The sequence below is a fragment of the Schistocerca americana genome, chromosome 2 (assembly GCF_021461395.2).
Source record: "Schistocerca americana isolate TAMUIC-IGC-003095 chromosome 2, iqSchAmer2.1, whole genome shotgun sequence".
Lineage (NCBI taxonomy): Eukaryota > Metazoa > Arthropoda > Insecta > Orthoptera > Acrididae > Schistocerca > Schistocerca americana.
The window spans coordinates 1,107,495,918-1,108,072,633 of record NC_060120.1 but is presented as its reverse complement, the minus strand read 5'-3'; the positions used below and the strand labels follow the sequence as shown (position 1 = coordinate 1,108,072,633).

The window sequence follows — 576,716 nt, the reverse complement described above, 5'->3', positions numbered from 1 at the left end:
AGTGTTTACTTCTCAACGGCTAACCAGCGATTATCTCCTTTCGCAGTCGTGAAAAAGATCAGGCATGCGCCCTACGTCTGCGTACAAACATAAGGGGCACGGACACTCTGCTACCATCGTTTGGTTTCAATGATAGAAAATGAAGTCGGATATTTTTGGGCTGATTTCATATTCACACTGCACTAGAGAAGCCGTATAGATGCTCATGAATAGAAACTGAAATAAAAATTATATTAAATCAATGTTAATTCGTCGGCCAAGACTGAAAGGATGGTGTTTTAATTTACAACTAAGAAAACTTTGTCGCCGCGGGGCGGCTGTGGCAGTCTGCCCTTGAATGCAGGGATCGTTTCAATACCGTTGTGTGAGGAAGCCTGATCTCATTCATTGTACGAGTTCTTTGTAGTAGCGGGCGTACAGTGCAGACTGTGGAACAGCAAATCATCAGATTCGTCCATCAACATCATTCGATGTTCCAAGCAAATCCCGTCCTGCTACGTATTGACGTCACCCGGTGAAGCTGTGATTTCAGCGTGGACGTGTAGTAGGAAAACGCGCGGCTTGTGCGCTGGGGGCCGCCCCTGCCGAAGGCGAATGTCGGCGCGGCGGTGTCGCCAAGCTAGCGGCCCTGCGGCACAAAGCGATCCCCGCGGCTGATCGGCCACGCCAGGTATGCGGCTGGCGCCGCGCCGGCCTGCGTCACCCGCCGCGCTGGTATCCCGTCCGGGGGACCGCCTTTGACAGCTGAGGCACGACGGCCCCCCGGCCTGTGACGTCACGCGGGTACGAACGACGGCCGCCTGTGTCACGTGCGGCCTGCTGCCGCGCGTGCTGCGTTCGCCCACGGACGCCCGAATTCCTGTGGACCCAAACTGCCACAGTGGTAGCCGGTCTGGTGTCCAAACACAGACTGATTCATCATGTTCGATTTCGGGGGAACCCAGGACAGAGGGATGGTCAGCATCGGTCTTAGCGACATTTTTGTTTTTTAATTGCATTACTCGTGGCGATAACATATTAGACTTTCTGGTGACAAATAGACCCGAACTATTTGAAACAGTTAACGCAGAACAGGGGAACAGTTAACGCTGAACAGGGAATTAGCGATCATAAAGCGGTTACTGCATCGATGATATCATCCGTAAATAGAAATATTAAAAAAGGGAGGAAGATTTTTCTGTTTAGCGATAGTGACAAAGAGCTGATTTCAGTGTACCTGACGGCTCAACGCAAAAGTTTTGTCTCAAGCACAGATAGTGTAGAGGATCAGAGGACACAGTTCAAAACCATCGTACTACTGTATATGCATTAGATGAGTATGTGCCAAGCAAGATCGTAATAGATGGAAAAGAGCCACCGTGGTACAACAACCGAGTTAGAAAACTGCTGCTGAAGCGAAGGGAACTTCACAGCAAACACAAATTTAGTCAAAGCCTTGCAGACAAACAAAAATTACGCTATGCGAAATGTAGTGTGAGGAGGGCTATGTGAGAGGCGTTCAATGAATTCGAAAGTAAAGTTCTATGTAGAAAATCCTAAGAGATTTTGGTCTTATATCAAAGCGGTAGATGGATCAAAACAAAATGTCCACACACTCTGTGACCAAAATGATACTGAAACAGAGGATGACAGACTAAAGGCCGAAATACTAAATGTCTTTTTCCAAAGCTGTTTCACAGAGGAAGACTGCACTGTAGTTCCTTCTCTAGATTGTCGCACAGATGACAAAATGGTAAATATCGAAATAGACGACAGAGGGATAGAGAAATAATTAAAATCGCTCAAAAGAGGAAAGGCCGCTGGACTTGACGGGATACCAGTTCGATATTACACAGAGTACGCGAAGGAACTTGCCCCCCTTCTTGCAGCGGTGTACCGTAGGTCTCTAGAAGAGCGTCGCGTTCGAAAGGATTGGAAAAGGGCACAGGTCATCCCCGTTTTCAAGAAGGGACGTCGATCAGATTTACAGAATTATAGACCTTTATCTCTAACCTCGATCAGTTGTAGAATTTTGGTACACGTATTATGTTCGAGCATAAAGACGTTTATGGAGACTAGAAGTCTACTCTGTAGGAATCAGCATGGGTTTCGAAAAAGACGATCGTGTGAAACCCAGCTCGCGCTATTCGTCGACGAGACTCAGAGGGCCATAGACACGCGTTCCCAGGTAGATGCCGTGTTTCTTGACTTCCACAAGGCGTTCGATACAGTTCCCCATAGTCAGTTAAAGAACAAAGTAAGAGCATATGGACTATCAGAACAATTATGTGATTGCATTGAAGAGTTCCTAGATAACAGAACGCAGCATGTCATTCTCAATGGAGAGAAGTCTTCCGAAGAAAGAGTGATTTCAGGTGTGTCGCAGGACCGTTGATATTCACAATATTCATTAATGACCTTGTGGATAACATCGGAAGTTCACTGAGGCTTTTTGTGGATGATTCTGTGGTATATCGAGAGGTTATAACAATGGAAATTTGTACTGAAATGCAGGAGGATCTGCAACGAATTGACGCATGGTGCAGGGAATGGCAATTGAATCTCAATGTAGAGAAGTGTAATGTGCTGCGAATACATAGAAAGAAAGATCCTTTATCATTTAGCTACAATATAGCAGGTCACCAACTGGAAGCGGTTAATTCCGTAAATTATCTGGGAGTACGCATTAGGAGTGATTTAAAGTGGAATTATCATATAAAGTTGATCGTCGGTAAAGCAGATGCCAGACTGAGATTCATTGGAAGAATCCTAAGGAATTGCAATTCGTAAACAAAGGAAGTAGTTTACAGTACGCTTGTTCGCCCACTGCTTGAATACTGCTCAGCAGTGAGGGATCCGTACCAGATAGGGTTGATAGAAGAGATAGAGAAGGCAACGCGGGATTAGCTGAGCGGTCTGTGGCGCTACAGTTATGGACTATACGGCTGGTCCCGGCGGAGGTTCGAGTCCTCGGGCATGGGTGTGGGTGTTTTTGTACTTAGGATGATTTAGGTTAAGTAGTGTGTAAGGTTAGGGACTAATGACCTTAGCAGTTAAGTCACATAATATTTCACACACATTTGAACAATTTTTTTTTTTTTTTTTTTTTTTTTAAGATAGAGAAGATCCAACGGAGAGCGGCGCGCTTCGTTAAGGGATCATTTAGTAATCGCAAAAGCGTTACGGAGATGATAGATAAACTCCAGTGGATGACTCTGCAGGAGAGACGCTCAGTTGCTCGGTACGGGCTTTTGTTGTAGCTTCGAGAACATACGTTCACCGAGGAGTCAAGCAGTATATTGCTCCCTCCTACGTATATCTCGCGAAGAGTCCATGAGGATAAAATCAGAGAGATTAGAGCCCACACAGAGGCATACCGGCAATCCTTCTTTCCACGAACAATACGAGACTGGCATAGAAGGGAGAACCGACAGAGGTACTCAAGGTACCCTCCGCCACACTTGCGGAGTATGGATGTAGATGTAGATGTAGATTTAGCTTTGTAGTGACAGTGCAGCTGTCGTCAGAGCGTAATAAGTGGACTGAACGTAATTGTAACGACACATATTCGAATCCTATTCAGACATGTATAACCATTAGGATTGCTCGTACGTAGGTGGCCTAGAATGGAGTGTGTGTGATTACGATTACGTTCAGTCTACACCAGTAGTTACAACGCACTGATGATAGCTGTACTGTCACCACACTGAGGTGAAGAAAGTCTAGGGATAGCGATATGCACTTATTTAGATGGTGATATTATCGTGTACACCATAAATGGGCAGCGCATTGGCAGAGTCGCGATTCGTGCGAAAACTTTTCCGACGTCATTATGGTCCCAATAAGGAGTCACACCTAGTGATTACGTGGCTGGCGACCATGGGGCCCCGAGCTGAGTCCCGGCATTGCTTCCTCTTACTTATGCCAGGCTCCTCACTTCTACCTTTCCTCTCTGGTCACCCTCGGTCGGCTCTTGTTCTTTTCCGAGCCTGACGCTATTAGATTTCGAAGGCTAGGGGTCTTTCATTTTCCAACATATACTTCTCATGCAGCGTCTGACCCGGAGCGGGCGGCTGCAAAAGTCGTCTGTATCTCATGTTAGGGGCGGCCTCCAGAACTGCGGAAGGCAACGGAATACCACCGCAGATTATCTTCCCTGCATATTCCAGTCTCCATTTTATGCACAAAAATGGCTTCCTCTCATGTTAAATCAGTGTCCGAAGGTAAAATAGTCCCCCATTCGGATCTCTGGGTGAGACAACTTGAAAGGACGCAAAATATCAAAACGAGAATTGGTTGCTGGAATGTTAGAACTCTGCTTGACAGAGAGATGGAAGAGAATCATATGGATCTCGTAGGAGTTGCTGAGGTAAGATGGAATATACAAGGAGAGTTGCAGTCAGATGAATATGTGTTGTACTACTCAGGAGGAGAAGTAAAAGCAATGAATGAGTAGGAATGATTATGACAAAGGAATTGGCTAAATGTATGGAATATGTAGGGTTATTGGTGTAAGGCTGAAAGGAGCACAAAAAGATTTACTGATTGTCCAGGTGTATATGCCAACTTCAGAACATGATGACCAAATTGTAGAGGAAACGTGTAATGTAATAGAGAGATTAATGGACGAAAACAAAAAAATGCTGCAAAATAGTAATGGGAGACTGGAAAGTCATTGTGGGAAAAGGTCAAGAGGGAAACATAGTAGGCAGTCATGATCCTGGAAAGAGAAATGCTAAAGGTTGAAACGTCCCCTTTGAACAATTATACATGACTGTGCTTAAACTGACACACAATATTTTTAGCGCAACGCAATCTGACTTTCAATAATCGATACAAAAGAATGGCCCTGACTAACATTAACCTATACGTTTCACAAATCGCTTACCTCACAAAAATTTTGGTTACTCGAACTACTGCAATACAGCAAGCGCCACTACTGCCAGCTAAATAAAAGATTCAAACTACGGAAGGCACTAACTACTGATAGGGATAGTTAGCAAATGAAAGATTTTTAATAGAGAACAAACAATCTATTTACCTTAATAGTGTTGCAAAATCATAATATACATAGCAGTTCATGACGTCCAGTCTTACAAATTTCAAAACTCCGCCATTTCTTTCCCCACATCCACCACTGCTGGCGGCTCCCCACAAAAAATTTTACAAGTTGTTTTGGGCAGTGGCCAATAATGATTTGATAAAATTTTTCATAATTACAATAACAAAGATATCAAATGAACACACTTACTGATACAATGTTGGTCAAAAGCTAAAATTTTCTCACAGTCCATAAAGACAGTCCTGATCGTTCATCACAATAAAATAGCAGTGTTTTTCTCGATGTCTGAGCAGTAAAAGAAAATGCACACGGAAGTAGTGGATTTCCATGCAGTCTTGAAGAAGTAGTGTTGTCCTTCCAAAGGAAAGACAGTGCTGACTCTTGACATGCAGACAGGTAATGGGCCACAACAGAGCAAACCCACAGCAGAGTCAGTCGAAGTTTTGAAGAATATTGGTAGGTAGGTCATCACAGAGTAGACCCACTGTAGTCCTGGTAGAGATTATGGTATTGGTGGGCCACCAGAGGTGCAGACCCACTGCAGTCCTTGTAGAAATAATGGTATTGGTGGATCATCAAAGGTGTAGACCCACTGTAGTCCTTGTAGAAATAATGGTACTGGTGGGTCATCAAAGACGCAGACCCACTGTAGTCCTTGTAGAGATGGCCAGCAGCCATGTGTTGTGACTGTGCAGGTGCACAATCACCATTGAAGAGTCTTGCGGACAATATAGCAAGTCCACAAACCACCACTTGAGCACTCACAAAGTTTTTGGAATTGTCCTTAGAACCAGCAATGCTGTTATCCATTCCCTACTGAATTAGTAACACACGTGCAAACACTAACAGTCCAAACTTCTCACATATTGTGCATTATGATGACCAACAGAAACGTGTGCAGTGAAATGTAACTTAATTTGAAGAACTGGTGTGTATATTATTATAAATTTACAATGTAAGAATACAATTACAAAGGTACAAAATACATCAATAAAGAACGTAACAATACTGATAACATTTGTAGTAATAGGAGCTTTACAAAAGAATATCAATAAACATATACATCAGTGTTACAGGAATTATGACATAAGTAAATATGTAAAAGATCAGAATAACTTTTGAAACATCAACTTCACACATGAGCATTAAAACAAAACAGAATAAATAATGTCTAAAGATCTTTACAAAGTAAATAACATATTATTAGAAAATTTCTACAACATAACTCTTATTAGCTAAACACATAAAGACAGGAAAAACACAAATATACAAGGGTACACAAACACATAGCTGAATAACACAGGGGAAAGGACAGGGTTTGTTTTCAGTGTAACATTTGGTACTGCAGTATTTTGCAAACAAAACCTCTTTTTCCTTGGAGATCTCTCTTCGTTCATCATTATTCCCAAAAAGTCCTATCTATACCCGCTTTCTGTACTTTTTGTTTCTCAATGCATTTTTTCCAATTCATCATAGTTAGTTTCTTACATAGTCTACCCCATCTTAAGCTAACATAAATCCACTGCGCTCAGATGCTAAACTAATGAACGAGACAATGCAGCAGTACAAAACAATTAACACAAACAGCAATGACAAAATATTCAAATTGGCCAAACAAGCAGCAATATTACAACTAATACAACGCAATGAGCAGCAAACAAGAAAAATAAATCAGTAGTAAAACTGGCTTAACAGAGTAATGTAAAGTGAAATTTAGTAGCACTATGCCTGGCAAACAGCAGCAGCAAATGCAATAACTTATATCTAAACATAACAAAGCTCAAGCAGAAAAAATATTACATTAAAGACAACAATGCAGACAAGGGAAATGTATATTTACATCGTAATGTCTATGTAACTAAAGTGGTGCACCACAAAAACTAATTCTACAAGAAATTACCAAGTACTTGAAAAGGAAATTTTGAATGCAGTTCCTATGAAGGTAAATGTCTTTTTGTGCTCCCTCATTTTTTTGAAAAAAATTATTATTTACTCGATCTGTAGACAGAAAATATTTATATTAGTACATCTATAAAATTTTATTTTAACCAACACTGAAGTGCAGCTAGAAACTAGATATTAAACAAAATGAGTTAATAAATACATAAAGCAAGCCATTTGGCATTTCTCTCAACTAGCAAGACAATAGCCATGAAATGCTTCTCATCGTTTCATTAGGCATTTTAGTAAATATCATAAATTAAGAGCTCCACAGTATAATCATATGTTTTCAAGTTAGAGCATGTCGTATTTGCGATGCTTTCTACAAAAGAATGTCAATAGCGAGGATAATGGCTTCCCTTTTCTTTCTCCACCTGTGTCTCTGAAAGGCACACACTAATGGCTTTTTTCCAGGCAACTGTCGCCCAGATGGGTGCCCACGACGCATTATGTGCAGGTGGTCACTTAACTTTCTTACTGAAATATTTACAACACCAGTTTGCACTACAGTGGCAGTCTCATATACAAAATTTCACAGGTCGAGAATTTGCTTTGCAAATGTGTAGATACAAAATCTTATGAATATAACAGTGTCGAAAAAAATTTCGCCGGCATTGTGATACATTCATGCATTTACACACATTTCATAACTCTTAAAGTATGATTCTTGGTTTCCAACATCCTTTTTCACAAGTCAGAGTCCCTAACCACTATTCATTACTCCTTACCTTATTACACATATAAATATTCGTCGACACTTCTTCAATATTTCATCATAACAGATACGTAGCATAATCAAATTCCCCATATAGCATCAGCTTATTGACCATAAACACACCTCAGCAGCATAATACACACCGTCGTTGTAAAAATAACATCATAACACTTCAGTCAAATCTCAAAAACGTCGTAGCTTTCTGCAATAATGTCAAAACCTAAAAAATATTCTCTGCTCATTTCAATAGTGTCATCTAACTCAAACGTACTTTAAAATCATGATCTCATACCAAATACATCATTCAACGCTCTCATAGTATCACAATGGTTCCGAAAAAATATGAACAGTTCACAAAGTACAGACAAAACGCAATTTCGTAAGTGCGAAGTAATCCAACTCTGTAATTGCGTAAACATGTGTCACTGACGTAGTAAAAAAAAGTTTATCTCTCAGCTAAATGATCAGATACCTGTGTAATTTGTGTGTTAGAGAAATATGGTATCGATGTGTAAAGTTGTATAAGCAGATACCATATTAGCTAGGGCTCCTTGTGCTTGCCAAACACATGGTACACAAAGTAAATGTGTACCCCCTTGAGGATTAATGTAATTATACCCTCAGGTGTTACAGATTACATCAATGGAATGAAATGTATAACGGAAAACTTTATTTGTAATTCAAAAATCTTTAAAAATAAATGTTTTAAGTATAAAATTAATCACTCAAATACGTGTACTGTAGCGCTAAACTGTGCGTCTTGTTGTAAGATAATCTCTGTGGAAGTGTCGTAGTTATCGTCCTCCGAAAGCTAAGTTCTGCAGAAGTCAATGTACTTACCTCATGATACACAAAAGTGAAATGCTTTATGTATAGATATCTTAGTTATTACGCTTATTGCCGTGATGAAGAAAGTACTGTGCTGTAATGTATTGTTGTGCTACGGAAAAGGCAGTCTCATTGTAGCTATACCACAAAAGTTACTACTAAAACATGTTTTACTTTCCAGAATAATGCAGAAAAACTGTGCAGATATAAAACAGAAACACCGCAAAAGCAACATTGTAATTTGTCACCCATTAGTAGTGTCGTGATACAATCATGTAGCTGTCACACAAACTAACCACTGTGTCATCTGGTATCTCACAGAAAGTACTTTAAATTCAGAATGTATTTTCAAATAAAACAAAATGTTGCATTAAAATCTCATTAGCAGTACCAGTATATGTTCTAAGTATGTAAGCCTTATAGTCGTTATGTAATAGTGCAACTAACAAGCAAGAATGTACACACACAATAACACTGCGACGTCTGTTCACTATAACAATGCATTCGTAATTTCTGTTTAAATAAGTTCCCTTGGTTCTTGATTGGATATTTAACTTCAAACATTGTTGCATGGTAACAGTTTCTAAGTCTGACAATGCATACTAGAAATGTAAAGTGAAAAGTTTTATGGCAAAGACAAAGTTAAAAAGTAGATTATCTTTCAATAAACGGTTTTACATGTGAAATGTTGTGCAAGCCTTTATTCTTCCTACTATGCAAAGCTCGAGCTTCAACGGAATTATCATGTCATATACGTCGGTAAGGAATACTGGAATTTTTCTCAAGGTTAGCGTCTATGTTATTTTTCCCTGAGCCAGCGGGCGCACGTGGCTGCCTGCGGTGCGAGTCATTGTCCTTTTCTTTGATGGCGCGCGACGTTACAGGGATTAGGAGACCTAACTTCTACAAATTCACCTTGTCGAGAGTGCCCTGCTCTGTTTGAATCCCGCCAGTTCTGATGGAATTCAGGTCTGTCGTTTTGTTGGTAGTTTACATAGTTTCTTGTTTGTCGGTCATGTAGTGGAGAATTTCTCCCGGAACCGTAACTGCGCGCTGAACTGTTGCGTCTAAAGTTATTCTGTCACCCTTGATAATAATTGTTTTGGTTCCCATATCGTCTGTTTCTATGGTAATCTCTGTCATATTCATTACTACGGAAATGCGATCTTTCTCTGTAACTATTACTACTCTGCCAGTGGTTGTCATACGGGTGGTGTCTGTTTTGGTCACGATTTGCGTTGTAAGAATAGACTTTTCGTGTCTAGTTATTGTTTCTGTCGTCACGGAATTGTGACGGATGAGACCTGTAGTGATTGTTTTCCTGTTTTCGCATTCCGCGACTGTCTGTGTCAATTTCTAATTCTTGTAAGAGTCCCTGAAAACCTTCAATGTCGTCTTTGCAACGTCCTGCCAAAATAATATTTCTTAAATGTTCAGGCAATTTCATTAAGCAAATGCAGATGATTTCTGAAGGGCTTATGGGTTTGAAAGATATTGATTCTTATGCAACATGTCTTCAAAATATTTCACAAGACTGGAAAATTCAGATTGTTCCAAATGTTTCATCATCATGATGCTATGTTTTACTCGGTCTTGTGTAGCTTGAGGCCAATATGCTGAGAGGAAGGCATGATAAAATTCTCCTTCACTGTGACAATCGTGAATGACCGATCGCATTCTTACAGCTGGTTCATTCTCTAAATAGCCACACATAAATTCTAATCTGTGCTGCAATGACCAGTTGGGTGGAAAACAATGAGAGAATTGATGGAGCCATGCTTGTGGATGAATGTCGTTGCCAGAATTCTGAAATGTTCTGAATTTACGTGTAGTAATGAACAGCTTATAGTCAAAATCATCATGTCGGCGAGTCACATGTCGGTTATTGTTACGTCGTTTCAGCGGTTCCATCTCAAAATTCGGTGTACCTTGCCAATTTCTTTCATAATTTCCGAAGTGCCCTGAGTTATTGTTTTGTGGCTGTTCCGTATTTCTATGTCCCTCTTCCCGTATTGGAGCGCGAGTGGCGTCTGAAATACGTAATTCCTGTATTACCTGTGTCAACTGATCTTGTACTTCCCGGATTTCTCTTTTGTACTGTGTATTGATTTGATTTTGATTTTGTTTGAATTTTCTAATTTGTTCATACTCTTCAGTGTCCGTGAAGGCTACAGGTCTTGTGTCATTCAGATCATCATCTACCTTTGTAGATAAGTTAGTGAACTGATCTGAAAGTTCGGCTACTTTATCCGTTAGTGAAATTCTTTCCTCTGTGTGTTTTTCTGAACCAAGTTTCAGAATATCCATTTGTGTTGAAATCGTATCTACTGTGTCCTTTAAGTTTTCCTGAGTTTTTGCAAGTTGCGTAACCGACTCGGTAGATGCAACTGAGTCAATTTTAGCTTGCAAGGTCTCATGATGTTCGTGAACATTAATTTGCAGTTCTTTTATGGCTGCTTCGTGATTCTGTAATGCATTTTCATGACGCAAGAAAATAGGTTGGAAATGCTCACAAATTTGTGTTTTTACGTCATTACAGACTTCTTGACGTTTCGATTCGATGTTATGTAAGTCAGTAGTTAAATCTTCACGTGTTTGTTTAAGTGTGGTGTCTAACTTCCGAAGATTTTGTTCCATTGTATTTAACTTTTGAAGATTTTGTTCCATTGTGTCTAACTGTTGCTGTGTTTGTCTCTGGTGTTGTTCCATTGTGTTTAACTTTTGAAGCTTTTCTGTGTTTGTCTCTGATTTTGTTCCATTTGTTGCATTAGCTGTAATAACAATGCATTAGTGTCTGGAATCTGTTCCTCTACGCTTTTCGGCAGTGCATTTGCACCGGCAACATTCACATTTTGACAAGCAGAAAATGTGTCTTGACTTATTTGAGAAAACGGTGAGGACGCAAAACCTGAATCTACAGTATTTGGAAAGTTGTGTCCTGTCATTTCGGATTCCTGAGGCGAGCTGTTGCCGAGCGATCGATCGATAATGCTTCCCTGTTCACTAATTGTTTCACTGCCTACGCCATTGTTTGCCGCCCAATCCATTTCCCTATGCACAATTACCAAATTACTATGTCGAACATTAGTTAATTCATTACACGGTGGGGCTAACACACTGCTTTCGTCTTCACTGTCATTTCTCAGTTTACTTTGGAGCCTAGTGTTACTTTTTCACACGCCATAATTGTCACAATATTTCACACGATAACACAGAAAAACACAATTTGAAGAGCAAAATAAGATAACATAGCAATGGAAATAATGTCTACTTAATTGCAAGCGCAGCTGCGAAATACTTGGTGCATATCTACATGCATGTCACAGCTCTTTTACTGTACAACAATGAAAAACTACAACTACAAAGGAAATTCTCTCTATAATTACGCGCTAGCAATAAACAAAAGCTACACTAATTACACAAACTACAAGAAAAAAATCAGAAGATTCCAGTGAGGTATCCTCAGCTAAGGGTCGACATATGAAACGTCCCCTTTGAACAATTATACATGACTGTGCTTAAACTGACACACAATATTTTTAGCGCAACGCAATCTGACTTTCAATAATCCCTACAAAAGAATGGCCCTGACTAACATTAACCTATACGTTTCACAAATCGCTTACCTCACAAAAATTTTGGTTACTCGAACCACTGCAATATAGCAAGCGCCACTACTGCCAGCTAAATAAAAGATTCAAACTATGGAAGGCACTAACTACTGATAGGGATAGTTAGCAAATGAAAGATTTTTAATACAGAACAAACAATGTATTTACCCTAATAGTGTTGCAAAATCATAATATACATAGCAGTTCATGACGTCCAGTCTTACAAATTTCAAAACTCCGCCATTTCCTTCCCCACATCCACCAGTGCTGGCGGCTCACCTCCAACTGCGCAACACTACGCGCCGTTCACATCCAGCTGCCCAACACTACAATGGCAAACAACAATGCAAACTAGCCACAGGCTGCACACAGCACAGCCAGTGATTTTCATACAGAGCGCTACGTAACGTTGCCAATAAGAAAACATAAACAGCCTACTTACAAGGTGAATGGCTAATTGACTTCTGCTGGGAAAGGCAGCTGATAGCGGCAAACACATGGTTCAAGAACCACAAGAGGAGGCTCTACACTTGGAAATCACCAGGGGATAAGTACAGAAACCAAATCGATTTTATACTGGTTGAAGAAAGATACAGGAATGGAATCAAGACGGTGCACACATTACCAGGTGCAGATATTAATAGTGACCACAACTTACTTACGGCAGAAATAGAAATAAGAATGAAAAAACTGAAGAAGGTGACCATGGTGAAGAAGTGGGATCTAGAGAAGATAAGATCCAACAAAGAACAAATTACAGAGATGCTGTCTCGGCAATTTCTCAACACATTACGAGACAAAGAACCACCTGATAATGCCAACGAGTACTGGAATGTGCTGAAAGAAGGAATAGTTAAAGCAGGACAGCAAAATAAAGGATATGTAGAAGGGAAAAGGTCAAAAACAACATGGGTCACACAAGAAATGATTTCCAAGTTGGAGGAGAGAAGAACATTGCAAAACAAGAGCACTGGAGATGCAAGAAAGACATACCGAAGGTTAAATAACGAACTGCGAGAGAAACACAGTAGGCTAGGAAAAAATGGCTAAAAGAGGAATGTGACGAAATTGAAGAACTGGACAGGGAGGGAAGATACGACCTACTATACAACAGAGTAAAGACTATGACTTGAGAACAAAACAGAGCAGGAAGTGCTAGTATGGAAATTTTGAATAAAGACGGAGAGATAGTGTACAAAGATCGTGACGATGTCCTCCAGACACGTGAAGAATTTCTAAAAGAGCTATATGACACAAACAGCAAACCAGAAACTCTGGAACTTGAATCACAGAACAGTGTAAGTGATGACGAGGAAGAGCCAACCATCATAATAGAAGAAGTAAAGTCTGCCATAGCTGCAATGAAAAATGGCAAAGAGGTAGATATAGATACGATACCGGGAGAAATATTAAAATGCTTGAACCAAGATGGAATAAGAGTAATATTGAGATGATTCCGTTACCGAAAAAACAAGGATCCAAGAAATGCAGTGAGCACAGGACAATCAGCCTCATTTCACATGCAGCCAAAGCGATGTTAAGAATGATTAATAAAAGACTTGAAAAAGTAATGGAAGAGAATCTTGGCGAGGAGCAGTTTGGCTTTAGACGGAGTATGGGCACCAGAGATGCAATACGGCTCCTACGAATCTTGGGAGAAAGATTTACTGAAAAAGGAAGAGACCTATATATGTGCTTCATCGATCTAGAAAAGGCATTGGACAATGTGGTTTGTGACAAGCTGGCGACTATAATGAGGGAAAAGAGAGTGGACTGGAAAACCAGAAGACATGTAAAAAAAGTTTCAATAAAAGTGAAAGGAGAAAGTACAAACTGGATCGGACTCGGAAAAGGAGTAAGACAAGGATGCTGTCTATCACCTACTCTTTTCAACCTCTACTTGGAAAATAGGATTGACCAATGCTCATTAGATGACAAAGGCGTAGAAGTTGGAGGAAGAAGAGTAGGGTGTTTGAGGTTTGTTGATGACATGGTCCTTCTAGCCACAGGGAAAGAAGAATTACAGGATTTGGTGGATACCATTCAAACTAAAGGAAAAAAATATGGAATGAAAATTAACACAAATAAAACAAAAGTATTGGCACTAGGAGGAAATAAGAAAATAAAAATTATGCTGAATGGAGAAATACTAGAACAATTGCAAAATTTTAAGTATCTTAGAAGCAGGATAGACACCGACTGGAAGTGCACCACAGAAATTTAAACACAGATAGCAATGGCAAAAGAGGCGTTTTATAAGAAAAGAAGAATTTCCTACAGTGGTCTGGACAGAGAACTCAGGAAGAGACTCCAAAAATGTCTTGTGTGGAGTGTTCTTCTATATAGCGCTGAAACATGGGCTACGAGGAAGAAAGAAAAAGGCTGTAGGCTTTTGAGATCTGAACATGGCGGAAGATGGAAAGAATAAGTTGGATGGACAGAGTAAAAAATGAAGAGGTATTGAGAAGAGTGGGAGAGAAAAGACAGTTACTAGACGTAATAATGAGAAGAAAAAGAAATTGGATTGGGCATATACTAAGAAAGAATGACGGACTGTGTCAAAACAGTTTTAGAAGGAAGAGATTCCAGATACTGGATGACATGATGGACTGTACAACATACAGCAGCCTTAAGAAGGAAGCAATGGATCGCAGAAGATGGAGAGGCAAAGGACCTGCTAATATAGCAGATAAGTGATGATGATGATGAAGGGAATTAGCTGACTTTGGGCGTGGAACGGTAGTTGGAGCCAGACGCAAGGGAAACTCCATTTTAAAAATTGTTATGGAATTCCACATTCCGAGGTTCTCAGTGTCTAGAGTAACTTTACCTCTGACCAGGGACAATGCTGTGGCCGACGGGCTTAACGATTGAGAGCAGCGACGTTTGCATAGCGTTACCAGTGCTAACATACAACCAACACAGCATGAAACAGCGCAGAAATCAATGTGGGAGGTACGACGGAAGTATCCTCTAGGACAGCGCCGCAAAATTTGGTGTTGGGGGCTGTGGGCAGCAGATGACCGATGCTACTGCCATTGCTAACAGCGCGACATCGCCTGCAACGCCTCTCCTACGCTCGTGAACCTGTCGGATGGACCCTAGACGATTCTAAAACTGCGGCCTTCTTAGATGAATCGCGATTTCAGGTGCTAAGAGCTGATGGCAGGGTTCGAGTGTGGCGCAGACCCCACGGATCCGAGGACCCAGGTTGTCATCAAGTCACTGTGGAAGCTGATGGTGCCTCCGCAATTGTGTGGTTTGTGTTTACATTGGACGGACTGGATCCTCTAGTCCAACTGAACTGTAAAGTTCGGTTATGTTCGGCTACTTAGAGACTATTTGGAGCCACTTACGGACTTCATGTTCCCAAACAACGTTAGAAATTTTGTGGATGAAAATGTGCCATGTCACCTGGCCACAATTGTTCGCGACTGGTTTGAAGAACACTCTGTACATTTCGAGCAAATGATTTGGCCGCCCAGTTTGCCTGACATGAATCTCGACAAACATTCGTGGGACATAATCGAGAGGTCAGTCCGTGCACAGAATCCTGCACCGGCAGCACTTTCGTCATTATGTATGGCAGTAAAGGCAGCAAGGCTGAGTATTTCTGCAGGGAACTTCCAGCTAATTGTTGAGTCCATGCCACGTAAAGTTCCTGTACGGCGTCACACCAAAGAAAGTCCGAATCGATGCTAAGAGGTATCTCACCAAGAGATATCTCACGATCCTGGTCACCTAACTGTAGATCACCAATGCAATAAAAGAGGCAGATCACATTACGACCGACGGTGACTTTCTTTTTGTTCTAAACAGACTGTTTAGTGACGAACGAGTAAATGTACAACACACAAGGATAGGCACAGGGTACAAAAAATTAGCCGCTTCCAGCAAAAGTCACGCTAATACCAAGTACCATGACCCTTTGGCATGGTAGTGGTCTCAATTCGCAGAGGACGAGAGACCTCAAGTTTCTTGCAGATCAAGTCGAAGCCGAACAGTACTGTTTAGATACCGTAGAGCATGAAAATTATGAGGATGTTGACTAGCACCTTGTTCCATGAGCATTTTTGTACGCATGTCATTTTTGTACGGACATTTTCGTACGCATTTCACTTGCAGGCCTCTGATACTGTGTTGGTACATTTAAATCTGGAGTGTGAGACGGATGGAGATGGGACGGAACACAACGTCTTACGTAAAAACGTTTTATTCCGTAACATACAAGGTGCTACTCCGCTGCAGTGCTTGGCTGGCCGAGACGTACTTCGCTACGGAGCCTCCAGGCTACCAGACGTAACCGCTCTCAACGGCAGCTCGGAAGTGCCTGGGCGCAGAAAGGACCTGGAAAGAACAGTTCCGCACACTCAGAGTATTCCCAACGGCGAGCAGGTTATACTGGACAAGGTAACTCGTCGAGTTTGCAAGATGCCACTAGATGTCCCTTGAAGTGGCGAAGTGAGAGTGGCGAAGTGAGTTATGGACCTCTACAAATTTCAATGTTGTTCTGATCATCATCCAAAAGACAGATATAGATCAGCTTTCAGCTTCAGGCTATACTGAGCAAGGCCCACCATCTCCGCGTAACTACTGCAGCCTACAGCAGTTTCAGCTGCTTACTATCGTCAAGACTTGGTACCCCTCTACCGTTTCTCTCCCCATATTTCTTTCGATTACCAACATGAAGACTTGACAAGGCATCTGGATGAGTTCTACTAACAAGTCCCTTCTTTTAGTCATCTGTGCTATGAATTTAGTCTCACTCAATTCGACCGAGTATTTCCACACTAGTGATACGATCTACATATCACATCTTCAGTGTTCTTCTGCAGCTCGAAATGTCCCGATCCTCTAATATCTTCTTGTGCCAACATTGGAATTCGCATCTGATGTTAACATTTCTTTTCTTTTTCAGAAACACTTTTATTGGAATTGCCAGTGTCTGTTTCGTATCGTCTCCATCTCGGCGTTGTCAGTGATTTGGCATCGTAAACAGAGAAATTCATTGACTATTTTTACTGTCTCAATTTCTAATCGAATTCCCTCAGTACTTGTTAATTACTTCAACTAAATTTCACTACCATTGTTTTAATTTTGTTGTTGCTCATTTGATAACGAATTTTTAAGACCTCTCCATTCCGTTCAACTACTCTTCCAGGTGCTTTGCTGTCTCTGGCAGAATAACGATGCCATCCGTGTACTTCAGTGTTTTCTTTTCTTCTCCTTGAACTTTAATTCCCTTTCCTAATTTCTTCTTTGCTTATTTTATTCGTTGTGCAGTGTACAGATTGAATAACATTGGAGAGAGGCAGCAAACTTACATCAATCTGTTCTCAACCACATTCTCGGTTTCGCGTCCTTCTACTTTTATGACTATAATCTGCTATCCGTACAAGCGGAAGATAACTTTCCGCTCCCCTTATTTTATGTCTGCTACCTTCATAATATGAAGAGTTTGTTTCAGATAATATTTTCAAAAGTTTTATTAAAATTTGATAATGCTATAAATATGTTTCCTTTTTTGAGCTAACTTCTACTACACATCTGATCTAAAGTATCTAGAGACCAATTAGTGTACAATAATTCGTATGACGGCTTCAACTGTACTGGGGCACTGTCATTGCAGTATCTGGAGGAATTTCAAGCTGCTCTTTCTCACGAGCCAAAACCAGAGAACACTGACATAATATGTCCATAATAATAATATGTTAGCAGATGACTACGTAGCAATAGTTATTGAGTATAACTGCTTCCTGTAAGCTTTTATCAAAGTATAATTTTTGTAGAAATGTTTTATAGTATTTACTGTTTTCCATATTTATTTGGTGGTTAATTTTTCACATACTCACTGTTCTGTAACTTTTAACATGTAGTTTGCTTACTGCCAAAATTGTTATTTTTAATAAAGGTTACTTGGTTTTAATTTTTTAATTTTAATAAGACTTTTCTAAACATTTGTGCTGGTGAGCTTGCGTTGATTTTGGCAGTACAGAGGGTGTCGCTCTATCCATGTGGACAAAACTGCAGCTACTTGTACTCCTCTGCAAACAACAGTCTCGGTTATAATCAGGCCATGTACGTCTTAAAGTCGTACAGCGACATGTGTCATCACAAGCTTGGCGAGTTCACATGACTCCGTTAAATGGTACGTTACTTAATATTTTGTAACCACTGTTGTAGAATATGGTTTTAATTTACATCGTTTAAGTACTGATTCTTGTATATTTTGTTGCATGTTTTCAAAAGTATGAATCTATGACAGAGATACAGATTGTATTCGTGACAGATTGCTGAATTCCTTTTCCTTTTTCCAAATGCACCCTCTGTGCCCAATGGTTTCGATTGAATCAATTGTTTCTTCTTATCTCTCTCTTCGCAGCTGTTTCCGGTCTCGAGTATCATGTTAATAACGCCTGCTCTACCCTTCTTCTTTGGAAGCGGCTGTTTTGGTTCGTCCAGTATTTCATTAGTTTGTTTTCCCATCATGCCTCTCTCTCTCTCTCTCTGTTTCTGACATCATTTGTAATGGTCCTTGTACTGTCATCAGAGTCCGTCGTATTTGTTGTTGCGCTTCTCTTTGTCCTATATGGAATTAAAAATAGCGTCTGGCTTTGGTGTTTCTGTGGGCGGATTGAGGTTGCTGCTTGCAATGACTAATACTCGCAATTATTTCTGTAATGTGGTTTTTCTGCGGTCTTCCACCATACTGCTTCCTCCGACCTTTCCTTGTGTTGTCTGGGTGACTGGCATCATAAAGCAACTAAGTGTATCAGGTATTCCATCATTAAATGCGTTTTATTGAGAACAACAACCTAGTCTCCAATGACAGCAGGAGCTTGTTTGACGCGTTTCGTCTTTTTGAGTCATATTTATAATTTCTACACGAGAAAACTAGATAAAACAGATTGAGGTCTGGACCTATCTAGCATGAAAAGGTAGGAGAAATATTTTGAATACTACACCAAAGTACGGCTAACGCATGAGTCATAAACCACCAAAATTTTTGTTTGCACTTAGAACGCAAAAGTAAAACAACTTTAAAAAGCGTTGCCATAGACTATCAACGAAAAGCCAAATTCATAGTGGATGCGTGAAGAGACGACGGTTCTTACCTTCGGCGAAGGTATGCAGCTATGTCAATATAGAGCAACACAGTTAATCTTGAAACATAAATATGGGAATAAAAAAAAGCTGTAGTGGCCATGGCATATGACCATATGTGTACACAGTACATAGGACTGGAAGGCTGGTTGCTGCAGACTCAGCGGAAGGAAGTTCTGCGAGGCTACGTTTACATGGTTGTAAGTACAGTAAGGAAGAATAATGTGAAACATGTAGTGTAAATAAGAATAAAGTAATGCATGTAGTGGTAAGTAAAATCGATGCAAATGAACCATGGCCACAAAGTAGGAGGCTTTATACAACCAGATGCCTCCTGAGGCAACCAAGGTTGTATCCATTTCCAACGTACTAAATCTAGGCTTTGAAAGATTTTCTAAGTAGCCTGTTATATGTTTGTAGGACATGCATTGTAAAATGAGAATGCATGCAGTTGGTAATGTTTGGGTAGTGGAACTATTGGCAAGTATATAATTTTTGGAACTGGATGTCACATGAGTAAAGTAAAATCTGCTAAATAAATTGTTTGCTACTCAACAAAATCTTTCTTTTGCTAACCTTATCTCTCCTAGTAGTTAGAGCCTATAGTAGTTAGAATCCTTTTATTTAGCTGGCTGTAGTTGCTGCTTGCTGTATTTACTGTAGTTCATGTTACGAAGATTCTCTGTGAGGTAAGTGACTTATGAAAAGTATAGGTTATTGTTGGGATTTCTTCCAATTCAGGGCCATTGTTTCGTGTTAATTATTTATGTTGCTGCATTGCCTCGTTCTCTAGTATATGTATCTGAGCTCAGTAGATTTAAGTGAGCTTAAAGGAGGGCATGCTACTTGAGAAAATGAGTTGTGATGAGTTGGGAAGAAATGCATTCAGAAGCTATAAGGAAAAGGTCTGGCCAAAAAGTAATATTTAATGAGGAACAACTATTTTGAAAGAGGAAATAAACAGTTATAAGAAGTGTATAGTTACCACAGATTTTATTGGAAAGGAATGATGAATTAAGAAAAATATGGATGTATAAGCACTGGTTGAAAGTATAAATACAGATAGATAGGATTTTTGTGGAAACAAATGTTGAAGTAGGAGAGGTCTGTGAGAATTAAACGAGGTTTTAGATTGGAAATGAAGTAGTTTTGATTGAAACAGAGGTATAAAATGCTCACCAGGAGTACTACAATATCAAATGTTGCCCTTACACTTCGACATTTACACTTGAAACAGATCCTGTCCTTCCTTTTTGTGTTATTCAGCTATGTTTATGTGTACAAGGGTGTTCTTACTGTCTCTCTGTGTTTATCTGATAAGATAAATGTTGTAGAATTTTCTTTCCATCTAAAGTTAGGTTGCATTCATTATGATGAGGAATACTGTTATCCACAAATCTGATCTCTTAAATGAATTTTATCCATAGTGGATGCTGTCGAACTCCGTGGCTGTTCCTTTATAGGGTGTAGAAAAATATACGCTACCAGTCACAATAAAAGGTTATTTATTTGTCACACGACCGGTTTCGGGCCTGCGCCCATTCTCAGGTGTTTATACATTCATGTACATGTTTATACTGTTGGAGATCACTGTCTAAATACAAAAAATTATTTGCTGGTGACTACATAGATACAAGTGGGACAATTGCAAGTAGCAAGGAAACATTTGACGAAAATATATCTGTACTTACATAAAGTTGAAGCACCATTATTACTGTTACGCTGTGGTGACAGTTTCGCCACTTAGTTACACACTTAACATCATTTTCACGTCCATATTTCAGTTTTACCAGGTATAGCTTCATATTTCACTATTACGATGTGCACTCGTGAAATACACTATGTTTACATACAAACATGTGGGTTGTGTCAGAGAACTTAGACGTAGCAGATGTAAAGATGTTGCGCATACAGAAACATGTAGGTTATGGTCAAAGAATTTAGCCACAGGAAGTGCAAGGGTGTTGCATATATAAGCTATTATAGACTGCAAAGTTTTTGGTTACACATTATGAAATGTTTTGATTCACATTTTTGTCGGAGAGCTCAGATATAGGAAGTACAGTGATGTTATATATATTAAATTACTAAAAGCTATTACAAATAAAAAAAATGACAGCTACAACTGTTTTGAGCAACACTGTTGTCAGAGAACTTAGAAACATGAAATTTCGCAAGCTATTGCACACTACACAGCGGCAGTTACAGCTTGTGTTTACAATATGAGTATTACAAATTACGATAATGACAGTTGGACTGCTGTATGACTGCTACATCGAATTTCCATAGAATATTACTTTGTTATTATAGCAGAGGATAATTAGTTTCTGTTTTTCAATATTTCATGAAAAATGTGAAGACAAGATTTGTTTGAAAACTCCACTTCTTCGTTGAGAATACGTTCTGGTGAGTTAAAGCTGTGGATATAAATTTCTAGCTCTTCAAGCAGATTCCTTTTCTTTCCTTTGTTCACATTGTGTAGTATTTGTAGGTTTTCTGTAATGGCTGTGGCTGAGTGACCACCTTTGCAATGCATCTAAAAACCATAGTCACTCAGCGAGCACTATAGACTCATTAATATCGCTGACAGCGCTTGTGCCCTCGGTAGGAGAGTCTGTGGCTGGACGGACTATCAGTTAGCAGTCAGCAAGCAGACGGCTTGGACATGTGTCCTTCGTGGAGACTCAGTGTTGGTAGAACATGCATTGTAAAATGAGGATGGGTCTGGTTGGTAATGTTTGGGTAGTGGAATTATTGACAAGTGTATAGTTTTTGGAACTGAATGAGGTAAGATTGCTAAAAACGTTGTTTGCTCTTCAACAAAATCTTTCCTTTGCTAACCATATGTCTCCTAGAAGTTAGAGCCTATAATAGTTTGAAACCTTTTATTTAGCTGACTGTAGTTGTTGCTTGCTGTAATTGCTCTAGTTCGTGTTACGAAGATTTTCTTTGAGGTAAATGACTTATGAAAACTATGGGTTTTTGTTAGGATTTCTTCCAGTTCAGGGCCATTCTTTTATGTTAATTATTTGAAGCCATGTTGTCATTGTACAGCAGCCACATTGCGTTGGGTTTGTATATTGTGGATAATAAATGAATAGGTTAAGTTTGAGGTCTTTGTTATGGGAAATTGTGTAGGTCAGCGTTGAAATCATAAAAGTAAGTAATGAGACAGCAGCTTCAGTTTCACTCAGTAGTTTCACCAGAAGTTACATCTGACGGTAAAGACCAGAAGTTTCACTCATTAGCAGCTGTTACACTCAGCAGTTTAAGCAAACACAAAGAAGTTTCAACTGAAGTTTCAATTTCTATGGGCATTACTATTAATAAGCAGTGTATTATTGAAAATCTTGTTCCTGTACATATATACAAATATCTTAGAATTCTGTGGAATCAACCTGCTGAGATGTGCCGAAGTTCATGTGAACAACGACATTAGGCGACTTCACAGTGAGGAAGATAAGCTCAGCAAAGAAGCCCATGATGTTAACACGTGTGTCACTAGCTTGCTCGACCACACAGAGTTAGAAAATATAATGAGAGTGCTGAACGCCAATATTTGCATTAGTAGTCACCCAGTTATACTAAGGCATATCTCGATGATTCAAAAATTGCGGGAAGTCTGCTGGAAATACACTTTCGGAAGCAGTCATAAGAGTCGTTTGTGTCCCTTCGATGAACGTGTGGTCAGCTTACCTTCTATCGGCTTCAATGCTCAGCAGGAAACTCTCTTAACCAAAGGAGGTAAACATAATCTTCAACTCCGATTAGTTAACACAAGGATTACTAAACTTGTAGTTGAGGTTTAAATTAGCACCTGATAATGTGATTGGCAGTAGGACTGAGAAGCTGAAGTTGGCCTGGCCTGTAACGCCGATGACACCTGATACAGAATGCAGTTTAAACTAAACAAAATAGAAATCCTTCTCTGAAGAACAGATTAAAAAAAAAGAACAACAAGAACAACCTTTACCGAGCGAGGTGCCGCAGTGGTATGCACACTGGACTCACATTCTGGAGGACGATGTTTCAAACTCGTGTCCGGTTGTCCTGATTTAGGTTTTCCGTGGTTTCCCTAAATCGCTTCAGACAAATGCCAGGATGATGCCCTTTAAAGGGCACAGCCGACTTCCTTCCCCATCCATCCCTTATCAGATGGGACCGATAACCTCGTTGTTTGGTCCCCTCCCCCAAATCAACCAACCAACAAAAAAAATTATGTATAACGTCGTACTGATCGTGACAACAGCAACAGACAAGGATAGCACTGCGGTTGTCATTTATAACAAAAGATTGCGTTGCCAACAAAAAGTTCTTTGAAGTGTGCAACAGTACTTTATTATTTGGACGTCAAACTTCACCTCCCCAATAACGAAATTAATTTGTACATATTTTGGAAAATAACTACCAGCGACTCCATAATTCATGAGTCGTCCCATCCACACAAAAATCAAACGAATTTTTTCACCTATGATGGAACGCCAATGCGAGATCTAATCCGAACACTGTCGATAAGAAGTACAAACAAAAGCACAGAAAATGAAGAAAGGAAGAAGGATTGGGTTTCATGTACCGTCGTCATTTGAGTTGGGGATCCTGTGCAGGATTTCCTATCAGCTCACTAGGCTGTTTCAGAGCTGCACTGTCAAAAAGCTTACACCACTCATGACAAGGTCCAGCAGCCACGTAAAGACAAATTCTCTAATACCGACGTCTATAAACTATCATTCGATCAGTACTCTATGTCTTACATTGGGCAGACTGACCGTATGTTCAGGACGAGATTTCAGGAGCATATTCTCATTAGAAAAGGTGAAATTAAGAATCAATCCTCATTTGCTGACCATTTAAAAGCTAGCAGACACGTGGAAGCTGTCTTAAAAGCGCTACAAATTTGGCATCGTCCACCCAAGAACAAGAAACTGACTTCCCTGGAGGCACTGGAAATAGCGAAACAGTCTCGAGTAGCTAAAAACGTAACTCTTAATGTCCAACATATGAGCAAGAATGAGAAGTTTTGTGATTCACTGGTGACAGTATTTCAAAGACCATATCTTGGCACTGGCTTAGCTCTCCTTATCAAGATATTGACCTACTTCCAAAGGCTATATCTTACCTTTGACCTATGAAAACTTTATTATATAACTTTTGTTATGTCTACGTGTTTTTATTACGTACATAATATCTCTATTCCTGCTGCCGCCAGATGGCACCATGTGTTAAATACACTACTGGCCATTAAAATTGCTACACCAAGAAGAAACGCAGATGATAAACGGGTATTCATTTGACAAATATATTATACTAGAACTGACATGTGATTACATTTTCAAGCAGTTTTGGTGCATAGATCCTGAGAAATCAGTACCCATCTCTAGCCGTAATAACGGCCTTGTTCGGCCTGGGCATTGAGTCAGGTTCGTCGTTGAGTAAATCATCGCAGACGCTCCTGTCTGTGATGCAGCGTCAAGGGTAACCGCAGCCATGGTCTCCGAGCTGATAGTCCATGCTGCTGCAAACGTCGTCGAATTGTTCATGCCGATGGTTGTTGTCTGGCAAACGTCCCCATCTGTTGACTCAGGGATCGAAACGAGGCTACACGATCCGTTAAAGCCATGCGGATAAGATGCCTGTCATCTCGACTGCTAGTGATACGAGGCCGTTGGGATCAAGCACGGCGTTCCGTGTCACCCTCCTGAACACACCGATTCCATATTCTGCTAACAGTGATTCGATCTCGAGCAACGCGAGCAGCGATGTCACGATACGATAAACTGCAATCGCGATAGGCTACAATCCGACATTTATGGAAGTCGGAAACGTGATGGTACGCATTTCTACTCCTTACACGAGACATCACAACAACGTTTCACCAGGCCACACCGGTCAACTGCTGTTTGTTTATGAGAAATCGGTTGGAAACTTTCCTCTTGTCGCCACTGGCGCCAGCCTTGTGTGAATGCTTTGAAAAGCTAATCATTTGCGTATCACATTATGTTCTTCCTGTCGGTGAAATCTTCGTGGTGTAGCAATTTTAATGGCCAGTGGTGTATTTTATTCCTTCCCTAATGTTTTTAATCTGCTCTGAGTTTAATTACCATTCATTGTTTTTTCTTACTCATATTTATTGAACTTCGAAACACGGCCAGTTGTTTGAATTCAGATTTATATGTTTCAAGATTAGCTGGATGGCTTCGCTGAAGGTAAGAATCGTTGTCTCTTCTCGGTTCCACTACGAATCTGGCTTTTCACTGCTAGTCTAGAACAACCCTTTTTTAAATTCTTTAGTTTTTGCGCTCTTGGTGTACGCCACAATTTTGGCTGTTTATGAATAATGGTTTAAACGCAGTTCCTAAGCATAAGTTCACCCTCACTCTAGTTTTTACATAGTATTTTAACAAAATTATCACCTTCCTCGAGGTATATATGGCCTAATCGGTTTTTATGTATGCCCCGAAAAGGTGAAACGCCTCAATTAAGTTTCTGCTGAAAACGCAACCTAGACTGTTTTTCTACTAAAAATATGTCACAAAGGTTGGTGCATCTTCGCCATAGAGTGGGAGGATTTGTATAAATCCTTTTTACGTGAACAACGAAAGAGGGCAGTGGCTGCAGTGGCGTACGCTGCTACTGATAGATCAGTGGGGGCAGAACGCAGCCTGACGAAACGGCTGACTGAACGACAACAGGTGCGGCAGAGGCGGAGAAAAACTGCGCTACTCGAACAGAGTGGCAGAGGCCTGGGTACCTATAATGTATCGTTCGTACCGTTCGGCAATGTAGGGTAGCCTATGTTATGAGGTCATTTTCGGTTCTTTATCCGAATTTGCTATTCTGTAAGCTTCCGAGACGTGTTACCGATCGGTTCTACCGTCGATTTTCCCACAACCATACCAAGTGGAGGTTAGGTTTCGGTGTGCCACTCGTTCAATTCGGTGTGATTCCTTTACAGCTAGAATTTGTTATTTTGTAATTATTGAGTGCTTTCAATTTAGGATTTAGTGACTATTTTACTGAAGAATCACAAGGACACATCCAAGTGGAAGGTGATTTCATAATAGACTGTTTTCCTTTGTTAGAAGTATGGTTTGGATTGTTGTTTCTGTGAATGATTATATCATCAGAAACAACAAAACATCATTTTTGGCGAATATTCTCTCAAAATACCTGTAACTTTTAAGTAATTAAGAGTTTAAAAATTATCAAATTTCAAAAGGTCAGCTCTACTTATGTGTATTACATGAGTTTTAGCTGAAATTGCTAGTAACCTCGCATACTTCTTTCCGAAGATCGTTTACTTACTTATTCCAAGAACATATTTAAAACTTTTAAGTAACAATGGAAAGGAATTTTGTGACGCCTGATAGTGTAAACCTTTAAAAATTTCATGCATTTCCGGCTTACGTCCGCATCATTCAGCAACGGTGTCAGTCTGCGACTCTCTCGATTAGAATCAGCAGGAACAAAGCACCGGCACTAAGCGAGTTCTAAGAGCTATATTGTGTGAGGCAATTGAAGCTCATAGGTTCGCATATCACTGGGAATGAAAAACTTTTTTCTCCGGTTCGTGTTTGTAACACATTTTGAGAATTCGTTATTCGGGAAAGTTAAGTATTTTTCTGAAATATACGTTGTTATTTACGTGTAAGAGCGCGCTTTTATGAGTATCTTTGATTTCATGACTTCCATATGTTTGTGAAGTGAAAGATAAAATTTCTGTGCGTGAAACAACTGACAGTTACATTTATTTTTTTTCTTGTCACAAATAATTCACCGCTTTCTCCGAATACTTAAAGATTTCCGAATGTGTGTTCAGATACGAAGCCAAGAGCACAACTTAAATTACTGTGAATCAAACTAGCAGCAATCATCTTTATACTCACGCTTGTCGCAAGTACTTATCCTCTACACCATATATGAAACATTTTCATTCATCGAATGCATGTTATAAACTAAGATGAACTTCAGTACATGCACTCGCAACACATTCTTCAAAAGGCGTTTTTTGAATTTAGTTTCTAAGAGTAAAATTGTTGATGTAACAAATACGGAAATAGGCTACTTGATCATTTTGACCTCTAGGAGATAATTACTATCACAGTCTATGCATCTTCTTATTCTTTAACACTCTCTTAAACAATGTTTTGGGTTCATAATGGTGAAGAATCTTCACAAATCAAAGAAGCGGAACGCTTATGGCAATAAAGAAACTGCCTTCAAGTACCTGCGTAGATGGATCATATCTGCATGAATTTTTTAAGCAACTAAGGAACGATAGAAAACAGAAAAATTTACGTATTTTTCGAGTAGTTTTATAAATGTGTTTGTACAATGTGGTACTACACACCATTCCTAATTCATATTCCGAAACGTAAAATAGAAAACAAAACGTCGACGTGTGAGAGAATAAAATGACATAATCTGACATATATTAGAGTTTCCATGACACAGTCAAATATCTTATCGTTATTACGCAGGCATAGAAACACATGGTCAATGATATTTGAACAGTACTACATACTCTAAACACACTGTTCGGTACTACAAATAATAGCATGCCGGTGTCGGCTGCTAGTCGCTTCGGCCGTGTGCTGTAGTTCGGGCTGCAGTGCACATGCGCGGATCTACAGCAGACCGATTTTGAGTGGTTGGTGCGAGGAGAACTGACAACAGCGTCTCTGTTCACTAGAACCGTACGGCATTGCTTCCCAAATGCTTACGGAATAATGTGCACGCTCTCCTTCGGTAACAACACCGCACAGTGCGCTCGCCTACCGATCTGCTCGGTAGAGCGGCCGAAAGGTACAGAACAGGGCTCCTGCCCCGCTTGACTGCCTGCCTGGTGCTTCTGTGGAGTCCTCACTTTCTGCTGTGCCACATCTGGTATGCTGGCCCTCCAAACATAAGGCCGCCGCTGCTCTGCCTCTGCTGCGTGTAGTGTGTGCCGGGCCTTGGAGTAATGTTTAGGGCCCTCAAATAAGTATGTAGCCTGCATCCCATCTTCAGTCCCCAGCTTCAACTCAAAGGGTCTTTTGAACACACAAAACTTGGAACTCAATATACCAATTACACATTTCTCTGCTTAACGGGGACGAGAAAGCCTGTATTAATTTCTTTATGGTTGTCATTATCAGTGACCTCATACTTAGGATAGCACCAGACAAAATAAACAGCGACACTAGCCATAAACACCACAGAGCAATCGCATTTATAACTGAAACAAGAAGAACTGGATAATAGAGGCTTTCTCACTGCAACTATTTTCCCATCAGCAGCTCCAGGACAACTGTGAAACGGCCACCAGTCACAATAAAAGATTATTCATTCGTCACCCTACCAGTTTCGGGCTTGTGTCCATCCTCAGATGTTTGTACACTTATGTACATGTTTATATTTCTGGAGATCACTATTTAAATGCAAAGAAAATTATTTGCAGGTGACTAAACATATACAAGTGGAAACAACTGTAAGGAGCAAAGGCAGCATTTGTCGAAAATATATCTGTACTTACAAAAGATGAAGAATCCTTACTGTAAATGTGCTGTGATGATAGTTTCTCCCCTCAATTGTTCATTTGTTATCATTTTCATGCCCATGTTAAAGTTTTTTTTTTTAATGGAGCTGCATATTTCACTACTGTGCCGTGCACTTGGGATATACGGTGTTTACTTACAAACATGTAAGCTATGGTCAAAGAACATAAATGCTGGAGGTGCAAAGATGTTGCTCATACAGATACATGTAGCTTATGATCAAAGAACTTAACCATAATAAGTGCAAGGGTGTTGAACACACTGAAACATATAAAGCTATTATAAATTGCAAAATTTTTTGATCCACATTATGAAATTTTCGATCCACATTTGTGTCAGAGATCTTTGATCTAGCAAGTACAGTGATGTTGCGCATATGAAATTACTGAGAACTATTACAAATTGCAGAAATGACAGAACTGTTTTGAGCCACAATGTTGTCACAGAACTTAGATCTAGGAAGTACAATGGTGTTACACACATGAAATTTTAAAAGATATTACAAATTACGAAAATGACAGTTAAAGCTTGTGTTAACAATACGCGTTTTACAGTTTACAATAATGACACTTGAACTGTTGTACGACTGCTACATCGGACCTTGTTATTAGATGTCAGATGATAACGGGTTTTTGTTTTTTGAATATTTCATGAACTATATGGAGATAAGATTTGCTAGAAAGTTCCACTCGTTCTTTGAGAATAACGTGCGGTGTATTAGAGCTGTGGATGTAAATGTCTAGATTTTCGAGCGTATTCATTTTCTTTCCTTTGTTGACAGTGTGTAGTATTTGTAGGTTGTTCTATAAAATTTAGGGCGTTCAGACACATAAATTCAGCTTCTTTTTCTAATATTTCAGTTGAATACCATCCAGCCATCTTTAGACTGAGCACTTGCTCCGTCCTTTTAAACCCAAGGACCGAACCAATACGTATGTGGTCAAAGATACAAGGCGCCAGAGACGTTGGTAGGTGGCAAAGAGATGTAATATATGCATGGAAATTTAATTTATGGCTGTGCAGTCGAGCCAGACGGTGATATTGATGTGTCACGGAGAACTGCACCGTTGCGATGTCTTTGTGATTTAATTACAGAAATTGCCGGATTCCATGACCTGTCCAAGCTGAAGCCGCTATCTCTGTTAATTAAATTCGTCGCCAACCGAATCTCAATAGCTTCTTTCACTACTGAGTCCGGGAAAGATGAACTGGAGGCAAAAATTTCCACAATATCGTACATCATAGAGTGCCCAGTGTCAATACAGTTCTCTGCCACAGCAGATTTATTAGGCTATAAGAGAGGTGTACCTGCGGGACTCTGTGCATCTTTCCAGAACTGTACGTGTCGTCTGTCCAATGTATGAACGGCCGAACTCACAGGTGAGCTTATAAACTCCAGGCTTCTGAAGCACCATATCATCTTTAACGGAACCCAGGAGTGCTGCAGTCGTTGGTGAAGAGCGAAAGATTACTTTCACTTTGTTTTTACTGAGGAACCGACCTATTTTGATGAAAGGCTTCCCACGTATGGCAGGAAGCCAGGGATTTAAACTTTTTGTGTCTCCTTCCGCTTTTCTTGTGCCCACTGTTGATTTCATTTGTAGTGCCTTACGTAATTATCTGCTGTGGAAAGTAGCCGTTGGCTTCAAAAACTCTTCTCAGGTGTAGAAGCTCGTCCTCCAGACTGCTCTTGTCAGCAGTGACGTGTGCTCTGTGTACCAGAGTTCTTAGTACACACATCTTCTGCGCAGGATGGTGGCAGCTATTTTCAAGTAAATATATATCCGTATGGGTCGATTTTCGGTACACTGCATGTCTCAAAGTGCCGTCGTCTTTGCGCCATACCAACACATCCAAAAATTGAAGGGATCCATCTTTTTAGATTTCCATCGTGAACTGAGTTTGTCTGAGGATAGAATTCAGATGATTTAAAAATTCTTTAGCTTTGCTTCACCATGGGACCACAAGACAAACGTGTCATCAACATACCTCCAAAACACTGTGGCTAGCAGATTCCAGCGCTTTTCCTCGAAGTCCTTCATAAGAAAAGTAGGCCGTCAAAGACGACAAAGGACTACCCATGGCGACACCGTCAGTCTGTAATGGTTGCGGCTGAGTGGCCACGGCCTTTTAGATTCATTGCAACGGTGGATTTGTCAAAGTTATTTAGCTGGAATGCATTCATATGGTCACGGTATCTTGTTCTGAAACTCCTTCCAGTTTGGCCTATGTGGAACTGTGGGATATTGTCACACAAAAGTTTGTAAATATATGATTGGTCGTGGCATTGGTTATTTGTCTTACTTTTGTGGATGATGTGCTGTGTAGCTTGTTGTCAGTTCTGAAAGAAATTTGAATACCAGTTTTCCGAAAGGGGCTGGCAAGTTGGCATGAAATTTTACTTATAAAGGGTGTGTGGGCAAATGTGATTCTCCCTTCTTATGAATCTGATTTAGTAGGTGTGCACTGTTTCTTTTTGATTTTGTTGCTAACTTTATAAATTGCGACTGGGTTGTATCAATTTCTACATGCAAATTCTTTGAAAATGTTAATTTCTTTCTGTTCATCGTAGGGGCTGAGTAGGATTTTACATCTGAGGTCATCAGTCCCCTAGAACCTAGAACTACTTAAACCTAACAAACCTTAGGACATCACACACATTCATGCCTGAGGCAGGATTCGAACTAGCGACCGTAGCGATTAGTGGTTCCAGACTGAAGTGCCTAGAACCGCTCGGTCACGCCGGCTGGCGGATGACATGAGGAGTTATTAATGACAACATTACTAGTGGTGGGCTTTCTGTAAATCTGAAAGGCATGTTTGCTGTTTACATTAGATATTTTAGGATCAAGAAAATTGTTTCCTTTATCTACTTGGTATTCTACAGTGAAGTTGATGTTGTTGTGAATGTGGCCAGACCTTTAGCAATGTTCTCAATCTCCTCAGTTGTACCATTATACAAGATAAAAGTATCTTCATACCTTTCGTAGATATTACATTATTTTCAAGTGAACAATCTGAGCTCAAAAATTTATTTTCTATGTGCTTCATGTAAATATCTGAAATATTCCTGACAAAATACTACCCGTTGCAAGACCATCTTCTTGTTTATAAATTTGTTATTAAAAGTTAAATAATTGTGCAATATGATTAGTTCCAGCAGTTCAATGAGTTCATATACCTCAGCCTAGGATAGCTTTTTGTGTATTACTGCAGTTGTTTTTAATTATCTGAATAGTGTCATGTATAGGAATGTTGGTATAAAGGTTTAGTATATCCACTGAAGCAAATTTAACACCCTCTGGTATCATTAAGTCTTTGATATGTTGAATAAGTTCATGGCTATTCTTAATAAAAGAATTATTTTCATATGTATAAAAGTTACTTGAATACATTTAGGTTTCTTGCCGATAAACTAAGCTGAATTGTCTCTTGAGTTCACTATAAGGCGTATATGACAATTTTCTTTATGAATCTTTGGTTGCAAAAGTAGTTTGGTGCCGATGGGTTCATGAAAAGGCATTTTAGAACATCAGAGTCAGATAACAGGAATTCAGAAGATTTTAGTAGTTTCGTTAGCTGGGCCTGAAATTTGAGTGTTTGATCATTCTGTATGTCATGTATGTTGCTATTATGGAAATATTCTTGAATTTTGTTGATGTATTCAGATTCATACATAACAACAGCTGATTTCCCCTTGTCAGATTTGCCTACCAGCGCTTTGTTTTCAGGTAGTTTTCTATTAATATTCCTGAGCTGTTTGGAGTAACAGTTACGTAATTTTTGGTTTTATAACTTTTTGTGTATGATATTCTTAACCTGCAGCTCAATACTTATCTTTTCATTACTGTTTACCTTAGCTGAGTCACATGCCATTTTAAAGTAGACAATTAATTCTTTGACATGGTTGTCAGTGAGTTTTGGTAGGATTTATCAACAAAACTCAAGATTTTTTCCATAATAAGAACACACATGAAATTCACAAGGACCCCACACCTGAATTTCAGGCCCAGCTTAAGACACTACTAAAATCTTCTCAATTTGAGTTATCTGACTCTGATGTCCTAAAATGCCTTGTCATGAACCCATCAGCATCAAAACTATGTTCTCTACCAAAGATTTATGTAGAAAATTGTCCTATATGCCCCATTGTCACCTCCTGAAACAGTCCAGCATATTTTCTCAGCAAGACACTTAAATACATTCTCAGTAACTTTTATAGATATGGAAACTATTTTTCAATTAAGAATAGCTATGAACATATTGACCATATCAAAGACTTACCGATACTGGAGGATGTTAAATTTGCTTCAGTGGACATAGTAAATCCTTACTCCAACATTCCTGTATGTTACACTATTCAAATAATAAAAACAACCTATTAAAACACAAAAAAAACTATCGAAGGCTTTGATATGTGAACTCACTTAACTGCAATAATTAATCTTGTCACACAATTATCTTACTTTTAATAACAATTTCTCTTGTAAATAAAACAATATACTACAAAGGGTATGAGGATAATAAATTATCTTGTACGATGGTACAACTGAGGAGATTGAGAAACCTGCTACAGGTCTCAGCAGCATGCACAACAATTTCAACATCACTCTAGAACATCAAGTAGATAAAGGAATCAATTTTCTTGACCTTAAAATATCTCATGTAAACAACAAATATGCCTTTCAGATTTACAGAAACCCACTATTAGGGATGTTCTCATTAACAGCTACCCCTGTAATTCAGTACAATACAAAATGGAATACTTCTGATCTACACTTAATCATACACATAAAATTCCACTGAACCCCCATGATGGTCAAAAAGAAATTAACATTATCAAAGAGTTGCACGTACAAATTGATACAACCGGATGTACTTCATAAGCATGAAAACGAAATCAAAAAGAAACAATGCAAACCTCCTAAATCAGACTCACAAAATGGAAAAAACACATTTGCCCACATACCCTTTATAGGTAGAATATCATACAAATTTGACAACCTCTTCCAGAAAACTGGTATTGGAATATCTTTCAGCACTAACCAAAAGCTACACAGCACATCATCCATTACAGCAAGACAGATAACCAATGCCATGACAAATCGGATATTTACAAACTTTGATCTAATAATTGCCCACTGGTCTACATAGGACAAACTGAAAGGAGTTGCACTACAAGATACCTTAACCATATGCATGCCTTCCGGCTAAATAACATCGACAAATCCACCTTTGCGATGCATGTGAAAGACCATGGTCACTCAGCCACAAGAATTACAAGCAACCTACAAATACTACACACTGTGCCGGCCGCAGTGGCTGAACGGTTCAAGGCTCCTCAGTCCAGAACCGCGCTGCTGCTACAGTCGCAAGTTCAATTCCTGCCCCAGGCATGGATCTGTGTGATATCCTTAGGTTAGTTTGGTTTAAGTCTTTCTAAGTTCTAGGGGACTGATGACCTCAGATGTTAAGTTACATTGTGTTTAGAGCCTACACACTGTCAACAAAGGGAAGGAAATGTATCTGCACGAAGAGCCAGAAATTTACATCCACAGCTCTAACTTACCACACCATATTCTCAAAGAACAAGTGGGACTTGCAAACAAATCTTATCTTCCCATGTTTAATGAAATATTCAAAAAACAAAATCTCGTTATCCCCTGATATCTAATAACAAAGTAATATGCAATGCAGGTGTGATGCAGCTATCATTATTGAAACTGTAAAAGTCATATTGTAAACACAAGCTTTAACTGTCATTTTCGTAATTTGTAATATCTTTGAAAATTCCATGTGTGTAACATCATTGTACTTCCTAGATCTAAGTTCTCTGACAAGAGTGTGGCTCAAAACAGTTCTGTAATTTCTGTAATTTGTAATAGCTCTTGGTAATTTCATATGTGCAACATCATTGTACTTCTTAGATCTAAGATCTCTGACAAAAATGTGGATCCAAAATTTCTTAATGTGGATCAAAAAATTTTGCAATTTATAATAGCTTTATATATTTCTGTGTGTGCAACATCCTTGCTCTTCCTATAGCTAATTTCTTTGATCATAAGCTAATGTTTCTGTATGAGCAACATCTACGCACCTCATATTTCCATTTTCTTTGATCTAGTCTACATGTTTGTAAGTAAACACAGTGTATATCACAAGTGTGCGACACAGTAGTAAAATATGCACCTAAATTTTAAAAAACTTTAACATTGACATGAAAATAATAACAAATGTGCATCAGAGTGGAAAACAGTCACAACAGCATAATTATAGTAAAGATCCTTCATCTTTATGTAAGTAGAGATATATTTTCGACAAATGGTGCCTTGCGGCTTACAATTGTTTCCACCTGTATATGTTTAGTCACCAGCAAATAATTTTCTTTGTATTTAAACAATGATCTCCATAAATATAATGGAATACATTAATGTACACACATCAAAAAGTTTTCATTATCCCACTTCCCAGAACTCCTGAAGATAGATGTTGACTGTGGATGTCATATCGCAGACACAGTCCCTTTGGCTGTTCAGAGATGTCACTAAACCCATCCAAAGATATAAACAACCATGCAAGAGCAGTGCCTGTTGGACGGAGGGGCTCCGACAGCCGATCAGTTTCAGTTATTCCACGAGGAAAGAGTTACACGGCTGGTGTTGTCTGTAGTTCAACCATGCCTAGATGGTCAATACCGCGGTCTGATCGCGTGTGCATTTTTATTTTGTGCCACTAAGGGCTCTCAACAAGGAAAGTCTTCAGGTGTCTCGGAATGAACGAAAGCGATGTTGTTCAGACATGGAGGTGATGCAGAGAGACAGAAACTGTCGATGACATGCCTCGCTTAGGCCGCTCAAGGGCTAGTACTACAATAGATGACCTCTACCTACGGATTGTGGTTCGGAGGAACCCTCACAGCAACGCCGCCATATTGAATAATGCTTTCGTGCAGCCACAGGGCGTCGTGTTACGACTCAAACTGTGTGCAGTAGACTATATCGTACGCAACTTCACTCCTGATGTCCATGACGAGGTCCATATTTCCAATCACGACACCGTGCAGCGCGGTACAGATGAGCCCAACAACATCCCGAATGGACTGCTCAGTATTAGCACCCCGTTCTCTTCACAGATGAATGTCGCATATGCCTTCAACCAGACAATCGTCGGAGACGTGTTGGGGGGCAACCCGGTCAGGCTGAACGCCTTAGACACACTGTAAAGCGAGTACAGCAAGGTGGTGGTTCCCTGCCACTTGGCGAAGGCGTTATGTTGGGTCGACGTACGCCGCTGGTGGTCATGGAACGCGGGCTAACGGCTGTACGTTACGTGAATGCCATCCTGCGGCCGACAGTGCAACCACAGCGGCAGCGTATTGGCGAAGCATTCGTCTTTATGGACGAGAATTCGCGCCCCCATCGTGTACATCTTGTGAATGACCTTCTTCATCATAACGACATCGCTCGACTAGCGTGGCCAGCAGGTTCTCCAGACAAGAAGCCTGTCGAACATGCCTGGGATAGATTGAGAAGTGATGTTTACGGACAACGTGACCCGCCAACCAGTCTCAGGGATCTACGCTGAATTGCCGTTGAGAGGCGGGACAATCTGGACCAACAGTGCCTTGATGATTTTGTGGATAGCATGCCACGACGAATATAAGCATGCATTAATGCAAGAGTTCGTGCTACTGGGTATTAGAGGTACTGGTGTGTGCAGCAATCTGGACCACCACCTCTGAAGGTCTCGCTGTATGGTGCTAGAACATGCAATATGTGGTTTTCATGAGCAATAAAAAGGGAGGAAATGTTGTTTATGTTGATCTCAATTCCAATTTTTTGCACAGGTCAGGAACTCTCGGAACCGAGGTGATGGAAGACTTATTTTGATGTGTGTATAAACACCTGAGGATGGTCACAAGCCCGAAATCGGTCGTGTGATGAATAAAAAAAAATCTTTTATTGTGACAAGTAGAGTAAATGTTCCTACAACCTATAACGTAGCTGTCACGGAGTTCAACAGCATCCATTATGGATAAAATTCTCTTCATGTAAAAGTGCCATTTCCTTTTATACTCGAAGAGCTGTGTTTCGCGAGTCTATGTGCTAAACTGTGAGCTTCTATGCTGCTCTGCCGTGCTTCTCCGCATCCTCGGGAGCCCTAAACGGGCTCTAGCCTTCCCCTTGCCAGTTGGTTGCATGGCCATCTTCATGCCTCCCCAGGCGTTCGCCAAGCGTAGCCAGTGTGTGTGTGGCGGAGCTACCGCCACTTAAGGCAGGGTCACACACGCAACGAGTATCGCCACAACTAGTGGCATCCTACAGTTGCAATGAAACTGAATGTGTGAACTCCAGTTTGCTATGGCGCAACTTAAAATAATCAAGTTATGTCATACCACAAAAAGTTCAACTTCGGTGTACTTTGTTACGCCAATTTCTTTCCACCACTGCTGCCTGGTGGCTGCATTTTGAAACAGGAGCATTCTCTCGCATTTATCGTGGAGTAATTTCTGCTGTATTCGACTCTCTTTCAGTGTGTTTTCATGTTCATACTGAAAAAACTCATGTACAATGGAAACTTCCTTTTGGAAGCACAAGAGAAACAACCTATGTCTAACTTTCTGTACCAATGTGTCTGTGTGTGCGTGTGTGTGTGTGTGATAGATACCGTGAGAGAGTGAGTGGGTGCTACACTTGCAAACCAATGATAAATCCCAAAGTGTTGAAATATTTTGGGATACATAAATAAATAAACATAAGTAAATACCCATAAAAAGCGAGTCGTATTAACGTCGTGATTTGTGAGGTCAAGCAAAGTATAGACTCAGGGAACAGCCAACGAAAGTGGTGTGGCAGCTGTTAAACTAAGAATTAGTTACTCGTTCTGCCTACATCAATGAAGAAAATAAAATTCTGAAAAATTGGAAGAGTTGCGTGTCTGCATATATTATTTCCGTCTCATCTTTCGGTTAGGTTAGTTTGCCATAGCAACCAGCATTTTCGCTGCGAGTGTTATTTTTTTTATAAATGTGCATCCCTGAGCGGAGTGCGTTTTCGGATCCAACATTTGGTTTTCGTCTTCGTTGTGTTTACCTCTGCTCACAGCTCAAATTCCAAAACCTGCACTATAACATTAACAACCACCCATACGATTTCAGTTGCCGCCATACTGGAAGTTGTGTAACTACGTAGAATTTTCGGGTTTCTGTGTGAACGGTGGCTCAAGGTGCCACTACAAAAGCCCACCCCGTGATGTAAATTTACTTTCGTGTGTGAACGAGGCTTTATGCTGGAGCCGGTAAACCGACTGCGTTCATGAATTTTAAGATAAGGAATATCAATATAAATGAAATTAACAAAATGGGCATGCAAAAGAGACAGAAATTAACTCTTTTTACATGACGTTTCTCGGAACACAATTAGCTGAAAGTCTTGTGTAGCCGAAGGTGACTGTCCCATAGATGTCACAGTTTATTTCAAGCTGATACTGTTGGGACTGCCAGTGCCTAATTGAAACGCTGCATCCTGGTTGCAAATACACTTCGTGACAACAAATGGGAGCTTACAGAAGATCGGATGCCTATGTAATTTCATGCTTGTACACCCCATCAGCGAGTATGTAAATGATTAAATAAATAGAAATGCAGTTGTCTGTGAAAGGTAGTGTTTTTCTGTGCCTTCATACAGCACGGTCGCCGCACATGAGACGCGGCCACCTCCCTCTCGAGCACCGTGTGCCAACGATCCAGTGGCAGCAGGGCGGCACACTTAAAAGTGCTCACAGCGGGGGCGCCACCAAGAAATGCAGCAGTCATACCGCTGCAGTCGATGGAGCCAATCCAGTTGCAGCCAGACGTCCCCGCAAGGGACGTCGTCTGGTGGGCCTCTTGGAGTACAGATCCTGTAACCTCTCATTCACGACGCTCTTACTGTGATACTGTTTACCGGAGATGAACTTTGGCTACGGACGCGGACACGAGTGATTACTCTGAGTTACGTTTCACCTTGTTTTCAGAATAAATCTACTAAGTTGTAATTAATTCCGACTTTCATTTGGTAGCTTCTACTTGGGACAAAACGTGTAGAACGTCCACAAGGGTGTATTTGTACTGTTCACATTTACCGTTGTTACGAGGCATAGTGTACGTGGGCTGCTTCTGTGTTGGAAGCGCTGTGTAGACCTTTGCATTGGTCTCTATGTAACACCATAGTTCAAATACTCTATTGATTTATTTTGCCTTTTGTTTTATTTAACGTTACATCGCTGAGCTTCTATAAATGTGTTTGGTTGAATAGATAGCACAAAATTGTATACTCCTTTCATTGTAAAAACTTTGATGTCATGATTTGATTCTAGGCAATGTGGTGTATCTTTCATTTAAATTCTTTGTCCCAATTGGAGGGGAACAAAACTTACTGAAGATATTTGTAATTTTGTTTAAATAATTTTTATAGAAATGTCTATATGTGCAAAGGTTCTGTTTTATTTAAAATGTTTGTTCTTTGTTATGTAAACTGCAGACCTTCACTTAGGGTTCTTAGTTCTTTAGTATGTAAAAGGTGTAGTGGTTCCCCTCGGGAACGGAACTGTGAAGCGCGTGCAAATTGTGGTTGGCCTAGGTAGAAAAGGAGGAATTGAGAGTCAGTCGGGGACGAGCTACCAAATTGAGCACTGCCCATGTTAAAGTGGCATGTTGTGCTGGTTCCGAGAGAGGCTTTTTCTGCTGCTTTCCAATGCCTTGGATGGATGGATAAATAGCTGAAATGATTCTGGAATTGGTATTCATCATCGCCACCAAGAAGGGCCAGAGTTTAGAAATTCTGTCTGCAAATCCACCTACCAACATGCAGTTGCCACCACATTGCGCAATCACTGTAAAGGAGTACTATAATAATGTACAGTGAAGGATCAGCTTATTGGGTGATTTAGTGTGCACAAATATAAGGTAACTTATAACTGAATTTATGTACCTACCTTGATTTTTTCCCTATCACAACACCTCTCAGGTTCCTCTCCATTAGAACTATTATTACCGACTGTCATATTTTGTGGAAAAAATGAAAGCCTCAAAGTTAGACGGTTAATTACACAATGTTGTTTGATATTTGATGAGAAGGTAATATTCAGACTTACTGTGGATTTAGTAAAATTGTGGGAGGCATTAAATGTAGTTTTGTGAAGTTTCAAAGTCACCTATTTAATCATTTACTTGAAAGTAGAAGACTGTGGTAGTAAAGACAATTTGCTGTTTCTTTTATAAATTAAAGTTCTTAAATTTGAGGCTCATAAATTTTTGCTTAATTAATGATCATAGTGCTACCTGTAGCAAATTTTAAAAGGTGAATCAGTTTCTTGCAAATTTGTCGACATTATGTTTCACTGTAGTAAAAGTGGAAAACTGCAATAGTAGAAAATTATATGTTCGTGATTGCTAAGTGTTTGTCTCTCTTGTGTATTGGAAGTGCATATTAATAGTATAACTGGATCCACAGTTCGTCTATTTTGCTAATGCTAGGTAACAAGTAACGGGAAGACCACTATTTACGAAAACCATAATTTCCTTATTCAAAAGATAGCGAGAAGCAACTTGTTAGTGGATACCAAATAACTTTCATTTTAAATAGTAATATATTTAACTGAGAGAGACTTAACCTATGTCCAATTTATGATCCTGCAGTGAATGTAAATAGTAATGTTATAAAGACCATTCAGTTTGAACAAGCCCTGAAAGTAATAGTATGTTTCGGTATCTATTATATTTTTGCAAATAGATTGTGCTGCTCTAGCTGTTAGCTGCAATCTTACTGTAAACATATGTATGTGTCAGAGTTCATTGCACTCGCGTGTGGCCAACTCTAGGTTGTGTTTGTCCGTTTAAGTTACTCATACCTACTTTCTTAAACGAGAACGTTAATCTTTCTCTTGCCTAATTACCCTGGCGACGGTTTTCCTTATTCTTTAAACAGTATAGCTAGGCAAATATATTGTTTGTTACTGTTCAAATATTTACGTAATTTTTACTTTCACTTCCGATAAGCCACCTCCGTTAGGTACAACACGGTCAACATAACAAAATTCCTCTCAGAGGGTAACACTGCTCTGTTGCTTTATACGATAATTGCTTTAGCAAGGTAGTTTTATTTCACGATCTGCCTCCAACTCTAAGGTTATGGTATAGCAGTAGCGGACGGTAGTATTATATCTACTGCGCTTTCTTTGTAAAAGACTCTGTGTCTGGTTTGACTCGTTGTTGGAAGTTAATCGCCAGTAGTGTTGGGCAGTTGGAAGTTAGTCGCCAGCAGTGATTGAACAACTGTTGAGCAGTTGGAGGTGAACAGCCAGCACAGATGAATGTTAAATGTAAGAAGTTAGCATTGATGGAGGGTAGAGGTCAGAAGTGTTAGCGTAGGCTGACGATCTGGAAGTATCCGACTTGGAGATTGAAAATTATTCATGATTATATATCTCTGTACTGGATGTCAATGACGATTTATATTCGTGTTTGAACTGGATGTCGTATTATTAAGGTAAAAAAATACATCATTTTGATTACAACAAAATCTTTCCTTTGCTAACCACACGCCTATGAGTAGTTAGTGGCTTTAGTAGTTTATGTTTTATTTAGCTGGCAGTATTGACGCTCGCTCTATCGCAGTAGTTCCCGTAATGAAGATTTTTGTGAGATAAGTGCTTCATGGAATGTATAGGTTATTGTCAGGATTGCTTCTTATTCAGGACCATTCTTTTGTATTAATTATTTAAAGTCAGGTTGTAATTTGTTTGGGTAGTCAGATTGCGCGGCGCTAGAATATTGTGGTTCGGTGTTGACATGATAAGAAAAAATAAAGAGAAAGTATGCTCAGTACGTTCAGTTTTACTCAGTTGTTTCATAATCAAATAACGTAGAAGTTTCATCTTCTTAGTCATTCAGCAATTTTAGTATAGATTCACACACATTTAAAGGGGGCGTCAGATCTCCACTGATCACTGTGAAGGATACGTAGATCGCGTGTGTTTGCTTGAGACGACGTTTGAAAAAAGCTGCATTGGACGTCACCATTTCGCCGGCTGGTCGAATTAATATACAGGTTTGGGTGCCGTCCGGATGTAATAATTGCCCTATGTTCCACGGAAGGGGAACATCAGAACAGGCACTTTTTTGGACGGGGTGTGGGGTCATCAGTCATCTAACATCTTTGATGTGGCTGCCATAAAAGCCTCTCCTGTGCAACCCTTTCAGCTCTGACCAAAGAGCAGCAATTCCAACCTACGTCCTCAGTTGTTTGATGGATTTATTCCAATCTCTGTCTTTCTCTACAGTTCGTACCATCCACAGATACCTCTAGTACTATGAATATTCCCTGATGGCTTAACAGCTGTCCTATCATCCAATCGCTTCTGCTTGCAAGTGTTTTCCATATATGCCTTTCCTGGATGATGCTGGCGAGAACCTCTTTCTTCCTTACCTTATCAGTGCACCAACTCCGTTTCTCGGTAACAGCCGAACACGTCTGACCAGCACAAGGAAGTATCGCCGTGCTATGCACTAGGCACATCATAAACGCCTTCACATCTTCTCCTCCCATCTGAGAACGAGAAATCGACGCCCTACAACATTTTCTGTCAGCTCCCGGTATTGGTCGTAGACTAGCAGCAGCCATACTAGGGAATTACCGTACCATCTGCAGGCCTTCGTTAGGAGTACGTCACAAATAGCTCCGATTGGTGGTGGTGCCGTGAACGGAAAGCATGGACTATTGTTGAGGAATGGCGTCACGTTGTGATCGGTGACGGATCTAGGCTTTTCAGTACACATCGTTGGTGACTACGGAAGGAACCTCGGGAGAGGTTCCATGTTCCCCATGTTTTGGAGAGACGCTACCGTGTTACTCTTTGCGTTACGGTGGCTACAGGTCACGGCTGGAAGCGGCTGCACGAACTGAGACGGCACAACAGTACGTTACGGACTCATGCTTCCTCATATATTACGTCACTTGCGACAAGATTTAGGTGCCATTTCCCAAGAGTACAATACTTTTCCAAAAGTGACACGGGTCTCTATGAACTGATTGTGTATGTTCAGCTACGCATGTGACCAGCAAGATCACAAGAACTGTTCCCAATAGAACGTATTTGGGACCATCTGGAACGCCGTCTCAGAGATAGTACCAACAGCCTAGCAGTTGTGGGCCAGGTTGTGTCAGTAGAAGTTACTACATCTTACGACACCCTTCCCAACCTAATCACTGCATGTAACAAGACAAGAGGGATTGCAACGTCATCCCGATAGCTGTAATAACGTAAGCAACATCACATATCATCTTATCCCGTGAATTTTCACTTAGCTTGCTCCTCCTCTTCTGGGTACATCAATCATTTTTTGTCATACTGAAAATGGTTTGTTTAATGTTCTGTTCTTACACCCAAACATCCAGATGTCAGACACTTAGATCGGTACCAAATTTTGTATGTTGATAGAGTATCAACCAAAACACCAATTTAGTACGTACTATGTACTGTCGTCTAGCAGAACGGGCAGAAACGTTAATTAAAAGTAACCCCAGATTTACGGAGCACATAAAATGCATAACTGTGAGTACCAGACACTTAAGCTAGCGTGGGGAGGTTGTAGACATACCCTCGTACACAGGATCCTGGGTTCAAACCCAAATGACGACATTTGTTCTTACGGCATTATGCGTGAAAGTTTCATACGGGACAACATGTTTATGACATGTAAAAGGACTGCTTGGAGTTTACAGCAATGTTTTCTTGGCAATCTGCTTTTGCTTCCTTTTTGTGAATGTAGTAAACCTATAGAGTACATTTGTAGTTTCACAGAATACATAATAAGAACAAAAAATAAAACAGTTCCATCATACATGTCGAAATAATAATAGTAATAATAATAATAATAATAATAATAATAATAATAATAATAAAACTAATTGTTGTAATAATAAGATTAATAATAAGTGATTACGCTCAACTAACAAAGCAGACTGAAAAAACAAAAACAAAAAAATTCTACACACTCCGAAAAGTCCTTTCACATGTCAGGACAACGTTCTCTCGTATAATATTTTCACAGGTAAGCAATTAAAAAAAAATTCACCACTAGAGATCGAAGGAGGGACCTTTGGTATGGCGACCACACTCTTTACCAACACACGTCTCACAGATCTACGAATCACGTGCTCACGAATCCTATCCTCCGTGGTTCTGTTGTTCCTTTACCGTTTACGCATGTTCTATTGGATGACAGCCCATTACACGAACTAAATTGGTGTTTTTGTTGATACTCTATCGACATACAACGTTTGGTACCGATCTGACATTCTGACATCTGGAGGTTTGGGTGTTAGTAATTTATCACTCTTGCAAATAACATGTGTATCTAAGGTGATCATGTTTCTAGACTCATGTATGCAAAGTGCCGCTCGAAAAGGTCCTGGTCTTGCTGAATCCGTCGCCACATCCTGTACAAGTGACAGGCTCCACAGAAAGCAAGAAATCGTTTCTATTTTGGCTTTCCAGATAGGCTGAAGTAGGTGTGAGTTCCAGTTTTCGAAACTTACGCAAAATGAGGAACAAGGTATTGACAAACGATGAATCTTCGCCCTCTGGGGACGGAGAAGGAATTGGAGGACTATCCTGAGATTTGCTTAATTTAGCATCATAGGAAGGTTTCATACTTTTCACTGTTATCTTCATTGGTGGAACTGGAGCTTAATGAAGGCTGCACAGGTGTTAGAGCGTCATCTGATGTTACGTGATTCCCGGCATCTTCTGCCATGGATAATTGGAAGCGCTCTTCCACGTGCAGTATTCCGTCTTCCTACTGACTTGGCACACAGTCTCGTGTTTCTAAAACACGTGCTAAGAACTCCAGGGGGTCAAAGTACACCCGTTACGGTCATTTTATTGCTGATGTATGCATCCGATAATAGTCCATAATTTTACTTCAGTTTTGTTTAGCCTTCTGACCTACAAGACAAGAAAAACTAAAAGAAAACTTAATATCAACTTAATGACTAAACACTGACTGTAAATATTACACTTTTCCCTTAGTTTTAGGTATTTGGCTTCTGGTTGTTACAAAAATGTTAAGGCTCTCGCGTCTACCTGTTGACAAATTACGTGTGGCCTTCTTTTCTGGCGTTTCACCATCGTCAATGGCCGGCATTGACAACGCTTCACCTTCGGATGCTGGTTTTTACTCAGTTGAGCTGCACTAAACGCACAGAGTTAGCAGTCAGCAGCCAGTGGATGTAGTAAGAACACTGCGCTGTGTGATTTGGGGCTGCCTGCGAGACAAATGTAAGCGTGAGCCAACAGAGGAGGAGTGCAAGAATATCGCAAATGGGTTCTAAACCCGTGAGAATTTCCCGAATTGTATATGGGCAATCGATGGTAAACACTTTCGACTGATTAACGCGAAGGCGAGTGTGTCACTGTTTCACAGTTACGAGGAATTATTTTTCATCGTTCTTCTAGCAATAGATTCGTTTCTGTTGTCGTTGACTCCTTTGGAAACGATTCAGACAGTCCATTTTTTTATCACATCAACCTTGTGAAATCGCCTGAAAGAAAATACATTGTATATACCAGAGCCCTCTGGCTTAGTATATGTTGCGCCGTACGTGTTTGTAGATGATGAAGCATTGGGGCTGCCAGCGCTCGTACTGCGACCAGAAAGTAAGATATTGTCACGTGAAAAAGGATTTTGAGCTACAGTTTTTCACGGGCAAAAAATGGTTCAAATTGCTATAAGCACTATGGGACTTAACATCTGAGGTCATCAGGCCTCTAGATTTAGTAATACGTAAACCTAACTAACGCATGGACGTCACACACATCCATGCCCGAGGCATGATTCGAACCAGCGACCGTAGCAGCAGCGCGGTTCTGGACTGAAGGACCTAGAACCGCTTGGCCACAGCGGCCGGCTTCAAGGGCACGTAGGCTCATTGTATATTCCTTCGGCGTATTGTAGAATGAATGCCGTGTCTTTCAGCGATCAACGAATGTGAAATTGTTCTTTGCTGTTGATATAACTAACGCACGTTTCGTTCCACGTAATTAAGTACACAAGAGAAAAAGTCACGAAATGAGAAGAGAATTTCAGTCTGCCACAATTTTGGATGGAAGAAGAAGAAATATTCAATACTAAGAAATAGAGTTGAAATGGCAAATTATTTTTTAAATAAGGCTGCTGAAGTGCCTTGGTAAGACAGCAAAAACAGAGGTGTTATATAAACAAAATAAGAGCTGTCATAAACTTTTCTGTTACATGCACTGTTTTGTTAATTCGATTGTTCTGTCTAGTTATTTTCCATAATTTTGCATGAAATTGCCTTGAAACATAATGAAATGAATCTGCCATTGTGCACTCTTACTCTCACAATCCAGAAATCAGTTTTACGGCAGTGACGACTGAACGTGGTTAGTTTTTTAGTATTTGTCCAAGATGAGCAATTGGCTTAATTCACGTACACAAAGGAATCGATACCATTATTGGCGATTCTTCACAAAACGAGCGTCGGAACAGAATTTTTGGCACACTTTGTAAGAAGTAGTAAGACTTTCTGCCACTGATTTTTCATTCCAATGGGTCATTCATTTTATTCCTTGTGTATGTTTACAGTAAAATAATAAAAAATTACACCTTTCTCTTTATATCAACAGTGAGTATATTAGACATGTTTCCCGGTAACCGACCGTCAAGCAATCATTACGGGAACACGTCACAAATCGCATCGTAGTGAATTTTCGTAAAACGTTTTCTGTATTGTCCTTAGTCATCAGCTTTTATATAAAAAAAAAAAACTCATTATTGTATTCCATCACAACTGTAGTTGAGTGTGGTAGAAAATGTGAGTTGCAACATGTCAACAATAAGAGATATGCATAAAGTTGTGATTCTCTACGAATCTCCGAATAAAAACGAGTATCATGTTTGGGAAAACTTAAGTCCTCATTCTGTAGCATTTCCGAATAATCCCATAACCCAAAGTATTGTGATAATAAGAAATGAAAAGAAGCTTTTTCCCCCTTACTTAAATATTCTGCGAAATTAAGAAATAATTCACAACAGGTGTCATGACATGCCTTTCTTTTCATGTTTGTATCGTTGTGTTCATTTTAGAAAGATAACGTAAATCTGTGTTGGACACACTGTTATCTTAAGCGAAGAAACAGCAGTTATAGGCTTTATTCCATATATGTACCATTCTATAATTAAACGATTGTCTTAAAAGGCGTATAATCATGGCCCAACAACTAAATTATTCTTAGCAGTCTAATGTTTTATTTATTCAACGGGTAACCCAAGGAAGTGGGAGCACTCAGAGGAGGGAACGTATCGTAAGCAACTCGTCGTTTACTCACTGCCTTGTTTCAGAAGCGGATTGGTTTCTCGGAAGAAAGTGATAAGGATGAACTTAGCATTTGGTTTTCAGTGACGCAAAGCGTTATTTTCGTGAACAACATCGCATGTATTTAAATTATAAACATAATTTATTTCCTTAAACCCTAAAGATCGTCACACACAAACTGATAAACAATAAATACAGTTACAGCTAAGCGTCGCAAGTCACAGAAAAATTACCGGTTATGTAACTGGTTTCGTTAGGTGTAGAGGATGTGGTCTACGAAGGACATTGTCGTCGGGTAAATGTAGGTTCCAGTACGTAATACACGCTCATCCTTAAGCAATTAATCGCACGCTGGGAGCCATGTCGGCTGCTAGTTACTATGGACATCGGATATACCAGTGAACGGGTGAGGCCCAGGTCAAAGGTATTTTTACACTAGCAGCGCCTTGAGAGACGTCGGAAAATGGCTGCTAAAAAGATCATGGAGCGTGGAGGGCACCTAGATGCTATACACGGGAGTTAACAACCGTGCCGTGCGAACTGGAACACGTGCAGTAATGAACAACGGAAATAAGAACCAACTGTACCTGGAGCTGGAGATAAAAGCTCGTAGTACTTGAGCACCGATGGTTCAAGATTCGCGCAAAGGACTGGTCATCACACGACACTCTCCCACAGAATACACAGAAAACTACTCAATAGTGCGGGCCGTCACGACGCTTCCCTAACATAGGTATGTGTGGAAGAAAATGGTTTAGTTGATCCTGTAACTAAATTACTTATTCTGTTACCGGACTGCAAGTAGCAACAATTTGCCCTGTATCAGCGACCGCTTATGTACCACCCATCATTGACGACGCTTAGAGAACGGCTTCCTGTTCAAACAGGTAGGGGACCGGATTTGGTAGCTGTCGCCAACGATAACACGCCGAAATTTGAGCCACTTTCCTAGTCTTTGATTTTACATCTACATCTACATACAAGCCACCGTACAGTAAGTGGCTGAAGGTGCCCTGTATCACTACCAGTCGCTTTCCTCCCCGCTCTATTCGCCGACAGAGCGAGGGAAAAGCGACTATGTATATGATTCAGCATGAGCCCTAATATCTCCTCTCTGTCTTCATGGTACTTATGCGAAATATCTGTTAGCGGCAGTAGGCTCGTTCTACAATCAGTTTCAAATGCCGGTTCTCTAAATTTTCTCCGATGCGTTACTCGAAAAGAACGTCACCTTCCCTCCATGCATTCCCGTTTGACTTCACGAAGCATCCTCGTAACACTTGCATGTTGTTCGAACTTATCACTAAAAAAACTAGCCGCTCGCACACACACACACACACACACACACACACACACACACACACACACAACCTAGAACGTAACGCTGCCTGCTCCCCTCCCAGCAGTGATTCCCTTAGTGGGTCCGTCTACGCCCCTGCCGCACGACCAAATGAAAAGCCCTCGTTCATTCTCGTAGCACAGACTACAGCATTGTGCCTTCTGCTGGCGATTTCCGTTCGCTATGTGGGCTGCGGCAGGCAGGCGGCGAAATTTCGCGACCAGACATGTTCCGCCCGTCTGGACTGCTGCATTTACCCTATGCGCCGTAGCAGTGTGTCCATTTATCGCACAGCTGACGTTGCGCAAGCATTTCACTCGAGTGAACCCAGCCTAAACATACCCGTAAACCATCAAACGTGTTTGACAAGAGCCAGAAGCTTTGGACGAGCGGTTTTAGGTGCTTCAGTTTGGAATTGTGCTGCTGTTGCGGTCGCAGGTTTGAATCCTGCCTCGTGCACGGATGTGTGTGATGTCCTTAGGTTAGTTAGTTTTAATTAGTTCTAAGTCTAGGGGACTGATGACCTCAGATGTTAAGTCCCATAGCACTTGGAGCCATTTATTTATTTATTTATTTTTTGCTTGTTTGACAAAATCTCTCCTGTTTAGGCTCGAATGTGCCAAGCAATACCGTGCAAGTTCAAACAAAATTTGTCAGTTTAACCTCACTATGAAACAGACGCTATTCATGTTCGTGTGTATTCTGAGCATAGTGAGTAAGGCCACAAATGCAGAAAAGCAGTCCTGGCATCGCTTGTGGCACTGTGTTTAAAGAAGAAGAACAAACCGAGATTCTGGTCCAGGAAACGGCTTAAAATGAGAGATTTACACATGAAAATATGATAAAGGAAATATTACTCTCAGAAAGCGATGTTTACATCAACTTCCTTCGAATGGACAGTGAATCTTCTTAAAACTTATTAAGTCTCTCCTAGGAGACCAAAGTTTTCTGTCGACTTCACTCTTGTCTAGCCACGAATATACCAAACAAGCTCATACACGTACTAAGAAAGCTTGTTAATTTAACCTTACTTTTGAAGCAGACACTTTGCGTCTAAGATGTATTTTGGCGCTAGTTGGAATGGCTGCAAACTCAGATGAAGCATTTACGGCATTGCCTATGGCACTGTGTTTAACGGGACACGCCCCTGAAAAGGCTGCATTTTTAGCATTATCTTCACCCTGATTGGCGCAACATTTATAAATGAGAGATAGCTTATACACAGCTAGGGTCATTAGCCAAAGCATTTGCCAAAATAGTCATTGAGATATTCTTTATATTTTAATACTGACAACAATATTTATAATTGTATAAAAAACGGAACACTATTTTACTGCATTACACTTTTCTTTGGAACCACTGACTGTACAGCTTGGAGAAAAAGAGTCCGAGTTCAACAACATTGACATAGTTGTTTTATGACTCCAATTTCCTTCCCTGATGCTGAACTGCAAAAAAGGCAAGTAATTCATTCTACTACAACAAAAATATTTTAAAATGTAGCTCAATTATCACCAACATCATCATCATGTTATAAATTTTTCAGGAAATAGTGGGCAAGGGGGTGGGGGTAGAGGGGATCATTCTAAATATCTGTACCAAATTTTGTGAGCTTAACTTCAGTCACTTAGGAGAAAAGTGTACTTCAATGATGAAAATTCAATTTTCCGGTAAATCGCAAAAGAAGGTTTACAGATTCATTAACTTACCACCATGTTAATCTAGAATATTCCAGCTGCATATTCGAGCTGTCCTGTTTCCTTATCCTCCATACTCTTTCTCTTCATTCTTTTCTTTATCCTTGACTCCTTAGTAGCAGCTTATGCAGCGGTCTCTGCTTCGGCTACCTGCCGCTTATCAATAACAGTTAGAGCTGAAGCCATATTCCTTCCCGTCTGGATGTTCAATTTCTTCATTACATTGATTCTTGAATTTGCACCATCCTTGAATGTTATTATTGAATCTTCAACACGTCAGCCAACAGATATAGTTTTGTGCATTCTCTCCCATATACAACTGTTGAAACTTCCATTTGCTTTCTGAGAGAGACCATGCATACATGTACTAACCAGGAAAGTACTTGGGCTCGAACAAACACAAATACACCAAAATCGTGTGAGAAATAATGTAAGGGTCTCTTATTGCACTGGTGACACTCCCGCATCTGCAAAACTCTGCAGTCGTCCGTTAGAGGCCTCTGCGTATGCCATGCCGCATTGCACACTGACCTGCCGGTAAGCCCGTCGGGACCAGTAGGGACGGTGCAGTGTTCCTCTGAAGTTGCGTTTTGTGACATTATTTGTGTATTGAAGCGTCAGATGGCTCGGCGATTGGTAATAAATCCTGCTGATGTATTGCGATTGGTTGAGATGAAGTTACGAAGAACCCTTCTTCGTGAAGATGGTATTGGTGTAGAAGACGAATCATTCGCATGTTTTCTGATATCTATTGTAGTGCAGGAATATGAGCATAAGTTAGAAACAGATACTGTTGTAAGACTAACACATAATGATGATGATAGGGATGACAATGACGAACAACTCATTGCAGGCAAACGGTAGTGCTACGACAAGTGCGAGAAGAGGCGATGGAAACTGTGACACTGAATACCAACCGTCTCCCAAGAAGAAGGTTAAAGTTGCAAGTATCATCACGGCGTTTGATGACAACACACTGGAGAACATGTACGATGATTATTACGTACGAGGTTTCGACACATAAGACAAGATTCGGAAAAGATACCCTAAACTTACGTCTATAAGCAGTATTAAAAACATACTGGATTACGTGGCAAAGAAAAGAGAAGGAAATATAGTTTTCAAAGGAAATCATATACTGCTGTTCAAGACCATCAAGGAGCGTGTAATGGCGAAATTTGATGAAGCGCGAGAATGCGGTTCCGCCGTTCATTATCGGCATTTACAACATGGGACATTGGACGTAGCCAGAAATCTCGGGTGTACAAAATTTACAGCTTCACTAGGATTTATTACTAATTAGAAAAAGGAGTTTAGGATAACATCACGCCGTATCACTATGCTCCAAGCACGAAAAGATAAGGATGACGAGGAAGAGCTGATTGAAAGAGCTCAAACGTTTGCTGCTGAAGTCAATGAGCGTATTACCAGAGAAAACATCGATATTAGTTCTGTATGGAACTGTGATCAGAGTCAGTTCAACTATGAACTTTCTTGTGACAGAACACTATCCATGAAAGGGGAGAGAAACACTGTCGCGACGTTGCAATCAGTTAACTGTGCAACACATAGTTACACGATCGGTGTTGCTATGTCAATGGACGTACTATTGGCAGACAAACTCTATATTTGCTTCCAAGAATCCAGTGGAAAGTTTGGACCCCGCATGTCAAGGGAAATAGAAACGCGGTGCCCTCCAAATGTCGTCGTCGATGCAAGTGTCAGTGGGAAGATGACGAAACAACATCTGAAGACGTTTTTTCTGTCAGTTTTGAATCCAAATTTGTCGAGAAAGTCATTAGTACTTTTTGACTCCTGGTCTGGACATAAGGATGAACGAGTACTACTGGAAGCATCTGGTGGAAAACATGTAGATTTAAAAATTATTCCGCCTAAAATTAAAAAAGTATGCAGAGCCTCTGGATGTGTATTTCTTCAGGCAATATAAAATATATGCCAAGAGAATAACAGACTTCATTAAACTACGTTCCGGTAATATGCAGCCGAAATTGCACGACAGATTCTTTATCATGAATATGCATTCTGTCATTTACAATCAGTTATCTGCGGGAGTATACAGACCAATGCTTCGTTACGCGTGGCAGAGCGCTGGCTCCGATATTGGTGAACCAGTGAACAATTTCAAAAGTGTCATTGACGTGGCGCTCAACACTGATATTATAGAATGTGCAAATACGCCATGCGATCAACTTGCATTTCTTCACTGTACGTTTGGCAGTCTTTCGTATTGCTCGGAGCATTTTATTGACATTCCGCATTTACATTTATAGTTAAGATTGCTGCATTGCGTATGGCGTCTACAATTACATCTACAGCGATATCTAGAGCATGACTGCAGAGTTTTGCAGAGAAACGACACCCACCAACACATTCAGAAGTACATAATGGTCCTGTAACCAAACGTTCATACAGATCTGCTTGTTCGAGCCCAAGTACTTTCCTGGTAAGTAGATTTTTATTTGCCACATCCCTATGTATAGGTCTAATTGTCTCCATTACAATAAGTTATAAGTAATGTTTGTGGATATATTGTATGCCTGTAGCACCACGAATCTTCCCCTTTTGCACACAAACAATGCTGTGGAGTTTCATCTGTTTACACTCTGTGAATCCATGTCTCCTAACAGCTCGTCTCATGTTCTCCAAATCTAGTACTTTTCTCCTTATTCCTAGTCCATAATATTGAGTCAAAGAATCAATTTCACTTTTTGTAAGAGGACCTGGACGACCTATGTGTTTTCTGTCTGACAGTTTTATTTTCCACTGAAGTCTTTCATAATATTCACAGCCGAGCTCCCATTCTTATTTGTACATGCCCAACAAACTCACGCTTTTCTATCAGAGTGTCCCCATATGGTCTGTCATTAACAACTTACTTTGCGGTCTCCATCCCCAAGGTAGCCTACATACCTCACGCCACGACTGACCTCTGATCTTCTAAAAATGCTTAGAACTCCTTTCGTTTCCATGTTTCCACGCATTTCTATCAGAGTGTCCCCATATGGTCTGTCATTAACAACTTACTTTGCGGTCTCCATCCCCAAGGTAGCCTACATACCTCACGCCACGATTGACCTCTGATCTAAAAATGCTTAGAACTCCTTTTGTTTCCATGTTTACACTTAGGTCATCAAAGTTCTTTACACAGCCATTGGTACCAATAAATGGTTCAAACGGTTCAAATGGCTCTGAGCACTATGGGACTTAACTTCTGACGTCATCAATCGCCTAGAACTTAGAACTACTGAGACCTAACTAACCTGAGGACATCACAGAAATCCATGCCCGAGGCAGGATTCGAACCGGCGACCGTAGCGGTGGTACCAATAAATTTACTTCAACTACCGTGGCAGTGATTTTTTTTGGCATTTATAATCTAGTATCTTACCAGTTTCAATAAGTATGGCAGTTACAACCCCATTCAGAGAAGTATGACCTCTCTTCTGCCAAGATCCATCAAATGTTGCTACAATGTCTGTATTTTCAGACAAGGCAACTGCTTCTTGTGCTGCAGTTTTCATTGAATTTTCACTTACACCACATAAAGCATTATGTATTAATTTACTGTACCTGCCAAACCTCAGTGGAGATGGAGGCAAATCCATCACTGCACTAATAGTCTGGGCAGCTCTCCTTCCCCTTCCAATACATTGCATTGCATAAGCATGCTGACTATTTATACTATCAGTTACTGGCAATGTCATAGTATCACTGTGCATCTTACACGAGTTACAGACAATCACTAACGGGCATGAAAGTCCTTCTTTGCTGAATTGTTTTCAGAAACGTCAATACTAGCTTCACAGTTGCAGTACTTACATTTCACAGCACTCTTCAAAAGTCTTGACAGCATATTTACGTTCACAATAACATTTCCGTCATTATTGCTCACATGGAAGAACAAAATAGTGCATCACGTATTCTAAAGCACTTCAAACTAGCAGATGGGCATGGCCTCTGCGCAACATTACTTTCAACCTCAATTTTACAACGAACTGAATATGATAATGCTTATAAACTATACATTTTTGAAATCAGCATCAAATACTCTTTTCTACAGAACAAGAATTTTTTTTTAAATATTTTGGCATTTTCAAGAGCATGTCCCCTTAAAGAAGAGCAAAACAAGGTGCTGGTCCTGGGAATTGGTTGAAATGAAAGATTTACTCTTGAAAATATGATAATGGATATACACTCCTGGAAATTGAAATAAGAACACCGTGAATTCATTGTCCCAGGAAGGGGAAACTTTATTGACACATTCCTGGGGTCAGATACATCACATGATCACACTGACAGAACCACAGACACATAGACACAGGCAACAGAGCATGCACAATGTCGGCACTAGTACAGTGTATATCCACCTTTCGCAGCAATGCAGGCTGCTGTTCTCCCATGGAGACGATCGTAGAGATGCTGGATGTAGTCCTGTGGAACGGCTTGCCATGCCATTTCCACCTGGCGCCTCAGTTGGACCAGCGTTCGTGCTGGACGTGCAGACCGCGTGAGACGACGCTTCATCCAGTCCCAAACATACTCAATGGGGGACAGATCCGGAGATCTTGCTGGCCAGGGTAGTTGACTTACACCTTCTAGAGCACGTTGGGTGGCACGGGATACATGCGGACGTGCATTGTCCTGTTGGAACAGCAAGTTCCCTTGCCGGTCTAGAAATGGTAGAACGATGGGTTCGATGACGGTTTGGATGTACCGTGCACTATTCAGTGTCCCCTCGACGATCACCAGTGGTGTACGGCCAGTGTAGGAGATCGCTCCCCACACCATGATGCCGGGTGTTGGCCCTGTGTGCCTCGGTCGTATGCAGTCCTGATTGTGGCGCTCACCTGCACGGCGCCAAACACGCATACGACCATCATTGGCACCAAGGCAGAAGCGACTCTCATCGCTGAAGACGACACGTCTCCATTCGTCCCTCCATTCACGCCTGTCGCGACACCACTGGAGGCGGGCTGCACGATGTTGGGGCGTGAGCGGAAGACGGCCTAACGGTGTGCGGGACCGTAGCCCAGCTTCATGGAGACGGTTGCGAATGGTCCTCGCCGATACCCCAGGAGCAACAGTGTCCCTAATTTGCTGGGAAGTGGCGGTGCGGTCCCCTACGGCACTGCGTAGGATCCTACGGTCTTGGCGTGCATCCGTGCGTCGCTGCGGTCCGGTCCCAGGTCGACGGGCACGTGCACCTTCCGCCGACCACTGGCGACAACATCGATGTACTGTGGAGACCTCACGCCCCACGTGTTGAGCAATTCGGCGGTACGTCCACCCGGCCTCCCGCATGCCCATTATACGCCCTCGCTCAAAGTCCGTCAACTGCACATACGGTTCACGTCCACGCTGTCGCGGCATGCTACCAGTGTTAAAGACTGCGATGGAGCTCCGTATGCCACAGCAAACTGGCTGACACTGACGGCGGCGGTGCACAAATGCTGCGCAGCTAGCGCCATTCGACGGCCAACACCGCGGTTCCTGGTGTGTCCGCTGTGCCGTGCGTGTGATCATTGCTTGTACAGCCCTCTCGCAGTGTCCGGAGCAAGTATGGTGGGTCTGACACACCGGTGTCAATGTGTTCTTTTTTCCATTTCCCAAAGTGTATTACTCTAAGAACGCGACGATTACACCAACTTCCTTCGAACGACGAATGGACCGTGAAACTTCTTAGAACTTATTCTCTCCTAAAAGAGCAAACTTGCCTGTTAAGTAAGCTCTTACCTAGACACGGATGTGTGAAACAAGTCCGTACACGTACTAGGACAGTTTTTCAATTTAACCTTGCTTTTGATTCAGACACTTATGTCTATGCTATATTCTGGCACTAGTGCTAATGGCAACAAATGCCGATAAAGCATTTCTAACATTGCCTCTGGCACTGTACTTAAAAAATAAGTTCGGGTAATAGTTTAAAATGAGAAAATGCAACTGGGAACCTATTAATGGAAATGTTTCGCTCAGAACCTGATGATTACATCAACTTTCTGCAGATGGACAGTGAAATGTGTAATAACTTGTTTAGCCTTACATCGCTCTCACATTAAAAAGATGTCACAAGTACGCGAAAATTTATTCTCATCTACTTGGTCATCTAATTGCAGGTCCAACGTGGAAACATATAGGCCACGTCGTCTGTGGAAGAACCGGAAAACTTCTACTTCTTTTGTTTCATTCTACTCCACTTGTATGTCACTGTAAGAGTAAAATATTGATTTTGTTCATAACCTCTTCGTGCTTAATATATGGCTGGGCAAAATGTTGTGCCTCTACCAGTTTGCTATTTGTCAGTGCTATTTTGTTTTTATACTTTATCGTCGTTTTCATAGTAGTGGAAATTAATTTGCCTGGAGATAAATGGTAATGAAACATTGTTCACATAATATATGTGGCGAAACGTCAACACAAACAACGTCCGCCATTTTGTCAGACTTTCTGTCAATGAAAATTTCTCTCAGACACGTCAAGCACGACCAATGAATGACGAACAAGTCAAATTGCACCGTACACGTTCAAATATTTAACAATCATAGTTAAGTTTGACAGAAGGCTTAAGCAATGTAAACGTAGGCCTCCGCGGCTACAGTCGCATTCAATGAAATTTTACTGGGTTTGTGACAGCATTGTCAATATAAACGTCGATAGTTTTATAAATGCGGACAGTGCGGACAGTGTCACCAGAGGTCGTCCGATAACATCGGCCGCCAGTTTGGTCACGGTGTTTCCGATCTCATTCGTCAGGTTTTGGCGGGGTCGCGGAGGTTACGATAGGTTAGATTAGGTTAGAATCTATGAACCTCCAAATAGGTATCGTAATACTTCTGCGCTCGGATACCATCCGGGGTAGCCAGCGGTTCTAGGCGCTACAGTCTGGAACCGCTCGACTGCTAACCCTCAGGTCCGAATCCGGCCTCAGGCATGGATGTGAGTGATAGGTTAGTTAGGTTTAAGTAGTTCTAAGTTCTAGGGGACTTATGACCTCAGAAGTTAAGTCCCATAGTGCTCAAAGCCATTTAAACCATTTTTTGCGCTCTGATACGAGTGATGCAATGCGTCGTTTGTTATTTAAAAGATGCTGACTGCATGTAATGAAGCTACAGGTCTCTAAACTTCACTGCAGTTTTAACACTAGCCCAGCGGATTTGAGAAGGGCGGTAACAAGATTTATGGTGGCAGTATTGTTTCAGACAGAGTGTAGCTTTTAATAACGAAAATCAACTACATTAACGACGTTCTTCAGTGCACTTGCACGAAGCGTAGCTCCAAAATTCGGCATAGAATTAATTAAAAAATCATTTATTTTTTGGGTTCAAGAGTGAAAATATTAGCTCTTGAATCAGTATTTAGGGCATCGTAAATACCATCCAACATATCACACAAAAACTTTGAAACTGCACTTTTTAGAACATGATACAGCCCTAATTATTAGAAAGATGCAATTTCAGGCGTCAAATATTAAAGTATCACCTCTAGTTTTACATCAGCCAGAACTGTAACTTTAATGTGAGTATCGTATTTCTTAACAGAACACGAATCACAGCTCTATGAAGTATTCGCTATCTGTTTTGTGTAATTCATTTGAGGTTGTGCAGACATACATCTATTAGCCTGCAATAACTGTCATTCAGCATACGTGTTAGAGACAAAAAAATTTTTGAATAAAGTGCTCTGAACACATAAAGCTCTGAAACGTCGAAACACGTACGTATATCACATTTGCAAACCATTCCATATAACAGAACCACCATCCTACCGGCATAAAAACGACAGTAAGCGTTAATAATAATTAGTATATAGCTAGTGTACACCCACCAAAGTCAAAAAAGATCCCTTACAGTAACCTTAAGCATAAGATTGCCATCCTTGTCACTTCAACGAATTACGAGGCCTGTTCAGAAAGTAAGCTCCGATTGATTGCCAAATTGAAACCATAGTGAACATCAGAAATGCTTTACTTGTAACAATTAGCTACACCTTTCAGCTACTTCTCTACGTAGTCGCCGTTCTGACTTAGACTTTTGTCATAGCGTTGTACCAACTTTTCAATAGCCTCATCATAGAAGGCAGCCGCCAGTGCTTTCCGCCAATTCTCCACGCTGGCCTACACCTCGTTGTCTGTGTCAAAATGTTGTCTTCAAAGACAGCGGTTCATGTGACCAGAGATGAAACTCAGGGGGAGACAATTGCGGACTGTATTGTGGGTAATCTAACATTTCCATTTGAAAACGATGCAGGAGCATCTTCATTGCCCCTGCAGAATGCGGCTGAGAATTGTCGTGAAGACGAAACAGCACGACAGTTATGTAATGTTAGCTGCATAGCTTCAGGCGAAATTTCTCACCAGGCCCTCGTACTTGGCGGCAGACACTATTTTCTAGACATCTTTACGCACTCACTGCGAGCTCAGAAATGAGAAGAGCGACGTGATGCTAACTAGGGTTATACTAGAGACACTACCCAACATATCTGTGCAAAGCGTTATCGGATTTTCATAGTCGTTTCCATTTCGCGACCGATCGGAGCTTACTTTCTGAACGCCCCTCGTATTATCGACATTACAATCTGTCATGATGTTTTTCATCCTCAAGATGCCGAAAACTCCTTCTTTGTCTAAACTTTTCAATTTCTTGCAGCCAACATCTAGTGTCGTGTCGGCCATTAAGACCGAAAAAAAAACTAATTTGAATGTCACCGATTGTTGTCCGAAGTCTTGTACGTTCGGACGAAGGAATCTGTTGCAGTGTGAATGCGCACGTAACGCAATGCATGACGTGGATTTGACAGGTATTTGGTAGTTTTCCACAGGTATGTGGTTTAAGATGTCACGCACAAGTCATGCAATTTCCGTAAATTATGGACTGATTATTTCTGGATGTTGAGATGCCGCACGATAGTGCCCCGTATGTCTTCATCGGATTCAGATCAGGTGAATTTGATGGCCAACGTATCACTGTGGGTCAAGTATCATGGTCCTTAAATCACCGCAGCACGATTCTGGGCTTATGGCATAGATGGCTAATCTGTGAAAAAATTTCATCGCCGTCGAGGGCGACATTAGACATGAAGGGATGTAGCTAGTACGTAGCCCACAGCTGCTCTGATGCCTTCGATCAGTAGCACAGGTGCCAGGTGAATCTCCTACGCGCAAATTGTGATCAGAAAATACGGTCAATTAATTTTTAGAATTAACTGCTCACGCTATGACTATTTGATGTGATTTGTCCGATGGCGTGATTGTTTGAGACAGGCAGGCGTTGGAAGATTTTCTGACCTGTCAGTTAGCGTCCAGAGGCGCTAGGGTGAGGTTGTGTTTACCGAGATTGCAGCGAATCATAGATTTCGAACGACGCGTAAACATTTAAGTTCCGGTTCAAAGTGCAAAAAAAAAAAAAAAAAAAAAATGCAGAGAAACTCACGAAATGAAACTGGTGTTTGACGCTAATGCTATTGTAACTCTTAACTTACTACTGCTGATGTTTGATAGAAGAAGAGAAAAGTACGGGACGCCCAATAACATAAAAAAAACAGGGAAACGTTCAAAAATCGCCAAAAAGTGTTCGTTCAAACGAGAGAATAATTATCCGAGAGTTTACCAAAGAACTTAGCATTTCGTACGGCTCCATGCAATGCATTTTACCCGATAATTGACAAATGAGACGAAGGAGTGCTAAATTTGTTCCCAAACTTTTGAGAAGAAAAGAAGGAAAATCGTGTGCCAGTTTACACGTAATTGAATGATCGTCTTTATGTGCATTATTGGAAAATCATGTTATCTCTTCTCCCTAAGAAGGCATGTCAGTCAGAATTGAACATCAAAGTCATGTTCATAGTATTATCGTTATAGAATGCCTTCAGAATTCCTACCAACGGAACAACTATGAACGCCGAATTTTGCAAGAGTGTACTGCACATGTTGACCTGAGGTCCAAGGGGCGCCGGCACTGTAGCTCAGCGTGTTCGGTCAGAGGGTTGGCTAACCTCTTTAAAAAAAAATAAAAAGTAAAAGAACGATGAACATGAATGTGTGTCATGTGACATCCGCTCAAACTAAATCCAAGAAACAATAACGAAGAAAATGAAGAAAATATATAAAAGTGGTGTATCGTGTTTCATGGTCACCCATTCAAGTGCTATTCCAGCCCGACAGCGCCTAACTTCGGTAACCTGATGTGAATCAGTGTTACCACGGCGGCAAGGCCGTTGGCATTCTGTACTTAAAAGGGAGATAAAAATGTAATAGTCGTGGGAGACGAATGCTGTTGTAGGGGAAGGACTACAAGAAAGAATTACGGGAGAGTATGCACTTGGTGGTAGGAATTAGAGAGGAGAAATGGTAATTGAGTTCTGCAATAAATTTCAGCCTGTAATAGTGAATACTCTGTTCAAGAATCACAAGAGGAGGAGGTATACATGCAAAAAGCCGGGAGATAGGGAAGATTTCTGATAGATCATATCATGGTGAGGTAGAGATTCCGGAATCAGATGTATCGTAAGACGTACCCGGGAGCAGATATAGACTCAGATCGAAATTTAGTTTAAGAGATTAGTTGGAAAAAAATCCATGCGAAAAAAGTGATATATGGAAGTACTAAGGACGAAGACATCCGCATGATGTTCTTTGAGGGTCTAGTTAATGCGTTAAGGAATAGCTCTGTAGGCAGTTCAGTTGGAGAGGAATGGGCATCTATAAAAAGGTCGATCACAGAAGATGGAAATAAGAACATAGATACAAAGAAGGCAACTGCGAAGAAAACGTGGGTAACAAATGACTGATGAAAGATGGAAGTGCTGACACAATGAAGGAAATTCAGGAACACTGAAATACGAGTCGCCGAGGAATGACATCAATAGCATGTAAAGGGAATATTAGGCGGAATTGTTGCATTAGAAACGCGAAGAAATCGAGAAATAAATGGTTGTCGGAAGGACTAACTTGGAATATAGAAAAGTCACAAGAATCTACTGTGAAATGAAAACAAAGGGTCCAATGGGAATTCCACTGCTAAATGCAGGGGAGAGAGCGAATAAATGAAGAGAGTACACTGAAAGCCTCTACGTGCGGAAATAATTGTCTGATGTGGTACAAGAAGAAATAGTGGTCGATTTACAAGAGACGGTGGATCCAGTATCACAGTCAGACTTTAGGAGAACATTAGAGGACTTAAGATCAAATGAGGCAGAGAGGATTGACGACATTCCACCAGAATTTCTAAAATCATTGGGGGTAGTGGCAACAAAAGGGCTATTCGCGCTGGTGTGTAGAAAGTATGAGTCTGGCGATATATCATCTGACTTTTGGAAAAGTACATTCACACAACTCTGAAAATTGCAAGAGCTGACAAGTGTGACAATTATCGCACAAGCAGCTTAATAGTTCATGAATGCACGTTCCTGACAAGTGTAATATACAGAAGAAAGGAAAAGAAAACTGCGGATGTGCTAGTGACGACCAGGTTGTCTTTAGGAACGGTAAAAGCACCTGAGAGGCTGTTCTGTCGATGCCATTGATGGAAGCAAGACTAATGAAAAATCATGACACGTTCATAGGATTTGTCGAATTGGAAAAAGCGTCGAACAACGTCGAATGGTGCAAGATGTTCTGAGGAAAATAGGGTAAGCTGTACGGAGAGATGAGTAAGAAACAATATGTACGGGAGCCAAGAGGAATAATAAGAGTGGAATACCAAGTACGAAGTGATCGGATTAAAAAGGGTGTAACACAGGGATAAGGTCTTTCGACCCTACTGTTCAATCTGTAGATAAAAAAAGCAATAAGGAAAATAAAAGAATGTTTCAAAAGTGGAATGGAAGTTCAAGGTGATAGATATCAGTGTTGAAATTCGATGACATTGCTATCCTCAGTGAAGGTGAAGAAGAATTACAGGATCTGCAGAATGGGACGAACAATCTAATGAATACAGAATACAGACTGAGAGTAAATCTAAGAAAGACAAAAGTACTAAGAAGTAGCAGAAATGAGAACAGCGAAAATCTTAACATCAGGTATGGCAGTTACGAGGTAGATGAAGTTATGGAATTGTGCCACCTAGGCAGCTAAATAACCTTTGACGGACGGAGAAAAGAGGACACGAAAGCAGACTTGCACTGACAAATAGGGCATTCCTGGCCAAGAGAAGTCTACTAGTATCAAACATAGGCCTTACTGTGAGGAAGACATTTCTATGAATGTACGTCTGGAGCACAGCATTGTATGGTAGTTGAATATGGACAGTGCGAAAACTGGAACAAAAGAGAATAGAAGCATTTGAGATGTGGTGCTACAGAAGAATGTTGAAAACTAGGTAGGCTGATGAAGCAAGGAATGAGGAGGTTCTGCGCAAAATAGGAGAGGAAAGGAATATATAAAAAACATTGAGAAGAAAGAGGGAGAGGATGTTAGGCCATCTGTTACCAAATCAGGGAATAATTTGCGTAGCACTAATGGGAGCTGTAGAGAATAAAAATTGTAGAGGAAGACATTGATTCCAGTACATACAGGAAATAACTGAGGACGTAGGTTGGAAGTGCTACTCTGGGATGGAGATGTTGGCATAGGAGAGGAATTCGTGTTCAAACCAGTAGAATGCAAAGGATGTACGAAGGAAGTAGTTCTTTCTCGATCATGATAACGCACCGGGCCATCCCTCGGCTTTCATTCGCGAGTTTTTGGTTGGAAAGTTGTTTCTAACGTTTTGGCATCATTCCTGACATCGACAGGGCAACGAAAGAGCAGGTAACACCCTTTCAAAAGAAGTCTTCCAGATATAGTTCCAGTCAAGGATTCGACATTCGGATAAGTGTACTGTTAGCAAAGGATGGGACTTTGAAGGAGGTTAAATCAAATTCCATATACGTTTATTACTGTACTTCTTATAAAACTACTCACCGTTTTTTTATCACCCCTCATGGCGTAGTACTGTCCCCATCAGCCTCTGCCCTTGTCGTGGTGCATATTTCATCTGGACGACGATGTGTCAGAATACGATGATCTATAAGACCAGCCCAGACGTTTCCACTTAGCCACCGTCCAATGTAATCGATCCCGTGCCCATTGCAGTTTTAATTGTCGCTATTGTTGGGTCAACACGGCTCCACGTAGGGGCCGTCTGCTGCGGAGCCTCCTGTTCAACGATTTGCGGCGAGCTTTGTGTAGCGACACACGTTTGTTTCAGCACCTGCATTGTACTTTGTCGTCACATTTGCCACAAATGGGTCCCTAATCTGCTTTATACAGTGGAGAAGCTTCCGACCACGTTCTGTGGTGAGGCGTGGAATCCTACATCTTGTCGGCTAGTCGTCGTTTCTTCCTCCTCCTACCACTTTCCATTGGTTCTCACGATGGTAGCATGCGAACAGTCGACCATCTTTGCATGTCCGAGACTCACGTTCCCAGTCTGCCTTTTGTCGAAGTCGTTTATGCTACATACTTTCCAATTTGCGGCCCCTATAGTCGCTAGACTGATTTCCCATTCGTCTGTGCTTCGATGCGCAGGGTGAGGCAGCTAAAACGGGCCAGCTCAAATACATCCCGAATGAATAAATATATCGAGGTGCCGTTTTCACCAAGTTATAGCGGAAAATATGGAGAAATTTCCTGACGTAAACAAGTAATTTTCAACGCTTATAGTCACCGTTTTATGACACCGCCCTTTTCTTTATGAAACTACATACTTCTATTCTGTAGCATTTAAAAGAAGCATTTAAGCTAACTACTTCGACGTAACGTTTGAGACTTGATTAAATAGTATCAGGATAACAGACCAGCAAACTACTGTTCCGCCATCGGGAGAAAAGGTTCCACCAACTCCTGCGTCATTATTCCCGCCTTTACAGATTAGCGGCGTTTGACACTAGTGGTTGCTCACGATTTGTTTCCGCTACGGTCGCAGGTTCAAATCCAGCCTCGGCATAGATGTGTGTGCTGTCCTTAGGTTAGTTAGGTTTAAGAAGTTCTAAGTCTAGGGGACTGATGACCTGAGATGTTAAATCCCATAGTCCTTAGAGCCATTTCTTCCCGGTTCGGTAAAACACGATCTTGGATTGCAGAAGGTTGAAATCTACACAATGCTTTGCCAGTGTGGCAAGGCCTACATTGGTCAGACGACGCGCGCAGTGCGTCGATGATTGCCACACTCGCCATTCGCAGCCCAGTAAGTCAGCCATAGCCGAGCATTGTACCTCCTCAGGACATTCCATGGATTACTCTGCCACGGAAATCTTACATTAAACGGGATCCTTCTGGGATTCAGTTATTAAGAAACCGGTGGCAATACGTTTAGCGCAAGATCTTATTAATCACGATGGCGGATTTCAACTGGATAAACCGTGGGACCCGGTGATTTCTTTACTTTCTTCAGGAAGAAAATATTTCATGACAAAAGACACGCGTAATGATATTCAGTTTTCTTAACTTTGATCCCCCCCCTCATTTAAATCTACGAGTGTTGGTTCCGACAAGAGCGCATATGTAGTATCACATTATACATGCTTCTGCGGGCCATAGATGAAGCAATATTGGAAGAGGGCAGGTAACTCAATAGACGTCGGCAGCCTTTGCGCATGCGTCTTCGCGCCAGTTTTTGGTATAAAGGTAACGATGACGTCTAGCAATTCCCAGGTACGGCCTCCGGTGTAACTGCCAATGTAGATGAGTCACTACTTACCTACGTCATTGAACTCCCTTCGTCGGAGGGTAGTACGTCGTTTCAACAGGCAGTATAATGATATTATTGCAATGATGTCATTGTAAGATAGGGAGATCTTACACTTACACCAAGATAGTTCGACCACTGTAAACCGGTGAGGCTGCATCGCAACGTATCAAAAAAAGGCATTCTTTAGCGAAAAACACTCATCTGAAGATTGATGAAAGACTGAATAGTTGTCAGACGAGACAACGTGGTAAGAAGTCGACGTTATCCGGCTGCAATCCCGAACCTTTAAGGAACACTGTTTACGCCTGGAAAATTTCAAGAATTACATCAAGAAATATTTAGAAGTCATTACAGGGAATCGTCTGACTTTAGCATTTGCGTTTTTTCTTCCTAATTTCAGAATAACATAAAACCTGTATATTTGTCTCTCAATTCAGGTTATTTTTTCTCTAGTAAAGCAATTTCCTTTACAAACTATCTATCCTCATATCGAAGCACGATGCTGTATTTTGCCTTAGGTTCCTGGAAAGGATCAGATTAACTGTTTCCTTTCAGCAGGTTTCTGAAACTAGCTTGTAGAAGTACAAACTTAGTTTCTCAAACTTAGTATAACAGTTGAAGTAGCTTCTGCGTTTAGTTGTTATCGAGTATTTTCACACAATTGGGAATGGCTATCAGGCTTGACGATGTCCAGGCTTGGGTTCAGATCGAGAGATAAATATACATACGAGAATCTGCTGAATGAAGTAGGTCTATTTCACTCAGAACCTTATGATTACATAAACTTTTAATCACGTGTCAGAATTATTCCATCTCGCTAAGCAGAAAAAACACACTTTATGCAAAAATCTATTGCACTTTACCAACGATTATAGCAATGAGACAGCAGGCAGCTGTGGCGTATTTTGAAGTTTCAAAATTTATATTGCGCGTTGCATCTCATACCCTAGGTGACGTTATTACGGAAACACGGGAAGCAATAAATGAAGTATTAAAAGAATCCCGCTTGTACGTCGGGAGTGGAATTTTAATTTTTTTTTTTTTTATTTTACGTTTTCATCTCTTATAATGAGATGGGAAAGTCGTAAAATCTCTACTATTCTTGTAATGGACAATGATGTTTTGTACTTGTCCATATATTCCTTTGATCATAGTTTCCACGATAGTGAGAACTCACTATACAACGAGATGGGGTGCATCAAAACTTCTTTTTCACTCGCTTACTATGTACGACGAAAGACCAACGTGTGTACGATCGGTAAGTCCAGCAAGCAACTCGATTTTATGTGATAAACGCAAGCGTAAAATGTCAAACATGTTGGTCAGCTGGACTATGAACATGAATTTCTCTCGAGCACATCAAACACAGCCTTTGCTTCACAAACATACTGCCAAAGAATAGAAATGCATAGGAATTGTGATAAATTCTTTGCTAGGACCTGTAGATCCGGTAGTGCACAATCTGAGCCATTTTCGGTTATCAGCCATTAGCTTACTTTTGTGGGGCAACACTCATAGGAAAACAAAGTCTTCGTAGAATATTCGTAACGCGTCAATAAAACAAAGTAAGCAATGAAATGAAGATTAAGGAGACAGAAGAGCACAGAATTCGCCTATGAGTTTGCCTACAGCCAACTGACTTCCGATATTAGCAGACGACACCAACGTCCCACCAACGTCAAAGCTTTCTTGCCGAGAATCTTTGACTTTGACGTTCTGTTCCGTTGACGGACTCTGTCAGCCCCACCATCTAAAATGGCTTATGTTATGTTGTGTTTCCGTTCCGTCGACGGTCTGCATGTCTTCATTTAAAACTCCTTGTGACCATTGTGGTCAGTGACGTCCAATGAGGTTTCGAGCTTTCAGCTGTCTACCTGCGGGCTAGATATGGCCGATTGTAATCTAAGTGACCGGCCAAACGCTGTTCCGGCAGCGATTATCTTTACGTTAAGTTCGCGAAATAACGACTTCGATGCTACTGCATCAACTTCAAGTACTTTACCCCTGTTCAAATGTGGAGAATGCGCCTCACAATCAGTCAATCAAGTCCCAGGATTCTCGTCCTTGATTCTTAGTCCGTAGATCATTTACTAATGTCTCTCTTGGTTGAGAAAGGAAACAATTTATAAAAATCAACAATTAATGCATTTATTAAAATTATCTCACGTAGGTCTAGATTAACACGTCGTGCTAATACACTGGAGGTTTTAAACTACTCGTATGCACACTGCACCCTTTATGCTCAATGCACCACACAGCACAGCACTATTGTACGCCACACACACACACACACACACACACAACTTCGGCTGCCAACAGAACATTGGCGCTATTTCCATCATTCTAGTGAGTTCTTTATGTTGTTCCCTTGGCATCCCTAGCAGATACAATCACAAGTCATCACAGTGCTGCTGAATACGTCCATCACTGACCACACTTCAATTACCAATGTGAGTGAGATTCGACAACAATGGAGAGTGGGATTTGGAATACCACCACCGACACAGTAAACAATTACAAGAAAAGAGACATGTTTGAAGTCGATTGAACGGTGAATCGGGTGACGAAGGGACGTAGTGGAAGAAACAGACTTTCATCTGAAAACTAAAATGTCGAGCCTGCGCTTCAGACATTCACACAGTCTCGTAAATGTCTTGAAGAATATTTCTTGAGACTGAGATAAGCAAAGGCAGTGTTCACAGAATTTTACGGAATTAGAGATGGAAGCCTTTACACCCCGACGCTTCTTCACGGGCTGAGCTAGAACAGTCCCCACAGGCGACTTGAATTTTGTGAGAGGATCATCAGCTTATGTGAAAAAGATGAATCTATCCAAGGGCTAATTCTTTGGTCGGGTAAAGAGACCTTTAAACCTAATTGAACGATTAGCCAACATTACTGCACATACGTAATTCAAGAAAGGCATTTTAATGGTCTGGTAGGGCCTAAATCCTAGACAGCTTATCTGGCCATACTTCTTTGAAGAGAATGTGAGAGGTGGCTCTGACCTAGAAATGTTGCACATGGTAACTCCTGATCTTAATGATATGTATGACAACGATGACCATTCCTTACCTTTGTCGTTACATTTCATATCGCATTGCAGTGTTACATCTGGATAATTAATCGACTTGATTGTGACAAGTGGCACACTACTAATGCTGTATTCCAATATTGTGGGATTTTTTGTTTTTGCTCAACTGCATTATATTATATTTTTCTACAGATAGAGTAAGATGCCTTTCAACACACCAAATAAAAATTCTGCGTATATCATCTTGTATACTCATTCAATGACGACACCTTCCCGTGCATCACAGAGTGATCGGCAAACAACTGCAGATTGCTGCTTACCCTGTCCATAGAAAATGTGAGTGAACATTTCACATTTCCTTGGGGTACTCCTGACGATATTCTTGTTTCTGAACATCCGCTGTTGAGGACAATGTACTGCGATCTACTATTCTTAGTCTTTGACCAACTCGCATATCTGAGAACACCATCTAAATGCATGCTGATTTGTGGACAGGCACTGTTCTGTCTCAACTGAGAATATATTTAAATGTTCTGCAGCAAACCAATGTTAAGGATATTGGTCTGTAATTTTACAGGTCAGTTTTTTCTTGTCCTATTCCAACTGTGAATGAGGAGTTTCATTATATGGACAGAATCGTTCATATCAGGAAGAAAACTTATGCAGAGTATTTGACCATTAAAAGGGAGGGGACAGATACCTGTATAAATCGGGAATGAACCCATCAGCACGATTAGCTTATGTTTCTATATTACATTAAGGTATATGAGGCACGTTAGTTTTTGATACCGAGCTACTTAAATTTTATCCCATGTATGTGTTAATGAAGGTAACTTTTATTTAGTTATTTTGCCCTACAAATGTAATCCTTTAATCAGACACTTCATTTTGTTTAATATATAAATTAAAGGTTTTTTAATTCTTACACATATGATTTTCTTTGATTTTGGTCAATGTCATTTAGGCATATGGAATATTTTGTTCTTTATGTGTTTTTAATATAAATAATTTTTTAAATATATTTCAAACAAATAAATATATGTCTGTAAGTTTTATTTTATTAATATTAACTCATTATTTTAAGTCGTATATTTATCAAGGTTTATGGCAACTTATGTTTTTAGAGAGAAAGAAACTATTATATAATATTTAATTATATAAATGTAAATAATTATATTGTGAATATAGTATATAATTGATACAGCCATTAAAATTGTAGTATTATTATTCTAAAGAAATCAGTTATTACCATTATAATAACATAATTAAAATTATATAAGTGAGATTAGTTAATATTTAAATATTGAAGTCAATATAAATGTAATCTTATATTAATGATATATTGTATTAAAATTCGTAATATATCGTGTTAAATCTATTATATTATTTAATCTTTCTCTGTTATTAATAGAAATGAAAGACTGAGTAACAAAACACAATAATACAATAATTTTATTGGAATACAATTTCAATATTTATCTTTATTTAGATATAATAGAGAAGTTGATGTGGTCATAATAGGCTTGCATTCTATTTTCAGTTTCTATCCAACTGTTTTTGTTTTAGTTTCTTGAAATTTTATTTAATTTTACTTTGCTAGTTTTTTTCTTTCAAAATTTCTGTTTTTGCTTATTTTTTCACTTCATCTTTGTATTACACGCAATTTCTGTTAAGCTAAATGTTCTTTTTGCAGTAATTTCGTTTAACTATCGAATGATTTTGCATGCAGCAATTGATTCAGCGTTGACATAATTCCTGACAGCAGACACAGTTATACGGTTGATATATGCGAATGTTATTGGATGAGGCAGTTATTTACATTCTTAAAGTTAAATTATGGGTTTATAAGGTGAAATGCTAAATTTTTATGCCTCTTTTTACGAATATCTGAAACTTAAAAAACAAACTAGGGTCATATACCCAATTATTTTACCCATCTTATATTAGGGAGTCACTTGCACTTGTCTCCACTTATTTGGGACTTTGCGCAGGGAGAGAAATTCGCGATAAATGCCAGCTAGGTAAGGTACCAATCTCACAGAATACTCTCTGTAAAACCCAAATGGTATTCCATCTGGACCTCGTGAATTATTTTATTCAACTGTTTAAGTTGCTCCACTCTGCGAGCGATGCCTGTTATGTCCTCCATAGGAGGGGATGGTCATACTACGGTATGTTTGTGTCCTAACAAGAGCAGCGTGTTTCGCTACGGACTGCTTTGGTAAGCGCGAAAGTGTCAAGAGAAGTGAGGTTCCAGTGGCAGACGATGCAAGTGAAGTTTAGTGCACCACGCTGTTCTTTACTGATGAAATTCCAAGAGCCTACGGTACTAAAAGAATCAACGCTTTGTATCCTGCTCGCGAAAGAAAACACCATGTACCACGAGTCGACAGGTCGCGCCCGGCTTTGGAGTAGTCATATCTTTACGTTATGCACTGAGGCCCTGACGAACGCGCTCTTGAAGTGGAACCGGCAAAGAGTGAGGTGGTGGTAGCAGCAAGCAAGCGGCTCGGTGTGCCCGGTGGCTGATACGTGGTGCGCGGTCTTGCTCGCGGATCCCCGGTTCCCGTGATCGTGGCTATGCTGGTCTATAGCAGACCTACAATTACAAGGGTACAACATATCTTGGGGGCGGAAGACGTATCCTCACCAGTTCTGGAAGGGGTGAGAAGAAATCAGCTGTCATGCTGTGTCTTTTTCACGTCGTCCAATTCCGCCTGTGAGCCCCTGGCTGTGTGTTTCCCCAGAGCGTGTTTGCCAGCTTGTCACGTCTGCCGAGTCACTACTGATACTGCACTCTGTCGTCTCGTTTTGGGTAAGCTCACTGTCCCATAAGGAAAATGTTTCTGGTAGGTTTATTTGTTCTTCACTTAACTCCTTCATCTTGATATACGTACTCTGGAAGCGCCAAAGAAACTGGTATAGGTGTGCGTATTCAAATACAGAAATATGTAAACAGGCAGAATACGGCGCTGCAGTCAGCAAACCCCTGTATAAGGCAACAAGTGTCTGTAGCAGTTGTTAGATCGGTTTCTGCTGCTACAATGGCAGGTTGTCAAGATTTACGTGTGTTTCATGGAGTTATAATTGACGCAAGAGCGATGGGACACAGCATCTCCAACGTAGCGATGAACTGGGGATTTTCTCGTACGACCATTTCACTAGTGTACCGTGAAGATCAGGAATCCGATAAGACATCAAATCTCTGACATCGCTACTGCCTGAAAAAGATTCTGCAAGAACGGATCCAACGACGAATGAAGCGAATCGTTCAGCGTGGCAGAAGTGCAACCTTTCCGCAAATAACTACAGATATCAATGTTGGGCCTCAAACAAGTATCAGCGTGCGAATCATTCAACGAAACATCATCGATATGGGCTTTCGGAGCCGGAAATCCACTCCTGTGCCCTTGATGACTGCACGACGCAAAGCTTTACGCCTCGCCTGGCCCTCAACACCGACATTGGACTGTTGATGACTGGAAATATTTTGCTGCTCGGCCGAGTCTCGTTTCAAACTGTATCGAGCGGATGGTCGTGTACGCGTATGGAGACAAGCTCATAAATCCATGGACCCTGCATGTCAGGAGGGGACTGTTCAAGCTGGTGGAGGCTCTGTAATGGTGTGGGGCGTGTACAATTGGAGTGATATTGGCCCCCCTGATATGTTTAGATACAACTCTGACAGGTGACACGTGCGTAAGCATCCTGTCTAATCACCTGCATCCATTTATGTCCACTGTGCATTTTGACGGGCACGGGCAATTCCAGCATGGCAATTCGACACCCCACACGTCGAGAATTGCTGCAGAGTGGCTCCAGGAACACTCTTCTGAGTTTAAACGCTTCCGCTAGCCACCAAAATCCACAGAAATGAACATTGTTGAAAATATCTGGGATCCCTTGCAGCACGCTGTTCAGAAGAGACCTCTGCCCCCTCGTACTCTTACGGATATGTAGACAGCCCTGCAGGATTCATGGTGTCAGTTCCCTCCAGCAGCACTTCAGACATTAGTCGAGTCCATGTTGCGTCGTGTTGCGGCACTTCCACGTGCCCACGGGGAACCTACACGATATTTGGCAGGTGTACCAGTTTGTTTGGCTCTTCAGTGTATCTATCAGTGTATTTGGTGAGTTGGAAATGTAACGAATTTTATTGACGGCCATCGTGCCTAGCTTTTGCATTTAAGTACTTGCTTGTGACCTCTCGCTCGGGATATATTTACTGAGTAACTGCCAGTAGCTGTTACTTGCCTTACGTACGAGAAGTGTTGTGATTGTCATTTGGTACACATACCGGTTCACGTTTCTTGATTTATCATTGTGAGAGACAGATTTCTCTACTAAATCAGCGAGGAGCTATATTTGGCATACCGCTGTTGCCTGAGTACCTTCCCTTTTGTTTTTAAAATTCTCTTTTATGTGTGTTTTAGAGACAGCTAACCTTACTTGCTCCGACGGGCTATTGTAAGATATACCGCTTCATGGTTAATTCAGAGTCTATAGACGCTTCCACTTCCGGAGTTTCTCTGGGAATTTAATGCCGATTTTACAACATTGACTGTTTTCGGAATTGGGCGCCCAATTGAATGTATTTTTCATTAATTTTTGCCTGATCTGTTGTGTGTATTCCCGAGATTAAGCAGTTAATTATTTAGTCTTTGCTGCTGTTGAAATTTTTTATTTTTCCTGTTCCTGTAGTCTTTTTGTCTGTGAATCAAGGAAGATGCTGTTCTCTTTAGCGGAAAACGCAAAATATCTTGAGGCTTATATGTCTCGGTGTTTTAAGTAAATCTTTATTTTAAAGTGAATGGTACTTAGAACTGTTCTTGTTACAATTGATGTTGAATCGTCAACCACCCAGTCCTTTCTGTCCAAACTTCATTCTTCTTCTCTCGGAGCATGAGCCACAAACGCACACCCCAAAACTTGAGGATTTCTGTACTCTTATGAGAATGAACAATGCTACGACTGCTTGCAGACCACGTTCTTCGTTATTAGATAAACACGCTCACGCAAACTCAACCATGAAAACACCAACAGCCTTGAGAAGATGCCTACATCTCTATCGGTTTACAATCTCCTTCATCCCTCTGACGCTCAATTGAGTTAGGTTATTTCCATCTCATACCACATAATTATAACTGACCTGCCTAGAAGACGCGCTTTGTCAGACACTCCGCTCACTTCAGCGTTGCGAATTACCGGTCCAAATATCCTTCATAAATAAAAAAATCACTGCTGTTATTGCTTTACAGGATATTTCTAATACGACTTACATAGCCGCGTTGTATCTGGGATCATCTTTTGACATTTGGATAAATGTTAATTTTCTCGCGTTATTTCGTAATTTCAGAGAAAGACTGCAACACATAAAAAGTGAATTCCATTATTCAAAAATGGATTATGAGAATAGTCTTTCCTTACAATGCTGGCTAGAAGCCGAAGTCATAAAAATGTACCAAGGTACAATATACTCCGTTACTGTAAATACGCTCATCAGGTGAACATCACGCCCACGTGCTTAATAGGGTCTGGTCCTCATTTGGAACGCAGTCGGAATCCTACTGTGATTCTGCGGAACATGGATTCGACAAGTCCTTAGGGAAGCAATAATGTTCACGAAGTCTACAATTGTCATGGAACCATAGATTACTGCCATATCGGCCTGAATCCATGGCATTGTGTATGTGTCACGCAGCCTCTCGCCTAGATGACGGCGTATCGGCACCGACCATCGAGCTGGTGTATCAAGACGACATTTACCCGAACAGGCGACACGTGAACATTGATCCACCGTCCAGCCTCGATGATACTGTGCCCACTGCAGCTGTAATTGGCGACGCCGTTTAATTGACATGAGAACACGCGGGAGTCGTCAACTGCGGATGCCTATGCGCAACAACGTGTCCTATACCTTGTGATGAGAAATACCGGTCTGCCCACACGCTCTACCCTCATATTTCGTCTTCAGAACTACAACAGATACCGCCGGTCCTTTTCTTCACAGAGTTAGCAAGCCTCGGGTCTGCGCTGGTGGTCTCGCCATCCTTCAGCCAATCCCCATAGATACTCACGACAGTAGCACGTGAAAAATGCACTAGCTTCACCTATTGCGCTATGCTTGTTCCCATTCACCGTGCTATAGCAATTGGCCTTTCGCCGGAGTAACTTATGTCCGTAAACTTCCAAAATGGCTGCCTGTATCGCTGCTAAAATGATTCCCCATTCACCTCTTCTCCGTTTATATAAAGGACGTCCTTAATTACAGTTATAATTGGAAATCGTGCTGTAGAAAAAGAAATACTGTTCATAATGACGTCAAATCTGAGAAGCATATTATTGATGCCGGGGGTTACGTCATGGAACAAAAATTTAAAGAAAATTTGGCCTCTAGATGGCGCTGAAAGCGTCAGGACATGCATTCCAACATACACGGGGCACAAAGTTATTCCTCCGTTTACGTATTAATTCTGTTGTCACACATTTTGTGCGTCAGCGGAATATTTCCTGCGTCTTATTTTACCATGTCCTATCTGTATCTCGGCGCCTACTCTAGTTAACGTGTGCTGGTTGGTTGTCTAAATGACTAGTGACCTCCAGTGTAAAATAGCATTATCTTCTCCAAATTTTCCGTTAGTCGTCCTATTTTTCAAGTAATCCGTCGAGCCAAGGTACTTACGCGATCCTCAAATAATTCTCTTTTTGATCTGACTATTAATTAAATTTTTAAATTTTCTGAGATCACGACGAAACTACTATTCAGCAATTTCAGTGTCAGTTTTGTGTGGCATCATAATAGATACAATTCGGGTGACTGTGTCAGTAAGCTATGTAATCTGAAATCAACGACGAGAGTTGGATGTAGACATGTAATGTTGAAACCACTCGCCGTCTTCAGCTTCCTCAAGCTTGGCTGACGTAACATTAAACTCACATTAATAACAGTGTTGCGAGCTTACATTTAGTGACAGCCTTTCTGCCTGGAAAACCACAGATCCTTTTTGTGGTAATGAACTACAGTAAGCACTCGAATTACACGCACTGTTAATCAAAGCACGTGTTCAATACCCCAAAACAACCATAAGAAGCACCTCTGCTGCACTGCTCAACTGTTTCTCGCATCACAGCTACTCTACACCTTTCGCGTCGTTTCTGGCGTCATCCCTTTTTTGTAAAATTCAATGGAATGTTTGCTCTCCGTGCTGTTTTCATGTTTCTGATTCTTAGTTTCCACATGTAAATATGAGAAAAATGAGTACAAGGTTTCTGATGCTCTTGGACGGTTTAAAAATTTTCTGTTTTCCGTTCCGTTCGAAAAAAGTGTGCTCTTTACTAAGTGCACCAACTCATATACATTCATGCACATCAATTTTAAAAAAAGTTTGGAACTGAATGAGTCCCCATACTAGAATAATTTTATTTGGAGCAAATATAGGCCCAAATATTTCGATGTATGATGGGCTTGGTTATGAAGTAATAACTACTTCCTCTTCATGAAAACACTACGGAATGCATGTGACCGCTCGCGTCATCAATACCTGTAAGCGTAGGCTTCCGCGGCCGTTGTCTTCTTCAATAAAATTCTTCAGGGTATCAGACCGCATCGTCCTGGGAGTATGTAGGCGCATTTTAAAATTATGACGATGCGGTCTGATACCCTGAAGAAGTTTATCATCAATACCTGTTCGTGCGCGACTCTTTGTCGACCTTGAATTATGTTCTTAGGCCTGCAGTTCTGAAACTGCAATGAGCTCTTGTCGAGACATCATCCATGCTGAAAAATGATTCCGAATATAATATAAATACAGAAAATGGCAATCACTGAGTTATGAAAGATTTCTTAATTTCAGGCTCATTTTCATGCAGGGGACTCACTGCTCACAGTGAACAGTGATCAATTCTGTCGCTGATAGGAAGTGGAAATGGTAGGACCCATACTGCTTCAAGCATCACACAAGAAACATAAATGCACACATTCCAAACTTCCATCTCCAGATGAGCCTGAAAATATTTGTAACCCAATTAATGGAAATTAACAAATTTTTCGCAAGTGGCTTGTCCTAGTTACCTGAACAATTCTTAACAGACGAAGGCGTTGCTGGACAGAATTAATTACAGGCAATAAAAATCGACATGAGACATAGTATATACGCAATAGAAGTCGAGTGGTATATTCACATTGAAAAATGGTACATATTTCACCAGTTTTAAAAGCAGAATAACAGACTTAAATAATAAATGAAAATCACCAATTTACTTTTGTTCTACTGTATTACTGTTATGTAGGCATGCTGTTCCTATTTTGTGTCAAAGGCTTTCCTGTCTACTGAATTGTTATTTATTTACTGTTCAATTATTTACTTTTTCACTGCATTACCACCACACTGTCAAAAGCGTTACTTACTGTATGTTCCTGCTTCAGTCTAGACGGGTTACTTCTCTTCCAATGTTGTTTGCAAACATTGTAACTTCTTTGGTGACAATGTTCAGTAAATGTCTGAAGATTGCCTTGTAAGCCGGAAGCCGGTTAACGTAATAAAAGCAATATTGTAGAACAAAAGCAAACTGGTACTTTTCATTTGTCACAATGTTGTTCTACCAAGCATCGGCGGAAGATTCTGTTTACAAGACTTAAATAACTTTGTCGTTTGCCACAGGTCAATCTCCCATCATTAAGGTCGATATTACACAGTAAGGAATATGTCCACGTCAGGCACTAAAGCACATTGTGCACTTATTATTCATGTTGGCTGCCAACCAGTTGAGATGTCCTTGAGGGATATTGTCCCACTTCTCTCTCATGGCGATTTTCAGTTCTCGCATGGTTTGGGGAGGAGGTGTTCGTTGAGAAATACTACCGCCTAGAGCATCCTAGGCATGCTCTACACGTTTAAGGTCCTGGGAGTATGTAGGCCATTCCATACGTTCAATGTCTTCACTTTCCAATGTGTCCGAGACCTCAGCAGTCCTGTGTGGGACTTACCACACCCGTAAACAGAGAGTTATGAAATTTGGACCATACATAGAAAGAATTGCTAAAGTATTGTACGTGAGGTAACTTTAAAAAGACGGAAGAAATCGCGATTTATGAGGTTCACTGGACATTTCAAAACGGGGGACATTGTTCCTAATGGGATATGTGATCAACACAGACAGCAGTGCATGCTCTACAACGTGCTTCCATGCTGGCCACAACGTTCATAAGGATTTCGTGTTGTAGGGCGTTGACCGCTGCTGGAAGTTGGTAGGTGCATGTGAACCAGCTGCAGTCCATCTCTGCAACCTGTTCCACACGTGATCGTGTGTCAGGCGAACGTGCAAGCCGATGAGATGTAAGTCGGTGGTAGGGGCAGGCAAGTCCGACCGCCGAAAGTCCACTAGTTCCATGTGTGCTGATCAATGTGATTACGCATTGCCATCCGTAAAGGTGAAGCCAGAGCAAAATTCCCCCTGAGAAGACGCACAAGACGAACGAGTACAGTGTCACCTCGACTGATGAGTATGCCAGGTTCAAAGATTTGGAGGTCTGTACGTCCATGAAACATTATGCCTCCTCACACCATAACACCCGGTCCCCCAAAATGATCGTGCTCGATAATGTTCCCGTTTGCATTACGTACATGTGGCCAGAGGTGTTAACATATAATGTACCCAGGAACATTGTAGAACGAGCTCGTTTTGGTGGTCAAGGTGTTAGGGTGTGGAGAGGCGCTGTTTTTTATGGTCGCACTGACGTCCAAATTTTTGAACACAACACACTCGCCCGTAAAGGTTATTGTGACACTGTACTCCTTTCCCATGCGTGTTCTGTTAGGGATTCATTCGGTTCTGGCTTCGTCTTTACGGATGACGATGTGCGACCGCATTGAACTGTGTGGGTGGAGGAGGTCTTGGAACGACAGGGGATTCGGGGAATGGTTTGGCCTGCCTGTTCCCACGACTTAAAATCCGTCGAGCACGTGTAGGATCCACTGCGCAGAAGTACCACAGCACATCCACATGCACCAGCGGGCTTCCAGCATTTGTCACCCGTTATCAACCTTGGGGCGAGCATGGGAGCACTATGAAGAACATTTATTGGCATCCATGGAGCACACACCCTATTAAGAACTATGTCGCACCTCTTGCAATGTCCAGGGACCACCATGAGTCGCTGTGATTTCGGCGTAATTGTTATATTTGAATAAACGTGTCATTTCTGTTCGTCTCATTGCTTATTTATTTCATTTACTCTTCGTAGTGTAGTGTAGCAGTTCCTTCCGTAATGCTCCGGGTACCGTCGAGCTGTGTTTCTTGGAACTGACACATCATGCGAAAAGTTATCTAATATATATTCACACGTGCAAAAGACGCACTTCTTTACGTTACGTAACAGTCTTACAAAGAACTATTCGCTAAGTAATTGGTTTCTTTAGTTATTGGCTATTCGAGTGCTTTAGAGAGCGTTATGGCTATAGAGTCGTGTTAATCAGCCCCTCGTTATCCTCTCAGTGGCCACGGGTTGCGAGCGGCCTTGTGCCGCGCACGCTACGTCACAGCGCGCCAGCGGACACGCGATGCTGCTCAAAGTGCGGCCCTCTGTACACAGTTCGGAAGAACTGGCCAGCGGCGAGGCGACTTCATTAAAGCGGGCGCTGCCTTTGAGGGACCGGAACAAGCGGCGTTGGCCTGCAGTCACAGCCGCTCTGCAACACCAAACACCGACACGGACAATACGCCAAATTCAGTGTGTTTGGGTTGTTCTACAGCCACTTTCATGGGCTTCCGGGCATTCTCGCCCTTTTGCGATTATTGTGGTGACTACTCACATAAAATCCAATTTATTCTATTTTTAGTTAGTCACACATTGCACGTCCATACGTGAATATGACAATATATTCAACATTTGCAGCTCTTCTTTAGTTTAAATACTGTTCTCAAACAGAGGATTGTACTAGTAATTTTTCTCCACCACCTTTTACACATTACAAGAATAGAAACTTTTCCAGTTTGTTTTCTAGTTTAGCTCTGTTGTCTGTCTGATATCTTACATCACTGGGTAAGGGATCAAGAATTTTGGTGGCAGTATCGTGTAGTCCCTTATGTGCTAAATACAATGAATGTGCAATAATCAGTACAGTTTTCTTCTTTTTGGTACTGTAATTGTTTGCGTACCTTTCCTTCTGAACCACAGTAAGTTATTTATAGCTAAATTCGTGACGAAGTAATTACACTGTGAAATATTAGCCAAAACACCTGACTCTTGAACAGGTGTCTACAAGATGATCGTGGATAAGCACTGCATGTCATCATTAAACCACATAATTGATCAGTGAAGACTTTCTTTCAAAAATGGTTCAAATGGCTCTGAGCACTATGGGACTTAACATCTGAGGTCATCAGTCCCCTAGAACTTAGAACTGCTTAAACCCAACTAACCTAAGGACATCACGCACGTCCATGCCCGAGGCAGGATTCGAATCTGCGACCGTAGCAGTCGCTCGATTCCAGACTGAAGTGCCTAGAACCGTTCGGCCACACCGTCCGGCAGACTTTCTTTCTTAAGCATTATTAGCACCAGAAGATTATCGCATACGACATTATTTAAAGGCAATTCGTAAAATACCTTACCTTACTGATTTGTTTCTCACCAAGATTTGCAATGATTCCGCCGACCGCTGTGGCCGAGCGGTTCTAGGCGCTTCAGTCTGGAACCGCGCGACCGCCACTATAGCATGTTCGAATCCTGCCTCGGGCATGGCTGTGTGTGACGTCCGTAGGTTAGTTACGTTTAAGTAGTTCTAAGTTCTAGGCGACTGATGAAAAAAAAATGGTTCAAGTGGCTCTGAGCACTATAGAACTTAACTTCTGAGGCCATCAGTCCCCTAGAACTTAGAACTACTCAAACTTAACTAACCTGAGGACATCACACACATCCATGCTCGAGGTAGGATTCGAACCTGCGACCGTAGCGATCACGCGGTTCCAGATTGTAGAGCCTAGAACCGCTGGGCCACCCCGGCCGGGCAACTGATGACCTGAGATGTTAAGTCTCATAGTGCTCAGAACCGTTTTGCAATTATTCGAAGTGGAAATACAGCTGAAATATGAGGGCTGTCCAGTAAGTAATAAAACACTTTCTTTTTAAGCAGATTGGCTTTATTCAGGATTCCAATACACCATATTATTTCCCATACTTTTGGATAAAAACCCCTATTTTTTAACACAAACCACTTTCGACGGCATGGTATTTCGCCACCTTACCGGGAGGGACTGTATGACTGCATGGTACCACTCCACAAGTTGACATCGGAGCCAAAGTACTGTTGCATCAGTACTCTATCAGTAACTTCCCCACCATCCGCACATCCTTCCGGTGACTGCATCGTTCACGGGGCAAAATAACTGTAAGTTGCGAGACACGCTGGATGATTAAGAACTCTCCAAAATGAGCTCCTCTCTGTTACACAGACTTGAGTGTCACCTTGAGTTGTCATGGAGAAGTTCGTTTGCATTTTAGTGGCGTCGAGCACGGTGAAGTCGTTTCTTCAATTTCCTTTGAATAGCACAGTATGCTTCAGACAGAACCCCTTCAGAGTACAAGAAGACGGTCGCCATGGCTTTACCGGCCGAGGTTGAGGCTTTCAACCTTTTCTTCGGAGGAGAAGTGATGTGGCACCACGCTGTCGGTTGCCATTTTGTTTCTGGATTGAATTGATGAACCCCGTTTTCATCGCCTGTGATAATGTTCGACAAAAAGTTGGACTATCAGCCTCGCAACGCGCAAGCAATTCCGCACACTTGGTCCTTGGTTGGTAGTTCTACTGGTCGTCTGGACTACCAGTAGAGGCGACTATTTGAGCGGCGAGTTGTTTGATTGTGATCCGTCCATCACCTAGAATGAGAGTGTCCGCACTTTCCAACATGGCAGGAGTCATAGCTGGGCGCGGCCGGCCGGCGCTCGGCAAACAGGCAGGTCTGTGGGACCTTGCAGCAGTGATCACAGACGCGTCATGTGTGCACTCCTAGGCCTCCGTGGACATTCTGCAAGCGGCTATGAATATATGTGATGGTCTGGTTTTCCGCCAAATGAAACGCAACGACAGCTCTCTGCCTGGAACGCACCTCTGTTACAGACGCCATTCTGAAGGCTACGTATAGCTACATATAGCACCTACTATAACTTCATGAAGCTATAGGGTTGAAGCGGGAATATTTCACTGTCTTGCAACAGATTTCGCATTGTTCAACCGGAACAGGATGAGAAAAATAGTGTTGCATTACTTATTGAATGCTCCTCGTGCCTTGCTTTAAAATTTTGAAAGTTTCCATCCTAATCATTATTTCATCACCAAGTGTTATATTTATCATTGGTGTATTACTTTCAGACGTGCAACACTGAACATATTGTGTCTCTTTTAAACTGACAGCGAGACCATTCGCAGAAACCTACTCAATAATTTAGTTGGGAACATCATTTACCATTTCGTCCGTTGCTGTATGTATGTTTGGAGTGAATAGAGTAGCAGTGACATCCGTAAAACAAACTAATTTTGTCAGGTTACCTTCCCTTCAGAAGGCTGTTGCACGCAGCGATTGTTATATTGACTTGTAAATAACAGATTTCAGCCATCAGTCGTCCTTTTTAAATTTTATTGGCAAATCTAGATTTCAAGTAGAAACTAGCCATTCTCAATGCACTATAATTGTTTTTTAATTTTTTTTTTAGTTTTTTGATCAATGAACTGTGGATGAAGCCCGACCAATAGGCATTACATGCAATGATCAAAAATGATAGTGCATTGAGAGTGGCTAGTTTCTAGCTGAAATCTAGATCTGCCAATAAAATTTAAAAAGGACGACTGATAGCTGAAATCTATTATTTACAAAACTAATTTTGCTTCTCATATAGCTCACTGGAGGTGGGTTGCATATATGAGAGACAATAGTGGACTTAAGATTGAGCATTGTGGAAGCTCGTCAGGGATTTTCATAGATTTAGCTTTGAGAATGCGTTCATAATGAAATATCTCATAAAAAATTCATCTTCTATTTCACACCTTTACGGGTTGAATTAAAAAAAAAACAATGAAATATGTATTTCTTTATTTGTAACTGAGAAGTCAAATATTAATAATGATTTACTTTCAAAAAACTTTCACCCACTATTTCATCCCCATTGGCAAATATCAAAAAATGCTGAAACACGTAATTCATTATTTCTGGTCAGCAGATGAAATAACAATCTTCGTGCGCCTGTCTTGAAAACTGGCTTAATACCGACATATTTACAAAAATATTTACCTCATTTTTCACCTCCTGAGGGGTGGATAATATAAAAATCCCTTCTCAATGTACGCCTACAGCATAAGGCCAACAACCTCTCCAAATTTCAAGTTTCTGCCCTTAGCGGTTTGAGCTGAACGATGATGAGTCATTGACTGAGCCAATCAGTCGGAACATACCTTTTATGTAGAGAGATTACTTTACTTTCAAAAAAGCACTTTTGACTTACGGAATCTTAAATATTATTTGTTACCTTTTTTAAGCATTTTTCCTTTTGTCAGTACGTACTATTTTCCAATATTTACGTAGATCTGTTTCCAACAGAAGTTACTTGGGCAAAACATACAATAAGTTCTTCAAATTAATTAACAATTACTACAAACAATAGTACCACAATCCACCATTATACTGTTCTCCATGCACACGGCTCTCGGCAAAAATTACGTTTACAATATGAACGAAAAGCTTTCATTTGTACTCGAAAAAAATTATATTTCCGAAATCTGAAAAACTGACTGAACCAGACTTTCTGGCCTCTGTAGGCCTGCCGATAATTATTTTCGTCATTCTGTTGGTATATTTGTGGAGCTCTCTGACGTGTATCTCCTTACGAAGTAGACACTTCCTCATTTTAAACGTATTCATACGGTTTGCTCTGTATTTTTTCGTCTAAATAGCTTCAATGGCACCTTTCTCTTGCGTACCTTGTATTTAGGAAATGTTTTTGAATGTATGTCTGTGTGTGTGTGTGTGTGTGTGTGTGTGTGTGTGTGTGTGTGTGAGGAAGAGAGAGGGAGAGAGAGAGAGAGAGAGAGAGAGAGAGAGAGAGAGTTAGAATGAATGATGAAGCATTTCGCAGCGAGAGCTAATTATTCACGGCGGAGGTACACATCCGTTACAGAACATGTTACCGTGCGTTAATCCCCTTCATAACGACACTTGCTTGACCTCCACCCTGAATACCATTTAAAATCAAACAAGTTCAAATATATGTACTACAATCACTGTTTGTAAATCACGTTGCTGCTGCCCTTCTTACTTCTGAACTGGCAGAAATTGGACGACTGCAAGGTGTTAACACTTTGTGTCTGACCACTATAATAATAATAATGATGCTGTTTGAAGCACAATAGCAGCCCTTACGTAGCTACTGTTATGTTGTACTCATAATTTATCTGTTTCGAAGAGAGTAATGAAGCAATTTATAGTCTACTGCAAATACCGTCTACTACTCAGAAAGACATTTTCATCAGATACTTTGCGTTTATCACACGTACATCTCACTTCTAGTGTTATCGATGTATGGTAGAAAGGACAAAGTGTGAGTGTTGCAGGTAGGTAATGCGAGGAACTTGTAACCTCTACAGCATGATGTCAAGCATTAGTGCTAGTAACTGACAGAAAGTAATTACTGACAACTTACACAAAAACCCACATCAGAGCCTTCCAAAATTGTGGCAGTAGTAATTATGTTTAAAAATAATTTAGTTATGTGACTGAAACACCATTAAAATCACTCAGAAAATTCCATTTTACCTCTCAGGACGGAATTATTTCCAGGCTGGGAACAACTGCAATAAGAGGATAGACCGTTCCTTGAAACAATCGCACTGTGAACCAAGCTGGTGTGTAGACTGTGTTTTACCGTTTTTCAGTCTTCATAGAACACTTCTGTCTGATTGTATCCGTAACTAACGTTGTTGTGCTGATTTAGTGCTAGTGACATGATTGTAACTTGTTCTTTCCACACTGCTCTATCATCATGACATGAAGCAGGCATAACATAATTATTGTTTAAAGTAGTTTGATAGGGACTGAAGCTAGCTGGCCTTAAATGATGGAATAAAGTGTTTATTTCAAGTACAGGAATGATCTGACACAGGAACATTTTTAATATTAGACAAAATTCTTAGCTAAGGATTATGGATGTCAACGTTTCTTTATACCACTATTTAGCGGGGGATATTTCCGTCCTCTGTCAGGACAAGAGGGGGCTCTAGCCTCTTCCCCCGCCGTCCTGTTATCTGGAGTACATAGTTTTTATTAGTACTGAATTTTCGAACCCTGCTGGAAGTGATTTCACGTGATTTCGATAAACCTCTCGTTTAGCCAGTTGTAACAGTACGTTAGCGTAGTTCGTGTGGCTTGACTCGTTTCCAATTGGGCCATCTCATTTAAATAAAACATGGAATTTTTTAAGTCTGGCAGCGCACCTGTTCCAACCCACACCCCCTCCCCAACTCCAACAAATTTCTGCTGACTCCGGTGTCAAGAAGTAAACTTCACCATAAGGTTTTTCTGGAAGAAATACATTATAGAAATGCGTAAGTTTCATTGAGTAAACGCGACGAGTCAAAAACTTGAGCTATCCCAGAACTTGGCCAACAACACGCCCTACCTGTTACCCCATTGACGGACTTCATTAATTTGCACTAAGTTTATCCTGGCACAATCTTCTCTTGATATCCTCCCATTTATCAAAGAAAAATCATACGCAAAGACGTGTCTTGCTCAAAAGTATTAAAGAGCCTTATACAAAAGTGTATTAAGTGAAAGGTACTAGCATATCTATTAAATTACATCTTTCAAAATAGTGAATGTGGCAAACTTCGTACTTATTTCTAAGTGTGTGCTAGATACAAGATTATTATACCGACTGTAATAGTGTTTTGAGATGATTCGCTGCAAACCACCAGCTGTAGCGACACAACTCTATTCCGTCTGCCGGTTTCGATTCACGAAAACGTTGGGGGGGGGGGGGGGGGGGGGGGATGGCGAAGAATGACACTGCTGATTTACTCAGAGTGTTGCACTTCTCTTTCTCAGTTTTAGTTTGTTTTACCCCAACATGTCACCGATCATTCCCAGCAGGAAGCTTATCTGCATGTGTTGTCACATTTTTCGTTTCTGTATTGGAATACTTCCCATTATCTGAAGAATTTGCTTAGATAACACTCCAATGGTAGTTCGTTCTTCTGCTACATTCAGTTTACTAGTACCAACACAGCTTGCAGTGGAAGATGTTTCCATTTGTTGTGTTTCATCTCATTCCTTTTTCGATGTTGCTGGATGAATATAATGGTTGCACTGATAGCACAGATATGGATGAGAAAGTAGAATACTGATAGCCGTCATCTCTTTCTCACACTCTTGTAGCTGTGCATGCGAACCATTTGATCAATGGTATCAAGTCCATCTGTAATGGAAGTATGCTATGCGATTCTGTGGATTTTATTCCTCTCTCCTCCTTCAGTGCCTTCATCTTCAAGCGTTGCTCATACCAGAAGGTTTCTACTTGTTGTTGTTTTTACTTTGTAGGATACCAAAGTAACTCTTGGTGTACCTGTTGCTGTAACTGTGAATAATAACAACGACGAATATAACTATAAATTTTGTGTGTTCTTCATTACTTCTGGAATGTGGCTCCTCTTTGAGTTGAGAGTTTCTATTTAGTAACTTTATAATCTTGGTACCACTTTTGCGTCAAATCAACCAATGTATAGTATCGGAAGGTAGTAACATTTCGACCAGTACTTTTCACAGCCCGCGTCAGACGTTTAACGACAGCTGTCGAACATCGTTCTTCCTTGGACAAACTCTGTACTTTATCCGCTTAGGGTTCCGCATGCATGACTTATCCGTCTACTGGACATGCAAACACACTGACCAGATAGATTATTACCTAATAGCCCATATGTCCATTTTTGGAACGGATAACAGCGGCGACGCGTCGTAGCGAGGAAGCAATGAGACCATGACAGGTCACTGGAGGGAGCTGGAACCACATATGCTCACACACGTCACCCACTTCCCGTAAATTCCGGCGAGGGGGACGATGGGCTCTGATGCTATGTTCAATCAAATCACAGCCGTGTTCTACCGGGTTCAGATCTGGTGAGTTGATGGAGCAACACATCAGTTTGCACTCGCCATTGTGTTCCTCGAACCACTCCATCACACTCCTGGCCTTGTGACATGGTACATTATCATGTTGATAAATGACTCTGCCGTTGGCAAACATGATCGTCATCAAGAGGTGTACACAGTCTGCAAACAGTGTACGATACCCTTTAGTACGACACCTTTTGGCCGTCATGGTGCCTTGCACGAGCTTCACTGCACCCGTGGGTGCCGCGTGAGTGTGCCCCGCCACAAGTTTCTCTGCGTCCCGCAATAGAGATATCAAGTAGCTATTCTCCTGGGAGACGACGGATTCGCGCCTTCCCATCATCTTGATAAAGAAGGTATCAGGATTAATGAGACCATGCAATGCTCTGTTGCTGCGCCATCGTCAAGGGCCGATGGTCACATGCCCATTTCTGCCCTCGATCAAACTGAGATAAATCGCGCGCCTTCCCCATTCTGCACAAGGACAGTACGCTCACTGACACCACATGGAACGTGGGTGTGTCTGACTAGCAGTTATTCCTCACCAGGTGACACTGTTATCGCCTGTACGGATTTATATTTACAGCAGGTCGGTGGCCATAATAATCTGACTGTTCAATGTAAGGTTACCACACTTGCTCGGTTTCCTGTCATAAATACGAGGTGCATTAAAGTTCTAAGGCAACCGATTGTTTTTCTCCGGACTGGAACGAGATAGAAACATGCGCATTGTTTTAAAATGAGGCCGCGTTCATTGTCAATACGTCCCAGAGATGGCAGCACCGTACGGCTGATGGCATTTTACCGCCAGCGGCGAGAATGAGAACTGTTTTAAATACTTAAATGGCGACGTTTTCCTTACTTGAACAGCGTGCAATCATTAGTTTTCTGAATTTTCGTGGTGTGAAACCGATTGAAATTCATCGACAGTTGAAGGAGACATGTGGTAATGGAGTTATGGATGTGTCGAAAGTGCGTTCGTGGGTGCGACAGTTTAATGAAGGCAGAACATCGTGTGACAACAAACCGAAACAATCTCGGGCTCGCACAAGCCGGTCTGACGACATGATCGAGAAAGTGGAGAGAATTGTTTTGGGGGATCGCCGAATGACCGTTGAACAGATCGCCTCCAGAGTTGGCATTTCTGTGGGTTCTGTGCACACAATCCTGCATGACGACCTGAAAATGCGAAAAGTGTCATCCAGGTGGGTGCCACGAATGCTGACGGACGACCACATGGCTGCCCGTCTGGCATGTTGCCAAGCAATGTTGACGCGCAACAACAGCATGAATGGGACTTTCTTTTCGTCGGTTGTGACAATGGATGAGACGTGGATGCCATTTTTCAATCCAGAAACAAAGCGCCAGTCGGCTCAATGGAAGCACACAGATTCACCGCCACCAAAAAAATTTCGGGTAACCGCCAGTGCCGAAAAAATGATGGCGTCCATGTTCTGGGACAGCGAGGGCGTAATCCTTACCCATTGCGTTCCAAAGGGCACTATGGTAACAGGTGCTTCCTACGAAAGTATTTTGAAGAACAAATTCCTTCCTGCAGTGCAACAAAAATGTCTGGGAAGGGCTGCGCTTGTGCTGTTTCACCAAGACTACACACCCGCACATCGAGCTAACGTTACGCAACAGTTTCTTCGTGATAACAACTTTGAAGTGATTCCTCATGCTCCCTACTCACCTGACCTGGCTCCTAGTGACTTTTGGCTTTTTCCAACAATGAAAGACACTCTCCGTGGCCGCTCATTCACCAGCCATGCTGCTATTGCCTCACCGATTTTCCTAAAGAAGCTTTCGCCGCTGCCATGGAATCATGGCGTCAGCGTTGTGAAAAATGTGTACGTCTGCAGGGCGATTACGTCGAGAAGTAACGCCAGTTTCATCGATTTCAGGTGAGTGGTTAATTAGAAAAAGAATCGGAGGCCTTAGAACTTGAATGCACCTCGTAGTTTGAAGGCCCAGCGTTCTCTAAACAGAGCGTCTCATCAATGAAGTGAACTCCTGCTTTATAGACGGAGCGAGGTGGCGCGGTTGGCTTGCTGAACTCGCATTCGGCAAGATGACGGTTCAAACCAGAGTCCGGACATTCTGATTTAGGTTTCCAATAAAGTCCCTAAATCGCTGCAGACAAATGTCGAGATGATTCGTTTGAATGGGCACAGCCGACTTCCTTGAATTCCTTCCACATCCTTCCCTAATCCGATGGGACCGATGGCCTCGCTCTTTGGCCCCCTCCCAAAGAAACCATCCAACAAGCCTGCTTTATACAGCAGTGGAAACCTATGGTTCACTATGCTGAAACTTTACGGACTGCCGTGAACTTGTCCTTTCTTTGCTGCTGGGTAGTTTTGTCATCAAATCTGATGATGCTAATAAGTTCCTTCAAACGTTCTCTTACAATAATACACTTATAAACAGACCGAGCCTTCAGGTTTCACCAGACATCGTGCAATTTATAGAACTGTCATTATAGGAACACGTATTACTATTCCTGTATAGGTATACAATTCTTTCTCTAAGTAGAAGTATAGTTTAGCCAAACTCCCTCTTCATTTGAGTGTATTACTGTAACATCCATTATGTTAGGTGTAAAATGTAGCATCAAGTCTTCTTTAGAAGAATGGTAAATACCAGCAGGAGTTATTGCTACCTGCTCCCATACTGTCTGTGCAAGAGACGTCCTAGGTATTCTGGGCTGCGTGATTGCATACATTCTTCAGACTTGGCCACAGTCATATACTGATGGTCGCCACTTGAAGCTACGTTACCTTCAGCTACTATAACGTCCACATTACTCTCTCAACCTGAATCACACTCCATAACACCATCCTCATCTTCACTTTCAGTCTCAGAGTTACAGTACTCATCTAAAATTTCTTTCAGAACTCTTTCCAATGATTATTCACATATTTTTTCAGACGTTCTTGAGTCTCGACATGAAAATCAAGGAACTGAAGTAACTCAGGGGAAGTCTAGAAGATAAATAATAGTATGATGTCATCAACAACCACTTCCTCATAAAATAAACTAATGTTGGGAATATCAAGAATGTCACCAATAAGAAACATAGACTCACATTGTTGTAGAGGTGGGAATTTAAAAAAAATCTTACATACAAAAATTTTCTGTAGCATGGAAACCTAAGATGGGGAAGGAGGGTTTGTTGAAATCAAATGAATAGTTTAATTTTTTTGTTTCGTAGGAGGAGTTTTCTAAAAATTTGTAGACACTAAATTTTCATGCACTATTCAGTAAACAATAATTGATAAGTGTTGTATGATCGTTAATTGGACAGATAGTAAGGAATATAAAGAGTTGTGGGTTCGATGAGATTGCCCCTCCCTACTCAGTCGACTACCTAGTGTTAAACATACGGCACATGATTTACAGAAAAATGAGACCTGTACATCGTAACAACACATCGGTAACATACCAAATTGTTTTCAAACTGAAATGTGTACCACACAGAAGACATACGTTCACAACATCTGCTTCCATAAAACAGACATTTTAACTTCAGAACATTTCCACATTTTTCATTTCATTCTCTCCTGAATTGCTAGGATTATGGTTACAGTGGTTAACGGCTCCCTTGCTTGTATTTTAGATGCATCAGAATATACATCATTTCACATTTTAATTACATTTTATCTCTGTTTCAGGTTCAGGTTAAAGAAAAAATAACCGTCAGTTGAGTCAAGTACAAAGGTATCAGTACGTGTGGCAGGTTGAGAAGATCATAAATGACCACAGAGAAAGGAGTGTAAAGTTACGACAGCAGTAAAAGCCCAATATTCACAGAATATGGTGCTTATCGATCGTTTATTGATATGATAACGGCGTGTTAGATGCAGTTTCATGGCTGTTGATGTTGGTTTCCTCTATTCTGGGCACTCTCTGGACTACATTTCAACCTTAAACAGACTAAGGAAGTGGGAAATTAGCTTACTAAACATTTATACCGTCCTCACCTGCGGCAATGACAGACAAATCTGGAAACAGCGCTTCAGACGTTGTCGGCAACACAAGCCTCGAAACATGCATTCGGAAGTATGAAGACTTCGTTGTCCCCGGTGGTAAGTAGCCTACACACTTCACGTTCTTAGATTATCTTTGCTTCATGTCATTTCCTCTACCAATACTTTATTTTTTAAATGTACAAAAATCGTAAGTTTTGACCTCAGTCTGTTAGTTTGAAATAGAATGCATGGAAAATTAGCAAGAGTTCTAAGTAGTAATGTTGATTTCACGCATCTGAAGCTAGACTTCTTTCCATATCAAGTACATTTGTTCTTTGTCATGAACTTAGAAGAAGAGGACGTCTTCCTGACAGAATGATTTCACAGTTGCCAGTAAATGTGTGACAAGAACGATCATTCGAAGCCAAAAATTCTAACAAATATCGTTTTCAAAATGCATAACTTAAGAACTATGAGCAGTTCTTCATCTTCAATACTATGGAACAAATCTCTTCTGTTGCAAGCTCTCTGCTTTCCATATTTTGGGCGACAGAAGTATGGACTGGAACAAGAAAATATTGTCTGTTAAACATGGGTTATAAAATTCCAACCTTAGGAGTTATGCTCACTTATAAATCAAAAGACATGTGTCTCGCAGTAGCGACGATGAGTGAATGACTGCTCATAGCTCTTATGATAGGCACTTTAGAGCCAATGTTTACTGGAGATCTTCTTCTTGTTTCGGTCTATACTACCACCACTCAAAATGTGGAAAGCAAAGAGCTGGCTGTGGACGAGTTTTGTTTCGCAGTATCGAGGATGGGGAAGTGCTCATGGATCATTCCGATTAATCTTTCCTGTCATACCGCTGACTACTTACCATTCTGTAAATGTTGTACGTGACATAAACCAAGCTTTAGCGTAGGTAAACATTGTGATTGAAACAGAGAAAGTTCCAAAAGCATCGAACACAATTGGTTACAAACTGTTACCAACGGTACGAACTCAACTGCCATAAATTTCAACAATGGTAATCTACGTGCGCGATTGTCAGAGACCTCCGGGAGTTCTCTATACGTCTCCAGTTAAGTATTCGTGAATGTAGTGGCAACAACAAATTAATTTCGGCGTACAAAATTATTGACGACTGTGACTATATGTAGTAACATACGAAAAACTGTAGACAATGTCCGTGTACAGTCACTGGTTAAAGTTGTTTATCTCTTACCGCAGAATAAAAGTGTTTTTTTTTTCTAGTCAGTAACGCGATCTCTAAAAATTTTTACGCGATCTCCCGCGAAGTGGGTGCAGTGGAAGGTGCCAGATATCGCGACTCCAGTTTGAGAATCCCAGCTCTAGACCGGGGGTTCCCATATGTCTCCGTGACGGACCACCTCGAGAATCCTGTACTTTGATTGAACATCTACTTTATTTTGAAGTTTAATAAAATAAAAAGTGAGCAAACAGTTAGAAGTCCTCAAGGAAAGCGGTGAGAAAACTGGACTACAAATTTCATTCGAGAAGACCAACTTCATTTGCACTAAATTCGACATTAACGAACTGAACACAAAATACGGGAAGATCAAACGAGTTAGACACTTCCAATATTTCAGAGAGATTATTGAACCAACGGGGTTGGAAAAGGAAGCACAGAAAGTTCGGTTGCAAATGTTCAAAAGAGCGTATGGGAGAACGCGTGAAATCTACAAGAAATGTATGTCCATTCATACAAAGATCAAACATAATAATACAGTGATTAAACCTGAAGCGCTGTACGCGAGCCAAACCTTGGTACTTAATAGAAAAGGCAATCTGGAGAACATCTTGAAGGAGGAATGAAAGATCATGAGGGAAATGCTGGAACCAGATAAAACAGAAGAGGGGTATATACCCAAATCGCGCAAAGCAATAGAAGAACTGTCCAACCTTGCCGCAGATATCAGGAAACGAATGCTGAAATTCTATGGACACATTCATAGGCTCCTATCTTCAAGGCTAACTCACAAGATTTTGACATACATTGCAAAACTGAAGAACGTACCATGGATAGAACAAGTCAAATATGACTTGGAAAAGTCACAGATAGGAACATCGGACATATTAGACAGGAAACGTTACCATCATAAGATAAATAGATGGATATCAAAGCCAGAGAATGAAATCCTTAAAATATCAGGGGCAAAGTGGTCAGAAGAAAGGAAGAAAGCACGTAACGAAAGAATGAAACTACATGAGCTGTTAGAATGGCGGATCATAAATGTAATGCCTGACCCGACAGGGCCCATACGCACATAATGATAATAATAATAATAATGAGAAAAAGTTAGTTTCTCTTGTGATTACTTGTATTTTAAATCTTAACTAATAATACAGAAATCATATCACAATTTAAAAAAAGATAGTCGTCAAAACGTCGAGAAAAATCCACCGTGTTGTTAATAGTATTTTCGCAAAGTTTGAGGAAACTCTGCTCTAGACCAATCTCATATTCGGTTATAGTAAAACTGCGTCCACTTACAGCTTATTTATTTGTACTGTTAGAAACGTGAGATAAGCCAGATTAAATACACTAAGTTGATTTTTCCTAATCTAAACAAAGAGTGTTGAAATGTAAGCATCTGCTTTGCCTATTTGACGTTGAAGGTTTTTTTAAATTTTTAAAACAGTTTATTGACAGTGCCTTAAACTCGTAATATTTGGATAGCCCTGTTTCGCATTTTCTAACACGCGCTATGTAATAATGTGTGACATGATAACTCTATCTCGATATATTTCTCTCGCACTATACTCTCTGATTCCCCACCCTCTCACTCTTCTCTGTCTCTCTCTCTCTCTCTCTCTCTCTCTCTCTCTCTCTTCGTCTCTCACTCTCTCCAACCCTCCCGCCCCCCCCCCTCCCCCATTCTTTCTATCGCTCTCGGTGCGTGTATTATGCGCAGATACCTAAAAATCAAATGGCCGAAGAATGTAAGAAGCTAGGTATTGAGACTGCTGGTGACACATTACGACATTCCTACTGGTACGCAGATCACCAGTTCGTCTCTTTGACAGTGTGTGTGGCATGGTTGGAATCGTGCAGCCTCAGTTCGCATTTCGGCCGAAACAGCCGACACGTGTCGCGTCCCCAGAGAGCGGGTGGGACGTGTATTGGGTTCTGCGCTCTAGACTGGCTGCACTGCCGGGTGGGAGCAATGAGACAAACGGGTGACTTTAAACGACGTTTCATTTTTAGCTTTTGCTTCTCCACCTACAGCTGTCTCTCTTACTAGATGGTACCGTATATTGTAGCAAATTCCCCAGCACAGAGCGACTTTTTCTTTGGTAATTAGTAATACCTTTAAAATAACGCAGAACGTCTGAAGAAAGTAAACGAAACTTAACTGATTCAGCCTCAAGTACAGTTCATGACACGAAAGAAATCGACTGCCGTAGACAGATGAGGCTAATAACTTGTACTCATTTCTTTAACATGTGGCGTCTGCTTTATTTTCTAGCACGGTAACAATAAAAGTGCCGCTCACTTTAGATAGCTGATTTGTTAAATCTGTTACGAAATTATGTAAATGCTAACTGGGTCAGTTACTAAGTTGTAACAGCATTACTCCTTTGTTTTATGACCATCGTTCAATTACATTCGCCACGAACGATTAAAAGCAGTTTCTAATTACGTCACGCATGAATGTTGTTATTTTAAGAAAAGTTTTAATGGTGTGTGAACTGGTAATGACACCAACACTAATCCTCTATCAAGATAAAGGTGATTTCATGTGCAGTCTTGGCAAGAACTAGGAAAGTTTTGCAATACAGCTTTATTTACTTAATTCCGTCGAAGTTATTTCCACCACACTGAATACATCTCTCCATCCACCAAAACCAATCTCTTAACCAGTTCTTCCAAGTTTCTGTAGGAAGGAAGGGACACTCGTTGTCCAAAGCCCCCAGTAGGTTCTCAGCACTTGAAAACTGCAGATTGATTTTCACATGCGGGAGCAGTGCAAAGTCTCAAGGAGCAAGGTCCGGACTGCAAGCAGGGAGCTCAAGAAGTTTGAGGCCTGTACCCCACTGATATTCATTGCATGCTTTAGCACGGTGAACTGGAGCGTTTTCGTGATGGAGGAACCAGGTATCCATCAATTCTTCACTTCGGCCGCAGGTTCCTCAAAGATCGGATGACTTTGGGCAGGCATTGCTCAGTGTACCACTTATCTCTGTCTCCCGATTTGGAAAAAAAAGCTACCATTTTCTTCATATCTGACCGGGATTTTCTGACACCTAGTAGTGGGTCGTCATCTTCAAACACCGAAACTTTGTTTTGTGTGTTAGTCGTCACGTCATAATAGAACAACCGAGTGACAGGTCACGATGTTATTCACGTACTAACATTGTAACTTGGAAAACTTCTTTAACATCTCCCAGCACCAAGTCCCACGTCGTGTCATCTGCTCTTTCGTCAATATATGCGGCATCCATAAGTAACGAACGCTCTTTCCTTGCAAATGATCATGCAACATCGACCGAATTGCTGGTGTATTAAGCCTTTATCTGCTTATAGGCACTCGCCCATCTTCGTCTATCATTTTCCTCGCAGCATCAATGTTTTCCTCCTTAACTGGCGATCGTGGCCTTCCCGTCCCGTCAGCGTCCTTTAGAGTGAAGTTCCTTCTTTGGAATTCTCTGAGCCACCTGAATATAGTTGTTCTACGTGGACACACATCGCCGAGTGCAGGAGTCATTTCTTCAAAGCACTGGTCTAAGTTTAAACCAAGGGCGATGTTGTACCGCAAAACTGCCTGATTCTCACTTTGTGACCACGAGTGCCGTAGCAAGCACTCCAAACGAACAATGACAGTGAACGACTCTGCCCACACACTTGGCACAGCGGGTACAGTTCAAGTATGAAGGATTCTCAGAACACAGCAACGATCACCCCCCTGCGACTTATTGTTGCGACTTCCCTAGTACCGTTTTAATGCAATAGTGCTGTAATTTTTGGTTGTTACTTAAACTCATTCTTTCACCACTAACACTGTTTTAAGTGCATTCTAATTACTTTTGTTGTGTATGTGTGACAAAGAGAGAGATAGAACATGAAAGTTTTATTGTTACACTTGTTTGAAACGCTGAACTAAAGCTGTCACCAATTTCTCTAGCAACATTCCCAGACATTTAAGCTTTGTGGGTGGAATAACTCTAGCCGTCGACATACCCAGGGGTGGGGGGGGTGGGGGGGAGAAGAGGACCAAGGGGCAGGTGTCCCCCCACCCACATTTTTCTTCACAAAGAGAACTGCAATGCTGCCCTACCCCAATGGACAGATAGCTAAATTCAGTGTTAGTATGGGATAAGGCATAACATGATTACTGATGGCTGTTGATTAGTAGCAAGTGTACCCCGAACCGCTTGTTGTGAAATCTTAAAACTACTTCGTCGTCCACCGTGAAATTAATATCTGTTGTCCCCGCCGATCTCTACCAGCTCACTGTCTTTGTCAGCTCTTGACTCCAACCTCTAAACCATCACATTTATTTATGGACGGTTCTGCTAATAAAGTGGACTGGCGTAAACAGTAAGCTCACACTGGGATTCTGTTACAACTCTATTAAAATGCGAGAACATGAACTGAATGCATACACGCCCAATAGCCCGTAGCATGTCCCCAGTGGTTTTAGTCCAATCGGACAAATGAAAACAAAGTTAGATCATGATAGGCTTCAATAGATATAAACATTCGGATTTGCTTTACGTCATGTTTGCAGAGGCTTAGAACTGTTATAGAAAATGCCTCAAGTTTTTGTGTTCGTAAGGAACTTATCTTTATACACGCAGGTCTTTCTCGAATATAAACAACACAAGCCATGCGCGTCTGAGCGAGGCTCTGCAATGATGAGGCACAGGACTTGCTTTCGAAAGAACGATGCTTCAGATCGACAATGTAGACTAAGTTCTTTCATCTACATCTGCATCTACATTTATACTCCGCAAGCCACCCAAAGGTGTGTGGCGGAGGGCACTTTACGTGCCACTGTCATTACCTCCCTTCCCTGATCCAGTCGCGTATGGTTCGCGGGAAGAACGACAGTCTAAAAGCCTTCGTGTGCGCTCTAATCTCTCTAATTTTACATTCGTGATCTCCACGGGAGGTATAAGTAGGGGGAAGCAATATATTCGATACCTCATCCAGAAACGCACCCTCTCGAAACCTGGCGAGCAAGCTACACCGCGATGCAGAGCGTCTCTCTTGCAGAGTCTGCCACTTGAGTTTGTTAAACATCTCCGTAACGATATCACGGTTACCAAATAACCCTCTGACGAAACGCGCCGCTCTTCTTTGGATCTTCTCTATCTCCTCCGTCAACGCGATCTGTTACGGATCCCACACTGATGAGCAATACTCAAGTATAGGTCGAACGAGTGTTTTGTTAGCCACCTTCTTTGTTGATGGACTACATTTTCTAAGGACTCTCCCAATGAATCTCAACCCGGTACCCGCCTTACCAACAATTAATTTTATATCATCATTCCACTTCAAATCGTTCCGCACGCATACTCCCAGATATTTTACAGAAGTAACTGCTACCAGTGTATGTTCGGCTATCACGTAATCATACATTAAAGGATCCTTCTTTCTATGTATTCGCAATACATTACATTTGTCTATGTTAAGGGTCAGTTGCCACTCCCTCCACCAAGTGCCTATCCGCTGCAGATCTTCCTGCATTTCGCTACAATTTTCTAATGCTGCAACTTCTCTGTATACTACAGCATCATCCGCGAAAAGCCGCATGGAACTTCCGACACTATCTACTAGGTCATTTATATACACTCCTGGAAATTGAAATAAGAACACCGTGAATTCACAGTCCCAGGAAGGGGAAACTTAATTGACACATTCCTGGGGACAGATACATCACATGATCACACTGACAGAACCACAGGCACATAGACACAGGCAACAGAGCATGCACAATGTCGGCACTAGTACAGTGTATATCCACCTTTCGCAGCAATGCAGGCTGCTATTCTCCCATGGAGACGATCGTAGAGATGCTGGATGTAGTCCTGTGGAACGGCTTGCCATGCCATTTCCACCTGGCGCCTCAGTTGGACCAGCGTTCGTGCTGGACGTGCAGACCGCGTGAGACGACGCTTCATCCAGTCCCAAACATGCTCAATGGGGGACAGATCCGGAGATCGTGCTGGCCAGGGTAGTTGACTTACACCTCCTAGAGCGCGTTGGGTGGCACGGGATACATGCGGACGTGCATTGTCCTGTTGGAACAGCAAGTTCCCTTGCCGGTCTAGGAATGGTAGAACGATGGTTTCGATGACGGTTTGGATGTACCGTGCACTATTTAGTGTCCCCTCGACGATCACCAGTGGTGTACGGCCAGTGTAGGAGATCGCTCCCCACACCATGATGCCGGGTGTCGGCCCTGTGTGCCTCGGTCGTATGTAGTCCTGATTGTGGCGCTCACCTGCACGGCGCCAAACACGCAGACGACCATCATTGGCACCAAGGCAGAAGCGACTCTCATCGCTGAAGACGACACGTCTCCATTCGTCCCTCCATTCACGCCTGTCGCGACACCACTGGAGGCGGGCTGCACGATGTTGGGGCGTGAGCGGAAGACGGCCTAACGGTGTGCGGGACCGTAGCCCAGCTTCATGGAGACGGTTGCGAATGGTCCTCGCCGATACCCCAGGAGCAACAGTGTCCCTAATTTGCTGGGAAGTGGCGGTGCGGTCCCCTACGGCACTGCGTAGGATCCTACGGTCTTGGCGTGCATCTGTGCGTCGCTGCGGTCCGGTCCCAGGTCGACGGGCACGTGCACCTTCCGCCGACCACTGGCGACAACATCGATGTACTGTGGAGACCTCACGCCCCACGTGTTGAGCAATTCGGCGGTACGTCCAACCGGCCTCCCGCATGCCCACTGTACGCCCTCGCTCAAAGTCCGTCAACTGCACATACGGTTCACGTCCACGCTGTCGCGGCATGCTACCAGTGTTAAAGACTGCGATGGAGCTCCGTATGCCACGGCAAACTGGCTGACACTGACGGCGGCGGTGCACAAATGCTGCGCAGCTAGCGCCATTCGACGGCCAACACCGCGGTTCCTGGTGTGTCCGCAGTGCCGTGCGTGTGATCATTGCTTGTACAGCCCTCTCGCAGTGTCTGGAGCAAGTATGGTAGGTCTGACACACCGGTGTCAATGTGTTCTTTTTTCCATTTCCAGGAGTGTATATTGTGAAAAGCAATGGTCCCATAACACTCCCCTGTGGCACTCCAGAGGTTACTTTAACGTCTGTAGACGTCTCTCCATTGATAACAACATGCTGTGTTCTGTTTGTCAAAAACTCTTCAATCCAGACACACAGCTGGTCTGATATTCCGTAGGCTCTTACTTTGTTTATCAGGCGACAGTGCGGAACTGTATCGAACGCCTTTCGGAAGTCAAGAAAAATAGCATCTACCTTGGAGCCTGTATCTAATATTTTCTGGGTCTCATGAACAAATAAAGCGAGTTGGGTCTCACACGATCGCTGTTTCCGGAATCCATGTTGATTCCTACATAGTAGATTCTGGGTTTCCAAAAACGACATGATACTCGAGCAAAAAACATGTTCTAAAATTCTACAACAAATCGACGTCAGAGATACAGGTATATAGTTTTGCGCATCTGCTCGACGACCCTTCTTGAAGACTGGGACTTCCTGTGCTCTTTTCCAATCATTTGGAACCCTCCGTTCCTCTAGAGACTTGCGGTACACGGCTGTTTGAAGGGGGGCAAGTTCTTTCGCGTACTCTGTGTAGAATCGAATTGGTATCCCGTCAGGTCCAGTGGACTTTCCTCTGTTGAGTGATTCCAGTTGCTTTTCTATTCCTTGGACACTTATTTCGATGTCAGCCATTTTTTCGTTTGCGCGAGGATCTTTAGTGGTTTTCCTAAAACTCTTAAAGCGAATAACACGATGACTTCTTTGAGGAGCATCCTTTCGATACCTTTGCCTTCCCTTCCCCTTTCCCCAACTTCTAATACTTCTCCTGTCCGGTATTCTACTCTGTCTCTAATGAGACCATCGTTGAATGATTTTAATGAAACCCGATCGTCTTTCCTTCAGTTTGTGTGGTTATGTGTTTGAGCGAGACAGAAAGATAGAGCGAGAACAAACAGTAAATATGGAAGACCAGTTCCTAAGCTAACGTCACTTTTTACTCAATCTTATAAAATATTTGTATGAATTACTTTGAGTAATGGAACGCGTCTGACGAGAAAGTATTTGTATTAACAGCTACAAAGACAAAATCGAAATGACCAGACCGTGTGTAAAATGTCCTTCAGAACAGAGAGATAAAACTTCATTAGCAATAAGAGGACAGCTTTGTAATTCTGAGGAATAACGCAGTTAAGAGAGATGCCCCAGCTATTTCGTCAACTGCCTTATAAAGGCAAAGGAACTTGCTGAAGCAGTACAATGAACTTGCTCTGTTAGCGTTAATTGACGTTCAGCATTTCTGTTTCTCTTTAGCGCCAGCTCGGTGTGCAAGGCCTCCATTTACAACGTGATTATTCCAGATTCCTTTGTCCTGACATTTCTGTTCATTGATGGCAACGGTCTGCGTTGCGAGGGCAGTAACGACATTCGAGTTCCAAGCTGCTAGCATTATTTCATTCAAACACAGCGGCAACGTTTGTGTATGTCCACCGTAATCATGTGCCAATAACAGACTCTCGATCTTAAATATGATGGTGTACAGTAATGAAACTAATTGGTATCTCTCTTAACTAATTTTTCTGCATGAGTAAACATACCTGTTTCTCATACAAGTGCTTAGGCTTCCGCTATCGGTGTCGCTTTGAATTAATTTCGGCTTTGATATTGTGTACAATTAAAAACAACTCTAAAACCCAAAAAGTTTCGATCGAGGAAATTCTGTCTGATCATCAATCGAGTCATGTCACTGTGATGACGTATCATTTCAAGGAGATTCCAACTCTTCATGTTCAGGCGAAATATCGTGTACATATCGAGTTCGTTCCTTTATAACAAAACGGTGAAACTGTTTCGACACGCGCTCACCAACACCTCCTGCAATAAAAACGTAGTCGGGATTGCCATAAGATCCTTCCTTATCGTCAGATATCGCAAACCTAGGCTCACCTGACAAAAAAAAAAAAAAAAAATAGTGACCCCTTAGCTAAATCATCATAAGCATCATTTAATATCCTGCAATTCCTCCCCTGTACTTGATGACCGCTTGGCTGCGATTAGGAAGTGTCCGCAAGGTTAGGCAGATACGTCGCATCCAGGTCAAGCAACTCGCTCAGGATTTCATCGAGCGGTTTCATAAAAACTACTGCGAAGCTGATTTTGGTCTTCTACGTGCTGTTCCAACATGTGCCACACATTTTCTAACGGGTTCGAGTCAGGTTATTTTGTAGACCAGTCAAGAAGTTATGGGGTAACGGAGTAACCAGAAACGCAGTCACAGTATCTTCCACTCCAATGAACTTTGCTGTTGTCTTCTTTCTGCGCTTGTGTGAGCAATGGCCTCCTGTAAAGTGACCGGCTCTGAATGTTCAGTGCATGCAGTTCATGTCACATATTCTCTGGCTAACAGATTGGGAAAAATCTCCATTCGCTACCTGTCGGGTTTGGAAGCGAGTTTGATTCACAATCTGTGAAGCGCGTGTCTGATCCGTGTCAGTCAAGATCTTCAACTGACTACATTTCCGACGACGCTTTTCGTGGCCATGTTGTTACACAGCTGCTTGTAGACACTTTGAACGAAACACCAAAAATAAAGCAACCTCACTTATCGCATGGCCATGGGCACGGCCTAACACGATTGCCCTTTCTGTCACTCTGTCCTGGCGTTACATTTACCTGTGCTTGCGTACAATGTTCGCCTGAAACATAAATGTCGCACTGGTTGCTTCTACCTGCGACGGTACCTTACGGTTGCTGCTCAGGAGTTGCTCTTGCAAACAGCATCCCATACGAGTCCTGTTTTTACTTGCAGTTGCTCGTACTTCAGGTACTTGGGCTATGCACAGCTTTGTCCAAAAGAATAGCTCGATGTAGCCATAGGGTTTGGTTGCGCACGTCTGCTTTCATGCCCTGCAGGTATTTCTCTGCAAGTAGTAACCTGTCCATGTACCCACAAGAAAACACATTTTTCGTGCTATGAAATTTGTTCGACACTCTAGCTCAAATGACATTTTATCGTTTCTCTACAATTTTATCGCGTCTTATTAGAAACTTTAGAACTAATACTACCCTGTGCAGAAATCGCCGATTTAACTTTCGACTTAACTAAGCACATAACTGGGTCATAATTTATCAATACCTTATTTGCGTAATAAATAGTGTCTGAAACACATTGCAAAGTTGTCCACAACATATACATACAAATGCATTCAAAACAGTTCCAAAATAACATACATCATAAAACTAACGAATGTAATATACTCCAAAAACCTTAGTTGGTAATTTGTACGTCACTACATGTTTTACTCCCACAAGTAATTAACATTTTAATGTCTGACGACTTCCACACACCAGATTTTGTGCGAAAAATAATTTCAAATAAATTACGTCTAGTCATGAGAATCCCATCGAAAAACAACGATTAACGCATTTCAGTAACACCCTGAAATTTCTCCCCAAATCTTATGTAGGGCATAATTTATTCCACTATTTCGCAAATAACGACCTCCGTGCACCAAGAGCTGTCCGGCCAAACGTCAACACACACACCTCCGCACAACGTACATCTTAATTGTACCCAATTACCGCTTCCACAAAACATTAATATCCCCCAAGATTCTTAAAACTACGCATGAAAATAGATTTATTTGCAAACTTATATTAATGCACACACCGTTTTTTCTTTTACAAAGTGTAACTCTGCCATCGTTGACGCCTACATTTACCCCGCCACTGTCAGTATGTTCTGAATCTCACTTTTTTTCTCTTTTTCACCTGCTATAATTCGCGGCCTCTGTCTTCTTCCACGAATGGATGCTTACGTATATAGATATAATTTGTGACCACAGCTGGAACACCATTTCATTTTCGAGGAACTCACACTTTCTTTCTTCATCAACAACGTTCTTTCACATACAGGCTGCACATTTTTAATTTCATCCTACTCTAAACATTATTCCCTCAAACAATCATTTTTATTATCCCTTCCTTCTCCTCCATATTTATGATACGCGTTATGATTAGAGAGCAGCCTTCAATCTCGTTATCCATTCCTGGAGTCTTCTGATCTACCTCCAGCTCCTCTGGAAAATTAAATCAGTCTCAAAACCCGTCACTTCATCATCCTCGTAAGCATGAAATATGCTACTCGCTTCCTTCGAACTGAAGGTATCTGCAGTATTTTCACAGTTAACCACACAACATAAAACTTGGTCTCTCTTCAACAAATCCTCAATTATGTACGCCAAATCACGGGAAACGTCGTCAAAATTAACTCTACTAACATCCGCCAATAACTCACATGTTTCATTACTTAAAACGTCTATTTCATTCTTCGATACATTATAGAAATCACCACCAATAACTCTGTCAATCTCTGCGAACACACAATTGTTGCACAATAGAATTCACAGTGCACTCTAATTGCGCCACGTTCTGATCTAACTTTGTCTCCGTTACATTTTGTCTACTCTCAAACGCCTCCGTCACTTTAAGTTTTACATGTCGTCTAACACATTTTCACGGATCCTTCCGCATCCACTCGTAATTCATGCTTTCATCAAGGACTGTTAGTCCACTTCCATCAGTAGAAATAAATGCACAAACTTCTTCCTCCGAGATATCTACCTCAGGAGCTTCAACGTTCTCAACGTAAGCTTCTAAAACCTCACATTCGCCTCTCTTTAACAATAAATCACCAACTTCCACTGATAAATGAGAAAATTCACCACCAGCTGACGAGACTGCTGCTACGCCGCCTTTGCAAATACCTTCACACACTTCTGTCGATACACCACCAAATTCACCTCCAGCGGATGCGTCTACAACTTCATCACCTTCACATGTATCCTCACACATTTCCATCAATACAAAATCATTCATATTACTTTCACGTACACTGCCATAACTGTTGTTACTGACTAGTGCCTCGTTAGAATTCGTCATACATTGCACCTCCATTAAATTCAGTTCTACCCCAGTACCTTTTTCCTATCACAGAATCTTTCATGAAGCATACATTCATTCTGTCATTCACTTCCCTTTTACAAAATAAATTTTTCTGCCCCATTTCATCATTCTCACATATCTCTACACATTTTACAACATTTCTTGCGCCCCTTTAACATTTTCATTGCTTAAAATTATTCCTTCTTTTATTCTTGCTTCTTATAATCTCTGTCTCTAACATTTGTGCCTTGTCTGCCGAATATTCGACGTCCACAGTTTTTAACATAGCCCCGGTTTATTTCACCTTCTTCGGACCTGAGATGCGGCGATCTCTAATTTCCCTACCTCTTATTCTGGTGACATATTTCATGAGGCTTCTGCCCCTCATAACTTTGTTCCGAGTTTTGATTTCTGTTATGAAAGTTTCCATTTCCACTTCGTGTTTGAAAATTATTATTATAGTGATAAATGGTTCAAAATGGTTCAAATGGCTCTGAGCACTATGGGACTCAACATCTGAGGTCATCAGTCCCCTAGAACTTAGAACTACTTAAACCTAACTAACCTAAGGACATCACACACATCCATGCCCGAGGCAGGATTCGAACCTGCGACCGTAGCGGTCGCGCGGATCCAAACTGTAGCGCCTAGAACCGCTTGGCCACACCGGCCGGCGTTAAATGGTTCAAATGGCTCTGAGCACTGTGAGTCTTAACATCTGAGGTCGTCAGTCATCAGTCCCCTAGAAATTAGCACTGCTTAAACCTAACTAACCTAAGGACATCACACACATCCATGCCCGAGGCAGCATTCGAACTTTTGACCATAGTGATCGCGCGGTTCCAGACTGAAGCACCTAGAACCGCTCGGACACTGTGGCCGGCTCCACTATGGTGATAATTATTTCTGTTATGATTATTGTAATTATTGGGAATATTACTATTGTTCTCATTCTGGTACCCATTTCCCTGTTCACTGTCTCAGTTATGTGGCTTTCATTTCAATACCTTTTCAAGTTTCTCAATAAAATGTAAAAGCTCATCATTGGAATTTGTCGGACTGTGGGCAAGATCACATTGTAAATATTTTGGTAAGGGTCTGTTGAGCATCGTGATTTCAGTCAACAGACCCGTTGGACGATTTATGTGTGTCATCTTAGCCAGTTCATGCTCACAAAAATATCGCGTCGACCCACTTCCGTGTTTGAAACGTGGTCAATTTAGGAACTCATTCTGAACTTGCGTTTCTTTCTCTTCATTCCAATTTTTTTGAGGACACTTCATAGGAAGTAAATGGTACACTCGATAAACTTGCCTGTGATTGTGCATTGCCCGCAAAATGTCATTCAGCTAATTTAATTTTTGCCTCTTCTGACGTTCCTCTCACAACACTTTCTATATATGCAGCAAGAACATTTTCTGGATCGTAAATTCCACCATTTGCAAAATACTTCGCTGCTCCCGAAATAATTCATGGAACACCTATCACACTAGTAGCTTGATTCACAGCTGAGTCATTTAATTCTTCCCGTACCTCTCAACTCTGCTGTTCGCTTAACAAAACGTCGTTATTAATCCCTGCTTCCAACTGTTGTCTATTTTTCACCACCTCTTTATCAAAATCTAGCAGACAAATCGTTAATAGGCTTAGTGGTCGCTTCGTCAGGTGTGTTTTACCTCAGCACAAATTCTTAACATTGCCACCCAGCCCGTTATGTGCTTTTTCCAACGTGCCCCCGAAATCATTTTGCACTGTTTCGACTCTGGTGTCAACCAGGCCAACCTCTCCAGAAATTCTGCCTTCAGCTCTCCATATGGCTTCTAATTTTCAATCTGTCACCCCTTCTGCATCTGATTCAATTTTCTTCGCCTCAGCTTTTACCATTACAGCTACATTTCTCTCTCCTTAACGTACCTCTGATTTTACTGAACCTATCGCTGTACCAAATGCCACCATCTTAGAGTCCAAGTTTATCAGAATTCCCCTTAACCACGTCATTGAATCATTCGCAATTATGTCTCCCCGCTAATATTGTCCCTGTCAACACTACCACGTTCAGTTTTTGGACTAACTGGCTCACTAAAAGTACCTGAACATCACAGACTGGCTGCTTATCCGTTCGAAGCTCCATCACTGACGCTGCAGGTTCACGCATTTCAGCACTATCGCCGTAGGTACTTAACTTGTTGCTCATGTTGGCTGCTTCTGATTTACTGCTGCTGCCGGAAGCATCGATGCTGGCGAAGTCGCCACCGATGGCCCGCGTTACTGTAGCCGCCAGAGCTGGTATTCCTCCACCGCAGCTGGCCGCTGCAGACTCGAAAACTCAGCAAGCCCGTGCGTAGCCTACTTCTCGTTTTTTGATGTTCCGTGGCGAACTTCTTCATACCTAGTTTTTGCTACCAATTCTCACGCACACAACTGCACCAAGTCATTACACTCAAGACCCGACGCAGACTGCCTATAATTCAACAGCCTTTGGATCTGGACTCACAGTATACTGTAAAGTGTTAGAATTTGGAGTTGTAATCCTAAAGGAACTAAATTCATATCCCAGACGAGGAAACCTTAACTGCAACGAAACCAAACGGGTAGTGCTGAGTAGTTGCTCTTCCTGGTACCATCCTGTATGAGCAAACCAGTAGTGTCTTTTTCTATGGTTACTAGTAATTTTGGTACTTCTGCTATGCACGACCCTGTTTAAAAGAGTAGCTCGATATAGCCATAGGGTCGAGCCGCTCACATCTGCTTTCGTCCCCTGGCGCTCATACACCGCAGATATTTACCTGCAGCTGTGATCCTGCTGTTAAACTGTCTACGCATTTGCTAGAATTTCCAGGTAATAAAATACACAGAAATACAAAATAGAAGTTAAGTGAATAACTTAATAAAAAGGGTTGTATTGTAATACCTGTAATCGACGTAGAAGACAGAGAATTATGATCAATATTGTTTATTCAAGAAAAGACATCACAAATAAACGGGAAGTGATCCTACGGCACTCAGTTGAAATGCAAACAAAAATACCCTTATCAAACACAGTAAAATTACATCAATACCCTTACGTGGACGATCAAAAACTAACGTAAACTAAGTCCACTTCGTGATCACAATACACAAAATATTCACCAACTCGAAGCACTTCAGAGTTCAACATGATGATTTGAAACGCCCCCTTAGGAAAATCTATATTTTACTGTGCTGGAAAACCTCTACGTTATTTGATTTTCAAACAGCTAAGCAAAACTGAACGTACTCAGACATTTCTCTCTTTACTTATTCTGATCATCACTAAACTGACCCACAATATTTTTAGCGCCACGTAATCTGACTTTCAATAATCCCTACAAAAGAGTGGTCCTGACTAACAATAAGCTATACCTGTCATGACTCACTTACCTCACAAAAATCTTGGTTACTCGAACTACTGCAATACAGGAAGCGCCAATACTGTCAGCTAAATAAAAGATTCTAACTACTGAAGGCACTAACTACTGATAGGCATACTTAGCAAATGAAAGATTTTTATAGAGAACAAACAATGTATTTACCTTAATAGTGTTCAAAAGTCAATATATATATATATATATATATATATATATATATATATATATATATCAGTTCATGACATTCAGTCTTACAAATTTACTCTGTCTGATGGACACACGTCCAGATCATCCGTTCTCAAAACTCCGCCATCTCTCCCCACATCCACCACTGCTGGCGGCTCACCTCCAACTGAGCAACGCTACGCGCTGTTAACAGCCAACTGCCCAACACTACAATAGCAAATACTCCAACAATGCAAACCAGCCCCAGACTTCACACAGCACAGTCAGTGATTTTCTTATAGAGCGCTATGTGGCGTTACCAACATAAAAACCTAAACAGCCTACTTACATAGCCCCCCTGCTCCCCACAAAAAAAATTTACAAATTGTTTTGGGCAGTGACCAATAATAATTTGATAAAATTTTTCATAATTACAATAACGGAGATATCAAATGCAGACACTTATTGATGTAATGTTGGTGAAAAGGAAAAATTGTTGTCATAAAGACAGTCCTGATCATCCATCACAATAGTAATTACAGTTTTATCTTTTGTGTTGCGTATTAATTTGATTTTGATTTTGTTTAAATTACTTAATGTGTTCATACACATCTGTGTCAGTGGAGGCTACGGGTCTTGTGTCATTCAGATCATCATCTCCCTTTGCACATAAGTTAGTGAACTGATCCGAAAGTTCAGCTACTTTCTCCGATAATGAACTGATTTCCACAGTGTGTTTTTCTGAACCAAGTTTCAGAGTGTCCATTTGTGTTGAAAACGTATCTACTGTATCCTTTAAGCTTTCTTGAGTTTTTACACGTTGCGTATCCGAAACGGTAGATGCAACTGAGTCAATGTTAGCTTGCAAGGTGTCGTGATCTTCATGAACAGCAGTTTGCAATTCCTTTATGGATGCTTCGTGATTCTCTAATGCATTTTCATGATGCAAAAAAATGGGTTGGAAATGCTCACAAATTTGTGTTTTTACGTCATTACAGATATATATTGACATTTCGATCCGCTTTTAAGTAACTCAGCAATTAAACCTTCACGTGTTTGTTCAAGCGTGGTGTCTAACTTTTGAAGATCTTTTTCCATTCTGTGTAACTTTCGAAGATTTTGTTCCATTGTGTCTAGATTTGCAGCCTTTGTCCCATTTGTTGGGTTAACTGTAATAACAATGCACTGGTGTCTGAAACATGTTCCTCAGTTCTATTCGGCAGTGCATTTGAACGAGGAATATTCGCATTTTGAAATGAAAATGTGTCTTGACTTGTTTGAGAAAATGGTGAGGACGCAAAACCTGAATCTACAGTATTTGCAAGATTGTGTCCTGTCATTTCAGAGTCCTCAGGCGAGCTGTTGCCGATCGATCGATCGATAATGCTTCCCTGTTCACTAGTTGTTTCACTGTCCAAACCATTATCTGCCGCCCACTCCATTTCCCTATGCACAATTACCAAATTACTACTTTGAATGTCTGTTAAATCATTACACGTTGGTGCTGATAAGCTACGTTCGTCGTCACTATCATTTCTCAATCAACTTTGTAGCCGAGTGTTATATTTTTCACACGCCATAATTATCACGTATTTCACACGATAACAAGAAAAGAACAATTTTAAGAGCAAAAATAAGAAAACACATTTACGTAACACTGAAAATGATATCTAGTTAACTGCAAGCGCAGCTGCGAAATACGTGATGCACATCTACAAGCATGCTACAAGTGTTTTACAGTACAACAACGGAAAACTACAACTGTAAAGGAAATTCTCTCTACAATTACGCTCTAGCAATAAACAATAGCTACACTAATTACACAAACTACAAGACAAGACCGGAAGATTTCAGTGAGGTATCCTGAGCTAAGGGTCGACTTATGAAACGACGCCTTAGAAAAATTTATATTTTACTGTGCTGGAAAACCTCCACGTTATTTGATTTTCAAACAGCTGAGCAAAACTGAACGTACTCAGACATTTCTCTCTTTACTTATCATCACTAAACTGACACGATAATTTTTTCGGAACACAATGTGACTTCAATAATCCCTACAAAAGAATGGCCCTGACTAACAATAACCCATACTTGTCATGATTCACTTACCTCACAAATATCTTTGTTACTCGAACTACTGCAATACAGCGAGCGCCAATAGTCAGCTAAATAAAAGATTCTAACTACTGAAGGCACTAACTACTATATCAGTTCATGACATCCAGTCTTACAAATTTACTCTTTCTGCTGGACACACGTCCAGATCATGAACTCTCAAAACTCCGCCAGCTCTCTCTCCACGTCCACCACTGCTGGCGGCTCACCGCCGACTGCGCAACACTACGCGCTGTTTACAGCCAACTGCCCAACACTACAATAACAAATATTCCAACAATGCAAACCAGCCACAGACTTCACACAGCGCAATAAGGGATTTTCTTATAGAGCGCTACGTGGCGTTACCAACATAAAAACCTAAACAGCCTACTTACAGATTCACAAATTAACACACGTGATACGAAGAACAATAACTCATACTCTGCCTATGCACAGTTCCGGTTTACAAGCGGAAAAATTTAAGAGTGCTACTCTGGATCACATTCAGACCACTTGCATAATAAGTTCCCTTCAGAAGTGTTGTCACCGAAAGGACGGAAACACGCCCTTTACCGTACGCAGGTCTGCCCCCTTCCAGCACTCGACATTAAGTGTTCAGAATCACTCGCTTAAATTAGTCATATGAAACGTCACAGTGTCCACCTGACTGCACCAGTATTCCTCCACTATCCAGTTCTCATTGGCCATCCCCACCACAAGCATATCGTTCTCAAGCCCTACAGACATGATTTGACACACTTGACCATTTTTCGCACTAAACATTTTATTTAAATATTGCTGTATTAACAACAATATTTAAATAAAGGCATATTATGAAGGTCCTGTCACATTCAGATAATTTACAGTAATTATAAACAAAGGTTGGTCAATAAGTAAATACGCCAGTATTGTTTCACACGTGTGCTCATGTTAAATGGCAACGAATTGTGGCTGAATATTGTTTATACAATTATTAATACGTTCTTGATAGAGGCATCTTTTGGTACTCTTTTGAATTGTGGTGTTCGCTAACACATGCAACTGACCACTACTAAATTAGCACAGTTCTTAATAGCAGTTGGAATCAACATTTAAATAATGTTACTGGCAAAATAGTAAACTGTTCATTAAATTGAAACAGGCCTATGACAAAATATGAGCTATTGATGCTGTTTTCATTTGCTGTGTGAATGTGAAGAATACGATGTTCTAACAAACATTTGTGTTGTATAAAAGATATAAAAGACGTCGTAAATCAATAAATAAAATACACTCAGATGGGTAGCATTCAGATACGATAGCTAGAGTGCAATGCAGTCATCTGAGATATTGAAATCTCATGAAGCGATTAAAATCTTAAATTCAGAGGTTCGCTGATTCAATTTTTATTTATTGTGAAATAGTAACTTCTGTTGTTTTAAAGATATTTTTTTCGGAGAATGCAAATCTATACAAATATGCGTTAACATTTAATGTGAGTTATTGTCAAATCTCAATTAACTATAACAGCCATCTTTAAGATTGTGTGGCACTCCGGCCTGGTCTGGAAACTCAAAATATATCTTTTACTCTCTAGAGTACCTCTTGTCTCCATATCTCCCGCTGCAGCTGGTGGCTTCATAAACAGAGTGGCATCTGCTGAATCCTGAGGCAGGGCTGCCAAAAATCGCTGCATCAGCCCTGATCACAGACTGGTCACTCAGAGTGTGGCGGCTTGTCCGACTGTAGGTTAGGAAAGCCCTTCTCATCAGTTGGTGTGCTAAGGAGGAGGCTGTGATGGCGGCACGTGTGTGTTTGGCTCACAAGCTGTCCTGAGAGAACTCTGTCCCCATCAGGTTACGACCTGTGTTGTCCCAACACATGGACCACTTCGTCATATGTCATATGCCATGATGTTGGGGTGATTGCTAATCCCATCCTACCAGTTTGGTAGGCCATCTGACTCGAACAATGCCGAATGGTACGGTGAACTGGGATTGTGTCGGTAGACTCGTGAGCTACCCATCAATGGCGGCTTCAGTACTGGATGCAACAATCTCACACAAGTTGTTATGATGTTACAACATAATAAACAGAGAATAGAATGTGAATGACACGAACGCCATCGATCCCACTGATCGACTCCTTCTAGTCTAGGGAATGAGGGGGGGGGGGGGGGGGGGTGAGGGTGTATGACATCATTTGTAATGATCGAATCTGTCTCGCTCGATACGAGTTGTAAGCAGTCTTCAGTATTATTGTATTGGCTTAATCAATTTGTTTCAGTATCATAACTGTTCTGTCAAACCCTTGACAGGAGTTGTTGCATCCTAAAGAGTGCTTCTTACATCATGTTATGACAGCAATGGAGGCAGGTTGGACTGCACTTGTCATACACTTTTATGCTGAACCAGATCGCACTCAAGTACAGAAGTGCTGTTGTCACACTCTTGGAGCCCGACTAGCAATGTCAGACTGTTTATGCCACTGACTCATGTTGCGACTACCGTGTGGATATGCAGTGCCTCAAGGTGGGGACTCTTCTTCCTTCAGTATTTTGATGCATAACAGCAGTTTCCAACTCAGCTCCACAAGAAACGTGCGGTTAGCAAAACTGGTTATAAAGGAGCGAACTGAACATAACCCCAACACTTCGGCCGAAGATAACGATTAGAAAACTAGTCGAAACATGCAACAATACGACGTCCGACTCAGGCGACTTGATCAGAGAAATTCACTAAGAATGTGTTTCGATCGTCGTTGCTGTGTTCTTCTTCAGGCTAATAAGCTGCTGAATTCTGACAATGATGCTCCCTATATATCATATTATTCCAATAGTCAAGTGGGAACAAATTTCACAATTTTTGGATCGTCATTCGATAGCAAATAAATAGTATAACAAGGAAGGTGAGAATACAGCAAGATTTCCAGTCGACGATAAGGTCGTTAGAGGTAGAGCACAAACTCGGATTGAGGAAGGCTGGGGTAGTAAATCAGTCGTTTCCTTTGCAGTCGACCCATCCCGGGACACGTATTTAGTGATTTAGGGAAATGACCAAATAAAATGAAATTCGTCATCACTTCTTTGTGAAGAAATATATTATTGATAGTTTCAATGTCTTGTGTTTATACAGTATCTGTGTCTTCACATCGCAATGTCCCTGAGACTCTCAGGCTAAACGAAGGAACGTGCAGTGTTCTGACTATTACTATGTATTGTGTTTATACAATATCTGTAGCTTCACGATATAATGTCCTTCAGATGTGCACGCACGTATGAAGGAAAATACATTATTCTGATGTTTACAGCTATAGTAAATTATAACGTAAATGGATTCGCATTTAGCGAATGTGGACTGATGTCAGCTGTTCATCGCACATGAAAAAACTAATCCATTTTCGTATAATTCTTGGCTGCTGGAATTGTCATAACAATGCTGTAATGTGAAAATACAGACACCATATAAACACAAGACATTGTAACCAGCAGTAATGTAGCAACGCCTTGATGCCCTGTGATGGCGTTATGATTGAGGATTCTGTCACATATGTAAGTGTGGATCGGCCCAGGACGCATGTTTGGATACCGCAAGTGTACAGGTGACCATTCGCGATGCATTGTAGATAGCTCACGTCAGTCGGGATTCGCAAAATGTGAAATCATTTTCGTGAGGAAATATCTCTCCTATGAGTGATGAAGGCTTCACTCAAATGCTGTGAGTAGTGGAACAACAAGGACGCCACCCCACTCAATATTGTTGCCAAATTTATTCAAGATGTCGGATCCAAGACGGCAGCAATAGATATGGCAATACAGCAGTGATATCATGGAGGGTGTGAAGTTCATATTCCATCAGGACAATGCAACACACCATGGCTACCTCTACTAGCATAAGAAAATGGCGAGAAAAAAAGGGCACTTTGGCTACCTCCACTAACCTAAGTCATCCGACTGCCACCTCTTCCTAGGAATTTGTGAGAAATGGACAGACTGTGCTGGATAGGATGGACACAAGTCTTTGTTTTGCGGGCAGTCTCTATTTAAACAGTTTTAGAACCACCATCAAGTGTGTCCACCATGAGATCCACAGTCCAACTAACCTAGTACAAACTACCCCCACCAGAGGGCGCCTTCATCCCTCCCATTACATAATCTAAGATGGGAGTCTAGGAGGGGAAATGCTGAGAACCAATAGGAGACCTTAATCCAGTCATGTGTTAGACTTCAGCCCGTATGATGGTGGTATCTGGCAACGTCATTGGAGGGGATATAGGACAGGTGCAGCAGCTCAGGGACCTCAGTCTTACTCAGTCAGCCAGCAGCAGCAGTAGAAGAACCATGAAATGTCAACAGCAGTCTCAAACCAACACAGCAGGTAGAACAGGAAGAAGAAGAAAAGTAAGTGTCCCATATCACATCTTTGAATATGGTTAGCATTATTATTCTTATTATTATAGGTTGTTCTCATATCTTGGTCCATATGTAATGCCTCCTCGTCTTTGTTCAGAAGTAGCCCTCGACGCGTCCAAGCCCACAGGGTCGAAAGCTAACATGCCGATCTCTGCAATGTCCAGATCTATAGCAACCTCAGCTGCCATCTTGTTGAGACCGGCACCGACCTCTGGACCTGCGGCAGCAACAACCTCCAGTATGTCAGAACCTGTAGCGACTATGTGGGATCCTGTAGCACACATAGCCCACGTGCTGGAGCAGGACAGGGAGCTGTTGTTGTCTGTCCCATTCAACAGTTTATTTGATGAGGGCACGTGATCAGCTCCAAACACATCGAACACTGCTGGTGGTCCCAAACAACAGCAAGATGGAGGACAGTAATGGTCACCGGCATAAACCCATCCCAGCAGAACATCCCTGTTTTAGTGTAGCCCCAGAGTGCAGATGCTGTGGATAAGAAGGCGTCGAGTATACCCACACTTTTCAGTGCTACATACAATTTATCGAAACGTGTAAACGTTGGTATAGAAGCACATCATGACTGGGGCTTGCTTGCGAGAATAGAAATTGAAAATGCATTGAAGGGTGTTAAAGTGCCAATTTCCGAGTTCGAATGGAACTAAATATGTAGTGCAGAGCGCTACATCAAACAGCAGATGACTACAGTGTATTATCCAACTCGTTCTCCCCTGAACATTCGTCTTACTGGTGTGACACTATCTATTACAACAGTGTATAATGACTGTGCACTATGTGTGAAATCGGGTGACAACTGTGTTTATCTAAGGCACTCCTCAGTTATGAATTTATAAGAACTGGATACTGCGCTACTTCTTGCTTTGGAGGAATTGAACTATTGGTTGCCGAGCATAGACTCTGCTTACAATGATGTTGTTAACTTCCTACGTGTGCATAGTGTACATGTTCATGATTTGAAGTAGTACCTTTGTTTGCACATGAACGCTGAAGCGAAAGAAAAACAGATTAAATGTGCAGGTGAAAAACCTAAGTACTGTGAGGCTGCTATTGGTTTGAGGGAGATAAGTGCGGAATTTATTTCGTGTCAAGAAGCCTTGGAAGTGGTGTACTGGTGCAAAGAAGAAGATAAAAAAAGAGTCTCATGATTTTCTTGAAGTAATGCATCCCATGTATGTTATTTAAATAAATAAGTAATGTAAGTACATATAATCTCAAACTGTGTAACCATGTTTGTGTTTTATTACATACCCCTCTCATTATAGTCAAAGTATTACGCTTATTAATATCATTATTTTTCAATGCTACACGAGTTATTGACATAATTAATGATCAATCTCAGAGTAGCCAATATCGTTAAGTGATCGAGCTTTAGTGGCTACATATATTATTACCCTCGCTTCAAGTGTATCTTTCTATATGTGTCAGCTACTTGTCAGTACCTCGCTTAGTTAGTATTTTGGCAGGGTGGATGGAACATACTCATCACAAGGACTTTGCTGTCTGTGACTGGTCCTGTGGAGATGCAAAAGATGACCTGAAGAAGAAGAAGACCAGAATTCTCCTTCCTCATAATATACGAGCAATTATTGTAGGTCAGTCCAATTGTGGCAAGACTAATGTCGTCATGACGCTGCTAACACATTTAGATGGAGTCCGATTTGAACATGTTTCTGTTTTATCAAAAACACTGTTTCAACCCAAGTATCAGCTATTACAGGAGATATTGCGCAGTGTAGATGGTGTTACATACACGACATTCAGTGAAAGCGCTGATGTTCCTCCAACTGAAAAAGCAAAGCCAACCACTGTCTTCATATATGACGATGTTGCTGAGGAAAACAAAGACCAAATTCGAAAATATTTCTGTTTCGGTTTCCATATGGGTGAAGATGTGTTTCATCTAAGCCATACATATCCCAGAATCCCGAAACAGTTCGTTAGGGATAATGCAAACCTCATTATAGCCTTCCTACAAGACAATCTGAATTTGAAACATATTTACCAGGCACACGTCGGAACAGCCACGTAGTTCAGTGATTTTGTAAGGGTATGTGCTGACTGTTGGAATCATTCACAGTATGCGTTTCTCGTTATTGATAAAACAAGAAAACTGAGTGATGGTAGGTATAAGCGAAACTTTCAAGAGTTTTTGCATATATAGCATGGTAAGAGAGATTAGTATATCAGTATACGCTGCACCATGGACAAAATTGTGCCCATGTCTAGCTCTCTACCCAAGAGAATTGGTGTACACAGACAGAACATACGCCTGTACATGGATGCGAAAATTCAGGCTGTTGTGCATGAAGTGGGAGGTAAGAGCAGGGAGCTGGAGACGTACTATCAGACTCTTCTGAGAATAGTGAAGGCGTTAAATTAGTTGGTTAATGAAGGCGGTAAGAAAGAAACCGACTTAATAGAAAAGGTCAAGTCTACCGAGGGGAAAATAGATGTAGAATTCCTTGCTGCTGTGAAGGGGGAGCAGTCACATAGTAAGAGGGACAAGCAGAGAAAATATATAAAGCCTCAAGCTGCGGAGATGTCTGATTAGTATACACCGAGATGTCAACGAAGCAGAATGAGATTAAAGCGCGGAAAATATTTCGTTACATTTGATGAGGTTAGGTCATACGAATCGACAGTAAACACTAAGAGAGACCTTTAAGCCAGTAACTGAATCTCTCAGAGAGCTCGCAGCAAAAACAAAGACACGATGGTGTTGGCATTGTTGAATTCATTATCCGTCACGCCCCTGGTCAGATAAACAGAATATTCGGCGTTAGCAGGGGAAGAAGACCGTACGTGTTGGGCATACGTCCTATAACTGTAACTGGTGACACAATACAGATTGGTGATAGGCGGTTTGAGAGAACACCTTGCTTAATGAATATTATTTTCCAAAGACCTACCAAAAAACCTATGAATTATTCAGTTAAAGATATGGAAACATACCGTGAAATACTGCACGTGACTGATGTGCCTAAGATCGCGAAAAGCCTGAGCAATAAAAAATATAAAATCACTATAAAAGTAATACTTGTTGTCTAAAACAACAACAACAGCAGCAGCGGTGATGGTATTGACATTGAGCATAAAGAAGTGAACAATCAAATTCAAAAATTCAAATGGCTCTGAGCACTATGGGACTTAACATCTATGGTCATCAGTCCCCTAGAACTTAGAACTACTTAAACCTAACTAACCTAAGGACATCACACACATCCATGCCCGAGGCAGGATTCGAACTTGCGACCGTAGCAGTCGCGCGGCTCCGGACTGAGCGCCTAGAACCGCTAGACCACCGCGGCCGGCCAATCAAATTCCGCAGCATAAATTTTATGACAACCCTAACGAGCTAATAGATCGACTACGACTGCTCACGTCATAAGCTGCTGCAGGTAATACAGCTCATTTGAATGAGGCTGTTTCGAAAATCTCTATGCTTAGAGGTAACATCGAGTAAGTATGAAGACAGTAGTTCGAGAACTGCACTAACCATCACGCAAAATATAACCTCGTAGGCATGTTATGATTAAAGGCTTGGATGACTGATGGCAAGCTGATCTGCTGGCATTAGTTAACCTGAATTCAGTTAACGTGGTCTGTGTCCATGTAAAGCTGTGGGTACTCTCCTAAAGTTGGAATATTTAATTCCTGCCAGACATTCACGGCATGCTCATACTCTGTTATGGCTTCGGCTGTAAAGTTGCTGCAGAATGCAGTTATGTCGGGTAGTCTGGTTTCGTTGAGTTCTGCCACACTATCCGCATACACATATGGGAAAACCCCCTTCCTAGTCACAAGTTGAAACTTTCCCTCGTCGGGAAATGCAGCTCGAGTTATATGGATATCCTCCAGAGGTAGAGTTTCAACGAGTTTTTGGGGTGGCTTGTGCATAAAACTTAGCGTATCAAGGAAGCGTGGCGCAATTCTTAGTGTCATTCGTTTGGAGAATGAAATATATTTCTCAACGCTCTCAGGTAGGATTCTGACATAACTGTTCTCTAAGACGAGATCATTTTTTTTTCTGGTTTTAGGGCACACAACTACAATGGTCATTAGCGCCCAAGCCGAGATCAGCCAAGTGCTCAAGTAGAAAGTGAGCATCATACCCACTTAAATTGAGGAAGTAAACGGGTATGTGTCTTGGTAGCTTGTACTTCAAATTGCACTCGTTGTGAGCTGCACCACGGAACTTTCGCGTAAGATGACAGTGGTCCCTACATGGCGTTTCCTCTTTTCTGTCTAGCGGCAATATGACAATTATCCGCGTTAATATACAAAACTTCATTCTCCTTCGATTTGGTCATAGGAACGTTGCCGCTGTAGAGCTTATCAACCTCACTTGCAGGGCTTTCCCCGACATAAGACTTGTAGCAGGTAAGACTGGAATCATAGGACGATAAAATTTGATATGCTGACAGATATGGTACGTGTTTTTCTGTATAGGTGGTGAGTGAGGCTGTAGGATCAGCTTCACAGCGGGTCATGGGAGCGAGGAGGTATTCAAAGTCAGCGTACACTACAAACGGGATTCGATCCTGGTGGTGAAAATTGTGGAACTTTATGAATTTGTTTTCCTCAGTAGGCATAATAACACATACTGGCTCCTTGGAAGAAAAGTCTATTAGATGCGCCGCTAATAACTTGTCAAAGGAGAAATAATTGAGACATCTTAAGCAAATATGCTTTTTAGACCTGTCGTTATTCAGTTGAGAGAATAGGAGTCGGGACATGTCTTTGATCGAAACGTAGTGGTAATTATCACCTTCAGAGAAGAGCAGCATGTTTACATGCAACTTACGTTGACCGGCAAATTTTGAGAAATCGAGGGGGCCGACGACAATGTGCTTGTCTTGCTCATCTGACTTGTTTTTCTTCTCCAGGCCACAAACATGAACCGATATTCCGGTATTCTGCGACTCAAATTTAGGTATGTCCTGGATCTTGACTGAGAAATCGATATCATCAAAGTTATAACAACCACGAAAATTATCACCTACGTGGTATATACTCGGGCACTCAGGATGATCTCTGTAATTGTACTTTCTTTCACAAGCCAGGATTCACCACGCAAAACGAACCTAATCCTTTCTATTTTTGACATTAACACATGCCTGCTTATTAGCTATATCTTTAGGGAGGTGGATATAGGTAGACCTCTATTTACCGGACCGTAGACATGTGTACGAATGTCCAGATGTAGTATTCGGCTGAGTGGTTTAGCTGACCCTCTGGCTTCCATCACGGAAAACCGTGACCGTATAGCACTCAAGGTGGATTTACGAAACCACTCGGCGATTGACGTGCTCCATTTTATCACGCCATTTCCCCCCCAAAGATAATGAAGTGTTGTGTCTTCAACACCAGACTCAACTTTGGAGGGGTGCGATAATTCCATGCAAAGCAGCGCACTGCATTTAATAGCGGAATACCACAGATCATTGACTACCTCGAGGAGCTCCGTTTCCACGACAGGAAGGCACGCCCTTAGACAACCAACAGGGTCGCGGTACCCTCCTGCCGGATTCTCGATCCTCATGAGCTATTCTCGCTCCTCAAAAGCATCTGCAATCAGCGAGTATGTTAACTGCGGTATGGTATCACTGACCTGATGTCCTTCACTAAAAGGACGGGGCAGAGAACTGCCACTAGCCACACGATTATCTGTATTAGTGTTAATACTATTTTGAGTCCACCCCATTGATGATGGTGTTGGGGAGGGGCAAGTTGGTATGCAGCGTGGTACACATACCTTGCGTGTATGTCGCTTCCGACAAGGCTCATACGATGATGACGGAGGAGGATGTTGCGGTGTTACGGGGTCAGCGTGATGGGAACAGCCAGGCTGCGGCGATGGCTCCTGATGCTGTGGTAGACTCGACCAGCTAGCTTGAGTGGTGGTGGTTCGTTGCTCGGCACACGGACGCCAGAAGGCGGTGTCTGGGCGGTAGCGGCTTCCCGCGCAACGAGTAGCGGCGCCCTTATAGGCGAGGCGTGGCTTACCGGGCGCCGCTTTGGTGAGGAAGACGGCTTAGCCGCCACATCATGTTCAGGTTGCTGAGACGCGACCGCTGTAGAAGAGATAAAATAAATAATAGTTAAGTACATTACTTACCGCTGCTGGCGCGGTGAAGGAAAGAATTCTGACGACCGCATGGTTATAAGCAGATGCGTAATTACATCTTTCGCTCTGGCTCTGGGGCTTTAGCAGTTGACTGTGTACTTCCGCTGCACTCTCAAAAGAGTCATCATAATCATCATTTACTAGAGCCAGATCAGAGAGCCTTCGTCCGTCCTCGGCTGTCTCACCTACAATAACAACAAGATATATAAACCGATTTGTTACGGAAAAAAATCTCCCTGTACTACTACCACTACTACTAGAGGCACGTAATCTTTTTTTTCTTTTTTAATTCGCAAGTATGCTACTTGGGCATCTCATTATTTGCTGGAGGCTGTTTGTGCATCTGCTGATGAGCAGCCTCCAGCTGTCTGTCCAGCTAATCGAAGTCCTCTAGAGCTGTTCCTGTAACATGATGAGACATCATTTTATTTATTTTGAGTACCGAGCTAGAAAGAAAGACCACACATCGATATTTTTTTCTATTCTTACGTGAGTGCTGTTGACGTCGGTTGTCCACAGGTGGAGGCTGTTCCACACAGTGTCGCTGCCGCTGCAGCAGATAATTGTTTTCAGGCCCCAGCTCTGTTTCCAGCTCAGTTTGCATTTGCTTCACGTGAGATAGACGAAGAAAAAAAAAAGAAGTATGAAGTAACAAAATTTTGAATATTTACTATACAAGAACAAGTTACAATGAAAATTATAAGGCAATTCTGGCTGTGAACCCAACACAAGAGGCTGGACTTCTAGAGTCTGTCGTGGTCTAGACACCCTCCTGTCTCTCCTCACACTCCAAGACAAAATACTAGAGTTGTACTATAACAAGAAGGCGGAATTAATAAGGCAAATTTAACATATACATGGAAATTTACACTCACAATTGAAATTATTTTCTCACTTAGTAATCCTGTCTCCAGAACTCTAAGCCTCTTGCCGCTACACTCTGAAGCGTTGCTGCAGCTACCTCTTTTCATATTGCGGAGAGAAAAGAACAAGTAAACGTACACAGACACGATGGAACGCACAACAAGGCAAACAGCAGCGGACTGAGGTCGATGGCGCTATAGACCGAGGTGACCAATCAAAAAACCTCATTTGAATGTCCAGCCAATAAGAAGTTTTTATAGAATGTGACTGTTTCTGGAAGGGCTTGATGTAACCATCGTCTCTCTCTCTCTCTCTCTCTCTCTCCTCATTTTCTCTCCAAGTAACAAAAATTCTTTTACGGTTAACTGTCTTTTCACATTCACGCACATACATGATGAAGGCTTTTAGAGATGAGAAGTATACCATTTCTGAGACTGTGTTGACACCAGGACGTCACGATTTCCAGTAAGAGAACACATGATGTCTCGTTAGGACCTTCAGTAAGAATGCAATCGGTGTTATTCTGGGCTATTTTCCTTAACAGGTACTGCTAGGACAGGAATTTCCATTCAGACAAGCTGAGACGTAAGGAAAGCGGTGGTTAACTATTTCTGTGACACTTTACCAATTCTGAGAAGGGGTTGATAAGTAATGGATGGGGCTGTACCGTTAGGATCGTGAAGGGGATGGAAAGCAATCGATGCTTTTGTGGAACAGATTTCTGTAGCGCGACCTGTGACGTCAGTATCCACAGGTAGAGAGAGGTTTCACGAGGTAAACGAGCACGCGCTGTCGAGAGGGTGACTTGGCTCTTATTCAGATAGACATATAAGATCAGTATAACACTCGAAGACCTCTAACTGTAGGCGCGACTCTCACATGCTGTCTGTCGGCAGTGGCGTGACGCGTCATTATTCGCCCTCTAGACCGCCATCTCGCATTACGTCACAGGAGCAATGACGGCGGTACTGTGTAATAGGTCAGCTGGACTCCCTATCTCGTGCTGAACACACTCGATGACCGTACTGCCTCTAATTGTTTAAATAACGACCGTTTACATAAAGACTTACGTACATCCTAGCCGGCACAGGCTGAATACTTCTACTGTGAATTCCAAGGAAGAGGCGGCGGTCGGGTGACTGGTTAGTGGAGGTAGCCCAAGTGCCCAGTTTGAACTTCCCGCCAGTTTCTGGGGGTGGGGAGGGGAGAGACTCCGGTTAATGGAGGTAGCCCAATTGACCTATCTTTCAGCCAAAATTTGAACCTCCCGCCACGACGGTCATTCCGAAGTAGCCACATCCATCGCTGCTATCTTGGATTCCCCGTCTTGAATAAATTAGGCAAGAATGGATACTGGGGTGGCGTCCTTCTTGCTCCACTACTGCCATGTTGCTAACCTCACCATATATACCCTCAATGAGCGCACAGTACTTCGAATCGAATGAATTTTGTTTAGAGAAAGGTGATGGTCTTGTTAATAATGAGTTAAATGCATTCTATTCACGAGAGTTCTAAAAATTGAATGAATTATTCGGTAAAACGTTCAGTAGGTAAAATGAAGGTTTGGCCTCATTACCATAAAATTGGAGTAATCAGATATTCACACGCTGTGTGAGTACAAAATGAAGGGTTAACGAAGTGAGGGATACCAGCTGAAATGCGAGTAAGAGTGGTTTTAATGCCACGTTGAGTGTTTTTAGGAAATGCGACGTGGCGGAATTGAAGCTGTGCGCAATAACACTTCGCCAACAGAAAGCTGCACATCTGTGCCTGTATTCCACGAATCACTGTGTTTTGTGGTTCGATCGAAGTCTGCCTTCGTATTCCACATGCAGAGACTGAAGGAAAAGCACTTCCACTGTGCCGCGATTTTGCTACGGTTTGTTTCCAGACATTATACAGATGTGTACAGTATGAGCAATTACTTGCAGAGACAGCTGTTCTGTTGTAAAGCGACGACGACTTCTGCCACAAGTGAATGAAACTACTGTATCAAGTAACTGGAGCACCTTTAGTTTCTCCTCATCGCCTAACATTTAGAGAGCAGGATGGTTGATTGCATTGTTACTTCAATGATTACAATATTGAGTCAAATTTACAAAAAAGAAACTGACCGTACCAGCCCACTTATCAGTATCAGGTTGCTCCACTTCTGGTCTGGATGTATTCACTCCTTCGGTTGTGAAGCGCGTCATAAATCCGTTGTATCCTGTCCTGAGGCAAGCTGGTCCATTACCGCTGTAACTGGTTCTTGATAACTAGGATCCTGGCACAGGGGTGACTTTGACGTCTGAGGTGGCCCCACACGTGTACTACCGGTGAGGGATCAGCAATTTTACTGACCACTGGTATAACGCAGCGTCGTGCAGCCACATCATGTCACATGCAGGAGCACGTGCTGTATGTGGGAAGCGCATTGCCCTGTTCGAAAATGTCACCATGACATTTTTACCTGTACGGTAACACATGAGGCTGTACATTGTCCATGACACGCTGTTAGGGCGTCAGAGTTCCTCTATCTCTACCAACCGTTATACGAAATCATATCCAGTCGTTTCCCACTCCATGACGTCAGGAGTAACACAGGTGCGCCTTCTCAAAGCACTGAAGGAATGGGACCGCCTCCCACTTCACAGCCATACTCGTCGACGACGGTCATCCGTGGTACTGCAGAAACAGCATTCACTGCTGAACCAAATCCGACGCCATTTGTCTCCATTCACACATTCCCGGTCAGTGCAGACGCAGCCGTTCATGTTGTCGCATAATTGCAGTCTACACACGTGATGGTAATTCCCTGGTCCGACTGCTTATAATCACTGGACAGTAGTCCGGGATGGTAGAAATGGCTCTGAGCACTGTGGGCCTTAACTTCTGAGGTCTTCAGCCCCTAGAACTTAGGACTACTTAAACCTAACTAACCCACGGGCATCACACACATCTATGTCCGAGGCAGGATTCGAACCAGCGACCGTAGCGGTAGCGCGGTTCCAGACTGTAGCGCCTAGAACCACTCGGCCAAACCGGCCGGCGGTCCGGGATGACACAGAAAGCTGCAGGGAGTTCATTACCTCTTCTCGGTTGTCAGGAGCTGATCTGACGGGGTTACGATGTGACTGGTTCACAATACGGCGATACTCCCTAGTGGTGGTGAGACGTGATCGACAAGTAAGCTGATCTCACATTCTCATTCAGTTCTACTGCCCCAAAAATGGGAATACGATTCGAGCAGCTGGATACATGGGGATCTACAATGAGGCCATTTCCAAACCCTGTCAGCTGTTGATAACTTTTTCCCACAAGTATACGCGGCATCTCCACCTCGTTCACTGAGAGCAATGAATATCTTACGCTGGTCAAGGCTTTTATATACCCTGCCGCACCTGGTATAGAAACTTCTCTCTGGCGGTTGTTCTACATGCCACAGAAAAATGCAAGGCTAAATATTTAAGTAACCGTCGATGGCGTGACGTGTACAAAATTACAGCGACATCAAACCATGTCACCTGGATGCTTCACGTTTTGTGTGAGACAGTGTATACAGAACTAATATTTTCAGCATTACTTTAGTTATTCACCACAGTCTTGATTTCTGCCGTTATGCCATTCTGGAGCGATAGCTCACTATGCAGAGCGTTTACTTTTCTTCCATTATTTCCTCGATGCGGAGGGGCGAACGTGGGATGGTTGCGGTACAAGTCTTCGTTCTCCAACCAAACGAGTTTGAAAAACACAAAGCTGAAATAAAAACTGAGGAGGATTAACTATACAGGGTAAACATTGATAAAACCGACAGTCTGGTGCGAAGGAAGAAGAGGAAAAAAGGAAATGCATCGTAGCAAGGGTAGATGGCGCTGACGAGTGGAAGTTCCTGTGACCACGTGCTATGTGTTCCTTGGTTGCTGCAGGCTGTGTGATTGCTGCAGCGTACTGTAAGCAACAGAATGGCCCGGTGTTTGTGTACAGCCAAGCAGATGGAAACGGTCGAGAGGCAGTACTACTACACGAAAGCAAGTAGCCTCACAGACACCAGCCACATAACACAGTATGATCATGGGTCCTTTCAGACAGCCGAATATGCAGGGAGGCGGCGGATTGTGCCTACACCAGATCTAGAGGACCGGGTTCTACAGGATATTGAGACAAATCCTAGTAGAAGCTCCAGTCAAGTGCCCCGCCAATATGGTGTAAACCAAAGTACGATTATCACAACCGCTACTAACCCTAACACCTGCAACGAGTGCAAGGAATATCAACAGCAGATTTCTCTATACGGGAAGGTTTCTGTCGATGGGTTTTGCACCAGACCATAACAATTATGGGATTTCTAGTACCAGTACTGTTAACGAACGAAGCAACATTTACCGGAACCCGTGTTATCGTGTGTAATCGTCATCTGCACGCTATACACAACCCTCGGGGAACTGTTGACGCGTCTCATCAGCATCAGTTGAGCATCAATGTATAGACATGGACTTTTGGTAACTACATGATCGGTTATTGTTGCACAACGCCTTGACGGTGGAACGTACCTGAATTTCCTGCAGATTCCGCTGCGCGGACTGCTTGAGAATGCCTTTGTCGACACGACAGGTTATGTGGCTTCTGCATTGCTGTGCATCATCCCACTTCCGCGTTACAGTTCGCCGACGCCTCAACAACATATTTCCCGGACGCTGAACAAGACGTGGAGGCCCTGTAGCATGGCCTGCTCGATCACCGGAATTAAACCCCTGGATTTTTTCCTCTGGGGGAATCTGAATAGTTGTGTGTGCATAATCGATTCTTGGTGTGCAGACCCTTCAACTGCAATTCGAAGAGAGGCGGGAACTTGAGAGAGATTGCAGCAATACATACTGCGACGCGTGAAAGCTTGCATTGCGTTCTATGGAGGCCACTTTGAACATCTGTTGTGATATGGACGCGATGCAGCTCTGTTGTGTATTCCGGTACGGTATGTCGTCGGACACATGCCCGTAGAACCTTTTTGAGTCCATTTCCACTCAGGAATCCGGTTTATTGATATTCACCCTGTATTTTGATTGATGATATTTAAAATAACAGGGCAATGAAAACGTTGCATGACCTTTAAGTAGAATGAGTTGTCGGGTAATTAAAACCTACACTGCGTTATATTGTACTTCAATATCACTTTACAGAAGTGACCTACAAACAGTAGGAGCAATGACACAGAAGTGGATTCGTCCTTCAGGGCATTTAAAGTGTTTATGTAACTAGTGGGTTCAGGTTGGCTACTTTGTGGCCATATGCACAATGTAAGAGGATGGATGGTAGGATAACAAGAGATTCTGGATACATAAAAACAGCTAGAATATGCGCCAGGCCAAGTTCGAGAGCAGGAAGGAAAGAGATGGAAGTAGGACAGGAAGGAGGGCAGCTTAGAAAGCCGAAACGGTATGGAGGAGCTGGTTAAATCTGAAGAAGAGAGAAATATCAGCGCAGTTTACGACGTCAGGGAGTGATATCCAGTTGAAACAGCGCTGGTAGAGGATGCGTAGTGTGTGTATATGTGGAGTAATGCCAATGGTTTAATGTATGCACGGCAGCACAAGATGAGTTTTTATTATGGGAGTAACAATAGGGCTGTTGATGAAGTGCGTCAATGCGAATCCTCTTAAAAGGATCGATATGCATTGACGCATTGCATAGCCAGCTCTCATTTCAGAATGGTATAATTAGCCGAAATTGCGATCGTGGTGAATAAATGTATATAATAACTGCAGCGGAAGAAATCTTTCCGTTCTCAAATATTTCAGGATTGTGTACGCAACTAAACAGAAATTAATATTAGAATAAGAGTATGAGGTGATAATCGTGGCACATGGAAATCCCGGCTCGTTCATCAAGTGGCGTTAAATTTCGCATGGAGTGTCATCGCTGCTGACGAGCGGGCACCAATAACAACACGGCGAAGTGGAGGTGGAGGATTAACGAACCTATATGGAGACGGAGAGTGGCGAACGCAGCTACGATGGCCGTGTTTCATCTAAACTCCGGCGGAACGTACAAGTGGCGTGCATAGTCCACTGTTATACCCTGACACGGTGACAAAGGCAGAAGATTGAAATTGCGAAATGTACGCTACTACCGGAAACGATTCTAGCGTGCATGATTTTTTCTTTTAATTATTGCGTCGTGACATATTCCGTGTTTGAGTTACGCCTTCTGAAGATATTTATCTGTTCATCTCATGCGCGAGTTTTGGCGCGATCCTTTAGTTTTTATTTCTCCCGTTGAGCACGCTGTGTAATTTTGTTATAGGTACACAGATCAGCCAGAACAGTATGGCCACCAAACTACTGTCGATATGAACACGCCCAGGCGATAGCACCATCACCTTACGATGAATGACTGCTAGTCACACGCACCCACGGTGCATGTAGTAGCAGTGAACGCGCTCTCCGTGCGTAGAAGTGGGAAGGCGGGCGATCTATCTGAGTTTTACCGAGGGCAGATTGTGATGGCCCAGGGACTCGGCACTAACATTTCCGAAACTACACGACGTGTGTTCGAGGAATGCTGTGGTGAGTGTCTTCAACACGTGACGAAACCAAGGTAAAACCACGTCCAGGCGTCGTGGGGTTGGGCGACCATCGCTCATTACAGACATTGGACGTCGTAGACTGGCCATACTGGTAAAACAGGACAGACGGCAAATTGTGGCGGACCTAACGTCAGACCTTAATACCAGAGAGAGCAAAAGTGTGTGTGAACATACAGTGCACCGAACACTCCTATCGGTGGGCCTCGGCAGCCGCCGGCGCGTGAATGTGCCAATGTTAACGACGAAACATAGGCAACTACCACTGCAATGCGCACGTGACCATCGGCACTAAATGTTGGCGCAGTAGCAGAGCGTTGCATGTCTGATGAATCCCGATACCTTCTTTATCACGCCGAAGGGAGGTCACAAACCCGTCGTTTTCCAGGAAACGGTTCCTTGGCACCTGTACAGTATGCTTTGCGCAACATCCACTCGGGCACCCGCTGGTCCAGGGGACCTCGTGCAAGGCATCATGACGCCCAAGGAGCATCGTACATGAGTCGCACACAATATACAAAGCTTCATGATGGTCATATTTCGCAAAGGCAGTGACATATTTCTGCAAGATAATGCCACATGTCACTTGGTCAAGAGTTGGATGGAGTGGTCCGAAGAACACAGTGGCTAGCCCACCAGCTCAGGACATCTGAACCCGACTTAACACATCTGCGATGTGGTTGAAACTGGTATCAGAGTTCATCGCCTGCCTCCCCGGAATTTGTGAGACTTAGGTGACTAATGTGCGCAGATGTGGTGCCAACTCCCTCTAGCGACCTACCAAGACCTTATTGCTTACATGCCACGACGCATCACCGCTGTTATTCGTGCCAAAGTTGGACAAACCGACTATTAGCTAGGTGGTCATAATGTTCTGGCTGGCTGGTGTATATTTGTTTGGTTACGGGGCCAGTCGGAGTGGCCGAGCGGTTCTAGGCGCTACAGTCTGGAACCGCGCAACCACTGCGGTAGCAGGTTCGAATCCTGCCTTGGGCATGGATGTGTGTGGTGTCCTTAGGTTTAAGTAGTTCTAAGTTCTGGGGGACTGATGACCTCAGAAGTTAAGTCCCATAGTGCTCAGAGCCATTCGAACCAATTTTTTTTTTTTTGGTTACGGGTTAGATTGTGGTGTGTAACACTGCTGTGGATCTAGTTCTGTTTTGTTTGTTCTTATAAATTAGACTAATAATTGAAATATAAGAGCGTTAGGCACCCAAAACTCGCGGTCCTCCATCTGCACAACCCCAACGCCGCTAGGTACCGACTAGTAATGTGATGGCGAATAGCCGGTGGAGCTGTCAGTTCCTAAGATGAATTTCATTCTGTGTCTAATAACAATCCTGGTTACATTTCAGACAAATAAAATGATTTAAAATGGTCTGAACTTAGTGGCTCTTTTATTGTGTTGTGTCCTAGCACAATGACAAAATCTGAATAAGGATCGAATTTTTCTCCTTTTGCTTATGGAATTGACGTCTGAGACAGATGTGCCCGTAACTACCACAATCGTAAGAAAATTTTATTAAGGACGTCATCAGGTGTTACTTTCTCGACACAGATTTTTGGAATTAAAGATGTTACACGTTTATAGTTTTCACTGTGATACAAGTAACAGATGTAGCTAGAAAAAGCCGAAATGGGGCGAAATTAGCTAGTAGCCAAAGCATGAAATAAAGTGATTGTTTCAAAAGAAAAAAAATCTACGGAGGAAAATGGCTTCCCTCAAGATATTCCCAGATTTCAGTTTTTGTCGTCCGTCCTTCGGCTGCCTTTAGCTTTCGCTGCTCCAATAACGAAACTCATCTAGGTCTTATAGTATCTTTTTTCCCTCAGCATCACATGATTTAATTGGACTACATTCCATAACCCTTGTTTGATGACGTCTGTCTTACAACTTCAAATGATTCAAATGGCTGTGAGCACTAGAACTCCTTAAACCTAACTAACCTAAGGACATCACACACATCCATGCCCGAGGCAGGATTCGAACCAGAAAGCGTAGCGGGCACGCGGTTCCAGACTGAAGCGCCTAGGACCGCTCGGCCACACTGGCCGGCTCTTACAACTTCCCTTCCAGACACTGCGCATTCCGGTGATCTTACACTTGAAGTCGATTGCCCTCCCTTCTTTTAGTTTCCTTTACTACTTTCTCGGCGTACAGATGAAATATTTTTAGTATCATGTTTCTTAATTACGCAATTATTACTTTCCATTCCACTATTCTCAGTCATTCTGTTCTTAAAAGCTTCTGTCTACGATCTGCGTATCCATAGTCAAAATTCATAACGTACCTGCCTGTACAGTTCTTTCAACATTTATAAGTTCTTCTCATCCTTGGCCAGTTGCATAACATGAAAACTTTCCATTGTGGAACTCCCAAGATTTCTTGTGAAGCGAAAGATGATTTTATAGTCAGAAAAAAAGTTTGGGAATCCGACTCAATTAATTTGTTTCTTCTTTTCGTTAGTTCAGGGTGAAGCAGCTGCTCCTACAGGTTTCATTGTATGCAGACCACAGTTCTACATATGGCCTTTAAAAACGACGAATAAAGTTTTCATACACAGGAGCTACAGAAAAAAATGTCTCGGTAGAGGCTACGGTTTTCTAGCTATTCGAGAGAAACGTACAAAAGTGACCTTCAAATTCACCCTCACCCCCACACTCCTCCTTAACCATTCACGATTTGTAGTATATAGTTCCTGGCACTCCCTCCTACCACTGCTTAAAAGTTTCCGGTTACACGGTCTGTTCCCGATATTCGACCCTTTTTTATGTCTATTGATTGGGATATTTCGCCACAAGTATGGTCGGCTATTTCGTTAACATTATTAATTTACACGTGTCCGTAAGGGTAATGAAAGAATTATGATTTTTGTAAACGTTACGCTAAAAATAATTGCGTAGACAATTCGATCCAAAGTAAACCCTTACAATCCTAGTTTCGTATTCAGAATGGCCGACGAAGTAATTATTCCTTGTGTGCTGCCAAAATTCACAAAACTGTTAGGTATTATTTACACAGAGGTCCATTTTGCAGTTTTTATGTTTTAATCGTCATGGGTGACTGGAATTCGACAGCAGGAAAAGGAATAGAAGGAAACATAGTAGGTGAATATGGATTGGGGGTAAGAAATGAAAGAGGAAGCCGCCTGGTAGAATTTTGCACACAGCATAACTTAATCATAGCTAGCACTTGGTTCAAGAATCATGAAAGAAGGTTATATACATGGAAGAACCCTGGAGATACTAAAAGGTTTCAGATACATTATATAATGGTAAGACAGAGATTTAGGAACCAGATTTTAAATTGTAAGACATTTCCAGGGGCAGATGTGGACTCTGACCACAATCTAATGGTTATGAACTGTAGATTAAAACTGAAGAAACTGCAAAACGGTGGGAATTTAAGGAGATGGGACCTGGATAAACTGAAAGAACCAGAGGTTGTACAGAGTTTCAGGGAGAGCATAAGGGAACAATTGACAGGAATTTGGGAAAGAAATACAGTAGAAGAAAAATGGGTAGCTTTGAGGAATGAAATAGTGAAGGCAGCAGAGGATTAAGTAGGTAAAAAGACGAGGGCTGGTAGAAATCCATGGGTAACAGAAGAGATACTGAATTTAATTGATGAAAGGAGAAAATACAAAAATGCAGTAAATGAAGTAGGCAAAAAGGAATACAAACCTCTCAGAAATGAGATCGACAGGAAGTGCAAAATGGCTAAGCAGGGATGGCTAAAGGACAAATGTAAGGATGTAGAGGCTTATCTCAAGAGGGGTAAGATAGATACTGCGTACAGGAAAATTAAAGAGACCTTTGGAGAAAAGAGAACCACATGCATGAATATCAAGAGCTCAGATGGAAACCTAGTTCTAAGCAAAGAAGGGAAAACAGAAAAGTGGAAGGAGTATATAGAGGGTCTATACAAGGGTGACGTACTTGACGACAATATTATGGAAATGGAAGAGGAGGTAGATGAAGACGAAATGGGAGGTATGATACTGCGTAAAGAGTTTGACAGAGCACTGCAAGACCTAAGTAGAAACAAGGCCCCGGGAGTAGACAACATTCCATTAGAACTACTGACAGCCTTAGGAGAGCCAGGCCTAACAAAACTCTACCATCTGGTGAGCAAGATGTATGAGACAGGCGAAATTCCCCCAGACTTCAAGAAGAATATAATAATTCCAATCCCAAAGAAAGCAGGTGTTGACAGATGTGAAAATTACCGAACTATCAGTTTAATAAGTCACAGCTGCAAAATACTAACGCGAATTCTTTACAGACGAATGGTAAAACTGGTAGAAGCCGACCTCGGGGAAGATCAGTTTGGATTCCGTAGAAATGTTGGAAAACGTGAGGCAATACTGACCCTACGACTTATCTTATAAGAAAGATTACGGAAAGGCAAACCTACGTTTCTTGCATTTGTAGACTTAGAGAAAGCTTTTGACATTGTTGACTGGAATAATCTCTTTCAAATTATGAAGGTGACAGGGGTAAAATACAGGGCGCGAAAGGCAATTTCTAATTTGTACAGAAAGCAGATGGCAATTATAAGAGTCGAAGGGTAATAAAGGGAAGCAGTGGTTGGGAAGGGAGTGAGAAAGGGTTGTAGCCTCTCCCCGATGCTATTCAATCTGTATATTGAGCAAGCAGTAAAGGAAACAAAAGAAAAGTTCGGAGTAGGTATTAAAATCCATGGAGAAGAGATAAAAACTTTGAGGTTCACCAATGACATTGTAATTCTGTCAGAAACAGCAAAGGACTTGGAAGAGCAGTTGAACGGAATGGACAGTGTCTTGAAAGGGGGGTATAAGATGAACATCAACAAAAGCAAAACAAGGATAATGGAATGTAGTCGAATTAAGTCGGATGATGCTGAGGGAATTAGATTAGGAAATGAGACACTTAACGTAGTAAAGGAGTTTTGCTATTTGGGCAGAAAAATAACTGATGATGGGCGAAGTAGAGAGGATATAAAATGTAGACTGGCAATGGCAAGGAAAGTGATTCTTAAGAAGAGAAATTTGTTAACATCGAGTATAGATTTAAATGTCAGGAAGTCGTTTCTGAAAGTATTTGTATGGAGTGTAGCCATGTATGGAAATGAAACATAGACGATAAATAGTTTAGACAAGAAGAGAATAGAAGCTTTCGACATGTGGTGCTACAGAAGAATGCTGAAGATTTGATGGATAGATCACATAACTTATGAGGAGGTATTGATATAGAATTGGGGAGGAGTCTGTGGCATAACTTGACTAGAAGACAGAGATTGGTTGGTAGGACATGTTCTGAGACATCGAGGGATCACCAATTTAGTATTGGAGGGCAGCGTGGAGGGTACAAATCGTAGAGGGAGACCAAGAGATGAATACACTAAGCAGATTCAGAAGGATGTAGGCAGCAGTAGGTACTGGGAGATGAAGAAGCTTGCACAGGATAGAGTAGCATTGAGAGCTGCATCAAACCTGTCTCAGGACTGAAGACCAAAACAACAACAACATGTTCGATACTGGCGGCAGAGTGCGGGAGTGGGTATTGCGTTAGAAGGCCGGCTTCTTACGCTTTTGTTAAATAACTCGAAAACCGCCGCCTCCAGCGGAAACGTACTCCGGTACGAAATTTAACTACATTGACCTCCCTACAAGAAGACTCTGTTAATTTTTCTGTAGGACCAACAGCTAGCGCGTAGTGAGTAAAAGAATTTGAAAACTTTGCATGTATTTCGTAGGCCAGATATAGAATTGTGGATTGCATGAAACTATATCGGTAACGACAGCTGAATGTGTGTAGGTGCCAGTAACTGTATGATGCGATGATAGTAAGCTGAGAGAAGGTAAAGTTTATTTTAATACAATTTTCTGGATTATAGGAAGCTAGGGTGAAGTACTGATTCACATGGTCGATGTATCAATCACTACGTAACTTCAGAACAGCTGTATCGCGGCAGCTGTTTAGAACAGAGTGTGCATTTACCGAAGTTTCTCCTCAGTATTGTTCATACTGTTAGCTCCAGTCAGAATTCCATTTCCTCATGAAACTCGCTGTGAAATGAAAGTGCCGCAGTGACAGATTCTCTCTGTGAGGTAGCGCGCTGTTGGCAGCCAACAATAAAGTCACCAAAACGGCGAGATACGACACAGCCCACGGCGTGCACGCCCAAAAGGGAGGAACCCTGCGCCTCTCCTCGTCTCCTACCAACTTGATTCATATTTGCGGAAATTACATGTCATGTCACGGTGTTGTCACCTCCCAACGAAAGGCATAATATTTGAACCTTCTCTACTAGGGTTATTCACTCTGACTAACAAACGAGAGTCCTCCATTTTTATCCCTAGATTCTGGGTCGAACTGAAAATTTTGTCAGAAACAATTACATAAAAAAGAAAGTTTTCTGTGGAATTATGTGTTGGAATTAGATACGGGATGAGAGAGGAGATGGAAGATTCTGGAGAGAGCGATACTTGATTTTACACATTCAGTCACCTTGTTTATATTCTACAGATAAAAGTACAAGGTTCTTGTACGTAATTGAAGCGATTCCATAGATTTGCTGTATCTATGTAATTTGAGTTACTGTCTTAGGCCTTCGCACACAGAAAAAAAAGTCAAAAAAATTTTATTTTACTCTCTGCCCACATTCGGCGCATCTTGTACCGATCAATATGTTCCAAAGCACTGTTGATGCGATCTCCCAGTTGGTTCGTTGACAGAGGAGGCGTAAACACTGAAACCTTCACAAATCCCACACAAAAAAAAAAAAAAAATCGCATGATGGTAGGTCAGGAGAGACTGGAAATTCACAACCTGAATTGCTAATCATGACGACTTATCCATCGGTTTCTCAATTTACTGTTTAAGATTTCACAAAAATGACGAGGAAAGTCGGGTGGAGTGCCGTCCTATTGGTAGATGAAGTCCACACTGTCAGTCTCCGGATGTGGCATGAGCCAGTTTTACAGCATGTCAAGATAGGGGTGTTCGTCACTGTTAGGGACCGTATAGGTTAAATCGTGACAGTGCACAGGACACATGTAACCGTCTCCCCTTTTGATGCTCAGGCGTGGTCGACCAGATTCTTGACGACGACTGCACCTGGCGTCAAGTTCTCATGCGGTTCAAACTTGGGTCTTACTCACTTCCGAATACTCCGAAAATCCGGATATTGTACGATCCGACCAACTGGCCAGACGGAGACTTACAATGAGACCCCGTTTAAACTCTGTCTCACAAGGGTACGTGGCAGCTCCGTCTGTCTCACAAGGCTACGTGGCACCTCCGTGTCAAATGGTTCAAATAGCTCTGAGCAATACGGGACTTAACGTTTGAGGTCATCAGTCCCCTAGACTTAGGGCTACTTCAACCTAAGTAACCTAAGGACATCACACACATTCATGACCGACGCAGGATTCGAACATGCGACTTCAGCAGCAGAGCGGGTTCCGGACGGAAGCGCCTAGAACCACTCGGCTATTGCGGAGGCTCAGCTTCGTATCCGTCCCAGTGATCGCTCAACATGTGACACTTATAGAATGAGATTTTCACTCTGCAGCGGAGTGTGCGCTGATATGAAACTTCCTGGCAGATTAAAACTGTGTGCCCGACCGAGACTCGAACTCGGGACCTTTGCCTTTCGCGGGCAAGTGCTCTACCAACTGAGCTACCGAAGCACGACTCACGTCCGGTACTCACAGCTTTACTTCTGCCAGTACCTCGTCTCCTACCATCCAAACTTTACAGAAGCTCTCCTGCGAACCTTGCAGAACTAGAACTCCTGAACGAAAGGATATTGCGGAGACATGGCTTAGCCACAGCCTGGGTGATGATTCCAGAATGAGATTTTCACTCTGCAGCGGAGTGTGCGCTGATATGAAACTTCCTGGCATATTAAAACTGTGTGCCCGACCGAGACTTGAACTCGGGACCTTTGCCTTTCGCGGGCAAGTGCTCTACCAACTGAGCTACCGAAGCACGACTCATGTCCGGTACTCACAGCTTTACTTCTGCCAGTACCTCGTCTCCTACCTTCCAAACTTTACAGAAGCTCTCCTGCGAACCTTGCAGAACTAACACTCCTGAAAGAAAGGATATTGCGGAGACATGGCTTAGCCACAGCCTGGGTGATGATTCCAGAATGAGATTTTCACTCTGCAGCGGAGTGTGCGCTGATATGAAACTTCCTGGCATATTAAAACTGTGTGCCCGACCGAGACTTGAACTCGGGACCTTTGCCTTTCGCGGGCAAGTGCTCTACCAACTGAGCTACCGAAGCACGACTCATGTCCGGTACTCACAGCTTTACTTCTGCCAGTACCTCGTCTCCTACCTTCCAAACTTTACAGAAGCTCTCCTGCGAACCTTGCAGAACTAGCACTCCTGAAAGAAAGGATATTGCGGAGACATGGCTTAGCCACAGCCTGGGTGATGATTCCAGAATGAGATTTTCACTCTGCAGCGGAGTGTGCGCTGATATGAAACTTCCTGGCATATTAAAACTGTGTGCCCGACCGAGACTCGAACTCGGGACCTTTGCCTTTCGCGGGCAAGTGCTCTACCAACTGAGCTACCGAAGCACGACTCATGTCCGGTACTCACAGCTTTACTTCTGCCAGTACCTCGTCTCCTACCTTCCAAACTTTACAGAAGCTCTCCTGCGAACCTTGCAGAACTAGCACTCCTGAAAGAAAGGATATTGCGGAGACATGGCTTAGCCACAGCCTGGGTGATGATTCCAGAATGAGATTTTCACTCTGCAGCGGAGTGTGCGCTGATATGAAACTTCCTGGCATATTAAAACTGTGTGCCCGACCGAGACTCGAACTCGGGACCTTTGCCTTTCGCGGGCAAGTGCTCTACCAACTGAGCTACCGAAGCACGACTCATGTCCGGTACTCACAGCTTTACTTCTGCCAGTACCTCGTCTCCTACCTTCCAAACTTTACAGAAGGTCTCCTGCGAACCTTGCAGAACTAGAACTCCTGAACGAAAGGATATTGCGGAGACATGGCTTAGCCACAGCCTGGGTGATGATTCCAGAATGAGATTTTCACTCTGCAGCGGAGTGTGCGCTGATATGAAACTTCCTGGCATATTAAAACTGTGTGCCCGACCGAGACTTGAACTCGGGACCTTTGCCTTTCGCGGGCAAGTGCTCTACCAACTGAGCTACCGAAGCACGACTCATGTCCGGTACTCACAGCTTTACTTCTGCCAGTACCTCGTCTCCTACCTTCCAAACTTTACAGAAGCTCTCCTGCGAACCTTGCAGAACTAGCACTCCTGAAAGAAAGGATACAGCGGAGACATGGCTTAGAGCACTTGCCCGCGAAAGGCAAAGGTCCCGAGTTATGCCTACTGTAATGTGGCCATATCCTTGGATTTCTCAGATGTCACCTCACATTTTTATTGCTGCTTAGTTCCTTAAATGTCTTTGTAAATGAAAAACTGAATTAGACCTGAATAAGTGGCGTTTCGATGTATCTGTTTGATTCTTAAATTACGTTAAAGAAATTAAATTCTTCAGAGTATTGGGCTCCTCTGACGACCACGTGAAACTCGCGTGCTTTTTAGTGTCATCCACTGCGTCCTGTTCAAGTGGTTACAGCGTGTAACACACGCAGAGGCACTCTTTTGGAGGAATGACATGTCACTCCGTGTCGGTTGGTAGCAGTGACGGGCAGAGTTGGATGTGGAGGTCGTGGGAATGCATCGGAAGAACGGATCAAATTAATATTTGGGATAGGATGCCGAGCGTGCAAGAAAGAGACAAATATTAAAAGGAAAATAATGAAGCAGGTACAGAAGATGTTTCAGTGTTTGGCAAAGTAAGACTGTCTGTTACGTTTTTGCAATTGAACTGCTGAACCGAAAATGATTAAATCTGCTGTTGAGGTAGCTTGAAAACTGAGGCGGAACACAGGTTACATTATAAAGAAAAAAAGCTATTTGACAATTATTAAAATTTCTGATATAATGTACGTGGTTGGGATACACGCGAAGTTTCCACATGTGCCAGATATACCGAGTGTTCATAGGTTATTCTGTCTCAGTGTTTACTAGTGCTTGTGGTTTCCCAAATTATAAAAAGAATTGCTACACCTCCAAGTTTTTTGGTGAGATATTGCGGAAATACAATAATGAAATCCGACGGTAGTCCCGATAACCGTATTACGTCCGGAAAGAGATAAGAAACATATTATTAGCATTATTTATTTTACGACATGCCTCACAAACATGGTTCATGTTTGATTCAGTCGGAACCACTGTGCACAGCGACCGTATATTGTAATGAAAGGGAGACACACAGCAGTCAGTCGACATCCAGTTATTTTTATTATACTTGCAAATCTAGATTTCGGATATAAATAACCAAATTCAGTGCTAAAATACAAGGAAAATTACAAAACTAAAATTAATTTGCTTTACGTAGGACAATAAGTTAACACCATGTTATCCTATAGCAGCCATCCACTCTGGTCAACATATCATTTTCGTTAAAATTAAACAGACTGAAGTTCATGTGACCATATGATCATAAAGGTGTGCTGGGAGAAGGACACTGAGTCGGTTGTTAGAGCAATTGCAACAACCTTAGTTTATATCACGTAGTGCTAGAAACTCTGTCTATGTTACAAATTGTTTAACAGAGTTTTCTTCCAATGACAGTTTAAAAAGCCATTTTAGTTTAATATCTAAAATCAGAAAGCATATTTACGTATTACTTTTGAAATATTCAACAAATGCCAAATTACAACCTACTTTCTTATATCTTAGTGATGAAATGATCCATCAAAACGTACACAAAGGATCATTAATCGTCTCACATAAGTATCTTATACAAAATTATTACATCAATTTACAAATAATAATTAACAGATTAAAGAGATTTTGTTGAAGATCGTCGTGACAAAATACAGTTACATATCAAACTGAAAATCATCAGCTGCTAAAACCTGGCGTAGTCACTCGTATCATAGTGGTAATGTGAGCCAATAAATATTTACTATAAAAGAAATAAAGTGGTTACAAAGAATTTCTGTGGATATATGTTAACATCGTAGTAAAATAATGAAGATAAAATGACAAGGTTGATTTAACTAGCCCTATTTCATAAAACATTCAAACGCCTCTATTGACGAAAAATTTATACTTAAACGTATTGTGCAGGTGTAAGTAATTTACGCTGTTTGAAGAAAGGCGATAAAATAAACCACCATTATACCTATCCTTTAGATTAAAATTGAATACTAATTTACTTGTTTGGTGGTAAAATAGACACAGCATTCGATACTACCAACAAAATGGAAGGCTAAATAATCCTCTCATAATAATACATTACGTTCTCACATACTATACAGCCAAGTGTTGAATTTTTCAATGCAGGCTGAAATTCTATCGGCCCACTGCTGGGTTGTGATGTCTTTTGCCACGAAGCAGCAGATCGTTTAAGAACTCCCAAAATCGGCTGCTCTTCATCAACACCTGCTCATAGACAAGGTGGGCGCCAGATGAGCTCAGATGGCGGTATACCTCCATCTCTTCGAGGAGAGAATGAGAGCAGTTTATGGTGACTATGTTGATGTGAGTACTGTGCGTCGTTGGGCGAGTAAGTTTAAAGATGTTGACGTGGGAACATCTGACCTGCGTGAGAAACAAAGAGTTGGTCGCCCTGTGACACCAACCACCGAGTGTCATCAACAAAATGTTGCCAGAGTGATTCAGGCGATCGTCGTAACACTCAGAGGGAAATTGCAATCATAATCGGCATTTCACAAGAACGTGTGGGTCGCATTTTTGCTTTGCTTGACTATCAGGAGACCTGTGCACGACGGGTACCCAAGATGCTGACTCCTGAAATGAAAGCACACAGACATAAAATTTGCCAGGAACTCCTCTCTCGTTACGAGAATGAGGAGGCACAGTACTCACATCAACACAATCACCACAAACTGGTTTCATTTTCTGATGACTCTCCTTTGGGGTGACACCTTCTACTATCAAGCACTCAATGACTGCACATTGCTTAACTCGCATTGACCGACCGTCTGTGCAGGGTTCCATACTTGACACTAACATCACAACCGTTCAATGCTATGGCTTCCCGCCAACTGAAGCTGTAGAGAAGAGGCTACGGAACAAGCTAGTACCTGCCGCATACCAATGCTGCTAACTGTTGAAGAGTTACGAAGCTGGAGGCCTTACTTTTCAGTCAATCCTTGTATATTTGTTATCTGCTGCTTCCATTTTGTTGCTATCTACAATCTTTTACATTTTGTTTTTTTACAGTCTTTTTGTTAATTTCATCTACATAATGAAGGGGATAATTGTTCACCCTGGCAGTGTGTTGCACAGTGCGTAATTCCTTTTCATGTTCAGCTAGAGAAGGTGGGAGCTTAAGAAGACCGTTAAGAGAAAAATAAAGGAAGACTTTCTTATGTTCGTTTGCGTGATTTGAATGGTAGTCAATAATAATATCAGTATAAGGACATCCCTGACGCTGAAGCTCAAGACGTTTATGGCACCATGGGTTTCCATTTCATAGTGAACTTGATTTTTTGATGTAGAATGTTCATGCTGTCCATGATTGTATGAATTACGCCATCATTGGCATTAAGGAGCAACAGTGTGTCATCAACGTACCTAAAGTAATACACTATCTTTACTCCTAGATCCGGATTTTCATTGAAAAGCTTGTTTCAAGAGAGTTCTTAAACTCTGTATGTTGACCAATAATCCGGATATGAAGTTTTCCATGCTAAGCCCATCATTTTGAAGATAAATTTCTACATCAAAACCTTGAGTAATTGTACTTAAAAAATAGCGACAACAGATCAATAAAATCGTTAGTTCAATCGTTCGACAGCTTACATTGCCGGCACAAATTTTCCTTGATTATTGCAGTAGTACTGGTAATCGATACATCCGTACGAAGGTTCATTATAGCCTATCTAGAGATAACATTTCGTACTTTCTGCAATTTGTAAGTTGTTAATATTCTCGGTGAGTTCGTAACTATTTTTGGTTAAATATTGCCTACCGAAGTGATAATGGTTATTTAATAAAATAAGACGGTTCCTAGCGACTTTACTAAATGGGCCCCACTTCCATGGACGACTGGTCTTATCGGCAATGAATCTTCATGGACCTTAATCTGCGCACTAACTGCTACATTACTTTGAGCTGTTCTAATTCTCTGGGCGAAAAGATTTCTTTATTTGTTTATAACTTCTCGTTAAGTTTTCTATGAGCTTCTGCTCTAAGGTCTCTCTTGTTTTCATCAAAAACCTTATTAGTCTTAGTGACGTATTCACCGCTCCTTACTATTAACACCGAGTTTATCTGACCTCGTAACGATAGCATCGTCATTATTAAGTTTGCGGTTAACACTGTTTACAGTCATTTTTCCTTTAATGGATGTAGGGCTATTGGTCTCATGTGTAATGATTTTATTTGCTGCTACAGCAGTTTTACTGTGTTCGAGTTTTGAAATCTGTAAAGGATCAGTTGCGTATTTCACGTTCATAAGTATGTGTCTGATACCTGCATTTTCTATTTTTTGTTGGAAGTTGAAACGAAAATGGTATATTGAGCAAAGTGGATAGCAACTAGTGAATAACATGGTGTTTACTTAATGTTCTATATAAAGCAAATTAATTTCATTCTGTAATTTTTCGTGTCTTTTAGCACTGAGGATGGCTTTTCGTAGCCGGAATCTAGCCGCGCGAGATAGCCGAGTGGTCTGTAAAGCCTTGTCAGGGTTGGCGCGGCTGCCCTCGTCGGAGGTTCGAGTCCTCCCTCGTACATGGGTCTGTGTGTTGTCCTTCGCGTAATTTAGTTTAAGTGTAAGTAGTGTGTAAGCTTCGGGACCGATAATCGCAGCAGTTTGGTCCCATAAGACCTTATTACAAATTTCCAAAAATTTGCAGGTATAATAAAAACCAATGGTACTGCTACTGACTGCTGTGTGCCTCTCCTTCGTCACAACGGTTCCTGACTGAATCAGAATTGGTTAAGGGTCAGCCAAGCTGGGCGAGTGCAACGTATTATAAATACAAAATCTAAGAATCAAACTTGCTAAAACTATCCAGCATATTGTGTTTAAAAAGCATGCATTGCGAATAAAATTACACGAAGTATGTACTGTCAAAATTCTAAATGAAGTGCTGGAATGGTAATATCTTTGAGTGGAAACACAAATGTGAGGTGGTAATCATACGAAGTGAGATTAGAAGCTTATTAACAACAAAAGAAACAATTAACTGTGAGTTGTACTGGCTGACTTATGCACTGGCTGCGCCGCTAACCCCTTTGACATTTGAGGTGGTTGTCATAAGAAGTGAGATTATAAGCTTATTAATCACAAAAGAAATAATCTACTATGAGTTGTATTGGCTGAACTATGCACTGGCTGGACCGCTAACCCCTTTGACATTTGATATGTTATTTGGTGCTGTAAGAGACATTGCTAGCAGAACAGTTAATGAAACAAGATTAAGGCATACTAAAAAAATTCTAGATCTGATAAGGAAATCGCAATGTACTAATACAGGCAGGCAACAGATCTCTAACTTCTGTCAATGAGTGGTCAATTTGACGAACATTGAGTTCAATGAAGAGTTAACAGTAGTATTAGGAAAAGGTTTGAAGCATAATTTCTACACAAAAATAGGAAATAGAGCTTTCAGGGACACATTTCTGAATGTGAAATAGGTTTTAAAACTTGAACAGAGTAAAACTTCTGCAGCAGTATATAAAATCATTACACATGAGTCCAATCGCTCTACCTCTATTAAAGAAAATAATTGTAGGCAGTATTACCCTCGGACTTAATGATGACGATGCTATTGTTACAAAGTCCAATAAAGGTAACTCGGTGGTGATAATAGGGAGGGCTGAATACGTCACTAAGATTAAAAGTTTTTTGATAAAAACAAGAGAGACCTGACAGTAGAAGCTCATAGAAAACTTAATGAGAAGTTAAAAACATATAAAGAAATCTTACCTCCAAGAGAATTATAAAAGCTCAAAATAATGAAGCCGAAAACCGTTAAAGATATAGCGCAGATTAAGGTCCAGAAAGATTCATTGCCGATAAGACCAATCGTCCATGGAAGGGGCGTCCCGTTCAGTAAAGATGCAAGGAAATGTCTTAATTGCTTAACGAAACATTTTCACTTAAGTATGCAATATTCAATTAAAATAGTTAAGAACTGACGAAGAACATTAACAACATACAAACCGCTGTAGATATGAAATGTTACCTCTAGATATAATATAACTTCGTAATGTACCGATTACCAGTACTGTTGCAATTATTAAGGGGAATTTGTGCAGTCAGTGTAGGCTGTCGAATGACGAAATTAACTAATTCATTGATTTGTTGTCCCTGGTTTTGAAGTAAAGTTACTTTAGCTTTATGTAGAAATTTATCTTCCAAATGATGGGCTTATCATGGAAAACGCATCGATTCAAATCAGCCATATCAATACAAGAATGCCTTGTTTTGCTTTCCTATTAGCTTTCTTAAGATCCCACTCTCTCCAGCTGAACACGAAAAAGAATTAGGCACTCTTCAACACATTGTCAGGACCAACAACTACCCACGTCATTATATTGTTGAAATTTACAAAGAGATTGTAAAGAAACACATATATGTAGGACAAATTGTAGGTGGCAATAAAATGGAAGATGCAGAAAACAAATATATTTGCTTGTCATACTGTGGCACCTTTAGTACTAAAATGACATAGGTTTTCAAAAAACGAAGCTTGAAGGTTTCCTTCTCAGCTAAAAAGAGCGTTCCGAGTATTTTCGCTAATGGGATTGATTAAAGAAAGATACACCACGAATCTGATGATGCGCACAGAATTGAATGTCAAGACTGGGACGTCTGTTAGGTGGGGCAGACAAGTAGAAGAGCTGAGATCAGGTTTGGTGAGCATGTGGCTTTGGATAAGCGGGATATAGTCCGCACAGGCTTCGCTGCCCGCCTGGTTGAGAGTGGACACACTCCACCCTCTTTGAGGTTGAGTGTCAAGTTCTTACACACGGCTGAGAAAGACAGATCCACAGACCTCCTAGCTCGAATGGAGACATTCAGAGCAACCGACTTTGGGAGCTATTCGACGATCCCCTGCTTAGTGGGAAAAGACGTCACGACACAGCAGGGAACTGATGGACGAATTTCGGCCTGGGTTTAAAAAGTCAACCCTTGGCATGATAGTATGTGAGAAACAAATGTAGTATTATCAGGGGGTCATTTAGCCTTCCATTTTGTAGATACTATTCAATGCTATATCTCTTTTACCACCAAACATATAAATCAGTATTCAGTTTTAAGCTAAAGAACAGGTATATTGGTAGTTTGTTTTATCGTATTTCTGGAAACAGCATAAAGCAGTAGCAACTCTCCAATACGTTTAAGTGTCACGTTTTTCTTCGAGAGAGAGAGCGTTTGTATGTGTTATTAAATGTGACTAGTTAAATCTGCATTGTCATTGTATCTTCATTATTTTACTATGATGTTAACAGCTATTCACAAAAATTGTTTCGAAGGACTTCATTTCTTTATTATTAAATATTTAGTGCCTCGGGTAACTACTGTGACATAAGTGACTACGCTAGGTTTTAGCTTGAGGTGAATTTCAGTTTGGTAACTAACTGTATTTTATCAAGACAATCTTCAACAAAATCTTTTTAAGTCGTTACTTTTTATTTCCAAAGTGGACTAATAATTTTGTATAAGATATTTATTTGAACGGACTGAAGATCCTTTGTGTACGTTTTGAAGCATCGCTTCACTACTAAGATACAAGAAATTTGTCATTTCTTGAATATTTGAAAAATGACACACAGAGATGCCTTTTGATTTTAGATACTATATATAAAGGTTTTATCAACTACCGTTTTGAAACAAAACTCTGTTAGATAATTTGTGTACAACATGACGTAAACTATGGCTGTTGTACTAGCTTTAAATAACGGTCTCAGTGTCCTTCAGCCAATACACATGTAAGAGCATTGGTGACATGAACTGCCACGACCTTATTGAGTTGTAACGAAAATGGTATGTTGACCAGAGTAGATAGCTGCTATTGCATAACATGGTGTTTACGTATTGTTCAATGAAAAGTAAATTAATTTTGATTCTGTAATTTTCCATTGTACCGGGTGATCAAATAGTCAGTATAAATATGAAAACTGAGTAAATCACGGAATAATGTAGATAGAGAGGTATGAATTGACTCACATGCTTGGAATGACATGGGGCTTTATTAGAAACGAAAAAATACAAAAGTTGAAAAAATGTCCGACACATGGCGCTTCATCTGATCGGAATAGCAATAGTTAGCATAACAAAGTAAGACAAAGCAAAGATGATGTTCTTTAAAGGAAATGCTCAATATGCCCACCATCATTCCTCAACAATAGCTGTGGCCGAGTAATAATGTTGTGAACAACACTGTCCAGTGTTATGGTGAGGCATTGGCGTCGGATATTGTCTTTCAGCATCCCTACAGATGTCGGTCGATCACGATACACTTGCGATTTCAGGTAACCCCAAAGCCAATAATCGCAGGGACTGAGGTCTGGGGACCTGGGAGGCCAAGCATGACGAAAGTGGCGGATAAGCACACGATCATCACCAAACGACGCGCGCAAGAGATCTTCCACGCGTCTATCAATATGGGGTGGAACGCCGTCCTGCATAAACATCGTACGTTCCAGGAGGTGTTTATCAGCCAGGCTGGGGATGATGCGATTCTGTAACATATCGGCGTATCTCTCACCCGTCACGGTAGGAGTTACTGAACTTTTGCTGTCCAACGCCATCTGTCGGACATTTTGTGAACTTTTGTTTTAGTTCCAATAAAATCCCATGTCATTCCAAGCATGTGTGTAAATTTTTACCTCTCTATCTACATTATTCCGTGGTGTATTAAGTTTTCAAATTTATAATGACTTTTTGATCACCCAGTATTTTAGCATTGAAGATGGCTATAGCCAAAATCTAAAAAACTGATAAGATTGCGACTGAGTGCTGTGTACACGTCCTTCAGAGTTTGATGTAGCACATAAAGCAGAAGTCTGGCACTCGGGCTCGTTCGGGACCAGCCCGGTGTGTGATCATTCAATATGTCGGACTATAGAGCGTACTCTCTTTCTAATACTATAGGCTAAGCTGTACAGTAAAATCAGCTTGAGCTGTGTCTTGCTGTAAAATGTTTTTTGGCAGAGACTAGCAATAAATTTTTATTCAACACTTCTAGTTTATATGCTAATACTGCACAACATTTTAGTTTGACTTAAAAAAATCTAGAGTATCGTTTTATTTTCGAGTTATTCCCATAGACATGTAGATCTGAAATTTCAGAGGCATTATAATTAGTATAACACTCAACAAAAGTGAAAAATTTATTTAGCGACTCTGCGGCTTATACCCAGCTGATACTGTCCTTGCCTTCGGTTTCCTCATCTGTCTCACACCCTTCAAGATGGTGTATAGGTTGAGGGCTTACAATACTTTGGTTAACGTCCTCATCGGTTAGCTCTAACTCGATAGGTTCACCGTTATCCGTTTGTATCCACTCCGCTAGTTCCTCTTCAGATACGTTTTCGAAAGATTTGTTGCTGGTTACACTTCTCACAACGTCAAGAACTTGAGTACTGTCTCTGGACCTTGTTTCCCCTCACAGTCCTGGAGTGTTCAATCAAACACCCACTTGGATCTTGTAATGGTACTTGAATTACGTAACCATTATGGTACCTCATCTGAACCTCTCGATACCAGTAATATTCTACTGTGTTTCTGTTAACTACTTAACATATTTCTGAGACAACATTCAGATTTGATTTCATTTGTGATACATCGATATGTTTAAATTGCAATGATATTATTCTTATGTGTATTCTTTCTTTTGTCACTATAATCTTTGACGTACTTGTAACTCTGATTTTTTGGGCGCGTAAGCGATAGCTAGTTAGTTGTTAAGCTGTTAGAGAGTCGGACCTTGAGAAGGTCAAGTCTTGGACGTCATGCTGGAAAGACGCTTAACGTAGTCAGCTTATAAAATGTGAACTTTAACAGTGACTGTGAGAAAGATGTTTTCAAATATGTTTTGTATTGTGAAGTAATGTTTTGTGTTTACGTGATATTGCAATTAAAAGGAAGTGTAACTTAAATTCGGAGTGCTGATTGCTTTTTTTTTATATCACCATTGTCCTGCAAAAGTGTAATCTTCAAGAATGATTTGTGAAGCGCATCTACAAAACTTTTGAATGTAGCAGAATAAAACCTAGGCCTCTTTGCATCCGAGCTTGGAATCATAACCACCTAGATTTTCAACGATTGAGCCTTGATTTTACGACGAGACCAGCGTGGGAAACGCGAAAAGATGAGTGGCTAGTTTTTTGAGTATTACATGAGACGACTTTATTAACTGTGCCCTAATAACACCTGCCACATAATAACTTCGTTGTTGCCCGAAAATGCAGTATTTAACGGGGTGAGAAACACCACAATCGTTATTAAATGCTGACCTTTGTTGTGGTAGGGTTGTTAGAATTTGCAGTTAGCTATTGTTTTCTCGAGCACCGTTACAAAGCAACTCTCCGTACTTGAGCCCAAGGCAATGTGACAGCATAGACGGCATACATTTTGTACGTTAAACTTTAAAAAAAAAATTTGGGATATCATAACGAGCGTTTAACTGACCATGAATGAAAGAGCTCCTAAAAATGGTTCAAATGGCACTGAGCACTATGGGACTTAACATCTATGGTCATCAATCCCCTAGAACTTAAAACTAAGTAACCTAAGGACAACACACACATCCATGCCCGAGGCAGGATTGGAACCTGCGACCGCAGCGGTCACGCGGTTCCAGACTGAAGCGCCTAGAATCGCATGCTCACATCGGCCGGGAGATCTCCTATGAAAAACATTTAAAATTCTGGGTTATCCCTTGGTTCATTGATTGAATCAATGACGTAACATTAGATGGGACAAGTGTAGCGGATATGTTTCCAGATACTGATTCAGCTAGTGCCGGATGTGCTTTACGGTTATCCGAAAGGATGGCCTTACTGTCTTTTGGTAGACCAAAATTTTTGAAGCTTTGTTTGACTTGTGGCACGAAATGATGAAAAAATCAGATTTTGAAAAGGATGGCAGTCATCCACGCATTTGATTGAGCGTCATAATGAACAGACAAGTTCGTAACACTTTCAAATGCCCGAAGATTTCTAGATTTACCAGTACAAATGGAGTCATTCGCTGGCTTTCATACGTATTCGCACATAACAAAACTGTCGATTTGTCTTAATTTTTAAACCTTCTAGCCGTCTCTCCACCTCCCCCACTCAGAGCAGTTGTTCGTGAGTACTTTCATAGTAGGCCGGTTTCATCCGCATTGGAAGTGTAATCAGCTGTTACGTTATCACCGTCGATTATTTCCTCATACTCGTCTTTGTATTTTTCTGCTGAGTGGTGATTTCTGAAAGTCTTTTGCCACTTACATCAATTGCATGCCAAAGCTTAAATTTTATGATGCAACTATCAGAAAAATTGCCTTTACTTTCCACAGCACCTACATCTTGTTCGAATTTCCTTGCTCTTGCAAGAACCATTGGTCCGGTTACAGGCTTTCCTTCGGATCATACTGCACTGAAGCTATTGTATAATACTCTGTCTAATTGTTCCAGTTTTGGTTTTTTAAACGTTTGTTTGGAAGTCCTATATCAGTTGTTGCCGAGTGAGAAGCGGGTTTCATTAGTTCATTTTTTTTGTTCTTCAAATATCGCAAAATTATTGACGGCCGAATATTAACTTCATTCATTAAAATATATCAATTCTCACCTTTGTCCAGGCGTTAGTTACGTTTCACTCTTGAGTTAGAACATGAAGGATGTTTCGGTTTCGAGAATACTATCGTTGCTTAAACGTTAGCAAAACATAATCAGGGCACGTTGATGTTGGTTCATTGCTGTAATACGGATCTAAGAAATAAAATGGCAAAACTGCTCGCAGTCAAAAAAATGAGTTGAACGTATATGTTGAGACAATGCGTGCGTCAGCAGTGGATGCAAAACACACATCTTGCCAGTGGCTCTGATCGTGGAATGATTGACAATATGGACTGGAAGACGCAGGACCAATGGTAATGCGGATTGCATGTAACAGTAGTGGATCGTGGAAAGGCTGATACTATGGAGTGGCAGACGCAGGGCTAATGAAAATGCTAATTGCATGTAACAGTAGTCGATGCACCGCAGCCAGTGGCCATGGACATGAAATGGCTGGCAAAACACACATCTTGCCAGTGGCTCTGATCGTGGAATGATTGACAATGTGGACTGGAAGACGCAGGACCAATGGTAATGCGGATTGCATGTAACAGTAGTGGATCGTGGAAAGGCTGATACTATGGAGTGGCAGACGCAGGGCTAATGAAAATGCTAATTGCATGTAACAGTAGTCGATGCACCGCAGCCAGTGGCCATGGACATGAAATGGCTGGCATTATGGAGTGGCAGACGCAGGACTAACGGAAATGCGGACTGCATCCGACAACAGCAGACGCGTACTGGACGCTTCCGAGTGGCTTCGAACATGGGATTCTGGACTGGCAGATGCCGGAGTAATGGAGATCTCCATAGTTCTAAACACACATCCTGCCAGTGGCTCTGATCGTGGAATGGTTGACAATGTGGACTGGAAGACGCAGGACCAATGGTAATGCGGATTGCATGTAACAGTAGTGGATCGTGGAAAGGCTGATACTATGGAGTGGCAGACGCAGGGCTAATGAAAATGCTAATTGCATGTAACAGTAGTGGATGCACCGCAGCCAGTGGCCATGGACATGGAATGGCTGGCATTATTGAGTGGCAGACGCAGGACTAACGGAAATGCGGACTGCATCCGACAACAGCAGACGCGTACTGGACGCTTCCGAGTGGCTTCGAACATGGCATTCTGGACTGGCAGATGCCGGAGTAATGGAGATCTCCATAGTTCTAAGACGGCTGGAGCTGCGAATGTTATTCGAACGCAGGGAACCTCTGACAAGCCAACATCGGACGGAATCTTGGTGCAGAACGTAATGTGGCCTTAAGAACTAGACAAACGTAGAACACGAGCAAGTGCATCGCTTTTTAGACAACGAACGCCACGTGTCTCTTACAGTTTCTGAGACGTTCGAAGAGTCACGCAGGACTAACGGAAATGCGGACTGCATCCGACAACAGCAGACGCGTACTGGACGCTTCCGAGTGGCTTCGAACATGGCATTCTGGACTGGCAGATGCCGGAGTAATGGAGATCTCCATAGTTCTAAGACGGCTGGAGCTGCGAATGTTATTCGAACGCAGGGAACCCCTGACAAGCCAACATCGGACGGAATCTTGGTGCAGAACGTAATGTGGCCTTAAGAACTAGACAAACGTAGAACACGAGCAAGTCCATCGCTTTTTAGACAACGAACGCCACGTGTCTCTTACAGTTTCTGAGACGTTCGAAGAGTCACAACGACGGCGTCATGTAAATGTACCACAAACAGAGTGACGTGAACGTGCGAGCCTTTTAGTGAGGCTGCATTTTATTATTGATCCAGTGTTCGACTACGTTAGTCATCGATAAGTCATGTTAGAAAGCTTCCACAGTGACGTGAACGTGCGAGCCTTTTAGTGAGGCTGCATTTTATTATTGATCCATTGTTCGACTACGTTAGTCATCGATAAGTCATATTAGAAAGATTCCACAAACGAAAAATAATAGAAGCACATTAATTATGTACCTAAAAAACCGATTCTGCATGCATTTATACATACGTACTGAGGTGACAGAAGTCATTGAACCGCGATGTGCATATACACGGACGGCGGTGGCATCGCGTGCACGAGGTATAAAAGAGCAATGCGTCGGTGGAGCTGTCATTTGTGCTCAGGCGATTCATGTGAAGAGGTCTCCTACGTCATTATGGCCACATGACGCGTAATGACAGACTTTGAACGCGGTATGGTATTTGGAGCTAGATGCATGGGACGTAGCATTTTGGAATTCAGTATTCCGTGAGCTGCAATGTCACAAGTTTGCCGAGAATATCAAATTTCACACAATACCTCTCACCACATTTAACGCAGCGGCCGACGTCCTTCACTTAACGACGCAGAGCAGCGGCGTTTGGGTAGAGTTTTCAGTACTAACAGACCAGCAACACTGCGTGGAATAACCGCGGACATCAGTGTGGGACACACGACGAACATATCCGTTAGGAGAGTAAGGGGAAATTTGGCGTTAATAGGCTATGGCAGCAGGCGACAGAGCAAGTGCCTTTGCTGACAACACGACATCGCCTGCAGTTCCTCTCCTGGGTTCTTGACCATATCGGTTATGTTCTCTACAACTAGAGAACTGTCGCTTGGTCAGATGAGTCCCAGCATCAGTAGGTAAGAGGTGATGTTAGAATTCAAGTGCAGTGCATAAACCACAAAGCCGTGGAGCCAGGTTGTCAACAAAGCACTGAACAAGCCATTCAGTGATGGAATTTTTATGAATGACAATGGACCTATCTCCGCGCCACAGTTGTTCGTGATTGGTTTCAAGAACATTTTGGACAGTTAGTCCGAACGATTTGGCCTGCCAGATCACTGGATATGAATCCCATCGCACATTTGTGGGACATTATCAAAAGGTCAGTACGTGCACAAAACTCTGCACCGGCAACATTTTCGCAATTATGGGCGGCTACAGAGGTACCGTGGCTCAGTATTTGTGCTGAGGGCATGTTGAGTCCATGGCACGTCTAGTTGCTGCACTATGCCAGGAAAAAGTAGGTTCGATACGATATTAAGGGGAAATCCATGACTTTTGTCGACTGGCTGTTTATAAATTACTATCTTACTTACTCACCACCACTCGTCGTAACAAAACTACCGACATGCTGATACAGCCGCGGACAACAACAAGTTCATAGCTTAAAAAAGGCTAGCTGTTGGTATTTTCTTCAGTTTAATCATATTAACTCAAAAATTATTGCAATCATTTTGCCATGAAAGGGACAAGACCCAGGTAGTGGCGTGTACGTGACAGCACATGACCGGGACTAAGTAAATGCAGTAGTAATGTATTACGGCTGTGTCCACAGTGGCATTACTTTCTCCGTTCGTGAATAAGAAACGAATGAACTTGTTGATCTCTTGTAAAGAAGACATCCATACCCTACCCTCTCATGTATTTTCCGTATGATATCAATACATTATTTCTCTTTCTCAGGCACTCTTCGACAGATCTCCAGGTTACAGTCATCGATAAAAACTATTGAGACACTGAGCTATGTTGTACATCAACTGGATTTATGTTTAGCTGAATTTTGGAAACCTGTCAACGTTGATGCGCCTCAAGACTTGAGGAACAAGCAAACATTTTATAACAGGAGTATTAATTGTTTCGGAAAACTATTTACTTGGACATCAGCGATCATTTACATTTTTAAAATTATCGTTTTCATCTGTGACCTATAGCCATCTACAGATCAGAGTTGTAGGGAGATAGTCAGTGAAACGTAGAGGTGCATGACAGACGAGTTACCCCAAAAGATGTCGGTTGGCAGACCAGTAGGTCATCCTGGCAGTAGAAGATGAGGAAGAAATTAATGTAGAAGAAATACTTGGTGCAATGATTGAGAGAACACTATTATGAAATGAAACAAACTACCATTAGTGACTGACATATGGGGGACGCGTGGGTGCTAGTTACGTACTGAAAGTCGGTGTGTGAAACCTGTGACTTACCATAGTTTTACACTCGTTTTATTACCAAACTCTCAAATAAGGCAATTGTGACTAGAGAAATTTTTAAATTTTGTAATGATTAGTCTGACAAATGATGAATCTAAATTGTTGACTAAATAGTGTAATGAAGAAAACAAATGTATTTCGAAGACACACTGCATCACTCTCAACTCGAATTTTAGAGATAAATGGTACCAAATATGTAATTCAGGATACGTTCGTAGCATTTACAGATCAAGAAAAACTCCTCAAAATTGTAAATTTCGGTAAGGTATTCACAATGCTTAGACGAATAGGGATAAGCTCTATAAACAGGCGAATGATGCACAACATCCACGTCCTCCAAATGGTTTGCAATAACAGCTGAAGATTTAAAATTATACTTTTATCTTCTGAAGGGTTTAAGACAGGACTGACTCAGTTTGTAGTCCTAATGTTCCACTTGTAAGTGAAATAGGCATCGGAAGAAGTGAAAGAAACACAAAGCAGTGCTAAGCTTTGTTTATGACACATCTTTTCTGACCGTATTTGAGGAAGAATTAAAAGAGCTATTGATAACACTGCAGAACGTACTAGGCACAGGATATGGGTGACACATAAACAGAGCAAAGGCGAAGGTGATGCAGCGTAGTAGAGAGGGAAATATCGATTCGCTGAACATCATAACAAGTACGAAACCGCAGCGCAGGAAATGAAATTATATACCTGCGCAGGGAGCAGAATTGCATAGAAACGCAAAAACTAGAAAGATATCAGAACTTTATGGCCATTTAAAATGATTCATTCGGTTTCATGTGACTATATCTTCCACATGAATGAAGATAGAAACTTGGGTTGGATATTAACATACGCATAGGACTACACAGTTTCGTATTTGCAAATGAAATATCCTAGTTTACAAAGGAATGTCCTTTTCATTCGAGCACATATACAGTTTCGTCAGACTGTTCATTTGGATGAAAGGTTCATCTATATATGTATTTCAGTTACCGATCACAACATTTTATACGATGTTATTAATTTTGGCCAGTAATGAGGATCTTCATACCTGCAAAAGAAAGAAGCACCTTTTCGCACAACGTACACCAGACCTACAAAGCAAGGAATCAGAGATCGACAGTCATATACCTGAGAACACACACCGAGTTAGCACATATAAAAAACGTACAGTCAAAGTAGTAAGCCAAACAGGCTTCGTCGAATTTATATAAAATGCAAGTACAATATGCACAGACTCTGTAGATATGTTGGTCTACGAAGCATATTGTTAGACGGCCATGCAGCGGCAACTGAAGCGTCTACAGCAAGGCATGCAAGGTGTCGCTGCTGGCCAGAAGCTGGCATGAATTGTACGTTGGCCATTTATTGAATAAATTAATGCTCAAAAAAGTTTCAGAAGGAGTTAATAAACATAATATGAGCATACGCAGTCTTCATGGGTTGTCAGCCGAGTAACGTCGTCGCCTCGTAGCAACGTTTCGATGGAATGCATCTGCATCATCTTCAGGCGAAGTGTCAGGGTATCATCTCTCTCTCACACATTTTACTTTCCCCTCCTTGGGGAAGTGTAAGGAGGAGTTTATAGCACGTTGGCTTTTGCGCCACAGTGTGTGTTGTTAGTGTGTGATTATCTTTGACTGTTTTGGCTGTCTGTGTGGTGTGCTGATGTTCTGGTGGTGTCTAGTACTTGCCTGGGGTTAGCGAGATGTTAGGTATATTAAGGATTAAGGATTGGTATTAGGATTTGATTTTTGGGATTTTTCTTTTCGACTTAGTCGTCGAAGATGGTCATAGGACGTTTGTGCTTATCGCGGGATATGTCATACCGACCTAAGGAGTGGATGAGGTTACTTCCAGATCTCGAAGAGCTCTCATAGAAAGCCCTTGCCAGATATTTGAATCTTTCTTTGAGGAGTGGGATTTCGTCAGCGGCGTGCAGATCACTTGTGGGGAATTCCATGTGTAGGTGCAGTGCCCTCCTGAAGGTGCGGTTCTGCAGCCTCCAGAGTTTGTCCAGGTGCTGCTGCACTGCATATCTCCAGATGGGGCATGCGTACTCCATTACTGGCCGTATGAGGGCCTGATAGACGTTTAGTCCTACAGAGCTGGGAAGGGAGCAGGTTGTGTTGAGGACTGGATATGGGATGGACATTCTGGCGCAGATCTTCCTGTGGACCTCGTCTATAGGGGGTTTCCACGTTAGTCTCGAGGTCAAGGTTACGGCGAGATACTTGGCGGATCTGCGCCAGGGCAGTCGGGATCCATGTAGGTGGTGGTGAATGGGTGGGTGGGGGGGGGGGGGGGGGAAGGCATTGAAGGGGTCCATGTATCCCGAGTCTCTGGGTGATCAGCATAGCCTGTGTCTTTTCGGGATTGATAGTGATGTGGCAGCGACAGGCCCAGGTTTCAGTGTAGTCTAAAACCCTTTGTAGCCTATGAATGACCAGGTCCTTATTCGCATTACGAGTGTAAAAGGCAGTGTCGTCAACGTACTGTGCAGTGTGCACCAGGGGGGGAACATGGGAGTGTCCGCAGTGTACAGACTGTACAAAACTGGCCCCAGGACAGATGCTGTTGCACCCTAGCACAAATACGTTTGGCGGAGGTGACTGTGCTTCTGTCGGCATCCGAATTGGAAATCCAGCAAAACTCGCTCGTTAGTGATGCGGTCTAGTGTGGGAATAAGCAGGAGGCGCTCATAGATCTTGTTGAGTGTTGGCAAGATGCTAATTGGCCTGTAGTTCAGCGGAAATAAAGGGTATTTCCCTGGTTTGTGTATCGCGACCACTTCCGCGTGTTTCCAATACATTGGGAACTCACGGGTACGAGTAATATCATTGAAACGTTCGCGAGGTGTAGCCGAGGGCGGGAGGTTTTTAACTAGCTGGTTGGTGACACTGTCGTGTCCTGGCTCCTTTTATGTAGGGATGGACCTAATTACTTTTGCCACGTGGGTGTTTGTCCTCTGGGCCCTCCTCAGCGTTGAGGAAGACAGCCAGTTGACGACGGACTACCTCTTCATGTTCTTCGTCCTGGGGTCCAGCTGCTTCAGCGTGGCTGTAGGCCAGACACCTCTCACCATGCGGTGGTGGTAACCTAGCACGTATTTTGGTTGCTTGCCATAGTGTGTGATCTTGTACTTTGAGGGCTGTGAGGTGATTTTGCCATGCTGGTTTCTGTGCTCATTGAGTGCTACCTTCAGCTCTCACTGTAGACGATTGAGCAGCCTCCTGGTGGCCTGATTTCTGGTGATCTTCCGCTCTTTTGCCGCTCTGTTCTTGTGACGGATTTGGGTTAGTAAATGTTCTGGGAGTTGTACTTGGGGGGGGGGGGGGCATCCCTTGGTGTGTAAATGTGTAAGTGGCATCTTCTACTGCCAGCAAGATGGTTCATGTTAGGTCTTGTAGCGCTTGTTCTACTGTTTCACCAATAGATGGCGGAGCGCGAGCGATATCAGAGTCGTCAGTTTATCGGTATCGCTCCCAGTCTGTAGATTTGTAGGACGTCTGGTGCCGTGGGAGTGCCACCCATTCTCCCACATGGACCTCTAGAATCACTGGGTTGTGATCGGACGACATTCTGTTGATTGTCCTTGCAGCCACAAACCCCGCGATCTTCCTAGTGAGGAATATGTCTAACACGTCAGGCCTCCCTCCAATTTTTGGAAACTATGTGGGCTCAACCAGACCCCTTGTTTCGAAGTGGTTCAAATGATTCAAATGGCTCTGAGCACTATGGGACTTAACGTCTGTGGTCATCAGTCCCCTACAACTTAGAACTACTTAAACCTAGCTAACCTAAGGACATCACACACATCCATGCCCGAGGCAGGATTCGAACCTGCGACCGTTGCGGTTACGCGATTCCAGACTGAAGCGCCTAGAACCGCACGGCCACACCGGCCGGATCGAAGTGGTGGTCGCATGCTAGTCATTGCAATTTGGCGCCTGCTCTGGAGGTTAGTCTAGAGTTCCAGTCGGGGTGTTTGGCATTGTAGTCGCCGAGTGGTTACTTCCACGGCCACTGCTTCGATTTTATTGGTAGCTGGTATGAATACCTGGTAGTGGGGGATCCCTCTTTTTATCTATATCGCTACTCCTCCACCTTGCGTTGCCCTATCTTTATGGTAGGGAACTGTCGGTTTTAGGTGGGTTTCCCACATCATGCATATGTCGATGGAGAACTCCTTCATGAGTTTTCTGAACTCGATGTCTTGATTAACAATGCCATCTGAGTTAAAAATGCACATGTTGGGCATTGGATGATTGGTTGTCTATCCTTGACTACTGAGGAAGTCGCAGAGGGGAGCGCCTGCTGGACTGCTGCCTGAAGGGCAACGAGGATCTGAGTGTTCTACTTCTGGGCCTCCCTGAATTCCTTCATCATTTCCATGACGAGGTTCATGGTCTGGACCATAACGTCTAACAATTGATCTGATGGGGTGGAGTGAGTGTGAGATTCCCTAGAGCTTCCTCCGTCTTAGTGGACCTGGTCATTGTTGTGTTTTTCCCGGTGTTTTTCCTGCATGTGTGTCTGGTGTTGTGGTGACAAGGCCTGTGCCGATTTCTCCACGTTTTCGTGGCTCCTTGGTGGAGAGACAACTTGTGCATATGTTGCCCTTGGAGTGTCATGTCTTGGTTTTACAGAAGTTTTGTCTGTGCGTGTTGTCCTGTTTTGTCTTTCTGTGTGGTTAGATGAGGTGTCAGTGTCTTGTTTTCGTGTGTAGGGGGCAGCCTTCGCACTCTTTGTCTTCTGTGTGTGTATTTTGTGGACCTCGCAGCCTTGGTACACTGCTGTGTGGTTTTTCCCACACAGTGCACACCGTATCTGTGGGTCCATGTGTTTTATTGTGCGAGTCCTGGTGTCGTGGGGTTCGGCGCATTTTCTACAGCACACGGGCATCTGACACCTGAAGCTTTGCACCACCTTGTTCTTGCGGTGGAGCGGCCCCGTGGTGACAGGGACTGCCAGAACAGCTTTGATCTCGCTCCTGTTCTGCGGTATATCCGGCAGAGTGACTTGAAATAATGGCCACTTACTCTCTGCCCCATTTTTGCCCATCTGCTCGACGGTTTTGACAACAAATCCCTGGGCAGTCAGGTCTGTCCTGACTGCCTGGACCGAGAGCCATGTGGGGATGTTTCTAATGAGGATGGTTTTGTTCCTTGTCTTGGTGGTGGGGAACGTGTAATGCGGTATATTTTTATCGGTGAGGGCCTTCTCAATGATGCTTTAGTCATCTATGTTGTGTCCGGATATCGTCAGTTGCGGGCCCGCGGAATCGCCCGATGCACCTGGAGCGGCCGGTGATTGGAAAGGGGAGGGGGGGGGGGGGGACGCGTGTGCTAGAGTCCGTCTCTGTCTGCTCCGACCGTGGCCCTTGGTGGAACGCAACGCTCTTCTCTAAGTTTCCTGGTTGCAGGCTCCCAGGCTGTGCTGAGATGGTAGCCACTGTCGGGGTTCATTAGGTTGTCGTGTGACAGTATTTCTATGGACTCTTTGATAACTGAGTCCCAAAATCCGTATGTACTGCATATTTTCTTTGCGTCCTCGAAATCTAAGGTGTGCTTCTCGTCAATACTATGTTCCGCCATAGCAGATTTGTTGGTCTGACCCAACTAACGCAAGCGTACATGCCTGATGTGTTTAATTTACCGCTGTGAGATGCAACGCTGCGTCTGTCCTATATATTGCATCCCACATTCGCATCCGATCTTGTACACGTCTGGTGCCGTCAAACTTAGTGAATCCTTGGTTGAACCGAGAAGGCCTTTGATTTTTCCCGCTGCGCGGAAAACGGTCTTCAGCTTATGTTTCTTGAGAATTCTCGCGATCTTGACCATTGGAGGGCCCGCGTATGGCAAGAACGCACAGCCCACTGCTTCGTCTTCATCTGGTCTCTCTTCCCTCTTCTGGTAGTCGTCTTCAGAGTCTCCCTATTTGTTTTCCACTGTATCCATTTTTCTTGAAGGTGTCCTTGAGGTGTTGCAATTCTCTTGGCAAACTTGCCTTATCTCAGATGGACCTGGCCCTGTGCACTAAGGTATTGAGTACAGAATTGCGTTGTAGAGGGTGATGGCAGCTGTTGGCATTAAGATGGAGGTCCGTGTGTGTTTTCTTTCTGTACACAGTGTGTCCCAGCGCGCCGTCCATGTTTCTTGTCATCAGGATATCCAGAAAGGGTAAGCTTCTGTTCTCTTCTATCTCCATGGTAAATTTGATATTTCCATGTACACCACTGAGTTGTCAATGGAACTCTAGCAGTTTGTCCCTGCCATGTGGTCAAACTACAAAGGTGTTGTCAACGTACCAGTAGATGGCTTTTGGCTTGTGTTTAGCAGTGCCCAGTGCTAGCTTTTCGAAGTGCTCCATGTATAGGTCGGCTATGCTTTGTGCAAGGGGGGAGCCCATAGCTACACCATATATCTATTTGTAGAACTTCCCACCACATTTGAAATAGACGGTGGTTAACACATGGCAAAAGAGCTTAATGATATCCTCCTCAAAGCGTTCTTCGAGTAAAACCAGGAAGCCTTCTATTGGAAACCGTGTGAATAAGGATGTCACATCGAAGTTGACTAGTAGGTCAGCCGCATGCCCTGTAGTACCTCCACAAACTCAGCAGAGCTTTTCATATGGTGTGGACCGTAACCCACCAAGGGTTTTAGCATCTGTGAGAAATGTCGGCGAGTTAAAAGTGTTCAAAATAGGTCGTAATGAGACGCCTTCTTTGTGGACCTTTGGGAGGGCATAGAGACATAGTGGTGCCGGTGCCATCAGGCACAGATTCCTGACGATATTCTTCTGTATTTCCGAGTTGTTGTCCTCAACGGTCTTGCGAGTCACTGTTGTGGTGGGGTCCTTCCGTAGTCGTTTAAAGGCAGGATCTTGCAGGAGGGCGTTAATTTTTTGCAAATAGTCTTCAGATTTAAGAAGCACCATCGCATTCTCTTTGTCCGCTGTCAATACCACTGTGTCCTGGTTCTCCCTGAGTGCCCGTAGTGCACTTCAGCATCTTTTCTTGGTCTAGTACTTTGCAGACGTCTCTTCTCACTCTTACGAACACGCGTCCCCCACCACCACCGACCGCTCCAGGGGCATCGGGGGATTCCGCGGGCGCGTGATTGGCCGGCGGCGGGAAGAGAGGAGCGGTCCAGCAGAGATACAAGCCCGCGACCGACGATATCCTGACTCTTCGCCTGAAGATGATGAAGACGCATTCCATCGAAACGTTGCTACGAAACGACGACGCTACTCGATTGTAAACCCTTGAAGACTTCATATATGAAATTCGCCGAGAAAGCCTGCACTCACATATAATATGAGTACTCTGACCAGAACGCTATCGTGTTATAGTACGATTACAAAGAGAGACGGCGTTATTTAACGTAAGTAACTGATATTACAAAACTGATTGAAAAACGTAATATTGCATTGATTGAAACAGTTATTGAAAAGCCAGCCTGAAGCAGAAATCTCAAATTTACATGTGCAAAATCAACATCCTATCACTATGAGTACCTGACACGAAATTCTTTGTTACATTCTGAGAAAATGCGCCAAACACATTTCATGATATCTTAAATATTTTTTGACTGTGCGTTCTGCAACGATGTATGCAAATTTATAAAATGTAACAGTCAGTCAACCAGCTGCACATAACTATTTTTATATAAAATCACGTTAGGTAGGTTTCGATCGCTGTAAGACTATCTTCATCAGAATGATAAAAGTTACATGAACTCACATAACAACTTTTAAATTTTCAGCGTACACATTTCACATCACAACGACGAGGTGTCAATTCGAAACGAAATCAATACCTATTACAACTCAAGGTCCCAACTTGGACGAGCGGAACGTGATAGTACACACTTTTATGAAGAGTAACACACAAGCAGTACTAGGAAAGCAAGTTGAGATCGAGAAGCTACAGTCAAACATATTTAGCGTAACTATCTCACACACTAATTCTTTATAATAACTGTAAAAAGCTGATCATGTGTACAATGAAGCTCCAATAAAATACACAAAACGACTATAACATACGAGTGTCGAAACTACACCTGTGTAAAGAGCTGTTGGATCTTCGAACACATACTGTTTGTTCATTAGACTGCAATACAAGAGAAAAAGTATGTCTAAAATATATTACATAGTGTTATCATATACAAGGGCTATTTGTTCTTCGAGCTCCGATCTCTTGGAAAGTGGAAACCAGTGAGAAATAAGAGAAATTCGAAAATGTTTTACTTGGAACATTTAGTTACATCTTCCGGCTACTTCTCTACATAGTCGCCACTCCGACTTAAACGTTTGTCGTTGCGTGGTACCAACATTCCATTACCTTCATCAAAGAACACAAACACCTGTGGTTCCCGCCATTTCATAACCGGTCTGCAGCTCGTTTTCTATGACAGACTGCTATACTCACGGATGGCGGTTCTTGCGCGCAAAGAGATGAAAATCAGAGGAAGCCATGTCGGGGCTGTGTGGTGAATCATCCAGCACTTCACATCGAAACTGCTGCGGTAGTGTCTTCGTTGGACCTGCAGTGTGCAGCCGAGCATTGTCATGAAGAGGGAAACACATGGCAGTACACGTAATGTACGCTGCACTAAATCAGGGGAACCCCTCAGCTGGCACTTCGCACTTGGTGGTAGAAAATATTGTTATAGGAACCTTTGTGTCCTCACTTTCCACTAAAAACTGAAAAGTGCGACGTGACGTGATAGATGGTCATACTGCTGACATTGCGTAACCCATCTGAGCAAAGTTTTGTCTGATTATCACTTGGATTTTAATTTCACTATAAATCGGAGCACGAAAAAAATAGCCCTCGTATAACCAACTGAAGCTTCCCACGCATCATAGCCACTTAAATATTATTTTCCACTTCAACAGAAGCTAGATAGCAAATTAAAAACAAATTTTCAGGTGCGTCAAATCCGGTATACATTAGTTTACATTAACATAAAACCTGTGGGAAACTAGGTAACATATGTAGATTGATGCTCCAATAAAATACTTATAGAATTTGAACGTGTCACCTGTGCCCATGCATAGTAATGGCGAAACTTCGATACGCTTATACTCTGCTCATCACAGCAGTAGCGTAAAACCGAAAGTGTGGGTAAATTTCTACAGCAAGGAACAATAAAATAAAGCATTTGATAATATAGGATTTGGAGACAGCCGTGAAGCATACACTTTGTGTTTATTTACTTCACGAATCCAGTGTCGGCGAAATACACAATACTGAGATTCCTTGTTCTAAAATACACTCCTGGAAATTGAAATAAGAACACCGTGAATTCATTGTCCCAGGAAGGGGAAACTTTATTGACACATTCCTGGGGTCAGATACACCACATGATCACACTGACAGAACCACAGGCACATAGACACAGGCAACAGAGCATGCACAATGTCGGCACTAGTACAGTGTATATCCACCTTTCGCAGCAATGCAGGCTGCTATTTTCCCATGGAGACGATCGTAGATATGCTGGATGTAGTCCTGTGGAACGGCTTGCCATGCCATTTCCACCTGGCGCCTCAGTTGGACCAGCGTTCGTGCTGGACGTGCAGACCGCGTGAGACGACGCTTCATCCAGTCCCAAACATGCTCAATGGGGGACGGATCCGGAGATCTTGCTGGCCAGGGTAGTTGACTTACACCTTCTAGAGCACGTTGGGTGGCACGGGATACATGCGGACGTGCATTGTCCTGTTGGAACAGCAAGTTCCCTTGCCGGTCTAGGAATGGTAGAACGATGGGTTCGATGACGGTTTGGATGTACCGCGCACTATTCAGTGTCCCCTCGACGATCACCAGTGGTGTATGGCCAGTGTAGGAGATCGCTCCCCACACCATGATGCCGGGTGTTGGCCCTGTGTGCCTCGGTCGTATGCAGTCCTGATTGTGGCGCTCACCTGCACGGCGCCAAACACGCATACGACCATCATTGGCACCAAGGCAGAAGCGACTCTCATCGCTGAAGACGACACGTTTCCATTCGTCCCTCCATTCACGCCTGTCGCGACACCACTGGAGGCGGGCTGCACGATGTTGGGGCGTGAGCGGAAGACGGCCTAACGGTGTGCGGGACCGTAGCCCAGCTTCATGGAGACGGTTGCGAATGGTCCTCGCCGATACCCCAGGAGCAACAGTGTCCCTAATTTGCTGGGAAGTGGCGGTACGGTCCCCTACGGCACTGCGTAGGATCCTACGGTCTTGGCGTGCATCCGTGCGTCGCTGCAGTCCGGTCCCAGGTCGACGGGCACGTGCACCTTCCGCCGACCACTGGCGACAACATCGATGTGCTGTGGAGACCTCATGCCCCACGTGTTGAGCAATTCGGCGGTACGTCCACCCGGCCTCCCGCATGCCCACTATACGCCCTCGCTCAAAGTCCGTCAACTGCACATACGGTTCACGTCCACGCTGTCGCGGCATGCTACCAGTGTTAAAGACTGCGATGGAGCTCCGTATGCCACGGCAAACTGGCTGACACTGACGGCGGCGGTGCACAAATGCTGCGCAGCTAGCGCCATTCGACGGCCAACACCGCGGTTCCTGGTGTGTCCGCAGTGCCGTGCGTGTGATCATTGCTTGTACAGCCCTCTCGCAGTGTCCGGAGCAAGTATGGTGGGTCTGACACACCGGTGTCAATGTGTTCTTTTTTCCATTTCCAGGAGTGTATGTAAAGATTGGCGCAGTTACAATACATATGTGTACTGTTTGGTTCCAGATATCGTGTGAATAATTTTAGAATATCATTTTACTATAAAGTAACTTCACAGTTTCTATGTTTGTTGCTGTTTTTCTGACTAACAAGAGAGATCAAGTTACACTGATAACATCTGATAATTGTCACACATCGAAATAAGTAGTCTTGGTTCTGCACGAAGAGGTGGATTAAATGGCACCTGCAAGGACAAAATTACATATCCGTTAAATACTATTTGCATTAGTTTAGTTAATACAAAATAACTTTTAGGTAGAAGTAAAAACATAGAATGAACTGTTAGAGACAATGAGATATACAAATTGTGGGAACACTAGGTTCATAAACATAATCTTTAAGCCTAGAAAATACATGGAATAGAGATGGTTTCACAAAGCTGCTGGCATTCATCCAACATAATTCAGTCGTTCTCTGTAGAAGCTACCGGAAGCACTATTGGTTAAGGGAACAGAAATTGACTCAGTTACATTAGGTGTACGATGCCCCATCCAGTTCTATCCTTATTTGGATCAATTTTCGCCTGTAAATTACCGTGGTTGGCGATCGGACTCGTAATTATAATGTGCGGACACTAGCGTTCAGTAAAACCCAAGTGTGGATTTCACTAGTCGCTCCAAGCACTGCAGGGATAACCTCTTACCGCATAATCTTCAATTTTGAGTAACTGGAACTGATACAGTAACTTGACACGCAAACAAGTGGCAGTAGAGCACAAAATATAAGTCATAACCACTTTGAAATAGCGATATAGACTGCATATAGACAATATGGATCCTACACCTGTATCACTATCGTTACTGCAGTAAAAGACACTTTCAACAGAGTTTAAAATACACACGCATCAAAAAACGTTTTGAATCACCTCGGTTCCGAGAGTTACGGAACCTGTACAGAAAACTGGAATAGAGATCAACATAAACAACATTGCCTCTCTTTTTATTGCTCATGAGAACCACGTATACAGCGAGGCCTTCAGAGACAGTGGTCCATATTACTGTACACACCGGTACCTCTAATACCCAGTAGCGCGTTCTCTTCCATTGATGCATGCCTGTATTCGTCGTGCCACAGTATCCACGAGTTGATCCAGGCACTGTTGATCCAGATTGTCCCACTCCCCAACGACGACTCGGTGCGTCACGTCGTCCATAAACAGCCCTTTTCAGTCTATCCGTGTTCGATAGCGTTCATACCTGAAGAACATATGGGCCAATCTAGTCGAACGATGTCATTATCCTGAAGGAAGTCATTCACAAGATGTGCACAATGGGGGCGCGTAATTTCGACCATGAAGACGAATGCCTCGCCAGTATGGTGCCGATATGGTTGCACTAACGGTCGGAGGGTAGTACTCACGTATACTACAGCCGTTACGGCGCCTTCCATGACCACCAGCGGCGTACGTCGGTTCCACGTAACGCCACCCCAAAAAACAGGGAACCTCCACCGTGCTGCACTCGCTGCACAGTGTGTCTAAGGCGTTCAGCCTGACCGGATTGCCTCCAAACACGTCTCCGACGATTGTCTGATTGAAGGCATATGCCACTCTAAGAGAACGTGATGCCAATCCTGAGCGGTTCATTCTGCATGTTCTTGGGTCCATCCGTACCGCGCTGCTTGGTGTCGTGGTTGCAAAAATGGACCTCGCAATGAACGTCGGGAATGAAGTTGCGCAGCATGCAGCCTATTGCGCACAGTTTGAGTCGTAATACGACGTCCTGTGGCTGCACGATATACATTATTGAACATGACGGCGTTGCTGTCAGGGTTCCTCCGAGCCATAGTCCGTAGGTAACGGACATTAGGTAACGGACATTCACTGCAGTAGTAGCCCTTCGGCGGCCTGAGTGAGGGATGTCATCGACTGTTCCAATCTCTCTGTGTCTCTTCCATGTCCGAACAGTATAGCTTTGGTTCACTCCGAGACGCCTGCACACTTCGTGGCATTTGCGGACTCGATCGAAAAGCAGTATTGACCGCCTAGGCATGGTTGAACTGCAGACGATACGAGCCGTATATCTCCTTCCTGGTGAAATATCGGCAGTCGGACCCTCTACGTCTAATAGGCGCTGCTGATGCATGGTTGTTTACAACTTTGGGCGGGTTTAGTGACGTCTCTGAACAGTCAGACGGACTGCGTCTGTGATACAATATCCACAGTCAACGTCTATCTTCAGGATTTCTGGGAACGGGGTGATGCAAAACTTTTTTTGATGTGTGTATATACTGAACTTGAGACACTTTTATGTAAAATAAAACTGAAATTTTCCTGAAAAGATCCTACTTAACATTGAAGATGATACTGTTATTTGCAATTTTTGTAACTTACAAAGATCTTTCTTTAACATTATCTTCAAACAGAATTGACCACTGACTGAAAATGAGATTTTACAATAGTGTTTCCTGATAATTTTCAATGGGAAGAATTTTCGCACTTATGGTACTTGAATGCAACGTACCAAAAACACTTTCTTGAGACACTTTTATGTAAAATAAAACTGAAATTTTCCTGAAAAGATCCTACTTAACATTGAAGATGATGCTGTTATTTGCAATTTTTGTAACTTACAAACATCTTTCTTTAACGTTATCTTTAAACAGAATTGACCGCTGACTGAAAATGAGATTTTAGAATGGTGTTTCCTGATAATTTTCAATGGGAAGAATTTTCGCACTTATGGTACTTGAATGCAACGTACCAAAAACACTTTTTTCCTCCTTTGTTGACAAAAAAATTTAGTTTGTCACACGGCGTGTATCAGTAAAATCGTATGGTCTGAACACCACAGTAACACTTTTTGTAGTAATGAAAATGTGCACAATATCTTTGATGATTCGAATCACGTTCAAATTTTATCGAGTGGTTTTGAATGGTCCCTAGTGGGCTTAACCTGCACGTGCGAGCAAAAATTGCGGTGAAGCTGCGCTGCAAAGGAGTGCGATCACTATCAATGGACACGCAGCTCCACAATGTCCTTAGAGCAAGGCTGAAAGGTCTGAGCTTATCAGCTGTGTCAAAAATAGCCACGATCATCTTCCTGTTGCTCGTCGCACATTGAACAATCGTTTTGTACCGCGCAGTGTGTAATTAAAGCTACAGCGAAAGCCGCGAGTTCATTGACACCGTTTATGCCATTTCGTGAGGATTTTCGTGTCGATTCCTGGTGGCAGTGTGTCTGTAATGTTTGCTCTGTCAACCGTAAGACAAACGCTTGATTTCGGCACTGGGTGTAGCAGTTCTCACCAAGGAGACGTCAAAAGAAGACGTGGATAACAGGACCTGTGACGATCTTCTCATCATGTGACATGTCCTCGATGGCGTTGGACAGAATTGTGCTGAAAATTAGTACAAATGTGGACCATTAACCCATCTTACAGCTCACTGAACTTCCGTGTTATTGACCTCCACTAGATGTACAGTTTGGTGCGCCGGCCGCCACGGTTGTGCAATTGGCGCATTTTGTGTTATTGGCCTGCTATTATCGTATCGCTCGCCGTTTTGCCACTCCGGGCTAGGTCTGAGATTCTGTTGCCAGGTTCGGTTCCCGTCGCTGTAATTATTCTTATTCCATGGACCTCTGCAATTTTTCCATCGGCTATTTCCTGGGTGTCCAGCTTCGTACTGGTCGTCGAACCTCGGTTTCCTATCGTTATTGAACAGTGGACCATAGCCGTTTCGTTGCCTCCCATTATTCCCGTTCTGCACAAATTCTTGCCATTTATTGTTTCCTCCGCCATTTCCACAATTAGTGTTTGGCGTATTATTATTTCGGTCATTTCTGTATCCGTATCCGTTATATCTCGCCTGATCAGATGATGCCTTTACGTCTTCTTGAATAAGATCAATGGAGTCAAGGACAGAAAAAAAGGCTCCATGTCAATTTCTGGCACATGTATGAGTTTTCCTTTTACGTGGATTGGTAAGTGCGACTTTAAGAGTCTTATTAGATCTCTTGCTGAAATTTGTTCATCCCAGTAGCGGGTTTTATTTATATATTTTTCGAAATATTTCCTTAAATTTCCTAGGCGTGGGGAATATGACTGCGGATTGTAAACTTCCTCACGCAATCGCTCTTGTATGCATGCTCACCAATATTTAGTCAAAAATGCTTTCTCAAATTGTTCGTAGGTTGCGCACCTGTAAGCTGTTTCAGTCGCCCACAATGCGGCATCCCCTTGTATATATGACATCAAGTACTGTATTTTTTGAGCATGGCTCCATACAGTGGGTAGGATATTCCTAAATCCCTTTATAAACACGACAGGGTGGACAGATTTTTTGTCTGTGGTAAAGATCTGGAACTGGCTATTCATTACGAGACTTTCTTCGATCACCATTTTCGAATGATACTTGTTTACTTCACCCGCGTCAGCAGCACTCATATCTTCTCGCTTCAGTATTTAAATGCTGGTCATTGTTGGGCCTGGCAAACGTTCGTGCATTTCCGTACGTTTGCGTACTTGTCAGAGTCACCGACCTCTGCACGGTGGGTCTGTCACTCTGTGACAGTTCTATCTCAAGTTCGTCCATACGTGTGGTGACATTCCACTGCCATTGTGGAGTATCATTGTGCCATATTCGTTTAAGGTTCTGCACTTCTTTATTCGACCCTAAGTCTTTTCCTTCTACTGCTGCTTGTGCCTTTCCATTACTTTTTTGTCAATGTCAGTATCTTTCGTCTCTAGCCACGTATTAACTTCCTTTTCAATTTTATTGGCTTGTTCACACAGTTTTTGTTCTATGACTTGTGTCGGGTCTATTTCTAGTTTCCCCATTCGGTTGGCCAGTACACCTATATCATCAACTATGCTGGTGTTGGCCACCTGTAGGTTATTAACCTTTCCGGTTAGTTATTGTACGGCTTTCGGGATTGCTTTATAATTCTGCATTAAGCTAGCAATCTCGCTCTGCATAACTTCTAGAGACTGCATTAGTTGCAGGTCTCTCTCTTGTTGTTTCCGATCACGTTGTGCCTGCTTAGTGTCACGCCCTGCCTGTTCTTAGAAAATCCTAACCTCAAAATTGAGCCTGCGTTCTAACATTGCTTGTACCGACTGCTCCCCCTGACAACTCACCACTCTCTGCTTCGTGTCCTGTTTGCGAGGATGGTACAGTTTCTTTACTTCCTACTGGAGCGCCGGTAGGCAGTGGCACCGTTCCTAGCGCCTCTGCCCCCAAATTCTCACATTACATATTCTTGAATAAATTGCTAGTGCTACTCAGAGCCCCACCTTCTACTTCAACATCACTGCTTACTGATTGCTGTTCCGAATCCATACTGATGTTCCTTTGGCTACGCAACTTAACCATAGGCAGGCAAAAATTAGTTTAAATATTCTGTCACTCATATCTGAAGTGCCTAATCACACACAAAAAATGGTTATTCCCCGTAAACACACTACACACTAATATAACTAATTACTTTCAGTTGGTCCTGTTGTATTCACTATTCACAAATTACAAGCACACCATTAATGATTTGAGAACATTACACTGGAGCTACTCCACTACCAACAGGACAACTGCGCCGTACTCTTACCTTTCGCTGATTTCTCTTGGAGTGCAGCTGCTCCCTGGTATTGTGGTAGGTACTATTTCTTAATGGTATGTGACCTTGTCTTCAGACTCTCTCTCGATGTTGAGTTTTCTCATGTAAAAGATCGTTTACTCAGATTACCACAAAGTATGGATTGTATAACACATAGAACACATTTGAAAGTGATTAATCTTTTTACAACAAAGCTCAATTAAACGATTTCCAAACTATTTCTCAGTTATTGTGGCCACTGCATATTCGGGCACCACGTTCCGGGCGACAGTTTAATGCAATTCTGTCTGTTTTAATTATTCGGGAGTTGACAGTCTATTTTAAACTTTCTTTGCTTTTTGCGTTTAATTTGATTGGGAAACGGTTGAGATTGAACTTAACATATACATGGATGGATATGAGAAATGAAAGGTTTCAATAAATTTTCCATCTGTGATTATTACTTTACGTATGAAATATTCTGTTGCAGATGAATAAAAATTAATTTCTTTGAATATTCCAAAATAATGACTCAAGTTTTACTTTTATTCAAGTACTAAAGCTATTTGTGCAGGTATTAAAATATTATTGTCCATCGAACTTAGCAAACATTTTCACGTTGCAGTCGATTTTTGTTTAACTGGATATACCCCGACTAGCTTTTAAGGATAAGACTATTTTTACTATATGAAAATATTTTCTTTTTTTATACTCCTAAGCTCTCATGAAGATTATCCACTTTTAAATACACTTCACGATATGTTCAGAACGTATCACTTTTTTAATGAAAATTTACAAAAGCTGCAGCTTGTATCCACCTGTGAATACACAATATAAAATCTACTACCTCTTTTTGTTCTGCGTCAGGAATGCTGTGAAAAGAAACACGTTATTATTTTCCTTCACATCTACCTGTAACGTGTTTAGGATGTGGTCGTTATAGCGATCGTATAATTATTTAAATCTGCCGCTGCTGCAGACTGCTCGCTCGCGGCTCAGTTCCGCACCGCCAGCGATATCCTATAAAATGCTGGAATTTCTTAAGTAAAATGGGTAATGACCGGTGCGAACTTTGCAGTAATTGTGACAAACAAATTTTACTACATAAATATATTTTAACAGAAACAATTAAAATCTTTACACACCTTTTACAATCCCAGCTACAAATGGTGTCGATCATCGACTTATGACAAATAAAGACTACTTAAGAGGCTAATGCAACGTCACGGGTTCCTCTCCCATTCGGTCCTTGTAGAAGACAAGCGATTCTATTACAATATATTGCCTATTTGTACCTTAACTAATTCTTGTACAGTCTTTGTCATTTTTAAATACATATCGTTTCTTTTGTGGCGGTTTTCACATCCTCCGCCTCAGATAGCGTTTCACACTCTTTGAATAATCATTTATAATAGCAAAATGCATAATTATCTTTTTCCTTGCAAAATTAAGTGTCGTTTTGAAATTCAATTAACAGAAATACATATAAATTGTTTGTTTCAGTGAGCATTATACATGGGAATGTTCTTTTAACTTTCGGTTTGGATGCCTGCTGCGACAGAACGGTACAGTGTGGTACAGTAATCTCTGGACGATACCATAAAATTACAATCCCTACATTTGTCAGTGGCCAAAAAATGTAGTTTATGGATTTTTTCTGTCTCTAATATGGTCTTGTTAACTGTTTTGTACCATGTCGATGTTCTTCCTGTTTACACTCCAATCTTTTGATGGATACTTTGCTTCCATACCTACATTCTTCCAAATCTGCAGGCGCATTCTGGCCCATTGGTAAATCCAAATCTTCCTTCACTTATTACAGTTTTATTTTAACTTTCAGGATCTTTGTAATCCAATTTTGCAACATTTTTTATATTTGTATAATATAATCGTGGTGTTCAGATCGCGTCAAATCGGTGTTAAAACTCGGCTTTTCGAAGTTTTTCAACATCTTCTGCGGCTATTGGAAGACAAACGCTCATAGTGTTCGTACTTGGGGTCAGAACATCCTCATGACCTTGTACCATGTCAAAGAGATTCCCGAAAATTAAGTGTTTTCTAATAATGCTCTTTCACTGAAGTACAGCAACACGAGTGGCTTATATGGATATGACATAAGAATTGCTCTTCCCCAAGTAGGAGAACTTGAAAACTTTATTTGGCACAGATATGGAGCCCCTCCCGGTAGGCATCTCTTAGTACGAGAGTGGCTGAACATCAAAGCCGTAACAGTAGCACTCGTCGTAATGGTAATTACGACAGAGCTCTATTCCGCAGGAATCTGCGCCCATCTCACCTCAGGCCATCTTTTTTTTTCGGGGGCTCTGTAAAAGACCGTGTCACCGTCCCGCCAGTACGTGGTGATTTGTCAGAGATGAGACAGAGGAGCGAAGAGAGTACTAGTTCCATTACTCTGGACTTGTTAACCAAAATATGGGAAGATTTGGATTGTTGTTTGGATGTTTGTATGTGTGCCGCATAACTAAAGGTGCACATTTTTAAAATTTGTAACAGAAACTAGGTTATTTTACCTTCAATTGGATGTATGATATGATATAAGTGGTCTACGTTAAGCTGTTACAATATACCATCTAAACTGGGATATTCTTTTGTGGACACTCAGTACTGTCCTAATCACATTTTATTAGCCATTAGTTGCCTTGATCACGTATGGATATGTACATGAACATAACACATTTGTATTGGTAAAAACAGATGCTGAACGAGTACACAAGAACATAATTAACAATTCACGCATATTATTGATATCATTTGTTGCAGTTCCCGTTCATAGATCCATGAGTTCAATTAGTCTGTATGTTTACTATTTACTTAAGAATACTGTTTGCAATTGATATAAATTAAGTCCCGAATATGGAAAAGAAAACAAATTCGTCCTTACATAAATTGTTATCCATAAGCCTCCTTAACGACATATAGACAGCACTACTGTTTCGAAAACATGCACTAATAAGCCAGTAGATTATGACCTTCCGACCAACAATTGGTCCAGCTTTGGATTCGACAAATTCTTGGAAGGTGTACGGAGGTAGATAACACCGAATCTCTATACACATGTTACGTGATCGGCATAAAATATTGTCTGGTGATTAGCTTGCATCAAGCTGATGACAGATTTCGTCGCAGATGTGTACAATAGGGCTTAGAACAGGTGACTTTGGTGGCCAGTACATCAACGTGAGTGCACTATCAGTTTCTGAAACCACTGTTGCACGAATGTGACACACATGTTTTCCTACTAGAAGATATCATCTCATCAGGAAAGAGAAAGAGCATGTAGGTTTGAGGTGGTCCTCAGTACTCTTCATGTGCAGGTTCACAGCTATCGTGTTGCCTTCTGTTACCACCGCAAGTCAGATGTAATCCATGGTGAATGGTCCGCACAGCATCAATTTGCGACTATGACGTGGTGCATATTTCGAACAGCCGTTCGCCTGTATGGTGGCGTATCTGGCTGGACACGACCATCAACTTTCTGTAAAACATGCTAATGCGTATAGGTCCTCTGCTGCGGATCTCTGTTTGAACACTGTAAGCTGAACAGTTTGATCAGAAACTTTTTTGCATGCACCAACATTGTACTCTGCCGTCAGATATGGTACAATTCGCTCCCTATCCTGCTTTACAGAACGCGCAAGCCCGTACCCACCACGCTCAGTAATGAGGCTTGGACATCCAACACCTAAGTGCCACTCGCAATTTCACCGACCTTCGAAGAGTTTCCATACGTGCTAACGACACAGCTGACCAGCCGACCAGCTTCAGAGTTACCCGTAACCTCGCAGTGGGAAATGCTCATACTGTTTTGGCTCATAAATGTATAGGGCAATAACTTACTGCATTGGTGACACCGGTTCCCATCAGGTCACAAAAATTAAGAGCTCGGATCGGTCACCGTCTGGGTCTGCTGAGTACTGTTGGCAACTGGGGTGCACTCAGCCCTTGTGAGGCCAATTGAGGAGCTACTTGATCGAGAATTAGCGGCACCGGTCACGAAGACTGATAACGGCCGAGAGAGTGGTGTGCTGACCACATGCCCCTCTGGACTCGCATATGGTGACGCTTAAGGACTGAGGATGACACGGCGGTCGGTCGGTACCTTTGGGTCTTCAATGCCTGTTCGTACGTTGTTTCTCTGTTTGTTTGTTAATAATTGTGCAATTAGAAAGGCTTGCCCTGTTACCGACGCACGAAAGGTCGACGAGGTGTAGTGGTGGTTTTTTGAACAATAATCAAAACCCACTAGGTCTAAGGTTCGAGCACAGCTTGAATTATGATTAAAAGTCACGTCCAATGGCTCAATGGCTCCCGGCGTAATGAGTCAAACTCTTACTACCAACAGGCATGCCAAAGTGGATAGAAAACTCTCCATTGGCAAAATATTTCGGAATACACACTTATTCAGATATCTGGGAGGGGACAGTCAAGAGAGAGGTCGCGATGAGGAGAACGTTGAACAGTGATCGAAAGGGTAACATTTTATGGGTGGGAGCATGGAATGTCAGAAGAGTGAATTTGGTATAGAAGCTATAAAATTTTGAAACTGAAGTACAAGGGCTCGATCTAAATATGGCAGTCGTTTGTCAAGTGAAATGGAAAGAAGATAACGATTTCTCGTCACCCGAATATGTGGTAATATCAGCAGAAGCAGAAATTGGTATAACGCGATTAGGATTCGTTATGAACAGGAAACTAGGACAGAGAGATTTCCTTTGAAAAGTTCAGTGGTAGTGTTGTTCTCATCATAATCTGCAGCACACCTCGTCAACAATATTTTATCAGTTGTACGTGCCGCAGTCACAAGCACAAGATGAGGAGATTAAGTCCATGAGGAAATGAACAGATAATTAAGCAATAAAAGTAAGATAAAAATCCAGACATCATGTGGAACTGGAATGTGGTTGTAAGGGAAGGAAGAGAAAACAGACGTACTGAAAAATACGCGCCTCGTAGTAACCCTGAGAGAGGAAAAGACTGCAATCAGTGTCATCTAGTAATAGAGAATATATCGTTCAGAAATCACAACATCAGAAAATAGATTTGGAAAAGGCCTGGAGACACGGGAAGTTTCCAGATGGATTACATGATGGGCAGGCAGACCTATAGATATCAGATATTGCATTGTAAGCAATTCCCAGGAACAGATATAGACTCGGGTCACAATTTAGTAATGACGAAGAGTATATTGAAGTTTAATGGAACCTTCTGAAAGAATCAACGTGGAAAGAATTAAATACAGTAATACTGAGGAATTATGAGGTGCTTCTGAAGCTGCCTAAACTTGTAGGTATTTCGAGACCGAATACCTCAACAGACACTTCAGTTGAAGAGGGATAGACATTTCTTATAAGGGGAAGCACAAAAGAGGGGCAAACAAACGCAAGTAAAGGGAAAGTAGCTGCTAAGAAATTACGAACAACAGAAGAAAAATTTCAGTTGTTCAACAAAAGATGGAAGCACTGAAGTGTTCAGGATATTACAGGAGTGCAGCAACATCAGTCACTAGGTAATGAAATAAGTAGGAGGAGTAGAGAAGCTCAGACGAACTGGGTGCAAAAAAATGCCAAGAAATGGAAAAGGAAATGATAGTTGGAAGGACTGATTCAGCTGGTCGCTACAAACCAACCACAAGGCTGATGAAGAAAATGAAAAAATACCTGAAAAGGCATATTGATGTTATGTTTAATGTTTCACTACCTATATTCGTAATCTGTTTCAAAATGTAGTTCTAATCCCAAGAACAAGAAACAGTTTTAGCTGGCCTAATCTCTTGTATCATGACATTCATTGCTCACAGGTGAACAATCCCTTTCTTTTCTTGCATATCGCCGTCTGTGTCCCTCTTTCTTTGGTTCCTCATACTAATAATCTACTACGACAATGTAGGTTACATACTGCTGTGAATATTTAGCTTTCTGTGTCACTGAGATGTGCTCGAACATCAAGCTGTAACATTCAATTTATACTGAGAAGTGATTTACTTAGGCTAACTAAAAGATCATTCTGTCTTACCAACCACTATACGGTACCTACTTTTATGGAAGTAATCTGTGTTGACCGTTTTAAAAACGTGCAACTCAGGGAAATTGTTGTAATGAAATGCACAAAGACCCGAAACGATTCATTGCCTTAGACTTCCGATGTATGCCAATACGACGATATCAGATAGTTACCACATTTACTCTAATGAAATCTGACGTTTTTTCACTCACAATCTGTGATGTGTTCAGTTCCCTCGTCCACTGCAGTCAGTATCTAACGCAGTGTGGGTACACTGCGTGCAATTGTATGGTGTTCATATTCCCAAAGAGTCATTTCGCTCTCATATTATTTACCCACAAATGCCGGCCGCGGTGGTCTATCGATTCTAGGCGCTCAGTCCGGAGCCGCACGACTGCTACGGTCGCAGGTTCGAATCCTGCCTCGGGCATGGATGTGTGTGAAGTCCTTAGGTTAGTTAGGTTTAAGTAGTTCTAAGTTCTAGGGGACTGATGACCATAGATGTTAAGTCCCATAGTGCTCAGTGCCATTTGAACCTTTTTTTTTTTTTACCCACAAATGTACACGGTATTATTTACATTTCAGAGCCGCTCATAAAGAGAAAACCTCGTCCATTCGTAGAGATAACCTTTAATGTAAGTTACACTGTGTCACATCAATATCTCCTCAATGTACTCGTTTCCTTTGAAACGTACATTCATATAAATTTCCCATAAGGAATAAGATTAATAGAAATTTGGTTTTATCGCTGGCAACATAGCTAACTGCAACTCCTGGATGCATTAACGGAAAAAGGGTGCAGAAACACGAATGCGGAATCACCAAAAGATATCTAGGTCTTCCCATCTGCGAAAGATAGAGTAATCCCTGAAAAGTAATTTCCCAAATCTTATCAGGATGAGACAAATACTTTTTTTAAATGGTTGCAGTCCTTTGGCAGCATTTATTATATGACCTGTACATTACCGTGGCACTTCCCAGAGATGTGCGGTTTGAGGTCAACACCGACGTCTGCGTGCGGCCGTCAGCTGGCGAGAAATGACGGTGGGTGGTGCAGAGCGGGACGGCTGCGAGGCGCTAACGCCTCGGACAAAGATCTGCTCCCTGGTCCGCTGAGCCACAATGCTGGTCTCTAATTGGCTTGGTAATGAGCACGCCTGGCCTGATCATTCCAATAGGCCAGCCACGTCGAGTTTCTCGAGAATTAATGGCCGGATGCCAATACAATAGCCGTGCGTGGGCGGCCCTTAGCGGCACGAGGCATAGTGCAGACCTTCACAAGTGCCAAATAAGACAATAGCAAAGCGACGCCTCTGTACGTGTATTTTGCTATCACAGATTTGTTTGGCGCTGAGTTTGTGAAAAACTTACTGATAAGTTGGGATCTACCATTTCTTTCGCTCTTCATGTATTAAGTCTTTGCGTATTACAGGGCAATTTCTTCCATGGCCCTTCGAGATTTCTTCACTCTACCAGCTTATAATTTCTGACATTGTACAGTAGTCTGCCACTGTTCATTCAGTCGGAATTGTAATTCCATTTTACTCTGTTGTCTTCGGTTTCACGTCTTATGTTACATAAGTTTAATTCCTTCTTAACGTCTCATTTTATTAGTCACTCTACTCCGTTGCAGCCTTTAGTAGCCTTCAGAAATGTCCTTCCAGCAGCCTGATCATACTTTATGGTCGTCTGTAAATTACCCGCGACTTATTTCCATAGTGTGGTGTAGGGGACGGTCGATGCTTCATAGAACTACATTGGTGTTATTTTTTGAGTCTTGTTGCTGAAGTACCTGTTTATGATACACCACATTTTTACAAATTTTGCTACTTTCTTGTATATATCTTCATAATACGCCTATCTGATATCTCAGTCCAGATGAATAAAATGACTGACCTGTTCTGCCACTGTTTTTATTCTCAATGGCTAACGCCCTATAAAAGGCGTTATTTTAGTTTCCTCTGTAGCTACATTCGTGATATAGTATTCTAATATATTGATTGTTGTTGTTGTTGTTGTGGTCTTTAGTCCAGAGACTGGTTTGATGCAGCTCTCCCTACTTTTATTAGAATGTAAATTTCTTTTTGTAGGCTATTCTGGTTTTTCTGTTGACTATCTCACCTCATCTGCATATGCTTAACAAATATACAAAGAGCCAAAGAAGCTGACATCAATTGTTTGAAAAGCTCAGTAATTTGCATCCTCTAGCTTAAGTTTTCATTAATATGTACATTCATAAACTTTGGATCATGCTGCACTACTTAGTGACACCTGCTCATGTGCAGCGTTAGTTGTTGGTATAATTTTGTTTTTTGCACTCAAGTAAATATAGTGCATATTTTTTTTTTCAAAATTTAAGGAGGCTCAATTTTCAGAAGACCACTAAACAATTCCTTGAAGACCATGATTAGCAATAACTACTGTGGCAGTCTCTCTAATGGGATTTTTTAATATGACCCAAATATCGGCATCAAAGGTTTTCAGTTGTGATTGTTGAATGCAAAGTGGAATGTCATGCACATATATACTGGACCCAAAATTGAACCTAGTGGGACACTCTTCACGATTTCTCGTACGTGACTAAGATTTTCTACCCTTCCAACATTGTTCAATTGTTCAGCACAACTTCCTATGTTCTTCTCCACGATACAAACCAGTTTTTTGCGCAACTATCAGTTTCATAAAACATGAGTTTCCCTACGATTATAAGATGTTCTACACATTCAGTCCCCCTGAAAAGACCACAAAAAATCCGACAGGTGATTTTTATAATTTCTCTCTCTCTCTCTCTGTGTGTGTGTGTGTGTGTGTGTGTGTGTGTGTGTGTGTGTGTGTTTGTGTATGTAGTGAAGTAAAAACCGTGAATGAGATGCTGCGCCCTTTCTGACGCTTCACGAAGGAATGGGACAGAAACCGGCAGATGTAATGTACATGTGCAGGCAAACAAATGATTAAAATTTCAGAAATATTGGATGATTTATTCAAGACAGGTGGTTTCAGAAATTGAGCAAACCAATGATGCATTGGTCCAACTCTGGCCCATATGTAAGCAGTTACTCTGCTTGGCATTTGTTGATAGAGTTGTTGGATGTTCTCGTTAGGGATATCGTGCCAAATTCTGTGCAACTGGCGAGTTAGACCGTCTCGCATGGACATGAGAGCATACATTTATCTTGTATTGATCATAATAAGCATGTTTTATCTGATGACTATTACACCAAACGCGTCGCAAAAATAACGTAATCATCGATCAAGACAGCCGCGTACCTGACAAGTGGATGACTTCATCAGTCGAATGTAAGAGATCGTCAAAATTCCGAGCTGGTCCTAGGAACCTGTCTTTAATACTCGTAAAATTCTCGAAAGGAGAGAGATATGGAGACCTTGCTGGCCAAGGTAAGGTTTGACAAGCACAAAAACAAGCAGTAGTAAGTATCATGGTGTGCAGGCGGGCATTACCTTGCTAAAATATAAGCCCAGGATGGCTTGCTATGAAGGGTAACAAAACGGGACGAAGAATACCATCGATGTACTGCTGTGCTGAAGGGGTTCCACACATGATAACCAATGGGGACCAGTTATGATAGAAGTGACACCCATGCTTAGCACACTAGACTTGCATTCGGGAGGACAACGGTTCAAACCCGCGTCCGGCCATCGAGATTTAGGTTTCCGTGATTGCCCTAAATTGCTCGAAGGAAATGGCAGGATGGTGCCTTTGAAGGGACACAACCTTCCTCATCCTTGAAAAAATCGGAGCTTGTACGACGTATTCAATGATCTCGTTGTCGACAGGACGGTAAGCCGAGTCTTCTTTCAGAAATGGTTGTCGAGCCCTAGGGCAGGCAACATTTTGGTATTCCACCATTGTCCGTAGCGTCTCCAGACACGACTCCGAAAGACTCCCGCTTCGATCTGTGCCCAGACGACCAGTGAAGATGTATTTTGGGACGTCGCGGACAGCGGTGGGATATCCACCTAACTGTCGACAGTCAAGCAGCCTGACAGTGGTGGTCTGGGGTGCCATTTTTTTTTTTCATTGCAGGTCCCCTTTGGTTGTCATCCGTAACTGATATGGCTGGTAAAAATTGTAGACGGATGGTTCTAAAGTGTCTGTCTCTGTAGCAGCCGCATGTTCTAATGCCTGTTGCCCACAGAAGTATCAATGTTAAGAGCGGAGTTGTATGGCATTTGCCAAACTACGATTTTCTTATTCTGCTTACGTGTTGACAATGTACTAACGTGTAATGCCTCGATGCGTGTGCTACAGTCACTTACGAGCGCACCTGCAGGGAAAACGTCACACGATATATTAAGAAGTCTTAACCGTGGAAAGTAGCTTGGTCAGTTCACTTATTTACAGTGGATACGGTGATATGTTGAAATTAGAAACAAGGAAGTGCACACCAAATGGCGAAAATAGTGCAGGGTCTACTTGTCCTACCATACAGTCATTGCTTAGTAGATTCGCCAATCACGCAAAAACGGAATGTACAAAGTTAGCGGAAATGGACCGTAACGGCAAAGGTACATCGTATTGGGCTGTTCAACAGCAGATCCTGCACCACACGCCACTCATCGGTTTCCAATTCGCCTCTTACGACGGGAGAAATTTTTATCTTTAACAGACTAAAAGTAGGTCCACTGTTAAATCATGCCTAGTCATCAATTGTGGGGTGACTAGGAAATATGCTTTCTCTGATCGCTAGAGAAACTATTCAAACACATCGTATTAATGAGTTTTATTACGAAAAGTAAATTACAATACTTAACTTTGAGAATTATGTAGACGTGTTGCAACCAAAGGGCGACAATTCTACGTTTGGGCTACATAGGATGTACTAGCAACATAATGAGCTTTTTCGCTTCTATACATGTTGCAAGTCGTCAGTCTGTGTTCGACTGGGCCAGTGGTCGCAGCGGTTATGTCCTCTTTGCATAGAGACAGCGGCTGTCACGTTGGTGTCCTGGAAAGGGTCGGTCAGGTCGCAATTGGCTGACGTCTTGTCACAGCCCTCTCTGCTCTATCGTTTCCGACTGGCGTGCCGGTGCTTTACAAGGTAATTGTAAAAATTAATTCTTTCTACAAGCTATGCATCCTGTGTCATTAACGAGGACACTCTATATATACAAAAAGTGCTAAATACAATCGTCCAAGAACAATTACAGTGTACAGTGTTTTAACAATTAATGACTCTTGTTCTCTCGAAGAAGCTCTTCGTTCCAGGACTATGTCCTTTGCCGGATGTACTTGCAACTACATCTAACTTTATAAAAAGGAAATTTAAAATCTGAGGATCTTCTCTTGTGTTTCATTATGTTTATACAGGGTGATTCACCTAAAACTTACCGCTAGTCCTACTGACGTTCGGTTTTGACAAAGTGGGTTGGTAGTCAGTGGCTCGTATTGTTAGTCAATCAACAGACTTTAATTATACTTAGAAAGTGTATTTTTTCGTGCAAACATTGACTAATTGAAATGGAACAGTGCCTATAGTCATTAACGAACTAAAAGTAAGGCAGACTAGAACGTCAGTGCCATTGGTTGCTGGATTTTAGTATGGATCGTTTACGAGGCATCGTATTTTGAACGTTTCTGCACCGATACATGTTTTCGGTAAGGATAGAAGCTGAAGAAATGAAGTGAAATCCATGCTAGAGCCAGAACTTGAACCTGGGTCTTCTGCTTACTAGTCAGATGTGCTAACTACTGTACCACCATAACTTTTCCTTACACTGTGCTGTTTTGACTAACAGAGCTGCACAGAAATTTTCCAGGAAAATGTAATTCCGTCAGATCGACAGATCATATATGCCTGAGGTAAAAGTGGGATTTCTCCATTGCGTACAAAACTGGGGTTTTACTTCAATATCGGTGAGCATGATCTTTACTGACCATTTAAGGAAGTTAAAATCACCGGAAGGCGTGAACTGAAGCTTGTGCTAGGGAGGGCATTGGAATAGCCTAGTCCATGCAGCTTTGGTGGCCACAGTGTTACAGTGGTATATGGTTAGCACATCTGCCTAGTAAACAAGAGGCGTGGGTAGAAGTCACGGCCATTTCACAAAGTTTAATTCGCTACCTTAGTTTCTATACTTATCGAAGATAAAGTTGAGACTCATATGTCTCAAGGGATGTGTAATTCCATCGGATCGACAGCTCCTTGTGGCATTGAACCTTCGTAGTTGCTAGGTACGATATTGTTATATTTGCTTACACTGTGCTTGTGTGTTCCTCGTGTCCGTTCAACTTCCTAGTCACTTAGTGTGTGGCAGTCTAAGCAATAGGTCGTGAGTAGACAATGGGATTTACCAATGCAGAAAAAGCCGATGTGTTCGTAGTATGTGGAGAGTGCAGGAAGAAAGAAATTAATTCTTGTACGGTGTTTACGGCAAGACATCACAAAAAACGTCAACCATCTCGGCAGTTATTTATCAACCTCTTCAACAAGTTGCGTGAAAGTGATAGTGTAGCACCTAGACAACGTAACACATGAAACAAGTGACGACAGAAGAGGGTGAAATTAATGTTCTTACTGCTGCTCTAGTTGAACCGCACGTTAGCTCCCGCGCTATCGCACGTCGCACGAGGAAGTGGCAAGTGTCTTAAGCATTCTTTATCAACATAGGTTCCATCCATATCACATCTCTCTCCATCAAGTCCTGCATTGAAACGATTGTTAGAATCGTGTTAACTTCTTTTACATGAGCATTAGAACAGGATATTCCAGATGTATCATATATCTTGTTTAATAATGAAGCCACATTTACCAATCATGGCCAGGTAAACAGTCGAAATACGCACTATTGGTCTGTTGACAATCCTCGTTGGCTTCGAAACGTGGAACGTCACCGTCCGTGGACTGTAAACGTGTCGCGTAGGACAGTGAACCATGAGCTCATTGGCCCGTCTTTCATAGACGGAGCATTGAACTCGCAGAGGAATCGAAACCGCCTAACGCATCATTCTCCGCGGATGCTAGAAGGCGTTCCTCAGCAAACTAGGGAGAACCTGTGGTACCAACACGAAGGTTGCGCAGCCCATAGTGCACGAAGTTCAACAGCACGCCTTCACGAATCCTATGGGGAAAGCCGGAAGACGCTGTGTACAAGGACGTACCAGCTACACCCGATGATATACAATGACACATTACTGCAACCTCTTGGACATCTCCTCTGAAATGGTACCACATGTGCAGCACTCGTTCCATACAAGACTGGAAGCGAATGTTACCGTTACCGGCGGTAATTTTGAACACAACCTGTCGTAGTTAACTGCTTCGTTACTGGTTCTTTAGTGTGTGCTACCACAGGCATTGTAGAAGTATTGGTGTCGGAAGTTTTCAAAACACGAAATCTCGTAAACTACTTACACTAGAATCCTGCAGCAAACACCACTCTCAATATAATTTGCCTTACTTTTAGTTTGTCTCGCTGCACCGAAGACCTCTCCATCATCCACGTACCACTTCCCGCGGAGTGCACACTACATTGGGCCAAACAGATGTAAGTTGGATGGTGCGAGATCCGGTCTGTATGCTGGGTGAGGAATCACAGTCCAGTGAAGTTTCGTGAGCTCCTCTCGGGTGACCAGACTTCCTTTGTTATGAGGAAGTCCGTTTCCATATTTGTGTCGACGAACACGTCAAAGTCGTTTCTTCAATTTCCTGAGTATAGCACGCAGGATGTTGGGCAGATTTGCGCGACATTGTTGGGATGATCACAAATGCTTCGTCCAACGGCTCACCAAGCTTTTGTTCATTAGAAGGTCTCCATAGACATTTTGCTATCATCTACGAATATCTACGATGCTTTGGTCTTTCGTCAAAACAAACTGATTGATAGCTCTCTGCTTGGAACACACACACGTTACAGACGCAATTTTAAAGGTTAAGCATAACGCCGCCACCTATCTCAACTTCGTGACGCTATAGGGGCTGACGCGTTAATATTTTTAGGATGTCCCAAAACAGATTCTGCATTTTTAAACCGAAATTGGCCGAGATAAAGATGTGTTGCTTTTCTTACAGAATGTCCGTCGTATATTTCATTCGCTCGTTTCGCGTTTACTCCATACTGTCTGCATAGTGTAGCAGTGTCTTTCCGATAACAAGCTTTTGCACATTCACTGAATGTAATTCTTGCTGGACGTCTTCTTTAGGGGAGTCGGCCTTGGTGGTCTAGTTGTAAGGCGCAGGCCTGGTGAAAAACGATCGAATCCCGGTCAGATTCACAGTCTGTCTTTACGCTTGACTTCATCTTTCAATGATATGAAGACATTTCAGGAACGACCCTTGGTTCTCATTCCACGTTAAACTTTAGGTACCTTTTCCCCGGTAGGATTTTTGAAATAAGTCACCGAAGTGGTGTCCAACTGAAAGACATTGCAAGCAGCGGACTAAACATAGCTCTATAGATACCCCCAGTTATTCATGCTAGAGTAATTTATTTTGCGTTTACAGTATGACTTGGTGGGTACAACTCAACTGTTCTCTTCGCGTACCTTTTCATTGTAAAGAAATAGCGTGTTTTCTCTTGGTTTGATAAAAATATTCATTTTTTCATACTAACCATTACCTGACACGCGTGAACTACACATGTACATCCACATCTGCTTGACAACTCTGCAATTCACACTTACGGACCTGGCCTACGGTCAATCGCATAACTGTCACGCTTTATATTTTCCGTTCCCCTCTCGAACAGCAGGCGGAAAAACTATCATTTCTTCTTCTATAGGTGGGCGTCAACAATATATTTTTACATTCGTAGGAGGAAGTTGGAGATCAAAATTTCGTGAAAAGATCTCGCTGCATGAAGTAATGTCTTTGTTTTAATGAGTGCGATCCCAACACTCTATCCCCCATTTCGCGATAATGCAAAACAATCTGTCCTACTTTGAACTTTTTCGATGACCCCCCTCAGGCAGTGCTATCTGGTAACGATCTCATACCGCACAGCTACACTCTAGCTTAAGTCGGACAAGCGTAGTGCAAGCAGTTTCATTAGGAGACCTGTTGCATCTTCTAAGTGTTCTGTGGGTTCGCTTTCCCCATGTTATTATGTATGTGATCCTTCCCATTAATGCTGTTCGTAATTGATATCCCTAGGTATTTCGTAGAACTGATAGCTTTGAGATTTGTATAATTTGTTCTGTAACCGAAATATAACACATGCCTTTTAGAGTCCATATGGATGGTGTCACACTTTTTATTGTTTATAGTGAACTGCCACTTTTCGCAGCTATAAGATACCTTGTAGAAATCATTTTGTAATTCGTTTTGATTTTCCAATTACAAGATGAAAACCGACACCATCATCTGTAGACAATCTAGGATGGCTACTCAGATTGTCATCTAAATATGGATTTGGAAGGTCGGCGGGTCTGTAACTCTTTCTTGGGGAACGCCAAATTTCCAGAATATGTCCAGCTTATGTAAACAGATGTGGTACTGTGTATTGCGTTTTTGTGATGTAGCAGTCATCTGTGAGCGGTATGTATATGGCTCTGAGCACTATGGGACTCAATTTCTGAGGTCATTAGTCCCCTAGAACTTAGAACTAGTTAAACCTAACTAACCTAAGGACATCACACACATCCATGCCCGAGGCAGGATCCGAACTTGCGACCGTAGCGGTCTCGCGGTTCCAGACTGCAGCGCCTAGAACCGCACGGCCACTTCGGCCGGCTATGTATATGGATTACGCCATTTGCACAAGTTACGTTTTAAATATTTAATTTATGACAAACCTTTTATAGCGTGCTGTTTTTTATCAACATGACAACTTGGCGTGATGTCTAGCTTAAAATGAACACGTTTTATAACAAAAAATATTTTTCAAGATCTGAAAATGACAGCAAAGTCTGTCAAAACGGGTTGTTTTAAATAAAGAAATATTAATGCGATTTTGACTTTCGAAACGTTTTAGCAAATAAACCGGGTATCGTTTTCTGTCTTCTTAAAATGAGAAAATTCAGCGAAACGCCCACTTCCCTTTTATTAGATCACATTCCGTCAATAACAGCAAACTATGACCTTTCTAACTCGAAATTATGAATCCAGTAGAATAACTGAGACGATACGGTACTCTTATTTTATTAGGGGGCTGACAGACAGGATGAAAGTTATATTTACTATACGCTCTTTTCGGCAGATTCCTCGCCAATGGCAACGCGTTGTTCCTTCCCCATCCGACCTGAGGTATTTTCTTAGTTTAGTATCAAATCACAAACTTCCGCAAAAGACAGCAGTCGGTTGCATGTTAAGAACTGATAAATTCGAAGTTCTAAGCATTCTAACTATTCTGAAACTAATTATCTGATTTTGAAGAGGGAAACGTCGTTGAAACGTATTTTTACAGCTACGATACTAGCAGTAGAAATTACCACGGTGCAATTTGGAAAAGCGAAGATGATATCGACATCTCTTTGGTTAATATAACTCGCATGCGTCGTTAAGTCAGGACGTACAGCACTCATTCATATGGGCGAACTGATAATTGCGGTATCTTAAACGGTTCTGAAAGTTTTTAAGGTGAACATCTTGTCTACTTTGCGCAGTAAATGTGAAGTTTGGATTTGATTAATAGATTATGAATCTGGACTCCAGGTTTTAATTAATTAACTGCTCTTAGTAATAATGGCCGTTCTGAATATGAAAACTGACATTCTTTCCTTTCAAATTTGCTTCGCAGTGACCTTACAAATTCCTTTCGGAAGGAGCGCCTTTATGAGTGATGCCCGGCAAATGATATCACCATATCTTGCAAAGCAAAACGATCATAATTTTTAAAAACGTAACCCGAACGCCAGCATGCTCTGAAAATACCCTTCAAACGTACGTTGTGTCTGAAATACTTGCAATACAGTTGCCAAAACGCAGACCTCATTGACAAATGTCTGCAGTTACAGTTAGCTTCTCATTAAAATTTTTACTTCTCGACTGAAAATTTTAGCATCTCTGTTTTGCGTTACATGCGTGTTCTCCACAATGCATCTTTCTTTTGTGAAAATTTCAAGTCCTAGACCAGGACGTTGATTACACAGATTCTGTTAAATTTTAATTTCGCTCTAGTTTTTACCAAAAATAACTCATTCCATATGGTGACGAAGGGAAAATCAACCTGAAGTAGTTATGTGTTAGTATTGTAGGTTTCTTCTTCCTCTCTCTCTCTTTTGTCACTTATAAATATCATATTTTTGAAAATTAATAGTGATAACGGAAGCGAAGCTGTTATAAAAATATTATTATTTCTCTAGAAAGACTGTGCAGTTGAAGGGCCGCTATGTGAGTGTGAGGCGATGCGACACGATACTCTGTGCGGCACTCAACCAGCATCGGCTCAGCACGTGGAAGCAAAGTAAAGCTGCCTAACCGGGTTCACACTGGAACGAGAGCCTTACGACGTAGATGCGCTGTCTCCGCGACATTGCCCATCGCTACAGGGTGTGCTGGTCACTCCAGATAACTCGTGTCGTACGATACAGGGAGAGGGAAATTTCATGTCACCCGATGTTCCTAACCAAAAATAAAAAAAAACTTTTTTATGTAGACAAAGCACAGTTACATCCGTCTGTGCAGTTACAGTTAACTTCTCATTAAAATGTTTACTTCTAGACTAAAAATTTTAGCACCACTGTTTTGCGTTTCATGCGTGTTCTCCACAATGCAATCTTTGTCATTCGATTTGGAAATTACTACACTGTAAAAAAATATTTTTCCATATCTTATACTCTGCTATAACAGACTGGTAGTGAACAGGTTTTGTTTCCTCTATTACCGATAGCACTTGTGATACATCGCGCGTATTTTGAAGAGTTCACAGTGAAGAATTTAGTCGCTGGTCAGTTTATAATTGGATGTATTGCTGCGTACGAAATGTAACTAACGTATCTCAATTGTTTTTAACCCTGGAACGAAAGCCGCACCCTTTCCGGGTCTAGAGTAAACACTTGATACAGTCTACGATGCGTCACGCTCGACGGTATGGCCGCATGCCGCGCTTCTGGGCACGTACCTCGGAAAACGAAGACAACATAGCAATTTACAAAATGGTTCAAATGGCTCTGAGCACTATGGGACTTAAACCTAACTAACCTAAGGACATCACATACATCCATGTCCGAAGCAGGATTCGAACCTGCGACCGTAGCGGTCGCGCGGTTCCACGCTGAAGCGCCTTGAACCGCTCGGCTGAAGAGCCAAAGAAAGTCGTATAGGCATGCGTATTCAAATACAGAGACATGTAAACAGGAAGAATACGACGCTGCGGCCGGCAACGCCTATATAAGACAACAAATGTCTGGCGCGGTTGCTATATCGGTTACTGGTGTTACAATTGTAGATTGTTAAGATGTAAGTGAGTTTGAAAGTGGTGTTATAGTCGGTACAGGAGCAGTGGGACATACCATCTCAGAGGTAGTGATGAAGAGGGAATTTTTCCCGTACGACTATTTCACGAGTCTACTGTGAATATCAGGAATCCGGTAAAACATCAAATCTCCGACATCGCTGCGGCCGGTAAAAGATACTAAAAGAACGGGACCAACGATGACTGAAGAGAATCGTTCAACATGTCAGAACTGCTACTCCTCCACAAATTGCTGCGGATATCAATGCTGGACCATCAACAAGTGTCAGCATGCGGATCATTCAACGAAACATCATAGATATGGGCTTTCGGAGTCGAAGGCCCACTCGTGTACCCTTAATGACTACACGACACAAAGTTTTACGCCTCGACTGGGCCCGTCGACACAGGCATTGAAGTGTTGACTGGGAACATGTTGCCTGATCGGACGAGTCACATCTCAAATTGTTTCGAGCGGATGGATGTGTATGCGCATGGAGACAGCCTCATGAATCCATGGACTCGGCATGTCAGCAGGGGACTGTTCAAGCTGGTGAAGGCTCTGTGATGGTGTGAGGCGTGTGCAGTTGGAGAGATATGGGACTTATGAAATGTCTAGATAAGACTTTGACAGGTGACACAGCCTCCTGTCTCATCACCTGCATCCATTCATGTCCATTGTGCATTCCCGTGGACTTGGGCAACTCTAGCAGGACAATACAAGTACACTCTTACTGTGGCCACCAAACTCCCCATACATGAACATTATTAAGTATATCTCGGATGTTTTGCAGCGTGCTGTTCAGAAGAGATCTCCACCCCCTCGTACTCTTACCGTTATGGAGAGCCCTACAGAATTCATGGTGTCAGTTCCTTCCTGCACCACTTCAGACATTAGTCGAGTCCATGCCACATCGTGTTGCGACTTCTTGTGCTCGAGGGGGGCCAAAACGATATTATGCATGTATAACAATTTCTTTGGCTCCCCAGTGTAAATACAACGCTGAGTGCCACAAACTCTCAGAAACTGCAATGTTGTCAAACGTGGGGAGAAGAAATGATGCGGTTGAAGTCGATGCGGTAAAACAACCACCTCCAGGTAAACGAAAAGCTCAAGCCAGTAAGAGTGATGGCAAGAAGGTATTTAGTGACTGTTTTTATATTTAAAAAAAGCTGATGCCATGAAAAGACTCCAGGAGGCATCTGCTGATAATGCTGAATGGAAGTTTTTTCAGTCCATGTTCTCTGTTTTTAAGGAATATTGTGACAGGTGTAGAACAGCTCTAAAGACAAAATTCCCGTTACTTTTGAATGAGCAGCAGCGCGAAACCGAGAAGGAGTCGTTCGAATTTTCCTCTTAATTTTTGGCTACTTCCAATTCCAACTGAGAATTCACCAGCCACTGCTACACCATCAATAGTAACCGATCTAACATTAAATCCGGCAACATTTCTTGAGAATATATCTAAAGCCCAATCACATTCTACGTTAAGACATGGAACATTCGTGGCTTTGAAACTTGAACCATCACTGATACTATACACTTCACTGAATAAAGTACCACACTAATTGTCCAGGTGGCCTTACTAAAAATAAACTTTTTAGCGTCATTCACTTAATTCCAGCCAACTTTTGTGTCCAAATTCGTCAGAGTAGCTGGTACTGGAGTACAATAATGTAGTTATCTACTGACGAGCACAGACTAAACTTAAAACATTTGATTACATGCTGCCATATATTAGCAAAGCTTATACCACTTACTGGAGGTCAAACCCATAACTATCTGCTTCATCATGTTCCACATTACACTAGATTCATAGTTTCATTCACTAGAAATGTTTTATTAAATAAGTTGCATCTTATGAGTTTGTGATCAATAAACTGCACTATGTATTTTTGTATTCTCCTTTTATTAGTTATTAGTAGTATATGGAACATGATGATGCAGATAGTTATGGGATTGACCTCCAGTAAGTGATATAAGTTTTACTAGTATATGACAGAATGTAATCAAATGTTCCATGTTCAGTCTGTACTCATCAATATATGACTGTATTATTTTACTCCAATGGTTCCACGGGCATTGCATGAGCATTATACCATTATTATCTACGCATAACATGAAACATTGATCTCCTTTCAGTAGGTCCCCTTTTTTGCGATTATGTGACGTATATACTGTGCTCGCTAGTTTAAGTTAGTGTGGTGTGCACTGTTCTCTTATTTTATTTCTTAATTGATCTGTAACTGGTGGTGGTGGTGGTTAGTGTTTAACGTCCCGTCGACAACGAGGTCATTAGAGACGGAGCGCAAGCTCGGGTTAGGGAAGGATTGGGAAGGAAATCGGCCATGCCCTTTCAAAGGAACCATTCCGGCATTTGCCTGAAACGATTTAGGGAAATCACGGAAAACCTAAATCAGGATGGCCGGAGACGGGATTGAACCGTCGTCCTCCCGAATGCGAGTCCAGTGTGCTAACCACTGCGCCACCTCGCTCGGTTTAATTTATCTGTAATTGTATGTAACTTCCTGTAGTGGTTGGTTTTCTACGTTATTACATATTACCACTGTACATAAGATTTGCACCACGCCCCCTTTTTTGGTTATCTATTTCATACTGGTATCATAGTTGCCTGTACACAGGGTCTGAAGATGGCGTTGTAAAACGCTGAAACTGGTAGCCAAATAAAACAAGTTTGGATACTAGACGACTGGAAGGTGTTTAATTTGGCATCCTGTATCGAACAGCCGGGTCCCGCAACCATCTCTAAGAATATGCACATATACAGACTTTATTGCAACGTATCGTATTGCACATCGAATCGTCTCAGTATGAACTGCGCCCTAGAGATACTAGAGAAAAGTCCAGCACACGACCTGTTACTTGAAATTACCCTATTGTCAGAGATCTAGGTTTTTATCGCGAACATATGAGCAGACATCGTGCATCCTGGCCATCGTGGGTTGGACCGTCTTGCCGACGGATAGTGACATCATGCTCATGTAGTACACAAAACTGCTCACTTCACGGTGAAGATAGGTTTGCTCCGTTCGCATCACACCAGTCACACCTATTTCAATTGCTCATGAGCATGTATGCAGTGCTGGTTGAACCAAAAATGGCTCTGAGCACTATGGGACTTAACTTCTAAGGTCATCAGTCCCCTAGAACTTAGAACCACTTAAACCTAACTAACCTAAGGACATCACACACATCCATGCCCGAGGCAGGATTCGAACCTGCGACCGTAGCGGCCGCGCGGTTCCAGACTGTAGCGCCTTTAACCGCTTGGCCACCACGGCCGGCGCTGGTTGAACCCCTCTCGTATTCCCTGAAAGAGCGTTCTAGGGCTTATGGATGTATTTTTGGTTAAATAGAAGCTGTAGTTCCATAAATACACTTACGGATAAAAAATCGCATCACCGAGAAATAATTAATGTAGAGTAATGAAATTTAGGGAATACACTTGAGTAGGTAACATACTTAAGTGATGAACGTTGCAAGACCACAGGTTAAAGTAAATGAGAGATAAGCCATTGCAAATGTGAAATTATGTACATTAACAGGCGGTGTAAATGCCAAATGTTAAATTCAAGCATGTAAACGTGCTTGAATTGTATAGTACAGGTGCCAGATGTTAGTTTGTGGGATGGAGTTCCATGCCTGTTGCAATTACTCGGTTAATACAGCGACGGTTAGTGCTGGTTATGGATGATGCTGGAGTTGTCCAACGGGAAATTTCATCTTAAATCCTACAGGGCATGTCAATTCATGATCATATATTCCTCTGTAAAAAATGTTGTAGACTTCTACATAATATGCGTTAAGGAACGAAACATTTTTATTCTGTCTAGGTTTTTGTAAATGGTACAGTCCTTTGAAAAATCAGTATTTTGTAAATAAATGTTAAAACAGTAGAGAACTAGAAGAATGTAACTAATAAACCAAAAGTACTGGAGATATGGGAGATATTTTCCTTTAAAACTCACTCTTTGTATGTTCAACTTTAATTGACACATACACACTTGCAGGCTTTTTTTAACTTGCAAATTTAAAAGGAAAATACAAAAACTTTCATTTCATCTGCTTAAACAGTTTTCCTTTTCTAATTTGGAAAGTCACAGAAAGCTAACTTACTTGTCTACATATCAGATACAACTGTTCCATCTATCCATGATATATAAATATTTATTACAAAAATTTTTAAATATCGCTTTTTTTAAGATTGTTACGAATTATTTACTCGGAAACCACCATCGTAAATCTTATGAAAACTCCACAGTTAATTGTTTCGTTAATATGCCAGTAGTTACTGAAATCAATGTGGGATATATTTTTCTGTGTAAAGCGTTACAAATTTTCCACATTGTGCATACTTCGCATCATTGAAATTCTAGTGCAAAATATGGCCGGCTGTTGTGGCCGAGCGGTTCTAGGCGTTTCAGTCTGGACACGCGTGACCGCTAAGGTCGCAGGTTCGAATCCCGCCTCGGGCATGGATGTGTGTGATGTCCTTTGGTTAGTTACTTTTAAGTAGTTCTAAGTTCTAGGCGACTGAATACCTCAGATGTTAAGTCCCATAGTGCTCAGAGCCATTTGAACCACTTTTTTTGCAAAATGTGCATGTTTCATAACTGTTTCCATTTCTCTTCTGTTTATAACAAACGAGTGGAAATTTGCACAGGAATCATTCTGCATAGAGTTTAGTGTGTGGTTTGAACTTTTTGTAGGATACAATGTCCCTGAGGGAATACAGTAATGAAGGGGTGAGGTGCGTAGACTATGAAAAAACAAAGAGAAACTTGGTGTTTAACCCTTCACAATTGTTGGAAATCTGTCAGAGATATTGCAAATATGTCTTCGTCCTTTAGTAACTGTATAACCGTCACATCCACTGTGCAAGTTGTGCTACACTTGCTACAACAAGAAATTTAGTGATAAGCAGGTGAACGATCACCATCGGGGAAATCGAAACTGAGGAAGAAAGCGCAGGTGATTTGATTACTGTGTGTTGAGTTCTTCATTCGATCAACTTCTCTTTGTAAAGCCTAATATATCCCTCCTTAAACGCCCAGGCAAGTTAAAAAGTGCAAGATGAAAACGGCATGTACAAAGAAAAGTGGAAGAACTTGAAATAAGTTTTATACAAGCAACATCTTCAAAATTTTGTGAAGTGTATAATTTAAACAGACGCAAAATCCCCAAGATTAGCTATCTTTTACGGAGGCTGGAAATCTGGAGCGGACTTCAAAGCGAGATGCTTATAACAGTTTCGAAGACAAACCTTTATCTCGTAACCTGTCAGAAAATCCAAAGAGATATTAGTCTTATGTGATGTATGCTAGAAGCAAGAAACAATCAATGCCTTCTCTGCGCGATAACAATGGAGATACTATTGAAGACAGTGCTACCAAAGCAGAGTTACCAGCAAGTCTTCTGGTCCAGAGTGTATACCAATTAAGTTCCTTTCAGGGTATTTAACAACCACATTCAACCGTTCGCTCGGCGAAAGATCCGTCCCCAAAGACTGGAAATTTGCGCAGGTCACACCAATATTCCAAAAAGGTAGTATGAGTAATCTACTTAATTACAGGACCATATCATTAACATCGATATGCAGCAGGATTTTAGAACATATATTGCGTTCGAACATTATGAATTACCAGGAAGAAAACGGTCTATTGACACACAATAAACATGGGTTTAGAAAACATCGCTCTTGTGAAACAAAACTAGCTCTTTACTTGCATAAAATGTTGAGTGTTATTGACAAGGTATTTCAGATCGATTCCCTGTTTCTGTATTTCGGGAAGGCTTTCGGCACTGTACCACACAAGCGGCTTGTGGTGAAATTGCGTGCTTATGGAATAATGTCTCAGTTATGTGACTGGATTTGTGATTTCCGGTCAGAGAGGTCACAGTTCGTGGTAACTGACGGAAAGTCATAGAGTAAGACAGAAGTGATTTATGGCGTTCCCCAAGGCAGTGTTATAGGCCCTTTGCTGTTCCTTATCTATATAATCGATTTGGGAGACAATCTGAGCAGCCGTCTTCGGTTGTCTGCAGATGACGCTGTCGTTTAACGACTAATAAAGTCACCAGAAGATCAAAACAAATTGTAAAACGATTTAGAAAAGATATCTGAATGGTGCGAAAATTGGTAGTTGACCCTATATAACGAAAGGTGTGTGTTCATCCATATGCATGCCAAAAGGAATTCGTTAAACTTCGCTTACACGATAAATTAGTAAAATCTAAAGGCCGTAAATTCAACTAAATACCTAGGAATTACAATTACGAAGAACTTAAATTGGAAGGAACAGATAGAAAATGTTCTGGGGAAGGCTAGCCAAAGACTGCGTTTTATTGGCAGGACTCTCAGAAAATGTAACAGATCTACTAAGAAGACTGCCTACACTACGCTTGTCCATCCTCTTGTACTATAGTGCTGCGCGGTGTGGGATCGTTACAAAATGGGACTGGCGGATTACGTCGAAAAAGCATGTTTTTTACTATCGCGATATATGGGAGAGTGTGTCACTGAAATGATACAGGATTTGGGCTGGACATCATTAAAAGGAAGGCGTTTTTCGCTGAGACGGAATCTTCTCACGAAATTCCAATCTCCAACTCCCCCTCCATCACAACAACGTTTAACCAGGCAACGCCGGTCAACTGCTGTTTGTGTATGAGAAATCGGTTCGAAACTTTCTTCATGTCAGCACGTTGTAGGTGTCGCCACCGACGCCAACCTTGTGTGAATACTCTGAAAAGCTAATCATTTGTATATCACGGCATCTTCTTCCTGTCGGTTAAACTTCGCGTCTGTAGCACGTCATCTCCCTGGTGTAGCAATTTTAATGGCCAGTAGTGTGTATGGCTGGGTTTAGTCGAACTCTGTGCCAGATGCCTTCGAACGCCAGATATTTACCTTTCTCTTGTAATGCGGCCGGGTTCCGGCTTCGAGACAGCTTCGGGCATTGCAGACGTCATTGCCCTGTTAATTCTATTGACTTAGGAAGTGCCTGGGTCTTAAAAATTGGCATTACAGGGCCTATGTAACTGGATTTGACAGCCTAGTTTTCTTTCAGGGATTTCGCCGTCGTTGTAGAGGCGGTATCTTGCAATGACAAGGCTATACCGTTTGGGCAGTTATTGTTGCTTTCACGGAATTAATCTTGTTGTATTAATATTTCTTTTGGAAAAACGGTCCTCTCGTTCGAAATTTCTTTGGCCTTACTATCTGGAGTAATCTTATGCTCCTTGCGTGTAAGCCTTCTGGTGCAAACCTTATCGGGAGGCAATTCTAACTCATGGTTATTTAACTGAAGCTGCTATTATTGAAAGCCTTCCTGTTTTGCATTTAGTAATTTAACTTAACTGAAGCTGTTATCATTGAAGGCCTGTCTGTTTTCTATTTGGTACATTTAGTTAACTGAAGCTGTTTCAAACAAGGCCTCCATTTTCTATTTTGGTTATTATTTAAGTGATGCCTGTTGCTATTTCGTAATTTTACTGAACTGAATCTGTTATTATTGAACGCCAGCTGTTTTCTATTTGGCAATGTCATATAACTAAAGCTGCCATCATTAAAGGCCTGGCTACTTTCTATTTGATAATTTTCCTTAACTGAATATGTTACTATTGCAGACCTACCTGCTCCCTTTTAACTAAGTTAAAAGCTGTTTCATAATTTGTGTTAGCTGAAACTCTTATTAATCAAGGGCTACCTGTAATAATTACCCCGTTATAGAGATCTGATACGTTACTCAATTTGTGTTGTCATTAACTGAAATTATGTTTGGCAAAGGCCTACCTGTTGCAGAGGTATTTATGACGATAAGGTGGTGCCAGGATGTGACACATGGTGGTACATGAGCCCTAACTACACACTTTGCATCTATTTTTCATAATTGTAGGTTTCACCTACATTCCTGCAGTGTCTTTCTGTTGTATCGCGGAAGGATAATCCAGATTCTTGTAGCTCTATTGCACTCCACGTTGATACGCGGTGAGCTGTTGATAACGGCTTCTTCATCGCCTTAAAGGCATTCTTGACTGACATTAACGCACTACGGTCTGCCTCAAAGGTAACTCACATTCACGAAGCGAATTTGCATCCTCCTAGCTTCCCTACTTGTGCCACTCTTATGCGACTGGCGCGAAATTTCAATAGACATCATTCTTTCAGATGCAGGTACACGCCTACCAACTATCGTTTCTCTCACACAGTCTAAATGTATTTATCATCATAGCTTATGTCTGCCCCCAGTCCACTCTCGAAAGATTAGGAGTTAGTACCCTGAATGTAAAAACGTACGCCAGGTGTCTTGAAACTAGTTAGTAACAGTTATATGCAAAACAGACAAAGCTGCAGAGACACACAATATAATTATTGATAATGTTTGAGTGATAGATGTATACAGACAAAAAGTACGTAGCAAGTGTCATGCTTAGAGTCGATGATTGTTAAGGACATGCTGGTGGTTCAGTAGAAGTTTCAATTATAAGTAGAAGGTGGATAAACGTGAGACAGCCAGCAGAGGGAGAAATAAGCGGACAGCGTGGCAGCCAAGCAAAAACAAAATTCCTAAAAGTATGTTCGGAAACAAAACGCTACTACAGTAACGTACACAGCTGGTGACATTTTCAGAAACAACACAGGGATGAAAACAACACAGGTAAAATAATACACAAAACTTTATACATCATGTCCAGTAGAAGACTCTTTGAATAGGTCGATGACGAAATAACAAGCACTGTAAAGCAGTCATGAATGGTGAGTGGAATGCCAGAGGACTGCACCTCTGTACACAGACTTCATGTTTGGACGCAAGGGAGAAATGTAAAGTTACATAACGGAGCGTTCTGTTAACAAACAAAGCAGATAGAGAACACTAGATATGGTCAGGCAGGTAGTACAGTAAACAACAATGTTGCTATATAACACTAATATGGATAGAGACTAGTATGTATTTCAGCATGGCTGATCTCTTAATACGATACGTCAATGAATGGTTCAGGGGTTTCTTCGCTGCTAAAGCTGTATTTATTATTTATTTATTTAACCAGATCTGATTCGGACCATCAGGCCCTCTCCTAGAGTGGATCAAGTTTTCGCACACACAGTATTTCTTGCATCATAGTCACGTAAGAAATAACAATTTTAATATGACAACTGGTGTTAAAATGATTTGAGTACTTGAAATGGTAGTGCGAGTAAATAACATAATAATACTGGCGTGACTTGTAGTATTGCAGCTGCAGCCCCTAATAGTGATAATAACAATAACAACAATAATAGTAATAATACAGTACTGGCCACTAAAATTGCTACACCACGAAGATCACGTGCTACAGACGCGAAATTTAACCGACAGGTAGAAGATGCTGTGATATGCAAATGATTATCTTTTCAGAGCATTCACACAAGGTTGGCGCCGGTAGCGATACCTACAACGTGCTGACATGAGGAACGTTTCCAACCGATTTCTCATACACAAACAGCAGATGACCGGCTTTGCCTGGTGAAACATTGTTGTGATGCCTCGTGTAAGGAGGAGAAATGCGTACCATCACGTTTCCGACTTTGATAAAGGTCGGATTGTACGCTATCGCGATTGCGGTTTATCATGTCGCGACATTGCTGCTCGCGTTGCTCGAGATCCAATGACTGCTGGCAAAATATGGAATCGGTGGGTTCAGGAGGCTAATACGTAACACCGTGCTGGATCCTAACGGCCTCGTATCACTAGCAGTCGAGATGACAGGCATCTTATCCGCATGGCTGCAACTGATCGTGCAGCCACGTCTCGGTCCCTGAGTCAACAAATGGGGACGTTTGCAAGACAACAACCATCTGCACGAACAGTTCGACGACGTTTGCAGTAGCATGGACTATCAGCTCGGAGACCATGGCCGCGGTACCCTTGACGCTGCATCACAGACTGGAGCGCCTGCGATGGTGTACTCAACGACGGACCTGGGTGCACGAATGGCAAAACGTCATTTTTTCGGATGAATCCAGGTTCTGTTTACAGCGTCATGATGGTCGCATCTGTGTTTGGCGTCATCGCAGTGGACGCACATTGGAAGGGTGCATTCGTCATCGCCATACTGGCGTATCACCCGGCGTGATGGTGTGGGTTGCCATTGGTTACATGTCTCGGTCACCTCTTGTTCGCACTGACGGCACTTTGAACAGTGGAAGTTACATTTCAGATATGTTACGACCCGTGGCTCTACCCTTCATTCGATCCTTGCGAAACCCTACATTTCAGCAGGTTAATTCACGACCGCATGTTGCAGGTCCTGTACGAGCCTTTCTGGATTGAGCAAATGTTCGAGTGCTGCCCTGACCAGCTCATTCTCCAAATCTCTCACCAATTGAAAACGTCTAATCAATGGTGGCCGAGCAACTGGCTCGTCACAGTACGCCAGTCACTACTCCTGATGAAATGTTGTATCGTGTTGAAGCTGCATGGGCAGCTGTACCTGTACACGCCATCCGAGCTCTGTTTGACTGAATGCCCAGGCGTATCAAGGCCGTTATTACGGCAAGAGGTGGTTGTTCTGGGTACTGATTTCTCAGGATCTATGCACCCAAATTGTGTGAAAATGTGATCACATGTCAGTTGTAGTATAATATATTTGTCCAATGAATACCCTTTTACCATGTGCATTTATGCTTGGTGTAGCAATTATAATGGCCAGTAGTGTAATTGTGACATTGATAACAACGAAGAAAGTGGCAGATATAAGAAGAATTACGGAACTGCTTTCTGATACCCTATAACGATTTCAGGGAAAAGGAAGTTTAAGGAGACTACATGGGCTAAGAATACTGGGGAATGAGAAAGATCAGATTGGAAAGGGGGATTACAAGGGTAACGAGTGTGTGCTGTGTCACGGCGTAAAGTGAAGCGCCGGCACGGCAGTTGGGAACGAGAGAGCAGAGGGGGCTGTGGAGAAGACGTCAGCCCAGCCAGTAGCATGCTGATCGACCCCTCTTCAGGATGACAACGCGACTGCAGCGGCCTCTATGCGAGAACAGCATACGCGCTGCGGCCGACTAGTCGCGGCCCAGATCTATGAGAAACTTTACAACTTGCAACCTGAACATAAGAGTCGACTTGTATTGCTTCACTTGTATTGGAAATTGTATATAGTGAAGAGATTTCTTATTTGCATGACATCCTTTGCTTTCGGCACTTCACTGTTATTGTCAGAGTTAAGTATTGTCATTGTTCATTTCGTAATAAAACTCATTAATATGATCTGTTTGAATGTTGACTAGCGATTCTAGAAGACAAGCTTCCTAGACCCCACATATCTGACGTCAAGGCAGGATTCAACATGCAGGGACAATTGTAATCTTATTTCTGCTTTAGTAGATATGTCTTTACCTGTCTTCTCAAGCTGGAGATGTTATTTAGTTCTCTAACATAGTGTCGGAGTTTATTTCAGAGTCCTGTTAATACTACCGACCACGATTTCGAGAAGGCGACTGAGCGATGGAGTTGGACAGAAAGGATTTTGCTCTAATTGGAACGGGTGTCTCGGCCATGTTGTTCAGACAGGAGCGTTTAGGTCAACGAGAGATATGAGGGGCAGTGTTCACTTGTAAGACAGTAGAGAAGACCGTAGGTATGGATCTCTGTACAACTGTCTACACTCGGACAGTGTAGCTGTGCATATGATGGTAAAATGTGATCAGAGAGTCGAACATGACAGGTATAACGAACACGGGCATTCATAGGCAGTTCCATGCGTCGTGAGCGTTCCTGAAAACGTCCATGCAGGACAACGTCGCTATAAGCAATAATTGGATGTGGAAGTGTCTTTAGATTAATGGGACAAGGATATACATGTTCCATGTTCCCATTCTGGCTGGAAATAAATCTTGGCCCGCCCACTTTACACTTTACAACAAGTGAAAGCAGCGCGATACATTTATTACCAAACCAAAAATTCTGAAAAATGTGTTTGGAAATTGGTGGTAAGTTCCTATGGGACCAATCTGCTGAGGTCATCGCTCCGTAGGCTTACCCACTACTTAGTCCCACTTAAACTAACCTACGCTAAGCACAACACACACACCCATGCCCGAGGGACGACTGGAACCTCCGACGGGGGAAGCCGCTCGAACCGTGGCGAGGCCCCTGAGACAGCTCGGCTACCCGCGCGGCAAAAATTCTGAAAACCTCCAAGGTCACGCCGAATATAAAATTCATTTTCGGGACATGTTTCCTGTCAGGGATCTTTTCCTTTAAATATATTTCATAATTCTGACATCCTTCTGCGAGACCTAAAAATATGTGTTACTCTATGTTTATACAGGTAAAACAGTCATCAACGCGAAGGCTTAATTGAAGACCAGATTGCTTTCCTGTGCATGATCTTATCAAAACTGGTATTCCATTGCCTTCCTCTGACCTACGATCTGACGTGCCCAGCCAGTTGCAACGATCCATTTACTTGGATTCTCAACGACAGTTCAGTACTTTTCACCTTAAGAAACATTGCGAAAGGTGATGTAATTGTATGTGACAGATTAACATCTTACAACTGATCTGATATGGAACCAAAGAACTCTTGATACGTGATTTTGAAATTTACAGTAGAACCACCCAGCTACATTTACAACATTTATCGTATGTTTGTCTGAACAGGTGATACCACCTTACCAGAGGGCGGGATGGTTTGTGTGTTCTGTTGAAGCAGAAGGCTCTACCGCCGCTGGTGTAACTGCTCACAGTGCCACCAAAGCTGGCCAGGCCTCTGCGGAGGAATCAGACGAAATGTCTCACACAACGCCCAATCTTTACATTCTATGTGACCTATTTATCCTACCTATCTTGTTTTGCAGGCAGAGCTGAAAAACGTGGAAAGGCGTTCTGCCTAGGGTATGTTAACCGGAAATAATATCCAGTCCTCGAGGGATGGTAGTGCACAGTCATATCAGCTACGCTGCAATCGTAAAACACAGGTACGTGGCACAAGAGCCTCGGATGAAAAATGGAATCTAACGGAGACGAAAATGGACCGGAAAGGACTTTATTTATGGTAAAATTGGATGTATAGGGTTTGAATATCAAGAAAATGTGTGTTTTCCAGAAGATTGGAACGTTACAGATTGATGTGGAAGTGTTATCAAAAACAAAAATGGCGAAGGAAAATAAATTGATTGGACACCATATTCATTTCCACAATGGTGTCTGGAAGGAGAAAGAGGCAATAATGTGTGACAGTAGAGATCTACAAATAGATGAAGCAGAGGATTAAGGTTTGGGAACAAAAATTAAAGGATATACGACTGTGGACATTTACAGGTGTGCAAATGAGTGTACCTTAATAGGAGCATATGCCCAAACAAATGACGCTGATATTAAAATCAAAGATGAGTTTTATGAGGAACTGGCAACTCTCCTGGGAAAGATAAGGCCTCAAAAGGAAAGAGACCGGTATAGAGGCGGTAATGATACATTGGAAGATACGGACAGGACGTCATAAAAGAAAGTGGCGAAAAACTTGCAGATACATGAACTGTATTGGATTACAAAATCTTAACTGCTCTCTTCCACCGTAAATGTGGATACATAATCACACGTGGCATAGTCATGAAAACGTTTCAGAACAACCACAGATTACATCAAACAAAAGAAAGATGCTAGGCTTACGGTTACAACGACGCGGTTATAATGCTCCTACTACACAAATGACCACTCATCCTGCAGTGATTATTTCTTCTGCAGTCCGGTCCATGCGCCTGATAGATTACGAAATGAGTAATTTTTGTCGACTACAGAAAGCTGTAGTGGGAACTGGACGCACTACACATCTCTGTTAGTAGCATCAAATGAAAACTTGTATATATTGTCACTTGTTTGATACAAAAACACTGCCAAGATCGTGCTAATCTTAAGCGTAACATATGTATTTGATAATATGGAGTTCAATAACACAAGAGACTTGCTTATAACAAAAGCATCCGTGAGATATGTTGAGTCACGAGGCGAGTAAGAATCGATCGCCGCTGTATACTCGTGCAGAAATCGAAGCATTTCTTCTTTTTTGCGACTAAAAGCAATACTACTTCAGACTGAATTATAATTTTAATGTTTCTGCTGTAAGACTCTGGACACGCGATGGGTGGCGAAACTACGAAAGCAAGGGTGACAAACGTCAAGTATTTATTTATAACGGTTTCATGAGAAATCTCAGTGATCGACCGAAATCTGTTTCATTTAGTAAACGAGGACAGACACTAAAAATGATACACGAAAGAGTAGAAGGCATTCTTGGAGATGCCCTGACTAGGCATGAGAGAGAGAAAGACGGCACGGATTGCTTTTAACTTCACAACTATTAGTGATATCTCCTGCGAAATGTGATTGACCTCCTTCACGTTCACTCCTAGAGGGTGAGAATAGGTGGAAAGACAGTGACAAATCAGCATGTCTCTTTAACGCGCGCAGCAGTGTCCGCCAAACTTGGACTTGGGACACGTATCCCTTGCTGTCTGTAATAAAAACTACAGACAATAAGGCACCCATAACCTCCTGTACCCGTGGTCTAGGGGTAGCGTCTTTGATTCATAATCAAAACGTCTTCGGTCCCGGGTTCGATCCCCGCCACTGCCTAAATTTTGATAAATAATCAGCATTGGCGGCCGAAGACTTCCGGCATAAGAAGTCAGCCTTGTTCTGCCAACGGCCTTGTCAAAGAGGGCGGAGGAGCGGATAGAGGTTCAGGGCACTCTCTTGTCTTAGGGGTGGGAAATTGCCCCTAAAGGCGGAAGAATCAGCAATGAACAACGACATGAGGATGCAGAAGGCCATGGAAACCACTGCATTAAAGACACGTAACGTGTATCCACAGGACGTGTGGCCTGTAATTGAAGAACTGTCATGATGATCTCTCCATTGGCAAAAGATTCCGGAATAGTCCCCCATTCGGATCTCCGGGAGGGGACTGCCAAGGGGAAGGTTACCATGAGAAAAAGATTGAATAATCAACGAAAGGATAACGTTCTACGAGTCGGGGCGTGGATTGTCAGAACCTTGAACGTGGTAGGGAAACTAGGAAATCTGAAAAGGGAAATGCAAAGCCTCAATCTAGATATAGTAGGGGTCAGTGAAGTGAAGTGGAAGGAAGACAAGGATTTCTGGTCAGATGAGTATCGGGTAATATCAACGGCAGCAGAAAATGGTATAATAGGTGTAGGATTCGTTATGAATAGGAAGGTAGGGCAGAGGGTGTGTTACTGTGAACAGTTCAGTGACTGGGTTGTTCTAATCAGAATCGACAGCAGACGAACACCGACAACGATAGTTCAGGTATACACGCCGACGTCGCAAGCTGAAGATGAACGGATAGAGAAAGTGTATGAGAATATTGAAAGGGTAATGCAGTATGTAAAGCGGGACGAAAATCTCATAGTCATGGGGGACTGGATGCAGTTGTAGGGGATGGAGTAGAAGAAAGGGTTACAGGAGAATATGGGCTTGGGACAAGGAATGAAAGAGGAGAAAGACTAACTGAGTTCTGTAACAAATTTCAGCTAGTAATAGCGAATACCCTGTTCAAGAATCACAAGAGGAGGAGGTATACTTGGAAAAGGCCGGGAGATAAGGGAAGATTTCAATTAGATTACATCATGGTCAGACAGAGATTCCGAAATCAGATACTGGATTGTAAGGCGTACCCAGGAGCAGATATAGACTCAGATCACAATATAGTAGTGATGAAGAGTAGGCTGAAGTTCAAGACATTAGTCAGGAAGAATCAATACGCAAAGAAGTGGGATACGGAAGTACTAAGGAATGACGAGATACGTTTGAAGTTCTCTAACGCTATAGATATAGCAATAAGGGGTAGCGCAGTGGGCAGTACAGTTGAAGAGAAATGGACATCTCTAAAAAGGGCCATCACAGAAGTTGGGATGGAAAACATAGGTAAAAAGAAGGTAGCTGCGAAGAAACTATGGGTAACAGAAGAAATACTTCAGTTGATTGATGAAAGGAGGAAGTACAAACATGTTCCGGGAAAATCAGGAATACAGAAATACAAGTCGCTGAGGAATGAAATAAATAGGAAGTGCAGGGAAGCTAAGACGAAATGGCTGCAGGAAAAATGTGAAGACATCGTAAAAGATATGATTGTCGGAAGGACAGACTCAGCATACAGGAAAGCCAAAACAACCTTTGGTGACATTAAAAGCAACGGTGGTAACATTAAGAGTGCAACGGTAATTCCACTGTTGAATGCAGAGGAGAGTGCAGATAGGTGGAAAGAATACATTGAAAGCCTCTATGAGGGTGAAGATTTGTCTGATGTGATAGAAGAAAAAACAGGAGTCGATTTAGAAGAGATAGGGGATCCAGCATTAGAATCGGAATTTAAAAGAGCTTTGGAGGACTTACGGTCAAATAAGGCAGAAGGGATAGATAACATTCCATCACAATTTCTAAAATCATTGGGAGAAGTGGCCACAGAACGACTATTCACGTTGGTGTGTAGAATATACGAGTTGGGCGACATACCATCTGACTTTCGGAAAAGCATCATCCACACAATTCCGAAGACGGCAAGCGCTGATAAGTGCGAGAATTATCGCACAATCGGCCTAACAGCTCATGCATCGAAGCTGCTTACAAGAATAATATACAGAAGAATGGAAAAGAAAATTGAGAATGCGCTAGGTGACGATCAGTTTGGCTTTAGGAAAAGTAAAGGGACGAGAGAGGCAATTCTGACGTTAAGGCTAATAATAAAATCAAGGCTAAAGAAAAATCAAGACACTTTCATAGGATTTGTTGACCTGGAAAAAGCGTTCGACAATATAAAATGGTGCAAGCTGTTCTAGATTCTGAAAAAGTAGGGGTAAGCTATAGGGAGAGACGGTTCATATACAATATGTACAACAATCAAGAGGGAATAATAAGAGTGGACGATCAAGAACGAAGTGCTTGTATTAAGAAGTGTGTAAGACAAGGCTGTAGCCTTTCGCCCCTACTCTTCAATCTGTACATCGAGGAAGCAATGATGGAAATAAAAGAAAGGTTCAGGAGTGGAATTATAATACAAGGTGAAAGGATATCAATGATACGATTCGCTGATGACATTGCTATCCTGAGTGAAAGTGAAGAAGAATTAAATGATCTGCTGAAGGGAATGAATAGTCTAATGAGTACACAATATGGTTTGAGAGTAAATCGGAGAAAGACGAAGGTAATGAGAAGTAGTAGAATTGAGAACAGCGAGAAACTTAACATCAGGATTGATGGTCACGAAGTCAATGAAGGTAAGGAATTCTCCTACCTAGGCAGTAAAATAACCAATGACGGACGGAGCAAGGAGGACATCAAAAGCGGATTCGCTATGGCAAAAAAGGCATTTCTGGCCAAGAGAAGTCTACTAATATCAAATACCGGCCTTAATTTCAGGAAGAAATTTCTGAGGATGTACGTCTGGAGTACAGCATTGTATGGTAGTGAAACATGGACTGTGGGAAAACCGGAACAGAAGAGAATCGAAGCATTTGAGATGTGGTGCTATAGACGAATGTTGAAAATTAGGTGGACTGATAAGGTAAGGAATGAGGAGGTTCTACGCAGAATCGGAGAGGAAAAGAATATGTAGAAAACACTGATAAGGAGAAGGGACAGGATGATAGGACATCTGCTAAGACATGAGGGAATGACATCCATGGTACTAGAGGGAGCTGTAGAGGGCAAAAACTGTAGAGAAATACAGAGATTGGAATACATCAAGCAATTAATTGAGGACGTAGGTTGCAAGTGCTACTCTGAGATGAAGAAGTTAGCACAGGAAAGGAATTCGTGGCGGGCCGCATCAAACCAGTCAGTAGACCGATGATCAAATAAAAAAGAAACTTCCTTATCACTGTGGGTGTGGGTGAAAGGTTATGTGATACCAGGATATCGCATTAACGCATGGCGCTATTTCATCCAGATGGGGTATATACATGATTCATCTACGTAACAAAAATCTTCATGTTCGTTTGTTCAAAATACTTTACCTCCGAACGTTCTTTACCATTACTCGGATATTTTGACACAACGTTACCCTCGAATATGTGTGTCTTTTTATATACTTACCGCATCGAAATATTGTATGTAAACGGGATACCTTGTTAGCAAAAACCTAATGATCGTTTGTTCAAATCGTAAATCTCCGAAAGTTCTTCGCCGATTGATTAGAAATTTTGACACGAGGTTGCATTCAAATCCGCGGTCTGTTTTATAATAAAAGCATAATATTCATATACACAGAGTGTAAGGTTTTATGCTATTTTATTTGACATATCTAAGTAACTTATTTATTCTAATATTATTAAGTGAAATTATGACTACATAATCTACTATTTGAATCAGCTGAATTAAATGCTGGGTTGCAACATTCCTAATTTACGATTTCCGAAAATAGCCAACGCCAGTATACGAAACTAGGAACTATTTTTTGTGGTATTTAAAGCTTTGATTTCTTTAAAGTCAGTACCACCATTAGACTGTTGTTTGTTTACAGTTTTACATTTACACTTACACAATCATGATTTCTCCTTCAATGTGCCATTATCAAGTGTTTGTTATGAATTGCCTAAGATGCCATACTGTCGTATTGAAATACACTATTAGACACAGTCTAAGAGTCGATACTCGTGGCAGAGCCCACTGCTTTGTTTCATTTCTGAGTACACCAGCAATTGGTGCACTCAGTAATGATACAAAGCAGTTGGCTCTGCCCGAAATATAGACTCTTACACAGTGTGTCTAATAGTGCAATTTAATACGACAGTGTGCCATCTTAGGCAATTTATAACACTTAAGACACTTGATAATGGCACTTTGAAGCCGAAATCATGATTGTGCAAGTGTAAATGTAACACTATAAATTAACAACGGTCTAATGGAGATACTGACTTTAAAGGAATATATGGCTGTGGCCCCTCATTATCAAAAAATTATTAAAGTTTTGTGTTATTTTCATGAAAAGGGATTAATTCTATGGGACGTGTGCTTTAAGTTAGAACTAATTGATAAGTCTCTGAAGTTAAAGGATATTATTATTTTTAGTCGAATCCTATTCAGTATAATCGTGTTAATAACGTATGTGGCTTACAGTACTTTCCACTGAGAATTTTACGCCATTTTCTTATCGTGCACGTATCATTATCGCAGTTGGCACCCGGAGTTAGGAAATGTTCGTCAGAAGAATCTACCAGACACTTGAAGCGGTAAAGACTAAATAAATCGGCTTCCTAAAGGCATCCGAATATTTTAATCTCATATAGTCTACACTAGAACATTAAGGAATCCGTAAGAGCAAAACCACTGACTCTTTGTTAAACACAAAGACTGGCAGGAAATGTGCTTTGGGAAATAGATTAGAAGATAAACTAGTTTCCTGCTGCAAAGTTGCGGATGAGCTTTACTACGTGCTACGAGTGAAGGATTTGAGCCAGCTAGCTTTTCAGTTGGCGGTTGCTGAAGAGCTCCATCAGTCTTTGCACATTGAATATGGCCTCGCCAGCAGAAAATAATATCCTGAGAGGGTACCCAGAATTAGCTTACCGAACTCCAAAGTCGTCTCTTTAGAAATTCCGAAAGGTTTCACGAAACAAGAAATTAGCTTTTTTTCAGTTTTCTGAAACTGAATCTTGAAAAAGTTAAGTTCGATCCGTTGAAAGTTTAGTGCAGAGTCACGCTCTAAATTCATCAGCATTAAAGGCAAAAAGCAAGTCGCAAAGTTATTTTCTGCGCAGAGAGGTAAACTGATTATTCTGGTAACGCGCTTGAATGCTGGCGGAAACATTGTCCCACCTTTAATAGTTTTTCCAAGAAAGAATATGAAGCCCAATTCGTTGGATAGTACTCCACCAGGTATGATCGAAGCTTGCCATCCGTTGGATTTAGCTTCGAATATTCACATGATGGATTCGGCATTTTATCGAGCGCGTTCGGCCATCAGTTGAAAACTCAGTCATCTTGGTACGTGATGGTCACTAGTCTTACACCCAGAATATGGAAGTGATAAATCTTACTAGAAACCATGATGAGATAATAGAGACTGAAACTTAGTTAGCTGCACATTCTTTCAGGCTCCTGACGATGTATCAAGTACATGAGCTTGTGGGGAGAGCTTATGTCAGAAAGCAACAATGAAAGCCGCTTTGAATGGGTTCAGAAAAAAGTGTCGTACTGTATCACCTTTCAACTCTGAAATATTTGTACCCAGCAACTTCCTCCAAGGAACACAACTTTCTTCAACCACCAGTGAAGCTGATATCCTTGCATCTTCTGTCCAGCCGCAGATTTCCGTTCCAGGACCACTGGCTCCTTCATCCTCTACTAAACTTTAACCAAATGGAAACTCTAAATTTGTTTCTCTTCTTGAAATCAGTCCCCCACCTACTCTGACCAGAAGCTCAAATTTCAGCAGAGGAGGTAAAACGCGAGTGATTATGATCTCTCCTTATGAACTGCTACTAAAAGCTCCATTGGTGAGTGTGGAGAAGGATGAAGCTGAAAGTTTTCCCTACAACTTCAAAAGAAAGAACTTAAAAAAGATACACCCAACAGTGTGTTTTCTCAGTCGTTCAGATACCGACTACGATGACTCCTTCTCCGAACCAGTCTTTTTTACTACAGATGACAAAGATGGAGCAGATGAGGAACGCCTCTACTGTTATGAGCCCTACAAAAATGACTAAAATGGCGATAAGTGGATTACATGCATAAGATGTCTCCAGTGGGCTCACGAATTGTGCACGAGAATGGAAAATCAACATTAGAAAACGTATGTACGTGATGGATGTCCCCTAAATAATATAACATGTCAGTTGTTGTTTTCTCTTATATTGCAAAAACCCATGTTTTTCATCAATATTAACAATCCGAAATTAGGGACTGTTACTATCCGCAATAGTGAACCGTTTCTCCGATATTGTAAAAGAAGCACTTTTGTAATTCCATTAAAATAATTCATAATACCTTAAGAATACAAGAATCCAGCGTTCAAGAACGAATTTTGCTTTTTGTGAATGATTATTGTTGCCACTTTCTATAAAACTGTAAATAGTATCTGAAATACGACTCCCTTAGCTAAAGAATTTGCACGAACGACGTTTACATCCATATAAATAAAAGTGCAACTTTTCATTTGTTCAAAATAGTAAGTATCCTACAGTTTTTCACCAATTGCTTTGAAAGTTTGACATAACATTGCATACTAATATGGGCGTCTTCTCATATACCTATTATTTTTAAAGTAAGTAATATACAGGGTAAGTTCATAAATGAGGAAAAAAATGTCATGCAAATTGTCACACAATGAGCTACTAACATAAATTCGTTTTCCGCGTGTTCCTATGTCAATAAATGACAATGCAATTGAATGGTAAAAATATGGAAATGTGAAATGGACTTCTGGGTGTTACTGTGCGCCGACATTGGCCAAGGGGACAGATCGGCAGCAGGGCATGACATGGGAGTGCTGTAGGTAGTCTATCCGCTCACGAGAAGGCGAGGCATGCGGCGTCAAGTGACGGTCTGCGTGACACGGCGAGTAATGACAGCGCCCACATCTGTCTCGTACCGGTTACGCTTGGGCGGTATTATGTATCGTGGCTGGTTGGCATAGGTAAAGGAACCTAAGTAGGCGCTGCACTAGTGTACATGCATGTTTTATAATTTGGTTTTTGTGTACCAGACTTACTTTTAAGAAACGAGTACACAGATGCAGAATGCAAAACACAACTGCACAGTTACATGGCAATTAATACAAACGAATACAACAGAGCTGTACAAATCTAAACTAACATAGAAACACGTGACCAGAAGCTGCAGTGGCGGTTTATAAGTACTGTTCGAAATGAAGGCCACAATGTGTGTGGCAAAGTAGAACTCTTCCCAGGAAGGATTGCTGAACACGATCCAACATGTCCGTATCTCTTTGCGTAATATCACAGGCATTCAATATTTTCTTCATAAATCGGAGATTTCAGATGGTCCCACAAAAAGAAATTCAGTGGATTCAGGTCTGGCAATTTTGCTGGCCATGCTGCAGGGCCCCACGACCGAACCATTTCGAAGGGAAGGCATCGTCCAGGTGGCGTCGCACTGTGCCGCTGAAGTGGGCGGGGGCGCCATCATGCATGTACCGCAGGTTCATACGAGAGGCCGGACGATTCCGGTAATGTAGCATCCAGTAAATGCAGATACTGCTCTCCTCTAAGTCTCTGTGGTAGCACATGTGGCCCTATGAGACGGTGATCAATAATACCACACCAGATATTGACACAGCGTTGTTGGTACCCTCGTATCAATGTACTGTGTGGGTTTTCTTCCGCCCACTCGTGCCAATTTTGCGAATTCACTATACCCTCCTACGTGAAATAGGCTTCGTCGGTGAACAGTATTGTTCGTGAAAAAGGCTGGTCGTGGGTCTGACGCCATAGGATCAAGTTGTAGAAGTCCAGCCCCCTCTGGAAGTCTTCCGGCAATAATGCCTGTACCTTCTGCATGCGAAAGGGATGGAAATGGTTTCTATGGAGTACTCACATAACAGTAGATTTGACGTTTCGACCGCAGTGACGACAGATTTGGTACCAGAAAGAGATTTTCACTCTGCAGCGGAGTGTGCGTTGATATGAAACTTCCTGGCAGATTGAAACTTTATGCCGGACTGAGACTCGAACTCGCGACCTTTGCCTTTCGCGGGCAAGTGCTCTACCAACTTGAGCTACCCAAGCACGACTCACGCCCCGTCCTCACAGCTTCACTTCTGCCAGTATCTCGTCTCCTACCTTCCAAACTTACAGATGCTCTCCCGCGAACCTTGCAGAACTAGCTGTTCTGAAAGAAAGGGAGGTAGGAGATGAGGTACTGGCAGAAGTGAAGCTGTGAGGACGGGGCGAGAGTCGTGCTTGGGTAGCTCAGTTGGTAGAGCACTTGCTCGCGAAAGGCGAAGGTCCCGAGTTCGAGTCTCGGTCCGGCACACAGTTTTAATCTGCCAGGAAGTTTCGACAGACTTGGTGTTTATTGTTCAATCCTCCGCAACAGTTTATAGCACTTTCTCTTCGTCACCCACACTGTGCGTAGACGGTCGGCTACGACCACTAAGTCCTGGAGGTGCAACACATGCACCATACTCCCTCAAGCGCCTCTCCACAGAGTAAAACTTTTTTGCGCATGGGAGGCGCCGGCTAGGAAGCCTCTCGTCAAACAGTTGCCTTGCAATGTAGCTCTTCCATCTGCAAGCCAGTAGTTGAGGTGCATGTCGGCGTATTCCTCGTTTGCGAAAATTGCCATGGTACTGCAGTAACACTGCCACGCGGCCATTAGCTGCTGACAACACGGCGAGTATCGGGCAGAGTGTGCAGGCGCAGAGGTGTTGTAAACACGTCATGCACGCCTCGTTTTTACTTCCGCCGTTGACCACTCTTTCCGATTACCGGATACACATTCCCTGATATGGGACTGTACACTCCGTTGCCACCGGCAACGTGTGATTCACAAGTTCTGATACAATTTCACATACATTACGATGGTATTTGTTCTTTCTCGTATCTTTCATACGCTGGCAGATACACACAACAGCTCATTGGTGTGTCATGTGTTGTATCTGTGGATGAATGGCATTTCGTGATCATGAGGCTCGTTGGTATCTTGTTCAATGGTTAACAGGTGTTTTTGTTTTATTTACACCATACACGGAGGAGAAACTCCCCCATGAACCATGGACCTTGCCGTTGGTGGGGAGGCTTGCGTGCCTCAGCGATAGAGATGGCCGTACCGTAGGTGCAACCACAACGGAGGGGTATCTGTTGAGAGGCCAGACAAACGTGTGGTTCCTGAAGAGGGGCAGCAGCCTTTTCAGTAGTTACAGGGGCAACAGTCTGGATGATTGACTGATCTGGCCTTGTAATACTGACCAAAACGGCCTTGCTGTGCTGGTACTGTGAACGGTTGAAAGCAAGGGGAAACTACAGCCGTAATTTTTCCCGAGGGCATGCGGCTTTACTGTATGGTTAAATGATGATGGCGTTCTCTTGGGTAAGATATTCCGAAGGTAAAATAGTCCCCCATTCAGATCTCCGGGCAGGGATTACTCAAGAGGACGCCATTATCAGGAGAAAGAAAACCGGCATTCTACGGATCGGAGCGTGGAATGTCAGATCCCTTAGTCGGGCAGGTAGGTTAGACAATTTAAAAAGGGAAATGGATAGGTTGAAGTTAGATATAGTGAGAATTAGTGAAGGTCGGTGGCAGGAGGAACAAGACTTCTGGTCAGGTGAATACAGGGTTATAAATGGAAAATCAAACAGGGGTAATGCAGGTGTAGGTTTAATAATGAATAAAAAATGTAGGAGTGCGGGTAAGCTACTACAAACAACATAGTAAACGTATTATAGTGGCCAAGATAGATACGAAGCCCATGTGTACTACAGTAGTGCAAGTTTATATGCCAACTAGCTCTGCAGATGACGAAGAAATTGGAGAAATGTATGATGAGATAAAAGAAATTATTTAGGTAGTGAAGGGAGACCAAAATTTAATAGTCATGGGTGACTGGAATTCGACAGTAGGAAAAGGGAGAGAAGGAAACATAGTAGGTGGGGCTAAGAAATGAAAGAGAAAGCTGTCTGGTAGAATTTTGCGCAGAGCATAACTTAATCATAGCTAACACTTGGTTCATGAATCATAAAAGATGGTTGTATACATGGAAGAATCCTGGAGATACTAGAAGGTATCAGATAGATTATATAATGGTAAGACAGAGATTTAGAAACCAGGTTTTAAATTGTAGGACATACCCAGGGGCAGATGTGGACTCTGACCACAATCAATTGGCTATGAACTGTAGATTAAAACTGAAGAAACTGCAGAAAGGTGGGAATTTAAGTAGATGGGACGTGGATAAACTGACTAAACCGGAGGTTGTACAGAGTTTCAGGGAGAGCATAAGGGAACAAATGACAGGAATTGGGGAAAGAAATACAGTAGAAGACGAATGGGTAGCTCTGAGGGATGAAGTAGTGAAGACGGCAGAGGATCAAGTAGGTAAAAAGACGAGGGCTAGTAGAAATCCCTGGGTAACAGAAGTCATATTTAATTGATGAAAGGAGAAAATATAAAAATGTAGTACATGAAGCAGGCAAAAAGGAATACAAGCGTCTCAAAAATGAGATCGACGGGAAGTGCAAATGGCTAAGCAGGGATGGCTAGAGGACAAATGTAAGGATGTAGAGGCTTTTCTCACTATGGGTAAGATAGATACTGCCTACAGGAAAATTAAAGAGACCTTTGGAGAAAAGAGAACCACTAGTATGAATATCAAGAGCTCAGATGGTAACCCAGTTCTAAGCAAAGAAGGGAAAGTAGAAAGGTGGAAGGAGTATATAGGGGGTCTATACAAGTGCGACGTACTTCAGGATAATATTCTGGAAATGGAAGAGAATGTAGATGAAGACGAAATGGGAGATACAATACTGCGTGAAGAGTTCGACAGAGCACTGAAAGACCTGAGTCGAAACAAGGCCCCGGGAGTTGACAACATTCCATTAGAACTACTGACGGCCTTGGGAGAGCCAGTGCTGACAAAACTCTACCGTCTGGTGAGCAAGATGTACGAGAAAGGCGAAATACCCTCAGACTTCAAGAGGAATATAATAATTCCATTCCCAAAGAAAGCAAGTGTTGACAGATGTGAAAATTACCGAACTATCAGTTTAATAAGTCACAGCTGCAAAATACTAACGCGAATTATTTACAGACGAATGGAAAAACTGGTAGAAGCCGACCTCGGGGAAGATCAGTTTGGATTACATAGAAATGTTGGAACACGTGAGGATATACTGACCTTACGACTTATCTTACAAGAAAGATTAAGGATAGGCTAACTAACGTTTCTAGCATTTGTTGACTTAGAGAAAGCTTTTAATAATGTTGACTGGAATACTCTCTTTCAAATTCTAAAGGTGGCAGGGGTAAAATACAGGAAGCGAAAGGCTATTTTCAATTTGTACAGAAAGCAGATGGCGGTTATAAGAGTCGAGGGACATGAAAGGGTCGCGGTGGTTGGGAAGGGAGTGAGACAGGATTGTAGCCTCTCCCCGATGATATTCAATCTGTATATTGAGCAAGCAGTAAAGGAAATAAAAGAAAAATTTGCAGTAGGAATTAAAATCCAAGAAGAAGAAATAAAAACTTTGAGGTTTGCCGATGACATTGTAATTCTGTCAGAGACAGCAAAGGACTTGGAAGAGCAGTTGAATGGAATGGACAATGTCTTGAAAGGAGGATATAAGATGAACATCAACAAAAGCAAAACGAGGATAATGGAATGTAGTCGAATTAAGTAGGGTGATGCTGAGGGAATTCGATTAGGAAATGAGACACTTGAAGTAGTAATGGAGTTTTGCTATTTTGGGAGCAAAATAACTGATGATTGTGGAAGTAGAGAGGATATAAAATGTAGACTAGCAATGGCAAGGAAAGCGTTTCTGAAGAAGAGAAATTTGTTAAGATCGAGTATAGATTTAAGTGTCAGGAAGTCGTTTCAGAAAGTATTTGTATGGAGTGTAGCCATGTATGGAAGTGAAACATGGACAATAAATAGTTTGGACAAGAAGAGAATAGAAGCTTTCGAAATGTGGCGCTACAGAAGAATGTTGAAGATTAGATGGGTAGATCACGTAACTAATGAGGAGGTATTTAATAGGATTGGGGAGAAGAGAAGTTTGTGGCACAACTTGACTAGAAGAAGGGATCGGTTGGTAGGACATGTCGTGAGGCATCAAAGGATCACAAATTTAGCATTGGAGGGCAGCGTGGAGGGTAAAAATCGTAGAGGGAGACCAAGAGATGAATACACTAAGCAGATTCAGAAGGATGTAGGTTGCAGTAGGTACAGGGAAATGAAGGAGCTTGCACAGGATAGATTAGCATTTAGAGCTGCATCAAACCAGCCTCAGGACTGAAGACCACAACAACATCATCGGAGTAGAACGAAATAAACAATTGTGCTTCACGCGTTGCGCATAGCAGCACGCGGTCCTCGACATATTTTTCCTTATTTATGACTCACCCTGTATAAATAAACTTGTAGTATATGAAGGAGAAATGTTATTACCAAAAATCTCGAAATATTCTTGACCTGTTTACTTTAGATTTCTTCACAAAGCTCTAATGAACACCCAAACGAACATAGGCTATATGCAATATATAAATATATATGTAAAGGGGAAACAGTGTTACAAAGAACCTCAAAAAATACTCGACCTATTTATTTCAATTTTTCATACGTTACTGTAAGGAACGTTTGGACACATACACGCCACATATTTTTAACATATATCGACTGTCAGAAAAAAGTCTCCACACCAAGAAGGTGTTGTCCGACATGAACGATAATTAGTAAGCGTTTTTCTACATGTGAATGATGATGTCTGCTCAAATTTCGCTGGTAGCGTGGCTATGAGGATACAAATAAGGTTTGCTTTAAATACACGCTATAATAGTCGCGACCGTTAGTTAACTCTGAGATTGTAAGTAGTGAGCAGATGTTAGTGAAGAATGCCTTTAAGGCGACAAAGATGCCAATATCAACGAGCCACTGAGTTCGAAAGAGGTCGCTAAGAGGAGCTGGATGCTGTACATGATTACTTGGCTCTGAGCACTATGGGACTTAACATCTATGATCATCAGTCCCTTAGAACTTAGAACTACTTAAACCTAACTAACCTAAGGACATCACACAACACCCAGTTATCACGATGCAGAGAAAATCCCTAACCCCGCCGGGAATCGGACCCGGGAACTCGGACGTGGGAAGCGAGAACGCTACCGCACTACATGATTACTGGCGGCGGTGGTAACAAGAATATACAGTCGCAAGATGACCAAGGGCCGGAAGGTCACGTGGCACTACCTAGAGAGAAGACCATCGTGTTCGACGTATGGCTCTAGCACATTGTAATGCATCTGTGGCAGCAGTATAAACAGCACTTGGAAAGTGACGCAACGAACAGCTGCAAATCGGTAGCTTCAACGAAAGCTCCGAGCCAGAATCCTAAATCTAAACCACCGCCATTCTAGACTTCAGCGGTGTGAAGCGGAGGGCAGGTTGGAAGTCTGTTGTGTTTTCTGATGAAAGCTAGTTCTGTCTCGGTGCCAGTGATAGTCGTGCGTTGGTCAGAAGTTGGTCAGTTGAGGGACTGCAATCAACATCTCTGCGTGCTAGACACACTGGACGTGTACCTGGATTTGTGGTCAGGGTTGCGATTTCATATGACGGGAGCACTCTCATGGTTGTCTGCCTTACAAAATGGTTCAAATGGCTCTGAGCACTACGGGACTCACCTTCTGAGGTCATCAGTCCCTTAGAACTTAGAACTACTTAAACCTAACTAACCTAAGGACATCACACACGTCCATGCCCGAGGCAGGATTCGAACCTGCGACCGTAGCGGTCTCGCAGTTCCAGACTGTAGCGCCTAGAATCGCACGGCCACTCCAGCCGGCTGTCTGCCTTACAGTGACGCAAAATTGTATGACAGTCTGGTTATTCGACCTGTTGTGCTTATAACACCCCAACGACCCCCTTAAAGTCAATTAACTCTATCATAATATGAGGTAGGGAAGAGTTATCTTGGCAAATACGATATCTTTGCCGATAAGCTACCACCAAGAAGTTTTGATAACAATAACATTATACATCGCTGAGAGTTTTTGTTATGAAAATTAGAGGAATAAACCTCAGGTTTAATTAATGGACAAATATCCAAGTGATAATTTCAATTGATACCTTGAAAGTTAAGTCCAAGGTGATGTTAGTCAGAGATAACTTTTATGTGGAAGAGAGTTGTATGCGCTATGAAGGAATTTAATGCGCCTACAATACTCTTTGACAGAAGAAGTCGCTTGCTGCCTCTCGTCCTGTAAAGACGTGCGAGAACAATTCTTCTCTTAATTATTGAGAGTACGCAACGCGACGAGATTGTTTTGCGTTCGGAAGTTTTTCTTGCGTGACGTGATTCACGAACTTCGGAAACTGATTTTCTAAGCAGAGACAGTAAATGATAGACGCGTTTAACCATGCATAACAGATTAATTTAACTTTATTGACGAAACTAGTGAATATTGGACTTGTCTTTCAAATAGTTGGAACTAAAAGAAGAGGACTACACTCAATTAGTCTCGAGTAGGACACAATTACACGACTTCGCGAAGATGATACAATTACGCTGGAGAGTCAAGTTGTCGTAATCGTCAAGAAACTTAGTTCCAATAGAACTGACTTTACCAACCAACTGCGTGTGCATTTGATGCGAAAGTTATAAGGTATTTAGTGGCCAAGGAACAATAAACTGTGCGGACTACATTATTTAGTGATTTAATCAATGATAGTTAATCAACGACTGTTCAGCAGGGACAATTCAATCTCGAAGATCAAAATACCTACTACATTAATTGAGTAGAGAGCTTTTGAACATTTTTTTAACATTACGGCGTAGGTTCACGCAGATGTGATCAAAGAGTATCTGTGGATCTCGCTTCATACAGGTTCTACAACTCCATAGCACCGAGCCAACAACGTACGAGAAGACTGGTAATTGCAATGTTTCCTCGCAATTGGTGGCGTGTACGATGCGGATGAGATAAGATTTAACAACTACTCCATATCCAGGCAATGAATCATTCAATCTTAAAACAGAAGAAGCATCCATCTTACGAGTTCGCATTTCTGTCTCCCGTTCATCAACGGGGACCTACGTCATCACGCATCGTGTCGCAACTCCAATGATAGAGCTGTGGAAGTAGCAGCTTTACGGCGTCGAAAATATCAGCACGGGTTTGGAGTTCGGAGACGCCACACACCGGTCAGGGTTGCGATTTCGTATGACAAGAACACTCTCGTGGTTATCCGCCTTACAGTGGCGGCAAAACTGTATGACAATCAGGTTACTCGACCTGTTGTGCTGTCATCCATGAACATCATTTTAGGGGGCGTTTCTCAACAGGATAACGCTCGCCTACAAAACACCGTGTGTAAACGAACATCCTCCACAGAGTATCGACATGTTGCCTTGACCTGCTCGATCAACAGACCTGTCTACAATCTAGAACATATGGGACATCACCGGACTACAACTCCAGCGTCATCCACAGATAGCATTAACCGTTCCAGTATTGACTAACGTGCCATCTGCAACAGCCGTGAAACTCCATCCCATAAATTGACACCTGGTACCTGCGCAACACAATGCATACAAGTTCGCATGCTTACATTTAATGTTCTGGTAGTTACATCTGTTATTGAAGTACCAGCATTTCACATTTGTAACGGCTTACCTCATGTTAACATTAACCTTTGATCTGGCAATGCTAATCACTTTAAAATGTGAGCTAGACAAATGCCGGGCGGGATTAGCCGAGCGGTCTTGGGCGCTGCAGTCATGGTCTGTGCGGCTGGTCTCGGCGGAGGTTCGAGTCCTCCCTCGGGACGCCGGCCGAAGTGGCCGTGCGGTTAAAGGCGCTGCAGTCTGGAACCGCAAGACCGCTACGGTCGCAGGTTCGAATCCTGCCTCGGGCATGGATGTTTGTGAAGTCCTTAGGTTAGTTAGGTTTAACTAGTTCTAAGTTCTAGGGGACTAATGACCTCAGCAGTTGAGTCCCATAGTGCTCAGAGCCATTTGAACCTCCCTCGGGCATTGGTGTGGGTATTTGTCCTTAGGATAATTTAGGTTAAGTAGAGTGTAAGCTTAGGGACTGATGACCTAGCAGTTAAGTCCCATACGATTTCACACACATTTGAACATTTTTGAACCTAGACAAATGTATTCCCAAAATTTCGTTACTCTATATTAATTATTTGTTTTGTTGCAACTTTTTCCTGTTAGTGTATATAAAATATATTATAGTGAAACGTTGTTACCATACAGATAGCTGTATTTATGGTTTATCGTTTATGGTTGCAAAAGCACTTCAAAATCTGACTTTAGAAGAACAATAAACAAGGCTCAAAGTAAGAGAGAGGGGAAGAGGTAATAGGGAGATGGGTAGGAGACAATGGACGTAGAAAGCAGAAAGGGAGAGATGGACAGAGAAATGGGGCAGGAGTAAATGGAGAGAGGGGGGGGAGGAGAACATGCATTTAGAAAGGGGAGAGGGGATTATGGATTGAGACAAGGGCAGAGAACGGAGGCAGGAGAATATAGAGAGAAGAAGATGAGGAGAAGATGGGTAGAGTGAGGGGCGAGGAAGTGCTTGACAGAAAGTAGGGAAAGGAGAAGGAGATGGACAAAGACAGCGGGCCGAGGAGATGCACAGAGACAGGGAAGGGGGATCAGGACATATATGCTACTCGCATACATATTGTGTGCTTATTCCATTTAGCCAGACTGAGCCAACATAATGTATGGCTGGGAACAACTAATTGTTTGTATAAAAAGCTGTGGGAGTAAAATAACTAAAATGCCCCTAGTGATTTGTGTCAGGATGAGGTGGGATGAGTTGTGAAAATGTTCTGTGACGACGTGATACCATGATTTATGCGTACATATGTGTACAGTGTGTTCCAGGAGGAATGGTTTATATTCTGGGATTTGATAGCAACGATCACTCAAAACAACAGTGTCTAGTAAGCGTGGGCTGTAAAATGCATGAGAACTTCTTCATTTTTGATACCATCTTCTGCTGCCAACTCTTTGTTACCATGTTTTGGGAGGAAGTTCTATGGACCAAAACAAGAAAGAAGTGCTCAATAAACATGGTCTCTAAACTGCGTACCTTAAGAGCTTTGAGCACTTGTTCAGTAGACGGATGTGTTTCACAGTAGCTCTTAAAGTATGAATTTTAGAGCCAATGTTTACTGGACAATTGTTTCTTGTTTTGGTCCATAATACCACCTCTCAAAATATGTAAAACAAAGAGCATACAGTTGAAGAGAAACGTTCAGTCCGTTGAAAAAGTACTCTTAGCTATTAAGGTATACATTCGAGAGCGCATGTCTAGTAGACGCTTTTGTTTCGAATTATATCCCTTAATACTGATCATTCCTCCTGGGACGTCTTATATACGTGTGTGAATGTGTGTGTGTGTGTGTGTGTGTGTGTGTGTGTGTGTGTGTCTGTGTGTGTGTGTGTGTGTCGGTGAGTGAGTGAGTTTGAGACATATGTAGAGGGGGTTAAGGGTACAAGTGCAGATACTTTTATTGATGACTGAAAATAGTGTACTGAACAACATTACATCAGAATTTACTTCATTTGTTTATTAATAATTATATCTATTAAGAGTGGTGTGTGTTTAGATTCGTTAGTTTCTCAGAGTTCTCCTACCAACATCACGCTGCCATTGCTTATGAGTACATTCCCCTGGGCAGCAGATCAGATGTTGAAGTGGGAACTCTTGGACGTAAAACGGGTAGTCTGTACTGACAGGTGTAGTTCAATTAGTGATACAGTTACGACAGTGCTACAAACATCAGGTATTAAATTATGTGATTTGTTTCCTGTGAAACTGGTACACAGATAAAAAACAACTAAGTGAAGTGAAGTGAAGATACCAGTGAGCACAATATCTACACCTCCACCCCGAACACCCTGTACATGTACGCAGCAGGAGCGGCGGGTAAGAAGGTGATTACCAAAAAATAAATGCTGGTATGCGTAATTTCTTTCCTATGACGCCCATTTGTAGGTAGTTATTTTACCACGAATGTCCTTCACCATGTGGATGTGACATCAGAACGCTATCGGTCATCATATGAATAACAGGAAGTGACAAACTTAGACGATCAGGGAGAAGTGCTGCCGTGGCAAGATAATTGGCTTGGAAATGAGCCCGCGTTAAGAGAAGCCAGTGAGCAGAAATATTTCAAGTGCGCTGCTCCAGTTGCTGCAAATCTGGAGCAAGGAATATCCAGTAGTTCGCAATCATTGGTTGTTGTGCTGCTTAGACAACATTGTTATAGCTTTAAGCTACGCCATAACAAAGCCTAAAACATTATTTCGAGACTTCTCATCAACCGGATGTGATCGTTCCCTAAGATTTCGAAGTCGGTTTCCTTGCGTTCAAAAGGTAAAGCAGTCAGAGCTCCACGTTCTGGCCGAGATGGGCAAATCGGGACCGTCCGGCCGCCATTTCAACCTCGAACTACGGCGTCATTTGGAGGGGCATGTTGTCAGCACTCCGCTCACCTGATCGCTGTCAGCTTTCTTCACCTTGGAGGTGCTACACCTCACTCAATTATCTCCTGAGTTGTCCTCACGTGGTTGAGCGCACCCATTCTAGTCATCCCAACAAGACCAAATCCACCCCTATCAGTATCGGCAAACGAGAAACTGGTTACAACATACTTGTGCTACTAGTCCCAGAACACTGCTCAAGTCAGTGGAATCCATATTGAATAGAGCTGTCGGCGCATACTGAACTACACAGAGAAGAGCAGCTGAAATGGTCGCAGGTTAATTTGAACGATGTGAGAGCGTAAAGCGAGAAGCTGGAAAAACATTAACTGGCAGAAGCTTAAAGTTAGACACAGACTATCCTGTGAAAACCTACGTACAAAGCTTTAAGAATCAACATTAGGTGAGAAATAATGCCGTAGGGATCGGGAGAACGAAGTTAATTACACCTCTCTCTACATCTGTTCTCTGCTAACCATGTTAAAGTGCAATGAAGAGGGTAATCACCATCGTACAACTCACCAGGATTTTTCCTATCCTGTCTGCTAACTGACAAGGGGAGGACGCAAACTCGTCATGGCCGAATTCGTCCCAATTCATGGTAAATGTAGGGCGTGGTGAGACATGAAATTGCCCCAAGTGGGAACTTCAGATTGCCAAGCGTTTAGGAAATAGAAGGAATTATGATTCGGATCTATCACCAAGTGCACCATATCAGTTGTACCTGTGACAAAAAAGTGTGTTAGCTGCCCTCTGTAATAAAAATAAAACTGAGTTAAAGGATCAACGATGAACTTGAACAAGCTTCATAGGGCGTCCCCCCGACCGAATACCGTGATCAATCACGAACAATTTAAAAAAAGCGGTGAGAGAACAGTTTCGTACTGAAAGAGTCGCGGGTTCGACTCCACCCAGCGGCAAATATTTTTGTGCTCCTTGGCAAATATATGACGAACTGCTCCAAGATGAAGACGGATATCCAACGTGCAGTACCAAATTTATTCCTCCAAATGTATGCCACTACTGCAACCCTGCGATGTATATTTTTATCGTCAGGTAAAAAAACCTAATATAAAAATGTCAAAACTGCATGTACCTCACCGAGAAGTAAGAAAAAATCAATTCCCGAGACGCTAGCATCAAACTATATTCCATTGTACATTACCAGCTATCCTTACACGTATTCAGAGACATGCTGCGTTACGTGTGTTTCGCTGCTGGACTGTGCGATAAAAGAAGCTGTTTTCAGAATGTCAATCAGGTTTGTTTCTCTATGGAGACATTAAAAAAACCATGTCACTGCAAAAAGGAGGCGTTTATAACGTGCACAAGATGAGGTCAAAATTATTTCTTCCCCTGTTTCTTTGATCAATATCACCCCAGTACATGTAACTGATCAATTACAAAAGAATGGAAGCATCGACTTAAAGATACGACGTCCCCGTGTACGCATTAACTAGAATCCCTTTTTCAGTGTTTGCAGTCCCGCATTTCATCCTATGCCCATACTTTTATGCTTAACAAAATAACCAGTGTCATGTAGCCAAGGAGCAAATAAATGTTTACCACCGGGTGGAGCCGAACCTGCGACCCATCCAAGGTGAATCCGATCTCTTACCGCTGAGCCAATCTCACTCTGACAGGAGCAATTGGCAAGGTGCACATGGTGATAGATCCGTATCAAAATTCCTTTTATTTCCTAAACGCTTGGCCATCTGATGTTCCCCCTTGGTCTCTTTCTTGTCCTACCAGGCGCTACATGTACCATAAATTTGGATGCATTCGGCGATGCTGGGTAGGCGTCCTCTCCTTGTGAGTGCAGGGTAGTTAGCGTTTATACTCAAGTGACTGACAGTTCTGGTTTCTCAACGTTTACAGTGAATTAAATAAAGTGGTCATTATTTCTGTTGCTCTCCTTTCTATTCATACAATATTCGCCGATAGCAATATCTGGTATACAGAACAATCCTGTTGGAAGAACATCCACAACTGAGCAATATACCAGAGGTTGAAAATACCACTTGAGTTGTAAATTTCTTTTATTATGACGACCGGTTCAAGCTCTCATAAGCCCATCAGCAGGTGTCGCAACTGTGCTGTGGCCCCCGAGCGCCGCGGTGGACGTGTACTAAGCGCGGTGTGCTACTTACGAGCTGCTTTCAGTTTCTCAGCATCATTTTCTCAGTATCCTATTAATTAGGTCGCTGTAGAAGATAATTTCAAGAGTGAGCACTACAAGAGACGATTTGAAACCGGTGCTTATTTCCAAGATTATCGACATAAAGATATCGAGGAGCCGACATTCGAATCATTACAGTTACTTAATGCTGGTAATATTACGTGTACTAATATTTCTTACATTAGAACCTATGTTTCACCTAACTTCAGCTTCGTCCATTACAAGGAAACCAGCAGCTGACTGTATCCTGAAATGGCATCATGCTGTATCACACACTTAATCTGCTGTACTTGTCTGTCATACTGGACTGGACACTGACATACAAATACTGTTAATGGAAGACCGTACAAATAGGTGCCACAGTAAATAACTTACTGAGAAAACTAGGTAACAGGAAACGAGGAGTTACCCTGAAAGTGCTATAAACCGCAGCCCAGGCACTGTGCTCATCCTCGTGTGAATAGGTTGGCGAGAGTGGTTCAGACATTTTCATGTGAAGGTGAAATGAAATATTGCGACTAGTCACTGGTTGAATGAAACCCACGCCGATCGGTTTTCCGTCCTTCTTCTTTCAGGAAAGATAGCATAATAGAAGCAAAAATATTTCATAAAATAGCACCAGGAAAATACAACTGCTATGCTGGTAGCGATAAATTGATGGCATCCAATACTTCGTAGATGGATCAGAAAAAGAGATAGAAGAACTACACACAGAGTTAAACACACTACGCAAAAACTTAAAGTTCAGTTTCGAACAAGAACAAGCAGGGTGAACAAACTTCCCAGATACAGATACCAAAAGGAAAAATAACTCTCACTCCTTCAGGACGAGTATTTACAAAGAAAACACCACTAAAAGCGCAATGCTATACTAGTCATCAAACCAGCCGCAATCACATAAAAAGCTCCACAGACAAAGCAAGGTACCACTACATAAGCAGAACTAAAGTAAGGAGTTACACATAATAATTTAAATAAAAGAAAACAATGGTTACAAGTAATCTCCAGTTACAAAATTAAAAAAGAAAATCCAGAAATATAAATAAAACAATCAAATCAAGTAAAATAGTATTGCATAGACGTACAATACTTACCACAAAAATCTCTGCCACTGTTACATAACTGAAACACAGCACAAAATCTCAAACTGGTACACTCTCACATATGGAAACAACTAGATAGCCAGAACCGCTAACAGCTTTAACAAACAAGGATAAAAACAGCTAAGCGAAGCGATAATTCAGTACAGACATGTGTAAAATAGAAGGATGCCAGAGATATATACCAAAAATTCGGGCATTCACCAAATCCAGTGTAACATCTGTATTGTTCTACACCTAGGACTAACCAGTAGAATATATGGAAAAAAAACAACAATACTGAAGAGCATGTAATTATGGCACCAGCCATTCAATATTTGCAGCACGTCTCCGGCAAGAAAACCACACTCCACCCACAATAGGAACAAATATGAGAGTAATGACACTGAGCAAGAAAACACATTCAAAATTACACTTACGTTCCGAGAAAAATAGAACACCTCGAACAACCAGATACGGGACGTTCATACTGACACGACATGTATGTTCTGCAGAAATGATTAACATTTCACTCACCTCGCTTCAGCATGTGTCCTGTTCCCTGGGCCCCCATGGGTCCTGATAATTTGTTTCATACGTGACGGCATCGACGCGTATTAGGCGCAAATTGCGTCCTGTGGTATAAACCGCTCAAGTATCCGTGTCACTCGTAGCGTGTACAGGGCCTTATGCCTGCTGATCAACCACCACGGGAGAGCTTCTGCCGATGCTCTGTTAAAGAAACTGCCAGTCCGTTGTTTGTCTATTCAGTTTTCTTTTTCAGCAAGGCAATGCACGACCACATGTTGCAGCACGAAAACATATATTCTGGATGTCACAGGATACCATAGCCAACCTAATAGCCCACAATTACCACCCAACTACAACAGAAACAGACTTAAGAATAGTAAAATCCAGCCCACTGAGGAAAACTTCCACATACAGAAGGCAATAGCAGAAGGGAAACAGGTCTTAAATTAATACACTACACTCTGCAAGGGCACACTATTTAACACATTAAAGGAACTTTATAGAAAAGACAACACTAACATCTAAACAATCAACCCCCTCACACACAAACACATAAAAAGATAAAATATAAACAAAATTCAAATTTGGCGCCAAACTCACTTGTGAATAAATGAACAGTGACTCTGCTTCACAAAACCTCACCAGGATGCTGAGAAGAAAGCGCTTTCCACACAAAAACGTAAGAAAGAACGAATATATGCGCGAAATATCGCAACAAACCAAATTACGTTTCAAGCATAAAATGATAGGTTAACTCACAACAAAATTTCTCTTCAACATCATTTGGTTGCAGATGACAAGCTATCGGTACGAAATAATACGCAAGTGGTCCCGCAAAACCATGCAAACTGAATGTAAAGGTATTAACTAACATGAACCAATAGAACTAAATACTTCTGTAGTTTTGTTATCATTTAGTAAAAACCTTCACATTACAGATTAAGTAAAACAGAAACCCACTGATGATGGCACAGTGGTGCTGATACATATTTGGAAACTTCGAAAAAAAAAACGATGTTTTGCGTAACTGGCGGACCGCACATCCAACAATTTTAACTGCAAGACGAAAAATACAAGAGCTGTTAATCCAAATGATGAATATTTCACCAAATATTTAACCATTTTAAATTTTTATTTTGTTTTAAAGTTTTGTTCAGAAAGCATGATCCTTTGGAAATCTCATGTCCTTTCCCTGCATTTTCCGTTCTCGAAATGCAATGAATTTAGTCTTTGCCTGACCGAAACCATTTTGACAGTTAAATATCACCCCAATGCAACTTCTTGTGCCCAGAACTGCTAGGCCTATAAGGCATTCAGTTCCCTTCCTTATGTCTTCCGTTCTCGAAATCTCCTACAAATAATACTAGATTCGAAGGAAACCTTTTTGGTGGTTAAATACCACACTCGGGCGATCTTCTCCGTTTTCGGTGCATCTCAGACACTTCCTCAACCTTCATCGTTGTTGGAAGTCTTTCGTTCTTTTACCATAATTATGTCTCTGCTGGTCCGCCAACCTGCTGCACCTCTATTGATGCTTGAGACATCGTATAGTCGAGTCGCCATAAACATCTCTGACAGCAACCAGCCCTGTTGTCAGCTTTCCACTACGAAGCGCTAATGGCTGCGGAAGAGACAGTGGCCACTTATAGAGTTCCACTAACAGTGAGATGATACCATAAAGACGTTTACAGAATCGCTTTACTACCATCTTATTTTCTCAAACTATCCTGAATTTAGTGCCTGGATCAAAAAAAGTTATTTTGACAGTTATATATCACATAAACGCAACATATTATGTGCCAAATGGTTAAGACTTCGTGACATGAATTAACTGTTCGTGAATTACTTCAGTTTCCTACAAATTACTAATCAATTTTCCCTTAATTAACCTGATTTTTTCAAGCAATTAAATTCTTTTTAACTACTACTCACGGTGATACATCTGAACAACTTTGTTCACCTTACACTCTTCGTTTCGGTATAAAAATTTGGACAAAAAGATTCCCTTAAATCAATAATTAAACCTGCAGTCTACGAAAAGGACCGGAACGTCCGACGCAATTAGGGGTATGAGAGATTCAAAAACTGGTTCATATGGTTCTGAGCACTATGGGACTTAACATCTGAGGTCAACAGTCCCCTAGAACTTAGAACTACTTAAACCTAACTAACCTAAGGACATCACACGCATCCATGCCCGAGGCAGGATTCGAACCTGCGACCGTAGCGGTCGCACGGTTCCAGACTTAAGCTCCTAGGACCGCTCGGCCACACTGGCCGGCATACATTAGTAAGACTTTTCAAATACGACGGATTTCTTCCTTATACCTGTCCAATCTGGGACTCTCCGACTCGTCCCTGCGACATTAAATCGCAACAAACCTTCTTCACCCACTCCTAAGCGTATCTGTGCTCCATTATCGTTCAGTTTGGTTACCCAAAATCATCTCCGTGTTAACGTTCCAAAGATATTGAAGAATTCTTTTATCAATATGATGTAGAACGAGGCAGTGTACCTGATATGTATACATGACTACTTCCAGTGGGTAGTTACATGTTGGGCATACACAAAAACTTCTAAATTCACATCGGCTAAAAATTAACATTAATAAACATTATTTTTCAGTCCCATTCACACTATCACATTTAAAACTGGGAATTTATTTTACAGGCTACCGAATCTTTTAATACAACTTCGTCTGCGGAACAAGAGGGGCTATGCAGCAGAAAAGATATTTGATCATATTTACTATCTGCCAAACTGTTATTTGTCAAATCATCGAAAACTTTTGGTGGTAATTATCGAACTCCACTGTGAGCTACTGAAAGTAAAGAAGCTAATTTTTCTTTCAGTATTGTAGATGCGGACATCACTCTCCCTTCTTCTACTTCATGGATTACTTATGGCGAATTTCATTAATGAATGTGTACGGCGTGTGAACCATAACAGTGTACAGCATACCGCAGTGGTTTACAGGACGCCGAAACGAACAGTTTTATATAAGACACTTGTAGTCCGTCAAGCCTCCAAAAATAACCTAAACGACTACAGCGTATTCGCTCAGTGCGAGATTTTGTCTTATATCACATTGTTCGTCTCGAATTCCCATACAGGTCTGTGGTACCCTCTAAACACTTGCCCTTTACAGCCTGTATAATGAGATATGCAGATAAAATGTTTCATTCTTCGTAGAGGTACCTTCAAGATGACTGCAGGTCAGTACTTTCTTCCTAGGTGATGCGATAGCCAGAAAGTTATTTTAAGTTATAGTATGCGAAGTGTCTTACGATACTGATTTACTTGGTTGCAAAATAAACACGAATAACACAAAACAAAAGTTGCTGAAACAAATTGATTAACATACACTATGTGATCAAAAGTATCCGGACACCTGGCTGAAAATGACTTACAAGTTCGTGGCGCCCTCCATCGGTAACACTGGAATTCAGTATGGTGTTGGCCCACCCTTAGCCTTGATGACAGCTTCCACTCTCGCAGGCATACGTTCAATCAGGTGCGGGAAGGTTTCTTGGGGAATGGCAGCCCATTATTCACGGTGTGCTGCACTGTGGAGAGGTATCGACGTCGGTCGGTGAGGCCTTGCACGAAGTCGGCGTTCCAAAACATCCCAAAGGTGTTCTGAAGGATTCAGGTCAGGACTCTGAGCAGGCCAGTCCATGACAGGGATGTTATTGTACTGCAACCACTCCGCCACTGGCCGTGCATTATGAACAGGTACTCGATCGTGTTGAAAGATGCCGTCGCCATCCCCGAATTGCTCTCCAACAGTGGGAAGCAAGAAGGTGCTTAAAACACCAATGTAGGTCTGTGCTGTGATAGTGCCACGTGTAACAACAAGGGGTGCAAACCGTTTCCATGAAAAACACGACCACACCATAACACCTGAGACTTCGAATTTTACTGTTGCCGCTACAGACGTTGTCAGATGACGTTCACCGGGCATTCGTCATACCCTCACCCTGCCATCGGATCGCCATAATGTGCACCGTGATCCGTCACTCCACACTACGCTTTTTCACCGCTCAGTCGTCCAGTGTTTACGCTCCTTACTCCAAGCGAGGCGTCGTTCGGCATTTACCGGCGTGATGTGTGGCTTATGAGCAGCAGCTCGACCATGAAATCGAAGTTTTCTCATCTCCTGCCAAACTGTCATAGTACTTGCAGTGGATCCTGATGCAGTTTTGAATTCCTGTGTGATGGTCTGGATAGATGTCTGCCTATTACACATTACGACCCTCCTCAACTGTCGACGGTCTCTGTCAGTCAACATACGAGGTCGGACAGTACGCTTTTATGCTGTGCGTGTCCCCTCACGTTTCCACATCACTATCACATCGGGAACAGTGGACCTGGGGATGTTTAGGAGTGTTCAAATCTCGCGTGCAGACGTATGGCACAAGTGACACCCAGTCACTTTTGCTTCTTTATTCGTCAAGTTTAGATATTTATTTATCAACTCAGTGACCCTGGCGATGAACATATTTCTCCCAACGAGAGACCAGTTCCTTGGTTCGAGTACTGTAAAATGTTTGACTTCGTTGACGAAGTCACTACCTCACCTCTGCTTGCGCCGTTCATTGCTATCAATATTAAGACCTCGAAGGGTTCTATATGTTTTGGAAAGAGATGACAATCGTATGGGACTAAGTCGGAATTGTGTGGAGGAAGATGAAGGGCGGTGAACGCAACGTGTTTCAGTGTTCGCGTGTGATGTGTACGTAGGGGTGGCTTCAGTGGGATCGCTGGCCCACGGTGCCCTAACAGAAGGGCTGAAGCATCCGGGAGGTGTCAGGAGGATCAACGATCGTGAAGAAAGTTGTCCTGTTGCTCTTCGCACTGCCAACTGTCGTTTTCGACAGCGAAATGTGTGAGATCGGTGCCCCACGGAAGGGAATGGTTTCTGTATACCACCGCCTAAGGTCCTTCCCTGTCGATTCTGAGCTACAGTGTATCTGAAATGTTTCCTACGTCCATCAATAAGAAAACCGTGTGATTGCTACATCAGGTGTCGCGGTTCTGAGCTCCATCACAGAGGGGTCAAAAGAAGGGGTGGAATGTGGGTAAGAGATGGCTGTGACACGTCCACGATGGTGTTGAACAGAACTGTGGGGTAATTTTATTCTAACGTCACGTCATTAACCCACATTATACCTGACATGAACGTTTGGACTCCTGTCATTTTTCACATGTCTTGATACCCTACTCTATGAAACGTCGCCGAGCCGAGACCGAGGGTGACGCCGCAGGCGCAACGCTTTGGGCGACTGCAGGGGAATGCTACAGGCACCTCTTTCGCGTCCTGCCCAAGTGCTCAACCGTCGCTCTCACGGTGGTGGCACCCTCTAGCTGCTGCTGGATGTTCACAGCATGGTCGCCCAGTGAACACGCACATCCCTACTCCTCCCTCCCTCTCTCCATCACCTGGCAGCCGAGTTGTCTTACGACTGGTCACGGGCCTGGTCCACATCACCAGAGTAGCGGAAGTGTTGAAAAACATGTGCAGACATTCGAGGATAGGCGTCCACTGTACCGCGAAAGCAGACTTACAAAGTTTCAGGAATGAGTATCACGACTGAGAGCAAGCTGTACATTACATAAGCCTAGGTGTCGCTCCCATTGGTAAATATGAACACAAGAGCAGAATAATCACAAGATACGCAGGGGCGTTTTGACCAAGTTTACTTCCCATGCTCCACACGCCAACGGAACGACATGAAACGTTAAAATGTGTTCCAGTTGGAAGCATGCTAAGCCATGCACTGCACAGTGGTTTGCCGAGTAGGGATGTATCCCTTGATGAAGATGGAGATACGTTAATACAGCGGAGGATTACATTTCTGGACGACTAATGACGATGCTTGCTAGATCTGGAGATTGGCTGTTCAGTCACTGGGCGCACTCTCTCGCAGCCATCTTATAGGCTTTACTGATTATATTAACAATTGTCTCATTAACGTCAGGATTAATGTACGATGTTCATAATGCAACGAAACGTAACGCAAACAACTAGAATAATGCAACGGAACGTAACGCAAACAACTAGAGAGAATTTGTAGCATGATAGTGATAAAAGGAACAGATGCTGCCTGTGTTCATTCGAGATCTTCCAGAAAAGGTCAATCATTATATCACATCATGTTAGTATTGTAGTTGTGAAAGTTTGCAATGGTGTAGGAAGACAATGCTTCTGGGAAAGGAGTGTCGTTATATTACATACATATTCTAAACGACGACGAAGCACACTGTTTATACTACGGTGATGAAACTTAGCTAGTCGCTTCTGCGAATGCCGATATTTCGTTTTCATTTAATGAGTGGAACATCCAGTTACACTCAATCCTGGCTAACGATTGTCATTTTCCGGAAGCTCCCAAATCTACAGAAGCGACTTTAGTTCCCGGTTCCCCCGCCAGGAAGTTCTTTCTGACACTCTCTTTGGAAATTTGTGGTACGTTCCTATGGGACCAAACTGCTGAGGTCATCGGTCCCTAGGCTTACACAAAACTTAATCTAATTTACGCTAAGGACAACACAATAACCCATGCCCGAGGGAGGACTCGAACCTCCGATGGGGGAAGCCGCGTGAACCGTAGCAATGTGCCCCTGACCACGCGGCAACCTAGTGCGGCCGACAGTCTTTTAGTTCTGCCTATCTGCAGCTCAGAAAATTTGCTTCTCATTTATCACCTCACTGTGTACTTGGGAGTCATGCCAAAGACGTTTAAAAGTTAGAGTGACTTGTTTATTCGTAAACAACTCAGTCTTAATTTTTGTTCTTGCAATTTACGCTGCAATGGTCAGTCAAATACCAAAAGAGGTACGTATCTGGGATCGTATGCTTTTGAGTTTCCAAGTATAGTAACGCAACAGTTGCTATCGAAAACATTTACTATTATTATCCAAATACTTTAGACGCACGTAAACGCCAAAGCTGGTTTTCTGATTTGAGACCCTGAAATTTTGATATTTCTGGCTCGATCAGGAAGCCCAACAACTTTAGACAATGACTTGCAAATGGTAGAAGAGGAAGCAAATCTGTGTCAACAATCGAGGAAATGTGAAACACCCATGAAAAACCTTGGTCGATCATCCAAGAACATTTTTATCACTGTTAAAGACAATCAAAGATAACCCATCCACCGCAAATACGCACAAGAAGGTAGCTATCTCCGAATGAATTGTAACGATGTACATCTAAGCCGGATATGCACCCAAAAAGGCACTTGTGTGTGTGTGTGTGTGTGTGTGTGTGTGGAGCATTCGACGGACGTTTACTCTGAACTGCTGAAATCTGGATAACCTGTGAATGCAGACTTTTGCTGTGAACAACTGGATAGAGTATAACAATCTTTAGTGGGTAAGTACCCAGCGACTATGTACAGAAAAGGCGTGATTCTGCAACACGATAATGCAAAAAAAAGACTGAGCGAGTCGAACTATGGAAAAAATTAATAAATTGGCGTCGGAGGTGCTGCCTCGGCCACCATATTCGCCCGATGCTGTGCTATCGGATTTTCATTTATTCTGATCGCGACAACAATTTATAAGTGTCAAAAAATGTGGACGATGTTCAGTATGCCATCACTAGATATTTTGTTCGGAAAAAGTTGCTTTTTATCGATCCGGTATTGAAAATTTACACATTAGATGGAAAATTTACACACTAGACGGCAAAAGTTTGTTCATAACGAGGGTATTTACATCACGGCTTCAAAATAAAACCTTTTTAATAATTTATCTTTTTGGATTTAATGTATAGAAAAAAGACATTACTTCCCAGTTCTACTAATATTTCTTTATATAAAACTCCAAAATACTATGGAATATGAGCGGAATGTGTTTCGTTTTTATATACTGGTTTTAAGTGCAGTATAATTTTCACAGTACAACATACTCTTCATACGATCATTAATTTTAATAAAAACATTACCCGTATAGCTATGGGCAAAAGATTATTAACGGTTCTTCTCACTCAAATTGTGAGCTTTAAAAAGAGTCAATAATGCCAGTTACGTGACACGCTACTATGCGTAAAAATGCAGACGCTCGTGCATTAATTGCTTGCATAAGCTCGCCATCAGCGTGCTGTCGTCTTCTGCTGCTGATTAGTTTTCTGCGCATTTCCGGCCGTGTTGACGTGCCTGATTTAATTAAAAGTTTCTCGTCTTGGTGCACGTTTAATGTCCTATTGAAAAGCGTGATGATATTTTCCAATTGACTGATTACTCAGTTTTTCATAACAGTGGTATCTGTGCGGAAAACGAGTCTAAGTTTCAACTATATGTTGACAGATCTATTACATAGCGGCTGAGATGCCTTAGCGATTGATCTATGGTGAAACATCGGGAAGACATGCACGTGTTCGAGGGAACGCTTGAAACCCTCTGATAATGATAACGTTAAATCGTGTAATGTAGCGTCACCATTTCTTGTTCCTCGACATTCATTGAAGAAATGTCTTCAATACCTGAGACATATCCTGCGAAGAGCTAGGAATTCAGGTGGTTTATATCAATTTCCGTTACGATTAGCGATGAACTATATAACTGAACGTCAAGAATACTTCTGGTAACAAGATATTCGAGTAATGTCTGGAATCCACTAGTAAGGGATTGTTCAAAGCTCTGCCAAGTTTCAGCGCAATTCTTGTGGAGCCTGATGGTCTATTTTTAACCATGTCATACATCAGAAAAAGAAACTAGGACTAACGATATCGAAATCAGTATTCGCCTTTGGAATAAAAGTAAAACTTTATATTTGTTTGAGTTCTAGCTTTTTCGCAGCTGTAGCAGAATTGCGAGAACTGCCTCTAACCGAGGAATTCATAATACGGGCATAGACAACCGTCTTGAAGTATTTCGAAATGTCTTTTTCATCTCACGTTACAAAATAATTGGATTATGACGCAGTGTTCCAAAAGAGCTTGGTAATCTAGATGAACACTGTCAATCTCTTCCGGTGACATTCAGGCCGTGAGCAGTTAAGATTGGTGCACAGTCTGAGTTCTCTATTATTTTCCTACAGTTGTTCCTCAATTACGTATTCTGCGTTCTATTTTCACTTTTCGTCACCCACTGTAAAATCATAAATTGAAAAGTAGCTCCTCAGAAGTTTCACCGTATGTCATACATGTTGGAAATATATGTTTGTGTACTCGATGTGGAATTCTTTCCACATTTTTCGATTTTTACCCCTTAAGCCCCCCACCCCCTCAAAAGGCAAGATTATTTATCGAGTACAACAAATGCCGCAGCCTGTGACTCATTGATCTTAACGGCAAGGAGGTAAGTAGCCATCGAAGTCGAGAGTTAGGTTACACCCTGTCCGCAAAATTATTCGCTTCGTACACAGAAAAAACTGTGAATGGAAACCTGGGAGATATGTGAGAAAGAAATCAAAGGCGAGAGAGAAGAAATTAAAGCTTTAAGGGTGGTCGTCAACATTGTAATTCTATCACGGAGAGTAAAAGATTTAGAAACTCTGTTTAACAGAATGGACAGTTTTTTAAGTGAACAGTATACATAAGACGACTGTAAACGTTTGAAATGTTGTGCAACAGAAGAATCAAGAAAATGAGATGGGTAGATAGGATTCGGGAGAGATGGGAGAAGGGATAGGTTGATAGAGCGTTTGGTATCAGAATAATTAATGCGATGATGTACAGAAGTGTGAATGCTGATAATGAATTAAACGAGAGCTAACAGGATGTATACGATTTAAATCAGAGAATGCGGAGGGTACTATATTAGGAAACATGACGTTAAGTGTAACGGATATGTTTTCCCATTTCGGCTGCAAATTGACAGTCGAACAGAGAAATGTGTTTCTGAAGAAGTGAACTATGTCAACTCTCACTAAGAAATTTAAATTTTAGCCAGTATTTTCTGAAGATACTTGCTTGGAGTGATCAGTACATATAACACAGCTATAAACGTTTGACGTTTGAACTGTGGTGCTGCAGATTAATCCAGGAAGTAAGCTGGGTATATCGGCTGTGGGAGAGATAGGAGAAGGGTTACGTTGATAGGATACCTCAATTAGTATCAAGGAACAGTTAATGCGATGATGTATGGAAGTGAGAGTAGTGATAATTGACCAGTCAAAGTCGATGTAGGTTGCAGTAATTATTCAGACATGAACAAACTTGCGCAAGATAGGCTAGAGCGGACAGCTTCGTTACATTAGTCTACCGACTGAAGACCAGTACACAAAAAGCAACTAACGGAATAGAGTGTTTGCTAAAGGTAGGGTTGGTCTGAGGGGTAACTGCCTGGTCCGTGTTCATGGGTCATCTTCATCCTGTCCTGAGCGGTTTGGGAATACTGGGCTGAAGGAACCCTCGTCCGTAACTGAGATGGCACAAAAAACACCACCACGACCGATTATGAACCGTTTCGGAACCGGCCAAGCGTCATATAGCGGAAATCGGTGAGTGGTTAGGTTCCACGATCAGTCTTGTCTTGCAGGAAGCTCCAGGTCTGCTCTTTGCTATCTTATCAAAAGCAGTTTGTTTTGATCATCTACATCTACATCTACGAGGATACCCTACAGGTCACACTTATGTGCCTGGCAGAGTGTTCGTGGAACCGTCTACACAATTATCCTCTGTTACTCCAGACTCGAAAAGCGAGGGGAAAAAATTAACAGTTATATCTTTCCGTGCGAGCTCTGACTTCCCTTATTTTGTTATGACAATCGTTTCTCCCTACGTAGGTCGGCGTCAACAAAATATTTTCGCATTCGGAGGAGAAAGTTGGAAATTCGAATTTCGTGGGAAGCTCTAGCAGCACCTGCAGTAACTGCCCGTCTTGCATCCCCTCAGACTAGACAAAAACACACGACAGCTACACGAAAATAGTACCGAAGCTATCGGAACGGTGATTCCGTTCCCTTTATTTGAACAAGATCACTAGATACAAAATCAGTAAGGCTGAGAATTTGGCGCACAACACAAACTTCTGGCTTGTTGTGGTTGAGCAATGTATGAACAGTGTAAAATACTGCAAATCTTAGAACAAAGCCGAAGTCCTTCGTAGTCTACATCTACATGATTACCCTGCAATTCACATTTGAGTGAATGCCAGCGAGTTCATCGAAGCACCTTCAAGCTATTTCTCTACCGTTCCACTCTCGAAGAGCGTGCGGGAAAAACGAACACGTATGTCTTTCCGGACGCGCTCTGTCTTCCCTTATTTTATTGTGGTTGTCAATTCACCCTATGTAGGTGGGAACCAACCAAATATTTTCACACGATGAGGAGAAAGTTGATGAGTTAATTTATCGAGAAGATCCAGCTCCAATTTGTGTATCATATCCGTGGCACTTTCTCCCCTATTTCACGATAATACAAAACGAGCTGCCTTTCTTTGAACTTTTTCAGTATCCTGCGTCAATCCTATCTGACGCGGATCCCACACCGAACATCATTACACCAGAACATGGCGTACAAGCGGAGTGCAAAATCTCTTTTGTAGACCTGTTACGTTTTCTAAGTGTTCTGCCAATAAAATGCTGTCTTTGGTTTTTTCCCACGACATTATCTATGTAATCGTTCCATTTTAACTTAATTGTAACTGTAATGCCAAAATAATAAGCTGAATTTACAACCTTTAGATTCATGTGATTTATCATGGAGCCCGCATCTCGTGGTCGTGCGGTAGCGTTCTCGCTTCCCACTCCCGGGTTCCCGGGTTCGATTCCCGGCGGGGTCAGGGATTTTCTCTGCCTCGTGATGGCTGGGTGTTGTGTGCTGTCCTTAGGTTAGTTAGGTTTAAGTAGTTCTAAGTTCTAGGGGACTTATGACCACAGCAGTTGAGTCCCATAGTGCTCAGAGCCATTTGAACCATTTGAACCATTTATCATGGAACCGAAATTTAACAGATTTCCTTTAGTACTCAAATGGATGAATTTTCACTTTTCATTGTTTATGTTCTATTTCCACTCTTTGCACCATACAGGTAACTTGCCTAAGTCATATTGCAACTGGTTTTGATTATCTGATTACTTTACAAATCGCTAAATGACAAAACGTGTACAAACAATATAAGACGACTGCTCAGATTGTCTTTTAAATTGTTTATGGAGATCAGGAACAGGAGAGTGCCTACAACACTTCCTTGGGGAACGCCATATATTACATATGTCTTACTCAATGACTTTCAGTCAGTTACTGCCAACTGTGAACGTTCTGACTGAAATTCACAGATCCAGTGGAACAACTGACGCGATACTCCGTAGGCACGCAATTTGATTAGACGTCGGTGTTGCTTGTGAGAGACGCCGTCGATCTTCTAGAAATGTGAAAGTATGGAGTCAATTTTATATCCCCTGTCGATGGCAGCCATTTCTCCATGGGAATAGTCTTTTGGTACGGATATTTCTACTATTGAGGGCTAATATACTTTGTATAAATGATAATATAGATCTGTTGCATCTGCTTACTCTGAAAGGAAGCTGACTGGTATACAACCTGGACCGGAGCCCTTGCCATTTGTTAGGTCTTTTAAGATGCTTCACTACACCTAGGTTACTCATTCTATGGGAAATGCAACCTGAATCAAGCATCGGACATTTAGAGTTCGCTGTTTAAACCATCAAATAGACGGCAGCCAGCGCATGTATTGGAAGCATGTGTGCTCACTGACTGTTGTACGTATGTAGCACCGCCAGTTGGATAGAATGAACAAGCCCGTTCTAAGAATCGCTGCTTAACGGCAGTAACAACAACGATAGATGAAATACAATTGACTGCCCGGTGACAGAACATATCCCTCACTCAGAAAGACATTCAAGAGTAAACTTAAGAATTAATTACACAGGCAAAGCGACCCGCACGAACAACCATTCAAATCTTACTTCATTCGCATTTACCGTACATATACCATCGAATTTGATGACACACCACTGGCTTGTTTGGTGCCCTCCCTTTGATGATTGCGATATCAGTAAGACAGTATTAGATATTTGCACTACATTCTCGTGACAGGTGACCTAGTTTGTGAAATTTGTGCCCTAGCCTTAGGATACCTGTGAAATTTTCGTAAATTTTCTTAAAGGCAAAATACCACAAGACCCACCAATTCTATTGAATACCGAAACTTAAAGTATAAAAAGGGATGTTAGGCGACTAGTGAAGGAGATGCCTTTAATATTGCCAGAAACATGACAGAAACTGGAGGAAACATTATCTCCATTAGAATTTGAAATGAGAAGATTGTGGACATGCCACGTCGTTTATCACGGTACTTAATATTTGATATGGTTTGTTCTAGGGCTAAGGGAAGGGTTAAGGGAAGGGTTAAATGGCTTTTTAATGCTATATCGAGTGAAATTTCTTACATTCACTATTTTAAATAAGCTTTCAAAATTATTATTGTACCCAAAGCAATCGAGGCTCACTGTTCGTTGGTACTACTTAGTTAATAAAGTGTAACGGTAAACTAACAAAATAATTATTTCATAGCTAATTTTCGTGTATATCAATCACAAAACACCTCCCAAATCACCAAATGGTATATTGTCATATAAATATGCTGCAATTTTGGTTTATAATTTTCTTTTATTTTCTCTTATTTTTTATTATTTGCAGTATTAGTGTTCTTAACTGAAGAGGCTGTAAAGAGCTAAACACTTATACATTTGTTATCTGTGTGCGCAATGTAAGCTGGCAATGAATACTCTTTGACTTACTTGGCACTGTATTTGTTTACAATCTCTGGACTGTTTATGTTGTTGTTTCCAATTTGTGTGGTGTCTAAGGACGAAAAAATATATTTATTAGCGTTCTTTCTCGTGCAACATATTATAAGCAGCTTCATTAAAGCATACGATGGGTTGAAGAAGATAACTATACATGGTGTCTCAATCCTTTTGGTTCAAATTGAAATACGTGATAGTGGGTCCATAAACAGTACATACAGTTTGGGAACCAAAAATTGGAAAAACATATTTGTTGTGTTATGGATAAGTAACGTACAGTTTGTAACAAAGTAGCTTACAGTAATTGTTCAAAGCGACGACCACCAGTCTCAGTGCACGCATGACAACGGCGCATGAAGAGCAAAGATTCTGGGTGTTTGCTGTACAGAGGAACGGACAGCGTGTGATAAACAGCATGCACCTCTGACCACCAAGCAGACATAGTGTGCACAATTTAGATCACAGCACATGTGTCTTCTGAAGGCAGCATGCATCGTACCGGTGGATCTGCCTGTGCCCCAAGCACACCACTATCCTTGGTGTCACTTGACCATTGCGCTAGACAGCTTGTGATATGTCTATGGTTGTTTGCGTTACTGTGTACAGCGCATGATGTGTAGTCAAAGATGGAACGTTAGTCGTCGCGGGGGTTGGCAGACCTCCAATTAATGTACGGCGCAGCAGGTTGCAGTGATCGTAAAACACCACAAATTTACAGAGATTGCTTTCCCAACAGTTCTATATAGAAGAAGCTTATCTCCGTGGATAGCGACTTACGAGAGATGGGACCATTCACGCCAAAAGAGCCGATCAGGCTTCCCGCCAGAGGTATGTTCAAACAGCTCACTTCCAAGAGTTGGTGCTGGGTCGTGTGGCCGACCCCTCAGCAATAAGCACCCGTTAATTTGACAGTGAATTAAACACTTCAAATGACACTGTGCGTAGAGTACTGGTGGAACAGGTCTTACAGCCCTGTCAAAAAGAACATGTTCAACCACTAGGTTCAACGGATTTTGAGCCTCGGTTTCATTTCTGGCAATGGATTATGCACCGCAGTGCTCTAGTGCCGATATTCGTATGGCTTTTATCGTTCACAGATGAGGCCTTATTCACCCGTAATGATGTTTTCAACACCTGCGGCAGGCATGTCTGGAGTGAGGACAACTACTGAGCCACCCACATCTGTGGCCATCATCTTTGATTCTCTGTCAACATACTAGCAGGCAATTGCCAAAGGTCATATAATAGGGACTTACTTGCTGCTTTCCTGTTATAGCGGGCCACGTTACTTGGTGTTTCTGCGAGATGTCCCCTGGTTCGCAAGAGAATGTGGGTTCAACACGACGATGCACCGGATAACTTTGATGTGAACGCCCATGAACATCTAACAACACGTACAGTCGTCGTTGGATTCGAAGGGGCCGTCCTGTCCCATGGTTAGCACGTTCGCCGGATCACACCCTGTGAACGGTTTCCTCTGGTGTTACGTCAGGGCGTTGGCGTACGAAACCCTTGTAGAAACGAATGAAGACATGCCTTCTATGGTCTGTCACCTGGTACAACAGACACGAGGATCTTTTAAAGAGAGTAGCAGAAATTCATGCTCCGTTTGCCATGTATGCATTGACTTTGGCGCTCGTAGTTTTCAACAATTATTGTGAGCTACGTTGTTGTTATGTGCTGAACACTGTGTCCATAACACAGCGTTCACCCATTTCCGACGATTCGTGCCCTATCTCAGTACAATCCTTTGCGGGCACACTATCATCTATTTCAATAAGACGGAAAATTTCAGTTTGGCGCGAAGGGTTTGAGACATCCTCTCTCTCACTCTCTCACTCTCTCTCTCTCTCTCTCTCTCTCTCTCTCTCTCTCTCTTTATCTATCTGCCTATATATATATATATATATATATATATATATATATATATATGTACTTACTGTAGTCAAAGCTTGGTGTCACTTTACAGCTTTTACCCCACTCAGTGCCTTCCTTTAACTCATAATACATAAATGCCTCAAAGTGTGTCCTATCAACCGACCTTTTCTTTTACTCCAGCTGAGCCACAATTTTTTTTTTCTCTTCATTTCGTTTCAGTCCCTCGTCATTAGTTATTCGACCCATTTAACTAATCTTCAGCATTCTTCTATAGCATCATAGTTCACCAGTTTCTATTACCTTCAACCTCTGCACTGTTTATCGTCTACGTTTCGAGTTTAAATTTATGTTAGACATTGATAAACTTACCTATTTTCTGTTTCTGAAAAACACTTCTCTCGCTATTGCCAGCATGAATTTCGTATCCTCTCTACATCGGGAATTATCAGTTATTTTGCTGCCGAAACAGACAAACTCATCGACTTCGTTAGTGTCTCATTTCCAAACATAATTTTTATCGCTATCAACCAATTTTATTTGACTTTCTTCTACTGCTCTTGTTTTCCTTTTGTTGATGTTCATGTTATAATCTGTATGTATGATATTACCCTTCCCTTTCATATGATCTTCCAGGTCTCTGACTCAACTTCAGTGTCATCGGAAAACTGTGGAACTTATATTTTTTCTCTTCGATCTTCCAATACCTTTCCAAATTTTTCCATAGTTTTCTTTATTGGCAGCTCAATTTACAGATTAAATGACATCAGGTGAAGGCTACCACACTATCTTAGCCCATTCTCAACTACCATTTCCATATCATGTCCTTTCACTCGTACGATTGCAGGCTTGTTTTTGTAAAAGTTTTAGACAGGCTTTCTCTCTGTGTATTTTATTCTTGCTAGCCTATGGGCCCGTTGAATACTCCTCTAGTGTTACGGAATTCCTGTAGCCGGATACTGCAGACTGTATTGTGTTTGCAGGAGGTCTGTACGTCTCCAGGTCTTATGTTCCCAGGCGGCCTGTACTGCAACTGGACGTGGGACCTGGTGCTGTGCTGGCCCCCCACCAGGGCGGGCACCACGGCCAAGCAGCGCTGTCCCAGCTTCAACGGGCTCGACCAGACCAGTGAGTACCAACCCCCAAACGGAAAAAAATGATCACAGCAGATTAAGTAAAGCCTAACAGATATTAATGTATGACACAGTTGTCCCTTCCTTTGTTGACTCACTTCTACTGACGCACATGGAACACATGCCATCTTCAAAGATTTGTACAATAACAAGAATAAAGTATCAGGAAACAATCACGTTGGAAAATCACATTAACATTCACAAGTTTAAACGGACCCTCAACCCAAATCGATACAAAGTACCTCTTTACATTTACTAACACCAAGGCCAGACGAATCCAAAAATAATAGGATGAGCAGAATCCAGCAAGAAGACAAACGTGTAAGCCAGATAGCTCGGTAGGGCACTCGACAGGAAAACACATGTGTGACCAAGATCCACACGTCTATGTGAATCACCATGGGTGATATATTACTGGTTTCATTTCATTCTGTGTTCATCAGAGTCAAAGGTATCATCAAGAGCACCCCAGGTATGTGTGATACGACCGCTTTTTTCTGTATATACACAAAGGATCTAGCAGATTCGGTAACCAGCAGTTTACGACAGTAGTGTCCAGGGAAGTGTGATCGTTGAGTAGATGCTGGTAGATACAGTATTACATGGACAACATTCACATTTAATGCGAGGGATGACAGCTCCCACTAAATGTGGAAATGAAGTTGAGATAGTGCTGATGGATAGGAAAGTACACTGCGGCAAAAAAAAAAAAAAAAAAAAATTTACACCCATTTAGAGATTTCCAATTCATTCTAGATTTACTGTTGCAACAGTGCATCTGGAGTACATGAGATTATTACATTTACAGATTGCTGTATCTCACACCAAAAGATGCTTGATAAGTAATAATAATACGTAGGTAAACAAGAACAGGGATTTATTATGAGGACTGTTCGGAAAGTAAGGTCCGATCTGTCGCGAGTTAGCTACACTTTCCAACTACTTTCCTACATAGTCACCACCTTGACTGAGACATTTACCTTAGCATTGTGGCATCTCTCCAATAACCTCGTCACAGGAGGGAGCCGCCTGTGTTTGCTACCAGTTCTTTACGTTCATCTGCAGCTTGATGTCTGTGTCAAAATTTTGTCTTCATATCCAGGGGTCCATGAGAGCAGGGAGAGAACTCTGAGGGAGCCAAGTCTGAGCTGTATGGTGGGCGACGAAACGCTTCCCATCGAAAATGCTGTAGAAGCCATCTTATTGCCTCTTCATGTGTGGTTGAGGATTGTCATATAGGAGTAAATGCATGACAGTTACGTTTCGTGGGCTGCAGAAAAATCAGGCAAAATCTCCCACAGGCAATCATACTTGCCGGGTCAAACGGTTCTCCAGGCTTCTTTAGGTGCTCATGATACGATCAGAATTGAAAAGAGCGACGTGATGCGATCAATAGCCATACTAGAGACTCTGTCCAACACATGTATGTGAAGCTTCATCTAATTTTGACTGTGGTTTCCATTTCGCGATCGATTGGACCCTACATTTTTCAACAGCCTTCGTACAACCACAGTGGACAGATTTCATAACAAAGGAAAACTCTTCTTAATCAAAAATAATACAACCCTATTACATACTAATAGACATATGCCTGGAACACATAGTGAATAAACTTAATGGGGTGTGAAGACTATTATACTGATACCCCCTAACAACAGGACTGTGAGTTCAGCGCAGGTGATCCACAGGTAGGTCTGGGGATATCGCTGGAAAGTCGTAGGTTCTGCTACAGTGTCTTCCGAACGGGCTCTGACTGATGGGCCGCTAATAGCTGGCATGTGAACCGGCCCAGATAACCGTTAGAGCTGCAGACGTGTTAGTTTGAGCCACCCTAAACAGGAGAAGCATGGAGGAATTAGTGCCGATCCAGTTCCGTATGTGTGGAGAAATACGCCGCTGGCACGGAGCACCTCTAGTGGTGCTTCACCTACCGTCTGCCGTCCCTGCTGAGATCGACGCAGTCCGGAAAGGCAACGCCTTGTGTGTATGCAGCCCTGTGATGCTTTGTTGCCTGAGGGGTTACTGATACCTGTAAGCGAATGGCGTGTACGTGACACAGGTCACTAGCACAAGCGGTGCTATGATACCAAATATCGACCCATGCTGAAACACCCGCATAAGCCAATGATGCACCCTACGTAGGCAACAATACAAGCACTAACTCTGGCATCCAGTAGATCATACGAGTGGCGAACACGGTCCTGGAATACGTTATGCCTCATCTGCCCGACGTTTTTCAAAACGGCTCTGAGCATTATGGGACTCAACTGCTAAGGTCATTAGTCCACTAGAACTTAGAACTAGTTAAACCTAACTAACTTAAGGACATCACAAACATCCATGCCCGAGGCAGCATTCGAACCTGCGACCGTAGCGGTCTTGCGGTTCCAGACTGCAGCGCCTTTAAGCGCACGGCCACTTCGGCCGGCGACGTTTTTCACGTAGTTCTGTAAGAGTTATTGGTTGACCAGTCCCACGAGTCACTTCCTGTTCCATCATATGCCACATGTGCTCGACTGGAGAACGGTCTGGAGACCGTCCTGGCCAGGAAAGTTGCTGCACGTCTTGCAGGGCACGTTCAGTTTCTCCAGCAGCGTGTGGTTCAGCATTATCCTGTTAGAACAACACGTCACCTTCCTGTTTGCAAGAACGGCAGAACAGCAGGTCTGACAGCATTCTGCATGTACCGAGCGATGGTGAGCATCCCCTCCGGAAATGCCAAAGGTGAACGAGAGTTGTAGCTTACCGCACCCCAGACCATAGGGCTTAATATGAGGACTTTAAGACGACTGCGATCTCCGAGCCAACGCTCACCAGATCTACATTGTACGTCCTGACGACCATCACCTGGGTGCAGGCAGAGTTTGATTTCGTCGTTGAAGGCCATGACGGGCGGTTCCATCTTCCAGTTGAGCCTCTGAAGGCATCATTCGTGCCGTGCCCGTCGATGCTGTGGCGTAACGGGCTAGACGTGTGCGTGGCCATATTCCAACTGCTAATAACCAATTCGCAACAATTTGTGCTGACACGTGTGGGCTCAAAAACCTGCTTATCTGTGCCGCGGTAACTGTACGATCTGGCACTGCTGCTCTTACAATACGAAGAACCTGGTGGGTGTTTGTACTGTGTGAACTTTCAGAACGTCGTCTACAGGTGTCAGAATGTTGGCGTGAGCATTACGCTAGCATCATAGCACAGCTGTCACAGCAAGTCCGATTTGTGTGGTAATTCATCGAAAGGACTATCCCGCAAGCCTGAAGGCTTTGGTCCCTTTCAAACTCGCTCAATTGGCTGCAGGATTCACCTCGGTGTCTCAGAGGTAATGCATCACACGTTTGCACCACAACGTGCCTTCTGGCTGCCAGCATTCCCTATATAAGGGGTAGACGTAGATGGCGCTCTGGTAGCTATGTCCTTATGCAATCTGCTCGCGGACGACATTGAAACCATTAGAAGTACATCTGCCATACCCCAGATGGCAAATGCCGTTATCAAATCAAAATCGACGTCGTCATTCCACATGTACTAATTTCTTTTCCCGGAGTGTATAACCCGACAATGTTTGTATGTATTAGTATATTGTTTCACACAGTCACGACGATTAAATATCTCAGCGTAACATGGCAAAGAAACATGAAGTCGAACGAGCATACGTGGTGGGTTTGAAGAAATGGCAGATTATCGACTTTTGTTTATTTGGAGAATTCTAGGAAGGTGTGGAAAATCTGTAAAGGAGACTGCGTGCACAAAGCTTGTGGGACCCCGAGTGTTTGACCTCGAAATAAATTCATCAATGTGAAGATAAATTTGTTACTAATAGCTTCGATCAACATGCGAATGTTAATGGAATGCTTTGTGAACATGAACTGAAATTCCTGGAAGAAAGAAGACATTATTTTAGTGGATCACTATTTGGAAAGCTAAGAAGACCAGCGTTGGCGACAGATTACAGTACGAGTCTACCGCCTCTAAAGTAGTCCACGCATAAGTACCAATAAGACAAGAGAAATGGGGGCTCGTACGGAGATGTATTGGCAGTCGGTTTCCCCTCGCTCCATTTGCAAGTAGAACGGGAAAAGAAAAGCCTAGCAGTGGTAAAAGGTATCCTCTGCCGTTCACCATTTGGTCGCTAGCGGAGTATGCATGTTAATGTAAACGCACAAATGCTTATTGTATATGTATTATTTACTGGTTTTTGTATTACAAGTATCTTATTTAAAAATATTTACAATCCATATTTGTAATCTCGTCATATTATGATTTTAATAAAGATTTCACCACAGAACGCATGAGAGTACAAATAAGATCACAGAACTTCTGGGACTACATATAAGGTATATGGACTTAATGTTGCAAAGCGTCATAGTTATTGCATTAGTGGTATTACTAAATTAATCTTCTCTGTAACACTTTAGAATGCGTGCGCTGTTTGCATGTCAAGAATGTAAGGATTTAGTCATTATCTTGCTCTCACGTATTACATATGGCCGAGAGTACCACACCAACTTTTGGCGAATCAAATTCTTTGCCTTTTGGGCACTATGTGCCTTTAAACTTGCGCTTATGATTGCCGCCAGTAACCGTGGCAAGGTAATTTGTATGGATTAGAGTTTATGGTATGTTTGAACTTATGAATGGTAATATGCTTTGCTTGCTTAGTTGTCACAAGCAACTTTATTCTTCTTGTTGTATAGTTTTTTTAAGATGGACACTGTCACAAACGCGCAAGATGAAGTATCTACGAGAATTACATTTCTGGTCAGGACTAGAAAAAGCCATTATCTCTCGCTACAAGCAATGCAGTGATTGGCGACCTTCACTTAACGACTTAGAGCAGCGGCGTTTGAGTAGAGTTGTAAGTGGTAGCAGACAATAAAGATCTGCGTGAAATAACTGCAGAAATCATTGTGGGACATACGACGAAAGTATGCGTTAGGACAGTGCAGCGTAACTTGGGCTATGGCGGTAGACGACCAACTCGAGTTCCTTTGCTAACACCACGGCATCGCCTAGAGCGTCTCTCCTTGGCTCATGACCATATCGGTTGGACCACCCCTCTCCCCCCCCCCCCCCCCTCTCTCTCTCTATCTATTTTGAGTCATCAGTCTTTGACTGATATAACTGCGTAGGCTTCCGCGGCCAGAGTCAGTCGACATAAAAGTTTTCTGGGTATGGTATCGCGTCGTAATGTAAAAACTACTGCTGCTGGAGAAAAACCAGTCTTTGACTGGTTTGATGCGGCCCGCCACGAATTCCTCTCCTGAGCCAATCTCTTCATCTCAGAGCAGCATCTGCAACTTACGTCCTCAAATATTTTCTGGATGTATTCCAGCCTCTGTCTTCCTCTACAGTTTTTGCGTTGTTCAAAGGGTTCAAATGGCTCTGAGCACTTTGGGACTTAACATCTGAGGCCATCAGTTCCCTAGGACTTAAAACTACTTAAACCTAACCTAAGGACATCACACATATCCATGCAAAAGAGAGGATTCGAACCTGCGACTGTAGCGGTCTCGCGGCTCCAGCATGAAGCGCCAAGAACCGATCGGCCACATCGGCCGGCTTTTGCCCTGTACAGCTCCCTTTAGTACCACTGAAGTCATTCCCTCATATCTTAACAGAAGTTCTATCTTCGTTTCCTTCTTCTTGTCAGTGTTCCATATAGTCCTTTCCTCTCCGATTCCGTGCAGAGCTTCCTCATTCCTTACCTTATCAATCCACCTTAATTTACAACAATCTTCTGTAGCACCACACTTCAAATGCTTCGATTCTCTTATATTTCGGTTCTCCCATCGTCCATATTTCACTACCATACAATACTGTGCTGCAAACGAACATTATCAGAAATTTCTTCCTCAGAATAAGGCCTACGTTTGATACTAGTAGACATCTCTTGGATAGGAAAGACTTTTTGCCTGCGCTAGTCTTCTTTTGATGTGCTGCTTATTCTGTCCTTCATTGGTTATTTTACTGCCTAGGTAGTAGAACTCCTTAACTTCACCTACTCCGTGACCATCAATCCTGATGTTAGGTTTCTCGTTGTTCTCATTTCCGCTACTTCTCATTATTTTGCACTCACTAGACTGTTCATTCCATTCAGCAGATCATATAATTCTTCTTCACTTTCACTCAGGATAGTAATGTAATCAGCGAATCGTATACTGATATCCTTTCACCTTAAATTTTAATCCGACACACGAATCTTTCTTTTATTTCCATCATTACTTTTTTGATGTATTAATTTAACAGTACAGGTGCAAGACGACAACCCTGCCTTACACCTTTTTAAATCTCAGCGCTTTGTTCTTGGTCGTCCACTCTTATTATTCTGTCTCGGCTCTCGCATATATTGTATATTACCCGTCTCTCCCTGCAGCTTACCCCTGTTTTTCTCAGAATTCCGACCATCAATCGTCATTTCACACTGTCGAACACTTTTTACGGGTCTACAAATCCTATGAGCGTGTGTGGGTTTTTCTTTATTTTTGTTGCCATTATTAACCGCAACGACAGAACTGCCAGTGTAGTGCCTTTACCTTTCGTAAAGAGAAACCGATCGTCATATAACACATCCTCTATTTTCTTTTCCATTCTTCCGTATATTATTCCTAAAAGCAACTTAGTTGGATGAGCTTTTAAGTTGATTGTGCGATAATTCTCGCACTTGTCAGCGCTTGTAGTCTTCGAAATTGTGTGGATGATATTTCCCCGAAAGTCAAATGGTATGGCGCCAGACTCATATAATATTCACGGCAACGTGAGTGGTCGTTTTGTTTCCACTTCCCCCAACGATTTTAGGAATTCTGGAGGAATGTTATCTATCCGTTTTGCCTTAGTTGATCTTAAGTCCTGCAAAGCTCTCTTCAATTCTGATTATAATTCTGTATCCCCTAAATAAACTTACGTTTCTTCTTCTACCACACCGGATCTTCCCGCCCATGTAAATTCAGTGCGCTCTTCACACCTATACGCTCTCTCCTCTGTATTTACCTTTAGAATTCCAGTTGCAATCTTAATGTTACCGCTGTTGCTTTTAATTTCAACGAAGGTTTTTTTGACTTTCCTATACATTGAGTCAATCCTTCAGACTATCATTTCTTTTTCGATTTCTTCACATTTCTCATGCAGCCATTTCGCCTTAACTTCCCTGCACTTCTATTTATTTATTTCCTCAGCCACTTGTATTCCTGAGTTCCTCTGACCATTTTTGTACTTGCTTCTCTCAGCTATCAAATGAAGTACTTCCAGAATGAGATTTTCAGTCTGCAGTGGAGTGTGCGCTGATATGAAACTTCCTGGAAGGTTAAAACTGTGTGCCGGATCTCGGGACTTTGCCCTTCGCGGGTAAGTGCTCTACCGTCTGAGCTACCGAAGCCCGTCCTCACGGCTTTACTTCTGCCAGTACCTCGTCTTCTACCTTTCAAACCTCACAGAAGTCCTCCCGCAAACCTTGCAGAAATAGCACTTCTGGAAGTAAAGATACTGCAGAGATACGCCTTATCCACAGCCACAAAGTTTTATTCTGCCAGGAAGTTTCATGTCAACACACACTCCGCTGCAGAGTAAAAATCTCATTCTTAAAACATCCCCCAGGCTGTGGCTAAGCCATGTCTTCGCAATATTCTTCCTCTCAGGAGTGCTATTTCTGCAAGGTTCACAGGAGAACTACTGTGAGATTTGGAAGGTAAGAGACGAGGCACAGGCAGAATTGAAGCTGTGAGGACTGGGCGTGAGTCGTGCTTCCGCAGCTCAGACGGTAGAGGACTTCCCCGCGAAAGGCAAAGGTCCCGATTTCGAGTCAGTTTTAATCTGCCAGGAAGTTTCAATTGAAGTATTTCTTCTGTTACGCATGGTTTCTTCGCAGTTGCCTTCTTCGAACCTACAGTTTTCGTTCCAACTTCTGCTACTGCTATTTTTAGAAATGTCCATTCCTCTTGTCTCCCTATGAGCCATGGACCTTGCCGTTGGTGGGGAGGCTTGCATGCCTCGACGATACAGATAGCCGTACCGTAGGTGCAACCACAACGGAGGGATATCTGTTGAGAGGCCAGATAAACGTGTGGTTCCTGAAGAGGAGCAGCAGCCTTTTCAGTAGTTACAGGGGCAACAGTCTGGATGATTGACTGATCTGGCCTTGTAACACTAACCAAAATGGCCTTGCTGTACTGGTACTGCGAACGGCTGAAAGCAAGGGAAAACTACAGTCGTAATTTTTCCCAAGGGCATGGAGCTTTACTGTATGGTTAAATGATGATCGCGTCATCTTGGGTAAAATATTACGGAGGTAAAATAGTCCCCCATTCGGATCTCCGGGCGGGGACTACTCAAGAGGACGTCATTATCAGGAGAAAGAAAACTGGCATTCTACGGATCGGATCGTGGAATGTCAGATCCCTTAATCGGGCAGGTAGGTTAGAAAATTTAAAAAGGGAAATGGATAGGTTAAAGTTAGATATAGTGGGAATTAGTGAAGGTCGGTGGCAGGAGGAACAAGACTTTTGGTCAGGTATATACAGGGTTATAAATACAAAATCAAATAGGGGTAATGCAGGTGCAGGTTTAATAATGAATAAAAAAATAGGAGTACGCGTAAGCTACTACAAACAGCATAGTGAACGCATTATTGTGGCCAAGATAGATACGAAGCCCACGCCTACCACAGTATTACAAGTTTATATGCCAACTAGTTCCGCAGATGATGAAGAGATTGATGAAATGTATGATGAGATAAAAGAAATTATTCAGGTTGTGAAGGGAGACGAAAATTTAATAGTCATGGGTGACTGGTATTCGTCAGTGGGAAAAGGGAGGGAAGGAAACATAGTTGGTGAATATGGATTGGGGCTAAGAAATGAAAGAGGAAGCCGCCTGGTAGAATATTGCGCAGAGCATAACATAATCATAGCCAACACTTGGATCAATAATCATGAAAGAAGGTTGTATACATGGAAGAACCCTGCTGATACTAAGAGGTGTCAGATAGATTATACAATGGTAAGACAGAGATTCAGGAACCAGGTTTTAAATTGTAAGACATTTCCAGGGGCAGATGTGGACTCTGACCACAATCTATTGGCTATGAACTGTAGACTAAAACTGAAGAAACTGCAAAAAGGTAGGAATTTAAGGAGATGGGACCTGGATAAACTAAAAGAACCACAGGTTGTACAGAGTTTCAGGGAGAGCATAAGGGGACAATTGACAGGACTGGGGGAAAGAAATACAGTAGAAGAAGAATGGATAGCTTTGAGGGATGAAATAGTGAAGGCAGCAGAGGATCAAATAGGTAAAAATATGAGGGCTAGTAGAAACCCTTGGGTAACAGAAGAAATATTGAATGTAATTGATGAAAGGAGAAAATATAAGAATGTAGTAAATGAAGGAGGCAAAAAGGAATACAAACGTCTCAAAAATGAGATCGACAGGAAGTGCAAAATGGCTAAGCAGGGATGGCTACAGGACAAATGTAAGGATGTGGAGGCTTATCTCTCTATGGGTAAGATAGATACTGCTTACAGGAAAATTAAAGAGACCTTTGGAGAAAGGAGAGCCACTTGTATGAATATCAAGGGCTCAGATGGAATCCTAGTTCTAAGCAAAGAAGGGAAAGCAGAAAGGTGGAAGGAATATATAGAGGGTCTATGCAAGAATGACGTACTTGACGACAATATTATGGAAATGGAAGAGGAGGTAGATGAAGACGAAATGGGAGATATGATACTGCGTAAAGAGGTTGACAGAGCACTGAAAGACCTGAGTCGAAACAAGGCCCCCGGAGTAGACAACATTCCATTAGAACTACTGACAGCCTTTGGAGAGCCAGCCCTGACAAAACTTTACCATCTGGTGAGCAAAATGTATGAGACAGGCGAAATACCCTGAGACTTCAACAAGAATATAATAATTCCAATCCCAAGGAAAGCAGGTGTTGACAGATGTGAAAATTACCGAACAATCAGTTTAATAAGTCACAGATGGATAATACTAACGCGAATTCCTTACAGACGGATGGAAAAACTGATAGAAGCTGACCTCGGGGAAGATCAGTTTGGATTCCGTAGAAATGTTGAAACACGTGAGACAATACCGACCCTACGACTTATCTTAGAAGATAGATTAAGAGCCGGCCGCGGTGGTCTAGCGGTTCTAGGCGCGCAGTCCGGAACCGTGCGACTACTATGGTCGCAGGTTCGAATCCTGCCTCGGGCATGGATGTGTGTGATGTCCTTAGGTTAGTTAGGTTTAAGTAGTTCTAAGTTCTAGGGGACTGATGACCACAGATGGTAAGTCCCATAGTGCTCAGAACCATTTGAACCATAGATTAAGGAAAGACAAACCTACGTTTCTAGCATTTGTGACTTAGAGACAGCTTTTGACAATGTTGGATGGAATACTCTCTTTCAAATTCTGAAAGTGGCAGGGGTAAAATACAGGGAGCGAAAGGCTATTTACAATTTGTAATGAAAGCAGATGGCAGTTATAAGAGTCGAGGGGTATGAAAGGGAAGCAGTGGTTGGGAAGGGAGTGAGACAGGGTTGTAGCCTATCCCCGATGTTATTCAATCTGTATATTGAGCAAGCAATAAAGGAAACAAAAGAAAAGTTCAGAGTTGGTATTAAAATCCATGGAGAAGAAATAAAAATTTTGAGGTTCGCCGATGACATTGTAATTCTGTCGGCGACAGCAAAGGACTTGGAAGAGCAGTTGAATGGAATGGACAATGTCTTGAAAGGAGGATATAAGATGAACATCAACAAAAGCAAAACGAGGATAATGGAATGTAGCCGAATTAAGTCGGGTGATGCTGGGGGTATTAGATTAGGAAATGAGACACTTAAAGTAGTAAAGGAGTTTTCCTATTTGGGGAGCAAAATAACTGATGATGGTCGAAGTAGAGGGGATGTAAAATGTAGACTGGCAATGGCAAGGAAAGCGTTTCTGAAGAAGAATAATTTGTTAACATCGAGTATAGATTTAGGTGTCAGGAAGTCATTTCTGAAAGTATTTGTATGAAGCGTAGCCGTGTATGGAAGTGAAACGTGAACAATAAATAGTTTAGACAAGAAGAGAATAGAAGCTTTAGAAATCCGGTGCTATAGAAGAATGCTGAAGATTAGATGGGTAGATCACGTAACTAATGAGGATGTATTGAATAGAATTGGGGAGAAGAGGAGCTTGTGGCACAACTTGACTATAAGAAGGGATCGGTTGGTAGGACATGTTCTGAGACATCGAGGGATCGCCAATTTAGTACTGGAGGGCAGCGTGGAGGGTAAAATTTGTAGAGGGAGACCAAGAGATGAATATACTAAGCAGATTCAGAAGGATGTAGGGTGCAGTAGGTACTGGGAGATGAAGAAGCTTGCACAGGATAGAGTAGCGTGGAGAGCTGCATCAAACCAGTCTCAGGACTGAAGACCACAACAACAACAACATTCCTCTAGCTTCGTTACTGCTGTATGTATAGCCCTATAGAACATCAAGCCTTTCTCATCATTCCTTAGTACATCCGTATTTCACTTCTTTGCACATTGATTCTTCCTGACTGATCTCTTACATTTCAGACTACTCTTCATGGCCCTTACTATATTGTGATCTGTGTCTATATCTGCACCTGGGTACGCCTTATAGCAAGTATCTGATTTCGGAATTTCTGTCTGTCCGTGATGCAATCTAACTAAACACTTCCCGTATCACATGGCCTTTTCCATGTATACCACCTCCCCTTGTGATTCTTCAACAGAGTATTCGCTATTACGCACTGAAATTTATTGCGGAACTCAGCTAGTCTTTCTCCTCTCTCATTCCTTGTCCGAAGCCAATATTTTCCGGTAACCATTTCTTCTCTTCCTCCCTCTGCAACTGCATTACTGGTCCCCATGACTATTAGATTTTTATATTCCTTTACGTACTGTATCACACTTTCAACATCGTCGTAACTTCCTCGATCTGTTAATCTTCGGCTTGCAATTTTGGCATGTACACCTGAACTATCGTCGTCGGTGTTGGTTTGCTATTGATTCTGATAAGAGCAACCCTATCACTGAACTGTTCACAGAAACACCTCTCTGCCCTACCTTGCTGTTCATAACATATCCTACTCCAATTATAACATTTTCTGCTGCTGTTGACATTACCTTATACTCATCGGGACAGAAATCCTTGTATTTTTTCCTTTTCACTTCACTGACCCATACTATATCTAGATATAGCTTCTGACATTCAAGCTTCCGAATTCCACGCCCCTTCTCGTAGAACGTTGTCCTTTCCTTGGTTATTCAATCTTTTTCTCATATCCACCTCGCCTTGGCTGTCCCCTCTCAGACATCCGAATTGAGGACTATTCTGGAAACTTTTACCAATGGAGAGACTTTTTCAATTACAGGTGACATGTCCTGTGGATACACGTTTTGTGTCTTTAAAGCAGTGGTTTCCATTGTCTTGTATATCCTACTCCCGTTGATCATTGCTGATTCTTCCTCCTTTAGGGGCAGTTTCCCACCACAAGGACGACAGAGTGCCCTGAACTTCTATCCTTCTATCTTTTTCCCACAATTTTTGACAAGGCCGTTGGCAGAATGAGAGTGACTTCTTACGCCGGAAGTCTTCCGCCGCCAATGCTGATTATTAATCAAAATTGAAACGGTTTCGGCTTTCGAACCCGATACCGAGGACGTTTTGATTACTAATCAAAGACGTTGACCTAGACCACGGTTAGTTTGACTTAAGACGACTGGAAAACCGTGGGCTGGCCAGATGAGTTCCGATTTCCGACTTCAGTTGGTAAGAGTTGATTGCAGGGTTCGAGTGTGGTTGAGACTCCGCGAGGCCATGGACCCAAGTTGTCTACAAGGCACTTTGCTTGTTGCTGATGGCTCCATAATGGTATGAGCTGTGTTTACATGGTATGGACTGAGCCCTCTTGTTCAACTGACAGATCATTGACCGCAGGTGCTTGTGTTTGGCTGCCTGGACACCGTTTACACCCATTAGTGGTTTCATATTCCCAAACAACGATGGAATTTTATGGATGACAATGCGCCTTCTCACTGGGTTACAATTGTTTACGGTTGGTTGGAAAAACATTGTGGACAGTTCGAGCGAATAAATCAGCCACCCAGATCGCCCGACATGAATCCCATGTAACATTTGTGGGAGATGAACTAGAGGTCAAACTTCCTGGGAGATTAAAACTGTGTGCCCGACCGAGACTCGAGCTCTGGACCTTTGCCTTCCGCGGGCAAGTGCTCTGCCATCTGAGCTACCGAAGCACGACTTCTGGAACCACCCCCCAGGCTGTGGATAAGCCATGTCTCCGCAGTATCCTTTCTTGCAGCAGTGCTAGTTCTGCAAGGTTCGCAGGAGCGCTTCTGTAAAGTTTGGAAGGTAGGAGACGAGATACTGGCAGAAGTAAAGCTGTGAGGACCGGGCGTGAGTCGTGCTTCGGTAGCTCAGATGGAAGAGCACTTGCCGGCGAAAGGCAAAGGTCCCGAGTTCGAGTCTCGCTTGGTCACACAGTTTTAATCTACCAGGAAGTTTCATATTAGCGCACACTCCACTGCAGAGTGAAAATATCTCGTTCTGGAAACTAGAGGTCAGTTTGTGCACAAAATCCTACACCGGCAACACCTCCGCAATTATGGACGGCTACAGAGGCAGCATAACTGAATATTGCTGCAGGAGACGTACAACGACTTGCTGTGTCGATGACACATTGTGTTGCTGCATTACCCCGGGCAGAAGGAGGCTCGACATGATATTAGGAGGTATTCCATGACTATTGTCACCTCTGTATCATGTTTATGCACAGGAGATGTAGCCTGTGATAGGAAATGGGGACTGCCAATGGCGAGGTGACCATGAGGAAAGATTGAATAACCAACGAAATGATAACGTTCTGCGAGTCGGGAAATGGAATGTCAGAAGCTTGAGCGTGTTAGGGAAGCTAGAAAATCTGAAAAGAGAAATGCAAAGAATTAGTAGGAGTCAGTGAATTCAAATGGAAAGGAGACAAGGATATCTTGTCAGATGAGTATAGGGTAATATGAACAGCAGCAGAAAATGGTATAACTGGAGTAGTATTCGTTATGAATGGTAAATGAGAGCAGTGAACAGTTCAGTGGTAGGGTTGTTCTCGTCAGATTCGACAGCAGACCAACGCCGTTAATGATAGGTCAGGTATACATGCCGACGTTGCAAGCAGATTAAGATACAGGGAATGTAGGATTTTAAATGGGTAATTCAAAGTGTAAAGGAAATGAATATCTAATAATCATGGGGAATGGAACGCGGTTGTATAGGAAATAACAGAAGAATGGGTTACGCCTGAACATATGTTTGGCAGTAGGAATGAGCGCGAAGGAATATTATAGGAAGATTCCAGTTCGACTACATCATGGTTAGAGATATATTTGAAAGTCAGATATTGGTTTGTAATGTGTACCGAGAAACAGATATCGACTCAGATCATAATTTAATAATAACGGACAGCAGTCCGTTATTTAAGAGAATTATCCGGAAGAACCAGTGTGGAGGAAGTGGGACATAGAATTACTGAGGACTCATGAGACACTTTTGAAATTCGCTAAGGATGTGGATACTGCGCTAGGGAATACCAGAATAGGCAGTTTAGTTGATGAGGACAGGATATCTGTAAAAAGGGGAATCACAAATGTTGGACAGACAGGCATAGGTTCGAGGGAGGTAATTGAGAGAAAACGTGGGTAAGAAATGAAGTACTTCAACTGATCTACGGTAGAAGGAAGTACAAAAATGTTCAGGGAAAGACAGGCATACAGAAATACAGGTACTTAAGACTAGAAATAAATATCAAGTGCTGGGAAGCTAAAATGGCTGTAGGAAAAATGTGAAGGAATCGGAAAAGAAATGATCGTCGGAAGGACTAATGCAGCATACAAAAAGTCAAAACAGCTTTAGCTGAAATTAAAAGAAAGGGCGGTAGCGTTAAGAGTGCAACAGTAAGTCCGCTGTTAAATACAGAGGGGACAGCAGGTATCTGAAAAAAGTACATCGAAGGTCTCTATGAGGTGCTGGACTTGTCTGACGACGTGATAGAAGAAGAAGTTTAGGTCGTCATCGAAGACATAGGGCTTTCAGTATTAGAGTCTCAGATTTAAATAAAGCTCGGAAAGACCTAAGTTCAAATAAGACAGAAGAAACAGATAACATCCCATTCGAATTGCTAAAAACACTACGGTAGTTGGCAACCAAACGGCTATGAAATTAGATGTGAAAAATATATGAAATTGGGCATATAATATCGGACTTTCGGAGAAATATCGTACACACCACTGCGAAGATAGAATGTAACGTAAAGCGCGGCACCTCCCGGACGATAAGCTTAACAGGTCTTACGTCCAAGCTGCTTTAATAATACGCAAAAGAATGTAAAATAAAAGATCTGTTAGATGATGATCAGTTTGTTTTGGAAAGGTAAAGGCACCAGAGAGGCAGTTCTGACGTTGCTGTTGGTAATGTAAGCAACACCGAAGAAAAATTAAGATTTTTCGTCCTAGAAAATGCTTTCGAAAATGGAACGAGATGTTCGAAATTCTGAGAAACATTGGCGTTACCTATAGGGAATGACAGGTAATATACAGTATGTGTAAGACCGAAGAAGGAACATTAAGATTAAATCACCATGAGTGAAGTGTTCAGATTAATAAGGGTGTAACACAGTAATGCAGCTTTTCACTTCTACTGTTCAATATATGCATCGAAGAAGCAATGACGGAAATGAAAGAAATGTTCAAGGGTGGGATTAAAATTAAGAGTGGAATGATTTAAGTGATAAGCTTAGCTGATGACACTGCTATCCTCAGTGCCACTAAAGAAGAATTACAGGATCTGTTGAACGGGATCGATTACAGAATATGGACTGAGAGTATATCGGAATAAGACCCAACTACTCTGCTGCAGAAGAAATGAGAACAGCAAGAAGAAGACGAAGTGAAGGAATTATGCTGCCTTGGTAGCAGGATAACCCATGACAGACAATGCAAGGAGGACAGAAGAAGCAGATTAGTACAGGAAAATAGGATGTTCCTGGCTAAGAGAAGTCTGTTGTTATCAAACATAAGCCGAAATTTCACGAAGTAATTTATGAGAATAGAGCACAGCACTGTAAGGTAGTGAAATATGAACTGTGGGGAAAACCGGAAAAGAAGGTAATCTAAGCATTTGAGCTGTGCTCCTATAGGAGACTGTTGAAAATTAGGTGGACGGATAAGGAATGGGGAGGTTCTTCGCAGAATCGGTGAAGAAAAGAACATACGGAAAACACTGACAAGAAGATGGGACCGAGATGACAGGACTTCTGTTAAGACATCAAGAAATAACCTTCACCGTGATAGTGGGAGCTCCAGAAGGCAAAAACTGGAGGACAGAGAATAGAATACTTACAGTTAATAAGCGAGACATAGGTTGGAATTGTCACTCTGAGATGAAGAGGTTGTTGCAGGAGAGGAGTTCGTTGCGGTCCACATAAAACCAGTCATAACACCGACGACTCAAAAAAAATGCCCTTTAGTGCTGGTACACCGGTCGTATTTACAAGTCATATGTGATGGTTGATCTACGTATACACTGTTACCCTGCAATTCACACTAAAGCGTTTCGCTGAGATTTCACTGACCATTTTCAGAGTAGTTCTCGACCGTCCCACTCTCGAATTCGATGGTCGTATCCCCCCAAGTAGATGGAAGGGGATTGTGATTACAATTTCGGGAGATAATAACACCGAAACAGAAAACGCCTTTGTTCAGATGACTGGATTTCGAACCGCGTAGCAGTAATCCAGCAGAGGACGCGCAAGTGTATTATAGGCAGATTTGTTGTTCCGTTTTTAGTGTTTTCCCATTAAAGCATAGTCTTCGCTTCGACTTACTCACAGCATTTTCGAAGTTACGTTTCCAGTTTAATTAGTTTGATTTTGTAATCCCTAGGTGTCTAGTTGATTCTATAACTTTAACGTTTCTATTGTTTGTCGTACCTGAAACATAACAGAATTTTTTTAATACTTATTTGGAGGAGTTACAGTGTTTATTTTCCTTTCTCACAGTCAATTGTCAGTTTTCGTACTACGCAGATATCGTGTTTAGATACTTTGTAAATCGTGTTCATCTTCTGATGACTCTACTACACGGTGAATGACAACGTCAGATGCAAAAAAATTCACAAGGACTCCTCAGGTTACCTTCCATTCGGACAGCGGTCGCCCGCAGCGACTGTTATATTGACTTGTAAATTGTAGATTGCAGCAATCAGTCGTCCTTTTTAAATTTTGCTATGCAGATCTAGATTTCTGCTAGAAGCTAGCCATTCCCAATGCACTGTTATTTTCGCTCAAACTAAGTAAGTCCCAGTTAGTTCATTGAGTACTACCAATCTGTGTTCAATGAACTGTGGGTGAAGCCCGATCAACAGGGACTTACTTGCTTTGAGAGAAAATAATAGTGCATTGAGAATGGCTCGATTCTAGTAGAAATCTAGATCTGCATAATAAAATTTAAAAAGGAAGACTGATTTTTGCAATCTATAATTCAAAAGGACTGTTCATGCCTTCTCCTAAGTTATGTTATACAGATTAAAAACATTAGTGCGCCGTTAACACTTATTTGGGGAACCTAAGATGTCACTTTCGTTTCATTAAATGACTTCCCGTCTAGTATTTTCTGATTGGAAATAACTAACTGACTCGCGCAACCACACGATATCCACTAAGTTTTTGAGTCAAAACAGGCGTCAAAAACTTTCGTATTTCGAAAAATATGCAATCAACTTGAGATACTCTGCTGAAAGCACTTATTAGTTCGTGTGAACAAAGAACCAGTTGTGTTTTACGAAAGTGAGAGTATTTGAATTCGTGTTCGCTACGTATCAGTACATGTTTTCCTTCGAGGTATTTCATAATGCAGGAACACAGTTAATGTTCCACAATCCTACTGAAGCTCGGTGTCAGTGGTAAAGGGCCATAATTCGTCCTGTATTGTTATGACCTTTGCTACTTTCCAGCATTTAGATGCGGATGTTTCGAACAGCAAGGTTTTATGTATTAGTGCTAAGAAGTGAGGTATTTCATTAGTATACTCCTCAGGGAACCTAACTACCATACAGTCTGGATCGAAAGACTTGTCTTTATTACGTTACTTAAGTTGCTTTCCTACATCAAGAGTACCCACTTCCAAATTAATTGATGTTCTTATGGAGAGATTTTAAATCAAACAGAAATTTATGAGTGTAAACATCTCTTACAGTTGTCTTAAATTTTATTTTCCACTGAAAGGAGAGCACAGCTCGGTTTAAGGACGACAGATCTACCTTCATGTGCATGTGAAAAACTTCACATACGTGTGACGAATATTCATATTCTCAAACTGTACGAAAATCAATAAAATTATACTAATATTCAAAATATTTTTCAGCTGCAACTGAAGTTTGGACTGTTGTCCTAAAACATGGTTGTGCTCTACATTTACTGTAAAATAAAATTTAAGACGACCTATAGAACAGTTGTGGACGTACTGTCAATAGGAACATTGGTCTTATATGAAATTACTATCAGGACCTTTTTACTATTCATCTACACAAACGTCACTTTCTTCCAGGAAGAAATCTTTTACCTACATGTTACAAATTGTGAGGCTCACACTCTATCCCTGATGAAATGTGAAAGTATTTCGGATTTTGTCTGTCACATAAGATCTTTCATTTTAACATTTAAATTTTGCCAAAAACATAAGTAGTATTAAGGGGGCGTGCTGAAAAATAGTGCCTCCGAACTTTTTATGTGAAAGCTGTCACAGCCTTTTTAAATAAAACAAACGTTAATAACATTTTACATCTTTATTGTTCGGATCTACTCGGCCCCTAGAGGAATCTGAATTGCTGCGAGCAACATAGCGACGCGGGAGTAACCGTGTCGGTGCGTCAGAAACAGCGTGCTGTAATCGAGTTCCGAATTCCTCCACACGTGGATCACTCTCTCCTTCAGCATGACAATGCAATACCGCTCAGTAGTGCTGCGACGTCTGCAACAATCTGACACCCTGAGTTCAGTGCCATCAATCATCCTCCATAGAGTCCCGATATGGCCTCATGCGCTTTTCATATGTTTCTAAAACTTAGAACAATACTTTCGAGGACTTCACTTTGGTAGTTATGAAGCGGTGCAAGCCGAAGTGAAGTTGTGTCTCCTTCAACTGAGTCAAACATTCTACAGTGACGGTACCAACAAACTAGTGTCTCGTTGGAAGAAATATCACCAGGGTGCAATTAAATTTGAAAACACTTGTGGTGATCATTTCGTTTATAATACACGTGTAAGACGAGATTCTCTCAAGAGCACAGAATACAAACATAGAAAATTTAATTCTCGGAGGAAATATGACAATGTGAAACCCAACTGGTGACTAATTTCACTACAGAAGCTCCAACATGAGGAGTCGAATACAAGAACGAGTTGCGTATCCGCACAACTATTATCCGTGGCTGATAATGCACCCAGCTCAGTTTCCGAACCACTTTTGCTATGAAATTGACTAGATATGTGGATTCAGGATTCCAGTTATATTGCTGACCATAATGATTGATGGATAACGTTGCCAGAAACGTAACTATTTCGTTGAGAGTTATCTCTGTCGAAGAAAAAGTAATCGCTGCTTTTTGTCCTCAGTACTTCAGCGAAGCCACCGACACTTCACGTTAGACGATAATACCAAAATATCAGTGTCTCACTTGCATTGTATTCGTAGTTCAAGTATTATATCATCAATTTAGTGGATCTCAGAAAAGTAATACATGGTTCTCATATTTTTATCCGCTTTATTTGTGCACCAACTAACGAGATTACTGCACATTTATTTATTTTTATTGACCCTCACTAGAAACACAGCAATTCACATAAAATTACATTGCTTGCCTCGTCTAACGGTACATGTCATACAAATAATATCTAACGTGCCGCGTAAAACGCAAGACAAAGTATTAATCAAAAAAGTGATATCATTGTCAGTGTGCTGTATGAAATGACAGAAACAATAACAAACGGTTAAGAGAGGGAGTAATATGATACCATTTGCAACTTGTTTGTGTTTAATTCTCGGTTAAGTAAATTATGACAACATTATCATATGCACGTAAAAAGAGGAAGAACCTTCCGCTGTGCAGCCCACAGAGATAACAGTAATGGGCTTTTTTGATGCATTTTACAATTCCACTGCATGCTTTCATCGTACGTCAGTTGCCACTCGTCATTAAAATGTACTTTCATCAGCTTTACCTTTCTATTAGCCAACCATATTTAAATATGAAACTTTTTAAAAAACAGACTACTTTGCATAGTATAATTGGCTTTTAATACCGGTGACTGAAATAAAGAGCATCCCATTAACTGGAAATGACTTTATAATGGGCCCATTAAACGAACTTTCCGTCGTGAATGACACATAATATTCCTGTCTTTTACCTTCATTAACCCGCCGTTCTCTATGCCTTCCAATTCTGCGCTAATCTCAACATTCCTATAAATTTTGATCACAGGACATTCTCCGCAACCCGAACTATAAGCCCCAACCTTTCCCGTTCGATTTCCGCAAGATTCTAACAAAATACCGTGACCAATACCTTCCTTTGCAAAATGCACCGAAGACGGGGCAAAGACCAGTTTTGGTATCCAGGGAGGGACGGCACGTTTTCAGTCTTCACGATGCTGACTGGAGAAGCCGATCACCTACAAAAAGATGCCACCATTGACGGATGTCTGAATGTCGTGTACATGTTCTGAGTATTTAGAAAGTGACTGTTCCATTTAAAAAGTCGTACGTTTGTCAGATATTAGTGTCTTCAGGAGAAACGCTTTAACAAACTGATTCTTCATATCGAAGGCGACATACTACAACTATAATAGCTGCAACTGCAGTGAAACTACAGTGAAACTACAGTTTCTTTCTCTCGAGATTGTGAATACGCTATCCAAGGGCTTGTTAAACGACAACGTTGTGTACGTCCCACAACTGGTAACTGGCAAATGGCAAATGGACGAAGTTAATGAATAGCCGTCCTACTCACTTAAACATTTGCGCTTTCACAGTGAAGCCATTTTCCAGTGGGTCTGAAATTTACATTCTAAACGCATAATAGAATGAAAATTAAATACAGAACATAATAGGATGTCTATTCCATACATGTGTCGAGCAACCGATAACAGAGAGCCAAAAGATATTGTAAAACGAATTAAATTTCAGAGAGATTTAACTAAAAATTAGATCATGGCACTAAAATTATGTTAAAGACTGCTAATGTCTTGGAAGGCCGGCCGGTGTGGCCGTGTGGTTCTTGGAGCTTCAGTCTGGAATCGCGTGACCGCTACGGTCGCAGGTTCGAATCCTGCCTCGGGCATGGATGTGTGTGATGGCCTTATGTTAGTTAGGTTTAATTAGTTCTGAGTTCTAGGCGGCTGATGACCTCAAAAGTTAAGTCGCATAGTGCTCAGAGCCATTTGAACCATTTTTTTTGTCTTGGAAGAGCATGTGAATACAATGGGTAATTTTTTTGGAAACAGGTTATAACATCAAAAAATGGAAAACAAGGATAAGTGCATGGGGCTGAATAAAGTCGGGCGATGCTGAGGGAATTAGATCTGGATGTGAGGCATTGAAGTTGATTGAAATTTGAGCCTTTGGCAGCGATATACCTCATGATGACGAAAGTAGAGGATATAAAATGCAGACTGCCTACATTAAGAAAAGGAATTCAGAAAAAGCAGAATTTGTTAACATCAAATATAAATTAAAGTGTTAGAAAGTATTTTCGAAGGTATTTGTCTGTAGCGAAAAGTGGACGGTAAACGTGTCAGACAAAAAGAGAGTAGAAGATACTGAAATGTGGTGCTATGGAAGAACGGTGAAAATAAATGGATAAACTGCGTAACTAATGAGGAGGTAGTGGGCAAAATTCGGGAGAAAAGAAATTTGTGGACAACTTGACTAACAGAACAGACTGCTTGACGGAACAATTTCTGATGCTCCAAGGGATGGTCAGTTTGATACTGGAAGGAAGTTTGGAGGTAAACATTGCAGAAGATGAACTGAAGACGAATACAGAAAGCCAAATGGATGTACGCTGCAGTATTTATTTAAAGATGAAGAGGTTTGCAGTGATATATTTGTGTGGAAAGCTGCATTAAACCAGTGGCTCTGAGCACTATGGGACTTAACATCTATTAAACCAGTCTTCTTCGGACTGAATACCACAACAACATTACACGAAAAACTTTAATTCGCTCGTGTATAATATAACGAAAAAAAGGAAAATATACCTAACGTTGTGCGATGGTAAAGCAACGCCAATTTACTGTGGAAGTAAAAATCAAATAGATTTAAAACTAATGTTCCCAATAATATTGATCGAAAAATTTTTGAGTCATGAGTACATTTTAAAAGTATTGGTATATGTTAGCTGTGAGAGTAGTTATATTTTAACATGTTCCAAGTATATAATTTAATGATTTACCAATTATAGGGTGAAAGTACTTGTTTTCTGGTCAAGCGTGAAGTTATGTGATCTAGTGTGAGCGTGTAAAATCTTAAGCGCAGTAAACTGCAGACGGCAGCGTACACGACTGACATTTCAGTGCATGGGAATTTATAGAGTGCCTTTAATTTAATCTGTCAACGTTACAGAAATCGTGTTTCTTAGTGCGAGCTGCTCGTTGGTTGCCTTTTTCTGAGATGTTTCAGGTGGGCATAAATTCTTTTTCTTCATTCATGTCCATAAAATATCCCTTCTCCATTATTCGACGAATTACGGTGTTATTTTTAATAACTTATACTACATACACATCTACGTTATATTCCGCAAGCCACCTAATCGTGTGTGGTGGAGGGCACTTTTCGTACCTCTAACTAAGCCCTCCAGCTCTGTTCCACAATCGAATAGCGCGCCGGAAGAATGTTTGACGATAAGCCTCTGTATTGAATCTAATTTCTCGAAATTTCTCCTCGTTGTCATTAAGCGAGACCTACGTGGGGGCAAGTAATAGGTCACCCGCTCTTGCCGAGAAGTGCTCTCTCGAAACTTCATTAGAAGATCTCTCCGTGATGCACAACGCCTCTCTTGTAACTTCGGCCAGTGGGGTTTGTCGAACATCTCCGTAACGCTCTCGCACCGGCTAAACGATCCCGTGACGAATCGCGCCGTTCTTCGTTGGATCTTCTCTCTCACATCCATCAGTTCTACCTGGTAGGCATCCAAGATGAACAGTACTCAAGAATCGGTCGACAGGCGCCTTATAATCCACTTTCTTCGTGGATGAGATTCTTCCTATGAATCTGAGACTGGCATCTCCTTTCCAAGTGTGGAAAGGTCGGTCTTGATAGTTACTCCTAGATATTTTACGGTAGATACTGTTTCCAGCCGTTTGTCATCAATAGTGTAGCTGTACAGTAGTGGATTTCTTTTCCTATGTATGTGCAATAAATTACATTTATTTACTTTCAGTGTAACTGCCAGAGTCTGCACCATTCATCAATTCTCTGGAAGTCATTCTGCAAATCGTTACTACCTTCCAGCTTTGCTACTTTGTTCCAGACAACCGCATCATCTGCGAACAGCCTTACTGAGCATCCGACGCTTTCTACTAGATCATTTATATATATTGTAAACAGTAACTGCCCTATCACAATTTCTTGGGGTATTCCGACGTTACCTTTACATCTCTGCATTGTTATCACTCTGTGACTATTTTGTATAAGGTGAAAACCAAAGTTGAATTAATATCCTATACTTTTTTCCCTCCTTAATTTGATTTGTTCCTTGTATCGCATTATAAAATGCCTTTCTGTCTGCTCGGTGAAGCTAGTCTTACAATCACAGCAGTAATTTACGTGTATTCATTAATTTAGTACACAATTGTAGAGTAGAAGTATTCTCCGAACGCGGATAATCTAATAACCTGCTGGACAGCTACGTGTGATGGTGGCGGAAAGCTACATCTTATCATTGGGTCGTGTGTTTCGTGAACGCAGTGTGCCATGCAAATTACGTATCAGCTATTGAGTAACGAGAAAATTTGATATTCATAGCATGTAGGCTATCTTGTGAAGAAATTCCTTACGTTCAGTAACTAACTGTTCGCTGTAGCGGTAACTGAAGAAAGTAGAAAAGCAAACGTATAAATTTGGTTCATCATATTTTAACGCAACTATTATCCAGAATGTAAAGCGATTTAGCGGGTAGAGGAATTCGTAATAATACTTCATTCTCTATACTAGTCATGTCGCCTCTGGTCTGGTGGAACCAAATGATTCACCTCGTTATAGAGCTGACGTCTATTTCTGAATGGCCCCACATTTCCATAAGCTCTCTGATTACGTCACTCACTGGCAGTAAGCCGAATGATGCACCACAATGCCTCGCTAGCTTCTATTCTGTCCATCTGCTAGTGGCGGTTCCAGTGGACAGTGAAATGGTCTGTCTATTGGATACGAAAAGACAGCATGCTCTCTCTCTCTCTCTATCTATTTATCTATGTATCTATTGTTCTCTCTCTCTCTCTCTCTCTCTCTCTCTCTCTCTGTGTGTGTGTGTGTGTGTGTGTGTGTGTGTGTGTGTGAGTGTGTGTGTGTGTGTGTGTGTGTGTGTGTGCATGTGTATGTGTGTGTGTCTATTATCTGCCTGTCTCTTTCTCTCTGTCTTTGTAGCCGCTCCATTCGGCTTATCACTCGGTTAAGCTCGAAGTACTCCAATTGTTCCTGAATACTCTCTCGTTCCATTATTCTACCTCTTTTAGGGTCAGCTTCTCACTGGATTCCTTTATCATTGTTTCTATTTTTCCCAAATGGCAATTGAATTTAGGATGTACAGAAAATAATTCTGAGGGGGAAGAGGCCTTAATTTTATGATGCTTTGTAACTTAATTCCTCTGAAAATGTTTGCAGATACCCATTATACACTCTTAAATACAGCACCTTAATGTTGCCTATGAAACATGGCGTTGACACAAAGAATATAGGAGAATGTTAGGCGTAGCGGTAAAATGGAAGGTGTTGGTTCTTGCAGCAGTTGCTCTTAATACAAAAATGAATGTTTTGTGTGGTAAATACGATAAACACTTCGATTAATTTGCCAAATTATTTCAACATACTGAAGTACGTTTGTGTAGCTAATGGTGAGCAGATGAATATCTGCTTACAAAATAGGCTAACTGTAAAACTACCTTTCATGACAACTAACTTCTAATTGCTTCCATATAGCATTCTGATAAAGTTAATGAGTTTACTGTAATGTGATTAGTATGAAGACTGCAACTCAGACTCACCTATTCTAGGCATGGCATGGTCAGTTTCACTGAGCATGATTACAATCACTTCTTTAGAGTCGGTCGGGGTTTTTCCTACTAATTTCTGTAATTCCTAATTTATCAGTATTCACTGTTCAAATTTCCATTTTTCAATTCTAGGTTTGCCAACCTCTGTCTCTGTTTGCTCTACGAGCAGAAGCGACAACTTTTTAAATATCACTTCGAAGAAATAAAGTTACGTAACTCATTTGTTGTTTGTTTGCAGACATATCCCTGAAATCGTAAGTTAATACTGGTACATACCATACTGAAATCACCACGTCTGTGTACTTTAGCACGCCGCTAGGAGAACCATAACGTAACTGCAAAGTCCATTGATAATACTGAAATGGGCTTCCCCATTTTGCTTTGGATCTTCTAGCGATTTGCGACAAATTGTGGCGTGGGGATTTCGGTTTGTACCAGAAGTACAGGCGTTTATCTGGAAACGAACCAAAAATTAAATAAACAGCATTTTTTTTATTGAGGAGATAATGAAAAATTTCTGACTACCGCTTGATATGATTGTCTATCTTCGAGAAATTCGAGAGGAATTCATTTGAAAATTAACGAAAAACATTTCCATCTTTTCATTGACCTCTATCACACTTTGGATAAGAGATCGTCATTTTAATGAAGTAGTTTCCCGTGTCCTACGCTATTGTTCCCTTTGTGGGCAAAATTCACTAAATCTAGAAGCAGAATAAGGCCTTTCGTCTACGATCTCACCCGTTCTCTATGAGGCGGTCAGCGTTTGTAAGGGGGCATCTTCTCGTCCCAACAGGTAAACTTGTGTTGATGCCTTCATTGCAGTAGGAGGCGGACTTCGGCAGTACGTCGTAACCGGGATATTCACCGTGGGGCACTTCCTAGGCTCTCCGTTACATTCAGAGACATGCGGAAGTCCTAAAATTTAATTTTACTCATCACGCACCTAAGTTATGAATATTAAGAACTATGTTATAAACACAATAGGAACTGTACATTATTTTTTGTGTATTTCATGAAATAATGTTGTAACCTCTCGTCCCATACTGCTTACACCTTAATGAGAATTGTCGCAATAATAATAATAACAAAATCTGCCAACACTTCGATGTCAGAATCACTGACTGTTATTACATTTTTCGGGCATCCATTCACGATATCAATATTTCCACATGTTTTCCGCTCTTGAACTTGGACAGGCAACTTCAAGGCAAGCCAGTGACTGAGTTGTGAGTTTCTCTCTGATTTTAATTTTACTTTCATCAGTTGTAGTTTTTACAAGCCAAACGAAGGCGTCGGCTAACGACAGTGCTCTGCAAGATTTTACTAAAAATTAGTCTGCTCAAGTTATCTGTAAAATGTAGTTACATTCGTGGTTGAAGAAAATATTGTCTATTGTGTAAAGTGCTTCATCTCACTATATTTATGTTACTGTCATGATTATGGCCAAACATATTATCCACCGCAACGCAAAATATGTCCCTATGGACTGGTACTTGCTTCTGCTGACCTCTTCAAACAGCCGGCCGGTGTGGCCAAGCGGTTAAAGGCGCTACAGTCTGGAACCGCGTGACCGCTACGGTCGCAGGTTCGAATCCTGCCTCGGGCATGGATGTGTGTGATGTCATTAGGTTAGTTAGGTTTAAGTAGTTCTAAGTTCTGGGGGACTGATGACCTGAGACGTTAAGTTCCATATTGCTCAGAGCTATTTGAACCATTTAACTGATATTCAGCGACGAAGCAACCTTACACTTATTTGGAAAGGTTAATCACCACAATATGAGTGTGTGAGCCACTGTACAACCTCACGAAATTGTGGCTTGTGACCGAGATTCGCCGGAGGTTAATGTTTTCTGTGCAACGTAACAGTCGGAACTGTGTGGGACGTTAACCTTGTTATGTTGCAGTGTTGTTTGTTTCCACACCTGATAGCAAGACTGCGCACCCCTTCATTGGAGCGTCATTGTTCGTCGAAACCTAAACGACGAATTCCCGCATCGCTGGATTGAGTGTAGTGGTAAAGATGATGTGGCTCTATTCCGTTGCCGCCGCCTCCCACCTCCCAACCCGCAGGTTCGCCTTACACAACCGTTACGACTTTTACCTTTGGATGTACATTAAGGGTCGTGTTTACGTACTTCCGCTACCAAGAACACTGGAACTGGTCAGAGAACGCATCAGTGTTGCTGCGACGACCATCGACACGACCCTGGCTACCACTTTAACGAGTGTCGTGCAACCACAGTGGCACTTGTAGAACATTTCGAGTCAGTAAGCTGCTGACTAGGTCAGTTTATGATTCTTTTCCTGCATCAGTCACATTTGCACTTGTATCACTTAAGAAAATATCGAGCTTTGAAAACAAATGACTCAATTACAATAGCCCTTTATGTAAGCGGAGACGAGACGAATGGGGAATCACTCTAGCGACGGTAAGGCAGCAGCTGGCAAAATTTGCTGACAAAAGTGGCTTTCACCGTGTGCAGATATTTATACCTAGCCGACTGGGAACAAAGATATCGGAAGTGGAGAAGTTATTCGGTTTTTCGCGTGCTACAGTTGTGAGCATGTATGTTAAGTAGCTGGAAGACGGGTGAAGGGCTACAAGGTGTTCAACATCTCATCAAATCATAGCACAAATGGCGATTTGCTACATATCTAATCATAGAATATAGTACTAGTCCAGGCTCAAGTGTTTCAGAGTATACTGTTTCCGGACAGCACGGAACGGCGCTCGTGCCCCCATTTTAACTAAACGACGTCATCTATTACGTTTTCAGTGGGTACAAGATCATTGAAATTTGATCCTGGATCAACAGAATCTTGTTGCTTGTAAGATGAGTTACATTTCATTTTGCATAAAACCTCTGGTCATGTCCGGGTACGCCATCATCCAGACGAACAGGTCCTTGAAACATGCACCGCATCAAGGAAGGTGGCCGGTGGGGGCAGTATGATCCTGAAGGGTATATACCACTAGGCCCCCGAGGGATCTGTGATAGTAATCGAAGCCTCCATGACAACTGCGAACAACGTGGATATTATTGTGGACCAGCTCCATTTGTTCATGTTTGATGTATTCCCTGACGGCGACGGCATCATGCAACGGAATAGCTGTTCGTGCCACAAGGTGGTTTGTAAAGCATGATGGTGAACTCACGCCGACGTCTTGGCCTCCTTTCTTATCTGAAATATGATACTGATGGAACACTACGGCGACGCTGTCGGGCGCCAGCTCCGCGCGACTAACCACCGGTGCGTACGTTACGAGGACCGTGTGATATCTGTGTTGAAGTATGGTGCCAGTACCTCCGGAAAGCTACCAGGGACTTGCCGAATCCGTGCAGTGTGCAGTTGCTGCTGGACTGCGTACCAAATGTCGACCTACACGCTGTCAATAACGTGGTCGTAATGTTCTGGTTCATCAGTCCAAATAGACCAGTTGAAAATCCACAGTGGTTATCAGTCAAGGTGTTAATCCTTGAAAATGTTTTCAGACTTGTAGGCGCCAAAGACTCGGAACAAAAGGTTCAAGAAGTAGGAGTTTTCAGCGAATTATCGAGTTGGGGGGCCTCGTTGGGCAGGTGTGTTATCCCAGCTTCTTTTGAGTACTGAACACGAACAGGATGAGGCTGCGGACAGTACCTTAACTTTCCTCATGGAATGGTCAATGGAAACATAGTGATTAGCTACCGTAGATATGTTATGCTGCATAAGATATGTGTCGTTAGTGTTCGATTCATCATTATTGCACTGCGCGTGAGAGTTGGCTCATAAAGGGTGTGGCAGTTAAACAATCCCGTCCCTCCCAAATGTAGCCAGATCAATGTTTCCTTTAATTTTTTTTACTTTTGGGAAGTTGTGGCCGACATGCCACGAATTTCCTCTCGTACGTAATTTTTGTGTAACGTTTACGCCTGCCAAATTATGACAGAGATTTTTTTTTAAAGCTAAAGTACCATATAAAGACAAGACGTTGTTTAAAGTAGTTACTAAATATTTCGAAAATTTCTTGACCGATTTATTTGATATTTTGACATGATATTCCAGTAAATATTTGCATAGACGTAAGCTATTTATATTGTATTTTTTAAATATAAATAATATATAAGTACATATCTGTATTTCGATCAATATGTAAAGAGGAAAAATTGTTTAATGTTCTTTCCCACAACAGCGGAAAGTTCTTGAACAATTTAGTTGGAATTTTGGCTCGACGCTCTAATAAATACTCCAACTGATGCAGAACATATTTTTCTAATAGTAGGGGAGTAATGTTGTTAGAAAAAGTCTCGAAAAGTTTTTGATACTGTTAGTTTAATCGTCTTGAGTATAAAGGGGCTATCTGCAGTAAATTCTTGATATAATGTGAACTTCTTAGCCAATGTCAATTGTAAATAAACTTTATTCTTGGTTACCGGTTTCGTGTGGCCGAGCGGTTCTAGCCGCTTCAGTTTGGAACCGCGCGACCGCTACGGTCGGAGATTCGAATCCAGCATCTTTCATGGATGTATGTGATGTCCTTAGGTTAGTTGGGTTTAAGTAGTTCTAAGCTATAGGGGACTGATGACCTGAGATGTGAAGTCTGATATCGCTCAGAGCCAATTGAACCATTTGATTACCGGTTTCGGTAAGCATGACTACCATCTTCAGATCTGTGAAAGCATTCATATAATGTGAAATTACATAGGGATGAAATTAAGTGAGTAGTTATAGCAAAACCGTGTTAGAACATACTTCGCTAAGTCTCCCATACCAGCCGTACAAACCACTGCCAGGTATCAAGAGGGACGAGATGAACGATCGACAAGTCAAGGTTAAAATCGCAATATGCAGAGTAATTTCCAGATGCTCGTGTACCATACCACACAATACTGTGTACTCCTCTGCACTCAGGACAGTGCTACAGTGACAGGTGGTGGCCGCTACTAGCCGTAAAATTGGCAGTTGGCACCCACTGGTGTCGCTAGTGCGTTCATGTACTTCTTACTTTAAATTACTAATGTATTTTAATTACAGTATGATACCCGTTACGTGTCGACAAAAGATTCCTAAACACATTTTTTTTAAATTACTCTAAAACTGTTATAACAACAGAAAACTATACTTATTACGTTCAGTTGCCGAAGCACACCTCTATAGGAGTTGCTTTGCAGCGTCGTCCCATTTCCACAAACTGATATACAATAAAATATTCTATGACGATATTTTGGAATTTAGAAAAATCTGCAGGCGTTGTTATAAACTATAAAAATTTGCAGACGCAAAGTTACAACGTGGTCTTCCGTTGTGTCATTTGGTAAGCAATCTAGCTGCTGATGATAAGCTAGGTAACTACCACGTTTGCGAATAACGTAATCATTTCAGTGACAGTGGATAACACACTTAATTCACGTAGTAACAACAGTTATCCTTGAATGAAATTTTCACTCTACAGCGCAGTGTGCGCTGATATGAAACTTCCTGGCAGATTAAAACTGTGTGCCGGACCGAGACTTTCAGGAGTGCTAGTTCTGCAAGGTTCACAGGAGAGCTTCTGTAAACTTTGGAAGGTGGGAGACGAGGTACTGGCAGACGTAAAACTGTGAGGACGGGGCGTAAGTCGTGCTTGGGTAGCTCAGTTGGTAGAGCACTTGCCCGCGAGAGGCAAAGGTCCCGAGTTCGAGTCTCAGTTCGGCACACAGTTTTAATCTGCCAGGAAGTTTCATATCAGCGCACACTCCGCTGTAGAGTGAAAATTTCATTCTAGAAAAATCCCCCAGGCTGTGGCTAAGCCATGTCCCCGCAATATCCCTTCTTTCAGGAGTGCTAGTTCTGCAAGGTTCGCAGGAGAGCTTCTGTAAAGTTTGGAAGGTAGGAGTCGAGGTACTGGCAGACTTAAAGCTGTGAGGAAGGGGCGTGAGTCGTGCTTGCGTAGCTCAGTTCCGTTTGGACCGGATCTACGTTTCAAGGGCTTTAGCAATGTCTACGGTGGACGCAGAAATACGGCCGACAGCGTTTACAGACCACGAGGCACATATTTGTACGGTTAACCTTGATAGACAGCAGGTATGGAGACGGAGGGGTAATTGTAAGATGAACGTCTCCCACCTGCGAGATGCAGAATGCCGACGCATGGTGGAGGACGCGTGGCATGGCTGCCTCCGTCAACGAAATTCTTTCGTTGGACGTTAATAGGTTACGGGAAGGAGGTTTCTCAGTGGCAGCGCACGACCACTGAGTTTTACTTTACGGCTCTCCGGGAACTGTTAGCTCAACCACGTACACCAGAACGCCAGACGACCGTCCACCGAGTTAAGGCGAAGCTGGTACAACTTGCGACGCAGAGGATGGCAGGTACGATGATACGCGCGACGTCGCAGGATTTCCTTCCCGACGAGGTTCCCTCGATGCATTATGTGATAAAGGAAAGGCGAAGAAGACGCAGGAATTTAATACATGACATCGACCTCGGCGATGGCCGTCGTTTTACAACACAAAGGGGCATATCACAGGCGTTTACGGATCATTTTAGCAGATTCTATGCGAGCAACGGGGAGGGTCAGAGGGAGCTGGGGAACGTCCTGTAAGAGATCCCAGACGCGACGAGTGTGAACGGGGAAGCGGACGGGTTATCTGAAATTACGCGTGAAGAGCTGGAGGAAGCGTTTACACGAGGTGCTTGCAACAAGTCCCCAGGTCCAGACGGATTCCCGTTGGAATTTTACCGTGCCTTTGTGACCATTATGACACCGATGTGGCTATGTATGTTTAATGAGCTTCTGCGGCAAGAAGTACCGGTTCACATTCAATTCACGGAAGGGCTCATGATACCGATACCGAAGCCCCGTGGTGGCAAACGGCCTTGTGATAATCGCCCCTTGACCCTCCTTAATAGTGACTACAAGATCTTCATGCGCATCCTGGGAAGTCGTATCAAAAAGTCGCTGTAGAATCGAATACATGCCGATGAGACTTGTCTTGGCGGCATCAGTAATATCCACACAGCCTTGGGAGACTATCGTGACGTCGTCGCCCTCGCGGCTGCATGCAGCCTCCGGGGGGCGATGGTTGCAGTAGATATCGATCATGCTTTTGATCGCGTGGATCATGTGTACCTCGCGGCGGTGGTGAACAGGATGGGTGTCTCGCCATTATTGACCAATGCTGTGATGCGGCTGTTGCACGGCGCCAGATCAGCGATGATGGTCAACGGGGAGAGAACTGAGTATTTTAAGATCTTAAGATCAGTGAGACAGGGTTGCCCCTCGTCGATCCTCCTTTATGCGATCGCCTTAGAACCGTGCCTCGCAGGCCTTCGCCGCCGTCTTACCGGGATCTCCCTACGGCATTTATCATTCAAATGCAGAGCATACGCGGATGACATTGTGTTCCTCGTACGGAATGAGAGGGAGACTCAAACAGCACTGGATTGGCTACAGGCGTATGGGATGGCAGCTGGAAGTGTGGTCAACTAACGAAAATCACAATTCATGCATGTGGGGCGTGGACTACAACCAGGAACGGAATTACCCTTACCTGCGGTGAAACCCTCCGCTGTTTGGGTATCACCTTCCATAAAGAGAAAGCGAGAACGGCTGCGGACAACTACCGAAGACTGTTACTCAGAGTCCGCACGGCAGTACGACTAAACGCCCAATGGTCGATGGATATGCTGCAGCAAGTGTTACTCTCAACCTTTATCTCGCGCCCATGATGTGCCACCTGACACACCTTCTCCCCTTGACGCGCACGATGGCTATGAGGATTCAGGCGGCTTTTGGGTACTATGTGTGCCTGGGAAAACTCTTTAAGGTACAGTACAACACGTTTACCCTCCCAGCGCGAGAGGGGGGCGTTGGTTTAGTGAACGTGCACGAGAAGGCGCAAGGTGCCATGTGTATTAATACTATGCTCAAACGGTGGCGCAACAGGAATCACTCGCGTAAGGGGACGATCATAGAAGAACTCGTACCAAAATCGCATCTTCCTCCAGGCAGTGTCGGCCATATATCGCCCCCTTTAACGTATGTGCGCACGTTCATCGTGGAACACAGTTACGTTCTCGAGCGTTTACCGACGACCCGACAGTCGACATCGAAGGACGTGTACCATCTGCTTCTTCGACAGATCGCCCGGAATAGGGTTGAATGCAAACATCCAGCTGTTAATTGGCACATGGTGTGGCGCACGGTCCACCACCCCCACCTACCTACATCAGTCAGATCAACATAGTACATTGTCGTCAACCGAAAATACCCTACAAATGATAGAAAGTACGCAATACATTTGGCGGATTCGCCCTTGTGTCAGCAATGCGGCGTGCTGGATACGGACGACCATCGGCTGGTCTGCGGCGAGGCATTGGTTGTTTGGACTCTCGCAAGGAAGATAATAGCGTTCATGCGGCGCACTATCTATACAGTAGACTGTTCTGACATAGTATTTTTTCCAGAAGAAACGTATTTTCCGCGTCATAAGACGAAGACAGTGGCGTGGATCACAGGTATGACGGTCCATTACATCTATAGAGACACACGTACGAACTTACTGAACGTCCTGGATTACTGGCAATACTTGCAAGATGGACACACAAAACTATTACGGCTACAAAAGTACAAGGAATGGTATGCCAATTTCCTAGTAACGGTTTTTTCGGACCCGCCATATACTTGGGGTGTGCTGGGTGCGCAAAGATGAGCGGCGCAGATTTCGTTGTGAAACCGACCAAGTAAAGTGATCGACTAAGAACACTATGCGACCTACGAAAAACTGACGCTTGAACAGTTAGCAAATGGATGTACTTCAAATTTTGTTTTCATATCCATAAATACTTTTCTTTAGGGTGCCGGAGGTGGCCCCACTTTGATTTAGTTGTTATTTCATGCTGCATGGTAGGACGGCAGCGAGGTTCCTTCCAGGACAGTTATCATGTGTCAGGACGTACTATGTTTATTTTGTGAATAATAAAGGTTTCTGTTTCTCTTACCTTCTTTCATATAAAATAAATAAATAAAAACCCTCACTCACCAAAAAAATAAAAAAATAAAAAAACATAAAAAAAGAAGAAAAAACAAAACAAAATTTAAAAAAGTTAGTAGAGCACTTGCCTGCGAAAGGCAAAGGTCCCGAGTTCGAGTCTCGGTCCGGCACACAGTTTTAATCTGCCAGGAAGTTTCACAAGTTATCCTGTCTGCAACTGTAATGCAGATTGACGCTTTTGTTTCAACCCTACGTTGACATACAAGTACAGACGCCTAGAAGCAACTTATGCCACTAACAGTGGTAACAAAGGAAATCCTGAAGCGCACAGTCAGAACATCATTCCTATAAAGTTGGCTACCCATGCGGTCAATACACTACCGGAAAAAAATTACTACTCCTGAAAGGTCGATTTTCATCCGATGGCGTTATATGCCACTTTGTGGATGGTGGGTGTTATGATAATGGTTTCAGCGTCGTCCACCAACAGACATTCCGGCTTTCGCTGTCGCCGCGCTCGGACGTGCTAGCTGGTTGCTCCGCATCGCCTTGTCCTTGCCAGTGTTTACTGTTTGCCTTAGTGTGTTTCTGTGTTCCGAGTGATTCACGAGTATTGTACTTTTTTGTGGTCGTTCTTTTCGTCAGCAATTAGCCGATTTTGTACGGGATTCGGGCTTGACCGGATTCCCTACAGCTGCAGCGCCATGTCTACCACCATCCGGAAAAACACCCTGGATTTTGGCTTTGACAAGGATACCCGCCGAGTTTAACCGTCCGCCCTCGAGATTCATGACTGGCTCACCGAGGTAATAGGTATCACTTCTGATTCTGTGCACACCACCCAGCTAGATTCTGATCGTTATTGCGTGTTTGTTAAGTTTCTCAATCCAGTAACAGTTGATCAACTTCTTGGAAAAATCGGCAAATAAGTCCCTTTTGTTCATCGCAACGGTACCACTAGTATGGTTACTGTAACACGTGCCGATACCTTGGCTCTAACAGTTCGAGTACTCAACTTTCCCATAGAGATTGACAATTCTAAAATTAAAGATGCATTTTCTAAGTTTGGTGAGGTTAAAGAGATTGTCAACGAAAGGTGGTCGTTTCGCTACAAATAACAATGTTTCAATGGGATTAGATCTGTGGACATAGAAGTAAAAATGAACATTCCTTCTCTCATCACGGTCGATGGTTATAAGGCTCACGTTATATATTCTGGTCAAGCCCCCACCTGCCATATCTGCAATGAATTAGGCCATCTTCGACAGGACTGCCCCCGCCGAGTTTTGTCTTGAAAAATAATCTCCAGCCGCGGCGTAAATTAACACTTAACGAGTTAATGGCAGTAGATACTTCTGGTTCTTCTGCACACCCTGATGTTGATGCTCCCCAGGCAACTACCTCCGAGACCCCGCCCATAGCCGCTGATGCGTTTCCACCACTCGTAGGACGGCAAACTGCTGCGCCAGTTGGTCTTGAAAAGCAAATCTCAGCAAAAGAAAAGGCCGCTGGAACATAGTGATGGGCATTCAGATGAGGAAGTATCTCACACGACTCCTGCAGCCCGGAAACCAAAACCGTCAATCGCGGAGGATTTAGTACCCGATGATGTTATGCGGGTAGACTTTGAAGCCAGTGCGGAAGGACTTGAGGGGATGCCGAATTCTGAGACGCCAGGTCATGAACAGGAACCTCCAATTTTGCGAGTCGCGCCCGAAGGCCAACAGCCGCTACAACACGCACACAGTGAGGAAGTGTTGTGTCAACAACGCGCTACAGCTGACGCCCGACAACAAATTCCGGGCGGAGGTACACAAGCGAAAGTGTTTACCAACCTGCCAGCTGCTGGCGGCAGTGTTGCGACAACGGTACCACCGCGTCTCAAAGAATTCAAAAAAACTCCGGGACCTCAAAACGCCCCACGACGAAGGCTCAATCCACAGCTAAATCTGTCCGTTCCTCGCAACTTCGTCGCAAGCGGATGTAGCACCCCGAAATATTAGTTATGGAATTGTGGGGGAAGGATTCGGTGATGACAACAGCAAAGAACTCGGCGCAGCCCATCCCCCACAGTAGTAATTCCTTTGGTACAAGGTTTGTTCCGTGCTGTCGCCTAAGGTTGCAAAGCTTCTTCGTGTTTCTTTCTGTCCTCTTATCCGGTTAAGGTTCGCAGCATTCACTGTGTCGCTTTTGCTTCAACCGGCCTATGATTCGTAGTGTAACACTTGTTATGGTCTTTATTTAGCTTCTTGATCCAATAATCCACTCATGGCTGCTCACATTATGCCTTTTTTAATCCTGCAGCCGGCACTCTTAAGACCCATGCCATCGTTTTGTTATACTGTTACATTCCATTTTCGCCGGCTGGTGTGGCCGTGCGGTTCTAGCCGCGTTCTGGAACCGTGTGATCGTTACGGCCGCAGGTTCGAATCCTGCCTCGGGCATGGATGTATGTGATGTCCTTAGGTTAATTAGGTTTAAGTAGTTCTAATTTCTAGGGGACTGATGACCACAGATGTTAAGTCCCATAGTGCTCAGAGCCATTTGAACCATTTGAACATTTCATTTTCTATATGCTACAGGCCTACACTATCACCTCCCTTAATATCAATCGGATTACGTCAGAGTTAAAACTTGCTTTATTAAAACAATTTTTGTTTGACGCTGGTACGGATATTGCCCTTTTACAAGAGGTCGCAACATGGCAAATTTACATTCCCGGCTATGTTGCAATAATCAATTTCGCTCCCGAATTGAGCGCTGGCACAGCGATTTTAGTCAGGGAAGGAATACCTCTAACCGATGTCTAAAAGTTAGACTTTGGACGGAGGACAGGCGTGAATATCATGGTGGTCAGTGTAATCAATCTGTATGCACCATCAGGAAGTGCACGGTGCGCTGACAGATCGAAGTTTTTTAAGGAGGATATCATTTACTTATTGCGGAGAGACTCTCCAAACTTGATCATTGTAGGCGATTTTAATTGTGTATTGCACCGTAAAGATCAATCCCCCAATTTTAATTATTACCCTGAATTAAACTTTCTTGTCTCCCAAATGAAATTGAGGGACGCGTGGGAAGTTAATTATCCCATGCTTGTGAAATACACGCACATTTCACATAATTCCAGCAGCAGGATTGATAGAATCTATATGTCGAGTCAGATAGTGAGGAATTTGCTACAAGTGGAAATCATTCCAGTCAGCTTTTCTGATCACTGTATTGTGAGTGCCTGCATGAACTTAGACCGGCAACCAACTCACTGGTTTAGGAATCAGTGGAGCATGAATGTCGGCCTTTTAACAGACGACGAGCTCGAGGCCGAATTAAAAAAAGCTTGGGAATTTTGCTTGCGCTCTGTACACAACTTTCCGAGTGTTTTGGAGTGGTGGACCCGCAAGGCGAAGCCCAAATTACGGAAAGTAATTATATGTTATAGTATCGAGAGATCTCGGGCAGTTCAGCGTAAATGGAATTTTACTATATGGTTTTACGGGACTTGTATGATCAGGCAGATGGCTCAGACAGGTGATTGTCCGACATGAAGAAATTAAAGCGACATTATTAAGCTTAAAGAGAAAACAACTGGAGGGTCTTAAAATTAGGTCAAAAGCCAGATCTGTCAGCGAGGACGAAACGGCTGCGTTATATCATCTGATTGAACACCGCAAGAACCGATGACGAACTTAGATTAGAAAACGGTACTGTCCTCACTGTGCAAAACGAGATAATCAGAGAAATCCACAGGTATTACCGTGCCATGTATGAGGCAGAAGCAACGCAAGAGGATGATTCGAATGAGTTATTTGCGTTTACAACCTCCACAATTGCGGCTGACGACTATGTCAGCTTATTTTCGGCTTTTAGTCCTGATGATGTCTTTGAAATAATTCGCGGCTCCCCTAAAAGAAAATCGCCGGGCCTAGATGGCCTTCCGGTCGAATTCTATCAACGATATTGGAATATCATAGGTGATATGTTGACACAAGCCGTTAACGACGTCCTGCGGTGAAAGTTTGTACCACCAGAACTTAAAGAATGTAAAATTGTGTTGATTCCTAAAAATAAGGGATGTAAAAAGATTAACAAGTTTCGACCGATTTCTCTTCTTCATTCAGATTATAAGATCATTGCGAGAGCTTTAAAGAAACGAATGATGCCGTTGACCGCAACCATAACTGGGCAACAGCAAACTTGTGCTTATAGGCGATCAATATATAGCACAATATAGAGATATCGTCGCTCTGTCGTCTGCCAGCACCATTAATTGCGTCCTCCTTTTTGTCGATTTTTATAAAGCATTTGATCGTGTCAGCCATAAATACCTCTTCGAAACGATGCGGAGGATGGACTTCCGGCATGACTCCATACCTGTCGTGCTCCATATGATCACTGGTCTGGCCGCCACGATCTCCGTCAACTGCCAGCTCACAAGACCCATTGCCATCGCAAGGGGTGCCCCACAGGGAAGCCCCCTTTCCATGTTGCTCTTTGTCATCTCACTAGAACCATTGCTGCGGCTATTACAAGAGCACGTGACGGGCATAACGATCGCAGCGAAGAAAACTGCAGTTGGGGCATATGCTGATGATGCGATTCAACTGGAGGCAGACCTCAGAAGCTATTGTTCCGCTTCTGGCGCAAAAATGAATGAAACTAAAAGCAAATTTCTACGGATAAGGGGACTTGACGATGTCGGCCTAGCATGGGCCACCCATGTTACAGAACACAAATCTCTTGGGACGATACTGACGGTCCCCCCACAAAGGATGATAACGGTGAATTGGCGGGATGTCTTGCTCAAAGTCAAGGGTGCTTTAATAGATAACGTTTATCGCAACATGGACCAATCTCAGAGGGTTAAATTTATAAATACATGTATCCTGTCGCGAGCATATTATGTGGAACAGGTCTTTCCAATCCCCACTGTCATAGCCAAACACATAATGAGCAAGTTGACCAATTTTCTGTGGCGGGGGGAAATATTTCGAGTTGACGTAAAGACTGTGACCCTCGACCCTCTGCATGGCGGTATGGGTCTGACCGATCTGAACGCCAAAGCAATGGCTTTGTACATTAAACGGATGACATCCTTAATCCAACACTACACTGACATCCGTACGGCAAAGTTGTTTGAGGCAGTTGCGCCGGAAAGCGTAGAACCGCCGACTAATGTGCAGACGATCGACTACCAGCTCTCCCACATCCGCACATATTATCTGGAAAAGAGCTACTTGAGCGAGGTCCTTCTCCAACATCGACCCTTAACTGCCAAGGACATTCTGGAGCACAGGAAACAATATGAGGGCGAGAACAAAATCGAACAAAAGCATACTGATGTCAATTGGGATGTCCTGTGGGCGAACATCAGCAGCAGTGTACTTCCGTCCTTGGTCAGGTCGACATGGTACAAAACGGTCAACAACAACATTATCAGCACAAATGAGCGCCTGCATGCGATTGGGCTAAGCGACACAGCCCATTGTCCAGATTGTCACCAAGTGGATACTTTTCCCCACAGATATATTTGCAGTCACCGCATGCGCAATTGGCAATGGGTTCGTCAACAAGTCGCCCTTATAACTAGGACTTCTGAAAATAACATAGACACGAACTTACTGCACAGACCGGACGTCAAGTATTTCCCGTCAACTAAAAATAATGCCGTCATGTGGCTGTTGGGCCACTATACCAGTCATGTCTTCAATCGGCTGACGGGCGACGATTACAGCGAATTTCTGTTACACATGGGAAAGGAATATATTAAAACTAGACACTACGCGGATCACCGTCGCAAGTACGGTATTATGCTCCATATTGCATCCAATAGAACAGGGATTGGATAGCTGGTCGAGCTCTAAAACCTTCATCCGTTTATGTATCAACCGAATGAACTGGCTCCAATCCCCTATTGATGCTTGCAAAAAAAAAAAAAAAAAAAAAACATGTTCCTTTACAATCAATGTGAGTGGTGACGGGTATGAGGGCGGAACCGTGGCCAGGCCTCGGACTAACTGACCCCTGCCCTCCTTGCCGCCACCTGCCTGCCCCGCTCGCAATTTAAAAAAAAAAACAAGTTCATATATTTATAAAAAAAAAGTAACGAACAAAATGAGCTTTAAGAAAGCAGGTGTAAAAAGAAAAGACTCGAACCCTGGACCTTTGCCTTTCGCGGGCAAGTGCTCTACCGGCTGAGCAATAAAAAAAAAAAAGAAACTGCAAATCGATATTAGCGATACGCCAAGCGAGCGGTTGTTTGTGATGACTAACAACAAGTATAGAGTTATTGTTTCAGGATACGCTGAAAGGAACCTGACTGTTGTACGATCTGAAACGGAGCCCTTGATTTTGTTAAATGATTTAGGCTGCTTGGCTTCAGTGAGGATATCTACTTACTCAAGTTGGCAGTTGTTCTAGAAATAAAAATTAAAAAAAAAAAAAAAAAACAGACAGTGTAGCGGCATAGCTACCAGACCGCCATTTGTGTGTATCGTTTAATACGGAATGCTCACAGCCAGAAAGCTCTGTGTGGTACAAACGCGTGAAGCAGGCAGGCGACCATGCCACAGAGACGCACTCGTGCTTCCAACAACTAAATGAGCGAGTTTGAAAATGGTCAAATTGTGACCTTCCGTGAAGCTAAATGCTCCCTGCGGTGAACTGTCACACACTTTGATCAGTCGGCCGCTGTGGCCGAGCGGTTCTAGGCGCTTTAGTCCGGAACAGTTCTGCTGCTGCTACGGTCGCAGGTTCGAATCCTGCCTCGGACATGGATGTGTGCGACGTTCTTAGGTTAGTTAGGTTTAAGTAGTTCTAAGCGCTAGGCGAATGATGACCTCAGATGTTAAGTCCCACAGTGGTCAGAGCCATTTGAACCATTTTTGAACACGTTGAATGTGCTGCCTCAGTTGTGCCACGATGAGGGTTTCTGTAGTAACATGTACATTCCCACAGCCGTAAGCGAGTTTCCGGAGTTAAGGCGGCACATACGCTTGTCAGGATCATCGTACTACAAGCAGTAGCAGATCGTACAGCTACCATAGCACAGATAAGAGGGCTTGTGAGCCCAGACTGCTGCGAAGCAGGTGTTAGCAATTGGATTACGGTCACGCACACCTCTAGCTTGTTTTCCCCTCAGGCCATAGGATCGACGCGCACAGCGCGACTGGTCCGCCAGAGGATCATCTGGAATATTGAATGGCGTGCTCTGATCTTCAGAGATGCAAGCAGCGTCTGTCTGACATCAGGTGATGGTCGTTTGCGTGTGCGACGTAGACCTGGTGAGCGGTGCGATCAGCTACAACTCTCATTCACCTTTGTTGTTCTTGGAGGGTACGCTAACCAAAGCTCGGTACATGCAGAATATCGTCAGTCCGTTCTTTTGCCGTTCTTTCAACAGGAAGGCGACGGTCCAACAGGGTAATGCTCGCCCACACACTGCCCGTGAAACTCGACGTGCTCTGCAAGACATGCAGCGACTTCCCTAAGCAGCACGATCGCCAGAGTTGTGTCCAATGGAGCACCTGTGGGAGATGATGGGGCGAGAAGTGACTCTCGCAACTCGTTAAGCAACAACTATTACAGAACTACGTGAAGGGATCGAGCAGATAACGTATCCCAGGACAGTATTCGCCTTCTGTACGATCGACTGGCTGCCAGAGTCAGTCCGTGAACGCTGCACTTGGTACTAACACAGGTGTTTCACCGTGGGTCGATAGCTGCTACCTCTATAAATGTAATCAGTTGTTGGATGATTTACTTCAGATTTTTACATGACACTACAGGGACGTAAGGTACATATTTTTAAGCAAGTAGGGAAAAGCCTCCTGTAACATTGTTTAGGCCTCAGCTGAAGATTTGTCGAGACGAAAGCAGAATTTCAGAGCCGCATATTGTTGCTCACGTGTTACCTCCATTGCAGCGGTAGGCGATACTGAACGTGTCTGACCTCGCCTGCCTCTCACAGCCAGCAACCAGCAGTCCCAACAATGAAACTGCTACGGCGTGTTTGTTGCACATTAAGCTAACAGAATATCATAAGATTAAATTTTTGTGCGAGAAATTATGACGATAAAAAATTATGATCATTCATTATTGAACAGCCCTCGTACAACTACAGTGGCTGAGGATGGATAAAACACTTTACTATCTTTATTAGCAACTCGGATGCATGAGTTGTTGTGCTGATTGTGCGATGATTCTCGCACTTCTCAGCTCTTGCTACCTTGAGAATTGTGTGGATGATGTTTTGCGAAAGTCTGATGGTTTATCGCCAATCTCATACATCCTACGCTCCAACGTGAATAGTCATTTCGTTGCCACCCTTGCCAAATGACTTAAGACATTATGATGGAATCCATCCAGCCTGTTTTGATCTAAAGTCTGCCAAAGCTCTTCTAAATTCTGATTCTAATAATGGATCAGCCATGTGTACCCTCTAAACACCTGTTCCTCCTTCTGCCACGTCATCAGGCGATTTCCCTTCCTCATAGAGGCCTTCAATATACTCTTTCCATCTACCCAATTTCTCCTCTTCGTTTAGCAGTTGAATTTCCATTGCACTCTTACTGTTACCGCACTTGCTTTTAATTTCACCGTAGGTTGTTTTGCCTTTCCTATTTGCTCAGCCAGTCCTTCTGACGAAAATTTCTTTTTTGATTTCTTCACGTTTCTAATGTAGTCATTTCACTTTAGCTTCGCTGCAGATGCTGTTTATTTAATTCCTAGCCGGCCGGTGTGGCCGAGCGGTTCTAGGCGCTTCAGTCTGGAACCGCGCGACCGCTACGGTCGCAGGTTCGAATCCTGCCTCGGGCATGGATGTGTGTGATGTCATTAGGTTAGTTAGGTTTAAGTAGTTCTAAGTTCTAGTGGACTGATGACCTCAGAAGTTGAGTCCCATAGTGCTCAGAGCCATTTGAACCATTTAATTCCTAATTTACTTGTATTTCTGTATTCCCTGGACAATTTTGAAATTACTTCTTTCGCCTATCAACTGAAGTGTTTATTCTGTTACCCAAGGTTCTTCGTAGTTACCTTCCATGTACCTGTTTTTTCTTTCCATCTTCTGTCATTGCCTTTTTTACAGATATTCATTCCTTTTCAACTGAAACGCCTTTTGAGCTCTTCATTATTGTAGTACCAATATCAAGATCTACAGCGAACTTCAAGCGTATCTCTTCATTCCTTAGTACTTGTGTATTCCATTTATTTGCGCATTCATTCTTCCTGACTACTTCAGTCTACTCTTCATCATTATTAAAGATAACCGCATCTACAAATACACTACCAGATCAAAAGGACTCGAACACGGCTATGTAAAGCGGATGTGTCATCCTAACAAAAGGAGGCGGGCAAGTATTTCGTTATCAGTTGAGAAGCAGTAACTGTAGAACTGATAGGTCAGAGGGGCTCACCTCAGTGATATCGAACTTGTACGATAATAGTTACTAGATTTGACCTGAGTAACAAATGCGTCACGGGCATTTCAACCTTTCTAGAACTGCCGTGGCGGACAGCTGGTGATGCGATTGTAAAGTGGAAACTCTTGGACAGTAACTGTGAACGGTGGTTGTAAAAGACCGCATGATGTCAGCGGTCAACTAGCACAACAACGCCGTAGGGAATTGATGGCAATGGGGCACAGCGGTCGAGTAGGTGGCTGCTCTTGAGCCACACATCAGCGCAGTCGGTGCTAAGCGAAACTTGAGATGGGGTAAAGAGCGTCGCCACTGGACGCTAGGTAACTGGAAACGAGTGATCTGCAGTGATTGACTCGCACATTACCTCATGGTAACCCGACAAAAGTACTTGGGACTGCCGAATGCCTGGAAAATGTTAATACCATCGTGTGTAGTGGCAGCAGTGATGTACAGAGGAGGTCGTGTTACAGTATAATGGTGTTCTTTCTGGTTAGGGTGTGTTACTATTTTTGTCACAGAGACGATATACAATGTAGACTGTCAATGGCAAGAAAAGTGTTTATGGAGAACAGAAATTTGTTAACATCTAGTATAAATATAAGTATCAGGAAGTCTTAGCTTACGGTATTGGTCTGGAGTGTAGCCCTGTATGAAAGCGGAACTTCAACGTTAAATAGTTTCGACAAGAAGAGAGTAGAAGCTTCTTAAATGTGATGCTGCACAAAAGTGCTAAAGATTAGAGCGGCAGATTGCATAACTAATGAGGAGGCTCTGAAAAGAACTGGGGATAAAAGAAATTTGTGACTCAACTTGAATAACGAAGGGATCGGTCAACAGGACACGTTGTGAGACATCAAGAGATGACCAGTTTAGTACTGGAGGGCAGTGTGGGGATAGGAGGGAGCGGGAAGGAATAGTAGAGGGAGGCAAAGACATGATGATTTAGGGTGCAGTACATATTCGAAGATGAAGAGGCTTGCGTAGGCAACAGTAGCATGGAGAGCTGCATCGAAACAGTGTTCGGAATTAAGATCACAACAACAGCAATCATTCGTGTGCTTAAGACAGCATTAGATGTAGAAGAGTATTCTTACAGAATTATGTACTGCGTACAATCTAAGGGACCACTGTGGAGGTGATGTGTTGCACTGTGCACTGTGTCATAGAGCACTAAATGTGAGTCAATGTATCGTTCGCTACCCACGCCCGGGTTCCCGGGTTCGATTCCCGGCGGGGTCAGGGATTTTCTCTACCTCATAATGACTGGGTGTTGTGTGCTGTCCTTAGGTTAGTTAGGTTTACGTAGTTCTAAGTTCTAGGGGACTGATGACCGTAGATGTTAAGTCCCATAGTGCTCAGAGACATTTGAACCAATGTATCGTTAGTAAAAACATTCCGTAAATGTACTCGCCTGCCCGTAGTGCCATCCTTAACCCAATGGAACATGAGTTAGAACCTTGACTTCGCTCCAGTCCCCAGGATGAATGGCCTGTCATTCGCCCACACACAGTCAGACACCTCATGGAAAGTATCAGCAGCTAAAACCGTCAAAAAGGAGAAGGGTTGATGCCCACATAATAACGATCACTAGTAGGTGTCCGGATACTTCTGATCAGATAGTGTATTTTAGTGCTCTGCATTTATTTAGGTGGTCTGTAGTAGCTGCCTCAGCCTGTACAACTTTCCGACACAGGCAGGAATTTTCGTTGACATCCTTGTTAATGATCGATGTCACAGGTAGCAGAAGTGCCGCCGTCATGGCCACTGGCCTTTAAATTCCTCATTCGTTGTGTGGTCTAGCGGTTCGGCTCTGTTAATCTCATATCTTGCACGTATATCTTACTGGACTTGAATCTTTCGCCGATCGAGATGTCATCGCATACAAGACGTGGCATTATGGTATTGACCCGAAGACTCAAAGTAGACCTAGTTATGTTGATAGTAATATGCCATTTACATTGTATACACGTTCTTGTAGAAAAGTTAGTAATGATGAAAAAATACATGTATGGATCAAAGGACTTGGTGTGCTTGCTGAAAATGTAACTGTAACTGGAGATATTACTGTGTACTATAATTTTTAATGCAGTGTGATCCTTGACTCTTGTAACCGCTAAACGTACATCGCGAACCGGGGCCTCAAGGATGCAACAGTTTGAAAAAATTCGAAAGCATAGTGCCGCACTGGCCGCTGGGCGCCAAGCGAGGACATTACAATTTTGACATTTCATAGAATACGAATCACACTGCAGCGCAAGCGCTATGGGCAGCTGTGGCAAGGAAGGCTGCCTTCAGTGATTCCCAGGACGCTCGCTGTGTGTTTTGGTTTGAAGAATCAAGGTATGCGGCAACAGCAAACCGTAATTATCATACCGATTGCCGTAAAGATCATCCAAGAAGGCCTACCATTTATTAGTGGCTTAAGTTCTCTCGTAAGCCACAAGACATCCTCAGTACGTCAACATCAGCACATCAGTATCATCGTCATCATCATCTTCCTTTCAAGGATTAGGCTGTTGCGTGTTCCGAACTCATCAACAAAATCATTCCCACCTTTTTCTAAGTCTTCCAATATCTGTTTTCCCATTCGGCTTGTAGTTCAGGATCTTCTGAGGTATTATGTGACCTGGAATTCTCATAAGGTGTTGTTTCCTGTCTTCACGACACTTTTTAATTCAATGAATTTTCATTCATGCTGAAAATATTTCATTCTGTTCTAATGTCTTCGCTTCTAATCATATCTCTTCTTCTCCAGCCCGTCGTCTTACTTAGAACCACATATCTGCTGTTAGAATCTTATTTTCTAGTTTCTTTGTGGTAAACCAGCTACCGCGTTCGTAGGATAACACAGGAACCTCCATTACTTTCTAGAATTTCATGTTGGTTTATTTTTGTACTTTATGGCCCAGTGTTATGCTAATGATACCACAGACAGCTTGGAATTTGTGTATCTGATTTCAATATCAGGATCCAAATCAAAACTTATAGCACAATCTAAATAAGAGATTTGAGACACTTGTTTCAAAACCGAATTATCCAAACCAATCTTTGATCTGACTGGATATCGCTCAACATGAATACTGATCTTTGGAGGCCATCTTCATTCTTTTGAATAACAACGACGTCACCAGCAAACAAAAGTACATTCAGATATTCCTCACACGGAATCTAAATTTCGTTGTTTGCTTTAGATTTCCGTTTGCTAAGAGTGACATCAATGTAAACATTAAAAAGGTGGGTGATAGTCCACACCTTTTTTCTCAGAATATCTTTGGGCAATTTCACATCGATTGGATAAAGACGAAGATTTTATTAGAAGTGGTCAGTGGGCTTTTCATTTAAGTAGTAAAGTTAGTAAACACAACTACACTCCTGGAAATTGAAATAAGAACACCGTGAATTCATTGTCCCAGGAAGGGGAAACTTTATTGACACATTCCTGGGGTCAGATACATCACATGATCACACTGACAGAACCACAGGCACATAGACACAGGCAACAGAGCATGCACAATGTCGGCACTAGTACAGTGTATATCCACCTTTCGCAGCAATGCAGGCTGCTATTCTCCCATGGAGACGATCGTAGAGATGCTGGATGTAGTCCTGCGGAACGGCTTGCCATGCCATTTCCACTTGGCGCCTCATTTGGACCAGCGTTCGTGCTGGACGTGCAGACCGCGTGAGACGACGCTTCATCCAGTCCCAAACATGCTCAATGGGGGACATATCCGGAGACCTTGCTGGCCAGGGTAGTTGACTTACACCTTCTAGAGCACGTTGGGTGGCACGGGATACAAGCGGACGTGCATTGTCCTGTTGGAACAGCAAGTTCCCTTGCCGGTCTAGGAATGGTAGAACGATGGGTTCGGTGACGGTTTGGATGTACCGTGCACTATTCAGTGTCCCCTCGACGATCACCAGTGGTGTACGGCCAGTGTAGGAGATCGCTCCCCACACCATGATGCCGGGTGTTGGCCCTGTGTGCCTCGGTCGTATGCAGTCCTGATTGTGGCGCTCACCTGCACGGCGCCAAACACGCATACGACCATCATTGGCACCAAGGCAGAAGCGATTCTCATCGCTGATGACGACACGTCTCCATTCGTCCCTCCATTCACGCCTGTCGCGACACCACTGGAGGCGGGCTGCACGATGTTGGGGCGTGAGCGGAAGACGGCCTAACGGTGTGCGGGACCGTAGCCCAGCTTCATGGAGATGGTTGCGAATGGTCCTCGCCGATACCCCAGGAGCAACAGTGTCCCTAATTTGCTGGGAAGTGGCGGTGCGGTCCCCGACGGCACTGCGTAGGATCCTACGGTCTTGGCGTGCATCCGTGCGTCGCTGCGGTCCGGTCCCAGGTCGACGGGCACGTGCACCTTCCGCCGACCACTGGCGACAACATCGATGTACTGTGGAGACCTCACGCCCCACGTGTTGAGCAATTCGGCGGTACGTCCACCCGGCCTCCCGCATGCCCACTATACGCCCTCGCTCAAAGCCCGTCAACTGCACATACGGTTCACGTCCACGCTGTCGCGGCATGCTACCAGTGTTAAAGACTGCGATGGAGCTCCGTATGCCACGGCAAACTGTCTGACACTGACGGCGGCGGTGCACAAATGCTGCGCAGCTAGCGCCATTCGACGGCCAACACCGCGGTTCCTGGTGTGTCCGCTGTGCCGTGCGTGTGATCATTGCTTGTACAGCCCTCTCGCAGTGTCCGGAGCAAGTATGGTGCGTCTGACACACCGGTGTCAATGTGTTCTTTTTTCCATTTCCAGGAGTGTATAAGATTTGGGCAGTTTGTGATAGCTCTAAGGTTAACGTCTTTTAAACACCGAGAAAGTGCAAAGTTTAGGGTCCCTTTTTTTCTTCAAGAGAAAAAATTCACCTCAAGAGTGTTGTTAGGTATCTGCAAAACCTTTTAATTGTGCTAAATGACGAGGCTGACATTGACCGCAGTGTATGCTTCATCACAGATGGCGAACCGCCGTGCTAACTCCCCGACGTCCGGCACTGACGTTCAGGAATTCCTCAACAGCCACGTTCCAGGTACATGGAATGCTGGAGGTCGGCTGATTTCAAGCTTCTCACGTTCACCGGACCTGGAAACTCTTGATTTTTTATCCTTGGGGAAATTCATCAGGGACACCAGATTTTTACCGCCCTTGCCATGTTCTGTAGCAGAACTTAGAGCACGAATTGAACAAATTATGCCTTACATGGTGCAGCGAGTTTGGTAAGAATACGAAATCATATGGCATGTGTGCCACATAACTAATGAAATGACATTCAGCCTATTTACCTGTATGATAACATACGTGATTAATTTGCTAAAAGATGGTCACCAAAATTAAGTTGGAAGATATATGAATAAATCTTCGATAATATTCAAAGTTTTAAAATATAATTACTCTGAATGCTATCTTCAAGTGTACAGCTCATCGTCACTACATGGATCGTATAAACAGAGGGTGTAAGAGTTAGTTAGTGGTAACTGGGCATATGCAGGTTTAATCGGTGGGTCGCCTAACGATACACTAGGTGACCTCACACCGATCCGTCCTCTCTCGAACTGTTTAAAAAGATTGCCATTCGTCTTCTACTTCACGCTGAACATAATACTTTCGGGAATGGACTCCTCAGTTCATCTTTAATTAGATCCAAACCATTTATTTGTCACCGACGTGTTTGCAGAGCTCCGTTGATTTTAAAATTGCAGAGAAGAGCACTTTCTATTGATAATCCATAACTAAGTTATTCGCGACGTGGTTTGGAACAAGGCTACCCACTGCGGCACCGTTAATCTTTTCAAAATACTGTTTATCAAATAAAGAGTAACGGGCATGCTTAATATTGTTGCTTCCTCCTCAAACCGGCTGTTGATCAGTGTTAAAGCCTCAACAATTGTAACTTTAATAAAAAAAAGACATGACGCGAAACCAGCAAACAAATTGGTACCATTGAGTGTTCAACTTTTTACCTGGCAAAAAGATTTACTGTATTACGGATACCATGTAGACGTTCTCCCGTAAAAGGTCCAGGTGGAAATTTTCAAGAATTTCATTCGTAGAGCTGTTTGTACAGTATTTTTGATGCTGCAGTGGTCAGTATTGTGTCATTCGGAATGTATTTTGATGGCTTATGCTAGGCACAATACCCACTAAGCTACAGTGTACTTGCACTACTTAAACGATGAACCAGTAAGAAATGTAAATTAATGAGTCGTGCAGTGAGAGACTGATGTATTGGTAATGTTACTAACGTACTCGATCATCATAATTTTTAATTCCCCATCTAGGTTTCTATCACCATATACTGTTAATTGCATCTGACCGTTCTTATTATCATCTTTTTTTGAATACCTTGGTGCAATTATCGAATTAGGATATCGTCAGAGTCTACTCTCAAATATTTAATTTATCCAGTACACATCGAAATGTTCACTCATGTAGGTAGATATCAGAAACTTGAAATTCAAACTGATATTTTCGCATTTATCTCGCATCGGCAATGAAGGAGGCCAAGCATCTTTATCATACGGGCTCAGATCGAGGACTATCGAGCTTGTTGGAAAGAGTAATAGAATTTACGTACTAAAATGGTCTACAGTACTGGCAGGATACGGGAGCCTACAGGCCGAGTACCGCATTCTAAGTCTGAAGACCCACAAGTGCATTTACAATTGTAAGACATTGCACAGGGCAGCTCACTTCGAACAGACATCTTCCATTCGGTGTTGCATTTCTGTTCCGGGTGGGTAAATGACTGTCTGTACGGTCACTACGGATGGCTCACGCAAGTACTAGTGGAACTGTGAAGCCGTTACCTTTAAATATTACTCCCTCAAATTATTTAATACGGTTTTGTGAGACCGACGTCCACCGATATCCGATAGCGTGTCACTACGACAATGTGTTAGAGTTTTAGTAGGACTACACGGATCGAGGGATGCAGTAGTTAAAACCTTCTAACCTAATTCCGTATGAGCTGGCTTTGAATCCAGGCTTGTTGGTATTCTTGTTGTGTCTGCAGTCCAAAGACTGGTTTGATGCAGCTCTCCATGCTACTCTGTCCTGTGCAAGCCTCTTCATCTCCCAGTAACTACAGCAACCTACGTTCTTCTGAATTTGTTTAGTGTATTCGTCTCTTCGTCTACCTCTACGATTTTTACCCTCCGCGCTTCGCTCCAGTACTAAATTGGAGATCCTTTGAGCCCTCAGAACGTGTTCTACCAACTGATCGCTTCTTCTAGTCAAGTTCTGCCACAAGTTCATCTTCTCCCAATTTTATTCAGTACCTGCTCATTAGTTACGTGATCTACTCATCTAATCTTCAGCATTCTTCTGTAGGACAAAACTGGAAAAGCTTCTATTCTCTTCGTTCATGTTTCACATCCATCCACGGCTACTACATTCCATACAAATACTCTTAGAAAAGACTTCCCGACGCTTAAATCAATACTCAATGTTAACAAATTTCCCTTCTTCAGAAACGCTTTTCTTACCATCGCTAGTCTACATTTTATATCCTCTCTACTTCGAGCATTATCAGTTGGAATGCCTGAGTTAATTTCCAGTTTTACCCTAGACTCGTCTATGCGAACTGCTTGACGTTTCCATACATAAAGTGAAGTCAATTCCTCCTTCCTACCTTTTTCAAATTGAGCTTCGCCTCTGATAATGACACTGTGTCATCCTCTTGATCACTCCATGTTTTAATTTGGTTATGCTTTTCATGGTTTCCAATTTTTCTTCCGTGTTCTCGGCTCACGTTCGGTTTTTTGTACGTATTTCCGTAATTCCATCGGTAATGTTCCAGGATCGATTTTTTGCAGATATACATACCACTTTAACTTTTTTCTTCTAAATTTCTTTCCGCTGCTGTCGACTGGTTAGGTTTTCATAACAATATTTTTAACAGTTCCTCTCCTTTCAGACCCATTCATACGTCTTATAAACCTGACCTCCATACGACGAATATGCATCGCTTACTTTTTATTCCCCACCCACGGGGTGGTAATAGCACAGCAGTGTAGAAGTGTAGAACTTTAATTTCGTATGTGTCTGACTCTTCACATATCTTCTGATTTATTCCGCAAAAGATTAAACGTATTCACTTTATTTTATCCATCTCTGATACAACTGCACTTTCTTTCACCAGCCAAGACAATAAAATTACTTGAAACGTTCTGTTATTTTATTGTTGTCGATAATGTCTCAGTCTGATTTTGATGTTTACTTATAAAAGCAGTAGCTTCCGTTCACTTGTCAATGCTGCAGCATTTATAAACAGTCTATTTTCGTACCTAACAATCACTATGAAGTCAATAAATGCTTTTAATACAGACTGAATTTTCGGCTGTGCTCCAGTAATTACTCTACAGCTCCGTTAACATCTTGAAGCTACTTTTGTCTACACACTATCAATGTGATTAAACATCGCTATGCAACAGGTCTCAATGGACTATGTATCATATCACTAAAAGCTATGGCGATAAATGTATGCCCAGACTCGAATATCGTAACAAATAACTTGATCTGACTTTTATCAGCAATGACAGACGTCCAGTCATGAACAGTCATTCACGAAACACGTCTTTTCCAGCTGATACCTGTAAAGCAATGGTTCACAACCAATGGTCCAAGAACTGCCTGTGGTACTTGAGAGCTAAAATGTGGTCCGTGTAAGATTTAAAATTTCAAAATTTTTATTAGTTTTAAATCATTAAACCTTTGTTACGCGGGCAGTGCAGTGTCGTGCGCAGTGAGTCTAACTTGGGTGGGTGTCTGGATGGAGGGCAACTGATAGACGTCACAGCCGATCAGTGTGAGTCGTACCTGTCTTGCTCTGAGGTTTCACCGATTCCACTTGTCAGCTTAGTGGTTCGACGGCGTCAGTAGTTTAACTGGCCTCAATATTCTCATCAATAATGAATTACGTAAAAGAGGTAAGCACATTTTTCCGCTTTAACCTTTTTTAATTAAAACTAGTTATTACGAAGGCGAATATAGGCGTGAGTATACCTACGTATCCATGTATTAGAAAAAGTTTGAACCAGTTAGGTATATTTCGTTAACTGCATTACAGAAACAGCACATTACGTAGCGATAAGCAAATAAAACCAGAGACAGTAAAGATCTTCATTTATTAGCTTAACGCCCGCTGCAACGCTCACGTATACCTGTTGGGATATTTTTTGTTTTTATTTAATCGAATTTTCGTGTTGTTCACAAACTGCAATACCTTCTACGTGTTTCTCACTAATTAAGGCCGTACAAGAATGGTCTTTTCCGAGTGTACTCCTGCACAAAAAGCGAATCTGGTAGCTGGAGTACAAAGTTTTTGTTAATGATCCCTTTTGTATTCTTGCGGAAATATTTCACAGCAACTTTGTACCCCTAACAATTATTTCTTTGTGTCTAACACAGAAGTGAAATACATAGATTTAGCTTTAAAAACGTTTCAATGTAAGGCGATATTTTCTTAAAATTTTTAATCCCCTATTGTACTCCCTCAGAGGTTGAATTTCCAGAAACACTGAAATGCAGATATGATGCAGCCTTAAAATTCCTTGATTAGTTCTCTAGTAAAACTTCTGCTACTATCTTACCCCCTTGCTACTTTAATTTCCAAAAATGCTGAAACACATAATTTTTTATCTCTGACCGTGAAACCAAATATCAGTTTCCTTACGTCTACGTTTAAAATTCCCTTAATAGCGACATTTTTCAAAAAACCTCTTCATACCCCATTTCAGTCCCTTAAGTTTGGGAGTTCGAAAAATCCCTTCTTAGATGAAGCTTACAATATAAGATCCACACCAGCTCCAAATTTCAAGTATCTGTCCTTAGTGGCTTGGGGGTGGGGGGGGGGGGGGGGCGATGATGAGTCAGTCAGTCAGTCAGTCAGTCGGGACATGGCCTGTTATAGACAGTGTAGTATTAACTATTTACTCTATTATAAAACTATATTATTTCACGCTTTTGTTTTGTTATGCCTCTATTCGGTTGCATGTCAGTTTTGTTTTCCGAAAATAGCGCCGAAGAGGAAATACGACTGTGGTTACATTAAATTCAGATTTATTTCGATAGTAGGTAGTGGGGAAATAAAACCACAGTTGGTTATATGCTCAACCATTCTCACGAACAATTCCTTCAAGCCACTAAAATTAAAACGTCACTTACAAGCAGTTCATCCGAATGTCTGTCACCAAACATCAGAATTCCTTGAAGGAAAATCAGAGACTCTGTACAAAATGAAACTTGAGCACAGTGGTTTAAGATTTGTGTCATTGGAGCAAACATTAGTACTGTTGTTTGAGATATCGAAATTGATACCACAGTCAAAAAAGCATCAGACAATAAGCAAAGCACTCCTCACACCTCGATTGATCAAAAGTGTCGAATAAATTTTAGGATTAAGACAAAAACATGTCAAACGATGTCGAGGGAAAACTTGATTCAACAGGTGAAAAACTGCCAGTGAGACAGCAGACATTTCTAATTGTTGACTGTTACTCGTGTTGATTCGCTTTTTAGATGACGACAACACAGTCCGAGAAGAATTATTGATTTCGCAGTAACTGGAAACGACATCAAAAGGAATGCACGTCATGAAGATAATAAGAGAGCAATATCAGAAGCGTAATATTACGTGGGAAGAGCTCGTCGATTTCTATGTGGATGGAACACCAGCTATTTTAGGATCACGCTCCGCTCCACCAACGTCAATAAAGCAGAAGAATCCTTGGCCATTAACAACTCATTATATCTTATATTGCCAGGCGTTAGCTTCCAAGACTCTTCCTGAATGCCTTACAATTACGCTGCAATTGGCCACAAATGAGGTAAATGTTGTCAAAAGCTGAGCTTTAAATACACCTCTCTTTCAAAAAAACTGTGAACTGAAATGTACTCAGAGTATGGGACATTTGTCTATCGCGCAGAACTTTGTTGGCTGTCGGAAAGTAACATACTATGATGAACATGCGAACTCAGAAGAGAGTTGTTCCAGGTGAAAAAAAAAATTAAATAATTACTGGAGCAATTATTCTGCGTTCCCATTAAAAGCACAGGATTACGGCAAACATCATGAGCCATCTGCTAATGTTGACTGATGAATTCAGTCATCACTTCCCAGATTATGAAAAAAACAGAAGCTAAAATTAGCCAAATTCGCAACCCTTTTAGCACTAATATTAGAAAAGTTGCAGAATAAATGAAAGAGAACTTCATTGAATTAAAAACTAATGAAGACTGGTTAAGATGGACTCGTAACCACTGACAGGAGCTAGCAATTCGTATCTGGTTAGAAACAGTTTCTCGTTTACAAAGGGTGACACTCAAGTCCAGCCACTGTTTATTAGATTCCTATTACGAACACTATTCTTACGATGTGCTACATTGCAGCAACCTTGTAGAGGAAATGGACTGTTCGCGTTGATTCGCCAACAAATTGGTCAGCTTCAGTCACGGTGTGGTCACGGTCTCTTAGACAGACGATAGGTCATTTCTGACATTCTGTGACGTCTCCACGGCTACTCATCTCGCTGCTCTGATTCTGCACCACCCACTGCCACGTACGCCCTACTCCTTCACTGCCACTATTTGTGTTGCTTACATGACCGCCTGGTATAAGTGCTGCACCATCAAAAATGGTTCAAATGGCTCTGAGCACTATGGGACTTAGTTTCTGAGATCATCAGTCCCCTAAAACGTAGAACTACTTAAACCTATCTAACCTAAGGACATCCCACACATTCATGCCCGAGGCAGGATTCGAACCTGCGACCGCAGCGGTCGCGCGGTTCCAGACTGTAGCGCCTAGAGCCGCTCGGCCACCCCGGCAGGCGCTGCACCATCGACAGCTCTCCAGAGCGGCCAATGAGCTCTTTTACAGGTCTCACTAATAATTTGTCCGGTGAGTTATTTCAGTCTTTTGCAGTAATCACAGTGTGTGATTTTTGTACTTGCAGAGTTCGCCGTGCGGCGGTGCTCGCTGGAAGGGCGGTGGGAGGGCCGCGACCCTTCGTCCCCTCAGGGTTGGACCAACTACACGCCCTGCTACCTGCCGGAGACCCTGCAGCTCATGCGGCGGCTCTACGCCGGCTCTGAGGCCGCCGCCAAGGTAGGACTCAGGAAACCGCGATCATATCAGAGGGTGTAAGTAACGTGAGGTGTAAGGCACGTGTTACTGGTATTCTCATATATCCAAGATCTGCCACTTTTCTATTTTAGCTTTAACGGTGATTTGGAGCTCAAAGGGAAAGACATCTACATCTACATCTACAATCATATTCCGCAATCCACCATACGGTGCGTGGCGGAGGGTACCACGTACCACATCTAACATCTTCTCTCCCTGTTTCACTCCCAAACAGAACGATGGAAACATGACTGCCTATATGCCTCTGTACGAGCCCTAATCTCTCTTATCTTATCTTTGTGGTCTTTCCGCGAAATGCAAGTTGGCGACAGTAAAATTGTCCTGCAGTCAGCCTCAAATGCTGGTTCTCTAAATTTCCTCAGTAGCGTTTCACGAAAAGAACGCCCCCTTTCCTCCAGAGACTCCCACCCGAGGTACTGAAGCATTTCCGAAACACTCGCGTGATGATCAAACCTACCAGTAACAAATATAGCAGCCCGCCTCTGAATTGCTTCTATGTCCTCTCTCAATCCGACCTGATAGGGATCCCAAACGCTCGAGCAGTATTCAAGAATGGGTCGTATTAGTGTTTTATACGCGGTCTCCTTTACAAATGAACGACATCTTCCCTAAATTCTACCAATGAACCGAAGGCAACTATCCGCCTTCCCCACAACTGCCATTACATGCTTGTCCCATTTCATATCGTTCTGCAATGTTACGCCCAAATACTTAATCGACGAGACTGTTTCAAACGCTACACTACTAATGGAGTATTAAAACATTACAGGATTCTTCTTCCTATTCATCTGCATTAATTTACATTTATGTATATTTAGAATTAGCTGTCATTCTTGACACCAATCACAAATCCTGTCCAAGTCATATTGTATCCTCCTACAGTCACTCAACGACGACACCTTCCCGTACACCACAGCATCATCACCAAACAGCTGCACATTGCTATCCACCGTATCCAAAAGATCATTTATGTAGATAGAAACCAACAGCGGACCTACCACACTTCCCTGGGGCACTCCAGATGATACCGTCACCTCCGATGAACACTCACCATCGAGGACAACGTACTAGGTTCTATTAATTAAGAAGTCTTCGAGCCACTCACATACTTGGGAACCAATCCCATATGCTCGTTCCTTAGTCAGGAGTCAGCAGTGGGGCACCGAATCAAACGCTTTCCGGAAGTCAAGGAATATGTCATCCGTCTGATACCCTTCATCCATGGTTCGCAAGATATCATGCGAAAAAAGGGCGAGTTGCGTTTCGCAGGAGCGATGCTTTCTAAAGCCGTGCTGATGCATGGACAGCAACCTCTCTGTCTCAAGGAAATTCATTATATTCGAACTGAGAATATGTTCGAGAATCCTGCAACAAACCGATGTGAAGGATATTGGTCTGCAATTCTGAGGATCCGTCCTTCTACCCTTCTTATATACAGGCGTCACCGGCGCTTTTTTCCAGGCGCTCGGAACTTTACGTTGGGCAAGAGATTCGGAATAAATGCAAGCTAAATAAGGAGCCAATGCAGCAGAGTACTCTCTGTAAAACCGAATTGGAATCCCATCAGGACCTGGCGATTTATTTATTTTCAACCCATTCAGCTGCTTCACAACCCCAGGAATGTCTATCACTATGTCCTCCATACAGGAATCTGTACGAGACTCAATCGGCGGTATGTTTGTACGATCCTCCTGCGTAAAAGATTTCTCAAATGCTAAATTTAAAATTTCAGCTTTCGTTTTGCTGTCTTCCGTTGCTAGGCCAGACTGATCAGTGAGTGACTAGATGGAAGCCTTCGACCCGCTTACTGATTTTACGTAAGACCAGAATTTCCTTGGGTTTTCAGCAAGATCTTTTGCTAAGGTACGACGGTGGTAGTGGTTGAATGCTTCGCGCATCGATCTTTTTGCAGCAACATGAATCTCTACTAACTTTTGCCTGTCCTCATTCTTCCGAACTTTCTTGTACCGCGCGTACAGCTGCCTTTGCTTCCTGAGCATCCTCCGAATTGCGCTGTTAATCCACGGTGGGTCTTTACCGTCCGTAGCCCACTTTTTCGGCACGTACTTGTCCAATGCGTGATTTACGATGCGTTTAAAATTTGCCCATAATTATTCGACGTCCATCGTACCGCAAGTAAATGAAGTCGATTCATTTACTAAGTGGGATACTAACAACTGCTTATCTGCTATATCTAGTAAGAATACTCTCCTAGCCTTCTTGACCGACATTTTAACTTTCGTAACCATAGTCGTAATGACAACATCATGATCACTAATCCCTGCCTCAATACTGACACCGTCGTTGAGGTCTGGTCTGTTCGTGGCTACCAGATCTAAAACATTTACATTACGCGTTGGCTGTCGATTTAGCTGCTCAAGACAGTTTTCGGATAATGTGTTCAAAAGTAATTCACACGACGGCTTGTCTGTACCACCTGTAAGGAATCCATTGGCATCCTAGTCTATACTAGGTAGGTTGAAGTCGCCTCCGACTAATATAGCATGATCCGGGTACTTCAGCGATACACAATGTAGACTTCCTCTGAATGATTCTAGAACTGTCACAGTGGAACCTGGATGCCTTTAATACCACCCCACAATTAACTTTATTTTCCCTAGCCCTGTTAAACGTGTCCAGATAACTTCACAATCACACTCTACTTCGACCTCAATAGATGCAATATTTTTGTCAGCTGCAATGAAGACACCACATCCTACGGTGTCTAATCTGTCTTTCCGATACACGTTTCAACCCTCATTAAATATTTCAGAACTTCATATCTCAAGGTTCAGCCAGGTCTCAGTCCGAGAATAATTTGCGCGCCACACGCTTCCTGGAGGGCAGTAAATTCAGGAACTTTATTCCTAGTGAACTGTGTTCTTCACAGTTCGATTCCTCTGCCACTTAATGTCGCTTGCAGCGTTTATTTCAATTCCCCCCACGGGCCATCTTTTGTTAACTAGCGATACCAAGGGGGCGCTGTGTTCTCGGCGCGAAGCGGTTCTTCGTTGCACGAGCAGCTGGGGGGGAGCGGCAAGGCCGGGGTCGCGAGTGGTCGCGAGTAGTGCGACGGTTGTCGACGCTGTGTCTAGCGTGGACGTGACCTCGATAAGGTTACTGACTATGCGTCTGAACAGAGGTGTCTGATTCAATACGTTATGGAAATTCTGTCAGTTCTGTTTCCTCTATTTCGGCGGTGTGGAAGCAAGACTGTGTCTCGGTACCGGTAGCTATTCGTCGGAGTGTGCATCAATCAGAGTAAGACATATCGTACAGCTTTGTTCAGCGGTGGCTGACATTCACATTCCGCTACAACGGTGATCCAATAACCCGGCCATATTGCTGAAGTTATTAGTCGTGACTACTGTTGACCCTATCAGACGCTCTAGTATCCTCTTCTGTTTCTTCCGCTGTGTGCTGTTGGGTTCATTTCATTGTTGATTTCAGTGTTGTTTCAATTGTTGTGGTTGAGTCCTGGGTTTGTTTGAGTCTATAACCAGCACGTCCCATATTACTCAAGATGCACGTCGAGCAACCAAGATAAATGTGATTTAAATTTGCATTTCTGTAATTTGTTTATTCAGCTTTTATGAGATTTATTTACTTAGTTAAATAACAATGTTATACTTTAAATTATGTAAAACTTGTCCCGCCCGTGAAATGGAGTTTTGATATGCGATGTTTTTTTTGGGGGGGGTGGGGGGTTCTGGTCAATTAATGAGTTTAGTACTCTGTAGAAGTCAGTCTTACCCTATCTTTGCCTGCCTCAGCCTTAGTCAGGGGTTTAATTCCTCAAACTAGCTTTAGGCCAGCTGTGGTCCATTAGGATCCCTTTGATCCTATATACAGTTTTATATAGCTTAGAGAGTAACTTATTGTGGTTGAGTTTATTACGTGGGTTTTACACTGCCAATGTGATCGCAAAGTGATGGTTTTTAAGAGCAATTTGTAACCCTTTTTATATGCTGAATTGTTCAGGGTGAAACAGAGTTGTGTTAGAAGCCTATATATATATATATATATATATATATATATATATATATATATATATATATATATATATAGTGCTATTTCCATGATTTAATGTATATGCCCCTTTTAATGGGTGCTAGATTTATCCGGTCACATTTATCGTTAATATAAGCCCACTAAAATATCACTCTCAAATTAAAATAGCTGATACGGCTTCCTGTAACACGTGAATTGGCTTAGTTCTCCGAGGTCTACGATGTATCTCGTCGAAAAATATTACGGTGCTACAATGTATACCAGTCACATCTGAACCAAGTTGTTCTCCAGTTTAACTACTTATTCCCATATTCTCGTGTAATTTAAATTTTCTAAATTTGCAAGCCTTAATCTGGTTTGTGTAAATTGTTGCCAGTATAGCTGGGACCTACCTAATCAATTACAATCCGCAACTGTTGGTGTTTTAACTGGCTGTGTTGCAATAAATGCTACCTAAGATGAAGCTTGTTGGTGATTCATATTCCCCGGTTCCTCATCCTCAGTATTGATAGAATTAAAGTTTTATTTAAAGCTTGTGTTTAGATTTTTTCGGTGAGTTACTGGGAGAAAAGAAAAGGAGGTGCTTCACCTACCTTCCTGTTTTATTTCTCACTGTGTGTTACCCACGGCTGCACGACTGCACTATAATTTTTTCATGATAAGTGGTGATGATCGGGCAAGCTATTGTACGTGCAGTAAAGTAAGCTGACCTCGCTTATCTGCCTATTCGGGTGACTGTAGCTCGGGCATGCAGGCCCCACCCGTTGCTGCAGAGCGGTGCGTGCGGATTGGCGTAGGCAGGAGTGTCCATCCCTACCTCATGGTACTGAAATAACTGTGCATTAACAAAGTATACACTATACAACAAAATTGATGATTTTAAAAGAGGTTTATGTTCACTAACGTTAAAAAGAAAGATGTTACGTTCCCCGCTTAACCATCTTAGATTAAGATGATACCTTTTTTCTTCAGGACTTAAAGTATCTCCATACCAAATTTCATTCAAACTGGATTAGGTCTTTAGTCCTGAAAGCGTAACATGCAAAGATATTTTCTAATTTATTAATATTAGTAGGGAAATATGGATTAAACACATTGATGATTGCACAAGCATTGTATCCATTACGTTGCATCGTAATCACACTTATGAAAAGCTGAAAAGTTTAAAAATAAATGCCTTTTTCGAAGAGTAATTATTCTTCACCAATCTTTATGTTTTTAATATCGTTAAATGTATTGTACTACATACTTTCAAGAGTAGCGTATGCCCTTTCTCGGTGTTCAAACTGTCTGTCTATACGAAATTTCATCAAAATTGGTTCAACGGTTTAGTCATGAGAAAGTAACATACCACTTACGTAACACCAAGAAATGAAATGCCACTTGTCTTCCAAGGAAAGCGTTCCACAAAGAAAAATGGTGCGAGCTGTCCGAAATTCTTAAAACAAGAAGTGTAAGCTGTCGGAAAAGATGGATAACATGGAATATGAATAATAACTAAGAGGGAACGAAGTGCTCAGACTACTGATAAATCTATTCAAAGAAACAATGACGAAAATAAGAGACAATTTCAGGAGCTGGATTAATATTCAGTGTGAAAGAATATCAATGATAAGATTCGCTGATGACATTGTCATTGCCGGTGAAGGCGTGGAAGAACTGCAGGACACGCTGTAGGGAATGAGTAACCTACTGAGCACTCACTGTGGATTGAGGGTAAAATGAGAAAAAGATGAAAGTGATGAGGGGTAGCAGAAACATGGTTAACGTCAAACTTAACATTAAAACTGGAAACAATGAAGTAGTCGAATTGAATGAATTCTGCTTCTTTCAAAACAATAGAGCGAATAGAACGTCTAGAACACGAAGCAAAAAGGATATACGAAGCACATTAGCACAAGCAAAGAGTCAATTCGTGGCCAAAGAGTATCAAATGTTGACTTTATCCGGTGGAAGAAACGGCTGAGAGTGTGGCTCTGCAGAACAGCATTGTATAGTAGTAAATTATGGACTGTGGGTTGCCTGAACAGAAGAGCATGGAAACGTTTGATATTTGGTGCTAGATAATGATGTTAAAAGTTACCTGGACATATAAGATAATGAGTGAGGAGGTTCTCCGCTGAATTGGCGAGGATAGAAATATGTGGGAAACCCTAACAATAAGAAGGGACAGGGCGGTAGGACATGTATTAGAGAGACGTGTAGAGGTAAAAACTGTAGTGGAAGAGAGACATTGGAATATACTCTACAGTTAATGGAAGATATGGTGTGTAAGTGGTACCCTGAGATCAAAAAATTGGCAGGAGAGAGGAAAGGCATGCCCTGCTTCGAACCAATAGAAAGACTGATGCCCCACCCCCCGACACAACATATATATAGTAAAACGAATTCATTGTCAATCTGAGATCTATATGTGCAACACTCTTCAGTAATGAATTGTTGATGAAAAGTAGCATTATATATATATATATATATATATATATATATATATATATATATATATATATATATATATATCAGTTAACGAGCCATTTGACTTTTCATCAACAATTCTCAAGAGTGTTGCACATATAGATCTCAGCTTGGGAATGAATGCATTTCATTAGGACATTCATTGCAAATAAACAACGCAGATTTCAAAACAATGATAACTTTTGAAATAGCACCAGAGGAAAACTGGATGTACAGGATGCATTACACGGTTTGATCTCTTAGTGACATGTGTAGCCACAGAAATATTTCGCCTGTTGACGTAGCATTTGGAAATAAAGAAGTGAAGGGAAACTATCTTTATAGATCTTTCTACCATAGATTATAATTCTTTAATATCTGCAATGAACAGTCTTTAGAAAGGTAAAAGTAATCAAGGTCAACAGTATCGACACTAGTATGAAACTTAATATTAAAATAAGGCTGTGTAGTTACTAGTAATGAAGAGTGGATCAATTACCATTTTAGTGGTAACCCTTGGGCCAGGGTTTCTTGTGGACGTGGAGGCTGGGTAGGTGAAATGGTGATGCCACGTATGCAGGAAGCCAAGCTCTGGAGCTGGCGTGTATGGCTGTCACATGCCCTTAAACGCTAGTTGAAAGGCGTTGTCTGGAAACATAACTATTACTCGAGATTTTACAGTAGGGGCTGCATTCTCTGGTACAGCGGTAGGTGCGCTGAATCACACGTTCGAATGAGACAAGGGGTCGACACAATGGTTTGTCGGCTGTGGCCGTGGTGTGTGTCAGGACCCAAGAACGATGTTGTGCAGGTAGCCGGAACAGGAGTCAACAGGCGCAAGTCTACTGCGACTCACCAACAGCTACAATCGGCGACAGCGTTTATGGCCTCTACGTCGCAGCTCACAAGGAAAACTGTGTTGTCATCTCGGCTGAAAGTGGGCAGCAGCGATAGCGGAAATTTAACCTACCTGGCTACGGTCTGGTTCATAGTGTGATACGAATTGTTTCATGATAAATTGATTAAGTGTACCAAACAAACATGAGATACCCATTACAGAATTGAATGTATGCTCACTTTTTCGCAGCCATAATGACATGAATAAAAGCCAGTGATACAAAAATGGTTCAAATGGCTCTGAGCACTATGGGACTTAACGTCTGTGGTCATAAGTCCCCTAGAACTTAGAACTACTTAAACCTAACTAACCTAAGGACATCACACACGTCCATGCCCGAGGCAGGATTCGAACCAGCGACCGTAGCAGTCACGCGGTTCCGGACTGCGTGCCTAGAACCGCTAGACCACCGCGGCCGGCACCAGTGATACAGATTCTCGCACTGCAGAATGGATTCTGTGAGAAACGCCACGTAAAAGGACGGATTACCCCTTCCGTTTCGTCTTACTTTATTAAAAAAGGATAAAATAATCTATTCCAAAATATCCACAGCAGGATGAATGGCATTTTAAACTACGTTACATTCTAGTCAGAATAGCGACATGAAAAATGATTTTTGCATTACAGAACAGACTATGCTGTGAATTACTTTCTACTGCACAGACAGCTTGACAAGAAAGTAAATGAGGCATGAAAATTACAAAATTTACATCCCATTCACATACGCTTTTATTCAGATGTTTCACTGCCATTGCCTTCAGAACTGCAGCCGTTGGATGTGAGTGCCACACTGACAATTAACAAATTCATTATTTCGTCTCTAACAACTTCTTTCTGGTAATCTTCGTCTTGTAGTTTGTCGGTATGACGTACGCAAGCTTCCGAGTCAGCTACTACATTGATCAGTCTTTCAGAGTCGGCTACTTTAAATGTAGAATTTTTATGTTCCACATCTCTCTTCTCTTGTGCTCATACCAGTTCTACTGCGCTATAATATCAGTGGTAAAAGCTATTAATATCGCCCTGTGTTCATGTAGCAGATCTATGTAATCAATTTCGTATTTTTTGCCACTGGCACTTGCAATCTTTACGAGCTCCAACTGCTTTGCTCTTGTTTTTCCTTAAATTCTTCGTATATCATTACTGCACTGCCATGAAAGTACATCACCTTTTCCTGTGTCTGTAGTGGCAGGCCTGTCGAAAGTAGACTGATAACTTGCACTGTCCAAAACAATGACAGAGCATGGATACAAATAGGGCAACATCTGATTCTGAAACCTTTTTCGAAAAGTTTCCCAATTCATTTTAGGATGTTAGTAGAGTTATTTCTACTATTTTGATGGGAATAAAGATTTACCTTGAAGCACAAATCCAGTAGCTGCGGAACCGGCGTAACATTATCATAAGACGCCCTCCTCTTCCTACTGCTACTTTAAAGCCACTTTGTCCCTCTCTTTGTCAAGTAAAATCTATAGTGTGGTTTTGATTTACCCAAGTCTCGTCCGAGTAATACACAGCTGACATTCCTTCTGATCCGGCTTCATGCACTGTTCTTAGAAACGTCATCCCGACAGCAGCTATAACAGTTCGCTCCATTAAAAATTTCAGTCCGTTCAGATTTTAAAAACTTGTATCAGATGTTCTTCAGTGTTCTCTGGAATGAATTTGCGCTTCCTTCAATCTCACTAGCTTCACACACAAGATGATTAATTTCACTGCCGGGTGGCGGTCGCCTCTCCTACAAAGTTCGAAAACTTTGCGACGTGAAACATCTTGATCAAAACCGTCGAGTCCTATTACCTCCATTGACACAATTTGTTTCTTCCCTGCAAACCGAATTAGCATGTTCCCAGTTGCCCGCTGAGACAACTTGGACTTCAGCACAACTCGCTGACAGTTCGTACACCGATATCGCCACAGCCCAGTGCAGCGCGCTCCTGCTCTTTGCTGACCTCGCAGACCGTCTCACCTGAATATGCCTCACGTTTGACAACTAGTAAACTTAAATAATAAAGTTTCTTGCCTTGTTGTGGAACACTTGCAACCTCTGCTTTTTCACACTGCCAATATCCTGAGCGTATCATTCTCGTTCGAAAAATTTTAGGGCAACTAAATATGATGTCTATGGCCTGACCAGGAACCATACAGTAAACGTCTATTTTCTCCAAGATATTTCCGCATTTGCTTGCCTCCACAAGAATGTTTCGTTTACGTTTTCCTTCAACTGTATTTGAAAAAAATTGGGTAAAAGTGCCTTGAGGCGGTTGAAACTAGGTACTGTACTTGTTAGCCAATCTACCACTCAATGATACAGGAACATCAGCTGCATAGCTGTGTGTAGAGCTTTGCATAGACAGCAAAAGACCAACTCTAGTTTCCTCTCGTCTGTGAGACTGTTGACAGTGAAGACATAAGACTTTGGTCACTGTTCCAAAACTTTTCTTTGTCCATTCTCCAATTTACTGCATATTTGTTCACTTCCTCCACAAACCTCTAAGCCTTTTGACGAATACTGCAAGCTTCTTGCATTTACCTACGTGTGACAAACTCAATAATATTCCTGGAAAGAACACTATAGTCATACTTAAGTTTGTTGACAAAAAATGATCGAACCCGTGAAATTGGCCTGGCCAATTACTTTAGCCACTTCTAGGGCCTATATTTGCCGATGCCAACAGTGAACAGCGTATCCATACGCTCCTGGGCTATCACATTGTGACGTTACATACTCTCTTAATGTCTTTAATTGTAACAGCCTATATGGATTAGAAAGAGCTTGATCTCACGTTTTGCTAGTCACATAATCTAATATTACTTTGCACTCAGTCTTATTTGAATGCACTTACACTACCTCACAAATTTGCTACAGGACTTGAATACACTATTGCAAGTGGCTTCACAGTATTACACTGAAGCTCCAAAGAAACTGTATCCACATACAGTGTAAGTCAGCAGGCAGAAGACGGCGCTGTGGCTGGCGGCCTATATGAGACAACAAGTATCTGGCGCAGTTGTTAGATCGGTTACTGCTGCTACAATGGCTAGTTATCAAGATTTAAGTGAGTTTCAATGTGGTGTTATAGTCGATGCGCGAGCGATGGCACACAACATATCCGAGGTAGCGATGAAGTGGGGATTTTCCCTTACGAACATGTCACTAGTGTACCGTGAATTTCAGGAATACGGTAAAACATCAAATCTCCGATATCGTTGCGACCGCCAAAAGATCCTGCGAGAATGGGACCAACAACGGCTGAAGAGAATCGGTCAACATGACAAAGCTGCAACCCTTCTGGAAACTGATGCAGATTTCAGTGCTGGGCCATCAACAAGTGACAGCGTAGGAACCATTCAACGAAACATCATCTACATGGGCATCCGGAGCCAAGGCCTACTCGTGTACCCTTTATGACTGCACGACACAAAGCTTTCAGCTTCGCCTGGGATGCTGATGACTGAATACATGTTGCCTAGTCGGATGAGTCTCGTTTCAAGTTGTATCGAGCGGATGGACGTGTACGGGTATGGAGACAACCTCGTCAATCCACGGATCTTGCATGTCAGCAATGAACTTTTTAAGCTGGTGGAGGCTCTGTAACTGTGTGGGGCGTGTGCAATTGGAGTGATATGGGACCAGTGATTCGTCTAGATACGACTCTGACAGGCGACACGTACGTAAGCATCCTGTCTGATCACCTGCATCCATTCATATCCATTGTGTATTCCGACGGACTTGCGAAATTCCAGCAGGACAATGCTGCATCCCATACGTCCAGAAATGCTACAGGGTGGAGTGGCTCCAGGAGCACTCTTCTGAATTTAAACACTTCAGCTGGCCACCGAACTCCCCAGACATGAACATTATTGAGGATATCTGGGATGCCTTGCAACGTGCTGTTCTGAATGTTCAGAAGAAATCTCCACCCCCTTTGTATTCTTACGGATTTATGGACTACCCAGCAGGATTCATGGTGTCAGTTCCCTCCAGCGCTGCTTCAGACATTAGTCGGGACCATGTGACGTTGTGTTGCGACACTTCTGCGTGCTCGCAGGGGCCCTACACGATATTAGACAGGTGTACCAGTTTTTTTTTATTGGCTCTTCAGTTATCCACCCATGTATTTTCAGCAGTATCTATTATTGTACTGGCCCTCGACATCTCGGGTGGAGATTGTTGGCCCTACTTTCCACATAAATATTCCTGTTGCTCTGGAGATGAAAGCCTTATAGTGCTGGACTAGCCAACCTCATGCACGGCCTCTTCCGGACTTCCAAAACCACTGCACCTATCCAGCGTATCTTTTTGCATTCCTGCATCATCATCACTGTTTTTCGGAATTGTTATGCTATTTAGCTCACTTGTGAACTCCATATCCTCGACTCCAACTGCGTTTCCATATTCATCATGTGGCAATTTTTGCCTCCATACAGTAATGAACACTCTTTACACTCTACCCCATAACCGGACGCTCCAAATGACGCCCTATTCACGCACCAAAATAAGTACTTGTTAGTGCAGGCGTACCATAACACAGTATGAGGTCGCAAGCGGGAAAAAGCCTCTTTTCCTGGCGAATGGCTCATACTGCTATCGATTTACATTCTAAGCATATTTTCGAGTAGTTATAAGCCTCCGATGTCACGCATATCGTTTGTGAGCAGTCTTATTAGTCGTGTCTGCAGTTGTTAGTTGATCGATAGTTGGGCCCCCGAAAGTGGACAGGTGGTACGTTAAAAACACGATGGAATTATGGGCTCTATTTCCTCGGTAAAATGAACGAATAATACCATTTTGCGTCCGATAACGCTAGGTTAATGTCCTTTCACTGTCTGGTAGTGGACGTCGCTGTGGAACGCAATGCCATACAGGATAGGGTCACATATTACCTCCAAATAGTTCAAAAAACTCATTAATGGCGAAGCGTTGGTAGGATAAGTTGTTTACACAGTCTAAAATGGTTGCACAGATTGTTAAATACAAAATCTTATACGACATACCTTCATTCAGGTTAGTTTTTATTAGTTACAATATTGGTTCAAATGGCTCTGAGCACTATGGGACTCAACATCCGAGGTCATCAGTCCCCTAGAACTTAGAAATACTTAAACCTAACTAACCTAAGGACATCAGGCACATCGATGCCCGAGGCAGGATTCGAACCGGCGACCGTAGCGGTCGCGCGGTTCCATACTGAAGCGCCTAGAACCGCTCGGTCACACTTGCCGGCAGTTACAATATTAATAAGTGGAAGACACCAAAAAGCATTAAACTTGTAGACAACCTGCGACAGAAATAGATGCGAATGAAATGCGACTGCACTAAAAACGAGACAAAATCGCATCCGGGGAAGAATAAAGTAACTGCCACTACGCTGCTGTTTCCACGTCTGTGCGAAATCCATGTCAACACTTCTCTCACGGGTACCGTTCCGAAGTGCAGAGAAAATGGGTTGCGCGGTGATTTCGGCATAGCTGTGTTGCCCGGGTCCAATACGGGTCTGTCAGTGCTGGGAAAGGTCATTAAACTTCTGTATGCACCGAAACTATAGACCGAAAATCCCGCCACCTGTCAATTACATGCTGTAATCCGTTATCCGACCATCTACACGATACCGGATGTGTTTCTACGTTTGGTGGCGTAATGATCTTAATATCTATTTCTCAATGAAGATAGGTAAAAATATGGCAATGTGGCCCTTAATAACTGATTACTACTATTCTCCTAACACATCCACTATTGATAGTGTCGTATCCCATACGTTCTACGGCCACATTGTGATTAGTTCAAGTAGGAGTATTTTCTACCCTGAATACAGTTACAACAATTTTCTAATTCCTTTAACGTAAGACAGACAAATATGGAGACAAACAGAATGTTTAGCTGTAAATCAGATATTTCCTAATCTATTACCTCATCCATCTCTTGAAGTAAGATATTTAGCTCAAACGTTAGGATTTATAATAGCTACTTTTACGTGAAAGAAAAATTGAATTGCGTAGCAAGAAATGTTCTTAAATGCTACTGTCCCATACGAAATGAACAGCTGACCATAACTTACCAGAAAAAGTGGTTAGTGTAGGGGGTGCCTCTATGGGAACACGGAAACAATTCCACAACATGCTGGGGGCGAAGAACAAGTGAGCAAGTTGCTTTCACTCACTCACAGCGATTCTCGGGGCTTAACCGATTTGCACGGGAGAGGAGCAGAGCAAGAGAAAAATGGATATTAGTAATAGTCATTGAAGAAAGCGAACGAACTTACTGGTTAAGCTAAAACTTGGCAATCATTTCACAAATTTGGAAAGATTTTAGAACAAAGAACTGTGACTATAAACAAGCTCTCATAGCCAGCTAAACAGCAGTACGCCAGCAGGCAGTTGCATTGCACACCACCGCAATTGCCTCGTGGTACACGTGCTCAGCGCGTCTCCACATCTCCCACACGTCCCGACTGTAGCTCATCCCATCTTCAACTGCGTCCCGTTCGCCCTGTAACACCCCCAATAGGACGCTTTCTTTGGCCCACATTCCGGTTAATCACAGACCTAGCTTCAGGGTGCAACACAACGGACCCGCTGACTCAAGTCAAAAAACGCTCCCTACGTATCCCTTTTGTTACCCGTTTCAATTGATATATTTTCTCGGAGGCATGAAGCTTCTCCAGCAACCGGTGGAAACACTCGCTCATGAATTCGGAGGAAGCTCACTCCACAAACGCACTCCACGTCATGTAGGTTAAGACAGAGAGAGCTCTGCAAACATTACTCTCCTTGTTGTTCTATTCTCCTCCATGCTACTGTCCTGTGCATTCCAACGGCTCATCACTCCATTCGTAAACTCGAAGAGAGCAAACAAATCGGCTTAGCATTCAGCCAAGGAAACAGAATGGATTTTATGAAAGGCTGGGAGTGTTCACGAAATAATGGCTGCTGATCATAAGGGGATAGTTAGAATTAAATAAAAGACATAACCCATATGTCACTCACTATAGGAAATGCTCCCAGTGGAATATGATAAGTATGGAATATAAAAATGATAAAATACTACGTCCAGTTAATAAGATATACCTTCATGAAGATCTACTCAATTAATGTTACATCGTTCAAATCTAATGCTGTAAATTAGCTTGTTGCGAAGCTCATAACAAGCCATAGAAAATTGTGGGTTCGTAGTTATAGAATTATGAGTGCGTTTCCCTCGGATATCACTGACTGAGATCTAAGAATTTTGGGCAAAAGCTTGGTTAACACAAATCTTATTCATGATGGTTCACGATACTTTTGCCTGACGCCCACAAAGATGTTCGTAGCCGCATTAATAATACAGAAGGAGACAAATTTCTCAACCACATTGAAAAGGAAGGAAGGAAGGTCAATGGTGAACATCCCGTCGACAATGAGGTCAGTAGATACGGAGCAGAAGTTAGGTTAAGGGAGGGTGGGGACGTAAATTGGCCGCGCTCTTTCAAAGGAACCATCTGGCGTTTGCCTGAAGCAATTTAGGGAAATCGCAGAACACCTAAATGTGAATGGCCAGATGCGGATTTGCACAGTAGTCCTCCTCAATGCAATGACAGTGTGACGGGGGACGAAACACGTGCTGCATACGTCGATGAAGAGCCAAAACACCTGCCAATGCAGAGGGGATCTACTGGCTTCCCACGTAAGCCGTTAAACTGCCATCAAACATGTCTTGGATGACAGCTGATGACAATTGTGTTTGGGCTAGAATTTCGAGTTTTTGTAAAGAGCCACTACAATAAACACGAAATCTCCCTTGAATTAGTCAAGAAACCCAGAAGAGCCATCCAGAACGAAATGTGTAATGTCTTGTTCTACACCGTTTTTGTGTACGATAAAGCTAGGTTGTTTAGGAGTTTCAGATCTGAATTGTACGGTCATTGCCCATTCAGCGCTGATTTGTCATCCAGTGATTTTCAGTTGTTTCCGGAGGTGAAATAATGGCGACAGTCACTGCTGTGTGGAGGTGACGAGAAATTAGAGGAGAGTCAAAAAGCCTGGCTCAGCTGACAGCCGACCGAATTCTGAACTGAGGGCACACAGAAATTCGTTACCAGATATGACAAGTGCCTTAATATAAAATGCAGTTATCTAGAAAAACAGCTGAGAGTCGTAGCTTTCAGCTGTACATAATAAAAAAACCTCTAAATGTTCCGGCGATTGTATTAATAAACTAATTTACTTTCTGAGAAGATGTAGTAATGTGGTGTGTTATCTGACTCTAGATAACCCACAGAAACTGCAAGACGATCTCGATGTATAAGTTATGCTTGCAACATTTCTGCTATTGTCTGTAGACACTGCGCAAATTTGTAGTAAGAATGGAAGGCACCAGCAAAAGCGTGTCTCTTTTTAAAAATTTAAAATTTACATAGATAAAATTATTTTGAAAATATTTATACCACAAAAGTCGTTTACATCATAAGAAGAAAAGATAGCGGCAGTTAATGCCAATTTAAACAAAAAGTTCTGAGAGGCCCGAATGGTAGGAAAAGCTACACGGATCTTCCGCTAAGTAGAGTGTTAAGAATACAAACGACGTTCCTCCCAAAATGCTTGAAACAATACGCATAATTACAATAGGTACATTTGGTGAAAGCAAAATCTGAGGAATTCCCAGACTCACACATTCTTGTGCTGCAAAATCAAATGCCACTTGAATCACATTCTTGAATTCAGAAGCATGTGCGTGAGTATTTTACCTAACAGCTTGCCAGGAGTATAGAAGAACAGGATGATACACTGTAGCAGACAGCTGGCTGTGAATAATAAAATGCATTTTCAATTTGAAAATTCTATTTACTAATTTAGTGACGAAGTCACTGCAGAGAATCCTTGTAGAGTCTGTTATCCTTCTTGCGTATGAGAGTAATTTATATTACCGAAAGAAGTATTGATTCAAAAACTGTACGAAGTTTGTTGTTCTTGGTGGAATGATCATGCACTCAATGTCTTTACCCGCAGATGAATCATTTACGATTATTGCATCCACATGAGCACTCCAAAAACCACAAAACAACATACACTTTGTCACTAAGAACATTCACGAAAAGGGATTTTAAATGATCTTTAGCCTCCAAATGTATGTTTGGTGGAAGTTTGTTTTCAGTTTCCTTGTTAACTTTCGTGCCGAAAGTTTTCTCCTGAAGGTAAAATATAGTTTTTTTGTTGGGTGTCCACTAATTGAAAGTCCAACATCTATTGTATAACTATGAGCTGCATTGTGTGCAGACAGGCCAAAGGCAACTATTGATTTTTCCCGCCTTTCAGGTAGTGTCGCACCAGAAGGTAGTAGATATTTAGATCCACTTTGATCAGTGCTCCAAATGCAGTGTGGCTCTGTCTAGAAACTTGCAGTGTTCTGGTTTACTTCTGCGACAAAACAGGCCCAATCTGTCGAATACCTTAGTCCTCCTGTACATCTCCGTCTGTCACAAATTCAGTGATGTATCTACGGCACATTCAGTATTCTTCCTTGAGACGCGCTATGAGAACTGCAGAACGTTTAAACTTCCTGTGCCCAGTTTCTTTTGGTCTCTATATTGCACAAAATCTCAGGTGCCAGTAATTTACGTTTTTTTCTTTATTCGTTGGTGTGTCAAATTGGGATAGAATGTGTTGTTGTTTGATTGCCGTGTTTAGTAGAAATGGGTGTTCATTATGTCTTTTTTTCTCCACGTAATCAAATATTACTTCGATGTTCGATGTGCTTTTTATAGATGAATGTCTCTTCAGTAACGAGCTCTAGGTCACAACTTTACGTGGAAGTGTATGATAACAATTATAAATACGTTCAAGACGTTCTTAAACAATTTTGGTTGAAATACTGAAAATTATGGAATTATTTCCTGTTCGTAGCTTCTCTTCGAGAGGTACTGCCTCCGCAACTGCCACTAGCGTTGCAGTCTTGCACACTATTCATCGCGTTATCGTCTATATAGTCGTTTCATTCAACCACTTCCTATCCGATGTAACTTCAGTTGAGCAGTGGAATGAACATGAATGTTTTTGAATAATCATGTCCACCAAAAACACTGCGAAAGGGTCGTCATCCTGTTTATGCTCTTCATGCGTATGCTACCGGATATGATCGTCTTCGAGTAGTGAAGGCCATCATTTCCGGCAGCATACCGGTGAAGAGCATGAATATTCAAGACGTCGGTAAAATCTACAGAATCATAGTCATCATCCCGTCATACGCCGTCTTCCGCTGGATAACGTCTTAACGGATACCACAATTTGCTGTCTGTGTATGACAACGCTGATAACGGGTATACTAAACATGTCAACTACTTGCTGAGGCAACTGACTGATTGACTGACGCGTTAAATGCCGTCTTCCAAGACTGCAAGCACTGTTGTGTACAAACCAATGGCAACACAATCACACGCCCTCGCAGGCGTGGTTAGGACTGTGCGATACGTTTGTGTGCAAATGTTTAAACACAAATTCCTGTTCGAGCCGAGGGACGTCCCTTGTCAGGAGTACGAAGTGTTGTATGAAGTCACACGCTTACAGTATGCAACCACAGGACTAACGACATCCTTTCCTGTTAGTTTTAAATACAAGTAAGTCATAGGGAACTGTTTATCCTTCTGCTGCTGTTTTAGCGCAAAATCTTCCGCGAGGCGTTCCACTACGGCATGTTCTGATAATTTTGACGCTAGATAAATCTCTTCATCCATAGAATTGACATTGTTTTGTTTCTTATCTATTGACGTTTGGCGTACGAGTTTTGAAGCCAGCACCTTCTTCAACAGCTGGTACATACGATGATTCAAAAAAGTGTTGTGAGAAAAAAAAGCCTGAGATCATATCATCACATAAATTTGCGTAAATACTGTTCTCTTAGATAATAATACATTAATTTTTATTGAAAGTACTACATAACCTTCTGTTCATACGATAGCTTCCACAATGTAAAGACTAAGCAAAAAGAATATAAGGTTAATTATTTTTGGTATTTCCATCTTAAACTAACTGTAGTTGACACCTTCCCGTCTCCTCTATATCTCTTTTGCTACGCAATCTTCCCTTCTACAATAACCTATGAAACCTTCTCTTAGGATTTCTGTCTCTTGCTTAATAATAACAAATGAAATCTTCCCTTCGAAATTAATTCTCTTTGTCAATAATAACATGTGGAATCTTCGCATACAAATTTAAATGCTGCTTATTAAAAGTGATTTGCTGATTATTTCGACTAAACATAGAATGTGTAGTCGTCGTGGCCCTCAGTCGTTACCTGCAATAACCCAAAACTATTCCTTACCTTTTTTACTGTCACTGGATCGCCATCTGACTGCTACATCGAACTGTGACATGAATATACTTACTCTGTTTTACTATATTAGCTGCTGGTGGGGTGTCAAAATAAGTGGCTACATTTATTACCAAAGCTGACGTTAATCTTTAATAGAAAAGCTGACGTTTTTCTTTTTGTGGACTGGCAAGACAGCCAGTCCACTAGGACGGGAAGCTGATAGGCACGCGTTTAAGCTCACGCAGGCTGGCGTGAGGTCTGGAACAGTTAAAGGAATTGAGTCTAGTAAAAAAAGTACGTAGCTTCTGGAATACTTAACTCTAATCCATAATGGGTGAACATCGGTCTGACGGTACATGCATCACAAGATAAATAGCAATTGATAATGGCGCCTTGCTAGGTCGTAACAAATGACGTAGATGAAGGCTATGCTAGCTATCGTCTCGGCAAATGAGAGCGTAATTTGTCAATGAACCATTGCTAGCAAAGTCGGCTGTACAACTGGGGCGAGTGCTAGGAAGTCTCTCTAGACCTGCCGTGTGGCGGCGCTCGGTCTGCAATCACTGATAGTGGCGACACGCGGGTCCGACGTATACTAACGGACAGCGGGCGATTTAAAGGCTACTACCTAGCAAGTGTGGTGTCTGGCGGTGACACCACACTTCTTTAATTAATTTGACTGAAGTTACATAATTCATAGTTAAACTTTTTCCTGTGAACGATAAAATTTTGCAAAGTCTTACGTTGATGGTTTTTGGGATGGATTATAAACAGTAATGCAATATTGCTGGCAAAAATTAATTATATTCTGAAAACGATTCTTCAGATATTTGCTGTTGGTAATGAAATGATTTTACAAACGTTCAAATGGGACTTACTTTTTACAATAATCTTACAACTAGTATTGTGCAAACGTACCTTCAGTAGTCGAGTTTCTCAAAAAACAATTCAGTAATATTAGTTCCCCTTACGATAATAGTTAGCTGATGAGACATCCGTTTCTAATCTATTGTATATCATAGCCAGTGGCTGGCAGACACACCGCTCCTCACAACCTCTCGCTTCAGACCTGCTGCCGACTCGTTTCACATGTCGCTTACTACTGACTTCCTAAGAACGCTAAAGTGCGGTCTCTCCCGCCATCAATGCTTTCTGATGCACACAATCCCTGCTACCATTACAAAACGTATCAATGCGCGGTCTTTCCCCCTCCTTTCTTAAAATGTATCCATGCGCGGTCTCTCCCGCCCGTTTTGAAATTATAGCAATGTGCGGTCTCTCCCGCCAACAATACTTTGGTGCCGACATTCCCTGCTACCACAATTATTTCCAAAATGACAAATATTAATTATCCCTACTTAATCCTATTAATAAAATACAAACATCTTTCATAAATTGTGGTTTGACAATAGACAATAGAAATATACACGTCTTACATAGTTAAGGAGTATTTTTAACCAGAGGCGTTTTGCTTTTGTTTACAAAAAGAAGTCCGTTGTCATTCTGGAAACATGATGTACATTTCTCTACAACTTTATACTTACAGGTTGAAAACAGTAAATTTTTGAAACATTGGCATACAATTTACTTTGGTGTTCTCGTCTCTTGCTTACGTATTCTGAAACATAATCAAGCAGTCCTTCAAAAATGACTGAACACAATTATAAAGTTCGTACAGCGTAAGGGACTGTTTTCCTTTAAGTAATGGGTTTTACCGCAGAAGTTTTCAGCTTCTCCAATACGCATTTGAAACTCAATTACACGAATGGGTAAGACGTCAACGGAAACCGTTGTTGTCCAAAATCACGGTGATATTTTTCTAGCGAGTACGGTTGAATCTTGACAGTAGCATCTAGCCAAACGTTCCGTGGTGAGTGAAATTACTGCTGTCACGGCTGCTGTTGTATTTTGACCATTTTATGAAGGCCAGAGCCAACCTGCGCAGCTGCGCCTTTTCCTTTGTCGCCACCATCGCACTGTTTGAACTGTGCCATCGTCTTTTGAAGGCGAGGAAATTTCTCGGAAGGACTAACGATCTCGTAACGCAATAGCTCTTATTCCGTCTCCAGTCAGCGCTTTTTCATTATGTTGACGTTTCGGAATCCCGTAGCAACCTTGTGCGACGTAGCATTGGCCCCGTTTAGAACAGTGGAGAAACAGGGCGTCAGTAGAACACAGCCTACACTCCACTCCTTCTTTAGCGTGACGGCGGCAGAAATGAGAGTCTGGAGGAACTGGTGTTAAGAACGAGCATTCCTTTGTGTGTGTACCAATTACGTTCCAAGTCGTCTTCCATTCTCCTACTGAAGCAGATGAAGGGTACATGACACTTCCACTAAATGCGTGTATACTAGTGTACGAAGAATCCTCGCAGAAGGTTGAGAGGAAAATTGTTGACAACGTGTCAACAATGTTCTAATACGTTTGCAAATAACGCATTTACGTAAATCCTAGTTAATTTCTTGTGTGCTCGAGACTTTACATCTGTAGTGAAATAAATCAATAAAAACTAAATTGATACGGCGTTACTGGCTGCGAGACCTTGTAGTGGTAAGTTCAGCTACCTAATTCGAAAGGCTTTCTTTCTTTACGCAAAACAATAAATTTGCGTTACTGTGATGTCTTTTAAGGACCTCTGTTGAATGTGGGTCAATAGATGTCGTAGAGCTTTATTGGATTATTGACGACAATCAGATAGCACTCGGGAGTTCAGTGACTTAGATGTCTCACTGAATAGTAAAATCCAAATGAACTTATTTTGAAAAGATACGACTGGTGTGCCGCAGGGGAGTGTCGTATGACCGTTGCTGTATATATATATACAGCAACGGTCATCGATATATATCGAGAGGTTGTAACAATGGGAAATTGTACTGAAATGCAGGAGGATCTGCAACGAATTGACCCATGGTGCATGGTGCAGGGAATGGCAATTGAATCTCAATGTAGACAAGTGTGATGTGCTGCGAATGTATAGAAAGAAAGATCCTTTATCATTTAGCTACAATATAGCAGGTCAGCAACTGGAAGCAGTTAATTCCATACATGATCTGGGAGTAAGCATTAGGAGTGATTTAAAATGGAATGACCATATAAAATTAATCGTCGTTAAAGCAGATGCCAGACTGAGATTCATTGGAAGAATCCTAAGGAAATGCAGTCCAAAAACAAAGAAAGTAGGTTACAGTACACTTGTTCGCCCACTGCTTGAATAATGCTCACCGGTGTGAGATCCGTATTAGATAGGTTTGACAGAAGAGATAGAGAAGATCCATTGGAGAGCAGCGCGGTTCGTTACAAGATCATTTAGTAATCGCGAAAGCGTTACGGAGATGGTAGATGAACTGCAGTGGAAGACCCTGCAAGAGAGACGCTTAGTAGCTTGGTACAGGCTTTTGTTGAAGTTACGAGAACACACCTTCACCAAGGAGTCAAGCAGTATATTGCTCCCTCTTATGTATATCTCGCGAAGAGACCATGAGGATAAAATCAGAGAGATTAGAGCCCACACAGAGGCATGCCGACAATCTTTCTTTCTACGAGCAATACGAGAGAATAGAAGGAAGAACCGATAGAGGTACTCAATGTACCCTTCGCCACACACCGTCAGGTGGCTTGTGGAGTATGGACGCAGATGTATACGTTTCAAGAATCATTATACTGAACATTTAGCAACGGTGCGACTTGTACGTACGGTACGCGTTCTCACTGTGGTATATGCGATCGCAACGCGCTCCAGTGGCAGTTGTCGGCAGTATCTTGCTCTCAAATCACACTGCTTAAGAATTCGATGAGATTTCAGTTCCTAAATTAGCTCTATTAAATAGTACATTTCGTACCTTATCCAGATGCTAATCATGATGTTCTGTCTGTAGTACACGTGAACAATAACTTCAGTATCAATGGACCTGTTATAACCTTACAAAAGTTCCATGACAGTAGTGTGGTACAAACTTACAGTATTCCTGGGGTCCTCTATATTGTGTCGGTTAATGTCACTATTGTTCCACTTGGTTTTCCAGGATTTGTGGCAGTCATAGGTATTTCCTTGGGCAAGTGTTCTGTCTTCCCATATTGGCGCTCTTGATTTAAGGCGATATCGACAGCGGTCATCTAATACTTGGAGTATCGGTAGTACTCTTGCCTTATCTGCATGATTTATTTTTTGCCATTCCTGAATTGCTGCCTGCTGTCTACGGATTTCAGGCGGAGTGATGTTTTAGAGGACATGAAGCCATTCTAGAGGTGTTGATATTAGTTACCCTGTTATTGTCCTCATGGGTTCATTGATCTGGGCGTCAATCTTCTTTACACGAGTGCCCATGTAACATACGTTATTAACTGACAATTATAACAAATTGTACGAAGAACATGGCATTTCTTATGGAGAATAATTCGTCTTTGCCCTGAAACTTCGTACTTTCACAATACGCAAGTTACAATAATACTTTAACCGCAAATATGACGTTTACCGTCATTTAATTACAACAAGTCATAACATTGACTACGGATTTTCTGAGAGTCCTGATATTCCTGATGCTTAGAAATGGAGGACGCTTCAAATGAAAACCAATTTTGCGTCTAACGACTCTGTGTACTGAAGGAATATGAAGCGCGACGCCCGCGAGAAAGACAGGCCGTGGTGATTACGTCACAGCACCTGACTCTTCAGACGTCTCCGGCATGAAGCGATTAACTATTCCAGATGAGTTTAATAAATCTTTACACCTCTTTTAAATGCATGCAAGCCCTCGACAGCACGTAAGAAAGTTAAGACCTTTAGTGATACCTTTGCAATTAAGTACTGATTTCCCGTGGGCCCTAGACGGAGCCGAACGGATGGGGAAGTGTGGCCGACAAACCGACTAGCATGACGTCAGACTTCCGTTGCGGAGCCCGTATCTCGTTGGCCCCGGATGGTGCGGATGTGACTTAGGTGGCATTCTTCCAGTTCATTTGTCAACACTGAAACGCACATTAAGAATATTTGTCACGTTTCGTGCCAGATATTGGTCTGCACGTTCGGGAACACTTTCTCAACGTGCTTTCTCCAAGCTGTGACATCAGATATTCGACGTGCTCGACGCCCAACGTTCGAATGCATGGTCCGTGTGCCGACAGCCTCAAGATCAGTCCGGATAGCCGCGTGCCTTAGCACGCTAATTTCGCGACTCGGGAAGCCGTGAGTGTCCTGCATTGAATTCTCCCATTGGATTAAAACCGAGAACCGTTGTACCGACAACATTGGATGTAACTTTTAGGCGGTTTACAACGTCCGACTGTGTGAAGACGGGGCTGGTGCCAAAGAACAGTCTCTAGTTACACGATTCGCCAACATTTGGAAAACATTCTCACTTTTGCACTTTGGATAACATTAGACGTAGTCAGATGGGGTACTTCAGTTTCGTCCTGGGGTAGCGGGTGGCGATGTGAAGGTCACCATCTAACACCAACATTGCCAAATCCGGATTAACATGCCGATCCCGCGAAGGCCAAGAAAAAGAAGGATAAGAAGAAGAATAGTAAGGTAAGATAATGGTTTGTTTTGAGTTTTCGTATTTTAAGAAAGTACATAAAGAACGATATGTCGCACATATGTAAGAAACATCATCTCGGCGTAATTGGGTTACTACGCCAAGTTTGTCCATGCTCTTCTCAGCAGGAAAAGATAAGGGAAATGTACGTTTTAGACACATAGATTAAGGGGTTCTTTAAAAAACTTACTGCGGTTTCCGATTCGACATTTGGGCTGAAATGGTTTCAGTTTGTCTGGTGATTATAACGATAAATGCAGGGAGTTTGGTCGTCACGATTAAAATGATTGTATAGCGTCACTGTGTGTCATTCCCAGTATTCATGCCTTATAGTAACTATTAAATTACCCGATCGAGAGAGATACGATCTTAATATTAATCTAGCCTTTAATTAAAATTGTAACAATGTATGTCACTTATGCTGCGATAATTTTGACTGAGGAAATGTAATCCAAATTTTGTATACGTTATAGGAATTAATTTTTTATGGACTCAAATTATTAAATACCGTTCGGTCTCTTTCAGTTTGTAGCTCACGTAAAACCTAATGGTGCCGCATTCCAGCTCATGTCATCATAACCCCTTCAAACGTGCTGTGGAGCTCAGTCTGACTACTACCTATGTCGCTGACAGAACAATATCGTCCAACCGACGCCTTACCTTCATTTCGCTTGTGTCGAGTCTGCCTCTGTCCGCGACGTGTTAACCGCTTGCTGGCTTCTGACCCAGTGTGTTCACTGCTGTTCCCACACGACTCCGTTCTCTACTCCGGCGGTCTCCCTCCCCACCACCGCTTTTCCCTGTCTTCCGTTGCGTCATTTCCTACATGCAGATTCTAGCCGCGGCAACACTGAATAAACTGAGAGGCTGATGTCACATGCACATCAAAGAAACTCATGAAATGAATATTTAAAACATTTTATGATTATAATAATAACTATGAAAGCAACGAAACTTTCTGAAGAATGAGACTGTGAAACCGAGAAAATTTTATTAATAGAAAGGACGTGAGTGTGTTAAAATGTAAACAAAATGCTATTTTGATCTGAAATGAAAATATACATTTACTGAATAAAACGGAGACCACATGTAACCTAAAAAACTGCCATCAGTTGATTGAATTATATCTACAACAGCAGTTGCCGAAGTTCACATTTTGTCAGAAAGGAAATCAAAGAAAGAAGAGGGAGAAAGAAGTTGCAGATGAAATACTATCGTTTCTGCAAGATGAGTCAGTGAACTATTTGGCTTTGTATATGCTCTACTGAGCGGATAATGTACATGAGAAGAGCAACGATGACGATACGTGCTCAACAAGTGAGAGTGATACTGAAACAGGTGTCCAAACCTGTAGCTCATCATCCTAGTCGGACATGGAGAGCCAACTCGCTTCTCCAGGGAAACGTAGTGAGCGACAATCTTTGCCCAAGGAGAGAGTACTAAAGATAATTACGTGCATGGAAGACCATCAGCAGTATAGCAAAGAAACAATTATGAGCACCCTTCGAATAAGTCATCAGCAGTACGAGCGTGTGGGGCGTAACAAAAACTATGGATGTTCAAGGGGGACAAGGAGCACTTTTTACTAAAGCTGGTGTTCGTGCATTTGAAGGATGCTCGATACAGTCTACAGGTTGTGCATGATAGTGACCCTCTACTACAGGCACATCAAACTGCGCACGACATAGATTACAGTGATTTCAAGGGAAGCAGTGGATGGTTGCGTAACTTCAAACAGTGCTACAGAGTTACAAGACATAAGATGGGGAAATTTTCAACTTGACGATGTACAGTAAACTGCGGAATCAGCCCGACAATTTGTATATGAGATAAACAAACTTATACCATCGTTCAGTAATTAATTTATTTCCAACTCCGACATTTAGGGATTTTAAGAGGGAATGCGTAAGAAAGGAATCCTGGAAATTAGAGGTACCATGAGATTGGCTCAAGATCAGCTAACATCAATACCTTAAAGCCATCGTATACAATTAATTTGTATATGAGAGAAACAATCTTATCCCATCGTTCAGTACGGAATTTGTTTCCAACTCCAACCAATCGGAATTTGAAGAAGAAACTCTTATGAAAGGAACGCTGTAAATTAGAGCTACCAAGAAAGTTGTATCGAGATCAACTAATATCAGTGTCTTAATGCAGTCGTATATAATTATCTGTATGTTAATGTGGATTGGGAGAATATGGAGGTGCTCTGCCCCCTACGATTCTTTCTCGTCTGCCTGATCTTGGAAGGGCAGTAGGGAATAAGTACGTCACAGCAAGGAAGAGTGGGACAATGGGTGTAAGAGAACTAGATCTAAGTATGAGCACTGATTTTCACCATAGCTGGTCAAAATATTTTGCGTATTTTGTATATAAGAATCATACCCTTTTAAAGCATAATATTCCTCCTGAGAAGTGTGTGACACTGGAGTTCATACCACCTGGAACCAATGAACAAATTCAGCCTCTGCATGTTTGTTTCCTCTGTGCCCATAAAACATATTATCGCACTATTTGCTTGTACGAGTCAAGGGATAGCTTATTTCCCGATAAGACTGTTTGGCATTCAGTTACATATAATATTCCTTCAGTTCGCCTCACTCCGTTACACCATTATATTTCTATATGCATTCTTTAAGAATGGATACCTTGCTCGAACCCCTGCACGGTTTGTAGCTTCCAAGGAGCGCGCCTTCGATCTTGATGGTGTGAACCTTGAACTGTGTTGCGCCATTTTTCATCCTGCGATCATGGTGCAAGTTGTAACGTACCTACAACAAGTCTATGTCCGTCTGTGAAACTGGACTCGATAAGCAACCCGAGCTGTCAGTAATCGGAATCTAACCTGTGTAACACTGTGTGTGTGTTGTATGAGTGTCAGTTTGACTGTCCTTTAAGCCCTCAACAGGTCGTTACACGAAACACTTAAAACTAACGTTTGGATAAGCTATCTGACTGCGTATTTGAATATGAAAAACTACAGGAACAAATCAACCTGTAGCAATTAATACCTAAGCTATCTGACTGTGAATTTGAATAAGAATTTAGAAGTGGAACAGAATCTGGCTTGTGCAGCGGAATTTACTGAACTAGAGTACATGAGATGTTGTGGTGTGTCAGTGTCTTTGTTTTGGCCCTAAGTTTTGCACTCACCTCTTTATATGACTTCCTTTTTACAAGTTGTTTGCAGCAATTCGCAGCAGCATGCAGGAGCAGTGGCTAAAGCTTATTTTTACTTAGAATGAATTTATTAAAAAGGAATTTGCTTGGGTTCTGTTGACTAATAAACAACTTGTAAGACGAGATTTCATAAATTATGTTTATTTAGAAACTTCAGAAATCATCATGATCAATAATAGGTTGACAAGTATTAATAACAGCGAAATGCCTGACAATGAAATAAGTATCAATAATGCCTCAGTGCCAGATTAACAAGTTATTTCAATTTCAAAGTTACATTCACATTTAATAACCACACCATATTTATTAATTAGATGTGCACAATAATTATTAATGTTTGGATGATAAGGAAGCTGCTTTAACTGACAAGCAAAACATGGGATTATTGCAAACGCAGAATAACAATCACGAGCCAAACACTGCAATTGTACTTTACGCTATGCTTGCGAACTTTACCTTGAATTCCATGTTCTAGCGTAGTTAAGCCATCTAAGGCTCTCTTGGCTAGACAAGTGAAATCACGCCTTCAGTGTGATAAGATCAGCCATCATCGACGTGAGGGCAGCGTGACACGTCTTCTGTCTCCAAGCTCTCGACCAACACTACATCCGACTCACAACAGTGTTTAGAATTGCGCTCCCATGTTTCGACCTCAGATCTGAGTGCTTATTTATTTCCAGTCTAACATAGTGGAAAGAATAGCCTTAAGTTTGTTTTCGATATTCAATGTAATATTTAATCAAAGCAATGGAGAGTTCAGACACACTCCTTACAAAGTTAATGCTTTTTTGGGCATTCCTTGAATGTTGATGCTGTCCATTTTGTTAAGTATGATACAAATATCCCATACAAGATGATCTCTGCTCCTACCACACACCCATTTTGTGTCGCTCTCCTGAAGCATATGGTGAATCACCAGCACATAATATTTTTCCTGTCATAATCGTTACCACAGGACTTTCAGATGAGCCTTACTATTGACTGAACTTGCGGCCTCATATTCAAGGTGTTCGTTGTCAGTTTGTTCATAGAAAAAAAATACTTTGGCGAGAAAATAACTTCCTTTCGTTGCTCCGCTGCAGTTGAGTCTTCTTGTAAATCTCTTCAGCGGTGACTGGCCAGAGAACATCGCGGTTCTCTAATAACATGAAAAGTAAAAGAAAGTGTGATGTGTACACAAATTTATTTGTCATTACGTCATACAGTGCAGCGCTAACGTTTCTCAGGTTCTCTTGCACGATTTCTCCTGGGTCTTATACACTCTTGCTAACAATTCGAACGTTGTTGCATATAGCATTTTCGTCAATTACAGTCGCAGACATTGTTCAAAATTACAGCAAATGTTATCATTCAGATATTACAACTGAACCATATGAAATAGGATACCTGGAAGAATAAGTGAAATGATTCAAATAAATAATACTAATTACATTTTTGTTATACCACTGGATCTACATTATCCCAGGTGTTCCCAGCATGTTCACTGCTTCAAATATAAGTAAATTATGTTTTTTAGTGTGGACAGAATATCAATCCAGTATAAGTTACATTGTCAGTTTCGTAACGTGAATAACGGTAATGACGAAGTAATTAGGTGTCATTATGTTACACAATAGTGCAATACGTTGACAGTATAACAAACAGAGTTGTTACAGGTGTCTAGAATACCAGGTATTCGGTGCTTCTTGGTCATCGAGTCGTTTGTAAATCGAAACTCCAACTAAACGATCTGACGATTCATATATAGAGATTAGAAGATATTTTGTATTCAAGTTGTCGAAAATCACAATGCGAAACTCATAAAGCGAAATCACATATATGAATCCTTCATAGATAGATATTAGAAGATACTTTGTCTTCAATTTGTTGAAAATCAAAATGCGAAACTCAACAGGCGAAATCACATCTATCAATCCTACCCAGTGAACTACAAATTAAGCAAGCGATCCAAATTAGCTTCGAAATCTTATGAAAAATGGGCTGTTACGTTTTAAGAGCGAGAAGCGTACTGGGACTTTGGGTTCTTTTTGCGAGGACTGTTGTTTGTACAAAGCATCAGTTACCGCTGTGTTGTAATCACTGATAACAGCGGTACATTTCAACGTAGACAGCTCTCGTCGGAAGTTCGCTGATATGTGCGCACTTTCAAATAGGCGTGCCACCAGTTAACGCCGCCGCGTTTCCTGCAGCCGCCACCGTGGCACGAAGCCGCTGCCAAGAACGATTACGGCGCTGCCAGTGAGATGCAAGCATCCCGTTTACGAAGCTCCAAGGACGAGTGTACTAAAAATGGCTCTGAGCACTATGGGACTTAACTTCTGAGGTCATCAGTCCCCTAGAACTTAGAACTACTTAAACCTAACTAACCTAAGGACATCACACACATCCATGAACGAGGCAGGATTCGAAGCTGCGACCGTAGCAGTAGCGCGGTTACGGACTGAAGCGCCTAGAACCAGTTTTCATTCAAAAAATCCTTTAAAATGTCTTCATATTCATGCACAGTTAGTGTTTTCTTAAATGCATTAATAAACGGAAGAATGGAAAAGAAAATCAGTTTCCTAGACTTACAACTAATTACACCTAACTAACCTAAGCACATCACATACAGCCATGCCCGAGGCAGGATTCGAACCTGCGACCGTGGCAGCAGCGCGGTTCCGGATTGAAGTGCCTAGAACCAGTGTTCATTCAAAAGATCCGTTAAAATGTCTTCATATTCATGAACAGTTAGTGTTTTCTTAAATGCATTAATAAACGGAAGAATGCAAAAGAAAATCAGTTCCCTAGACTTACAACTACTTACACCTAACTAACCTAAGGACATCACACACAGCCATGCCCGAGGCAGGATTCGAACCTGCAACCGTAGCAGCAGCGCGGTTCCGGATTGAAGTGCCTAGAACCAGTTTTCATTCAAAAGGTCCTTTAAAATATCTTCATATTCACGCGCAGTTAGCGTTTTCTTAAGTGCAATAATAAACGGAAGAATGGAAAAGAAAATTGGGGACTTATTAGATGACGATTAGGTTAGGAAAGATAAAGTCACTACAGAAGCAATTCTAGCGTTGCGGTTGATAACTGAAGCAAGACTAAAGAAAAATCACGACACGTTCATAGGATTTGTCGATCTGGAAATAGCGCTCGCCAATGTGAAATAGTGCATGATATTGGAAAGTCTGAGAAAAATTGAGTAAGCTATAGGAAGAGACGGTAATATTAAATATATACAAGAGCCAAGATGGAATAACAAGAGTGGAAACGAAATCGAAGGGCTCGTATTAAAAAGGGGGTAAGACAAGGATAAGGTCTTCCGCCTAACTGTTGAATATGCACAACGAAGTAACATTGGCGGAAATAAAAGAAAGGTTGACGAGTAGAATTAAAATTCAAGGTGAAAGGACATCAATGATATGATTCGCTGATGACATTCCTACCCTGAGTGAAAGTGAAGAAGAGCTGCATGAGCTGCTAAATGGAACGAACAGTCTAATGAGAACAGAATACTGATCGAGAGCAAATCGAAGTAAGGCGAAGGTAATGAGAAGTAGCGGAAATCAGAACAGCGAGAAACTTAACATCAGGATTGACGGTCACGAAGAAGATGATGCTAAGGAATTCTGATACCCCAGCAGCAAAATAACCAATGACGATCGGAGCAAGGAGGACATCTAAAGCAGACTAGCACTGGCAAATAGGGCATTTCTGGCCAAGAGAAGTCTACTAGTATCAAACAGAGGCCTTAATTTCAGGAAGAAATTTCTGAGAAACTATATTTGGAGCACACCTATGTATAATAGTCATATTAGTCACACATGGACTGTGGGAAACCGGATGACAAAAGAATCGAAGCATTTGAGATGTGGTGCTACAGACGAATGTTGAAAAATTGGACCGATACCGTGAGGAATGAGGGAGTTCTGCGCAGAATCATGGAGAAAGGAGCCTGTGGAAAACACTAAGAAGGAGAAAGGACAGGATCAAAGGACATCTGTTATGTCATTAGGGAATGACCTAAATGGTAGTAGAGGAAGCTGTACAGGGTAAAAACTGTACAGAAAGACAGAGATTGAAATACATCCAGCAATTAATTGATTATGTTGGTTGCAGTTTCTACTCTGAAATGAAGAGTTCGGCACAGGAGGGGAATTCGTGGCGGGTCACGTCAAACCAGTCAGAAGGCCGTGACCTGAAAGAAAAAAAAAGTAACCAAACCATAACCACGAATAGTACCCTCCCACCCACCTATCGTTACACGGCCTCCTCCGTATTTCACTGTGGCCACTACACATGTTGGCAGCTAAAGTTCTGCAGGCATTCGCCAAACCCAAACCCTCCCATCGTACTGTCAAAGGTTACAGCGTGATTCATCATTCCAAATTACTCATCTCCGGTCATCCATTGGCCAGTGACGGCATTCTTCGCATTACCTAAATCGTCTTTTAGCATTTTCCGGAGAATAATTGGTTTATAATGAACTGCCCGACCATTTTTAGCGGTTGTTTTTTAACTCCCCACGCATAGTCCTTGTGCTACTTGGACTGCAGGTGGCATTTTTGAACTCAGGAATGATCCGTTCCGCAGATATCATGCTATCTTCTATAGTCACTTTGAATGTCACTGAATGAGATATACATGGCCTTGGTTTACCTGTAATTCTTCCTTCACTTTTACACTTACCAATCACGTCACCAGCAGTCGACTTAGGGAGCTTTAAATTACTGAAATATCCATGATGGATTTGTTACTCATGTGACACCCAGTTACTAGCCCATGTTCGAAGTCACTTACCTCTCCCGACTCCGTATGTAAACACAATACTCGTTGCCTCCTTATTTACTACAGGGTCCGCCTCTCGGGCATTTAATGATCACTTTCGCATTGCATTGGAATACTTTCGATACGATACTGTGTGTTGTGTGTGCCAAATTGAACGTAAAATTCGCTGTTAACGTTGATTCTTCGTTACCTTTTTTCTGGAGGCATCACCAGTGGACGGCGTAAATGCCACAGTAGAGGGTCTATAGTCTGATTAAAATTAACTGATAGCTAACATTTCACGTGTTGGAGGTGCCTTCCTCCAATCAAAGCACTCAGCTACCACAAACAACGGTTTGTTCAGTTCGAGTTCCTTGTATAGTTTTTGTTCTGTTTTGTTGTGTTTGCATCCCGAATCCTGGGTTGGGAACTTTTATTTCGTTGGTCCAGCACGCTCCTTGGGCCTCACTATGCAGTGGGGACCATCGTAGCAAACGGAATCCACTGGCAGGTGTAAATAGTTACCCGAATGAACCCTCCAAACTGTTCAAAATCCGACGCGTATGTAGTGTTTCAAACTAAAAGGAGAGACACGCAATTGTCATAAGTGTAAGTAAAGACCGATGAATATTTAATTGAATGTGACAAACGACTACATGATACGAAAAAAATTGTGATATTTTCGTATTATGTGAAAAGTAATTTATTTATTTGTAATTTTAATGTGGAGTAAGAAAAGTTTTGTTGAGGTATGTGATACATAGCGAATTTGATAGAAACGAGGTTCCCACATAGCTGACACCCGTTAGTCAAACTGTATACTAAAGAATAATAGACATATATGCTGTTGAGTGGTACTTAAGTAAATAAATTAGTGAAATCAAAGTGAACTAGAAATTAGAATATAAATGGAAAAGTTGGTTTAGTTTGGAGAGTTACATACTGGCACACAGCGGGCACAACAGCAGAGCAGAAGAGACAATGACCGTGAAGTCAGCAAGTTCCACAAAAGCGGACGCTGTCGATTCAGCCGTCAGGGCATCGCCCGACCGGCTCACATGTTTCTCAGTTGTCGCATGTGAGCAAAGGCCCTCGCCTACATTCCAACAGCCAATGACCGACGTTAAGAAGATTCTTCGAGAAGCTTTTCAACGTGACAGAAGAGGCAATGGCCGTGAAGTCGTTCACCTCCAGTGAACTGAAGTGAATAAATACGCGAGACGCGGTGGGCCCGACAGATGAAGACGGAGACGGGGACGGAGACGAAGACGAGAGACGAAGGAAGAAAAGAAGAGTAGCAGTAGTTTTCAGTCAGTTCGGTGCTGAAGACCGTCATGCAAGAAGAGACTGCATCATGCACAGACGCACCAAGTCCGCCGCTGTAATGGAATAGCAAGCAGCAGCCGCGGCGCCAGAAGACAGAAGTTAAAAGGTATTTGAAGTCTGATTTTTACGTACCCGGGTGACTCGTGAGAACGGGAAGGAGACGGCCTCACCTCAGCAGTCACCTGTGAGCTGGAATGAAGACCTTGCAGCCGACGACTGGCAAGCGGGAGTCCGTGGTTCGAGTTTGGGACACTGACCTTGCCCCGCCGCGCCACTCCGCTGGTCGACGCACAACACATGCGGCCGCTTAGAGAAGAGAAACACTGGGACGCCACATCCAAGGTATCACCATCCGATGCACGACTTCGCTCGCAATAATTAAACGGGCCACCATGCGCTGCGCGTCTCCCGTCAACTGGGCGAGACGGCGACACAAGATATACACCGCTACGCGTAATCAGACGCCGCCGCCGCCGCCGCCGCCGCCGCTGCCGCAGCAGAAGACTTCACAAACGACACAGCTGCCGCTCTCCGAACCAGAACATCCCGTAAGATACAGTTGTACAAATCTTCAATAAAAGTTATCTTATGTAAAAATGATGTTTCATTCGACCTCATACCTGAGCCAAGGAAGAACCCACATGTTGTTAAGAGAGAAAAGTTAATTTATTTAATATTTTCACCCTGACAGAATGCTTTAGAATGCTCATCCTGACAATTGACAGCATCAAAAGAGAAAACCCAGTTACATTGAGTGACAGAAGTGTCACATTTAGTAACACACTGTTACATTTGGTGTCAGAGAATAAACCCTTGGCTCGATGTGAGGTGTGAATGACAGTCACTAAAGGTCCACAGTTAGTATTGTTTAATGTGTGAAAGAATAGGGATTTGCATATCAGTCGTAATATTTTCTTTATTTAGGAGTTTGTTCTCTCTCATAATTTTAAGAGTTTGTCGAAAATATTTAAACATCCTTTTCATTCAGTGTGGTAAGATTGTGTAACTAATAGTTTGTAAAATGATGACACGAAATCGTACAAAGTCAGAGTCAGCACCACAAGCGGTTTCTACTGAGGAAGCTATTCAGAGCTTAGTTAATCAGATAGCACAGCTTAAAAACGATAACAATGCATTATTTAAACAGTTGAGTGAGGTTAGGCAAACCAGTTCAATCCCTCCCACCCTAGATTCCTCAGCAGCAGCCTTAGTAACTCCTTTTTCAGGTAAACCTGGCGAGGTCATAACAGCCTTTTTTGATGATTTAGTAGCCGCTGCAAAGTTAGGATCATGGTCAGATGAACAGCTCTTACAAATGACAAAGTTAAGATTGACAGGAGAGGCTAAAGCACACGTCTTATACCATGAAGAATTACGGAATGCTCCAACATTTGAGGAAATGAAGAAAGCATTGCTTAAACGTTTTCAAAAACAGAACAGCTGTAGATTTTATAGGGAAAAATTAAACACTATCACTCAGAGGCAAAACGAGTCGTTAGAAAGCTTTGTAGATAGGATTAGAAAAGTTAATATTAACACCTATCAGTTGACAACTAGTGATGAAGCAAATAAGGTTATTTTACAAGAGGCAGAAGATAGAGCTCTGGATACATTTTTACGTGGGTTACCTCCTGAAACGTCCCGTCGTGTCAGGGCAGAGTTTCCTAAAAATTTAGCAGAAGCTGTATCTGTGACGACAGCTTTTGAAGAAATTGACATTGCCACCAGATACAAGGAGAAGCGAAATATATTTTCAGCAGGAGTACGATGTTTTAGGTGCGATCGACAGGGACATATAGCAAAAAACTGCAGACAACCTCAATGCACTAATTGTCAAAGAATACGTCACACATTCAAGGAATGCAGGTCTAAGAAAGTTTTTGGAAATAAATATCAGTTAAACTCAAACGGGAATGTCGGAGCCGCCGCCAGGCGTTCCCAATAAAATTTCATGCCATTAAGGCGAATGTGAAGGCGGAATGCTGGTTATCTGCTACCATACAGGATAAAGAGGCAAGGATACTGGTGGATACAGGCGCAAACGTATCAATACTAAGTAATGAATGTACTGGAGAAAAGAAATATGACCCTCCAAGGTATAGATTGAGTGGAGTAGGAGGAGGTACAGTGAAGTCATTAGGATGTACATAATTGATTTTCTATATTCACGGTGTACAATTTCAGGAAGATGTAGAAGAAGTGGTAACAAAGGTAACTGATGGGTACGACGCGATCCTAGGGTTGGATTTCCAGAATAAACATCACGCTAAAATCGACCTCAGACAGCAAACTGTAGAACTTAGCGGAATAGTGTTTCAGCTAGGTGACACCGCTGCAAAGGGCCCTCTGCCGCAAGATTTCCCTAACCGGAAGGTGAAAGCAACTATACTGCGTGCAACGTCCTTGAAGGTTGATTCGCGGGATCAGATACCATCTGGCTCAGGAAAACTTCTCTGGATGACCGTTGACCACGAAGTACCTACGGATACAGTGCGTCTAATAGAGCCTTTAGAGGAAAATGAGGAATTAGATGTATCACATTGTTTGTACGTAGGAGTGTTGTACGGGTTCAAGACGTTGAGGGAGAAAGAAAGGTACCGGTACATATTCACAATTTTGGAGTGGAGGACAAAGAGTTGCATAAGGGAATATCAGTGGCTACAGTCAGTACTTTTGAAGAAGAAGATTTCATTTGGTCAGATATTACTGATGGTCAGAAACCAGACGCCTATAAAACCGCATTGCGCCAGAAGATTGAGCATTTGAAAGGAAAGGATAGAGACACGATAGAAGCAGTTTTAGTTGAGTTCCAAGATTTATTTAATGCAGAAGGTCCATTGCCAGCAACAGACATCACACAGCATAGGATCCCAACAGGAAATAGTCCCCCAGTTTATAGGAAGCCTTATAGAGTTGCGCATCACTTACAGCCAGTACTGGATGAATTTATAGAACAGCATCTAAAAGATGGAATTATAGAATATTCTGATTCGCCTTGTAATTGAAATATCGTAATTATTCCAAAGAAGTCTCCCGGCGGTACGAAACGCTATAGATTTTGTTGTGACTACAGGCACCTTAACAAACAAACTATCTCAGATGTTTATCCTCTTCCAAACATTACAGATATCATTGACAGTTTGGGTAACAGTAAATACTTTTCAACAATCGATCTACGTAGCGGATATCATCAATTGGAAGTTGCTCCTGAAGATAGGCATAAAACAGCATTTTCTACCCCTGGAGGCCATTGGCAATTTAAAAGAATGCCTTTCGGTTTGAAAAATGCACCAGCAACTTTTCAAAGACTACTCGATGGAGTATTGCGAGGACTCAAAACTCCGCAATGTTGTGTATATCTAGACGATATTATTGTATTCTCCAGAGACATTAATGAACATGCTGTGGGTCTGCGTAACGTTTTCCAGAGACTTAGAAAAGATAAATTAACATTAAATATGGAAAAATGTACTTTTGCATTGACAGAGGTTACATACCTAGGGCATGTCATTAGTGAAAAAGGAATTAAAACAGATCCTCGATTAATTTCTGCAGTTAAGTACTTCCCAACACCACAACGCGTTAAGGAGGTACAAAGTTTCATTGGTCTCGCATCGTATTACCGAAAATATGTTCAAAATTTTGCTGAAGTTGCCCGACCCTTAACCCAATTATTGAAAAAGGGTGCAAAATTTCATTGGTCTGAAGATTGTGAATCTGCATTTCAAACCCTTAAAGATACGTTAACACACAGTCCTGTATTAGCCTACCCAGATTATAATAAAGAATTTATTTTATCCTATGACGCAAGTGGTCATTCAGTAGGAGTTGTTTTGAGTCAGAATATTAATGGCGCGGAACACCCCATAGCCTATGCTTCGAGACAACTAACAACGGCAGAAAGAAATTATTCCACAACGGAGAAAGAATTGTTAAGTGTTATTTATGGTATCAAATACTTTAAATGCTACTTGTATGGTAGAAAATTCAAGGTTATTACAGACCACGCAGCTTTAAAATGGTTGCTTGGATTAAAGGATCCATCTAGTCGTCTTACCCGTTGGGCCCTATGTCTTTCCGAAATGGATTTCGAAGTTATCCATAAACCAGGCAAAAAACGCACGAATGCAGATTGCCTAAGTCGGAAAATAGCACTTTTGGAAGCAACAGGCCGAGATACTGAGGACTGGAGAAAGGCACAAGATGAGGATACAGAATGTAAAAAATACGCATCTCAAAAACAATTTTCCTTTGAAGATGGTGTATTATGACGTAAAACAAAACTTGGACCACGAATTGTTGTTCCCCAACACCTTAGACAAGAAATAATGGCAGAGGCCCACGATCATATCCTTGCAGGACACGGTGGACAGCGGACAACCGAAAGACGTGTGGCAGAACGATTTTGGTGGCAAACCAGAAAGCAGGATGTTGCGCAGTACGTTCGTAATTGCATTGCGTGCGCACAAAGAGCTGAACTTTCTCGTTCCAAAGTACCCTTGCAGAGGCTCCCCGAGGCTTCATGTCCATTTCAAATCTGCGGACGGGATCTCTACGGGCCATTTCATAAAACACCTGCTGGTAATAAGTATGTTCTTACAATTATCGATCACTTTTCACGCTATCTAGCTATGGTGAGTCTCCCAGATCAGCAAGCAAATACAGTGGCCCAAGCTTTAGTTAACAACTGGATACTTAAATTTGGAGTACCTGAAGCTATTATCACAGATCAGGGATCTAATTTTATGTCTGAGTTAATGAAACAGCTATGCCACTTATTAAAAATACGCAAATTACGCACAACTCCATTACACCCTCAGTGCAACGGGCGGACAGAAAGAGTTCATCGGACAATTGACAAGATGCTTAGTTATTATATTAACGAACAACATTCTAATTGGGATACTTATTTACCAATAATCGTGTCGGTATACAACGCCAAAACGCATGAAGCAACTGGCATGTCACCTTATGAAGTGGTCTATGGGAGAAAAATGCCGTCCCCTTTTGATGTAATCAGGCAGAAAAACGGAAAAGTCGGAGAAACAGTAAGAGATTTTAGTCGAATGATGAAGGATGTATGGAAAAAGGTTCAAAAATCTAATACAAAGGCTTTGGAACGACAGGAAAGATTAGGTAATACCCAAACTAAATATCCAAATTACAAAATCGGTCAGTGGGTTATGCTCTCAACTCCTTACATAGCGAAAGGAAAAACGAAGAAATTTGTAACAAACTACAGAGGTCCTTATCAAGTTATTGAGATCACGTCACTAGTCAACGTTAAATTACAACTGCCCACCCGAACTACCATTGTCCATGCAAGTCGTTTAAAACCTTTTAAGGGCGCTCCAGATGTAATTCCTTCAACAATAGTGTCTGCTTTTCCGAAGGGTGGAGGAAGTTCCCGTAAAGGAAAAAGAGTGGCCACGCCAGCACAACATACAGACATGGCACCATACAATCTTCGTTCAAGGGTGCGAATGTCCTAGTTGAATCTTAGTAGACTGTGGACAGTATACAAATGTAAATAATTAATACATGATAATGGTTTATTTTTTAAGAAAGGAAACTTGAACGTAGAAACATGTAGATCTAGTACTTAACAATGTATTTCCTCTTTTCTTTATTTTTGTTTTTACTAGGATGGTAGGTTCATAACCATGTTGTTTGCTTTTTTCAGAAAACGCCATGCAAAGCATTTCCTACACAAAACCTGTCCTACCTCATTGACTCCCTTGACAGTTCCCTTCTGAAGTCATTAGATACGTTCATTAACTCGCACAGCAAGGCAAAATTGATGCCAATGTTATGATGCAACATGTCTTAAAATTAAAAGGTGAACACAAAACTAAAATTATAATGCTAGGAACGGGTATATCTGGATCCTTTGTGTTGGTGTTTCTGCTTTGTACAGTTTTCTTTTATTTAAGACGAAAAAATAAGCCAAATAATAATATACCACTTCATCAAATCCCTGTTAACTGGATACCACACTCTTAACTGGTGTACTTCAGCAGTTACTTTTGAGCATTAGTGTATTAATTTTGTTTATTGTACTTCATTCTTTATTAAACAGTCTCTTGTTAACATAAACAATACTGTAGAATAGATATTCTTGCATTAGTATAGGGTAGATTAAACAGCTGTTGCTCTGTAATTTTCTAAGTGCAAAATCTATTTTTTGTTTATTCATTGTCATCAAGATTTGTTACACTTATTAGAACAATTTATGTAAGAACTATGTGATTCCTGACCGTACAGTGCTTTTGTAAAGTGATAAAGTATTTTCCACATACTTAATGTGAAGCGTGTGTAATCTTCTAAGTCGAGAGTTTTCAGTGCTTGTGCTTTTTCCGTGTGAAGAGTGGAGGAATGTTGAGTGGTAAATTCGAGGGCGAATTTCTCCAAAGGGTGGAGGAATGTTGAGTGGTACTTAAGTAAATAAATTACTGAAATCAAAGTGAACTAGAAATTAGAATATAAATGGAAAACTTGGTTTAGTTTGGAGAGTTACATACTGGCACACAGCGGGCACAACAGCAGAGCAGAAGAGGCAATGACCATGAAGTCAGCAAGTTCCACATAAGCGGGCGCTGTCGATTCAGACGTCAGGGCATCGCTCGACCGGCTCACGTGTTTCTCAGTTGCCGCATGTGAGCAAAGGCCCTCGCCTACATTTCAAGAGCCAATGACCGACGTTAAGAAGATTCTTCGAGAAGCTTTTCAACGTGACGGAAGAGGCAATGACCGGCTCACGTGTTTCTCAGTCGTCACATGCGATCAGAGGCCCCCGCCTACATTCCAAGAGCCAATGACCGAGGTCAAGAAGATTCTTCGAGAAGCTTTTCAACGTGACAGAAGAGGCAATTGCTGTGAAGTCGCTCACCTCCAGTGAACTGAAGTGAATAAATACGCGAGACGCGGTGGCCCGACAGATGAAGACGGGGACGAAGACGAAGACGGAGACACGGACGGAGACGAAGACGAGAGACGAAGGAAGAAAAGAAGAGTAGCAGTAGTTTTCAGTCAGTTCGGTGCTGAAGACAGTCATGCAAGGAGAGACTGCATGATGCACAGACGCACCAAGTCCGCCGCTGTAATGGAATAGCAAGCACCAGCCGCGGCGCCAGAAGACAGAAGTTAAAAGGTATCTGAAGTCTGATTTTTACATACCCGGGTGACTCGTGAGGACGGGAAGGAGACGGCCTCACCTCAGCAGTCACCTGTGAAGACTGGCAAGCGGGAGTCCGTGGTTCGAGTTCGGGACACTGGCCTTGCCCCGCCGCGCCGCTCCGCTGGTCGACGCACAACACATGCGGCCGCTTAGAGAAGAGAAACACTGGGACGCCACATCCAAGGTATCACCATCCGATGCACGACTTCGCTCGCAATAATTAAACGGGCCACCTCGCGCTGCGCGTCTCCCATCAACTGGGCGAGACGGCGACACGAGATACACACCGCTACGCATAATCAGACGCCGCCGCCGCCGCCGCTGCCGCAGCAGAAGACTTCACAAACGACACAGCTGCCGCTCTCCGAACCAGAACATCCCGTAAGATACAGTTGTACAAATCTTCAATAAATATATTATGTAAAAATGATGTTTCATTCGACCTCATACCCTAGCCAAGGAAGATCCCACCCTGCCCACATGTTGTTAAGAGAGAAAAGTTAATTTATTTAATATTTTCACCCTGACAGAATGCTTTAGAATGCTCATCCTGACAATTGACAGCATCAAAAGAGAAAACCCAGTTGCATTGAGTGACAAAAGTGTCACATTTAGTAACACACTGTTACAATGCCAATAGTTAAACGTCCATAAGATTTATGATCCTTCGGACATCTTTCCTCCTCTGGGCAACAAACGTAAAATGTATGAATTTATGTAAATGAATCAGAAAATAAATTTTTTTCTTGTTCTATGAGTATGTATATGAATCCGCAGCCCACAGTACGTGGCAGGTGTAACGGCACTTGCACTATATGCTTCCGAAGAGGTACAAGTAAGACAAAAAAGGAAGCGATGCGCTGCAGCAGAGATGCTGTTAGAAAAGAGAGATGCGATTGTCACTTTCAAGTCGGCACAAAGAGAGGAGTCTGTTGTGTGTCTTGATGAAGAGAGGACATCAACATTTTATCGCTCTTCCTCTTGCAACAGTTTTGTTAATAATAGTGGATTTTGCGTTAATATAAATAACGTGAAGAAAAATGCAGTGCCTGTCTATTTATTTGACAAACAGTTCATCTCACTACGTCGAAATATTTCTTTCTTTAGGCGACACGGTCAACAATCAGCAACTTCTCTGGTGGTTGCATTCAACACCACCGTCAAAGCAGAAAAAAAGAGGCAATGTTTCCCATTGAGAAGAAAATACACATAAGGACATTTACTATTAAATTTCCTAGAAGGTTTATTTCAGGATGTTTGATGGTGTGTGCTCAGCAGCCGCGCATAATAGTATTTCATTAACTTGCATTTAAGATTTACAATTCAAAGTTATAATCATTTCCAAATGATAAACTGTGATTCATCATCCAGTTAGTAATACGAAATAGAATATAGTACAACAGCCACTGCATTAGTCCCACCGTAACTTACACATCTTCTCACTTTGAAATCCTATCTCTGATTTGTCATTCAGTGTCTGGCCAATAACAGCAATTTGTCAGGGTAAAAAAAAAAAACATTATAATCTTTTTTAAAGTTTTTGTAGCATTGTACAATGCTGTATATGTAATTAATGGAAACGCTTAGACACCGTAAAATGGATATTTTGATGTAAAATGTGTGTAAGTTATTTTTTTAACATTGATAGCCAAGTGAGTGTAACATGAATGCGTATTTTTCCTAAAATTACCTATTTGCTTCTTCTACCGTAATATATTTTCTCGCCAGTAACCGTGTGTGTTTTTCAGGAATAACCGCACATATCACAATCGGAATGTACGTCTACTTGAATAATCTGCTTTTACATGCTTTGTGATATACCAGTAGTTAGTTAGTTTCATGTTCCATATATCATTTTCACAATTAATCATAATTATGTGGAATGACTCATTTTATGTTGACATAATTTTTTTTCAAGAAATTTGTCCATGCTGATAATTTATTGATTTTTTTTTGTTTCTGATTAAAGAGAGACAAACTTTCGGAATTCATATCTATCGCCATCTACACATTACAATAATCGGTATAAAAGGAGCTGTCAAAGAGAAAAGTTTTCAATTTATTTTCAGATTTCACTTTGCTGTCTGCCTGGCATTTATCACTGGGCCAGTGATCAAACTTTTGGTGGCAGCCTTGTAAATTCCTGTTTGTGCTTCTGGTAATGTAATTATGTACATCATTGTTCCTGTTGAGATGCAGAATATTATTTACAACGAACATCATGTGGAAATAACTATATTGTGACCAAATTGATGGCTACTCACACTCTGAGCAGCAGACAGGCTGACGGAGAGAGTTCACATAAGTGGTTTGCAAAAGCCTTCCTCAGAAAGGTAGCAGATCACACACACACACGTTCATACAATCACACACACACTAATCACACACAGATGACTGCTCTCTCTGGCTGTTCCAGCTAGAATCTCTTTTGAAGAGGGAAGAAATGTGAACAAAGAATAATTACCGTTGGGAGGAATAAGGACGTGAGATGCTGCACGAACAATCAGCGCGGTCACGTATCCGTTTGTTGTGTGGGGACGAGACAGTTGATAGAGTGTGGCTCGGAAGGCGAATGCTGGCATTTTTGATGAAGTGACTACCACCTCCACACAGCGAAAGCACCAGATGCTATTCGGAATACGACCACGAAAGTCGATAAATATCTCAAACGGTACAAACAGGCACGGGCACGTAAAAGTGACCTCACGGGGAAGTATAACTACGGTTACCCATCGAGGTATATATGTAGTGAACCTAATGTTTTGACGTGTGTAAGATGGCGGACATCGGCCTCAAGTTTGTCACGTGATGACATGTACCTTATTCTCTTTTCTCCACAGTTACCACTTTGGGCTGCATGTATGATCCTTGTAATCGATGTCTCTTTTGGTAGTTGTTTGTGTGATTGCTTAGGAATTCAATAAAATTTTGTGTGAAGTTTTAAATCCGTTTCTGTAATTAAAATGTCGTCAGGCCGTTGTATTGTGTGTATGTAGGTCCCAATCTCGTCAAGTGCATTCATTGTTAAGCATTTAGCTAGTATCTGTAAAATTTTCCTTGTTAACTCCATTCATTTTGCATTGGTTATTGTCGTTCTTTAAGTGGTTGGAGAATATAGACGGATCATTGTCGCTAATTCTTCTGTGTTCTCGATACCTTATGTGAAGGTGTGCCCTGTTTGTCCTTCGTAAAATTTCTTGTGATTCTGACATTCGTTTTGTATGTGCCTGGGTTTATGTATACTCGTAATTTTGATTTTCCTGAGTGAAGTTATGGCGGATATTTTTTTTGGTTCTCTATGAGAATTGGATACTTGTGTTCTTCATTACTGTATTTAATTTGTCTGTTGGTGTACCTAGTTCTATTATGGGTATGTATGTTGGTTTTATCTTTTTAACCGTTTTTCTGTGCAACTTAATGCTCTTGTGAATTTTTTGTTGTATAGGAGCTGTTTTCTTCTGTATCTCAATACTACAATGTCTGGGTTGAAACCATTTTGTTGTACTTTATACCGTTATGTATCGCGTTCTTTTTGTACGGCAGGTTGGTTTACTGGTAGGTTTTATATTTTTTTGATCATGGCTTGGAAGTAGGCGTACTTGTGTGCCTCTGGGTGGTACGAATTATCATGTGTAATGCAGTCAGTTGTGTGCTTTCTATAAATTTCGAAAATGTGTGAATTATGGTAGTTAGTGGTTGAACGTTCCAGGAAAGTAGCTGATTTGTTCGTTTCAGTTTCGATAGTGAAGTTCATTTAAGGATGTAGTTTATGTAGCGCTTGACGGATATATTGGATATCACATTCATCTCCATCTATAAAGGAAAGCATGTCAGCCGTGTATCGAAAATAATGAACGCACTTGAAGTGATAGAAATCAAGATACACAATACACAACGGCGTGACGACAGTTCAAAAAACAAGTGGATTTAAAACATAAACATTTCACATAGGATTTTATTGAATTCCTAATCAAAGGTAACAGATACACACAAACAACTAGCTACAGACACGTCGATTACAAAGATTATACATACACCTCAGAATGATAACATCAACACGCCTTAGCAACTGTAACCATATCATCTTTGGCCAACTGTCACAACTGTCAATCTGTCAAATATGACGATAAAACGTCAAATTACATAAAAAACAAGACAGGACTATTAACAGCAGTAAACAGCACAACAACGTATGCGTTACAGTCCTAAATTCACACAACGCTGTAATAAAAGACAGAGTGACAGCGACCACTGATCGTATATGGACGTAAGTTCGAAGTCTGTATATCTGAAAATCCGGTAACAGAAATTATAATAAAATAAAATAAAAACATAATGTAGCTTCGTAGACGGTCTGAAAATTGGCAATTTAAAGTCCTACAGTAGCAATTTGGATTCGTTACATAATGTCTCTAAGACATATCTTCAACGTTGTAGGTCCATTGGATGGTAAATCCATGTGGTAATGTGCTTTGAATCGAATATCTTCTAGAGTGTGCAGGTATGCAGCGTGCTACACTGAGCTGTTTTTATCCTTCTTTCCTGAAATGCTGTACGCCGCATGAAACATGACACAAGTGTTAAGTTATGCCAGGCAGACTTGCCATCTCAGTCAATAGTTTCCACTCCCGGCTGATTTCCCTCGAGAGCTTTTACCCGAGAACGTGCGGTTGCAGAACATTTTGCGGCTGCTTCATCTAAAGGCTCGAATTTCAGCAAAATTTTTTAGGTCTGCTGCGACACTTGCCTCGAGGCCATTGTTCTCGAAAGTCAAGAACCGAATTTTAATCCCGTTAGAGCATACATTTTAAAATGCCATTCCGCTGCAGAGCGAATTATTCTTTGGGGAATGTATATGCACATGCTTCTTTCCAGCGCTCATTCCTTATTTACGTTATTCCATTTCTCAATAATCCCATTTTATTACTGCAATTGTCCACTTGTGTCATGTGAGCTTTGACCAATCTCACGTGCAAGTATTACCATCTCTAGATGAAGTTTCAAGACAAAACTTGCGGGTGCCCGTCGAACGTCTGTGGTTTCAACGGATGGTAACCTATTTAACTGCACCACACTTGTTATGTTGCAACAGGTCGAATTTCCTTCTTCTACTTTTTTTAGTTCTCCGTCTATAACAAGCTTCTAACTACTTCAGTTTAATCACTGAACACCTACTGTTCAGTCTTCGAATTCGTCAGACATGTCATGGATTGAATCAGTCAAACAGTGTACCCCAACGCTGAATCTACGAGCTCCCGCTGTGATTGTATTTTCGTGGTTTCCGTTGGCACATTAGTTCACGTCGAACTTCGTTAACGAATGTTTTCATCCATCTTTTGTTTGTAGTGTGTATCCGGTCGTTAGTCTCAGTATGTCTATTCATTAAGGAATATCTTGACACAGCTCAGAAAAAGGAAAATGCCAGTCTAATTGCTAACATTAGTTTAAGAGAATTCTTAAATCTGATTATGAAACCTATGTGTAAGTTGCTTCACTGTCCCTCAGTATTGGTTACCGAAATTTTGAAGTTTATTTAATTTCATCACATGTACGAATGCTGACTTCAAAATTCGTTTTTACCGTCAGAGTAACACTTCACATGTGGTACTTGCATGCTCTTTCCAAAACATCACATCGAAGTTTCACAAGAGTTAGGCTACTCAAATAAGTGATATCAAGGGATGTTGTCAGTATTCTTCTAGACGTGTGAAAATAGTATTCACTGTTATTAGTCGCTCTGACTGTCCATTCTTCACGTGGAGAGTGACTGTTACACTTATAAATTTAAGCATTACGAGCCTTCAGGTCAAGAATACGACAGGCCTAATTTTGGGAATCTTACACTGCTACTTACTTTTAGCTGTTAAGCAGGATATTATGTTATTCTTCGTAGGTCTGTGACTGCTACAGGAAAGGTTACAGAAAAAGGTGACTGACAGGTGTTTCATGTATTAACCAAAATTATAAGTTTGCCTAATGTCAGATATCGATGTGATCAGCTTATTGTGTAACGTGTATCGTGTTTCGTTTCACCCATTTGCTAATATATCATTTTCAATATGTTTTACTGCAGTGTATTATGGAATCAAGTTGACCCTTGATATTCAACATTGATATCTGGCTAAGTGTCAAAAATTTTTAAGAAAATGAAGAAAAACTTCAGAAGCAATCCAGTAATTTTAAAACTGAAAGGCGTAGTCCAGTGTTACTGTAGTCACCATGGAACACCATTATTCCAATCGTTAAGTTAGATAAAAAGACAAAAGGATGGAAAAAAGCACTTGATCAATTTAAATGAAACACACCTCCTTGTGTTGAGATGACTGTCCATATCAATCGAAAAGTCACACTAGTTCGCCCATCACTTCGCAAAAAATACAACATTACAAATCTAAAATAAAATCAGACATCGTAGTCGTCAAGAATCTGTCACATTGAAACTCTGCACCAATCCTGTGATTGGATGGAAGTGGCCGAGAGCTAACGGCGGATGTAAGTACTCTTATATTTCAAACGGACGCCAAATTGTAATACACATATGATGAAATAAACACCGCTAGACGCTCACCCACATATCCACACACACACCCACCATGTTTGCGTGGCACTTAAGATTTAAGAAACGCCACTCAGCCGTCCGGGGTGGCCGAGCGGTTCTAGGTGCTACAGTCTGGAGCCGCGCGACCGCTACGGTCGCAGGTTCGAATCCTGCCTCGCACATGGATGTGTGTGATGTCCTTAGGTTAGTTAGGTTTCAGTAGTTCTAAGTTCTAGGGGACTGATGACCTCAGAAGTTAAGTACCATAGTGATCAGAGCCATTTGAACCAGCCACGCCACTCAGTAAATACGTGTACATAAGAACAAATTTTAACGTTCTCTCATAAGACTCTTATATAGTCCCCATGCCCAGAAGGTGCAATTACGCCACTACAGGAACTGAGTAACTGTGCACGTTTCTCTTGACTGTAATATAACATACCGAAAAAACGTCACTTTCGTTTCTCAGAAACAAATACAAAAATAAATTGCACACTTCTGGCACTATCTTACATCATGTATCCCTTTTTATTTTGCAATATTCGGTAGACTCTGTCAATGTACTGCGTATTTGCTACACATTAATATGTTTTAATGTCATTTAGTTGTAACCTATTCAGCTTAGATGCAGAGCACGTTTCTCCACAACGATCACTGTTAGCGAAATGAGGGAGATTTCCTTAAATTTACCACTAAATCATGTGCCTAATATCATTATATTAAATTTACTACAGGTGTCATTACCTTATAATGGTCAGTCTTAAATATTTGCTCATAAGAATTCAAAGTAATATCACATTTCTATTCCTCGATGTCTATGTTTTCTTTTATTTACTATGTGTAACTGTTCAGAAAGACGACCAAGTAATTTTGACGCATGTAACTAATAGAATTAATAAAGCTAAGCACGTGAATGTATAACTATACATACAAGTAAGAGAAATTTGCAAATCTGTGCTGTAGTTGTTGTCAAACATAGGAAATTCAAGAAAATGTGAAATACCTATTTGGTTAATAGTCCAAAGTGTTTGATGTGTGAGACTGTCACAATAGTCTGTTTATTACTTCTGATATTTTCTCATAAAAAAAACAGTAGTCTTGCTTACAAGACCAGAGTTCACATATCTGGTACCTCCAGTAAGATATCACTAGGTTTTGCATCAAGCACACACAAGTATTCGTCAACACTGAATAACACTTGCGTCTCACATCTGTCCCCTCCTTGAGCCATCAGGGTTTCTTAATTTGTACAAGTATTCTTTCACGTCTTTCCGTACATGTTGCCTACATGATTGCATGGCCAGCAACTTCCATATGTTTTACAATTATTTCTGGATCACAGAACAACACCAACCGCAGTTTCGTAACTTGTTAATTCGAACTAACATTCACCATTATAAAAACTCTTTTAATGATAAAAATATGTTTATTGGGTCACAAAATAACATTAGTTTGAATTTATACTTACATTTCCCGTAAAAATAATTTATCTCGAATTGCATCCAAACTTTTAGTGGTTACTCTTCCATTTTTGTGTCAAAAGTAGGAAAATAGTCTGTGGAAGTAAAAATCAAGCTTCCTGTCATATCACCAGCCGTCTCTTCCAATGGACTTGTTGTCGAATCCTAACGTTGCTATGGAGTATTGTTTAAACGAGATGGAGCAATGGACTGCGCAATTCTGCCACGTCTTACAGAACATTGCTCTCCTTTAATATAGGCCGAACTGTAGTTTCTTCAACTCTGGCAAGCCTGGAGGAACGTTTATCTTTAGTTTCATTATATATTGAAACACTGGTAGATAGGGCATTTTTTGTTTGACGTAAACGACGTTAAAAACTAGTTTCTTTCGAGCTCGGGAAAGTCTTAGCCGCCGCATCTGTGTCCAAGTGACGCTGTCTTGTGAATTTCCTTGACTGCGCATTCCAACGCTTAGAATAACTTGTGAAATCAGGAACTGGTATCTTTCAGGAGTATTCTTCTCAGCTGTGTGGATTTGCTCTTTCTTGCTTCACTTTGAGTTTTTCTACTGTCGCCGAAGATCCATTTTAATGCTTTGCAGTAATTATAAGTAACATCTAAAGAGAACTAGGCAGCACTACATAATTATTATCTTCCACAAGTCCTATACACTATAATATTAACGTACAAAAATTTTAAACTTGTTACTATACGAATACACTGAAGCGGCAAAGAAACTGGTATAGGCATGGATACTCAAATACAGAGCTATGTAAACACGAAAAATACGTCTATATAAGACTAAAGTGTGTCGCAGCTGTCAGATCGGTTACCGCTGCTATAATGTCAGGTTATCAAGATTTAAGTGATTTTGAACGTGGTATTATAGTCAGCAGACGAACGATGGGACACAGCATCTCCGAGGTAGCGATGAAGCCGGGATTTTCCCGTAAGACCACTTCACGAGAGTACCGTGAATATCAGGAATCCGGTAAATCTCCGACATCCTGTCGCTAGAAAAAGATCCTGCAAGAACAGGCTCAACGACGATTGAGGAGAATCGTTCACTGTAACAGAAATACAAACCTTCCGCAAATTGCTGCAGATTTCAATGCTGGACGTGTGAACCATTCAACGAAATGTCATCGATATGTTCTTTTGGAGACGAAAGCCCTCTCGTGTACCAATGATGACTGGACGACACGAAGTCTTAAGCCTCGACTGCACCCATTCATGTCCACTGTGCATTCCGACGGACTTGGGCAATTCCAGCTGGACAAAGCGGCGCCCAACACATCCAAAACAGAGTTGGTCCAGGAACACTCTTCTGAGTGACTGCTCACCACACTCCACAGAATGAACATTATTGAGCGTTTCTGGGATACCTTGCAATGTGCCGTTCAGAAGAGATCTCCTACCCCCGTACTCTGAAGGATTCATGGACAGCCCTGCAGGATTCATGGCGTCAGCTCCCTCCAGCACTACTTCAGACATTATTAGAGTCCATTCCACGTCGTGTTGCAGCACTTCTGCGAACTCGGGGGGACGCCACAGGATATTATGCACGTGAACCAGTTTCTTCGGCTCTTAAGTGTATTTATCTTTAACTTAATGTACATAAATCATAAACTTACTACTATACATACACACGACATATATTTATCTTCAACTTAACAAAAGAAAATCAGCATGTTCCATCAGAGATTTAGTAATATATTTATATATTTGATTTTCCTGTACAATGGAGACATTAATAAGAAATTTCAACAGGTCCGTTGTTGCGGCAGTCATGAACGAAATCTGCGAAAATATCACTTTAGCATCAGTAAATTATTATTGATTATGCTTAACCTGGAAACAGTACACTAATTCAGCCAAAAACGTACTCTAGGAAATTAAAAACGATGATCTGCTAGCGGTCAATCACCCGAAGTTGCCTACTAAACTCAATTAATCACGTTCATTTACAAAAGATGAATAAAGTCAGAATAATAATTTCAGGTTTAAAGTAAAAACTGCACATGTGATGGCGCATTACCAAAATCTGGCCACTGTAGTAACATTAATGAAAATACGTCTATTTTTTAGATACGCAGATTTCATCGAGGCAAGATCTCGCGTCCCAATTTCGCATTTTGTGCCGGAGTGTGTTTGTGTGAATGTGGCGACAGAGTGACGATCGTACCGTGTCTACTAGTGCAATATAATGTTTGAAAAGACTTAAATTCAAAAATTTAAATGAACACTGGCACAAAAGTCCTCTAAATGGCAAAAAAGAATATGTATTATCCATTTAAATTTAATACAGGTAGTAATATTTTGATCCAGTGTTCGTCGCGTCGGAGGTCCGCTAAGTACAAAAAAATTAATAACAGCATACATCTAAAAATGATAAAATATGAAACTTAAATGCAAGTAAGCAACGCAGGCACTGTAGCTACATACCGAAACAACAACACCAAATCGTTGAGTCTAAGTTTTAATTAATTTACTCCTAAAAAAATCGTGTCCGCTGCTCGTGGCCTCGCGGTAGTGTTTTCACTTCCCGATAACGGGGTCCCGGGCTCAATTCCCGGTGGGGTAAGTGATTTTCACCTGCTTCCAGATGACTGGGTGTTGTTGTGGTGTCTTCATCATCATCATCATGCATCCCCATTACGGTCAGAGGAAGGCAACGGCAAACCACCTACATTAGGACCTTCCCTAGTACGACGGTGCGGGCCTCCCGCATCGTTCCCATACGCTCTGTCAAGAAGATGGGACTTCATTTCCATTAAAAATTATTGATGTACACACAACCGTCAACGACGGCTTCCCTCACGCTTCTGCCCGTTCGGGTCACCGCAGTTGATCACACACCATTCACCGCATACCGCACGCCGAGCGTTGTTTAATGAAGTGTGAGTTAGAACGCTATCGTCAAAACATTGCAGGACGTGGGCCTTGTAAAATAGATTAGTCCATCGAGCTAATTTCGTAATTATGAGAAAATGTGAAAAAAATGAACCGGTAATTATAGTCTTTAACAATATTAGGCTAATTAAAGACAGATTTGTTTTCCTATTTTGTGTAATAAATAATTATGACATCACTAGATTTTTGAGATGTGAGTATGGGACACACAGGACTGGAAGAGGTGACACTAAACAGAAGAGGCTTATACTCAGCAATAATGAAAGTACACCGTTCTAGAAAGGACAGCTGTTCTTGACTTATTGCCTATTACTCACCTAGCACTTGCCCGACGCGTCGACGCTGGGATCAAAATATTACTACTTATATTAAACTTAAATTGGCAATCGCATAATTTTTTTTAATTTTTAGGTTTTTCTGGTATTTTTTTAAATTTTTTAATTTAAGCTTTATTTAGATCTGTAACCTTGTTACCTGTCTTTATTTGTTCTGACATTGCCTTGTACGATTGCTAATATACCACTTAGAGCAAATTTAAGCAAAAAAAGAAATACTCACAAGAGGTATTCAAGCCACCTTATACGCGTCAGGAAGATTACATTTCTCACCACCAGTTTCTCTGAACTTCTTAAGACAGTTATCTACAGTAGTTTTTGTTTTCTATTTACATGATGCTACTTGCCATTTTAAACGCCTGGTAACAATTGTAGTCTGAGTTATTTTACATACTGGCAACCTTCGTTCCCCTAAAAGCCCCCACGTTTGTTTACGTCCGTACTAGTGCTGTACGCAGAACCAGAGCTCACCTGAAGAGACGACGTCGTGATAACTATGTGTGTGCAGTGCTGTTCGGCGCTTTCCCGTCGCAGCACCAACCACTGCCTCCACATCCAAAGAAGTCGCAGCAGTGGTAGCCTTCTCACAGTCCGTGGTGCCCCAGAAGTCGGCGTACTGCCTACATCTACATCTGTGTCTACATCTATATTCGTACTGCATAAGCCACCGTACGGTGCGTGGCGGAGGGTACGCTGTACCACTACTAGTCGTTTTCTGTCCCGTTACACTCGCAAATAGAGCGAGGGAAAACGACTACGTTCGAGCTCTAATTTCTCGTATCTTATCTTCGTGGTCCTTACTCGAAGTGTATGTTGGCGGCAGGAGAGTCGTTATGCAGTCAGCTTCAAATCCCGCCTCTCTAAGTTTTCTCAACAGTGTTCCCTGTTAAGAAAGTCGCCTTCCCTCCTAGAATTCCCATTCGAGTTCTCGAAGCATCCCTGCAAGGATTTGTGTGTTGTTCGAACCTAACGGTAACAAATCCAGCAACCCACATCTGCATTGCTTCCATGTCTTCCGTTAATTCGACCTTGTGCGGATCCCAAACACTCCAGCAGTACTTACGAACAAATCGGACTAGCCTCCTGTATGTGGTCTCCGTACAGATGAATCACACTTTCCTAAAATTATCGCAGTAAACCGATGACGACCATTCGCCTTCCCTATCACAAACCTCGCATTCTCGTTCCATTAAGTATCGGTTTCTAATGTTACAACTCGATATTTAAACGACGTGACTGTGTCAAGAAGGGCACTAATCTTACTGTATCTGAACATTACGGGTTGTTTTTCCCACTCATCCGCATTTTTATTAAATTTAGAGCTAGCTGCCATTCATCACACCAAATTGATTTGTGTCATCTTGTGTGCTCCTACCGTCACTCATATTCGACACCTTCCCATATGCCACAGCATCACCAGCAGACAATCCCAGACTGTTGCCTACCCTGTCCGCCAGACCATCTATGGCTACAGGAAACAACAATGGTCGCGTCACACTTCCCTGGGCCACACGTGATGATACTCTTGTCTCTGATGAACACCCGCCGTCGAGGACAAAATACTGGGTTCTGTTCCTTAAGAGGTGTTCATACCTGGGAAACCATTTCATATGCTCGTAACCTCGTTGAAGTCTGCAGTGGGGCACCATGTCAAGGGCTTTTCGTAAATCTATAAATATGGAATGTGCCTGTTGTCCTTCATCCATGGTTTGCAGTATATCATGTGAAAAAACGGCAAGCTGAGTTTCTCACGAGAGATGCATTTAAAACATTGCTGATCCGTGTAGATAAGCTTTTCGGTCCCAAAGAGTCTTATTAGACTCAGAATATGTTCAAGAATTGTATAAGAAACCGATATTAAGGATAATGGTCAGTAATTTTGCGAGTCCCTTCTTTTACCTTTCTTACATACAGGACCCATCTGCCCTTTTTTTCCAGTCGCTTGCGGCTTTACAATAAGCGAGAGATTCGCTATAAGTGAAAGTTAACTAAGGGACCAATGCCGTAGAGTAAAAGGGAATTGGGATTCCATCCGGACCTGGCGACTTCCCTTTTTGCAACTCTTTCACGCCTTTCTCTACTCCATGGATGCGTATCATCATGTCATCCATACGGGACTCTGCGCGATTGTCAAACAATGGTATGTTTGAACGATTCTCCTGTGTTTCTTAAAAGTGAAATTTACAACTTTCCGTTTTGCTATCTTCTACTGCCACGTCAGACTGGTAAACGAGTGGCTGAATGGAAACCTTAGACCTGCTTAACGATTTTACGTAGCACCAGAATTTTCTCAGGTTGTCGTCCAGATATCTTGCTAAGATATGAGAGCTGTAGTTCTGGTGTTCTCCGGACGTAGATATTTTCACAGACCCACGACGCTCTACTAACATTTGCTTCTAGTCATTTGTGCGCTCTCTTTTGAACTGAGAGTGCAACAGTCTCTGCTCCTTCAGTTTTCTTCCGAATTTACTTGTTAAACGACAGTTGGTCTTTTCAGTCCTTAATCGACATACTTCTCCAGTGCACGATTTACAGCCTGCTTAAACCTTGCCCACAGTTCCTCCACGCCCATCACCATAGAAACTTCATGATGTCGATTCGTTGTCTAGGTGAAATGCTAACACCTGCTTATCTGTCTTTTCCAATACGTGTGGGCTGCCGAATTAGGTGCTCTAGACAGTTTTCGGATATCGTGTTCAAAACTACTTTGCAAGACCATCTGCCTGTACCCCCGCAATGAATCCATAGACGTCCCAGTCTGTACTCTGTAGGTAAAAGTCGTCTCCAGCTAGTATTGCATGATACTGGTATTTGCGCAATACTGATGGTGTACTTTCTATTAATGACTCTAGAACTGTTACAGTGGAAACGGGTGGCCGGTTGAAACATACAACAATAAAATCGGTTGCGTCTAGACCTGCTATGCATGACCGCATAACTTCACTGGCACACTCAATTTCGACGTCAATAGAGAAAATATTGTCGCCACTTGCAATGAAAACTCTCCCTCACATGGCGTATAATCTGTCTTTCCGATATACGCCGGTGTGCATACAGGTCTTGCTGCAAAAGAGCCTATTTCCTAACTGAATGTGCGTGATGTGGCCGGCCGGAGTGGCCGTGCGGTTCTAGGCGCTACAGTCTGGAACCGAGAGACCGCTACCGTCGCAGGTTCGAATCCTGCCTCGGGCATGGATGTGTGTGATGTCAAAAAAATGGTTCAAATGGCTCTGAGCACTATGGGACTTAACTGCTACGGTCATCAGTCCCCTAGGACTTAGAACTACTTAAACCTAAATAACCTAAGGACAGCACACAACACCCAGCCATCACGAGGCAGAGAAAATCCCTGACCCCGCAGGGAATCGAACCCGGGAACCCGGGCGTGGGAAGCGAGAACGCTACCGCACGTGTGTGATGTCCTTAGGTTAGTTAGGTTTAATTAGCTCTAAGTTCTAGGCGACTGATGACCTCAGAAGTTAAGTCGCGTAGTGCTCAGAGCCATTTGAACCATTTTTTGTACGTGATGTGGCTATGTGTTTCTGAGCGGCCGAGCAGAAAATGTATCTCTGTCCGCCCTGGCACTAGTCACATGTAATTGTTCAGACTCTATCAGTATGGCCATTCTGAACCCGTCACTTCTGTGCCTGAGTGGCAGCCGTAGGGTCGTAGCAGCAGTATCACTGAATGATGAACCACACTGCCAGTAGGCCAAGATCCTGCTGCTGTGGAACTCTGAAAAATGGTGGTAGACCCCTGTTCTGGTTGGACGAGGCGCAACACAATAGCCTCGCAAACAATTATGTTTGAGATTTCTCAATAAAAGACACTCTGTACAGTATTACTTTATTTGCGCAATATATATGGAAATACCTCAACTTCCTGTTTTCAGTCAGGCTGACATTCTAATTAGGTGCATATCCAAGCGCTATGTACACTCCATTTAAATTTTGTCACTTGCTAGATCAATAATGTTGCATTCTGAACCTCCAGAGTAAACGTTTTGATAGATTTTCCGTTAAGACCTGCCCGTGAACATTTTTCTTCATTTTAGGGGTTTCACAGATATGCCATCTTCATACAACCAGCGATAAAAGTAAATTGTCTGAGTCTTTATATTTCGTACGATATCTCCCAGCGTACATTGCATGTTCTGTATTTAATTTCCACGTTTGTTAAGTTAGCAGTGTGCTCGCATTATCAAAGATGTTCAAGACTTTGGAAATGGAACCGGGAAGCTTTAGTAATCAGATTAGATACAAATTAATTGTGCTATACGAAAAAGGCAGATATTTAATTCTTGATTACTTCCACGGACTACAATCCATGCCGTAATGGTTTTCCGTCACGTTTACAGATCTTTCATGAGGACTGTGTGCTCCAAACTATCAGCAGTAATCCAGTGTGACGCCACTGTGTCGACAGGTGAAACTGGAGATCGCGGAGCGGACGCGCACGCTGGAGATCGTCGGCTTCAGCGTCTCTCTGGCGGCACTCCTCCTCTCCCTAGCCATCTTTTGTCGTTTCAGGTGAGTCCTGATCAAATGTGGAAAGCGTTTAACTACTAACTTTTGCATTAACTGCTGGACGTAACGATCACTGCATGTATTGGGTCTCGCGCATGCACTCGTGCATGTGTGTATGTTTGTGTGTCTTGAAAGGGGGGGGGGGGGGGGTTATAACACTCAGCATCCAAGTTCTTGGGAGCATCTGGAACTACGAGCCTGCGCGTTTTAGACGTCTCTTGCATTAGAGGTACATAACCTTCGAGGGAAAAGATTCCTGTATATCGAAAGTTATCATAATAAAATTAATATGATTGTCGTTGTTTATTAAATGTTTTCTTTGCCGGCAGAAAATGACTGTTGTATATTGAAAGTTATTATTTCGACATATGAATTCGTAAACTCTAAATACAAAAATTCGACTGCGAGAACGTGTTGCAAAATCTGACTGCGAGAAGGTAACTAGAAATAGCCTATCTAGTTTCCTATCTATTTAAGCATTCGTAATGGCAAGAATCTGTCTGAAACCAACACTCTGAATCATTAAATTTTGAAAGTGATAAACTGGCCCTGGAAAAAAACAATGTTCCCCTTTTTTCACAATTTAATTTTCGGTTACCTGTTTCCTTGCTCTCGTCTCTCTATTTGCTGAGCTACAACTAACTACTCAGACACGCCCGGTGAAAAAAAGAAAAAAAAACTAATACACAAAAAGTTATTATTCTTGAGTGGAAAAACGTAAGTATTTAAAACACCAAATGAGACGTTTTAAAAAATGTAACTCTTAAAAATTAACATTTAATATTGAACAGTAATTCGTATCCTCGAATTCTGATGGAAAATTATGCATGGCTTTTTATCTTTTCCTATACTCAAGTCTCTGGATGTCTGAACCAAGAATGCGTAATTACAAGCCGCCGCAATAAAGGACAAACTCTAAAATCATTTACCTTAATAAAATCCGTGAACAATTTTTGATGTTGCTGCGCAAGGCTCATGCAATGAATTTAAATGAACACATTAACGTATATTTCAGGAGGTCAAGCTCAAAAGTGGGCACAAATTAACAAAAATATTGTCTCCTCACGAAATTCCAGTTGTAATATCACCATCTCGTAAAAGAATATCTTTTTACAAGATGGTGATTTCACATCTGGCGTTTCGCGTCCAGCCAATATTTTTTCTTAATTTATGGCCAGTTTTTAGCTTGATGTTCTACAGTATATGTTAATGACGTACACTCAGTCACTTGAAACTGGCCTAAAAGGCCGAAACCTGGGACGTAATTAAATAAACAAGAATACAATCAAATGGTGGGTGGTGGGTTCATTTAAAAATTAATTAAATCCTCTTCTATTATTCGTCTGTATAACCATAGTAAAATGTTGTTCTCAAAATGCTTAAATATCTTTCCTCATCTCAAATAACTAATCAGTAAATAAACATGTCTCACTTCCCGAGAAGATAACTGCAACCGTATCACTCGGCCTATGCCGTAATGCTACTCACTGCACACCGCTGCCGACGACTGTGTAACCTCATCTCACCATTAACAGTGCGCATAATCTCCTGTGCAGCTTGCAAAGCAGAGATGGTCCAAGCAAGCCTCCAGGCCACACAGCATCTCTGACGACACTGCTGGCTTATAATTTCAAAGAGTATAATGGCGCTTACGCGCACATGACTTATAAATAATAGAGAAATGCCCTTGAAATTATCTACAGTCCCCTACCACTATGTGTCGAAAATACGCTCACTCAGACTCCACCCTAGTTATACACAGATAAGTCGTGAGAAAATTCCAGCTGGTTGTACCTTCAGGATTTTCACAAACTTGACTTTCATGTACACACATGGACATGTAATCAGGGAAAGATTCTGAAGGCCAGGCCTCGAGAAATTCCGCGTGAGAACCTTTCCTGACGAATGGCGCAGGGCGTTACCAGGACTGTCTTCAGTCTTTGAACTGACGTAGTTATACCTAATTCGATAAAGTAATTTTAGCCGCAATCGACTTTCTGTTTGCGTTGTTCGTTCATTCTCACAACAAAAGGATGAAATTAGGCGTATTGTGCAAGGGGTGAGAATAGAAAATTTTTCCCACACTAATTTCCAACCTGAACTGATTTTTCCTTCTCATGCACTATTAGTTGTGTATTGAAAACGAACTTCTCGATTGCCACCTTGATGACTGCTTTAAAAGGATCTTCGACTAGCAACGAACGTAAACATGTGTGTATGAATGCATGGTTTCGTTGCGGCTTCCAGCCGAGTCAGGTGATTAAAATCCCACGAGCCTTCAACCGAGGTCCCCCAGTCACTATCAAGTGGTAAGACTGACTGCTGTGTCGCCGTGGCCGCGTCGTTATATAGCCGCACTGCTGGCTGTGACGTCACTAGTGCTCTCTTCGTCGCCATATAAGGTAATGTTTTCATCTCGCGTACGTCGCGCCCGGTTCAACCTCGCCATGGCCGGCTCCCAGGTTGTCCTGAGCTGCAAACCGCCGTCCTTGTTGAAAGCGTTTTCAGAGGTTTTTATTTCAATAGCTTCCTTTATGACGCTATCCCAAAATGTCTTCGTCCTCATAACGACAGATGGTTCGTCGAATAGAATTCGGTGTCCATTTTCTAAGGCGTGTTCTGCCACGACTGATTTTGATGGATAGCGTAGGCGTAAGCACCTCTCGTGTTCCGTCCGGCGTTGCTCCACAGTACGCCTATGCAAGTACGCACAGAACGACGTCTACTGAAGCGCTGTGAATTATAACAGGACTGAACCAATAATTATTAAACTCCAGACAATAGCTATTTAATATGAAATTAAAAAAAAAAAAACTAAACACATGGCCCATTCCATGGACACCCCTTGAGATTACAAACAGTGGCCCCATCGCCACATCGGGCAAGTACAGTAACTTCAGACGAAAATTACGTACTTAAAAAGTATCCTACAGAGAGGTTTACACCGATGGCAATTATTCAGAGAGCAGGAGAGGTTCGGGAGTCGTAACGATCATTAATGGCACATGTCCCTATCAGTTACAGTACACACTAAGAATGTGTGCACCATCAACCAACATAAGTTAATGATATTGCGAGCCTTAGAGAAACTACCGAACTTACGAGAGATAAAATGTTGAAATGGCAGATGTAATACACATGGACAGTCGAATTACTCTAAATTCGTTAAAAATTCGACGAACCATAAATTGTTCATAGGAAAGATCTGAAACAAAATTAGGGACTAGCGTCAGAGGAAACGGCATATTAAGTTAGAATGGACGAAAGCACAGGTAATAACTCCTGGGAATGAACTGGTGGACAGGCTTGTCAAACAAGCATCTCGAGAAAATGCAACAGAAAGCTACAACAGAATCCCTTCGTCTGTGATCAGAAGAACGTTAAGATTCACTCTGAAGGAAAATTAAGTTCGAATGGACGAAATCGCATGTAGGAAATCCTGCGAATGAACTGGCAAACAAGCTTGTAAAACAAGCAACTTGAGAAAACACAACAGAAAGCTACAACAGAATCCCTTCGTCTGTGATTAGAAGAATGTTAAGATGCTCTCCGAAAGAAAATTAAGAAACACAGTGGGCTGAAACTACAAAAGGGGCGAACGCAAAAGATTTTTCCGACTGTTCAGTATTGTCTTTCCATAAAGTTATTGTGGTCACCTAATCTTACAACAATATTAACTGGTCACGGAAAATTAATGTCTTACTACCACCGTTCAGGCTAACCCCAAGTGCTGCTTGTAGGTGCGTAGGGGGTGATCTAATAGATCATCTGCTATGGGTGTGTCGCGAACTTAATATAGAAGGAGATGCCCTGAGGAAGAGTATTACAGAAAAGGGAGTTAGCTAGCTCGTCGATAAACCAGTTTTAGTAAAGCTATACACGAATGAATTTCACAAATTTTGCAGTTTAGCAACGTTTGCCAGCACATGAACATTTATGTTGCCAAAAGTTAGAAAACAGTGATTCCGTGATACAGAAGTTTACTGTTATGAATATAACTATTAGTATACTTTTTATCATGCTCTACCGTGAAACATTACATCAATCATACAGAAGTTTTCTATGGTGAACACATCCATACTATTACGGTTAGACTTCTTCTTTATGCATCTTGTTATATAAACATGTAGTATTACAAACATTTTAATGAGACATGTTGAATAAATGAAATGAAATGATCACTTCCTTAACTGAGTTGTTGAGATCAAAAGTGGGAATGTCACTCAATATTAGTTTTGAGACATATTGAAAAAACTGTATAGTTACGAATAGTATTGTTCCCAAACCCTATAGTTACTCCCATATGCTCATCAAGAAATCTTTAACCATAGAATAACGGCAAATATTAGAAAATGCTAACATAAAATGACTGACACATCCCTTTTTTAATTTAAACAACATACATATTACGATAAATATCGTGCAACTAAAAAAAATACTATATTTTCAAGCACAATACTATTTTTAATTGTTTTGACTTCTTCATACACGTTCCTATTGTTTGTTAATTGTATAAACATTAATAATTAGACAATATATGTCAAACTAGATAATATAATCGAAGCTGATATCCATGTCCTATTTGGCGTTCCGGCTTGTAGCATGAGAGAAGTAAATGTCCAATTACAGCACCTTCAGCCGTTTAAATTTCTAGTTTTATTTTACTTCTGCTACCAGTTTCAGTTTTTTATTAATCCAGGTTCATGCCCCTGACTGGCGAACTGGAAGAATCCTCTCTGGCACAATAAAATAGGCCCCAGCGTGCAGTCATTCGTAACTGTTAACTTCTTTTTACGCAGCAGTTCCTTCGATCATCTGTTGCAGACTGAGCATTAACAGTGTGACTGCTACACCGGTTATTATTGTACCAGATTTTCAAATTTGCAATGGCTTCTCTCGCAGTTATTGTCACCTGTGATCTTACAATGTTTGCTGGTTACCTTGACAAATGTATTCCCGAAATGTCTTTACACGACATTCTTTTTTGGTGCTGCGATTTTTTTCTGCCAGTATATTATGTACAGAGAATAGATACAATGAACATTGTATGACTAGTTACCTGCCATCTGCACCTGTTTCCCTTTTAGGAGCAATGTTTCCTTTCCAGTTGGTATGCTCCAAATCCATGATCTTCTTTTGTTTAATAACACTTATCTTCCACTATTCAACGTGTCGCTTCTTCCTTCTAAGTTCATATATAACGGACTCGTCCGACAATTCCGTCGTTGAAACAATTTTCAGAATTCACGGATGTTTACTGCATCCTGGTACGCTGCAACACACTTCAATTTCTTTAGTGCACCAAAACAAAAAAATGGTTCAAATGGCTCTGAGCACTATGGGACTCAACTGCTGTGGTCATAAGTCCCCTAGAACTTAGAACTACTTAAACCTAACTAACCTAAGGACAGCACACAACACCCAGCCATCACGAGGCAGAGAAAATCCCAAAACAAATTTCAGGATTGGGTTCAGCAGGGAAAAAAAAATCACTCAACAAGTCCCTTTTCAGACCCAACAGACACGAAATTGTGTGAAATTTCACGTACCCCCAAAAATTAAGTGAAGTCCCGTTTATGACCTCAATTCCTCAAATGAAAAAAAATACACTATTTGCCAGTTGCTCTAAGAAATATCATAATGAATTTTACACTATCTCAAATTGTGCAAGGATATGGTGTTGGCCGACCACCCAGGCCTCAGTTAGGCATCATAATTTTCATTCTTTTTTCATTTTCTCCTTTCTTACCGGTAGGCAGATGGTGTCAAGTGATGAAGATGGGTGTTCGGGGCTTTTTGAGTGTATATTTTTATTTTTCTCTTTACTTGGACTTTTTATTTAATAGTAATTTTGCATATTGTGTTTTCTCTGTTTTTCATGATGATTGCGACTGATAAGTTTCGAGACCGGTGCACTGCTATAAATCCTTCCAATGAGTGTATAGTCGTCAGGATCATGTGCACCATTGGTTGCAGTTGCTACTGTTCATCCCACCGACAGCACCCTGTAACAAGGATGTTCTGGGGCTGCTTAATGATTTTTTCAGGATTTTTCTTTTCAAGATGATTTTTACCCAACTGTTAGATAAACTTACATATCGCGTTACTGTTTTCTTCTCTGCATTAAAATATTCAGTGTCCTTTCTCTATAACTTATATTTGTATTTCTTCATTAGATAGTCTTTCGGTCCAGAATGTGTTTGTGACTCTTATCTTTACCCACATTTCTATTGCTTCTAACGTTTTTCTGTTCTTGTTTTCCAAAGTCCACCATCCACAATCGTAGTTTATAATGCTCCGAGTATCTATTTTGATGAATATCTTTCTTGTTTCAATATTGTGATAGTTGTTTGTTAACGAATTACCTTTATCTCTGAATGCTAACTTAGTAATTGCAATTCTTCTTTTGAAATCCATTATACTTCTATTGTCATCTGTTCCTGAGCTTCCCAAGTAGCAAATATCGTTGATTGTATTACTATTTTATTTTCTGTCAATATTTGCCCTTATCTGCCTGACTTTCTGATTTATCTGTTATCATCATTTTAGGCTTGTTGGCCGGGGCCTTGGTTCGATTCCCAGCTGGGTTGGAGATTTTCTCCGCTCAGGGGTTGGGTGTTTGTGTCGTCTTCATAATTATCCTTCCCTCCTCATCGAAGTTCAAGTGGTGTAGGCTCAAAAGACTAGCACCAGGTGATCAGGTCTATCAGCCGGGAGGCCCTCGCCGTTTTATTTCATTTTAGCATTGTTGGATTTTGTTTTAAGTCTGAGGTTACCCATGGCGTCATAGTAAACTTTTCTTAACAGTATCGGCAAATCGAATACAATTTATTTGTTTACCATTAATATTGATCCCTTTGGTAGTGCTTTATATTGTTTGCGTTGATCTTTCCGTAAATGAAGTAAGGGATCGAGGTGAGTGAGTACAGGATTGTCGGACAGCTGTTTATAACATAGCCTCTTGCTTGATATCTATTTCTATACTTCTGTTCCTGTAAAGACTGAGAATCGATCTTTTGAATCGATAGTCTATTCCTACGTCATTACGTTCTCCAGACATTAGCTTTCTTTCAGTCTATTCCATCAAAATTCCTCTCTAGATCAATGGATGAGGCATACGTATCCCTGTCCATCTAAGTTCTTCTTTCTAAGGTCATTGATAGTGCCATTATGGATCCCCTGGTTCCTTTTCCTTACCTAAATCTAAATTGGGGTTCTTCTAAATGGTTTTGTTCTTTGGTTAACAATTGTGAGATGAAATTCTGGAGCGTGGTGTAGTAATGCTAAGTTTCTCTAATTTTGAAGAAACATTGGAGTTTTCTTAGGTGAGGTAACTGTTTTAATTTCTATTAATTTCATGGGCAGTGTTTCCTCCTCATCGAAGTACATAAAGACAGTATCTTTGCTTCTGATAAGATATGAGCTCTGCTACATTTCACTTCCACTTTCCTTTCGAGTGTGCATATTTATAGCTTAAAAAAAGAAAAGCATTAAATCAGTTCTTCTCACGGTCTTTTCCGTTGCTGTCCTGAACGCCGAGCTCCATTGCCACATCACGTTCCTGGCATGGTTGCAGGAGCCTGCGCAACAACCGGACGCGCATCCACCGGAACCTGTTCGTGGCGATGGTGGTGCAGGTGGTGATCCGGCTGACGCTGTACGCCGACCAGGCGGTGGTGCGCGGCGGAGCCGTCGCCGACCCCGTGCTGGCCGCCTCCGTGGGCGACGCGGCGGCAGCAGCGCCGCCCCCGGCCGTCAGCAGAACTACCAGGCCCAGGGTGGGCACCCCGGTCGCGAGGCCGCACGCCCTCGTCTCCGGCCCGCACCACCGCCAGGGCATCGACAACACGGTGCGAACGTGTTCTCAGCACGTGCACGGCAAGACACATCACCAACTCATGATGCCGTACATCTTTCGTACATCTTCCTTAGATCCCGATTTCGTATACGATCCCCTCTTGCGCATCCTTCCACTGCAGTTAGAAACCACAATTCTTGAGCCTGTATTCCATTTCCTTGATTTCTTGTTGTCAATGATGCTTCATTTCCATCTTCCTGTGAGACTTCCGCAGGTTTTCTTTTGTGGCATTATCCTGCATGTTTATATAATCATTTATTTAATCTTTGGTCGATTTTGTGTTTAAATTCATATGTGAGTCGTTCCCAGATAAATGTTTAACTTGGGCAAAGATTTTATTATTAACCATTACTTATGATCTTACTGGCTGTATGCATCCATCTTATCTACAGATACTTTCGGGTTATATTATGAGCCTATCTGGGGAAGCTTACACTGAGGGACAAAAATCATGAGATGCCTCCTAATATCGTGTAGGACTCCCTTTTTCCTGGCTTGGTGCCGGAACTCGTAGTGGCTTCGAGTCAACAAGTCGTTGGAAAACCCCTGATGATATATTTAGCCATGCTGCCTCTATATCCGTCCATAATTTCGAAAGTGTTGCAGTTGCTGGACTATTGCACCAACTCATCTCTCATGTATGTCCCATAGATGTTCGGTGGGATTCATGTCAGGTGGCCAAATCGTTTTCCCAAGTTGTCAAGAATGTTCTTCAAACCAGTCGGGAACACTTGCGACCCACTTACATGGTGCATTGTCAAGTGAAAATTCGATCACTCTTTGGGACCATGAACTTCACGAATGGTTACAAATGCTTTCATTTCCAGTCAATGATCGGTGCAGTTGGACCATGTAAGCACAGCCACCACCTGCTTACACAGTGCCTGATTGACAACTTGGGTAGACGGCTTCGTGGGATCTGCGCCACACTCGAATTCTACCAACAGCTCTTACCAACTGAAATCGGGACTCATCTGACCAGGTCACGATTTCCAGTCTTCTAGGGTCCAACCGATATAGTCACGAGCCCAAGGAGGGTGCTGTAGGCGGTGTCATGCTATTAGCGCGGTAACTCGTGTCGCCCGTCTGCTGCCATAGCCTACTAACGCCAAATTCTGCCGCATTGTCATAACTGGTACGTTCGTCGTACGTCCCCGATTGGTTTCTGCAATTATTTCACTCAGTGGTGGTTGTATGTTAGCACTGACAACTCCACGCAGACACCACTGCTCTCGATCGTTAAGTGAAGACCGTCGGCCACTGCGTTGTCCGTCAAGAGACGTAATATTCAAATTTGCTGAATTCCTTAACGATTTCCGAACTGGAATATCTCATGCTCCCAGCTCCTAGTACCACTGCGCTTTCACAGTCTGTTAATTCCCATCGTGCGACCACAGCTACGTCGGAAACCTTTTCAATGAATCACCTGAATTCGAATGACAGCTCTGCCAATCTACTGCACTCTTACACCTTGTGTACGTGATACCACCGCCATTTGTACATGAGCATACAGGTATCCCGTGACATTAATCACCTCAACGTGTAGGATACCTGTCAAGGTGAGCTTCATTCTCTGCAATCAAGTCATCTGCGTAAAAGTTGCATTTTTATTTATCATTTCCATTTACTGATCACTTCAATTATGCATATGTTAAAGAATGTCAGGAAAATGCTGCATCCTTGTCTTAGTTCTTGGGTGTGTTCAGTGGCTTGGTGCTTATTGTTCCCATAGCCGTAACTGTTTCTAAGTCAATGTACAGACTATTTAGTGCGTTAAACGGGTGAAGATTTCCTCTATAGATTCCATAGATTTCCTCTATTCATATCATGAAATGCTTTTCGAAAATGATAAAATCAAGATGAAATTCTCATCTCTTTCTGCAACTTGTAAAGTGAAAGCACTGTCAGTAGTTGATCGTCCCGTTCTAATGCCTTGTTTTTCTTCAGATATCAGTTTTTCCACGAAATTTTTTAATCTTGTCTTATGGGTGCGGCATATAATTTATGTGTTAAATCCATGTCTTGTACCTCCGTATTATTAAATTTATTTTTAGCAACTATAGAAAAGATTTTCCTTTGGCTATTACCTAAATAATGAAGGTACTACAGGCATCCCAGTCTCACTCCCCTTCTCACTTTCTCTTCTTTCTTGCTACCATTAATATCCTACTCAGTGCTTTGACTTATGAATTTACTCAAAATCAGTACACCGTTTTTCCACCGAAATCCTACTTGGCGCTCTACGTTAGATAACTTTTCTGGGCCAATATATTTCCTTTTGCATCTAATCTAATTTAAAAATTTTGACATAATGCCAGTGTTCCTTCCTTTCCCTGATTTGAAGCCAGCCTGATTACTGGCTAAGCTCTAACCTATTTCCTTTTTGATCTTGTCTTTAACAGTTGTTTTTGCGATCTTCAGTCCAAAACCAGTTTGATGCAGCTTTACATGTTACTGTATCTTGTGAAAGCCTCTTCATCCCCGAATAACCACTGCAGCCTACATACTGCTGAATCTCTTACTGTATTCAGTTCTTGGTCTCCCTCTACAATTTTTATTTCGCAGATTTGCTTCCAGTACTGTTGATGATCCTTCGACGTCTCAGAATGTGTCCTGTTAACCCACCCCTTCTTCAAGCTGTGCCACCAATTCCATTTTTCTCAATTCTATTCAGTATTTCCTCATTACTTGCATGATCTACCAATCCAAGCCTTGTATACCAGTTTTCCCATTCTTCCGTAAATAATTCTGTCTGTATTTTGCAACCATGACTCATTAAACTGATGTTGTTGTTGTTGTAGTCTTCAGTCCTGAGACTGGTTTGATGCTTCTCTCTATGCTACTCTATCCTGTGCAAGCTTCTTCATCTCCCAGTACTTACTGCTACCTACATCCTTCTGAATCTGCTTAGTGTTTTCATCTCTTGGTCTCCCTCTACGATTTTTACCCTCCACGCTGCCCTCCAATGCTAAATTTGTGATCCCTTGATGCCTCATAAAACGTCCTACCAACCAGTCCCTTCTTGTTGTCAAGTTGTGCCACAAACTCCTCTTCTCCAATTCAATACCTCCTCATTAGTTATGTGATCTACCCATCTAATCTTCAGCATTCTTCTGTAGCAGCACATTTCGAAAGCTTCTATTCTCTTCTTGTCCAAACTATTTATCGTCCATTAAACTGATAGTCTGGTAATATTGGCACCTGCCGGCACATGCTTTCTTTGGATATGGAATTACGTTGTATTACCTTCTTTTTGCAGTCTGGCGGTATTTCGCCTCCTCATACATCTTACACACCAGGTGGAATAGTTTTATGATCCCTGGCGCAACCAAAGATATCATCGGTTATGAGGAAATGTCGTCTACTGCACGGGACTGTTTTCGACTTAAATCTTTCTGTGCTCTGTCAAATTCATCTTGTCCTCCTCCCTTTCTACAATAGTAAGGTAGAACTTCACTTACATTGGTGGTCAGCAGCAGTCTGGAAAGATTGTATGTGATGTAGTGTAGGTTGTGCTGATAAGTAACTGTTCAGAAAAGAAAGATTACGTTGCGACGTTTCCTATTCAATTAGCATTGAAATTTGCAGATCAAGACGTTGCAACTCACAAATTCTGACAAGCCGCCATATGGAATAAGTTCCAGTTGTTCTCAGAGCGTTGATGATACCACACGAGCGGCTCAGGCTTTGGATCCGGTTCGATCCTTACTACCGTCCATTGTCCAGTTTCTGTATCGCTTTTCGCTTCTGTTTTAGGAAATCAAAAGAAAAACACGTTTGGCGGCACTATGGCCGGCTTGAATTTGCGTGCAGAAGGGCAGGATTAACTAACTTCAGTGATAATTAACTTGGAAACGGCTCAAAGTATCGCATTTTTTCTTAACAATTATTTCTCGTCACAGCGTACCCTGCAACAACCTTATTAGCTTTTCACTTTAGTTCTGACCCCCTTTCTTTCCACATTTTACCTTTCCATTGATTGCTTAGTATAGATCCTCAATCTTCCCTTTTCTCCAAAGGCTTCTTTCATTTTGCTGTAGGGGTATTTACTTTCCCCATATTTACATTTACTTCTACGGTCTTTCATTCCTCCTTTAGCTATTCCTGCTTAGCCATTTAGCACTTTGGATCAATCTCATTTTTTTAGGTATCTGTATTACTTTTGTCGCTTCATTACTTGTAGTTTTATACACTCCTGGAAATGGAAAAAAGAACACATTGACACCGGTGTGTCAGACCCACCATACTTGCTCCGGACACTGCGAGAGGGCTGCACAAGCAATGATCACACGCACGGCACAGCGGCCACACCAGGAACCGCGGTGTTGGCCGTCGAATGGCGCTAGCTGCGCAGCATTTGTGCACCGCCGCCGTCAGTGTCAGCCAGTTTGCCGTGGCATACGGAGCTCCATCGCAGTCTTTAACACTGGTAGCATGCCGCGACAGCGTGGACGTGAACCGTATGCGAAGTTGACGGACTTTGAGCGAGGGCGTATAGTGAGCATGCGGGAGGCTGGGTGGACGTACCGCCGAATTGCTCAACACGTGGGGCGTGAGGTCTCCACAGTACATCGATGTTGTCGCCAGTGGTCGGCGGAAGGTGCACGTGCCCGTCGACCTGGGACCGGACCGCAGCGACGCACGGATGCACGCCAAGACCGTAGGATCCTACGCAGTGCCGTAGGGGACCGCACCGCCACTTCCCAGCAAATTAGGGACACTGTTGCTCCTGGGGTATCGGCGAGGACCATTCGCAACCGTCTCCATGAAGCTGGGCTACGGTCCCGCACACCGTTAGGCCGTCTTCCGCTCACGCCCCAACATCGTGCAGCCCGCCTCCAGTGGAGTCGCGACAGGCGTGAATGGAGGGACGAATGGAGACGTGTCGTCTTCAGCGATGAGAGTCGCTTCTGCCTTGGTGCCAATGATGGTCGTATGCGTGTTTGGCGCCGTGCAGGTGAGCGCCACAATCAGGACTGCATACGACCGAGGCACACAGGGCCAACACCCGGCATCATGGTGTGGGGAGCGATCTCCTACACTGGCCGTACGCCACTGGTGATCGTCGAGGGGACGCTGAATAGTGCACGGTACATCCAAACCGTCATCGAACCCATCGTTCTACCATTCCTAGAGCGGCAAGGGAACTTGCTGTTCCAACAGGACAATGCACGTCCGCATGTATCCCGTGCCACCCAACGTGCTCTAGAAGGTGTAAGTCAGCTACCCTGGCCAGCAAGATCTCCGGATCTGTCCCCCATTGAGCATGTTTGGGACTGGATGAAGCGTCGTCTCACGCGGTCTGCACGTCCAGCACGAACGCTGGTCCAACTGAGGCGCCAAGTGGAAATGGCATGGCAAGCCGTTCCACAGGACTACATCCAGCATCTCTACGATCGTCTCCATGGGAGAATAGCAGCCTGCATTGCTGCGAAAGGTGGATATACACTGTACTAGTGCCGACATTGTGCATGCTCTGTTGCCTGTGTCTATGTGCCTGTGGTTCTGTCAGTGTGATCATGTGATGTACCTGACCCCAGGAATGTGTCAATAAAGTTTCCCCTTCCTGGGACAATGAATTCACGGTGTTCTTATTTCAATTTCCAGGAGTGTATTTGTTTTCCTGTCATCACTTAAATTAAAACTCTCCTGTCACCCTTGTCTTTTTACCTGTTTAATCCTTTGCTGCCTCGCTATTTCATCTCTCAAATCTAAAATTCCTCTTTTACCGTGTGAATTCCCTCTTTCAGTCAGTCGTTGCCTAATGCTCCCCCCGAAACCCTCAACCACGTCCGATTCTTTTAACTTATCTAGTTCCCATGTGCTTCATTTCCTACTTTTTTGTAGTTTTTTCGGTAGTAATCTACTTTTCATAGTTAATAAATTGTGATCAGTTCATACCTGTCCCTGGAAATGCCTTACACTTTAAAATCTGGTCCAGAATCCTCTGTAGCATTATGTAATCAATCTGAAACCTTCCTATGCCTCCATTCTTCATGAGTCTTCAGCAAAGTGTTAGTGACGATCAAATTATATCCTGTGCAAAATTCAACCAAGTCTTTTCCACTTCCAAAGCTTTCCCCAGTCCATATTCTCCTGCTATTTTTTTCTCTTCCTATTCCTACTATCGAATTCCAGTCCCTCATCACAGCTAAATTTTCTTCTCCCTTAACTATTTCAGTAATTTATTTAATCTCATCAGATATTTTTTCAATCTCTTCGTGAAAAATATGTACCTGATTTACTAGTCAAGAATGGTTTATGATGCCTGATTTAGTTTGCAAATGATACTTCTGATTCTCTTAAAACAAATGTGCCATGATTCGCAGTACACTTTAAATGCAAGTAATTGAAAGCAGCGAAGACAGATACAAATCGAAATAGATACATCAAGTAAATATTTTGAGAAGTAGTAAATCTTATTCTTAAACTACAATTCGACCAATTACTGCCATATAACAGATCTCAAAATTCGGGTATATAATGGATATATGTTCCAGTACTTTGATCATGACAAAGAAATTTTAATCATAAATATAGTGGCCAGTTCAAATGCATGAAATAATTGGTATAGGCCAAAATACTGCTGTAGGATCAGTATCAGAAAAAAAATAAGTTTCTAATATCAATGTCACGTTAGTTTTAAAAAAAATAAATGTATCCATGGGTCTGCAATAAAAAGTATATTAGCGACAATTTGGAGACATCTATAGCACTATAGGAAAATTGTAACCACAGGAATATATGAACCAACGGCATTTTTAGAAAGATGTTGATGCAGTGTGTGGTGGAGCAGTAATAAGAATAAAACAATAACAGCTGAATACAGAGTTATTAGAAAGATAAGCTTACATTTTTCAAAATCTCTTAGAAATATTTAATTCTTATACTTCATTTTACACTCCATACATACTCTCAGAATTATTTAATTCTTAAAATTACATTTTACACTCCATATATACTGAATTCTTTTCTTCAATATTATTGCGAATAATTAGCAAAAAGTTCCAAAAGAAGGAGGTTTGGTTTGAACATAATGTTTGGTACCTCCTTCACAAATCATGGAGAGACTGGTTATGCAAAATTTCATGCTTACATCAGAGACACAGAGTTTCAGAATGGATATTGAGTAAGTAAGTATTGTTAATAGATTTATTATAATTACCAGTAAGTCCTTGACAGTAAAAATCCCGATTAGGCACACAACAAATTTATATATCAGATTACAAACAGAATAAATTGATAAAAAAACATATCAGTGTAATGATTAACACTTATAAGACAACATCTCATCTCAGCATTATTATTCTATGTGCAGTACCTCAGACAACTGTTATAAAAATGCGATTACTACATTCAAAGCATTATATAACATTGTTACAAGTTTAACTATCTGCTACCCACATTTCACAAAATCTAATGCAACATGACAAGTAATATGTTCTATATTACTAAAGTAAGGCAAAGTTCAAGAACAATTTCACAGTGCTGTGAATCTCTGTGAAAGAATGTGTTTCCACTAAAAGCAGTGTTTTACCAAATTTATCTCACTTTCTTTCTTACAAAATGGTAAACATTTTCAGTACTACACTGACTGTAACAACCCCCCCAAACCTTTTTTCTATCAAAGATAATTTCATACTTCTTTCCAGTTTCATTGACTTCTGATTCGTTTTTATGCATAGTTTCTAAGGTCAACGGATGTTTGTACTGAGTCATAATGTGACTTTAATAGATGGTTTTTTTGGTTAATCATTTAACAAGTTTTTCATCCTGTTAACAGGTTCTTATTACTAGATGTTACCAAGATATGCTTCATATAACCATGACACCCTCACTTGTCAGACACTAGCTGTACCATAAACATAACCAGTATCATTATTATTCTAATAACTCTCACAGTTCCTCTGTATAACTCATACTTCACATTAACCTTCTTTGCAACTTCATCAGACTTATATTCCCACAATTATAACCTTGCATTTCATCAATGTAGTAAATGTAGACAACCTCACCTAATCATCTCTTTAAAATCATTGCCCAAAACAGTATACGGTATTACATATTCCTGAAGACATATTTAGTGTCAACTATATCTTCGAAAATGATAGAACATGAAGTAATGAAATAAAATTTGTTCCAAGGAAGAGACTTTGGTCTCCTGTTTAATAGGCAGACACTACACCACCCTGGAATTGTGGCTGACACAGCTGTACAGTCTGCATGCGAAGTGCCTTCTCTAGCACAAGCTTCAATTAACACCTCAGGCCATCTTCATTATACCCTTCTTAGAATGTCTGTATTGGTGAGGCTCTCCAACAATGTAATATCAACCCAGCTTTTTATATAATGTTGAAATCCTGTCTGTACTTTAGGTGAAGGTGATTAGTTTATCTGATGTAATTGCATTTTCCTGGAGATATAGTGAGTCTCAACTGTATCTTTGATAAGGACAGTAACAAATTAAAATTTTTGTCAAGGCCAGAATTTGAACCAAGGGTCATCCATACTAAGCTGATGTGTTATCCTCTGCATCACTTTGGCATAGTGCCTGACACATGTGCATGGACTATTCTTGTCCATTGCCCTCCCTAACACAAACCTTAACAAGATGGGGAAAAATCAACATGAGATGAGGTGTGAATTGACGTTTGTATTAGGGACAGCATTATGTAGAATAATATTTTCCATCAGAAACAGTAAAATACATCTTTCCTTTCAAAACCACAGGATATAAATTTCTCACAACTCATGTGCAAGTGTTAATATTTTTTCCCTTACAGAAAAGTAAAGCTGACCGTATGTTACTCTAGTTGGGAAAATTTTATTTCTTAGAAAAGAGAAAAATCTATTCTTACCTACCTAGCATGACTAAATAATTTTCCCTCTAACTGCGAGATTACACATCACTTGATACATATGAGTCCTGGCTGTCTAACAAGATACGAGATAAGTTTGCAGAAGATGGTAATTTATGATGGATAAAGATTCACAGAGAAGTAGAAGAAGTGATACAGCTCTGAAGGACGAAAATCAGGAATTTTATACATGACTTGGGGCACAGTGATCACCAGATATATACCATGAAAAGAGGTCATCACACCCTCAGGGCACAAATACTAATGCTTTCTTACGTCCTCATTTTTTTCATCCACATTTACATCTGCACGGATACTCTGAAAATCACATTTAAGTGCGTCGCAGAAGTTTTCTGGATCATCTATTTCTGCTACAGTCAATCAGTTTGTTTATTAATTTTTAACATGCTTTTACACAAAACCTTAACAAAATAGAGCAATGCCACCCAATTTTATTACTGACATATATCATTGTAAATGTACATGCAAATTCAGCAGCTACAAATTCGACTCTGCTAATAGTACTCCACACTGAGTCTCCCAGAAATCTCACACATTTACAAAAACACTAAGTTGCAATACAAGTCAAGTATAAATTTGTCATTACATATCATACTCAACATTATGAAATTATCATCACTATCCCCACAGAAATGTATAAAATAACCATCTGTCACCTCCTGACACCTGTTAATATACACATTCTTTATTACTGATCTATGAAATCTCTCTAGTATTCTGTAACTGTGGACAATATGAGTCAACAGTATGTGTAGTTCTGACATCATTTGTGTTATCTGTCTTGGTCTTTTTCATCACAGTTAAAAAATATGTCTTTTACAAGATGAAAATCACTATTTTTCTCAGGAAAACTCTTTCTCTTCTACAAAAGTATTCACAGTTGCACTATTACTGTTGATCCTCATAAAAACGTTTTTAAATTTTTCAAGTGTACATATGAGCCCATTCAGTTAGGACCCTACCTCACTGAACCAAGCGTCCTCACTAAATTTTAAACTTTCAAATTATCCATTGCTAATCTGTAGTTTGTACTCATATTTTGACAGTATCACACTCTTGTCCAGAGGTCTGTCTGTTTTGATTATACTGTTTGCTTTTTACCTGAATTTTTGGCTTTAGTTCTGCTAGCAACCGTTCATTCAATTGATTATAGCTTCTTCACGTCTGATGTATCTGTGTGGAAATTATTCTTATCGTATCTACTATAGCATATGTCTCTTTTCCTTTACTATTTTCTCCTTGATATTATTGCTGCTCCACATCCAGTGACCCCTGTAGGTAGAGGTTGACAGCAGCCAGTCAGTACCATTAGGATCTTACCTGTTCAGATGGAGTTTAGTTGTTTTTTTTATTATTACTTCTAATAAAGCTACCCCCATCCTTACAACTTTACTACAGGTCTTAAATCTCCATCAGGACTGAAGTTTCTACTAACAGGATTAGAAAATAATTTTAGGCAAACTCAGAGCAATATACTTAAATTTTTTTCATTGTTTAAAATCTATTTTGTGCTTAAATTTCTTGGTTGATTCAAGTATATTTTGACATTAGTCTTCACTCGTGATTATCTTGATGTGCTATTCATATTTACATCTTTTCATGCCAGTTGAAGCCCAGAGTTGTCAATTTCCTTCCCTTCATGAAGAATGTTTCCAAAATATTTCAACCAAAATTTGTAACTCTTTTCCAATAAGAGCAGATGACAATCATGTAAGTTAATGAAGCACATTTCGCTTTTAGTACTGTCCATTGTCAATATGAGTCTTTTTCTAGTGTTATATACACTAATACTAAACTCTTTTGCTAGATGTTAGCAAGGAAAGATTATAATTCTTTCTGGCTTAGCTTTCCTTGTGTCTAGTGTGGATTGTTCACATCATTAGCAAAATGGGAGCTAGAGTTTATGATGTAAGCAGTTGAAACACCTATCTACACATTTATTTTTCTCGTTCTTTTCTTCCTTCTTTCTGCTTGGTTTCTCTCACAAAATTTAGAAATTCATTTCTGCATAACAGTATTTAAGAAACATTGGAACAGTCTGGGATAATGTCAACACAATCAGAACAAACGAGACACTGCGCACAAACAACAGAAACTCAAAATTCAAACCAAGTACATTGTTACTATATAAGTAACTGGGTACTGCAAATGGTAGTGTTGTAATTTCACGTCTGTTTATAGCTAATGGTTTGACACCAGAAACCATGAGGACAAGAAATTCAAGAGGCATAATAATTTTTTACAATCCTAAGTGAATTTCAGTATATGTGAACTTATTTAGGATTTATAATTGCATAAAAAGAAAAGTGTAGTCACTGCTCATTAAATTAATTTGTCATTTACAGTCGAGACTTTGAGTAATTGATGAGTTGTTTATATTACGACTTTAATTATGTTTCCTTAAATAAGCTGAGTTGAGCAAAACTAATTTAATACTTAGATTCAGAAGACATGTAGATACATACCAGACAGTGAAATTTATTACGGAATTGTCTAAATAAACCTTTGACATTTCTTGAAATCGATTTGGCCCTAACATCATATTTAGCAGGGCATATAAAAGAAAACGAATTTAATAATTAACTGAATGTTTCCTGCATTTACCTTTAACTCAAGTTCCCTGTATTAATTCCATGAACGTTTCCTTTACATGTCGTTAACTGACTTTCTGTGTTCCAACAGCTATGGTGGAATGGCGGTCCTTTTTCTGAAAATACCATACTTACGCATATGCAGACACAAGCAATAGAAACCCTTACAACAATTATTCCCAATTTTAAAATAAAATGTATGTGATTTAATGTATGACATAACACAAAGTTCAATATGCATTAGATTGTTACTTCAATCCCCAGTATCAAACACTTCATTGTCAGGATTTGCCCATTGTCTGATACTATACGATCTCCAACTACTTGTGTCATTCTGCCATGTCTTCAAAATTGCAAAGCATACCAGACGAGATGAAAGATTAAGGACGATCGGAGATAGCACAACTCCACCCAGTTAAATATGTATATACTTCAAGCCAAAAAAGACATTGCACCACGGAGGAATTGTCCGAATGTAGATGTGATGTGCATGTACAGACAAGCAACTGATTACAATTTCAGAAAAATTAGATAATTTGTTTAAGAGGAAGGTATACACAAATTGCGCTAGTCAACAACGTATACGTCCACCTCTTGCATATATACAAGTTATCTTGCTGGCCATTGACTGACAGAGCGGTTAGGTATCCTGCTGACAGACATATTGCCAAATTCCGTCCAGCTGGGGTGTTAGATAGTCAAAATTCCGAGCTGGTTAGAGGACCCTTAGCATAATGCTCCAAATGTTTGTCACTTGGGGAGAGATCCATTGAGGATGCTGTCCAAGATAGGGTTTGACAAGCATACAGCAGTAGAAAGTCTCGTGTGCAGCCAGGCCGTCCATTGCCGAAATTTAAACCCAGGATAGCTTGCCATGAACGGCAACAAATCGGAGCGTACACTATTGTCGACTTACCTACCGCTGTGTTGCAAGAGCGCTGTGTATGGCACCGCAAACCAACCTTCTGGTTGTCTGGTTGTAGAGTACAGTGGGGCTATTCCGCTCATTTCAGCTGTAATTGCTATGTAATAAGAATCGAAACTTGTTAAAGAAATCTGTCGTGATACTATTATGGTATTTTAACTGTGAGTACATTTCAGTATACAATACGTCGAAATTCCTTCTCACGAACAAAGTATTAAAGAAACATGACAAATGTGTCACAAAATAGTGAACCAATTCCACACACTCAAGATGCTATTCCACCCAGTGTATTTCAGTGTGAAAATCACAAGCATTTTCCACATGTAATCATTTTTCGTCCTTTTGCACCCACGCATATTTCGTGAAACCGTGTAGCACATTGCTGGCAGTTTATCCAGAGGAGCTGCCTATAACAGTTGTTACTTAACGTTTCATATCTTCCTTGGACTATGAAGCACTTGGCTTTTTCCTTTTGCACATATGGGCCATCTGAAAAAAAAACAAGAGAAGGTGTTCTGTAGAATTTTGAAGTAAAGTATCAGTTACACTAATAATTTGAGTGAGCATAAGTACTGTAGCTCCACGTGTACGGGGCGAAATGTGCAGGTATTTCGAAAGACGTGGCAAATCTGACCTTTGTCCAAAGAGCGAGCAATAATGGTTGATTCACAAACAGTATAACATGTGTTCTTATACAAGTGAAAGAAAATTTTAAAATTTCACGTTATTGTGCACGGTACAAGTTCATTTGTTTTATTGTATTCTCTAATTATGGCCAAAGCTATCACAATTCACTTACATCTGGTGTTTGTTCTTGTGTCATGTCAATAGTTGGACAGAAAACACTCTTACTGAAGCCACACGTGGCGACTGGAAGATATTGGCACACACTGATGGCACAACGACCTTGACTCTGTGAGTAACTAGCATGCTGTTGCAATATGCCTTACTTCAGGTGGATTAGTCTCGTAAGCGGAATAGCCCCCGCTGGGGTGCCTCAAGGCACGTCTTCACTGGTCATTAGGGCTCTCTCCCAGGCCGAAGACGTCCCTGGGGATGCCCCAGACAGTGGTGGTATACCAACCTGATTGTCGCCCACCATACGGCCGACGACCGGGAGTGATGTTCTGGGGTGCCATTCTTTTGACAGCTGAACCCCTTTAGTTGACATCCCCTGCACCCTTAGAGCGCAACGGTAAGTCGACGATATTCTACGTCGCGCTTTGTGGAAGTTCATGTCAAGCCAACCATGGCTTACAGCTCAGCAAGACCACATTTTATTGGCAGATCACTTAGAATATGCCACAGATCTACTAAAGAGACAGCCTACACTACGAACACCCATCCTAGTTTAGATTACTGCTGCACTGAGTGATCCTTGCACGATAGCATTAATGGAGATCGTTGAGATGTTCAAAGGAGAACAACACGTTTTGCATTATTCAGAAATAGCGGAGAGTGTCATGGACGTGATACAGGATTTGGGGTGGAGATCATTAAAACAAAGGTGTTTCTCGTTGTTGCACTACCTTCAGACGAAATTTCAATCACCAAATTTCTGCTCAGAATGCAAACATATTTTTTTCACAGCGACCTACGTAAGGAGAAACGATAACCATAATAAAATAATGGAAATGAGAGCTCGCAAGGAAGATATAGATGTTCGTTTCTTCCACACGCTCTTCGTGAGTGCAATAACAAAGAATTATTGTGGAGGTGGTTCGATGAATCCTCTGCCAGGCACTTAAGTGTAATTTGCAGAGTAGCCATGTAGACACAGATGTAAATGTAGATATCTCAGTGCCTGTGAAACCCTGTACCACTGCTATCCATTTCCGCTCTATTCGGATAATTGCTTCTTGATGTGCCGCTTTTCTGTCATAAAAATGTATTTTGAAAAAGGCCCACGGACACGTTAACAATGTAGCTCACATGATCGAACAAGTTAAAAGGCACTGATACAGGTGGAGAACATACTTGGTTACAACACAGTAATCGTTGAACAGGGAGACAAACGTTAGTCAGTCAAGAAGAACAACACAATCAAAGGTCACTTACAGAATTAGGAAATAGAACACATACTTGAAGGCGAACAAGATAAATGTTGTCTAACGACCTCACATTGTTCTAGAAAGTTGCAGCCTACCTCAGCGGTGCCATGGATGCGCCTATGTTAGGGGTGCGTCGTAACTGCGACTTGACGTTGTAATTCCGGATGGTTGCAAGTAGCGAGCAATAAGGTAGTTAACTAATAGTGGGCTTCCGGGTGTTCTCCTGACTTGTTGTTGCAATTTTATGGACATGAAAAGAAATGGTTCCAATGCCTCTAAGCACTATGGGACTTAACATCTGAGGTCATCAGTCCCCTAAACTTAGAACTACTTCAACCTAACTAACCTAATTACATCACACACATCCATGCCTGAGGCAAGATTCGAACCTATGACCGTAGCAGCAGCGCGGTTCCGGACTGAAGCGCCCAGAAGCGCTCGACCACAGAGGCCGGCAACATGGAAACAACAAACTGACATAACACCTGGAAGCACACTGTTAATCAGTCGCACTGAGGAAACCTGAGAGATCACAAGACCGTCAACTGTTGCTCTAACTATATGGCAATTTTCATTGGACTTTCTGTACCCACTGCACTCTGTTAAACTATGCCAACGTGGCTCCTAAAATGTACAACTACGTGGTCTGGAGACAGACTGCACCAGACATCGAAATAGGTGATGTCGACGGAATAAATTGAGTCCGGGTGAGTTGCAGCTTTAACTGTGGAGGTGGTTTAAAACCTGCAGACAGAACTCGGGGCTCTTCTTTGTATAGTAAATCAGACTATCCTAATTTTTTTTAGTTTATGGAAGGCTGGTCGGTTACGTTAGTTTGTAGGATATTGATTCACTGTAACGGCAGAACAGCTACTCTGCCGCATCCCTAGTGTGTTCATGGTCGAAGGACTGTTCCGATTTAACTTACAACGGAGAACGCCATCTCGGCGAAAATTACTGACTCCTGAAGTACTTACAACTACAGTCAGAAAAAATTATCTACAGCTGCACAGACACCTACATACATACGGTATGTAGCACGCATGTGACCATGTAAGGTTGGTGGACAGTATCTTGCACCACTAATGCGGCCCGATTAAAATTACTTAATACTTGATATTTCATGCGTTCGACCTGGCTGCCTCCAGTCAGAATGTTCAATGTCACTGCCGATAAGTCCGCCTCTGCCAAATTGCCACAACAGTTGGTCAGTTCAATTCCAGTTGCTTCTCTGGCTTTCTTCATATGTTCGAATCCTCAGTCCAGCCGTTTCCTTTCGCATCTTCTCCCTCCCTCTCGCTCTCTCTCTTTCACACACTCACACACACACACACACAAACACACACACACACACACACACACATAACAAACCGTGCTAACGGAACACGCGTGTTCCACGTACAGCACAAACGGAACATTACTGGATCTTCGGAAAAATACGCGTTTCAACAACTGATATACTGTTACTGTAATCACAGAGATCTGCTTACACTAAAAAATGTCGTACAACATTGCGTGGTTGCAATTCATCGTGGCCACTGGTTCACGAGACGCGTAAGTTACGAGACCGTGTCAGTGGCCTAGCGCAGTTGTAAACTTACAAGTCTAACGTTTGGAAGGTCGTAGGTCCGAATCTCGTCGAAGGCATCCACTTTTCCAATTCTATTTTAAAAAATTCATTGTTATTTATATTTAGTTAATTGGTTTAACTGCATTTTTTATTTCTTATACTCTGCCGCGTCACTGTAATCATCATACAGACTTTATCATTTGCTTGTATTTTACTTCGTACCATTCTGTTCTCGTTTGGAATCTGCCTGTGTCGCCTCTAGTCTGCAATGAAATGCCAGCCACGCCTGCTCGTCGTTTGGTAAAGCGGCATCTCGTGTAGCCAATATTAGAATAGTTTCAGGTAACCAGTGATAGCGAGAACTAACAGTTTGCTTTTAGCGCTTAAACGGAAATGTTTCAGTCTCGAATTTGCTCCCAGAGGTTAGCTTTAATTGCCGTGAACAAAACGATCGTCATTCTTGTTTGGCCTTTGAATGTTGGCCACAGTTTTCTCGAACGGGTCTCACGTCACTAGGTTGTGGTTCGGTTAGGACATGAGCTTAGATTCAAGGCTACAAAAGGCATCATCGGCCCCAGTTTAGTGACTGGTCGCTTAAAATATGCTGTCAACAGAGCACGTCGCATTTGTGTCATACCTCGAGGCAGCCCCTTCCAATCACATTTATGAAGTGACCCGCCGTGTTTATATGTCGCCTGTAACCAAGCAGTAGCTGGCAGCCGATGTGGCGGCACTGTAGCACCAAGTAAAAGACGTCGACTGTCAAGTACTTTTAATCGCACTATATTGTTGCACTTTCCTCATCTGCTCTCAGATAGTGGGTCTCACAAAAAATGAGCATTAGTGGCAGTAGAATCTTTTTTTCAGCCAGATGAAACCGCCAGTTTTCTAAGTCTTCTCAAGACTGTATCGCGAAAAGAAGGTCCTCTTTCCTCCAAGGATTCCTATTTGAGTTCATCAAGCAATTCAGTAATACCCGCATGTGCACTACTGGCCATTAAAATTGCTACACGGAGAAGAAATGCAGATGATAACCAGGTATTCATTGGACAAAATATATTATACTAGAACTGACATGTGATCACATTTTCACGCAATTTGGGTGCATAGATCCTGAGAAATCAGTACCCAGAACAACCACCTCTGGCCGTAATAACTGCCTTGATACGCCTGGGCATTGAGTCAAACAGAGCTTGGATGGCGTGTACAAGTACAGCTGCTCATGCAGCTTCAACACGATACCACAGTTCATCTAGAGTAGTGACTGGCGTATTGTGACGAACCAGTTGCTCGACCACCATTGGCCAGACGTTTTCAATTGGTGAGAGATCTGGAGAATGTGCTGGCCAGGGCAGCAGTCGAACATTTTCTGTATCCAAGAAGGCCCGTACAGGACATGCAACATGCGGTCGTGCATTATTCTGCTGAAATGTAGGGTTTCGCAGGGATCGAACGAAGGGAGAGCCACCGGTCGTAACACATCTGAAATGTAACGTCCACTGTCCATAGTGCCGTCAATGCGAACAAGAGGTGACCGAGACGTGTAGGCAATGGCACCCCGTACCATCAGGCCGGGTGATACGCCAGTATGGCGATGACGAATACACGCTTCCAGTGTGCGTTCACCGCGATGTCGCCAAACACGGATTCGACCATCATGATGCTGTAAAAAGAACCTGGATCCATCGGAAAAAATGACGTTTTGCCATTCGTGCACCCAGGTTCGTCGTTGAGTACACCACCGCAAGCGCTCCTGTCTGTGATGCAGCGTCAAGGGTAACCGCAGCCATGGTCTCAGAGCTGATAGTCAATGCTGCTGCAAACGTCGTTGAACTGTTCGTGCAGAAGGTTGTTGTCTTGTAAACGTCCCCATCTGTTAACTCAGGGATCTAGATAAGATGCCAGTCATCACGACTGCTAATGATACGAGGCCGTTGGGATCCAGCACGGCGTTCCCTATTACCCTCCTGAACACACCGATTCCATATTCTGCTAACAGTCATTGGATCTCGACCAACGCGAGCAGCAATGTCGCGATACGATAAACCGCAATTGCGATAAGCTACAATCCGACGGAAACGTGATGGTGCACATTTCTCCTCCTTACACGAGGCATCACAACAACGTTTCAGCAGGCAACGCTGGACAAATGCTGTTTGTGTATCAGAAATCGGTTGGAAACTTTTCTCATGTCAGCACGTTGTAGGTGTTGCCACCGGCGCCAACCTTGTGTGAATGCGCTGAAAAGTTAATCATTTGCATATCACAGCATCTTCTTCCTGTCGGTTAAATTTCGCGTCTGTAGCACGTCATCTTCGTGGTGTAGCAATTTTAATGGCCAGTAGTGTAGATCGAGCTAATCCATAACAAATCTAGAAGCATAGCTCTGCACTACTTCGATGTTTTCCTTTAATTCGACTTGGTAGGGATCCGAGCACTCGAGCAGTACTCACAAATAAGTCGCAATAGAGTTCTACATGCAGTCTTCTCTATAGATGGCTACACGTTTCTAGACTTCTCCCAATGAAAGGAAGTTTGGCCTTTGACGTCTGTACTATCGATCGTATGTGGTTGTTTCCTTCCATGTCGTTTTGGAAAATGACGCCTAGATAGTTATAGCTTTATGTGTTATGACCAGAGGAAACTACAGTTATCGAGACATAACTACTGGTTCTCTGATTGCTCGGGGAGATAGCTTATAGGAATTACAATACATGAAACGTTAGTTCACTTTATCACATATAAAAAGATTTACTTAACTTCATAGAGTCCATTTCCATAGGAGCGTCTGACAACTTACAGCTGTCACTGACTATCAGAGTGTCACTTGATGCACCAAATAACAAACTTTCCTTGAGGCACAATGTTCGACATTTACAAAAGCACTTGTCCATCTGAGACTTGACTGACACTGGGCCTACTCGATGATGTTGACTGCTTCAGCTGACGACACGCACGGGGCAGAGTATATCTATGCTTGGCTCTACGTTGACCTCCGTGCGAGGGCGCTGCAGTTCTCAGATTGGGGTGTGGTCTTGCGGAGCACTTCCCGTTTGTCGTAGCAGATTGCAGCGAGATATCACTGATGTCTGTGGTATCGATATGTGTTACCGACTCTGATGCAGCGCTGTGGTCGTTGGACGGTACCACAGTGGGAAACAGCCCAGCTCTAATGCTGTGTTCCAACATTATACGACTTTTCCCCAGTCATCCGATCATGTTACATTTCTGTGCATTTAGAGCCACCCACAGTTCATCACACTGCTGCCCACACAACGTCATGCTGTATCCTCTTACAGTCAGTCAGTGAAGAGACTGCTCTGTACAGCACAGTGTCCTCAGCGAACAGTCGCAGATTGCTGCTCATCATATCCACCGGAAAGCTGTGTGTAAAGAACATGAGCAATCCTGCCACACTTCTGTGGAGCATTTCTGACGCTACCCTTGTCTCTGCTCAACAAATGGCGTCCCTGACAGCGGGCAAGGTTCTATTACTTAACAACTCTTCAAGACACTTACATAGATGGTAACTCTCTATACCATAGCACGGAAGGTGGTGCAGGGTTTAGTCTACGTCTGCGTGGTTACTCTGATATTCAGAATAAAGTGCCTGTCAGAGGGTTCAATGAACCGCCTTCAAGCTGTCTCTTTACCGTTCCACTCTCGAACAGCATGCGAGAAAAACGAGCACATAAATTTTTCTGTAAGAGCCCTGATCTCTTTTATTTTATCGTGATGATCATTTCTCTCTAGGTAGATGGGTGCCTACAGGATGCTTTCGGATTCGGAGGAGAAAACTGGTAATTCAAATCTCTTCCCGTCGCAAGAAAAATGCTTTATTTTAATGATTGCTACTACGATTCACGTATCATGTCTGTGGCACTATCCCCTCCCCCCCTTTTCGCGATGGTAAAAAAAACGATCTGCCCTTCTCTGACCGTTTAGATATCATCTGTCAGTCCCATCTGATGCGGATCCCACACTGCACAGCAATACTCCAGAATAGGGCGGACAAGCGTGGTGTAAGCAATCTCTTTAGTAGACCTGTTGCACCATCTAAGTCAGGGGCGGGCAGGAATCCTGCATGTGTGCAGTGCACTTGCACGCGTGCAGTTAACAGATGTTCTGTGTGCACACAGGGGCAAGCTGGCCACCCGCTTATCTCCCCTCCCCACCATACGTTCTGTCCGCTCCCTCCTCTGTAATGCGTTTTGTTTCCTAGCTTGCTTTACTGAATGGAGGAATAAGGGAAGTGGGAGTGCTTGAAACAAAACATGGTTTGAAAGATTAGCTATTACCTAAGACACGTTTCACGTAATTATCACAGGTGGAGTTTACAATACGTTTAATATCTGGAACAAAATTTCTACATACAGACAAACAGTTACGTAAATTTTCGTCACTGATGTTTGCTCTTAACCGAGACTTATTAATTCAGCAAATGGTTTTCCAACTCTCGCTATATTAAGCGCAATCTTATAACTTGCACGTACCGCTGAGCTATTATTGTTGTCGCCCTGAAAAATTGAAAACTGTGCTCCATAAAATTTTAAATGAGTTAAATGAGAGACATGACGAAAGATGGTTGCAGATCTCTCGTGACAACAGCAACTGCGTCAGATTCATCTAGTACCGTCAGATCGCTTTCTTAAGCTCAGTCAATTTCCCCATCCGCTCAGAATCCGACAGTAAATTGTACTCGTCCTTGTGAACTTTATTATTATGGCCTTCAATACTAAACTTCCGATGACCAGCGAGAATACTGCCACATATTAAACATTTCGAAATTTCACGTTTTTGCACAAAGAAAAAAAGCTAGAAAATCTCCACTTCTCCGTTTCCTTGTTTCACTCTGCATTTTCCGGTTCTTGAAATACAACGTTCACTACGTAGTGGTCGCTTCGCATCAACATCCGCAGCTTAGCCTGACACTACACTGCCGCAACCTGCCGGCTGTCGCCACTGCCCCGGTCGACGATAGCACACGAGCAGCCCACGTGCAGCGCTGTGCGCTCATGAGCCGCGTGCAACGTTTGCCCGCCCCTGATCTAAGTGTTCTGCCAATGAATAGCAGTCTTTGGTCTGCTCTACCCACAACATTATCTGTGTGATCGTTCCAGTTTAAGTTACTTGTAATTATAATTCCTAAGTATTTAGTAGGATTTACAGCCTAAAGATTTATGTGACTTATCACGTAATCGAAATTTAGCGGATTTCTTTAGTACTCATGTGAATAACTTCACACTTTATTTATTCAGGGTCAGTTGTTACTTTTCGCACCATGCAGATGTCTTATATAAGCCACATTCAATTTAGTTTGGTCATCTGATGACTTTACAAGACGGGAAATGACAGCATCATCTGAAAATAATCTAAGAGGGCTACTGAGATTGTCTTCTGTGTCGTTAATATAGATGAGGAACAATAGAGGGCCTGTAACACTTCCTTGGGCAACGCCGGATAGTATTTCTGTTTTACTTGACGACTTTCCGTCTATTACTATAATCTGTGACCTTTCTGACAGGAAATCACGAATCTAGTCGGACGTAGTTTGGTTAGCAGACAATTGTGAGGATCAGTGTCGAAAGCGTTCTGAAAATCTATAAATATGAAATCAACTTGACATCCCCAGTCGATAACACTCATTACTTCGTGAACATTAAGAGCTAGTTGTGTTTGACAAGAACGATATTTTCTGAATCGGTGCTATGTGTCAATAAATCGTTTTCTGCGAGGTAATTCATAATGTTACAACACAGTATATGTTCTAAAACAGTACTGCAAATCGACGTTAGTGATGTTGTTGTTGTTGTTGTTGTTGTTCTGGTCTTCAGTCCTTAGACTGGTTTGATGCAGCTCTCCATGCTACTCTATTCTGTGAGGTTAGTGATATGGGGCAGTAATTTAGCGGATTACTCCTATTTCCCTCTTTGGGTATTGGTGAGACTTGAGCAATTTTCCAGTCTTTATATACGGATCTTTCTGTGAGCGAGCGGTTGTCTATAATTGCTAAATATGGAGCTATTGTATCAGAATACTCCGAAAGGAACCTGACTGGTATACAATCTGGGCCGGAGGTCTTGCCTTTATTAAGTGATTTAAGTTGCTTTGCTTTGCTTCTCATCTTGGCAGTTGTTCTTGGTTGTAATTCAGGAATATTTACTTCTTTTTCTTTGGTGAAGAACTTTCGGAAAACCGTGTTTAGTAACTCCGCTTTAGTGGCACTGTCATCAGCGGACCAGCATTCGGAAGGGAGGCGGTTCAAATCAGCCTCCGACCATCCATATTTAGTTTATCAGTAATTTCCTTAAATCGCTGCAGGCAAACGCCGGGACTGATCCCTGCGGAATGGCATTGCTGATTTCGTTCACCATCCTTGAAACAGTCCGAGCTTGAGATCCGTCTGTGTTGATATCGTTGTCGATGGGACGTTAAACGCGATTCCTCTTTTGTTCCTGGATAGCATGGTATCATTACTGTGTACTTCGTATCTCCCGTCTGCTTTTTCAGAACACATAACAACACAAATCAAATTATAAGCCTACTCAACATTAACTGATATAGTAATATCAAAGGCACATTAATCTCTAATTATCTTAATTCTGATGGAGTGATAATAGTTTTCCGCTCCTGGAGGGGGTTGCACCACAACTTGCTGGCGTCAGCAGCCTAAGCCGCGGTGTTCAGAAATTATAATTGACTCGGAGTGAGTGCTCGGCCGTGCGGACCGCCTTCCCTCGCCGACTTAATAAACCGCGCGGACGCAGAAGCAGACGCCTGACTGCGATACGCGGCAGCCGCGAGACGCTGTTAGCGGATTATTACCGCCACCCCCCCCCCCCTACCACCACGCTGCAGCCGCCTCCGAGCAGCCCTCACTCAGCCCCCTGGCGGGGCGGGACTGTATTACGGCCGCAGTGCGTTAAGTGGGCGCTCCCCTCGCCGTGTAGAGGCGACTTGCTAATGCGAGTGACGTGTCACCACGAGCTGCGCCAAGTCACGGATAACACCACTCTCTCCTCTCCGCGTCACGTACGCAAATGCTATTACGTCAGCAAGTGAGTTAGCCAGGCGGCGCGTTCGGAATAATTCGTGCTGTAGACTCGAAATCAGCATAAGGTTAATTTTTGGCAAGTAAACGAGACCCCAAACACGCAAAGTCTGAGGATGTTCTAACATTTTCGGCGTCATGTTTGGCCAACATTGGGTCTACGGCTCCTCTTGTCGTCTCAAGTTATTTTAATGTTGCATTGCCAATTATTACGAGGAGTATGAGTGGTCTATCCCTCTAATTTGCTAATATCGTGACTCATTTTCTCAAGAACTGCATCATGCACTTTAATGAAACTGTTGCAGGTTATTATACAAAATTGAAGTACTTTCTCCTCTAGTTTATTTGTAGTATATATTCTAGGGGTTAGCACAGAATGTTTTGGTTGTTGAATTTCTATTACGTTTCTTCCTTAAATTTTTGTGAATTTTAGTGAAAATATACAAGCTATCAGTGCCATTCTAGAGTTGAAATATCATATGGGTATCATAAATTAAACTGTGAAAAAAATCAAGAGTCTATCTTCTATAGTTTCTGGGAAAACAAGAAATTGCAATTACGAGTTAATTTAAATAAAAACTTATATTTTAATGGAAAAACAGCTGAAATGCGGCAGCACTGTGGACCTTATCATCTTGTACACTGTCTGACTGCATCCTCTTACTTCTATTCAAAGGTCTTTCCTCCTTGGGCCCTTTTGGCATGTCGACTTTCTCCTTATCCAGTTTCACCAGTACGACTGACGTACTCCAAGCAGTCTTCACTCGCTTTCAGTCTATCGGTATTACCTTCAATGTAGTTGATGACAGCATCGTACGTACTAATCCTCAGTGAAGTGGTATTCCACAAATAGATTTGTAGGTGATCCTGCCCATGTTACATTGATGAATGACTCATTCATATTTTGTGTTTCCCCTGCCAGACAGTTCTTCAGTACACCTTTATACGCCAAAACTCTATAAACGGCCTTTTCAACCAACATTACAGCCTCAGGTTAAGAGCGCTTGTTGGTAAACGTATTTAAAGTTCCAGTTGATTCAGCTTTTCTATATTTAAATCGTCCGCCCCCGGTAGCTGAGAATGATATATCTCTGCTTAGCAACGGTAACAGAGATCGCAGTTTGGTTCGCATTGTGAAATAATTTAAAAATATAGTTGTATTATCGTTCATACCCTTCTGACAAGCAATTACACAAAAGTTTCGTTTATCTGGGACCAGAATATCGGCTTTTCCGGCCGTCCTGAGCGGACGCGCTGTGGCGCTTCTGTTTGGATTTCATGACTCTGCGTAACAGTGTTGTGTAAAATTGTGATTGTGGTGATGCAGCATTTTAGTTTCCTTGTTTTCGCGAGCTGTTAACTGCTGATATGGCAACAATGTTTCCCAGAAAGCTTACCCTAAGATTTGGATTTGACAAAGGAACCCGTCATGTTCAGCCAAGTTCACTAGAAATCCATGACTGGATCGTTGACGTTATTGGCATTACTTCGGATCAGACGCACACTGCTTATTATGACTTGGAGCAATACTGCTTTTTTGTGAAGCTGCTTTCCCCGTTGGTGCTGGAACGAATTTTGCAGAAATTTGAAGAAAAAGCTGAATTCCGCCATCGCGATAGTTCGGTGAGTACAGTTACCATTTCAAATGCTGATGTTGATTTTAAACAAGTCAGAGTATTTAATTTGCCCCCTGAGGTAGAAAACTGCTACTTAAAAGACGCATTAGCTAAATACGGTGACATCAGGCAAATTCGTAATGAACGATGGTGAAGCCAGCATAGATTGCAATGCTTTAGTGGTGTTCGTTCTGTCGATATGCAAGTCAAACAAAACATTCCATCTCATATTTTGGTTTGTGGCTACAAAGCGCACGTTATATACAATGGACAGACTTTGACTTGTCGTATATGTAATGAAAGTGGGCATCTCCGGAAAAACTGTCCAAAAAAGGTGTTTATATTGCAGAATAATTTACAACAGCGTAAAAGGTTAACATTGGCTGATCTTGTGACTGAAAATCAGATGACGGGTGGTGAAGTTTCCAGCATTTCGGGGAATGTATACGACAGGCCACAAAATACTCTTGAAGCATTTCCACCATTACTCAGGAAAGACACTGTAGACAATCCGGCTGGAAAAAGTAGTATAGCCACTAACAAGAGACGTCGAACTTGTGACGGCAGTAGCACAGATGAAGAAGATATCAACCTGTCGCTGAAAGCTGTAGGTGACATTCAGAAAACAGTACTGGAAACTGTTTCAGACAATATTGTCAGGATAGATTCGAACTCTGAGTCAAGTACATCAGTAGACAAATCGAATACGCTACCATCACCCGAACAGTTCGAAGTGACATCAGAGTCCCATTCTGTAGCGCTGGACGCGCCAGTAGATGGCAATGCGCTGCTCTTGGTGACGCCACAACCCCGCGCTGCAGTACCCGTACGTCAATCAATGCAGACAGATTCACTCGCGGATGCAACTGAAAGCAAACATGACGAGGTAGCGAGTGATTGTCAACAGCAGGCGACGTCACAGCCCAAATCCCAAGACGAAGAAGTGGAGTTTTACAGCAATAATACACAAACAGTAAACGAAAGTGTTCATAGAAGTGATGGGGCATTGGAAGAATGTTTGCAAACTGCTTCTGCGCCGCCTTTGGCAGACGAGATGGTGGCACACGACTGCCCCTCAGATCCACCGACACCGCTCTCGGTGGAAAACTGCTCAGGGGGTGGGCGGAGCAGACATTCGGTGAAGGTTAGTGTCAATGCAAACCGCAAGAAAAGTAAAAAGAAAGGTTCTAATGCAAACCGTGACGGTGGTCTCCAGTCAGATTCTCAGGAAGTATCCGGCATGGAGTGGCATGAAATGATAGACTAGTGGGAAAATGTCACTCCCCTATGTTACAGTCATATACGATTACCACGTTAAACATTAATAGGATACAGTCGGATGTTAAAATAGCTGCTCTGAAACAGTTTCTGTACGAGTCAGCTACGGATATTGCTCTCCTACAGGAAGTGGTATACCCACAATTAAATTTTTCCAATTACGTTGATTTTTACAATATTTCCACTGAAACGAATGTTGGCACGGCCATTATAGTTAGTGAAGGCATCCTCGTACATGACGTTGATAAATTAGAATCGGGGCGAGGTATTGGAAGAAATGTAGCAGGAGTTACTATAGTCAATTTATATGCTCCTTCTGGCAGCAGTAATAGAGCTGCAAGAGCCACATTCTTCAATGAAAGCGTAATTTATTTACTGAGGAAAAACCCCCTCCAACTTATAATAGGGGGAGATTTTAATTGTGTATTGAGTCGAAAGGATCAAATCCCCAACTTCAATTACTCAACTGACTTGAGACGTCTTGTTGTTGATTTAAAATTAAAAGATGCGTGGGAAATAAAATACCCAACAATGGTGAACTTCACTCATATTGTTGCGAATTCCTGTAGTAGAACTGACAGAATTTACGTATCGGAAAATTTAGCAGATAAAGTACTGAAAACAGAAACTGTTCCCGTTAGTTTTTCCGATCACAGTGCGTTGTTGACCTGCGTAAATTTATCACCACAACCCACCCGAAGAGTAAGAAGCCAGTGGAATCTAAATATATCGTTATTATCAGAAGAAGACTTACAAGATGCCCTAACCAGAGCTTGGGAAATGTGTCTTCGTTCACTGAACAACTTTCCAAGTGTGATAGAGTGGTGGACACAACGAGCGAAACCGAAGCTAAGGAAAGTTTTAATGTCTTTTAGTTTAGATATGGCCAGAGAAAGGAAACAGACTGTAGAATTCTACTACATCGTGCTCAGGGACCTCTACGATCAGACAGATGCAATTCCTACAAGATTAAAAGACATAAAGAAAATAAAAGCAAAGTTAATAAGTCTGAAACGTAAGGAACTGGAGGGACTTAAAATAAAATCCAAAGCAAAGTCAGTCACTGAAGATGAGACTGCTGCATTGTACCACCTTGTCAGACACGCCAAGAATAGAAGAAGAAGTTTCATGGATGAACTTCAAATAGATGATGGTACCATAATCACCACCCAGAAGGAAATAATTAAAGAGATCTCAGCGTACTATGAAAGTATGTATGCGTCAGGGGAATCAAACGAAGAAGAATACGATGAGCTCTTTGGTACATATCTTCCACGAATATAGCGAGATGATGATGAGAACATTTCTTCGGACATCACCGAGGAAGATGTATTAGAAATCGTGTGCAGCTCCCCTGCTAGAAAATCTCCAGGACCTGACGGATTGCCCATTGATTTCTATAAACGATTTTGGTCCCTAATGGGCGAACAGTTCTCCGAAATTGTCAATGAAGTCTTACAAGGAAAGCCAGTGCCTGCAGAGTTCAAACAATGCAAAATCGTGTTGATCCCGAAGAACAGAGGCTGCAAAAAAATAAACAACCTACGGCCGATTTCGCTTTTAAATTCAGATTATAAAATTATAGCTCGAGTAATTAACAAGCGCTTTACATTATGCACTGCTGACATCATAGGCCAACAGCAGACTTGTGCTTTTAGAAGAACGATTTTACAAACTGCGGCTTTGTATCGCGATGCCACTGCGCTTGCGCAGGCTAGTAACATAAAATGTGGACTGCTTTTCATAGACTTCCATAAGGCATTTGATCAAATTATTCACAAATACCTGATAGAGATAATGCGCCGAATGGACTTCCTGCCAAAAACCATCGACATCATCAAGAACATGGCTATGGGTGTTACTGCACAAATCTGCGTTAACTGTCAACTGACAAAAAATATTGAAATAAAAAGGGGTGTTACCCAAGGAAGTCCCTTATCCATGCTCCTGTTCGTTGTACCGCTGGAACCTCCCCTGAGACAGCCACAGCACAGACTGACAGGCATTACCATTCAAGGAACAAAGACCGTGGTTGGTGCTTACGCGGACGATGTGGGCGTAATCATCAGAGACCAAACAGATGTGACACAACTAGAGATGATACTCCAAAATACTGTTCCGCATCAGGTGTGAGGGTAAATGAAAATAAAAGTAAATTTCTAAATATAAAGCGGCTTGCTAACTTACGCATTGAGTGGGCGGACCATGTTAATGAACACAAAGCTCTTGGAATGGCATTGACAACGTCCCTTTTAAAAATGATAGCAATAAATTGGCGAGAGGTGGCAAGAAAAAACAAAGGAGCTTTGATTGAAAGCTGTCAACGTAGCATATACCAGTTCCAGAGAGTACTGTTTATCAACACGTATATTTTATCCGAGGCCTACTACATGGCACAGGTTCTCCCCATTCCATAAATGGTGGCGAAGACGATCATGTCCACCTTAGCAAAGTTCTTGTGGAAAGGGGAATTGTTTCGAGTGCCGGTGAAGACAGCAGTTTTGGATCCAAGCAATGGAGGAATGGATCTAACCGACATCAAGTCTAAAGCGATGGCATTGTATGTCAAACGAACATGGAGCATAATGTGTAATGATCCAGGGTACATTACAGCAAAACTATACGATATTGTCAGGCCAGAAAGTGTAGAGCCGCCGATAAATATACAAAAAATAAGTTTTAAGCTGAAACACATTAGGAAGTATTATCTTGAACTAAGTTATTTCAGCAAAAATATTTTAAACTCGTAAAACGTTACAGCAAAGGCGATTTTAGCTGAAAGACGGAAACATGAAAGGAAAAATAACATAGAAACCAAATATGCTGGAATAGCATGGAATGTGGTCTGGAAAAACATCAGTAGTGATGTTCTTTCGTCTGACGTGAGAACAGCGTGGTACAAGGTAGTCAATAACATCATCAGCACTAATGAGCGTCTCTTTGCCATCGGTTTAAGTGACACAAACCTCTGCAGCAAATGCAACCTCGTTGATAGTGTGCCTCATCGTTACACTTGTGGAGATAGGATTATCAACTGGAGGTGGACAAGGGAGAAAATTGCTCAAATAACAAGAACTTCAGCAAACGATGTACCGACTAACGTTTTCTTCAGACCAGAGGAAAGTTACTACCCTCAGGCGAAAAATAACGCAGTGATTTGGTTAATGGGCAAATATACAAGTTATGTTTTTAACAATATTGGGAGCGATGAACATATTGAATACAAGATGTATATGGAAAATGAATTCGAGAAAATACTCAAATATCAGAATCACAATAAGAAATATGGTAACATGCTCCGAATTGTCTTCAACCGAATGGGTATAGGTTAGGAACTGGATTCCTAGTAGAGAGAGAATGGATTGGGTCACGTTCCCGGCCCTAACCTCACCTGCAAGTCACACATGAAAAATAAATCAGCAGTACAGCAGATACAAGAATATGGTGAGAAACATCTAGTGTCTGATATAAAGGAAGATCTTGAACTCCCTATAGATGCGTTTAGAAGGCTGGAATTGACAAAAATAACAAGGCAGTGAAATATTTTGCGATGTCGCTGTTCGGGACTTCTCTTCTGTCCATGTAATTTACCCTGGGAGAAACACACATCAAGGATTTACTGAATGATTAATTTTGGTCTGGGAAATGATGATGAGGAACCGACTGCAGAAGAAGAAAATGTGCATGCTGAACTGCCACCAGTCGAAGGTGACAGTGAAGGTGCTAAATTGTGCTACTGCTAAAGACTCATCTTTTGAATGCTGTAATTTATGACAGCAATTATCTGTCACCTTATTTATGTCATTTCATTGTAGCCATTTTTGTTACTGTTTTTGGTGAATAAAAAAAAAAGTGGTCAGCGCGACAGACCGTCAATCTTAAGGGCCTCGGTTCGATTCCCGGCTGGGTCAGAGATTTTCTCCGCTCAGGGACTGGGTGTTGTGTTGTCCTAACCATCATCATTTTATCCCCATCGACGCGCAAGTCGCCGAAGTCGCGTCACATCGAAAGACTTGCACCAGGCGAACGGTCTACCCCACGGGAGGCCCTCGTCACACGACATTATTGTATTCACATCACTCGCCCGAAAGACGGTTGCGCACCAGCTTGTTATCTGTTGATATTACATGCAAGAAGAACGTCCAGACAGCCGTTTGTATCCCATCTAGATTGGTTTCGTTGCTTCTAATAGACTGACCGTAGTATTTTAATAGTTGATAGATGGAATTGTCTAGCAGTCGCCTCCCAACAGCCCGGCAATCAGTCTGTGGTGTCTTCAAAAGCTCTTGCTTCCTCCGTTATACCACAATATCGCACTCACAAGGTAAACAAGAATCAGAATTGTTATGCCTGTCCTAAAAACGTATGTAGCAAGGTTTGCACGAGATTCAAAATCATACCTTATGGTTCTTGATTTATGAACTTTTACCTGACCAGTGGTTAATGAATTTTTAAAAACTGACCTAAGAAACAAGTTAAATATACCTCCATTCAACTAAATTTAATTACTTGTGTAATAAATCAGTCAGTAAATTGCAAATAATGTATCTCCTTAAAAAATTATAATTACTCATCAAAATAGTGATTTATACTTCTCTTAACGAAAGGAATAATATTAATGATACTTTACTTTGTACTTCCATCTCAGAAAAAGGACCTCATATCAGTTAACGTACCAAGATGGCTGACATTTCACCTTCCTAAAATTAGTAAAAACAAAAGTACTGACGCAACACGTGAGCGCACGTAGTTTGTCAGCATGCGTTTCACGCTGTCTGTCACACGCTGTTCCCATACAATAATGTCAGCTTCTTTTTGTGTAATGTCTTGTGCTGTCGTAAGGAAAAACAGTCAACTCGAGGCCATTGAATGATACATTACCCCAACTGGTCATGATCCCCCATAGGTAAATCAAAAATTGTAAATGGGCAATGTACAGGTGGAGGATGGAGTACGCTGTACGGGCGACTTTCTGTGTGTTGGCTGATGTCTTGCAAGAAGAAAATGGCTTAAGGACTGGTTCAGTGGTTACTATTGATACAAAATGATTCGGTGCGGTTCTGTGATCAGGCTTACTATTTACAACTCTGACACTCTACACAAAATACTGCGCTCCAGAGTTTCCAATTCACCGCATCTGCCGCAGAAGTTTATCTGCATGAGGTGTATGCCTGCTAGTTTCTCATTGACTGGAATCTGCCTGTATGCAAACCTGTACCCTATGCTGCAGACTTCATGAAGCAAGAAATGCTCCGCAACTATTTCCCACACAATGTTTCACCGGTACCGACTAATTCTTAAAAAAATGGTTGAAATGGCTGTGAACACTATGGGACTTAACATCTATGGACATAAGTCGCATAGAACTTAGAACTACTTAAACCTAACTAACCTAAGGACATCACACAACACCCAGTCATCACGAGGCAGAGAAAATCCCTGACCCCGCCGGGAATCGAACGTGGGAACCCGGGCGGGGGAAGCGAGAACGCTACCGCACGACCACGAGCTGCGGACGACTAATTCTTACTCTACGGTATTCTTGAGAAGGTTGCGTCTGAAACCATCGTATAGTTTCTTTGCAGTCTTCTCTCTAGGACTGAGGGCGCTTGCTCTCTCACAGTTCTTTTACATGCATCACTGTCCATGGATACTGCGGAGGGCACTGGTTGGACTGATTGTTTTCTGTGGTTCTGGAAGGATTCTGAATCAGCAGAGTAGCGCATAGCGCACTTTGACAGAATGTGAATCAGGCCGAAGCACCTCCTGGTTTTAATGTGGAATCTTTAACATGTCACCACGTCGTAGTTGCCAGATGACTGCTTCTACTATAGCTCCTCCCACTACTTTGGACAGTTTTAAAATTTGGACCGTATAATAATTACATAGCAGATTTATGGTACAACTAGTCACATAGAATCGTAATCTGAAAATAAGGCAAGGCAGAAGGCTCGGTGTCCTGGGTTTATTGTTTCAAGCAGCGCGTTTCAGAACCCTACCCCATAATCCAGATTTTAATCCTGTGCTGCCACTTAAATATTGGAAATTTGTGGTAAGTTCGTATTGTACCAAACTGCTGAGGTCATCGGTCCCGAGACTTACACACTGCTTAATCTAACTTAAACTAACGTACACTAAGGACAACACACACACCTACGCCCGAGGAAGGACTCGAACCTCCGACGGAGGGAGCCGCGTGAACCATGGCAAGGCGCCTAAGACCTCGCAGCTACCTCGCGGGACTCCTCGGGTCTACTTGAGGCTACTGATAAGAATTTTCTTAAAAAAACGAGAGCTTGGGGCTTGTCTATTATGTAGCTCTGCTCACAACTGTGGAACGGTGGCTTACGGAGTATCTATGTAGAGTAAATGTAGATGTAGATCTATATTCTCCTTTCGAAATTACAATAATATTATATGTAATTCTTTGTTGCAGCCAGTGCTGTGCGAGGCGTCGTACGTGCTTCTGGAGTACGCCAGGACGTCCATGTTCATGTGGATGTTCGTCGAGGGGCTCTACCTGCACAACGCCGTCACAGGTCCGTCTCAATCAGATTATATGTGCTGTGTGTAAATCATTGTTGCTTCTTCACAGCAGTCACATACGAGGCTTTGATTAATAAAACTGTTTATAATATTTTGTAGGGTTATCAGTCGGCAGTTCGCCTGCTGTTGTCGTAAGTACCGGGTGGTTGTAATTAAAGTGCAACAACTCAAATGTCCAGTCTGTAATCATCTTATAGCATCGAAACTTGTGGATATTCTAGTGCGTTAATGCGGAACCGATTTACGCTGGAACATAATTAGTACCAGTTTTGGCCATCAGGTGCAGATCTGGCGCTATGAACATAAGAAAGAGGTATATAAATGTTTCCACATGTAATGGATTAGGGACGGGACTTGGGAAGGAAAGGTCAAACAAGTGAGAAATGCATAATGTTGATTTTATTATTAAAGCACTGGAGACATGGACGAGATGCTACATCCATATAACGACCTGATCAACAGCTGCTCGCAGAAGTTCCTGTAGGATAGAAGCGACAAGTTCCTATACAGTCGCCTTCGTATATAGCAGAGACAGAACATGTTCCTGGTAAACGCGTTATTTTGGATATCACCAAGCCAAAAGTAACATGGATTCAGATCAGGTGATCTCGCAGGCCATGCATCTGGAATATCTCTGGATATACCTCTTTCGTGGAAGGTTCGATTAAGTAGATATTTCACTGGGCAAAGGACATGAGATGTTGCCGCATTCTGCATGAAAACATTGGCTTCCACTCAGTTGCGCTTTTCCAAAGCAGGTATCACACGTTGTACAAGGAGTTCTCGATAACGCGAAGACGTCCGGTACACCTGACAGGCTTTCTTGGTGTACTCCCTTCCGTAGAAGGCTGGACCGAGAATAAAGGTGCTCGCGAATCCACACTAGTCAAATAAGGCGAGCGCAATGGCTCTTCGTTCACACCATGGGGATTAACAATAACCCAAATTCGGCAGTTCTGTGTATTCGCCGCACCCTGTACTGTAAAATGGGCCTGGTCACTCCAATGAATATTGCCAGGGCACGTCATTATCTTCGATCTATGCCGGAAACCGATGAGCAAATTCAGAACTTTGCTATAGATCATGATGTTTTCGTTGCTGCATCATCTGTATGCTATATTGAGGTAACAGTTTCTCTGTAGCTACATTGTTCACTCACTTCATTGCTTGTCAAATGAAAGCATGGATGTCATACCAACATACAAACAGTTTACAGTGCCAGATTTGCACACTGCAGAAAAAATTGGAACTAATTATTTCCTAGCGTAAATCAGTTCTGCGTTAACTGATTAACATCTCTGACAAGTTTCCCTGTCATACAATAATTACAGTCACACTAGACGTCTGTGAGCAGCTGTACTTTAATTTGTAACAGTTGTGACACTTAATGTAACACTTCTGTCACTAAATGTAACTGGGTTTTCTCTTTCGATGCTGTCAATTGTCAGGATGAGCATTCTAAAGCATTCTTTCAGGGTGAAAATATTAAATAAATTAACTTTTCTCTCTTAACAACATGTGGGCAGGGTGGGTTCTTCCTTGCCTCGGGTATGAGGTCGAATGAAACATCATTTTTACATAAGATAACTTTTATTGAAGATTTATACAACTGTATCTTACTGAATGTTCTGGTTCGGAGAGCGGCAGCTGTGTCGTTTGTGAAGTCTTCTGCTGCGGCAGCGGCGGCGGCGTCTGATTACGCGTAGCGGTGTGTATCTCGTGTCGCCGTCTCGCCCAGTTGACTGGAGACGCGCAACGCGAGGTGGCCCGTTTAATTATTGCGAGCAAAGTCGTACATCGGATGGTGATACCTTGGATGTGGCGTCCCAGTGTTTCTCTTCTCTAAGCGGCCGCGTTTGTTGTGCGTCGACCAGCGGAGCGGCGCGGCGGGGCAAGGCTAGTGTCCCGGACTCGAACCACGGACTCCCGCTTGCCAGTCTTCGGCTGTCAGGTCTTCATCCTAGCTCACAGGCGACTGCTGAGGTGAGGCCGTCTCCTTCCCGTCCTCACGAGTCACCCGGGTACGTAAAAATCAGACTTCAAATACCTTTTAACTTCTGTCTTCTGGCGCCGAGGCTGCTGCTTGCTATTCCATTACAGCGGCGGACTTGGTTCGTCTGTGCACGATGCAGACTCTTCTTGCATGACGGTCTTCAGCACCGAAACTGTCTGAAAACTACTGCTACTCTTGTTTTCTTCCTTCGTCTCTCGTCTTCGTCTCTGTCCCCGTCTCCATCTTCATCTTCGTCTTCGTCTTCGTCTTCGTCTGTCTCGCGTATTTATTCACTTCAGTTTACTGGAGGTAAACGACTTCACGGTCATTGCCTCTTCTGTCATGTTGAAAAGCTTCTCGAAGAATCTTCTTAAAGTCGGATATTGGCTCTTGGAATGTAGGCGAGGGCCTTTGCTCACATGCGACAACTGAGAAACACGTGAGCCGGTCGGGCGATGCCCTGACGGCTGAATCGACAGCGCCCGCTTATGTGGAACTTGCTGACTTCACGGTCATTGTCTCTTCTGTTCTGCTGTTTTACCCGCTGTTTGCCAGTATGTAACTCTCTAAACTAAACCAAGTTTTTCATTTCTATTCTAATTTCTAGTTCACTTTGATTTCACTAATTTATTTACTTAAGTACCACTCAATAAATAATAACCTGAATCTACGAAAACTGGTTCAAGGACTTTGAAACCATTAGTAGCCGACATTACATACGAGTATCATGGAGGTCGGAGGCTCCTTGGATGTATAAAGCAGAATAGATGGCTACCTGTGGCAGATATGGCAGCAGAGTACGGTTCTGGTGGAGGCACAAGTCTTTAGGAGCACACAGTTCAGTACACATTGTTCAGCTTGGGGCTACACAGCTGGTGACCACTACGTATTCTGAGTTGACCAAACGACAGTATCAAGTAAGGTTGCGGTGAAGATAGGTTCCTTAAGATCGGGCCGCAAATCAATGTAAATTTGTCCCCTGATCGGTTGAAGCACGTTTCGTGGTACATAACCTCGATGACAGTAGTTTTAGGTGGTTGTACGCCGCTATTAGAAGGCCAAAATTTGTGTTGCAGTTGGTGTCTTGTTCACCTGGATGTGTTGTTCTCCAGATTTGGACATCTCACGAACGAACCTGAGACGTTATCATGTGACAGACGTGTAATTTACGGGAATATGGCCATCTCTAGGTGGAGATATGGTGCCACATTCATTTGGAAACCTGCCAAGGCTTGTCGCCTCAGTGCTGTAGTGCGTTCCAAAAGAGGACCAACCCGCAGGCGGTCATAATGTTACGACTCAGGTCTACCATATAGCAGTGGCTTACGGTCCGGTTAGAGGGGTGTCGTTAGACCATTTACTGGCCGTTTTGCTAAAGTCGAACTTAGGATGTGCAAGAAGAGCAGAATCAGCCTATATCCCATTGAATGTATATCGGACGAAATAGGGCAAAATTTGAAAGCCTAGGACCAAACCTCGTGAGTGATCAGCGGGCGTTGATATGTCGTGAGCCTGGATGGTTCCCTAAACACCCTACTGTCGCATTCCGTCCATGCTAGGACAGGTCGCCTCATTCACCGTGGAAAAAAAAGCATGTGATGGGGTCGCAGGCGATATGTCGTGTATGAGTGTACTCATCCAGACTAACGGATTGGGTTGTGTATGTTGCAGTTACGATGTTCCAAGAGGGCTCGTACCTCCTCGTGTACTCGCTGCTGGGCTGGGGCGTCCCTGTGTTGATGACCGCTGCCTGGGCTGCGACCACAGCCATCAAGTATGGCGGCTCCAACAGGTGGGTGACTGTGCAGTGCACGGCTGTAGTATATTCCCTGACTCGTCTTAGTGTGCCACATCATCAGTCTAACCATTGAAGCGTAATATCTGAATAGCAGATGATTTGTTTGGCGTGTGTATTGCTCCATTTATCTGACAGTGATGGTGTATTTCATTGGTTTTCGAAATATGTAATCCTGTTCAGCAACACATAGGTAGGATCTAATGCCGTAATTCTTTGCGAGATATGGTTCTTATGGAGACTGTGCGCCCTTACCTTCCACCGACATTTGACGTGACTCAACCAGTTATAGAGGAACACCCATATTTATGGGGAATCATAATCGAGATGCAAATTGAGATTCTTCGTACAGAATAGTCATTTCCACATTAAGTGTTTGCATTATTTCAAAACAAAAAACAATCCAGGGAATAGTACGTCCAGAAAGTAATGTGTAAGTTTTAATACAAATAATTGCGCTTAAGCGATATATGTGGGTTTCGTTACGTTTCATTTCAAATTATTAACTAATAACTGTACTTCGTCACGTGTAATTCCGTTCTACAAGCAGGACTGGATCACTTATACATCTGAATTGAAACTGTCGTAGAACGGAAATCGTACGTCTCCGGACATGGGTTCCAAAATGATTCAAATGGCTCTAAGCACTACGGGACTTAACATCTGGCGTCGTCACTCACCTAGACTTACAACTGCTTAAACCTAACTAACCTAAGGACACCACACACATCCATGCCCGAGGTAGGATTCGAACCTGCAAACGTAGCAGCTGCGCGGTTGCGGACTGAAGCGCCTAGAACCGCTCTGACACAGCGGCCGGCTCCGGAATTGGGTTCATTTTCAGAATATTATGCACGCATCTTCCTCTACAAGTTCTAGAAATTTGTAACAGGAACTTCCGACCACCCTGCCGTAGATTATGTTTGCTTCATTGCTGCCAATTTTAAACTGAAGTCACGTCCACTAATATGTGATCGTCTGTGGGTGGTGTCTTAGAGATATTTACCCTGTTAGCTGAAGCAGTATACGGTTTCAAGTTATTGACTGTATTACTGATCCCTGAAGAAGTACGTGAGCTGAGCGACGTATATTCCCATTGCAGAGGGCACATGTTTATTGTTCTTTTCTGCCGCGGAGTGAAATGGTTTGGTTCCTCTGGGCCATGGTTATTGTCTTACCTTCAATTCCTGGTTCGCGTCGCCCACTCTCTTCAGTAGAGTAAAGTCTTTCATGTTTTTTATTCGCCAGTGCATCAGAGCCGTATTGGTCGGAACATTATGCCATAATGAATGGTATACAGCAGTGGCGTAGTTGTTTGAACTTAACTTGTTGCTTGATTAATTATAGGACGTGTTATTGTACGTAGCTCTTTTTTGTAAGCCAAGAATGGGATGCTGAAAGGTTGAAGGAGTATATAGAGCGTCTCTACATGGAGATAAACTTCAAGGCAGTTTATAGAAAGGGAAGAGGAAGTAGATGAAGAAGAGATGGTAGATTTGATACAGCGAAAAGAATTTGACAGAGTTCTGAAAGATCTAAGTCGAAACAAGGTCTCGGGAGAAAATGCTATTCCATCGGAACTACTGATTGTCTTGGGTGGGGCAGCCATGACAAAAGTCTACCGTCTGGTGTGCAAGATATATGAGACGGCGAAATAGCCTCATACTTCAAGAAAAATGTAATATTCCAGTTTCAAGGAAAGCGCTTGCGACAGGTGTGAAAATTACCGAACTATCAGTTTAATAAGTCATGTTTGCAAAACATTAACACGAATTCCATAGAGAAGAATGGAAAACTGATAGGAGTCGACATCGGGGATAATCAGTTTGGATTCCGGAGAATGGTAGGAACACGTGACACAATACTGACCATACGACTTATCTTAGAAGATAGGTTGAGGAAAAGCAAACCTACGTTTATATCTTTTGGCAATGTTGACTGGGCGCTACAGTGTGGAACCGCGCGACCGCTACGGTCACAGGTTCGAATCCTGCCTCGGTCATGGATGTGTGTGATGTCCTTAGGTTAGTTAGGTTTAAGTAGTTCTAAGTTCTAGGGGACTGATGACCTCAGATGTTAAATCCCATAGTGCTCAGAACTATTTGAACAAATGTTGACTGGAATACTCTTTTTCAAATTCTGAAGGTGGAAGAAGTGAAATACAGGGAGCAAAAGGCTGTTTACGGCTTGTACAGAAACGAAGACACGAGACGGTAATAAAAATAGGAGAGGGGCATGAAAGGTAACAGTGGTTGAGAAGAGGGTTACAAAGGGCTTTGGCCTATCCCCGATGTTATTATATCTGTACAGTGATTGAGAAGTAAACGAAACCAGAGAGAAATTTGGAGTAGGAATTAAAGTTCAGGGAAAAGAAATAAAAAGTTAGAGGTTTGCCGTTGACACTCTAATTCTGCCAGAGATAGCAAAGGACTCTGAAGAGCAGTTGAACGGAATGGAAATCATCTTGAAAGGAGTATAATAGAGGAACATCAACAAGAAAAAATCAAGTATAATGAAACGTAGTCGAATTAAATCTGGTGACTCCGAGGGCATTAGCTTAAGCAACGAGAAACTTAAAGTAGTAGATGAATTTTGCTCTGTGGGCAGCAAAATAAGTGATGATGACCAAATCAGAAAGGATATAAAATGTAGACTGGCAGTGGCAAGAAAGCAATTCCGGAAAAGAGAGATTTGTTAACATCGAAAATAGATTTAAGAGTTAGGAAGTCTCCTGAAAATATTTTCCTGGAGTGTAGCCATGTAAGGAAGTGATACATGGACGATAAACAGTTTAGATAAGACGAGAATAGAAGTTTTGGAAATGCGGTGCTACAGATGAATGCTGAGAATTAGATGGGTAGATCACATAACTAATGAGGAAGTACTGAGTAGAATTGGGGAGAAGAGGAATTTGTGGCACAACTTACCTAGGAGAAAAGATCGGTTTTTTAGGACACGTTGTGAGGCATCAAGAGAGCACCATGTTGGTATTGGAGGGAACCGTGGAGTGTAAAAATCGTAGAGGGAGATCAACAGAGGTATATAGTCAACACATTCAGAAGAATACAGGTTGCAGTAATTACTCGGAGATGAAGAGGCTCAAATGGCTCTGAGCACTATGGGACTTAACATCTGAGGTCATCAGTCCCCTAGAACTTAGAACTACTTGAACCTAAATAACCTAACTACATCACACACATCCATGCCCGAGGCAGGATTCGAACCTGCGACCGTAGCAGTCGCGCGGATCCAGACTGAAGCGCTTAGAAACGCTCGGGCACACTGGCCGGCAGATGAAGAGGCTCGCACAGGATGTAGTACCATGGAGAGCTGCATCAAACCATTCTTCAGACTTAAAGCAATTAAAACATTTCTTATAACAATTTCCTTCTGGTATAGATACGGCATATTCTGTCCGTGGATACGTTATTTTATTGGTAGTAAATACGTACAGGGGACGGAGACTGGCACGTCTGTTATGTGTGTCATCCAAGGCATCTTTGGCCTCTTATCTATCCGCTACATTGTTGCTTATGCGGCTGTAGCATAAGCGTTTGAAACACTTATCACAGTAGCTATAAACTATTCCGCAGAACAGCCCATTTTAACAATATATATAATCGCTGGTAACGTTGGTGTGTCGAAGGCTAACAGACAAGTTTTATGTTTACAGAACATTTAAATTCCAGTTTGCTAATCTCCATTCGAAAAGTTCCGTGTCTTTATAATGCAGTATCCAGTAACTATCAGTATGTCCTCGTCTCCTAATGAGATTTCAGCATCCGTGATTATGCATTGTTTGATCACAATAAGTGGAAATATACACAACTCAAATATTTTTCTTTAAATACTTTTTCCTTTTCTAACTGATTTGCTGCCTCACTTTTCGTGAGTTATGTTTTGACACGGTTATAGCCAATAGCATAGACATTCACATTGTTAGTCTTCATAATCTGTACTATTGGATTAATTTTTCATTCTCGACCAATGGGTGGCGTTTGCCTCTATCTCTGTTGAGACTTTTGATGTATGCCACATTCGGGACCAGATCTGCCCTCTAGTATCTGTTTTGAGACTTTATTCATAGTTCTGTCGAAGTTGGCTGTGACGTCCCCTGCGTGATATCTCCGTTGTTCCCATCTTAGCTGTCACAAGTTGGTTGTAGAGGCTTTACGTCTTTGTTTATTCTATAGACTTTGCTGGACTTTTCACTTGTCTTAACCTATCATGTTCAGTTTATTTCACATTTCAGGATTATTGAATGAAGTGTTCATAAAAATGTTGCTTTTGGTTTGTTTCTGTGGACTGGTTGTAACAGTCACACTCGTTACTTTACATACTCAGAATTAATATGAATATTTACGCAGGAATGTTACAGTGAAACCTGGAGATATTCATAAGAAAGTAAGTTAAAGTCATCGAAGTACGCTATCATTATTTAAAAGAAAACAGAGAATGCAAATGAAGAAAAGAACGAAGATATGTAATATCATGGGAAGGATTCAGCGAACACTTTTCTTGGATATGTTCTGAAGATTTCAATGTTGCGGAACTGGTAAGATATTAAGTAACGGTAGGAAAATTTTAGAGTGCTGTGTCTTGTATCTGCGTGTACCAGCACAGGATCATCCACATCTGCCGCTTCACCAAATCGTTAAGTCTGTTAAGCAATTGTTGTGGCTAAAGTAAATACATTGCGGTTACAGAACTTATTGTATAGCGATACGCAAATACACAGTGGCGGTAGTATCACTTATGCAAGGTAAAGAGGGCAGTACGCTGGCGGAAGCTGTCTTTCGTCGTCACGTGATTCATGTGAAAAGTTTTCCGGCGTGATTATGGCCGCACGGCGGAAAGTACCGTTAACAGACTTCTAGCGCGAAATGGTAGCTGGAGATAGACGCATAAGACACTCCCTTTTGCAAATCGTTAGGGGATTCAATATTCGGAGACCCAAAGTGTCAAGAGTATCAAATGTCAGGCAGTACCTCACACCACACACAAAGCAGGGTCTGACGGCCTTCACGTAACGACCGAGAGCAACTGCGTTTGTGTAGAGTTGTCAGTGCTAAAAGACAAGCAACACAGCTTGAAACAACCGCAGAAATTAATGTGGAACGTAGTTCGAATGTATCCATTACAACGGTGAGGTGTAATTTAGCATTAATGGGCTATGACAACAGAAGCCTGACGCGTATTCGGCCGCGCGGAGTGATCGCGCGTTTTGAGGCGGCATGTCACGGATTGCGCAGCCCCTCCCGCCGGAGGTTCAAGGTCCTCCCTCGGAAGTGGGTGTAAGTCTTGTTATTACCATAAGTTAGTTTAAGTAGTGTGTAAGTCTACGGACAGATGACTCCATCAGTTCCGTCCCTCAGGAATTCACACACATTTGCACATTTGCTGACACGTGTTCCCTTGCTAACAGCACGACACCGCCTGCAGCGCCTCTTCTGGGCTCGTGGCCGTATCGGTTGGACCCTAGACAACTGGAAAACCGTGGCCTGGTTAGATGAGTCCTGGTTTCAGTTGATAAGACCTGATGATAGGTTTAGAGTGTGGCACAGACCCCACAAACCCATGGAACTCCGTTGTCAGCAAGGCACTGCGCCAGGTGGTGGAGTGTGGAGTGTGTCTTCTGATCCAACTGAACCGATCGTTGACGGGCAATGGCTATTTTTGGTTATTTGGAGACTATTTGCAGCAATTGAAGGACATCATGTCCCCAACAGCTGTGGAATTTTTATGAATGACGTGGCGCCATTTCACCGGACGACAGTTATTCGCAATTCGTTTGAAGAACGTTCTGGACAATTCGAGCGAATGATGAGACCACCAAGATTACCCGTAATAAACTCCATCATTTATGGCAGATAATCGAGAGGTTAGATCGTGCACAAAATACTGCACCGGGAAGACTTTCGTATTAATGTATGCCTACAGAGGCAGCGTGGCTCTATATTTCTGCAGCAGATTTCCAGCGACTTGATGAGTCCATGCCACGCCGAACCGCTGCACTACACCCGGCAAAAGGAGGTCTCAGGCCGTATTAGGAGGTGTGCCACGGCTTTCATCACCTCAGTGTTATACAGGTACGCAAATTAATTTGCTAAATATATTTATAAAACACTCAATGACGTGTCCCCTAGTAAATGCTTAAAATTAAGTACAGCACTATAGCTGGGTAATGTAGAACTCTTGCGATTTGGTTGTTTCAGCTCATTCCCAATTGATGGTAAGAATGATTCTGAAACGGGAGGGTTTTTTTTTTCCTAAGAGAGAAAGAACTTTTTAACTGACTCCCTCTTCTTAGTATTCTCTTTCCCCTTCTTGTGCCTTTGTGCAGCTTCGGCGCTAGGTCACCATGTTTGTTGACACGTTTGGCATGGTTAGTTTAAGAGGCAGCCGGATGCCCTTCATGTCCCCTCCTCATTACCCACGAGGACGGACTGTGTTACCTCAACTGTCTGCGTTTAGTGTTATTCTTATGAATGTTTAAAAAATGGTTGATAAATTATTGCGAATCTCGTGTAACAGCTCAGTATTCACCCGTTGGGATCTGGGAAACCGCCTGAAACCTACATCTAGGCCGTACGGCACTCGGACACTCGTCGTAAATCCGCCTAACGGATTCGCACCTCGCCGTCCCGGAAGCGGCTATCCGGGCGGGTTTCTTAACTTACATCCATTTCCAGAATAGGAGCTACATCCTCGTGTAGCCTTCTGAGTCACAAAGATTGTGTCTAAGAATGTAAAATTTTTTAAAAGAGACAAATTCTCTTTCTAAGGACAAACATTTCATAATATGTAGAAGAATAATGTTTCATTTCGCGAGAAATAAAAATATTTATTTTATTTTGATGAAAACACAACTCTACTGCTCATAATTAAGATGCGAAATGAAAAAGAACTTGGTGCAAAGATAGCCTAAAAGTTACGAGAGATAAAGACAAGATCGCCTACCGTGAATGTTCCAGCAAACAAATCGAAAGACTGAGGTAATTACTGAGAAAAACTAAAATGTTGCGAAAAACCCTGTACACAATTTATAGAGAAAAAGTAAAATTTTGGGATGTGCATATTCCGGACCATCAATGACGTTCTTGAAACTTTTACATTTTCTAGAATTGAAAGCTGCGTGCTGTTCTCTTATTTTATAACGATGTAGGTCGTGGCAGCATCTGCATAATACACTCCTGGAAATGGGAAAAAGAACACATTGACACCGGTGTGTCAGACCCACCATACTAGCTCCGGACACTGCGAGAGGGCTGTACAAGCAATGATCACACGCACGGCACAGCGGACACACCAGGAACCGCGGTGTTGGCCGTCGAATAGCGCTAGCTGCGCAGCATTTGTTCACCGCCGCCGTCAGTGTCAGCCAGTTTGCCGTGGCATACGGAGCTCCATCGCAGTCTTTAACACTGGTAGCATGCCGCGACAGCGTGGACGTGAACCGTATGTGCAGTTGACGGACTTTGAGCGAGGGCGTATAGTGGGCATGCGGGAGGCCGGGTGGACGTACCGCCGAATTGCTCAACACGTGGGGCGTGAGGTCTCCACAGTACATCGATGTTGTCGCCAGTGGTTGGCGGAAGGTGCACGTGCCCGTCGGCCTGGGACCGGACCGCAGCGACGCACGGATGCACGTCAAGACCGTAGGATCCTACACAGTGCCGTAGGGGATCGCACCGCCAGTTTCCAGCAAATTAGGGACACTGTTGCTCCTGGGGTATCGGCGAGGACCATTCGCAACCGTCTCCATGAAGCTGGGCTACGGTCCCGCACACCATTAGGCCGTCTTCCGCTCACGCCCCAACATCGTGCAGCCCGCCTCCAGTGGTGTCGCGACAGGCGTGAATGGAGGGACGAATGGAGACGTGTCGTCTTCAGGGATGAGAGTCGCTTCTGCCTTGGTGCCAATGATGGTCGTATGCGTGTTTGGCGCCGTGCAGGTGAGCGCCACAATCAGGACTGCATACGACCGAGGCACACAGGGCCAACACCCGGCATCATGGTGTGGGGAGCGATCTCCTACACTGGCCGAACACCACTGGTGATCGTCGAGGGGACACTGAATAGTGCACGGTACATCCAAACCGTCATCGAACCCATCGTTCTACCATTCCTAGACCGGCAAGGGAACTTGCTGTTCCAACAGGACAATGCACGTCCGCATGTATCCCGTGCCACCCAACGTGCTCTAGAAGGTGTAAGTCAACTACCCTGGCCAGCAAGATCTCCGGATCTGTCCCCCATTGAGCATGTTTGGGACTGGATGAAGCGTCGTCTCACGCGGTCTGCACGTCCAGCACGAACGCTGGTCCAACTGAGGCGCCAGGTGGAAATGGCATGGCAATCCGTTCCACAGGACTACATCCAGCATCTCTACGATCGTCTCCATGGGAGAATAGCAGCCTGCATTGCTGCGAAAGGTGGATATACACTGTACTAGTGCCGACATTGTGCATGCTCTGTTGCCTGTGTCTATGTGCCTGTGGTTCTGTCAGTGTGATCATGTGATGTATCTGACCCCAGGAATGTGTCAATAAAGTTTCCCCTTCCTGGGACAATGAATTCACGATGTTCTTATTTCAATTTCCAGGAGTGTATGTATTTCGTAGGATAAATTTACCTTTTATTTGATTTTTTATATCAGTATCTTTCCGTGACAAGGAGCACGTGCACACAGTCGCTACGCTGATGCAAACAACTCTATAGAATAGTTTTCCAATGTTACTAGTAACCATTATTAGAACTAGTTCCAGCAGTGTTCCACCTACCATCATTTCTGACAGCCTCGGTGGCAAGCCCACTCTCGGGAGATAGTTTATAATTTACATTTAAAATTCAGAACAAACGGTTCATTCGTCATTTACCAAAGAGACGATATGTGCTGGTAACCACCTGTCTATTGGTACAGATGTTTGTTGCAACCTCCTTTAATAACTGAGCTTGAAGTTACTACATACAAGTTACATCCATACGAATAATGAGAGTGCCAGTTAAATACGAGGATTGTTTGTAAAGAATCACCCGTTTCGAAATATAAGCACTGGAGCTTTGTAAATGCATGCGAAGTATCATCTAATGGTGGCTTTCCACAGACGCCATTACGGCAGCCTCCGCTAGCGTGAACGTTTACGTACGCGAGCTTAACCCTAGAACACTAGAGGGAGGAAAACATCACATTGTTACTAAACCACCGTGAAGGGTACTACTCCAAATTTATTCAAACGAAGTCATAATTTATACGTTACGCTTTAATTAATACCAATCATTACATCTGTAGTGGGGTATACTCCCTACCAAACAAAGTCCGAAACATCCTGTTTTGTATCTTACTGCAAAAGTAAATTTTACAAAAGTTTTCTAACCTAGAGTAAAATGCCTGATCCGATGAAAATGCCCCCGAGTCTGGAATGTCGTTGTTGCTGTTGTACCCTTCAGTCCAGAGACTGGTTTGATGCAGCTCTCCATGCTACTCCATGCTGTGCAAGCTCCCTCATATCCGAATAACTACTGCAACTTAAATCATTCTGAATCTGCTTACTGTATTCATCTTGGTCTCCCACTACGGTTTTTACCCTCCACGCGTCCATCCAGTATTAAATTGGTGATCCCTTGATGCCTCAGAGCGTGTCCTACCAACCGATCCCTTCATCTAGTCAAGTTGTGCCACAAACTCCTCTTCTCCCCAATTCTATTCAATACTTCGTCATTAGTTATGTGATCTACCCATCTAATCGTCAGCATTCTTCTGTAGCACCACATTTCGAAAGCTTCTGTTCTCTTCCTGTCTAAACAATTTATCGTCCATGTTTCACTTCCATACATGGCTACACTCCATAAAAATACTTTCAGAAACGACTTCCTGATACTTAAATCTATACTCGAAGTTGACAAATTTCTCTTCTTCAGAAACGATTTCCTTGCCATTGCCAATCTACATTTTATATCCTCTCTACTTCGACCATCATCAGTTATTTTGCTCCCCAAATAGCAAAACTTCTTTACTGCTTTAAGTGTCTCATTTCCTAATCTAATTCGCTCAGCATCACCCGACTTAATTCGACTACATTCCATTATCCTTGTTTTGCTTTTGTTGATGTTCATCTTATACCCTCCTTTCAAGACACTATCCATTCCATTCAACTGCTCTTCCAAGTCCTTTGCTGTCGCTGGCAGAATTACAATGTCATCAGCGAACCTCAAGATTTTTTTTTCTTCTCCACGGATTTTAATACCTACTCCGAATTTTTATTTTGTTTCCTTCACTGCTTGCTCAATATACAGATTGAATAACATTGGGGAGAGGCTACAACCCCTTCTCACTCCCTTCTCAACCACTGCTTCCCTTTCATGTCCCTCGACTCTTCTAACTGCCATCTGGTTTCTGTACAAATTGTAAATAGCCTTTCGCTCCGTGTATTTTGCCCTGCCACCTTTAGAATTTGAAAGAGAGTATTCCAGCCAACGTTATCAAAAGCTTTCTCTAAGTCTACAAATGCTAGAAACGTAGGTTTGTCTTTCCTTAATCGTTCTTCTAAGATAAGTCGTAGGGTCAGTATTGCCTCAAGTGTTCCAATATTTCTACGGAATCCAAACTGATCTTCCCGAGGTCGGCTTCTACCAGTTTTTCCATTCGTCTGTAAAGAATTCGCGTTAGTATTTTGCATCCGTGACTTATTAAACTGACTGTTCGCTAATTTTCACATCTGTCAGCACCTGCTTTCTTTGGGATTGGAATTATAATATTCTTCTTGAAGGCTGTGGGTATTTCGCCTGTCTCATACATCTTGCTCACCAGATGGTAGAGTTTGTCATGACTGGCTCTCCCAAGGCCAGCAGTAGTTCTAATGGAATGTTGTCTACTCCCGGGGCCTTGTTTCGACTCAGGTCTTTCAGTGCTCTGTCAAACTCTTCACGCAGTATCGGATCTCCCATTTTATCTTCATCTACATCCTCTTCCATTTCCATAATATTGTCCTCAAGTACATCGCCCTTGTATAGACCCTCTATATACTCCTTCCATCTTTCTGCTTTCCCTTCTTTGCTTAGAACTGGTTTTCCATCTGAGCTCTTGATATTCACACAAGTGTTTCTCTTTTCTGCAAAGGTCTCTTTAATTATCCTGTAGACAGTATCTATCTTACCCCTAGTGAGATAAGCCTCTACTTCCTTACACTTGTCCTCTAGTCATCCCTGCTTAGCCATTTTGCACTTCCTGTCGATCTCATTTTTGAGACGTTTGTATTCATTTTTGCCTGCTTCATTTACTGCATTTTTATATTTTCTCCTTGCATCAATTAAATTCATTGTTTCTTCTGTTACCCACGGAATTCTACTAACCCTCGTCTTTTTACCTACTTGATGCTCTGCTGCCTTCACTACTTCATATCTAAAAGCTACCCATTCTTCTTCTACTGTATTTCTTTCCCCCATCCATGTCAATCGTTCCCTTATGCTCTTCCTGAAACTCCGTAAAACCTTTGGTTCAGTCAGTTTATCCAGGTCCCATCTCCTTAAATTCCCACCCTTTTGCAGTTTCTTCAGTTTTAATCTACAGTTCATAACCAAATGATTGTGGTCAGAGTCCACATCTGCCCCTGGAATTGTGTTACAATTTAAAACCTGGTTCCTAAATCTCTGTATTACCATTATATAATCTATCTGAATCCTGTCAGTATCTCCAGGCTTCTTCCATGTATACAAACTTCTTTTATGATTCTTGAACCAAGTGTTAGCTATGATTAAGTTGTGCTCTGTACAAAATTCTACCAGGTGGTTTCCTCTATCAATTCTTAGCCCCAGTCCATATTCACCTACTACGTTTCCTTCTCTCCCTTTTCCTACTACCGAATTCCAGTCTCCCATGACTATTAAATTTTCGTCTCCCTTCACTATCTGAATAATTTTTTTTAATTCATCATACATTTCTTCAATTTCTTCGTCATCTGCAGAGCTACTTGGCATATAAACTTGTACTACTGCAGTAGGCGTGCGCTCCGTGTCCATCTTAGCCACAATTATGCGTTCACTATGCTGTTTGTAGTAGCTTACCCGCACTCCTATTTTTTTATTCATTATTAAACCGACTCCTGCATTACCCCTATTTGATTTTGTATTTATAACCCTGTATTCGCCTGACCAAAAGTCTTGATTCTCCCGCCACCGAACTTCACTAATTCCTACAATATCTAACTTTAACCTATCCATTTCCCTTTTTAAATTTTCTAACCTACCTGCTCGATCTGACATTCCACGCTCCGCTCCGTAGAACGCCAGTTATCTTTCTCATGATAACGACGTCCTCCTGAGTACTCCCCATTCGGAGATCCGAATGGGGGACCATTTTACCTCCGGAATATTGTACCCAAGAGGACGCCACCATCATTTAACCATACAGTAAAGTTGCATGCCCTCGGGAAAAATTACGGGTGTAGTTTCCCCTTGCTTTCAGCCGTTCGCAGTGCCAGCACAGCAAGGCCGTTTTGGTTAATGTTACAAGGCCAGATCAGTCAATCATCCAGACTGTTGCCCCTGCAACTGCGGAAAACGCTGCTGCCCCTCTTCAGGGACCACACGTTTGTCTGGCCTCTTAACAGATACCCCTCCGTTGTGGTTGCACCTACGGTACGGCTATCTGTATCGATGAGGCACGCAAGCTTCCCCACCAACGGCAAGGTCCATGGTTCATTGGGGGGGGGGGGGGGGGGGGGGGGAGTTTCTCATTAGCTAATCTAATTCCCTCAGCACCACCTGATTTCATTCGACCACATTCCATTATCCTCATTTAGCTTTTGTTGATTTTCATCGGATATCCTCCTTTCAAGACACTGTCCATTCCGTTCGGTTGCATTTCCATGTCCTTTCCTGCCTCTGACAGAATTACAATGTCGTCAGTAAACCTCAAGGTTGTTATTTATTCTCACTGAACTTTAATTCCTACTACAAATTTTCTGGAATACGCACTATTATTAGTTTCTTTAATGCAATTTCAGCCAGTGGAATGACTTTCCTTCAGAGACCATGTGCCGAACTGAACATTTTTTGCAAAAATGTCAATGGCTGACGAAACATGGGTTGTTCGTTTTACACAGTTCTTAGAATGGAGGCATTCTCGATCCTCCAAGAAACTGAAATCCAGCAAACAGTTCTAATCTGGAAAAACATTTGCATTGTATTTTGGAACAGGCTAGGTATTTTATTTGTCTATGGTGTGGGTAGCTAGGACAGTGCAGACATTTATTGTGAGATCAACTGTACGAGCATTCCAAAACAAAATGCGTCGCATGCCCATTAGAGACTTCGTTTTTCAGCACGACAATGCCCGACCCCATGCGCCTCTTCACACTGAAGATCTGATAGTATCGTACGAGCGGCACAATTTCATCACCCTGCTCATAGCCCTGACGCAGTGCCTTGTGACTATCGTCTGTTCTTGCAGTTACAGAAAGCGTCTTGCCCATCTGCCAAAAAGATGTCGATATGAAAACCTCAGTACAGTGCTCGTTAAAAAATCAGGTGACAGATTTATTTGAGAATTGATTTCTGAAGTTGGCGTCTTATTTCAATTGTTTTAGCTTAAATAAATAACTTGCTTCATTTCGATGGCGTGCGATGATAACTATTGTACACCTCTCTCGCAGCAGCACAGGCCATCTGTGATATTGGACGCTACCACGAAATGTCTGCGATAAAGCACTTAAACGGAAAATGGATCATCAACAGACATGGTGTAAATAAGTGGCGTCTGGTTAATGTATCTCATTTGTTAGTAATTATTCATCACGGTGCGGTGGCTACAAATCGTAATCGCAGTAGTCCAACCACCAATGAAGAAAAAATATACAGTTATTAGAGCAGCCAAAACTATGTACTGTTCACCAACTCGTCGAGAGAAGATATAGTTTTCACTGACAAAAATCTGCGGTTTAATAACTTCGTCAACAAGGATTATATCCATTATATCAAAGATGAAGTAGGGGAAAGGTGGTCAAAACGGCGTGCTTAGTCTTAAATTCACAGAAATGATTTCCAGCGATTACTAAGTTGTCAATTAAGGTAGTTCTGGTCTCTTATATACTCAACGATGTGAAACTAGTCAGGTTACAGCTTAAAATAAAACATCTCAGCATAAAAGATACTAACCTCGTTAGGAGCAATATACTGGGTCTTACCCCAGCCTTCGATTAAATTAGGGTACACATTTAAGTAAATGGGGAAAACTTGTAAAGACAACTTTATTCTGCTGCAAAAATATGTGAAAACATATAGAAACGCTTAAAAATAGTACCAAGCGATACCACAAATCTATGTTAAGTACCAAAAGAGGTTTTCGGCAAGAAGTAGAAATTTTCGCAATATTCCACTAATATAGACAAAGTTCTCAATACTTGGTGCAAAGAAATAAACAAAAAAAGGCGAAGTAGTTATCTTCTGCTTTGAAAAATTGTTCATGAGCCCAAACATCACGAAATACACTGATCAGCCAGAACATTATGACCAGCGACCTACTGTCGATATAAACCAAACCAGGCGACAGCAGCTTCATATGTCGAGGAATGACTGCTAGTCAGATAGATGCACGGTGCATGTAGTATCAGTGAACTTGCTGTCCGTGCGTAGAACGGGGAAGGCACCTGATCTATCTGAGTCTGACCGAGTGATGATTATGACCGTCCACAGGCTCAGCAGGAGCATTTCTGATACTGCACGACTCTTCGGGTGCTCGAGGAGTGCTGTGATGAGTGCCTTCAAGACGTGACGGAAAAAAAGGTAAAACAACGTAGAGATGTCGTGGGATTAGGCGACCACCCTTCATTACAGATGTTGGACGTCGTAAGTTTGGCAGTCTTGAAAACTAAGAAACGCAGAACTGTGGCGGAACTGACATCAGACTTTAATGCTGGGCGGAGTACAAGTGTGTCTGAACACACAGTGCACCGAAAATTCCTAATGATAACCTTCCACAGCCAACGGACTGTGCATGTATCAATGTTAACACCACATCAGCAACTACGACAAAGACTGGGAAAGTGACCATTGGCACTGGACTTAACGCTGTGGTGGAGTGTCGCATTGTGTGATGAATTCCAGTACCTTCTTCGTTATGCCGGTGGAAAGGCGCGAATCCGTCACCTTTGAGGGGAACAAGTCCTTGACACCTGTACTGTGGGATGCTGACATGCTGGCGGCGGCTCCATTACGCTCTGGGGAACATTCACGTGCGCATCCATAGGTCTCGTGGACCTCGTGTAAGGCACCATGGCTGCCAAGGAATGTCGTACACTGGTTACAGACTGTGTACACCCCTTCATGACGATTATGTTTCCCGATTATGTTTCATCAGTGTCCCATGTCACAAGGCCCAGCGCAATGGCGAGTTACAGTTGACGTGCTGACCCCCCCCCCCCCCCCCCCCCGCCCCTCACCAACTCACCAGATCTGAACCCGATCGAACACATCTGGGACATGATTGAACAGGTGACTCGTGTGTGCAGGTGTGGTGCCAACTCCCTCCAGCAGCCTAACAAGGCCTCACTGCTCACGACTCGTCGCCGTTGTTATCCGTGCCAAAAGTGGAGGTACCGACTGTTAGATAGATGGTCATAGTGTTTCGGTTGATCGTTGTAGATGCTGGATCCAACCACCACTCGATAATGAATGCTATGTGTGCTTCATCTGTGTGTACTTCGCCAGTTGAAGTCGATAAACCTTGCTTTTTCAATTTTTTGAGCAGATCTTGATATTACAACTGCCGTATTCTGTTCCTTCGCCTTATTTGCTGCTAGGGCCCTATTGGTTTTTCGCCATAAAATGGTTTCGTTTTCAGTTTTCCTTTTTTATTTCTTTTTCCTGCTCTTTTCGACTTTGCAAATAATTTTTCTATGGGGAGGAGTTAAATACTGCTGTTTTGTCCTTCATCAACCTGGTCTTTCTTTGATGGAACCATTAGAAGCTTTGGTAACATTAGGAATGACAATTGCCTACAAGAAGTTCCGGCAACCGTAACCAAATCGTTTGATGTCATTTAAGAAATCCCAGGAATACTTACAATATCATTTTGAAGATATGGAAGTTTTTCTGTTGTGGTAGATTGAGAAACTTTGTCTTTGAGCACAATGTCTTGCGGGACGTCTTCTTTAATGTCTCTGCTACTCTTCCTATAGTGCCGCTTTACCATGTGGTTCTCTTTCGTTATTTTTTTTTAAGTGCCCATTTTTGTCCCACTTGGTGAGCCCGAGTTTTTCCCACACAGTGTACGGTGCTGGAACGTTATCATTCACATTATGTTTATCATAGAACGTTAAAATGCACTGAAAAATCTGCTTAATCAAATTACTTGCCTTTTTAATTCAGGTAATTTTTCTCTTCAAAACTCTATTCCAAGAAGCGCAAACATCGAAAAAAGTGTCCACAAAAAAGGGGGAGAGGTGCTAGAAGGAAAAGGAACAGGAATTCGCTGATCACGATAAGCTACAACTCCCCGAAATTGCGAGTGTTTGCTGTTATCATATTAAGATCCGTATTAATTACATAAATCTCGAATGTCAGGTTGAGGGACCGGCCGCGGTGGTCTCGCGGTTCTAGGCGCGCAGTCCGGAACCGTGCGACTGCTCCGGTCGCAGGTTCGAATCCTGCCTCGGGCATGGATGTGTGTGATGTCCTTAGGTTAGTTAGGTTTAAGTAGTTCTAAGTTCTAGGGGACTGATGACCACAGCAGTTGAGTCCCATAGTGCTCAGAGCCATTTTGTCAGGTTGAACCCCGTACATTGTTGTATCCAACTCTTTCCTAATAAAGAGACCATTACATATTCGTACATTAAGATCATAATTGGTACTACACACACGATGCGGTTAGTGCCTTCATGTAGGTGGAAATTATGCTGAAAAGTAGGTTCTATCTCTTGTGATATTCGATTCGTTTCTCATTTTATTTTTAAAATGGTACATATTGTTTATAAACGCCCCTCGTAGTTATGAGGAACTCGAATCTCTTAGTAAAGGTGGCTGAGTTTAAAGGAAACGAAGGCAATTTTTTTGTTATCCAGAAATTAGCCACTGCAATACATCACCAGGATCGTGACTCTTACTTCTGCAAGGGTTGGGGCGCGGCACAAGAGACTTTAGCTCGCGCCGTTGGGCGGCAGCTGTCAATACCTCCAGCCTGACGCCTTCCGCCCTAACTAAGCCGTCTGCGAACTCATTAGACATTCCGGAGCACTGCCTAACTTACGCTGGGCTCGCCGCAAACTTGCTCGCCCAGTGACACGTTGTTAGGTGTTTGCAGCGCATTCTGCATATACGTAAGCAGGGGGCTGCGTTATCCTTCGGTAGGAGCACCACCTCTATCCGGTTCTGTAATCCACAATTTTACCTCTTTCTTAATATGTAGAGATTCCGTATTATTCGTTTTTTTCTTTCTTCTGTTTCATATCGAATGAAGTGATCCAATGGTTAAGGCATTCGAAGCTTATTTGGACGGACGGAAGGAGGTTAAATCTCCTTCCAGGCTTGAGCATTTGGGTTTCCTTTGGCTTCATTAAATCACTTAAGGCCAATGGCGTTCCTATGGAAAGGAAACGATCATATTTATTCCACATGATTCCCCAATAAGAGTTTTTCATCGGGACGTGAGACCGTAAAATTCTTCCTTCTAACGTAACATTCTTTGTTCGTTGACCGCTCGTCGTCTTCGGTACCGCTCTGGTTAAGCTAAATCAGCAGAAGAAATAAAACCATTAATATTAGGCAAATAGATCGTAATTCTGTCGCAGATACAGTGGACTTGCTAAATCTGTTGGACGGAATGGATGGTTCGTTGAAAAGACGTTTTCAAATGGATATTAACAAAACTAAAAAGGTCTCTAAACAGGATTTTCAAATGAACATCTACAAAAGTAAAAGGTCAGTTAGGGCCATTGAATGGGATCGAATTAAACCAGGCGATACTGAGAGAATTAGATTAGGATTAGAGATAGATAATATTTCCTATTTGGGTAACAAGAAACTGACGTGGCCCGAGGTACAAAGCATACAAGGTATAAGACTGTCAACACCAAGAAAAGAGTTTTTGAAAACGACAAATTCGGTGTAATTGAAAGTTAATTTATGTATTAGAAAGTCTTTTATAAAAGGGTGGCGGTTGGTCATAATTTAAGCGCAGCTGCTCACAGAGGCCCATTGTGGGCTTTAATTATGGTGTGGCAGCGGAACTTGGCAAATGCGTTAATACGGAACCGATTTACGATGTAAAAAAGTAATTCCAATTTTGACCTCCAGGTGCAAATCTGGCGCTGTGAATGCGGGAAAGACGTATAGAAATATTTTCGCGTGTAACAGATTAAGGATGGAACTTGGGCAGAAAAGACCAAATAAGTCAGAAAGGCATAATGCTGATGTTCTTATTAATCAGCGCTTACACAATTTGTGCAATATGAGCATTGGCGACGTCGACGAGACGCAGTACAGTGCGAGGTTAGCACATGGTGGATCTAATTTCTTCCAGAAAAAACTGGTTCCGCATTAGGGCATACACCAAGCTTCGCTGCCACAGGATTATTACAGCCCACACTGTACTTCTGTGAGTAGCTGCATTTTAATTATAACCGTCCGATATTTATCCTCACCGAAGCCTCTTACGGTAGCGAAACGTGAACGGTAAACAAGAGATGAATAGACACTTTTAAAATAGGTTGCTACAGAGGAGTGCTGAACACTGGGTGGATAAATAGGATAACCAATGAAGTACTGACACTAAATGGGGAGAAAAGGAATACGCAGTACAAACGTGTAACATTTACTCTCCGTTACGAAGTTAATAACAGTTCCACATTTCTTCTAGAACCTCGCCTTTCGTTCACAGCTACGCATTTAGTACCTAATCAGTTGACGGCATTTTCTATTTATTGTAAATCCAGTTTCCTTCTTTCCGCTATTCCAGTCTAACAGAGGTGCATGTATCAATGACTATCTTCTACTTATCCAGTACCTTTCTGCAGTCAGCTGCCTAACGTTCTTTTCTGGTAATAAAATTTTACATTTGTAGAAGTATAGATATTATTTTAGAGATTTGAAAAACACAGCACGATCGCACTTTTTTAAATTCAAATTTACTAGTGTTCGTTCAAAATAAAAAGGAACATTGGACCACCAGTTTGTGCATGTCTCCTTCCTTGCTTTCTTTCAACGCAAATATTTCATCGATGTGATAAGGAAGTTCCGTGTATGTCACTTTGAAGCATTACTTCTGTGTGGTCAACTGATAAAGACCTATGCTCCTACGTACTAAGATTAATTCGTAATATCATCTCATAGATTCAATAATGTCTTATGACACCTTAGATCCCTTTCTAAAATTTTTTCAATACAATACATAAGGTATTCCTCAAAGGAAGTCGATTAAAAATTTACTGTATGTACCGGATTAAGCACCATTTTCTCTTACACTTTCTCTGTTTATTACGTGGGACAGGTGCTGGTGGGGCTACAACCTCACGCCATACTTCTGGATACTCGAGGGACCTCGCCTTGGTGTTATAGTGGTGAGTAGCATTTCATCACCTCCTCTGTGCCATTTAGTTGGATATCTGTTTATTGAAAATATTCTGTAATGCTAATTCCTATTTCCATAAAATTTCTACCTAACTCTCATTAGGAAGTATTAAGACGGAGAACCGAATCGTAAACTTGTACCACTAGTGGAATTACCACATACGTTCCCCTTTCGCAACAAGGACGTCAAAACCAAGAGCGCAATAGGAGTTCCGCTGTTAAACGAAGGAGGAAGGACTGGTCTAGTAGAATGAATACAATTAAGGACTCCAGGAGATGGAAGAACTGACTCACGTGATAGAATTAGAAATGGGATTTAATATGAAAGACATATGGGGTCCACTTTTAAACTCAGAGCCTAAAACAGCATTAGAAGACATGCTATCAAAACAGGCAGCAGGAACAAATGCCATCACTATGGACTTTCTAAATTCATTAGTTAATGTTGCAATCAAACAACAATTCAAGCTCACATGTACCGTCTAAGAAACTGGAGACATATCATCAGACTTCTGGAAAAATATTATCCACACAATCCTGAGAGTAGCAAAAGTAGATAAGCCCGAGAACTAATGCACAAGCAGGATAACGTCTTCTGAATCCAAGTTGCTGACAAAAAAAAAATACACTGAAGAATCGAAAATAAAATTGATGTTCGGTTAGACAACATTATCAGTCTACCTTCCGGAACAGTAGAGACTCCTGAGTGGCAGGTCTGATGTTGCGCTTTTTGATAGCGGAAGCAAGATGCAAGAAAAGAGATGTAAGACAATGGGCAGGATGCTGCGGCAGTCGTATGAGTCTTATAAGGAGGAGAAGAACGAAAAGGTTTAAGAAAAATAATGACAATATTACATGGTTGGTCGACCTAGACAAAGCGTCGACGATGTGAAATGGTACAATTTGTACGAAGTTCTCTGGGAAACAGGAGTAAGCTATAGGGAGAGATGGGTAGTAGACTATATGTAGAAGATCCAAGAAGAATGGAAGACCAAGAACAAAGAACTCGTATAAAAATGGTGTAAGACAGTAATTCAGTCTTAAATCCCTATTGGTCAGTCCATACACCGAAGAAGCAATGTTGATATTAAAATAGAGTTTGACGAGTAGGATATCAACGAGTAGGATATCAACGATAAGATTCGTTTACGACATTGCGGTACTAGCGAAGGTCAAGAAGAATTAAAAGTACTGTTGAGTGGAATAAACACTCTAATGACTGCAGAATATGGATTGCGATTAAGCCCAAAGTGATGCAACGTGGTAGATATCAGAATAGCGAGAAAATTTTCAAAACTGATTGTCATCAAGCAGACAAAATTAATAAATTCTGTTTTATTGGAAGCATAATAACACGAGACAGATGAAGCAATGAGGACATAAAATGCAACAAATTAGAGCGAAACATGGCATTCATGGCTAATAGAAGTCTCGTACTTTCAAATAAACACTACTGGCCATTATAATTGGTACACCAAGAAGAAATGCAGATGATAAACGGGTATTCATTGGACAAATATGTTATACTAGAACTAACATGTCATTACATTTTCACGCAATCAGTACCCGGAACAACCACCTCTAGCCGTAATAACGGCCTTGATACGCCTGGGCATTGAGTCAAACAGAACATTGATGGCGTGTACAGGAACATCTGCCCATGCAGCTTCAACACGATACCACATTTCTTCAAGTATAGCGACTGGCGTATTGCGACGAGCCAGTTGCTCGGCCACCATTGACCAGACGTTTCCAATTGGTGAGAGATTTGGAGAATGTGCTGGCCAGGGCAGCAGTCGAACATTTTCTGTATCCAGAAAGGCCCGTACAGGACTTGCAACATGCGGTCGTGCATTATCCTGCTGAAATGTAGGGTTTCGCACGGTTCGAATGAAGGGTAGAGCCACGGGTCGAATGAAGGGTAGAGCCACGGGTCGTAACACATCTGAAATGTAACGTCCACTGTTCAAACTGCCGCCAATGCGAACAAGAGGTGACCGAGACGTGTAACCAATGGCACCCCATACCATCACGCCGGGTGGTACGCCAGTATGGCGATGACGAATGCACGCTTCCAATGTGCGTTCACCGCAATGTCACCAAACACGGATGCAACCATTATGATGCTGTAAACAGAACCTGGATTCATCGGAAAAAATGACGTTTAGCCATTCGTGCACCCAGGTCCGTCGTTGAGTACACCATCGAAGGCGCTCCTCTCTGTGATGCAGCATCAAGGGTAACCGCAGCCATGGTCTCCGAGTTGATAATCCATGCTGCTGCAAAAATCGTCGAACTGTTCGTGCAGATGGTTGTTGTCTTGCAAATGTCCCCATATGTTGACTCAGGGATCGAGACGTGGCTGCACGGTCCGCTACATCCATGCGGATAAGATGCCTGTCATCTCGAATGCTAGTGATACGAGGCTGTTGGGATCCAGCACGGCGTTCCATATTACCCTCCTGAACTCACCGATTCGATATTCTGCTAACAGTCATTGGATCTCGACCAACGCGAGGAGCAATGTCTCGATACGATAAATCGCAATCGCGATAAGCTAGAATCCGACCTTTATGAAAGAAACGTGAAGGTACGCATTTCTCCTCCTTACGCGAAGCATCACAGCAACGTTTCACCAGGCAACGCCGGTCAACTGCTGTTTGTGTATGAGAAATCGGTTGGAAACTTTCCCCATGTGAGCACGTTGTAGGTGTCACCACCGGCGCAAACCTAGTGTGAATGCTCTGAAAAGCTAATCAGTTGCATATCACAGCATCTTCTTCCTGTCGGCTAAATTTCGCGTCTGTAGCGCATCATCTTCATGGTGTAGCACTTTTAATGGCCAGTAGTGTATATCTCAATGTGAAGATGAAACCGATGAGAATGTACGTTTAGAGCAAAGCATTTTGTGGTAGTGAAACATGGGGTGTGGAAAAAAAAACACGGAAAAAAGGGAATTGAAGCATTTGAGATGTGCTGTTGTAGAGGGATGTTGGAAATATGGTCAACTGATAAAAATGAGAAGGTTGTCTACAGAATTGGAGGAGAAAGAAACATACGGAAAACGCTGACAAGAAGAAAGGACAGAATGATAAGACATCTGTTAAGACATTATGGAATGACTTCCTTGGTACTAGTGTAGCTGTAAAGGGTAAAAACGATAGGGGAAGAGAGACGTTGAAATACATGCAGCAAATAATTAAGGATGTAGGTTACATGTGCTGCTGTGAGACGAAAGGTTTGCCGCAGGAGAGGAATTCGTGGCGGACCCTATCAGTCCAGGCAGAAGAATGACGAACACCCTGCCCACCCAGTCCAAAAAAAGAAAGAGAGGGAGGGAGAGAAGGGGAGAGAAAGAGAGAGAGAGAGAGAGAGAGAGAGAGAGAGAGAGAGAGAGAAAGAGATAGAGAGAATTAACGTTAAGCTTGAAGGTATGTTGCAGGCCGTATATTTTCTCCCAGAAACGAGAAAAACACCCATTATTAACGAAATCCAAGTTTTGGGACTAGATTTTCTATTCCTTTCGTAGGACCCATTTCCTATCAGATTCAGCGCATGCTTCGCTACAAATACAACTGCTATGTTGCCTTCTCTACTAATAATAATCTGAAGAGAAACTTCATTCATAATTTGAAATCCATTCGCTCCCCTACAGAAAGTTCTGGCGTTTTATAAGATCATCTGTGATACCTCCTCCTCCTATTACATAGGGCTAACCGGACGTGCTTTTACCATCAGATATAAAGAACGTCTTTTGAGAAAGAACGGCACCAGTCCCCTAAATTCATCCTTTGCCGATCATCTCTTAATTACTGGACACGTGCCTAAAGCCATAGGCGATAGCAATATTCTGCGTTCCGAGAAAAAGGGGCGTAGGTTGCATGTTTTAGAGAAATTGGAGATTTTCAAACATCTCTCTCGTCATGATGGCCTCATTCTCAACGAACAGCTGCAGCTGCGAAATAAAAACTTTTTAGAATTTATAAAGCCATTGCATGATCCTTGATTGAGATTTCCTCATGCAGCTTGCCGAAATGTTGTTTTCCTGTTACATCGTTGCTGTTTTCTTGTATGTCATAACTGACGTTTCTTTACGTTACAAAATCTATCTCAGTTTAAAGCAGATAAATATGTAACTTCATCCTATTATTATTAGTGCTTACATTATGCCTGAATCAGCTTCATCACAATTTTATTGTCTAATTTTGAATGTACAGTAGCCTAGTTTCTGCGGCTACTAGATGGCGCTCTTAGCAACACCATGTTTACTTGCCCACACTTTCTAACGTGGGCACCTCAGTCTTATTGCAACCCTTGTTCACTCAAGTACGAGCAGCCCTTAGCGGCTCGCCATATTATTTACAACTATTCATGACGTCGCCGTTCCGGTTTAGATTTTTTAAAATGTGACTTGTAAGTACCGCATCTCTTTCCAGTCAGTACAAACTTTAATTTTATTAATGTATTATATACCTAATATGTTTTACAACAGTTAGTTTAATTCTGAAGACGACGCTCACAGTAGCGTCGAAACCTGGTCAATTTTGACTTAATATTTGTGACCGAGAGGTATGGAATATTCATATCCATTTTATTATTATGACATTATTTACAAACTATTATTGTCTTCTATCATGACTTTAATCCTTCATGAATATCTATGAACTGATATTTTCTACAATGTAACAGTCAACACTGCACTGTTGAGAAGAGCTCATTTGTTTTTTTTTTTTTTTCATCTGCTTCTCATTGAATCTGTAGAGCCGAACTTACTTTTCACACAGACAACGGAAGACCCCGCAAGAGCGAACTTGGTAAATAGGAACTGCTCACTGATATTTTGATGATGGCGATTTGAAAGCATTAGCAGGATCATGAGGCGTCACAAAGGAGTCGGTTATATCTTGCAGCTCATGAGAGACACTTACTGTCTCTCCCATCTAGCACTGACTGTCATGCACGCAAGAAATTTAGTGACTTACTACAAAGTCTGCTAATGTGCACTGTGGTTTCTGGATTTCACATGCAGTAACAGGCTGAATTTCGTGGAGTACCGTTGATGTAATGTATGGGCCACTCTGGGATGCAACTCAGTAGTGACTTGATTGAATTACTACTACAGGCTTCATAACAGACCACTCTTGTCTCTTTTTAAAAGTCGCGAGGTCATCGCGGCATTTACCTGATGGTTCCTTTGAGAGGGCACAGACGACTTCCTTCCCAATCTTCCTCTGCCTACAAAATATGCATATTTCAACGGACCTTACTATTTACAAAAATTAAGATAAAACGAAAATATTTTATTTCTTAGCACTTATTGTATAGAGGTGTAACATGTATCTTATCCAGAAATAATTCATGACCACGAGTTGACATGACCTGCATGAATTGAGATCAAATCACCGTCAGACTGTTCTGTTCACTTTTCAATCACAATATGAAAAATGTAGACGTAGTTTCACAAAGGACTTTATCTAAAGCTATTTTAAGTGTAGTATAATTCTTACTAAATTTGCGTTATTTTCAAACATCCATCGTCAACTCACTTTTTTCTGCATACAGTTGAATTTCTTGTTCCTGCTAAACATCATACGTGTCCTGGTGGTCAAACTGCGCCAGAGTCGCACAAGTGAGATCCAACAACTCAGGTGAGTGACATAAATGTTCTGTTCATTCGGTTATGTGCCATGTGGTTGTGAAAGGAACATATGATACCCTTAAACGTTTTATGCCTAGAGAAAATAACCCTAGATTCCCACACCAAGTGTACAGAGCACATTTGAGGTTGATTTGAATATTTCCCGAAACGTTTGGTTTAGATAATAAATAAGGTAAAGCAGTTTCTATTACCAGCCAATAATATTTTATTACAAACTAAGCAATCCGTGATACTGGACCAGAAGATATGACTTACTTCTTCGAGGTGTCCTTCAATAAATATCTCAGCATATGTGTCTGGAATAGTAAGTACCTCTTGCTGTTGAAAGTATCATAAGTAGAGAGGGATGTGGCTTTTGGAAATCCCGCACCACACACTGACAGAGATAGGTCGTACTTTACTGACTCCTCTGAGAGAGCTGAATTTTCGAGTGACCAGTCTTGTCTTAACCGATTCCTCTGTTGCTTCCTCGTATAAAAACTTCATAATTATAAATGAAAATCACAGTATAGTCCATAATCTACAGAATTTACTTTTTGCTAACCAATTCTCGGCTTATCATCAGACCTTAATTGACTGTCGTCTTCCATGAAGATGCAATATTTATGAACAACACTGACAATCATGATACACATCAAGACTGAGATACAAACACAGCGAAAATGTCCTCTAAATTAAAACTGTTAAAGAGCAGATGAATGGAAAAGGAACAACCTGGGAAACAGTGCCAAAATAACAAATTAGTTAAAATAACAGTCACAATAAAATATAACTAATATGTGAAGAGAGTAGTGATGTATAGCCTGCAGAGATATTACATATGGAAGACAACATAGAAACATAGTGCCGGCCGGGGTGGTAGAGCGGTTCTAGGCGCTACAGTCTGGAACCGCGCTACCAGCACTGTCGCAGGTTCGAATCCTGCCTCGGGCATTGATGCGTGTGATGTCCGTAGGTTGGTTAGGTTTACGTAGTTGAAAGTTCTAAGGGACTGATGTCCTCAGAACTTAAGTTCCATAGTGCTCAGAGCCATTTGAACCAGAAACATAGTAAACTATAGAATTGGCAGTTGTAACTGTTATGCTCTGCTAAATTTTCGAAAGAAGGTTTTTACTTTTGTGTTTCAGGACACCTTCAGATCTTAATCTCACTGTGCACGCGATTAACTTCATGCTCGCTAGTGGTTGTTTGTAACCATTAATTGTACTGCATGAGAAACTTTTATGCTTAAATTACCTACATGCGCAATTACTTGCGTTATGTACAGTTCTTATGAACAATACACTGCATGAGATAACTATATTGCTGTGTAAACTTTATATGTAATCTCAGTACTTGGCTATTCAACTAAAAACAGTTGCACAGCTACCGAAATAAGGTATGAATGTATGTCAAACCAATAACTGTCACATTGAATATAATATTTTTCCTAAGTGCACAAAGCAATGATATATTTTCGTCCTGATAATCTCTTGGATTACCTGTGTGGCAACAGATAATCCATAATGGCAATGCAATTGCATTTCTATGGAAAATTCTGAAACAAGTCACACATCTTTTACCATTACTACAAACAGCTAGCGGAGTGCAATACAAGTGTGCTAAGCATCAGCAGATTATCAGTTAATAATCGGATCCCCCCAGCTGCAATACTAGTCAGAATTGCTATGCTTTAAATCGTTTTAGGTAGCGAGTAGGACGTGGAGGTTAAATGACAAGTCATCTGAAAAATAATGGTATTTCAAGTTCATATTCATTAATAGAAATTAGAGGATATGAAATTACATATTAGACTGGTCACAATCATTAGCAAATTTTTATACTTTGAAAAGTTAACTCTATATACAAAATTTAAATTTTCAGTTGTTTGAAAAGAAAAAGGATAGAGGGTGGTGTAATTCTTTTCATACGTGCATTCTGCAGTACCAACTAGTCAAACAAAATGAGTTACGACGCCGCTCGGATTAGCCGAGCGGTCTAGGGCGCTGCAGTCATTGACTGTGCGGCTGGTCCCGGCGGAGGTTCGAGTCCTCCTTCGGGCATGGGTGTCTGTGTTTGTCCTTAGGATAATTTAGGTTAAGTAATGTGTAAGCTTAGGGACTGATGACCTTAGCAGTTAAGTCCCATAAGATTTCATACACATTTGAACATTTTTTTGAGTTACGACATTTACAGATTAAAACTAAAAATGTTTTCTAAACGTGACGCCCCACTTTTACAACGCTAGCATACGCCATAAATTGCCTTCTTTAACGTCTACTAAGTTGCTCCATCTGAATTCTGCGATCTGATCCACTTCAGCCAATGCTTGATGAAATAGTCTGGCCCATATGAATTGACTGCTTGACAATAATATAGACTTTGAAATCCAGAGACTCTCGTTTATACATGTACTCAGGAAAAGTGTTTTCTATTGGCAAATATCGCAAACAAAACTTCTGCTTCTTATAATGCAACAGATTTTAATCATAACAACCCTTAATCACCCCACCCAAAGAGGAAATTCACAGAATGTTTCTCGCTAAAAAATATAGGAGAAATGTTCCAGAAATTCTTTCACCAACAAAAATTGGGAGTATTAACACTTGAATATATGAGAAAATGGGCGGAAGTATGGAAGGCTGAGCATCCAGTGTTTCCAAAACAGGAAAATGTAATTGTATATTGAAAATAGTAAATAAACAAAAGATAACTAATAAACCTGGGCGTTGATAATCTGATATCCGTATCTAAATATTTGTAATGTCACTAGAAATGGGAAAGACAACTAAGATTGTAATGTTTATGAGGAAGTTGAAGAGACAGATTCCACAAGTAAATAACCTACAGAAAATTATGTAGTATAAATGTAATCATAAGTGCAAAATACGGAAATAAGAGGATCAACAAAAATTGTATATTTTGAGCGAATAAGTAAACCGAATGACTTGCAGTGATTAATAACATGTTGACAGTAAAGTGGTGTCTTAAAAACATGTGGACTGCTATGCTAAACTGAAGGAGGAAACACACATGGGACAATGCCATGCTTTGGGAGGCGAAAGTAACAGAAGCAAATGTCACACAAAGTACACATTCCTTTATTGAGGATACCCTATTAGCTGACACATGTAGTCACAATTGAACAGAGAGTCACGTATTTGTGGGTTACATGCAGACTCGGTGAGCGCAGCAAAGTGATGAGTTTCTCCACAGACAACCAAAAGATCCTAACGAAATAGCAGTAGTGTTGAAAAGGACTGATTCAGAGAGGGCAGAAAGTTGAATCAGTTCTTCCACTGACAGCCCAGATGTTCAGTATTGATGAAATAACAATTTTGTCAGCTGTTTCCTCGTACAGCGTCACTTTCACTTCATCTCAATCGTTTTTGAAGAAAGAAGAGGCAATGTGATGAGGTGGAGAACCAACAGCGTGGTAATGTTTACATAATGAGATACTTGACACGGTGCTCCACCTAATTTTCTCTGGTCATCCATTTAATGAAGCAGAGCTACAAGTCAAAATTCAGTGTTTCCACCATCCCATATAAGGCTCCTCTGAAATAATTTGCGTATGTACATCTTTACAGTAGTGAATACCTGTCCAGAATGCATGAAGTACAAATCATAGGAAATTAGACACTATCTGTAATGTATAAGTACCCCATTATGGATCAGAATATTTAGTGAACATATATACATTGTTTGATATACAAGGAATATTATATATCATGAAACAAAACATATAGGTTTATGATACATATAAGTATATTACACAGTGAAATTCTAATCTGTGTACATATTATATTATGAAGGTATTCAATAACGTGGTTGTGGTATCTGCTCACTGAACCTTTCTCAGTACTTTTGCACACAAAATGACAGTAATCATATCTTACAACTAATTAACCTGTTCTTTCATTTCTCTTCTACATTTCATAATGTATATGTAATGAAAGTACTTAATTAAGCAGTTGTAGTCCTGTCTCAGCTCAAAAAGCTCTTCAATATGTAGTTCCATTCTTTCTTTGATAAACATTAGAAATTGAACAATGAAACACTTTGTTTTTAATACCTTTTCGGACAGAACTGTTTTTCATTAATGCTTGACTTCAATCTCCAATCCTTAACAGGTCAGAATATTTGTTACTGTCATATACAACGAAGATTGTTTCAGGAATTAGTAACTAAAGAAAATCTATAAACATAGAAAATAATGTGGTAAAAATAATATTCCAACTTCAATATATTATAACGACACTGACAAAAGATAATGCAAAATTACCCAGCAGTAAAGACACTCAACATTACGGTACCATTCTCCACCAAACATATCTTATATCTATACAGATAGTTGTCAAGCTCTACCTTATGTATGAGTACATACTGCTGCACAACATGTTTCTTCAGAAGTCCCTCCTAGTTATGGTGAACCTGAGCTATTCTTATTCAAAGTTATTTTCCATCACATGTTAAACCATTCAAAAAAGTAATTTTATATTTAACACATGTGGAGACCTCATGTCTTACGAATCCTTAACATCTCCACTTCTATAGCATTTGCCTGTGAAATCATTTGAATGTGGAAAGGACTATGGAACACAATGAAAAATTTGTGCTTACGTGGTTTCCTTAATGTGTCAATTGGTGAAGTCTGACCACTATTTTTGTCTTAGAGATTTCCTAGTCAACCACATCATGATGACGTAGCCATCATTGTGGTAGTAAGGGTATTACATCCATTATTGTTGCTTTCTTGTTTTTCAGCAACAGAAGTGAAGATGAACAGACGAAATAAGAATGAGGTGTGTTCAGTAACTAATGCCACAATTTTTTACTCAGCCAATATTGGTTGAAAAATGCAGAATTTGTTGCTAAATATCGTGGAATATTCTTGCAGCAACCCCTGTAGTTTCACGAATTTCCGGTAGCTAACAACGCTATATGAAACCTCAAAGTGGCGTCTACAAATAAGGTATGTTTCCGGCAGAGATCTATAATTAAGTTTGTTTTGGTGAATAACAAGATAAGCGATAATATTACTAGGTTCAGCACAATGTCTATGGAGACATGGCAATGAAAAAAAGCACGGTGACTCATGGATGAGGTATTCATCATCATCACAACAACACCATGGAAATGTGTCCAATTCCTGTGTTCCAGCCGCTTGCATATGGTAGTGGTTCTTGGAATGTTCATAACTACAAAAATGTAGAAAACCTTTCCTTCTCCATGGACGCAAAGCCTCACACAAATCTATGTACCTAACAATAGCTCACAAACTCCATTGGACTGTTCTTCCTCATCCACCCTGTGGTCTGGATACCGTACCTCCGGACTTCCATGAGGGATGCATTCCATTGGAAGCCATATCTGTATGATGGGGATGTTATTGATGCAGCAAGACGTTGGCTCCAACGTCGACCAGTGGAGTGGTACCATGAGGGCGTATAGGCTCTCCCAGTAAGGTGATGTGAGGCCGTCGTGTTGATCGGGGATTATAATGAAAAATAGAGTTTTGTAGCCAAAACAGTGGGGTAAAATAAGCTATCTTGGAATTATATACAAAACGAACATGCTTTCAGAAAAAAATGTATTTCATTATTTTCTGCACAAACGTCGTTCACTCTGAAAAATGTTTAAATTTTTATCCTAAGTTTTATGTTGGCGATAACAATATAATGTACAAGTTTTCCCAGTTCTGTCATCAAGGATTTGAGGTGGTATGGTATGTGATATAAAATTGATGTAACCATCGAACATCATAAACTGGACACTCAGTAATGTGAACAAAATTGAGATTTATCAACAAGGCCAACTGCCTTGAGGAAATTTTGAACTAAAGCTGCAGACACTGACTTAACAATTGCTTTGCACAATGGGGTGAATGATACAAACTTATAAGTGTGTTTCGCAGCTATAAAACAAACGAAAAGCCATGGTTTGTTTTCGGAACTTTGCCACACAAGTCTACAGTTGCTAATTCTTTCAGTTCGGCTGGCACCATAGGAAGCATTGGAGTATTGTGTGGAATAGTAGGACTTTTTGCTTTCTGACAGAGTTTGCACTTCGCTAAAACATGACAAATTCTCATCTCTAAGTTGTTGAAATAACATGTTTACGTAAATTATTAAAACATTTGCAAGGACCAAAGTAGGCATAACTAAGGTACTTATAAACTAAATTGTTGGGTATGCTCAGAAGGCAATGAGAACCGTTAGGATTTTGAATTCTGAATGGAATGTTGTTTTGTGCAAAATGATATTCTCTCAATGGAGTATTCGTTTTAGCATACCACTCCTCCTTCACCTCCTTCATAATACGGTCTTTATTTTGTTCCTTGCCAGTGTTTCCTAGTGATAAAGAAATATAATTTTCAGATCCTACCTAATTCTTTTCATGGTAGTCATCACAATTCCTGTAATTTATCCAACATGTGCATGTGACGGAGCATACCAGTGATGTTTTGTGCCCTGCAAATACAAACAAGAGTGCAATGAAATTTTAGCAAATACAAGTCCCAGTATGCTTATTCATAATGTTTTAGTTTAGCAGTGATTAAAAATTTGCATGCCCAGTGGGCAGTATATGGTTTAGTGTGTTTCACATACACAGAGAAACGGAATGTAGTGAAGGCCCAGACCTCAGACAACGCTTCTAATTTTGTAATAAAGTGATGACATTCAGATTATGACAGGATACGATTGACAAATGTCCACCTACTGTGAGTAATAACACCATCTTCCTGAGCTTCTTCAAATAATTGTATCCTATGACATGTTTTCGAACTGTCTGTAGAAATACAAAAAACACAAGTTAAATCAGAGTGAAATAATGTAGGAGTAGCAGGGAGAGTAGCTTTGAAACTTTGGAATTTGGCCCGAGTCTAATAGTCCCAGCGTCACGCTGTTTGCTTCCCTGTGTGTTCATATAATCTAGATGTAGACTTATTCTTCGAATTAAGGGAAAAAACGATAAAAACGTAAGAGGTCTAAAGTTCTCTAACTTGATGCTGGCATTTCCTCAAAAGCTTTTAACTTCCCTGGGTCCAATTGAATGTCGCCTGCCAAAATAATGTGACCAAGAACTTAATTTTGGGTTTTACAGATTCTAAATTTTCAAGATTAAGTGTAATGACCAAATCCGAAAATACCTCTCTCTAACAGTGAATGTAGTACATGGCTCGGTTCAGACCAAGACTCTGCTGCAATTTATTTGTCATCTGCAAAAGATGTAATCTTTTCGCTCAATGTGTTAGAAAGAATAGTATTTAATTCTCGAATGAAAGCAGCTGACGACATGTTAAGCCCAAATGGTAACTTACAGAATTTATACCATGTCCCAAAACAAAAAGAATGCTGTTTAGTTTCAACAAGCAGGATCAGTTCAGTTTGCCAAAATCTGGATCAAAAATCAAGAGAAGACAGTACGCAAGAATTTTTAACATTGTGCAGCCCTGTCAGCAACTGTGATAATTGAACATATAACACGTCAGCCTCAGTTGCAAATAGAAACCAATCTTTACCCAGGTTTCAGCCAAAATAATTTGGCCTTATTCAGAAGCCAGTGACACTAAACTACTGCATGCCAAAGTGTGGCCATGCCAAGTATAAGACCGTACCACTGTAGTATCCAGTCATAAATCTACATTAGTTGGGATGAAGAGAAATTGCAGGCCCCACTGCAGTGGGGCTAACCTAAATTTATAGCATTTGTAGACTTAGAAAAAGCTTTTGACAAGGTTGACTGGAATACTCTCTTTCGAATTGTGAAAGTGGCAGTGGTCAAATGCAGGGGAGCGAAAGGCTACTTATAATTTGTACAAGAACCAGATGGTGATTATGAGAATCGAGGGGCATGAAAAGGTAGCACCGGCTGGGAAGGGAGTGAGACAGGGTTTTAGCCTATCCCAATGTTATTCAATATGTATATTGAGCAAGCAGTAAAGGAAACCAAAGAAAAATTAGGAGTAGAAATTAATATCCATGGAGAAGAAATAAAAAGTTTGAGGTTTGCCGATGACATTGTAATTCTGTCAGAGGCAGAAGGAGTAAATATACTGTGAAACCGTAGTCAAACTGCACAACTCCCGTAAATATATTTCTATAAGTTGATCGTGGGTAGGCCCCACGTATTATTCTTGCATCACGTTTTTGAACTGAAAAAAGTTTCACAACCTTGAGCTACCCCAGAAAGTTATTCTATACGATTTTTTTAATCGTCTTTTGACTCGTTTGACTCGACCCGCCACGAATTCAACTCCTATGCCAGATGCTTCGTCTCAGAGTAGCACTTGCAACCTACGTCCTCAATTATTTGCTGGATGTATTTCAATCTCTGTTTTCCTCTACAGTTCCTACCCTCTAGTACATAAGAAGTCATACGCTCCAGAATGATATTTTCACTCTGCAGCGGAGTGTGCGCTGATATGAAACTTCCTGGCAGATTAAAACTGTGTGCCGGACCGAGATTCGAACTCGGGACCTTTGCATTTTGCGGGCAAGTGCTCTACAACTTATCCTACCGCTTAACTCTGACGGTCAGAAATTCCATGGTAGTCTTACTTTTGCTTTCTCCTTCTATCTTCTTTCGGACTGCTCTACTGGGTCGTTACTGACTGGCGTTCGGCGCAGAAAACTACATCTCAATTTAATTTTTGTTCGTTGTTAGTATTCTCGAACCAGCCTTTCCGACTTCCAGATGCCCTAGTCTTAATTCCCGCCATGTCGACTTGCGTTTTTTGTGGATGCCTGAGCCCTCCTCTATGTCAATGGCTGCTCACCGCCAGCTATCATGAACTGAGATCTTCAAGCTCAATTAAAATTCACTTCTCTCGTGTTTCCTAGTTACGATCACAATGTGGTTTCCACCAATCTGTATTTACAAACTTCGCAACCCTCTACATATACTTCCACCTGATTCTTTCTATCCATCATTATTTCAATCTCATTACATCTGACATGGGCATGTGCAGTGAGGTGGCATACCATTTGTGACACTATAAAAGAGATACGCTCATTAAAATTTGTGTCCACTTTGTTTACTGTAAATACGATGTACTTGTTTTGTTCGGTAACTCTTTAGGTGCTATGTGTTGTTTAGAAATGTAATATGTAGAGTAACTCGTATAAATTATTTTGTAGTATGATGCATTTACCTAACGAATTAGTACGATGGTTAGCACACTGTAGTCGCATTCGGGAGGTCGTCAGTTCAAATGCACGTCCGGCCATGCTGATTAAAGTTCTTCTTTGATTTCCCTAAATCGCTTCAGGAAGATGCCGGGATGATCCCTTTGAAAGGACACGGCCGACCTCCTCCATCCTTCCCTAATCCGACGGGACCCATGACCTCGCTGTTTGGTCCCTTACCCCGAATAAACCAACCAGCCTATGATGTTTTTATACTGGGTTGATGCCGTTAGGGAACCTTAGGAAAAGTAATATCGTTGGCAGAGAGTACAGACTTGTGCGGGAGCGCTGACTCTGGATGCGAGTGCGCCGTCAGGGCAGAGCGAGCAGGAAACTTCCTTGGTTGTGGGGCGCCAGAGTGAACACACCCAAGCCGAGTGCACTGTCGAGCCCATGTAAGGCGCAATTGTTACTAGCGAGGCATTAAGAGAACGACGGGCCTTAAAATAAGTAAGTGGCTCCAACAAAATCAAGATCGTGTAACGGAATTGGTCACTGCGAATCAAGCTGTCCTCGTAGTATTACATGGAGCAATGGGAGTATTGTAGACGACAACGAAGACGACGACTTAATATCTGCAACGAACTGTACTTTCATTCACGTTAGCAACTTCGTGAGTCACTACACAGTGACATCCCCAGCGAAATTTATTGCAGTACTAAGCGTTGTATGTAAAAATTGTAGATATCCGGTCTTGTCATTATCCTCGGTTATTGCTACCTACTTAGGGTCCGATTCCTTTCCATTATTGAAGCCCCTAATATTGTTGTCTAGATAACTAGAAGAAAGATATTAAAATCATTGCCAGTTTTGTTTGTTCGCCAAAAGATAGTTGAAAATAATTAATAATGCAGCCTCAATAAGTTAACAGTGTTGGTCAATAATGTTTATAGGATAAGTCATTCTTGCTAGTTGACTGAAGACAAAGTAAACTAAAGTAAGTAAAATGGAGGTTATTCTGGCAGTCTCAAATTGATAAGAGAACAGCTGGTTTTATATGCACGAGAGCTCACTCTGTTTGATACACTTTTACGGAATCCCTTTTTTACAAAGGTTCTGTACTATGTACACATATACGGAAATATTGCAGACCTTTGATGTAGCGAGGTCTGAAGAAGACGCTACTGAGCCGGTGAAACTAGTAGCCTAACTATACTTTTCAAAAATACCTGTTCATGGTATATACAGGGTGGTCCATTGATAGTGACAGGTGACTGGGCCAAATATCTCACGAAATAAGCATCAAACGATAAAACTACAAAGAACGAAACTCGTCTAGCTTGAAGGGGTAAACCAGAAAGCGCTATGGTTGGTCCGGTAGATGGCGCTGCCGTAGGTTAAACGGATATCAACTGCGTTTTTTGAACAGGAACCCCCATTTTTATTACACATTCGTGTAATATGTAAAGAAATATCAATGTTTCAGTTGAACCACTTTTTTCGCTTTGTGATAGATGGCTCTGTAATAGTCACAAACGCATAAGTACGTGGTATCACGTAACATTCCGCCAGTGCGGACGGTATTTGTTTCGTGATACATTACACGTATTAAAATGGACCCTTTACCAATTTCGGAAAATGTCGATATCGTGTTGATGTATGTCTATTGCGATCAAAATTCCCAGCGGTCGTTTGCTGTGTATGCTGCTCGGTATCCTGGAAGACATCATCCAAGTTTCCGTACCGTTCGCCGGATAGTTACGTTATTTAAGGAAACAGGAAGTGTTCAGCCACATGTGAAACGTCAACCACGACCTGCAACAAACGAAGATGTCAAAGTAGGTATTTTAGCCGCTGTCGCGGCTAATCCGCACATCAGTAGCAGACAAATTGCACGAGAATCGGGAATCTCAGAAACGTCGGTGTTGAGAATACTACATCAACATCGATTGTACCCGTACCATATTTATATGCATCGGGAATTGCATGGCGACCACTTTACACGTCGTGTACAGTTCTGCCACTGGACTTACTTGACTTAATTCCTTTGGCCCCTATGGGGGCATAGGGCATCCAGGAGAACTCGCCATCCGTCTCTGTCTTTGGCCATTTGCCTCAATTCTGCCCAGGTCTTGCCAACTCTTTTTGCTTCCCCTTCCACTGTCCTCTTCCATGTGCCCCTTGGTCTTCCTCTCTTTCTTGTTCCCTGGGGATTCCATTTCAATGCTTTTTTCTCGATGGCTCCATCTGGTTTTCTTAAGTTGTGCCCCAACCATCCCCACTTTCTCTCTCGTATCTGGTCTTCTATAGGTATCTGGTTTATTATTCGCCAGAGCTCCTCATTACATATTTTTTCTGGCCACCAGATATTCATGATGCGTCGAAGACATCTATTTATGAAGCTTTGTAACTGGGATGTTATCTTTTTATCCATTTTCCAGCTTTCACTGGCGTACAGGACAGCCTTCACATTTGTATTAAAAATACGGATTTTTGTTTTATACGTGATATTTCTATTTTTCCATGTTGGATACAATTGTATGAAGGCAGCATTTGCGTTTTTAATGCGGTTTTTCACATCATCTCCAGCTCCACCATCTTCCGCCACTATACTACCCAGATACAGGAATGAGTTGACAGTCTCCACCCGCTGCTCACTTATTAACAATGGCACCTCCATGTTCCCTGAATTTACCCTCATTTCCTTTGTTTTGCCTATACTTATCTTGAGGCCAGCAGTCTCTGCTTCTTCTTTCAGCAAGTTCAATTTAGCTTGCAAATGCCACTATCTTCAGTCTGAATTCCGCCAAAACTAGGTGGTGGTCACTTCCGACGTCTGCCCCTCTTCTATTTCTGACATCTAACAGAGAGTGTCGGAACTTGCGGCTTATGACTATGTGGTCTATTTGATTTTCGGTAACGTGGTCTGGAGAAGCCCACGTTATCTTATGGCAGTTACGATGTGGAAACAATGTGCCTCCAATGACTAGGTCATGTTCAGCGCATGTATCTACCAACATTTCACCATTTACATTCCTGATCCCCATTCCATGCACGCCCATGATATGTTCTAGCCCTTCATTTTCTGGACCAACTTTTGCGTTCAAGTCATCCATCAAAATTTTTATGTCCTTGGAATTTGTTTGTCTAAGGACTCCGTTAAGCTCTGTATAAAATGCATTTTTTAATTCTCCTTTAGCTATTTCAGTAGGTGCATAGCATTGAATTACAGTGACATATCGCACATTTGTTTTAAAGCGTGCGGTTATTATCCGTTCTGAGACTGGTTTTCACTCCAGTAAGCTCTTCTTGCTGCTTTTAGATAGTAGGAGCCCTACACCATTCCTATGCATCGCGTCCTCACCTGTCTGACCCGCATAAAGCAACACTCCACCATTTTGTGTTTGGAATTCCCCAGATTCTGGACACCTTACTTCACTTAGTCCCAATATATCTAGTCGGTAGTTCTCCATCTCTTTTTCAACCTGTCTTAGTCTCCCTGCCTCTCTCAACGTCCTTACATTCCAAAAACCGATACGGGTTTTCCTTTTCAGGCCAAAGGTCATATCCTTAAGATCAATCCGGCTACTTCCCCTTTTAGTTTCTGTGATATGTGTTTTTTGGTGGTGCGGGTTATCAGCCCACAGCCCCCGAGTGTCCTCGTGGGGCTGCCACCTCATGGCCTGGTCACCTGCCAAGGTTTTATTTCAGGGCCTTACCCCTTAGATAGCTTGTCTTCACCACGACTACAGAACGCTATCCATCCCTTCGCAGTAAGGCCTATGCGCATCAACTGGTTTCCAAGGATCTTCCGCTGTCCACATTAGGGGACTATGTCTGATGCCACACAATCACAAGGAGGAAAAGGAATGGAAGGGAGTGTACAGGATGGGACAGAACAGATTAGGAAAGAACAGGACAGGATAGGACACTAGACGGGACGTTGTGAGACACACTTTGTCTGGATTCTCTATAGAGACCTGTCCGGCTTGGGAGGCCCTGCTGGTAGTTACACCACCGCCGGCATAGCCCTCCACTTCATTGGATCACACAAACCCCCTCGCCAACACTGACAGTGTTTCGTTAAGGCGGTGTCTCCTGAGGGGGACTGCCACTGGGTACAAGAGAGCTTACGGGACGATAACAGATTTTTTTTGCAGGCGTTCTATTTAGTGACGAAGCGTCATTCACCAACAGCAGTAACGTAAACCGGCATAATATGCACTATTGGGCAACGGAAAATCCACGAAGGCAGCGACAATTGGAATATCAACGACCTTGCCGAGTTAATGTATGGTGCGGCATTATGGGAGGAAGGATAATTGTTCCCCATTTTATCGATTGCAATCTAAATGGTGCAATGTATGCTGATTTCCTACGTAATGTTCTACGGATGTTGCTAAAAGATGTTTCACGGCATGACAGAATGGCGATGTACTTCCAACATGATGGAAGTCCGGCACATAGCTCGCGTGCGGTTGAAGTGGTACTGAATAGCATATTTCATGACAGGTGGATTGGTCGTCGAAGCACTATACCATGGCCCGCACGTTCACCGGATCTGACGTCTCCGGATTTCTTTCTGTGGTTAACGTTGAAGGATATTTGCTATCGTGATCCACCGACAACGCCTGACAACATGCGTCAGCGCATTGTAAATGCATGTGCGAACATTACGGAAGGCGAACTACTCGCTGTTGAGAGGAATGTCGTTACATGTATTGCCAAATGCATTGAGGTTGACGGACATCATTTTGAGCGTTTATTGCATTAATTTGGTATTTACAGGTAATCACGCTGGAACAGCATGCATTCTCAGAAATGATTAGTCACAAAGGTACATGTATCATATTGGAACAATCTAAATGAAATGTTCAAACGTACCTACGCTCTGTATTTTAATTTAAAAAACCTACCTGTTACCCACTGTTCGTGTAAAATTGTGAGCCATATGTTTGTGTCTATTACAGCGCCATCTATCACAAAGCGAAAAAAGTAGTCCAACTAAAACATTCATATTTCATTACGTTCTACACGAATATGTAATAAAAAGTGGGGGTTCCTATTCGAAAAAACGCAGTTGATATCCGTTTGACCTATGGAAGCGCCATCTAGCGGGCCAACCATAGCGCCATCCGGTTTCCGCCTTGGAGCTAGACAAGTTTTGTTCTTTGTAGTTTTTTCGTTTGACGTTCATTTCGTGAAATATTTGGCCGGGTCACGATCAATGGACCACCCTGTATACATCTACAACAATTGCTCTTTTAGGTGAAGGGACCGTTGTTCTAGTAAGGGAAATTACATTTGCAATTTGCACAACCGTTTCCTTCGAAATGGTAAATTAAAAACAACAAACCACAGCAAAGAAAATTCCCGAATTCAAAAGGTAAAGCTAGTAGAATTTAAACACGCCCACAACGATATCTATGCTGCACTGAAGCGATCTCACCAAAACAGCACTGATTCTGCATTCACCGAGGCGAACTCAAATACTCAGCAGTCCACGAACAAGTGCTGAGATGATTCATGTCTCCCATTGCCAGTTGGCATTACCCGATTCTACCTTGTTCAATGCCCAATAGCCAGTGCCCGTCTAACAGGTTCACCAAAAATGGTTCAAATGGCTCTGAGCACTACGGGACTTAACATCCATGGTCATCAGTCCCCTAGAACTTAGAACTACTTAAACCTAACTAACCTAAGGACAGCACATAACACCCAGCCATCACGAGGCAGAGAAAATCCCTGACCCCGCCGGGAATCGAACCCGGGAACCCGGGCGTGGGAAGCGAGAACGCTACCGCACGACCACGAGATGCGGGCACAGGTTCACCCAGAAGCCATTCGTCACACAGTGTGGCCAGCATCTTAACGTGTCGCTACCCAGGTCGCTAGTTGGAATTCTTCCTACCATAGCTGGACGTCATTGACGGGTCTATGGTTAACGCGCGTGTGCAAAACTCAGTCTAGTGTGCTTTTACCCATTTCCTACTTGAATGCTACTCTCTTCGTTTAGTTTGTGTTTGTAATATGCGCCAAACGTAACTACTGTGTATTACTTAAATTTTTCTTGTCTTTTGTGTATGAGATCATCCCAAAGACATTGGATTCCCATTGCTACCTTCTATATCTGTCGTTGGTGCAGGATGTGTGTCTTACAGGTATACGTGTGGCATACCTTGCAAATCATGGTGCTAAGCCGTTATCCACAATATCAACTTCCCTAGAAGCATTGGCTAAGCAATTGCGTGCCTCAACGATACAGATAACCGTACTGTAGGTGCAACCACAACGGAGGGGTATCTGTTGACAGGCCAGACATACGTGTGGTTCCTTAAGAGGGGCAGCAGCCTTTTCAGTAGTTGCAGGGGCAACAGTCTGGATGATTGACTGATCTGGCCTTGTAACACTAACCAAAACGGCCTTGCTGTGCTGGTACTGCGAACGGCTGAAAGCAAGGGGAAACTACAGCCGTAATTTTTCCCGAGGGCATGCAGCTTTACTGTATCATGGAGAGCTGCATCAAACCAGTCTCAGGACTGAAGACCACAACAACAACAAGCAAGTTAAGCATGGGAAATTTTGTGAAGTTCGGAAATTGGAGAGAATACAGAAATATTCGAAGCTGCTAAGATTGGTCGTCACCAAGGACAAGCAGGGAAGAGATCAAAACGGAGTGAGTATCAGTCGTAAGTATTATTGGTTTCCTTCTTTGCCACTATAGGTGCGCAGCTGTGATGAGTCTGAGGGTTGTTGTGCATGGTCACATCATACCTGTCTTCTCGTTCTCTTTTTACTTAAGTCCTCTTGTGTGAGGCTACTGGTGACTTCGAACCGAATCTGCCTGTACGACCTTCCCGCTGTAAAGTACCAACGACAGGGTGAAATGTTCAGTTGTTAGGATCAGGTGGCTTCTAACTAATCAATGTCTTACGGAACTGTGGAGGTTGTAAGGCGAAAATTAAGTGATGCAGTGTGTAGAACTGCAAATATGCTCCTTTAGAGGAAAAATTTCGATGCTATAGTCCACGCTCCAGACGAGAAACATACGAGGGTTATTCCGAGAGTGAGGAACGATCAGTTGCGGAATGGAAGCCACAGTGAAAATCCGATATAGTTTTGCACATGTCTGTTGGGCAGTGTCTCTTGTATTCCCATCGATCGCGTTACGTCGTCCTTTTTAGTTCTGAGCACACAGGGAACACATAAAAATAGCTAGAAAAATAGTGTCTCCCGCCAAGTATGAGGCCCTAGTGAGAAATTTCGCCTGAAGCTATGCAGCCAACATTACATAACTGCCGTGCACTTTCTTCTTCAAGACAATTCTCAGCCGCATTCTGCAGGTGCAGTGAAGATGCTCCTGCATCGTTTTGTTGGAGATGTTTGATTACCCACAATACAGCCAGTAATTGTCTCCCTCTTGAGTTTCATCTCTGTTCACATGAACCGCTGGCTATGAAGACAAGATTTTGGCACAGACAACGAACTGTAGGTCAGCGCAGAGAATTGGCGGAAAGCATTGGTGGCTGCCTTCTCTAACGAAGGTACTGGAAAGTTGGTACATCGCTACGACAAATGTCTAAGTCGGAACGGCGACTATGGAAGTTGTAGCTAACTGTTACAAATAAATCAGCTTTGATTTCCACTGTGGTTTCCATTTCGCGACCTATCGTTCCTTACTTTCCGAATAGCCCACGTACAATAAGTACGTCCAATGAAAATATAATGGTTGTGTTCTCGTTTATTCCACTTCCACCACGAGATAACAAATGTATTACGCCAAACAAAAGCCGGATACAGAACAACGTCATTATTAAATCACTGCAACGAAAAAGCGTACTATTTCTACATTCTTTTGGTCATGACAGCTTGCGTTTGTGGACCAAAAGCGAGTTGTGGTGCCAGTCATTCATTGATGCACGTTTTTCCAAGACTGTTGTAAATATTTTGCGATCATTAATGACCGTTTAGAGAAACCGCTTTATCCTCATGTTACGGTGTCTTGCACTATCGTCACAGACTCGCTAACGTATCGAAAGCATGTATGTCAACATAACTGTTAGACATTCCCTGAACAGAGATCAAATATTAAATTTCAGCAGCCTTCTGAAATGACGTGGAAATATAGGGGAGGGTTGCTTAATTGTACCACTTTTAACACTTTGTTATACCGTAAACCAGTAAGTTAGAAAATTAATTAACATTGTCTTCCTCAGCTGCAGGTTGTTGTTCTGGGTATCTGATTCATAAAACGGAAATTATGAAGAAAAAAAAACACTACAGTTAATTTTCTAAACATATGCAACTGGTACGAATTAGGAATCTGATTTTCTAATTTCAGCTATATTTCTTTCGTGGATACTTTTAGATCACTCTAGCAGGTCACTTCGTTCTGCGAACTCGAATAAAAGTTTCCGGAATGCTTAAGCTAAACATCATCTTTTCAAATGTAGAAATATGGTCTTACAATACGTTTGCAACTCCGTTCAAATGGTTCAAATGGCTCTGAGCACTATGGGAGTTAACAGCTGTGGTCATCAGACCCCTAGAACTTAGAGCTACTTAAACCTAACTAACCTAAGGACATCACACACATCCATGCCCGAGGCAGAATTCGAACCTGCGACCGTAGCAGTCGCGCGGTTCCGGACCGCGCACCTAGAACCGCGAGACCGCCGCGGCCGGCCAACTCCGTTCGAAAACATTTTACTGCGCCCTATGTCTTTCATATCTCGTTTCGCGTTTTTGTTTTTATTTTCAGTATACCTCTTAAATATTGACTTAGGCATGTGTTCACATTTATTTAATCCATGAGACCCATTTATGTACAGGGCGTGTATTTTATGTGTGATATCTTAAAATGTACACGGATAAGTCAGTTGGTTATCTTTCCTCTGTGTCGAACGGTCTTTCCCCAAACATGACAAGTAATTTACTACCTGATGTTTTCTGCTTCTGCACCGCCGTAACTCCACCATTAGTAAGAGCACTACCGCTTTAAGTGTAGATAAACGTTTTGCGTCCATCCATCGACACTTTAACACCAAACCTGCTCACTAGGCCAAAATAGTCATTAATCCTTGCCATGTGTGCTTGGAGATGCTGCCCAGCCTAAAGCACACGAGTCCTAATACCTAAAATTAGCAGTCCACAGATGACGTAAACAGTGATGTTACGTCGTTTAGTACACTATCCTCAGTAGCCAATATAGAAACATCTGCACTTATATCCGTGCACCCTGTACACTGTTAAAGCTAATTTAATTCTTCTGTTCTCCTCTTTCCGTTAGGCCTTTTGAAAATACAAAAAAGTTATTTAGTTAATAACTTACGACAAAGAATGCATTGAAAATTCATCCCATGGTTTAGAAACATTATGGTACGCTACATGGGAAAGTTCCTTAAACTGTACCAGTACAATATCGGAAACTTAGAGCGGTACAGCATAGCCAACGTCATCATTTCTTCTTTGTTATCTTCCTACAGATGAACCACAATCAAAACAGGATCATCACTCAAAACAAAGATTATTTCATATATGTTCACACATAAATAAAATATTATTTTACCACTTCCCTTATAATGGTAATTTTCTTCGCTATGTACACAGAAGGTTAGGTAAAAACCTTAACAAAATCAACGGTATTTTCAGACGATCAGGTCCTCAACATAAGCAACTCATAGCTGAATAATTGGACCCAAAAGGCGTGTAACTGACGCTGGTCTCCCAATACTCATAGTAGCACAAGAAATTTGGAGCCAGTACAATATAGGCAAATCTCCCCTGCATATTCCTACACATGCATAAATACACGTATTTGTACACATGGTGAATCACCTAAAACTTACACCGCTAATTTTACGGAATTGGAAGTGCTGTTGAAGTCCGGTTTTCACAGAATGGATCGGTAGCCAGGGGCTCGCATCGTCAGCCGATAAACAGATTGCATTAGTATTCACAGCTAGAAAGTGTTTTTTGGATATATATACACTTTTACATGTAACAATGACTATTGACATTAACAAACTAAAGATAGACTAAATTATAATGTCAGTGGTGTTTGTTGTAGGACTGTCGTGCACGTCGCTTACGAGATACCGTATTTTGAAAAGTTTCCTCACTGATACTTGCACAATATCTGTGGTAGCACAAAGTAAAGAACAATTGCATACACTAGTTATGTGGATTCTGACCAGTAACGAGACGACTGACCACCACAGGTTTTGTTCAAATCGACCATCGGCAGCGGGAATTCAAGTTTCCAGTCTAGTATGGAACGACTGGTACACAAGTGCTTGCATTTCAGCAGAGATGTCCAAGCAGGCTTTAGTAATAAATCGTTGCATATCATAAGGTGCAGTTGGTATGTTCTTGCAGAAAGAATCTTCCGACTTTCCTCACTGAACAAAAGTCGACATGCGTCAAATCCGGGGAGTGGGTCAGCCAAGGTACAGGACCTCTACGTCCAGCACAGCGAATTGGAAAAAAAACTCGTGAAGACGTGCTGTAGTACTTCGTCCACTATGGGCTGTACACCCATCATGTTGGTAGACAAGGTTCTTCCTATTCTGCAGGGGAACCTCTTCTATAATCCGTGGAAGATGGTCTATTAGGAGGCTGTGATACTTGTGCACATTCAATGTCCTGTCTGTGATAAATAGGCTACTTGGTTGATGGTTCACCATCGCTAACCCCATGGACACTTACGTTCCTTCTGACGAAGCCAACAGGGATTGTCGATAGATCAACAGTGCATATTTTGGCGGTTAACCTGGATGTGGTTGGTAAATATTGCTTCATCACTGAACAGGGTAAACAGTCCATCTGCAATATCATGTAATTAATGCCCACGTACAAAAGTTAACATGATTCTCACAATCGTTTCCATGCAGCTCTTGATGGAGAGAGATGGGACAGAGATGGAAACTACGTCGGTAGAGAATGCACAGGACACTTGCCTGCTGACGCCACTTCCTCGCGTCATTGTCAGGTAGCTAACGTGCGGATCAACTGGAACAGCAGCAAGAACATTAATTTAGCCCTGTTTTGACGCGGCTTTTTTCTTTCTGTTACGTTGTCTAGGTGTTACGCTACCACTTTCACGTAACTGGTTGAAGGGGTTGATAAATAAATGCCGAGATGGTTGACCTCTATTAGAATGTCTTGCCACACACACGGTACAAGAACGAACTGCATTCTTCCTACACTCTCCACACACCATGAGCACGTAGACTTTTTCTGCATTGGTAAATACCATCGTCCACTCACGAGCTACTGTTTCGGCTGTCACACACTAACTGACTAGCAAGCCGACACGCAGACAAGGAACACACAAACACACTAAGTAAACCTGACAATAAGGTAACTAGCAACTATGCAGACTGAATGACATAGACAAGTATCGGCGTGAGGACTTTTCAAAATGTGATATAGGAATTTCCATCTTTGTCATCTGTCACTACATCAGGCACTCGACGACCGCCATTTCGGACGTCCTATAGAATAAACGACTCGACCTAAATGCTGCGACAAACACCACTGATATTCTTTTTACCCTACTTTTAGTTTGTTATTGTCAATAGGCCTTGTTCCATTAAAAAGTATATCTATGTACAAAAATACACTTTGTAAGCATTATTACAATATGTTTATCGGTTAACAATACGATCCCCTGACTGCCAGTCTATTCTGTGAAAACCACACATCCGTAACACTTTCCATTCCCGCAGTTCTTGCGGTGTACGTTTAAGGTCAGTCGTCCTCTACACGCAGGGTGACTCACGAAACGTGTAACACTTCTTTTATTTTGTTAACGGTTACATAATCACCGCGCGGGATTAGCCGAGCGGTCTAGGGCGTTGCAGTCATGGACTGTGCGGCTGGTCCCGGCAGAGGTGTTTGTGTTTGTCCTTAGGATAATTTAGGTTAAGTAGTGTGTAATCTTAGGGACTGATGACCTTAGTAATTAAGTCCCATAAGATTTCACACACATTTGAACATTTTGGTTACACATATCGAAACGCGGTCTTCGACAAATGTTAGAGCACCGAGGGACACGTTTTGTTTTGTTTGGTTATTGTTTCTGGCACTGATCTATGGAAGCAAGTACGTTTTTTTTAAATGGAACCATGTGCTTTTTATAACTGCATTCCGTAACTCTTGCTAATATAGTTACAGTGATGTAGCGTTTGTTAACGTTGACGTTGAAACTTGTCGTAAAAGAAATGTCCTAGAATTTGAGAGCACAGTTGCCGAAATCGGCATTAGCTGGTGCAGAAGCCGCCAAGCATAGACCCCGTGCAGCGCTGTGTCAGAATATCAACGCATTTGTCTGCAGGCCGTTCATTTCTGTTTCAACATTCGTTGTGTGCAGGCATGTACACCAACGAGCAGAATTTGAATACACTTCTTTTATATGGCGAATGTAAAAGAAATGGCGTAGACACGGTATTGCGGTATAGGTCTATCTATATAAATCGCCAGTGTCCAACACGCCATGCATTTGCACGAACTTTTAAGACGCTAGTGGGGACAGACTGCTCGATAGTCAAAAAGAGGAAAAGAAAGAAGACGGCGAGTCACAGACAGCACAAATAAACTGTTGTGGTTACGACGCTGATAAATTCGCACATTGGCCGGCCGCGATGACCGAGAGGTTCTAGGCGTTTCAGTGCGGAACTACGTGGCTGCTACGGTCGCAGGTTCGTATCCTGCCTCGGGGATTTATGTGTGTGATGTCCTTATGTTAGTTAGTTTTACGTAGTTCTAAGTCTAGAGGACTGATGACCTCAGATGTTAAGTCCCATAGTGCTTAGAGCCATTTGAACCAAATCGCGCGTTGGTACAAGACTCACTGCCAAGGAACGTGGAGACAGAAATACGAGAGTCATTCGCATCCGGAATCGGCAGAATTTCCAACTCTATTGTCTGTAACTCCATCAGTCACTCGACGACCGCGATTTCGGATTTCGGACGTTGTATAGAATTTTGTCGATTTGCCCTTCAGAAAATTGAGAGACGACCCTAGGCTGTTCCAACGCGTGCTCTTTACCGATAAAGCAAAATTTACTAACCAAGCTAACATAAATTTGCATGGGATGTAATATCGGGCCGCCGAAAATCCACACCGGCCTCGTCACGTGCAATATCAACGGCCGTGGTGCGTAAACATACGGTGCGGCATCACACGAAATTACACTGTGGGACCTTGCTCCACCTCAGGCGCTCTAAATAGACTTTCTGACGAACATTCTGCCCGTTGTTCTACAAGAGGTACTACTGCTTATTCGACAGGGTATATGTCTGGAACACGACGGTAGTCCAGCTCACCTGTCCCGTTTTGCAACGCAAACACAAACTGAGAAGTTTCCTGGATGTTGGATAGGACTCAATTCTGTTGTCAAATAAGTCGACAGCGTGTATTGCACGTAGCTGGGAACACTCTCATTAAGCGATTACGTTCAGCATGAAATGATGAGTCGTTAAGAAGAATATTTATTTTGCGGTGTTCAAAAATGGTTCAAATGGCTCTGAGCACTATGGGACTTAACTGCTGAGGTCATAAGTCCCCGAGAACTTAGAACTACTTAAACCTAACTAACGTAAGGACATCACACACATCCATGCCCGAGGCAGGATTGGAACCTGCGACGGTAGCGGTCGCGCGGTTCCAGCCTTTAGCGCCTAGAACCCCTCGGCCACTCCGGCCGGCGGTAGTTTATAGTATATGTAGATTTACCTGAAAGCATTGAAAGTGCGATGCGTTCTCCTTAGTCACCACTGTACTTGTTTGCTGTATCGTCACAGTCTGTTATACGATAAAAGTCAAGTGCAATAATATCGTGGTTGAGTATTGCTAAACTACCATTCGGGAGAACGGAACCACTTCCAATTGGAGCTTGCCTATCTAACGGCCTCCAGGGGCAAGATAAATTACATTTTTCATGTCTCATATAAATAATGACTGGATAATCTACTTATTGAAAGGCATAATCTTGTGTGAGAAGTTCTACACAGTAAGACAAGTATTACTGTTAAGTCTGTGCATAAGTCTCGAAGCTAATGCCCCGATTACACCCACTCAGTGTTTGAGTGTAAGACCACCTACTGACACGTAACAAGGTTTACACGTAACTTCAAACTTTTACGAATTTTTTTCTTGACTACGCAATCCACAAAATGGCGAAAGTAAAAATTTTTACCGCTAACTACATTTTCGAAGTTCATGCAGTAAAACAGCAACATAAGGTATGGCTTTTTCATTTTTTTTTTTTTACTATTAAGTGTATTTTCAACATACTTCGCATTCAATTTTCACAGACATCACTGAATGTACCTCCAAAATTGTATTTTAGTATGACACATGGTTTACGAGATATGACGTCATAATCATTGAAATACCTGAAAAACTATGTGCAACTTAAAATGGAACGTAAATTACGCAGAATATACTGATCCATTTTTTCATAATAAGAGCGCTTGATGTCTTCCAACAAACTTTAGACATACCTTTTTTCGCTTAACTTATTGATACATTTCCAAAATTATCATAAATTTAAAGATGTTTTATATATGGTAGATAGAGACTTCATAGAGTTGGCGGGCGGGTGAGGGGGAGGGGGGAGGGTTATTGGTTAAACCTGACGGGAAAACAGCGTGTTGTTGTCATTTCTGAGCAGGGTCAAAGTAAAAGCGAAAATAGCAACCACCAAATCGCGAAAGTCCTTAAACATATTGCAGAAAAACACAACATAACATCTAGAACAACAACTACTTTGCTGGTCTTATAAATAATTTACTTAACGACATGTTTCTTATCTCAGAAGCCACATCATGAGGTTTCAAACTTGAAAACATTCCCTACAATTGTGGTCGAATTATAGATACAATCAGCAATGAGCAACAGGGCAAATGCTTTACATGGTGGATCATGATATTAAAACTGAAACATGGACGGGACAAAAAAATCACTGTCAACGAATGAATGACGCAGTTAGCGGATGGTCAGGTTAGCGTATGTATGGGTCCAATGTTCCTTAAGGGTGCTAAAGCTTTCCTTAAAAAAAAAAAAACTGTAAGAACTGTCACGAAAGACCAACAATGGGCTAGAACACCAATCAGAAGTTAGAAGTTAGAAACACCTACCATAAATCCTAAACTGAATGGATGGCAATTGGCCGAACATAACCGGTAAATCGTTAGATATAGGGCCACAATCAACCTCGAATGCTATAAATACAGCGGACCACAACGCTCGGAGATACAAAGTGCCCAGCTATAGAACTATTATCGAAAACATCACTGTGTAGCTCAGTTGAAAAGCGAAATTCAAATATGGAAAGCCAGAACGAGATTGCTATACAGAATGCCCAGTACCAATACTACGAGAGAAGGCCGAAAGGCAGTTCGAATACACAGAGCCAAATGCCAACATAGAACAACAGAAAACGATACTAGTACAGAGCCACAGACCAATTGCCAAACAGAAAGCAAAAGATCGTGGCAATGAATGAAACGCGATATCGAAAACGCATAAAACAGAGAAGTAGTAGGTTCGCACCACTGTAACACACAAACTGACCCTTGGTCTCTCAAACAAAGAAGCACACAGGGCAAGAGTTCTGTAATCAAAAGGGAGACGTATTCATGAAAAATTCTTTATTCACGTAAATTGTGACTATTGTCTACGTCCATTACCTGCCAAATCAAAGATTAAGCTCTTCCTGATTTGAGGTATAAGCTTCCTCAAGAAGTTAGAGCTATGGTTTTAATAAAAATAAATTTAAAAAAATTCTTCTGCTACCACTGCCTAGTGAAAGTCTCTCAATTGGACGCCACTTCGACGACTTTCGTGTCCTGAAAACCAATGGCACTCGGTTACCCATGCAAGAACTAGCCAAGCTAAGCTTTGCGCAGCTTAGGAGGTCGGGCGGGAAACGGTGTTACAACGTGGCAGTGCCGTTGATCGATGATTTAGTAACAGGTCCACATCATCGAAATTCACGAAGTCCCACAGAAATCCAATGCAAACTACAAATACAGCGTTACTTACTAACTGTACCAAGAAAAGAAACAAACACACGTATGACATCACCCTCCGCAACACCCATATGTCAGGGTTCGACGGCGCCAGGTGGCATCGAACGCTGAGGTCACTTCGGCCTGGCAGGCTGTGCTCAACTGCGCACAGCTGTCTCACGAGCGAGTCGGGCTCGCCTGTATAACAGGCCAAGCCGTAAACGCGAAACATGGTCTTGGCAGGCTTTGTATCGTGCATCACCCTAGTCATGAATCGTGCCTGAACAGCCGAATCAGCAAGGGCACTGCCCAGGAAATGCAAGGTCATGGTTTGGAATCAAAGTTCATTAAATCCATGCCAATTTGCTGTGGCTCGTTTCCCAGACAAATTGTTCTCTTGATGGAGGAATTTGCTGTCGATACCAGCAGAGTGCCAATGAGGAACAACCACAAGAGGTCCTTTCTCATTGCTCTCATTCTCCACTGACTTCGTTCACAAAGTTACTTGCTCCATGGTTAATCAACCACATCTTTTGAGAATCGATTTGATCTCTAGCGCCGAGAAATTGTGGTTCTGATGCTCGTGCCGCCTTGTTCGCAGGAAGGCGGTGCGGGCGGCGGTGGTGCTGCTGCCGCTGCTGGGGATCACCAACCTGGTCAACATGGCGGACGCCCCGCTGGACAGGGCCGCCTGGGAGTTCGCGCTCTGGTCCTACGCCACGCACTTCCTCGTCTCCTTCCAGGGCTTCTTCATAGCCTGCCTCTACTGCTTCCTCAACGGCGAGGTGCGTGTCTCACCCTGGTTGTCTTATGTAGTCTACGTGATGCGCGTCGTTCTACAATCAAAATTTACAAAACATATATTCTCTTATGCATTTCCAACAGTAAGACGATTAGGCTTATAGTAACCAGTTAACATGTCAGACAAGATATCTGCGTGTCCCCTATCTTATACAATCTGTATCTAACGTAAAAAGGAATATAAGTCGAAAATAATGACTACAAAAGGACATGATACCTGGACATGTGTTGCGTTATCAGGGAATAACTTTCATGGTATTAGAGGGAATTGTACAGGCTAAAAATGTTGGTGAAGAAAGTTATTGGAGTACTGGGTGATTATGATTAAACTTTTCATCTTTAAAACGTTATAGCACGGAAACTAATTACCATAAGAGTACTATACTTGGTTGTTTTGACAACCAGAGTATGGGTTGCATGATTTTCATGCGTCGCAGCGCCACCGTCCAGTTCCAACTATGGCCACGAGGCGCCGTGATCAGTCATCGTGATTCATAGTGTCACACAACTGACCAGTCGCAGTGCACTTGTTGATGTGTCAACATGAACTTGGAAAAAATGAGCAGGGCACTATTGGTCAAAACAACAGTAATGCTGCACCTGAACTTCGAGAATATCGCCGGCTGAGAGGATTACGGAAGGGTCCTCGTAAGGCAGACAACGCTGCGCGCAGTTCCCGATCGTCAGGAAGTGCATGCGCTGCGTCACGACAGTTGCACACACCGTGGTCCAGTATACGGAAGGTGCTTTCAAGCATTCTGGAATGGTACCCGTACAAGATCCATAACGTACACCAGCTGGCACCACGGAACACAAGACGTGCTGACTTCACTCTCCACTTTCTCGCAATGATCGATGTTGACGTGTGCTCGCCGTGGACGATCCAATGGACAGCTAATCTTTCTCTGATGGGTGAGGTGAACACACAGAATTGCGAAGTGTGGGGATCTTCACCTCCAGTCATTGTGCATGGACTTCCTCTGTATGGTGAAGGTGTCACTATGTGGGTGGCTTCACGGTTACGTTCATCATTGGCTCATTCTTTTATGAACAGTTTGGCACTCAAAGACCAAAGACATCTACATCTACATCTACATTTATACTCCGGAAGCCACCCAACGGTGTGTGGCGGAGGGCACTTTACGTGCCACTGTCATTACCTCCCTTTCCTGTTCCACTCGCCTACGCTTCACGGGAAGAACGACTGCCGGAAAGCCTCCGTGCGCGCTCGAATCTCTCTAATTTTACATTCGTGATCTCCTCGGGAGGTATAAGTAGGGGGAAGCAATATATTCCATACCTCCTCCAGAAACGCACCCTCTCGAAACCTGGACAGCAAGCTACACCGCGATGCAGAGCGCCTCTCTTGCAGAGTCTGCCGCTTGAGTTTACTAAACATCTCCGTAACGCTATCACGCTTACCAAATAACTCTGTGACGAAACGCGCCGCTCTTCTTTGGATCTTCTCTACCTCATCTGTCAACCCGACCTGGTGCGGATCCCACACTGATGAGCAATACTCAAGTATAGGTCGAACGAATGTTTTGTAAGCCACCTCCTTTGTTGATGGACTACACTTTCTAAATACTCTCCCAATGAATCTCAACATGGCACCCGCCTACCCACAATTAATTTTATATGATCATTCCACTTCAAATTGGTCCGCACGCATACTCCCAGATATCTTACAGAAGTATCTGCTACCAGTGTTTGTTCCGTTATCATATAATCATACAATACAGGATCCTTCTTTCTGTGTATTCGCAATACATTACATTAGTCTATGTTAAGGGTCAGTGGCCACTCCCTGCACCAAGTGCCTATCCGCTGCAGATCTTCCTGCATTTCGCTGCGATTTTCTAATGCTGCAACTTCTCTGTAAACTACAGCATCATCCGCGAAAAGCCGCATACAGTGACACTGGCCAGCATTACTGCGGTGTGCTTCGCCAGCATGTCATACTCGCCCTACAGGAGAGAGACGTTCTGAACTGAAAAGTTTTGGCTGGTTCTAATGGCTCTGAGCACTATGCGACTCAACTGTTGAGGTCATCAGTCGCCTAGAACTTAGAGCTACTTAAACCTAACTAACCTAAGGACATCACACACATCCATGCCCGAGGCAGGATTCGAACCTGCGACCGTAGCGGTCACGCGGTTCCAGACTGAAGCGCCTTTAACCGCACGGCCACACCGGCCGGCTGAAAAGTTTTCATGCAAGATGGAACCCCACGGCACATCGCTCGTGAAGTTCACCTGCTTCTCACAAACACATTTGAAAACGTTCGAATTATCAGCCGCCGGCCGAAGTGGCCGTGCGGTTAAAGGCGCTGCAGTCTGGAACCGCAGGACCGCTACAGTCGCAGGTTCGAATCCTGCCTCGGGCATGGATGTTTGTGATGTCCTTAGGTTTAACTAGTTCCAAGTTCTAGGGGACTAATGACCTCAGAAGTTGAGTCCCATAGTTCTCAGAGCCATTTGAACCAATTATCAGCCGATCGTTTCAAAATGATGGCTAGGTCAGCACGTTCACCTGATCTCGCTCCCTATGATTTCTGGTTATGGGCAACCCGAAGGACAGGGTTTTCCTGGGGAACACTCACACATGTGCTGATCTGAAGCGCAGCATATCAAGAGAGGTAGCCAGCATGACTAAGGACATGCTTCGTTCTGCTGTGCAGAATGCTATCGTGTGGTTTACAACTCTTTTGGACGCTGACAGGCGACATATTGAGCCCCTTTTGTAGCAAAAATGCTACCGGTATGTAATGGTATGATGTACCGTAACAGCACATTGAAAGTGTTTCCACTGAATTTATTCTCCATTATTTCTCTTCCCCATATCATTGAAATTAATGCTGCCAAGTTTGGTACTGGTACAGTAATTAGTTTACGTGTTATAATGTGTTAAATAGGGAAAGTTTAATGATAGCCACCCAGTACATCAAAAGTATCTCCACGCCTCTGAGCAATGCGAAACTGACGAGTGGAGATCACAAGAGCTGGATCCGACAGTTGTTAAGTGTGGAAGCATTAACAGCAGAATGGGTCGGGAAGCAGAGCTCAGTAAGTTCGAGTGTGGACTACTCATTGGATGGCACCTGGGTAATATATCTATAAGGAACATAACTCTTGTAAGCCTGCCCAAGTCGACTCTTGGTGATGTGTTTGTGAAGTTGAAACACGAAAGAACAACCATAGTTAAACCGAGATAACGCAGATCCCATGTACTGATGGACAGGAACCGACGAGTATTACGGAAAATTGCCATAAAAACGCATGAAAACGGTTAAAGGAATGACTCGTGAGTTCGGAAGTTGTATCATCAGTTCATCTAGCGCTGTAAGCCTGTGTAGGAAGGTCACGTGAATAAGGTTCACTGGTCGAGCAGCTCCCCAAATGCCACACATTTCTGTGGTCACTGCTTAGTAATACTAGAGGTGTTGCGAAGAAGGGCGCCACTGGACAGTGAATGACGAAACGAGTGATCTGGAGAGATGAAACATGGCGTAACCTGTGAAAATCCAACGGCAGGGACTGGGTTTGGCGAATGGCTGAAGAACGATATGTGCCATCATCTTTAGTGCCAACAGTGAAGTATGAAGGAGATGGTGCGACGCTAGTCAGGTGTTTTAGATGGTTAGGGTGTGGTCTCCTTACAGCGCTTAAGAAAACGCTGTATGTAGAATATTATGAACACATTTTACAGAGTTCTACATTGTGCACATTAGAGGAATAATTCAGAGACGATGAATCTTTGTAACGTCATGACAATGCACTCTGTCGTAAAGCTGCAGGTCTGAGGTAATGGGTCATGAACAATAATATGCCTCGCTGAAAACGTCCCCAGTAGAGTTCAAGCTGTCGTAAAAACGAAGGGTGGACACACTGCACATTAATGTGCAGCACTTCTTGAGCAGATAGTATGTATACAACTTAGAATTGAGGGCATGGTGTGTAAGAGTTACTCTGAGCTGAAGAATTTAGCACTGGAGAGGAGCTTCTGGGAGGCTACTTCTAAGAAAAACCCTTACATCACACTGAGAAGAAATGGAGAACGATATCACCAGCAGTTATTCACATCCATCAACATAAAGCTACTATCACCTTACTGTTCACTATTGATCTGTGTGTTACTCCCTCCAGCCACCACAAATTTGTGAAAATAATCCTTCTAGTGTATATGTTCAAATGTGTGTGAATTCCTAAGGGACGAAATTGCTGAGGTCATCGGTCCCTAGACTTACACACTACTTAAACTAACTTCAGCTAAGAACAGAACAAACCCGCCCATGCCCGAGGGAGGACTCGATCCTCCGGCAGAACGGTCCGCGCAATCCCTGACATGGCGCCTCAGACCGCACGACCACTCCGCAAGGCTCTAGTCCATAACACAACCTAAACGTAAAACCGCGAAATCTCAAAAACTGATCCCAAATTTAAGGTCTTTAAGGCAATTGTTGCTGTTGTTGTTGTGGTCTTCAGTCCTGAGACTGGTTTGATGCAGCTCTCCATGCTATTCTATCCTGTGCAAGCTTCTTCATCTCCCAGTTCTTACTGCAACCTACATCCTTCTGAATGTGCTTAGTGTATTCATCTCTTGGTCTCCCTCTACGATTTTTCCCTCCACGCTGCCCTCCAATGCTAAATTTGTGATCCTTTGATGCCTCAGAATATGTCCTACCAACCGGTCCCTTCTTCTTGTCAAGTTGTGCCACAAACTCCTCTTCTCCCCAATTCTATTCAATACCTCCTCATTAGTTATGTGATCTTCCCATCTAATCTTCAGCGTTCTTCTTTAGTATCACATTTCGAAAGCTTCTATTCTCTTCTTGTCCAAACTATTCATCGTCCATGTTTCACTTGCATACATGGCCACACTCCATACAAATACTTTCAGAAACGACTTCCTGATGCTTAAATCTACACTAGATTTTAACAAATTTCTCTTCTTCAGAAACGCTTTCCTTGCCATTGCCAGTCTACGTTTTTTATTTTCTCTACTTCGAGCATAATCAGTTATTTTCCTTCCCAAATAGCAAGACTCCTTTACTACTTTGAATGTCTCATTTCCTAATCTAATTCCCTCAGCATCACCCGACTTAGTTCGACTACAGTCCATTATTCTCGTTTTGCTTTTGTTGATGTTCATCTTATATCCTCCTTTCAAGACACTGTCCATTCCGTTCAACTGCTCTTCCAAGTCCTTTGATGTCCCTGACAGAATTACAATGTCATCGGCGAACCTAAAACTTTTTATTTCTTCTCCATGGATTTTAATACCTACTCCGAACTTTTCTTTTGTTTCCTTTATTGCTTGCTCAATATACAGATTGAATAACATCGGGGATAGGCTTCAACCCTGTCTCATTCCCTTCCCAACCACTGCTTCCCTTTCATGCCCCTCGACTCTTATAACTCCCATCTGGTCTCTGTACAAATTGTAAATAGCCTTTCGCTCCCTGTATTTTACCCCTGCCACCTTTAGAATTTGAAAGAGGGTATTCCAGTCAACATTGTCAAAAGCTTTCTCTAAGTCTACAAATGCTAGAATCGTAGGTTTGCCTTTCCTTCATCTTTGTTCTAAGATAAGTCGTAAGCTTAGTATTGTCTCACGTGTATCAACACTTCTACGGAATCCAAACTGATCTTCCCCGGGGTCGCCTTCTACCAGTTTTTCTATTCGTCTGTAAAGAATTCGCGTTAGTATTTTGCAGCTGTGACTTATTAAACTGATAGTTCGATAAAGAAACTAAAAAACTACAACTTTGCTTAGATGGCACCTGCCTCGAAGAAACATCAAACATTATTTTCGAACATTGCTTCCATTCGATTTATTTGAATAAAATCATTGGTTTAAATTTCGTTAAAGGTTTGCGAATAAGGCAAATGAAAAAAATACTCTTTGATGGTACCTGTGTCTAAAAAAATACCAAACATAATGTTGGAAGATTGCTTCCAGTCCCTTGTATTTGAACATAGGCACAAGATACGAGTTCAGTGCAGACTGTGTTTTCGGCATACGACATAAAAATTTTGCTGGCTGGAAAATAATGAGCAGTATTGTGAGACCTTGAATAAAGTGTACGTGCGTCGTACTGCTATGACAACCTAGCGCCCTCCCGCCGGAGGTTCGAGTCGTCCCTCGGCCAGGCGTGTGTGTGTTGTCCAAAAATGGTTCAAATGGCTCTGAGCACTATGGGACTTAACTTCTGAGGTCACCAGTCCCCTAAAACTTAGAACTACTTACACCTAACTAATCTGCCAGAGGCAGGATTCGAACCGGCGACCGTAGCAGTAGCGCAGTTCCAGACTGTAGCGCCTAGAACCGCTCGGCCACTCCGGCCGGCTGTGTGTGTTGTCCTTAGCGTAAGTTAGTTTACGTAGTTTGTAAGTCTAGCTATCGATGACCTATGCAAATTGCTCTCTTAGGAATTCACCCACATTTCTGACAACTTAGCGAGAGTCATACATACTCTAAAACCGCAGCCTAGGTCGGCAACAAGAAGCAGCCAGTTGTAAGCGTGAGGACTCAGTACTACACTGGCTAGCTGCCACTGAGTACACAGCATTACTCCACGACGGAGACCACAGGATCCCGCCACGTGACGTGGTGCAGTAGCTAGAGTATCCGGCCTGTTGCGGTAAGCTCGCTGCCTGCTGCGCGTATGTGGATCCTCTGGTTGTGAGGGTGGGTAAAAAGCCTTACTATCTGTGTCGCTGGCTACAACATTTTAATTACGTGTCTTGAAATATCATACATAAATGTATCCGAGATATCGATAGCAATTAACTAGTTTGTTGCACAACTCCAACATTGTCGAAAATCTTCTGCACAAAGACCCAAATGACATCCTGTACAGCAATGGCGGTTCAGACTATGCTGCGTGACAGGGAAGTATGGATACCGAAGGTATTTGACAAGAACCTACGACAGTAATATTGTCATCGCAGTTCTGAAGTACACAGGACGCAGTGATTAATGTTGGTAATATATTAGTTTCCCCAGAGAGAGATTTGGGGTCCATTGCGGTTGGTTGAGCTATATTGCTGGTGCAGAAACACTGCAACAATATCATGTTCCGGGCGTGCAGTTACATTCGCAATTTTTCTGAAAATACATCTATACTGTGCTATCGAATGAAACTGCAACTTAATTTTCCGGACCGCATATACGACGCTGGTGCGACCTATTCTTGAGCATTGCTCGTGTGTTTGGGATCGGTACCAGGTCGCATTGAAGGAAGACATCGAAGCAATTGAGAGCCGGACTGCTAGATTTCTTACCGGTATATGCTTCAGGAACTCAAATAGGAATTCCGGGAGGAAAGAAGACATTTTTTTCAAGAAACACTATCGAGAAAATTTAGAGCTTTGGCAATTTGAAACTGTCTGTCGAACGACTCTGCTGCCACCGACATACATTGCGCTTAAGGGCCACTAAGATAAGACTCGAGAAATCAGGGCTCATAAGGAGGCATACAGACAGTCGTTTCTCCCTGGCTCTATTTGCGAATGGAACAGGAAAGGAAATGACCAGTAGTGGTACAGGGTACCCTCCGCTACGCACCGTACGGTGGGCTGCGGAGTATCTATGTTGATGTAGATACAGGCGTAGTAATACATTTTGAAACTTATCTTAAAAATTCGGAATGTTATAAAGATGGTGGTGGTACTGATGCGTTCACTTGTTTATCCTCGCTTCGCGGGACAAGGCCAGACTGGTGCGCCTTACGTAACTATTTTGTCAGCAACAAAGCGAACGTAGATGACTGATTGGTGCCCGACGATAAATGTTTCCTGTAATCACATGAGGTGTTGCGTGACATTCATTTGCCATGTAGAAACCATTTCAACAAGGGAATTCTCACAGAAACAATGAATTCAGTTTGACCTCGAAGTGTTTAATGTGTTTCATCAACATCAGGTCATATGAATCCATTGCCTTAACAGTTTTTGACTCTTTCACGTTATTCCACGGCGAGTGAGGTCTCCAGTTTCTAAGTCTGTTTGTTGTTCCGGTATCTTGTTATTCATGTGACCTCAAGTTTATTTAGTGAAGCAAGAAAAGATTAACCGTAGTATCAACCGACACGTCTGTGTGTGCAGTGGTTATGCTGAAAGAGTTATAAAGTCTTCCCAATAGCCTCCACGGCGAAATGCAATTACAGGTAGCCTTGTCCACTGACTTAGATTTGGCCGCAACTACCATAGAATTTAACGTAGCGTTCTGTTCTACCAATTACATATCGATGATTCTTATATGAATGTTCTGACCACATATAGGCGTCGTTTGCTTGAAACAACCGTGAAACAAACTACGAGTAAAATGCGCCAACCATGAGGACCTTAATGAAAGATCGGTCGCACCCTCACGCAGGTAAATTTCGTAATGTTTCATTGGCTGCAGTCTGACTTAAGCTGTCTAAAACTTGAAAACGTCATCCATGAGATGCTTTTCGCTTTTATAGGAAAAGTTTCACCAGGAGTTAGTAGTAGGTGATAGCTTTCATTGTTTCATTCTTACAGACTGAATGACAAAATGGTTCAAATGCCTCTGAGCACTATGGGACCCAACTTCTGAGGTCACCAGTCCCCTAGAACTTAGAACTACTTAAACCTAACTAACCTAAAGGACATCACACACATCCATGCCCGGGGCAGGATTCGACTGAGTGACAGTTTTGTTTAGGGATGATAAATTCGAGACTTTACTGCCAACGTTTTGTGCTCCTTGGTCCACAGCTGTTTGTCCTTTCGAGTTGCAAGCAACTGGAATCGAGCTTACACTGCACTCATTAACTTGTTTTATTTTCTTCGTGGCTTTCCTGTTTATCGGTTATTGTACTCAAAGCATTATGGAGTTATTTCAAAAGTTATTACCAAGAAAAGGAGCGTGAAGGATATTAAAATTTTTAAATACTTTCTTTTTCGTGAAACTCGAGTCAAGATGGTGACATGGTGGCACAAGTCCGCAAAGTTGCAAAAGCAGTCTTTCTGAAATAAATAATAATCTGTATCTCCGTTTGAAAAGCGCTACAGGAGAAATTTGTACGGCTTAAGAAGATATATTGACTACCTCTTTTATAAGTATCGATTGCTTATTTACCTTTCGAGATATTTCGAAAAAATGTCAAAAATCGGGATCTTTGCAGCTTATTAACATTCACATTCCCACATGCTATTCACTTTAAGTACAAGCATATTGCATTTATTTAGCTATGTATCAAAATAACTATTTAAATATTAAAATTAGTGTAAAAGAAACCATCGAAAATTATAACTTATGTGTCGGTAACTAAGCAAAGCAGTTAATGTATTAAATGAAAAACATTTCTTCAACTATACTAGACTATTAAAATGACGACAAACGTAATAAAAATGAGATAAAAGTTAAATATTTACGGGGCTCCTTTGCTTCTAAGGCGAAAATTACTATAACGTTCACGTTTATCTCGTCAAGCTGCCCTAGTGGAAGTACAAAAAGAATGTTTTACTTGCTCCAGAAGCCGAGATGTGAAGGATTAAGCAAGTGCAGTCCGTTTGGAATCAGATTTCAGAGCGAGCGCAAGCCCGCCCCCCCCCCCCCCCCCCCCCCCCACTCCGACACCCGCCACGGCTGACGCATCCCAAGCTTGTACGCTTCACTTTTGTGCTAAACCACTAGTACTAAAAGTTAGTACAACGTATCCTGGTATTTGTTTCTTGAATCTCGGAAATATCGGTATTGAATCTCAACTTCCATCACGCTCGTCGCTGTAAAATGTTAACTGCGTCCACTAGATTCTTTTTAATGAGCTATTTGGCCCACAAGATGCTGAAACAACTCTGCTTTCTTTTTTTCAAGTTCGTGAAAAATGCCAACAAATGGTTCTGAGCACTATGGGACTCAACTGGTGAGGGCATTAGTCCCCTAGAACTTAGAACTAGTTAAACCTAACTAACCTAAGGACATCACACACATTCATGCCCGAGGCAGGATTCGAACCTGCGACCGTAGGGGTCTCGCGGTTCCAGACTGCAGCGCCTAGAACCGCGCAGCCACTTCGGCTGGAAAATGCCAACATTTCGTTTCCTTGACAGTTATTTTCATAAAATAAAAATTAAGATAGTTGGTTAAAAACACCCCCAACAAAAATGCTAGTTTTACGGAGACTCGTTTGATTCTTACAATTAATAAAATCGTGAGAATTATTTAATAGCATAGTATGTAACGCCGGAAATGCATATCCTCGTATTTCCATCTATTGTACTATTTTTTTTCCTTATTTTGTTACCTGAATATATGACGTTTCTGTGTCTTTGTATATTGTAATTGTTTTACTATTTGTACATATATGCATTTATGTCGATGTATAATTGGTTTCTTGTGTAACGATTATTTGTATTTTTACGCTGGGTCTGGCCTAGGGAAACTATGCTATCGAACCATTACATCGATAGGTCATGTGGAGAACCAAAGTATTTAGGATCTTTGGTAGTGTTAACTCTGCCGCGTGGAGCGCGGGCAGAGCAGTGAGAGTCTGGCTGGAGTGGTGCAGTGGAGCAGGTGTGTTGTGTGACGCTCCCGCGAGTTGCCGCGCTTTCGGGGTTTGGCAGCATGTAATTGCGCTCGACTTGCGATGATAGTTTCTGACATGGTGTCGCGGACGGGAAGCATTAGCTGTCGCAAATCAAGAGCCCGTTTCGTCTGGTGACCGTGTCGAGAAGGAGGCGCGCCAACATCCAGCTTCTGCAACAGCGACGGCCGACAATGAGTGACTGTCGCCACCTCCTCGATCGACGGCTTCAATCCTTCAATCAGCCAACAAGTAAGACTGGAAGCACGTAAACATTTTGAACTGTATGGCAGACCTCAGCTTTTCAAACTTTTAAAATTGTTGCAACACAAAATTACAGCAACTTAGCATGAACCTTTGTTGCTCATTGTCCCAATTGCATTGCCAAGCAGGGTCCCTTCCTTTTCCGAAATGAGCCCGAGTGTCGTTGAAATTCAAACACCAGCATCATTCGATTTCACTCCTTTAATTTCAAAGTTCAGTTAAGGTATTCATAGCTGGCTACAATATTTAGATTGCACAAGCACAAATTAAGAGTGCGAGTTTTGTTACCATATTTTAGTTACCTGTGACTGCAGCTCAGTTTGGTACGTACTAAATTTTACTATTGTTAATTGTTCAGAATCATTTAATTCAAGTTTAAAGTTATATTTCTTAATTCTAAATTGCGTAGATTCAAGTAGCTTTTGAAATGATTGTTGAGGTAGTCCAAGACTAACCGTATTTTACTGAATTTCGGTGTGCTTTAGAAAGAAAGCTCACTATTAACTTCAGTCACTAAATTAACTTTCGATTTTCCGGTTTTATTAATTCTTTTGCTAAATTAAGTCATTTATTACTTCTGACAAACTTTCAGTTTTCACACTACACGTGTCAACCTTCAGTTGTCACGCTTCTAGTGCTAATTATTTGTGTAATAACCTTTCTTTCTCATTATCTATAGTAATTGTCCTTAGGACTGGCGACCGTAATTTCCCCAAAATCTCAAATATCTTATTACCGCTAGTTAATTGTTAACGTAACGGCCGCACATTTACTTTATTAACTTTACCCCTTTTCAAAATTAATTTCCAACAGTTTCATTTGCATTTTTCCTTTCATTTGGACGTAACCCTTTCCTCCCTCTTTACCGACAAATTGACTTCGGTGATGATTGCTTTTCCCAAATTTCCATTAGGTACACGCGGTTTAATTTTTCACAGTCGTTAAGGTCGACAAGTGAGGGGGAGGTTACAAGTAGCACAACTCTTTGCGAAGAAATTAATCTTAAAACTGCTAGTGTCACTGGCGAGAGCCTTTGAAGAACCTTCCTTTCCCATGACATTGGCTTTAATAGTAATACATGCTATGAAAACATTTCCGACTGACAATACTGCAAATTGAATTTCATCTGGACTTTTCGCTACACAGACGGTTGTTACGTGGCGTTTCATGTTTGCAGCAGGAGTCGATATTTTCTTATGGAGCTCTTTATTTATTCCCGCGGATAAAAGTGGTTGAGTGTCATGAAAGTGCAGGCAGGTTTGTGCTTCCCGAGCGTCCGATCAATCGAAACCCATTTTTTAAGGAGGTTTGTAATTATCACTGTGAAATTGACGAGACACATCCAGTATGTTGGTACGACAAGGATTACCTTGTAGTCAGTGGGATATTATCAAATAACAGGGGTATCGAAGCTGTTAGGTACTGTAGATATTTGTATTCATTTATACTCTCGTGAATAAAGATGGGACGTATGTTGTGATTCCTGAAAAGCCCTCACCATACATTAATAGATCGTGGTCCGCTGTCAGCCAGCACGAATTTTCAAGTGACCAGTAGTTGTTTAGATTCTATATCTACATCTACATCTACATTTATACTCCGCAAGCCACCCAACGGTGTGTGGCGGAGGGCACTTTACGTGCCACTGTCATTACCTACCTTTCCTGTTCCAGTCGCGTATGGTTCGCGGGATGAACGACTGTCTGAAAGCCTCCGTGCGCGCTCTAATCTCTCTAATTTTACATTCGTGATCTCCTCGGGAGGTATAAGTAGCGGGAAGCAATATATTCGATACCTCATCCAGAAACGCACCCTCTCGAAACCTGGCGAGCAAGCTAGACTGCGATGCAGAGCGCCTCTCTTGCACAGTCTGCCACTTGAGTTTGTTAAACATCTCCGTAACGCTATCACGGTTACCAAATAACCCTGTGACGAAAGCGCTGAAAGTGCTGAAAGTGATCTGGCGATGGTTCGTAAACGACTTCTCATCTGTAAGCCAAATTTCGCCTAAAACTGCCTTGTCACCTGGCAGTTTTTCTACACACCATTCGGAGAAGTAAACCGTTCTCAAAGTCATTGCCGCGAAGCTGTATATGGAGTGAAACGTTGAAAGGATGAAATGCATAGAAATGTAATATCTCCAATACACTCGTTTAGCTGATCCCAGTCGCACATCGTTTCATAACGGCAGGATTGTGTGTTACAGCAACTAAAATATAAGTTGTATTGTCCTCATCAAATGCTGTTCCATTTTGTTGGCGTGTTTTGCTTTAACAATTCTAATTTGGCGATACCTTCCAGTAGACAATTTGAATACTTATCCAGCAATTTGGCGACCTGCTCAACAAACGGAATCATATCTACTTTTTGGTCTCCTACCTACACTGTGAAAGTAGGAAGTGCATCAAGAGCGTGGTATCTGTCCGCTACAAAAAACAGGAGCGCAGCTTGACACCTGATACACGAAGTATTCGAGGAGCTAATGACTTTGCGATTGCAAAACAACAGCAGCAGCAGCATCTTACAGTTTCTTGGTTTACTGTATGCCGACGGACCAAACGCACAGGAAAATACGCAATCCATATCTGGTTTCGTATTTGCTTACTTTTGTTACACAGGGCAGACGTTTGTGAAACCTCTTATCCGGATATCTGGGCAGTGCTCTACAACATTCCAGTTCGTCAGGAAAATGTAAATATTTCCATTACAGAAGTTCGGTCACAGCATGGCAGCTATAACCATTAAATATTACTTGCATACTTTAGTAGCTTACCTACCTCAGAAAAATATCCGTATTTTCTCTACAGTTTAGCGACAATCACACCGTGGTAGTTGTAGAGAGTACTTAGAATGAGTATCTTCACTAGCTAAGTCGCCTTGTTAATTGACTCTTCAGTTGACTTGCATCTTCTAAACCCGTAGTAGTGAGGGCTCATCCAGTGTACCGCTCTGTGGTCTTGTAATGTTTTGCAAAACAGTCTTTCAAATATCTTGCCCAGAACGTGCAATAGACAAATTGGTCTCTAGGATCTGGGTGTCATTGGATCTTTATCTTGCCCTGTACTAAATACTACCACTTCAGTGTTCTTCCACCGTGCAGGGACCCTTCCTTGCAAGTTAGACCCTTCCTTGCAGGAGACACTCATTGTACAGATTGCACAAGTAACTACCTAATTGATCACAAAAGGCTTGTATTACTTTGCCAGGGATCCCGTCCTTTCCTGGAGATGTTTTCTTTTCCCGTCTAAAATTATACGTTTAATTTATTCTTGTGCGAAGGGGTACTCAAGTTTATTGCACCTCTATTCTTCCCATAACATGTCCCGTAACCTACGATCATCATCTGTCGCCTTCTCTCCATCGCCAGTAAGTAGTTTTTCAATTAGCAGGGCAGCTGACTGTTTCCAACTTTCTGTTACGGTCGAATCATTCCTTCTGAGAGTGGATAAGATTGTTGGTGTTCGTGTTTTCTCACTGGTTTCTATAGTTAGCCTCCATGGATTGCTTCCATCGTTCCATTTTTGTTTTCCACAACTCTTCCTTAAAACGTTGTTTAAAATACCTTTATCTATGCAACCTTCGGACTCTTTCTTCTTGAGTAATGGTGCTCTGGTGTAGCTACCTGGCTCTTCTTGTTTCGCATCTTCATTTCTGCAGCGCCTCGGTCGAGATGCAAGGTACTCTTAGAATGACCTCTGCTGATAATTATCGATGCCTCCATCGCTCTATGTATAGCCACTGTCAATCCTTGCGCTTTAGCATCTACATTATCGCCCAGCAATGGAGTTCCTGGACACTGATACACTCATCTTAGTTCTTCCCAGTTAGCGTCCTTGATGTTATATTTGAGCCTTATGCGCACGTTTTCTGTGTCGTCTTGGATTTCCCTTCCAGTGTATGATATTGTGGTCCCCCGATGTCATTCCACTCGCAGCCTTCCAGTCTTTCACACGGCGCGCAGCTGCCATATTTGCTACAGTTAGGTCAGTATCTGATGTTACTCCGACCCTCCCTTCGTACGTTGGTGGATTGTGAGGTGTATTGAATACCTGTAGGTTGAGTTCCATAATGGCTTCTTCTAGTTGTCTGTCACAGTGATCGGTCAGGCAGTTATGCCATAATAACGACTTCGAATTTGCATCATGGAGTACACAAGAGGCTTAGTTCGCACACTTTCATCCGTCTCGCCACTAAACTGAAAATACATGGAAACAAGGATGCAGCTCTCCCTTAGGGTTAACATTTACACACAGACTGTGTGTTCTGAACAGTTTTGTGATATTCTTGTCACTGTTACGGCCTTGTTGCCAGCCGGGGTGGCCGACCAGTTCTAGGCGCTACAGTCTGGAACCTCGCGACCGCCACGGTCGCAGGTTCGAATCCTGCTTCGGGCATGGATGTGTGTGATGTCCTTTGGTTAGTTAGGTTTAAGTAGTTCTAAGTTCTAGGGGACTGGTGACCTCAGAAGTTAAGTCCCATAGTGCTCAGAGCCAGTTGAACCATTCTTGAGCCTTGTTAAGTACTATCAGTTTTGCCATAGGACACTACCCTTGTGTGATTATCTGGACGATTATAGGCATACTGGGAATCTTTCCTGCCTTCGTATACGGTTCATAGAGGCACAATACTTCTAACTGCAACTCCTAAGCCGGTCATCTAGCCTCATGTAATATACTGACACTTCTCATGGCGTTAAGCTGTCCTATCTTTATTCCATTAAGGCTTATAGGTATATATTCAACAGTCTTGGTCTACTCGCCTGTAATCATATGCTATACTTCCATGTGACATCACAAAGTGCTTGCACAAAGTATCTAAAGAGACTGATTAATTTCTTCTTCCAGAAACCTGTTTCAATAATTTCTCCAGTTTTTCCACTTCTGTTGACAGATCGTTCAATTTGAGGTTGGTTCTATACACGAAATGAGGTACAGGAAGAGATGCTTATACCTTACTAGATGTCTTAACGCTGTAGTAAGCGGGATCGGCTCTTCCAGTCGAGTGGGTTGCATAATGTTCACTTGGACTACAGCATCATCTTCAGTTACCATCCACTTAATAAAAGTGATTCCTCCAGCATGGTGTGGAGTTTGGTATGGCTGCTGTGTGGTGTTTGTAGTGTGGCATGTGGTGTGGTGGGATGGTGAGTGTGGCATGTGGTGTGCTGTGTGTGTTACATTGGTGTATGGAATGTGATATGTTGTGTGTGGTGTGTGGGGCTGTGGTGTGCAGTACTGCATTCATGCACACGCATGCATTCGTGTATGAGGAGGTGTATGGGGAGATGGTGTGCAGTGTATGGTGTGTGGAATCTGCTTTCGATGTGTGTGGTATGGTACTTGTCACGTGAGGTTTGATGTGTGGTATGCTGTGAGCTGTTGTGTGGTGTGGTGTGTCATCTGTGGTGTCATGTGTGGTGTGGTATTGTGTGTGGTCTTGTGTGTGATGGGGGTGTGGTGCATCTAGCTGTTGCCCCAGGGCTAACAGTAGCCGTTTCGGCCTGCAGGTGCGGCTGGCGATCCTGAAGAGCCTGTGGGTGTACCTGTCGCTGCGCCAGCACCAGCTGGCCACGGCCACGCCGGGCCGCCGTGTGTCCGCCTTCTCGGGCGTCTACGTGGCGGCGGAGCTGCGCCAGCCGCTGCCCGCCGCCTGCAGTCCTCTGGGCGCGGCTGCTGTCGGACCCGGACCCAGGAGGCAGGGCAGGTCAGTGGTAACTCATTACCTCATCACTGTACCAGCAGTTTTCACCATGTTAATTTCAATCGTTCTCCCCGCTCACAATCGTGCCCTTTTTAATGGCACTGACATCGATGCTAGCATGTTTTTGTCGGAGTTCTAGCTCTAGAACATTATTGGACCTGGTGTCGTTCAAGAAGAACTGGATGAAGCGGCTGTTGCTGATTCCATATTAACTGCTTCATTTACCTCACTTACTAGTCTGTTGTTACTCTGATAGTGGCGACATCGGGCTTCTTCACGTCTACCAGAGGTTTCGATGGCTAAATGGAAATTTATTGCTGTAGGGCACGCTACACACCTGTAGGCAGACAGATATGCAGTATAAATTAGACATATGCACCAAGATAAAAGACTTGAAGCGAGGGGGAGCGCGTTATCTGCTACACAGACCGATCAACTCACAATTAATGTAATCACCTGGCAAACAAGTCTTGCTGTAGGTGACGAGTAAAAACAAATTATCACTGAACACAGAAATGAAACACGGACAGTGTTCCGGCGTAACGACAAGCGCTGGCACAAAGATGAAGAACTCAAGAGCAGAGAAGGCTGTGACATGACGTCAGACAATAGTCCGCTGACATGGACCGCACCACGACAGGAGCGGCCTCTAGCCGAAGAGAATGTAAGCGCCGCTCCTGCCAGCCTCGTCCGGACAGTAGAAGACGGACACTTGGAGACCTACTTGAGACCCGTATCCGTTACTTAAATGGACATTCCACATCGCGAAAGACATTGATTATTTGCATGTCACCAACAAATTGCTACACGACACTGTAAATTAAAGTAATGTCAATCTACTTTATTGTAATAAAAACCATTAATGTGATTTGCTTGACTTGTTTTACAGCTATCCGAGAAAGCAGCTTCCTATAACAGACAAGTGGGCAGGACACCACAAACAGCTCGTCCAGCCCCTTTTTAGAGACCGTGCTAGCAGAAAAACACAAGGGATCTTGATAATTTGAAATCAAAAGGAAAATATTCAGTAGCTACGAGAACTGATTTTGAAAAGATGTAGCGACAGGGTAGTGCGATTAACTTACTGCGTCAGCATGGGAAAAGTCGACACGCCCGTGGACTGAGATGTAACCGACTGAATTGTTTATAATGTCGCGACCAAAAGTACCGCAAGATTCGTATGCAAAAGCTGGGTCTGAAGCAAACTACTCGGTCCTTGGCTGGCACCAAGTACCGCAAATAAGCTCAGGATACAGAAAACGGTGGCTAAATGCACTCTACTCTCATCACGAAGTGACTCAAACCCACAACTGCAGAGAAATGAGGCACTGAGAGCTGCTTTCCTCACACTTGTTATTGCAGATGTCTCTCCATATTAAAGCCGTCGGCACATGGACCGTGCATTCGGACGTTGAACGCAGAGTGCGCCGTGGTCCTGACGTCATTATGTGGAAGGAACACCCTGGGGAGTCTTTCGGGATATTTAGCATAATAGATATTCTGACCGTACGTTTCAACGTAGACCAATGAGATGAGAGAACGCCACCTCTGTCACATGCACGCCTCCCGAGCCCCACAATCAGTATCTCTTCAGAATACAGTGGCGTGACGCCATATTGGATTTCATTTGAAGCACATATGTACTTGTGCAGTTTCTAAGGATCGGAATCGTGGTTAAAAATTATTGTAACATGCATATTTTGAAATTATGCCGTTCCAAGGTAGCGGAACGCTCAGGACCCATAAAACATCCCGCGTTATTGACACAACTTAATATAATTAAATATCAGTTAATACCATACGTGTGATTAAAGATTTCAGGGGACAATAACGTATAACTCTCTTGGGCGATGTAGCGCAATGAGCAGAGTCGCAGAGTTGTAAAACATCGAATGATGTGTGGCTGGTTCACCTCTCATTGGACCGGAAAGATTTTTTTACTAGCCATCGCGTTTTCTAGTAAGTTTCGAGATTTTATGATTAGTATATTCAGTAATTTTCGACGCTATTTCTAAGGAGTAAGTTTGTCCTAATATCCAAAGGAATTACAGACATTGGCTGCGAGTGGGCATTGATTTACATCAGTGGGGAAAGTTGAAAATGTTTCCGGAACAGGATTTGAATCTGGGTTTTCTACTTACTAGGCAGCTGCTCTGAGCTCCAAGCCATCGAGCTGTAGTGGTTATCGCGCTACCACGGACTACCCTACCACCCTTCCTGTCAGCTCAAAATTCTCAACTTATCCACAAATTACTGATGTCGCGCCCCCGGCGTTCTTCACATTACTCCCGGCATTTCGCCGATTCCCGTAAGAGTTCGAGACTAATGTGAATCCGGACAGAAGGGATGATTAGCATTAAGCACTCACACTCACACACACACACACACACACACACACACACATCCAAAAAAGGTTTGCATCACCTCGGTTCCCAGAACTCCTGGAGATATTGACTGTGGATATTTTACCACACAGTCGCTTTGTCCAGACATGTCACTAAACCTGCTCAAAGATGTAAACAACCATGTTTGAGCAGCGCCTATTAGACATATAGCTTATCAGTTTCAGTCATACCAAAAGGAAGGAGGTACAAGGCTCGTGTCGTCTGTAATTCAACCGTACCTAGACGGTCAGTACCGCGGTTCGATCGGGTCCGCATTGTTACTTTGTGCCAGGAAGGACTCTCAACAAGCTAAGGGTCCAGGTGTCTCGGAGCGAACCAAAGCGATGTTGTTCGGCCATGGAGCAGATACAGCGGGACAGGAACTGTCGATGACATGCCTCGCTCAGGATGCCCAAGGGCTACTACTGCAGTGGACGACCGCTACCTATGGATTATGGCTCGGAGAAACATTGACAGCAACGCTATCATGTTGAATGGTGCTTTTCGGGCAGCCCCAGGACATCGTGTTACGACTCAAAATCTGGGCAATGTGCTGCATGATGTGCAACTTTATTACCGACGTCCACGGAGAGGTCAGTTTTTACACGACACCATGCTGCGTATGCCTTCAATCAGACATAGTTGGAGACGTGTTTGGAAGCAACTCGGTCAGACTGAACGCCTTAGACATACTCTACAGCAAGGTGGAGGTTACCTGATGTCTTTTGGTGGCATTATGTTCGGCCGACGTACGCCGCTGGTGGTCACAGAAGGCACCGCAATGGCAGCACGATATTTGAATGCCGTCCTCTGCCCGATAGTGCAACGGTATCGGCAGCAAACTGGCGAGCCATTTGTCTTGATGGATGACAATTCGCTCCCCCTTGTGCACTTTTTTTGAAGGACTTCCTTTAGGACAACGACATCGCTCGACTGGAGTGTCCAGCATATTCTCCAGACATGAACCCTACCGCACATGCCTGGGATAGCTTGAAAAGGGCTGTTTATGGACGACCTGACCCACCAAACACTATGAAGGATTTAAGAAGAATCGCCGTTGAGGAATGAGACAATCTGGACGGATAGTGCCTTGATGAATATACAGGGTGTTACAAAAAGGTACGGCCAAACTTTCAGGAAACATTCCTCACATACAAAGAAAGAAAATATGTTATGTGGACATGTGTCCGGACACGCTTACTTTCCATGTTAGAGCTGATTTTATTACTTCTCTTCAAATCACATTAATCATGGAATGGAAACACACAGCAACAGAACGTACCAGCGTGACATCTAACACTTTCTTACAGGAAATGTTCAAAATGTCCTCCGTTAGCGAGGAAACATGCATCCACCCCCGTCGCATGGAATCCCTGATGCGCTGATGTATCCCTGGAGAATGGCGTATTGTATCACAGCCGTCCACAATACGAGCACGAAGAGTCTCTACATTGGGTACCGGGGTTGCGTAGACAAGAGCTTTCAAATGCCCCCGTAAATGAAAGTCAAGAGGGTTGAGGTCAGGAGAGCGTGGAGGCCATGGAATTGGTCCGCCTCTACCAATACATCGGTCACCGAATCTGTTGTTGGGAAGCGTACGAACACTTCGACTGAAATGTGCAGGAGCTCGATCGTGCATGAACCACATATGTCGTACTTGTAAAGGCACATGTTATAGCTGCACAGGTAGAGTATCCCATATGAAACCATGATAACGTGCTCCATTGAGCGTAGGTGGAAGAACATGGGGCCCAATTAAGACATCACCAACAATGCCTGCCCAAACACAGAAAATCTGTGTTGATGACGCGATTGCACAATTGCGTACGGATTCTCGTCAGCCCACACATGTTGATTGTGAAAATTTACAATTTGATCACGTTGGAATGAAGCCTCATCCGTAAAGAGAACATTTGCACTGAAATGAGGATTGACACATTGGTGGATGAACCATTCGCAGAAGTGCACCCTTGGAGGCCAATCAGCTGCTGATAATGCCTGCACACGCTGTACATGACACGGAAACAACTGGTTCTCCCGTAGGACTCTCCATACAGTGCCGTGGTCAATGTTACCTTGTACAGCAGCAACTTCTCTGACTCTGACATTAGCGTTATCGTCAACTGCACGAAGAATTGCCTCGTCCATTGCAGGTGTCCTCGTCGTTCTAGGTCTTCCCCAGTCGAGAGTCATAGGTTGGAATGTTCCGTGCTCCCTAAGACGCTGATCAATTTCTTCGAACGTCTTCCTGTCGGGACACCTTCGTTCAGGAATTCTGTCTCGATACAAACGTACCGCGCCATGGCTATTGCCCCGTGCTAATCCATACATCAAATGGGCATCTGCCAACTCCGCATTTGTAAACATTGCACTGACTGCAAAACCACGTTCGTGATGAACACTAACTTGTTGATGCTACGTACTGATGTGCTTGATGCTAGTGCTGTAGAGCAATGAGTCCCATGTCAACAGAAGCACCGAAGTCAACATTACCTTCCTTCATTTGGGCCAACTGGCGGTGAATCGAGGAAGTACAGTACATGCTATCGAAACTAAAATGACCTCTAACATGGAAATTAAGCATTTCCAAACGCATGTGCACATAACATCTTTTCTTTATTTGTGTGTGAGGAATGTTTCCTGAAAGTTTGGCAGTACCCTTTTGTAACACCCTGTATTGGTAGTATGCCACGACGAATACAGTCATGCGTCAATGCAAGAGGACGTGCTACTGGGTATTAGAGCTACCGGTGTGTAGAGCAACTTGGACCACCACCTCTGAAAGTCTCACTGTCTGGTGCTACGAAATGCAATGTGTGATTTTCATGAGCAATAAAAGGGGGGAAATGATGTTTATGGTGATCTCTATTTCTATTTTCTCTACACGTTCCGGAACTCTTGGAACCGAGGTGCGGCAAAACATTTTTTGATGTGTGTACATGTATAATTAAGTCGAAGTCAGCCAACAATCTCTTCAGTGTGGTTGCACTTTAGGTTCAAACTCTCATGGGAACTGAGGAAATGCAACTGCACCGAGTAATGGGAATAATGGGTACACGGAATTTGGGTCTGACTGAGGGCGTGCTGGGGTAGTGAGTCCAGAAGCGATGACCACTATGTTCGGATGGCTTAATGGTCAGAGCATCTGTCCAGTAAGCGGGCCACCTGTGATAGAATGCGATTGCAGCACAAGTTTTGAACTTTCTCCATTGGATAAATCAATTCCACTTGCAGCTAGTGCCTATCACTGCCTTGTATGTTGATTCATATTAACCACTGGATCACAATGGCTACTTTCAAATACGCGCGCCGCCAGTTACGCCCCTCCGCCACGTTTCCTGCAGCCGCCGCCGCGCCACCAGGCGCTGCCTACCACGAACGATTACGCCGCTGCCAAAGAGATGCAAGCATCCCTTCCCCGGAGCTCCAGCGGCTGGTGTACTTCGAACATTCATTCACATTGCACTCAGGCCTTTTTTGTGTCGTTGCTAGTTGAAAAACATTTACAGATTTTCAAAGTGCCCAGGGCGCGATATCTTCTGAATAGACAATGTACTGAAGAGTGACTAAGTTTTAAATATTTTGTTCAAAAATGGTGGAAATGGCTCTGAGCACTATGGAACTTAACATCTGAGGTCATCAGTCCCCTAGAACTTAGAACTACTCAAACATAACTAACTTAAGTACATCACACAGATCCATGCCCGAAACAGGATTAGAACCTGCGACCGTAGCGGTCGCGTGGTTCCTGGCTGAAGCGCCTAGCCACACCGGCCGGCTTAATTCTTTTGTATCTTTATATATTTCCACATTCAAAGTTACAGTTAACAACGAAGCTGTTGCAACAACAACAGAGCTATGTATTATTTTTAGAATTTGATATTATATGTAGAATAACCCCCCCCCCCCCCCATGAACCATGGACCTTGCCGTTGGTGGGGAGGCTTGCGTGCCTCAGCGATACATATGGCCGTACCGTAGGTGCAACCACAACGGAGGGGTATCTGTTGAGAGGCCACACAAACATGTGGTTCCTGAAGAGGGGCAGCAGCCTTTTCAGTAGTTGCAGGGGCAACAGTGTGGATGATAGACTGATCTGGCCTTGTAACATTAACCAAAACGGCCTTGCTGTGCTGGTACTGCGAACGGCTGAAAGCAAGGGGAAACTATAGCCCTAATTTTTCCCGAGGACATGCAGCTTTACTGTATGATTAAATGATGATGGCGTCCTCTTGCGTAAAATATTCCGGAGGTAAAATAGTCCCCCATTCGGGACTACTCAAGAGAACGTCATTATCAGGCGAAAGAAAACTGGCATTCTACGGATCGGAGCGTGGAATCTCAGATCCCTTAATCGGGCAGGTAGGTTAGAAAATTTAAAAAGGGAAATGGATAGGTTAATGTTAGATATAGTGGGAATTAGTGAAGTTCGGTGGCAGGAGGAACAAGACTTTTGGTCAGGTGATTACAGGGTTATAAATACAAAATCAAATAGGGGTAATGCAGGAGTAGGTTTAATAATGAATAAAAAAATAGGAGTGCGGGTTAGCTACTACAAACAGCATAGTGAACGCATTATTGTGGCCAAGATAGACACAAAGCCCATGCCTACTACAGTAGTACAAGTTTATATGCCAACTAGCTCTGCAGATGACGAAGAAATAGATGAAATGTATGACGAGATAAAAGAAATTATTCAGGTAGTGAAGGGAGACGAAATTTTAATAGTCATGGGTGACTGGAATTCGTCAGTAGGAAAAGGGAGAGAAGGATACATAGTAGGTGAATATGCATTGGGGGGAAGGAATGAGAGAGGAAGCCGCCTTGTAGAATTTTGCACAGAGCATAACTTAATCATAGCTAACACTTGGTTCAAGAATCATAAAAGAAGGTTGTATACCTGGAAGAATCCTGGAGATACTAAAAGATATCAGATGGATTATATAATGGTAAGACAGAGATTTAGGAACCAGGTTTTAAATTGTAAGACATTTCCAGGGGCAGATGTGGATTCTGACCACAATCTATTGGTTATGAAGTGCAGATTGAAACTGAAGAAACTGCAAAAAGGTGAGAATTTAAGGAGATGGGACCTGGATAAACTGAAAGAACCAGAGGTTGTAGAGAGTTTCAGGGAGAGCATAAGGGAACAAATGACAGGAATGGGGGAAAGAAATACAGTAGAAGACGATTGGGTAGCTCTGAGGGATGAAGTAGAGAAGACGGCAGAGGATCAAGTAGGGAAAAAGACGAGGGCTAATAGAAATCCTTGGGTAACAGAAGAAATATTGAATTTAATTGATGAAAGGAGAAAGTATAAAAATGCAGTAAATGAAGCAGGCAAAAAGGAATACAAACGTCTCAAAAATGATATCGACAGGAAGTGCAAAATGGCTAAGCAGGGATGGCTAGAGGACAAATGTAAGGATCTAGAGGCTTGTCTCAATAGGGGTAAGATAGATACTGCCTACAGGAAAATTAAAGAGACCTTTGGAGAGAAGAGAACCACTTGTATGAATTTCAAGAGCTCAGATGGCAACCCAGTTCGAAGCAAAGAAGGGAAGGCAGAAAGGTGGAAGGAGTATATAGAGGGTTTATACAAGAGTGATGTACTTGAGGACAATATTATGGAAATGGAAGAGGATGTAGATGAAGACGAAATGGGAGATGAGATACTGCGTGAAGAGTTTGACAGAGCACTGAAAGACCTGAGTCGAAACAAGGCCCCGGGAGTAGACAACATTCCATTAGAACTACTGATGGCCTCGGGAGAGCCAATCATGACAAAATTCTACCATCTGGTGAGCACGATGTATGAGACAGGCGAAATACCCTCAGACTTCAAGAAGAATATTATAATTCCAATCCCAAAGAAAGCAGGTGCTGACAGATGTGAAAATTACCGAACAATCAGTTTAATAAGTCACAGCTGCAAAATACTAACGCGAATTCTTTACAGACGAATGGAAAAACTGGTAGAAGCCGACCTCGGGGAAGATTAGTTTGGATTCCGTAGAAATGTTGGAACACGTGAGGCAATACTGACCTTACGACTTATCTTAGTTAGAAAGATTAAGGAAAGGCAAACCTACGTTTCTAGCATTTGTAGACTTAGAGAAAGCTTTTGACAATGTTAACTGGAATACTCTCTTTCAAATTCTGAAGGTGGCAGGGGTAAAATAGAGGGAGCGAAAGGCTATTTACAACTTGTACAGAAACCAGATGGCAGTTATAAGAGTCGTGGGGCATGAAAGGGAAGCAGTGGTTGGGAAAGGAGTGAGACAGGGTTGTAGCCTTTCCCCGATGTTATTCAATCTGTATATTGAGCAAGCAGTAAAGGAAACAAAAGAAAAATTCGGAGTAGGTATTAAAATTCATGGAGAAGAAGTAAAAACTTTGAGGTTCGCCGATGACATTGTAATTCTGTCAGAGACAGCAAAGGACTTGGAAGAGCAGTTGAACAGAATGGACAGTGTCATGAAAGGAGGATATAAGATGAACATCAACAAAAGCAAAACGAGGATAATGGAATGTAGTCAAATTAAGTCGGGTGATGCTGAGGGAATTAGATTAGGAAATGAGACACTTTGATTAGTAAAGGAGTTTTGCTATTTAGGGAGTAAAATAACTGATGATGGTCGAAGCAGAGAGGATATAAAATGTAGACTGGCAATGGCAAGGAAAGCGTTTCTCAAGAAGAGAAACTTGTTAACATCGAGTATAGATTTAAGTGTCAGGAAGTCGTTTCTGAAAGTATTTGTATGGAGTGTAGCCATGTATGGAAGTGAAACATGGACGATAACTAGTTTGGACAAGAAGAGAATAGAAGCTTTCGACATGTGGTGCTACAGAAGAATGCTGAAGCTAAGGTGGGTAGATCACGTAACTAATGAGGAGGTATTGAGTAGGATTGGGGAGAAGAGGAGTTTGTGGCACAACTTGACTAGAAGAAGGGATCAGTTGGTAGGACATGTTTTGAGGCATCGAGGGATCACAAATTTAGCATTGGAGTTCACCGTGGAGGGTAAAAATCGTAGAGGGAGACCAAGAGATGAATACACTAAGCAGATTGAGAAGGATGTAGGTTGCAGTAGGTACTGGGAGATGAAGCTTGCACAGGATAGAGTAGCATGGAGAGCTGCATCAAACCAGTCTCAGGACTGTAGACCACAACAACAACAACAACAATGTAGAATAAATTAGTATCTGAATTCTCCATTAATGAACGACATCTGCTCCTCGCTTCTGCATCCACTAAAAAACCAAACGTGTGCAAAGAAAGACATAACACATGTAAGTTTGTTCGCTTGTCTTACTCTACAGGGCAGCTTGCAGTACTTGCAGTAAGATATTTTGCACTTTCTTCTTTTCAGTTTCGTTTTTCACATATTGTAAACGTTCTGCTGCTAAATAAGAAAGTGATCAAGCAAAAATGACCTTAGGATTTCACTAAAAAGTGAGAATGATCAAATATTTTTATCTTACTTGGAGACTATTATGAAATTTTATCGCACTCTTTGTAATGGAACTTCCAAAACCCAGCGTCCTTATTGAGTGGGCATGGTACTTTCCTAATTGCCTTGTAAATTGTCCATGCATGTTGACGTTAATGTGTACTACAAACAACACATGACTAGCATATGGACAAGGGAGCAAACGCGCATTTTGACAGAGCTAATGTAGGAATTTTACGCCCGTCCATTTCGGAAAAAGTGTGATGTACGAGCGAGATACACACCGCATGACTATCGCTGGATAGCGCAACGTCTGCGACCACCATGTTGAGGGACATGTGCCATATGCACAAGCTGCACCGTTTCTGAGCGTTCAGCAGCACGTTGAATTCGGCACGCTAGACGTGCACGTTCGGAAGTCCGTGTGCCGACGGATTAAACGTCTGTGGGCAGAAAAAAGTTCTCTCAGAAAACTTAACAAGGGTTGGCGGTTATAATCTGTACCGGCTAGTGTTGGAGCGGCCCGCCCAATTCAGAAGTTGGCGAGACTGAACTGGCACCAGTTCTACGTATACGAACGAACCTTGTATCCTTACGCAACGAAGTAACTATGGTTTAATATTTAGAGCAACGGTACCACTGCAGAATTTCACCGTCTTGTCGATAATTAAGAATAACCAATCTGTTTCCGTGAAAATTTCTCGGCCACCACCTGTCGATAGTTGCTACTCAGGCTGCCCGTCGATGGTGTCCGATTTCCAGAGAAAATTAATTTAATACCATTTATTCATTAACCAACTTTATTTAAATTCGACGCCGGCCGCTGTGGCCGTGCCTTTCTAGGCGCTTCAGTCCGGAACCGCGTTGCTGCTACGGTCGCAGGTTCGAATCCTGCCTTGGGCATGGCTGTGTGTGATGTCCTTAGGTTAGTTACGTTTAAGTAGTTCTAAGTCTAGGGGACTGATGTTAAATCTCATAGTGCTTAGAGCCATTTGAACCATTTTAAATTCGAGTTAATAACTCGATCCACTCTTGATTGGTGTCATTGGATTCATACTGTACAGAATCTGCGATCAAAGATGTAAATTTAATTTAACCAACAACTCGCTCTTCCTCAGGAGACCGGACAGGGCTGCTGTTGTGGCTTCTCCACGCCTCACGTATATCAGGGAAAGTTCTTCTACTTTCATGGTTATCAATGCAGAGACCGTTTTGATGGTGCTGCGCGTTAGTTTATTCTGTGGAAGCCTCTTCATCTCCGAATAACTACTGCAACCTACATCCTTTTTGGAACTGCTTGTTGTGTTCGTCTTTTGGGATCCCTGTGCAATTTTTACCTCTCATGCTTTCCCACATCCTTATACTGACGGCTCTTACGTGCCGCATGATGTGTCCCACCAACTGATACGTTCTTTAAGCCAAGTTGGCGACAAATTTCTTTTTTCTACGATTCCATTCATTTCTTTTTTGTTAGTTACTCGAGATGTCCAGCTAAGCCGCAGCATTATTCTGTAGCACCAAATTTCAAAATCTCACCCTCTCGCCTTCTATAAATTGCTTATCGTCCATATTTCACTTCCGTAGAATGCTACGTCCGGGCAAAGACTATCCAGCACACAAATTTAAGTTTTCATCTCTATTGTTTTACAAGTATTCTCGCTCTCTTTGTTAATTCTCGCCGAAATAATGTCCAGTGACGCGCATGCATAATAAGCTAAGTCACGGGCGTTATCAGATATCAGGGGCGTTACCGGGGACAAATTTCGGAGGACATCCCCCCCCCCCCTCCCCCAATTCCTCCTAGCGAAACAAAAAAGATTCTCATAAACTCTAGTCGCATCCTTCTCTGCCTCGCAGACAGATCTAACAAATCCCCATCTGAAGCAAAACACAACTTACACTCACCAGCAGCGATTGCACTCAGACACATCAGCAGTGAACCGTCAAAACTATTTGGCCGTTCGCCGCTATTTTCCTTGCAGCTGAAAATGCCAGAGAGCTCTGGGCTTTAAAAGATTATTCACCTTTTTAACTCGTGTTCCTCAGCCTGTATCACTAGAACGTGAACACAGAAACTATTCCCCGCGTGATATAAACGTAATATTTTAACCACTTTTTATCTGTTTTTCTGTGCTCTTCCTTCCAACTCTCTTTCTCTAAAGCCTATCTGATTTGCACTGCTCTTTATAAGAACATATTTAATTACTTTCAGGCCGCGCAGGATTAGCAGAGCGGTCTGAGGCGTTACAGTCAGAGACTCTACGGCTGGTCCCGGCGGACGTTCTTGTCGTCCCTCGAGCATGGATGTGTGTGGTTGTCCTTAGGATAATTTAAGTTAAGTAGTGTGTAAGCTTAGGGACTGATGACCTTAGCAGTCCCATAAGATTTCACACACATTTGAACATTTTGAATAACTTTCAGGGCTCGCGCAATAGAGCTTTTAAATCTCACATCTTGTAATGGCGCTCGTCCACGGTAGTCTTTCCTTGGTAAACTGCCTTAATTTATTATTTTAACAGTAATAATCTCTAACCTCTTTCGTATGTTTAATTAGTTACATAGCATTTATTACTGAGAGAGTCTTTATGTCATGTGGCGTAACTTAATTTTCTTCCTCCTTTCTTTCTTTCTGTTAACACTGTTTGTTTAAATTCTCTTTACTGTTCTAAACTCATGGTGTGCGAACAAAGTTAATCACTTACGTCGATGAAACTGTAGCGTCTTTGAAATTTCCCTAATTTCAATTATACTGTTCGCACTTTTAAGAAAATACTACGCTTTCATTTTTGTCATATTATAATTCCATCGCTGCTGTAAAACTCTTTCGCACAGACTTTACGACACGAGGCGAGGCGAGCTTTGCCTACCTGTGAAATTTCGCTGCTGAGGCTCATGGTACGACGCCCCAGGCTGCCGCCGTAGTGGAGTGAATTACCCTTTGCGATGGCCCAGCGTTGCACTGCCTCTGTCAACTAAGTGACTGAAGGCGGGTTCCAGTCACAACAAAGCTGACCAGATCCACTACAAATACTCGGCGCTCAGACCCTAGCGGTATGTCGTCTTTGACAGCTAACAACACTGACTGTGAAAGACATCTCACCAGCTTCAGTATAGAGTGCACCACTCAGCTTCGTCTACGTGCACCCGCTTCAACAGCCAGTTGTCGGTGTACGAGCCACTGCTGGACTAGATGACTCCGAGGCTCAATCCGGAGCCTCCAGGAGGCGGATACTTCCAGGATATCTTTCTCTACATCTCCGTAAGGTCCATGGCGGAGGGTGCCTTGTACCACTACTGGTCAATTTCTTTCCTGTTCCACAAGCAAACTGAGCGAGGCGAAAACGATTCTCTGAATGCCTTCATACGGCTCCTAATTTCTCCTGCCTGATTTTCGTGGTCCTTGTGCAAAATGTACGTCGGTGGCAGTAGAATCGTTGGTCACTCAGGTTCGAATACCAGTTCTCTAAATTTTATCAGTAGTGTACCTCGAAAAGAACGTCGCTTTCCCTCCAGGAATCCCCGTTTGAGTTCCCGAAGCATCTTACGTGTTGTTCGAACCTGCCGGTAACAGGTCTAGCAGCCGGCCTATGAATAGCCTCGATATCTTCCTTTAATCCAGCGGCGTCAAACCCGGGGGCTCCAAACGGTCCAAAGCAAGAAACAAAGCGACCCAAGAAGTGATCGCAAAAAAAGTTGCGGTAATTTGAATATTTCCCGTATGAAAGTCGAGCCACACGATGCTATTCTCTCTTTATTCCACACGACGGTGTTCTGTCATTGTTTTATCGTGTGTTATCTTTCTTTTTTGCTATTATTGTTGGTGTTCGACGTATTATGTGCAGTCCTAAAATACCCGTATTCTCAGTGCTCGTCTTCTTCGAATGTGGTTCAGGTAATCCAACCTGCTAAGGATCGCAAACACTATGGAAGTTCCCAGGAATGGTTCGAGCTAGTGTTCTATAAGCTGTCTCTTTTCATAGATGGTCTACACTGTCCTTAAACGCTCCGAATAAACTACTGTCGCTAAGTGATGGTTCCATTACATATCGCTTTGAAACTTTACTCCTCGATATTTAACCTACGTCGAGGAACTAATTCTGTATTTCAACATTCCGGGATAGTTTTTCCTACTCATTCGGATTAACTTCTATTTTTCTACATTTAGAGCCAGCTTCCATTCATAACATCAACTCTACATTTTGTCTAAGTCAAATGGTTCAAATGGCTCTGATCACTATGGGACTTAACATCTATGGTCATCAGTCCCCTAGAACTTAGAACTATGTAAACCTAACTAACCTAAGGACATCACACACATCCATGCCCGAGGCAGGATTCGAACCTGCGACCGTAGCAGTCGCGCGGCTCCGGACTGAGCGCCTAGAACCGCTAGACCACCGCGGCCGGCTTTGTCTAAGTCATTTTGTAAGCTCCTGCAGTCACTCAACGACGACACTTTCCTGTACACCACAGCTGCGAATCTAATGTAATGCTCGCACATTCGCTAATAGTCTGCAGTGAGGCGCCGTGTCAAATGCTTTCCGGAAATCCAGGAATATGGAATCTGTTTGTTGTCCTTCGTGCATGGATATCGCGTGTGAAAAGGGCAAGGTGAGTTTCGCATGAGCGATACTTTCTAAATTCGTGCTTATTTGTGGACAGAAGTTTCTTCGTGTCCAAGAAATATCCAAGAATAGTGCAGCAAACCAATGTTACGGGTTTTTTTTCTTGCAATTGCTTTGGGTTTTAGCTGAGTGAGAGATTTGCGATAAATGCAAAGCTAACTAGCGGGCGTTGCCACGGAGTACTCTCTGTAAAACCGAACACGGATTACATCCAGGCCTGGCGACTTATTTGTTTTTAACTCTTTCAGTTCCTTCTCTGCGCCATAGATGCCGGTTCCTACATATGGGAGACTGTACGACAAACGATGTTTTTCTTGTTCGATACTCCTGCGTGGATGATATTTTAATTGTGAAATTTAATACTTCAGCTTTTCTTTTATTATCTTCAACTGCAACAGCAGACTGGTCGACGAATGAGTGGATTGAAGAAACCTTTGACCCGCTCAGCTACCGTCCTGTGTATGGGCTCCTCCGAAGGGTCTCGGGTTCGGGCCCTGTGCGTCAGCGCGCCACACACCTGAGCCGCTTGCAGAGCGGCCGGCTGTCCAGCGCACACGTGCCAGCAGCCACAGAAAGGCCGGGCGTCGGTCTCGAGTCCGCAAGCACACACGCTGGCGCTGCAATGCCACCGATGCATGCGTCCGCGCACCCCCTCAGACAAAAGCCGCGCCCTGTCCTGTGCGCAGGCAACCACTGCTGCCAGCTGAACGCACGAGATCCAGAGTCTGCGCCATCAACACTACTGGCCATTAAAATTGCTACACCAAGAAGAACTGCAGATGATACACGGGTATTCATTGGACAAATATATTATACTACAACTGACGTGTGATTACATTTTCACGCAATTTGGGTGCATAGATCCTTAGAAATCAGTACCCAGAACAACCATCCCTGGCCGTAATAACGGCCTTGATACGCCTGGGCATTGAGTCAAACAGAACTTGGCGTGTACAGGTACAGCTGCCCATGCAGCTTCACACGATACCGTAGTTCATCAAGAGTAGTGACTGCCATATTGTGACGATCCAGTTGCTCGGCCACCATTGACCTCACGTTTTCAATTGGTGAGAAATCTGGAGAATGAGCTGTCTAGGGCAGCAGTCGCACATTTTCTGTTTCCAGAAAGGCCCGTACAGGACCTGCAGTTGTGCATTATCCTGCTGAAATGTAAGGTTTCGCAGGGATCGACTGGAGGGTTGAGCCACGGGTCGTAACACATCTGAAATGTAACGTCCGCTGTTCAAAGTGCCGTCAATGCGAACAAGAGGTGACAGGGACGTGTAACCAACCCATACCATCACGCCGGGTGATACGCCAGTATGGCGATGACGAATACACGCTTCCAATATGCGTTCACCGCGATGTCGCCAAACACGGATGCGACCATCATGATACTATAAACAGAACCTGGATTCATCCGAAAAAATGACGTTTTGCTATTCGTGCCCCCAGGTTCGTCGTTGAGTACACCATCGCAGGCGCTCCGGTCTGTAATGCAGCGTCAAGGGTAACCGTAGCCATGGTCTCCGAGCTAATAGTCCATGCTGCTGCAAACGTCGTCGAACTGTTAGTGCAGAAGGTTGTTGTCTTGCAAACGCCCCCATCTGGTGATTCGGTGATCGAGACGTGGCTTCACGATCCGTTACAGTCATGCGAATATGATGCCTGTCATCTCGACTGCTAGTGATAAGAGGCTGTTGGGATCCAGCACGGCGTTCCTCATTACTCTCCTGAACCCACTGATTCCAGCCGCCCGAAGTGGCCGTGCGGTTAAAGGCGCTGCAGTCTGGAACCGCAAGACCGCTCCGGCCGCAGGTTCGAATCCTGGCTCGGGCATGGATGTTTGTGATGTCCTTAGGTTGGTTAGGTTTAAGTAGTTCTAAGTTCTAGGGGACTAATGACATCAGCAGTTGAGTCCCATAGTGCTCAGAGCCATTTGAACCATTTGTTAAAACTGGGTGCCGGGCCGAGACTCCAACTCGGGAGTCATTCAGGAAACATCCCCCAGGCTCTGGCTAAGCCATGTCTCCGCAATATCGTTCAAATGGCTCTGAGCACTATGCGACTTAACTTCTGAGGTCATCAGTCGCCTAGAACTTAGAACTAATTAAACCTATCTAACCTAAGGACATCACACACATCCACGCCCGAGGCAGGATCCGAGTGTAGCGCCTAGAACCGCACGGCCACTCCGACCGGCTATCATTGCTTCCGTGAGTGCTAGTTCTGCATGGTTCGCAGGAGAGCTTCTGTGAAGTTTGGAAGGTACGAGACGGGGTACCGGAGGAAGTAAAGCTATGAGGACTGGTTCGTGAGTCGTGCTTGGGTAGCTCTGATGGTATAGCACTTGCCCGTGAAAGGCAAAGCTGCAGAGTTCGAGTCTCGGTCCGACACACAGTTTTAATCTGCCAGGAAGTTTCAATAGTCTTCCTTTAATTTTGCCACTTTTCAACAGCTCTCAGCAAAAGACTATTACACACAATATTCTTCTTAAAAATTGCACTTTTAGATTAGCTTACTACCAGACTTTAAATCACATGAATGCAGCCAAGGAACGCGACAGAGCTAGGTGTCGCAGCGTAAAGTCATATGCATGGCGGTTCATATCCATTTCTGTTAGTTCAAGTTTAGGTTCTTCCAGATTTCCTTACATGGTTTAAGGCCACTGTCTAGATGGTTACTGTTAAGCAGGAGGAGGCCGATTTCTGTTTCCATGCGTGAGCTCTGTTCCAAATGATCCCGTGGACGATGGTACGTAATACCCTAACTCGGCGTTTTATTTAGCCGGACATTTTACCATTTTGCCTTTTTCAATGAAAATTGGGAGCTTCCAATCCTTATTAATAATCAGTTTCAGTCAGTTTCTGTGGTATCAGCCTTGAACGTGCATAAATTTTAAAAGAAATTGTAATAACCTTGTAATTTGACAAATAAGATAACAATTCTTAATTCATGACTTTCGCTTCTAAGAGAATTTAACATCAAAATAAACTAAACTTTCTTCATTAAACAAAACTAATATTAATCTAGTCTTCTGAGACGGAAAATGAAAAGAGATTAAGTAATTTCGATTATTTCAATAGACTTATAACGAAATAACAGTAATCTGTAGTTTGAATTACACTTCTCATTTGAACCCACTGTATCAAGAATGTTATTATTATTGGAAATCATGTGGTGGGGCTCTTGACAAGATAATGTAACACCAGTTTTGTGACTGCGTCGCTTTGCAGATCATTACATTCTTTTTTTTCACTTCCAATTTATGGAAGAGAACACTCTTTCGATGTTGGCATTATGGTCTGATACTGCAAAGTAATTTTCTGCTAATTTCAGTAATGCCGAAAATTCTTCATTATGCTGTGATCTGAAATAAGCTGCCTGCTTTCATGTTCCAATATGTGATTAAAGGCACAATCACCGTTTTTGTTTGTTGTGTGACATTCGTGAAAATTTCCCGCTGATCAAAAAATTTACTGCTACCCTTGCGAAGGGGCGGGGCGGTGCGGTTTCGCATCGGCTGATTGGCAAAGTCTACTTGGCCTCGCTCACTCTGCGCATAGCATCAGTTCCGGCGTACGAAAGAAAACATTGACATACGTATAAGAATAGAGCTGGTGGCCGTATTTAAATATCCTTCTGGTAGGGCTTTTTTTCCTGCTCATGGTTATTTCTTTAGCTTGGAATGGGCTTCACTCGTGCGTTCTGAACTTCACCGCTAAAAAGTGTAACAAAAGCCGGACAGGCCGGTCTTCTATACATTTTGTTGGCGACGATATTAAAATGCCGAACGTGTCCAGCTAAATCCGGACACCTGACAACCCTAATCTGACGCAGGACGCAAAGTGCTCGAATTTTATCTCAACAAGTAGCGAAATTGTTTACTGAAGTGTTCAGTTCTAGGGAGTTTGGTCTGGGATATACATGCAAGTAAGACCAGGCGGAGAAAATTGTATGTCATTTTGGTAACCTAATGGTGCTGATTGTATCTCGTGATTGTTCATTTTGTACTGAACGGCATTCAGCATTAATTGTAAGGATGAATGAAAGTTTGATACCCGAAACAATGTGCTGTCTACTAAGTATGGCAGAATATCCGATTTTTCATACCTAAGTCATCTCGCGTATGATTTGAAAAGTAGCAACCGGTCACAGAACCACGTAACACCGCGCAGCAGGAGACGCGAAACGGTACAACGTTATACCATCAACTGAAACAGTATGACAGGCATCTGAAATAATATAGAATGTGTTATTGTTACAAATTTTCTCGGCTGAAAATAAGTAAATTTGTGCCATCGGTGGATCGTGTATTGAGGAACGATGGTAGAAATGTGTAATCGTGCTAGATACTAGGGATTTTAGGTATGGCATTCCGTAAACAGGGAGAGAATATCTCCGATAACATTGCAAGCCCTTGTCGTGGATGCCTGTTGTCTCACGGAGGTCTATGACCGGCTTGGCATTAATACTGAACAAATGATGAATCGTAGACACTCACCCTCACTGAATGATGAATCCTACTGTACTCTTATTTTTGTCAACTCGAATACTGATTTGCACACCACAGTGAAGGTATGGTCTCAGTGCAGTTGGTATGCTCCTACCTTCCTCCGAAATTTGATATGGCAACCAGGCTACAGCAGAGTTTACTGTTGAATGTGGACTCCATAACACGGAGAAATTCGAAATTTTCAGCATTAACAAATATTACCAGAAGTTTAATAACCGAAAAGTGACAGGCTAAAATTCTTTGCGTGACCGGAGATTGAACCGTAGACTTGGAGTCTATGAACAATTACTTTTTACAAGATAACTTGGTTCATTTTTGTTCGGTGGCTGAGGAAATCTATGACAAAACTAAAATGCAGAAATTTGGACGCGAATTTGGTAGAGCAGTTCGGAAAACTAAGGTATAATGTTAATGTATGTAATTGTTGTTTAGCGGTATGCACACTAAATGGGAGAACAGAGAGCTTACATTTTTTAAATTTATATATAACTTACCTGTTTATTAAGTCATCAGTCTTCTGACTGGTCTGATGCAGTCCGCCACGAATTCGTGATCTGCACCAACCCTACCATTTCGGAGAAAATTTTCCACACAACATCCTCAATCGTTGGATACATGCCAGTCCCTCTTTCCCTGGAGCTTTAGTCTCTGCAGCTCCCTATAGTACGTTGGATGTTATCACGTGACCTCCCAACACATGCCCTATCCTCCTGTTCTCTCTTCTTGTAACTGTTTCCCATATGTTCCCCTCCATGATGGTTGTACGGACAGGCTTCCCATTCATTACCTTATCAGCCCACTTAATTATCAGCTTCCATGTGTAACACCACATACCTATTCTTAACATTTTAACAAAACGTTTTTACCGCATTGTCCTACATGACCTGAAACTTAGGTAAAATCAAGTGAGAGGTAGATGGGATCAATCATATATGTCAAAAAAAGTTAATATCTCCATAGTGGACTTGAAAACAGGTTTCTCAGTAACGGTAGTAACGCCAATAAATTATTTTCAGGAATGAAATAAGTCTTTATCAGTTATTGAAATGTGTATCTATCAGTTAAACTAGTAAAACATCGGAATCAATATACTGCATAATCCAGATCGCGTGGGTTGTTTCTTGCAACCATTATTGAACTGCAGACAAAATTCACTGAGACGTTCTTATCAGAGAAGAGCTGAGTTCCAATAAACTTCAGGATGAGCTGATCACGTTATACGCATCAATAATGATCTAGTTGAGTTCTTTCACCATAGGAATTAACTATCGTTGTGTGTTTTTGGTACAACATGAACTTACTCTCGTTTTTTTTTTTTTGCGTGGAACATAAGTGATAGGAGTATACATGCAGCCGATGAGCTGCAAGTGATGTTCTTGAAATCAGGGATGTGAAGAATACTAAAGTGACACATGAAAATCTTTGTCAGTGTCGAAGCACTTGTTTCTATTCGCCGGTTCTACTGAGCAGTCGATTCACCTGTTATGCATCCCACGTATGCCACCTGGACTGAGTCAAAATCTCATTCTGAACCGATGGTCCGCTCCTAATGGCAGACTCTATCAGAGACTCTATCAGAGGTTTTGCTAACACAGATCACCGCTGCAAAAGAGCGATCCCAGGAATCTGTCCGAATGACCAGGGTCAGGAGATGCGCAACATACGATCTCTGTTCACTTTCTAGAACCACACCCTCAAGATTTTACAAAAGAACCTGGTCAATATACGCCAATGTCTGATTTAAATTGACCCAGGCGAAGAACTCCACTGATTCGCATGGCACCTTTTACACCATCCAACAGTTTCGTTTGCTTCGTTCTGAATGGAAGTGTGACTATCTCCATGTGAATACTGAGACCAAATATGCATTATCCACGAGTACCAAAATAAGAACAAATGCACATAATCATATCATACGGTCAAGAGGTGGGGTTACGTGCTACGATGCTGTCGACAGTCGATGCCATTAACTGAACGTCTACGTAAACATAAACATAGAACAGTCCTAATCAAACAACACAAAAAGTTAGTCCTTTCACTTGCTTATTCTATAGTTTGAAGGAATCAAACGGAAATATGGAACTGAACAACAAAGAAACACACTATTATCAGTAAAACTATTACGAGTACAATAAGCGTGACAGGAACGCTCTAGCCAGATTTTCTCACCCCTGGGAAATAGCTACACCTATCTTGCTGAACAACGCATACATTATGCCACTACTATTACCAGTAGTACTGTTGATACGGAGGGCATACAATGAGCAATGTATCACATTTTTTCTCGGCCCATTTCAGTTGAAAAAAGGCGACATTTGTGTTGGAAGATCGCGGAGTATTCTTACTTCAGCAATCTAGATTTATAAGATTCAGATACGTGGCAGCCCTAGACAGTGGCGTCTTCAGCGGAGGTGTGTTCCAAGCATAGAACTGTCAACGAGATTTTTTTGCCGAAAACCAGAGCATCGTAGATATTACTGGGCACTTGAAGAATGTGTACGGAGACCTGGAGCTGAACAAAAGCAGGACGAGTCGTAGGGCAACGCGTCTGTCACCAATGCATGAAGGTCGCGCAAACCTATCCGATCTCCCACGTATAGGTCGGCCTCACACAGCTGCGATATTGGAACGAGCGGACACTCATTGGTGGTGGTCGACGAATCACAATCAAATACAATCACTGCTCAACTGGACTTCTCGCTTGGTAGTGCTGACACTCGACCACCAGTTGAAGTAATCAACCGTGTGTGTCCGCTAGGTTACTCGATATCGAACAGAAGATCACACTGAACAACAAAGACCAATTGTGCGGAATTGCTTCCGAGTTACGAGACTGATGATGACAACTTTTTGTCGAACATCGTCTCAGGTGGTGAAACATTTCATCGCTTCGAAATGGAAACAAGACGGCAATCCATAGAGTGTCACGACAACAATTCGCTTCCGAATGATAAGTTGAAAACCGCACTCTCAGCTTGGAAAGTCACGGCGACGGTCTTCTGGGACTCAGGAGGCGCTGTTATGTTTGATGTCCTCCCTCATGGTGTGACGATCAACTCTGAAGTGTATTGTGTTGCCTTCAGGAAATTGAAGAAACTTCAGCGTATTCGTCGCTGCAAAAATACAAACGAACTGCTCTCTCTCCGTGGCAACGCAAGGCGTCACACAAGTCTGCGCAACCGAGAGGAGCTCACAAAACTTCAGTGGACTGTTATTCCGCTTAAACTCTGCATTTCGCACCTTCCGACTTACATCTTTTTGGCCCAATGAACCACGCACTCCGCGCCAAGCAGTATGTGTACGATGGGAAGGTAAGAAATGTCGTGTGACTAGGACCTCCCATCGGGTAGACCGTTCGCCGGGTGCAAGCCTTTAGAGTTGACGCCACTGAGGCGACTTGCGCTTGGATGGGGATGAAATGATGATGTTTTCACAGCACTACACCCAGTCCCTGAGCGGATGAAATCTCCGACCCAGCCGGTAATCGAACCCGGGCCCTTATGATTGATATTCTGTGTCGCTGACGACTCAGTTACCGGTGGCGGACAATAGGGAGGTAATTGTCACAACAAAACGTTGGCTCCGACGTCTACCAGTAGAATGGCACCATCTGATTGTACAGGCCCTCCCGTTAAGCTGAGGTACGGCCATCACACTGAACAAATATTATGATGAGAAATAGTCTTTTGTAACCAAAAGAATGGGGAATAATACGGCGTATTCGAATCGTAAATAAAACCAACCTCCTTTCAGAAGAAAACTTTATTGCGTTATTTATTGAACTCCCCTCGCATTACGACAGAAAGTACAGAACTTAAGAGTGATACTTCTTTCTGATGGACATAAAATTACATAACGAGAATTAATTGAAAGTTATATTGCTATATTGTTGGGATTTTTTGGAGACTGTGTTATTCCAAAGGCAGCACTGAGGCAATCTCGGGAAATCGGTCTTCCACGTTTACTTTTATATTTTATTCTTAAGTTTTGCAGATACGATTGGGATCTTAATTGATATTCATTTAATTTTCTCTTGAGTATGCATCATAGTTCAACTCATGCCTACAGCTAAACAGTCAACGTATAGGCAATGACACTTAGGTACTTCGGACAAAAAGATTATTGTGATTCTTGAGTTTCTCCCGGCGTATTTGATAATCAAAATATCCACGGGTGTACTGCCGGTCTATTGTTGTGTCGTACAGAGTTATTGCTAGCCGAAGAAAGCATTTTTCGTGAGCAGAATGTGAGACACAGGGAAGGAGGTAGTCCTATAAGAAATTGAAAAGTATACTTAAGGAGACTGCTTCTGGAAAGCAGGAAATATAATAACATCAAACGACGGTAAAATTTGCATGTTCCACTTCCGACCTGTAACATAGCTGACACTGCGATAACAGGTGATATTTACAATTAAGAAACGACGAAGACGTCACTAGCTTAAATATCTACAAGCATGCCTTCAGCGTGTATTCCTGAAAGCTTTGTTGGAAAATCTTTAACAACGAAACCATTCCGTTACTTGTAGTACCCTAAATTTTCATCACTATGTCGGTAACCGTCAGATGATGACACCATCTCGAAGTTCTAAGTTGGTGACAGACAAACATAATAAGTATTTTATCATATTTGTATGTGTTTGTCTAATATGTGATGTTCTCTTTGTTATTAATAGGTAAACACAGACTGAAGAAACATTTGAGAGGAAAACCTGTATCGGATTATACTAGTGACGGGCGTCAGCCACCTTCCACCTCATATGTGGCCAGTGTTACCAGCAGATGCCTCGCAGAATTTGGAGCGGCTGAAACTATAACTACAACCTCTTCTTCTTTCGAATAACCCATTTGCAGTGTACGATGAATCAAATTTGCCTACTCTCCATTGTGATAGATTTTCTTAGTTTCCAAATTTCCTTCATCCTTTTAGAGTGTTGTTCCCCTTCTTCTTGTGTCCCCTTTCGCCTAGTTGTTTTCGTTCTCTCCCGAAATTCTGGGTTTTGAACTGCCTTTCTGAAATGTGTTATGTTTTCTATTGTGGCTCTTGTAATTCCAGCGTTTTTCATGTCCTTTTCAGTCTCTATGAACCATGCGGGCTTGGTTTTGTAGCTATTGAGTAATGTGAATATCCGCTTGGTTAGTCTGTTGTTATCCATTCTGAATATATGTTCTTCACTTCCCCATTACATCAGTTGGTTTTACAGTTTTCAAGTTTAACTCTCCGTTTGGTCATAACCTGTATTCAGCATTATCGTTTCTTGTAGCACCCAGTATTTTCCTTCAAAGTCTTCTTTCGACCTTCTCTAGTTTCTCAAGATCTCCATTTCTTAGTGTGTTTCTGTCGCATACAGAGCTTCAGATCTGGCCACTGTTAGGTAGTGACTTAATTTCGTGTTACATAACGAGGATTTTTTGTTATAAACGTTTTAGGTCATATGAAACACTCTTTGCATTTTGTGTTCTCAAGTTTTTATAGCTGTCTCTTCTTTTGCATGCAACGAATCTGTTTTGTGTTTGTATTCTTGTCAACTGCAGTATTTTGAGGAGCATCACGGATATTTGTCATGAACTTTGTTTTTTCAAAGGATATTTGTAGTCCTACTTTGTTTGTTTGTTTTTGCAGTTCTCTTATTTGTTCTTGGGCACTGTCTAGCGAATCTTTAATCGATGCCATGTCATCTGCGAAGGAAAACAGTCGATAGTGCTCTGTTTGCATTCCTTCCTATTTGAATCTCTTTAGTATTGATAGCCTTGCTCCATTCCTGAACTACCTTCTCTAACACACAGTTGAAAAGCAGAGGTGACAAACCATCTCCCTGTCGGACACCTCACTTTATTTCAAATGATTTTGAGAGCTCCCCCCTAAATTTTAGTTTCGATTTTGCATTTGTCACTGTTGCTTTAATTATTCCAGTTGTTTTAGTTTAGAGTCCCAGTTCTTTTAAGATATCAAACAGTGTATTTGACTCATAGGCTTCTTTAAAATCCACAAAAGTAATTACATATTTTAAATTCCTGATATTCCTCATTTCCATTATGCTCTTTAAGCTTAATATTTGTTCTGCACATGACCTTCCCTTCCTAAACCCAGTTTGATACTCCTCTAGTTATTTTGTCATGTATTTCTTCTGCTCTTTTTAAAAGCACCTCAGCCAAGATGGGTCACTGGCGAGAGGCAAATTCCCTTATAATTTCTAAGGTCTGTTCTCTTCCCTTCCTTTATATAGTGGATATATTAGTGCAGATGTCCATGCAGATGTCTATAAAAACAACATTATATAGCAAATAAGAATGAGAGGGCCACCACTGGGATTTGCAATTGAAACGAAAACATTTCTTTGTATAATTATTTACATTACTTGATTTTCTTTAAACAACACTTGATACGTAATAACTAATAGGGTAGAGCTATTGAATGCACTTTTACAGTGCGACTAAGCTACACAAATACGGCACAAAAAATGACATTTTAAAACCTTTTTTTAATGACTCCAGACCCGCCTACAACTTTCAACTATTGGTTTATTCTCATTACCATATTATAGGTTGAGCCTTAAACTGTTGCTGACTACACAAAGTCTAAATTATGTACACGAAATCATTCGTTTTGTTTTCAGTGGTGTCATAGTAGCCTCTTGCTACTCTTGTATTGACACAACGAGTTGAAAATTGCTGGCATTTATTCAAGCGTTTCAAAAATTAGCAAATACTGAGGACCCAAATTCACCGAAAATACTTCACTAATTTATCAGATTCTCGAGAAAATATATGAACAGTATTCAGTAGTCGACTACCGAAGACTACGCGGTGAATTTGTCTCCATACAGTCCTACTCGCAGCAGACTCTTTACTGCACCGGAGGCGATGTGACGTCCGTTTGTGAAACATTTGTGGTCCTCCTGTTCGGTAATGTATGTAAACATCGCTTCTGTAGTATTGAAGATCTTCTTTAGAGCTCGCCAACTAGAAATCTTGTACAATCAACGGTATGCTATGATCCATGTCTATTGTACCGATTAACTCGCGACATGTTGTCTTGATGACCACGCACCTATCTGTAACAGACAGTTCAGATATTAATCTTGCACTCGCGCCATATAATTAGTACGTTAATGAGCAACAATCACGCGTCACGCATGGCAAATCTTCAAATAGGTACTATCTTTCCCGTGACTTCGTTCCACTGCGTTTAGTTTTGCCGGTCCAGTTGTATGAAGACGGCTGAGTGGAAGAAAGTTATGAGAGCAGAAAGGACGGTACCCTTCCACGCTGCCCAGACGTAATGTACACAGTGTTTGACTATTATGAGTACAAACCAAAGGGGCGAGTAGAGAATGGTGAAAAAGCAAGTAATCACAGTAAACATAGGTTTGGAAAACACTGGTTTCCCCGATACGACTGAGCAAATGCACATCTGTTGATTCCCTGAGATCAAAATTGAGGACGAACACCTTACGATACACATGTTCAACGTGGTCACCGTTCATGTGACGGCAAGCTTCAGCACTTATGCTCATCAGTGCCCATGCATGGTCAAAAGTCCCAGGTGTATGTTGAATGCTTTGACAACCATCCACTCTGCATTCCAAGAGTTAAGCGACACTACCAACAGGGCTGCGATAAACTAAAGCTTTTGAATATCCTCACAAAAACATACTCATCTCTATTCAGGGGACCTGACAGGCTATGATATTGGCGAACCGCAAGGAAGAAACTTGTTGCTGAATGCTATTTACCAATATTTAGGAGCTAATGGCTCTACTCAGCAAAGTAGTGCCCTCAGACGAGGGCAGTTTATCACTTTGTAATGTACGCCAAATCTTCAGCATTTAGAAATGAAAGTAGCCTTAGACATTAAGACAGTTACGACACTGGTATGGCTGCCCTTGTGCGTTTGTTGCGACGGGGAAACCACTACTTTGTGGACCTATGTGTGTTACGAGTATTTCCTTGTTTCGCCACCTTCTACTGTCCTTTTACATTTGTGCCCATTATAGTCAAAAACCCTACATTGCTATAATTGCTTCTTACACTTCCAATGAGATAAAGCAGTAGTAATGCTATTTCATCCCCCATCAGAATATGGCAGGATTTCAATTTACCATCATTACTCCAACAGTATCCATTTCTATAATCAAAGACTATATATGGTATCACTGCAACAAAGTGAAGAAAAATGGCGCCTGAAGTTGCAGGATAAAAGACTTGACTATGAAACGGCAATATATGGCGACTTTAAGAGTTTAGTTTGATACCTATTTGTAATAGGCTATATATGAGGTAGTTTGTTGCAGTGTTGTTGGGCCTAGTTGTTACAGTGTAACAACGTGAACGGTGTCACCAAGTGTCTAGTAAATTCTAACATTAAAACTACTATTCATTGAGTTATTTCACAGAAGTGTCATATAGTCATCACTGCGCGACAGAGTAGGTTAGTATGTATCATCAGCAGAAAATGACGAACGTCTGTACTGCAAGATTATGAACTTTACCACACCAAAGAGATGCTATAATGTTTTGCTGATTTTAAAAAGTTGCAAGCATAGCAACCCTCGTTTCTTACTGCTATGAATGTTCCTTAACTACTGTTCTGTATGCATCGAATTGTCGAATAGTTTCGATTGTGTTATGCTATAAGTCAGTCCTTGACAATAACACTTTATAATTTGTAAGTTAGGCCAGTAGTACCAACCCATGAGCCACATGTGTTTTGTAAATAATATGGACAAATATTGCTTCCTTAAAAATGTGAACAATAATGGAACTTCTGTCATTGGTAATTGCAGATTAACTTGTAAGATATATCAGTAGCGACAACATTCCAACTTAATCTATTGATTTTAAATGTTGTTGAACAAGTAACTTAAGGCAGTATTGCCATATGTGATCAGCTCTGTTATACTGCACATCTTCATAAATTTAGATAAATAATGCATAGATATGACTTTGGTACAGAGATCCAATTTTTGAGGGATAGTTGTTCATCAGTTGATACGCCCACTAAACCCGCTGCTTAGGATTGTGGAAAGGGCCAAATAAGGTTGGGGTCAGTTTCGCCTTAAAATTGTAATTAATTGTATTTTAATAACACATTTACAGTCAAAGCGGCACATAGCCGAACCTTTACAACTACGTATTTCAAAATGAAATTCTTTCACGGCCGCCTCTGTAGGGGCTACAGTCTGGAGCCGAGCGACCGCTACTGTCGCAGGCTCGAATCCTGCTTCGGGCATGGATGTGTGTGATGTCCTTAGGTTAGTTAGGTTTAATTAGTTCTCAGTTCTAGGCGACTGATGACCTCGGAAGTTAAGTGGCATAGTGCTCAGAGCCATTTGAACCAAACTGAACCGAAGGCCTCCAAACAAAAAATCTTGAAAATCATCATGATAAAAATTCAGTTGAAATAGCAAATAAAATAATTAAAACATATATGGTATCACAGTTAGGCTGGAAGCCTCAAGGCAAGAGTGGCTAGACAAACATAAACAAGTTGCATTACAAACGGCTGAAAGCCCACAACCAAATTTTCAAGATTTTAAAATAAAGTGCCATAACCTCTCAAAGGCAGAAGGCCGAAATGTTAAAAATTGAAAGGCAATTTTAAGAAAAAGATTCCAAGGTTGAAGGCCCACAATTAATTTTCCGAAATTAAAAAAAATATAACCACAAGCCTTAAGTTTTAAGTAGGTACAACCAAACTAAAAGAAAAGACGACACAACGGCCATAACCTTTTAGCAAATATCCACTTGCTAGAATTCAAACTTACTTACATAAAACACACTAAAACCAAGAATTTTTTAAATCACTGGATATGGTAGATTATAAACCGAAAATGAAACACCAGTGAGAAAGCCAGTAAAGACAACAACACTCACAAGCCTCCAGGGGGTCAGTCTGCCCTCGTTCACTTAGGTGAGACAGGTGGTGAGCCCAACTATGCTTGATCCATCGGAACCCAACCAAGGGACAATCACGGACCGACCGACAAACGACTTGCTTGCCACTAATCGGTACTTGAGAATTTAAACAAAACATATATTATGCTGTCAAAGCCACACACCGTGTTGGACAGCGACAACAGGCGAGGAAAGGACACTGCCTGAAATTACGTAAGTGGCCAGGGCAGGTAGCAAGGACACTAACGGCCAAAAGGCAGAAAATTCCGCTGGTGCACTTGAATTGTAGTCAACCAATATAGTTAATTCCACCGCATTTCAGCAATACAAACACTCGGTGTAGCTCACAGGAAAACCGCTCCAACAGCAAACCACCGAAACAGATCACACAACATGAATGGACGTGGCTTGAGTACTTAAAGCACCACTTAACTTTAACGTACTGGGTCGCTGAACCACGAAGCTCGTAGCGATCGGACAGTTCCACACATGCTTCGGCACTGCGTAGGGACCGGCAGCGGACCCAGCCGACTGCACCGCTTGGAGTAACTAAGCACACACGCAGACAAATCGGGAGTCGATGCACGTACACACACACACACACACACACACACACACACAGGCGACTCATGAACGATCGGCAAGTCAAAGCGCGTCGTTTGGTAGGACGACCGACCGACGATCCACCAAGACTGTGGCTCGGCTCAAGTTATGCGTGGCGGCAATGGTCGGGCGAACGATGTTGACACGGAGCTCAATGCTCCAACCCGACTGCGCTTGTTCCGCATTGCAACTCCCCGAGTGGCAGGTCGGGACTGCACTCCAGACGCATTCCAACTGACTGGCAGCCCGAACTCGTGAGCCGAACTCCTTACGACAGACAATGAATGGGAAGTAATAGCAGTCGAGCAAAGATACTACGACAGGGGATGTATCGATATGCGCTGCTAGCGCCGCTCCTAGTCAGCAAAGTAGAAACTCAGTGACAGTAGTAATTTAAATTAACGTAGTGAGATGGAAGTACGTTAAAAATAGGCTGTAAAATACATGATGGTGGGAACACGAGCAACGCATGGAACAACTGTCTCTGGCTGTATTTCAAATCTATACTTGTCTTCTACGAAAATATACAGTTTAAGTGATTCGCCATATTATAATTCTCATCAAAACCAATTTTCTGTATGGTTTGTTGTGTTTATTGGTCTGAAAATGAGAAGTCTGTGAGTGGAAATTAATCACAGGTCATTTTAAGGCTACACTTTTTAAAATAAACCTATTAGCGAGTCAATGACGTTAGTTACATTTTTCTTCAAGCATTAAGTCAATAAAAAAGGTCACTTGGGCTACCTTCACTAACCTAAGTCTTATGACCATCACTTCTTCCTTGGAACTGGCAGTCAGACTCAGCCTGTGTTGGGTTGATGGGTAGGATTGACATGAGTCTTTATTTTGTATGCAGTCTATATTTAAAAAATTTGATTTGCCATAGGCAGTAGCACCATCCAATGTGCCCACCATGAAGTCTGGAGTCCAACTGACCTAGTACGCAGTACTGCCACCAGAGAGCACTGTCGTCTCATGGCTGTATGGGGGAAAATGGCGGGAAAAGGGCTCAGTGTGTGTCCAGCTGCTAAAGAGAGGAAGGAATGCACTTTACTTAATTTGGAAAAAAAATATTTAGTGACGGATATCACGTAGTTTACTTATTACAGTTATACAAAACACTCAGTTTGACGTGCTTTGTGTCTCAATACACAGCCTACATACCTGCAAAGTACTCGTAAATCGCCGAAATAATGCAGTATACTGATATACATACACTGAACCAACTCGTAAATTGCCAAAATAATGCATCTATAACGCTCTGCAAACACAATCAGTAATTGTTAACTGTCGAAATAATGCATTACACAGTCTACAGATCCACAAACTACTCGTAACTCACCGAAATAATGCAGTGCACCAATGTACAGACATGCAAACTATTCGTAAATTGTCGAAATGACACACGTAAAATGCAATGAAACACGCTCATTATTTATAAACTGTCGAAGGAATGCATTGCACAGTCCACAAACAAGTTCACAAAATAATGCAACAGACATGCAAACAACTCGTAAATTGTCAAAAGATAATGCATTTGTGTAACACTATGCAAACACGCTCACAACGCTTAAACAGCCGAAAATAGTGCAGTGCACAGACACTCATGCACTTGAAAATACGTTCGAACTATCAGTAAGAAATCCAACTTTGGCATATCAATGAACTCTTCCCTACAGAGCTGCAAGGTGCACACACTGGGTGCCTCGCTAACGTCGGTCCCATACTCGATATGCTTCTGGGCCATCTACGCGTGTTTACCATTGTTGAGGCGATACCTTTCTACCTGCAGTTTAGGGAAGACCTAATTGCCGAGCGACTTACTGTCATAGGCGCAGATAAAAGGCTCTCAGTTTTATACTGACATCACATGCCCATATATATAAGAGACAAATCTACTCTTGGAAATAGTAAAGTACCATGGAAATAGTTAACGGTTGCTTTTGTAAGAGCTCCAGGGATGTCTTAGCTTGTCTGCATGGAAATTCTTGTCCTAACAGGACCCGTTCATGAAAATAGCCCAGAATAACGCCGAATGTATTCATCCGAATGGTCTTAATGCGGCACACCATCCATCGCGTTTTACCCTTCTTGAAAATCCTGCTTTCAACAAACATCTCTGAAACGACAACGTTCTCACCGCTCTCTAGAGGCTCCTATGTCCCAGCACAAAGGATGTCTTGTGAATGAATGAATGGAGCATTCTGATTGGCTCTTACTTAATTTACCCGCCAAATTACTCATGCTGCCGCTGTGGAAGAACTGTCCACCTTTTTTTCTGCAGATGACACTTTCAGCAGCCAAACTAACTTTACAGATAGCCATATTGCACTGACAGTTAAGCCCTGAAAAAGTGGCCTACAGATCGTCAAATACTGAATGTCACTTCCTCAGTTTCACTGCTCTGCCACTGACGACGAAAGCCTGAATTTTTCAGTATGAAGCAGATCTCCACGTACCATGCCGATGTAGTAAACACACAATTCGTATTCTGCGCCATACAAAATCACCACTTTGGCATCCTGCGTACAGCTATCGAGCATCATACACTCGTACATACACCACGAAGTCAGTTGTACAGAGGCTGTGTCGGTTCCCTTCGACACACATGCGTTACTGTTTCTGGCCCATACCCGCTTGCTTGCTACACCCATCTCCAGACTCTGGGATTACAAGAACATACTTATTTTCACATGATTCACCAGAATATCATAGTATTTTCGCGATACTTTTCGATATCAAGCACAAAGTAGTATGCTACCGATCGCTTACACAGTATAATTCTGAATATACAGGCTGGAAATTATTTCTCTAGGGACCCGAAACCTTAGCGAGTTGCAGCGTGCTGTAAAGCACTGAGTAACTAGAAACATATCCCATCTATGAAGATCTTTACGTGAAAACTCGAGAAAAATACAGGAAACTGATATTCACACTCGCGAATACCGATGTCTGTGATGTAATAGTTTCCAAATCACCCTTAAAATCTAAAAAGTTAATTAAAGTGTTTCTCACATCTAGAGAACCAGCAGATGTGTGTCCCATCTGTCTTTCACTAACTACATATGCACATCGCAACAGATGTTGTCTCAACCAATTAAAAACAGGAAATTTGCAGAAGCTGTCAACCGCATAATTTACGTTTACGTGGGGAGGGGGCGGGGCGGGGGGGGGGGGGGGAGGGAATGGTCCAGAGCAAACACATGCCGATATTGAATCTTCTCAAATTTCCACACAATCACGAAGGCTGTCCAACACATACTGACAATTAGTTCGCTATTCAGACATCTAGAAGATGACACAGATCAGGTAAATTCCTGCACCCCAACAGGCCTCTCCATTCGGACAGCTACTGCTGTTAGCCAGAAACGTGAATCATTCCCTTCAAAAGCCGCCACCACCACGTGCCACGCACCCCCAGCCAGACTCGACCTTCTCCCAGTTCCCATGCTGTCTTTTATACTAAACTGTGTTGCCGGAGCAGGCTTCAATCGGCACTTACATTACACATCGTACACTGTTGACTCAGTTACGACAACATGTCCCCATTTCCACTGAATGGTCAAAATACCGTCCTGTAGCACTAACTCAGGTCACTCTGTTTCTACACGGGTTGTAGATGGTTGTAGACACAGTATTCTCTGACTTCTGCTCTGTTTCGACTTGAACTGAAATGATCTCATGCGCAAAGCTGCAGGAATAGCAGCAGTTGCAAGAGGCGTAGGGACTGCCTAAAAAGCCAAATGGTTCAAATGGCTCTGAGCACTATGTGACTTAATATCTGAGGTCATCAGTCCCCTACAACTTAGAACTACTTAAACCTAACTAACCTAAGGACACCACACACATCCATGCCCGAGGCAGGATTCGAACCTGCGACCGTAGCGGTCTCGCGATTCCATACTGTAGCTCCTAGAACCGCACGGCCACTCCGGCAGGCTAAAAGGCCACGTTGGGCATTTACTGTAACATACAGGTTCGAGAAAGGCGACTCCTTTCGAGATATGAGTGTGCCAGAAATGTGATTCACTAGTGGCTGTAATCATTAAAGGACTTCTCCATAGGATCCAACGCAGGTAAGTGGTTGAATGGAAAGTCTTGATTCCAAACCCCCCCACAGCATATCTAATGGAGAGCGTAACACTACAGATTCCAATAGCTAGTGCACATTTCTTACGACCTCAATCAGAACTTCATCTACTACTGCTGTTAGCGATCCTCCTCAATCAACCATCGCCTATAATCCATTGGATACATTGCAGAACATCTGACATGGCATCGAGACAGAATGCGTTACAAATACAAATACTGGAGGAATTTCTAACTTCGGGATTTGCAAATACTGGCGTCATACCACAATGCTTAGCCAAATCACTTTCTAAATTCAATGATTTTATTACCAGCTTAAAACTGCTGGCGACATGTAACCGCACTGTTGGTCAGATAATACACACTACGGCTATCACCGTCTATATTCAGAGTTGCGGTATTTGTCTGTAAAATGGTGTGATATTCTGGTAAACCATATGAAAATACATATGTTCTTGTAATCCCAGAGTCTGGAGATTGGTGTAGCCAACAAGCAGGCAGGGGCCAGAAACAGTAACGCCTGTGTGCCAAGGGGAACCTACCAAGCCCTTGTACAACAGTTTTCGTGGTGTATGTACGAGTGTATGATGGTCGATAGCTATATACAGGATGCCAAAGTGGTGATTTTGTATGGCGCAGGATACGAATTGTGGGTTTCCTACATCGGTATGGTACAGGGATATCTGTTTCACGCTAAAATATTCAAGCTTCCGAAGTCAGTGAAAGAGAAGAAACTGAGGAAGTGTCTTTCCGTATCTGACGATCTGTAGGTGACCTTTGCAGGGTTTTACTGTCAGTGCGATATGACGACCTGTAAAAATTAGTTTTGCCACTGAAAGTCTTGTCTGCAGAGAAGAAAGGCGGACAGTGCTTCTCCACTGGCAGCATCAGTAATTTGGCGGGTAAATTCAGTAAGACTCAATCAGAATGCTCCATTCATTCATTCAAAAGACATCCTTTGTGCTAGGACATAGGAGCCCCTACGTAGTGGTGAGACCGTTTGCTAATTTGGAAATGTTTGTTGAATGCAGTACTTATCGATTTGAAGGTATAAAAGCTTTGCGTCAGCCACAATAAAAAATGTACACAGCTAGACCATCTCACATGTGCCTTACGATCGCTAAGAACAATACGTTCTGTGCTATTCTGGGAAGCATTGCAAATGATTTCTATAGCACGTCCAGAGGCAGACTTGGCTGTTATTTACACAGACCTGTTACGTCAATATAACAATGACAACCATTTATCTGTGCCTACGATGGTGAACCACAGATAGGAAGGCATCGCACCAGCAACGGTGAACACGTGCTCGTGGCCCAGAGGCGTCTGAAGGACTGGCGTGAGCGAGCCGTCCAGCCTGAACATCTTGCAGCTCTGTAGCGAACAGTTCATTGATAGGTCGCCGTCGAATTTCTTACCGATAGTTCGAAAGTATTTTTATGTGCAATGAGTGTCTGTGCACTGCACTATTTTCGGCTGTTTAAGCGTTGTGACCGTGTTTGCGTAGAATTTCACATACATTATTTTTTGAAAATTTACGAGTTGTTTGCATGTCTGTTGCATTATTTTGTGATCTTGTTTGTGGGCAGTGGAATGCATTATGTCGACAGTTTACAATTAGTGAGTGTGGTTGCAGAGCGTCATACATGCAATATTTTGACATTTTACGAGTTGTTTCCGTGTCTGTACATCAGTGTACTGCAATATTTTGGTGACTTACGAGTAGTTTGCAGGTCTGTAGGCTGTGTACTGTGACCCGAAGCATGTCAGAGTGAGTATTTTGGATCAGGGTAAAACATATGCTACATGAAACAGTTCCCCGAATCAATTATTCCAAAATAATTAAAAAATACCTCTCTACGGCAGCTCGACACAGACTGAGTCCTTTCCTCAAAATTTTGCCCCGGACTGCCATGGGATGACAGCGCCCCCTGGTGGCGGTACTGTGTAATAGGTCAGTTGGACTCCAGTCCTCATTGTGAGCACACTGGTTGGAGATACTGCCAATAACAACTCAAATTGTTTGAATAAAGATTGCATGCAAATTAAAGACTTACGTCAATCCTATCCAGCAACCCAGCATAGGCTGAGTTTTTTTGTCTGCCAATTCCAAGGAAGAAGTGGTGGTCAGATGACAGGTTAGTGGAGGTAGCCCATGTGACCTATTTTCCCACCAAAATTTTAACTTCCCACAATTTTCTTAGAGGGGGTGGCGAGTGGGGGAGAGGGGAGGGGAGGGTCTAGGTTAGTGAAGGTAGCTCAATTGACCTATTTTCCCACAAAAATTTGAAATTCTTGCCTAGACGTCATTGCGACATTGCCTTATCTATCAATGGCATCTAGGGTCTGCCATCTTGAATAAATCTGGTAACAATGAAGCGTGGGGTGGTGGCGGCTTTATCCCACTACTGGTTTGTGTCAGCTATCACTGCTTGTCTATTAACCACATACGTTTAGTGAACATGTGTTTTGTGTAGTTGTAGAATAATAAGACCGACCAGTTATTTGTGTGGAATAATCAAATGTCTCTGCCTTCCCTGTGTAGAGTATTATTTACTTAACATACCTTTTGTTCAACAACTATACAAACAAGGTCGATGTGGAAATATGTAATTTGATAGCTCCATTGTGTCTGGCACCAAATATGGTAAAAAAAACAAAGCTGACTTGCTTTTCAGGAGATCTTAACCTGTAAGTTAGATGGGGTGTAGTATCATGTGTACTTTCATAGTAATTTTGGAGATACCTTAAGTTACAGCCCTTAACTGTTTTTGCTTAGATGTGGAAATAACATCCCATGTATGTATATGAGCGTGCTCTTTGGTCTGTGACTCTTAACCTGCACAGGTGTCAGGTGGCTATTGTATCTGGGCGGTGTGGCAAGCCTTTCGTCTGGCTGATACATTACAGAGGAAAATACTTCTTTTTCTTTTAATTCTATCGGTCGTCTGACTTGACAGATGTAATCTCTTTACCACCTCTTCTTCTGAGGAAACCCCTTCATTTTGAGTATCTCTTACACCGAACATCCTGAATTATTTCCACTCCCTGTCTTCCTCTAAAATTTGCGTCCTCTACAGATCCAAATATAATCATAAAAGTTATCCCTTAACAACTTAATGCATTTGCTAACTTATAGTCATTGTATTCAACATATGCCTTCTCACACCGATTCTGAGGTGGTCATCCTCACTTCATGTTTTTGCATACCGCTCAATTTCCGCACCCTTCAGTAACACAATGTCTCAAACGCTTTGACTCGCTTCTTTACCAGGTTTCTACGAATCCCTTCGTTTACAATACATGTAATAAGGAATCCCTGAAATAACTAATGAGTCATTAAACTGCAGCCTCACAAGGCGAAATCCTCTCTTTATAGGCTGACCGAATGCACATCTATTGTTTACAATTGTTAATTCAATCCGTAATAAATTCGCTTGTATCTAAGGAGTAAAATCACTCTCAGAACTTTTTGGACGGACTGTGTCTATCAGCGACATTTTATGCGTGCTTCACTGCTGAAACTCTTATATGCTGATGATACCCATTTGTACCCGTTCCCAGATCTAAAACATTACTGCCACCGTATGACTCATGAAAGGCGCTATTTGTTCAGTATCATGTATTACACAAAACCTGTGTCTTAATGATAACAATAAAAAATCTAGTCATTGTATTCCACATACGGCTTCTCACACCGATTCTGAGGTGGTCATCCTCACTTCATATTTTAACATACCGCTTAATTTTGGCATCCTTCAGTAACACTACGTCTCAAATGCTTCGACTCACTTCTTGACCAGTTTTAAAATAGCACCAAAGTTGATAAAGGGACATTTTCGTGAAATAGCTCCTCCAATACTGCTCAGTGGGATTCACTTACCATTTTAGAAAGACAATAAGACCTTGACATGATGTTGAATGAGCGTCTAAATTGGGAACGACACACTGTCGCAGCTTGAAGGAAATCTCTCTCCTGCCTAATTTTTAAATAGATAAAGTACGCCGTCTTCAGGCCACGAGTGGCCTACCGGGACCATCCGACCACCGTGTCATCCTCAGAGGAGGAAGTGGATAGGGGTCAGCACACCGCTCTCCCGGTCGTTATGATGGTATTCTTGACCGAAGCCGCTACTATTCGGTCGAGTAGCCCCTCAATTGGCATCACGAGGCTGAATGCACCCCGAAAAATGGCAACAGCGCATGGCGGCTGGATGGTCACCCATCCAAGTGCCGGGCACTCCCAACAGCGCTTAACTTCGGTGATCTTGTTGGGAACCGGTGTATCCACTGTGGCAAGGCCGTTATGTTTTAATCGGGAACACACAGCGCCCACCCTACGCAGCGGCTCAGTATTGGTTGGGATATACGTGTACTGTTGTCACATGTGACTAAACACGTTGTATAGCCGCAGAGGAGCCTTAGCTGAACTGTCCATCTGTAGAGTTGATACTTGTTCTTGGCGTTGAGATGGGTGTTGGTGAATAATGGTATCAGCACGTGCTTCGCCTTCATGGTATCGTTTTGTCGTTGCTCTTTATATATTGCGAAGGTCAGGGACTTTTCCAGAACGATCCCCAGATACGTCGTCGAGTGTGAACAAGGGATAGGCTGTCCTAGCACCCTTAGTGGGTAACGTAGTACCGGTAGCCTCTTCCGGGGGCACTGCAGCAGTCTTCGGAGCGTTGACTGCTATTCTGTTGAACTTCGTCCACTCTTCCATGACATCTGTTTGGCGTTGAACGCTGTTTAATAGCTGGGCCAAGTTGCAGTCCGACGGTGCAGAGGCAGTATCGTCGCAAATAAACTGCAGGTCACCAATGAATCGTTGGCAGGTCATTTATATATACATTGAATAGCAGTGGCGAGATAACAGATGCCTGCGGGATACCTGCTTCTGGTGTTTCCCTTGATCATCGTTTTCCGTCCACTGTAACCTAGAAGTTCTTTCCTTGTAGAACCGTCAACCGTGGATTGGCGTAAGTTCAATCAGTGTCGAATATGTTCGGTGAGTAGTATCAGATGTAATTCTGCAAATAATTTATGCTGAAAACCAAACTTCTCCAGCTGGATAATTCTGTGTTCCCGGAAACAGTTTGACACGCTAGACAATAGCACAGTTTCCAGGGTTTTTCTCAGTGTGAGAAGTAATGTGGTTCAGGGGTACCGCCGTATCTTCTCTCGGTTCTGGTATTGGTACGATCTTCACCGTTTTCCACACCGTTGAGAAGTATGTGATCACCAAGCAGCTGCTTACGATACTCGTACGACGAACGCCTTTATTTCTCCTTCGTCGTCCGTTAGTCGTTCTCGGGTGTCTTGTCCAATGCTCGGAGACGTCATTTGATGGACATGCGAGTCTGCAAACAGTTCGGCCCGTTCTATGGCATCGTATATCATTCCATTCGGTCCCGCAATTGCTTAGCTGGTGTTTCATTGTAGAGACGTTTTACAAGCACCCAGTCGTCCTTGCTAGCCAAAAAAGCTTGGTCATGTGTTTGTTGTCTTCATTCTATCGCCCTTTTTCGGAGTTCTTTCGACAGACATTCGATTCTCCGTGTGTCAGCCGGGTCTATGTATCTCATTCAACAGTTTCTCACTCTGCTGCACAGGACCTTCAGCTCTTACATGTGGCGTGGGAAGACGGTTAATAGCGGGTTTCGTAAGACTGTGGAGCTTGCAGCACTCCAGCGTGCCTATTGGAGCCTCGTTGTTGAGGATTGTACTGCCGCGTCGATGTTCAAATGGTTCAAATGGCTCTGAGCACTATGGGACTCAACTGCTGAGGTCATTAGTCCCCTAGAACTTAGAACTAGTTAAACCTAAGGACATCACAAACATCCATGCCCGAGGCAGGATTCGAACCTGCGACCGTAGCGGTCTTGCGGTTCCAGACTGCAGCGCCTTTAACCGCACGGCCACTTCGGCCGGCCCGCGTCGATGTCAGCTGTCGTATGTAGAGGTACTGTAGGCCTGACGTTATCAGTGAGCTACCGGTTGAATTAGTTCCTTCCGTTTAGTAGATGGCTGGGTCACCAATCCATCACTACTGATGATTCCTATTAGTGGCAGGTAGTCCGATGATAGGTCATATATGGTGCATATCTGTACGGTTGCTTCAAACACTTTCGGGAACGCAAAATCGAAGACATCATCTGTTTACATTGTAAGTGACTGACCCTAATACGATGTAGTGGTTCGTGCACAGCGCGGTATAGGTCTTCTTGAAGCTCGAACTGTGTGAGACCCTTCTGGTTGTTATTTCTGGAATTCCAGATGGAGTGTTTGGCGTTTAAATAGCCCCCTAGAAAGATTTTGAGGTACCTGTCTATGATTGGAAGTACATCTTCTTGAATGAGCCGGCGGTTTTGACTGCTGTATCCTGCCACCAATGTCATATTTCCAGCTGCTGCTTGGACCGTTACAGCCGCAACTTGCAACGTCTGCAGCGGTGATAATGACTAAAGAAGGTGTCACATCGAATTTCGTACAAAAATCACTGTGCCACCTCCGATCCGGTCCATCCTATCAATCGTGCACCTCTGCATTTTGCGGCGACAGAAGACGACAGAGTCCGTAAGCATTGTTTCAGTCACCATTGCAACGTCAGCGCGGTGTCGTCTTATAAAGTCGTTTGTTTCCTGTGTTTTGGTACGAACGCCGTTTGCGTCCCAATTAAGGAAGGTAAGGCGTCTCCTTACCGTTCGTTGATCCACTTGAGGTGGCGCGAACGCTTTGATTCTTCCTTTCACCAAGATGGAGAAGTGTGTGAATTTCTGCTGGAGCGTTGTGAGAAGCTTTGCGATGTCCGTCAAACCTTGTGAAAATTGCTTCATTATACTTTGACATCACACAACACCCAGTCATCACGACTTGTGGTGGAAATTGTGACCTGTGCTGTTGTCGGCGGTGCGATCTACGTCTGCTGGGGGTGGTGCCCCTTGTTCTGCAAAAACGGCAACTTCGGTTGTATCGTCTGTACTAGCTTTGATGTATTCTCACTTCGAATATAATAAATTTACTTGAGTCGTAAAAGTTTCTATCCATATATCATCAGGTATTTAGAAAACATCGACCGTGTGAAAGTCAACTTCCTCTTTTCTCGTATGATATTCTGCGAACTACAGATGAAGGGCAACATGCAGATTTCATGTTACTACACTGAAGAGCCAAAGAAACTGATGTATGTGCCTAATTTCGTGTAGAGCCCCAGCGAGCACGCACAAGTGCCACAACACGACGTGGCATGGACTCGACTAACGTCTGAAGTAGCGCTGGAGGGAACTGACACCATGAATCCTGCAGGGCTGTCCATAAATCAGTAACGGTACGAGGAAGTGGATGTCTCTTCTGAACAGCACGTTACAAGGCATCCCAGATATGCTCAATTATGTTCATGTCTGGGGAGTTTGGTGGCTAGCGGAAGTGTTTAAACTCAGAAGAGTGTTCCTGGAGCTACCTTGTACCAATTCTCCACGTGTGAGGTGTCGCATTGTTCTGCAGGAATTGCAAAAGTCCGTCGGAATTCAGAATAGACATGAATGGATGCAGGCGATCAGACAGGATGCTTACGTACGTATCACCTGTCAGAGTCGTGTCTAGATGTGTCAGGGGTCCTACATCACTTCAACTGCACATTAACCTGCACATTACCCACACCATTACAGAGCCTCTACCAACTTGAACAGTCACCTGTTGACGTGCAAGGTCCATGCATTGGTGAGTGTCTACACATCCGACGTAGTGCCTCTGCTCTTTACCCTCACCGCGCGCAGCGATCCCTGTTTCCCGTGGGAGTTCGAACTTGTTTGAGCATGTGCACTAAAAGGATCATTGATCTTTTCACCCTAGTTTTATATGTACTGTTATAGCAGGGGCGTTACGTCAGTAGTGTGTGGGTAAGTTGAGAATTTGTGTCGTTCTCGGCCGTCTCCGGATGAAATCAGGCTTTAGCACCCGATAAGAGCGGACATGATGTGTGTTTCCACCTGCATCGTGACCACGCTATCATAGTAAAAGCCATGGAGGATAATTTTCGTCATCTTTACCATGAAACAACCGTAGATGGTGAGGCCACTATGGAAGCGCTACGACAGGTGACACGCACCAACAACAGCGACGGCATTAATGGAGGAAGGCTCGCTTGAGGGGGTGGGGGACGCCTTGGACAAAGGTGTGGTCAACATGTCTCCAGGGTCCTATGGATTACTGACCTTTCGCGACATCACGATGCCGGGCTTAGTTTCAGTGTTCCGAGGACTCAGGTTCCCGGATTTGCACTGTATTGCCAACTCTAGTCGAAGAACTTCTCATACTGGTACACAAGCCAGCGGAAGGGAGATATTCAGTGACAATCGGCCACTTATAGTGTTGAACACCGACTACCAGACATTAACTAGGCTTTTGGCAAGCCACATTTAGAAGACTTTGCCAAAGGTCCTCTTCCCACGTAAAAATGTACTCCGGTGACTGCAGGTACTTAGGAGGTATCGCTTCGGAGTGCTGCCTAAGACTGACGATAGCCTCGGTGTGCCGAGAGCAGCGATCGGCTCCATCGATTTCAGTTGTGCCATCGATACGGTGTCCATGTAGTCCTACAGGTGACAGACTACATGGGATTCCCCCCCCCCCCCCCTCCTCAAAGCTCACCGACAGCCTGTTGCGCATTCTGGCAGCAGCCGGCACTCAGGTCCAGGTTATCAGACGGACGATGGGCCGAACACCGATTAGGGGATCTCTACAAGAAGGCTGCCCATTTTTCCTGTCTTTATGCTATCGTGCTCGAGCCCCTCACCAGGTCTCAACTGCAGGCTATCAGGCATCACCCTGCGGGACGTCCGTTTCCACTGTAGTGCGTGCGCAAGCGACCTGCTACTGTTAGTTTGCTCACTGCCGAAGATGCGGCGAACTGAATCGAGCGATATGGATGGCTGCGGGCAGTCTTCTGAACATCAATAATTCGACGGCACTTGCTATCGAGCGCGGTGCCGGGCTGTCGTGTCCCTCCCACCAGTTAATCAACGGAGATATTAGGGACACACGTTTACGAACGATGTGCGCGGAATCACCAGGTCCAACTAACGACGGTCACTATAGGTTGTAGGCATGATGATGTGCCAGAACTTGCTGCTGGACTTGAACCACCTGCAAGGTGTTTAATACCTGAACCAATACATGGCGTTAAATTCAGTCGAGAGACATAGCCCTCCCGTTACCCGTGGTGAACGGTCGCCAACTTCAGGAGACCTTTGGTTATTTCCTGTTATTTCAATAATATGATGGTGCTCTCTCCCTTCCTCTGCGTAATGAAGGGCTGGGACTGGTTAACGTCCAGGCACGTTCATTTTGGGGAACAGACGCCATTTTAAAGTTGGAGGAAAACATACGCCTTTCGATGTTAGAAAACAGAGCCACCTTTCAAACTAGAATTAGCAACTCAACAGGTGCAAAAATCTGGTATCCAACGACCGAGCAGAAAGGCGGACATTTTCTGAAAACTGCTAACATACCGACAGGCATTAAAGAGCTGACTGCGTGCTACACACAGCCTGCTCTAGGAACTCATTCTAGGAAATGTATACAAACACCTTGTGAGGGCCCAAGGACGAATATACTTCTATTACAATGAAGTGGGATCTAAATGTTTTGTACACACCCGACACCCATGAAACTCTTACAGCTGAATGCAACCATCAGAAACTAGCTAGAATGGAGCTACCTGAATTAGTGGATGAACTGCACGCCGACGTGGTCTGCTTGCAGGAACCCTACACCGGCAACGGCGAACTTGTAAGTCTTGACTACAAACAGATCATCGCAACAGGTACATCCAAATGGAAACTTTACAGTTAAACAGATAGCTCATCCATGTACCGAACACCTGGCAGCAGTGGATTATTGCGTCGTAATACGTTCAGTACTCGCACGACATTGAACCATGGCACAGTTAATCAGAGACATTGTCGATAATGCCAGTAAAAGAAACTTACTAATAACTGAGGGCATAAACACTAGGCCTACTATATGGCACTCTGACACAACGGACGACCAGGGGCACCAAGCCCATGCCGGTCGCAGTGGCCGGTTCTAGGCGCTGCGGAACCGCGCTGCTGCTACGGTCGCAGGTTCGAATCCTGCCTATGACATGGATGTGCATGATGTCCTTAGGTTTAAGTAGTTCTAAGTGCTCAGAGCCATTTGAACCATTTTTTTAACCAAGCCCGTGCTGAACGACAACCTCTACATCGTCAACAGTCTGAACCAGCCACCCACCTACGTAGCGCTATCGGGAGCCAGCAGTCAGGACTGACGTAACAACTGCAGCTGCAAATGCACTGCCGCTGATAACGGGGTGAAAGGTCACGTACGGCGCTGCTCACAGCGGCCACAACGCTATCATCATGAACGCAGACACACAGATGTACACACCTACACGGGATAGACATCAGCGATTGTTATTTCATAAGGCGGACTGGGCAAAACTAAGACAGATGATTGAGGCTTCCCTCTACATGCAGGTGAGAGGTTAGTGGATAATAAAGTACGTATTTTGACTGACCTACTACAAAAAGCACAAAGGGCTGCAATTCCGACCGCTGATATAGGACGAAAGTTAAACATACAATGGACTTGAAGACTAAGAACGTTGCGCAAAGAAGCAAGGAACAAACGGAAAAGGTATCATAGAGCGACAACGGCGAAGGACAGAGATATCAGACTCACACAGTTCTGCTAGACAAAAGAAACAATGCTACAAACAAGCGTCATAAAAAACGCGAGAAGAACACTGGAATGCGTACTTGCAGAAACAGCTCTAAACCAATATTTGGAGGAAACCCTTTAAAATGGAGCGTCAGAAAACGCGACTAGTCTTAGAAAAGCTGAGACGAGATGACGGTACCATAACAAAGGGAAGGAGAAGTTCAGCGGAATTCCAGCTGAACAGACTCCTCCTCGATGACGCGGAACAGTCGGATGGACAGATTCATACTGGACAGCGAACCTTTACCGTCATTATTCCCTTTGTATGTGACGAGGTCGCACTGGCTATCGGCAAATTAATGGACTAAAAAATCCAGCGGGCCAGATGTATCCATTCTGACACAATGAAAATTGTCGTTTCACATATTGGTCCGTACCTGACGGACCTACTCAACGAAATGCTGCGGCTTGGATTGGTACCTGCCGTCTGGAAAACAGCAAAGTCCGTCATAATTTTAAAAAAATCTAAGGACAAGTATCCCTCAGATGCAATAAACGTATAGACCCACATGGTTAATTAACACCTTGGCCAAGGTGCACGAATGACTTCTCTGTGATCGCTTGCAATCGCACAGAGAGCTCCTTGGCCTCAGTCCACGGCGTTTTCAGGACGGGAAAATCTATAGATGACGCACTAAATAAAGAACTAACCACTGACAATAACATACAAAGCAAGTACGTGAGCCGGCCGAAGTGGCCGTGCGGTTAAAGGCGCTGCAGTCTGGAACCGCAAGACCGCTACGGTCGCAGGTTCGAATCCTGCCCCGGGCATGGATGTTTGTGATGTCCTTAGGTTAGTTAGGTTTAACTGATTCTAAGTTCTAGGGGACTAATGACCTCAGCAGTTGAGTCCCATAGTGCTCACAGCCATTTGAACCAAGTACGTGATTGCTACTCTCACAGGCATTGCGGGCGCATTTCCCTGGTGGCCCGCAGTGCTACAGGTACTTAAGGCCCTCATCGTTAGCCTCTTGGACTATTGTGGAAACAGAGTGGTTGAAATGCGCGCGGGAAGTAAGAAAGTGATTAAAAGAATCACCAAAGGATGCCCACAAGGACCAATCTGTGGCCCCGTCTTTCGGGATATCGCGTTTGATGTCCGCCTATGTCAACTGGATGGCCATAACGGTGCGAACGGGGCGATGGCGTTCGCAGATGACCTCCTGGGGGTGGTCTCCGGGGAAGCAAGAGAGCAACTCGAACACTGGCGAGCACAGCTGATCACAAGCATCGACCAGTGGTGCAAACACAATACACTTCAGATGGCTCGACACGAAACAGTTTACATCCGACTCAAAGGAACACTACAAAGTAATCCAACCATAAAACCACACGACATTACCCTAAGCAGACAACGGAAAACTCGGTATCTTGGTGTGCAACTCGACCATTAGAACAACGACTAACAGGGCTACCAAGATCGTGTACAAGTTGGCCGGAATCAATACATCACACTTCAAGGCACCACTACACACATTGAGAACTTTCCACTGTACGATCTTTAAGTCTGTGATCTGTTTTTCAGCCAGTCAGGGGCCCACTGTGTACATGTGGTGACGAATAGGAACATCGTGCGTCGAGGGCGGAAAATTGCCGTGGTAAGGCAGTCAGGATTTTTACGTACTACGTCAGTGGAATCACTCTGCGTGGTGCTTGGAACTTTCACAATCGACAGAACCATTCCGTTTCGGGCTACAACGTACTGGCTACGGAGGGGGAGGCAGAATAAGGTAATCAAGATCACCGGTCAGGACATCACCGGGAAGAGACAACTCTTTAGATGGCGGGTGGATACTGGCAAGCGGAATGTGAGGTAAGGGATAAGCACCGTAGGGTATATCATTTCCTCCCGGAGACTGAGCCATACCAATCCCAGTCAGGGTGTGGTTCACTTTCTGACAGGTCACGGCCCTTAAACTCCGCACTAATACCGCGTAGACCGCCGCCAGAGTTCTGCCTGTATATGCATGGATCCCCAGAACACAGGCAGGGTGACAAGTATTGAAATATATGAAAAAAACATAAATTAGTTACGAACTACGGTGTGCACTCACTTTATTCAACATGTAAACGTCACTACAGATATTCGGATCTAGGTTATGACATGTTCGATGTGTCTGCCATCATTGGCGATGATGTGCGAAGACAGATAGCGAAATTCTACATGACCCGCTGAAGTGTCGGAACATTGGTATTGTCGATGATCTCCTGAATGGCTGTTTTCAGCTCAGCAATGGTTTTTGGGTTATTGCTGTACAGCTGGTCTTTAATATAGCCTCACAAAAAGGAGTCGCATGTCTTCAGATCCGGAGAATATGGCAGCCATTCGAGGCCCATGCCACTGGCCTTTGGGTACCTCAGAGCCAGAATACGGTCCCCAAATTGCTCCTCCAGAACGTCAAACACTCTTGTGCCTCGATGCGGTCGAGCTCCGTCTTGCATGAACAACATGTTGCCCAGATCGGGGTCACTTTGAATAATGGGGATGAAACCATCTTCCAAAACCTTAACGCACCGTTCGGTAGCCCCCATTCCATCAAGGAATATCCGTGACTGGACACTGTACACCACACAGTCACCCACTGAGGTTGAAGAGACTTCTCGATTTCGAAATGCTAATACCAATCCCCTAAATGTGCCAGTGTTGCTTATTGGCGAACTCATCCAGATGAAAGTGGGCTTCTTCGCTAAATCAAATCATAACGTGCATACTAATTCCCATCATGCCCCTGGGCCAACAGTGCAGTTTGAAAGTCCTAACGCAAACCGTTCAGAAGTTATGACGATTTTATTTCATATAATTCACTAATCGACACCCTGTAGTTTTTCAGTGTCACCGATACAAAGCAGCATACCGGACACCAACGCAGTACGGCAATGACACGATACGGGCAATAAGAGACGAAGAAAAATGGGAAATAGTAAGTAAAATCGCTGATGATGTCTGAAGGACATTACATGACGAATATGGAGAGGCACGGTCGTATAACAGAACACTGCTTCTCACACAAAGCATGTAAGACGGCAGTTACAATTCGTACAACAACGCAGACAGCAATACCGAAACTGAAAGCAGTACTCAAACAGAGAACACTTACATCAATACTTTCTGCAGGCAACCTGACAACATCTAGAATAATTAAATTGAATTAAAATAAAAAGTGCAATGCCATCAACCCTGTAAAACTGTTCTAGCTTATGTATAAACAGCAGGCATATCCATCCCGCCGTCACTACACAGCTGTTGGGGCGTAACACTTGCAACTGAGTACATAGAATATAAGCAACATAATAGGTAAAACTGAAGACACATAATATAGGAACTGAAGAAATGACATACTTCACACCCATACACCACTACGCCTTCCACGACTGCAAGGCTCGATGGCTCGAAGTTGTTCTGAGGCTTTCAGACCAGGCTGGCTCAGATGCGGTAACATTTCTCTCTCTCTCTCTCTCTCTCTTTCTCTCCCTCTCTCTCTCTCTCTCTCCTATCATCTGCGATCATATCTTCTTAAAATTTGAATATTTTTTTGTGTTTTTTCTTTCAAATTCTAATGTATTCCTAATTTATTATTTCCATTGCAATTGCTGAAAACAATAATTGCTGTTTGAAATATGGAATTTTTTTTAATCTACATAAAAAGCTGCAAAACGGATGACCTGTTATAAAATGTAAGATAACAGATCTCTAAATGAGCAATAAATCAAATCAAATCATTCATTCTTGACTACAGCTGTGTGATCTTTGATGTCCACGCAAAGCGCCTGCTAATAGCAAGAGATTTTTACACCAACCTACTGCGGACTGTTCCGCGTAACGTTGTAGAAACCAAGTACCAAAATGTCCATTAGCGACCGTTGTGGAAAATGCTACAGCACCACTTTATGCCAACAACCTTGCGCACGACGTGGTATTACATCACCAACAAAAAAGATGCTGCCAGACACCGACTCCAGGCAATCAGATTAACCAAATCCCCCTTTTGCTTGACTGTCGCCCCTTGCATATCGATGAACATCATTTCATGTGCATTACCTCCGTGTAACATGCGATGTGACTGAACCTCGGACCCTCCTGTGCCTGGATGACTATTACTTTCTCCTCGCAAAATACCATGCGATGACATGGTTCAAGGGAATGATCACTGATTACGCCTTCGGCAAAAATAAAAAAATGGCGGTTGATTACTGGTGGTGCCTGCAAAACTCTGACAACGCAATTGAACGAGCACAGAGTACTGTACACTCTTCGTAAATTATTCGTGTAGTGTTTTCGTTAGGTGCCCAATCCCCCCCCCCCCACCCATCCACCCACCCTCACACACACACACACACACACACACACACACTTAAGCTGGGGAGTGCCAGACTCAGTTCGACGTTCCGCGCAGCATCGCATTGGAGACAGAATGATCTGAATTTCACACAGTGAGGGAGAAAGAGATAGGCTGATTCATGGAAAGTTGCATTCATTAAGGCATTAACAAAATGGCATGAGTCTGTTGTAGATATTTTAGACGGCGTTATCGGAGGTACTAAAAGCCAATGGCAGCGAACAAGAAAACTCATTTGCACCTGTGCTCGAAGAAGGCTTCTTTTAGGTGTAGCAGCACAAGTACTATACAAAGTTATCTTAGTTTAACCTTTGAATAACATTTTTTGTAAGATTATGTTTTACACGCTTTTTATTTGTTCACATTTATTAATTATAATCACGTAATAAAAATAAATAAATGAAAATAGAATATAGTAAAGAAAATTTAACACCTTGTATCCCATCGCCACGCGAGAAATTTTGGGAATAATTAGGAGCAGTGCATGAAGAGGCATAGTTCATTTTTTTACGGCAGGGTAAAAGTGGCGGTGCCTAGTAGGGATAGGCGTTTTTTTTTTTTTTTGAGAGATTAAATTTGGTTAGATAAGTGAATAGGCGCAAAAAGGTGGATGTGGCAGTTATAAAAAAGTCGGTGCATTGAAAAAGCGGAGATAGCCGAAGAGATCAAGGTGACCATTCGCGAGAAACGGAAAAATCTGAGTTCGAGTCCTGGTCTGGCAGAAATTTTTAGCATGCCCCATTAATTTAATTCAGTGTGGATTAGCAGCGCCGGCCGGTGTGGCCATGCGGTTCTAGGCGCTTCAATCTGGAACCGCGTGACTGCTACGGTCGGAGGTTCGAATCCTGCCTCGGGCATGGATGTGTGTGATATCCTTAGGTTAGTTTGTTTTAAGTAGTTCTAAGTTCTATGGGACTGATGACCTCAGATGTTAAGTCCCATTGTGCTCAGATCCATTTGATTTGAACCTAATATTTCCAGACGACAGAAATGCAGGAATAAATTAACTGTCCGGTAAAACTATGAAACAGTGAAGTAAAGAAAGAGCGAAGTAAAGCAACACCTTTTGGAGATCAATGGACGTTTGCCTAATACAGGGGATGCGTCATGTTTCAGGAGGAGGAAGAGGGGCGAGCAGGACGCGGACGATGTGGAGGAGTGCGAGGAGGAGCAGAACTCGGTGGGCGGCATGAGGGTGTGCGCCAGCCCTGCCGGCGGCGGCGGCGGCGACGCCTCCGACGTCGACGCCGTGGAGGCGGCGGGCAGCGAGCTGGAGGCGCGCGACCAGCGCCTGTCGCACGGCTCCGTGGCGCCCGGCCTGCCCCCGGCCTGTGAGTAGGAGGGGGCAGATGGCGCGGGGGCTGTAGAATGAATCTTCTCCTTTGTGCTCTGTCCCAACAAGTAAACAGACTGTGGAGTATGTAGTGGTCAGAGCCTATCTTTATGTCAGAACTTGTATGCTGACCTCGTGGCTGAGTAATGCCGTCTTCTAATCGTAATATACCGTAGATGTCTCGAACTAATATTCGTACTCAGTAGTTGGAAGGAAGCACAGGTCACTCTGGTAAGCAATAAATGTAGCGGAAGGTATCGACAAAATTATCGATCTCTATTCTCGACATGCAATAGTTTTAGAATTTAAGAAGAAGTGAGGTGAGCACAGTGATGTCCTCCGTGTTAGCGAGCGTAGATTCTGAAAATATCGATCCTGGGAAATTCATCTCGCACTTGTCTCACACGACACCCAGAAAGCCATGGGTCAAAGCAGTCAGGTACTTTCAACATTTCCCGACTTCCGAAAAGCATTTACGTCAGTACCATACCGACGTTTATTGTCAAAAGTACGGCCACATGGGGTGTCCAGCGAAATTAGTGACTGAGGTGAAAATTGCTTAGTAGGAGGGTCGCAGCGTGTCACCTCAATTGGAGAATCATCACCAGGTACAGAAGTTAATTGAAATGTGACATAGGGAACTGTGCTGCAAATCTTTCTGTTTGTGTTGTTTATTACTGATTTGGCAGAGAATATTAGTAACACCCTCAAAATTTTCGCAGATGATGCCGTTATCTGTAAAGAAGTACTATCCGGTGGCGGCCCTTTATCACATGTTAACGGGCTACAACACTCGTACGTGTTGCAATAATATTATGCCATTTCTCTTTGAATGCCAGCTCGAAATGCACTGAAATAATGTCGTTTCTGTTGGAACTCGAGCCGCAAATCGCGTTAAAATTATGCCATTTCTCTTCGAATGCGTGCTGGTATGCAGATAAAAAGAAAGAAAACATGTTTTCTAGCACTCTCCCTGTGATAACTAGAAACCAGTGTCTACGACTGAAATGACGGTCTGCCACATTACTGTCAACTCAGTGAAGGGACGCATTTTCTGTTTTCGGCTGTGTATGCTCTGATGTGACGACATCCCTTCTGGGACTATGATTGTTAGGTTTCTCAGAGTAGGGTCAGTATTTTTCTTTGAAATAGCGTGTGACGTGTTATGCAATCATAGAGTATGAGTGATTTTATGGCGACACTACTCGTGATGATTTTGTGGCCGATAGATTAAGCATACTCTCAACTAGTTTGTGGGCTCGGGTTCGATTCCTGCTGTCACAAACATTTTTTTTTCATTCCTCCAAATACTAAACGATTAGTTATAAAATTCAAATATATTTTAACAATTCAATTTATATACGGATAATTAATGTACTGAGTTTAATTACGAGTACTACCCTGTAAGTAAAAAAACTGCAAGCCCTCACACAGCAGTACATTAGTAGAATTTTGCGTGAACTGCCAATGCTACGGCTTGAAAAAAAAAGTGAACTGCCACTGCTAAGGCTTGAAAAAAAGGCACAAATATTCAGCCGGACCGTGATAAGATATAAAAGGCTTGAAAAAAAGGCACAAATATTCAGTCGGACCGTGATAAGATATAAAAGTGGTTGAAAGATTGCCAACTTGCTTTAAATATTCAGAAACGTAAAGACGTAAAGACGTCCACCTTTAAAAATGAACTAAAACCTGGTATCCTACGATTACAATATCGACGAGTCAGAATTGAAGTCAATCAAGCCGGCCGAAGTGGCCGTGCGGTTAAAGGCGCTGCAGTCTGGAACCGCAAGACCGCTACGGTAGCAGGTTCGAATCCTGCCTCAGGCATGGATGTTTGTGATGTCCTTAGGTTAGTTAGGTTTAACTAGTTCTAAGTTCTAGGGGACTAATGACCTCAGCAGTTGAGTCCCATAGTGCTCAGAGCCATTTTGAAGTCAATCAACTTGGACAATACCCTGGTGTAGCACTTGGTAGTGACATGAAAGGAAAGATCTCGTAAGTTAAGTCATAGGTAGAGCGGGTGGCAGCCTTTTGTTCGTTGGTAGCATACTGGTGAAAGGCAATCAGCCTGCAAAACAGATTGCTTAAGAAACATTCGTGTGACGCACCCTAGAACAGTTGCTGAAGTTTGTGCGATTAGTGCCAGATATAATGAACAGGAACGTATACACAGACGGGCAGTACGAACAGTCACAGATATGTTTGATCCATGGGAAACTTTTTCGGAGATGCTGAACAAATTTAACTGGCAGGCTATCCCGTGAAAGCCTATATACAAAGTTTAAAGAACCAGTTTAAATGATCAATCTACAATTATATTACAACCCACGACGTATCGCTCCAGAAGGAATAGCGAGAACAATGTTAGACTATTTATTCCGCGGATACAGGCGATTAAGCAATCATTCTCGTCGCGCTACGTCCCTGAATGGTACGGGAAGAGGCACTAATAATTGATACAATGGGAAGCAGCCTCTGCCATACAATACAATGTGGATTGATGTGGATATGCATGTAGATGTACGATGTCTGATGTGCTTACAACCGTTACGAAGCCAGGCTGTTAGCACACCGGACACGCATTCTGGAGGACGACGGTTCAAATCTACGTCCGGCCATCCAGATTAGGTTTACGTTGATTTCCCTAAATAGTTCCAGCTATGCTGGGATGGCTCCTTTGAAAGTAAACTGACGATTTACTTCCCCATCCTTGAAATAATTCGAGTTTGTGCTGCGTCTCAAGTGACCACGAAACGTTAAATCCAGTCTTCCTTGTTTCCTCCAACAGTTATAAAGCTTTTAGTGTCTGAAGTTAATTGCACAGGGCGAATTGTAGAAGACGAAAGACCACTTTCATTCCGTGAACAGTTAAGGATACCGAAACAAGGTTTCCGGACGTGTAGGCATCGGTGATTATGTCGTATGTTTAATCCTCTTAAAAATTTGTAACAATCAATGTATTGAAGCAAGTGTGCATGCTTCATGTTTTAGTGGAACGGTATAATTTTTTTATCTGTACTGGAAAGCTCCTGAAATTACTGGTACTGCGATATCGCGCTTGTTAATTTTGGAGTTGTACCTTCTCTCAAGAGAACTAAGAGATGTGGTAAAATTGAGAGGCAAGGCGGCGTAATATGCATCAAGTAGGCAGTCCAAAGCTAATAAAATAAAAGATACTTCCTTTATATTCATTAATACAGCTTAAGATACGAGTGTTGCAAGTGGAACCGTATGATAACTTGTAACGCATCAGAAGAGGCTGAGGAAAATTCTTTCAGATCTGTGCACGTATTCGTTTAAACTGAACAAGTTTTGAACAAACAACAGTCGACAGGGTTGATATGAGGGGTGTTCAACAAGTAATGCAACACAATTTTTTCTGAAAGCAGTTTGGTTTTATTCAGGATCGCATTACACCACATTATTCGTTGTTCTTTTGGCTCGAAAACCCTGTTATTCAACATGACCTCCGCTCAAAGCGATTATATTACGCCACCTTACTGGGAGGGCCTGTATGCTCACATGGTGCGACTCTACTGGTCGATATCGGAACTAACGTCTTGCTGCATCAATAGCCTTCAGATCATGCACGTACTGCTTCCCGCGGAGTGCATCCCACATTGGGCCAAACAGGTGGAAAGCGAAAAGTACGAGACCGGAGATTTTGGGTGGATGAGAAAGAAGAGTCCAGTAAGATTTGTGAGCTCGTCTGGGGGGCGCGCAAACTTGTGTGAGGCCTTGAGTTGTGACGGGCAAGGAGAAGTTCGTTTCCAGCTTTTGGCGATTAACATGCTGAAGTGGTTTCTTCAATTTCCTAAGGGTAGCACAATATACTTCACAGTTGATCATTGTACAGTGAGGAAGGCCATCAAACACAGTGACCCCTTCAGACAGCCAGCAGACCATCGCCATAAGTTTACCATCTGAGGGTGCAGCTTTGAACATTTCCTTTGGAGGAGATGTGGTGCGGCGCCACTCCGTGGAGTGCTGTTTTATTTCCAGTTCCAGATGATGAGCCCATCTCGCACCGCCTTGACAATGTTCGAAAAAGAAGTGTCCCGATCAGCCTCGCAAAGCACAAGCAGTTGCGCACAGACAGTCCTTCGTCCCTCTTTATGGTCTTGTGTTAGGCGTTGAGGAAGCCAGTGGGCTCACGTCTTTGTGTAAGCCAATCGCTGAACGAGTGTGTCAGCACTACCCAGAGAGACGTCCAGTAGTGCAGAGATTTGTTTGTGATCCGTCGATCACTTCGAAAAAAACTTTCGTTTCGAGCGCAAAAACTTTCGTACATCGCATGAGTCATAGCTGTGTGGGGCCGGCCGGTGCTCGAAAGGTGGGAGAGGTTTGCACGACCGTGTAGCTGTTATGACACACGCTTCGCCTAACGACTCCCCGTGCTTTTGTTCACTGTCGGGTCTCCACACACATTTTGCAAGCGTTTTTGAATATCTGCATTGCTCTGGTTATTCGCCAAAGGAAACTCAACGATAGCTATGTGCTTGGAACGTGCTATAGACGCCATTTTGAAGGCTACGTGTAACAACGACACCTCTCGGAAATTCTTGAAACTGCACTACTGGCGATTAAAGTTGCTACACCAAGAAGAAATACAGATGATAAACGGGTATTCATTGGACAAATATATTATAGTAGAAATGACATGTGATTACATTTTCACGCAAGTTGGGTGCATAGTCCTGAGAAATCAGTAACCAGAACAACCACCTCTGGCCCTAATAACGGCCTTGACACGCCTGGGCATTGAGTCAAGCAGAGATTGGATGGCGTGTACAGGTGCAACTTCAACACGATACCACAGTTCATCTAGAGTAGTGACTGGCGTATTGTGACGAGCCAGTTGCTCGGCCACCATTGACCAGACGTTTTCAATTGGTGAGAGATCTGGAGAATGTGCTGGCCAGGGCAGCAGTCGAACATTTTCTGTATCCAGAAAGGCCCGTACAGGACCTGAAACAGGCGGTCGTGCATTATCCTGCTGAAATGTAGAGCTTCGCTGGTAGCGAATGAAGGATAGAGCCACGGGTCGTAACACATCTGAAATGTAACGTCCACTGTTCAAAGTGCCGTCAATGCGAACAAGAGGTGACCGAGACGTGTAACCACTGGCGCCCCATACCATCACGCCGGGTGATACGCCAGTATGGCGATGACGAATACACGCTTCCAATGTGCGTTCACCGCGATGTCGCCAAACACCGATGTGACCATGATGATGCCATAAACAGAACCTAGACTCATCCGAAAAAATGACATTTGGCCTTTCGTGCACCCAGGTTCGTCGTTGAGTACACCATCGCAGGCGCTCCTGTCTGTGTTGGAGCGTCAAGGGTAACCGCAGCCATTGTCTCCGAGCTGACAGTCCACGCTGCTGCAAACGTCGTCAAACTGTTCGTGTTGATGGTTGTTGTCTTGCAAATGTCCCCATCTGTTGACTCAGGGATCGAGACGTGGCTGCATGATCCGTTACAGCCATGCGGATAAGATGCCTGCCATCTGGACTGCTAGTGATACGAGGCCGTTGGGATCCAGCACGGCGTTCCGTATTACCCTCCTGAACCCACCGATTCCTTATTCTGCTAACCGTCATTGGATCTCGACCAACGCGAGCAGCAATGTCGCGATACGATAATCCGAAGTAGCGATAGGCTATAATCCGACCTTTATCAAAGTCGGAAACGTGATGGTACGCATTTCTCCTCCTTACACGAGGCATCACGACAACGTTTCACCAGGCAACGCCGGTCAACTGCTGTTTGTGTATGAAGAAATCGGTTGGAAACTTTCCTCATGTCAGCACGGTGTATGTGTCGCCACCGACGCCAACCTTGTGTGAATGCTCTGAAAAGCTAATCATTTGCATATCACGGCATCTTCTTCCTGTCGGTTAAACTTCGCGTCTGTAGCACTTTATGTTCGTGGTGTAGAAATTTTAATGGCCAGTAGTGTATAAGTGCCGAAGTGGACATATTTCACGACATCCGACACCAATTTTTCAAACAAAACTGGCCAAGAAAAGAAATGTGTTGCGTTACTTATTGAATGCCACTCGTACGGCGACAGATTCTGTCACGAGAGCGGAGTTTACACTCAAGAGCCGATTCCACTTGCTTTTCTTCCTTTTTGTCCAGATATCTTGTCGATTTTGCTGAAGCGCTTTTGCGCCAATATTAGCAAGCGTACTTTTGTTTCGAAAACGTTCTGATGCCTGAAACTCATAAATAGTTGACCACTTGATAATATCGTACGTGCCTAAAGCCATCATGTAAATAAATGCGTTTTTATGATGCCGTTGCCGCCATAGAAGCTATAGCAAGATGCTGCTAGCTGGCAGCCTTTTCCGGAAATCCAGTGACCTGGGCTGTGTGTTCTCTTTGACAGAGGCACTATTCTTTCCCAGAAAATATGAAGCAGACCTATGTCTCTGATTCGCTCCCCCTATCACATTAGTCAGTTGAAAACAGGCAGTCTTAATTGCTAGACGTGCGGCCGTTGTGTGTCAACGCTGTTGAGTCACAAATTATAAACCAACTGCTCAAGACAATCCTGAGCGTTTTGTAGAAGAAAACAATGTGTGCAAAGTCTGTTCCACACGCCCTGATTCCCGAGCAAAAACAACGATGCGTAAACTCGTGCTGCGACTTGATTGAAATGAGAAACGCTGACTGTTCTTTGTTAGAAAATGCTATCACGGGTGACAACACTTTGAGTTATCAATACGAACCTACAACAAAACGACTTAGTACGATGATTCACTAAGAGCGAACAAGGGCAAGGTGAAGCGATAATTGAGCAACAGCCAAAAGAACGTATTTCTGAGAGTTCATATGATTGTAGGAACGTTCTTTCCTTTATACTGAATAAAGGGGAAACTAGAATACCTGGAGCATTAAAACCATCTTAATTGCTCGCTATTTTTTATATTAACCGACACCCGAATCTTTTTGGATTCACAGGGGTAATAAAGTTTTGTTTTAATTTCACCAGTCTTCGTAAGCTTGTGAAATAAATAATAAACTTAAATACACGTGAAATATTAAGCGTTACTGTTACATGAGTGAATATCCCAAAGACAAATGAACTTTTGAAAATAAACTCCTTTATTCAGTAAACAACATAGGGAGTAATATTATTTGCCGCGCGGGATTAGCCGAGCGGTGAAGGGCGCTACACTCATGGACTGTGCCGCTGGTCCCGGCGGAGGTTCGAGTCCTCCCTCGGGCATGGGTGTTTGTGTTTGTCCTTAGGATAATTTAGGTTAAGTAGTGCGTAAGCTTAGGGACTGACGACCTTAACTGTTAAGTCCCATAAGATTTCACACACATTTGAACATTTTGAGTAATACAAGGGTTGTTTTTTAAGTAAGGGCCGTTCGCGCGTATAGTCCCGTAGTTCGCGCGGACGCCGCAACAAGCCACCGCGCCACTTGCCGGCGACCTTCCCGTTCACACTGATGCAAGTTGCAGCTCTGTAGCTGACGTGTACGCATCGCTGTGCTACTTTATAATGTTTACGATTGTTGAATCGCCCGCCGCGTGTGAGATACGGTCAGTGATACGTTTTTTGACCGCGAGAAGCCTATCAGCTGCAGAAATTCATCGTCAGTTTCCAGAAGTTTATGGCTTGAATGCAATGAGTGTAGGTAAAGTGATTCAATGGGTTACAGAGTTTAAAAATGGCCGGAAAAACGTCCATAACGAAGAACGCTCAGGCCGGCCCTCTGTGATCACTGATGATTTGGTGGCTGCAGTCTTTGGAATTTCAAGATCGATTTTGTATAAAATTGTGTCTGAAAACCTAAACTTTAAGAAACTGTGTTCTCGGTGGGTACCCAGACTCCTCACAGAGGACCACAAAGGGAAGAGATTTGCCACTTCATTGGACTTTTTGATTCGTTAGGAGGAAGAAGGGGATGACAGGTTGAGTCAAATTCTCACTGGAGATGAAACATGGGTATCCCATATCACTCCCGAAAGCAAGCGACAATCGATGGAATGGCGACACACAACCTCACCCGTCAAGGTCAAAGCCAAACAGACGCTGTCAAAGCGCAAGATTATGCAACTGTGTTCCGAGACCGGCGCGGTGTTTTGCTAGTAGACTTTATGCCACGAGGAACGACAATCAACTCAGATTCCTACTGTGCAACTCTAAAGAAGCTCCGCAGAGCACTTCAAAACAAAAGGCGCGGCATGCTGACAAAAGGAGTTTTGCTCCTGCACGATAACGCTAGGCCTCACACCTCTCAAAAGACTCGGGATTTGATTGATTCTTTTGGCTGGGAAGTTTTGGACCATGCACCATCCAGCCCCGATCTTGCTCCTAGCGATTTTCACCTTTTCTGGTACCTGAAACACCATTTTGGCGGGCAGCGCTTCAATGAAGACGATGAAGTGAAAGCGGCCGTGAATTCTTGGCTGTCGGAGCAGGTGGCCGAATTCTTTGAAGAGGAAATTAAAAACTTAGTTGTACGGTATGACAAGTGCTTAAATAAACAAGGCAACTATGTAGAAAAATATGTAAAAGTGTGTAGAATCAGAAAATAAAAGTTTTTTTACAAAAGTATTTGCATCTTTTTTTAAAAATAAGAACGACCCTTACTTAAAAAACAACCCCCGTATTATTTTTGTATATAATACTCTAAAACTCTTTCACTTGCTCCATAAATTGACCAGTTTTATAATTTTGTCTTGAAATAAGCTTTGTGGGATCGTACACAAACACTTTTCCACCGTTTTCACAGTCTCGCCATCCAGCGGAAAACTGGATTCTTGTAGGAGCCGCTTTATCTGTCCAAAAGGGTGAAAATTACTTGGAGCTGTATGAGAACGTCATGGTAGGTGCTCCTGTAACGGCGTGTTGTAGGAAGGCGAGCATTGTCCTGAAGAAAAATCCCAACATTTCCAAGCTTTCTTCGCAACTTCGTTTTAGTTTAGGATTTCATATCTCGCAGAAGCTCACAGAACGTCCCCATTGACTATTTGACCTTTAGGAGTGTAGTGAATCAACAAACGGCCTTTCACATGACCAACACCGTCATTATCACCTTTTCGGCAGAAGCTTGTACTTTTATCTTCTTTTACGGTAAGTGATGGTGGTGTTCTACACCATTCTCAGCCCCTCAGTCTGTGGCTCGTAGTAATGGATTAATGTCTTTTATTATGCGACCGAGGAAGATCTCTCCTTCCTCTTCAAAACATCTTAAATGTGATGCCAATACTTACAGTCTTTCCTATTTGTGTTTGTCAGTTGACGTGGTGCCCCGGTTTAGAGATTCACGAACGACTGCAAAAGCTGAGGTGTCTACCATTCAGCTCCTGCGCTGTATCATCTGTTCTGGCACGACTGTCATCTTGAATCATTCGCTTATCTCTCTCGATGTTCGTGTGTGGTTTAGGAGTGGAAGCCTGTCCGAACCTCGTCGTCACAGACTGATCTACTTACAGTTAGACTGGACTGCGATCAAGACTATCAAAATATATAGTAAACAGATCGCTGTCTCCCCTTAGCCTGCTGATGTAGGGTTTTGCAGATACACGTCGATTTTTTTTAAAGTGATTTGTCTATTCGTATAATTTTCGTTGACTACGGCAGCTATCGCAGTACTGCGGCTCCACTTTTCGAGAAATCTCCACAGTATTATTTCCTTCCTTCGGAGTACAGAAGGCTGATCAATTCCTCCATTTCTTCATTGTTATGGGAGGAAATGGGGCATTCATAACAAAATACTCGGAAATCCCTAGTAAAAGAGCCGTTCGCTGAATCTACAGCAGAAGAACATTGGTGCTTCTTTATGATTAGGACCTTCCTCTTACCATTCAGCTGTTCTTTCCATTTTGCATTGGACAACTTCTCGACTTGGCTTTTATGAGATTTGAAATTAATCTGTGATGTGGAATTCATTACCCCGTAAAATGTTTGTTCATAAATTAAAATTTTCCTGAAGGAACTGGATACTTTTCCAAGATAGTTGATATCGGTATATAAAACAATGTACTCTGTGGCAGCGCAATTTCCGTCCTCTTGCTTGTATATTGTGATCACTGTAATATTAAAGTCTCTTTTGAGCCATATTACTTCCGTAAAATAATATTATTTTCAGTACTGAATGATAGATAACATGTTATTACTCTATTCAATAGAAATGAAAACATGCAGTTCTGGTTCGCTGCGAAATAAGATGTTTTTAAATATTTTTTGACAGAGAAAACTTGTTCTCAAGAATCTAGGGAGGTGTTCCGAATTGTAAGAAAGGTGCACACAAACATATTTTTTGAAAACTAAATGGGTCCCGGTCTGAGCGAATTCTCTGAGGTTGACCATAGTAACGTTGATACACTTTTCTCTATTTGCATAAATCAAATCAAATTAGACATATACATAAGTTGTTACATCCTCTTGAAACTTTATTAGATATAAGACTGTACGATAGTGATCAGAGGAGAAATTCGAGAAAAGGCATGTGAGCAAAATGTGACATTTAAAAAATCCAAATAATTTCTTAAAATTTTTATCTGATTGTCATAATTCTAGGACATTTAATGACAGTGATATTAATAATCTCTCTACCTAATTTCATTGTCACGGATATATTAATTTGAGAGAAAGTTATTACGTAAGCTAAAAGTTTCATACTTCCGGAAAACCCATTTGAAGTTTTTGATACAATCTCAGTCTACATTCGTAGTTAAAACTCAACATGTACACAGCTGTCATTACTGCGAATTTAGTATCCTCTAGCTTACACTTGTAGGCCCATTCTGACTTCTGACTTTTTTTGTCATTTGTAGGGCATTTTTCTGACCCTCCTGCTCCTTCAGCTGGTCAGCTGACAGAAGAGCTTTCTACATGTTTATGCTAAGTTCTCTGCCCATATCACTGAAAGCTTTCAACCTGTGGCTTGCGCCGCATCGAAACAACACTATACCCATGATATCAATTCTTAGGGATTTGAGACCCATAAATACTGTTTTAGGCAAGTGTTCCCACACACAATTATTGACAGTTTCGTTGGTTTTTTGAGTTCTCTTAAGGATGTGATTAGCAAGAACCTTTTCATTAGTTAGTGTAGACATGTTTAGCGGATGATTATGTCTGTTTTCATCACGAGCCACACTACTCTCTGATACTTACACCATGACTGGGGGACCTTTGCACAGGCTATTGGCACTGTCAAACTTCCGTATTGTTTCCACATTTATGACCTTTACGGATAAAATATAACATAATAAAATTAATGTCTAAAATCAAGTTATGTCTCAAATCACTGCCAATAAAACGAAAACAGAACGCTGAACTGACGTACAGCTGTTACCGACACTCGCTTAACACACTGCCAGCCAATTTGGGGGAGGGGGAGGGGTGAGATCAAATAATAAACAGAGCAAAGATAAAGAAAGTCTACTGCAGCCAGCATGAAGACAGCTTAATTATTAGCAGGCAAAAGGGGCGTGTCATTGCTAGAAAAATACTCTTTCTTTCCCATTAATATCCACCAAACATACCAAAACTACACATATTCTGCTTCATGAAGGGCTGGGATGCGACTCAACACCTCCTGTTTCCCTTACTCAGAGACATTTTACTTAATGATGTGAAAGTAGAGGAGCTAGTATTTTTTGGAGCTGTAATTCTTCTTTCAAGATGAATTCCTACCTTAGTGCTAAATGAAAGTAATGGTATGTCATTGTCGAGTCTGAGCAGTCAACTTACAGAGCGGAAAAAGGGTGTTTTTGCCTCTTCATTCGATCTCATACTTTTCAGTTTCAAATTTCCTTGAGTTTTCCATGCAGTACATCCGTAACCGCCTTTATTGACACGTACCGATTGTTTTCCATATGTCAGGAAATTATCATTTTTCTAAGGGAAATAATTGCACTGGAAAGTTACAATTTTCCCTTTAACACTATTTGAGACAGATTTTGAAACGTTTATTTGCATTGACATTGCTGTATGAAAGCCCAGTATGCGATGTACATAGAGTGCTGTCGTACTGGCACTTCATGCTGTGAAAGAGGGGTTAGTATTTCCCTACCTGTCGCCGCTCCCAGATACTGTTTATTGCCTCTAGTGAAATTCTCCTGTCACCATGACTGTTCCAACGTCAGAGTTCTAGTTGCACTGCAGATGTTTCTGCCGAAATACGATTATACCGTGCCAGGTAGGACCATACAGATCCGTAACTCGGGAGCGCCCGTGGTCTACAATTGCGGGTTTTCTGCCGTGGTCGCTAGCGGACTGACTCCGCTCACTGGGCAGCGCTCCGCTAACGGAGTTGTTTACTTCCGCGTCGCGGTATTTGTGTTGCATAGTGACAATGAGTGTTATACCACATGGCGAGTCTTACCGCCGTGCGACACTTAAAGTTAGATTCCAAGCCGAATACGAACGACCACGTGCTCATCGTACAACCTACGCCTGGACCCATAAGAAGCAACAGTATTCACTTCTGTAGCACTTCACTGGCACTTCAGACTGGCATGACTTCGGACCAAGAACGGCCAAATTCTGACACGGAGCAGCATCTCCAAAAGTAGCGATCGCCCGGGAGACGGAAGAAGAGAATTCGAACGGCCTCCGACAACATACTCCTTCATGTGCCATCACGGGCAGTAGACCAGACATCAGACGGTCATCTTCCTTCGAGCGCCCCGACGCTGGAGTGACCGCTCCCGATGTCCCATCTGGGGAGGAGCGTTGCCACCACCTGCGATCCCAACCCGCAATGACCGATATAATAGAGAGAGAGTTTCCTCGGATCCCAACGTGGCAGCGTCACCACACCTAGACTTCGATGGGTGCGACAGTCGCCTGGTACCGGCTTCGATCTCCTGGGATGACGATGTCGATGACGTAGCAGATCAGGATCCTGACCAATCCATAGGGGATTGCCCACGGTGGTGCCTGACGCAACTTCCACCCAGTTATTGTGGCCACAGTTGCTGCGCCGGATGTTTTACGCCAGCCGGCCGAAGTGGCCGCGCGGTTCTGGCGCTGCAGTCTGGAACCGCGAGACCGCTACGGTCGCAGGTTCGAATCCTGCCTCGGGCATGGATGTGTGTGATGTCCTTAGGTTAGTTAGGTTTAACTAGTTCTAAGTTCTAGGGGACTAATGACCTCAGCAGTTGAGTCCCATAGTGCTCAGAGCCATTTTTTTGTTTTACGCCAGCTGCGCATCTCCGCAGGGCATTCTGTGTCCATAGGGGGGAGCACGTTCAGGATACTAACCCATTGTGATGTTGAATTCGGCCTCCATTCGGGCACCACATAAACTGCCAGTTTGCAGATACACCACTTATGATGCTGATGTCGACATTGCCCTCCTCCAATAAGTGATCATCCCTGATTTCTATGCTCACACTGGCTTCGTGGCCTACATCTCTCATGCCTCTGACAACAGAAGCACAGTGCCCATCCTCCTCGTCACAGAGCTCCCCGCTGAAGGTATGGTGTACATTCCTAATGGTGAGAGTATGGCTCTTACGCTGTTTAGCGTCGGCGTCTTAATGTACAGGGGTTGGAACTTTAATAGTGGAAACTATTGGCAGCTGAAGACTTTTGACATAAGATGTCACCCTCATTCTGCGAACGGCATTGCCAAAGAGGATAGAGGAGAGCACAGAGTTTCAGGGTATTCTCTGGCACTTGGGGTAGGAAACTGCCCCTGAAAGCTGGAGAATCAGCAATGATCAACGCCATGAGGACGCAAAAGGTAATGGAAACCACTACATTAAAAACACGTAATATGTATCCACAGGACATATAACCTGTAATCGAAAAAGTATCATGATGATCATGAGCAATAAATTCCGGAGGAGCCCGCATTCGGATATCTGGGCAAAGATGTCAAGGGGAAGGTGACCATGATAATAACGAATAAAAGACCATGAGAATAACGAACAACAGAATGACGTTCTACGAATCGGGGCCTTTTAAAGTGGTATAGAAGCTAGAAAATATTAAATGGGAAATGCAAAGGCTCTGTTTAAATTTAGTGAGAGTCAAACAACGATATGCAAAGAAAATGGTTCAAATGGCTCTGAGCACTATGGGACTTAACATCTATGGTCATCAGTCCCCTAGAACTTAGAACTACTTAAACCTAACTAACCTAAGGACAGCACACAACACCCAGCCATCACGAGGCAGAGAAAATCCCTGACCCCGCCGGGAATCGAACCCGGGAACCCGGGCGTGGGAAGCGAGAACGCTACCGCACGACCACGAGATGCGGGCAATATGCAAAGAACACAAGGATTTCTGCTCTGGTGCGTAGAGCTTAATATCAACAGCAGTCTGCCTTCGGCAAGGCTACAGTGCGCACGTATTCTGTATGTGGTGCAACACGTACCTTTGTTTGTGATAATGTCAGCCGATACACGCGCATCAGCTGTACTTGCAAAACCACATGGCGAACCAATACCGTAAAGCAACGCTACGATTCACCGTTTGCCCTGACTCTGTACGATGCAAAGCACTCCATGTGTAACATTCTTAAGAGACAAGGTAAAGATACCAGCGTCATAGGCATACATTTTTCCGTCGTCAGCAGCACAGTCTATGTGAAGGTTATCAGTGACAACACCTGCGCCGAAATCATCAAAGAGGCAAGCGGATCACTCCGCTTCTGCTACGCAGATGACAACGTAGGCACTATGCCATCGATCACGGGTGTTTGGGTGTCCAAACAATTAGACATTTTGAGTTGCCTTTTGAAGTACCTGCTGAAACTATGATCCTCCAGCCCCCACAGCACGGTCCTGTATCACCTAGCCGAGAAATGGGCACAGTTCAAGACATATCCTGTCTCGAACTGTGATCAACAAGTGTGTATCGATCTCCGTAGCCATGTGCCCTCCTACCTCTGCATTGGGGACTGCAGAGCCAATATCGTGTACGACGGCCGACCGTATATGTGCTCGGGATGCGGCAAAGAAGGACAGTTTCATTTTGAATGTATACGGGAATGGATATCAAAATTACGGACGTAACGCTCCCACCAAAGCCGACTACTCTGCCAGTGACGTATGCAGCGACGCTTACCGCCGACACTACTTGACGTAACCTGCCGCTTAGCCACCCATCCCTGTAAGAGCCATCACAAAGCGACTGTTTGGAAGACACGAAGGGACCAGTAGACAGGAAGGCTGCACACAGCAACTTCCTTCACCGAGCACCATGGCTGGTATCCTAGTCCCGATGGAACCTTTCGAACCCGGACAACGGGCTCGTTGCCGTCATCTCACGCAGAAGGATATGTTCGCAAGCAGTTTTCGCCACGGTGCTGCAAGCGGAGGCGCAGGTCGATACGAAGAACAAGTGACAATACCACATACGAGGATGGTGACCTCACACATGCGGACGGCGCCCACCTCCCGATGTCAGCTGACTGTGATAGTGACAGAGAACCTGGCACAACAATCTCGCTAGCTCTCGTCCCGAACTCTCCCGCACCACAACAGCATGATGAGCCGATGAAGAAGGCGTGTCGGCGATTCCTCTGGGTTCAACGCATGCAGTTAGCTACACCCACCATTTACTTACAAGTGTCCCTCCAGTGTTCGTGCTGGATTGAGTAATGTCTCCCGTTGACTAAATTCACTTTCTTTCTCAGCGATGGTCAATCAACTTTCAGCCTCCCTTCGACAAGTGTACACAGTGGCCACAATCAGAACCAACATGATTAATAATATGACGAGGACACAATTACTCCGAGATATGACCTCCGAGACGTAAACTCCGAGATAGATGTAAAAAAATGGTGCAAATGGCTCTGAGCACTATGGGACTCAACTGCTGAGGTCATTAGTCCCCTAGAACTTAGAACTAGTTAAACCTAACTAACCTAAGGACATCACAAACATCCATGCCCGAGGCAGGATTCGAACCTGCGACCGTAGCGGTCTTGCGGTTCCAGACTGCAGCGCCTTTAACCGCACGCCCACTTCGGCCGGCGAGATAGATGTAGACGTTGCCCTTTTACAAGGGGTGCATACCGCGTCGATTCTGGATGTTTATAGATACGACTTGTACCATTCCATTAATGATCAGTCCGGGCATGGGGTGGGGATCTACATCCAAGAGGCTCTATCAGTCATAAACGTGACCATACGGCCATCTGCGAGGGGGATGGCTACCACCATATTTGGCATGCATATTATCAGTCTTAGCCCTCCGTCTGGCACATTCAACAGACGTCGCAACTCTGTTTTCTACGTATTCGACATCGGCCTCCTATTCCTTGGCCATAATGATCACACTATAGTTGAAGACGACTTCAGTTGCGTACTGCATTAAAAAGACCAACATCCCAGCTGCTCACCATGCCCCGTCCGAAGTACAACGATGGAAGAACTACGCCTTATTGGCGCATGATAGATGGTCCATGGCAACGCCCTTGGCCACACACATCTTACAAGCTATTCTCCAAGCAGGATAGATCGAATTTATGTCTCTGACACCCTTCAGTCCGGATGCTGGCCGAGGAAAAATGGCGACTCCTCTTTTCTAGTCACTGTGCTCTCGTTAGTTCCCTCCTGCTTCCACTGCAGCCAGTCGTGTAGTCATGGGAAATGGAAACGTAACACATCCCTACTTCACGACCCAAAACGTCGACGGCGCGTCGTAGCGGTGTGGATTTAACGTAAAAGTCGCCTTTGCAGGTACCCTTCTAAACTGATATTGTGGTTTAACTGCGTCAGACTAATGATCTAGAGGAAGTTGGTCCAATGTGGGAAAGGATCGTCTGCGTGGCACCGTGGCAACGTGAATTGTTACTGCCGGCCGGAGTGGCCATGCGGTTCTAGGCGCTACAGTCTGGAGCCGAGCGACCGCTACGGTCGCACGTTCGAATCCTGCCTCGGGAATGGATGTGTGTGATGTCCTTAGGTTAGTTAGGTTTAACTAGTTGTAAGTTCTAGGCGACTGATGACCTCAGAAGTTAAGTCGCATAGTGCTCAGAGCCATTTTAACCTTTTTTTTTTTTGAATTGTTACTACACCATGTTTTGGGATCTCAACAACCAACCTCCATCACCTGAAACACACAGGGAACAACAACATATTAAGGCAAAGTTCCTTTTCTTGGCACACAGTAACCTACACGGTATGTTGGTGAGATCACGCAGCCAGGACATCGCACCCAAGAAACACCATCCGTGCTCCGAAAGACGTGTGACCATCGTCGTTGTCGTCAACAGCTTACCATCACAGTCCTTAAGCAAGACGGTCGCCGTGTGAGGAAACAGGTGACTATTGTCTCCAACTTTGCTGACCACTATCGACAAATTTACGACGACAGAACGGCGGACATACGACATCTGAGGATGTACTCTGAAATGGCACATGTACACAGGTACGCTACAGAGGCAACGTCCTTGGTCGCCACAATTACTATGGATGAGGTGGCGGACGCTATCGTCAAAAGAGTAACAAACAAATCATTAGGCCTACATGGCTTTCTGGCTGAATTATACCGGGCATTTCATGACCTGATCATCTAGCGGAGACGGAAATGTTCCAGGAACTGCTCACTGCCAACTTCCACGTCACAACTGTCTTTGTGATCAGTATTCTAATTCCGGTACACAAACTGTCCCGAGATCTGGAGATCACAAACTTTCCCCTCTTACTCTTCCCATCGTGGACCGTAGGATCTATGCATGTATATTGGCAGCACGCATACACGCGGTACTACCCTCAATCCTTTCACTGGAGCAGACGTTTTACGACTGTGGTGCTAGCCTCATAATGACCATCAGATCCTGCTGCCTCCATGCAGCACTGGTATCAATCAACTACGGCAGTGACTTTGGTGTGCATCAGATTCCCTCCATCATTCGTTGCCATCCTGAGAAGTCCGCCTACCAGTGCAACATTAAGTCTTCAAGTCAATGAACGACAAGTGGGACCGATTAAAATACGGCGTTCTATTAGACAGGACTGTCCCCTGCCCACTCTGCTGTTCTCCATCGCCCTCGAACTGCTTATCAGAGGCCTACTGCTGCACCTTATGGGACTCACCATACACAGCCGTACCTTCCATTGCTGGGCATATGCGGATGACCTCCTGCTCGTGGCACATACACCTATGGAAACACGTAACTAAATCACATGTATCTGACAGCATGGAAGAACTTTGGGAAGCATGCTCATTGTCACCAAATCAGCATTATCAACATCGGACGTTGCCTCCAAGACGAATGGGCACTGCCGCTGCCCGCAGTGGACAATCTCTGTTACATGGATATCACATTTACCGGAAATACCCACAGTACGGCATCGTGTGCCTACCACTGTTTGCTTCAGATGCTACAAGCCCACATCCAGCACAAAATCCACTACAGCCTGAATCCAATCCAGCGAGTGACCTACGTCGACACCTACGTCACGCCAAAGCTGGGGCATGTGCCCAAGTCTTCCTTCTGCCGAAGGTCCTAGAACGACAATTCTTGGCAGCTTGAGCACCTTGTATCAGCAGGAACGACACCCCATCCCCGTTTCAGCAGAAGGACTCGGTTTCATCAACACTTTAGTCACGACGTCCGCTTTATACTTAACTACTGTGACAAGTTGGTGGCACGGACCTTACACGCAGCCTGACGGAGGTTTTCATTTCATGACAGCGCCTCCTGTCTCGCCGGTCAATGCGGCCCACGTTGCCCCAAAACTTTCCCTCATATCCATCTACTTCGTCAAACTCAGCTACATAAGTGATACCCTTCCAATGAAGTTTCCACCGTGAATGAAAGATGGGTTCTGAGCACTATGGGACTTAACTTCTAAGGCCATCAGTCCCCTAGAACTTAGAACAACATAAACCTAACCTAAGACATCACACACATCCATGCCCGAGGCAGGATTCGAACCTGCGACCGTAGCGGTCACGCGGCTCCAGACTGTAGCGCCTTTAACCGCTCGGGCACCACGGCCGGCGTGAGCGAAAGAATTTTACAAGTTGTTTACGCTGCACACACCTTGCATTATGTCTGACGAACTCCACGACGATATCCGTAGGACCACAGTGTTGAAGAATATCAATGTTTCCTTCCTTACAACGAATCCACGAGTCCTATGGTACGGTGTCTTTAATGGTAAATACTCGAGAAATCAGTGACTTCATGTATTAGGTTGCCTGAATCACTGTTATGCACTCGCTCCATAGCGATGATACTGATGAGTGTCGCCTCACATGTCCGTCGATGTACGATGTGCGGCCACTCGTGCAACTGACACTGGCTTGCTACCTCCGTGCCCCGACAGGGACTGTCATCCTGAAATTCCTTCTCCTTCTGTAGGACACGTTTTTTCTATTTAACTAGCACCAAGCTATAACATGGTTCAAGGACCTGACGACTGCACACCTGTTTAGTGACGGAAAACAATCTGATCTTGATTTTTGGCACCACGTTTTAGGTTCTCACACTGCATTTGAAGAAACTCCATACTATAACCATCAATTTGCTTATCACCTACACAGTGTAATTAATGACACCATCGCCCCTCTGTGGGGGATGGTGTAGCCAGTTTTGTAAAGGTCTCGTCGCAACTGCTGTGGAGACCGAGTTGCCACTATTGTTACGGTAGGCCGAGTTTGTGAGTTCGTGAAACGGTTTCTGGTGCAATACACCGATAAGGCAATTTCTCCCTCCAACCACTACACAGCTATGCCCCAGGGTCAGGTAACATTTCAAAAAATTTGTTATAAATTCACAAAAATGACTTACAAAGGCTTACTTATCTTTGTGACTATTTTAATAAGGAAGTCTGCAACACTGCTTGAAATATAACACAAAAAGTCCCTCAATGGCTAGGTGCAAATAATCTTAGGTAGACGTGACAGTACATAGCATTAGAAATTTACAAGAACAGTCCGTTCACTTCTAAGAGTTCACTAAAGGACGTTCCCCGTCTAAGTCAACCCTGGACGCCAAAGAAACTGATATAGGTATGTGTATTCAAATACAGCGATCTGTAAAGAGGCGGAATACGGCGCTGCAGTCAGCAATGCCTATAAAAGGCAATAAGTGTCGGGCGCTGTTGTTAGATCTGTTACTGCTGCTACAATGGCGGGTTATCAGGATTTAAGTAAGCCTGATCGTTGTGTTATTTTCGGTGCACGAGCAATGGGACACAGCATCTCCAAGTAGCGATGAAGTGGGAATTTTCCAGTACTATCATTTCACGATTTTACCGTGAATATCGGTAATCATGTACAACATTAAATCTCTGACATCACTGTGGCCGGAAAAAGGTCCAGCAACAGCGGAACCAACGACGACTGAAGAGAATCGTTCAACGTGACAGAAGTGCAGCCCTTCCACAAATCGCTGCAGATTTCAATGCTGGGCGATCAACAAGTGTTACCATGTGAACCACTCAACGAAACATCATCGATATGCGATTTCGGAGCCGAAGGTCCACTCGTGTACCATTGATGACTGCACTACACAAAACTTTACGTCTCACCTGGGCCCGTCAACACCGACATTGTACTATTTATCACTTGAAACATGTTGCCTGACTGGACGAGTCAACTGGTAATCGAGTGGATGGACGTGTACGGGTACTGAGACAACTTCATGAATCCAATGACTGCATGTGAGCAGGGGACTGTTCAAGCTGGTGAAAGCTGTATAATGGTGCGCAGTTGGAGCGATATGAATACAACTCTGACAGGTGACACGTACGTAAGCATCCTGTGTGATAACCTGCATCCATTCATATCCATTGCGCATTCCGACAGAATTGGGCAATTCCAGCAGGACAATGCGACATCCCATACTTACAGAATTGCTACAGAGTGGCTCCAGAATCATTTTTATAAGTTTCGACACCAAACTCCCCTGACAGGAACGTTATTTAGCATATCTGTGATGCCTTGTAACGTGTTGTTCAGAAGAGATCTCCACTTCCTCGTACTGTTACGGCTTTATGGGCAGCCCTGCAGGATGCATGGTGTCAGTTCCCTCCAGCACTACTTCAGACATTAGTCGAGTTTGAAGTGTAATATGCCACTTCGTGTTGAGGCACGTCTGCGTGCTCGCAGTGGCCCTACCCGATATTAGACAGGTGTACCACTTTCTTTGGCTCTTCAGTGTGTAACCAAGTGGGCCAGAACTGCCCTTCTACCTTCCGCGTAGGTTTCTGTCATTTGTCGCCCGGTCATTGACAGATTTCACTCGGCCGGCAGTTGGCCGAGGTGAAGTCGATATCTTCATCCTCAGCGTCGCCTGTGGTGCTGGTGGAACTCGCACAAGTGGCCAGTCTCTTTGTCAATGACACCAGCTTGCATCTTAGCGCCTGTCGTGCTTTTGCCATGTTTGTGTCTTGTTCGGAGCGACACAGCAGTTTTGCCAATTTTCAATTAGAAACAGAAATAAAAAAATGAATTCTACTTGAAGTGTAATATAGAAAAACTGTTTTTTCCATATATTCATGAAAACACCTTTGCTGTTATTAAATAGATGTACAAAGAAATGTGCATTATATACAGATGTACAGTATCCAGCCGGCCGAGGTGGCCGAGCGGTTCTAGGCGCTCCAGTCTGGAACCGCGCGACTGCTACGGTCGCCGGTTCGAATCCTGCCTCGGGCGTGAATGTGTGTGATGTCCTTAGGTTAGTTAGGTTTAAGTAGTTCTAAGTTCTAGGGGACTGATGACCTCAGCAGTTAAGTCCCATAGTGCTCAGAGCCATTTGAACCATTACTGTATCCAAACTAAGAAACGTGGTATTCAACATACAAATTCTCTGTAATGTTTATTTAACTCAAAATTTATGTCCAAACAATATTTCTAGTTAAAAGTCCAGGCAACTGGTTCCAGCTGTTTCGCTTGTGTGCAATGCAATTTTATAAATGTTTCTATTGCAACGTCTCTTCATAGCTCTGTAGACGGACATTGTTTTCGCTTACAGCTGAAACATATCAAAAGCACTGCAAAGTGTGAGAGATTTCCTTAAATTGACTCGACTGTAGAAGTGTCGAAGCAGTAAAGAATAAACGTGTTTAAAGTTCATGCAAGATGCGGAAATTTTTCCCCCGTCTAAGTGTTTACGAAATTATTTCTTTTGAAGTATCTGCAGTATTTGTGTAATTAGATTCAGCGGCGTATGTGAATACTGCATGCGAGATACATTGCGAATAGAGTTAGTAGTACAGAAATAACAAATTTAAACGTCATGCATGATGCAGCAGTTCTTGACGCATCTCATTGTTGATGCTGTCATATGTCCTGAAGTATAGGTGGCTCTTTCCCTCGGTTCCCCAGGGATTGTTGCCAGTGGGAAGGTATGTGTGAACCAATTTTGGTTGAAATTGGTCTATTGGTTTAGAAGGAAATGTGGAAACCACAAACACGTATACACACATACATACACTTTTATAATATGTATGGATGACATGGTTAAAACGTAGAGTAGAAAACAAAAAACAACAAAGAATTAAAACTGGAGTAACGACTTTTACATAAAAACATTAATGGCTGCCGAAGACTGCACTGTAACAGCCACCTCAGAAGAATTATGATGAAGTGCTTGTAAAAGAAAACAAAGTGGGCAAAATAAAAAAATTCAAAATTGACAAAAGTATTGAACTCCAAAAGAAGCAACAGGTGCGATCAGAAGCAGTGACAGAAAACAAAGTAATCGAACAAATAAGTCATTTTAGCTACCTGGATTGCTACAGGTCTATGGATTATGATAAAGACACGAAGAATAAAGCAGAAAAAATATGGAACAATAAAAGAAACGTTAAATAAAGATGCAAGTAAAGAAAAGCAACTGAAATTCTATAGAACACTAGTTGTTTGATTGCTGCTTTATCGATGGGAGAGTTGAATAGGAAATAAGGAAGGAATAACTTAATCGTGACGTTGTAAAACCCCACTTCGTCTGAGCGCCTTTACCGTTGTTAAATGAGATAAGATTGCAAGCCTCAACGAGAAGGAACAGGGTCTCCACCAGTATTGCTCTTCATAGTTTTCCTAGAGCGAACTGGAATTCGTCAGCCAATCTGATCGTTGATTGAACACTTAATACTATTTAGTGAAGTAAATTACTCTTCATTCTCCAATGAGATAAGATTGCAAGCCTCAACGAGAAGGAACAGGGTCTCCACCAGTATTGCTCTTCATAGTTTTCCTAGAGCGAACTGGAATTCGTCAGCCAATCTGATCGTTGATTGAACACTTAATACTATTTAGTGAAGTAAATTACTCTTCATTCTCCAATGAGATAAGATTGCAAGCCTCAACGAGAAGGAACAGGGTCTCCACCAGTATTGCTCTTCATAGTTTTCCTAGAGCGAACTGGAATTCGTCAGCCAATCTGATTGTTGATTGAACACTTAATACTATTTAGTGAAGTAAATTACTCTTCACTCTCCAAGCTACATCAATTACTGAACTTACGAAACATGAAATTTTGCATAAATGGGATTGGTGATAGTTGTAAATAGGCGGGAGACGAAAGATTACAACTGACATGATTTATTTCTATGTCGACACGTAAATAGGGAGTACATGTACGGTTTACGTGATGGTGTCTGCTCACTACTAGCGTGAAGCGCAACTAACGTTTGTCGAAATTCAGTTGGAATAAAGGAACGGAAATTAAGACACATTCATACAACAGGACAATTACTACAGTTACTACAGGTCAATTACTACAATTCAATATATAAGCATGAGCGCAAGTCATGGTGGCTCTCTTTAGTCCCAATAAGTCTGCGCACCACGAGGCTACTATTTGATTGATCGTCACCAGGAAAGTGGCTCATGGACATGAAAACTGGGTGCGGTTAGTTAATCGTATGGGAAGCAGTTTAGTTAAATCAAATCACACCCAAATTTAATGAACGGTATCAGACTCTGATATGCTACAGAAGACGAGGGGAAAGACATGTTCAGTGTCACTGAATTTTCTACGTAGCATTGAACGAGGCAAGGGAAGGTAATACACGTACAAGAATTCATGCACACCACTTTCACACCTAATCAGCATAACTAATGATACATCAAGCCCCCCTAACGCCAATCAGTCCTTTCCGCCGCTCTGTCTGGATCTGAGAAGTTTCGTTGGATGGGGTATCTCTAAAATAGTTCACCTCGAAGTATGAATTTTAACTCTTCGAGGTTTGAGTAATAAATCTTGAGTTAATCTGAAGTGAATTAAATATTTCATTATGAATTTAAATTATCCTCAATCGCGCCTAACACAGTGCTCTAAACAGAGCGTTCCCTTAACATAGGTACTCGCCAGCCTCAGGATGGACAACGACTATCGACCACGCTGCCGTTCTGCACAAAACCGACCCTCACGCGACCCAACACCGGAACCAGTCAGAGGCACAGCTTCCTCGACCAACCTGACAATAACACCTGAAGCTCGAAAGGGGTAGACCTCTCTGTCCAGAATGGAGAGACTGACAGACTGAAAGTTGGCCACCCTGCACCAGAGCAGAAGACAAGCAGCCTCCAGTCTGCTATGGGCAGACGACTCTGTATCCAACCCAATTACGGCTACGAATTACGGCTACGAAGAACTTCAAAACAAGTAATAAACTAATCATTCATTGTCAAGCCACACATACCCACTAACACTCAGAGAGGAGGGATCATACTGAACATCTACAGAATTTCATTATGACGTGAACTTTCAACTTCATCTTTGGTTAACGTTCGCAGACGGCAACCTACACTGGCGTCTAACATGTAGTCTCATCTAATGCGTCCTTCTCAGCCTTCTCGAGGGAATGCGAGAAACATTCAGTGAAATAAGACATGGAAGGTGTCCGTGACACACCGTCACTGGCAACAGCTTTATGGAGGTACTCCATTGAGTCGTTTCACCGTTAGAATTAAATATATGAGATAATTTAAGGGATGTAAACTAGAAGACAGATTAAGAAACAGAAAAAATAGAAATATGTGTTGAAATGGAAGGAACTGTAAACGAATGCAACAAGGCAGATATCCTAAAAGAGCTTTATAGTACCCAAAGAGATAAGGGACATAGGTCCTCCCCAGTAAGCGATAGGGTTAAGAAGATAACGCTGGAACAGGTTCCGCGAACCTAAACCATGATTATAGATGATGACGATGCTGATGATGATGGTCATGATAAAATTGATTTTGGTTAATCAAATAATTATTCTAGCATCAGTGCCAGATTGTCCTGTCCTTCCACAGGACCTTCATAGTTTCATGTTTTCTTGGATACATTCACATACTAAGTTCAAAGTACTTGCTTAATATACATGTAATCAACTCATTATTGCAGACACTCGATTCGAAATTTCATCAGTTATTAGGATCTGTGATCAGAATCTATTTGTAATGCATCAGATTCGGTTAAAAGGACATCCGCAGCTAAGCTTTGTAGTAGAATCAGATAATACTTTGTTTCAGTTCTAAATAGTTTATTGGATCAATCACGATCTGTTTCGGGAGATTATAAGTCCTTCATCACGTGAAGAAGAACTGCTATCTTGGCTTCCCTTGCGGATGTCACCTGCCCGCAGCCTGGTGTTGAGGGTGCGGCAGCCACGGGCCTCGTGGTCCTTGTTCGTCTGAAGATAGGCTTATAATTGTCCGAAACTAGCCTTGATAACTGTTTTAAAATAATGTGGTATATTATCTGATTGTAGTTGTAATGGTTTATAAAACTATCTCTTCTCGTATAAAGTATTCTCGTAGTCCTTGCCGCATCTGTTATGAGCAAACCCTCAAGCTTCAAAAGAAAGCTTCAGGCTTCAGCCAGAAATTTCGTGCCAGAGATTGAAAATTTACTCTGAATTAGCGAGGAGATAAGTACGAGAACGTTCTGTTCAAGAGTGTTCGTTGCGAGGAGCATTGTTCTCTTGCTCTTTCATTGTGTGTGCTGGATGTAACGGCTGCAGTGATGCATGATGCAGCACTGAAAACGGCAATAAACTTTCCGAAAGGGGTTTGTAAATAGCAGTAAAGGAAAAATTGCAACAGTTGGGTGGATTATTTTTCTCTACAGTTCTGTAATGATAACCTTTTTTACATGTGAGCTTAACGGCTTTCCTCGTTTCGCAGACTGGGGCGCCGACGTGGAGCGCGGAGGCGGCGGGGGCGGCTGGTTGCGCCGGTGGTGGCGGCGCGCGGCGCAGCGGAGGCGGTCGAGTGGCGCCTGCTCCACGCTGCCCGCCGCGCTCTTCACCGGGGGCGGCGCCACGCTGGAGGCGGCGGCGGCGGCCGCGGGGGCCACCGCCGTCTGCCCCCTCTCAGCAGCGGGCAGGTCGCCCGAAGCCCCCAGGTCTCTCTTCCATTTCAAATTATACACTAATGACGGGCCAAAACATCGTGACCATCTGTTTAAGAGCGTGTTGATCTCCTTTTAGATCATTACAATGCTGCGATTCTGAGTGGCATAGGTTCAACAAATGCCTGATAGCTTCCCGAGGTAGGTGCCAGAAGATGTCTACGTACAGCACACGCTCGCTATTCCTGTAAATAACGGCCCAGTGTTTCGTGGGTGCACAGGTGAGCCTCGCCAGCGTCCAGGATGTGCCCCACACGGTTCAGGTCAGGCCAATTTGGTGGCAAAGACATCAACGTTGGGTTCATTATCACACTCCTCAAACCACTGAAGCACGATTCTGACTTTTTGACACGGACTGTTTTCCTTTATGGTGATGCTATTGGAGATCACGAATGATGCAATGCGGGTGATCCACAATAATGTCCAAGTATTCGACTGTCACGACACCTTACTCCCACATGTAACGTGAAAGCCCAGGTGAGTGCCCCCATGCCGTAATACTGCTCGTCTACCTGACCAGCCATTGACTGTGGTGCAGTGAATGTGTCAAACAGCAATTCACATGGGTGACGGATATCTGGACACACCGCTGCCAAGCTGTAATAAGAACCGTGGCAGATCTAACCAGATAACTCGTTTCCTTGGTCCACGATTCAGTTTCGATGATCCCAACGGCCATTGCTGTCTTAATTGAGGATGTCAGCGTGGGAGGATGTATCGGTAGTCGGCAGCGGAGCTCAATATTTCACAATGTGCGCTGAACGGTGTGCTCCGAAACACTCGTGGTTGTCTCAGCACCGAACTGTGTCATCAGATCTGTTACATGTCGCCGCTACGCTGGTTTACAGAGTGGACACGCCTATGATGAAGCTTGCTCGTCAAACGTCCTGCCACCCACTCGGGACTTCACCATCCTTCAACCTCTTTCAATAGATGGTCACGAAAGTAGCATAACTACCGACTAGGTTCGCCGTTTCCGAGATACTCATTTCCAGGCGTTGGGTCATAACAATCAGCACTTTGTAGCAGTCTGTCAGATTTCCCATTCGTCCCTGCTCCACTTATATGTTTTCCTTCGTCCTTTAAATGCTCACAGTGCCACCAGACGGTATTCATTTTCACGGTAGTTGGTGGCCATAAACGTTTCGTTCATAACTGTCTGCTGCTCAAACAGCTCTAATTAATACGTGAAAAGTAATATGAGGGGCTAAAGTTACGCAATGCACCCTCTCTAAGCTAGTTATCTGTTTCTCGCTTCTCATCTCCCACAGTCCGAGATTCCTGGAATCCACAGCTTCGTTGTCACCCGTTTTCTAAGAGCTCGTCCTAGTACCCTTTACAACTCAGGGATCCAACTGCTCAATCTCTTAGGTCTCCCATTAACGTTCATTCGTTCTAAATGGCCATAACGTAGTATTCTTTTTCTTGCAATAGCTTCCAGTCTATTTCCTTTCCAATTCCATTGCTGTTCTCATTTCCTTTTCTCTGAAGAAGTACAATCTGTAGACTCCAGTATGTAGGCTCCTTTACCCCTAGCAACACCGGAGCATTATTCCATAATGCACATTACCTAGCGGGAGAGGTTAGTTTATGCCCACCAGAAATAAAAATTACATAATTATTCATTATTTTTTGTTGAATTACGTTAACAACACACTTTTTAAACAGGTTCTGACACGTAAATACACTACTGGCCATTAAAATTACTACACCAAGAAGAAATGCAGATGATAAACGGGTATTCATTGGACAAATGTATTGTACTAGTACTGACATGTGATTACATCTTCAAGTAATTTGGGTGCATAGATCCTGAGAAATTAGTACCCAGACAACCACCTCTGGCCGTAATAACGGCCTTGATACGCCTGGGCATTAAGCGAAACAGAGGTTGGATGGCGTGTACAGGTACAGCTGCCCATGCAGCTTCAACACGATACCAAAGTTCATCAGGAGTAGTGCCTGGCGTATTGTGATGAGCCAGTTGCCCGGCCATCATTGACCACACGTTTTCCATTGGTGAGAGATCTCGAGAATGTGCTGGCCAGAAGAGCAGTCGAACATTTTCTGTATTCAGAAAGGCCCGTACAGGACCTGCAGCATGCGGTGGCACATTATCCTGCTGAAACGTAGGGTTTCGCTGGGATCCAATGAACGGTAGAGCCACGGGTCGTAACACATATGAAATGTAACGTCCACTGTACAAAGTGCCGTCAATGCGAACAAGAGATGACCGAGACGTGTAACCAATGGTACACAATATCATCACGCCGGGTAATACGCCTGGGCATTGACGAATACATGCTTCCAATGTCCGTTCACCGCGATGTCGCCAAACACGGATGCGACCATCATCATGCTGTAAACAGAACCTGGATTCATCCGAAAAAATGAGGTTTTCCATTCGTGCACCCAGTACTCCATCGTATGCGCTCCGGTCTGTGATGCAGCGTCAAGGGTATCCCCAGCCATGGTCTACGAGCTAATAGTCCGTGCTGCTTTAAACGTCGTCGAACTGTTCGTGCAGATGGTTGTTGTCTTGCAAATGTCCCCTTCTGTTGACTCAGGGATCGACGTGGTTGTACAATCCGTTACAGCCATGCGGATAAGATGCCTGTCATCTCGACTTCTAGTGATACGAGGCCGTTGGGATCCAGCACGGCGTTCCGTATTACCCACCTGAACGCACCGATTCCATATTCTGCTAACACTCATTGGATCTCGACCAACGCGAGCAACAATATCACGATACGATAAACAGCAATCGTGATAGGCTACAATCTGACCTTTATCAAATTCGGAACGGGATGGTACCCATTTCTCCTCCTTACACGAGGTATCACAACCATGTTTCACCAGGCAACGCCGGTCAACTGCTGTTTGTCTATGAGAAATCGGTTGGAAACTTTCCTCGTGTCAGCACATTGTATGTGTCGCCAACGGCACCAACCTTGTGTGAATGCTCCGAAAAGCTAATCATTTGCTATCATAGCATCTTCTTCCTGTCGGTTAAATTTCGCGTCTCTAGCACGCCATCTTCGTGGTGTAGCAATTTTAATGGCCAGTAGTGTAGGATTCAGAGCCTTAAAATATCTTTCAGCATGCTCTTACCAATATCAACGCACATTCAATAACATGTACATTATGACCACCGAAGAAAATTAATAATATAAATTTCATTCGTTGTTGGGACCTTTACTCCCAACATACTTTTAAAGAGATTTTGATTTGTAAGTAAGGGCATGACGATCGAAATACCGAACATGACGTTCACTGGGGAAGGGACATCTGTCACACAGATTTAAATTTTTCGGTTGAGTTTAACTGGAATATTTGAAAAATATACGGAATCTGTTAAAACAACTTCTCGCACCTCGGACGACACAGTCCGCTTCCTTGCACACTAATACTCAAAAGCCTACTGTCTAGCAGTAACGATCTTAATGAATGATGAAATAAATTTCGAATAAGTTTGACCCTGAACTTTATATCAGTGTAATTGTTTGTAACTGTGGAGAGCGCTTATCTGACTCGTTCAACCTCTATAAAGACGCGACAGAGCCCTTTTAGTCGTAACAGGTTTGATTTACACATACTTGTTGCTTAAATGAAGACTACAAGTTTAATGAATCTTGTCTTATTGGCTCCAAAAGGCAGGGAAAATGTGCTTTCCTTTCGTTATACATATCACTTCGAAGTTCCGAGCAAGGAGCTGTAGTCCTGAAAATTATGAAGTGGCAACGCAGTCCCACGTCTCGGGATCTCCATCATGGTGTCCCTGCCCGATAGCTGAAATATTTTACGAAAGTTAACAGGCGTTGCATTGCAAAGCATATAGGTAGTTTCCGTAGTTCATAAAAAAAATTCCCACGAAAATGAGGTTAAATGCCATGAGGTCAAGTTATTTACGAGGGTCGTTCAATAGATAATGCCCCACAGATCTCCTTGTGTGTACTTCGCATGTGATGTTTGTTCTGTGAGCAGGTTAAGTTTCGAACCGTTCTGGCAGATGATAGAGATGCAGTACAGTGTGAAAATGGCGTCTACATAGACTCACATTTCAAGCAGCGTGGTGTTATTTAATTCTTTTGTGCAGAAAAAGAAACGAAATGCAGAAAGAGAGGTTCATAATCAGCGATGCTCGGGACGTCCTGTCACAGCCACTGCTCCAGGCATGCTGAATCGTGCTGATGCCATTATTCGTGAACTGGACAACTGGTTCTACAGTTGTCCGTCAGCATCGGATGTGCGTCTGCGATGATCGAGACTCTCGGATACACTAAGAGGCGCTCACGATGGGTTCCACGAATACTCACAGTGGACCACAAGATTGAAAGAAAGGCCATTTCATCTGAATTATTGGAGCTTAAACTTTATTTACGGGGAACACACTCCAAAGATGAGGAGTGTGTCGGTCATGTAGTGAAAACATGGCTACCCCTACAGGACAGGAGCCTTTACCATCAGGTAACACATGTTCTTCCACAACGTTGGTGTACAGCCATATAATCTGATGGAGACTACGCTGAAAAATGGCACATGGACAAGGTATGTTAATGCATAATGTCACCGAATTCTGACTGTTAACAATATAAATGTTGTGAAAAAACAAATGTGGGGCTTTAATGAACAACGTTAGTATATTGGGATAATAACGCCATGTGGCTATTCGGGAGGACAAAGAAAAGTTATCTACTTTAGTAAACACGCAAACAAAAAATCAGGGAAAATGGATGCTTCAATGTTTGAGATAAAATAAAGCTTAATTTGTAGTCCTACATGAACAGTATAATTCACCAATACAACTAAGGCACAAATTCATGAACCTCTTAATTGCCAGATAATGTCTAAAATAAAACCTAAAAAATGCTTTTAATGCTTTTTACGACAGACAGAGGAACATCTACAGCCAGATGCACTCGCAGATGGAAAAGTACTCGTAATAGCTGGAATTCGGCAGCAAAAAGTGCATGTCGATGCTATACGGTCAAATCGCATTAATGCAAGCACGCCTATGTTCGATGACAACATGTAGTAACCACTCATAGGCAGCACTAGCAGTGAAAGATATATAAAGTGTGTCGTTGGTACGCGGAAAATAATGCAGACGTTTTCGTAATGTGGAAACGGTGTGATTTATCAGACTTTCAGAAGAGTACAGTCATTGATTATAGGGCCAAAAGTGGAACCATTTCCATAACTGCTAAGTTTGTAAAATGCTCGCCTACTGCCGTGGTTAAAATATACCGTGCATGGAAAAAGGACGCTATCCAAAACCGGCGCCGTAGCAACTGTGGTGCACCACGAGCCATGGGTATCAGGAGTTAACGACTGCTGCGGAGATGTGTACGGGTGGATAGAAGTGTTTGATTAAATAAAATTTTTTGTTACAGTAAGAAAACTTTTTAATGCCTAGACCGCAATTTTACTGTTACAGGTAAAGTACAATAACATGTTTCGATTGATATCTGCAATAAACTTCAGATAGTGGCAACTGAAATTGGTTATCGAACTTTAAATGTCATAAGAAAATAGCGGTCTAGGCATTAAAAGGTTTTTACTTAAAAATTCTTATTTAATAAACCACATTAAGACAGGCCATGTCCGCTCTGACAGCGTCAGGGTTCGCGAACAGGCATGTAACTGTTGAGCAGCTCACAGCCCAGAGGAATCACTGGGTTATCAGCAGTGTCTCCACAACTACCGTCCAGGGTCTTAGCAGCTGGCGGTTGGTTCATGCACTCACGCTGACTGCTGTTCATTGGCAGCGAAGGCTGTAATTTGCATGCCAGTATAGCAAATGGATGTCTCCACTGAGTGGCGACAAGTGACTTTTCCAGATTAAATGTAATTTTGTGCTCCATCGAACAAACTGCCGTTAACCCGTACAGCGTGGACCGTGCAAAAGCAAAAACCTTGCAAGCCGGCCGAAGTGGCCGTGCGGTTAAAGGCGCTGCAGTCTGGAACCGCAAGACCGCTACGGTCGCAGGTTCGAATCCTGCCTTGGGCATGGATGTTTGTGATGTCCTTAGGTTAGTTAGGTTTAACTAGTTCTAAGTTCTAGGGGACTAATGACCTCAGCAGTTGAGTCCCATAGTGCTCAGCGCCAAAAACCTTGCAACAATCGTCGGAGCATTATGGTCTGAGGAATGTTTTCGTGTCATTCCCTGCGTGATCTAACTCTGGAAGGCACCGTGAATCAAAAAAAGATGCGTCTATCCTTGGGGACCGGGTCTACTCCCACATTCAGCTATTTTTTTCTTGGAGCGTTGGCATCTACCAGCAAGACAATGCAGTATGTCACACGGTTCGCAGGGTACAAGCGTAGTTCGAGAAGACTAGGACGAGTCTACTGTACTACCCTGACCACTAAACTCCCCGGATTTAAACCCAGTCGAGAATTTGTGGGTCTACTTCGATCAGGCCGCTGGCGCCATGGGTGTGACTGGACAGTGTAATAATTCGCAAAGCAATCTGTAAGTCCCGTAGCAAAAAATCGGACAGGCACTTTGAGATTTTACTTTGATGGAACATTAGCCAAAATAAATGCCTGAAATAGGGTCGCGAAAGAAGTATGTGATTAGCACTTCCAGCAATCAACTGTCTTAGCTAAACAGGATGTAGAACCACCGATGTGTGACTACAACTGTACCAAACCAGATCCCAGCAGCACTTAATCTTTGTGCAGAGCAAGAGGAAGAATTAATTTTGGCGGCTTGCCTTGTCATTGGCTTGCTCCAGTCCGGGTATCAGAGTTCACCGACATACGAAACTGTAGGTTGTGCAGAAGTCTTTGCAGATTGCTTATCGGCCTTTAAACGCGGTATGTTCATAAACAAGTGAGTCTCACAGAGCACACATGCGTGAAAGATACGAAAAGAAGCAGCTTGGAGCTCTTAGTACCAATGTGTTTCAACAATACAAAAATGTCTGAAAGAACGTTTCTTTCTGTGCATAGGTCTGGTGCAAAATGGACATCAAAGAAAGACAGCTTTGGCAACGCTGTAATCATATGTGCTGTAAGTATCTGTACTGAATACTGTACAGCTGTGAAAATGGTAAAGCAAGGAAGATTATGATTGAACCTCCCGTTGTCATCAAGGTCATTAGAGACGATGTACAAGCTCGGGTTACGAAAGGATTGGGAAGAAAATCGGTCGTACCCTTCCAAAGGAACCATCTCGCAATTTTTCGGGAGTGATTTAGGGGAATCATGGAAAAGGGAATCACGGAAAACCTAAATCTGAATCGTTGGGCGTAGATTTCAGTCGTTATCCTCGTGAATGCGAGTGCTATGAGCTGACTGCTGTACGTCTGTACCGCCCACTTGATTCAAATGGTTCTAATGGCTCTGAGCACTATGGGACTGAACTGAGGTCATCAGTCCCCTAGATTTAGTACTACTTAAACCTAACTAACCTAAGGACATCACACACATCCATGCCAGAGGCAGGATTCGAACCTGTGACCGTAGCAGTCGCGCGGTTCCAGACTGCAGCGCCTAGATCCGCTCGGTCACTCCGGCCGGCCCCTGTTGGTGCAATCGTTGGAGTTATGCATAAGACACCCGTTTCTCAATCTTGATACCATGTCTAATTGTATATTTTTTGTCTTATTTTCATTGTGTCATACACTGTTTCTTAAACGATAGGTATCTTGCGGTTATTTCTTTTCTGCCGAACATATCAATTATTGATTAGAAGTTTCGGACACGACCACGAAATGTAATACTCGTTTAAAAATTAATTACCTCTATTAGCACTAAAATAACAAACTGTTAATGAAAGTGATGTTAAAAATACTTACTGCATTTAGCACGCGTGGCAGGCTGTGACATTGTCTGTACTCGTGAAATCTTTTGTACCCTGTGAGTTACAACATGTCTCTCATAAAACATACTGTTCAGAATAGACTCTCCAAGTGACCTCCCTGCGCCTTCAAACATTTAGCAACTCTACGGACTGTACTTCTCTGACCCCTTTGTAGCAAAGCCACAGCCGGCCGTGGTGGTCTAGCGGTTCTAGGCGCGCAGTCCGGAACCGCGCGACTGCTACGGTCGCAGGTTGGAATCCTGCCTCGGGCGTGGATGTGTGTGATGTCCTTAGGTTAGTTAGGTTTAAGTAGTTCTAAGTTCTAGCGGACTGATGACCACAGATGTTAAGTCCCATAGTGCTCAGAGCCATTTGAACCATTTTTGAGCAAAGCCACATCCACAGCTACAATAGCTGGATGGTAGCACGTTACCGGTTCTTTCACATTCCCAGTCAATGAGAAATCGATTGTATGCATTTCATACGAGTAAGTGGACCGTAGGCTCTGACGTAAATTAATCCTTTTACAAGCTGTTTTTGAATGCTTGGTTACATAGGGAATTATGGCGATCAACTCTGAGTTTCCAAAACTGACATTTAAATTGCAGCGCATTCCGTCACAAAACCAACGACGCAAAGAATCTCACAAAACATTGAGAGCGCTTTCGGACAAATAGAATAACGAATAGGGCCTCATACTGAACGGTTCGCAAAAGGGGTCGCATAACATACAGTGTTCTCAACCATTATGTCAACAAGTTGTCGGCTGTGTGCGTGACTCACGACTTGTATAAAGACAGCTTTTGTTCCTTATTATTCGGCACAACACTACTACCCGTGATAGGAATAAGATCGCAACCACGCTGGTTCTCTAGCGAAAACAGACGAGATTTTTCCAGATATGCTTCGACGTAACGGGTGTGGTCTGGCATCGGTATCGCTTCTCAGGATTAATTCCAATGTTTTTCTGTGAATATTAACTCCTTCCTCACGAACAATGGATCTTGGCACGGTGTGGTGGCTTCTCTGTCCAACTGATACAGATAACCATGCCCTAGATGTATCCAAATGGAAGGGGTATCTATATATATGCCTCATAAACGCACAGTTGCTGAGGAGGGCAATACTCTCGTCTGTAGCTGCAGCGCTAACAGTCCGGTTGCTCTACTAACCCGGCAACGAGCGAGGTGGTGCAGTTCTGAGCACACTCGGCTCGCATTCGGGCGAACGACGGTTCAAAACCGCGTCCGGTCATCCTGATTTAGGTTTTGCGAGATTTCCCTGAACCGTTTTTTTCTGTTTGGTCCTCCGCCCCGAATCTGCCAACCATTTACTGACATGGCCCAGTAAGAATAGCTAACATGGAGGGCTATTTTGGCACCATGGGCGACTGAAAGCAAAGGGATGATGCAGCCGTGACATTTTCCGACCAAATGTGGCGCCCTACGGGGTAAAATGTTTCGGAGGTAAAATAGTCCACATTCGGATCTTCACGTGAGGATCTCTTTGTAGGATACTATCCGAAAAAAACAAATTTAGTGCTCTGCGGGTCCGATCGTAGAATGTTCCATGCTTCAGTTGGCTAGGTAGGTAGAGAATGAAAAGATTGCAGTATAACGTAGTGCAAACTGTTGAAATACGGCGCAGAGTGAACAGGATTTGTTCTAAAAATCCTACAGGATTACTAACACAAAAATCGAGCTATCGGAAGGCATCAGTAGGACTAACAACCAAGAGGAAAGTAGGACTCTGAGTGAACTGCCACTTACACAATAGTGATGGCAATATCATCGACCACATACCATTAATAGCCAACGCCCTCTACAGTAACGGACATGAGCTAAAATAAATTATGCAGTATGTTAAAGAGGATGAAAATTTGTTATGAAGACAGGAATTCGATGGCACTGAAAGAAGAGAATGGAAGCATGCATAGAAAACGGACTTTGGGAAATGAATGAAAAAGGAAGAAACCTGATGAAATTCAGCATAAAGCAGAATGTTTCAAATGGCTCTAAGCACTGTGGGACATCTGAGGTCATCAGTCCCCTAGACCTAGAACTACCTAAACCTCACTAACCTAAGGACATCACACACATCCATGCCCGAGGCAGGATTCGAACTTGCAACCGTAGCAGCAGCGCGGTTCTGGACTGAAGCGCCTAGGACCGCTCGGTCACAGAGGCCGGCCCATAGAGCAGAATATAATCATTCCCATCACTTGATATCTGCTTACGTTTGGTACAACAGGGCAGACGTTTATGATGCTTCTCGTTCTGAGTGTAAGACAGTGGTTCGCTGCTCTGTTAACTTTTTAGTACTTGAACAAGCTCTCCCGATAAAATTCTTTCACAATTCTGCGGCGAGTAATCTGTAGGAGTAGACGAGTAATAGCGATTTGTACGAGAAACATAATGGAAAAATAAGAAAGGAAAAGAAGGAACCAAGTCCCCGCATTAAGAGGACGGTGTGACGGAAATACGGTATTTCTCCTTGTTGCTCAATCTATACATCGAAGAAGCAACGTCGGGTAGAAAGCATAAGTTAAGGAACGGTATTAAAATTCAGGGTGAAACAATGACGTTGATACGATTTTCTGACGGCATTGCTATCCTTTTTGAGGAAGAATTGAGAGACATACTGAATGGAATGAACAGTCTACTGAACACAGAATGTAAAGTGAGAATAATCCGAAGAAAGAATGAGTAGTACCACTAAAGAGAATAGCGAGGAAGTGACCTTTAAAGCTGGGGACCAGAATGTACAAAAAGCGAAGGACTTCTGCTACGTAGGAATCAAAATAACGTATGACGCATGAAGCGAGGTAAACTTTTAGAAAGGAATGGCAATAATAAACAGGACTTAAATTGAGCAACCGTTTTCTGAGAATGTACTTTTGGAGGGCAGAATTGTAAACTAATAAACCATGTACTGAGGGAAAACTGTTAAAGTAGAGAATCGGAGTGTTTGAGCTGTGGTGGTACAGAAGGATTTCGGAAATTTGATGGAGTGATAAGGGAGACGGAAGCCCTCTGTGGAATTGGTGAAGAGACAAACCCACGGAAAATACTGACACTAAAAAGGGGCAGGTTGACAGGTGAGCTTTCAGACATGAGGAAGAAACATCGGTTGTGCTAAAGGAACTGTGAGTGGTAAAAAGTGTAGGGGAAGGCAAGTATTGGAATAAATTCAGCGAGTAATTTCGGAAGTAGTGTGCAAGTGCTACTCGGAGATGAAGATGTCAGCAGAAGAGAGGAGTTCATGGAAGGCCACATAAAACCGTTCATAAGACTGATAACCCTCAAAACAAAACAAGTGTGTCATTGATGTACTCTTCGACGGCTATGTGGAAACGCTGCAGAAAAATGTATTTCCACATAAAAAAAGGAAGTCGGTCATAGCTGACAGCTATTAGTGTCAAAAAATCTTGCAAATTTTCCGTTAGAACTTAATGAAAATGGCACCCCGAAACATTTACTCGTTGTGGATGTATATGGGTATGACTTACCCCGCATGTACATGAAGAAAAAAAAATTTTTACACAACCAGCACTGGTTACCGCCCACTCCATGACCGAATAGTTCTTTTATGTACCAACAATCGTCTCCGGTGAAGACACATGTTGCCGTGTTATTTACTTCGTTAGCTTAACGTTTCAATGATTTTTCGGAAGTTTTGTTTATCGAAATGATATGGTACAGGCGTGTTAAATGGATATCTATAGAAGATAATTTTATTTGATGGCTGTATGCTGGCCGGGTTCTTGAATGGCGCACTAACTGCAGGTTGACGTTAACGAACATATTATTTTTCAGTCCTACTCATGAAACTGTTCATAAAGAATGTAAGTTTGTTTACAGACCACCAACTTTCAAGCAAGTATTCGTCTGTGAAATTGATGGAGCTCTCCTTCTTCCTGTTCTACCATTCAGGGATTAGGGCTCTCAATCTGCTCTGGCTTCTGTTCCATGTTTTAACTGGCAGTCCTATGTCCTTCATTCCTTTGGATTTGTATTTTAAGGTCATCTTTGGTGTCCTTGTTTCTTTCATTTACTCCATATGTTCCTTATAGTTTTATTTATGCTCTTTTATTTTCTCATTTGCTGCAAAAATATTCGGCTCCTGTCTGATGCTTTCGTTAGGAAACCTGTCCAACTTACTACTACCCTTAACTGCTGTAAAAAAATTTATTTCATAGGCCTGAATACGACTGCAATCCTTCCTTTTCATAACCCAATCCGGGATAATGAAGGGGAAAGCTTCTACGCATACATGAAAACAGATACAGCCGTTTCCAAATAGAATTTTAATTCATGTGTCTCTTCGCGTATTTTTATGCTTCCCTGCTTCTCGTGCAACATATACTCTGATATCTCGGTACATTAAAATCTACATCTTTTTATTCGTTGTAATTAACATAGTCCCCAGCTAAATAAAGTGCTGGACTTGTTTCAAAATCTGATTTTTCATTTCGATCTTGTTTCGAACTAGGCATTTCCCTCGGGATGTCGATTCCCTAATTTTATTTATTTCTACCCAAAAATTATAATCCTTTCCAGCTCGGTTTAAAAGACAGAATTTTTCTTGAATGTCGTCTTCATAATTTATCATAACACAACGCCATCAACATTAAACTGTATGATAATGGATCAATTTTTCTCCATATGGACCCATTATGGTGCTTCTTCTTTCCATTTTCGGAAAGCACTGTCTGTGTAAATGTTCAACAGTGAAAGTGCAGGTGATAAAATACACCCTGGCCTCACACTTTGTTTTTGTTTTTTTTAATTTCTTATTCCTTTTTTCAATCTCTGTTGTTGTTGTTGTGGTCTTCAGTCCTGAGACTGGTTTGATGCAGCTCTCCATGCTACTCTATCCTGTGCAAGCTTTTTCATCTCCCAGTACCTACTGCTACCTACATCCTTCTGAATCTGCTTAGTGTATTCATCTCTTGGTCTCCCTCTACGATTTTTACCCTCCACGCTGCCCTCCTATACTAAATTGGTGATCCCTTGATGCCTCAGAACATGTCCTACCAACCGATCCCTTCTTCTGGTCAAGTTGTGCCACAAACCTCTCTTCTCCCCAATCCTATTCAATACTTCCTCATTAGTTATGTGATCTACCCATCTAATCTTCAGCATTCTTCTGTAGCACCACATTTCGAAAGCTTCTATTCTCTTCTTGTCCAAACTATTTATCGTCCATGTTTCACTTCCATACATGGCTACACTCCATACGAATACTTTCAGAAATGACTTCCTGACACTTAAATCAATACTGGATGTTAACAAATTTCTCTTCTTCAGAAACGCTTTCCTTGCCATTGCCAGCCTACATTTTATATCCTCTCTACTTCGACCATCATGAGTTATTTTGCTCCCCAAATAGCAAAACTCCTTTACTACTTTAAGTGTCTCATTTCCTAATCTAATTCCCTCAGCATCACCTGATTTAATTTGACTACATTCCACTATCCTTGTTTTGCTTTTGTTGATGTTCATCTTATATCCTCCTTTCAAGACACTGTCCATTCCATTCAACTGCTCTTCCAAGTCCTTTGCTGTCTCTGACAGAATTACAATGTCATCGGCGAACCTCAAAGCTTTGATTTCTTCGCCATGAATTTTAATACCTACTCCGAATTTTTCTTTTGTTTCCTTTACTGCTTGCTCAATATACAGATTGAACAACATCGGGGAGAGGCTACAACCCTGTCTTACTCCCTTCCCAACCACTGCTTCCCTTTCATGTCCCTCGACTCTTATAACTGCCATCTGGTTTCTGTACAAATTGTAAATAGCCTTTCGCTCCCTGTATTTTACCTCTGCCACCTTTAGAATTTGAAAGAGAGTATTCCAGTAAACATTGTCAAAAGCTTTCTCTAAGTCTACAAATGCTAGAAACGTAGGTTTGCCTTTCCTTAATCTTTCTAACTAAGATAAGTCGTAAGGTCAGTATTGCCTCACGTGTTCCAGTGTTTCTACGGAATACAAACTGATCTTCCCCGAGGTTGGCTTCTACTAGTTTTTCCTTGCGAAATGTGGCCCGTCGTGACAGACTTTTGATGCAGTTCATTAAAAGATTTGTGTATTCCTAATTTTTAGAGACTCTCTCTATCTACACTGTTAAATGCTTTTCTAAGGTGTATATAAACCAAGTAGGTTGGTAATTTAAAAGTTCTTCGTTTATTATTTGTTGCATAGTGAATATATGATCCCTAAATAACCTTCCTCTTATAACTTCGCATTGTTCTTCTAGACGTAACACTTTTATAGTAGTGTTTAATCTGTCATATCATACACATACATATACGAGTATTTTGTAGGCAGTGTTTGACATACTGTAGCCCCTATAATTTTGAATTTTGCTGCAACCTTCATACTTAAACAGTGGCAACATCTTTTTGCTGTAAACCAACTTTCTGGAATTTTAGTTTCGACACACTTGACTAATAATTCACCATATTTAATCAATTCTATATTAATACCATCAGGTATTAGATATTTCTTGCATTTTTATTTTTTAACTAATCTTTCACTTCTTGTAAGGCAGTTAAATCTGTAGTAATGCAATGAGTTATATTTTTGTAACGACTACTAGTATTTAGGTCATACCACAAATTTTTGTAATATTATATTATTTATTCCTGAGTTCTTACGTTTATTAATGGTAATTTTTTCTCAGATTTACTTGAGTGTCTTAACAGTTTACAAGCTAAGTCTTGACTACAATATGCATCATGTTCTCTCTCTATTACATATTTATCCCAGCTACCATGATTAACTTATTTTATGAATGAATCTGGATTATTTCTAATCTTTTGTTTTTGTCTCTTGTTTGTTCATTAGGAGAATGATTTTGTAGAATCTCTGAACAGTCTTACTTTAAAGTGGGTCCATTTTTCATCGTCTGCAGATGAGACCATGAACCTCTTCCTTCTGGTTAGTAGTTCTGTTTGGAGCATAGTCAAGAATTGGTGGCTGAAAATATAAATGGAAAATTGTGATGTTTTGCACTATGGAAGTAAACTTCCTATTAACTAAAATATGATATATAATTGATCTAGTTCCTCTGCTAGTCCACATATATTTATGAACATCCTTCTTTCAGAAAAGAATATTTGTTACTTTGAGGTCATTGTAAGTACAGAAACTTCTCATTTCATATACAATTTTATTTACAGTACATTGTTAATATCTTCCTAAGATTTCGTTAATAGGGTCATCACCTACTATGGGATTCTAATTTCCGCTTATATAAGTAAAGTCGTCTTACTTTATCCATCAAATACAAGCGAGAGATTTTCCTATTGTGATCTGAGTCCTGTGTTCATCCTGCTTCAGGGTAGTGAACATTTACCTCCAGTTACGTGGCCCCTATCTATTTTGATCCTACAGTTATTAATTTCTAACTGTGAAAGGTAAATGTAGTTCTTTGCTCCCATTCTTAATATATCATCATGGCTAAGAAAGCCAGTGTAGTAATACGCTCCTCAATTGCACTGTACAACAATGTATGATCCTTCAATTTTTCTTCCCCTCAGTACATTGTTTGTGTCTGTCAGTATTGCATTATTAATCCTTTTCATCTTTAATTCTATCTGAAGTAAATTCTCTTTTTCTCTAAGACGTCTGACATTCCATTTTGCAATATTAAGCTAGCCGCTATTCCAAATCTTTGGTCCTTGTCTTTGATGATGTTGTATTCACTGAATCTGTCCAACTGTGTTCTTTCAGAATAAGTGATGATGTTTTACTACACGAATTGCATAGCAACCCAACTGCATCCCCTTAAACTGAAGAACCATAAAATTTTTAATCGAAGTGTTCCCCAGAGGATACGAATTACATGTTAGATTTAAAACCACTTTACTACATGATGGTGAGAACTGTACTTGTTATCTTAACCTTCTGTAGAAATTAAATTTCAGAAAACAGCTTGTCTTAAAAAAGATGTCTCAACATGTAATAAAGGAACAATCTTTAATAATCAACGAAAGCCTCAAATGACAAAGTAACTACAGCATAATTCAGAGGCTTTGATATAACAAGACGACAGGAAACCAGAAATAATAACAACGAGTCAGGAAAACAGAAGATGCAGAACTGTGATAGAGAGAGGCACACAATTTCAAAAATTAATTACATCTTTAAAACACCAGTTTATATGACACGTAAGTTTTGTCTCCAAAGATAACAGGAGAGAAGTTATAAAATATCTCCAAACTGTGTGGTAAATTAAACCACTGAACTTTGTTCTGAACAGTTACCAGCTAATACACACAAAAATGAACACACAAGAATAATTTTAAAAATGACCAACATAGAACCTGAATAACCATTGTCAATTTTAGGGTGAGATCCGATAGAAGTTCAACATAAAAATCACAACAAATAATTATTTTTCTGCAATCGTCTTTGTTTGACGGAGTCATACTATTCAGTGTCGTATGCCAGACTTATTGTGCTCCATTCGTGGAGCATCCTGGTGCTGTGTTTGGTGGAGATCCACTTTTTGAGATATTATTCATTCTATGTAATTTTATCCATATTTTGCAGCTTCAAACGTGTCTGTACTCAATACACCTGAGATATGAATTAAAAAACGCCTTCAGTCACATTTGCAGAAACATTGGAAGTCAAGGATATGTTGCAGCTAATATTACCTCCCAATTACTTTACATTCAATGGGAAAGTTTACCAACAGAATGAGGGTCTTGCCATGGGCAGTAGCATATTAAGCATTATGGCACACATATTTCTCAATCATCTGGAAAGTAAGTTCTTTAAAGAAAACAATAGATTCAAAAGTAAAATGGAGATATGTTGATGATACCTTGCTTCTGTTTAATAGAAGAAAAGGCGAGATCGAAGAACTACTATCAGTATTCAGTCCTTTCCACAAAAGCATAAAATTCATAATAGAACATGAGGACTACAAAAGTATAAATTTCCTGGCTCTTAAATTCACCAACCATCAACAAAAACTAAGTTCAGCATACACAGAGAACACGCATACACAGGCATAACACTGGACAACTCATCATGTCATACCATCACACAGAAACATGCTGCATTTAGGTCCATGCTACACAGAGTACACTCTCTTGATCTTGAAGGAAACATACTCAAGAATGCGATAGATACAATAAAGAACATTAGCATAGCCAATGGCTCCACAGCCAAAACTAATGACAATTTACACTGAAAAATACACAAAAGCAAGACAACGAATGACAACATTATGAAAGAAGAGAAAATATTCGCCAGTATTCCATATCTTGGCCCCGTATCACAAAAAATAGCTAACCTTTTCAAAAAAACATATATAACAGTTTCATTCTCAACTAATAATAAATTAGGAAACTTAATCATCCATTACATAAAATCAAACACGCACACATAGAACAACAATGGAGTGTACAAAGTATCATGCCGCAGTTGTCCTGCCTACTATGTAGGGAAAACAGGCAGAAAATTCAAAACCCGTTTTCAAGAACATGTAAATGCTTTCAGGCTCAAGCACTTTGAAAAATTAGTCATTGGACAACATATGTTGGAAACGATACATGTCATCAACAATGTAGAAAACAATTTGGTAGTATTACATAATGAAGCCAACGCTAAGGCCCTAAATCTGTTCGAACAACTGGAGATACACCCCCACAAAATCAAAGAGCCAGAATCGATGTTACATGTACGAACAGATTTCTCAATCTACAGCTATTTCAGTAGTTTTAAAGTTCTGTTCTAAAGTTGTTTCCTGCATATAACAATTGTTAACTGCGTATGTCAACTGTTTAATAATTATATCTTTAACACTATGAGAAATTCACTATTGACCACATCATGTACAAAAGCATCTGTGAAGTGTTTACAAACATGTGTTTGCGAATGTGCCTCTTGGATGAAGTGATAAGCTTGAAAACGATGGAGGAAAAAAGTCATGCAGTTACTAAAACGTTGAAAACACTTTTCTTGGATTATTTGGCAAGTTTATACTATTCACAATTTCCACCATTTCGTACATTTTTTCCGCGTCTGACTTACGAAACTCGTAACCTAACGTCAAACCTTTTAGTGACAGGAATATGCATTTCATCTCATTCAAGAGAACAAATAAAGCATGTATTAAGACGAATTACACCTGAAGATTGACCCACGGCGTCCGAAATGCATCGTGTACTGAATAAAACACAAAAAATTGTGACTGAAGGCGTTTTTTAACTCATATCTCGAAATTATTCATTCTGCTATGCTTAAATAATACCATTTGAGCTATGAATTCACTTACTGCATTCATTACACGTAGATATGTCGTTGCACGAATCTCTTTCGTGATTGTGATTGCACCCAATTGGCATTTGTCTTTCCAGTCGCTTGCTTTAGGCGGTTTGTGAACTGTGGATAATGAGCTTTTATCCACGTTATGTACTTGGCCAGCCTTACTTTCATCTGGTATTTCCTCATGTTTATCAAAGAACTAATTATCGGGCTCTTTACGAAAGCCCTTCCACCACATCATCGATATTGATTCGGGAACTCGCAAGGACAAAATGGGGCGATCTTTCATAAACCTGTAATACTATTTCTTGCCGAGTATCTTTTATTCTTTATTGAAACGAAGTGGTAGATTACATTTATCACCAAACTGGTAGACTAGTTTCCATAATTTAGTAAGAGTTACTCAGAAGAAACGGGATTATAAATTAATTGTATGCTGTGCTAATTCATCTTCCATCTCTGCTGTCATACCATGAAGTCTTCCAAATTCTTATGTTCCATTTAAACCCTTCCAATGACGACACACATGCTTCATTATATCCAGTTTCACCATTATGATGTTTTACTAAAACTTCGTCGATATCCTTCTTCTTCCACTTATCGTAAACTCTTCGTCATACTGATCAGCAGCAACAAAAAAATTTTTGTTAGTATGTAATTCACATCGACTCCTAAGTCGTACCATTAAATTACCGAATTCTCCACAGGTGCGACGTAGGTAGAGAGAGTCCGGCAAATTTGTTTTTTCTAACTCGCAGGATTGTCTAGTACAATTTTTCCATCACTTCTACACCTACATGCCATTGGACTTGCCGCAGGTTTCAGTGCGGTTACCGACGTTAAGCTCTGTCATGCTCAGCTAGTACTTGGATGGGTCACCGTCCAGGTCTCCTGAGTGCTGTTGGCAATTGTGTTGCACTTAGTCGTTGCGAGGCCAACTGGTGAGCTACTAGACTGAGATGTAGCGCCACTGGTCGCGAAATCTGACAACGGCCCAGACAGCTCAGTGCTGAGCACAAGCCCCTCCATATCCGAATACGATGAAGCCGAAGGGTGAGGATGACATGGCGCTCGGTCGGTACCGTTTAGCCTTCATGGCCTGTTCGGCCAGTGTTTGTTTTGTCTACATCATTACTTTGCAAACCACAATTAAGGGCCTGGTAAGGGGTTCATTGAACTACCATCAACCTATTTCTCTACCATTACACGTGGAGCACCCTCTCTTTCGCCGGCCGGGGTGGCCGAGCGGTTCTAGGCGCTACAGTCTGGAACCGCGCGCCCGCTACGGTCGCAGGTTTGAATCCTGCATCGGGCATGGATGTGTGTGATATCCTTAGGTTAGTTAGGTTTAAGTAATTCTAAGTCCTAGGGGATTGACGAGCTCAGATGTTCAGTCCCATAGTGCTCAGAGCCATTTTTGAACCCTCTCTTTCGGCATGATTCGTGAATGCTGTGACACCTCGCCCAATCTGACACCATGGGTCCACTGTCACCGATCATCCTCCATGCAGACCCAACTTGGCCTCATCTGATTTTCCACTGTTACCAAAAGTTAATGAACTCCTCCGAATACTTCACTTGGATAGTGATAAGCGGTGCAAACAGAGTTGAGGTTGTGGTCTGGTCAACAAAGTCTATCACTCTACAGTGACGGTATCAACAGCCTGGTGTCTCGCTGGGAGATATGTGTCCGTTGCCTGGGTGACTGTGTCAAACCTTTGTTTCACGTAAAAATCTTTAAGCATTTTCACATAAAAAGTTATGAGGCATTGTTTTTCAGCACGCTCTTTTATGTTGAATAGGAGCGGAATCAAAATTGCATGCTGTGGGGCACCTAACGTGGTTTTTCCATAGTCACTAAAATTCTCTCTCATTCCAAAATAGTTAGAATTACTCAGCATAAGTTTTTACATTCTGTTTGTTGAGCATTGCTGATGCTAGTTACTTTTAAAGCCTTAAATTCGATGAAAATTACGTTCTTCTAAGGTGTTTACAAGACGTACACAATCAAACAGTTTTCTGGGATAACAAAAAATTCCACCTGACGATATTTTGGTACTTAAGGCTCCTAAAATTTCGTGAGGGAATGTATAATTTTGGGAGCCGTTTGAGTATCTGATCTTAGATGTTCTAAGTAAACTGTTTTTATTTAAATGTAAAGCTACCGTCGATTGCCATACGTATTCTTATATTTTGGGAAAAAGATGTCTGTAAAAATATTAGACGAAAATGATTTAAGTCTTTTTTGTCACCTATCTTATAGAGAACATTAACCATGGCCTTTTTAAGATTCTGTAAGGTTGCCTGCGTCAGTGATACATTACATCTCACTAATGACATTGATGTACCAAGTTACAACAAATCTTCCGAATCCTGTTTCTAATTCCGTCAACTCATATTTCGTTCTAGGGAGTTTTTATAATTGTGTTAACCTCCATGAAGGATGCTGGTGGTATTTCTGGTGAGAGGGAAATGTCTTCCACATGTCAGTTCCCTCGCTCCTGACGCCCCCTGTGTGCTGTCTGTTTACAGGAGCTCCTACGCCGTGTGACGTGGCGTGCTGCGATTGTCAGCTGTCTCCGGCGTTCGGCGGGCGGCTGCTCTCAGGGGATATCTGCCCGCGCTCTGCGGGTAGCAGAGCCTCTGCGGAGCTCCCGTCACGCACGTTACCTCTGCGGCCAATTGTCCGGTGCAAAACGTCGCTGCCTTCATCGGACTCTCACTGTCACACGCAACTGGAGTCTGCGTCCGTGCTTTGCAGCCTACATTTTGGCTAACCAGTGTCGAGCTGTAAACGTTTATATCGTTCTCTACTGTCGCTTACTCTACATATTCACCGCTACCGTAGTGCCTTCTAAAAGTAGATTCGAAATGAGCTCCTCGTCGTAAATTTTCCTAATTTTCTGCATTTGAATGAGTTCTGTTTTAAAATTTCCTTTTTTCCTTGCATCGTCACATAATTGCACTACTGTCAGGATGAGTACTTCTTAACTACAGATTTCGATTGTTGATACTGAGCTGCAATAAATGATTCCTTTGTTTTCAAAGCTCTACGAAGGTGTTTCATCTGTCCCTGCACTGGAATGTACGCAACCCATTCACCTCGAAATACAGCGTCCACGATTTTCACAGTCTTCCGCCCTATACGCACGAACTATGAGTCCTACATAAAAATGAATGGGACCTTTTGTAATAAATTTACATAGTTAAATTTTATACTGGGGTACGTTGTCGCTGGAGGCCGTGGTTTTTTAATTAGTGAAACAATACATTTATAAGTGACCTTCAAATGCGTTTTTCTTCAATAATCCGAAAACAATGGCTTCTAGAGAAAACGTATCCCAGTACAAAATTTAACTACATTAAATTTCCTAGAAAGAGATGTTGTTCATTCTTTTCTGTAGGACTAACAGTTTGTATTTAGCGGGGAAGAGAATTTGAAAATCTTTTTCTTGGTATATGAAGGTGTTGCATGCTGCATAATACCTAGCGGTAGGTACTGCGGAAACACCGTGTATTTTCATAAGTGTTACATGAACAAATACGATTCGTACGAGAACCGAACTCTAATCTTTCCGAGTTTACTTTTAGCACTTTACAAATGTTCTATGTTTGCTGGTCTTGTCACACAACACACTTCGATGAGGTCGTCAAGTTAGTTCCACACCTTATGTAGAAATATTCTGTCAGTCGTCATGGCAGCAAAACTGATGCTTTCTCTGAGTTGTTCCTGTGTTTTGCTGGTGCGGTTACACGCAAAGGAAGAAAGTCACAAGGCGTTATATCTGACGACCTGGGGGGAGAAAGGGAAAGACCAACATCCACTTCACCACTACGCTCAATCAAGCGATGCGGAACTTCGTCATTTAGGAAGCGTTTCACAGCGATGCTCCGATGAGGGCACCAGCAGTCTGCTGTGGAAACAATCACAGCCGCAAGATACTGAGGTGAGACATACCCGTCACAGTCTTCTCGCATAGGAGTAACGGCCCATACTGCTTCATTTGCGACATTGCACAGTATAAATTAACCTTCGGGGAATATCGTTCATGAGCCACAGTTTCGTGAGGACCATCAGTGCCCCACACTCTCACATTGTGGCGATTAACCTTTCCAGATGATGGAAGGGTGTTTCATCGCTGAATATCAATTTCTATGTATGTTCATCCTTCACCTTCTCACCATTTTGTCAAGGCACTGCACTCGTAAAGCCAACTGGTGGGCGCAATGCAAACTAATTAACTTTACGGTTCTATTTACGCATCAGTCATAATTCTACATGTAATACTTTTGATAATATGGAACTTTGGAAACGAGTGTATCATATATAGTGGCCCTGTACATCATAGCCATTTCTGAAATCAATCTGTTTTTTCATAACATTTATCCGACAAAACCATTTTATTTTGCCACATCAAGTTCGAGGAACATTTCTCATGCGAAATTTAACTTCTTAAAAGAAATTTGTTATATTTTCACCTAGGCGAGTAGTAACCACAGGCTCATGAGTGTTTTAGCTACAGCCATCATTAGGTCAAACAACAACAACAAAATGGCTCTGAGCACTATGGGACTCAACTTCTGAGGTCATTAGTCCCCTAGAACTTAGAACTAGTTAAACCTAACCAACCTAAGGACATCACAAACATCCATGCCCGAGGCAGGATTCGAACCTGCGACCATAGCGGTCTTGCGGTTCCTGACTGCAGCGCCTTTAACCGCACGGCCACTTCGGCTGGCAAACAACAACAAAGGCAGGTATATTGCAGAATGTCAACAACTCTATTAAACTCTAAATTGATAAGTACCATACTCTGAAATATTTTTAAAGGAGTGTTCTGTCTGTATACTTGTTTTCATTTTGACCTGATGGTGATTATGGCCGAAACACATGGTGAAAGCACATAAATTACTTATGTAACTGCTACTGTTGAGCTCTATAAGGATTTAGAATAATATTTAGTATAGACCAATCAAGAATAACGTATCTATTTGAGTCAAATTCCGTGTTGTAGCTGTTCTAGATGTGACAAAAATTTACAAATTAAGAAACACTGAAGCTGGATATTTTTATTCAATTGTTGCAGACGATTTATTGACCTTCTGCTGTGGACCTAACTCCTCTCTCCGTCGTGAGTGTCCTACACTTACAAGCGGCATACCATGCAAACAGTGTAGATTAAGAAAGCAGCGAAAACGCAGTGTCTTTTTTTCATTAGCCCCTCCTCACTATTTGTTATTATGGCAACAAATCACAAATATCTAAGGAATCATAAGTTATTAGAAGAGAAAACTATATGCATTTTACCCTGTGGATCTAAATTCCTCCTTCAGCCTTTGCTATCTTCATTTGATGATATTCTCGCAATTGTTTACCTCCAGTACCTCTTCATTGTGTCTTCATTTAAAGATAAACCCTGGTTTTTGTCAAATGCAATAAATCATATGATGTAATGATTCATCAACCATCCGTCTCTTTTGAACTGGTGCACTGAACAATGAGCGTAACATACCTATCCCAAAGCAAATTCGCCCATGAGGAGTCCATTCGTATTTTAGTCAATCGCGGTAAATTCTCTATGAAGCTTACAGTAATTATTACTTTCATGCACACACTCGATAATGTTATGTTTCATATTTGTTGTTGAATTATCAATAATTACTGTACGTCACTCATTTTTGATAACATAAATAGTGAATCACACCACAAATGAAAATGATGAAGATAATTAAAATTTAAATAGACGTTGTTTATACTGCAGAATTCGAATGTGTAAGATGAAGTGTAATGTGGCTGTATTACTGAAAAGCAATAAAAGCTTGTAATTTATCTCAAACATTCACAAAATGATCCACATTTGCTTTAGTGTAATCACGATATTTGTGTCTACGCAGACTGGACTAGAAAGCGATAAAAATGTTACAACACAGTAACCATTCGACGTATTTTTAATGGTCGGTACTAGAGTCATGAGTCATGTTGACGTTTCCTCTATAACTCACACTCTTCTGGGAACTTCAAGATATAAAGGCAAAATAAAGTGAATAGAGACTTGGCAGAGCTATTGTGCAAAGTGTTGGAACGGTTTTATTTTACTATAGTAGCTGACTACAGTAATTAGTGGTGTTCACGCAGGCTCAGTAATGAGCACTGCTTCAGAGTAAGTAAGATGTTTGCTTAGGTAGCGATCAAATTACTCAATCGCTTTCGGTTTTGCTAACCATGATTTGAGCAGTTGTGAAGGGTGTCGATCCTCAGTTGGCCTAGTTAAAGCGAAAATGCGTCATGAGGTGGATTCGACGAGGCGCCACAACAACAGTAACTGGTCACAGCTAGAACCAAGCAGGCAACGTGCCACCGTATGACTTCCCGATGTGCTCGTTAGGATTTATATCACATATACTGACTGGACACTCAAGTATGTTGAAGTACGCCGTCTTAGTCTGTGGCTTTAAGTTGGTGAGCGATACTCAAAACGTAACGCTTAAGAGCACTGTTCATATCCACAGCCACTACGTTATTGTTCCACGAGAATAATACTCCGTTACGCTCTCTGACGGCAATAGTTAAGAAGTCCTTTCACAATCCCTAGTTCTTTAAGTAGCGGCTCATTCTCTTCAACAGTTCACCAAGTCTTAATACCAAACAATGGCTGGAACATTTTGTAATATTGGATGATGTATTGCCAAAAGAGATCTGCAAATATTTATTGCTAGAGCCTCAGTTGCAGGCTTGATAACTGTGTTCCATCACGTTTAACGATAATCTTCATTACTAACAATGAAGTAAGACATTCATAAATAACTATATTACTACATAATACAGACTGAAAATATTTAAAATTTAAAATTCTAAAAGCTGTAAATTAAAAAATAGATAACACCGAATCGCAAGATTTAATCTTTAGAATTCATAAAATTGCACTTGATTAATGATTATTTGTAAAAAGTCTAATTTCTTTTAAAAAACAGAGTCATAAATTGTTAAATAAAAGTAATAACATTGTGGTAAACTTGTGGCAACGTTCAGTGTCACTTTGGATCATACAAATGCATCAGTTGTACTTGAGAGGTGGTGCATTGAGAAAGGTTGGATGGGGAGAAAAAAAAGCAAAGATACTGTGCGGTATTAAAATGTATCAAAGACATCATCTAAAAGGCAATTTTAAGAATTTTAAAGACTTTCAGTCTTTGCTATTTAGTGAAAGAGTTATTTATTAATATTTCATTCCATTTTATTTTGTGGCCTAAAAGATTATTAAATGTCATCAAAATCGTTATCAAGTGTGACTAACTCCAGCTGAAACTGTTGCAACAAATACTTTAAAAGCAGTTAAACCATCTTCAATTTTTATAACTATTGTCTGTTGAAGGGGAAATTTTCTGTTATCTTTTCTAAATTTCTTTCGCTTTTGTTATTGTTTCAGAGAAATATCAGTTAAATATGAATTCCTCTAGCCCACCAAGATGTCACAGTATTATTAACATAGATTTACTTTCTTGTTCTTCTGATTTGGTTTCTCGGACTTTTCTTTTGTATTTCTAATCATATTCCTTTACATACATTGTTCGATACCTAAGACGACCCCTTCCTCCTCCCTTTATTTTCAACATTTGAGAAATCCTGTTCTAGATTTATCCCTACGAACCTAGACATCCAGCTACTTCTTGATTTTTCGTTTCATTTGGTGAGAATACGTTATCTGCTGCCTTTGCCTGTCCTGCAGATAATCTGATTTTATTGTGCAACATTACCTGTTTCCATTTTTAATCTTCTGTATATTATTACATTCACCGAATGGTTATGTTAGTATCTCCTACTCCTGCTGTTACAGATTTCGTATCTATCGGTTAGTATCCTCTTCGACTGTACAGTAATAACGTTCTTCTTTAGATTGACTAGTGGGTTTTTATATGTTAGTGTTATTAGTTGAAATAACTGTATCTGATAAATATTTTAAGCGATGTTTCTCGATATCTTTCAAAAGTTTGGATATTGTTAGAGGCATCAATAGAGGCATCATGAAGTGGTAGCTTGTGAGATAGGATAAAGTTGTTGAACCTCTTGCAAGGAGCACCTACATACTACATTGTGTCTCAAATCAAATGGAATTAAGGAATCGTGATTACAGCTCATATGTTATGCATCTGAGCTGCCTAGAGGAAGCTGAAAAATTATTTGTGTACATTATGGCTGTACTGTTGGGTTTTCATTCTGGAAGCACTCGACACTAAAGAGTGTAATGACGTAACAGTGGGAAAGGTACGCCTAGATGCAGAAAAGTGTTCTAAAAAGTTATTTTCCGCATTAGCATAACAACACAAAGCAGACAGCAAAAGGATACTGGAATATCTACTTCAATGTTTGCCAATTCAAACATACCTCAGACGTTGGTTGAACATCATTACATTGTAAACTACTTGACAAACCAAATCTCAAGAGAAAACACTACAAAGTAATGTAGATGGAGATATTAAAATTCAATCGATGACAAAAGGAAAATTTTTTTATAAGTGTCATGTAAGGAAGAGTTACAGCTGTCTCGTATTGGGTGGAATACGTTAACATAGCTTTAATAACAGAGATAAATAAGAAACTGGAGGGCTCGGAAGATTTAGGAGAACACACAGAAACAAGAGCATCAGCAGGAGTAGTAATTTCATAAACAAGAAATGGAAAAAGAAAATACACTCAGGGGAGAATGGAATGTTACTAAAAATTTAGTTATGAGATGAAGGCGGAAGAAGGAGCATTCAGAGAACTTCTATTAGAGACATTGAATGTCTTAAATAAAAACGGGGAACTGGTTACAGCCCTTCCGACAAGAGAAGGAATGGTGATATCAGAGAGGAACTGGGAGTGAATAGCTTTAATAAACAGTTTGAGGAATACAGGGACAACTGAAACGACCATGTCACAAGAATGGAGTGCGACCAAATACTAAAATTAATGATGAATTATTACACAGCAGGGAGGTCTATAGCAAGACTGAGGAAAAAGTGGAAAGATCAATAATTTCAATCAAGAGACGGCAACAGGCATATGCCTAATACGTAGAGAAAGCCGAAAATGTGGCATGAATGGCAGGGAGACCTGCAGCCGCCTAATTGCAAACTTTTCTCTCTGCTTCGCGCCTGCAGACATTTTTCCTTCGCGATGCAAGAGACCTCTGTGCGTAAGACTATCTGCTAAGTGTTGGTGACTCTAATTAACGTGTGTTTATGGTAATGTCATGATCATGTTAGATGATGGGAGAAGGATGGGGGTAAAACACGCTGCCGGCACATCGGCTGTTCCCTTCGAACAGCACCTAGGACGCCACCCAGTTTATTGTGTAGAAGACAGTGAATACGGTGGTAGTTCTGTTGGAGAAATACAAGATACTTGGTACCATCTCATGTCTCCTTAGAGGAACTTTATATCGCTATGAATGTGACTAACGTTTATGGAGGTCTGGAAAAAATAACTAAGCACATTGCGGCTCGAAAATGGGATCTCGAAAGCTATTAATCAATATAAAATTCTTTAATCCACTACTATTGTCCTTCGTCCCACGAAGAGTCCGAACTCTAGCAAACAATTTCAGAGTCCTGCAGTCTGCATAAAATCAAGATGCGCAGGACTTCAAATGATTGTAAATCCAATGATTGTTGGAAACTTTCTGTCGAGCCTCATCTGGAATAATCATAAGCACTACACCATAACAGAATTTCTCACAGTACAATAGCACAGCAGTTGCACAGTTCATCTCCAAACACGTCTCCCTTACACATACCGCACAGCCGATGCACAGCAAGATGCTTATCGTAACACTTGCTAGAAGAAGAATGACCGCAACCCTGCCTGGCGAAAGACTGACCACGAGAGTCCTTTTACTGCCTGATAAATTAGCGTAGACCGTTTTTTCAAGTCTTCCTAACTACATTTTGCGTCGCATTTGAAAGTCTCATTTTTCGTAGGAGCTATGCATGTCACATTGCGTGGCTTCGCAGCGGGTATCTCTCTACGTGGTTACAAATTGTCTGCAGTTACTACTTCTCCAACATTCTTTAAAATAACATAGCATCATAAATGTTCACTCAGTGTTAGCTTGCTGGTAGAAATTTATGAGATTCTCACATACTCAGAAGAGATATATCGCTAGCTTTTAGAGGTGGGTATTACTGGGAGTGGGTTTTATTCTTTTCGTGTATTGGGTCGCATCTTTTTGTGTATCCCAGTGCGGGTATTTTGAATTACACTCCTGGAAATGGAAATAAGAACACCGTGAATTCGTTGTCCCAGGAAGGGGAAACTTTATTGACACATTCCTGGGGTCAGATACATCACATGATCACACTGACAGAACCACAGGCACATAGACACAGGCAACAGAGCATGCACAATGTCGCCACTAGTACAGTGTATATCCACCTTTCGCAGCAATGCAGGCTGCTATTCTCCCATGGAGACGATCGTAGAGATGCTGGATGTAGTCCTGTGGAACGGCTTGCCATGCCATTTCCACCTGGCGCCTCAGTTGGACCACCGTTCGTGCTGGACGTGCAGACCGCGTGAGATGTCGCTTCATCCAGTCCCAAACATGCTCAATGGGGGAGAGATCCGGAGATCTTGCTGGCCAGGGTAGTTGACTTACACCTTCTAGAGCACGTTGGGTGGCACGGGATACATGCGGACGTGCATTGTCCTGTTGGAACAGCAACTTCCCTTGCCGGTCTAGGAATGGTAGAACGATGGGTTCGATAACGGTTTGGATGTACCGTGCACTATTCAGTGCCCCTCGACGATCACCAGTGGTGTACGGCCAGTGTAGGAGATCGCTCCCCACACCATGATGCCGGGTGTTGGCCATGTGTGCCTCGGTCGTATGCAGTCCTGATTGTGGTGCTCACCTGCACGGCGCCAAACACGCATACGACCATCATTGGCACCAAGGCAGAAGCGACTCTCATCGCTGAAGACAACACGTCTCCATTCGTCCCTCCATTCACGCCTGTCGCGACACCACTGGAGGCGGGCTGCACGATGTAGGGGCGTGAGAGGAAGACGGCCTAACGGTGTGCGGGACCGTAGCCCAGCTTCATGGAGACGGTTGCGAATGGTCCTCGCCGATACCCCAGGAGCAACAGTGTCCCTAATTTGCTGGGAAGTGGCGGTGCGGTCCCCTACGGCACTGCGTAGGATCCTACGGTCTTGGCGTGCATCCGTGCGTCGCTGCGGTCCGGTCCCAGGTCGACGGGCACGTGCACCTTCCGCCGACCACTGGCGACAACATCGATGTATTGTGGAGACCTCACGCCCCACGTGTTGAGCAATTCGGCGGTACGTCCACCCGGCCTCCCGCATGCCCACTATACGCCCTCGCTCAAAGTCCGTCAACTGCACATACGGTTCACGTCCACGCTGTCGCGGCAAGCTACCAGTGTTAAAGACTGCGATGGAGCTCCGTATGCCACGGCAAACTGGCTGACACTGACGGCGGCGGTGCACAAATGCTGCGCAGCTAGCGCCATTCGACGGCCAACACCGCGGTTCCTGGTGTGTCCGCTGTGCCGTGCGTGTGATCATTGCTTGTACAGCCCTCTCGCAGTGTCCGGAGCAATGTGTTCTTTTTTCCATTTCCAGGAGTGTACATTAAGGTACACTATAGCTTGTTACAACACCATCGTTTTGTTTCAAAATCTGTTCTGACATACTACAGTTGGTTTCTCACTTCTGATTTACATTTCAGATATGTTTACTAAAATTACACAAAAATGGCAAAGTTCTAATAACGTCTAAATAACCATTAATCGCCGATTTTGGTAACAGATTAATATTGTACACTGAATTATTTTTCTTTTAACCATCGTTCATATTTGTTGCGTTAAAAAGATAGAAATTATGGCTTTACCCAGATCTCTAACAGGAGATACTCCGCACTATACCTCAGTTTCTGTTAAACTAGCGCAAAACTATGATTCAGATAATTTGGAAATACTAGAAAGACGACACATTAGGGAAATATTAAACCCATGAACAACTGAGGAAGGTTGTAAATTTCGACGTAGAGATGAAATTTATCGAAACATAGAAAACGCATCAGAAGGAATGACCAAAATATAACTGATATTTTTTTAATATTTATATCGAAAGCAAGACAGCACATCACCTAAAAGGATCTTCAAATATTTATGTGATAACCAACATTACGTTTGATCCACGAAGTAAAGAAGAATTTATATTAAATAAATGTTGAAGAAGCAACTGGGAGGTGAACATGTGACATAGCAATTGAGAGGTGGGGCTGGTGTTTACAAGCATACGTAATGACAGTCCAGTGAACAGTATTTCATAGTTTTACTACATTCAAATATTTAAACAGAAAATTTAAGAGATGAACCCCCAGTATGCCTTACATGACAATCGATGAAACAGTTTAATTAGACAATGTTTTGAATTTAAACTTTCCTTCCCCTTTTACCTTTAAGAAACAACTAATATTAACACAGTACCTAATGAAATAGCATGACATGAACGTACTTGATATAAACCAAAGCATCTTTCAAATTATGTACCTGGCTCACATACTTGCATTTAGAATAAAAAATTTTCTAAGTGCCCACAGTGTATCTTTATATAAAATACTATTCTAATCAACTAACACTGAAGAAAGAAATAGTGCGATTCTCACTACCAATCAACAAGAAATCAGCACCACATAACCGTACTTGAATTCAAACAAAACAATTTTCAAATTATGTTCTGAGCTCACCTTCCAGTGTTTAGAGTAAACAATTTTAAAGAGCCCATAGATAATCCTTTCATAATGAACAAATCCCATTAACTAACATGGGAGACCGAAATCGCACTGAGTTCGCCGTCCTTCATTTCACAAGAAATATTAAAACGACCACAGGTAACCCTTATACAATCGACAAGCTCATTACTACAGTGAACTGATAGCTCAAACGTTAACACTACCTATATACAGCCCTCCTTCCAAACTGTGAGCGACACCTTTTTCAACAATAATCAGATGAATAACAGGTTACACTGTTGTCAACACAGCGCAATAAACACGGTTCTTGTCAAGACAAACACGCATCCAAAACCACGTGGAGTCAATATAATAACCATGATGCGCCCCAGTAGTACTTGACCAGAAGCAACTAAGCCACTCAGTCGTGTGAGCAGTAGAAGCGCCAATACAAGTTGTAACGGCCACACGAATCCACATAGGCTAAACAGTTGCAAACAGCCATCTTCACCAACATCATCTGCTTTTTTATGAGGCTGTTTAACGTCGCTCAGAGTCCATAATTCGGCGAATTGCGGTATGTAGCAGTCCCAGCGGGCCACTTCATAACATTCTTCGTGCCCCCTCGATCCGACAACGGCTTGGAACCTCCGGCTGGCCGCCTCTGTGCCCCGACCAGTCCAATGGACCACCAAGACAAAGACTGCAGACACTCTTCACCAGCGTGTCTGACGCAGCGAGAAGTTTTTGTCGTCCTCCTCCGGAGCGCCCCCTCAGTCATTGCGGCATCCAGAAGCGACAATGGGCGGGAATTCAAAGTGGCGGCCGCTGGCGCCGGAATTGATCCGTCACAAAATGTGTAGGTAAAAAGTATTGATTGTAGAACTGTAAGCATGTATCGAGTAGCGCTGATATCGATTATGACGACAGCGCTATGATCGCTCCTTTGTTTTTTCGCTTCAGAACCCAGCGAGGGAGTCACGTGGAGGTGTTTAACCATGTGCTTGGTGTGAAGATTGTAAGGAATCAGGCTAAGAGAACAAGTAAATTTAGTGACTATAAAAGTGTTTGATGCTGTGTAATCAGTAGTGTACCTCACGGAACGTAATCCGTGGTTCGCCAAGTCAAAAACCACGAGAACAATCGCGAGAACATGATTAGATCCCCGCGAGCATCTCATCCGCGCCGGTAAATGAAACTTGGGTCACCTATATTGTCAAGAACGCCGCATCTGGTTTGTAGTGTGGGATTATGTATTTTGGTATAGTGTTACTGTATGTATCAGTGTATCAACATATTTTTTACTTTGTGAAACGTGTAACAGTGCAGCCCTGTGTAGTGCAATTGTTAAAAAATACATCAATGGATTATACTTGGGTCCGCAGCCCGTGGTCGTGCGGTAGCGTTCTCGCTTCCCACGCCCGGGTTCCCGGGTTCCATTCCCGGCGGGGTCAGGGATTTTCTCTGCCTCGTTATGACTGGGTGTTGTGTGATGTCCTTAGGTTAGTTAGGTTTAAATAGTTCTAAGTTCTAGGGGACTGATGACCATAGATGTTAAGTCCCATAGTGCTCAGAGCCATTTGAACCAGGCCATTATACTTGGCTGAATTTAAATTCGGTAATTGGCACTCCTTTATTGCTCATGTTAGTTATCATTTATTACAGCAATACTCAAGCAGCTGCTCCTACACTGCAAGGGAAGAAGTGAATGACGATTGGATTTACGAGGTGAGCTGGTACAATTAGCAAACACAGACGAAACTATAACCCCACCCTCCCCCAATCGCTTACAGAACGATTCCAAGTTAGGAGAGTGAAGAAACTAGTTATAAGTGCTCAGAAAACGGGAATAAAAACATAATGAAATAATGAAAGATTACTGGAACAAAAGAAATGAACAACGAATAAGGAACTAAAATTCAGACGTGGTGTTTAGAAGAGAAAGAAAATCAGTTAGACCCTCACATATCCCAAACATTGTATCCTAGTACCATGCTGAACAGCTTCAGAATTAGTATCTGTAATTTTGCGAGAAACTTTGTAAAGTGGACGTTCCTAACAGGTGAACACTGTATGCTGGACAGGGACTTCAACACAGAACTCTGTCGTTCACGGTTCGTCCTCTTAATGACTGAGCAATTGGCCTCGCCACCCGCCCTCACAGCCTCAGTTCTGCCACTATCTCCTTCCTGGTTTCCAAACTGTCCAGCGAGGTATACAATATTGCTTCTATGAAGTTTGGAAAATAGGCGAGAGCGCGTTGTGAGCGGTTGTTGAACAGCATTACCCATGACAAAGTTCTCTCTCTGCAGCAGACAGTATTAATCTCCCAGGAAGTTTCGCAACAGTGCACACTGCACTGCAGAGTGAAAGCTTCATTACGGACGTTTTGTGGTCATTCCTTGCTCCCGGAAACATGAAATCTGACCCCTAAAATTTCAACTCTTCAATGGAAATACACTGCCGGCCAAAAACGTTAAGCAAGCAGAAGGGAAAGAGGAAACGAAGTGAAATTTTACGAAATAAGAGAGTATCTGATGTTGCTTCAGTGATTACAGAATCGAGTCAAATTTACAGAGAACTTGGCAGTATGAGCTCACTTATCAGTATGCGTTGCACTCGCTGCCTGGATACGTGTACAGATTGGGTGGGGAGACGTGTCATAAAATCTTTGTATCCTCTGTTGAGGAAAGCTGTCCAGCTTCTTTTGTAGCTGGTACTTGTTGCCGTGGATACTGCCTCTAAGACAGGTGGGGAGAACTTGTTGTCCACGAGCGTACCTGAACTTGAGGCTGGCGTTTCATGAAGATACGTGCCATGTGCGGACGAGCATTAGCCTGTTGAAAACCGGCACCACTGTACTTATGCAGCATGTGAGTGACGTACCGTTGTGTCCCCAGAGCTGGTGTTTCACTAGCAGCTGTGACCTGTATTCATGACCTTTGACTCCCAACACCAAGATGCCAAGAGTGATTTCAGTGTGCCTCTGGAAAACGTTGGAACAATGTAACCTCTTCCCAGGTCTGGGCCATACAAGCCCACAGTGGTCGTTCCGGGGTAATGCAGAACTGCGATTTATCACTGAACACCTTGCTACGTCATTTATCAACAATCCATTGTTGTCGGTTGCTGCACATCTGAAAATTCAGGCGTTTGTGGTGTGGTATTAACGGCAGCCGACGCATGGAACGGTAATTCCCTAGTCCTGTTCGGATGTCGCAGTATGTCGCGAAGAGTCCATTACTCGTTCTCAGATAACAGACGCAAATGCGAAGGGGTTACTATACGTTTGCTCCACAATACCGCGAACTTGCTTTGTTATATTCATGAGTGTACGACCGGAACCTTGAGGACAGGTATGCTTGCCATAGCATCGATCGGACCACTTTCACATCCAAATGGCCTACAGATGAGCTTAGTACACGGTTCGACTAGCCGACCCAATGGAAAGCCAGAGTGGAACCCGTTTCAATCTCTATCAGATGCTGACTGCGCTGTCTCACACGAGTACCCCATGTGCTTCCCAGCAATCACTTACCTAGTGACACCATTCACGCCCCTTGTAAATCTTACCAGGCCTGGTAAGAACAGTAAGCCGATTAAGTCTTATGCAATCTAGTGGCTGTTTTATATGTGACCTAGATTTGCAACTATAATCGTGTACATACCTATTGATGGTGAGTGCGAGTCTTCTGGCTACATTCGTTTTTCTTTGTCAAACAGAGTAATCATGAAAAAAATAAGATTAGCGCTGAGGTATTATTCCCTGCACAATACGTACTATCTCTCCCTCCTATTACAGTAACGTTGAGTAAATGTGAGGTTTGCGAATACAGTAGAACCGTTGGAAAATATTTCTCCCGCGAGTCGACAGCGCCACGTGTGGGTCCCTGACACGGTGTGTGTACATTACGCGGTGCGAGCCGCTGTTTCCGCAGATCATATCGCCGTCGGCTGTTACGGCAGGGAGCACGGCTTCGCCAGTGTCAGTGTTTTCACAATAAACACGCCGCCAGGCCGCGCCAAGAATAGAGCGCCTCATGGGAAGAGCAGGTGCCTCTGCGGTTCCGCTGGAGTGGGACACTCTGCAGAGCCCGCGATTTCCTGAAACTTCGGCTCTGTGAGATATTTGTCTTCCAACTGCACACCTCTCCTCTCCACGACTCGTCACGGTACTTCCACACCGACGCTATCACCTTTCCCCTGGATCTAGTTAGCCCTTTCGTTGCTACAGATGTGCTCTCTCACGTCCCGTGCTGAGGGCGGCTTTTATTTATAGCTGTATTGCTCGGCAAATGCTGGTACCCGTGTTCACAGACGGCCTTACGGTCGATGTGAAATCTCATCATCCGAATTTTCTAAAACTTTCAGGTGAAAAAAAATTGATTGTTTTACACTTTAAATGTCTGTTATGTTCGCTCAATAAAGGACTGAACTTCTTTTCTTTGTATGCGTTAATCAATGCGCAGCACCAAATTCAGTAAAACATTTCACGAAAATTTAAGTAGTTTCTAGAGAGAAGAACGCATTGTAAACTTGGCGTATGGTCGACTTTAACTCATACAGTGCAGCGAACGAAAAGTAGGTAAGATACAGAAATTTTGTTTAGAATTGAGAGCAGAACCATATCTTATGTCGCTCTCGAGATATTGGGTTTTATATCCGATGAACAGTTGAGCACGATCTTCCCATTCACGACTTTGCGCATCGCGGATCATGTTGTCATAACAATCGTCATATCTCATAAACGTTTCAAGATATCGAACGAGGTTTTTTATTTCTTTTTGCATATGATAATACGCAATGTGACACAAGCGTTGTATGATCAATAATCGAAACTTTTTTTAATCACAAAAAATGATTCAAATGGCTGTAAGCACCATGGGACTTAACATCTGTTGTCACCAGTGCCCTAGACTTAGAACTACGTAAACCTTACTAACCTAAGGACATCACACACATCCATGCCCGATGCAGGATTCGAACCTGCGACCGTTGGAGCAGAGTGGTTCCGGATTGAAGCGCCTAGAACGGCTCGGCCACAGCGACCGGCTTTTATTCACAGAGATATAGAAGTAACTTACCCGCTGATGTGGGAGATCGGCGGCTTAGCACTCGTACACACATCTGTAGCACTGTAGGAAAACCTAAGCAGCGCGCATATGCGCGTCCATAGCGCCTGGGGAACGGCATTGCAGAACGTATAAACACTCCCACAGCAGCGGAAAACTTATTATTTTTTCATAAAATCCTGTTCTCGGCGATTCTGTGCAACATCCCCTTCATTTTTGTCTTATTTGTCCAGGCGAATGATTGAGAGCGTAGACTTATTATTATTTACAGAAATTTAAAAAATCAATGGACAGCAGTAACCGATTCAAGTTGGCTTCTAGCATTCAGGAAGTCTGGAAACATTTCACCAACCTGTCGTAAAAATATCATCTACACAATCCCGAAGCTAGCAAATGCAGGTAAGTGTGGGAAC

At 42.3% G+C, this 576,716-nt stretch overlaps 1 protein-coding gene across 1 annotated transcript; it reads left to right on the top strand.

Annotated features, from left to right (window-relative positions):
* Positions 1-89,916: 89,916 nt before the first annotated feature.
* LOC124594709 (PDF receptor-like) lies at positions 89,917-487,749 on the top strand. Its single transcript, XM_047133076.1, has 13 exons — positions 89,917-90,148; positions 239,867-239,977; positions 295,685-295,836; positions 352,169-352,272; positions 359,846-360,004; positions 360,095-360,119; positions 392,525-392,627; positions 396,299-396,419; positions 415,903-415,972; positions 421,545-421,630; positions 447,370-447,553; positions 463,898-464,094; positions 487,746-487,749. The coding sequence occupies exons 1-13, from the start codon at positions 90,052-90,054 to the stop codon at positions 487,747-487,749; spliced, it is 1,413 nt and encodes a 470-aa protein (XP_046989032.1). The 5' UTR covers positions 89,917-90,051.
* The last annotated feature ends 88,967 nt before the right edge of the window (positions 487,750-576,716 follow it).

Excerpts from the sequence above, each read along its gene's own strand:
- LOC124594709 (XM_047133076.1), top strand. The coding sequence starts at position 90,052 with ATGACAGACAAATCTGGAAACAGCGCTTCAGACGTTGTCGGCAACACA. Across the intron at positions 360,120-392,524 it reads GCCAGGGCATCGACAACACG|CCAGTGCTGTGCGAGGCGTC; the intron begins GTGCGAACGTGT and ends TCTTTGTTGCAG. Across the intron at positions 392,628-396,298 it reads CCTGCACAACGCCGTCACAG|TTACGATGTTCCAAGAGGGC; the intron begins GTCCGTCTCAAT and ends TGTATGTTGCAG.